This window comes from Leopardus geoffroyi, chromosome D2, assembly GCF_018350155.1.
Source record: "Leopardus geoffroyi isolate Oge1 chromosome D2, O.geoffroyi_Oge1_pat1.0, whole genome shotgun sequence".
Classification (NCBI taxonomy): domain Eukaryota; kingdom Metazoa; phylum Chordata; class Mammalia; order Carnivora; family Felidae; genus Leopardus; species Leopardus geoffroyi.
The window spans coordinates 21,183,815-21,760,530 of record NC_059334.1 but is presented as its reverse complement, the minus strand read 5'-3'; the positions used below and the strand labels follow the sequence as shown (position 1 = coordinate 21,760,530).

The 576,716-nt window shown below is 37.0% G+C and overlaps 2 protein-coding genes and 1 long non-coding RNA gene across 9 annotated transcripts; 2 read left to right on the top strand and 1 right to left on the bottom strand.

The window, feature by feature from the left end:
• The first annotated feature begins 149,554 nt into the window (after positions 1-149,554).
• FAM13C (family with sequence similarity 13 member C) lies at positions 149,555-311,665 on the top strand. Of its 5 annotated transcripts, none has more exons than XM_045437460.1 (15): positions 149,555-149,747; positions 149,886-149,924; positions 156,561-156,617; positions 159,941-160,142; positions 208,197-208,315; positions 226,499-226,562; positions 257,184-257,268; positions 274,841-275,051; positions 276,142-276,280; positions 295,488-295,569; positions 297,195-297,406; positions 303,357-303,452; positions 304,979-305,175; positions 306,779-306,880; positions 310,093-311,665. In XM_045437460.1, exons 4-15 carry the CDS (start codon positions 160,068-160,070, stop codon positions 310,214-310,216), a joined length of 1,506 nt encoding a protein of 501 aa, XP_045293416.1. In that variant the 5' UTR covers positions 149,555-149,747; positions 149,886-149,924; positions 156,561-156,617; positions 159,941-160,067; the 3' UTR covers positions 310,217-311,665. The 5 variants fall into 5 exon arrangements, with proteins under 5 accessions (XP_045293416.1, XP_045293417.1, XP_045293414.1 ...); XM_045437461.1 differs by having other exon boundaries at positions 149,597-149,747; positions 304,976-305,175; XM_045437458.1 differs by lacking the exon at positions 149,555-149,747 and having other exon boundaries at positions 149,754-149,924.
• On the bottom strand, positions 311,461-399,472 carry PHYHIPL (phytanoyl-CoA 2-hydroxylase interacting protein like). 3 transcript variants are annotated; one of them, XM_045437463.1, is made up of 5 exons: positions 399,056-399,472; positions 334,176-334,372; positions 332,106-332,280; positions 328,397-328,514; positions 311,461-312,719 (listed from the first exon to the last, which is right to left on the bottom strand). In XM_045437463.1, the coding sequence occupies exons 1-5, from the start codon at positions 399,159-399,161 to the stop codon at positions 312,185-312,187; spliced, it is 1,131 nt and encodes a 376-aa protein (XP_045293419.1). In that variant the 5' UTR covers positions 399,162-399,472; the 3' UTR covers positions 311,461-312,184. The 3 variants fall into 3 exon arrangements, with proteins under 3 accessions (XP_045293419.1, XP_045293421.1, XP_045293420.1); XM_045437465.1 differs by lacking the exon at positions 399,056-399,472 and adding an exon at positions 398,926-398,950 and having other exon boundaries at positions 312,072-312,719; XM_045437464.1 differs by lacking the exon at positions 399,056-399,472 and adding an exon at positions 390,385-390,430 and having other exon boundaries at positions 312,072-312,719.
• Positions 399,473-399,542: 70 nt separating this feature from the next.
• Positions 399,543-437,981, top strand: LOC123576543. The gene is made up of 3 exons (XR_006701476.1): positions 399,543-399,666; positions 431,636-431,782; positions 435,093-437,981. It is a non-coding gene; the product is annotated as an uncharacterized LOC123576543 (long non-coding RNA).
• Positions 437,982-576,716: the final 138,735 nt, after the last annotated feature.

Below are 576,716 nucleotides of genomic sequence, written 5' to 3'. Positions count from 1 at the left end.
CAGGGCCCCTCCTGAAGTGGATCACCTAAGGAGAAGCGAGCTAAGCCTGCCCCTCCTGCCCCCGTGCACCTTGCCTACCCACCCCAGCTAATACGTCAGATCCCCAGCATCACAAGCCTGGGAGTGTGCAAGTAGCCCAGACGGGCCACGCCACCCCGCAGTGAATCCCGCCCCTAGGAGAGGGGAAGAGAAGGCACACACAGTCTGGCTGTGGCCCCAGCGGTGGGCTGGGGGCAGACATCAGGTCTGACTGTGGCTCCTCCCACCAACTCCAGTTATACACCACAGCACAGGGGAAGTGCCCTGAAGGTCCTCACCACTCCAGGGACTATCCAAAATGACCAAGCGGAAGAATTCCCCTCAGAAGAATCTCCAGGAAATAACAACAGCTAATGAGCTGATCAAAAAGGATTTAAATAATATAACAGAAAGTGAATTTAGAATAATAGTCATAAAATTAATCGCCGGGCTTGAAAACAGTATACAGGACAGCAGAGAATCCCTTGCTACAGAGATCAAGGGACTAAGGAACAGTCATGAGGAGCTGAAAGACGCTTTAAATGAAATGCAAAACAAAATGGAGACCACCACAGCTCGGATTGAAGAGGCAGAGGAGAGAATAGGTGAACTAGAAGATAAAGTTATGGAAAAAGAGGAAGCTGAGAGAAAGAGAGATAAAAAAATCCAGGAGTATGAGGGGAAAATTAGAGAACTAAGTGATACATTAAAAAGAAATAATATACGCATAACTGGTATCCCAGAGGAGGAAGAGAGAGGGAAAGGTGCTGAAGGGGTATTGAAGAAATAATAGCTGAGAACTTCCCTGAACTGGGGAAGGAAAAAGGCATTGAAATCCAAGAGGCGCAGAGAACTCCCTTCAGACGTAACTTGAATAGATCCTCTGCACGACATATCATAGTGAAACTGGCAAAATACAAGGATAAAGAGAAAATTCTGAAAGCAGCAAGGGGTAAACGTGCCCTCGCATATAAAGGGAGACCTATAAGACTCGTGACTGATCTCTCTTTTGAAACTTGGCAGGCCAGAAAGGATTGGCACGAGATCTTCAATGTGCTAGACAGAAAAAATATGCAGCCGAGAATCCTTTATCCAGCAAGTCTGTCATTTAGAATAGAAGGAGAAATAAAGGTCTTCCCAAACAAACAAAAACTGAAGGAATTTGTCACCACTAAACCAGCCCTACAAGAGATCCTAAGGGGGATCCTGTGAGACAAAGTACCAGAGACATCACTACAAGCATAAAACATACAGACATCACAATGACTCTAAACCCGTATCTTTCTATAATAACACTGAATGTAAATGGATTAAATGCGCCCACCAAAAGACATAGGGTATCAGAATGGATAAAAAAACAAGACCCATCTATTTGCTGTCTACAACAGACTCATTTTAGATCTGAGGACACCTTTAGATTGAGAGTGAGGGGATGGAGAACTATTTATCATGCTACTGGAAGCCAAAAAAAAGCTGGAGTAGCCATACTTATATCAGACAAACTAGACTTTAAATTAAAGGCTGTAACAAGAGATGAAGAAGGGCATTATATAATCATTACAGGGTCTATCCATCAGGAAGAGCTAACAATTATAAATGTCTATGCGCCGAATACCGGAGCCCCCAAATATATAAAACAATTTCAAACATAAGCAACCTTATTGATAAGAATGTGGTAATTGCAGGGGACTTTAACACCCCACTTACAGAAATGGACAGATCATCTGGACACACGGTCAGTAAAGAAACAAGGGCCCTGAATGAGACATTGGATCAGATGGACTTGACAGACATATTTAGAACTCTGCATCCCAAAGCAACAGAATATACTTTCTTCTCGAGTGCACATGGAACATTCTCCAAGATAGATCATATATTGGGTCACAAAACAGCCCTTCATAAGTTTACAAAAATTGAAATTATACCATGCATACTTTCAGACCACAATGCTATGAAGCTTGAAATCAACCACAGAAAAAAGTCTGGAAAACCTCCAAAAGCATGGAGGTTAAAGAACACCCTACTAAAGAATGAGTGGGTCAACCAGGCAATTAGAGAAGAAATTAAAAAATATATGGAAACAAATGAAAATGAAAATACAACAATCCAAACGCTCTGGGATGCAGCGAAGGCAGTCCTGAGAGGAAAATACATTGCAATCCAGGCCTATCTCAAGAAACAAGAAAAATCCCCAATACAAAATCTAACAGCACACCTGAAGGAAATAGAAGCAGAACAGCAAAGGCAGCCTAAACCCAGCAGAAGAAGAGAAATAATAAAGATCAGAGCAGAAATAAACAATATAGAATCTAAAAAAACTGTAGAGCAGATCAACGAAACCAAGAGTTGGTTTTTTGAAAAAATAAACAAAATTGACAAACCTCTAGCCAGGCTTCTCAAAAAGAAAAGGGAGATGACCCAAATAGATAAAATCATGAATGAAAATGGAATTATTACAACCAATCCCTCAGAGATACAAACAATTATCAGGGAATACTATGAAAAATTATATGCCAACAAATTGGACAACCTGGAAGAAATGGACAAATTCCTAAACACCCACACTCTTCCAAAACTCAATCAGGAGGAAATAGAAAGCTTGAACAGACCCATAACCAGTGAAGAAATTGAATCGGTTATCAAAAATCTCCCAACAAATAAGAGTCCAGGACCAGATGGCTTCCCAGGGGAGTTCTACCAGACGCTTAAAACAGAGATAATACCTATCCTTCTCAAGCTATTCCAAGAAATAGAAAGGGAAGGAAAACTTCCAGACTCATTCTATGAAGCCAGTATTACTAAACCAGACAGAGACCCAGTAAAAAAAGAGAACTACAGGCCAATATCCCTGATGAATATGGATGCAAAAATTCTCAATAAGATACTAGCAAATCGAATTCAAAGGCATATAAAAAGAATTATTCACCATGATCAAGTGGAATTCATTCCTGGGATGCAGGGCTGGTTCAACATTTGCAAATCAATCAACGTGATACATCACATTAACAAAAAAAAAAGAGAAGAACCATATGATCCTGTCAATCGATGCAGAAAAGGCCTTTGACAAAATCCAGCACCCTTTCTTAATAAAAACCCTTGAGAAAGTCAGGATAGAAGGAACATACTTAAAGATCATAAAAGCCATTTATGAAAAGCCCACAGCTAACATCATCCTCAACGGGGAAAAACTGAGAGCTTTTTCCCTGAGATCAGGAACACGACAGGGATGCCCACTCTCACCACTGTTGTTTAACATAGTGTTGGAAGTTCTAGCATCAGCAATCAGACAACAAAAGGAAATCAAAGGCATCAAAATTGGCAAAGATGAAATCAAGCTTTTGCTTTTTGCAGATGACATGATATTATACATGGAAAATCCGATAGACTCCACCAAAAGTCTGCTAGAACTGATACACGAATTCAGCAAAGTTGCAGGATACAAAACCAATGTACAGAAATCAGTTGCATTCTTATACACTAACAATGAAGCAACAGAAAGGCAAATAAAGAAACTGATCCCATTCACAATTGCACCAAGAAGCATAAAATACCTAGGGATAAATCTAACCAAAGATGTAAAAGATCTGTATGCTGAAAACTATAGAAAGCTTATGAAGGAAATGGAAGAAGATTTAAAGAAATGGAAAGACATTCCCTGCTCATGGATTGGAAGAATAAATATTGTCAAAATGTCAATACTACCCAAAGCTATCTACACATTCAATGCAATCCCAATCAAAATTGCACCAGCATTCTTCCCGAAACTAGAACAAGCAATCCTAAAATTCATATGGAACCACAAAAGGCCCCGAATAGCCAAAGGAATTTTGAAGAAGAAGACCAAAGCAGGAGGCATCACAATCCCAGACTTTAGCCTCTACTACAAAGCTGTCATCATCAAGACAGCATGGTATTGGCACCAAAACAGACACATAGACCAATGGAATAGAATAGAAACCCCAGAACTAGACCCACAAACGTATGGTCAACTCATCTTTGACAAAGCAGGAAAGAACATCCAATGGAAAAAAGACAGCTTCTTTAACAAATGGTGCTGGGATAACTGGACAGCAACATGCAGAAGGTTGAAACTAGACCACTTTCTCACACCATTCACAAAAATAAACTCAAAATGGATAAAGGACCTGAATGTGAGACAGGAAACCATCAAAACCTTAGAGGACAAAGCAGGAAAAGACCTCTCTGACCTCAGCCGTAGCAATCTCTTACTCGACACATCCCCAAAGGCAAGGGAATTAAAAGCAAAAGTGAACTACTGGGACCTTATGAAGATAAAAAGCTTCTGCACAGCAAAGGAAACAACCAACAAAACTAAAAGGCAACCAACGGAATGGGAAAAGATATTTGCAAATGACATATCGGACAAAGGGCTAGTATCCAAAATCTATAAAGAGCTCACCAAACTCCACATCCGAAAAACAAATAACCCAGTGAAGAAATGGGCAGAAAACATGAATAGACACTTCTCTAAAGAAGACATCCGGATGGCCAACAGGCACATGAAAAGATGCTCAACGTCGCTCCTTATCAGGGAAATACAAATCAAAACCACACTCAGATATCACCTCATGCCAGTCAGAGTGGCCAAAATGAACAAATCAGGAGACTATAGATGCTGGAGAGGATGTGGAGAAACGGGAACCCTCTTGCACTGTTGGTGGGAATGCAAATTGGTGCAGCCGCTCTGGAAAGCAGTGTGGAGGTTCCTCAGAAAATTAAAAATAGACCTACCCTACGACCCAGCAATAGCACCGCTAGGAATTTACCCAAGGGATACAGGAGTACTGATGCATAGGGGCACTTGTACCCCAATGTTTATAGCAGCACTCTCAACAATAGCCAAATTATGGAAAGAGCCTAGATGTCCATCAACTGATGAATGGATAAAGAAATTGTGGTTTATATACACAATGGAATACTACGTGGCAATGAGAAAAAATGAAATATGACCTTTTGTAGCAACGTGGATGGAGCTGGAGAGTGTGATACTAAGTGAAATAAGCCATACAGAGAAAGACAGATACCATATGGTTTCACTCTTATGTGGATCCTGAGAAACTTAACAGAAACCCATGGGGGAGGGGAAGGATAAAAAAAAAAAAAAAAAAAAAAAGAGGTTAGAGTGGGAGAGAGCCAAAGCATAAGAGACTCTTAAAAACTGAGAACAAACTGAGGGTTGATGGGGGGTGGGAGGGAGGGGAGGGTGGTTGATGGGTATTGAGGAGGGCACCTTTTGGGATGAGCACTGGGTGTTGTATGGAAACCAATTTGACAATAAATTTCATATATTATAAAAAAAAATAAAAAAAAAAAGAAAGACAAATGTCACATCCTAACTGAATGTTTACCAAACATTAGAACTGACACCTAGAAACCACAGGCAATAGGTCTCACAATTATTCTATTGTTTTCCTGCTTCTTCTATTGTTTTCCTCTGAAGTATATGAATGACAAATGAAATGGTTTTAATTATTTGGTAAGAGAAAAGGATAGAAAAAAAGTATCTTGAGGTGGTACTGTTTCTGCACACCGATTATATTTTGGGATGTGGGGGTGTATGCTAGTATGTAACTGGATTATTTTGGACCTTTTATTTAACTCCTCTGCCTGTGTTGGTGGGTTGGGATTCCAACCTCATATCAGTTCTTCTATCAGGCTCTAACTATTAGGGAACAGACCCAAAGAGTCACTGGGTCACCCAAAGAAACACATTAGTTCCATGAATGGTGGCCCAATGGTCCCGCAAATACAGGGCTTCTTGGGAAAGCAGAACTGGAGAAAGTGGGGTCCAAGTAGGAGCATCCTATTAACATGTGCTCTTCCTTAGACTTTGTAAGTCACTGGTGAGAAGATTGGAACAAAAATAGACCCTGAGTTTACTCACCTAAAAGTGGAGGATCATAGCCTCTTCACATATGGGGTTTCTAGCAGATTCAGATACTGTAAGGAACAGAAGCCTTCAGCATTTTGTCTAGACACAGGCCACACCCAGGGGGGCCTTCTGTTTGGGAACAGGAAAGAGAGGAGGGCCACTGCAACACAGAGCAGGTGGAAGAAGGTCCCCCATTGCCTCTTCAACATGTTGACTCTGGTAAAAACAACAAAAGCAACAGCAAAAATCAACAAATAAACAGAAAATAAGGTGCCAGAAAAACGCCTCCATAGATACCAAGCTTTCATTAGTCAAGTGAATGTTCTCTGTTCCCTTGGCAAGGAATAAGTGAAAACAAGAAGAGAGATGGGAAATGCTGACTTGTCTCTCTGTCTCCCTAGGGAATGGAGTTAAGTTTCTGACAAAGCAACTGGAAGGTGCAGAAACATGGGAAGGGAGAACAACACAATTCCCCTTTGATGTGTGATTCTGGGGCCTACAGGTACCTCCTAATAAGCCAAATTTCATTTTCTAGTTCACAGTGGTATTATATAATAACAGATGATGGTTCTTGTACCAGGTCATAGATTTGTTGTCCCTCCCAGCATTGCCATTATGGCTCCGTCTCACCCCAAAATCCTTAACAAGGGGATCAGAATCCACAGTTAGACCTGAAGTGAGCAGCGTGAGGTTCATCTCAAAGGCAATCACTGCACTGACACTCCTCTCCTGACTCTTTGCTGAACCTCCCAGGTCAAGATGACACAGCTGACAGAGATGACCCCCCAGCGCCTTCCGCTGTTCATTCATTCCAGCACACATTTTGTCAGCCCTCAGCTTCCTGGAAATCTCAAGCATGTGAAGCATATAAATAGCAGATCATTTTTAATTAAAAAAAGTTGGGGACGGGACCTTATATAGTCACGGAGAAGTGGGTTATGGCCTTATAATTCATGATAATGGGGCTTTAGGTGATTGGGTGCCCAATCCCTGAAGCCTTTGAATTTACTATCAGAAATGGGCTCCTTTCCTACATAACAGGGTCTGCATACTTTTTTTGTAGTCTGTGGCAGAAAGAGAAATTGTTGGCTATCGCCTTCTGTTCCAATCAGTGCCTATGTTTATGGATTCCAGCAAACAGCTTTTACACTTGCTCTTTGGGTTCTCTTTTGCTATTTTAATTAATCCACAGGTGTGAACTAGCAGAGATGGAAGGAATTTGGTTACATATTTATTCTTTCTATCTTCTCTGGCTGGGGATTTTCATGTATATGAGAACAAGTCAGATTGTTCGGCAGAGATGGTTACTCATCCACCAAGGATGCATGTTCTGTTTCCAGTGGTGTGGACTAATGGCTGGAACGGGCTGCCCTGCCAGAGATGACATTTTCCATCCTGCCCATGTATCACCACCAATCTACTTGTGACCATGTGACTAGTTCTCACTAGTACAATGTGAGCAGAAGTGACATATCAGTTGTAAACTGACATGGTGATGAAGCTGGTCTGTCCTCTCTTTCCCATCTGCCATGAGGAAGGGAAGAGATTTGAGGCCCTAAAGGAAGGCAGAGGCACAAGCTCAAAGTTGCCTGGCTCCTGTATATCTTCCAGTCCAGCATGAGCATTTGAGTAAGTTAAATGAGTGAGAACAAAGCTAGGCCATGAAGATTTTGCAGTTTATTTTCTCTAGCATAGAACATTACTTTATTCTTGTTTTATTTATATTTTAATTTTTCTTATTTAAGTTTTTATTTCAATTCAAGTTAGTTAATTATAATGTAATATTAGTTTCAGTAGTAGTATTTTGTGATACATCACTTACATAAAACACCCAGTCCTCATCACAAGTGCCCTCCTTAATACCCATCATCCATTTAGCCCACTCTCTGCCCACCTCCCCTCCAGCAGTCCTAAGTTTGTTCTCTATAGTTAAGAGTCTGTTTCCTTGTTTGCCTCTCTTTTTTCTTCTATGTTCATCTGTTTTGTTTCTTAAATTCCACATATGAGTGAAATCATGTTGTCTTTCTCTAACTGACTTATTTTGCTTAGCATAATACATTCTAGCTCCATCTATGTTGTTGCAAATGGCAAGATTTCATTGTATCATTTGCAAAATGAGTAATATTCCATCGTATATATGTATACTACATCTTCTTCATCCCTTTATCAAGTGATGGGCACTTGGACTCTCCCTAGTTTGGCTATTGTTGATACTGCTGCTATAAACACTGAGGTGCATGTACCCCTTCAAATCAGCATTTTTGTATCCTTTGGGTAAATACCTAGTAGTGCAATTTCTGGTTTGCAGGGAAGTTCTACTTTTAACTTTTTGAGGAACCTCCATAGTTCTGACCATAGCCATCTAAGTTTGTTCCTGGAACAATATAGTAGGTGTTCAATCAATGTTTTTGAACAAATGAATGAACAAACTTTCTTCCTTTTGGAAATTTGTTTAATGAAACTGCACATAAGGGAGAAGAAAATGGTTGACTAAAACCACAGATGTTGCAGAGAAAGATTTTGTTGGAAAAGCGACCCAGGAATTAAGCACAGGAAATAACTTCTGAATATTAAGAGACAATGTTTCCAGATGGCACCCAGATCAGAAGTTGTCATTTATTTGACAATAATAATGGAACTCAGAGTTTCTCTCCTCCCACAGAAAAGATAGAATGCAAGGCAGTTGCAGCATGGCCATTTTATAATAGTGGGAAGCGAGTTGCATTTGTTGCACGTGTATAACTCTAGGAAGCAAAAAAAGTCCTAAAAAAGGCAAAAATAGAGCTTTAGGGAAGGTATTCACCTGCACTGCAAAAGACAGATTGAGAAGTCTCTGCAGTTGGTTGCCTTAGTAAGAGAGGGAAACCAGGCTGATCAGGTTGGTGCAAGCCACTCCATGAGATGGTCACGTCCTTATGCCATCACAATACAGGTTTCCCAGAAAGTTGCTCCCACAGGCAGCAGGGTCTTTGCACACATTGTTGTCTGTGCCCAAACAACTGATAGGTAGAGAGCATTCCAGTCCTAGTGAGGTCTATGTGTTGTCACTCAGGTTTGCAGGCTCAGGTGAAGTGTCACCTCCTCCGTGAAGACTCTTCTGTCCTTTATTTGTCTCTTCCTCTTCTGTGTGTCCATAGCACAATCATCCTGCTGTTACAGATCTGCCCATTTAGTTGTAGTTTCATGTTTATACTTGATTTCCCCCATGAGACTGAGCCCCTTGAGTTTGTATGCTGAATTTGATTTATTGTTATAGCCCAAGACATGGTACAGTGTTAAATTTATAGGAGTTAAATTATCTCCCCAAGTGAAATGATGAGTAAATAAGAGTTTGGAGGACATATCTGAGAATATCTCAGTTTATCTTAGTGTCCACTAGAAGGTGTTTTCTTAAGCTAAAGTTGAATTTTTTGCAAAGTTTCAGTAAAGTTTAGTTTGTCTTGTAAAACCATACAGTGTTTCTTCAAACTGGAACACTTTCCCTTCTTGTTAACTCCTAACTCAGGAATTTCCAAATAGTAATAATAATAACAACAATAATTATATGAGTAATTTATCTTTCCTATTGTTCTCAATATGTCAATATTTGTTTTTAAAAAATAATACTTTTAGAAGTTTTAGATTTACAGAATAATTGAGAAGAGAGTAGTACGGTGAGTTAGTTGCCTTATACCCCCACCCCCAGCTCCCCTATTATCAACATCTTGCATTACTATTATACATTTGTTACAACTAATGAACCAACACTGATGTGATTAACTAAAGACTATAGTTTATTCAGATTTCATTAGTTTTCACTTAATATCCCTATTCTGTTTCAGAATCCCATTCAGGATATAACATTACATATAGCTGTCGTGTCTCCTTGCTCCTCTTGGCTGTAAGTTTTCCTGAGTTTCCTTGTTTTTCGTTACCTTGATAATTCTGAGGAATACTGGTAAGGTATTTTGTAGGATGCCCCTCTGCTTTAATTTGTCTGATGTTTGTCTCATGAATAGACTTTTATCATGGATTTTAGGGAGAAAGACCACAGAGGTAAAATACCATTTTGTCATGTCTTATCAAGAGTATTTACCATCAACCCAATATATCATGTTGATATTGACCTTGATCACCTGGCTGAGGTAGTGTCTGTCAGATTTATCCACTGTAAACTTAATCTTTTTCTTCCTTTCCATACTTTCCTTTTTGGAAGGAGCTCACTATGTGCAATTCACATATAAAGAATAAGGATTTGTGGTCCGCTTCCTTGAGGGTGGAGTATCTATCCCTATGGGATAAATTATTTGAAGATCTTTCACATGGGAGACATTTATACGCCCTTACCTATTTATTTACAAAATCATTCTATTTATATCAATATGTACTCATGTACATTCATGTATACTTTGGGTTATATCACAATACTACATTATTTATTTTATTGCTCTATTATTTCAGCTTTGGCCACTGGGATCTCTTGTAGTTAGTTGGCTCCTGTGTCCCTTTGATATAATCTATCAGTGTATAGTTCTGTTTTGGTATTTGTTTTTGAGCACTTCTTTACTTTCTGGTACTACAAAATACTTGTGTCCTCTTTTATATTTCCTGTCCCAGTTTTAGAATCAGACATTTCTTCGGGTAGCCCTGGTTCTTTTAATTGGAGAATGGTATTTATTAAAAACAAGGATTTGGGTATGGGGAGTGCTAATTTCTAATGGCATGTAATTGATTGTAGGCCCTCTCAGCTGACCTAGCAAGGTAGTATATGTGTGAATGTTATGTAATATCTATATGTATAGGTATATCTATATCATCTATCATCTATCTATATCTAATCATCTATATCTATCTGTATCTATATCTATATCCATCTATATCTTTTTTTTAAGTTTATTTATTTTTGACAGAGACAGAGACAGAATGAGAGGGGGTTAGGGGCAGAGAGAGAGGGAGACACAGAAGCAGAAGCAGGCTCCAGGCTCTGAGCTGTCAGCACAGAGCCTGACGCGGGGCTCGAACTCACGAGCTGTGAGATCATGACCTGAGCCGAAGTCGGACGCTCAACCGACTGAGCCACCCAGGCACCCCTATATCCATCTATATCTAATCTATATCAGTATCTACATCTGTATCTGTAATCTATATCATCTGTCTATATTAATTAAACTTGAGTTATTGCCGATATCTCTAGAGTTAACTCATTACCACATAGATCATTCTACCTCCTTTCCTTGCTTATTTTTTAATTTCTGCTCCATAAGTGAGAAACCTGTCACCATCCATAAGATATTTACTTAATTGTTCCAGTATACTTGTATAGCAGTGTCAAAACCCATACTCTTTTTTAAATTTTTTTCTTTTTTTAATTTTTTAATGTTTGTTTATTTTTAAGAGAGAGAGAGTGAGCAGGGAGGTGCAGAGAGAGAAGGAGACACAGAATCTGAAGCAGGCTCCAAGCTCTGATCTGTCAGCAGAGAGCCTGAAGCGGGGCTGGAACCCACGAACCATGAGATCATGACCTGAGCTGGAGTTGGACGCTTAACCTACTGAGCTGCCCAGGCACCCCAGAACCCATACTCTTGTGGGAAGTAACTTTATTAACTAGAGCACAGTACTTATGTGTAATTCCTTTTGTCTGTAGACTCACAAACTCCACTCATTTCCAAAAATATCTAGGTCAGCACATTTCCCCCATCTCTTTTAGTGAAATTGTTTCATACTTTTTAATGTAATTAGATTTTTTTGGTCATAGTCTGCATTCTATCCTGGATTCTCCTACCTCCTATATGATTTTTTAATTTGTAAACACTAATCTTCATTCTTTGTGTTATAAAGTTCCATTAGTTTTGACAAACTCATAATGCCACGAATCCACTATTTTCAGTATCATGCAGAAAGTTTTACTGCCCAAAGGTATCCCCTATGTTGAACCTATTTAAACTTCCCTCCTATTCCCAAACCCCTGACAATCACCAATCTTTTTACTATCTTTATAGTTTTCCCGTTTAAAAAATGTCATATAATTGGAATCATACATTATGTAGACTATACAGACTGCCTTCTTCCACTTATCAATTTTCATTTTAGATTTCTCCATGTCTTTTTGTGGCTTCATAGCTCATTTCATTTTTTCCCACCCTTGACAGATGTTTATTGCACATTTACTATGTCATACATCTTGTGGTAAAACACACATAACATAAAATTTACTATTTTAATCATTTTAAGTATACAATTCAGTGACATTAGGCACATTCATATTGTTCCATGACTATCATCACTATCTATTTCCAGAACTTTTTCACCATCCCCAACTGAAACTCTGTACACAATGCCCAATAGCTCCCCATTCTTCTTTCCCACAGCCCATGGTTACCTCTATTCTACTTTCTGTCTCTATGCATTTGTCTATTCTAGGAGACTCATAAGTGAAATCATTCAATATTTGTCATTTTATATCTACCTTTTTTCACTTAGCATAACGTTTTCAAGGATTGCTTATGTTGTAGCATGTTATCAGAATTTCATTCCTTTTTTTAAAAAAAATTCTTTTGACAGAAACAGAGAGAGCACACATGCATGTGGTCAGGGGAGGAGCAGAGAGAAAGGGAAAGAGAATCTTAAGCAGGCTCCACGCCCAGTGCATAGCCTGACATGGGGCTAATCTCACAACCATGAGATCACGACCTGAGCTGAAATCAAGAGTCAGATGCTTAACTGATTGAGCCACGTAGGTGCCCCTCATTCCTTTTTAAGGCTGAATAATATTCTATTGTATGTATATTCCACATTTTGTTTATTCACTCCTCTGTTGATGGACTTTGGGTTGCTTTTACCTTTTTGGCTTTTGTGAGTAATGCTATTGTGAATATTAGTGCTCAATTACTGAATAATATCTCATTGTGTGATTGTACCACATTTCATCCATTAACCTATTGAAGGGCATTTGGTTGTTTCCAGGGCTTGGCAATTATGAATAAAGCTGCAATAGACATTTGTATGTGTTTTGTGTGTGTGTGTGTAAACATAAGTTTTCAAATCCATTAGTTGAATACCTAGGACCTTCAGTTGTTGTGTTATATAGTAAGAATATGTTTAGCTTTGTAAAAATTGCCAGTCTTCCAAAGTGGCTGTACCATATGCATTTCCACGAGCAATGAAGATTTCTGTTGCTTCATGTTCTCATCAGTATTGAATGTTGTGAATATTTTGGATTTTAGCCTTTCAAATAAATATATAGTGGTATCTTATTGTTTTAATTTGCAATTCCTTAAGAATATGTGATTTCAACATCTTTCATATGTTTATTTGTCATCTGTATATTTTCTTTAATGAGGTGTCCGTTCAGATCTTTGGCCCATTTAAAACTTAGGTTGTTTGTTTTCTTATTGTTAAGTTTTAAGAGTTCTGTGGATCTTTTGTATATAATTTCTGTATCAGATAAGTTTGTAAATATTGCCCCCACTCTGTGCCTTGTGTTTTCATTCTCTTTCACAGAGTAGATTTTTTCTAATTTTAATAAGGTCTGATATCAATTTTTTCTTTCATGATCAGGTTTTGATGTATTTAAAAACTGATTGTCAAATCTAAGGTCAATTGATTTTCTCCTATGTTTTTTTTTCTAGAAGTTTTATAGTTTTGCAATTTACGTTTAGATCTATGATACATTTTGAGTTAATTTTTGTGAAGGGTGTAAAATGTATGTCTAGATTAGTTTTTCTTTTGTATATGGATGTCCAGCTGTTCCAGCATCATTTGTTGAAAAAGTATTCTTTCTCCACTGAATTGCCTTTTCTTCTTTGTCAAAATTCAGTTTACTTTATTTGTGTGAGTCTATTTCTGGGCTGTCTTTCAGTCCCACTGATTTGTGTGTCTATTATTTTAACAATATTATGCTACCTGGATTGCTATGGCTTTACAGTAAGTCTTGATGTTGAGTATTCAGTCCTCTAATCTCCTCCTCCCCCTCTCCTCACCTTCTCTTACCTTTACCCTTTCTTCTTCTTCCATACTGTTTGCTATCCTCAGTCTTCCACCTTTCATATAAACCTTAGAATCAGTTTGTCCATAGCTACAGAACAGTTTGCTGTGAGTTTGATTGGAATTTCATTGAATCTGTATATCAAATTGGGAAAAACTGATGTTTTAACAGTATTGAGACTTCCAATCCATAAACATGGTATAACTCTCCATTTAGTTAGGTCTTCTTTGATTTATTTGTCCCTTATATGTTTCTTTGTTCTGAAGTCTCCTTGTCTGAAATTAATATAGCTTTTCCAATTTTCTTTTGATTAGTATTAGCATTAGTGTTAGTATATCTTTATCCACCCCTTAACTTTTAACCTATCCACGTCTTTATATTTAAAGTAGATTTCTTGTAGACCACTTTATAGTTGAGTCTGGTTGTATCTACTCTGAAAACCTCTGACTTTTAATTGTAGTATTTAGAGCATTAATTTTTCCCATTTCACCCATTTCCCTATCCAGCTCCCTTCTAGCAACCATCAGTTTGCTCTCTGCATATGAGTCTGTTTTGTTTGTTCATTTACCTTCTTTTTTTAGATTGCACATATATGTGAAATCATATGGTATTTATCTTTCTCTGTCTGACTTATTTCACTTAGCTTAATACCCTCTAGATCCATCTATGTTGTCAATGGCAATATTTCTTTTTTTTATAATCACATTAAAAATGGTTATTGACAGTTTGAATAATGTGTACTGTGTTGAAACTGTTTTCTGTTTTTTTTCACTTGTTCTCTCCCCCACCCTCTTCTTTTTATGCCTTCTATGGATTTAGTGATCATTTTATATAATTTCATTTTCTCTCCTCTCTTAGCATATTGATTATACTTTTTAAAAATGTTTTAGTGGCTGCCTTAGAGTTTGCAGCACACCTTTATAATTAATCTACTTTAAAACAACACTGTAATGGCTCTCAGGGCAGGTACCTTATGACAGACCATTCTCAATTCCTTCCTCCTGTCCCTTATAGATTGTTACAGTTTATTTCACTTATTCATGTGTTTAATCACAGAGTATGTTCTTGCTATTATTACTTTGAATAAATATCCATTTTTTCAATTAATAATAGAAATGATAAATAATTTTAATTCATATAAATTTATTTTTGATACTTTATTTTTTAAATGTAGATCTGAATTTCTGACCTGTATCATATTATTTTCTCTGAAGAACTTCTGATGATAAATTCTGTCAGTTTTTTAATGGAAGATTTTTTTTTAGCTTTATTGAAGTATAATTAACAAATGAAATTGCAAGATATTTAAAGTGTACAATGTTATGACTTTATATATGTATACACTGTGTAAGGATTCCTGTATTGAGTTAACTAACACATCCATCCCCTCACATATTTACCCTCCACTTTTTAAAATCTCAATCTCTCTCTCTCTCTCTTTCTTTCTCTCTCTCTTTTTTTATGAGAACATTTAAGTTCTACTCTCTTAGCAAATTCTACTTGTATAATGCAGAGTTATCAACTCTGGTCACCATGTTATACATTACATCCTCAGACCTTATTCATATTATAACTCAAAGTTTGTATCCTTTTACTGATATCTCCCTATTCTCCCACTCCCTAGCTCCTGGTAACCACCATTCTAATTTCATTTTTGAGGTCATTTTCTTAAGAATCCACATGTAAGTGATATCATACAGTATTTGCCTCTGTCGGATTTATTTCATTTACCATATTATCTTCAAGGTTTATCCATGTTGTCACAAGTAGCAAGATTTCCATCTTTTTTATGGCTAAACAATTCTTTTTTTATGGCTAAATAATCCTTTTTGTGGCTAAATAATGACATTTTCTTTATCCATTCAACTGTTGACCGATATTAAGATTGTCTCCATATCTTGGCTCTTGTGAATAATGCTGCCATGAACATGGATGTGCAGATATCTCTTTGAGATCTATTTCCATTTCTTCTAGATATAGACCCAGACGTGAGATTGCTGTATCATATAGTAGTTCTATTTTTAATTTTCAAAGGAACCTTCATACTGTTTCCATTACTTAATTTACATTACTATCAATAGTACACAAAGATACCTTTTTTCCCCACATCCTTACTGACATTTGTTATTCCTTGTCTTTTTGATGATAGCCATTCTAACGTGTGTAAGGTTATATCTCATTGGGGTTTTGATTTGCATTTAGCTTATGGTTAATGATGTTGAGCACTTTTCATGTACCTGTTAGCCATCTATATGTCTTCTTTGGAAAAATGGGTTTATTTTTGGGCTCTATTCTGTTCTATTCTGTTTTTGGTGGGGAAGATTTTATTTGTTTTCATTTTTGTTTTTTCCTAATACCATACTGCTTTGAACACTAGAGCTTTGTAATATAATTTGAAATCAGGAACTGTGATGCCTCCAGCTTTGTTCTATCTCAGGTGTGCTTTGGCTATTTGGGGTCTTTTGTGATTCCATACAAATTTCAGGATTAATTTTTGTGAAAAATGTCATTGGAATTTTGATGGGAATTGTATTGAATCTGTAGACTGTATTAGGTAGTTTGTACATTTTAACAATATTAAAATTTCCAATCCATGAAAATAGGATATCTTTTCATTTATTTGTGTATTCTTTAATTTCATTTATCAACATCATATAATTTTTGGTGTGTAGATCTTTTATCCCCTTGGTTAAATTTATATCTAAGTATTTTATTTATTTTTTTTAGGTGATATTGTAAATAAGATTATTTCCTTAATTTCTCTTTCTGATCATTCATTGTTATATGGAAATGCAACTGATTATTGTATATTGGTTTTCCATCTTAAAACTTTACTGAATTTGCTTATTAGTTCGAACAGTTCTTTTGTGTGAAGTCTTTAGGGTTACCTATATAGTATTATATCATCTGCAAATAGAGACACTTTTATCTACACATTTCTGTTTTGGATGCTTTTTATTTCCTACTTGCTTAATGGCTCTGCTAGGACTTCAGTACTATGATGAATAAAAAAGGTTAAAGTGGAGAGCCTTATTTTGTTCCTGATCTTATAGGGAATATTTTCAGCTTTTCACCATTGAGTATGATGTTAACTGTAGGCTTATCATATATGGGCTTTATTATGTTGAGGTATGTTCCTTCTTTACTCAGTTTGTTGAGACTTTTTATCATGCAAGGATGGTGAATTTTGTTAATTAATTTTTTGCATCTATTGAGATGATCATACAATTTTTATTCTTCATTTTTTAATGTGGTTCATCATATTGACTGATTTGAAGATATTAAATCATCCCTGCATCTCTTGAATAAATCCCACTTGATCATGGAGTATGATACTTTAAAGTACCATTGAATTTGGTTTGCTAATATTCTGTTGAGAATTTTTGCATCTATGTCCATCAGAAATATTGACCTATAATTTTCTTTTCTTGTAGTGTTCTTGTCTGGCTTTGGTATCAGGGTAATGCTAGCCTAATGAAATTAGTGTAAAGTGTTTCCTCTTCTTTTATTTTTTGGAAAACTTTGAGAATTCTTGATATCAATTCTTCATTAAATGTTTGGTTGAATTCACCAATGAAGCCATCTTGTCTTGGATTTTTCTTTGTTGGGAGGTTTTTGATTACTGATGTAATCTTACTAGTAATAGGTCGGTTCAAATTTTCTATATTATCATGATTCATTCTCGGTCAGTTGTATGATTTGAGAAATTTATTTCTTCTCATTTGTTCAATTTGTTGCATTATAATTGTTCAATAGTAGTCTATTGTGATCTTTGTTATTTGTGTCGTATCACTTGTAATGTCTCCTCTTTCATTTCTAATTTTATTTATTAGAATCCTCTTTTTTTCTATAGGTTTAGCTAAAGATTTGTCTATTTTGTTTGTATTTTCAAAGCCCAGCTCTTAGTTTCACTGATCTTTTTATATTGTCTTTGTATCTATCTCATTTATTTTTACTGATATTTGTTATTTCTTTCTTCTACTAACTTCAAACTTAGTTTATTTTTTATAGTTTCTTGAAGTATATAGTTATGTTATTTATTCAAGATTTCTTTTTTCTCAATGTAGGTGTTCATCTCTATAAATTTCCCTCTTATCATTGCTTTTGCTGCACTTTATAAGTTTTGGTGTGTTGTATTTCCACTTTAATTTGTCTCAAGATATTTTTTTATTTCTCTTTTATTTTTTGATCTAGTAGTTGTTCAGGAGGATTCTGTTTAGTTTCCACTTATTTCTGAATTTCTCATTTTTCTTTTTGTGATTGATTCTTAGTTTCACACCATTGTAGTAGCAAAAGATACTTGAAATGATTTAAATTTCTTAAATTTATTAAAACTTTTTATTTTACCCTAATATATGAGCTATCCTGTAGAATGTTCCATGTTTGCTTGAGAAGAATGCTTATTCTATTGCTATTGGATCAAGTGTTCTACATATGTCTGTTACGTCAATCTGGTCTAACATATAGTTGAAGTCCTATGTTTCCTTATTGATTTTTTGTCTGCATGATCTATCCATTGTTGAAAGTGGGTATTAAAGTTTCTTACTATTATTGTATTGTTGTCCATTTTTCCCTTCAGATCTGTTAATATTTGCCTTATACATTTAGATGCTCCTATGTTGGGTGGCTATTTACTAATGTTATACCTTTTGATAAATTGACCTCTGTACCATTATATAACAACCAGTCTCTAGATGTATGCTACATTAGAAATCTGACCCTAAGACAGCAGCTTTTGAAGTATGCAGATAGATCCCTTTCAGAGAACAATTGTGAGACAAGCATTTTTGCCCACTCCCTCTGCATGGAGTCCTGAGCAGTAGCCAGTTATGAACTCTTTATTTTGCAGCAATTTTTGGAACTTGTGAATGGATACCATTAGCTATCAGAGCCAGAAAATCTAAGGATCCATGCCTTGGTGGGCAGTGCAAAAGCTGGGGCATAGATGCATGTACAAGCTTCTTCCAGGGAGATACTGACAACCTTGTGTAGACTACAGGGTGATGACAATGGAGGTGTCCATCGAGTTTCCCAGTCTCTGGGAAGAATTGCAGCCAGCCTTTAGATGTCAGTTACATTAGAATCCTTCAAGCAGCAACTTTTAAAGATTGAACCACCTCTAGGAAAGACTGGAACATGAGCAATTTTGCCTGCTCCTTCTGAATCCTGGGAGGATAACCATAGCAAGTACTTGTGTTCCAATTAACAATTGTTCCTTTGCTATAGTCTTGTGGGTCTCATGTATGTAAGCCTCATTGGCTTTCAGAGCTAGTCTTGGGGGCTAGTCCCTCAAGTAGGAGTCTTAATAGATGAAGCCTTAAGTGTGGAGTCAAAACGCTTTGCTCCTCAAGGCGAAGCTGGGAGTTAGTGGTTCCCTTCTGAACATGTGGGGCCATGCTGGGAATGGTATTTATGGTGAGAGTGGGTCTCAGCATTTACTGCCCATTTCCATGTGGATATTTTCTCATTTATCCAATGTGCAGGAGTCAGTTGTTTTCTGGACTTCTCTCAGAGGGGATTTTTCCTTGTGTAGCTATATATTCAGTGTGTCCGTGGGAGGAGAGGGGTTTAGAGGCCTCCCATGTCACCATGTTGGTTGAACTTTCTTCTTTTTATTTGAGAAAAATCTTTATTTATTTTTCACTTTTGAAGGCTAATTTTGCTGTGTATATCATTCTAGGTTTTTTTAAATTTTATTTTCATCACTTTAAATATTTCAATTCACTTTCCTCTTGCTCACATAGTTTCTGAAGAAAATTACGCTATAATTCTCATCTTCTTCACTTTAAAGGTAAACTTTTTATTCTCCCCCCAGCTTCCTTCAAGAGTTTTTCTTTGTATTGTTTTTCTGGAGTTTGAATATGATACTCTTTGATGCAGAGTTTTTGATATTTATTCTGTTGATGGTCCCTGAATTTCTGGAACTATGGTTTGGTATTTTTCATTAAATTTTGAAATCTCTTGGCCATTATTACTTCAAATATTTTTGTTGTTGTTTCTTCTTTTGGTATTCCAATTGTACTATGTCATATCTTTCAAAATCACCTCATAATTCTTGAATAATCTGTTCTCTTTCTCTCTTTTAAAATTTCATTTTGGAAAGTTTATACTAACATATATTTGTATTCACTGATGTTTTTCCTCAGCTGTGTCTAGTCTACTGAAGAATCTATTTTTCATTTTTTACATTATTATTTTTTTTACTTCCAGCATTTCTTTTTTATTTTTTCTGCTTACATTATTCATCTGTCTTTCCATGTTGCCTACTTTTTCCACCTTAACATATTAATCAAACTTATTTTAAATTCCTGGACTGATAATCACAATCTGTGTCATATCTGAGTCTAGTTCTGGTACTTGCTTTGTTTCTTTAGACTTCCTTTTAGCATTCCTTGTGATTATTTTGCTGAAAGCCAGACAAAGCTTATAATAAGAAGCGATATAAACAGACCGTTAGTGTGAGATTTTATGTTAATCTGGTTATGAGTTGAGCTGTATTTAATGTTTGTTGTAGCTGTAGGTGCCTGGAATACAAATTCCTCTAGTGCTCTTGATTTTATCCCCATGCTTGTCTTTAGGTTTCCCTAAGGACTTCTTCTCAAACAGTCTGGGCCTTGTAGCTTTTTTTAGCTGTAATCCATACTGGAGCTTCTTTAATGTGGTGATAAGGAGTGGGTTAGAAGTAGCGTTCTATAATCTTAAAATTAGATCTCAGTTTTTAGTGGGCCTAAATTCCTGAGATGTAAGTTTTGCAAACATTACTTATCTTTAATTTATTATATTTTAAAATATATATTTATATTATGTTTAATATATTTATATTATATTTAATATATTTATATTATATTTATTTGTTATATCTTACCTCTCCCTGCCCTCCTTGAGTGAGACAGGAGGCTAGAGAGGGCTGGGGTTGGGTAGTTGCTCATCTGCCTATGTAAGATAAAGCCTAGCTAAATGTTTTTTTCAGTGGAGAGTAGTCTTTTATTATGGAGAACACACTAAGTATAGTTTAAAATGATTATTTCCCCCTACCTTTGCCAAAGATACTTGGTAACTTTTCTGGGTTCTTCATCTTGAGAACCTGGTGAGGTTCCTGGAAGAAAAATCCATGAAATTGTGGGGAATCTCCCTAAAACTGCAGGCTGCAGGAATTTCTCATTATTATGCTAATCTATTCTCAACCTCCAGCAATTCCTCAAGGTAAGTATTTAAGTGTTCCTATCAATTGATACCTCCAGTGGCTTTTGCTCTGTATAAGGTAAACTTGACTGTGTTTCTTTGTATTCTCCTGTGTCTAGATTTCAGACTGGCTGTCTGCCTTGTGACTTCAGTTCTCTGATGGTCCAAAAAACTCATTGATTTTAAGTTTTTTCAACTTTTTTTTTATTGTAATGATGGAAATGACACCTTCTAAATTTTATATGTCAGAGCTAATACCAGAGGTCTGTTAACATTCAACTTTTAGATTTTAAAAACTTTTAAAAAGAGGTTTTGACAAATAGCCCTCTATAAATATAAGGTAAATTATTGTTAAAATTTTGTAAATTTGATATACTGCTGTCATGTTGGAAGAGGAAGAAAGGAATTGCTCTTTGAAGGATACAAATTTTTTCTGCCATCTGGGTCGGCTTGATAAAGATGTGCACTTAGCATAGATCACATTTCAACCTTCCGAATCTGAGGTGAGGCTAAATGGAAAGATGCAATGTTTTATCATAATTAGATTATAAGTTTTACTTTATGGCTCATTTATTCCACTCTGGAAGCTTGCAAAGAGGGACCATTAAAAATCCTCCGCCTTTGGAAAAATGTACAGCAAATAAGGTAGCATTTCCTCTGGCCTTTCCTTGATCCGTAGGCATCACACAAAAGAAGTGAAAATGGAAAATCATGGCATAACTGGACTGTTAGAAAATATACTCAAGCTTACTGGCTGGAAAATTACCACAAGTGTGCACATGCAGAAGACTTTAATGAAAAGCAGGATCACCCTAATTTGTTTCAAAATGTGTCTGCAGTCCTGTCTGTGAGAAATAAAATATATCAACCTGATGAGATGGAGTGATATTCAATGAGTCTGTGAGACAGCCGTGAAATTCCAAACTGAGAAAGACCTGAGGGTAGAGATTTCTTCCGTTAAATTTTATCAGAAGCAGCCAGAGGGCAGCACAGCAGTTTGGTTTTAAATGCCAAGAAAACTCTCTAAATGGACTCTTATGCCAAAGAAATGAACGACAGATGGTGTTTCTTATTCAAGGTTCACAGATGCCTCCCACAAACACCAAAGATATAGTCAAGCATTCAAATGAGAATAAGAATACACATGTAGAATTCAAAGAGCTGTTTGAAAAAATGACAGTAAAACTGATCAACTGATCATAGCAGGTAGCAAAAGACGAGATACGTAGAAGGCAGGCAGATTTATTCAGCAGCACCTGACTAAATAGAACCTCCAATCGTAAATAGAACTGAAATCCTTTTAGACCAGTTAAAAAGCAAAATATTTATTGCATGCATATATTTTTTTAAAAGCTCAATGCCCCCAATATCATTTAGAATCTGTTTCGAAGTCAGTCTAGCTCTAGTCCAATGGCCTGTACTATTTGCCAGTCTATATTCAAAAATAACCCCTGAAAAATTAAAGTATAGAATAATGATCCTGAACCCATAAAAACAAATTTAATTCCATTCACTATTTTTGTACTTATAAGAATGACTCATACATCTCAGAAACTTTATTTTTGCAATTTTTTTTGCTAATCCTCAGATAATCAGCAAATCTGATTAATATAAACATTTCATTATAGTTTAGTATTTTCATAATGTTTTCCTTTATCTATTGTCCTTTAGCCTGGACCATAGTCAAATAGAAGGTCAGTTATATTCAAGGGCATTTGGGGATGTAGCATTCAGTCTATAAAACAAAGTGGGTTAATATCCAGATAAATTTTCTTAGTTTATAGCAACATAGTAAATTTAAACCCAGCTAACAATGCTATTGCATCACCTTGTAATCATGAGCTGTTTTCCAGGGAAGGATTTTTTTTAAGGTTTATTTATTTTTGAGTGAGAGAGAGAGAGAGACAGAGCATGAGCGGGGGACAGGCAGAGATAGAGGGAGACACAGAATCTGAAGCAGACTCCAGGCTCTGAACTGTCAGCACAGAGCCCAACTCTGGGCTTGAAATCACAAACTGCACCTGAGCTGAAGTTGGACGCTTAACTGACTGAACCACCACGTGCCCCTCCAGGAAAGGATTTGATCCATAAATACATAGCCCATATTTTTGGACTCTAAATCAGGGTACATGATAGGTGTGATAGTACCTTTGTGGAGAATGATACATTATCCAAAGTGTTGGGGTCTCCTATAAAATCCAGGATGGGAGAATTACTATATCCACCATTACTCCTTTTTTATTGGCTTAGAAAAGCTTGGAACCTCATGAAAAGACTGATAAATTCATTCATTTGTCCATTTAAGGGTCATCCTTTCCAGAAGTCCAGGCATTCCAATGTAGGTCATCTGGTTTGAATTGCTTGGTTTTTGCTTGACACAGGTGCAAAGCACTTTTCCTAAGTGGAGGATAGGCCTCTTCTTAAATGTCACTGTGATGAAGACGCATGTTTTACGTTTTCTGACAGATACCTCACTCAAGTCTGGGTTGTAGACTTTCTACCAACTGGCCTTGCCCCAAGTGAAATTTTTAACCAGTCCAGAATCTGTAATTAACAAAAGCGAAAAAAAAAAAAAAAACCAAAAACGTTGGTTGCCTCTGATTCATGTTAAGGTCAACCAGTGGAAATAATAGCTCCAGGTCAATAAATGAATGCTTCAGAAGGTCAGTAGTTATCCATTTTCAAAAAGAGCACAGATAAAATAACAAAGATAGAGAAAAATGGTCAATGCTTGGTATTTTGATTTGTTTGTTAGACTTTTTTTTTCCCTTGAGGAAAAGCTGGCATGTCTTGCACTCTTTCAAAACATGAATGTGAAGACAAGAGTGTGCTTAATGTGATGACATATGAAAAACTACATATGAGTATTTAACCATTTGCATTTTAAAGTGGTTATTACTGTTATTATTAATAATATTGCCATTATCATGTCTGGATTCATTTTTCTTTTTACATATTTAATTCTTTCACTCATTAAATATTTTGTAAGCATCTATAAATGCAAAGCATGACTATTCTCTGCTGCCCCTGCTCACCCACGTTTCTTTTCAGGTGAACCTTAATAACCACTTGTCATTTTTGGTATTCATTATTGCTTATTAAATAGCAAGTGTTTATTACTGAAGTATAGGTAAGCAAATTTCCATGGCTCACACCAGTCTTGGGCACAAAGCTGGGGTAAAAAAATAATGTGTGTGTGTGTGTGTGTGTGTGTGTGTGTGTGCATGCATCAGTATGCCTCTGCTTTCAGCATCTCCAAATATACCCTCTCCTGGTACCCCATTTCTTCTTTCTTCCTCTGCCAAATACCTGCATCCCAGACTTAACTAACCTTTCCAATGTGAGTTAATAGTGGTTTAGCTGCTGTTACCCAAAGGATAGTTTTTCTATTCATGGGAAATATTTGAAGCCTAAAAAATCTCCAAAATCCAAAGAAGTAAGTCTCTACTTTATTTCAAGTTACTTGATGTCTTGGTGAAGATAGATTTCTTCTTAGCCAGTGGACCTCTTGGCACATGTCATTTTACACCAACCAATCCATCATCCATTTTGTCTGTACTTAGGTCACAATTGATCCTCTTTGTTTACGAAATTTGACAGTTGAAAATATTTATTTTCAAGGTGGCATGCACACCTTCTGGATGCAGTGTATTCAACTGAGGTGGAATAAGGGAAGAATTCATTAAAACTAGACCTAGGAATCCAACTGTCAATCCTTATGGGGAGCAGACTCTTTGAGGCTTGGATTCTGCATCACTCCACTTGACATCCAGAAGTTACAGACTATATTACCTTAGGAGAAGAGGATGTGTGTTATGAACCTAAGTATTATTCAATACACCATATACAAAATGTGTTCACTAATTTTTTAACGATTGAGAGTTATGAAGACACTCAGTGGTTTCTCTGTTTATCAAAGAGAAATGTATATGTCCTAATGTTTGTGTCTGTTTGAAACCAAACATTAAGTATCATTAAACCAAAAATTATTACTTCCTTTCAATTTATCATAAACAATGAATAAAATTTTGGGTTTGAACTTAAATACTCAAGATAGAGTATAATAAGTCAGAGTTAAAAATCAGTGCATCTGAATTACAGTTTGTATGTTTAACCTTTTGATAAAACATAAAAGCAAAAACCTATATAATGAATAGCATTGATGTAATAGGACCTTTTATCGTTCTAATGAGAATCAATTTATTATTTTTCTGATTATAGAAATAACACATTTATTGGAGAAAAAATTTAAAATGCAGGAAAATGTTTTTTAAAAAATGTACCATCTAGAAGTAACCACCATTAGTATTTTGCTATATAGCTTTCCATTTTTTTTAATGCATATCATGGATATCCTTTAAAAAAATTTTATGTAGATGAAATCATGTTAAACCATACAGTTTCATAACTGAACTCTTTGCCCTACATGTACTTGTCTTTGCATGGTGATAGGTAGCAATCTACTTGACCACATGAAAATTCCATGACACAAATTTACAAAGATTGATGGACATTTATACTGTTATCATAGTTTTACTACTAACACACATTTGTTGAAACTTCTTGCTCTTGACCTGCTCCCAGAATGTGCTTTCAGATCTTTGAAATGAAGATGTCAGTTGAACTTTGTAAATTACTGCGTGATCACCATATAGGCTGGGCCTGGATTACTGATTCTGTTTGAGATATTTGAATTCTCAGGATCCTGCTTTCCTGGGGAAGGAATATGGTGTCCCTTGTAAATGGGGCAGTACTCCTTGAGAAACTGAAATTGGTTTTTCAGTGAGCTTGGCAAAGTATATATCTTGTTTCCCACCTCTGCTTCATATCTGCTTACTCTGAAGGATTTGGAAATCCTATTACATTTATCTACATAGCTCCTACTTTTCATACAGAAATATTTCACTTTTCAGAAATACCAAATAAATATTTGTTTAAATCCATGTCACGATGAATTTTTTGCCTGCTAATAATAATATTATCTTATGTGCAGTAGGAGTGGGACATTTCAAATTTAGGAACAAGGATTTTTCTGCAGGAGGATTTGCCATGTGGGTTCAGCTTGTGGGTTGTTCTTCAATTATCTTTTTTTGGAAATAAATTCATTTGCTGATTTAACTCCAGCTTGCATTACTCCAATTTTGCTGCTGGAGCAGGAGGGAAAACAAGTTTCTCTAAATATTTTTATAAATATTTTATTGGGTTGCATTTTGACCTCACAAAATTCTAGCTTCTGAAGCCAGAAGGGATTTAGAATAGAGAGTGCATAGATCTTTAACCTGGGATACTTGAATGAACTTAAAGAGTCAATAACATCCCAAAATAGTTTGCAAAAATGTGTGTGTGTGTGTGTGTGTGTGTATGTATCCATTTTTCTTACAATGTCCAAAGCTTTTATTAGATTCCCAAAGTAATCCATGATTAAAAAAAAAAGGTTAAAAATAATTCAACATACTCATATTAAAAAAGAACAACTTAAATCCAGAAATCCTACCTAAGTTGAGAGAGCTAGTCAGTAGCAAAGAAAAAGTTATTCCCCCTACTAAATTCTCCTTTTAGGCAAGTGGAGCCCAGGGTTTTGTGTAGTAGGTTGCTGGTCAACGTTTAACAATTAGCACTCAAAAAATGCATAAATGTAGGGGCGCCTGGGTGGCTCAGTCAGCTAAGTGTCCAAATTCGGCTCAGGTCATGATCTCGCGGTTCATGAGTTCGGGCCCCACGTCAGGCTCTGTGCTGAGAGCTTGGAGCCTGGAGTGTGCTTTGGGTTCTGTGTCCCCCTCTCTCTTCGCCCACCCCTACTTGTGCTCTCTGTCTCTCTCTGTCTTTCAAAAATGAATAAACATAAAAAAATTTTAAATGTGTAAATGTACAAATATAACCTTATTATAAATTTTATTGGTATGAAGGATGTATGTAATACTATGTACAAGTAATACAATAATACAACTTTATTACAAATTCCATATACCTTTAACTCCAGTATGACTTGCCCTTTCTTACAAAATCTGTTATCAGTTTTTACAATTCTATTGCCAACAATAGTGTCATAAAATCAAACTGTGATGATAAAACCTTAAAAAGCATGGTAAAAATGATAATCAAGTATAGTTCCAACATAAATGTTGAATATGCAAAAAGGAAACAACTCATTTGACAGTGAGGTGAGTGACTTTTTGACTGCAACAGATAATTTTCAAATACTATGCTATTGACAATGTAATGAATATAGACATCCACACTTTTCGGCTAAATCGATATTTTAACATTTCTTTACCACTTATAAAATTTAATTTTTTTTTTAATTTACATCCAAATTAGTCAGTATATAGTGAAGCAATGATTTCAGGAGTACATTCCCTAATGACCCCTACCCATTTAGTCCATCTCCCCTCTCACAACCCCTCCAGTAACCCTCTGTTTGCTCTCCATATTTAAATGTCTCTTATGTTTTGTCCCCCTCCCTGTTTTTATATCATTTTTGCTTCCCTTCCCTTATGTTCATCTGTTCTGTGTCTTAAAGTCCCCATATGAGTGAAGTCATATGATATTTGTCTTTCTCTGACTGACTAATTTCACTTGGCATAATACCCTCTAGTTCCATCCACATACTTGCAAATGGCAAGATTTCATTCTTTTTGATTGCCGAGTAATACTCCATTGTATGTATGTATATATATATATATATATATATACCACATTTTCTTTATCCATTCATCCATCGATGGAAATTTGGGCTCTTTCCTTACTTTGGCTATTGTTGATAGTGCTGCCATAAACATATGGGTGCATGTGACCCTTCGAAATAGCATACCTGTATCCCTTGGATAAATACCCAGAAGTGCAATTGCTGGGTCGTAGGGTAATTCTATTTTTAATTTTTTGAGCAACCTCCATACTGTTTTCCAGAGTGGCTGCACCAGCTTGCATTCCCACCAACAATGCAAAAAAGATCCTCTTTCTCCACATCCTTGCCAACATCTGTTGTTGCCTGAGTTGTTAATGCTAGCCATTCTGACAGGTGTAAGGTGGTATCTCATTGTGGTTTTGATTTGTATTTCCCTGATGATGAGTGATGCTGAGCATTTTTTCATGTGTCGGTTGGCCATCTGGATGTCTTCCTTGGAGAAATGTCTATTCATGTCTTTCGCCCATTTCTTCACTGGGTTATTTGTTTTTTGGGTGTTGAGTTTGATAAGTTCTTTGTAGATTTTGGATACTAACCCTTTATCTGATATGTCATTTGCAACTATCTTCTCCCATTCTGTCGGTTGCCTTTTAGTTTTGCTGATTGTTTCCTTTGCTGTGCAGAAGCTTTTTATTTTGATGAGGCCCCAGTAGTTCATTTTTGCTTTTATTTCCCTTGCCTCCGGAGACGTGTTGAGTAAGAAGTTGCTGTGGCCAAGATCAAAGAGGTTTTTGCCTGCTTTCTCCTCGAGGATTTTGATGGCTTCCTGTCTTACATTTAGGTCTTTCATCCGTCTTGAGTTTATTTTTGTGTATGGTGTAAGAAAGTGGCCCAGGTTCATTCTTCTGCATGTTTGCTGTCCAGTTTTCCCAGCACCACTTGCTGAAGAGACTCTCTTTATTCCATTGGATATTCTTTCCTGCTTTGTCAAAGATTAGTTGGCCATACGTTTGTGGGTCCATTTCTGGGTTCTCTATTCTATTCCATTGATCTGAGCGTCTGTTCTTGTGCCAGTACCATACTGCCTTGATGATTACAACTTTCTGGTATAGCTTGAAGTCCGGGATTGTGATGTCTCCTGCTTTGGTTTTCTTTTCCAAGATTGCTTTGGCTATTCTGGGTCTTTTCTGGTTCCATACAAATTTTAGGATTATTTGTTCTAGCTCTGTGAAGAATGCTGGTGTTATTTTGATAGGAATTACATTGAATATGTAGATTGCTTTGGGTGGTATCGACCTTTTTAACAATATTTGTTCTTCTTATCCAGGAGCATGGAATCTTTTTCCATTTCTTTGTGACTTCTTCAATTTCTTTCATAAGCTTTCTATAGTTTTCAGTGTATAGATCTTTCACCTCTTTGGTTAGATTTATTCCTAGGTATTTTATGGTTTTTGGTGCAACTGTAAATGGGATCGATTCCTTGATTTCCCTTTCTGTTGTTTCATTGTTGGTGTATAGAAATGCAACCGATTTCTGGGCATTGATTTTATATCCTGCAACTTTGCTGAATTCATGAATCAGTTCTAGCAGTGTTTTGGTGGAATCTTTTGGGTTTTCCATATAGAGTATCATGTCATCTGCGAAGAGTGAAAGTTTGACCTCCTCCTGGCCGATTTGGATGTCTTTTATTTATTTGTGTTGGCTGATTGCAGAGGCTAAGACTTCCAATACTATGTTGAATAACAGTGGTGAGAGTGGACATCCCTGTCTTGTTCCTGACCTTAGGGGGAAAGCTCTCAGTTTTTCCCCGTTGAGGATGATATTAGCGTTGGGTCGCTCATATATGGCTTTTATCATTTCAATGTATGATCCTTCTATGCCTACTTTCTTGAGGGTTTTTATCAAGAAAAGATGTTATATTGTGTCAAATGTTTTCTCTGCATATATTGAGAGGATCCTATGATTCTTGCCCTTTCTTTTATTGATGTGATGAATCACGTTAACTGTTTTGTGGATATTGAACCAGCCCTGCATCCCAGGTATAAATCCCACTTGGTCGTGGTGAATAATTTTTTAAATGTATTGTTGGATCCGGTTGGCTAATATCTTCTTGAGGATTTTTGCATCCATGTTAATCAGGGAAATTTGTCTATAGTTCTCCTTTTTTTGGGGGGGGGTCTCTGTCTGGTTTTGGAATCAGGGTAATGCTGGCTTCATAGAAAGAGTTTGGAAGTTTTCTTTCCATTTCTATTTCTTGGAATAGCTTCAAGAGAATAGGTGTTAACTCTTCCTTTAATGTTTGGTAGAATTCCCCTGGAAAGCCATCTGACCCTGAACCCTTGTTTTTTGGCAGATTTTTGATTACTAATTTGATTTCCTTACTAGTTATGAGTCTGTTCAAATTTTCTATTTCTTCCTGTTTCAGTTTTGGTAGTGTATATGTTTCTAGGAATTTGTCCATTTCTTCCAGATTGCCCATTTTATTGGCATATAATTGCTCATAATATTCTCTTATTATTAATTTTATTTCTGCTGTGTTGGTTGTGATCTCTCCTCTTTCATTCTTGATTTTATTTATTTAGGTCCTTTCCTTTTTCTTTTTGATCAAACTGGCTAGTGGTTTATCAATTTTGTTAATTCTTTCAAAGAATCAGCTTCTGGTTTCATTGATCTGTTCTATTTTTTTTTTTTTGGTTTCGATAGCATTAATTTCTGCTCTAATCTTTATTATTTCCTATCTTCTGCCGGTTTTGGGTTTTATTTGTTGTTCTTTTTCCAGCTCCTTAAGGCTGTAAGGTTAGGTTGTGTACCTGAGATCTTCCTTCTTTAGGAAGGCCTGGATTGCTATATACTTTCCTCTTATGACCACCTTTGCTGCATCCCAGAGATTTTGGGTTATGGTGCTATCATTTTCATTGACCTCCATATACCCTTTAATTTCTTCTTTAACTTCTTGGTTAGCCCATTCACTCTTTAGTAGGATGTTTTTCAGTCTCCAAGTATTTGTTGTCTTTCCAAATTTTTTCTTGTGGTTAATTTTGAGTTTCATAGCATTGTGGTCTGAAAATATGCATGGTATGATCTCGATCTTTTTGTACTTACTTAGGGCTGATTTGTGTCCCAGTATATGGTCTATTCTGGAGAATGTTCCATGCGCACTGGAGAAGAATGTATATTCTGCTGCTTTAGGATGAAATGTTCTGAATATATCTGTTAAGTCCATCTGGTCCAATGTGTCATTCAAAGCCATTGTTTCCTTGTTGATTTTTTGATTAGATGATCTGTCCATTGCTGTGAGTGGGGTGCAGAAGTCTCCTGCTATTATGGTATTACTATCAATGAGTTACTTTGTGTTTGTGATTAATTGATTTATATATTTGGGTGCTCTCACATTTGGTGCATAAATATTTACAATTGTTAGGTCTTCTTGGTCTATAGGCCCTTTGATTATGATATAATGCCCTTCTGCATCTCTTGATACAATCTTTATTTTAAAGTCTAGATTGTCTGATATAAGTATGGTTACTCCAGCTTTCTTTTGTTGACCATTAGCATGATAGATGGTTCTCCATCTCCTTATTTTCAATCTGAAGGTGTCTTTAGGTCTAAAGTGGGTCTCTTGTTTTTTTTTTTTTCTTTTTTTTTTTTTTATAATATATGAAATTTATTGTCCAAATTGGTTTCCATAAAACACCCAGTGCTCATCCCAAAAGGTGCCCTCCTCAATACCCATCACCCACCCTCCCCTCCCTCCCACCCCCCATCAACCCTCAGTTTGTTCTCAGTTTTTAATAGTCTCTTATGCTTTGGCTCTCTCCCACTCTAACCTCTTTTTTTTTTTTTTTCCTTTTTTCCTCCCCCTCCCCCATGGGTTCCTGTTACGTTTCTCAGGATCCACATAAGAGTGAAACCATATGGTATCTGTCTTTCTCTGTATGGCTTATTTCACTTAGCATCACACTCTCCAGTTCCATCCACGTTGCTACAAAAGGCCATATTTCATTTTTTCTCATTGCCACGTAGTATTCCATTGTGTATATAAACCACAATTTCTTTATCCATTCATCAGTTGATGGACATTTAGGCTCTTTCCATCATTTGGCTATTGTTGAGAGTGCTGCTATGAACATTGGGGTACAAGTGCCCCTATGCATCAGTACTCCTGTATCCCTTGGATAAATTCCTAGCAGTGCTATTGCTGGGTCATAGGGTAGGTCTATTTTTAATTTTCTGAGGAACCTCCACACTGTTTTCCAGAGCGGCTGCACCAATTTGCATTCCCACCAACAGTGCAAGAGGGTTCCCGTTTCTCCACATCCTCGCCAGCATCTATAGTCTCCTGATTTGTTCATTTTGGCCACTCTGACTGGCGTGAGGTGATACCTGAGTGTGGTTTTGATTTGTATTTCCCTGATAAGGAGCGACGCTGAACATCTTTTCATGTGCCTGTTGGCCATCCGGATGTCTTCTTTAGAGAAGTGTCTATTCATGTTTTCTGCCCATTTCTTCACTGGGTTATTTGTTTTTCGGGTGTGGAGTTTGGTGAGCTCTTTATAGATGTTGGATACTAGCCCTTTGTCCGATATGTCATTTGCAAATATCTTTTCCCATTCCGTTGGTTGCCTTTTAGTTTTGTTGGTTGTTTCCTTTGCTGTGCAGAAGCTTTTTATCTTCATAAGGTCCCAGTAATTCACTTTTGCTTTTAATTCCCTTGCCTTTGGGGATGTGTCGAGTAAGAGATTGCTACGGCTGAGGTCAGAGAGGTCTTTTCCTGCTTTGTCCTCTAAGGTTTTGATGGTTTCCTTTCTCACATTCAGGTCCTTTATCCATTTTGAGTTTATTTTTGTGAATGGTGTGAGAAAGTGGTCTAGTTTCAATCTTCTGCATGTTGCTGTCCAGTTCTCCCAGCACCATTTGTTAAAGAGGCTGTCTTTTTTCCATTGGATGTTTTTTCCTGCTTTGTCAAAGATGAGTTGACCATACGTTTGTGGGTCTAGTTCTGGGGTTTCTATTCTATTCCATTGGTCTATGTGTCTGTTTTTGTGCCAATACCATGCTGTCTTGATGATGACAGCTTTGTAGTAGAGGCTAAAGTCTGGGATTGTGATGCCTCCTGCTTTGGTCTTCTGCTTCAAAATTCCTTTGGCTATTCGGGGCCTTTTGTGGTTCCATATGAATTTTAGGATTGCTTGTTCTAGTTTCGAGAAGAATGCTCGTGCAATTTTGATTGGGATTGCATTGAATGTGTAGATAGCTTTGGGTAGTATTGACATTTTGACAATATTTATTTTTCCAATCCATGAGCAGGGAATGTCTTTCCATTTCTTTAAATCTTCTTCAATTTCCTTCGTAAGCTTTCTATAGTTTTCAGCATACAGATCCTTTACATCTTTGGTTAGATTTATTCCTAGGTATTTTATGCTTCTTGGTGCAATTGTGAATGGGATCAGTTTCTTTATTTGTCTTTCTGTTGCTTCATTGTTAGTGTATAAGAATGCAACTGATTTCTGTACATTGATTTTGTATCCTGCAACTTTGCTGAATTCATGTATCAATTCTAGCAGACTTTTGGTGGAGTCTATCGGATTTTCCATGTATAATATCATGTCATCTGCAAAGAGCAAAAGCTTGACTTCATCTTTGCCAATTTTGATGCCTTTGATTTCCTTTTGTTGTCTGATTGCTGATGCTAGAACTTCCAGCACTATGTTAAACAACAGCGGTGAGAGTGGGCATCCCTGTCGTGTTCCTGATCTCAGGGAAAAAGCTCTCAGTTTTTCCCCGTTGAGGATGATGTTAGCTGTGGGCTTTTCATAAATGGCTTTTATGATCTTTAAGTATGTTCCTTCTATCCCGACTTTCTCAAGGGTTTTTATTAAGAAAGGGTGCTGGATTTTGTCAAAGGCCTTTTCTGCATCGATTGACAGGATCATATGGTTCTTCTCTTTTTTTTGTTAATGTGATGTATCACGTTGATTGATTTGCGAATGTTGAACCAGCCCTGCATCCCAGGAATGAATCCCACTTGATCATGGTGAATAATTCTTTTTATATGCCGTTGAATTCGATTTGCCAGTAACTTATTGAGAATTTTTGCATCCGTATTCATCAGGGATATTGGCCGGTAGTTCTCTTTTTTTACTGGGTCTCTATCTGGTTTAGGAATCAAAGTAATACTGGCTTCATAGAATGAGTCTGGAAGTTTTCCTTCCCTTTCTATTTCTTGGAATAGCTTGAGAAGGATAGGTATTATCTCTGCTTTAAACGTCTGGTAGAACTCCCCTGGGAAGCCATCTGGTCCTGGACTCTTATTTGTTGGGAGATTTTTAATAACCGATTCAATTTCTTCACTGGTTATGGGTCTGTTCAAGCTTTCTATTTCCTCCTGGTTGAGTTTTGGAAGAGTGTGGGTGTTCAGGAATTTGTCCATTTCTTCCAGGTTGTCCAATTTGTTGGCATATAATTTTTCATAGTATTCCCTGATAATTGTTTGTATCTCTGAGGGATTGGTTGTAATAATTCCATTTTCATTCATGATTTTACCTATTTGGGTCATCTCCCTTTTCTTTTTGAGAAGCCTGGCTAGAGGTTTGTCAATTTTGTTTATTTTTTCAAAAAACCAACTCTTGGTTTCGTTGATCTGCTCTACAGTTTTTTTAGACTCTATATTGTTTATTTCTGCTCTGATCTTTATTATTTCTCTTCTTCTGCTGGGTTTAGGCTGCCTTTGCTGTTCTGCTTCCATTTCCTTTAGGTGTGCTGTTAGATTTTGTATTTGGGATTTTTCTTGTTTCTTGAGATAGGCCTGGATTGCAATGTATTTTCCTCTCAGGACTGCCTTCGCTGCGTCCCAAAGCGTTTGGATTGTTGTATTTTCATTTTCGTTTGTTTCCATATATTTTTTTATTTCTTCTCTAATTGCCTGGTTGACCCACTCATTCGTTAGTAGGGTGTTCTTTAACCTCCATGCTTTTGGAGGTTTTCCAGACTTTTTTCTGTGGTTGATTTCAAGCTTCATAGCATTGTGGTCTGAAAGTATGCATGGTATAATTTCAATTCTGGTAAACTTATGGAGGGCTGTTTTGTGACCCAGTATATGATCTATCTTGGAGAATGTTCCATGTGCACTCGAGAAGAAAGTATATTCTGTTGCTTTGGGATGCAGAGTTCTAAATATATCTGTCAAGTCCATCTGATCCAATGTCTCATTCAGGGCCCTTGTTTCTTTATTGACCGTGTGTCTACATGATCTATCCATTTCTGTAAGTGGGGTGTTAAAGTCCCCTGCAATTACCACATTCTTATCAATAAGGTTGCTTATGTTATGAGTAGTTGTTTTATATATTTGGGGGCTCCGGTATTCGGCGCATAGACATTTATAATTGTTAGCTCTTCCTGATGGATAGACCCTGTAACTATTATATAATGTCCTTCTTCATCTCTTGTTACAGCCTTTAATTTAAAGTCTAGTTTGTCTGATATAAGTATGGCTACTCCAGCTTTCTTTTGGCTTCCAGTAGCATGATAAATAGTTCTCCATCCCCTCACTCTCAATCTAAAGGTGTCCTCAGGTCTAAAATGAGTCTCTTGTAGACAGCAAATAGATGGGTCTTGTTTTTTTATCCATTCTGATACCCTATGTTTTTGGTGGGCGCATTTAATCCATTTACATTCAGTGTTATTATAGAAAGATACGGGTTTAGAGTCATTGTGATGTCTGTATGTTTTATGCTTGTAGTGATGTCTCTGGTAATTTGTCTCACAGGGTCCCCCTTAGGATCTCTTGTAGGGCTGGTTTAGTGGTGACAAATTCCTTCAGTTTTTGTTTGTTTGGGAAGACCTTTATCTCTCCTTCTATTCTAAATGACAGACTTGCTGGATAAAGGATTCTCGGCTGCATATTTTTTCTGTCTAGCACACTGAAAATCTCGTGCCAATTCTTTCTGGCCTGCCAAGTTTCAAAAGAGAGATCAGTCACGAGTCTTATAGGTCTCCCTTTATAGGTGAGGGCACGTTTACCCCTTGCTGCTTTCAGAATTTTCTCTTTATCCTTGTATTTTGCCAGTTTCACTATGATATGTCGTGCAGAAGATCGATTCAGGTTCCGTCTGAAGGGAGTTCTCTGTCCCTCTTGGATTTCAATGCCTTTTTCCTTCCCCAGTTCAGGGAAGTTCTCAGCTATTATTTCTTCAAGTACCCCTTCAGCACCTTTCCCTCTCTCTTCCTCCTCTGGGATACCAATTATGCGTATATTATTTCTTTTTAGTGTATCACTTAGTTCTCTAATTTTCCCCTCATACTCCTGGATTTTTTTATCTCTCTTTCTCTCAGCTTCCTCTTTTTCCATAACTTTATCTTCTAGTTCACCTATTCTCTCCTCTGCCTCTTCAATCCGAGCTGTGGTGGTCTCCATTTTGTTTTGCATTTCATTTAAAGCGTTTTTCAGCTCCTCATGACTGTTCCTTAGTCCCTTGATCTCTGTAGCAAGGGATTCTCTGCTGTCCTGTATACTGTTTTCAAGCCCGGCGATTAATTTTATGACTATTATTCTAAATTCACTTTCTGTTATATTATTTAAATCCTTTTTGATCAGCTCTTTAGCTGTTGTTATTTCCTGGAGATTCTTCTGAGGGGAATTCTTCCGCTTGGTCATTTTGGATAGTCCCTGGCGTGGTGAGGACCTGCAGGGCACTTCCCCTGTGCTGTGGTGTATAACTGGAGTTGGTGGGCGGGGCCACACTCCGACCTGATGTCTGCCCCCAGCCCACTGCTGGGGCCACAGTCAGAGTGGTGTGTGCCTTCTCTTCCCCTCTCCTAGGGGCGGGATTCACTGTGGGGTGGCGTGGCCCGTCTGGGCTACTTGCACACTGCCAGGCTTGTGATGCTGGGGATCTGGCGTATTAGCCAGGGTGGGTAGGCAAGGTGCACAGGGGCAGGAGGGGCAGGCTTAACTCGCTTCTCCTTAGGTGATCCACTTCAGGAGGGGCCCTGTGGCAGCGGGAGGGAGTCAGATCCGCTGCCGGAGGTTTGGCTCCGCAGAAGCACAGAGTTGGGTGTTTGCGCGGAGCCAGAGCGAGCAAGTTCCCTGGCAGGAACTGGTTCTCTTTGGGATTTTGGCTGGGGGATGGGCGGGGGAGATGGCGCTGGCGAGAGCCTTTGTTCCCCACCAAACTGAGCTCTGTCGTCCGGGGGCTCAGCAGCTCTCCCTCCCTTTGTCCTCCAGCCTTCCCGCTTTCTGAGCAGAGCTGTTAACTTATGACCTCCCAGACGCTAAGTCGCGCTTGCTGTCGGAACACAGTCCGTCAGGCCCCTCCGCTTTTGCAGGCCAGACTCCGGGGCTCTGCTTGGCCGGCGAGCCGCCCCTCCGCCCCGGCTCCCTCCCGCCAGTCCGTGGAGCGCGCACCGCCTCGCCGCCCTTCCTACCCTCTTCCGTGGGCCTCTCGTCTGCGCTTGGCTCCGGCGACTCCGTTCTGCTAATCCTCTGGCGGTTTTCTGGGTTATTTAGGCAGGTGTAGGTGGAATCTAATTGATCAGCAGGACACGCGGTGAGCCCAGCGTCCTCCTACGCCGCCATCTTCCTCAACCTAAAGTGGGTCTCTTGTAAACAGCATATAGATGAGTCTTGTTTTCTTATCCATTATGTTACCCTATGTCTTTTGATTGGACCATTGAGTCCATTGACATTTAGAGTGAGTACTGAAAGATATGAATTAATTGCCATTATGATGCTTGTGGAGTTGGAGTTTCTGGTGGTGTTCTCTGGTCCTTTCTAATCTTTTATCGTTTTTGGTATATATATATATATATATATATATATATATATATATATTTATGTTTTCTCCCCTCAGAGAGTCCCCCTAAAAATTTCTTGCATGGCTGGTTTAGTGGTCACAAACTCCTTTAATTTTTGTTTGGGAAACTTTTTATCTTTCCTTCTATTTTGATTGACAGCCTTGCTGGATTAAGAATTCTTGGCTGCATATTTTTCTGATTCAGCACACTGACTATATCCCTCCACTCCTTTCTGGCCTGCCAAGTTTCTGTGGATAGGTCTGCTGCAAACCTGATACATCTTCCCTTGTAGGTTATGGACTATGTTTCCCTTGCTGCTTTTATGATTCTCTCCTTGCCTGAGTATTTTGTGAATTTGACTATGATATGCCTTGTTGATGGTTAGTTTTTGTTGAATCTAATGGGAGTCCTCTGTGCTTCCTGGATTTTGATGTCTGTGTCTTTCCCCAGGTTAGGAAAGTTTTCTGCTATGATTTGCTCACATAACCCTTCTACCTCTATTTCTCTCTGTTCCTCCTCTGGAACCCCTATGATTCTGATGTTGTTCCTTTTTAATGAATCACTGATTTCTCTAATTCTTAAATCATGCTCTTTTACCTTAATCTCCCTCTTTTTTCTGCTTCATTATTCTCTATAAGTTTGTCCTCTATATCGCTGATTCTCTGTTCTGCCTCATCCATCCTTGCCACTGCTGCATCCATCTGTGATTGCAGCTCAGTTATAGCAATTTTAATTTAATTCTGGCTATTTTTTACTTGTTTTATCTCTGCAGAAAGGGATTCTAATCTATTTTTGACTCCAGCTAGTATTCTTAGTATTGTGATTCCAAATTCTGGTTCAGACATCTTGCTTCTGTTTGTGTTGATTAGATCTTTGGCTGTCGTTTCTTTGTGCTCTTTCTTTTGGTGTGAATTCCTTCATCTTGTCATTTTGAAGGGAGAAAAAGAATTAATGAGATAGAAAAATTGAAATTAAAAAATTAAAATTAAAAAAATACTAAAATTAAAAATTAAACACACACACACACACAAATTGAATAGATGATGCTAGATCCTACGTGTGTTTTGGTCTGGGTGTAGAAAGTGGTTTGACATACTAGAGAAACAAAACAAAAACAAAAACAAAAAAGGGGGGGAGAGAAAAAAAAGGAAATCGTTTGAGAATTTGAAAAAATGAATATACTAAAGTAGACTAAAATACACAAAAAGTAGACAATATAGTAGAAAAAATTATAAAAAGTATTTTTAATAAAAATTAAAAATACACTGTAGTAGACTGGAATAAAATGATGGGAGTAAGATAGAATTTGAAAAAGTTTACATAAAAGCAAAAAAATATAGTAATAAAAATTAAATAAAAATATTTTTAAAAGAAATTGAAAGTAAAAATGAAGTTTTCTCTTTCTGCATTGAAGAAAAAGAAAAGAAATGAAAAAGAGAAAAAATAAAAGAAAAAAAGAAATTGTTTGAAAATTTGAAAAGGTGAGTACACTGAAGTAGACTAAAATAAAATGATGGAAGTAAAGTAGAATTTGAAAAAATTTACACAAAAGTAAAAAATAAAGTAATAAAAATTAAATACAGATATTTTTAATAAAAATTGAAAATAAAAATGAGTTTTTTCTCTTTCTGTATTCAAGCAAAAGAAAAGAATTGTAAAAGAGAAAAAGAAAAAAGAAAGAGAAAAAAATTGAATAGATGAACCTGCTATTCAAGTAGATTGAACTAGGACTGAAATTGCTTCGTTTTCCCCTAGAGGTCCATCCATGTAGCTCTTTATAGTCCATAAAGCTGGCAGTGAGGTTTGTGTTCTTGAAGAGAGAAGTTGGCCCAGTTGGGCCAGGCTCGATGTAACAGCTCCACTCTCCACTAGATGGCACTGCTAGCCTACTGGGGTGGATTGTTGTGCTCCGTGTGCATGTGCATGCACAGGAGCAGTGAAAAATGGTGCCATCTAGCCACCCAGTCTGTTCTTCTGGATCAGCAATCTCGCACCGGTCCTTGGTCTTCAGCTCTCGTCCACTCCCCACTTTTCCACTCTCCGTGACCAGGCCCCAGGCAGTAACTGTCTTCCAAGTTTTGTCTCAGATGTGGCTGTTTTTCCTGGCCCCTTAATTCTGAAGGACTGTGGCTTTGACCTGCACCGCCCCTCTGTGGGAGGATCTCACTGAGCAATGGCCGAATGAGCAATGGCCGAATGTCGGCTCCACCCAGGAACACCCACTGGACCCTGATGTTGCTGGTGCCCCGAGACTGCGGCCAGGTGCCAGCCCGCCCCAAAAAAAGATTGCAAAACAGTGTAGCCTCAGTGTTTCAGGGACCATGGAAAATCACAACACACATTTGGCACCAGGCTTCACCCTCAACAACCTTGCCCCAGCATGAGCAAATGTGGCTGCCTTCCAGAGTTTGCTGAGACCAAGTGGCTTCAACAGTCTCTACCAAATGTCCTTCCAGCCGTGGAACCGGTTTTCCCCATGTGGCCTGAGAACCTCCTGGACCCCACTCTGTTCCTGGGGATTCACCTTTCCCACCAGAGTACCGCCAGGTATCAAGCTGTGGAGTTGCAGCCTTTGCGTTCCCCTTGTTTACAGTCTTAATGGAATTTAAACCCTCTCCTTTCTCCTTTCTCCCTTTTTACTTTAGTCCCTGAGGCTGTTTCCAATTTTTCACTTTCTCTCCAGCTGCTTTTGGGGAAGGGTGCTTTTCCCATATGCTCCCCCCTCTCCTCAGTCTCCATCCTCTCTCCACCTGCAAAAGGGGTTCCCTACCTTTAAGGGCTTCTTGCTCCCCAAGTTCAGCTCTTTGTGTCACGTACCTGCTGAATTCTGTGGTTCAGGTTCTGCAGATTGTTGTGTTAATCTTCCAATCAGTTTTCTAGGTGTGTAGGATGGTTTAGTGTTGGTCTGGCTGTATTTCATGGACGCGAGACACACAAAAAGCTTCCATGCTGTTCCGCCATCTTGGCTTCTCCCTGTTTCTTTTCTTTTCTTTTTTTTTTTTTTAACGTTTATTTATTTTTGGGACAGAGAGAGACAGAGCATGAACGGGGGGAGGGACAGAGAGAGAGGGAGACACAGAATCGGAAACAGGCTCCAGGCTCTGAGCCATCAGCCCAGAGCCCAATGCGGGGCTCGAACTCACGGACCGTGAGATCGTGACCTGGCTGAAGTCGGACGCTTAACCGACTGCGCCACCCAGGCGCCCCGTCTCCCTGTTTCTATAAACTATGCTGACAAGCTGGTGCAGGTTGCCCTGATGTATCTTAGTGCCCAGGAATGTGGTCCATTTCATGTAGGTTTAGCTAAGGATAATTATCATAGTTTCAGGCATCCCCAGAGATTAGCACAGTTGAGATTAACCCAGTACTGACCTAGTCTACTCCTTGAGCCCTGGTCAAGCTTCTTAATTATAAATTAGTCATCATCATTTTTCTTTCTGCACTTTTACACCACTTATAAAACAAAAAATATTTCATTCTCTTTTATTGTTGAGTGATACTCCATTGTATAAATATACCACATCTTCTTTACAGGATGAAATGTTCTGCATATATCTGTTAAGTCCATTTGGTCCAGTGTGTCATTCAAAGCCATTGTTTCCTTTTTGGTTTTCTGCTTAGATGATCTGTCCAACTTATTTCTAATCATACACAAGCTGGTCAACTCTTTTACCTCCCTCAACTACTGAATTTGAATTTCATGAAAGGTGTCAACAGTTTAGTTCAGAGCAATAATTGATTACTAGCAAAATCTAATTCTTTCTCTGGTCAGTCTATTTTATCAGAAGAATATCGTGAAGATTTAATTTATCCCCTCAGTTTGCTTGACCATCATATCATATTAGCATTGGACTTTTTCTGATATTAATAAAGTTGACTGAGTTTTGCTTTGGTTAACAGTCACCACATATGAGAACTGCACCATTTTACACTCCCACTAATGATCCTGTTTTTGTCATACATCCTGTTTTTATTCCCTCATGCTCCACATTCCTGGGACTTGGTTCACAAGCTATGCTCCTTTTTGATACTCAGCCCAGGGCCTTGGAACCACTGTCCAGGCAAAGCCAATGGTGGTCTAGACTTGACCTTAACTGTCTCATGGGAGACAATTGTTAATATTTTAGGGACTTTGAAAGCTGGTTGTTAAACTTAACCGTTATTAAAAATTAAATTATACACACTTAAAACTAAATAAATTACATTAAAAATAAAGGTAATAATACTAACAAGTCATCTGCCTAGTCATTTTATTGCATTTTGCTATGTATTGATCTACACTATTGAGGTCATTTATGTCTATTGTTTCTGAATAGTGAAGATACTGCATAATAGTGTGTTACCAGGCATATATTCTCAACATCTGGTCCAGTGAGGTTTCATAGGCAGCTTGAAATCAGCCATTATGAGAATATTTACACTATGGAAATTGATAAACACTACAACTTTGGGCTTGACTTATATGTATTGATTGACTTAAGAAAGTAAGTGGTAAAGAATCAGCCAGGAGGAAGTCAAACTTTCACTCTTCGCAGATGACATGATACTCTATATGGAAAACCCAAAAGATTCCACCAAAACACTGCTAGAACTGATTCATGAATTCAGCAAAGTTGCAGGATATAAAATCAATGCCCAGAAATCGGTTGCATTTCTATACACCAACAATGAAACAACAGAAAGGGAAATCAAGGAATCGATCCCATTTACAGTTGCACCAAAAACCATAAAATACCTAGGAATAAATCTAACCAAAGAGGTGAAAGATCTATACACTGAAAACTATAGAAAGCTTATGAAAGAAATTGAAGAAGTCACAAAGAAATGGAAAAAGATTCCATGCTCCTGGATAAGAAGAACAAATATTGTTAAAAAGGTCGATACCACCCAAAGCAATCTACATATTCAATGTAATTCCTATCAAAATAACACCAGCATTCTTCACAGAGCTAGAACAAATAATCCTAAAATTTGTATGGAACCAGAAAAGACCCAGAATAGCCAAAGCAATCTTGGAAAAGAAAACCAAAGCAGGAGACATCACAATCCCGGACTTCAAGCTATACCAGAAAGTTGTAATCATCAAGGCAGTATGGTACTGGCACAAGAACAGACGCTCAGATCAATGGAATAGAATAGAGAACCCAGAAATGGACCCACAAACGTATGGCCAACTAATCTTTGACAAAGCAGGAAAGAATATCCAATGGAATAAAGAGAGTCTCTTCAGCAAGTGGTGCTGGGAAAACTGGACAGCAAACATGCAGAAGAATGAACCTGGGCCACTTTCTTACACCATACACAAAAATAAACTCAAGACGGATGAAAGACCTAAATGTAAGACAGGAAGCCATCAAAATCCTCGAGGAGAAAGCAGGCAAAAACCTCTTTGATCTTGGCCACAGCAACTTCTTACTCAACACGTCTCCGGAGGCAAGGGAAATAAAAGCAAAAATGAACTACTGGGGCCTCATCAAAATAAAAAGCTTCTGCACAGCAAAGGAAACAATCAGCAAAACTAAAAGGCAACCGACAGAATGGGAGAAGATAGTTGCAAATGACATATCAGATAAAGGGTTAGTATCCAAAATCTACAAAGAACTTATCAAACTCAACACCCAAAAAACAAATAACCCAGTGAAGAAATGGGCGAAAGACATGAATAGACATTTCTCCAAGGAAGACATCCAGATGGCCAACCGACACATGAAAAAATGCTCAGCATCACTCATCATCAGGGAAATACAAATCAAAACCACAATGAGATACCACCTTACACCTGTCAGAATGGCTAGCATTAACAACTCAGGCAACAACAGATGTTGGCAAGGATGTGGAGAAAGAGGATCTTTTTTGCATTGTTGGTGGGAATGCAAGCTGGTGCAGCCACTCTGGAAAACAGTATGGAGGTTGCTCAAAAAATTAAAAATAGAATTACCCTACGACCCAGCAATTGCACTTCTGGGTATTTATCCAAGGGATACAGGTATGCTATTTCGAAGGGTCACATGCACCCATATGTTTATGGCAGCACTATCAACAATAGCCAAAGTATGGAAAGAGCCCAAATTTCCATCGATGGATGAATGGATAAAGAAAATGTGGTATATATATATATATATATATATATATATATACATACAATGGAGTATTACTCGGCAATCAAAAAGAATGAAATCTTGCCATTTGCAAGTATGTGGATGGAACTAGAGGGTATTATGCCAAGTGAAATTAGTCAGTCAGAGAAAGACAAATATCATATGACTTCACTCATATGGGGACTTTAAGACACAGAACAGATGAACATAAGGGAAGGGAAGCAAAAATGATATAAAAACAGGGAGGGGGACAAAACATAAGAGACATTTAAATATGGAGAGCAAACAGAGGGTTACTGGAGGGGTTGTGAGAGGGGAGATGGACTAAATGGGTAGGGGTCATTAGGGAATGTACTCCTGAAATCATTGCTTCACTATATACTGACTAATTTGGATGTAAATTTTAAAAAATAACAAATAAAGTTAAATTATAAAAAAAATAAGCTAAAAAGGAAAGAAAACATAGGTAAGGGATGCCTAGGTGGTTTAGTCAGTTAAGCATCTGACTCTTGAGTTTGGCTCAGGTCATGATGTCGGTTTGTGAGATCTGCTGTCAGCACAAAGCCTGCTTGGGATTCTCTCTCTCTCTCTCTCTCTCTCTCTCTCTCTCTCTTTCCCTTCCCAGCTTGCACACATGCTCTCTCTTTCTTCTCTCTCAAAATATATAAATGAACTTAAAAGAAATAGGTAGATTTTTACACTTGGTTATATTTTCTTGATTTTTGCTACTGAATCTGCTCAATGGTCTGTTTTTGGCTTTTTGTGACCAGAGGGGTAAAAAAAAAAAAAAAAAAAAAAAAAAAAACACCTCTTTGTGAAATAGGTGAGTTTTTTTTTTTTTTTTTGAGACCAAGGATCTTGCATATATCTTGATGGTTTGGAGTTGAAGACCAAATACATCCATGAAACTGAAAAAGGACATGGGACCCTGTGTTTAGGAATCTCCTTCCTTTACTGGGCTTTATTTCTGCTGCTGTACTGTAATCTCTTACCTTTATTAAAGTCTTTAAGTAGTACCACCTGAAGAATCATGCATCCTTTCATTTTTTCTGATCATGTGAAATTCCCATACCAGTGTATTAGTTTTTCTGTTATACAGCCAAACAAAGTGACAGAGAAAGATTGGTTGTTAAAGAATTAATAAAGAGGGGCACTGGGCTCAGTCAATTCGGCCTCTGATGCTTGACTTTATCTCAGGTCATGATCATAGGATTTGTGAGCTCAAGCCCCACGCTGGGCTCTGTACTGACAGTGTGGAGCCTCCTTGGGATTCTCTCTCTCTCTCTCTCTCTCTGTCTCTGCCTATCCTTCACTGGTGTACTCGCTTGCGCTCTCTCTCTCTCAAAATAAATAAAACTAAAAATAAAAGAATAGGCAAAGATACATCTGGCAACTTCAAAAACAAAGGAAAACAAATATCATATGACTAGTATCAGGCAGCCCTCAGTTCATGGTTGAAGGCATTAATGGGACATAAAAATGAGTTTATTAATGAAAAGTAGTACCATTCCAATGACAATATGTGAATCTTTTGGAACAAATAGCATCATTATGAGAGCATTAATCAAATCTGACAATTAGAAAGGAGATGGCATATGATGCTGGACAAGTAACTCTGTCTGTGTCCCTCTTAGCCCTCACACAACTGTGGCATAGTGATTATGTGCTAAGACTCTGGAGCCAGAAAGCCAATGTTCATTCACATACTACCTCTTCCATACTTAGTTATATGATGCTGTTTTAAATCATCTAATCTCTCCAATTTTGTTTTCATGTGGCCAAAATGTGGATGATAACAGTTGTTGAATTACTATGTTGTACACCTAAAATTAATGTAATTATACTTAAATAATAAATAAATAAATAAAATAAACAACAAAAACAAAGTGAGGATAATGACAATATTACCTAGCTTATTGGTTACTCTTTTGGTTTAATGAGATAATACCTATAAAGTGCTAAGCATTTAGTAAGAGACAAATAAGTTAGATGTTATTGTTTTAAAAATTGGGGTGTTTGGATGGCTTAGTTGATTAAGCATCCAACTCTTATTTTAGGCTCAGGTCATGATTTCAGTGTCCTTGGGATTGAGCTCCATGTCAGGATCTGCACTAACAGTGCAATGCCTGTTTGGGATTCTCTCTCTGCCTCTTTCTCTGCCTCTTCCCCAACTCATGCTCTTTTTGTCTCTCTCAAAATAAATAAATAAACATTAAAAAAAATCATTATAATAACCTTGTTTGTATCCTTTTCCCCAAATCTTTCTGGCTATCTTGGCCATTAGGGTGGAAGAAATGAAGATTTACTTATTTATTTAGTTATTTATTTACTTCTTATACTACATGATTTTTTAAAAATTCCAATTCATAAAAGAGGGTTTCCACAAAAAAGCAAATTTTTTTGATGCATGATTTTAAAAAACAAAGAAAAAAAAAACTATGTATCTGAGAACTCTAGTTCCCCAAAATAATCTAGTCTATCCTATTTCCATTGAGACAGATTAACAGTAATGTTTTAGTCAAGATGTCTAAATCCATAGTAACTGGATTCCTTTGTTCTTGTTCACTTTATGCAACCTACTTAACAGATAAAACAGATAAAAATCAATTAAGGGTATGTAAAAATTTGACCATTGGTGTTGGAGTCAAGACTGAATGCCAGTAGCCATAATTTAATAGCTAAGTTACTTTGTAATCTTATTTGTACCTGTTATATTGAACAAAATTATTTGAACAAAAACATTCTGCTATGAAAATGATAAACCATCTTTAAGTGCTTCATTGGGAATAGCATTTAAAAGACTAATGGCAACCATCCTCTTTTACTTTGCACTAATATTTTGAAGTTCCATCTATAAATCATTAAATGAATTCATTATCTTTGGAGTACCATATGTGTGAATTAAAATACCATAACTCCATTGTGCTACATATAACCTTGTTGACTCTTTCACTTTTATTTTGAGATGTAGTAAGCAAAGTCTTTGGAGGAAAATTTAATTTGAGATAAAGCTGATAATTCCATTGGCAAAAATTCCACACTGGCAATGTCCTAAAGGAAATGGAATCAACTTTATCAAATGCTTTATCAAAAGCATAATAATTATTAAGAAAAAAAGGGGTCTTAGATTTTTATGAAATTGATTTTCATACTAAAAAATAGTAAGAACTCTTGGGAACTGATACTGGGTAATATTTAGAAATCATCTTACAAACTAGGGTACCATAGTCACATAAATTTAAATATTTGTAAGTTAAAATTTATCCATTATTCCCTCTTTTCACTCTTAGAAACATATTAGTGAAATAAGAAAACTTAATTTTACAGTATTACCATTTTCTTAGAATGATTATTTCTTTTTTTTTTTTTTTTAATTTTTTTTTTTCAACGTTTATTTATTTTTGGGACAGAGAGAGACAGAGCATGAACGGGGGAGGGGCAGAGAGAGAGGGAGACACAGAATCGGAAACAGGCTCCAGGCTCTGAGCCATCAGCCCAGAGCCTGACGCGGGGCTCGAACTCACGGACGGCGAGATCGTGACCTGGCTGAAGTCGGACGCTTAACCGACTGCGCCACCCAGGCGCCCCTAGAATGATTATTTCAAGAGCATGAAAGGGGCCAATTGTCTTCAATAAAGTGAATAGTTTTTGATCAAAATACAATTCAGTAGAAAGAACATTGCAATCAATGTATGCTGGAAATGAAGGAGAAGGAAGCAGATAGTGGGAGGAAGAAAAATAGCAGATTTAAGGAAGCTTCTATTATACATAGGGAGATTGGGCAGTTAGAATTATCAAGGTCTTGTAACTGTCAAATGAGTGGTAAAAATAAATAAGGTCACATTACATGTGAATTTGAAATTAAACAAAACAAACTATTAATAACACTCATATTTTTCCAAATTTAAAAAACTGTCCAAATTTCACAGCTGGATGTTTGGGTGAACTATAAACTGTGATTTGACTGTGGCAAAATGTTGGTACCACTTTAGTTTGTAAGTAGAAATGCCCAACATCTTTTGTCAGAGTTGCATATTATTGTGTATATACACATGTGTGTATATGTGTATATACATGATTTTGATAACTACTTTGCTATTATTTTAAAATTTCTTCTTTTAATAATTAATTTTTTTTTCTGTAACAAAGTCATCTAAGTATTCATTATGAGATTATGGTCGTAAAACTGCTGATGCTAATGTTTAAAAAAAAAAAATTCCTGGAAACCAAGACTCTGGAAGAAAAATAGATGATGACTAAAACACTTGAAGGAAGGTAAAACAGTCCCCATCCCCCAAGAATTTCTTCTAAAGATTAGAAATAATGTTGAAAAAATAAAAAGCAGGATCAAAGCAAATTTAATGGTTATAAGTGTACACATTAGAAGCAAGAATTACTAGCGCAGCCATTCTGGAGAACAGTATGGAGATTCTTCAAAAAAACTAAAAATAGAACTACTATATGATCCAGCAATTGGAAACCTAAATACTAGGTATTTACCCAAAGGATAAAAAAATACATATTTGAAGGGGTACATACACCCCAATGTTTATAGCAGCATTGTCAATAATAGCCAAGCTATGGAGAGAGCCCAAATATCCATTCATCAATTGATGAATGGATAAAGAAGATGTGGTATGTATATACAATGCAATATTACTCAGCCATCAAAAAGAATGAAATCTTGCAACTACATGGATGGAGCTAAAGTGTGTTATGCTAAGTGAAATAAGTTGTAGAAAGACAAACACCACAAAATTTCACTCATATGTGGAATTTAATAAACAAAACAGATGAACATATGGGAGGGGGAGAAAAGAGAGGGAAAAAAACCATGGAAGACTTTACAAATTTTTTTTTAATGTTTATTCATTTGTAAGAGACAGAGAGAGACAGAGTGCAAGTGGAGGAAGGCCGAAGAAGGCTCCAGGCTCTGAGCTGTCAGGACAGAGCCCGATACAGGGCTCAAACCCATGAACCATGAGATCATGACCTGAGCCAAAGTCAGATGCTCAACTGACTGAGCCACCCAGGCACTCCATGAGAAACTCTTAAAAATAGAGAACAAATAGGGTTGATGGAGCGAGGTGGGTGCGGGATGGGCTAGAAGGATGATGGGCATTAAGGAGGGCACTTGTTGTGGTGAGAACAGCATGTTGTATGTAAGTGATGAATCACTGAATTCTACTCCTGAAACCAATGTTGCAGTGTATGTTAACTAACTAGGATTTAAACAAAATTTGAAGAAACAAAAAGGAAAAAATAAAAAAAAAATAGTAAGCATCTCCTTTCATATTCTTATATGAGAATATTCATATGAAAATGTATCAGTTTTGAATTATGTAAGGTCATTGATATGTCTTCCTCACATAAAACATGATTGATGGTACTCAAGATTCATAGGAAGGATGATATGTCTAGAAAGGCAAATCTATAGAGATGGAAAGTAGATTAGTAGTTCCTAGAGCTGGGGTTGCAATAGGGATTAACTGTAAAAGAGCATGAGGGATCTTAGTGGATTGATGAAATGTCTAAAATGAATCTTATGGGATAAAATGAAGAGCTGTTTCTGCAAGCTCCAGGAATATGTCTGTTCCTTTCTTTTTCAAGTGTCTATAATTTTCTGGCATTCCTTGGCTCCTGGCTACATCACTCCATTCTCTGATTCCACTGTCACATCACCAACTCTCTCACTAACTCTTCTGCATCCCTCTTATAAAGGTCCTTGTCATTACAGATAGTGCCTACCAGGTAATCCAGGATAATCTCCCTAAATCAAGAACTTTAACTTAATCACATCTGCCAAGACCCTTTTTCCTTATATGGTAACACATTTGTGGGTTCTGTGGATTAGGACATGGGTATATTTGGGAGCCCTTCTTGAGCCTACAACAGTTGGGTAGAGAGGAAGTCAGGGACTTTGATTCACCATCTTTGTTGTCTCCACATTTAGCACTATACCCAGCCCCTGGCAAATACACATGTGCCAAGTTGAGGAGTGGACATGAGGGAAGGCACAAAGGTTGGAAAGAGCAATATGTGTCCTGGGAACTCTGAGTAGACTGTTCAATGTGGACTTAAGGATTATAGTAGTAAGGATGGCAGGAAATGGAGTGGAAAATCAGGTTGGGGCCACAGTAGTGAGGGCCCTGAGTATCAGACTGTGTTTTTTAGATTTAAACTAATGAGCAACTAATAAAGACTTTTGGTTATGGGCAAGAAATTATTATAGGAAACATTGATAAAAGGTTAATTTGGTGAATACTGACAAAATTAGAGAGGAAACACTGGAGGTGTATGCATGTTTGGAGGCTACTTCAGCATTCTGGCCATGGAATAATGAGACCTGGACTTTAGCTGTGATGGTCATAAGAATGACAAGGCATGGGGTGCCTGGGTGGCTCAGTCAGTTGAGCATCCAACTCTTGATTTCAGCTCACATCATGGTCCCTGGGTGGTGGAATCAAGCCCCCATGTGGGGCTCTGCAGTGAGCATGGAGCCTGCTTGGGATTCTCTCTCTGTTCCTCTGCACCTCTCTCCCACTCTGTCTCTCTCAAACAAACAAACAAACAAACAAACAAATAAATAAAATAAATAAATAAATAAATAAGCAATATGAAAAAAGAATGGTCTGCACTCAATAGCTGAATCACTACAAGGGAGTATGTCTGTTAAGATTGATCATATTTGTGCTACAAGGAATAGAAATTCAGTGTAATTAAATAAAAGCTATGTATTTTCTCCTATAATGTGGAGACTGAAGGTAGGTAGCTATGAATTTACACAAAGTAATTTTTCCTATGATCTTATGCAAAATCCAGATGGGAGTATTGGACTACAGAGTGTCAGACCAACCTTTTAAAATACAGAAGTAGGACACGTAAATACAAAACAAACTATGTTTCCCTTCTGAAAAGGAAGAGATTGGCAGAATGTCTTCTTTAGGAACTTTCAAGCATTTCTCAACAATAAGTAATACTTCACTAGGCACTCACCAAACCAATGACCTTGAAAGAGGGCAAACCATAAAGTCAGAACTTACATAAACCTCACAGCCTTGGACAACTTCAAATCCTTTGTTGTCTATGGGTTGTATTAGAGTTGGAAGGTGTGAGGAATAGGAAATGCGTTTTGTAATGCCCTGTTAGCATAATGATTTTTGAAAATGACTGTATCTCCTTTCTCTGTAATATCTTAAGAAGAAAGAAAGAAGAGAGCCTATTAGGTCATCTTTGGTGGTCACAAATGGGCAGGAAGCAGAGTGAAAAGCCTTTCTATACAATTGTTCTTCCTTTATAATTATACACAGTTCTCTGCGAACCTTTTTTTTTTTTTTTGAGTTCTTTTATAGCAGGAATGACATTGTAATATGGTGAATTCATAAACTCATAGATAAGAAAAGCTTGATAATCATCAAAAAATACAGGGACAAAAACTAATAATCCTGAAATTAACCAGGTCATTTACAGTTTGAAAAAATAAACTAAATTACATTCATGGTATTCTAGGATTATCAATAAGGTTATACTAAACATTAATTTCATTCTTCACTATAGCTTTAAAAAGGAAATTTTCCAAAGCACAAACTTTGTGTGTGGCATTCACCTGTGTCTGAAATTTTCAATCAATCCCTCCCATCACTGGGAGTGTTTTATAATTTTATGAAGGAAGAAGACATGAAAATTTCAGCCACTGTCATGTTTTAAGAGAATTTTTAAAAATGTTGGTGGCTTGGGGTGCCTGGTTGGCTCAGTCAGTTAAGTGTCTGACTACTGACTTCTGCTTAGGTCATGATCTCACGGTTCATGAGGTTGAGCCCTATGTTGGGCTCCAAGCTGACAGAGCGGAGCTTGCTTGGGATTCTCTCTCCCTTTCTCTCCTGCCCCTCCCCTGCTCATGCTGTCTCTCACAAAATAAATAAATACACTTTAAAAAAAAACGTTGGTGACTTAACTAACAATGTGATAACAAATTAAAATATCCACAGTCACATGGGGACTCTACCTCACCAGTTTTCCAATATTCTCCCCAACACCCCTAGTGCTCATTCTCCTTGCATGGAGAAGCACGGTTTTGTTTTGTGTGTTTTTTGTTTTGTTTTGTTTTATCTTACAACCATCAGACCACATTTTCAAAAGATACCATCTTATAGGTTCTTACTCTTTCTTCTGCTTCATGCAGGTGGGGGTTAGGTGAGTTGAGTTTTTCTCTGCAGTCTTCAACCTCTCTTCCCAGGTCCTGTGGACTCAGGTAATATCCTACAAACTAGCTCTCGCTACACGTGTGTCTAAGAGAATTCTGGGTTTAGATTCAGATCTCTCCATCAGTGGTCTTCAGATGCTGTTTTGGAGAGTACTTTCAAAATTTCAATCTCACTTTTGCCCCTTGAGTAGGAACCTTGCAGGCATAGGACAGAGGTGGTGGTTAGCAAAGTACTGTTGCCTCCTTAGCTGTAATATCACTGAATACCTTCGCATTTAATTATCCTCCATGTAAATTGTAACCAGTTGGAGAGCCATGTGGCTATATTGAGTACAGATAAACATACACATAACTTCTGGCCAGCAATTTCACTCTATATATAGAAGCTTTCACACATAAGGAAAAACCATACAATAAAGCTTGTTGCAGCTTTGTAATAGCACATACAAAAAAGGAAATAACCTAAATGTCTATCAATAAGAGAATGGATACACTGTGGCATATTCATAGAATAAAATATTATTCAGCAGTAAAAAGTGAATGAGCTAGTGGTCCAACAACTCTAATTTATAGAAATGCTATGTATTTCATGAAAATAATACTATATATTCCAATGGAAGCATACATATAAATTGAAATTGAACTTGAAAATTGAATAACTTTAAATTTAAATTGAATAAATTGAATTGAAAATGGGAAACACCAAATTCAGGAGGATGATTGATTCTGAGTACCAAGAAATAAAACTGTGGAGAGGTACAAAAGGCTTTAATTGTAATATTTTAATTTTTTAGTCCATGTGTGGGATACATATATGCTCATCACATTATTCTATATACATTTTCATATGTTCAAAATATTTTGTTCCTAAAAATCTTATAAACTCCTAAGAGGTTCCCATATCACATATCAACCATTTACAAAAAGAGAGATATGTTTTAATCAAGGTACAAGGAATAAGTGCTTTCTCCTGAGAAACTCTTTTGTTTTCTTTTCATTAACCAGGTAAATCACTCACTAATACTTTCCTTTTCCTTGCCTAGAAACTGAGAACCAAATTTGAGCTCCAACTTTAGTAACCAAGACCCTGTATATCATTTTGTTTCCTCCCTGAACTTGATTTTCTTTCAAAATGTGCATTTTCCCTGGTCCTGCATTTGTTTATTCTATTTTATGGTGTTATAAGCCTCTTCCCATTTTTTTGAGGAAGAAAAAGAGTTATAAATAAAAGTATAAAAATTATTTTTTATATTCTGGTTTTCTTCTTGCTCACATAAACATATATATTTGCACAGAGAAGGGCTGTGTGTCTGCCTTGTCTACCTTTGTACATCTTTGGGTCTAGCATGGGCATAGCATGTCTGGTACGTAGTGGGCATTTTATCACTAGCTGATTAAATGAGTTAATAAATCCACAAATTCATCCTTAAACAGATCTTGATTTTTTCATATTTCAGAAGTGTCTGATTTGTCTTATTATAAGTTTAACTTTAGTAAACATCTTGGTGAATTTAGTTTTGGATTATTTCCTAAGGTTATTTTTCCAGGAGTAAAATTACATGGGTCAAAAGATATGAACACTTAATGGCTATTGAAGTGTTTTTCCAAATTGCTCTCCAAAAAAGCTTTTACCAGTTTCTACAGCAACAGGCAATGTATGAGGGTATCACTTCCCCATAACATTATCTGTGCTTATGCAGAGTTATGTTTTATTTCATTTTGCAATTTAATAGATGTAAAATTACAGCTTGATGTAGAACCAATAATTTTTTAATGTCAATTTACCTACCATTTGTATCATCTATTTTACATCACTACTATTTTTATGGTGAATATTTACCCAGACCTCATCATATATTTCAATGTTTAGTATAACCCAGAAAAGAAAAATAACCCATGAAAATTATTGAGTCCTCTTAATTCCCAATAACTGCCTTTATGACCTATGAATAATAAATCTCTGGGCTTTGAATTCCTCATCTATCAATCAGAGAAAAGAATATGTGCCTTGGATGCCTATTATATTACAAGTTTTATATACATATATATATAATACTTACCACCACATGGCAAGTGTTCAGTAAATAACTATTGCTATTTTAATTATAACCTGTAAAATTAGGTTAATAACCTAGATGATCATTGAGTTTATTTCCTGGTCTGTGTGCATAAGGAACTTATATATATTAATTATAGATTCCTTTTATTACCCATCTTGAACTACCTAAGCAGAAAGTAAAATTTACCAATAGAAAGATAAAGTAATCAGGAATAGGAGAGAGCAGGGATTCATCTGGGCCTCTAATACAGGAGTCTCCAACCCTAATGTTGTTAGAACATTTTCTCATCAACTCCTATCTGTGGTTCTCTTTGCACTTGAATGCTATTCTCTTCACAGGTGGACTTTCTCTAGCAAATGCTGAACACCCTCAAGTTTTATATTTTACAACTTCAGTTTCTGAGGAGAGATTGTCTGGGCAGTCTCTCAGGTTCCAAGTCCAACTCTTTCGGGGAAGGGGTTTTTTGGCCCAGCTCGGCTCAGATACCCTGAAGTGTGGTCCGGTGCTCTTAACCAGCGTTCTAATCAGTGCTGACTGAGGTAGGGATATGTTTGGGTCATGTGAAAATATGGCAACTTCAGAGAAAAGGGGGAGTGGTATTTCCTGATGAAATGAGGGATGAACAAAACATCCAGTGTTCACCATAAATTTGTCAAGGTCATGTCAAGGTCATGAATCCCTTGACAGGGAGTAATTGATCCTTAGGGGATGGGCATAATCCCTTTGTAACAGATCTGGAATAAACACAATTCAAACAAAGTATAAGTTTCTAAGTGAAAGACAAGTAGTAGCAAGGTGAAGACGCACTGGTAAAGAGGGTGTCTTGTTATGTATGTATATGTGTCTGAAAGCCTTGCAAGCTACCCTCCCTCGAGATGCTCAGTGAAAAACTATTGATTGTGGAAAAACATTTAATAAATTGCCAAACACAATACCTCGCCCATAATAAGTTCTGTTTGTTGAATTAATGAGGAACTACAAACCTGGGTTTCATTGTGGGTGTAATTCTAAAAATGTGAAATAGTAGCCTGATGGTACTAGAGAAGAGAATCCAAGAAATTAACACCACAGTAACCAGTAGGATCCATGCAAACAGTCATTGGCCATAAAAAATAACTCTGCTTGGGGCATCTGGGTGTCTCAGTTGGTTAAATGTCTGGCTCTTGATTTTGGCTCAGGTCACCATCTCATGGTTGGTGGGATCGAGCCCCGTTTTGGGCTCTTCTCTCTCCCTCTCTCTCTCTCTCTCTGTTCCTCCCCTACTGGTGCTTGTGCACTCACTCTCTTACAAAATAAATACTAAAAATACTACTAATAATAACTCTGGTTAAGAGCACTAGACCACATTGAGGTAGTGTATCCAGAGTGGCAGTGGAATCTGCTACAAAACAAGCCAGGAAGGACAGAAAGACAAATTCTCTGAAGTCATGTCATTATGTTGTCTTCAGGGACCTGAGATTCCTGGACCCTATAACCAGGAGAAACTAACTAGTAATAAGGATTCAGGCAACTATTTGCTTTCATAACAATTAGATATTTCTTTTATCCCAGTGAAGAAATATCAATAACTCCCCCCAAATGTATATTTGAGCATTTAATTAATTCCAATTTCCCTAGACTCTTTTCCCAATCTAGACTACATAGACTACAATTTGAACTACCATAGTGCACCACTCAATGACTGTTTTAGTTCCTTTGGTCCTTCTGCCTCTTTGTCCTTATACATGGCTATCCCTGCATAATCTAAGGTATATCTCTTTTATGCTCCTGGAAAACATCAGACAATAAAATTGGGTCCACCAAATGTTAAGAGTTTTCAAATCCATCTGGGCCAGTTTGTCTATTGTACAGCTCCCTTGTCCTCAGTTTTCTTTCCCATTTTCCTTTTTGGTGCTCTTCTAAACTTTAGCCATTCTCCTCAAGCATTTTTTCCCATAGCCCAGCCCCCCCCCCCGTCTCAACATGTGTCTTAAGAAAGTAGTTTCTCCAGGAAAATGGAAGCCTTCTACTGTGAAATATATAAATATCCTGCTTTCCCCATCTTAAACTTATTTCCAGCAGTTTTCAACACTGAGTTCACATTAAAATTACCTGGAGAATTTTTTTTTCAAGTGTGTATCTTTCCCCACAAGATTCTGATTTTATGGCCTGGGACAGACTTTGGGATTTTTAAAAAGCTCCCCTGATGATTCTATGCTTTACCAGCGTTGAGAACCACTGACCTAAATTCATTCTTCTATCATCTTCTCCAGTCTCTGCAATATGTGTCTTACAAGGTCAAAGCTAATTCTTTAAACAGGGTTTTTCTTCTATCCCATCAAACTTACTGGTTCCTTTTTGTTGTTGTTGTTCCTTGGTGGATAAGGAATTCTGGCAGGAATGCTAGACCTACCGGCTTGCACCTAAGTTTTGTCCTGGGAACCACTGAGATGAATTGTTCCTCCCAAGTAACTGGAAGAAAATATACCCTGACTGGTAAGGGCAAACTGTGCCTGAACAGCAGTTGAAGTACCCAAACAGTATCTGAGATTCTAGATATCTCATAGAGTTACGAGCACAGGTCTGGAGTCCATTGGATCAGTTCAGTTCCTACTCTGCCACCCATCAGTTATGTGACTTTGGAAAATTCTTAAACCTTTTGACCTATGTTTTCTCTTATGTAAAATGTACCTACTTTATTGGTGCTGTGCATATAATTGAGATAATGAATATAATGTTCTTTACCCAGAGCTTGTAGGATTTGGTCAATAAATGGTGACTCTAGACAGATTTGTTTAAGCTAAGTCTCTTTTTTATTTCTTTACTCTAAGAGCTCTCCATGGGTGATTTCATTTGTTTCTGTGGTTTCTCAAATATAAATCTCCATTCCTCAACTAAATCATGAGCTTTAAATCCATCTCTGCCTAGGTAATTCAATCTAGATTTCTAATGTCTTATCTAGGGCATGTTACCAATCAAAAAGTCACTCATTCACTAATTCATCCAACAATTTCCATTGATAGCCTACTATATACCAGAAATGTTCTAAGTACTGGGGATGCAGAAATGAACAAAACAAAGTCTTTGTCTTCAAGTGTGTATATTTTACTGTTTCCAACTTGATAGCCATTGCATTATACAAGCCCATGGTACTAGTTTCCAAGCCTCTGACTCCTAATAGCTTCCTTGCCCCTCTTACTGTTTTCCTTCAACTCATTCTTCCCAGAGGACTGGAGTAATTATTCTAAACTCTAAATTTTTACAAGCCAATATTCTGATTAAATTCCTTCAAAAATTCCCAATAACTTGCTGGATTAGTTTAAATCTAGAAAACTCTTGATTCCTTTTCTATCTGTTTCTTTAGCCTCATTTCTTTCTAGGTTCCACCACAAACTTGACACACCAACAGAAGCACTAAAGTTTTGGAGTTCTATAAATATTTCATGTTTCTTTGAATGTCTACACAGACTTCCCTCCCTTTGTGCCTGACAAAATCCCATTAGTTCATTGAATATCTTGCTTTCTCTGATTCCTCACCTTTCTCTGATAGAATTAATCATGAATTCCTTCATATATTGTTGGGTCTTATAAAACTCTCCTATTTTTTATTTCCTATGACACTATATTTATTTATTTACTTGTCTGTCTGGTACTAAGCCAGAAAGTCTTTAAGGCATGAAAAGTGTTTTACTCTTCGCCTTGCACAATGCCTATGCATAATAAGTGCACCAATACTGATTGAAATTTATAAATATTTAATTATAATATATAAATAACAGAAGGTTCAAATAAGGTTCATTCTGTCTCCATTTTGGCTGAGGCTCTAAGACAATAGTTAATAAGGACTCCCATATGCATATTCCTGGACCACCAGTGCTGGAACTTTAAAAGAGGTAGCTGAAAGTTAGTTTTGTAACCCCAAGGAACTTATCCCCTTGAGGGTATATGCAAGTTTAACATAAAGGGACCAAGGAATGGGAAATTAAAGATATCTTCAGAGGGAGATGTAGTGTGTTCCCATGAAGGAGAGGAAGATAAACTTCTCTTATCACAAAAGTTTAGAGGATTTCAAGAAGTCCTGAAAAGCTTGACTTGTGATCCATGGAGACTGTAGACTAATACAAAACCTTTGTCAGGAAAAGACTCAAGACTACAAAGTGAAGTTGGCTAGCAAGGAGAGAATATTGTCTTGATAATGGCCTAAAATCCTAAAGTTTGTCAGAGTGAAAGATGCATGAGAAATGAGTCTCTTGATATAGAGAGCAGGCCTGGAGCCATCTAAAAAAAGAATTTGGACATAAAAAGCACTTCAAGGAAAAAGGAAAAATGAAACTCTAACTTCTGCATGTTCTGGTCCAAAAAAAAAAAAAAAAAAAAAAAAAAAAAAAAACAAGGATTTTGATGGTTAATTTTATGTGTCACTTGAGTTAGTAAACTTGAGTGAGTTCAGATATTTGTTTAAACATTATTTCTTATGTATCTGTGAGGGTGTTTATGGAAGAGATTAATATCTGTATTGGTAGACTGAGAAAAACAGATTACCCTTTCCAATGTGGTGGTGGGGGGTGGGGCAGGGGGCATGATCTAACCTGTTGAATATCTGAGTAGTACCAAAAGGTGGAGGAAGAAAAAAATTTCTGTCTCTGCTTAAAAGCTTCTGCTTTGGGACTGGGATTTATACTATCAGCATTCCCAGTTCTCATCTTTGGACTCAGGTTAGAAGTACCCACTAACTTTCCTTGGGCCTCCAGTTTACAAATGGCAGATTGTGAGACTCAAAAATTTCATGAGCCAATTGTTTATGGTAAATATCTTTATTATATATGGTATAATATATATAATAGCAGATATAGAATATAACTATAACTATAAAACTATAACTGTAACTATGTATATCCTACCCTATATCCAGGGTTTCTCTGGAAAACCCTGACTAATATAGAGTTGTAAGTAGCCAGTTAAAGGGCAGTGTTGCCTCTTATGAAGTATGAGATAACTCCAGAAATGGAGGATTTTCTGAAGAATGTGTATATTATCTCTAATTTCTTAGATTTCTAATTTCTAAAATTAGATTTCTAATTTCTAATTATTTAAAATTTTATTTAATTTAATTATTTAAAATTATTAAAAACTTTCTAATTTCTAAAATTTCTAAATTTTAAATTTCTAATTTCTAATGTCTTGAAGCATTCAGAAAGCTCAGAGAAAGTTATTTAAGCTGTATGCTACAGCCAGAAGAAACCAGTACTTTGTTACATGCCCTCATCATCTTTTCATTTGGGTTCCCACCAAAGCAGACTCTCAGACATGGATTTGAGTGCAAGTAGTTTATTGGGCAGGTGATCCTAAGAAATAAAGGTAGTGGGCAGTGAGATAAGGAAAGAAAGCCAGTAACATAAGAAATTGAGTAGGTTACTGCTATGGTAACCAAAGCTCAATCTTCCTACTCTAGTATACAGTAAATGATGTACCTCAGAGTAATCCAACCAAGGTAGACAAATGTACATCAATTCTTGTCAGTCATTTATTGAGGGCTGCTCCTAGGAGCATTAGTTCCCCCCAGAAGTTCTGGCCTGCCCTGGAAGCACAAAGAGTGGGCTCTAGTGGCCAAAGAAAGTCCTCCAGTGTAGTGTTATGGCACTTGTAGGTGAAAGCCATGGGTAACCTAGACTGAATATGAGGGGTTATGAGCACAGTAGTGATAGCAGTTGCTAGACTTTTATCTGAGTCCTGGAGGTGTAAGAAGCACTTGAACTGGAGGGAGAAGTAGAAACACCTTCTTGGGAAATAGAAGAATCCCATCAGATGAAGGCTTCCTACCTGTAACAACCCCATGCTAAGGGAGAGGAGAGGCTCTACATTTGAATGGAGTTTTTAGTGTTTACTTTTGCCAGAACTGTCCCTTTTAATGTCTTAACGGAGTACTTTTGGGACTAAAAGTGACCAGATGATGATTAGTTCTCAGTCACCAAGAAAGTCATAAGACCTGCCCTAGATTTCATGGAGTAGATGGGGGAAAACTCCTCCAAGAGAAGGGCTGAATGGACAGTGGAAAGTGTAAAATATATTGATTTTCTCATTGCATGAGTCCTATTCAGGTGTTTTAGTTGAAGAATCAAAAATTCAGTTAACCAGATTTTTTATCTGTGGAATAACAAATGACTCATACTAATAAAAAAAGCATTTACTGAGAAATTTCATGTGACTAGCCTTGCACTAAGAACTATGAAGGATATTGTACAAGACCAATCCTAGTCTCTAAGTGGTATTCACTACATTTTCATTGGGAGTCTAGAATTCCGTTGGAAAATTTTTTCAGCAATGAACAATTATATGAATTTTTCCATCCAATACTTATATATTATTTTTTATAACCATTATAACTATTAGTATTCTGCAAATAAGGCATTTTCTCCCTGATGATTCCCCTAAATGTTTATTATATGTATTGACTATTGTTGAATTAAAATCTGAGTGAGAAAGAGGTATAAGTTGAAATAAAATCACAAATTTATGTATAAGCTTATGCCAAATACTAGGCACATAATTTAACTAATTTGAGTTTATGGGTCACCTATATAATTCTACAACTGAGGATTTAAAAAACAATTGAGATGTTTGTTAGCACCAGAAGTATCAGGAAGTCAGCACGAGCAAAAATAATAGAACATTTTAAATATTTTTTCTAAAATTAATATCAATACAACTTTAATCAAAAACTAAAATAAAGTCATTGAAGTTAATATAATGAGGAATGCAGAATGAGACAATATACTATTTTTCCAACTTATTAGACCAACAGGTATAAAAGTGTTTAGTAGAAAAACAATCCTAGTCACACGTATGAGAGGTCCTTGAGAGAAATATGCTGAATAGTATATCTCTTTTCCTTTGCCTGCTTCAGAGTTTGCTTTGATGGATTTAACACTCCCATGGTAATCTATGGTAGGTGAGGAGGGAGGATTAGGGAGGGGGATAAAAATCCCCTGTTGACCTGGGCACAGTGAGTATGGACTTGTCAACCAAGTGGGAGTGATAAGATACCTTGGTTTGGGGAAGAGGATCCTATAGTGAAAAAGCAGGGATTTGGCACTATGAGTTTCAGTTCCACCTTTGCCCTTGCTCTTTATCTGCTCTTAGACAATCTATTTAACATTTCTGAGTTTCCATTTCCATACTTGAAAATATAGGCATAGTAATAAAATTGAAAGCAATGCCCTAGATTCTGGTTCATGGACTTTGTATGTCTGTCAGACAGGGTTGATAATCAGAGAGTAAATGAATTCCCTGAAAGGAAGAAAAGTAAATCCCCAAGTTGAGAAATGAAAGAAAGATCCTGATTATGCATGGTATCTACAGTCTTAGAGATTCTAATTCAGTAGGTTGAAGAGGAAATCCAGGGAATCAGTTACTTTATTGAATGGGGGTTGTATAAAAATCAATCAGATCAACTTTCAAATTAGATCCTTGGTGTTATGTAGACTGTCTATAGGGTTAGTAGATCTATGTTACTAACCTGTCTAACTAGATACTTGAGAAGTAATATTTAAATATCACTATCTTAACCAGAAAAATCAGGCCAACCATATCTATTAGCCATATCTGATTTTGTCATGGATACAATCAAATGTACAATTCAGTTCTACGTCACTTTCAAAGAGAAAATAGGTCCAAAGACGTTCAGCAATTTACTCAGAACTAAGAACTGAAACTATTCCCAGATTCTTTTTAATTTGCCTTGCATTCCTCCAAGACAATTAAATAAATGCTTACGAATAATAGGTTATGGTTAATGTTTTGGGTGGTTCTAAGAAAATCTTTTTAATATAAATGATAAATGCAACCAAAGACAATCTTATTATAAATGTGCTCTGTGTTGGGGATAGTGATTCATAAGCTTGTTTGCTTCATGACTCATAGGTCTTGGAAAAGAACAAGATTCCAAGGAAATGTTTTTTATTCAAAACTGGTCAGTTGTTTTATTCACTTTCATCTCCTTTTTTTTTTTTTTTGAAAAAACACAACAACAGCAACAACAAAACTACAGCCAGATAGAGTGTTTTAAAAAGCATCAATATGTAAGTCTTTATCATCTAAACCATATACTAACAGAACTTCTTTGCCATGTGAATACATATGAGAATATTGATAATAGCTATTTCTAGAAAGAATAGCTATAGATGAGAGGCCTTTAGAAAAAAGAATTAGGGGTATATTATGAACACACCATGATTACTCATTATAAGTTTTTCCATTGCTATGAGTCAGTCATGACCCAGGTGTCAGTCAGCACCTACAATGAATTTTGAAGATTAGATTGTCATAACACAAATTTGGAGAAGATAACTTAAAGTATCAGAATTCATTCAAACTGAGAATGCACTAGATGATGGGATGAGTAATAAAATGTACAGGAGAAAATTCTCTTGAGATAATAATACTCCCCAACAGCTTAAAGGGAAAGAAAAACAACTTGCTGTAAAAAATATATTTTCTGTTGGCTTCCCAAGTAGGAAAGAATTTGAAAGGTACCCATTATTTTATACCAATGCAGAATCTCTTATCTTTTTCACATTTCTTTTTCCCTTTTGTCTGCTCCCTATTGTAATCCAAGGTGAAAATGAAAATAGATAACTTATGTAAATCAGGCTGATTACAAGTAACAAAAAAAATCAACAAAAACTTAGCTCAGACTAGGTAAAAAAGGAATTGATTTATTTGTAACTAACTGAGAAGTTCAAGGGAAATGAGGTATGGTTTGGTTCAGGAACTCAAAGGATGCTAGTATCTTTGTATGTCTATAGCTGTCTGTCATTCAGGTCTACTGTCTCCCATACTGGTCTCATTCTGAGGCAGACTTTCCTGAAAATGAGAAAGATTACTGCACCCAATTTCCAATCTTCCAGTTTAGCAATCTAAAGGAAAATGGGGGGAAATTATCTTGGATCTTTCACAGTGTATGCAAAGAAGTGCTTGCACTCCCACAGACCAGCGTGGGTTGAATGCTCAACCCTGAGTCAATCACTGAAGCTAAGGGAAGAGATAATGTTAATGTTCAGGCTGGAGGGTCATGTGACTACCATGATTGGTGAAGAGTTGGGCAAAGAGGTGAGGTCAGCCTCTGTGATCCACATCAACTGAAAGCAGTGGAAGGAGAGGCAAGTTTTCTGTTACTGGAAAAAGACACAGGCAAAAGCAATTGATGTTTACTGCATAGACTGATAGTTACCATTTTTGAATGCAAAATGTTTCCCTGGGGCCCAGAGCAAGTTCTTCTTTTCTCTGACATTGCTCCTGAGGGTCCAAATGGATCCTGGAAGCTCTTTCTCATTCTCTCAGCAGCTTCTGTTCTGCCTTCATTCCAATCAAGTCTTGGGCCTAAATTCCCTCTGATTAGCCTGCCCCTTGCTGGTTTCATCACAGCCCACTCAGTCTACAAAAGATGCATTTTCTCTAACCTGCCTGGGGTGCACTGCTATAAAGCTGGAGAGGAATGAATCTAAGCAGAGAGTAAAGAGAAGAAAATGATTTCTTTCATCCCACATATTGCAGGAATTCATGTTGATTATATTTCCTTTTCTGAGAAAGTCTAATTCCTTCATCAGTGTGGAGCTATTAACACAAGTACTAGAGACAGTAGTGACTAGAGAATTATGTATGGGATGGTAGCATAATTCATCTTTGTTTATAATCCTGATGCATCAGACTTACCTTTGTCTATTAGATATTGAAATAGTTTTCTTAGATTTAAAAAATAACATTCTTTTTAAGAAATGTCAGAGTTCAAAATCAAATAAGACAGTAAGTAGAAGAACTGATAAAAGTTCTGTTTGTGGTTATACTTTTATAGAATATGGGGAGAGAGAATCTATGGGGAATTGAGATTCTCAGACCTGGAAATGGAAAGCAGCTTGATGAATATCGACATTTATTTAACATCTAGTTCATGTTTTCTGTTCAAACCAGAATTCAGCTCACTGTTCAGCTAAATGTCTGCTTTGTTTCATCCCTGCTGTTTTAAATGTTTGGGAATTGGATTGAATTCACAATGAAGGTGCTAAGGCATTTTGCTCATCTGGAAACTGAATACAAAACTGCAGAGATGACAATTTTTTATTTCTTTTGGCTGTAGCTCCCAAGATTGTCATGTTCTATGCATACAGATGCCAAGTACCTTTTCCTAAACTAAAGGATGAACTGGGCAGATGGCCAGTGGGTTGAGCTGGAAGATTCTTCCTGATTTGGGCTGAGATGAGGCCCCAATCACTGCTATAATGCTGGAACTTGATTTGAGTGATGACTTATAAAGAAACAGCATTAAACAACTGACTCACCAAGTGAGTCACCCTTGCTGAGCTCTGCACTTTTATTATCCTCAGAAAACTATCAAGAAATTGTCTCATTGCTTGCCTGATGCAAATGGAAAAGTCTAGCATATTGATTCCATTCCCAGTTTACACTCTGGATGGAAACCAATTTACACCTGGGGAATGTGCCAGGATCCTGCTGGGGTGAAATTGTGAAATAAGCAGGAACTGTCTTCCAGCAGCTCTTCCTAAGCCCCCTACTAGTGTATATTTATCCCTAGCTCTCAGAAAACAAATGGTTTCCCTCTACTCTTTTTTTTCTCTCCTCTTCTCCCTTCCCCTTCTCCTCCCCTTCTATTCCTTTTCTCTTCCCTCTCCCCTGCCTGCCTTTCTCCTCCCATCTCCTCTCCTCCTCATCCCCCTTCTTCTCTTGTTTTCTCTCTCTCCTTACCCCTTATACACACATACTCTCTCTCCTAATCACTTCCTGGATTCTGATGTCAGAACACTGTCTTTCTCTCATCAGATGCCATCTTCTCCTCTGAAATTTTCCCCTTGCCCTGTTCTCTTCCTCTGCACTAAGCTAATCCTCTAAGTTTATTTCTCTTGGCCCTTGCTAAGTGGTTGAAATTAATTTGATGAAGATGAACTTGCATATTGGACTAGGTAGTTGATAAGAAGTTCTTACATAATATCAGAAAAACATAATCTGTGGAAGATGCAAAACTTTTCATTAGGCCAATATATGCACACTTGGCACTGGAATAACAATTTGGAAAGGCATCAGGGTTTGGTAAAGAGTATAGACCAGGAATTAGGCAGATTGTGTTCTCCACCTGGGTAATTTTGAGTAACTGTTTTAACTTTTTTAAGATTAGATATTCTTACCTATAAAAGAAGAAGAAGAAGAAGAAGCAATGGCTTCTTTTTTTACTACAGTGGCCATCCGCTGGTTTTGCCTGCTTGGCAGATATTTCCCCTCCTTCCTAATATTCTTTTGTACAAACATCCTTCCCACACTTAGTCTATGTGCTTTGCTTTATGGTATTCAGGACCCCACTGGATCCAGAACAGTTAGGGTTAGCCTTGATATTCTTGCTACAACTACTAAAAAAGTGGTGAATTCTTTCCTCTGATAACTTAAAATGCCCAGTAGCCATTTTTGCTATCACTTAGGGAGAGCTACAGGCCTAACACATGCAGGTTAGCAATACCAGCAAACAAGAGTAGTCATCATCTTTCTTACAGGATCTGCCTATCAGTCACAGGAAAGATCACTAGTTGTACCTGATTAGGTCAGAAACCCACCCTTGAATCTGGTCATTCCTGTTATCAGATCTACTCCTAATCTATATAATTCAATAAATCCTCCTGTTTGTCATAAACATATTTGAGTTGGGTTTCTATCACCTATAGACAGGAGAGTTCCAACTTATCCAGCTTGAAAGCAGTAAAAAGAATTCCATGAACAATTTGGCCTGTGTTTTATAGTGGGGTTTGGCAAAATTTTTCTGTCAAGGGTCAGAAAATATCTCAGGATTAATGGACAACAGAATCTGTGACAACTCTCCAACTCTGCCATTGTAGTAAAGAAAGCAGTCATAGCCATGCATAGATGAATGAATATGGCTGTGTCACACTCATTCATTTTGATATAGATGAAATAAATATTTCATCCATAAATATTATTTATGGACATTGAAATATAATTTTCACATATCTTGAAATAGTTTTGGATTTTTTAACCATATGAAAAATGTAAAAAACACTCAGTACAAAAACAAGCATGCAGTGATTTTGTCTGTAGGAATAATTGACTGAAAGAATTGTAGCAACTGGCTTTCTGTAGTTTAAAAAAATAAAAAGTTCAACTGACAACACCTATGGCCCTGTGTATGATCACAAAATCAATCATTTTTCAGTGACTCTGGGTTTTTTGTTTTTATTTTTGACTATCCTCATAGCTAATGTCTGCCCAATTAATAGGATTAACCACATACTGAATTTGATTTGAACATTAAATGGCCTAATAATTAGGTTTCCTATGCATTTGTCAAGTCATATTTCCCCCTAAGATTCTATTTAAATAATATAGTCTACTCAGACAGTGAATTGAAGAAATCTACAAGTTAAGGAATTGACTAATAGAGTCAATAAAAAAATATTCACCTATTCAAAAATATATTGAAGAATAGTTATCCATAGGGAGAGATGATGGTCAAGACATGACTAGTAAAGATAGTAGCTAAAAGAGGAAGGTGAAATGTGGTAGAAGAAACTCCAAATACTCAGATGCACTAATGTAAAGTGTTCATTATCTTTAACATTCTCCTATTGTTTGCATGACTAGATGCTAAGAGCTATTTACTTATTTTATATTTATATATATACAAATTATATGTATTAGATTATTAATTTGATATATATTATATTATATATACACAGAAATTATATATATATAAATTATATGGACATCTTTGTAAGTTAGTAAATTAAGTAATGTCAATTTATGATGTTCAAGATAGGAAAAAACAAAAATATTAAGATTTTCAAATGACGTGCAGACATGTAGGAGTTTAAATTTTCTCATACATTAAGTAACCTAGCATGCTGTTAGCTCTTTTTTCAAATAGTTCTGAATATAGTGATTATTTTTTAATACTTTTGAATATTGCTCAAAACATTTTATTGCCTGTGCATTACCAAATCAGTCTGAATGAATATAATTGAAAGACATTCCAAATACTGAAGATAACTTAGAAGTAATATTCAAGAGCTAACCCAAGGCCCTCCTTTCATACAGAAGAGTTTCTTAGCTGAAATACACCTTTAGAATGACTTTCTGTGGGGAGAGGCCAAAATGCTTGAATGTTCAATCACCCTGACACCAAAATGAAAGCCAATTCCTTTTAAAAGTGAATTGGGGCTCCTGGGTGGCTCAGTTGGTTAAGTGTCCCATGATCTCATGGTTTGTGGGTTGTTAGAGCCCCAAGTCAGGCTCTGTGGTGACAGCTCAGAGTCTGGAGCTTGCTTCAGATTTTGTGTCTCCTTCTCTCTCTGTCCCTCCCCTGCTTGCTCTGTCTCTCTCTCTCTCAAAAATAAACATTAAAATTTTTTTAAAAGAAGCAATTGCACTTTATCTTTTGTGCATCACTTGGATTTTATTGAGATAAATACATTCTGTACACCAAATCCAACCTAATTCCTATAAATAAAGCAGAGTGGGAGAATGTGATCCTCTATTTTCTTTTGTTGCTGAGAAAGACTAATTCCTGAGAATTGGTAGCTTTCCATTTTGTTACGATTTGATTTTTTTAGAGCAGCAGTTTGCAGACATCCAGACCTACTAGCCTTAATTCCTGTTGGAGCAAAGGGATTATGGAAGCAGACATCAGTAACATCAGTGTCAGGCTGAGGTGTCTCCAAGTGAAGATGGCTCCAAGGAAGAGTTTCTCAGATGTACAATAGAAAAGACATGCTATTTTAAGCAGGAGGAAAACAGAGTGATAAATTAATATCCAGTACCAACATCTATCTACCTGTTTTTCTATCATTTCTAGACCTAAATACTTAACTTTTTTTTTCTCAAGAAAAGTTTACCCCAAAATTTCCTTCTCTTTTTTAATTTATTTCTCTCCTTTTCTTTTCTATTTTATGTTTAATATCACTGCTCTGACCTTATTACTGCCTCGCTGAAAAACTCTCAGGGGATCCCAAAAGCTAAAGGGCACCTAAAGTTCTCCAAACAAAATATTTAATCTGCTCCACATGAAATTTAAACTTACTTTCCCAACCTGTATACCAACCAGCACCCTTCAGACATTGTTAAGACAGCCAATCAGAAAATTTTACAATTTCTGATTCATGTCCTTTTTTCTCCTCCAAACCTTTTTTCAAACTGTTCCCTCTGTTTTCATCTGCTGAAATTATCTTTGTCTATCAAATTTAGTTACTTTCTCCAAGAAACCTTCCCATATTCCCAGGCAGGATTTTGATGTCATTGTGATCCCACAGCACTATTTTGTAGCACTCATTACAATATATTGTGGATTATATATATGTGCGTATTTTTTTTACATCATCTCTCCTACTAGAGGACAAATGTGTTTGAGGAGAGTAACTGGATTTTTTTCACCATTTTACTCCTTGAATTTTGCTTTAAAGCATGAAAGAAGTGCATAATATGTTTGCTGTGTTAGAAAATAAAATAACACTTCTTCTTTCTCCTTCCTTTTAAAATTTCCTTCATTTATTTTCTCATTTTTCTTTTTTGGCTCTCTTATTTCCCTCTATAATTTTACAAATATTCTTCTTTCTTATTTTTCCAATTTCCTCTTTTTCTTTCCATTTATTATTTATTTATTTTTTTATTCCTTCACTTCTTTTTCTCCTTCTTACTTATATCTTCAATATTCTGGATTTAGTATACCTTTTTCACCATCTATTTACCTGTCCTTTACATTTTTTATTTTTGCATGTTGAACGTGTTCTGGAGCAAATTCTGGCAATGTACATTTGTTTTATTTCATCTCATTAAGTATTTATTGTTTAATCACTAGCATCAAGCCCTGTTCTAAGCCCAGGAGATCCAAATTGATGAAGAGTTGCTGTTCTCATGGAGGTTTTGCTATCGTTGGAGGAGACAGATAAAAAAAAAACTCTCACAAAGAAGCAAAAAATATTCTGTAATGATGAGTGGTAGGTAGAAAATTTTAAAATAGACTTAGAATGACAAATTCCCAGTCCCAGCAATGACAGTATCAGACTTACCTTTCAGCCATAAACAAATGTAGAACAAACAAAGAAGATAAACAGCAACTCTTTCAAGCCTCTAACAGCACACCCTACTTACTGAACTGTTGTTTCTAAAGGAAAGAAAGATGAGGTGAGCAGCATATTTACCATGCTTTCTGCTTATGAGCACTTTCCAAACCATAGAACAGTAAAACAGAACCCAAACAGATATCAGTATTGTCCAAGGTAGGAGTTAAGAGAACTGTGGTGGTGAGAATTTGTGAAGCAGGTTAGTAGAGAGATAGTAATTTAGAGATGGAACTTCAGAAGTCTTTCACAAGTTCCCTTTGAGCCACTGACTGAGTGCTAAGCTCTGCATGCACAGGGCAAGACTACAAGAGGCTCAAAAGAGAATTATTTAAGGGCTGTAAGATGAATGAAGATTTAAAGTCTCAATAGCACAGAAAGTCATTAAATGTCCATTGAGCCAGAGCAGTGGGACCTTGTTCTGTATGAATCCAGTGGGCATTGGGCTGAGATGGCAAAAAGCTACATCTTAGGGCTTTCATCTGTTCTTGCCCTAGAGCAAGGATTCCTCTAGACATGTTCTAAGAAAGCCTAAAACCAAGCCTCAAAGGAATCAAATAGAGCCACTGTCTGTGGGAAGGAAACTCAGTACTCTTCAAAGAAAGAAAACACCACAGAGACTTTGTTCGAATGGTGGTAAAAAAAAAAAAAAAAAACCAAATAACATAAAATTCACTATCTAACCATTTTAAGTGTCCAGTTTAGTAGTACTAACTATATTCACATTATTGTGCAACAAATCTCTAAGCTCTAATCTCTAGAACTTTTTTCATCTTGTGAAATTGAAAAACCTATTATACCAATTGAAAAACTTCCCACTTCTCCCTCCTCCCAACTGCTGGCATTCTTTCTGTTTCTATGAGATATGATTTTAGATACTTCATAAGAGTGGAATCTTAAAGGATTTGCCTTTTGTGCCTGTTTTGTTTTACTTGACATAATGTCCTCGAAGTTTATCAATGTTATATAATGTGGCAGGATTCTTTTTAAAGGCTGAATGATATCCCATTGTGTTTATGTACCACAGTTCTTTATCCTTTTATTCATTGATGGATATCCAGGTTGCTTCTACTTTTTTACTATTGTGAATAATGCTACAATTAACATGGGTGTGCAAATACCTCTTTGAGATTCTGTTTTCAATTAAAATCTTTTTAATGTTTATTTATTTTGAGAGAGAGAGGGAGACAGACCACGAACGGGGGAGGGGCAGAGATAGATGGAGACACAGAATCTGAAGAGGATCTAGACTCTGAGTTGTCAGCACAGAGCCTGACGTGAGACTCAAACTCACAAGCCATGAGATCATGACCTGAGCTGAAGTTGGACACTTAACTGACTGAGCCACCCTGTTGCCCCCTGTTTTCAATTCTTTTGACATATACCCAGAATAGGATTGTTGGATTGTATGGTATATTACTTTTAATTTTTTGAGGAAGCTCTTTTCCTATGTATACTTAGCCTTATACATCTCTTCCATCTGGCTGTTCCTGAGTTATATCCTTTTATGATAAATTGGTAATCTAGTGGGTAAACTAGTTTCCTGAATTCATGAACTACTCTAGCAAATTAATTGAAACCAAAGAGGGAATGGTTGGAATCTCCAACCTGTCACCATTTGGTAGAAATATAGGCAACAACCTGGACTTGCAATTGGCACTTGAAGTAGTGGGCAGTCTTGTGGGACTGAGACCTTAAACTTTGGAATCTAATGCTCTCTCCCAATAGATTGTGTTAGAATTGAGTTGAATTGTAGGACACCCAAGTAGCGTCTGAGAATTGCTTGATAGTGTGGGAAAACCCCCATGACACATTGTCATTGGTGATCAGAATTGTTAAGGAATTTTAAATATATATTCTGGATATTAATTAGTTATCACGTATATGGTTTACAGATATTTTCTCCAAATATATGGGTTGCCTTTTCACTCTGTTATTCACTTTAATGCATAGATATTTTTAAATTTCATGTAGTCTCATTTGTCTATTTTTTCTTCTGTTGCTGGTGCTTTTGTTGTCATATTCAAGAAATTATTATCAAATCCAAAGTCATGAGATTTCTCTCCTACTTTTTCTTCTAGGAGTTTTATAGTTTTATGTCTTATGTTTAAGTATTTAATCAAATTTCATTTAATTTTTGTGTATGGTATAAGATAAGGATCCAATGTTATTCTTTGGTGTGTGGATAGGATATCCCATTTTCCCAGCAGAGATGAGACTTTCTTCCCCAATGTGTGATCTTGGGCACCTTGATTCAGAACATTTGACCATATATGAGAGGGCTTATTTCTGGGTTTTCTATTGTGTTCCATTGGCCAATATGTCAGTCTTTATACTAGTACCACACTCTTTTGATTTCTTTAGCTTTATAATATGTTTTGAAATCAGGAAGTATGAGGTCTCCAATTTTGTTCTTCTTGCTCAATATTGTTTTGGCTATTTGGGAACTCTTGAGATTCTATATGAATTTTAGAATTTTTTTCTATTTCTGCAACAAATACCACTGGGGTTTTGATAAGGATTACATTAAATCTATAGATTTCTATGAGAAATAAGAATATTTTAACAATATTAAGTCTTCCAATCCATGAACACAAGATGTCTTACCATTTACTTGCATTTTCTTTAGTTTCTTTCAGTAAAATTTTGTAGTTTTTAATGTATGCCTTTTGATTCTTTAGTTAAATTTATTCCTAATTATTTTATTCTTTTTGATGCTATTTTAAATGGGATTGTTTTTAAATTTTTACAGATTGTTTATTGTTAGTGTATAGAAATACAATGGAATTTTGTGTGTGGATTTTATATCCTGCAACGTTATGGAATTTATTTATTAGTTTTAATAGTTTGCTGTGGAATTTTTAAGGCTCTTCACATATAAGATCATGTCATAAGTGAACAGAGATAATTTTATATATTTTTTTCATTTTGGATATCTTTCTTTTTCCTTGTACCTAATTCTCTAGATAGAACTTCCAGTATTATGTTGAATAGAAGTGTCCAGAGTGAACTTTTTGTATAGAATGAATGTGTCTCCTCCAAAATGCATGGATTGAAACCTAATCCTCAATGTGAGAGTATTTAGAATGGGGCTTTTAGGAGGTAATTAGGCCAGGAGCCTTCCTGAATGAAATTAGTACCTTTATAAAAGAGGTCCCAGAGAGATACCTCACCTCTTCTGTCACAAGAGGACACCCGTGAAAAGATTGCCACCTATGAACCAGAAGGTGAGATCTTTCCAGACACCAAATTCTCTGGTGCTTTGATCTTGAACTTCTCAGCATACAAAAATATGAGAAATAAATTTCTGTTGTTTACAAATCACCACAGCTATGGTATTTTGTTATAGCAGCCTAAAGAGACTACAACAGCATGTTTGCCTGTTCCTGGCCTTACAGGAAAAGCTTTCAGTCTTTCACCATTGAGTATAATATTAGCTGTAGGTTTTCCATATATAGACTTCATTATGTTAAGGTAGTTTCTTTACATATCTAGTCTGTTGGTTTTTCTCTCTCTGTTTTTCACTATAATAAGTGTACTCTTTAATTCTTATCTTATGTTCCCCCCATCCCCTCACCCTCCTTCCTCTGGTAACCATTAGTTTGTTCTCTACAGTTAAGAGTCTGTTTCTTGGTTTCTCTCTTTTTTCCTCTGCTCTTTTGTTTTGTTTCTTTTTTTTAAATTTTTTTAATGTTTATTTATTTTTGAGACAGAGAGAGACCATGAACGGGGAGGGTCAGAGAGAGAGGGAGACACAGAATCTGAAACAGTATCCAGCACAGGGCCTGACATGGGGCTCAAACTCACAAACTGTGAGATCATGACCTGGGCCGAAGTCGGATGCTTAACTGACTGAGCCACCCAGGCGCCCCTGTTTTGTTTCTTAAATTCTACCTATGAATGAGATCATATGGTCTTTGTCTTTGACTGACTTATTTTGCTTTGCATTATACTCTCTAGGCCCATTCATGTCATTCATTGCAAATGAAGTTTCATTCGTTTTTGTGGCTGAATATTATTTCATTGTATATGTATATATCACATCTTTTTATTATCCATTCATCAGTCGATGGACACTTGGACTGCTCTCATGTCTTGACTATTGTAAATAGTGTTGCAATAAACATAGGGGTGCATGTATCCCTTTGAATTAGTGTTTTTGTATTCTTTGGGTAAATACCCAGTAGTATGATTACTGGATCATAGGGTTGTTAAATTTTTAATTTTTTGAGGACCCTCCATACTGTTTTCCACAGTGGCTGCAACATTTTACATTCCCACTAACAGTGCGAGAGGGTTTCTTTTTCTCCACATTCTCACCAATACTTATTGTTTCTTGGTTCTTCTTCCTCTTTTCCTTCTCTTTCTTCTTCTTCTTCTTCTTCTTCTTCTTCTTCTTCTTCTTCTTCTTCCTCTTCTGTTTAATCTTTTTAAATTTATTGATACTTCTATGGTCCAACATGTGATCTATTCTGGAGAATGTTTCATGTGTATTTGTAAAAAATATGTATTCCACTGTTTTGGAATGGAATGTTCTGAACATATCTTAGGTCCATCCAGGTAATTGTGTCATTCAAAGTCACTGTTTCCTTGTTGATTTTCTGTCTGGATAATCTATTCATTGATATTAAGTGTGGTGTTAAAGTCCCCTACAATTATTACATTACCATCAATTTCTTCCTTTATATCTGTTAATAGTTGATTTATATATTTAGATGCTCCCATGTAAGTACATAGATATTTACAATTGTTACATCTTCTTGTTGGATTGTTTCCTTTATCATCATGTAGTGCCTGCTTTGTCTCTTGTTACAGTTTTTGTTTTAAAGTTTATTTTGTCTGATATAAGTATTGCTTTCCTAGCTTTCTTTTCAATTCCTTATGTGTGGTAAATGTTTTTCCATCTCTTCTCTTTTGATTAGCATGTGTCTTTAGGTCCAAAGTGAGTTTCCTGTAGGCAGCATATAGATAAGTCTTGCTTTCTTATCCATTCAGTCATCCTATGTCTTTTGATAGAGAATTTAGTCCACTTACATTTAAAATAATTATGGATGGGATGTATTTAGTGTCATTTTGTTATTGTTTTACAATTGTTTTTGTAGTTCTTTTCTGTTCCTTTCTGTCAGTTGTTCTTTTTATCATGAAAGTTGTTGTGTGTTGTCAAATTTATTTCTGCATTTATTCAGATGATCGTGTGGTTTTTGTCCTTCATTCTGTTAATAAGGTATATTATATAGATAGATATTTTTGCATGTTGAGCTGTCTTTGCATCCCTGGGGTAAATCCTACTTGGTCATGGTATATAATCCTTTTAATGTCCTGGTCATTTTAGTTCATTAATACGTTGTTGGGGGTTTTTGCATCAATATTCATCAGGGATGTTTGTACTTTCTTGTAGTATCTTTGCCTGACTTTAGAATCAGAGTAATGTTGGTCTCATAAAATTATTTTGGAAGTTTTCCCCTCCTCAACAATTTTTGGGAAGAATTTGAAGAGAAATCATGTTAACTCTTTTGGTAGAATTTTCCAGTGAAGCCATATGATCCTGAACTTTTCTCTGTTGGGAATTTTTCAAATCACAGATTTAATCTCTTTGCTAGTTATTATTATTTTTTCTTATTTATTTATACTGGTGTCTTGGTAGATTGTATGTTTCATGAATTTGTCCCTTTCTTCCAGGTTATATAATTTGTTGACATATGATTGTTTGTAGCAGTCTCTTATAATCCTTTTTATTTCTGTGGTATCAGTTATAATGTCTCCTTTTTCATTCTAATTTTAGTTATTTGAGTCCTTGCTCTCGTTTTCTTGGTTAATCTAGATAAAAAGTGGCTCAGTTGGTTGAGTGTCCGACTTCAGCTCAGGTCATGATCTCACAGTCTGTGAGTTCGAGCCCTGCATTGGGCTCTGTGCTGACAGCTCAGAGCTTGGGGCCTGTTTCAGATTCTGTGTCTCCCTCTCTCTCTGACCCTCCCCTGTTCATGCTGTGTCTCTGTCTCAAAAATAAATAAACATTAAAAAAATGAAAAAAAAAAGATTTGTCAATTTTGTTGGTGTTTTTATTTTTTTAATTTATAAAAATTTTTATTTATTTTTGAGAGAGAGAGAGAGAGAGTGAGATTGGGGGAGGGGCTGAGAGAGAGGGAGACATAGAATCCAAAGCAGGCTCCAGGCACTGAGCTGTCACCACAGAGCCCCATGTGGAGCCCAAATTCACAAATGATGAGATCATGACCTGAGCCAAAGTTGGCTGCTCAACAAACTGAGCCATCCAGGTGCCCCTTTGTTGATCTTAAAAAAAAAAAAAAAAACTAACTCTTTTAATTTTCATTTGTCTGAGAAACTAAAGGACTTTGTGACCACTAATCCACTAAAGAAATATTAAAAGGGACATTTTGAGTGCAAGGGAGAAACCAAAAATAACAAACACAAGAAAGGACCAGAAAAAATCTCCAGAAACAATGATGACACAAGTCATAAACTGGCGAGGAAGGAGGGGAAGATGGCAGTGTAGGAGGACGCTGGGCTCACCTGCTGATCACTTAGATTCCACCCACATCTGCTTAAATAACCCAGAAAACTTCAAGAAGACTCGCAGAACGGACTCTCCAGAGCTAAGCATAGACAAGAGGCCCACGGAAGAGGGTAGGAAGGGCGGAGAGGCAATGCATGCTACATGGCCTGGTGGGAGGGAGCCAGGGCAGTGGAGGGGCAGCCCACCCGGCAAGGCAGAGCCCCCGAGTCTGACTTGCAAAAGCGGAGGGTCCAGACTGTGTGAGTTCTGACAGCCAGTGGGACTTAACATCTGGAATGTTATAACTCAATAGCTCTGCTCAGAGAGGGGGAGGGCTAGAGGACAACAGGAGGGAGAGGTGTTGAGCTCTGGAGGACAGAGCTCAGCTCCACGGGAAACAAAGGTGCTGAAGCGCCATCTCCCTCGCCCATCCCCCAGCCAAAATCCCAAAGGGAACCAGTTCCTGTCACGGAACTTGCTGGCACTGCACAAACACCCAATGCTGTGCTTCTATGGATCCATCCCTCCGACGGTTCTGACTCCCTCCAGAGCCACAGGGCCACTCCTGCAATGGACCACCGAAGGCAAAGTGAGCTATGTCTGCCCCTCCCGCCCCTGTGCATCTTGCCTATCCACCCCTGCTAATACACCAGATCCCATAGAAGCACCACCACAAGGCTGGCAGTGTGCAAGTAGCCCAGACAGGGGCCACACCACTCCACAGTGAGTCCTGCCCCTGGGAAAGGGGAAGATAAGGTACACACCAGTCTGACTGTGGCCCCAGTGGTGGGCTGGGGACAGACATCAGGTCTGACTGTGGCCCCACCGACCAACACAAGTTACTCCAGACAGCACAGGAGAAGAGCCCTGCAATTCCGCACCACTCTAGGGACTATCCAAAATGATGAAACGGAAGAATTCTCCTCAAAAGAAACTCCAGGAAGTAGCAACAGCTAACGGACTGATCAAAAATGATTTAAGCAATATAACAGAAAATGAATTTAAAATAATAGTCATAAAAGTAATCACTGGGCTTGAAAAAAGTATAGAGGACAGCAGAGAATCTATTGCTACAGAGATCAGGGGACTAAGAAACAGTCATGAGGAGCTAAAAAATGCTCTAAAAGAGGTGCAAAATAAAATGGAGAGGACCACAGCTCGGATTGAAGAGGCAGAGGAGAGAATAGGTGAATTAGAAGATAAAATTATGGAAAAAGAGGAAGCTGAGAAAAAGAGAGATAAAAAAATCCAGAAATATGAGGGGAGAATTAGAGAACTAAGTGATGTGATGAAATGCAATAATATACGTATAATTGGGATTCCAGAGGAGGAAGAGAGAGAGAAAGGTGCTGAAGGTGTACTTGAAGAATGCCAGAGTCCAGCTCCAGCAGGTCCAGGGATTCCTAAAGGAAGAACGACATCGGCGAAAATAAAACAAAACTAAAAAAAAAAACTAAAAAACAAAAAACTAAAATAAAAAACTAAAACTAAAATAAAAATGCACACAGACAACAGTAGTGTGTTGAACTGGCTGATTTATTGTAGTAAACGTGGCATTATATATGATAGTGGTTTTCTTGTAACATACGTCATCTATGTTTTTCTAACATTACCTAATTTTGAAAATGTTCCTATGTATAAACAACCTTTAAGAAATAACATGGCGATTTTCCCCTAATATTCCCGCATACCCTTTGATTAGTAATTACTTTCTTACATTATTCCATTATGCATCTGCGTTTATCTATAATCTACAAAGCATTTGCTTTGCTGTTCTTGTGAAAGGCCCTCCATTTCTCAACACCTCAAGTGGAACAGTTACAGGGACATGACTTCCTAACCTCATGAGGCCAGAAGAACAATGTGTTTGCCTTGGTCCGAGGTGCCAGAAAGGGGCTGAAAAAGCGTTAGAAACCCATGCCTCATAAGTTCTCAGAGAGACAATGTGCCTAGGAACCAATGAACCATTCTGTACCTTAACCGACTCAGTTCAGTCATCATCTGGAATGCCTCTGGGGGGCCAGGTGGGCCTAGGGGTTGAAGTCACCTGTGCCCAAAGATACACTCCCTTAGTTGCTGGAGTGAAGCTTTCAAATCCATATGTCTCTCCTTTACAGGCCCTCTTTGCTGGCAAATGTATGAAGCTATCCTTCCTGTAAGTAGAGGAGTCTCCATAGGGGATGTCAAGGGATAAATATAAGGCCCCACAATTTCTTGTGAAACCTTATTTCCTTCCTAATGGTTATTTTCCCAGGGAGCCTACACAGGGAAATTCCCCAACAGACAATAACCCAGTAGTTTTAGTTTTAAGGCAAAATTACCTAAAAGTGGGAGTACAAGAAACTTCACTGTCGGTGGGGCTGCCTTGCAGTCACCAATCTGTCCACAGCCCACGCCTTGCCACTCAGGCAGGGATAGCTTGGCTTCCAGCAGAAGAAATCATAGCTGAGAACTTCCCTGATCTGGGGAAGGAAAAAGGCATTGAAATCCAAGAGGCACAGAGAACTCCCTTCAGACGTAACTTGAATCAATCTTCTGCATGACATATCATAGTCAAACTGGCAAAATACAAGGATAAAGAGAAAATTGTGAAAGCAGCTAGGGATAAACATACTCTAACATATAAAGGGAGACTGATAAGACTAGTGATGGATCTATCTACTGAAACTTGGCAGGCCAGAAAGGAATGGCAGGAAATCTTCAATGTGATGAACAGAAAAAAATATGCAGCTGAGAATCCTTTATCCAGCAAGTCTGTCATTCAGAATAGAAGGAGGGATAAAGGTCTTCCAAAACAAACAAAAACTGAAGGAATTCATCACCACCAAACCAGCCCTACAAGAGATCCTAAGGGGGATTCTGTGAGTGAAATGTTGCACGGCCCACAAAATACCAGAGACATCACTACAAGCATGAAACCTACAGACATCACAATGACTCTAAACCCATATCTTTCAATAATAACACTGAACGTAAATGGACTAAATGTTCTAACCAATAGACATAGGGTATGAGAATGCACAAAAAACAAGACCCATCTATTTGCTGTCTACAAGACTCATTTTAGACCTGAGGACACCTTCAGACTGAAAGTGAGGGGATGGAGAACTATCTATCATGCTACTGGAACTCAAAAAAATCTGGAGTAGCCATACTTATATCAGGCAAACTAGACGTTAAATTAAAGGCTGTAACAAGAGATGAAGAAGGACATTATATAATAATTACAGGGTCTATCCATCGGGAAGAGCTAACATTATAAATGGGCATTATAAATGCCCAAGAGTGTGGTAATTGCAGGGGACTTTAATACTTCACTTACAACAATGGATAGATCATCTAGACACAGGATCAAAAAAAGAAACAAGGGCCTTGAATGATACATTGGATCAGATGGACTTGACAGATATATTTAGAACTCTGCATCCCAAAGCAACAGAATATACTTTCTTCTCGAGTGCACATGGAACATTCTCCAAGATAGATCACATACTGGGTCACAAAACAGCCCTACATAAGTATACAAGAATTGAGATCATACCATGCACACTTTCGGACCACGATGTTATGAAACTTGAAATCAACCACAGGAAAAAGTCTGGAAAACCTCCAAAAGCATGGAGGTTAAAGAACACCCTACTAAAGAATGAATGGCCCGGGGCACCTGGGTGGCGCAGTCGGTTAAGCGTCCGACTTCAGCCAGGTCACGATCTCGCGGTCCGTGAGTTCGAGCCTGTTTCTGATTCTGTTTCTCCCTCTCTCTCTGCCCCTCCCCTGTTCATGCTCTGTCTCTCTCTATCCCAAAAATAAATAAACGTTGAAAAAAAAAAAGAATGAATGGGCCAACCTGACAATTAACGAAGAAATTAAAAAATATATGGAAACAAATGAAGATGAAAATACAACAATCCAAATGCTTTGGGATGCAGCGAAGGCAGTCCTGAGAGGAAAATACATTGCAATCCAGACCTATCTCAAGATACAAGAAAATCCCAAATACAAAATCTAACAGCACACCTAAAGGAAATAGAAGCAGAACAGCAAAGATACCACAAACCCAGCAGAAGAAGAGAAATAATAACGATCAGAGCAGAAATAAACAATACAGGTTCTAAAAAAACTGTGCAGCAGATCAACCAAACCAAGAGTTGGTTTTTTGAAAAAATAAACAAAATTGACAAACCTCTAGCCAGGCTTCTCAAAAAGAAAAGGGAGATGACCCAAATAGATAAAATCATGAATGAAAATGGAATGATTACAACCAATCCCTCAGATACAAGCAATTATCAGGGAATACTATGAAAAATTCTATGCCAAAAAACCGGACAACTTGGAAGAAATGGACAAATTCCTAAGCACCCACACACTTCCAAAACTCAAACAGGAAAAAAATAGAAAACCTGAACAGACCCATAACCAGCAAAGAAATTTAATTAGTTATCAAAAATCTCCCAACAAATAAGAGTCCAGGACAAGATGGCTTCCCTGGGGAATTCTACCAGACGTTTAAAGCAGAGATAATACCTATCCTTCTCAGGCTATTCCAAAAAATAGAAAGGGAAGGAAAACTTCCAGACTCACTCTATGAAGCCAGCATAACTTTGATTCCTAAGCCAGACAGAGACCCAGGAAAAAAGAGAACTACCGGCCAATATCCCTGATGAATATGGATGCAAAAATTCTCAATAAGATACCAGCAAATCTAATTCAATAGCATATAAAAAGAATTATTCACCATGATCAAGTGGGATTCATTCCTGGGATGCAGGGCTGGTTCAACATTCGCAAATCAATCAACGTGATACATCACATTAATAAAAGAAAAGATAAGAAGGATATGATCCTGTCAATCAAAACAGAAAAAGCATTTGACAAAATTCAGCATCCTTTCTTAATAAAAACCGTCGAGAAAGTTGGGATTGAAGGAACATGCTTAAACATCATAAAGCCATTTATGAAAAGCCCACAGGTAATATCATCCTCAATGGGGAAAACCTGAGAGCTTTCCCCCTGAGATCAGCAACACGACGGGGATGTCCACTCTCACCGCTGTTGTTTAACATAGTGTTGGAAGTGCTAGCATCAGCAATCAGACAACAAAAGGAAGTCAAAGGCATCAAAATTGACAAAGATGAAGTCAAGCTTTCACTTTTTGCAGATGATATGATATTATACATGGAAAACCCGATAGGCTCCACCAAAAGTCTGCTGGAACTGATACCTGAATTCAGCAAAGTTGCAGGATACAAAACCAATGTACAGAAATCAGTTGCATTCTTATACACTAACAATGAAGCAACAGAAAGACAAATAAAGAAACTGATCCCATTCACAATTGCACCAAGAAGCATAAAATACTTAGGAATAAATCTAACCAAAGATGTAAAAGATCTGTATGCTGAAAACTATAGAAAGCTTATGAAGGAAATTGAAGAAGATATAAAGAAATGGAAAAACATTCCATGCTCATAGATTGGTCAGTACTACCCAATTACTCAATACTACCCAAAGCTATCTACCTATTCAATGCAATCTCAATCAATATTGCACCAGCATTCTTCTCGAAGCTAGAAGAAGCAATCCTAAAATTTGCATGGAACCACAAAAGACCCCGAATAGCCAAAGTAATTTTAAAGAAGAAGACCAAAGCAGGAGGCATCACAATCCCAGACTTTAGCCTCTACTACAAAGCTATAATCATCAAGACAGCATGGTATTGGCACACAAACAGACACATAGACCAATAGTATAGAATAGAAACCCCAGAACTAGACCCACAAAATTATGGCCAACTAATCTTTGACAAAACAGGAAAGAATATCCATTGGAAAAAAAGACAGTCTCTTTAACAAATGGTGCTGGGAGAACTGGACAGCAACCTGCAGAAGAATGAAACTAGACCACTTTCTTACACCATTCAGAAAAATAAACTCAAAATGGATAAAGGACCTGAATGTGAGACAGGAAACCATCAAAACCCTAGAGGAGAAAGCAGGAAGAAACCTCTCTGACTTCAGCTGCAGCAATTTCTTACTTGACACATCCTCAAAGACAAGGGAATTAAAAGCAAAAATGAACTATTGGGACCTCATCAAGATAAAAAGCTTCTGCACTGCAAAGGAAACAATCAACAAAACTAAAAGACAACCAATGGAATGGGAAAAGATATTTGCAAATGACATATTGGACAAAGGGCTAGTATCCAAAATCTATAAGGAGCTCACCAAACTCCACACCAGAAAAACAAATAATCCAGTGAAGAAATGGGCAGAAAACATGAATAGACACTTCTCTAAAAAAGACATCCAGATGGCCAACAGGCACATGAAAAGATGCTCAACGTCGCTCCTCATCAGGGAAATACAAATCAAAACCACACTCAGATACCACCTCATGCCAGTCAGAGTGGCTAAAATGAACAAATCAGGAGACTATAGATGCTGGCGAGGATGTGGAGAAATGGGAACCTGCTTGCACTGTTGGTGGGAATGCAAACTGGTGCCGCTGCTCTGGAAAACAGTGTGGAGGTTCCTCAAAAAATTGAAAATAGATCTACCTTGTGACCCAGCAATAGCACTGCTAGGAATTTACCCAAGGGATACAGGAGTACTGATGCATAGGGGCACTTGTACCCCAATGTTTATAGCAGCACTTTCAACAATAGACAAATTGTGGAAAGAGCCTAAATGTCCATCAACTGACGAATGGATAAAGAAATTGTGGAGAGAAAGGAGGAAGATGGCGGCGTAGGAGGACGCTGGGCTCACCGCGCGTCCTGCTGATCAATTAGATTCCACCTACACCTGCCTAAATAACCCAGAAAACCGCCAGAGGATTAGCAGAACGGAGTCGCCGGAGCCAAGCGCAGACGAGAGGCCCACGGAAGAGGGTAGGAAGGGCGGCGAGGCGGTGCATGCTCCACGGACTGGCGGGAGGGAGCCGGGGCGGATGGGCGGCTCGCTGGCCAAGCAGAGCTCCAGAGTCTGGCTTGCAAAAGAGGTGGGGCCTGACGGACTGTGTTCCGACAGCAAGCGCGACTTAGCGTCTGGGAGGTCATAAGTTAACAGCTCTGCTCAGAAAGCAGGAAGGCTGGAGGACAAAGGGAGGGAGAGCTGCTGAGCCCCCGGACGACAGAGCTCAGTTTGGTGGGGAACAAAGGCTCTCGCCAGCGCCATCTCCCCCGCCAATCCCCCAGCCAAAATCCCAAAGAGAACCAGTTCCTGCCAGGGAACTTCCTCGCTCCGCGCAAACACCCAACTCTGTGCTTCTGCGGAGCCAAACCTCCGGCAGCGGATCTGACTCCCTCCCGCTGCCACAGGGCCCCTCCTGAAGTGGATTACCTAAGGAGAAGCCAGCTAAGCCTGCCCCTCCTGCCCCTGTGCACCTTGCCTACCCACCCCAGCTAATACGCCAGATCCCCAGCATCACAAGTCTGGCAGTGTGCAAGTAGCCCAGACGGGCCACGCCACCCCACAGTGAATCCCGCCCCTAGGAGAGGGGAAGAGAAGGCACACACCAGTTTGACTGTGGCCCCAGCAGTGGGCTGGGGGCAGACATCAGGTCGGACTGCGGCCCCGCCCACCAACTCCAGTTATACACCACAGCACAGGGGAAGTGCCCTGCAGGTCCTCACCACGCCAGGGACTATCCAAAATGACCAAGCGGAAGAATTCCTCTCAGAAGAATCTCCAGGAAATAACAACAGCTAATGAGCTGATCAAAAAGGATTTAAATAATATAACAGAAAGTGAATTTAAAATAATAGTCATAAAATTAATCGCCGGGCTTGAAAACAGTATACAGGACAGCAGAGAATCCCTTGCTACAGAGATCAAGGGACTAAGGAACAGTCACGAGGAGCTGAAAAACGCTTTAAATGAAATGCAAAACAAAATGGAAACCACCACAGCTCGGATTGAAGAGGCAGAGGAGAGAATAGGTGAACTAGAAGATAAAGTTATGGAAAAAGAGGAAGCTGAGAGAAAGAGAGATAAAAAAATCCAGGATTATGAGGGGAAAATTAGAGAACTAAGTGATACACTAAAAAGAAATAATATACGCATAATTGGTATCCCAGAGGAGGAAGACAGAGGGAAAGGTGCTGAAGGGGTATTTGAAGAAATAATAGCTGAGAACTTCCCTGAACTGGGGAAGGAAAAAGGCATTGAAATCCAAGAGGCACAGAGAACTCCCTCCAGACGGAACTTGAATCGATCTTCTGCACGACATATCATAGTGAAACTGGCAAAATACAAGGATAAAGAGAAAATTCTGAAAGCAGCAAGGGATAAACGTGCCCTCACATATAAAGGGAGACCTATAAGACTCGTGACTGATCTCTCTTTTGAAACTTGGCAGGCCAGAAAGAATTGGCACGAGATTTTTAGTGTGCTAGACAGAAAAAATATGCAGCCGAGAATCCTTTATCCAGCAAGTCTGTCATTTAGAATAGACGGAGAGATAAAGGTCTTCCCAAACAAACAAAAACTGAAGGAATTTGTCACCACTAAACCAGCCCTACAAGAGATCCTAAGGGGGACCCTGTGAGACAAAATACCAGAGACATCACTACAAGCATAAAACATACAGACATCACAATGACTCTAAACCCGTATCTTTCTATAATAACACTGAATGTAAATGGATTAAATGCGCCAACCAAAAGACATAGGGTATCAGAATGGATAAAAAAACAAGACCCATCTATTTGCTGTCTACAAGAGACTCATTTTAGACCTGAGGACACCTTTAGATTGAGAGTGAGGGGATGGAGAACTATTTATCATGCTACTGGAAGCCAAAAGAAAGCTGGAGTAGCCATACTTATATCAGACAAACTAGACTTTAAATTAAAGGCTGTAACAAGAGATGAAGAAGGACATTATATAATAGTTACAGGGTCTATCCATCAGGAAGAGCTAACAATTATAAATGTCTATGCGCCGAATACCGGAGCCCCCAAATATATAAAACAACTACTCATAAACATAAGCAACCGTATTGATAAGAATGTGGTAATTGCAGGGGACTTTAACACCCCACTTACAGAAATGGATAGATCATGTAGACACACGGTCAATAAAGAAACAAGGGCCCTGAATGAGACATTGGATCAGATGGACTTGACAGATATATTTAGGACTCTGCATCCCAAAGCAACAGAATATACTTTCTTCTCGAGTGCACATGGAACAATCTCCAAGATAGATCATATACTGGGTCACAAAACAGCCCTTCATAAGTTTACCAGAATTGAAATTATACCATGCATACTTTCAGACCACAATGCTATGAAGCTTGAAATCAACCACAGAAAAAAGTCTGGAAAACCTCCAAGAGCATGGAGGTTAAAGAACACCCTACTAACGAATGAGTGGGTCAACCAGGCAATTAGAGAAGAAATTAAAAAATATATGGAAACAAACGAAAATGAAAATACAACAATCCAAATGCTTTGGGACGCGGCGAAGGCATTCCTGAGAGGAAAATACATTGCAATCCAGGCCTATCTCAAGAAACAAGAAAAATCCCAAATACAAAATCTAACAGCACACCTAAAGGAAATAGAAGCAGAACAGCAAAGGCAGCCTAAACCCAGCAGAAGAAGAGAAATAATAAAGATCAGAGCAGAAATAAACAATATAGAGTCTAAAAAAACTGTAGAGCAGATCAACGAAACCAAGAGTTGGTTTTTTGAAAAAATAAACAAAATTGACAAACCTCTAGCCAGGCTTCTCAAAAAGAAAAGGGAGATGACCCAAATAGATAAAATCATGAATGAATATGGAATTATTACAACCAATCCCTCAGAGATACAAACAATTATCAGGGAATACTATGAAAAATTATATGCCAACAAATTGGACAACCTGGAAGAAATGGACAAATTCCTGAACACCCACACTCTTCCAAAACTCAACCAGGAGGAAATAGAAAGCTTGAACAGACCCATAACCAGTGAAGAAATTGAATCGGTTATTAAAAATCTCCCAACAAATAAGAGTCCAGGACCAGATGGCTTCCCAGGGGAGTTCTACCAGACGTTTAAAGCAGAGATAATACCTATCCTTCTCAAGCTATTCCAAGAAATAGAAAGGGAAGGAAAACTTCCAGACTCATTCTATGAAGCCAGTATTACTTTGATTCCTAAACCAGACAGAGAGCCAGTAAAAAAAGAGAACTACCGGCCAATATCCCTGATGAATATGGATGCAAAAATTCTCAATAAGATACTAGCAAATCGAATTCAACAGCATATAAAAAGAATTATTCACCATGATCAAGTGGGATTCATCCCTGGGATGCAGGGCTGGTTCAACATTCACAAATCAATCAACGTGATACATCACATTAACAAAAAAAAGGAGAATAACCATATGATCCTGTCAATCGATGCAGAAAAGGCCTTCGACAAAATCCAGCACCCTTTCTTAATAAAAACCCTTGAGAAAGTCGGGATAGAAGGAACATACTTAAAGATCATAAAAGCCATATATGAGAAGCCCACAGCTAACATCATCCTCAATGGGGAAAAACTGAGAGCTTTTTCCCTGAGATCAGGAACACGACAGGGATGCCCACTCTCACCGCTGTTGTTTAACATAGTGCTGGAAGTTCTAGCATCAGCAATCAGACAACAAAAGGAAATCAAAGGCATCAAAATTGGCAAAGATGAAGTCAAGCTTTCACTTTTTGCAGATGACATGATATTATACATGGAAAATCCGATAGACTCCACCAAAAGTCTGCTAGAATTGATACATGAATTCAGCAAAGTCGCAGGATACAAAATCAATGTACAGAAATCAGTTGCATTCTTATACACTAACAATGAAGCAACAGAAAGACAAATAAAGAAACTGATCCCATTCACAATTGCACCAAGAAGCATAAAATACCTAGGAATAAATCTAACCAAAGATGTAAAAGATCTGTATGCTGAAAAGTATAGAAAGCTTATGAAGGAAATGGAAGAAGATTTAAAGAAATGGAAAGACATTCCCTGCTCATGGATTGGAAAAATAAATATTGTCAAAATGTCAATACTACCCAAAGCGATCTACACATTCAATGCAATCCCAATCAAAATTGCACCAGCATTCTTCTCGAAACTAGAACAAGCAATCCTAAAATTCATATGGAACCACAAAAGGCCCCGAATAGCCAAAGGAATTTTGAAGAAGAAGACCAAAGCAGGAGGCATCACAATCCCAGACTTTAGCCTCTACTACAAAGCTGTCATCATCAAGACAGCATGGTATTGGCACAAAAACAGACACATAGACCAATGGAATAGAATAGAAACCCCAGAACTAGACCCACAAACGTATGGCCAACTCATCTTTGACAAAGCAGGAAAGAACATCCAATGGAAAAAAGACAGCCCCTTTAACAAATGGTGCTGGGAGAACTGGACAGCAACATGCAGAAGGTTGAAACTAGACCACTTCCTCACACCATTCACAAAAATAAACTCGAAATGGATAAAGGACCTGAATGTGAGACAGGAAACCATCAAAACCTTAGAGGAGAAAGCAGGAAAAGACCTCTCTCACCTCAGCCGTAGCAATCTCTTACTTGACACATCCCCAAAGGCAAGGGAATTAAAAGCAAAAGTGAATTACTGGGACCTTATGAAGATAAAAAGCTTCTGCACAGCAAAGGAAACAACCAACAAAACTAAAAGGCAACCAATGGAATGGGAAAAGATATTTGCAAATGACATATCGGACAAAGGGCTAGTATCCAGAATCTATAAAGAGCTCACCAAACTCCACACCCGAAAAACAAATAACCCAGTGAAGAAATGGGCAGAAAACATGAATAGACACTTCTCTAAAGAAGACATCCGGATGGCCAACAGGCACATGAAAAGATGTTCAGCATCGCTCCTTATCAGGGAAATACAAATCAAAACCACACTCAGGTATCACCTCACGCCAGTCAGAGTGGCCAAAATGAACAAATCAGGAGACTCTAGATGCTGGAGAGGATGTGGAGAAACGGGAACCCTCTTGCACTGTTGGTGGGAATGCAAATTGGTGCAGCCGCTCTGGAAAGCAGTGTGGAGGTTCCTCAGAAAATTAAAAATAGACCTACCCTATGACCCAGCAATAGCACTGCTAGGAATTTATCCAAGGGATACAGGAGTACTGATGCATAGGGGCACTTGTACCCCAATGTTCATAGCAGCACTCTCAACAATAGCCAAATTATGGAAAGAGCCTAAATGTCCATCAACTGATGAATGGATAAAGAAATTGTGGTTTATATACACAATGGAATACTACGTGGCAATGAGAAAAAATGAAATATGGCCTTTTGTAGCAACGTGGATGGAACTGGAGAGTGTGATGCTAAGTGAAATAAGCCATACAGAGAAAGACAGATACCATATGGTTTCACTCTTATGTGGATCCTGAGAAACTTGGCAGGAACCCATGGGGGAGGGGGAGGAAAAAAGAAAAAAAGAGGTTAGAGTGGGAGAGAGCCAAAGCTTAAGAGACTGTTAAAAACTGAGAACAAACTGAGGGTTGATGGGGGGTGGGAGGGAGGAGAGGGTGGGTGATGGGTATTGAGGAGGGCACCTTTTGGGATGAGCACTGGGTGTTGTATGGAAACCAATTTGACAATAAATTTCATATAATAAAAAAAAAATTCTCAAAAAAAAAAAAAAAGAAATTGTGGTTTATATACACAATGGAATACTACGTGGCAATGAGAAAGAATGAAATATGGCCCTTTGTAGCAACGTGGATGGAACTGGAGAGTGTTATGCTAAGTGAAATAAGTCATACAGAGAAAGACAGATACCATATGTTTTCATTCTTATGTGGATCCTGAGAAACTTAACAGAAGACCATGGGGGAGGGGAAAAAATAAGAGGTTAGAGAGGGAGGGAGCCAAAACATAAGAGACTCTTAAAACTGAGAACAAACTGAGGGTTGATGGGGAGTGGAGGGAGGGGAGGGTGGGTGATGGGTATTGAGGAGGGCACCTTTTGGGATGAGCACTGGGTGTTGACAATAAATTTCATATAAAAAAAATAGATGATTGATTGATCATTAAAAAAAAAGAAACAACACTAAGAATAATATTTTTTTTTGGTCAGAATCAATGCAATCCTCCAAACAATATAGTTATATTTTTAAGTTCCTAAAAGAAAACAAACTTAAAAAAAACATTAAGCCACTATTCTATATCCAACCAAACTATCCTTAAAAAATGAAGTCCAGATAAAAATGTTTTCAGGTAAACCAGAGGTGAAAGAACTTAACACCAGTGTACCTGGATTATAAGAAGTGTTCATGGTGGTTCTTCATGAAATGATTACCAGATGGTAATCTGGCTCACATGAAGGAATGAAGAATAAATGCGTGGGTAAATATGAAAGCTATTTTTCTTATTTCTTAATTTCTTTCAAAGAAAATTGACTGATCAGAGCAAAACTCATAGTTATGTATTGTGGGATTAATAACATACGTAGAAGTAAGGTGTATAACAAATATGGAAGGATGATAGATTTTTTTTTTTTTAATTTTTTTTTCAACGTTTATTTATTTTTGGGACAGAGAGAGACAGAGCATGAACGGGGGAGGGTCAGAGAGAGAGGGAGACACAGAATCGGAAACAGGCTCCAGGCTCTGAGCTGTCAGCACAGAGCCCGACGCGGGGCTCGAACTCACGGACCGCGAGATCGTGACCTGGCTGAAGTCGGACGCTTAACCGACTGCGCCACCCAGGCGCCCCGGATGATAGATTTATTTTGTTAAAAGTTTCTTACATTATAGGTGTTACAATGTTAATTCAAGATGCACTGTTAGAAGTCAAGGATTTTTCCTAAAATCCCTACAGCAAGCAGTAAAATTAATACATCGATATAGACAGACACCAATTAGAGTAGCTAAAATGAAATACTAAGAAATAATCAGTTCAAAATATGGAAGAAGAGGTAGAGGAAGAACAAATAAATGAGACAAACAGAAATGAAATAGAAACCATTTCAAAAATTACTTAAATACAAATATACTAGACACCCCAATTAAATATTAAAAATTTTGTGCCTGCATAAAAATAACAAGGGCCAGTTATATACTGTATGAAGAAGAAAGAGATAGGGAAAAGGTAAGTTTGGAAAAAGATATAACATGGAAACACTAATTATAGGAAAACTGAATTTACTGTAATAAGGCATACATTATTTCACGACAAGTACTATTACCTTGAAAAAAAACATTTCCTAATGATAATAAGATTAATTCACCAAAAAGGCAGTATAGTTAGAGCTTTTTTAAACAGCAAACTATAAAACACCTGATGTAACAATTGAAAGATATAAAGGGATATATATAACAACATGCATATGTCATAAGATAATTATGCTGACTAAAAGAAGTCAGACAAAAATGTGAATATATTCATTGATTCCATTATATAAAATTCTAGAAAATGCAAAATATTCTTTATTAAAAGAAAGCACATCAGTTATTCCCTGTGTATGTCAGAGAGGGAGGGAGGGTTGAGAGAGAAAGATTTTATAGGGGACCATGTAACCTGTTGGGAGTGGTAAATATTTTTGTTATTTTGATTCTAGTAATGATTTAGTGGACATATACATACAGCAAAACTTAATAAAATGTAGACTTTAGACATGTACAAAGTATTTAATGTCAATTATGCCTCTATAAATCTATTAAATATAACAAAAATAATTTATTTTGAAAAAGTCTTTATTTTTTCTTTATCCTTAAAAGACAAGCTCATTGGCCAGAGAATTCTAGGTTTATAGTTATGTTCATTCAGTTTCTTGGAAGCTTTATTTTATCATCTTCTATCTTCCATTGTTTCAGTTTAAATTGTTATAATTGGTCATTCAGAATTAACCTTTCTCTTTTCTTTGGCCTTTGTTTTTGGCAGCTTTATTATGGTGTGCTTTCCATTTGAATATACTTGGATATATTTGCCTTAGTTGGAGTTAACAATGAACTTTTAAATGGTATTGATGTTCTTTGCATATTTTTGGAAAATTCTCATCATTATATCTTCAAATATTGTTTTTGTATCATTGCTTTATCTTCTCTTCTGGGATTATGATATATGTATGTTAGACCCTTTCAATTAATCTCGTCTTCTCATTCTTTTCTGTATTTTTCATCTTTTGGTCTATCTGCAATACCTTAATTCTAGATACCTATTTTCTACTGTTCTATACTTTCACCCAATAGTTCTTTCATCCAAGTCCACCATATTTTCATAGAAATTTTAGGAGCTTCTTCCCAATTCTTATACCCAAAAAGCCTGTTGAGATTTTGTTTGTAATTGTGATTGGAAATCTATCAATCAGTTTGATATATTGAGTATTTCAATCCATGAGTATGATAAATTCTCACTTATTTAGGTCTTTAATTTCAAAGATGTTTTACAATTTTCACCAAGATGTCCTAGCCAACTTTTATTAGACTTATTCCTGGAGTTGTTTTATTTAATGCTGATTTCAGCATAATTTTCACGATTTTCCTTTCCCGTTGTTTGTTAATATGTATGTAAGAAAACAATTTTTTTTTGTATATAATCTTGTGACCTATGTATGACCTTGTTAAATTCATGTCAGTTCTATTAGTTGTTTTGTAAATTCCCTGAGATTTTTCTCTGTAAGCAGTCATAATCAACTGCAAATGGGGAAAATTTTACTTCTTCCCAGCCAACCTAATACTTTTTTTCTTGCCTTATTACAATGACTAGCACCTCCAATCAATATTGAATACAAGCACTGAAATAGGCATCTTTGTCTTATTTTAGATTTAAGGTAGAAACAACTCAATCTTTCACCAGTAATATTCATATTTTTGAAGTATTATCAATTTGAGGAAGTTTCCTACTATTTCTAGCTTGGTGTGAGTTTTCATTATAAATGAATGTAAACTTTTTCAAATACTTTTTTCTGAATAATAATGATCATTATTGTGTTAATATGATGAATTCCAATTATTAATTTTTAGATAATAAACCAACAATGCATTCCTAGAATAACTCTTGCTTGATTGGGATATATTATGCTTTCTCTGCTTTGTTAGATTTGATTTGTTAATGCTTTGTTAATTCCTTTCTATGTAGTGTCTTTGTGAAGATATATTTGTATTTGCCATGTTTTCCTGATGATATATCCCTTTTATCATTATAAAATTTTCTCATTTTATATTTTTATTGTGAATTACATTTTATGTGATTACAAAAATAGCTAACACAACTTTCAGATTAAAAATTTTTTGTATAATTTTTCACCCATTTACTTTTAACCTATCTATGTCTTTATAGTTATTTACTTCTTTGTAGATTTATTGTAATATAATTGACATGTAACACTCTGTAATTTTAAGGTGTATAATGTGTTGATTTGGTATACTTATATATTGCAAAATGATTATCAATATAGCATTAGCTATCATCTGTATCACATCACATTATATCATTTCTTTTTTGTGGTGAGAACATTTAAGGCATACTCTCATTAACTTTCAAGTATATAATACAGTAATTATTAACCATAATCACTATGATGTACATTAAATTTTTTTAATGTTTATTTATTTTTGAGAGAGAGAGCACAAGCAGGGGAGGGGCAGAGAGAGAGGGAGACACAGAGTCCGAACCAGGCTCCAGGCTCTGAACTATCAGCACAGAGCCCGATGCAGGGCTTGAACCCACAAACTGTGAGATCATGACCTGAGCTGAAGTTGGATGCTCAACCAACTGAGCCACCCAGGCATCCCTCTACAATGTGCATTAGACCTCTAGAAATTATTAATCTTATAGAAATTTGTACTCTTTTGACATCTCCTTTGCCCCTATTTTCCAGCACCTGATATCTACCATTCTTGTCTGTTTCTGTGAGTTCATTTTTTTTAATATTTCCCATACAGGTGAGATCTTACAGTATTTGTCTTCTTTGTCTGAGTTATTTCACTTAGTATAATATCCTCAAGGTCCATTCATGTTATCACAAATGGCAGGATGTCCTTCTTTCTCCTGGCTGGACAATACTCTATATGCATTTATATACTACCTTTTCTTTATCATTTCATCCATTCATGGGAACTTAGGTTGCTTCAATATCTTGGCTATTGTGGATAATGCTACAATAAACATGGATGTACAGATATTTCCTCAAGATCCCGTTTTCATTTCCTTTGGATATGTATTACCAGAACTGAGATTACTAGATTATATGGTAGTTCTATTTTAAGTTTTTTGTGGGTCTTCCATACTGTTTTCCATGGTAGCAATTTATATTCTAATCAACAGTGCAGAAGAGTTCCTTTTCCTCTACATCCTTGCCAACACGTGTGATTTCCTGTCTTTTTGATGATACTCATCTTAAGAAGTGTGAGGTGATACCTCATTGCAGTTTTGACTTTCATTTCTTTCATGATTACTGATGCTGAGCACCATTTAATGCACCTGTTAGTCCTTTTATGTCTTCTTTGGAAAAATGTCTATTCAACTTCTCTGTCCATTTTAAAATAGATTGTTTTTTGTTTTGTATGTTTTTTACTATTGTTTTATTAATTCCTTATATATTTTGAATATTAACCACTTATCAGATATACGATTTGCAAATGTTCTCTTCCATTTGATAGATTGCCTTTTAACTTTGTTGATGGTTTTGTTTGCTGTGCAGAAGCTTTTAAATTTTATGCAGTTCCACTTATTTATTTTTTCTCTTGCTGTCATTGTTTTTTATGTCAAATCCAAAAAACTACATGGACAAGGCTGATGTCAAGGAGCTAATCCCCTATGTTTTCTTCTAGGAGTTTCAGGTATTAGGCTCAAGTCTTTTTATTTTATTTTTTTAGTGTTTATTTAATTTTGAGAGACAGAGAGACACAGTGTGAGCAGGGGAAGAGCAGAAACAGAGGGAGATACAGAATCCAAAGCAGGCTCCAGGCTTTGAGCTGTCAGCACAGAGCCTGACATGGGGCTCAAACTCACAAACTGTGAGATCATGACCTGAGCCATAGTCAGTTGCTTAACCCATTGAGCCACCCAGGCACCCCTAGGTTCAAGTCTTTAGTTCACTTAGAGTTGAATTTTGCATATATGTAAGAAAAGGATCCAATTTCATTCTTTTTCATATGGCTGCCCAGTTTTCCCAGAACCATTAATTGGAAAGACTATCCTTTCCCCATTGTATATTCTTGGATCCTTTGTCAAAAATTAATTAACCATACATGCATAGATTTATTTCTGAATTCGCTATTCTATTCCATTGATCTGTGTGTCTGTCTGTTTTTTATGAAGATACCATCCTGTTTTGATGACTATAATTTTATAATATAGTTTGAAGTCAGGAAGTGTGAGTATTCCTCTTTCTAATGGTTGCTTTGTCTACTCAGAGTCTCTTAGTAAGGGTTTTATATAAATTTTAGAATGGCTTCTTCTATTTCTGTAAAAAATGACATCAAAAATTAATAAGGATTGCATTGAATTTTTAGAACACTTTGGGTAATACAGATATTTTCACAATATTAATTCTTCCAATTCATGACCATGGGATATCTGTCCATTTATTTGGGTCTTTTCAACTTTTCTCATAAACTCCTTGCCCTTTTCAGTGTACAGAACTTTCATTTCTTCAGTTAAATTTATTCCTAACTATTCTTTTTGATGCTATTGTAAATGGAATGTTTTCTTAATTTCTCTTCCTGACATTCCTTGTGAGTATTGATTTTTGCATATTGATTTTGTTTCCTGCAAATTTACTGAATTTTTTTTGTTATAACAATTTTTTTAGATCATGTCATTTGCAAATAAAGACAGTTTACTTTTTTTTTCTAGTTAGGACGACTTTTATTTCTTTTACTTGACCAATGGTCACTACTGTGTTAAATAGGAGTGGTGGGAATGTGCATATTTGACTTGTTTCTGATCTTAGAGGAAACATTTTCAGCTTTTCACCATTGAATATGGTTAGCTGTGGTATTGTTATTTATGGGCTTTATTATGTTCAAGTATGTTGTTCTATATGAAGTTTGTTGAAGTTTTCATTATGAAAGGATGTTGAATTTTGTCAAATGCTTTTCCTGCATCTGTAGAGATGGTCACATGATTTTTATTTTTTGTTTTATTTTATTTTTATTTTAGAGAGAGAGAGCATGTGAGTGAGGGAGAGGGGTAGAAAGAGAGAGAGTATCTTAAGCAGGCTCCACGATAAGCATAGAGCCTGAGACAGGGCTTGATCCCACAACCCTGGGATCATGACCTGAGCTGAAATCATGAGTTGGGTGCTCAACTGACTGAGCCACCCAGGCACCCATATTTTTCATTTTGTTAATGTGGTTTGCTGATGTTGAAACATCCTTGCCTCCTTGGATATTCAATCATATTTTATGATTCTATTAATGTATTGTTGAATTTGATTTGGTAATACTTTGTTGACGATTTTTGCATCTATGTTCATCAGGGATATTGGCCTGCAATTTTCTTATAGTGTCCTTGTCTGGTATTGCTATCAGGACAATGCTGGCCTTATAAAATGAACTTCAAAAGGTTTCTTCCTCTTCTACTTTTTGGAAGACTTTGAGAAGGATTGATATTAGTGCTTCTATAATTTTTTTTGGTAGAACTCACCAGTGAAATCATCTAGTCCTGAACTTTTGTTTGTTTGGAGATTTTTGATTATTGGTACAAATTCCTTAGTAAAAAATTAGTCTCTTTAGGTTATCTGTTTTTTCACGATTCAGTCTTGGTAAGTTGTATTTTTCTAGAAATTTATGCATTTCTTCTAGATTTTTCAAATTTTGGCCATATAATTTTTTTATAATAGTCTTATTATCTTTTGTATTTTGGTATTTTGGTATCTGTTGTAATGTCTCCTCCTTGATTTCTAATTTTACTTGTTTTAGTTCTTTCCCCTTTTTCTTGGTAAGTCGTGCTAAAGATTTGTCTATTTTGTGTATATTTTCAGAAAACCACCTGCTATTTTCATTGATATTTTTAATTTTCTTTTCAGTATCTATTTTATTGATTTCTGCTGTGTTCATTGTTATTTCCTCCTTTCTGCTAACTTTGGACTTAGTTTGTTCTTTTCCTAGTTCTTTGAGGATAAAATTAGGTTATTTATTTGAGATTTTTAAAAAGTTTTAATTTAAATTCCAGTAGTTAAGGGGCGCCTGGGTGGCTCAGTCAGTTAAGCAACTGACTTCAGCTCAGGTCATGATCTCGCAGTTTGTGGGTTCAAGCCCTGCGTTGGGCTCTGTGCTGACAACTAAGAGCCTGGAGCCTGCTTCGGATGCTGTGTCTCCCTTTCTCTCTGCCTCTCCCCTGCTCGTTCTCTGTCTCTCTTTGTCTCTCAAAAATAAATAAAAGTTAAAAAAATTAAAAATATAAATTTCAGTAGTTAATATACATTATTAAATTAGTTTCACGTGTACAATATAGTGTTTCAACACTTCCACGCATCACATGGTGTTCATCCCAAGTTCACTCCTTAAGCCCCATTACCTATTTCATCTATCCCCCCACCCACCTCCACTCTGGTAATCATCAGTTTGCTCTCTCTAAGGATCTGTTTCATTGTTTGTCTCTCTCTTTCTCTTCCTTCCCCCCACCCCATGACCATTTGTTTCATTTCTTAAATTCCATATATAAATGAAATCATATGGTATTTGTCTTTCTGAGGCTGACTTATTTTGCTTAGTATAATACTATCTAGCTCCACCCACATCATTGCAAATGAGAAGATTTCATTATTTTTCAGGACTGAGTAATATTCCATTATATATGATATTAATTATATTAGTTATATTATATTATATTATGCTATGTTATATTAATAATGTTATGTATTGTATATAATGGAATAAATATAATGAACATGTATACAAATATATATTATGGAATTTACATATTAATGGAATAAATATTTATTCCATTCTATAGGTATACTCCATTATATATGTATATTCTATTTTATTTATACATATATATTCTTCATCCATTTATCATTTGATGGACACTTGGGCTGTTTCCATAATTTGGCTATTATAGATAATGCTGCTATAAACATTTAGGTATGTGTATCCCTTTGAATTGGTATTTTGTATCCTTTGGGTAAATACCTAGTAATGTAATGGCTAAATTGTAGGATAGTTTTGTTTTTAACTTTTTGAGGACCTTCATACTGTTTTCCAGAGTGGCTGCACCAGTTTGCATTTCCATATCCTTACCAACACCTGTTGTTTCTTGTGTTGTTGATTTTAGCCATTCTGACAGGTGTCAAGTGATATTGCATTGTAGCTTTTATTTGTAATTCCCTGATGATGAGAGATGTTGAGCATCTTGTGTCTGTTGCAACAGCAACATGAGTCTGTTGGCCATCTGGATGCCTTCTTTCAAAAAATGTTTATTCAAGTCCTCCACTCATTTTAATCAGATTATTTTGGGGAGGTTTTTGGTGTTGAATTGTATGACTTCTTTATATAATTTTAATATTAGCCTCTTATTGGATATATCTTTTGCAAATATCTCCTCCCATTCAACAGGATGCCTTTTTGCAGATTGTTTTCTTCACTGTGCAAAGCTTTATTTTAAATTTGATGTAGTTCCCCTAACATTAGGAACAAGACAAGAATATCCACTGTTGCCAATTTTATTCAACATATGTTTCCAGTACTAGAACATATTATCCTTCCAGCAATAAGGGTCATATCCACAATAATAAAAAAACAATTAATTAATTATTAAATAAATAAAAGAAATTTAAATTGGGCAGGAGAAAGTAAAACTGCCACTGTTTGTAGATGATGTGATACTGTATATAGAAAAGCCTAAAGACTCCATTAAAAAACTATTAGAAATAATAAATGAATTCAGTAAAGTTGTAGGATAAAAAATTAATATATAGAAATTTGTTGCATTTTCATACATGAGTAATGAAGTAGCAGAAAGAGAAATTAAGAAAACAATCCCATCTATAATTACACTAAAAAGAATAAAATACCTAGGAACAGATTTGACTAAGAAAGACCTATACACTGAAAACTTTAAGATATTGATGAAAAAGCTTTGAAAATAACACAAGTAAAGGAAAGATATATCATACTCCTGGATTGTAAAAATCAGTATTGTTAAAATGTCAATACTACCCAAAGCAATCTATAGATTCTACAATGTCATCTTTATCAAAATACTTACAAGGGAATAGATTCTAATTGAACTAATACAAGTAATTATAAAATTTTCAATTCTTTTTACAGAAACATACTTTATAAAATTACTCTGATACATAAGAGAAAAAGGTTTCCTTAACTCCTTGAGAAATAAAACATTAAGTATCAAGCAATGTTTCAAAGAGAAGTTTAAAAAAATATAATCATCCTCATCAATTCATGCAATCCGATATTATTAATTCTTATTTTACTTGAATAGTGTTTTTATTAGTCCTAGAAATTCTTACCAAGATCAGTTTTATGATCTTAAAATTATCAGAAACCTATATTCTAGAGTGCATTTCAGAATCTTTTCCATGAATTTCTCTAAAGATGAAGAGCCTTTGCAAAAGCATCAGTGCACTTGCTGGGTTATAGTGTAGTTCTACTTTTAATTTTTTGAGGAACCTCCATACAGTTTTCCAGAGTTTGCACCAGTTTGCATTCCCATCAGCAGTGCAAATGGTTCCTCATTCTCTACATCCTCACCCAAATCTATTGTTGCCTGAATTGTCAATTTTAGCCATTTTGACATGTGTGAGGTGATGTCTCATTGTGGTTTGTTCCCTGATGATGAGTGATGCTGAGCATTTTTTTCATGTGTCTGTTAACCATCTGAATGTATTCTTTGGAAAATTGTCTATTCATGTATTTTGCCCATTTCTTCACTGGATTATTTATTTTTTGGTTGTTGAGTTTGATAAGTTCTTTATAGATTTTGGATACTAACCCTTTATCTCATATGTCATTTGCAAATATCTTCTCTGATTATCAGTTAATTTTTTAGTTTTGCTGATTGTTTCCTGTGCTGTGTAGAAGCTTTTTATCTTGATGAGGTCCCAATAGTTCATTTTTGCTTTTGTTTCCCTTGCCTCTGGAGACGTGTTGAGTAAGAAGTTACTGTGGCTGAGGTCAAAGAGGTTTTTGCCTGCTTTCTCCTCTAAGATTTTGATGGCTTCCTGTCTTACATTTAGGTCTTTCATCCATCTTGAGTTTATTTTTGTGCGTGGTGTGAGAAAGTGTCCAAGTTGATTCCTCTGCGTGTTGCTGTTCAGCTTTCCCAACACCATTTGCTGAAGAGACTGCCTTGTTTCCATTAAATATTCCTTCTTCCTTTGTCAAAGATTAGTTGGCAATATGTTTGTGGGTCCACTTCTGGGTTCTCTATTTTGTCCCATTGATCTATGTGTCTGTTTTTGTTCCAATACCATACTGTCTTGGTGATTACAGCTTTGTAATGCAACTTGAAGTCTGGAATTGTGATCATCCAGCTTTGGTTTTCTTTTTCAGGATTGCTTTGGCTATTCAAGGCCTTTCTGGTTCCATACAAATTTTAGGATTGTTTTTTCTAGCTCTGTGAAGAATGCTGGTGTTATTTTGATAGGGATTGAACTGAATATGTAGATTGCTTTGGGTAGTATCAACATTTAATAGTATTTGTTCTTCTAATCCATGAGCATGGATGTTTTTCCATTTTTTGGTGTCTTTTTCCATTTCTTTCATAAGATTTCTATAGTTCTCAGTGTATAGAGTTTTCTTCTCTTTGGTTAGTTTATTCCTAAGTATTTTACGGTTTTTGGTGCAATTATAAATGGGATATATTCCTTGATTTCTCTTTCTGCTGCTTCATTATTGGTGTATAGAAATGCAACCGATTTCTGTGCATTGGTTTTATATCCTGTGACTGCTGAATTCATGGATCGGTTCTAGCTTTTTTTTGATGGAATCTTTTGGGTTTTCCACATAGAGTATCATGTCGTCTGCAAAGAGGGAAAGTTTGACTTCCTCGAATTTGGATGCCTTATATTTCTTTGTGTTGTCCAATTGCCGAGGCTAGGACTTGTAATGCTATGTTGAATAACACTGGTGAGAGTGGACTTCCCTGTTCTGTTCCTGACCTTAGGGAGAAAGCTCTCAGTTTTTCCCCAATTGAGGATTATATTAGCAGTGGGTCTTTGTATATGTCCTTTATGATCTTGAGATATGATCCTTCTATCCCTAATTTCTTGAGGGTTTTTATTAAGAAAGGAAGCTGTATTTTGTCAAATGCCTTTTCTGCGTCGATTTACAGGATCATATGGTTCTTGTCTTTTCTTTTATTAATGTGATGTATCATGTTGATTGATTTGTGAATGTTGAACCAGCCCTGCATCCCACAAATGAATCCCACTTGATCATGGTGAATAATTCTTTTTATATGCTGTTGAATTCGATTTGTAGTATCTTATTGAGAATTTTTGCATCCATATTCATCAGGGATATTGGCCTGTAGTTCTCTTTTTTTGCTGGGTCTCTGTCTGGTTTAGGAATTAAATACTGGCTTCATAGAATGAGTCTGGAAGTTTTCCTTCCCTTTCTATTTCTTGGAATAGCTTGAGAAGGATAGGTATTATCTCTGCTTTAAACATCTGGTAGAACTCCTCTGGGAAGCCATCTGGTCCTGGACTCTTATTTGTTGGGAGAGTTTTGATAACCGATTCAATTTCTTCGCTGGTTATGGGTCTGTTCAAACTTTCTATTTCCTCCTGATTGAGTTTTGGAAGGGTGTGGGTATTTAGGAATTTGTCCATTTCTTCCAGGTTGTCCAGTGTTGGCATACAATTTTTCATAGTATTCCCTGATAACTGTTTGTATCTCTGAGGGATTGGTTGTAATAATTCCATTTTCATTCATGATTTTATCTATTTGGGTCATCTCCCTTTTCTTTTTGAGAAGCCTGGCTAGAGGTTTGTCAATTTTGTTTATTTTTTCAAAAAACCAACTCTTGGTTTCGTTGATCTGCTCTACAGTTTTTTTAGATTCTATATTGTTTATTTATGCTCTGATCTTTATTAATTATCTTCTTCTGCTGGGTTTAGGCTGCCTTTGCTGTTCTGCTTCTATTTCCTTTAGGTGTGCTGTTAGATTTTGTATTTGGGATTTTTCTTGTTTCTGGAGATAGGCCTGGATTGCAATGTATTTTCCTCTCAGGACTGCCTTTGCTACATCCCAAAGCGTTTGGATTGTTGTATTTTCATTTTCATTTGTTTCCATATATTTGTTTATTTCTTCTCTAATTGCCTGGTTGACCCACTCATTCTTTAGTAGGATGTTCTTCAACCTCCATGCTTTTGGAGGTTTTCCAGACTTTTTCCTGTGGTTGATTTCAAGCTTCATAGCATTGTGGTCTGAAAGTGTACATGGTATGATTTCAATTCTTGTATACTTATGAAGGGCTGTTTTGTGACCCAGTATGTGACCTATCTTGGAGAATGTTCCATGTGCACTCCAGAAGAAAGTATATTCTGTTGCTTTGGGATGAGGAGTTCTAAATACATCCGTCAGGTCCATCTGATCCAATGTATCATTCAGGGCCCTTGTTTCTTTATTGACCGTGTGTCTAGATGATCTATCCATTTCTGTAAGTGGAGTGTTAAAGTCCCCTGCAATTACCACATTCTTATCAATAAGGTTGCTTAAGTTTGTAATTGTTTTATATATTTGGGGGCTCCGGTATTCGGCGCATAGACATTTATAATTGTTAGCTCTTCCTGATGGATAGACCCTGTAATTATTATATAATGCCCTTCATCATCTCTTGTTACAGGCTTTAATTTTAAGTCTAGTTTGTCTGATATAAGAATGGCTACTCCAGCTTTCTTTTGACTTCCAGTAGCATGATAAATAGTTCTCCATCCCCTCACTCTCAATCTAAAGGTGTCCTCAGGTCTAAAATGAGTCTCTTGTAGACAGCAAATAGATGGGTCTTGTTTTTTTATCCATTCTGATACCCTATGTCTTTTGGTGGGCGCATTTAATCCATTTACATTCAGTGTTATTATAGAAAGATATGGGTTTAGAGTCATTGTGATGTCTGTATGTTTTATGTTTGTAGCGATGTCTCTGGTACTTAGTCTCACAGGATCCCCCTTAGGATCTCTTGTAGGGCTGGTTTAGTGGTGACGAATTCCTTCAGTTTTTGTTTGTTTGGGAAGATCTTTATCTCTCCTTCTATTCTAAATGACAGACCTACTGGATAAAGGATTCTCGGCTGCATATTTTTTCTCTTCAGCACATTGAAGATCTCTTGCCAATCCTTTCTGGCCTGCCAAGTTTCAAAAGAGAGATCAGTCACGAGTCTTATAGGTCTCCCTTTATATGCTAGGGCACGTTTATCCCTTGCTGCTTTCAGAATTTTCTTTTTATCCTTGTATTTTGCCAGTTTGACTCTGATATGTTGTGCAGAAGATCGATTCAAGTTACGTCTGAAGGGAGTTCTCTGTGTCTCTTGGATTTCAATGCCTTTTTCCTTCCCCAGTTCAGGGAAGTTCTCAGCTATTATTTCTTCAAGTACACTTTCAGCACCTTTCCCTCTCTCTTCCTCCTCTGGAATACCAATTATGCGTATATTATTTCTTTTTAGTGTATCACTTAGTTTTCTCATTTTCCCCTAATACTCCTGGATTTTTTTTATCTCTTTTTTTCTCAGCTTCCTCTTTTTCCATAATTTTATATTCTAGTTCACCTATTCTCTCCTCCGCCTCTTCAATCTGAGCCGTGGTCATTTCCATTTTATTTTGCGTCTCATTTATAGTGTTTTTCAGCTCCTCCTGACTATTCCTTAGTCCCTTGATCTCTGTAGCAATAGATTCTCTGCTGTCCTCTATACTGTTTTCAAGCCCAGAGATTAATTTTATAACTATTATTCTAAATTCACTTCCTGTTATATTATTTAAATCCTTTTTGATCAGTTTATTGGCTATTGTTATTTCCTGGTGATTCTGTTGAGGGGAATTCTTCCGTTTGGTCATTTTGGATAGTCCCTGGAGTGGTGAGGACCTGCAGGGCACTTCCCCTGTGCTGTGGTGTATAACTGGAGTTGGTGGGCGGGCCGCAGTCAGACCTGATGTTTGCCCCCTGCCCACCGCTGGGGCCACAGTCAGACTGGTGTGTGCCTTCTCTTTCCCTCTCCTAGGTGCAGGATTCATTGTGGGGTGGCGTGGCCCGTCTGGGCTACTTGCACACTGCCAGGCTTGTGGTGCTGGGGATCTGGCGTATTAGCTGGGTAGATGCGCAAGGTGCACGGGGCTGGAGGGGCAGGCTCAGCTCGCTTCTCCTTTCGGTTATCCGCTTCAGGAGGGGTCCTGCAGCAGCAGGAGTGAGTCAGACCCGCCGCTGGAGGTGTGGATCCGCAGAAGCACAGCGTTGGGTGTTTGCGTGGTGCAAGCAAGTTCCCTGGCAGGAACTGGTTCCCTTTGGGATTTTGGCTGGGGGATGGGTGAGGGAGATGGCACTGGCAAGTGCCTTTGTTCCCCGCCAAACTGAGCCCTGTCGTCCCGGGGTTCAGCAATTCTCCCTCCTGTTGTCTTCCAGCCTTCCGGCTTTCCGAGCAGAGCTGTTAACTTATGACCTTCCAGATGTTAAGTCCGGCTTGCTGCAGGAACACACTCCATCTGGCCCCTCCACTTTTGCAAGCCAGAGTTGGGGGCTCTGCTCACCTTGCCGGCCACCCCTCCGACCTGGCTCCATCCTGCCAGTCCGTCTAGCGTGCACCACCTCTCTGCCCTTCCTACCCTCTTCCGTGGGCCTCTCGTCTGCGCTTGGCTCCGGAGACTCCATTCTGCCAGTCTTCTGGCGGTTTTCTGGGTTATTCAGGCAGGTGTAGGTGGAATCTACGTGATCAGCAGGACGCGCGTTGAGCCCAGTTTCCTCCTACGCCACCATCTTCTCTCTTGGGAGATTTTTTTTTTTTTTTTTTTTTTTAAATTTTTTTTTTTTTTTTAACGTTTATTTATTTTTTGGGACAGAGAGAGACAGAGCATGAATGGGGGAGGGGCAGAGAGAGAGGGAGACACAGAATCGGAAACAGGCTCCAGGCTCTGAGCCATCAGCCCAGAGCCCGACGCGGGGCTCGAACTCACAGACCGCGAGATCGTGACCTGGCTGAAGTCGGACGCTTAACCGACTGCGCCACCCAGGCGCCCCTCTTGGGAGATTTTTGATTACTAACTCAATTTCTTTACTGGTCTGTTCAAATTTTGTATTTCTTCCTGTTTCAGTTTTGGTAGTTTATATATTTCTAGAAATTTGTCCATTTCTTACAGATTGCCTAATTTATTGCTATATAATTGCTCATAATATTCTCTTGTTATTTTTTATTTTTTTTTTTTCTGCAGTGTTGGTTGTGACTTCTCCTCTTTAATTATTGATTTTATTTATTTGGGTCCTTTCCTTGGGTCTGTTCTTTTTGATCAATCTGGCTAGGCAGTTTATCAATTTTGTTAATTCTTTCAAAGAACCAGCTCCTGGTTTCATTGATCTCTTATACTTTTTTTTTAAACTTCATTAGCATTGATTTCTGCTCTAATATTTATTATTTTCCATCTTCTGCTGTTTTTGTGTTTTATTTGCTCTTCCTCTTCCAGCTCTTTAAGGTGTAAGATTAGGTTGTGTACCTGAGACCCTCCTTCCTTCTTTAGGAAGGCCTGGGTTGCTATATACTTCCCTCTTATGACTGCCTTTGCTGCATCCCAGAGGTTTTGCACTGTCGTGTTATCATTTTCATTGCCTTTTATGTACTTTTTAATGTGCTCTTTAACTTCTTGGTTAAGCCATTCTTTCTTTAGTATGATTTTCTTTAATCTCCAAGTATTCGCGTATTTCCAAATTTTCCCTTGTGGTTAATTTCATTTTTCATAGCTTTGTGGTCTGAAAATATGCACAGTATAATCTCCATCTTTTCATACTTGTTGAGGGCGATTTGTGTCCCAATATGTGATCTATTCTGGAGAATGTTCCATGTACATTCAAGAAGAGCGTGTATTCTGCTGGTTTAGGATGAAATGGTCTGAATATATCTGTTAAGTCCATCCAGTCCAGTGTGTCATTCAAAGCCATTGTTTCCTTGTTGAATTTCTGCTTAGATGATCTGTCCATTGTTGTAAGTAGGGTGTTAGAGTCTCCTACTATTATAGCATTATTATCAATCAGTTACTTTATATTTGTGATTAATTGATTTGTTTATTTGGATGCTCCACGTTGGGGACATAAATGTTTATAATTGTTAGATCTTCTTGGGGGGATAGACCCCTTAATTATGATATAATGCCCTTCTTCATCTTTTATTACAGTTTTTATTTTAAAGTCTAGATTGTCTAATATGAGTATGGCTACTTCAGCTTTCTTTTGGCAACAATTAGCATGATAGATGCTTCTCCATCCCCTGTGTTTCTCTCTGAATGTGTCTTTAGGTCTAAAGTGGGTTTCTTGTAAACAGCATATAGATGGATCTTGTTTTCTTATCCATTCTGTTGCCCAATGTCTTTTGATTGGAGTGTTTTGGTCCATTGACATAGAGTATTGAAAGATATTATTTTATTGCCATTGTGTTGCCTGTAGACTTAAGGTTTCTGGTGGTGTTCTCTGTTCCTTTCTAGTCTTTGTTGCTTTTTGTCTTTTTTTTTTTTTTCTTCTTCTTTTTTCCACTCAGAGAGTGCCCCTTCAAATTTCTTGGAGGAATGTTTTCATGGTCATGAATTCCTTTAGTTTTTGTTTGTCTGGGAAACTCTATCTCTCCTTCTGTTTTGAACGACAGCCTTGCTGTATAAAGAATTCTTAGCTGCATATTTTTCCAATTCAGCACATTGAATATATCCTGCCACTTCTTTCTGGCCTGCCAGATTTCTGTGGATAAGTCTGCTGCAACCCTGATCTGTCATCCCTTTAGGTTAAGGACTTTTTCCCCCCTTGCTGCTTTCATAATTCTTTCCTTGTCTGTGTATTTTGTGAATTTAACTATGATATGTCTTGCTGATGGTCGGTTTTTGTTGAATCTAATGGAAGTTCTCTGTGATTCTTGGATTTTGATATCTGTATCTTTCCTCAGATTAGGAAAGCTTTCCAGTATAATTTACTCACATAAACCTTCTACCCCTTTTCTCTCTCTTCATCTTGGGACTCTATGATTTGGATATTATTCCTTTTTAATAAGTCACTGAGTTCTGTAATTCTTTTTAATTAAAAACATTTTTAACATTTTTATTTATTTTTGAAAGAGATAGAGACAGAGTGTGAGTGGGTGAGGGACAGTGGGAGAGGGAAACACAAAATCCAAAGCAGGCTCCAGGTTCTGAGCTGTCAGCACAGAGCCCAACATGGGACTCAAACCCATGAACCATGAGATCATGACCTGAGTCAAAGTTAGACGCTTAGCTTACTGAACCACCCGGCGCCCCTCTAATTTTTGTATCATGTTCTTTTGTCTTAGTTTCCCTCCTTTTTCTTCATTATTCGTAATTTCGTCTTCTATATCACTGATTCACTGCTCTGCTTCATCCATTCTTGCTGCCATGGCATCCATTCAGGACTGCATCTCAGTTATAACATTTTTAATTTCATCCTGAGTAGATTTTAATCTTTTATCTCTGCAGAAAGAGATTTTATGCTTTTTCTAACTCCAGCTAATATTCATATTATCGTGATCCTAAATTCTAGTTCAGACATGTTGCTTATATCTGTGTTGATTAAGCGTCTGGCTGTCATTCCTTCCTCTTTTTTCTGTTAGGGCAAATTCCTTTGTTTTGTCATTTTGGAGGAAGAAAAAGAATTAGTAAAATAAAAAATTCAAATTAAAAAATTCAAAACAGCACAAAAAATTGAATAAGGGAGCTAGATCCTAGGTGCGTTTTGGTCTGGTTGTTGAAAAAAGCTTGATAGAATAGGTAAGAAATGGAAAGAGTAGAAAAGAAAAGTAATAAAACCTTTACAAATTAAAAAAAATGTATACAGTAAAATAGAATAAAGTTAAATGATGTAAAATAGCAGAAAAATTTACAAAAATATAGTAAAAAATAAAAATTAAAGAATGGAAAATATAAACATTTTTTTCTTTTTCTGTATGCAAGAGTAAGAAAAGATAAATCAACAAACAAAAAAACGGAAATGAACAGAATGAAATCTGAATGAAATTACATACAGTTTCCCCTAGAGTTCTAACCATGAAGCATTTTATAGTCCATACACTAAGTAGGCAGAGAGACTTGTGGTGGTCCTGTAGGGCCTGAGCTTGGTTGGCACAGTTTGATGGGGCTTAGTGTAATGACTCCACTAGTTGGCTCTGCTTAGCTTATTGGGGTGGATTGATGTAGTGCCCATGTATGGCATGCATGGGTGAGGTAAAAATGGCATCACCCAGCTTCCTGGTCTCTAGCATAGAACTCTGCATTCTCACTGACCATCAATCAAGCACCCCTCCTTTGTCTCTGGCTTCTGTCCACTCCCTGCTTCTACACTGTTCACATCCAAGCCTGTGAGGCAGAACCTCCCTCCTGAATTAACTCAAAACCCCTCACTTCTGACAGCCCTATGGCTTGGACCTGCTTGGACCCTCTGGGGGAGTGTCTTGCCAGACGATGGCCAGGTGCCAGCTTGCCCACAGAACATTTGTGAGGCTGCGCTGTTGCAGAGATTCAGAGATTGTGGCCTGCACTGTTAAAGAGATTCAGAGATTGTGGCAAAACACAACATACAGATGGCACCAGGTTTCACTGTACCCTGGTGTCTTTGTTCTAATACCAGCAAATGTAGTTGTCCTCTGGGGTCCTCTGAGGCCTTTGCCTGTGGGGAGGCCATATGGCCTCTACCAAATGCCCCCTAGCAGGGGAACTGCATCTCTCCATGTGGCCTGCGACCCCACAGCCCTCATTGCCTGCTCCTGGGGATTCACCATTCCTCCCCACCAGAGCAATGCCAGGTATTGAGCTCCGGAATTTCTGACTCTGCATTCTCCTATTTATAGAGTCCTAATGGTTTTGAAACCCTCTCCTTTCTCCTTTCTCCCTTTCTTGTTCAGTTCCTTGTGGGTGTTTTCATTCTTTCTCTCTCTCCAGCTACTTTCAGGGGGAGTGCTTTTCCTGCATTCTCCCCCATTTCTCTGTCTTCTCTCTGCAAAAACAGGTCCCTATCCTCTGCAGCTTCTCTCTCTCCCAGTTCACCTCTCCACGCCATGTACCTGCCAAGTTCTGTGGCTCAAGTTATGCAGATTGCTGTTAATTAATCCTCAGACCAATTTTCTAGGTGTGCAAAATGATTTGGTGCTAATATAGCTGCATTTCAGGGAGGAGAGAGGCTGAAAACTTACATGCTGTTCTGCCATCTTGGCCACTCTCCAGTGTAAATATCCATTCAAAGTAATTCTTGATAGATAAGTATTTATTGCCATTTTATTACTTGTTTTGTGGTTGTTTCTGAAGATTTTCTCTTTTCTTTATCTTTTCTTGCCTTTCTCTCTTTCATGTTTTGTTGGTTTTCTTTAGTGATATGTCTTTAGGGATATTCATTACTGGTTTTTGATTTGTGGCTACCATTATGGTTGTATATAACCTCTTCTGCTTATACCAATCTATATTAAGTTGATGGTCATTTAACGTTGAAGCCATTCCTTACTCCTCCACATATGTCATATTTTATATTCTTTAATTTTGTGAGTTCCTTGACTTATCTTTTACAAAAATAATCATTTTTTACTGCTTTTGTGTTTCCGACCTTCATATTGTCACTTTTGGACTGTGCTTTCTACTCAAAGAGTTCCCTTTAATATTTCTTTCATGGCTGGTGTAGTGGTCATGAACTCCTTAATTTTTTGTTTGTCTGGATAATTCTTTATTTCTCCTTCTATCCTGAATGATAGCCTTGTTAGATAGAATATTTTTGGCTGCAGATTTTTCCTATTCAGCACTTTGAATGTATCATGCCACTCCCTTCTGGCTTGTAGAGATTCTGTTGAAAAGTCCCCTGATAGCTTTATGGGTTTTCCCTTATATGTAACTGTCTTCTTTTTTCTTGCTGCTTTTATTTTTTTATAACTGTATTTTCCCATTTTAATTACAATATGTCTTGGTGTGGATCTGCTTTTGTTGATATAGTTGTGGGCTTTCTGTGCCTCATGGATGTGGAGAATTGTTTTCTTCCTTGGATTAAGGAGGTTTTCAGCTATTATCTCTTCAAATAAATTTTCTGTGCCTTTTTTTCTCTTTTTCTTCTGAGACTCCTGTTATGTGAATTTTATCATGTCTGATGTAGTCACTAAATATCCTAAGTCTATTCTTATTGCATCATTCTTTTTTTTCTCTTTTCTTCTTGAATACTTTCCATCACTTTGTCGTCTAGGTCATTAATGTGTTCCTTGGCTTTTTCCTTGCTGTTCATTACATCAGGTGTATTTCTAATCTCATTTATTGTACTCCTCATCTTTGAGTGGTTCTCTTTTTTATCTCACTGTTAAGGGACTCACTGATGTCTTTCACTTTTCTCAAGTCCAGGGAGTACCCTTATAATCATTGTTTTAAATACTCTATCAGGCATATTACTTATATATCTCGTTTGGTTAGATCTCTGGCCATGGTCTTTTCCTATTCTTTCATTTGGGACAAATTTCTCTGCCTTCTCATTTTGTTTAAATCTCTGTGCTTATTTCTCTGTGTTACGAAAGTCAGCTATCTCTCCTGTTCTTGAGGGTAATGGTATTATGAATAAGAGGTCCTAGAGTGCCCTGCTATGTAGTGTTTCCTGTTTCCCAGGGCCTCATGCTTGTGGGATTGTCTCCGAAGTGTGCAATGTGCTGCTCTGCTGTTTTTCCCTGGCCACTTAATCCTTCAGGCTTGTTGTCTGCAGAGGCTCTCTTTGCCTGTTGTAGGCAGTGTTTGGTCTCTAGCCTGAATGTGTTGCATTTTAACTAGGTGTCATCTGGTCTGCTTGTGAGATGACACTTGTCAGCATTGCCACTGGAACTAAGCCTCTGCAAAACTCCCAGGTTGGGAGATGTGGTGTTGTCAGTGGTTTGGGCCTGTTTTCTAGGGAAGGGAGCCAACTATGTTGGGACTGAGACTAATGTGACTGGGAAATGTTCCATTGGAGTGCAGGGGGGTGGGCTTGGTGTAACCAACTTAGGTAGGGAGTGTGGGCACTATGCTGCTTCCTGTGCTTATGCTGATGGGTTGGGAAGGGAATTAGCACTGGCCAGTTCCTTTATTCCTGGAGGGTTCTGTCTGTGAATGGTACCTCTCTGAGACATGCTCTGAGATTAGCAAGTAACCTCTCCACTGTGTGCCCCAACTGCTCCTCAGATCTCTGTTCCTGTGCTGTATGCCTGAGGGTTGTTTGCCCTACCTTCTCTCCAAGAGCAGCCCTAATGCTTCTAGGCTGTTCTTGAGCCAAGCCTACTGACCTTTAGAACTATAGGCTTTAATCCCCACTGCTTGCAAGAACTCATGAAATTTGGGTTCTTTTGCTTTCCAAGCCAATTGCTATGGGGATTCATTTTCCCTGGGAACTCCCCCTGTATGTTAATCTGTCTCTCACCCTTCTCCATGACTCCAGCTCCCTCCCCACTACATTGGCCATGATCTGTTTCTTTCTCAAGCTGCATCTCCACACTTTCTACCTTCTTTGATGTGGACTCTTCTCTACCTTTAGTTGTGGAATTAGTTCTGCCAGTCTTCAGGTTGATTTCTGGGGCATTTAGGATGACTTGATAGTTATCTAGCTGTCTTCATGGGACAAGAAAATCCTACAGTCCTCTTACTTTGCCACCATCTATCCCACTATCTTGTGATTTATCTTATTTGTCCATTGGTTGTCCAGGAGAATGTTGTTTAATCTCCACATATTTGTGAAGTTTTGAGTTTTCTTCTTGTAATTGATTTTCTGGACAAATAACAAATCCACTTTTTGCTCTCAAAGGAAGCTATCTCAATCTTCCAATGCTAATGGCTCTACAAAACTCCTTAAAAATATAGTCTGGAACAAAGGTAATTTTTCTTAAAATATATGCAAGAATGTGACAGCTATAGAGAATTGCTTCCCAGCAGATAGCTATATGAAAAAAAATGATCCATATCTTATACCATATACAGATACTAGTTCAGAATGGATCAGGGGTTTAAATGTTAAACCAAAAAGTATAATGTGTCTAGTAGAAAAAAATAAAACAAATTTTCCGTAGCTATAACACTAATGCAACCCATTAAAAATTTGATTAATTGGACTTCATCAAAATTACAAATGTCTGATCTTGCTAATTCTTGAAAAGCACCAGTAGGATAATTAAATGACATGACACAAACTAGAAGGAAATATTTACATATTATATATCTAGGAATTTATTGGCAACTTTTTAAAATGGGCAAAAGGGGCGCCTGGGTGGTGCAGTCGGTTAAGCGTCCGACTTCAGCCAGGTCATGATCTCACGGTCCGTGAGTTCGAGCCCCGCGTCGGGCTCTAGGCTGATGGCTCAGAGCCTGGAGCCTGTTTCCGATTCTGTGTCTCCCTCTCTCTCTGACCCTCCCCCGTTCATGCTCTGTCTCTCTCTGTCCCAAAAATAAATAAACGTTGAAAATAAAATAAAATAAAATGGGCAAAAGATTTGAACTTGCTCTTCACTTTTGAAGATATAAAGACAACAAATGACCACATGAAAGAGTATTCAACATTAGGAAAATGAAAATTAAATCCACAATAAGATACTACTATATATTCACTAGAATGGCTAGAATTCAAAGGACTGACTATAACAAGTGTTGAGGATGTGGAGAAAACTCTCATACTCTGTTGGTAGAAATAAAAAATGGTATAATTATTTAACAAACGGAAAACAGTTTGTCTACTTCCTCAAAAGTTAAACATACATGCACCATTCCACTTGTATGCATTTTCACAAACATAATACTGAAAAAAATTTTTTTAAGTTTATTTAGCTTGAGAGAGAGAGAGAACACATGGGATGGGCAGAGAGAGAGGGAGAGAGAGAAAGACTCTCAAGCAGGCCCCCTGCTGTCAGCATAGAGCCTGACATGGTGCTTGAATCCACTAACCATGAGCCAAAATCAAGAGTTGGATGTTTAACCAACTGAGACACACAGGCACCTTCAAATTTTTTTTTTATCTAAACTTTCTTCTACCCAAGGCTTACATGTACCCTTATGGAAATGTGACCTCTTCCCTTACTCCCCTGATTTGAGAATTCCTTTGAAGGATTATTATACTAAATATTTTATTATTGAAAATATAAAATAGACAAATGATAGAAATGGATAGACAAAATAGAATATGAGATCAAAACTGTTACTAGGGACAAAGAAGAACATTTTATAAAGCTAAATTTGTAAATACATCAAGAATATATAACAATTATAAACATATATGTACCTCACAAAAGAGGCTTAAAATGCATGAAATGAAAAGTGACAGAAAGGAAGGGAGAAAAAGGTGAACAGTAGTTGGAGACTTCAGTACCTCACTTTCAATAAGAAATAAGACAAGTAAGCAAAAACTTGACAATGAATTAGAAGACTTAAAAACACCATGAACCAATTAGACTTACCATATCTATAGAATTCAGCAATAACAAAATAAACATTATTTCAAGTACACATAAGTTTTTTTCAGGATAGACCATATGTTATGCTATAAAACAAATTTCAATGAATTTAAAAGAGCTGAAATCATAAAAAATATGTTTTCTGACCACAATGGAATGATATGAGTAATCCATAACAGAAGGAAATTTGGGGATTCACAATGGGTCACAGAAGAAATCACAAGAGAAATTAGAAAATATTTTGAAATGAATGAAAGTGAAAACATAGCATACAAAACTTATGGAATGCAGGTAAAGCAGTTCTTAGAGAGAAATTGATAGCTGTAAACACCTATATCAAAAAAGAAGAAAGATCTTATATCATCTAATGTTATCTTTAGAAAAAATTAGGAAAAGAAGAGAAAAATAAACCCAAAGAAAGCAGTAGGGAAAAAAATAACAGAGTATAGCAGAAATAAATAAAATAAAAAATAGAAAACAATAGAAAAAAATAAAAGAAGTAAAAAGTTGGTTCTTTGAAAATATCAATACAATTGACAAACCTTAGACTGACTAAGAAAAAAAGAAGTGATTCAAATTACTAAAATCAGATATGACCGAGGGGACATTTATAGGAATAAATTTATTAATTGGAGAAATGAAACCCATGAATTCATTCCTGCCTTCCATCACCCAAAGTTAGCTGAGTCCTGCAATGAACCTTTGAGGCAAATGTAATGACTGAGGTATTACAGGTTAGTGGAGTTAACAGTGATTCACAGGCCAAGCTGAGATAACAGATGTTTTCCAGCTAGCTCATCCAGTTATTTAAAAAAAATTTTTAAATAAGTTGATGATATGTAAAAATCAGGAGTTTTCACAATTAAAAATGTTTTTGAATTCTCCAGAAAGATCTGAAGATCTGGCTGACTACATTTCAATGTGACAAGCACTAGGTATAGCTGAGATGTAGCATGCACTTTAGAAGAGACACATATTTCCAGTTGTTCACAGCCCCTATGGTCTTCTGCCTGGTCTTTTCTTTCATTTACTCAACCCTCCAGCTCTCCTAAACATTGTTTTCAAACCCTGTTTATAGACCTAGATTCATGACCCATTACACATTCAGTGTATGACAAAATCTTATTTTCTTAATTAGCAACCTCAACATTTAGTTTTAGAAAATAAAAATCATCCTTTTTTTATTGCTCATACAGATGTGTAAGGAAAATAAGGTGCAAGGACATAAAATGCTTTACCCAAGGTCACACAGCTAGCCAGAGGCAGAGCCGGAACTAGAACCTAGGCATATCAGCCAATTTTTTGCCACCACACTTTTCTAACTTTTCATATCTTCCAAATCTTTTTGACAAGTATATAAATATTATTTATACCAATTCTCTGAGCTATGAGTCCACATTTGTTAACTTCTGTGTAAAAATCCTTGTAAATGTTCTTAATTTTGTCTCTTTTCAAGGATGGAATGAGGAGATTTGGTTTTTAAAAAATCCATTTTCACCTCTTCTTTATGATTTCCTATTTTATAGGCTTTGGTCATTTTTCCTCTGGCCTTTGTCTTTTGGAACAAAGAACCTTAATTTCTCTGTAGGGCTTGCCTTAGAAGTGTCTAGAGGTCAGTCTGCTACAGGTTTCTGTTTTATAGGGAAACTCAAGGAAAATGTTTGTAAGATTGCTCTCAACCTCTCAGTGTCCTACCTGCTTATGAGGGGATGGAGGCTCAGCCCAAGAGTAGATGACGGTTTCTGTATCACCTTCCACCAGGGTCCATTCTCATGCTCTACCACTTGTTTTCAATGATTTCTCTAAAGTTCAACTTTTCTTTTTCAGGCCTTCACACGGTTTGCCCTAATTCTCTTTATAATGATGATTTTTTTCATATACTTTTTCTTTTTGCCCTTTTATCTCCCAATTTCTAATCTTAGTCCTTAATCTTTTATGTTTATATGGGTTTCATCCAATATTTATTTCATGGATTTTTATGCTTTATCTCCTTTGCTTTTAGATTTTTTAATCTTTAAACTCATTGACCCATAGCTTTTTATACTTTATTTTAAAATTCATCTATTTTCTTTTATTATTTTTAACCATTATTATTTTGTCTTTGTTGGGCTTTTTATTCTCTTTTAATCTGTATTTTATTCCTTTTTCTTTTTTTTATTCTCAGTGTTTTAATGTTGCTGTTTTCTCATCTTCCATTCTTCCTTTATTATTAAAAATTAGTCATATATTTTTCCTTAAATTTTTTTTATGGCTGACAAGGAGTGTGATCAGAGAGGACCTGTACTAGAAATGGGAATTGGAAGTTTTCCTTTCTGCCTTCATATCTCACAGGCTCCTCTTAGTAATCTTATTTGCTCATCTTTCTCCTGGACTGTTTATCTTTTTTTCTTGTGTTTTCAAAAGAGCATTTAACATTTATTCATTTTACATTTCCTAGCAGACTAATATGCCTCTGGGGACCTGAATTTTAGGCTTAGGATGGTCTTATGTGGTCCCACCTTGAATATAGGGATATAAGATTAGTTCCCTATGGAACATTTTTTTTTAAGAATAAGATGCATTACTTGAAATGAAAAATTTCTCACAAATTATACACATGAACTGAGATGATGGTGGTGTATATGAAGGCTTAGGAAAAATTTCAGAGGATTTTGGTCCAGAACCTCACAATGCAGAACTTCCAGGGTGTGTCATTCACACAAGCTATAATAATGCCTCCTGAGTGTGTGAAACCCAGGAATCTGCATGTCTAATTTTGATGTCCGCACCATGTAGTGTATCAAGTTACCCTCTCTACTAATCATCATCATCAGTATGATTTATTTTTTTCTCAGAAAAAATAAACACAACATTTTAATGTGTAGCCTACATGTCCCAGAGTCCATTAATTCTTTCTCAGACCAGGAGCTAAGAGAGCTGAGAGAAGTAAGATGAACTTTAAAACTTTATTTTGCCCATTGCTATCAAAAGCCTATTTAAAATTCTGCCCTGATGCTTCAATGGAAATTTTATCCCTGTCCCTTCTATCATTGTTGTTATTTGAGCTTAAAATAGATCCATCTTCATTGTGTCACAACGAATGTGGTACTCATCCAAGTGCCTGTCTTAAAATAAACCTTGACCTGTTAGTGACCTAAAAAAATATTCTTTTTCAAAATTTAGGTATTTCTTTAAATGAAATTCAAGTATTATCAAAAATTTCTTATCACCTTAAAAAAATCCTCATGTTTAACAAATCTGTGTAGGAAAAATTTGAGTTTGGGTTGCACAGGTGACTAAGGGGTCAGGTACTGAAGCTAAGATCTTGATGGCTACTTGGCAGGAGGGGTTCATCTTCAGTTTCAAACTTAGCAGTCATACCTTTGAGGATCTGATGCTGCTTGCTAATCAGCTCTTTTATTGCATAGTTAAGCAAACAAACAAGCAGACAGAGAATCCTATAATCCAAACAAAGCCCTTGGAAAGATGTCTTGCCACTGATTTCCCTTTATCAATATAATGGCAGAGTCTCATTTGACTAGACCCAGAATATAGTCCATTTCAGCGTTTCTCAAACTATGTCCAGAAACATAATCCAGAAATTTTGTACATTTTCTGTGATAATTTTAAAAAATGCCTCTTATTTATTTCAATGAAATTTAAAGAAAATACAATTAAATAACCCCTCAATTTAAGTACAGTATGGATTACCTGGATGACATCCTGATAACCAAGGATATTCATAGGAATTCCATGCACATTGACAATTGTGTTAATTCCCTTGTGGCAAGATGCTGACTTAGAAATTTACACTGAGATATCAAGAGGTGGTAGAATTAGATAAAAAAGAGATAGGGAGACCAACCACCAAGATGCACATTTTCAAAGAAAATATTTAAGAATTGGGTATGACTTTTGAATTCTTTTTGTTGTTGTTGTTGTTGTACAATTTTTATTTTTATTTTTTTTCAATATATGAAGTTTATTGTCAAATTGGTTTCCATACAACACCCAGTGCTAACCCCAAAAGGTGCCCTCCTTAATACCCATCACCCACCCTCCCTCCCTCCCACCCCCCATCAACCCTCAGTTTGTCCTCAGTTTTTAAAGTCTCTTATGCTTTGGCTCTCTTCCACTCTAACCTCTTTTTTTTTTCCTTCCCCTCACCCATGGGTTTCTGTTAAGTTTCTCAGGATCCACATAAGAGTGAAACCATATGGTATCTGTCTTTCTCTGTATGGCTTATTTCACTTAGCATAACACTCTCCAGTTCCATCCACGTTGCTACAAAGGGCCATATTTCATTCTTTCTCATTGCCACGTAGTACTCCATTGTGTATATAAACCACAATCTCTTTATCCATTCATCAGTTGATGGACATTTAGGCTCTTTCCATAACTTGGCTATTGTTGAGAGTGTTGCTATAAACATTGGGGTACAAGTGCCCCTATGCATCAGTACTCCTGTATCCCTTGGGTAAATTCCTAGCAGTGCTATTGCTGGGTCATAGGGTAGGTCTATTTTTAATTTTTTGAGGAACATCCACACTGTTTTCCAGAGTGGCTGCACCAATTTGTATTCCCACCGACAGTGCAAGAGGGTTCCTGTTTGAATTCTTTATCCAGATGGAGAAAGGCTAGAAAGGATGGAGAATCAGTTAGAATATCTTAAAAACTTATTTGAAGCAAGCTGTGAATATCACACACACACACACACACACACACACACACACACACATACACACACACGATGGAGGGTTTCTTTCATTACCACAAACATTGAGAGGGATTGAGGGGGGAGGCTATAATAGCATATATAGTTTAATATGAAAATACGGGTGCAGAGTGGGGCTGGTACATGACTCATACCCAGAAGTCAACACGAGGGTCCCACTACAGATTTCTTTTCTTTATAAAGAATACATATATTACTAAAGCTGTAGAGTAATAATGCATTTCATTTTTTGAAAAAAAATCCTTTAATCTGAAAAAAAATGAAAGATTTATTACCTTATTACACAATTCATTTAAAATATATGTTTCTCTATGGGGCGCCTGGGTGGCTCAGTCGGATAAGCATCTGACTTGGGTTCAGGTCATTATCTCACAGTCTATGAGTTCCAGCCCGTGTCAGGCTCTGTGCTGATGGCTCAGAGCCTGGAGTCTGTTGGGATTCTGTGTCTCCCTCTCTGTTCCTCCCCCACTTTCTCTGTCTCTGTCTCTGTCTCTGTCTCTCTCTCTCAAAAATAAAGATATAAAAATCATAAAAAATAAAAAAGTAAAATATATGTTTTTCTCTTGAGTGCAAGTTTGGGGGCTGGGATTCTAATCAAAGAGCAAATAAATGATGCTTCATTCATCACCACCTCATAATAATTTTTTTAAAACTAATTGAAACAGGTTCAGTACTTTTATCCACTTTCCCCCAGCCTTTGATTCTATGCACAGAGATATCGGTTATGGGCTCAGTTGACGAGCTTAACTAAATCCTTTGGGTTTTTTTCTTAATTTTTTAAAACATTTATTCATTTTGGGAGACAGAGAGAAACAGAGCATGAGCAGGGTAGGAGCAGAAAGAGAGGGAGACACAGAATCTGAAGCAGGTTCCAGGCTCTGAGCTGTCAGCACAGAGCATGACTCGGGGCTCAAACTCACTGACTGAGTGATCATGACCTGAGCCAAAGTCGGACACTCAACCAACAGAACCACCCAGGAGCCCCCTAAATCCTTTGTTTTTGATTCATGTAACTTAATATGGCTATATGAGTCAGGGTTGATTGATATGTTCTATTAATTAATCACATAGCAATTTTCACAGCAGAAGTGTGTTCTGTCCACTGTTCCTTTTACTTCAAAGTTTATGTCCTGAAACTACTTTTGTGTTAGAGACCCACTTCCCTTGCATAGAGTATAGAAAAATTAACATTATTTTATATGTAGATATCATGGTTTTATTTTCATGAACAAGCAGTGCCCCTAATAGATAACCAAACCAGCTGTGATTACTGGTTTGGTGACAGTAACTGGTTTGGTGACAGTAACTGGTTTGGTGACACAAAGAAGGAGTGCAGATCTAATATTTTGATACCAAAGATATTTTGTGATGAAGAGATTTGCCATAACAATTTTCTAGACAAGCTTCAATGTGGCAAGTCTTAATTAACTCTTCCATTATGTTTTATAGGAATACATATTTCTTTTGGTTTCTTTTGGAAGATACATCAGAGTGCACAATTTAAATATTCTCTGGCTTTCCTAACAATTATATTTTTAATGGCATAGGTGGGTGTCTGATGCTCCAAATGTTTTCCAAGCTAAAACTATTTTGGCTATAATCTGTGGAGTAGAATTTGGGGGTTCAACTACCTTTTCATGTGTGTACTAAAGAAGAACCAAAGCAATCTTTTGAGGGACTGCTTGGCCAGTGTGAAGATCCTTTCTCAGCTAAGAGGTAGAGTGATATATACTTGGCAGTATCCACATTTTTTTTCAAAATAATATTAGTCCCACTCCATCTTGGTTAGTTGTTAAAATATACATCTCCAAGTTTAACTAGAAGCTTACAGTACTGCAATCCAGGTCTTGAGACTAAGCACCAGGCCATCTATTGCTTTGTCTGTCAAGCATTGTTCTATTTTGCAAGTATCTTCTTCATTAGAAAATTACTGACCCACCTTGTTATGGACTGAATGTTTGTGTCCCCAGAAAATTTATATGATGATAACCAAACTCCCAGTGTGGCTGTATTTGGATATGCAGCCACTAAGGAAATAATTAAGATTGAGTGAGGCCATGGGATGGGATCTTTATGATCTAATAGTTGTCAAATGTCAGGATTTAGGCCATGCAAAAGAAGCCAGTCTGGGGAATGAAGCTAATATTCTAAGAGAAGCAGAGATGAGAGGGGGGAGAGCATTGATTGTGGTCAAACCCTGGGTTCCAATTGTTTCTGAGACCTAATTCCACCTCTTTCCTCTGGTAATTCCTTTTAGCCTGAGCTAGTTTAAATGTGTCTGTGTTGCTTGCAACTTTAAGTCCTCCCTAAATCAGGGGACATGATTTAACAAGCCTAATCTAGTTCAAAATTCACAAATATTTGGTGGAACAAACAATTTATTGCCTAATGGATAACACAGTCCATTCATCCTCCCATAAAACTACTTTCACAAAATTGTACTACAACATCGTTATCAACCTTCTGCATTAATGCAAGGTATTAGAAGCCACCCTATAACACCGTTATAATTATCTTAAGAATCTTAAGGAAATTGTACATGACACAGTGTCCTCTCTCTAAAGATGAGCAAGATAAACATATTTTTAGTTGGAGGCACTAAGACTATTTTTTGAGGAGTAACATCATGCTTTAGTAGAAGTAACACAGGATTGAATTCAAAATAGTAGAGTTTGAATCAGGCTCTGCTACATGGAAAAGCTGTGAGTACTTACAAAAAGTAAGTACATTTGTAAAGTAATGATAAATAATGTGTGTCCTACATACCTCACATGTGGCTGTAAGTAAATATATGTACAAAGTGCTTTGTGCATTAGGGACCATAAATCTTAGATGTCATTAATCATTTCCAATTTCACTTTTACCATGGATTTTAAGATGACTTTAATTTTTTTCTTCTTGCTTCACTAAAGCTCTGAATATTGATGCTTAGAAAAATCTGCACCTTGACAAGGGCAGTAGGTTGTGAGAATAAACAAAAACAAAAACAAAAAATTATCTGCAAGGTAGGTGAGCCTGAGATGATGGAGATTTTTATCTGCCACCTAGCTCCAAGCCCTGGGCTCTGGGTCCTTTGTACAGATAAAAACCAAGATTAGCCAAAGGTTTGTGTTTACAGCAGAATGACTTAATTTGGTTCACCCAAGGGTTTACTTGACTATCAGCATGGTGTCTGCATCTATTTTAAATCTATTTTGATTCAAACTTTGGATTTCTCCCTTCAGGGTTCTGTGTTTGTATGTGTGCATGCATGCACGCATGTGTGTGTGTGTGTGTGTGTGTGTATGTGTGTGACAGAGAGAGAGACAGAGAGAGTAGAAAAAATAAGGATTTTAATTTAAAAAATTTTTTAAACATTTATTTATTTACTTTTGAAAGAGAGAGAGAACACAAGCGAGGGAGGGACATGGAGAGAGAGGGACACAGAATCTGAAGCAGGCTTCAGGCTCTGAGCTGTCAGCAGAGAGCCTGACTTGAGGCTTAAACTCACAAACTTTGAGATCATGACCTAAGTCAAAGTTGGATGCTTAACCTACTAAGCTTCCCAGGTGCCCCAAGAAGGGTTTTGATTTTTTTCCTTCTGACAAATATTCATTGAAGAAATTATAAACTATAGAGAAAATATTCATACAAAATAAAATTTGTCCCAGAACTTTCTTATATAGAAATGCTCACTGTTAGCTCTGAATTTTTTTTCTGTGCATAATATATTTATATAGTTAAGCTTATGCATATATACAATTCTATGGCCTGGCTTTTAAAAATAATATCACATTCTGATAATTTCCCAAAGTCACTAAAGTTCTTAGTAAACATAACTATTGCTATGTTTCATATTCATAATTATATGTAGCTTTTATATTTTATCATTACCCTATTTTTAGATATTCAGGAGAATTCTGAAATTTTGCTTTTATAAATAGTTCAGTGATTAATATTTTTATTTATAAAAGCCAGTACTCTTATTTTCCTGGTAAATAATTTTTTTTATTTTTTAATTTATATTTTAATTAGCTAACATACAGTGCAATATTCATTTCAGAAGTAGAATTCAGTGATTCATCACTTACATACAATACCCAGTGCTCATCACAAAGCCAGGACTCTTTAAAAAGACTTCCTATTTGCAGTCTTTAAAAAGGACTTCCAATTTATTTGCAGCATTTTGTTTCTCATATTTGGAGACTCTTCTACTTAAAAACAATTTAATACTAAAAATTATGTGTAAGTCCATTTTGTTTTTAGTGTAAAAAGATCAGCAAGATCTAGAGCCATCTGTTGGCAGTAAGCAAAGACCAGGGACCTTTCTCCGAATTGTGGTTTTGTTTATCACTGTCGAAGACCTTAGGTTGAACATTCATAAACAGGTGATCTTTGCTAAATTCTCAGATGCTGAGTTTGTTTTTAATCGATTCAATCAGTCTATTCAATTATCCAATTTTATATCTTACTTTTTATTCAAATAACATGTTGTGATTATGTAGATAACATATTTATTGCAAATGGAAAACAAGAAATTCTGAAGTTAAAATGATCTGTAACTGTATGATGCTTAACCTTTTATTATATTTTTATCTCACTGTATGTATTTGTGTATACTTGTATTTTCTTTCACATAGTCAAACTTATGCTATATATGCATTTTGTTTACGGAAGCCACACTATAGCAACCAGTCCTGGTGGTATCCATTCCACATCTGGGTGTATGAGTTACTCTGTAGTTTCCTGTGGATCACTTTTTGCACTGTGTCCTTTCACCTTGTCCAGTCTTATTATCGAGGAGTAATAACAATGAAGTAGTTGGTACATGAAGTATATTTTGTGGCCCGTGGAAAAGGCATGTGTAAGACTAAGTTTCATATTGTATTTTTTAACTCTGTGACCTTGGGCAAAGTCTAACACCTCAGAGCCTTTGTTTCTAGATCTAGAAAACAGAATCAATAAAAATACATACTTTATAGAGTTGGAATGAGGAACAAATGGAATAGTAGATATGAAGAGCAAAATGTGACCTGCTTTATCATTTTTGAGTAAGAGGTAAAAGTCGATAACTGGTGGAAGGAGCATCTGAAAAAGATGCATCTTGGCTACAAAAGCTTCAAATCCAATACTCAATTACATTTAAGAAAAGAGGTTTGAGTGCTGCAAATGCTTTGCTCATCTTTTAGATCTTGCCCACTTTCAGCACTAGGCTAGACTCCTTTGGAAAATTTATCTTTGTAAGCAATAGCAGTGGATTTATATAGATAAATATTTATTCATTCATTAGCTCATTTGTTCACTAGATAAAATATTATGAATATGCTACTATGTATCAGGTATTGTGCAGAGCCCTAGGAATGAAATGTAAGTAAGGCATAGACATTGATCTTAATTACCACACAGTCTGGTGTGGAAAATAAGTATATAAGCACAATCTCATGTCCACAGTACAAACAAGTTTCCTAAGCAAAGAAAAAGAAGCAGTTAATTCTGAGGGGGTGGAGGGGAGCTTGAAAGATTATAAAAATGTGACACTTAACTCTAGTAGATGCAAAAAATGAGGAATGTCCTTCTTGGCTAGGAGGACATCATATACAAAGCACGGAAGTACAGAAGGTATGGTTGGAAAACAAAGAGTCAATAATGGGTAAAGTGAGAACAGTAAAATGGGATTTTGTTGGAAATTGAGGGAATTAATTGGATTATGCTGGATATGTTTTTGTCTGCCCGGCAATTCACTGGAGAACTCTCTCCCATTCTTAGTTCAAGTCATAGAAATAGAGCTGATCCCATCTCCTGCCTTGAGTGGCAGTTCTTGTATCTTTGATTATACAAGTGGGAAATTTTATTATTTAATAAAAATATCTTGTTGAATTAACAAAAACTCCCAAAACACAGGATTTATGGAGAATAAATAATAGAAGGAACTCCTAACCTTGAAGAACTCTGAGAAACACTAACTCACATAATGAGGAACATGCCTCCAACTAGAATATTCAGTTCAGCATCAAAGCGGGAGCAGAAGGTCATATTGACTAGGTGATTAGAACTTTTACTCTCGTATGAAAGAATCTTCAAAACTAATAGGCAAACCAATGGAAACTGCATTCTCAAAGGTTACACATTTGTCAACAGTTTAAGTAATTTGAGTTAGACTAATTCTTTTTCTGGGAATATTCATGTTCTGGGACCAACATATATTCCTTTGGTCTTTGTTTAATTTGCAGTGATAGTCAATGGTGAATAATTTATTGATAGTGTAATAAGGAAGGGAGAAACATATTTGCAATGAATATTTCTGTATTCCCTCAGAATGGGGTGGGCTATTCCTATAAACCCTGATTGTAACAACTCTGAAATAGGGAAATTGCAAAATTGAGGTAACTCTTTAGTGTTTTGATGCTATTTTAGAAGCAAATAATACTGAGTGATACTTTATTGATAAGTTCCTAGCTTTTTCACCTACATTAAAATGTAAGGCAAGCCTATTTCACAAGAAAGAACAACAGAACAATGGCCAAAATAGCATCAGCAGCTCCAGTTGTTAATAGAAGAAAGGGTTTTGAGGCACAAAGTGCACCTGGGTGGGAACTCCCAATGAGTTAGAATTAGGAGAAAGGAACATCCAGAATGCTTACTTTTCCCTTAATAATGAAAAGTCTTAATGTTATCATCACCACTGCTCTTACTATGGCTATTAAGGTTTCTCAACCATCTGCTGTTGAAGAAAATAAAAGTGGTTCTTTTTATGTGGAATTGAATATAGGATTTAGTTATAGAAACCATTCCTAATGCCATCAATTTGAAGTCAGGATGAAAGATTTTCCAAGCATCTCACCCAGCAGCTACATGACAATAGAAGTGTTTTAGCTGGGAGATGTGTGAAGCTAGAAAAAAGGTATAAGTACAAAAAATACTTTGTTAGAGATTTGGGTGGGAGAAAGAGATTCTCTGTGTTTCTAAGCCACGTTATTTTGTTGATTTCTTTTAAAAAGGAAAAAAAATATGGGACATTCTAGCTTAACACAACTGGGATGAAATCAGCTTGATCCAGCTGTCTGAAGCATCAGAAATGATTACAGCTGGCTAATCTCTTATTATAGAATCTCTATTATTGGTGATGTAAGTGGCTGAATCTGTGGTTTGACTTCTATGATCCTGGCTGTGTGAAAAGCTGGGATTTTTGGATAATTTTTTTTCCCTCTGGATAATCAACTAAACAAATTTAAATTAACTTAGGGCAAATATAATTAAGGAGTTGCAGAGGATATTTTTGTTTCTTTCACTGACCAACTGTGACTTTGGATGAAGCTATTAAATCCTGTTTCTGTGGGATTTAGTCCAGAGCATTCAGCTCTGATGTCCTAAGGTATTTGGGGAGGCCAAGGTCAACATCAACAATTCTGAGTTTCAGAGAAAGTTTATTTCTTTAATGGTTTGTGTTTAGAGAAGATTTCAGACAGAATTATTATATTTCAACAATTATTACATTTCAACCTTAGTCTGAACCCTCCATTGATCTTTTCTTTTCTTGCTTTCATCTGTCCACTAAACCTGTTTTCACAGACTGGTTTAGAGAGAAACAAGTGGCAAGGTTGAATTTAGGTAAGTTACCAGTGTCAATGTATTAGTCCACTTGGGCTGTTATAACAAAATACCATAGACTGGGCAGTTTAAAGAACAGACTTTAATTTCTCATAGTTGTGGAAGCTCGGAAGTCCAACATCAAAGTGTCAGCTGATTCCTTTCCTGGTGAGAGCCCTCTTCTTGCCTTGCAGATGGCTGTCTTCACACTATGGTGGAGAGAGAGAGAGAGGGAAAGAGCTCTACTCTTATAGGTGAATTAATCCCATCCTGAGGATCTCCCCTCATGACCTCATCTAATCCCATTTACCTCCAAAGGCCTCACCTCCAAATGCCATCACATTGGAGGTTAGGACTTCAACAGATGAAAAGGGCCTAGGGAGGTGACACAAACATTCATCTCATAATATGAAAACCTTGTTAGCTGGGTCTTATCAGACTTTAATTCTCAATTTGTCACTTTAAGAAATGGGAACAGGTCACAGTTTTATTTGGTAAAGGAATCTCAAGCAGTACCAAGATGGTCATCCACCCAGCTTCAGATATCATCTTTGTGTTTGATACCACACCGCTGTGACTGATGGTGGGAATGTTGCTGAAAACATTGAAAAATTTTTAGACACCAGAAAGTCAATGTGTAGTATGTTCTCTATATAAATTTATAAATCTGGACTTCTAAATTACAAAGGTTTTCATTTGTTTTGAAGTGAAAACGTTTTAATTGCAAGCAAGCCAAGAATTTTATATAAATGGCATCCCTCAACTCCTAAACATTTTAGCCATATATTACCTGGATATTATAAAAATATATAATACAACATCTATTTTGATTTTTCTAATAGACAATTGTTGGACAAATATAACTATTATTTACCTCTCACACAAATCTGTTACTGAGCAATCATCAATCCTAACTCAGAAAATGTGTTTTTTCCTTGATCCATTAAAAAGCAGAGCCTAAGGCAGAAATTAAAGTGATGACACTTTATTTGAGAGGTATCTGGGGTGAGGAAAAAGGGAAGTCAGTTAAAGAGATGTAATACTATATAAGGTGATACATTTTCATGTGGCTACCATGTCCCAATGAGCCATGAAGAGAAACTGTAGGTCCTTCAGGAGACATGCTTACTTAGCATGAAGAATCTTCCAGAAGGGCTATGAAGAGGACATGCACCTCGATCTAGAAGTGTACTGTCTAGTTTCTTCCTGTCCCCCATTTCCCACTGGTCAAATTTAACTCTCAGGGCCTTAACTCTCCCACACTTTTGGATTGTGTTATCAGTCCCTTTGGAAGCTTAGGAAGCTCTGTCATTCATGTCCTGAAAGGCAGGGATAACTTGGCATGAGGGTCATGGGGTCATGACCTGAGAATTTAGCTCATACCTTCCTTCCTGGGGAATTTAATAAGCTAGTAGCAGCAATGGTATGGTCCATGAGGCGGGCGTTGCCTCAGAAAGCAGGCAGCAGTCAGCCAATTGGAATTGACATACAAGGATCAGTCTGATACAAAATCTTACTGTTCAATTTGAAACTTTATAATGTGAGAAATTTATAAAAAGTAAAAAGATAAAAGAGGAAGCATTAAAATGATTATTTTTTTTGGGAAACTAGACCCATTCAGAAACATTTAGTCAGTATTCTCCATAGAAATAGAATAAATAGGAGATATCTATATTTGTCAATATAAATATCTGTATCTGTATACATACATATGTGTATAGATTTATTAAGAGGAATTGGCTTATACAGTCATGGAGGCTGGTAAATTCAAAATCTGCAGGGTGTGCCAGTGATGCAGAAGACCCACAGAAAGTTTGAAGATAGGCAGAAAGAGCCAGTATTGCAAATGAAGTCTGAATGCAATCAGCTAGAAAATTCTCTTACCTGAGGAAGGGTCTGTCTTCTTGTTCTTAGGTTTTCAACTGATTGGGTGAAGCCCACCCACATTATGGAGGGCAATCTGTTTACTCTACTGATAAAATGTTAATTTAATCTAATTTTAAAGTCTAGTAATTTGAATGTGAATCTTATCCAAAAATTGTCCTGGAAACACTCAGAATAATGTTTGGCCAAATATCTGCATATCCTGTGGCCTAGTAAAGATGATACATATAATTAACCATCACAATGGTCTATTCAATTTACTAAAAAATTTTCTGTGAAACCATAGAAAATTATTAAAGCTAAGGAGTTCTGTATTCAAGCCCAGGCTCTGCCAGTTGTTAACTTTTTGATCCTGGGTAGGTCAACTTATATATTTGGGTCTTGGGTTACTCATCTATAAAACCTGGGGGGTAGATGTCTAAGGATTTCACAGCTCTAAAATTCACTGATTATGTAATTCTTAGAACTCATCTACCAATGGTGTATTATAAAGTGATGAGAGGCCATACTCTTGAGTTATAGCCAAGCACAAGAAATCTATATAAATTTATAGCAAGACAGATTTGTATATGGGAGAATCTCTTGATTTACTGAACAGGATGAGCGAGACTGAAAAATAATTAACTGCAGAAGATGGAGGGGATAATGATACCCCTGCTTTGATTCCATATACTTTTTATTTAAAGTAAAGTCAGTTATTTTGGGCCTGCACTTCAAGATACCACTTTAATTCCTGATAAGTAATTCTGCAAATTATATATTTTGTGTTTAAATGTTTGCTGTCTTAAATATTATTTTACATTTTAAATGCTTGATCTCTTGTAAATACCTGCTTAGAGCAAAGAAATGTAGCTACTACAAGCAATAAACATGAAGATTTCAGAAAAGAAATTGGGTAAATAGATTTGGAAAGGTCAGCTGTTAGAACACTAAGCAAAATGCAATTTTCCTACCCTGTTCAGTCTTTTGTTATGCTGTAAGACCAATGGCATTTAGTTTGCCAATTCTCTTGCTGGGTTGTTTGTGATGATTCTCGTAGCACCTTTGTCTTCTAGTCCCAGTTACTTTCTATCCCATTGCCTTTGTATAGGAATAAATGTGTTTTCACACAGAATCTAGCTCCAAATATACTCAACTCAGCCAGGTACATCTCAGATAATGAGTATCAGATTTGAGTACTTGCAACAATTATAATCAGATTAAATATATATGAATTACAATTATTATTAATATTCTAAATTGGCTTTCAGTATTCCACTGTGCGATTGTATGAGGTGATAGGTTTGCTAACTTTGGTATGAAATAGTAGCCTTGAAAAATGGGCAACATTTGGTGATTTGGGTGTAAAAGAGTCCTTTTTTCAAAAAATCCAAATATGCCTTCTCAAGGCAGTTTAATCTTGGATCAGTCAATTTGCCATCATCCTGTGGGGAATAACTTTGGTGCTCAAGTCACATTTTCTAGAAACTCCTCTTCCTGTTGATACATAGATATTACTGACAGACTTTTCTCTAGGTAGTTAGTTTTCAGTTGTAACTAAAGCGACAATGGGTGTGACAGCTATATTTCACAGCAGGAACAGAAAAATAGAGAAAACAAAGTTGGAGAGAAGCAGAATAGAGAAAAGGGGAGGGAAGGATGGGAAGGGAAGGAAAAGAATAAGAAAAAAAGAGGAGGAGGAAGAGAAGGAGGAGGAAAGAGAGAAAGAGGAGAAAAGAAACAGCAGTAATGACGACAAATAAGAAATGGCCAAAGCACACAAGGCAAGTGTTGGTTCCTGTCCCTGTTACGTCAGTCTAAAATGATAGTTGTAAAGTAGTAATGTATTGCTTAAATAGAGCCCATAGAGACATTTGGCTTGATCTACATAGTTTTTAAAAATTAACTTCTAATTGAGAGATTTTATGTAAAAAATTCCATATTCCTAACTTTTAAAGAAAAGCATAAGATTCGATGATCTTTGACCCTTTGACCCCTTGACATTTCCTAATGGCAGCAATGGCTGTAGCCTGAACAGAGGTGTCTCCTTTAGACAGAACATGAACTCTGTCCACTTAATCACAGTCACCACCATGTCCTATTATTTCCTTCCCTCTGCTTCACTGGCTTATGATGCCTGCTGCTGTCTTTGGGTTTTGAGTTAAAGACTTTTGCAGGAACCTCTTCTGTGGTCTAATCACCTTTAAATATTTATTCTCTTTAGTCTGCTTGGCACATATAGGTGCCAATGACTAATTGTTAACGAATAAAGATATTGTTGGAAACAGGCCTACTGCTAATATCTGAGGGAACTGGAGCAAGAATACAGATATTTAAAAATAATAAAACAAGTTAACAAACTGTTAAGTAAAATCCATTCTATCCTTCTACTGTGGCAAATATATCTTCATAATAACAAATCAAGAATATCTTTAAAGCTATAGCTTTAATAGAATTAAATCTAGCAAAATGCCAAAGATGACTGAATTCAATGGGCTATTGATGTTTGAAGGACTAGTAAAATAAAGATCTACATAATTTGAAAATGATTTTATATTTATCCAATGTATGTTTCTTGACCAAAACAAAAGCTTATGTTGCTATAATCAAGACTTGCAAATAACTTGTGGCCTGTTCTCAGAAATGCCATTTTTTTGAGTTATTGTGGTTCTCAGATAGTTTTTTATTAATTTCATTTCTGGGAAACTTCATTCACCTAAAACAATAGCAACTGGAATTATTAAAAAGATTCTTACAGCAATATTTCAATTTGAAAATAATCATCAATTTTACACATGATATCAAAGTCATAAGTTTACATATCATGTTCAAACATTGTAACAGGACTGCATATGGAAAAAATGACCATGGAAAATATTATGAAACACTTTAATTTTATTATTCCTTAATTTTCTCCCTATCCAAAAGTAATTGTAGGTCCACACAGTAATATATGGAATTGCTATCATACTTCATACGTGTATGCATGTCTTTAGATACAAGGGTGTGTATGTGCATGTGTGTGTGTGTGTGTGTGTGTGTGTATATTTGAACCATGCAGGTTAATCTATTCAAAAAGGGACAATTTTATATGCCAGTTTTATATGATTTAGCCTGATATGTATTTGTTATATGAATGTATCATATTGTAAAATATTCCTTAGCTGCCAATACCTCACTAATCTGCAATTGTCTCTAGAACTACACATTGGAAAGAAGAGAGACAAAGTGGGTGCTCAGCACTATGGGAGACTGTTATGCACGAGTCGTGCATTCAAGCTATCTGACATGAAGGATTGACACATTAGCTAATTTGTCTTTTCTTCTACCCAAGCTCTTCTGTCATTCAAATCCCGTACTCTGGAGTAGGATCTGTGGAAAAACACACAAACTACCAGGGCTTTGGGGCGCACTTTTCTTTTCAAGAATGGAAGGCAAGACATGTGTTGCCCTGAGGCTGAAGCAGTGTTGGAGGCAGAAGTGAATATTTAACTGTTGGTCACAGTCAGTGCTGAGCATTGGGTCCCAAAAGATCCATGTGTCACCAAGTGCTGGCTAACAGTCCTTTAAAGTATGGCCTAGCACACAGCCCCCTCTTAGCCTGAGTTGAAGGGTGACACTGGCTGTCAAATTCATACTCCTGAAGTGTGCTTCCACTCATACCATGATCCCACTCATAAGTGTTCACCAGTGCATAGAATACAGTCAAGCATGATGTCACAGGCACTACATGATCAGACCACAACTCAATCTGCAGGCCTTGACCCCTATATTTGGCCTTTAACAGTCTCCTCAAAGGCAAAATTGCAATTAAAACACTAAATTCTAGTTGCCATCCACTATATGGAATTATTTCTTACCATCCTTAAAAGTTTGAAAAATTGTTTACAGTAGAATTTGAAACTTAGAAATACTAAGAAATTAAATGTTAAGCAATTTTTTCAAAATTCCCACCCAGATCTGGCTCCAAATATTATCATTTTCCACCAAAGCAGGCTTTCCTCAAAAACCCAGAGGTGGCTTTTCCTTTCTGCACAGTCCCTTCTTGCCTTCCATTTACAATGTGCTCAGTTAGTGTTTGTAGCCTGAATACACTTAAATTTTTACAGAATCCCAATGGAGTAGATGTCCAACACCATGATATGTTTCCTTTAGGCAGTATTTTTCCTTTAGAAGAATGGCTTAATTTACCAAAGAGGAGTTGCCTTCACTCGGCACATTCCCCACAAAGCCCACATTGAATTTGTACTTGGGGTTTTCTGCTCTTGTTATCACGGGTTAGACTGGCTATTGGCCCAATGAGGCAATGATTTCTATTTAGAGCTCTTTGAGATTCTGAATAGTCTTTAACATTATTTATTCCAGAGTGTGACAGTGAATTCTTAGCATCAGAGTTATTCCCTTGGCTATCTTGATAAAGCTAAGAATAGAACAATTGGAAAAAAATTTTAAATTGCATCTATATGAGAGATTTTGTTATTCAATATTTTACCTAATTATAGACTGTGTATATGAGTGGGATACCATTTGGCAACTTTAAACAATAAACAATAATTTAAAGTACTGTAACCAATAACAACAATACAAGTGAATAGGGGCTGGATGACAGGGAATGCAGAAACTTATTGTACATTTACATAACTTTACTATTTGGCTGCTTTACCAATATAACTTTATTATTCCACTGCCTCATCAACTTGATTTCACTATTCCAGGGTACTCTTGCCCATGAAGATAAGAGTTACAAATACATTTATTATTTGTTTTAGAAACTTCCCCTAAGTCCATTTAAATGAACATCAAATGACTAACTCTTGAGTAGATGGCATCAAACCACTGTTTATAGCCCAAGACTCTTTGAACCCTTTACCTCAAATTTTTACCTTATTGTATCCATGGATCATAAATTATCACATCATGATCCTTAATCCTAATCACGTTCCCCTCCTTTTGAGTGATCCACCTTAAACCAGACTCCACAATCTCATAAATATCCCAACTTTGCCATCCTCACCCTAAGAAGATATTAGGACTTTGGTAGTAGTCTCCCCTATCAGGGAGGAATAAACTCAACTTTGTTTTACCGATTGGCTGTTTTGATGATATGTTGGGGGAGACAGCATTTGACAAAAGAATGGCTCAATACTGATAATTGGTAAAGCTTGGTGATAGGCATATGGAGTTTACTAGTCTTTCTACTTTTGTGTATTTTGGAAAAGTAAAAATAAAATAAAATATAAAATAAAATAAAATAAAATAAACAAACTAAAATCCTTGAATTAAATTGTAGCTTGGCTGTAGGCCAAGGAAAGGAGCTGCTGAGTGACTGATGACAGCGGAAGACAAGGTGATAAGCAGACTGGAAAGTGTAGCCCTAGTATTAGAACTCTGCAGCCCTGCGACATGGTCTCCCTCAATTTGAAGAGTGTGAATATAAAATTCCCAACCCAGTCCTTGATAATACACAGCACAAGGTAACCCTACCCACTCATGAATGGTACAAGGCAGATCCCAGCTGTAATACTATTCTTATGAGCACATCGATCAGTGGTGTGTTTGCTTCAGAGCTTGGATAGTGTGAAGTGAACCATCCTTCACTATGTCATTTCTCAAGATGGTAGGAAGAAGGTGGATAACAAGTGGGTAAGGGGATCGTTAGGGTGTGAAATAGCACAGGAGCCAGACAGTTGGGAGAATCTCAGGCCTTGATTGGAAATCAGATACCCCTGTTGCTTCTCAGTAGCTACACATAATTTGATAATTTGCCTGTCATTTCTTTCCTCACTTCCTTTGGTACCTCTATTTTTCTCCATCTGATCCTTCTCTGTGACTCCGGTAGCCTCCAAACACTTCCCTTCCACAACATCTACTTCCAGACTTCAGTGATTATAATGGTGGCGGCGGTGCAGGAGGGTGGGGGTGGGGGCTGTGAGACATCATCTTAGTCCCTTCAGCTTCCTCCCATAAGCATAACTTCATGGTGGAGTCATAACCAGACTAGCCCACAGAAGCCAATTTACCCATATAGTAGTATTATAATACCATATATTCAAAATCTGAACTCCAGCCAGTCCTTTACCACTTCCATTAAGTCATTTATATGTTGATGTGGTCATTGTCTAAGTAGGGTTTTAATTTCAAAGGTTTTGTCCCTCTCTATACACATTTTTTCTTTTCCTTCTCCTCCCTCTTTTCTCTTTCTTCCCTTCCTTCCTCTGCTGCTCCCTCCTTCCTCCCTCCCTTCCTTTCTCTCTTTCCCTTCCTTCCTTCTTACCTTCTTTCCCTTTCATTCCTTCTCTTCCCATCCCATCACTTCCCTTCCATTCCTATAAAAATGCATCATGCAACTTTATTTTTACATTCTCCAAGAATCACCAAATTTTAAAGCCTGCAAAGCCAGTAAAACCCATCAAATTTATCTGCCTTATAATTTAGGACACTGAGGTCCTGAAAAGTTTAGCTATTTACTGTGCAGTAAATGATAGAATTGAAGCAGCTTCTAGGCTCCAGAACTCCCTGTTTGTACTTTTTGCCATGTTATGTTACTATCTGGGCATTTAAGCTTTTAGCATTTTAGTTATTAGATGAAAAGTATCTCTAGTGGGTGATACATTTTTTGAAATTTATCTTTCTTTGTAAGCTGATTCTGGATATTCTATGTTTGTTCACTAGGTTGACCATATCTAATCATTTTTGTGGCATAATCCATGTCTTATTAGTTCTAGGACTCAATATTTACTATTTTAGTTGAAAGTCACAACATTACCCATGAATTTTTAATGAGTTTTTGAGGACCATTAAGAAGTTAGTTGGGTTTTTTTGCGAAGTCAAGCCCAATGACAACAGATCCAGCAGTGATCTCAGTTGAATCCTGTGCTGAGGGATTGATACTAAATATAGAAACACAGCAGCCCTGACTGCTCTAGGGCCCAGGGGAATGTGGCTGTCTCTAGATATGCATAAACCACCTATATATGACAAGAAGCTCATGGAAGACAGAGCTTAGGTCACTGTCTCAAGGAAATGATAAAGGCAAATTTTATTTTATAATAATATGCATTTAGTATTTAGAAATAGTTGTGGAGTGAGACATTATGTTTTTAGAACTATAAATACATCTACTGTTTTCAGTACCAGTAAACAGTATTCCTGCCCAACCGTAGCAAAGTAGGACTTTGAGTTATTTTTCCAGTATGACTGGTAGCTGATACATTTTACTAAATTTCATGAGCCCACATTTATAAGCCCACTAGGGAGAGAGCTGGGAAGAGGAGAGAGGAAAGGAGAAAGGAACAGGGCAAAGAGAAAAGGGAAGATTTTTCTGATAAGATTTTTCTGTATTACTACTGAGAAAAATAAAGGTAAATTGCTTCATATTTGGATTTTATCCAGCTTTTATCTAGCTCGCCAATACTGGCTTCATTAGCAACATGCTTTGAACTACGAGTTCTTAATCTTTTTTTTTTTTTCTCCTCCAAGCCACACAAGATGGATGATGGCTGGGTTGTGGAATTTTCCCATGAGTGTGCCAGAGTTATGATCAGTTCCCAGTGGCAAAGCTGCAAGAAGCCTCACTTCATTTCCAATGAAGAATGAAGTTAGAAATGCATGTAAGAGAGTGATGTTGTAGCAAAAAACTTGGATCAGCTCTAATTTATTAGAAATTGAATTATTCACAAATGTCAATATTAGAAAAATGACTTGCAAGTTGCAACATACCTCACAGTTAATCACATCATTCCAGGGTGTTGAAACAACACTGTCGAGGACTGTGGCTTGAATTAGTTAAATTAAGCAACTACACTTTTTGTTCCTTGAAGATGCCAGAAATCTCACCTCTCTTCTTAATAGCTGTATCTTCCTTTTCTCTCTCTTTATATATAACCATAAATTACAGATTATCCATAAAGTACAGATTATCCATAAAGTATAGATTCATTGAGATGAAAATTATAACTATCTGATGTCATGACTCTAAGGATAATTATTCCTAGATTCATAGATGCATTTAGTATGAATGTCTGTGGCAGATTAAAAATGGCTAAAAATTCTTTGACACTCCACCTATTAAGAGGTGTGTATTATTCTGCCCTTGTATCTGCATTAACTTGTATCTGCCTTTGACCAATAGAGTACGGCAAAAGTGATATTATGTCATTTAGGCCAAACCTTTAAGTGGACCAGCAGCTTCTGCCATTGTTTTTTTTTTTTTTTAAGTTTATGTATTTATTCTGAGAGAGAGAGAGAGAGAGAGAGAGACGCAGGGAAAGGGCAGCGAGAATCCCAAGGAGGCTCCATGCTGATAGCCTAACGTGGGGCTCAACCCATGAAGTATGAGATCATGACCTGAGCTGAAATGAAGAGTCTGATGCTTACATGCCTGAGTCATGTACTGTCATGGTCTTTTGGATGTCACCTGCCATGTAAGAAGATGGATTGCCCTGAGACTGCTGTGCTGTGAGAAGTTCAGAACACATGAGACCCTGAAGGATAAGATGCCTTGTGGAGAAAGAGGTCAAGAAGCATTGGGTTATTGACTATGTGAACGAAGAAGCCATTTTGGAAGGCGGTCCTCCAGCCCCACTTGCTTCAGCCTGACAACATATGGATCACAGATGAACTGCCCATAAGAACTCTTGTGATATTCCTGACTCTCAAAATCAAGAGCAAAATGAAATGGCTGCTTTAAGTCATTAAAGTAATAGATAACCCCAAAAATGCCCATGGATTGAGAATTTTAAAGAGATCCAGAATATCATTGTGAATAAAGGTATTTATGAAAGATGATTACTGGCTGAAATGTGGGCAGGTTTACATGGGCCAAAGCTTATAGACCATGTAAAAAGAAAGTATACTGTCAACTCTTAAAAACAAGAAAGTAGTCAAATGGAACCACAGGAGGAGAAAGAAAAACTTGAAACCTTTTTGAAGGTGTAGAGGGAATAAAGGAGAGAAAAATACCCTTTCTGCTTCATAGAGCAAAGAAGATATTCATTGCTGAGTAAGGTCCAGATATCTTGGATATGTTTTGCTTATGTGTACCCAAATAAGAATGAGGTTGTCCTTCCCAACTGGTTGACTCCTTAAATTGCTCTCTTTGTCTGACCAGATCTTCAGTTATACCAGTTTTCTGGAAGGAGAGTGCCAAAGAGGATAAAAATGTCATTCCCACTTTGAAGTTATTGGTACCTTCAAGCTGTTACCTGGTAATTCTGGGGCCCTCACTGTACTGTCTCTCATCCTAGCAGCAGCCCAAAATTTGGCCCAAGCACTTTTTCTCATTTCTTCTTTTCCTATCCTCCTTTCCTAAAGTAAAACAATTTCAAATATTCTAAGTTTTAATATATTAAATAATTATTTAATACACCTTCCCTGATTTATATAATTTTTAAAAATCATGTGTTGAATAGGGGCGCCTGGGTGGCGCAGTCGGATAAGCGTCTGACTTCAGCCAGGTCACGATCTCGCGGTCCGTGAGTTCGAGCCCCGCGTCAGGCTCTGGGCTGATGGCTCAGAGCCTGGAGCCTGTTTCCGATTCTGTGTCTCCCTCTCTCTCTGCCCCTCCCCCATTCATGCTCTGTCTCTCTCTGTCCCAAAAATAAATAAACGTTGAAAAAAAAAATCATGTGTTGAATAAAAGTAAGTCTAGGGAGGAAGGGAAGATGGCGGCGTAGGAGGACGCTGGGCTCACCGTGGGTCCTGCTGATCACTTAGATTCCACCTACACCTGCCTAAATAACCCAGAAAACCGCCAGAAGACTAGCAGAACAAGTCTCCGGAGCCAAGCACAGACGAGAGGCCCACGGAAGAGGGTAGGAAGGGCGGTGAGGCGGTGTGCGCTCCACGACTGGCGGGAGGGAGCCGGGGCGGAGGGGCAGCCTGCCGGCCAAGCAGAGCCCCCGAGTCTGGCTTGCAAAAGCGGAGGGGCCTGACATAGTGTGTTCCCACGGCAAGCCGGACTTAGCATCTGGGAGGTCATAAGTTAACACCTCTGCTTGGAAAGCGGGAAGGCTGGAGGACAAAGGGAGGGAGAGTTGCTGAGCCCCCGGACCACAGAACTCAGTTTGTTGGGGAACAAAGGCGCTCACCAGCGCCATCTCCCTCGCCTATCCTCCAGCCAAAATGCCAAAGGGAACCAGTTCCTGCCAGGGAACTTGCTTGCACCGCGCAAACACCCAACGCTGTGCTTCTGCGGATCCACACCTACAGCATCAGGTCTGACTCACTCCTGCTGCCACAGGGCCCCTCCTGAAGTGGATCACCTAAGGAGAAGCGAGCTAAGCCTGCCCCTACTGCCCCTGTGCACCTTGCCTACCCACCCTGCTAATACGCCAGATCCCCAGCACCACAAGCCGGGCAGTGTGCAAGTAGCCCAACAGGCCGTGCCACCCCACAATGAATCCTGCACCTAGGAGAGGGAAAGAGAAGGCACACACCAGTCTGACTGTGGCCCCAGCGGTGGGCTGGGGGAAGACATCAGGTCTGACTGTGGCTCCTCCCACCAACTCCAGTTATACACTACAGCACAGGGGAAGTGCCCTGCAGGTCCCCACCACTCCAGGGACTATCCAAAATGACCAAACGGAAGAATTCCCCTCAAAAGAATCTCCAGGAAATAACAATAGCCAATGAACTGATCAAAAAGGATTTAAATAATATAACAGAAAGTGAATTTAGAATAATAGTCATAAAATTAATCGCTGGGCTTGAAAACAGTATAGAGACAGCAGAGAATCTCTTGCTACAGAGATCAAGGGACTCAGGCACAGCCAGGAGGAGCTGAAAAACGCTTTAAGCGAAATGCAAAATAAAAGGGAAACGATGACGGCTTGGATTGAAGAGGCAGAGGAGAGAATAGGTGAACTAGAAGAAAAGTTATGGAAAAAGAGGAAGCTGAGAAAAAGAGAGATAAAAAAATCCAGGAGTATGAGGGGAAAATTAGAGAACTAAGTGATACACTAAAAAGATAATAATATATGCATAATTGGTATCCCAGAGGAGGAAGAGAGAGGGAAAGGTGCTGAAGGTGTACTTGAAGAAATAATAGCTGAGAACTTCCCTGAACTGGGGAAGGAAAAAGGCATTGAAATCCAAGCGGCACAGAGAACTCCCTTCAGACGTAACTTGAATCGATCTTGTGCACGACACATCATAGTGAAACTGGCAAAATACAAGGATAAAGAGAAAATTCTGAAATCAACAAGGGATAAACGTGCCCTCACATATAAAGGGAGACCTATAAGACTTGTGACTGATCTCTCTTTTGAAACTTGGCAGGCCAGAAAGGATTGGCACGAGAACTTCAATGTGCTGAAGAGAAAAAATATGCAGCCGAGAATCCTTTATCCAGCAGGTCTGTCATTTAGAATAGACGGAGAGATAAAGGTCTTCCCAAATAAACAAAAACTGAAGGAATTTGTCACCACTAAACCAGCCCTACAAGAGATCCTAAGGGGGATCCTGTGAGACAAAGTACCAGAGACATCACTACAAGCATAAAACATACAGACATCACAATGACTCTAAACCCATATCTTTCTATAATAACACTGAATGTAAATGGATTAAATGCGCCAACCAAAAGACATAGGGTATCAGAATGGATAAAAAAACAAGACCCATCTATTTGCTGTCTACAAAAGACTCATTTTAGATCTGAGGACACCTTTAGATTGAGAGTGAGGGGATGGAGAACTATTTATCATGCTACTGGAAGCCAAAAGAAAGCTGGAGTAGCCATACTTATATCAGACAAACTAGACTTTAAATTAAAGGCTGTAACAAGAGATGAAGAAGGACATTATATAATAGTTACAGGGTCTATCCATCAGGAAGAGCTAACAATTATAAATGTCTATGCGCCGAATACCGGAGCCCCCAAATATATAAAACAATTACTCACAAACATAAGCAACCTTATTGATAAGAACGTGGTAATTGCAGCGGAATTTAACACTCCACTTACAGAAATGGATAGATCATCTAGACACACGATCAATAAAGAAACAAGGGCCCTGATTGACACATTGGATCAGATGGACTTGACAGATATATTTAGAACTCTGCATCCCAAAGCAACAGAATATACTTTCCTCTCGAGTGCACATGGAACATTCTCCAAGATGCATCATATACTGGGTCACAAAACAGCCCTTCATAAGTATACAATAATTGAAATTATACCATGCATACTTTCAGACCACAATGCTATGAAGCTTGAAATCAACCACAGGAAAAAGTCTGGAAAACCTCCAAAAGCATGGAGGTTAAAGAACACCCTACTAAAGAATGAGTGTGTCAACCAGGCAATTAGAGAAGAAATTAAAAAATATATGGAAACAAACGAAAATGAAAATACAACAATCCAAACGCTTTGGGATACAGCGAAGGCAGTCCTGAGAGGAAAATACATTGCAATCCAGGCCTATCTCAAGAAACAAGAAAAATCCCAAATACAAAATCTAATAGCACACCTAAAGGAAATAGAAGCAAAACAGCAAAGGCAGCCTAAACCCAGCAGAAGAAGATAATTAATAAAGATCAGAGCAGAAATAAACAATATAGAATCTAAAAAAACTGTGGAGCAGATCAACGAAACCAAGAGTTGGTTTTTTGAAAAAATAAACAAAATTGACAAACCTCTAGCCAGGCTTCTCAAAAAGAAAAGGGAGATGACCCAAATAGATAAAATCATGAATGAAAATGGAATTATTACAACCAATCCCTCAGAGATACAAACAGTTATCAGGGAATACTATGAAAAATTGTATGCCAACACTGGACAACCTGGAAGAAATGGACAAATTCCTAAACACCCACACCATTCCAAAACTCAATCAGGAGGAAATAGAAAGTTTGAACAGACCCATAACCAGCGAAGAAATTGAATCAGTTATCAAAAATCTCCCAACAAATAAGAGTCCAGGACCAGATGGCTTCCCAGGGGAGTTCTACCAGATGTTTAAAGCAGAGATAATACGTATCCTTCTCAAGCTATTCCAAGAAATAGAAAGGGAAGGAAAACTTCCAGACTCATTCTATGAAGCCAGTATTACTTTGATTCCTAAACCAGACAGAGACTCAGTAAAAAAAGAGAACTACAGACCAATATCCCTGATGAATACGGATGCAAAAATTCTCAAAAGATACTAGTAAATCGAATGCAACAGCATATAAAAAGAATTATTCACCATGATCAAGTGGGATTCATTCCTGGGATGCAGGGCTGGTTCAACATTCACAAATCAATCAACGTGATACATCACATTAATAAAAGAAAAGAGAAGAACCATATGATCCTGTCAATCGATGCAGAAAAGGCCTTTGACAAAATTCAGCACCCTTTCTTAATAAAAACCCTTGAGAAAGTCAGGATAGAAGGAACATACTTAAAGATCATAGAAGCCATTTATGAAAAGCCCATAGCTAACATCATCCCCAATGGGGAAAAACTGAGAGCTTTATCCCTGAGATCAGGAACACGACAGGGATGCCCACTCTCACCGCTGTTGTTTAACATAGTGTTGGAAGTGCTAGCATCAGCAATCAGACAACAAAAGGAAATCAAAGGCATCAAAATTGGCAAAGATGAAGTCAAGCTTTCACTTTTTGCAGATGACATGATATTATACATGGAAAATCCAATAGACTCCACCAAAAGTCTGCTAGAACTGATACATGAATTCAGCAAAGTTGCATGATACAAAACCAATGTACAGAAATCAGTTGCATTCTTATACACTAACAATGAAGCAACAGAAAGACAAATAAAGAAACTGAGCCCATTCACAATTGCACCAAGAAGCATAAAATATCTAGGAATAAACCTAACCAAAGATGTAAAAGATCTGTATGCTGAAAACTATAGAAAGCTTATGAAGGGAACTGAAGAAGATATAAAGAAATGGAAAAACATTCCATGCTCATGGATTGGAAGAATAAATATTGTCAAAATGTCAAAACTACCCAAAGCTATCTACGCATTCAATGCAATCCCAATCAAAATTGCACCAGCATTCTTCTCGAAACTAGAACAAGCAATTCTAAAATTCATATGGAACCACAAAAGGCCCCAAATAGCCAAAGTAATTTTAAAGAAGAAGACCAAAGCAGGAGGCATCACAATCCCAGACTTTAGCCTCTACTACAAAGCTGTAATCATCAAGACAGCATGGTATTGGCACCAAAACAGACACATAGATTAATGGAATAGAATAGAAACCCCAGAACTAGACCCACAAACGTATGGCCAACTAATCTTTGACAAAGCAGGAAAGAACATCCAATGGAAAAAAGACAGCCTCTTTAACAAATGGTGCTGGGAGAACTGGACAGCAACATGCAGAAGGTTGAAACTAGACCACTTTCTCACACCATTCACAAAAATAAACTCAAAATGGATAAAGGACCTGAATGTGAGACAGGAAACCATCAAAACACTAGAGGAGAAAGCAGGAAAAGTCCTCTCTGACCTCAGCCGTAGCAATCTCTTACTCGACACATCCCCAAAGGCAATGGAATTAAAAGCAAAAATGAACTATTGGGACCTTATGAAGATAAAAAGCTTCTGCACAGCAAAGGAAACAACCAGCAAAACTAAAAGGCAACCAATGGAATGGGAAAAGATATTTGCAAATGACATATCGGACAAAGGGCTAGCATCCAAAATCTATAAAGAGCTCACCAAACTCCACACCCGTAAAACAAATAACCCAGTGAAGAAATGGGCAGAACACATGAATAGACACTTCTCTAAAGAAGACATCCGGATGGCCAACAGGCACATGAAAAGATGCTCAACGTCACTCCTTATCAGGGAAATACAAATAAAAACCACACTCAGATATCACCTCACGCCAGAGTGGCCAAAATGAACAAATCAGGAGACTATAGATGCTGGAGAGGATGTGGAGAAATGGGAACCCTCTTGCACTGTTGGTGGGAATGCAAATTGGTGCAGCCACTCTGGAAAACAGTGTGGAGGTTCCTCAGAAAATTAAAAATAGACCTACCCTATGACCCAGCAATAGCACTGCTAGGAATTTACCCAAGGGATACAGGAGTACTGATGCATAGGGGCACTTGTACCCCAATGTTTATAGCAGCACTCTCAACAATAGCCAAATTATGGAAAGAGCCTAGATGTCCATCAACTGATGAATGGATAAAGAGATTGTGGTTTATGTACACAATGGAGTACTATGTGGCAATGAGAAAGAATGAAATATGGCCCTTTGTAGCAACGTGGATGGAACTGGAGCGTGTTATGCTAAGTGAAATAAGCCATACAGAGAAAGACAGATACCATATGGTTTAACTCTTATGTGGATCCTGAGTGACTTAACAGAAACCCATGGGGGAGGGGAAGGAAAAAAAAAGAGGTTATAGTGGGAAAGAGCCAAAGCATAAGAGACTCTTAAAAATTGAGAACAAACTGAGGGTTGATGGGGGGTGGGAGGGAGGGGAGGGTGGGTGATGGGTATTGAGGAGGGCACCTTTTGGGATGAGCACTGGGTGTTGTATGGAAACCAATTTGACAATAAATTTCATATATTGAAAGAAAAAAAAAGTAAGTCTGTTGTTTCCTTTAAGTTTTAGAAGGACTGTATCCACAGAGTACTGATTATATGAAACTGGAAGGTATAACCAACATAATTTTCGCTAAAATGTATATTCTAGAAGACTTGAAAAGTTGTATTTAATAGCATGAAATGTCAGATCAAACAATACAGAATTTCATGGTAATATATGCAAAGCTGGAACATGGTTCAACAAACTAATTGCTCCTCTGGATAGCACAGATGTGAATCAGGAATAGCAGTTGACTCCAAGAATCTGAGGCTCTGGTGTGATTCCACCACTCAGACCACTCAAAATGATCTTGGGCCACATGCGAAGAGTATAATGGTAGGAAGAAGGAGATGCAGACTCAATTTCACCACTCACTCGGAAAACCATACCTGGGTTAAGATGGCCAGTGTAGTCACTGCACTTTCAGAGGACATTATCACAGTTTATGTTGAGCTACACAATGAAGAGTGATGGTGAAGGCATTCTAAATCATGCCAAGTGAGAATCTACTGACGGAAGAGATTCCCTGGTCCCTGACCAGCGGACCAGAAGATAGAGCAGATTAACTTTGAAACATTCAGCCACTGATGAAAGTAATAACAAGCAAGGGAGAATGTAAGTGGCATTTTCCCCCCCAAGAATTAGAGGAGTCCAATAAAAGACTTTGTGAGGTGTGAATTTCTCATCCCGGAGGGTTTCAAACAAGAGTTGGGGATTTTCCTTGCAGAAGTTTGGTAATTAAAAAACAATTAGACCAGATAACTTCTGAGACTCCTAAGAATCACATCAACAGGAAGGATGTATTTGGTTTTCCGAAAATTAATTCAAGGTAAGGTATTAATAATGAAATGTGTTTTTTTCCTCCAAAGTTATGTTATAATGGGGTGTTCTAGGTCAATAATTTGACTACCATGCCCTTTTCCATAGAAAATAGTCAATCCCAGTGCTCTTTCTGGCTGGACTGGGACCACAGCTTAGAAACAATGTTCTGGGCAGCCAGTACCATCAGCCTTGTTGGCATAATGGCACGAAATCTCTTTGTTAACCTGTAAGGCAAAGGAAGGAATGTCCAGTACAGGAAAGCCTCATTACCTGAAGATAACTTGCCTTGGAAAAAGTCTACTTACAATGAATCACTTAAAACAGAAACTAGTACTTCAAAGTAGATAGAAAAAGTAAGGGAGTGAATAGAGATTTGTCTTTAAAAATGATGTGAAATATTCACTAATTCATTTCATTCCACAAATATTTACTGTGTAGCTACCATGGTAGACACCCTTTTTGAGGATAGAGTAGTGAATTAGACCCCCAAATCTTTGTCCTCAAAGAGTCACCATTTTAGTAGGGGAGATAGATAATTATAACACAAATAAACAATTATAACACAAATAAACAATAAAAAATAAACAAATTATAACACAAATAAACAATATCAGGTGGTGATAGGTCCTATGAAGAAAATAAAGCAGAATAAAGTGATGGAAGCTACTAATTTAGGGAAGGTGATCAGGGAAGCTTCCCAGAACAAGCACATTTTAGCAGGTCTGGGGTGTTCCTAGCATAGGAAATAGCAACTGCAAACGTTCTAGGGTAGGATCAAGTTCACTTGTTGTAATAACAGCAGGGAGGCCAAAGTGGTTGGAGATAATTTCAGATCTGTCTCCAGGGCCAGAGTGCATAGGGTAAGTCATGGTAAGCAATAAAGAAATTATGAAAATATTCTTAAATTATATTATGGATATAATTGTAATACTGAGCTAATTCCTAGAAACAATAAAGAATAAATCATGCCTATTGAAGGAGTTATATATACTTTTTTTCTTAAAAATGTTAACAGTTCAAAAGGATAAACTTTACCTCACATTTGATTCTCACTGTACAATTATAAAAGGTAACATTTACAAAATTAAGAACTTCATAAATTTTTCCAAGGGCCACTCTCAGTCCTTTGATATTAAACTCATTCCCTTTGGAACTGACATGTCACCATCTCTGTCAATTTTATATTTTTTGGTCATTACTGCCAAAATGTCACTTAAATGCAGTTCAAGACATTCTCTGACATCACTTCCACTGACTTCATGAGATCTTGGAATTTCACTTGGAATCAGTTTACAGTGTATCTGTTTTGTGTTGTCAGATGAATCAGAGGGAGATTGTTAGACAACAGTGGACTTGCTATACACTAGCATTAATTAGGGAGAGATGCTTGAATGAAGACCAAGATCATAACCAGTTGGCCAGCAGTTTATATTTCTTCTGTCATGGCTTTGCTTGTCTGGGCATCTTTGAATCTTCAGAAGATCAGATGTTGATCACTCAGATAATGAGGGCTGTCTAATCATGGCCTCAGATATTGGAGTTGATAAGAAAAAGGATTAGTGGACAGTGAGTCAAGAGAGTTTTCTTTATAGAAAATTATCTTTTCAGGCAAAAGTTTTCTCTTTCCACAGGGAAGCTTGATCATTCCCAAGGGTCCTGACAGGAAACTACAAGTCACAGAGTCCAGACCAGTAGAGTAGGCAACTTTGTTGACTTCCTGGCATTGTAAAGATTCTGGCTCCCTGCCACAGTGTCTTGCAGAAAGCAAGTATTTTAAATCAAAAGCCATTATGGATGGAGCTCGTTTCATTTTAAGAGCAGCCCATCTACATTTAGTAAAGTTTTCATTTTTATTGTTCTTAAAAAAAAAGCTATTAAAGGGGCACCTGGGTGGCTCAGTTGGTTGAGTGTCTGACTTCAACTCAGGTCATGATCTCACAGCTCGTGAGCTTAAGCCCTGCATCAGGCTTTGTGCTGACAGCTGGGAGCCTGGAGTCTCCTTCGGATTCTGTGCCTCCCTCTCTCTCTGCCCCAACCCACTCGCATTCTGTCTCTGTCTCTTTCAAAAAAAAATAAACATTAAAAATTTTTTTTAAAAACCCTATTAAACATTGTGCCACTATGGAAAATAGAAAGGAAATATCATCTGTAAATCTAACTACCCAGGCACAGCAGTTTGTCTATGTTCCAAGATTTAAGTTTATGTATTCTTATTTATAATAACAATAATAATAATAATAATAATGAAACAGTATTTATTAGCCTTTTTCTGTTTTCAGTCATATCTGACTACTACATCATTGCTTTTATATTTTGCATGTAGTCAAGCCAGTACGCTGGAATTAAGTACTTTTTAAATTATAAGGAAAAGACTATTATTATTAAAATCTGAAATTTAGATATCGGTTTTAAGAGCACTGATAAAAAAATAAAACGTTGAAACTTCTAATATGTAAATAAATTAGCCATATTTAAGTCTAGCGTCTTCAGTTCCCCATGTACTCCTTAAAAAATAAGGTTGTACATGTAATATATACACTGGATGTTACATATATGTATGCATATATACATACACATTTACTGTAAAACGACTTTGATGACAGGTGTTGTGTCTGTCTTGTTCACAGCTATGGAATAGTGACTGGTAGTATCATTTGTTCATTCATTTATTTGTTCACTGAATAATTATACCAGTTAATCTGTTTTGCAGTTTTTCCCTGATATACTCAGGAGTCCTTTTCTCAAAATTCTTAGTTAAACATTATGTTAATAGATAATATATTTAATAAAAAACTGTTGATTCCTCAATGAATTTGAAGAACATTGGTTAATGGGGCACCTGGGTGGCTCAGCTGGTTGAACGCCCAACTTCAGCTCAGGTCATGATCTCATTGTTCATGAGTTCAAGCCTCACATTGGGCTCCGTGCTGACAGTGCAGAGCCTGCTTGGGATTCTCTCGCTCTTTCTCTCTCTCTCTGTCCCTCCCCTACTTGCTCTCTCTCGCTCTGTCTCTCTCTCGCTCTCTCAAAATAAATAAAAACTTTAAAAAAACTTAAAAAAAAGAAAAACATTGGTTAAAAAATGATGAAATACTTTTTTTTTTTTTTTTTTTTTGCAAACTGGTGGAGTCACTCGAAAACAGTATGGAGGTTCCTCAAAAAGTTAAAAATAGAACTACCCTATGATCCAGCAATTGCACTACTAGGTATTTACCTACAGAACACACAAATACTAATTCAAAGGGATATATTCACCCCAATGTTTATAGCACCATTACCTACAATAGCCAAATTATGGACACACCACAAGTGCCCATCAACTGACGAATGAATAAAGAAGATGTGGTAATAGATATACAATGCAATATTATTCAGCCATAAAAAAGAATGAAATCTTGACATTTGCAATGATGTGGATAGAGGTAGAGAGTATTATGCTAAGTGAAATAAGTGAATCAGATTTATTATACCATACAGTTTCACTCATATGTGGAATTTAAGAAACAAAACAAATGAATAAAGGGAAAAAAAGACAAAGGCAAATCAAGAAACATGCTCTTAACTATAGAGAACAAACTGATGGTTACCACAGGGCAGGTTGGGAGGATGGGTTAAATAGGTGATGTGGATTAAGGACTGCACTTGTGATGAACACTGGGTGATGTATGGAAGTGTTGAATCACTGTATTGTACACCTGAAATTAATATAACACCATATGTTAAGTAACTGGAATTTAAATAAAAACTTAAAAAAACCACAGGATAAAAAGTAATGAAAAAAAAAAAAGAAATACTTTTTTTGCTGCCTAATGTGCATTGTGAATTTATAATACACAGTTGACCCTTGAACAAAGTGTGGGTTAGGAGCACTGACCTCCACACAGCTGATAATCCACATACAACTTTTGACTTTCCAAAACTTTACTAATAGCCTACTGTTGATTGGAGGCCTTACTGATAAGATAGTCAATTAACATGTATTTTGTATGTTATATGTATTACATACTACATTTCTATAACAAAGCAAGCTAGAAAAAGAGTATGTTATTAAGAAAATCATAAGGAAGATAAAATACATTTACAATACCGTATTGTATTTATTTTAAAAAAACCTGTACGGGGCACCTGGGTGGCTCAGTTGGTTGAGTGTCCGATGTCAGCTCAGGTCATGATCTCTCAGTTTGTGGGTTCGAGCCCCACATCGGGCTCTGTGCTGACAGCTCAGAGCCTGGAGCCTGCTTCAGATTCTGTATCTCCCTCTCTCTCTGCCCCTCCCCCGCTCATGCTTGCTCTCTCTCTCTCTCTCTGTCTCTCTCAAAAATGAATAAACTTTAAAATTTTTTTTAAAAAATCTATACATAAGTGGACCCACACAGTTCAAACCCTTGTTGCTCAAGGGTCAGCTTGCACACCTTTTCAAAAACTTAATTTTGACGATGTAGCTCTCTTTTCCTTTTCTTGGATCATCTGGGAAACTGGAATTCCACTGAGGTCGCTTTGGGAAACACAGGTCTAGAAGTTACCTTTTTCCAGAATGCCAGTATTAGTTTTCTGCTTCTCTTTTTGAACTCATCTTAAACTGCTGTCTTGTCACACAGGGTCTCCAGAATAACCAGATGGTATATGATTATTCATCAGTATTGCTCTATTCCAAGTTGGATAATACAGAATATTAAAACAAAACAAAGCCCCAGATATTATAAAAATAACTTCTACACCTGACTTAAGGTAAAAACCAGTAAGTTAGAAGAACTGATTCAGAAGTAAAAAATGAGTGATTGATTTTCTTATATAGTCCACATAAGAGGATTTTATTTTTCCTGGGACATTTTTGTTTTTTTAACCATAATCAACTATATCAACAAATTGTTTTCATTGTGTAAGTGTACCACCTAAAATATAATTTTGGTACATTTTATTCATGACCTGATGAGATTTCTGATTTCTTTTCTGTGGACATTATTGAATACTTGAACTTATTTTACACAATTGTTATTTTATGTTATTTGCAAAAGGCTCACATTATTTCATATTGTCCAAGTCCTATTTCAAAGTTGAAAAGCATAGAGTTTTCTCATTTCAAATGGATCACTGGGAATGCTAAAATGAGAAAAGTATGATCTTTCTCTGCATTAGAACGTTAAGAATCAGCACCATAGACAATTAGTAAAAGGGGTTTCTGAACACTGGCAACCTTTAAATCTTTAGGGCCAAGAATGTGGAATATAGAATTGCTTTTATTGGTCTCAATAGAATGGAAAGAATAGATCTCAGTTTGTGGCAACTAAATAATGAGTATATATATATATATATATATATATATATATATATATGTATATGTGTGTATATATATGTGTATATATATATATATATATATATGTATATGTGTGTATATATATGTGTGTATATATATATATATATATATATATATATATATATATAATAGTTCATGTCTAACACTCCTGAACATAGCTCATATGAGGCAGTAGGTGATTAAGGAACATATATATATTGTTTGAGATGAATATTTCTAAACTTCTTATAGTCTGTAGAGTTCAGGTCTAAGACCATATTGGGCTTTTATTCAGCTACTTTTTCAAATATTTGAAGTGAGGAAAAGAAAATTGCAAAGGACCTTAATGAAACCTGTTTTTCTTGGAAAACTGAATTTTGATTTTTCAAAGTATAATAAAAGTTAAAAACATGACACTCATACAAGTATAGGCACACATCAGAAATCTATTAATTTATTAATAAAGGAACCTGTAAGAGTGTGGTGCCTTTGAAACCAAGAGTATTTGAATATTTACAGGCATGTAGAATAATATTCTATATGATTGTTAGGTGAGATACAAAAGTGGTTAAAGTTGCACAATGCAATAATACCATAAACATTTAGGTTATCTTTTCCTCTGGACAGATTGGACAAAATGTACAACTTAACAGGAAACTCCAGCATCTGAGGTCTAACCAATAGTGAACAGCAACGTCACACACAAGTACATTTTCCTAGAGAATTAAGTAGTCCTTGGGTGGACCTGTAAAACAAAGTCTCAGTGTGATACTGAAAGGTAATGCTCTTCCCCCTTATTACCAAATTTTGGGTAATTTTTCTAATTAACCAAAAGTAAAAATTTGAGGTTGTTGTTGTGTTATAAATTAACTCATCGCCTGATATAGTTTGAACATACCATAAATACCATACTTAAAACATACCATCTCAGCTGCTTCTGCGAGTGGAGAGGTTAAAGGGGGGGGGGGCTGGGGAATTTACTTAATTCAAAAATCAAAATAAGAATCTTTCACAGATGACTGTTCATTTCATATCAAGGTCAAGTTGGCAGGAGAAAAGAACAATGGAAAGAGGGCAGGACAAATATTCCCAGGGGAATGAAGCAAATGGAGGCCTGACAGCCTTCCCTTCCCCCAACAGGGCTGCCTTTATTTAAAAATGGATGGCATTTGTGGATTCCATCTCTCGCCCTTTGTAAGGGTGCTTGGGAGTGGCACTCAGACGGGCTACTCTGGGCACAGCACATCCCACCCCTTGCACGGCCCTCCAGTCCCCAGTACCGCCTGGAATAAATTCTCCACTGGCCCTGCGTGGGTTCATTCATAGCCCTGTCCTCAAGAAGCTGGGCGCTTCCTCTCTGAGACTGAAATGACAGTGCAGACCAAGCGGGTGTGATGCAGTGAGCCCTCCTTCAAATGCAGGGCAATAAAAAGCAACACACACACACACACACACACACACACACACACACACACAGCAAAAACAACAGCTATGTCTTCTTCTCCATCGTCGTTCCCTCCTGACGGATGAATTTCTGCCAGCCTCCATCCCTAGAGGGGGTAGCTCTGTAAAATTGGCAGGAGACGTCTGGAAGAAAGCAAGTCCCCCAGCGATTTCAGCACCTAGGCAGAAACGGCTGGGCTTTCCCACTGCCAGCCCCGGGGTGGCTGGCACCCAGAGGCCTGGGCTAAACGAGGTGCGGGGCCGGCGAGGTTGAGGTCCGGTAACTCTCCAGGCACTCTTTGCGCGGATCCTGGGGGGCCCGGGGCCCAGGACCAGCTCCGCCACCGCGCCCCGCCCAGCTCTGTCCCCACAGCCTCGCGGGCTGCTGGGCTTTGTGGTTCGCCCGTGCGGCTGGGCCCCAGCTGGGGGTGTCGTTACGAGCATGTGCAGACAGCAGCCCAAGGTAGAGGGAGCGTGCCGGGCGAGCCCTGAGACTTGCCTTGCAATGCCATGTTTGTGTGTGTGCTCTAACTCCCGGAGAGCAATCAGGGAGACGGCTCCCCGGCCGGACTTGGCTGATGTTTTCTTGTTTCTGTTTCAGCCTTCAGGATAATTCCTTCAGCAGCACCGCTGTAACAGAGTAAGTGATTCTTGCTGTTAAAATAACACTTGCATGCCTTTCTCTGGAAGCAACTATCGTGAAGGTATCTTCCACCGTCCCCCGCCGCTTTTCGTATTAGATGCATTGTCTCTTGTAATCTGGGCTCTGAAGACCGGGAGAGGTGCTGACTGATGATGGGGCCCAGAAATCTTTACAGGTTGAAATCAGCCTTTTAGCAGCTATGGGGGGAGATATCATAACAAGCTAATTGCTTGCAGGAGCTCAGTGCTCTAAGATATGTATTCTTGGAGCTCAAATTAAAAAAAAAAATGTATTTGACATGTCAAAAGGAAGCTTTGTTTTATTTTGCCAACATTGGTGTCAGTTTTCACGGAGCATGCTGTATACATTTACAACAAATAGAAGATAGATGTGAAATGACTTGAGTTGAATTGTAGCATGTGGTAAACAGGTTAAACTTATTCTTACCCTCTCTTGTCTACAGATTTTTAAGACACAGTGAACTTTTCTGCGTGCCCTTTGTCATTTTTTGTCTTCTGACCTCAAAGATGTGGCTATAGGAGGAATAAACCATCTTGTCCTATGGCTAAAGCTGCTGATCGGGGCAACTAACATAATTTAAACATGGAATGAAGGGGTATAGTATTTTACTCAAGGCCAGCAGTCATAGTATTTTTTATTAGATATAGTTCATGGTTTTAATTCTTGTCATCCCTTCCTAATGGGATGTTTTCTTAATATTATACTATACATATATGTTACAAATTAGTAGGTAGTATGTTATACTAATATTATATGTAATTTGCATAACATTTACATATATGCATGTATATGAAGTATCTACACTGCATTTAGCAGTCTTTCTAGGCTAACTCATGATGTTTACTTCTGGGACCTTTTGGTAAAGTCACTCAGCAGCTGTTCAGGAAAAAGGGATGTATAAGGCTGTATACTCACCTATGTTTAAAAAATGCTGCAGGTTTGATATAGAAAAGCCCAGTAACTCTGGAACTGTTTGCTAAAATTTCCTAAAAGGCAAATAAATGTGGGAATAGATACATGAGTGTCAAGTTTTACCACAGTCATAATGACTTGGTGATGGAAGAGTAAGATTCTACAGGACTTCCCAGGTCCCATGGCTTCCCACATCTTTTGTTTCTTCGTTTGGATGTGCTGCTCTCTTATTGTCAAGCTTTGGGCTCACTTAACTGGAATTACTTAAAAAAACAACAATCCAGGATTGACTTTACAAGATGCCATATAAAATACTCACTGGGGCCAGCATCTGTTAGTGAGATTGCTGCAACTTTGGTTTTCTAAAAGCCAGAGAGAGGAGGAGGGAACGTGTGCTGAGGTATGCACGCCAAAGATAGGCCGTGACTTCCTGGTTCAGGTTCACAGGTGGTGCTCTCTTCCCTTTGCTGTGCTTATAGGCACCAAGTGCTTTCTGTGCCTGATTCTTGGGAGCCCTGTGTGGCTGAATCCCTAGAGTCAGCCTCAGACATAGGGGCTTCAAAATGAGATACTCAGTTCCAGATTTCACATGGACATTTTTTTAAAAAAGGTTTTACACTTAACTGTGGGAAAAGTCTGGTACTTTTTCTTTGGATACTCCTCAAGGAGTTCTGATTGCATAAGATCCTGTTGTTGTTTTCAGAGAGGTGACAGTGATTTATTTTATAAGGCCCTGAGTGACAATTGGAATGCCATCTGGCTAATCTAAAAATGAAAGGAGTATATTTAAAAATACCAAAAGCTTCATAGGTGTCACACAGCACAAAGTAGGGTCACTGAAAACTAGTTATTGTCTAGTGTAACATTTTCTCCTCTCATCAGGAATACAAAACATTTTCCTTGGTTTTTTGGCATTACCCCAAAGCCAACAGGACCAGGATAGCTATCCTGAGAATTAGATGTAGCAGGTGCTCAGTAAATATTTGGGAGTGGTCTTAACATACACAGAGGAGGCACTTGTCTCCTTGTATGTTCTGGATACATACAAACTTCCTCCCCTCCTGCCCCTATCCCTCCTACTTCCTCCTACCCACACTCACTTTTTTTTTTGTATCTGAAATTGCACCCAGAGATGATTTTTTTTGCATGAAGGCCTCTGGTGGTGACCCTTATTAAAATGGAAATTAAAAAGTCTGTGCCCCTGGGAGGCAGATTCAAGTTGTCATTAACACTTTAATATAATTTATGTTATCAGGTAGTCTAGCCTGGTAGGGGTGAGCTTGGCCTCCTGGGGGTCTCTTAAGAGTAAAAGGGAAGGGAAATTGGGAGGGACTTAAGGACAGATTTTATTCTCTTCTCGGTTTTTTCCCAGGCCTGGCACTGTTTGTGCAGTTCTGAACCAATTCAGTTTCTTTTTATACCCAAATTATTCTAAGATCAGAATGGCCTTGGACTTCCCTTCTGTATCTGCAGGGTCCTTTTATCTATTTTTCCATGGTCATTTCCTATGTTGCTCTGGCTACGTTGCTATATGAAATGAAGCCTGGCCAGCAAATGAATTCTGCAATGAATTAGTTATCATCTGAAGCAGTGGTTCTCAAAACTGATCATCAGTATGAACTGGGGAAGGACATTGAAACATGTACAAGAGGGGAGCCTGGGTGGCTCAGTTGGTTAAGCAGCCGACTTTGGCTCAGGTCATGATCTCGCGGTCCATGAGTTCGAGCCCCGTGTCGGGCTCTGTGCTGACAGCTCAGAGCCTGGAGCCTGTTTCAATTCTGTGTCTCCCTCTCTCTGACCCTCCCCCATTCATGCTCTGTCTCTCTCTGTCTCAAAAATAAATAAACGTTAAAAAAAATTTAAAAAAAAGAAGCATGTACAAGATTCAGTTTCCCAGACTTTATCCCAAAATGGGAACCTACGATTGGTGATTATATTGGAGTCAGTCCAGTGATGGGCTTTGTAAACTTTTAAGTCAGTGTTAGTTATGTTTGTGTGTGTTTGAGAAGGCAGTCTGGTTTGAAAATTCACATTCCTGGGCCTCACCTTCAGGGAGCTAGCCTATCTAGTGACACTGAGGTGCTAGTAGGGCCCAAGCCTGCCCTTTTAATCAGGATCCCAAAGAATGCTAATGCAAATGGTTCTGGAGACACACTGAGAAATCCCAAAGAATTTCAGGCTGCACCTCTGCACCTTTGCTCTCAGGGAACACAGGACTACTGAGTGAATGGGAGTCTCCTTCTTGGCACAACCACATTTTATCTAATAACCAATCTGAGGCCTCTCTTCTCATTTACCCCAAGTCAATAAAAAGAACCTCTCATGGGCACTTCTTTCCCCACCATTATTCTAAGAAACAAGTCATTCTCCTTCTTTTGCGAGCCTCTGGAATATAAACTAAAGAGACTATTTGGTAGGCTCAGTATGGTGGAGCAGAAATACCACAGGGACCATTGCCTTCCACATTGGCCTTGGGCAATTCCTTCACCTCTTGTGTGAAGGTGACCCTTACCTGATTGCATTGGCAGGCTTAGCTGAGATGCTATGAAAAAGAAGGTAAGTGGTGAAGGTAAAGTCCCACATAAGATTTTCTTGTTTGTGATAGATAGAGGGAATAAAACTCCCAGAGGGAAAAAGGTAACAACCCTGAGCATTTCACAAATAAGTGATTGCAAGGACAAATTATCCATATATTGTCTGGGTAACAACAAATCAAGAACTCGGGGACTTAGACCCTAGTTGATGAGACTTCAAAGGAAGTCATTTAATAGAGGTGCTGTTCACATTTTTTTTAACTACAAAGAGTAGTAAGAAAAACATTTTATTTTATTTTATTTTATTTTATTTTATTTTATTTTAAAGAGAAAGACAGAGACAGAGAGAGAGAATGAGCAGGGGGGGGGGCAGAGAGAGAGAGAGAGAGAGAATCTTATGATTCTCATAAGAGAGATCTCATGACCTTGAGATCATGACCTTAGCCAAAATCAAGAACTGGATGCTCAACTGACTGAGCCATCCAGGTGCCCCAAGAAAAACATTTTATAATGCAATCCAGCACACACATATATACATGACTTATTTAAATAAGTTCTGTGAAATAACACTTAAACCTTATGATACTGCTATGTTGTATTCTATTTCTCTAACAACAATAACAGCATGCTGGTAGCTGCTATCTAATTTCAAGACCTACTAATAGGTCACAGTTTACATTTTGAAAAGCATTGCACGTAGAAGATGCCAAGTTTTGAATATTTAAGGAGATCATCAAAGTGACTGGTCTTTAAATTCCTGTAGTGGAGCTATAATACAGTAAGAAAATGCCATTCCCAAGAGCAGTAGGGTACTTATTCTGAGCTGGTTTTCTTACAGGAATGGGAATATCTGGATATGGGTTCCACTGTGGAATCCAGTTTTACAGTTGGTTCAACATTGTACAGGGGGCTCCTGCTCAAGGAATCATCAGAAGAGTCACAAAGGAGATGTTAATTCAATAAAACTTAATGGTCTTCATCAAAGCAAATGTAAAATCCAACTGGACTAAAAAGCTTGTATATGTGTTCGTGTAAGCCAGTACACAGATCTATTTCATTGCTGTATCTTTGACCTAGGAATTGTGTTTCCTTGAGGGGCTACTGAAATCATTCAATAGGCCTTAAAATTGGATCAGCTAATCAGGATCTGGCCTCATACTTAAAAAATCATGTGCAACTTTGTATGTTCTGGTGCTGAGTTTCCATTTTTACCTAATTGTACTTTGAAAAGAAAAGTTAGTAAATCAAGTGAGGGGGAGAAAAATATGTTCTTGCCAAATTCCCAAACAATAGGTATTGTTGAGCTCTAGGGTTGAAACTCCGATTGAACCTTAGTTCTTTGGAAGCAAAAATTCTAGGTTTCTGTTTGTCACTGGTTTTTCTACTTTGCAATATTACTTTCATTGGGAAACATTTTTCATTCAAATTACAAAGCTTAGATGATCTATTAAAGTGAATGTCTCTGATGGAGGAGAATAAGGCAATGCTTATGAATTCAATTGTTGTTTACATGAGATGGATAGAGTGGCTTACTGACAGTCAAAAACATGAGAAAGCAAGAAAATTTAATTATTTTGTTAAGAAGAGCACTGTATTAAGTCGACCGATTTTTCTTTTTAACTGCCAATAAGAATAAAATATTTCAACAGGCAGAGAGAGTTAGAATCTATGTAGCCTTTGTTTTAATTCATTAAAAAAAAAAACCCATAATTTAAAAGGGATTGTGAGGGAAGAGGACTGGAGCTTTCATCAATTTGTTCTGTGGACAAGTTATATACCATTGCAAGCAAGGAATATTTAAAAATTATAAATGATTTCATAAAGTATGAATATTATTATTATATTATGGTGATATTACATACGTATGTATTTATTTATTTTTGTCTACTCATTACATTGTGAATCTCTCAGAGCAGGGTGGAGGACTTTTTCAACTTTGTGTCCTTTAGAAGTAGTGCTACTAAAAGTATGGGCCCCAAAATTGTTTGTAACTTGTCTGAGACAAGGAAAGTACAGAAATAGGGAGTAAGAATTTAATATTTTATGGGAATTTGGCATCCCTGTGGCATTTTTACCAAACTACCATAGTGGATTGGAAATAGAAAACAAACTGGTCAGTCCTAAATCCCAAAGAGTTTGAGAAGCACACCTCCAATGCCTAATAAGTACCTGAAAGATAGCAAATGTTCCATAAATGCTTGTTAAATTATTTCCGGTCTTGCTGAGGGGCCAGAGCTAATGATTGTATTCAAACACTTATTGGATGCCTACTTTGGGGTAACACTGTGGGCACTGTGGCGGTTTATCTAGAAAAAATATCATTTCTTCTCAAGGAATTAATAACTAATTAAAAGAGCTCAGAGGTATGAAGGAATTACAGAGCAGTGTGAGGCAAGATACAGTTGGTTACTCAAACCTCAGAATGAAGAGTAAACATTTATGTATCAAGGTTAAAGTAGGAATGTGGCCTGTGGGTGAACTTGGTTCATGGAGCTCATAAGACTTCATTTGGGCAAGTGAAGGATAAGTAGGAGTTGGAGATGGAAAAGCATTCCAGGCTGGAGCGGGATAGGAAGAGCTGAGAACAGGAACAAAGGCTCCCTCCTACACTAGAGTGAGAGAGTGGTCTTGCTCTAGATTCCCTCAGGCAGTGTTGAACACAGAAGACTTTTCATTTAGAGGAGCCACGAATTTTTCACCAGGTTATTCCAGAAGTTTTGTGATAAGGAAGGGGACTGAGAAAGTCTGGAGGCCAATGAAGGAAGCCAAATGGAAACTGATGTGGTTTATGATTGCCTGAGGCAGAGGAAATTTCAAGAGGCAGACAGTGCATTCGAGCCAAGAATAATCCACCAATCTTGGTGTTAGATGTCCCTCAAGTGCTTTGAATACTTCAGTCCTTGCCAAAATCTTGTTAGTTTAGGTGATTCAGAGCAGTGGATCATAAAGGAGTGTTACCTCTAGTTCTGAGGTATGATCACATATGACAACATTGGTGTCATTACCTGGTACACATGCTGGGAATTGGAGCTAGTTTGAGAGAGAGAGAGTGGTGAGGGTTGTTCTATTTTTTAGTTTACCGAACTAATCGAAAATAATTTAGACTCTTGCTGCTTCTGCTGCTACAGACTGCTGGATCTGATGTGGTTTTGTTCCTTCTCTCCAGGTGTGACGAAGACACAGTCTCCCTACATGAAGATCAGACTGATTGCTCCAGTCTCAGGTATGACCCACAATTGCCTGGTTCTTAATTATGAAGGACAGAAATCATTTGGGTCTAGGCTCCTTTGTTTCCTCTTTGAATTACAGTCACTTGTCCTTGTGTGTAAGTTCTTCTAATAAACTATCAGTTCTTAAAGGAAGTTTTGTCTTGTCCAGTTTTGGGATGCTCCCCTTAGTACCCAGGCAGTGCCTTCATATGGGGAATGCTAATTAAATGCTTACTGAATTAAATATTGATTATACCATCTCAATGTTCCCATCATAGAACCTGTGGAAGAGATTATAGATTTATTTACCAAACATGTCATCAAATGTTTGGAGTATGGTCCTGGTCATCGAGGGGTTCATGGTATGGCAAAACCTTCACAGTTAACTTTCTTCCATATTTGCTTGTTCAGAGCACTTTCATGTACATTTTATTATTTAATCCAAACAACCGAAAGGAGGCTGATGTTTCTCTCTTTATCTGGTAGTAGGGAAACTGAGGCTCAGAGGGATTATAGCTCATCCAAGCTAACATAGCTACCATGAAGCAGAATTTGGACTCAGGTTTCTCTGACTCTCAAGTCCGTTTGTTAGATAACAAACAATTGCTGAAGGCCTATTTTTTTGTGCCAGAAACCGGTCAATATAGATGATGATGCTGCAGTGCATTAAGTACATTTTACTAGCGTGGACAGAGGATTCATTTAGAAGGACCAAATAGCCCAGAGAGGTTTCTGGGATGGATTCCTAAAGAAAATTACAATAGCACATGACGTGTGTGTGTGTGTGTGTGTGTGTGTGTGTGTGTGTGAATGTGTGTGTTATATAAGGCCAAGAAAAAGAGGATGCCACCAAGCAGAGGGAGCAACTTACTGGAAAACCAACAGAGGGTCGTAGGAATAGCAGGCAGTTCAGGATGGCAGGAGTCTTGAGAGCCTGTGGGAGTGAGGAGGCCAGGAGTGGTAAGAACTGAAGCTCCAGAGATAAACAAAGATGGATTTCAAAAGGTTTATGTACCTTGCTAAGGAGTTTGGAATTTATCCTGGAGGTATTGGAGAGACTAAAAAGGGCACTCAATTTTTTCTTTACAAATAACCATTTGGCTAAAGCCCTGTGAGCATAACAATAGCTCCCGTTTATTGGGCTGTGGCCTTGAGCCAGCTTCCTATGGCAGGTATTTCATAGGGACTGTCTTGTCTTTGCAAGGTGGAGAGACATCCATCTTAGGATGAGGACCAGAGAGGTGACACACTGTGGACCAGGTGACACAACTAATATGTGGGAGGATCTTTCAGACTCTTATTCTTTTCAGAACACCACTTAGTTGTTCATTCTCAGTTATGAATGATTCCAATAAGTAGTGGCATAAATTACATAACTTGTACTTTCCTGTTTTGGAGATTCTGAGGAACCATTAACAGGTTAGAAAGACATTTCTAAAGATGACTTTTGTATTTAGGTTCTAAGCTTGTGTAATGAGAGAAAGATACTTTTAGCTCCCCCTGACCATGTTCCTTGTTTTTCAAGTCAAGGAGGTGAGCAAGATGATTTTATAAATTGGGGGCACCTTGAAAATATGTAAAAATGAAGTCCAGGTATTATTTTAGGAATAAATGTATCAAAAGAGTAATTTTAGATTTGAAAACTGACATTTTCCCACTTATTCTTGAATATTCTAGAATTTTCCTTGAATGAGGACCCATTTAGGTTTACTGTAAAGACAGCCATTCCTTTTGTTTCTCACTGGGGAACACAGAGTACATGAATGAACATTCTTTGTTTCCAGTGATAGAAATTTCAAATGAACAGTACAATTCCAACTCATGGTTTCACATCACTTTCCAAATCCATTAGTGAGTTAGAATTTTTTAAATTGTAGCTGATCTTAAGGGAAAATATTAACCAGTGTCACTGGCACTGACTTGTAATTTTTTTCTTCAGTTACTAATACTGAAGAATTGTTTCACTTGTTGGGTTCTCCTTTATCAGGCATTATGAAGTTTGTTCTGAGGCTTAAGATGAACTGTTTGACATAGTTTTATTTCCACGCCTTGCCTGACTACACCCTGATCATGCGCCAGACTTCCTATCCTGATGTGTGCTTTGATCTTTTCCCAGAGGCTAACTGGAGTTCATCCTTTCAATATCAGTTCTGTGAATTTAATCTCTCTTTTACTTGTGAAAAGGCATCTTGAACAGGGACACAGAAATCCTTTGTTTGCTGGTCTTGTTTTTTGGCTTTAGGTATCCTTGAACCATGAGGAATTGCTTCCTAACTGACCTTGTCAAAATCTCTTTTATGGGTTCTCCAATCAGGGAGCAGGAGAGAAAAACAGCACCTGCAGGAAGTGGTCACTCCTAGAGAATTGCATGATCTAGTACCAAATGATTGCCAGTGGATTGAGGTTGAAGATATTGATTGTATAAAGTGAATGCCCCATTTGGTTATATCCCTGGATTCTTAGCAAAATAAGAATATGAAATGCATCTAGATTTAAGAAGGATTAATGACTTCAAATAAAAGTGTTATGTCACTCCTTTGGAGGAAATTGAAACAGTGGGGTGATACTGTATGAATTTGCTTGCTTAGTGAAAATTAAAATGCCACCCGGGCACTGAATGTATGGAGGTAACGCCAGCCCATTCAGTCACCTCCAGCAATTCCTCACTGATGAAAGCCTGACAACAGGATCCTCGAGTGTGCACTGAGAGTGTTGTCAGATGGTTTGCTTGGGTAAAATATGGCCCTTGTTTTATATTTTTTTTCAAGTAGCATGTTTCCTATCAAAGTAGACCCTGTTAGAGGCCTTTGAAAACTGTAGGGAGATGATTACAAACATGCCAGGGAAGAGGAAATAGCATGCCTTAAATCAAAGACATATATGCAGGAGAGTCTGAAAACCTAGCTACCACTCTGGGTCTGGGTGAATTAGCCCTTCTGTTAAGCACTTCATTTAATCTCTGAGGTTTACAGTCTTACTCTATAAAACTGGGATGATGATCTCTAACCTGAATCTCACATTATTATTGTGAGAGAAAAAAATATATACATGAAAGCATCTTGAAGTGGAAAATTAAAAACATGTGATCGTATGCACAAAGTCACAACTACAAAAAAAAAAGTATGTATTCACTAGCAAAGATTAGAAGGGACTATGGAGTGATCTAAAGAGTGAAATTCACATTTCTTCGGTTCTTGTTCCTGTGAAACTAAGTCTACTCTAAACATTTTGCTAGATACCATATAAATAGAGCAGCTATGAGTATGCCAGCCTCGCTTTCCCGCAGCAGTTTAATACTTTTTTGGGTGCTTTCTAAATTGGGCCTTTCCTGTTTTAGAGATGAAGACAATAAAGAAAATTACCCCGAAGCCGGGGCTCTCCTAGAGGAGCCCGCACCACCCTCTCGGGAGCCACAGCAGCATGTAGAGCAGACCTTGCTGGTGGACGGCGTGCTGCGACCCAGCATGGGCAACTTCAAGTCCCGGAAGCCCAAGATCCTGCTCAAGGCAGAGAGCGGGAGGAGCCACGGAGAAAGTCAGGTAGTGGGCTGTACCACTAGGCCTTTGCCACACTCTGGCAGGCTGTGTGAGCACCTTATTTTTCAGGAGGTGATGAGGCATCTTGAGGTGTCAGTGCGCAAACCACCCAGCACAGTTCTCTGAGCAGGCTGATAATTTAGCGCCCTTTCAAACTGATACTCTTGAATACTGGGCTTTGACATAGGTTCAAAGGAGATGCTGCAATCTTTGCAGGGGAGAGTAGAGGAGGATCTCCTACCATCTTCACTTATCCAGGTCATGTAGCTCTTGCCCCGCATTTGGAGATTCTTCTCAGCAAAAGTCCCAAGTTTACTCTGAGCCATTCACTTTAGGCTGCAATTTAGTGGCCTTGGATAAATATTCAAGTGTGCATGCATGTGCCAGTTTGTATGTGTGTATAGCATCTGGTTCTTTGAGGTCAATGTGTTTAAATGAATGAACGAAGCATTTTTTTCACTTGATTTGGGTAATAAATTTACAGTTTCTATTTTTTTCAAACTTTCTCTAAGTGTAGAGGTATGTAGCAAAGAATGTGATGTTTTTAAATCTTAAAAACTCCACAAATAATTTATGATGCTTTTAAAAAAAGATGAAATGAATATAATCTACTTTACTCTTACTAGGAAATTAATGAAATAATACTTGTAATGCACCTAATGTAGTTTTGGGGACACAGGTGCTTCATTAATATTAACTTTGCTTTTTTGTTAACATTTAAGTCTTAAAGATAATGTGGGAGCTTCCATGCATAATAGATTAATTATATAATAATTTTAAGTCCAGTCCTACATAGCAAATGGGCACTAGGTGATCTTCCTATTAGAACAACTTTAGCTGAACACTTTATTTGACCTTGTTATTTTCTTATTTGTCTTGTGATTTTTATCTAATTTCTTCCTTAGCATTAAGACCTCTTAATGTGTCAGTTAAGTTTGCAATAAAATGAAAACACCCTCTGCATTCATAAAGCTGTGTTGTAATTATTTTAAACTGAGTTGACTTTCAGAGAGAAGTGAGTGTGAAATACTATTTGAGTTATCATAAACTTGAGACCCTGTCTATTACTGAATGCACCTAATCTGATTAGAAGTGTGGTGTTGGGGAGGTTACAGGTACCCAAAGGGCTGCCTGCAGAGTCTGATGGGTTTCAGGGAGGCTCTGATCTTGAATCTCCTACTAAGGGTCACCTGTGATACTTTGGGCTTTGGATGACTAGCCATTTCTGCTAGAGTGCTCTCTTTCTTGTCATCCTATAATCTGGCTCGCAGAAATTACATAGCTGTCACTTGTAATAAGGTGCTAATGGAGCATGCAATTCCAATCCATTGCTCATACACAGGGAGATATCTGGAGATATACTTGTATTGTCTTTGCTGCTAGTACAGCAGTGGAATCCTGGAGTGCAGGTAGAATTTCCAGTTCATTCCTAACATCTCTACCCACACAAGGAGATTCCCCCCTCCAGTGACTAAGAGAACTTTTATAATATTAGATCATTCATCTTTGGGAGAAATTTGAAACACATTTCATTCTTCCTATTTTCTTTGGGTACAGAGAATTTACACTGGTTGAGTATTGAGCAAAAACTGAATCTATAAGTAATACTATTAATAAAATCAGCTAACATGTATTTCAGTATTTACTGTGTTCTGGGCATGTACCATGTTTTACCACAATCCCACGGAATGGGTATTATTATCTTTTTCTGTAAAGGAAAAAGTAAGGAGTAGAGGGATTACATAATGTCTCTAAACAGAATTGGAAGAACTTGAGTGGAAGGTCTTTTCCATAAAAGCACAGTGTTGCTAACAAGCGGTACACAGATATTCCCAGATCTAGTGATTTACCTAATCCCTTATCCTACTCACACCTTAATTTTTATATAAAACCTGCGATTTCACTCTGGAATTGTTTTCCTATGCTGATATGTTGTGCTGCGAATCAGTAACTACTTACTTAGAAAAGACTACTTTGGGGAGAATTTTATAAATGTAATTTTTCTTTTCTGCCTTAAAGGTTTGTAATATTGGTCACTGAAGCTAGATAAATGTTGAGTGAATGTTAGCTAGTAGGATGCAAGTTTCCTAAGGTCAGTGATTCAGTCCTTGTCTATCTTTGGATCTATAGCATTCAGTAGTCACTTAGTATTATTTGTTGAATGATTCAAAACTGGTAAGAGAGGTGTATACATGATTGTATCATCTTTTTTTTTTTTGTGAAATGTGTGTTCTCAATCAGTTGTGAAAGTTACATTTTAAAATAATATAATCATGACTCTCTTACAACTATAAAATAAAGATGTATCAAAGATTTTATTTAAATTATTAATAAGGGAATCAGTAAGATATTACAACCAGTTCAAAAGAGAATGCAAAATATCACACATTTGTAGTCTGACAAGAATTACAGAAATAAATTTACAAATGGACACAAAATTAGCAAAACTTATAATATCCATTGGGTGGTACTTTCTCTTGGACATGAGAAATTATTTGCATTATGGTCAATATCTATAAGTTCACTTCTGTGGCTATAGCCTTGTAAAATACCCTATTCATAGACAAAAGCAAAAATTATCCAGATGGATGAGCTAGCCAGGGTATCTACTAAATTTCAAAGTCGTTTATAATTTATATAATCTCAAAGAAAGATTATTCTTAATCACAAAATAAGGCTAGTCTCATTAGGTTTGGCCTGAGTAATTACATAGGCATAGCAAGAGTGTTAATTTACCATATAGGTCTTCTTAAGTATGCTTTGCAAAATCTAAAGCCATTCACTATTGAATAACTACAAAATTAACTTTTCTCTGGGAGTTTCATTAATGCCTCTATTATTTGCAATCCCAAGGCAAGGAAGACAAGTTCAAGAAACTCCATCCATTATATTTCAACTGCAGTACCTATGCACTTGGATAAATTTCTCTTTTCTTGAGGTCCCCAAAATAACATTAGGTTCCTACCTTGCCAGGAAGTGACCATCATTACCACATGTAAGATTGGACCCTGTAAGCCAGATAACAGGCCAGTTATCCAAGGAAGACTCTGTAGGCACAGGCTTCATAAGTAAAATCACATTTGTTCCTTAAAGTGGCCTTTTTTTTTTCCTGATTCAATGAAAATTATTCTCAAGACAGCATTCCAGGCAAGATGTTAGTTGAATAACAGATTTTTTCAATTATATTCAGGTAAAAAGGAAGACAGATTATTACTGAATATATGAAATAACCCTATTGCAGTTAAAAGTGAGGATACAGAGTGAGTTTCTGAACTCTCAGGTCAGTGAAGCTCAGATACCATTTTTAAATATTTTATTTTGGTTTACATAATAGAATTATTTTAAAACATAGTTTGTATTTATTATTATTCAGGTATGGTGAGGCCAATAGATGAGGAGATGACTGTCATTTGAAAAGATTCCTACTCCTAGTTCTTAAGAGAGGGGGCATGCTATGCCATGCAGGGCCACAGAGGGAAGGCACCAGTGTTAGTTGGGAAGTAGAAGGGGCAGGTGGAAAGCACGGCAGAGGCCTTTATGTGGTTTCCATGGGAAAAACAAGGCGAGGTAGGGAAAAGCAGTCTTAGAATTGACTAGTTTGAATCATTTCAGTAGAGTGTGAGGTATAGGGGCTCTCTAGTACCTGGTTCATATGATTAGGGCAGAGGAATATTGCCTTCTGGAGTGTGCGAGCCAGATAGAAGAGTTGTTTCCAAGTATGGACTCAGGATTGGCTAGTTTGCATGTGAAAGGCTTGTTCCTGGGCAAGTCATTTCATATGTTCTAAGAAATGGCTAGCCCTAGAAGAGGCATTTACTTCCCATGAGTGAGGCTCTAGATGCCAGTACATCAAAAATACAGAAAATAATAAAATATGGTTAATAAAACAATCTACTAAATTGTAAGGTGAAGTAGAGAAAGGACTTTTTTTTTAGATCCAGTAAATAGAACATTAAGATAAAAATATTGTGGGACCCCTGGGTAGCTCAGTCAGTTGAGTGTCTGACTTCAGGTCAGGTTATGATCTCATGGTTCATGACCCCCATCTGTCTCACTGCTGTCAGCCCAGAGCCTGCTGGGCTTCACATGCTCTGTTGCCCTCTCTCTCTGCCCCTCCTCCTGCTCATGCTCTCTCTCAAAAATGAATAAACATTAAAAAAGATAACAATATTCCAAAAATAACTACAATAAAATTTACCTTTTCAATCCATTCAGTTTTATGTAATTAATTTTTGTTCCTATTGATCTTGCGTTAGCAGTAGCATAAAGCTGTCAGCTTCTTGACAAGTTCTGTATATCTTGACTCAGCCCATTGGTGTCATCGGATTCCTGTACCCAAGACCCTGTTCTTGAAAATGTCAACTCTTTGAAGCATCTGGTCCTTTACCATGGTAGTATTGAGAGTATTCTTTGTTGAAGACACAAACTGTGGCTTGGTGCCGATAGTAGAAGCTATAGGCAAGCATCTGAACAAAACAAGCATGTATGGATGACAGAAACTGAAAATAGTTGTGATTATTTTTCTTCAAATCATTTTCAAATGTGAAAAGTCTGATGAGAGCTCATAATAAGAATAATGAATAGATGTGACATGCAAAACAAGATAATAAAATCATTGCCCCCAAATTAGGATGTTTCAAAGGATAATGAGTAAGTCTATTTTTAAAGAAGTCAGGGAGTGTTTACTTATGATTTTACAGAATAGATGAACATAATTTTTACAGAGGGAAAAACCTGGAGATATAATAATCCTGAAAGAACATGCCAAGAATGTGAAGTAAAATATTCATTAATCTGGTGTAAATTGTGGATATCTGCACTTTTTTTAAACTCTATAGGAGAGTATAATGTGCACCTCTGAAAACCACTAGCCTGGGGGCACCTGGGTAGTTCAGTTGGTTGAGCTTCTGACTCTTGATTTTGGCTCAGGTCATGATCTCAGAGTCGTGGGATTGAGCCCCACGTTGGGCTCCATGCTAAGCGTGGAGCCTGCTTAAGATTCTCATTCTCTCTCCCCCTTTGCTCCTCCCTCACTTGTTTTCTCTCTCTGTCTCTCTCTCTCTGTCTCTCTCTGATTATCTCTCTCTCTCCCTCCCTCTACAATAAAACAAAACAAAAACCACTAACCTCGATGATGCTAGATTCAAATGAAAGAAGTAAAGCTGTGAACAAGTCAGCATTTTAAATAATAACTACAGTTGTCCCTGAGAATACTATAGTGTTCTTGGCTAATATCATCAGGCAAAATGCCACGCGGACTTGAACAAAGATATAAGAAGTTGATAGAACTATTTCATAAGAGTTTCAATCACAGGATAAATGTAACATTAAGCAGATTTACCATGCACTGAGGTAAAGACAGCTGTTCTGTTTGTAAAGCTGGACTTGTTTGGGGGGAACTGAAGCTTATGCTTCAAATTCTGCCCAATGCTTGTTGCAACCATCAATACACAGTTCTAACTGGTTTGTTATGATCACCATTTCCCAAAAACACCTGTGTAGATTCTGTGAGCTCACCCTTCTTGAACTTAAAAACAACGCTCTTTGAAGCTGAAGAGCACCATTTTAAGAGTTTACCTATTGCCATTTTGGGCTCTCTTGTCACAAAGTTTGTATTCAGCACCCCAGAGTGGATCTTCAATCTGATCCTAACCAGGTTGGGAATGGGGGTATGTGGAAGGGACAAGGGGCCAGAGGGTTGCCATTGGAAATTTTAATCTTTTGTACCTTTCTTTTCAATCCCAAAGTCAGATTCAGAAATTTTACTTCCGGAGGATTAGATTCAAATCTCACTATGAGCAACCTTTCTTTAATCCTGGCCTTGCCATTTCTCTGAGGAACCCTGGGTAAAATAACAGAATCTGAGGTTTTTTGTGCAGGTATGAATGATTGATTATAGTTTTACACCCACTACATATGAATGATTTAAAAGAAGAATGCTTAAATATATTTGCTAGTCCAATAAAAGTCCAGGAATCAGGAAGACAATGCAAGAATGTTCTCAAAGAAGTTAAGATATTTGAAATAAGGAGACTATTTATTTGAACCAGGATCAATTGCAATTTTCCTTCCTGCTTGTTTATCCCTGTCTTCATTAAACAGGGAGCTGTGGAAAAGAATAGGCTGGAAAGGAACCATTTAATGACTTGTCTCCTGGAAGGTCAGCTTTTATTGATGCTAATACCAGAGTTCATTGATATGATTCACTTGAGGCTAAAATAGGACTTGTGAGTTTGTGTTAAAGCAGAAACTCCTTATCAAAGTACTTTATTACTCTTTCTAGGGAGGAGAACTGATTGAAAGCAATAGATTACATATACTATAATATTTTGTGATATATTACATAAAATATGAGGGGGGGGTAGATGAAATGGGTGAAGGTGGTCAAAAAGTATAGACTTACAGATAGAAAATACATAAGTCCTAGGGGTATAGTGCATAGCATGGTGACTATGATAGTTGTGAAGAGAGTAGATCTCAAAAGTTTTCATCACAAGAAAAAAAATTGGTCACCATGTGTGTTGATGGATGTTAACTTGACATTGTGGTGATCATTTCACAATATATACATATATTGAATTATTATGTTGTACACTTAAAGCTAAGATAATGTTATAGGTCATTTTTATCTCAATAAAAAATGTAGTTGTTCCTTATATCTCATTATGAATAACAGTGATCTCTGAAAGTTTCATCTCTCCCCTTTAGTATATCTGGGTAATTCTTCATCTTGGAAAACTTTGGGGTTGATTTATTATCAGGCTCCCTCCACACATACTTTCTGTTTATTGTGTGTGACCACCAGTCTTGATCAGTCTTTCCTGTTCTTGGTATAATATCTACCTTTTTCTGGAACTGTTTGTCTTACATTAATTCCTAGTATTCACATTTCCCTTATTATTCAATAAAAATGTGTAAACCCACTATTTAATAAAAATCCTTATTTATTGACATTTTCCTACTGATTAAAATAAACATAGTAATAGATTATTATAATATTTTGTGAAAAATTGAAAAGAATTCCATATTACTATAATATTAATCCCTAACAACCTGATTTGGGGATGATTGGACTTGACTAACAGAACCAACTTCCTGTATTGGACCTCATAACTGTCCAGAGGGCATGTAGATTTAGCATTGGTAGAATAAGGCTTATCATCTTCACTCCCTACCACCTGGCATCAGGCGATGCACCAACTTTCTTCCCTTCTCTCTGGTGGCTATTTTAGCAGAAGACAAAAACTAGCAGGCTATACAGCAAGCTTTTCTGCAGTGAGCTGTGTACTGCAATCATACTGCTAATCCACTTCCTGGGGAGACCAGCTGTTCCGTCTGGTGTACATCAGCATTAGGTTTCCTCCACTTGGCTCCAGTAGATGTGTTAAGAGGCTGGAAAGGGATCCAGGTCTGATTGTGAAATTTGCATTTTAATGTTTCTGCAGAAATGAAAAACCCCTAAACACTTTTCAGGCAAAATAACTTAACTACGAAGTATTTACTATATTTCTGCTTTTGGAGAGTATAGTTCTAATTCTTTCTGTGTTAGACTCTAAATTAAGAGACAATAGTTAATTCTGAGTCATTTTCCCCCCAAAGGAACTAAGATTCTGTTCAAATTATAGCTCTCCTTTATGTACATTTTTCTTAATATATTACTGAAACACTAAGTAAGTGCAAACTGTAAAGCAAGAAAACCAGTACAGCTGATTGACTTTGAAATTGAGAGCACCAGAAAGCTAAAATGAACTTCAACTAGAATTTCACTTGCTTTTTAGTGAAAGGAAGACTTAAGTTCTGAATATGCCTCTGAGGGCTTACTTTTTAGAGTGTGTCAAAAGGATGAATTCATTGTGATCTTAACAATGGGCCTCAGATAATTGTTTTGACTCATGAGTTTGTGTTGCATTATCTTTCTTGCATGGTATTGCAGCTGCAACATGGAGGTTTTACTTCAATTCCTGTTATGGATTTTTTAGAATGTCCTTTACTGGTCATAAAGAAAGATAGTCCTCTGGGTTTGTTTTCCAAGTTCTCCTTTACTCCTCTAAGTAAAATTGCTGAGATTCAGGGGAACAGAAATCTGAAATATTCAGTCCTTCAAAGTGAGACCATCTGAGCTGATGCTTGGATTTTTGGTTTCTCGTAGTGTATTAGAGTCTGATACTCCTCTTTGAATTAACAACAAATCTGTTGTTAAATGATTGAGTTGATGAAGAAAGATATTTTTAGGAAGGAACCTGGAATGTCTGTAAAATAACTTTTACTTTTTTTTTTTTTGAAATATACAAATATGCTGCTTAAATACTGACATGAAGGAATCTTAGAACTAAGTGATGTGACTTGTTTGCCTGGGCATTAAATCTCAAAAGTTAAAAAAAAATGTCACTCAGGTGGAGTTTGTGTTCAAAACAATGTAACTAACTGGTTTGAGACAGGTTTACAAGCAATGGAAAATTTGAAACTTTGACATTGTAGAACTCAAGTCTCCTTTAGCTAAATGATATTTCACCTATAATGGACGTTACAAAATTCTCCTTAAAAAATGAAGAAGGTATTGGTGATATTGGTTCTTTTGAGTGTAGCAGCAGAGAATGGCAAGAACTGATCTCTACTTATATGCTGCCTGGAATATTTATGGGTATGCAGATGGCTCCCACATAGAATGGCTCTTAAAATTGTCTTGTTATGCCTCTTCCTCTGTATCTTTTGCATAGATAAATAAATTCTGAATTAAAGAACTTCCGATTTTCATGACATTGTTCCAAAGAGGGCTTTTAGCATTATATAGCCTTATAAATTCAGCCCATAGTCAAGACCTACCAATGCATGGAAAGAAGAGTAACATCCATAGGACATCTTTGTCTTTATTGGCATCTGCTGGCCCTCTGTGGAGTTCCAAGTCTTGCTCCCTCTACTATGTAGAAATTTATTTTAATAAATCCCAGAGCAAAAGAGTTGAGTGGTGGTATAGGGAGGTAGTGAAAAGTACGGTCTATAGGTCCAGATGGATATGGGTTCAAATTCTTTCTCAGCCACTTACTTTCTCTACGACTTTAAGCGTTTACTGATCAGCTCTTTAAGTGTCTGTTTTCCATCTGTAAAGAAGAGATGATATTTTCAACCTACCTTAAGAGTTTGTTGAGTATAAAGAGTGATAATGATTTAAACTTAAACACTCAACAAGTTTTAGGGGGATAAAAAATTGTGTATAAAATGTTTTATATGCACTAAAGCCTCAAAAATTGCATTTCCCCTGAGTTAGACCAGCCTGTGCTATGCTGCAATAACAGCTCAAAACCTTAGCAGTTTAAGCAAAACTAGGTAGTAGTTTAAAAAAAACAACATTTTTTGCACATTACATATCCTCATTGGTCACCAGGAAGTGTCTGATCATGGCAGTCAATTAAAGACCCAGACTAATGGAGCAATCACAGTCTTGACCATTGCTGGTTTCAAAGTCAGAGAGAAAAGAGAGTCCTGGAGGGTTCTGCACCAATAATTAGAAGCTTCAGGCCTAAGTCAGCATATAGTATTTACATTCTTTACTAATTGGCCAGAGCTGGTCATGTGCTTCTCCCATAACTACAAATGTATGAGAGAAGGGATTAGGAAGTACAATCCTATAATGTATTCTTTTTTTTTTTTTTAATTTTTTTTTCAACGTTTATTTTTGGGACAGAGAGAGACAGAGCATGAACGGGGGAGGGGCAGAGAGAGAGGGAGACACAGAATCGGAAACAGGCTCCAGGCTCTGAGCCATCAGCCCAGAGCCCGACGCGGGGCTCGAACTCACGGACCGCGAGATCGTGACCTGGCTGAGGTCGGACGCTTAACCGACTGCGCCACCCAGGCGCCCCACCTATAATGTATTCTAATGGGGGGTGAGGAATGAATTATTGGCCAGCAGCACTAATGACTTCCACATCTTCTACTCAAACTAGCATATAACCGCAAGCAAGAAGTTAATTGGTATTTTTCTCTTCTAGTCCTTCACAGTACTGAGGTATTGTTATTAATGTCAAGTACTAGAAGAAGAAGAAGAACATTAATTAGGTTAATGAAGTATCACCAAAGGACTTACATACTGTTATTGCTATGAGCAGAAATTGGAATTTTAGACAAGCACCCCTTCAATTAAGCACCTGCTTCATTATTATCAGGAAAAAGATAAGTTTAGTAATTGATTTTTTTTCTGTATAGCCAAATGAAACTTCAGAGTTTACAATTTTATTATTTTATTTAGGAATAATTATGGTTTTACTCTTGCCATAAGAATGTAGTGACTTTGGCTTATGCCAGCTAAACTTGTGGTTCTGTGATTAAGAGGCATTTTAAAATCTCATCCAAAAATAATACTTCCTATAGAAAGTAGATTTGACGATTTGGATATTGTCAGATGTGGAAGCTGAGTTTCTGCATACACACAGATATGCAAATTCACATCCTTATGTACTTGGTGATATTTATCCAAGAGAAGAGTGTTCTTTAGGCAAAGAACACAGCTTAGCAGGGACTTCGACAGCCTGTTTTGGAGCTTGGAAGCAAAGCTGGGAAGTCTGGATAGCAGAAACATAATGAAGTGACATTTCGGGTAACTAAGAATTGCCAATCCAAACTTTATCAAACATGGTTAAATATCACTTTGGGACTGAGACATAACATATCAACCTCAAGCCTACAATTTTAGGCTCCATATTTTGTAAGACATGTAGCTGCCAGAAAAAATATTGGATGCCCAGCTAAATTTGAATTTCAGATAAACAAGGAATAATTTTGTAGTTTAAGTATGTCCCATGTAGATATTGTTTGGAATAGGAATGGGAGTTTTGTGTAAACAAATATCTACATGGGACATACTTATGCTGCAAAATTATTTATTGTTTGTATGACATTCAAATTTAACTGGACATGCTGTGTTTTTATTTACTAAATTTGGTGACTGTATCAAGAATGAATTACATGCACATCTGACCTCATTTACCTTCACCTGGTAGAATATCTGACCTCAATTACCTTCAACTTGGTAGAAGTAACCAGTTGTGCCTATGTAGCCTGATGCATTAGGATCTTTCTTTTACTTCAGTCCTTCTAGAGTAGTAAAAGAAGGAATAGGAAGTCAGTGTAGGTGACAAATTGTAGTAATTATTTTATGTCTTTTAAGCATCTGAACAGCATGAAACACCCTGGAAAAAGCAGCCTACTCATTAGGCTTAAAGCCTTAAAGCCTTAAAAATTGGATACAATGGCAAAAATGTTTGCAAATCTGCCCTTTGAAGTCTGCAGACAATTTATCCCACTGACCCCTACTTGCCATGAACAGTTGCTGTTATTAAGTCCACAGAAAGCCTGACATTGATTAGTCAGTTTTGGTGTTAAAATGATCAAAACCGGTGTAACTGATGGAAGACACAGACAACAATAGTGTCGTATTTTGGGCATTAATTCTACCGGAAATAAGTGGCCTGACAAGGGATTGCTGCCTTGGAAACTGCTGCTCTAGACTGAGGCTAGTGTCACACACAAGGATGGCTTGACTATTTTGAGTATTATTTTATTATGTGATTGCATCCAGACACAGGTAACTGGTGGTCTTTGAGTCATGATGGAACTTTGCTTTCCCACCCAACATCGCCCAGCTTGGTTTTGTTATGAATCTTTTTTTTGTTTTTGTTTCTTTTTTATAACTGAGCCCTCTGCGACTTTTACTGCTTAATCAGTTGTAGCCACAATTAGGGGATTTTTTGCAGGAACAAAAATGCTCAGCTCTGCTTCTTTTGTTCATTAACACCCCGAACTATAATATTATGATTGCTTGGCTTAGTAATGTTGCATGCGTCAGGGAAATTTCCAATAGGAAAGGCCATTCCAATGTTATATTTTTAGGCTTTTCAGCTGTAGCTAAAATTAAATAACCAAAAGAATACCGTCAAACTTTAAAGCTCTTTCAATCAGTACCTCAGTGTGGTGGGGGTGTGGTTGTATTTTAGTGCGTTTTACTCTAGAAAACACTAACTATACTGGAAGTATAAAAACTTCCAGACTTAAAAACACCAGGGAAAATCATTAAATGTTGTGCTTGTGGATCCACAGAAGGATGTGGTTCCCGCCAACCTCTTGCCTCTGTCTGTTTCTCCCTGGGCATTGCCACAGACTGAAACTCACTCTTGATTAGGAACCAGACAGCCTGGTCCCCTGAAGATCTGAATATTGCTCTCTCTGAAGGACAAAAGCACTGAACAAAAGACTGAGTTAGTTTAGCTCTAAATAAAACACAGGCATAACTAATGATTTAGGGCTCCTTTAAAAATATTGTTTATTATTTTACTGATTAATAATAAAGACTTTGACAGCTGGAACCTTTTCTGCCTGATGTGAAATGTCAAGGTGGAACTGGACAAGAAAACAAGATACCCTATTAAATCTCTATCCCACTTCTACCTCATGCTAAACAGCAAGATGGGAGCTCAGTGATTGGTTCTTAATGTGATGAAATGTCAGGAGGAATCAGCATCTGAACGTTAAAGCCTCTCCTGGGCCATGTACAGGGTAGGAATCTGGTGAGCTCTGTTGTAGCCTATGTAACCTGGGGTCTCCTGGATTAGAGACAAGTAAGAAGCCCAGATAGAGTCCCCCACGAGTAATCAACTCTATGCAAAGACTGGGGCAGGCTCGAGGTAGGCATCAGATGAGGGGGCAGCAGGGAGCTCATGCTGGAAAAGAGACAGGGATCTAATTTCTGAGCATAGAAGATAAAACTCTAGTTCATAAAATAATGAAAGTTTTTGCAGATGCTATTTTTAAAGATTTTTTTTTTAAGTCAGAAAATGCAGTAGATGCAAACATACTTGAGCATTATTTTATTTTCCTGTCATAGAAAGTTTTATTATTTGGTTAAAATTTCCAAAATGACACATCTAGAATTTGTTAGAGTCTGATTGCAGTGCTGTAACTCTGAGCACATTTTGGCGCTAACTAGGGTACTTTTGAAGTTCGTTTGTTTTGGCTTCCTCTTATTTACTCGTGAGCTAATTGCTAAATGTGATTTATCTCAGAGCCTTTTAATGTTGTATTCTTTAAAGGAGGTTTTTCCATTGCAAATAAAACCAAAGATTATGTCTTTAACACACATACAAATTATCTTTTGTCTTCCTTATTTCAAAATTGATGATTTGAATGTCAACTGTTCAGCTTTAGCGATTTGGAGACCTATGTTCTATTTCAGAGATGGCCTGTCTTATACACACTGACCTGGTCTTTTCATTTGCTTCCTAAACTGCTAATATCCATTCCCAGGCAAAACCATTCATCAGTTTTGCTTGATTTGCCAAACCAGGCTCAGTCATGTGGTGTCTCATCAGTGCTGCTGGACTGTGTGTCCCCAAGGGGGCCTGTATTTCCCCTCTTGCTAATTTGAGGAGCGTACTATGTTGAATAGTGTCTTCTCAAAATTCACGTTCACTTGGAACCTCAGAAAGTGACCTTATTTGGAAATATGGTCTTTGAAGATGTAAGTGAGGTAAAAATTTGGATGAGATCATTGTGGATTTTGGGTGGGCCGTGAATCCAATGATTGGTGTCCTTATGAGAAAAAGAATGGACACAGAGAGACGCAGGGAGGAAAGCAATGTGGAGATGGAGGCATAGATTGGAGTCATGCTGCCACAATCCAGTGACTGCCAGGAGCCACTTGGACCTGGAAAAGGCAAGGAAGGATTCCTCCCTAGAGCCTTAGAGAGAGTGTGGCCCTGCTTACACCTTGGTTTTGAACCTCTGGCCTCTACAACTATGAGATAGTATGTTTCTTTTGTTTTCAGCCACCAAATTATAGTAATTTGTTTTAATAGTTCTAGAAGCTAATACAAGGGGCTTCCAATAGTTAGACTGTGTATTGGCTGACTGCCCAATGCTCCAAGCGTCCCAGTGAGAGTCTGGGAGAACATGGGGCACTAAGCAGACTGGCAGGGCAGAGAGCCCTGTGGATACAGAGTGACTGAGATCCCATTACTACAGAGGGGTACAGAGTAGGGGTTGGGGACAGGAACAAGGCAGACATAATAAAAACAGAACATCTGTTTTTGTGTTACCTGGGCTGCATTTCCTTTCCTTTGACAGAGGACAGAACCAGCCCCGACCCTGAGAGACCTGAAGCTTAACACAGGCCAAGCATCAGACGGACTCTTCTAGAAGTGGAGCAAGGCAGGGGGCCAAGCAGTTCATTACATAAAATGGTTGGATAATTGGAAGTTTCTGGATATACATTAAAATGTTCTCTAGTCCTGTGCTTGGTTGGCACCATGCCAATCCTATTTGTATTTTTGGACGTGGCTAGTGAAGGCTAGATGTTGAAGGCTTTATCCTCAAGCTCCGGATATCTTTCTCATGAGTCCTCTCCTTGTTAGTATTACTGCTGTAGCCCTGGCTCAGACCTTCTGAGTCACACCTGGAGAGCTGTAATGATTACTTCTATAGTAATGACTATGCACATAAATAGCCTTGCCTTTTTTTTTAACTTTAGTGAGGAATAACTGGCAAATTAATTGTATAAATTTAAAGTGTACAATGTGATGATTTGATATACATACATGGTATAGAATGATTACCAAGATCAAGATAATTAACATATCCAGCACCTCACATAGTTAACTCTGTGTGTGTGTGTGTGTGTGTGGTGAGAAGGCATACGATCTACTCTCAGCAGTGTCCAAGTATACAACACCATATTAAGAGTATTCATCATGTGCAAAGCCTTGTCTTGAGTGCTGCCTATAATAATTCATTTGATTGTCACTACCACCCTATGAGGTTCTGGTACTCTTATTCTTTTACACAGATGAGGAAACTGAGGCACAGAGAAGTTCAGTAACTTACTCAAGGCCACATAAATTGAATGACTGAACAATATTCCTAGGTATAACTTCTTATGGTTGTGTTAAAATTGATTTATGCTTTCTATTGATTTGGGTATGGATTAAACATTTGTGTGTACTTCAAAACACACACTGAATAGGTTACCACAGATTGTGAATGTGTCTGGGGCCTTGGAGGATAAGATCTAACTGGGATCAGGAGAAAAAGTGGTCAAACATTCTTCTCATTGGTTGGGATAAGATAAATACATATTTTTTTTTATTTTTTGTTTTTTTTAATTAATTTACTTATTTTGAGAGAGACAGAGCATGAGCAAAGGAGGGGCAAAGAGAGGGAGACAGAGAGAGATGGAGAGAAAGACAGAGAGAGAGAGAGAATCCCCAGCATGCCCCACACTGTCAGTGCAGAGCCCGATACAGGGCTTAAACTCAAAACTGTGGAATCATGACCTGAATGGAAATCAAGAGAAGTATGCTTAACTGGCTGAGACACCCAGGCACCATAAGAAGAATACATAATTTTAAACAAAGGAATAAATTGCAGAGGGATTTCTTACTGCACTTGTTGAGGAGTGGTGGAAGGAAACAGATATTTTAACAATATATCTTTGTCATTAATGACAGGGCTTTTGTCAGCTGAGTGCTGTGGTTTGGATGTGGTTTGGTATGTTTCATATGACTTCATGTTTTTCAGATGGTATGGAAGCGCAGTTCTTAGGAGTGGTGATTGGGGCAGTCCTGAACATGAGCAGCAAGTGGCAAAATAATCAGCTGCTAGTTTTCTGCAGCTGGTGTTTAGGCTTCTGGAACGTTGTCACCTGAGGGAGCTGGGCAAGTTGATAACCAACTTTTAGACTTAGCCGTTGCATCAAGGATAGAGAATTGTCTACGAAGTAGGAGAAACCAGGTGGAATGTATTCTCTTAAGCCTTGCTTTCTTACCATCATGGATGCCAAGCGTCTTTGACAGTTTGTACAGGTTGATGGTTTTGTTCTTGACTTTGGCCATGGCTAGATGGCAAGATACAGAGTTTATTGACCTTCAGATCAGATTTTGAATTAATAGATGATACAGGACTGTATTTCTGTGACAACAGATGTTGAGGATGCCTCTGTATGAGAGGCCCTGAACCAGTCAGTGTAGCTGTGGGCACAAGGAGGGGAGAGCTGGTGCTTGTTCTTGAGGTGAGTGTACTGTCATTGGGGTGACAGCAGCAACAGTCAGCAGAGTCCTTACTGAGCGCTGGATAAGAGCACAGCCTGGACTGCCTTCCTCTTTGTACCTGGATCCCAGTGAGGCTCGTAAGGTTCCCCATCTGTGAAATGAGGGATAATATCACCCACCTATCAGGTTCCAATAATTAAATAAGATAATCCTTGTAAAATACTTACTGGAATGCCTGGTCTATAGTAAGAGCTCAGTAAATGTTAAAATGCTAGCTATTAGTGTCCTAATGTATTGTCCCAGTTGTAAGAGTGAGAAGTTCCTATCCTTTTAGGGAGAGACCAGTTGTTCTGTGGTTACCAGTAAATATCAGAACCTGTTTCATAGCTGTGGCAGCAGTCTTTCATGCTTCTGTCAACTTGCCCATCAGTGACAGCAGCCCCCACACCCACCAACACACACAGTAGTACAGCCAGACAGTCACGAACAGCTTAACTCCAGTGATGTGCTTTTGCAGGTCAGCCAATCAGCAACATCCTCACTCCACCTTTGCTTCTGCAGCTGAAGGTCCCCTGCTGTCTAAACATGCCACCTCCTGGATGTCTCCCAGCCCCTGAGCTGGAAGCATCTCCCACCCCTGTAGAAGATCAGCGTTCTCTGCTTTGCTCAAGGGCCCTGTATACTGACGTGCAGCTCTCCCTTGCTTTAGCAAACAATAAATTCAGGTTTTTGCTCACTTGTTGGGTGGAGCCCTCTTCTTTTAACAGTGGAGACATGTAAAATATGCTAAGAGATAACAAAGATGGGGGTGTCTGAAGGAGCTCACACAAAGAGCTGAGTTTGAGTCCAGGGTGTGAAATGGGAGTTATTCAAGTCCAGAAAAATTGCAAGGGGGAGGTTTTCTAATTTGAGGGAACACACCACGAGTGGAGACCTGAGTGATAATGGCAATGGTTGTGGAGCTGCCTCCTAATCCGTCATCCCTGGACGCGGGGTAGGTGTAGGGTGGGGTGCTGGATACTAGACTGGAACAGAACTAGGCTGGATTGTAAAGGCCTTGGATCCCATCCAAAAGAGTTTTCCTGTTCTGGTGCTTCTCAAACATTTTTCTCGGCTTCTGAGTTCTAACCACAGAGGAAACTGAACTTTTACCATAAGAGGGAGTTTCTTTGAAATCTCCCTATTGGGGATATTTGTCATTCTTTTTTGGCTGCCCAGCATCTGAACTCTGTTTTTGTGCTTGAAAATTTTCCCATAGGAGGGAAAAAAGCAAGATCTGTTCCCTCCTGCCCCACTCTACAAGCTGAAATGCCAGTACTTGCCTTTCTAGCCTCCTTTTCAGCTAGGACATGGGCAGAACCTGAGGTGGGAGTGCACACAGCAAAAGACGAGATCTGGGCTGTGTGCAGTGGTCATGGTCACAGCCTGTAGCTAGTGTGTGATGTGAGTGATGTGAGTATTGCATGCTGCAGGAGTGACCACTTTTAATCAATCCTATGATTCACATATTACCCAAATTTTAATATTGCTGAAATCAGGACACTCCTTAAAATCACCATTGTGAGTTTGATAAGCATTATTATTTATTTTTTTCCTTAAAAGATAAAGTAATAACCCAATGGTCTTAGAGTCAGCAACATCAGAAATACAGATTCCTGGGGTGCCTGAGTGGCTCAGTCGGTTAAGCGTCCGACTTCGGCTCAGGTCATGATCTCATGGTTTGTGAGTTCAAGCCCTGCGTCAGGCTCTGGGCTGACAGCTCAGAGCCTGGAGCCCACTTCAGATTCTGTGTCTCCCTCTGTCTGCCCCTCCGGCTGCTTGCATTATGTCTCTTGCACTGTCTCAAAAATAAATAAACACTTAAAAAAATTAATTAAAAAAAAAAGAAATACAGATTTCTCAGTGGTAGCAGAAATGTCCATGTCAGACCAGTTCTGAGCACTGGTTTAGCCTCAGAGCCTCGTGTCTGGTTGTCTATCCCTTTATGTTACTCTGTAAGCCTTCTAATAAATTTATTATTTGCTTAAATTAGTTAGACTTTGTTTCTATTGTTTGAAACTACACATCTTGAAACTACACATCTTGGTATATACAAGTTATCTTAAAAAGTTTTACAAATCCTGCAGTTTGTTAATATATCTGTTTTAATGGAAAAAGGACTTTTTCTCTAAATCTTCACTTAAATTTGATGTCTCAAGAAACTATGTCAGGTTGATAACTCATAATTCAACAAGTATTTATTGAAAACTTCTAGGTGATATTATGGAGTGGGGTCTTCTGGAACTTTCACTCCGATGTGTCCCTTGTGGGCTTGCATCCCCCCTCCCCCCGACCCCCTTCCCTCCCTCCCCCGAACATCACCTGCCATTTCTATCCCCAGGGACTTGACTCTACGTAAGAAGCACAGTGTAGGTAATTGAAAGCTGGGAGATACTTTAACTTAAGAGTGATGTGACCACATTCACACAATCACTTCTATGGGCTTTCTTCACTTATTCCCATCCTCATTCACCTGGGGCAATCCTGTCTCCCTTCACAATCTCCTTTATCTTCAACCTCTATGGAAACTGTTTGGAGCCCAGAGATGTGGGCATTTGGCTTTGAAATGCCAGATATCTTTTATATTCCAAATGTTTTTGAATTCAAATGTTCTGAGTGTTAGTTCTTTCTTCATTCCAGATAATTGCTGGGTTTCCAAATTAAAAAACAAAAAAACAACAATGTCTTTCAAAATAAAAACTTCCTCAGCATGAACAATGTTACAATTGATATTTGGATCTAATAGACCCTTCTTAGACTTTTCTCAGGTCCGCATGCAAACTTTTCTTGAGTTACCTTTACTTATAATATTCACTTCAGCCTACATGGGTCATTTGCTCTTACTGAGTAGGGGGAAGCATGCTTTTAAAATAGAGAACTTTTCTGAAGCAAAAACTTTACATATTCTACTTGTGGTTGAAGAACCTGATGAAAGATTTAGAGATAAACAGTCCTAATCACTGTTGATTGGGAAATTAGGCACAGAGACTGTTTGGGGAGCATTTGGTAAGACAAGACTCCATCTCTGGAGAGCTGGTCCTGCTTTGTGATAACACTGTAGATGATCTTTGAAGAGGGAGCTAATAGTTTGCACCTTTGTGGAATCCCCCCAAAGTCTTGTCTCTGGGGCATTACAGTGGGGAGCTAACCTCAAAGACTTGTCATCCTTAACTATTGTTTTAATGGATGAAAAGCCACAATGCAAGTGAATGTTAGGCCACTATTTGCAATATGTCTATTCTCTTTAGATACAGTAGAATAATTTCTTGTCAGGATTTAACTTTCTTACTGTTGTTAATTTATTTTTATTTTGAGATAGTGTAGTACATAGTATTACATTTTCACTTCAGTTTATTTTAAGTCCAGTTATAAAATGCCTTTTTAAAATAGGTTTCTGTGAAATTAAAATCCATCTAGCCATTTCTGGTTTCTGAGATACTATTACTTCCCGTCTTCTTTCTGCTTGCCTTCTACAATCTCCCACCAAAGACAAACCCAAAACAAAACCACAACTAAAAACAGAACTATATGTTTTAAAGACAGAGGGAGATCTGATACTTCCATGAAGTCTTTATTATTTTTTTAAAAAGATTTCATTTATGTAATCTGTATACCCAACATGGGGCTCTAACTCCCAACCCTGAGGTTAAGAGTCACATGCTCTTCCAACTGACCCAGCCAGGTGCCCCTTCCTCCAAATCTTTAAAAGGAAAATGTTGGAATGACATGATTCTTCTTTGTGTTAGATGGTCCACATTTTGTGAGAAGAGTTAGGCTTTCCTAACAGTCCTCAATGACTGGCTCAACAGAGTGAAAGATACATGTCCGTTGTTAATACAGGAACATGTTTGGAGGCCAGTGTGGAAAGCTATGGAACACCCTTGTCTAACGCTGTGTTTTGTTCAGCACTTGGATGGAATTCAGTGTTCTATAGGAAGATTTAAGCTTTCGCTCATTCAGAATTTGTAAGAAAAAGTCTGGGTTAAATTTTACATGACCATCTTCTATAAAAGATGGTTAGACATAATCATGTAGACAGAGAAACACTTAAAACTCTGATTCTTTCCAAGTACTTAGATGCCCTCACTTAAGAAACATACTCGATAAGTTATGCTAATGGATGGGAAAGCAGTCTGAAAAGTTTACATACTGCAAATGCAAGCTGCTGTTAGTATTTGGCAGTCTCTTATTTATTCAGTAAAACAGCTGTTCAAGGCCCTTCCCTGGGCCAAACTATCTTAGCCTCATTCCACTTATAGAAATGAGCATGCAAGCAATAAGAAATGGGCATTTCAGTAAAAATATTTTCTTGTTCCTATTTTCCAGAAATTCAACTGGCATTCCCCTTAAGTTAATCCCAATCTTTAGGTTTCCCAAATCCATCAACGACTATTCCTCAGCATCAGGCACTGGTGCTCAATGGACGTGTTATGACTGACTGAATGAATCAACAGATATTTTGTACAGTGCTGAAGCACCTCAAGAAAGGGAAAGAAATGCAAAATGCAGACACTCTCACTTGGGCTACTTACACTTTAACTTGGGAACATAAACCAAGCACACGGATTCTGCATATGCTGCAAAGAAAGGCCATACAGGATTAAACACCAAGGGGATCAAGAGGGGAGTCCAGAAGGAGAGAGACAGGGCTGTTGATGTGGCCTCAAGTCATCAGAAGAGATGGGATTTGAAAGGGACCACCAGGCCCCATGGGATGTGGTTTGTACTACATGTTTGTATATCCCCAAAATCCATATGTTGAAATCCTGATTCCCCAATGTGGTGGCATTTGGAGATGGGCCTTTGGGAGATGGATTTGTGCCCTTATAAGAAGAGACAATGAGAGAGTTTGCTTCTTCTCTCTCTTTCTGGCATGTGAAGACACAGTAAGAAGACATCCATCTGTAAACCAAGAAGACAGCTATCACTAGGAAACTAACTGGCTGGCTCCTTGAACTTGGACTCCTAGCCTTCAGAACTGTGAGGAATAAATTTCTGTTGTTTAAGCCACCCAGTCTATGATATTTGTATTATTGCAGCCTGAACTAAGACAGGATAGAAATAAGGCATTCCTGGAATGAAGAGAGCAAAGGGTCTGAATTGAGGAACGCTCCAGGTGCAGAGGAGCTCCTCAACAAGCTATTTTACATCTCAGCGTTCTCTTAGGCTTATTGATTTCATCATCCATTATTATAGAAGGTAGGATATAGGATCAAATCTGCACTGACTTAGCAAAAAACCTAGAATTTACAGTCTCTTTTCCTTCCTCCCGTCCTTATTCTCTCCTTTCCTTTCCCTTTCTCTTCCCCTTCCCCTTTCCCTTCCCCTTTCCCTTCCCCTTTCCCTTTACCTTTCCCTTTCCCTTTCCCTTTCCCTTTCCTTCTCCCTTTCCCTTTCTCTTTCCCTTTCCCTTTCCTTCTCCCTTTCTTTCTCTTCCCCTTTCCTTTCCTTTCCTTTCTCTCTTCTCTTAAAATTTTTTTAAGTTTATTTATTTCTTTTGAGAGAGAGGGAGAGAGAAAATCCCAAGCAGGCTCCACACTGTCAGCACAGAGCCTCAAACTCATGAACCATGAGATCATGATCTGAGCTCAATGGACTGGTCACCCAGGCACCTCTATTCTCTTTTCTTTTCTCTTTTTCATGTTGTTTTCATGAGTGTTTTTCTTTTCTTTTCTTTTCTTTTCTTTTCTTTTCTTTTCTTTTCTTTTTTTTTTTTGCCACTGCAGTCCCACAGCTAGAACTATCCCTGTCACTGTAGAAAGTATTTGAATAAGTAGCCACCAAGGAACCACAGAGTTTATTAATAACTAGAATCAGAAGCCTTTCCCGCCTACTCACTGAGTTTAGAGCTTTCTCTGAGTTTAAGGATCCACAATTTTCTTTGTGCTTGACATTAGTGGAGAAGATTGAGGCTCTTGGGTAATTTTTATGACAGTAATTTTGGATTTTGTCTCATGACTGCTTTGGGAGTAGAAGAATAATTTTATTCTTGCTAAACTAAATAAAATAAACAAGAAGCTTATGAAATGAAACATTGAAGAACATTAATTAATTAAAAAATTTTTAATGTTTATTTTTGAGGGAGAGGGAGAGTGGAGGAGGGGCAGAGAGAGAGGGACACAGAATCCGAAGGAGGCTCCAAGCTCTGAGCTTTCAACACAGAGCCTGATGTGGGGCTCGAACTCATGAACTGCGAGATCATGACCTGAGCAGAAGTTGGACGCTTAACTGACTGAGCCACCAACGCACCCAACATTGAGGAACATTTAAAAGCAAACAGTAGACATAGCTTAATAATTTCAAAAAATAACATGGTAGATATTCTATATCAGCAGACTGTTCACTTTCTCAGTGAAAAGGAGAATAAAAGGTGTTTTTTCCTAGGAAGGTGATGTTCTACAGTAAGCAGAGGTATTTAAAGGAGTTCAAATCTTAACTCAAAGGGAAATGACTTAAAATATATGTAAACATTTAATTTACATTAAAATCACTGAAATCAATACTTCTGACTCTTCAAATTACTGTAATCTTTTTAAAAATAAATAATTTTTCTTTTGGAAATAAGTGACTAGTTTCTGTAATAGGTTAGAGATGCCATGTGGCCCAGAAGGGAATATAGACTTGATGAAAGTGCCATTTGCCTTTCTTTCTTGCCTGTGCACTGTGAATATGACCAAGTCCCAGTAGGAAGGCTTCAGCTTATGTTTCCGTATCTACAGGTGCTGACTTACTGCTCAAATTGACCCATTTGTTCATATTTTTTTATTCCTTGTTGACGAAAATTATATGTCTTTGTTAAAATTTAACATAAATAGACTATAAGAAATAGTGGCACCTATTTTAAAGATCATTATGTCTAACATTTTCAGACAGAAGTCATATGGTTGAGTGCATGTTTACCAATATTTAATATTTCCTTTACTGCTTTACCTTGATTTTCTACATGGAGTTAAAATCCTTTAGCATACCATTAAAGTAAGACATAGGTAGGGTCAGACAATAATCTTCTTTTTCTCTGCATTTTCTTCCCATTTCTCTTTCTTGGACTTTGCAGTGTTCTATTGTCTGTCTCTTAAATGTTTTTAAAATTAAGTATTCTTATTTTAAATTGTAAAAGCATTACTTACTCATTAAACAATTCAAGCAATGGAATAGTTTACAAATTAACATGTCCCACAGAAAAAACACAAGTACACAATTACACACACACACACACACAATCTTCCCCTCTACCTCTCCTTATGAGACCTTACTACATACACTATTTTGTAGGTTGATTTTTCATTTAACAATATATCATCAATCCCATAAATATTGGTGTCTTCTTGTCCATGTTTTCTTTTCTCTCACTGCAAGTACTGTAGTTTTAGCCACCTTCATGCTCATTCCCAAATATATCCTCCCAGCCCTGATGTGGGTCTGTCACTCCAGCCCATCTATTGTCATTGCCTCATAGACACTAATGTGCATCTCTCCCTGAACACTGTTTCCCTTTCTGTCTCCATCTCAAGGAGCATGGTATTTTTCATCTCATTTTCCAAGTCCAGATGTGGCATCATCTTCAGTCCTTCCTATTTCTTCTTTAGCCATATTGTGCCAATCCCCAGGCTTATTGTTTCCACCTCTTAAATATCTCTTAGATCAGTTTTTCGCCTTTCTGACTATCACTTCTGTGATGCCAGGTGAGCATCATGTCTTGCTTGGGTGCTCTACTTGTCTAACTGTCCTCCCTTCTTCCACTCTCCCTTCTCATCTTCTAACCCATCTGTCTCACAGGACTCAGATGATCTTTCTTCAGTGTAAATCTTAACATGTCTTATAATAATGACTTGCCATTGCCTTCAGAATAAAGCCAAAACTCTTTAAGACTTCTAAGAGTTCATCTGATCTGGACTCTGCCTTTGCCTTGCCTGCCTCACTGGTCACCATCCCCACCTATGTTTGACTCTAACCCCATAGTCAACCATTCTGAGATCCTTGAACATGCCATGCTTTCACTTACGTGTTTGCCTTGGTACATTGTGTCTCTCCATCTCTTTGTTTCCTCTTTTAGGCTACTTCATGGACACCTTCTTTTACAACCTGGGTTTGGTGTCATTCCTATGTGTTTCCAGAGCATATCACACTTACCTTTACCCTGTTTTACTGTAGATCATACTGCAGTTACCTGTGTATGGTTTGTGTGACCCTTCACCCTTAGCACCACCACCACTGGTGACTACACTATGCACTCCCTGACTGCAAAAACTAGGGAGAGCACAAAATGTAGCACCTGTCAGAATCTGCATATTTGAATGATGAGTGAACATAGAAGCCCAAGAAGCCCAAAAACTGAAGGGGTGGCTTGTTCCTCAATCCTAGGAGTTATAATGGTCAAGTTAGAAACTTCATGTGCCTGAGGCTGACTCTGGTTGGGATAAGCACTTTTCAGGGCCTGGATATGGCAGTTTGAAATATCAGTGCTATTAAGGAGTAAAGCAAAGTTATCATGACCAGAGTCTGTTTGCCTTCTGTTTTTCTTTGAACTTCATCCTATTTGGGGACTTCTATAGACTCAGAGTGAGCAGGAGAGGTGATCTAACTCCTCAGTGGGGCAGGAGCAGAAATATGAGGGTTCTCAGAGTGAGGTACTTAGATTTGGGGTAGGCACAACACTTTTGTTGGCTAATCTCGCCTCCCACACAGCTGGTTAATCTGGCTACTTCTCTCCTGCCTCCAACCTTCAATGTGGGCAAGTTCATTAAAGGAAGACCTTCATTTCTTTATGAATCTTTCTTACTTCAGAGTCCCTGTGTCCTTTATCCACATGCTACAAAGAAAATAAATACATACCACTGATAACCCTAATGCCTTATGACTCTCTTTTATACTTTCTTGCCTGCTTTATTGATTTTACATTTGAATACCACACACTCCAGCTGTTACAGTTTTTTTTTATGTGACTGTGTTTTGCTGATTTGCATGGAATACTTCTCAGCTTTACAGTGATAAAGTTAATTTGTATATTGGGACTCACAAAATGGAGGCCTCCCTGGTAGCCCTGCCCTATCACAAACCTACACTTAAGTGAGCCTGCACTTCTAAGAAACACCTGTCAAGGAAACCCAACATACATCAATCACACTCCTCCAACTCAGCTTTACCTAGTTCATTCTAGAAAATAGAAACTCTGCTAGCCTTATAAGGAAATCCCCAATCTCCTAGTCAAGTATGCCCTGCTTCCACATTGCTTCTTGTAATGCTCTATAAAACTTACTGTTGCCCAAATTCCCTCAGGAAGGGTGTTCCACTGTTTGGTAGGCATTATATTCTCCCAACCCATGTATTGTTTTTCCTTGAGTAAAGTACATCAAACTCATTACTAAATTGTTTTAGTTTTGTCAGTTGACAGTTTTGGTGACAAGATGGGACCCAAAGACAACTTGCTGAAGATTCTGAGAATGGCCCCTAGATGTATAGGTGAAGGTATCTAGAGAGCCCTTTTGGTTCTCTGCTTATTCAGCCACTCTCCAGCATCTCTGGAAAGCTGCTCTCAGATGGAGCTCTGCATATTTTGCATTCTGAACTCTTTGAATTTGTCCTAATCCTTCCAACTGGAAAACTGGGGTGTGCAAAACTCTAGATTTTCACCCAGTGGAAATTGGGATATAATAGACTCCAGATTTTCACAGTAAGACTCACAGGTTTCAGGAACTGTGCACAGGCCACAAGAAATAGTAAGACTGGTTGAATTAGGGAGGATTACTTCAAGGGAGAATAATGAGTATCCCTCAATCTAAAGAAAGCAAGATGACAGCTTTTAGGGGACTCACAAAGCCTCAAGGAAAGTCCACAGTGTGAACTACTGGGTGATTTGGGGAAATAAAGAGAAAAAAATTCAGAATTTTTTGATCAATAGTATATTGAAATGTAAGTAGGCACAGGTCAGACTATTAAAAGCCATCAGGGTTTTCTCCATTATAAAGGGATATTATTAAAGGAATGATAGATCTATTGCTAATGGGAATCTCAGAAGGTAAAACTGCAAAGTTGGTGGGTGCAGGTTGAACACTTGAGTACTTGCCACCCAACTCTAAGAACTCTGTGCCAGGATAGGTTGGTCATGGAATGGGTTAGAAAGATACCAGGTCACCCACCAACCTCAAAATTTTTTTCATGCAGCAAGGTACCCTGTAAAATATTAAAATCCTCAACCCAGGTGCACATCCCTCCTAAGTATTTGGCTCCACGAGACCCAAGGCTTAGCTAAAGAAATGGGATTGTAAAGTTTCAAAGAATTAAGCACATCACCTTTTGGCACATCTGCTTCGTTTATCTCTGAGAAATGTGGCCCCAGAAACTACAGATACATACAAAAGGTGAAAATCTTACTAAGACAACTTAGAATTACAATGGTCATTGTAGGGAACATTTCAATTAGACAAGATTGTTAAGAAGTGCACTTAACAGTAAAGTGTTAAAAGTTCAGAAATAGCTGAAATAAAATTGATGAATTACCAAAGTAGTAATTAGTAAGAGATTATTGTGCACACAACAAAAAGATAGTTCTCAAACTGGGAGCACTCAAACCAAAACATGGAATGAGGCTCAGGGATATATTGTTATAAAGCCATATATATAGTAGGAAGTCACTCACTGCTTATTTTTCACAGTGATAATAATCACTTAGAATTTTCTTAAATTACAGAGAACTGGTTAGTGGTTACTCCATAACAATTTTGGAAAACAATTTAAATTTTACTTGTGATTTCCAGAGGCATAAGCAAGAAATGACCCGGGTCAAGTAAGTCTCGCAAAATATGCTAAATTAAGCTTTGCTTGTATGGCTAAACTGGTTTGTCTGCTTAGGGAATTTTTGAGGCTGGTCTACATTTGGGTTTTATTTTAACAATTCCTTCCTTTTGGTCATTCTTACAGCAGGCTAAGTGTATGACCAACCAGTATGGCATTCTTAGTTACCATCATTGACGTGGTTCGGCCAAAGAACCACATATTTTGTTTCCACTCATTGAATCATCAAATAGGAAGGTCATGTAGTCACCATCTTCATCATTTATGTAATTATTGTTGCTTTTATCCAGTTGTGTAATTCTAATGGATACCAATTCTAATGGATCCATCAAAAGTATACTAACCTGGAGAAGTTATTATGACTATAAAGAGAACAATAGCCAATGATAGAAAAATTCCCCAGAACAGAGATTCCCAGGAGCCAAGATTTAACCAATTAAATAACTCAAGTGCGTTATAATCAGATTCAGTTTTAGCTAAATCAATCTATATATATTTTTTTGGATAATTGGGTGTATAATGTATACACCCAGTGTATAATTGGGTTTCAATTTTTTTCTGAGTCATTTATATAGGCACAAATATGCCTATATAAAGGCCTGCTATGTATTAGCAGGCTCATATCCTCATGATTACTTGAGAAAGGATGAATATCAGGATGTTTCTTTTCAGGAGGTGGTACTGCAGTTGAGCTTCCCCCTAAATTAGACCTCTATATATTGTGAGCAATCAGAAAATTTAATGAGAGGTATTTCTATGGAAACAAAATAAAAACAAAGTTAATCATTGGAGCAAATTATAAATTCAGTTTCTGAATTTAGACAGCAGCTGGCTGAGAAGATTTCTATATGTCAGTTTGAAGCACCTTCAGATAGAGTGAGCGAAAGTACTGGCATTCTGACAGATTTTTCTGCCTTGCAGTTTGAATGTCTGTGGTGAGATTTGTGAGTGGCTCCATAGGAACAGGCATGAAGACTATGCACACATGAGCTATTGTGGTGATTTCTCTGAAAGTTATATCAAGTTTTCCAGTTTTAACTTTCATGGCTTTGGAAAGGGGGAAATTTTAGTTATATAGTGATTATAAGTCAAAAGAGTGAAAAAAAATTAGAAATGTGAATTTGGAAAGTTCTAACCCAATATTGAAGAATTCAGGACCCAATCCAGTTTATGGGTAGAAAACAGTATCTCAAAGACAATTAACAGCACTAAAATCTGATATCCACAAAGATATATCACTGAAACATTATTTTTCTTTCTGTAATCAACCTCATTTCTATCAAGGATAACCACAGTAAGACGAATTTGTTTGCAAATTAAATCTAATTTCAATAAACTTGGCCTGATTATTGACATAAATGCATCAATAAAGTGATTGACCATATAAACTCTTTTAAATCTGCTTTGCAAGAGCTTGTCTAATTGTGTCCTGCTACCTAGAGAACATATTCTTATTGAACTTATGAAAATACATACATTGTCAAGAATATTTAATAAGAGTTTCCAAATTCTGGAGGGATCAGGTAGGGTGAAAATCATAAATGTTTCAATATTTGTTGCAAAATATCTATAACTTACAAAAATTTGGTAAAGTGCAGCTTTAAAGAAAGTAGGAAAGGGGGTCTTTTAAATCTGGAAAACAAAATATTAAAGAACCAGCAATGTTTTAAATCAAATCATAAAAATTATGATTGTCTTCAACAGTTTATTCAGTCTTATGTCATTCGTGTGTTGGTTCATCTTGGGTGAGCAGCTTTATAAATCAGTTTTCCATTAGTGTTTTAGAAGTTCTTACTCAGTTTAGTGTTATGGTCTTAAACTTGTCAGAAACCTGCATTTTAGAGTAATTCTCAGGGCCGTTTCCATGAATCCCTCTGAAGATGAAGCATTTTTGCAGGAACAATTACAAAAGCAACAAAGCAAAATAACTGTAAAATTGATGTAAACAACAAAAGACTTAAAAATAGCCATGGTTAGAGATCTGGTGAGTGGTCACACACACACACACACACGCACAAAATGACACAAATGACAAGAAAATTTGGTCATTTTTGTAATACACAATATTATAAGATAATGGGTGAAATTATGAACTGATAAGATTATAGCAGGACATATCAGATTATTACAATTTTATCTAATTTCTGAACTACTTATTTTAATGATTGATATCTCATATAAATTTGATTGAAAAAGGTTGAACATTACTTTTTATTTGATAGTGTATCCCATGTGATGTAATATACCAAATAAACCTAAGTAAAGTAACATTTTTTCTTTATACTTCATTCAAAATTTGAGAAAGTTTGTTTAAATGTCAAAATATTTAAAACATTTAATTAAATAGGATAATAGGTCACTGTGAAATAATACTTAGTTATCCACTTAACCAAAGTGACAAAAACTTTCAAGGCAAATATGAAAAGTTACATAGTTGTTATATAAACAAACAAACAAGCAAGCAAATAACCTTAGCTTTTTATTTTTAATAGAGAAGGCTTAGTCTTTATTTTTCTGAGTAACCAGAGATCTGATAAAAACAACAGGGAACACAGGATATTATTTTCATAAGACACATAATCTTTGTTACAGAAATTGGTTGCATTTCTATACACCAATAATGAAGCAGCAGAAAGAGAAATCAAGGAATTGATCCCATTTACAATTGCACCAAAAACCATAAAATATCTAGGAATAAACCTAACCAAAAAAGGGAAAAATCTATGTACTGAAGACAATAGAAAGTTTATGAAAGAAATTGAAGAAGACACCAAAAAATGGAAAAACATTCCATTGTCATGGATTGGAAGAACAAATGTTAAAATGTTGATACCAATCAAAGCAATCTACATATTCAATGTAATACCTGTCAAAATAGCATCAGCATTCTTCACAGAGCTAGAATAAACAACGCTAAAATTTGTGTGGAACAAGAAAAGACCCTGAATAGCCAAAGCAATCCTGAAAAAGAAAAACAAGGCTGGACACATCTCAATTCCAGACTTCGAACTGCATTACAAAGCTGTAATCATCAAGACATGTACTGGCACAAAAACAGACACATAGATCAATGGGACAGAATAGAGAAACCAGAAGTGGACCCACAAACATATGGCCAACTAATCTTTGACAAGGCAGGAAAGGATATCCAATGGAAACCAGGCAGTCTCTTCAGCAAATGGTGCTGGGAAAACTGGACAGCAACATGCAGAAGAATGAAGCTGGACCACTTTCTCACACCATACACAAAAATAAACTCAAAATGGATGAAAGACCTAAGCATAAGATAGGAAGCCATCAAAATCCTAGAAGAGAAAGCAGGCAAAAACCTCTTTGACCTCAGCTGCAACATCTTCTTACTTGACATGTCTCTGAAGGCAAGGGAAACAAAAACCAAATGAATGATTGAGACCTCATCAAGATAAAAAGCTTCTGCACAGCAGAGGAAACAGTCACCAAAACTAAAAGGCCACCAACGGAATGGGAGAAGACATTTGCAAATGATATATCAGATAAAGGGTTAGTATCCAAAATCTATAAAGAACTTATCAAACTCAACAGTTTGATAAAAACAAACAAATAATCCAGTGAAGAAATGGGCAAAAGACATGAATAGACAATTTTACAAAGAAGATATTCAGATTGTTAACAGACACATGAAAAACAAATGCTCAACATCACTCATCATCAGGGAAATACAAATCAAAACCACAATGAGATACCACCTCATACCTGTCAGAATGGCTAAAATTAACAACTCAGGCAGCATGTTGGTGAGGATCCAGATGCAGAGAAAGAGGAACCCATTCACACTGCTGGTGGGAATACAAACTGGTGCAGCCACTCTGGAAAACAGTATGAAGGTTCCTCAAAAAATTAAAAATAGAACTACCATATGACTCAGCAATTGCACTATGAGGTATTTATCCAAGGGATACAGGTGTGCTGTTTTGAGGGTACACATGCACCCCAATGTTTATTTATAGCAGCACTATCAACAATAGCCAAAGTATGGAAACAGCCCAAATGTCCATTGACTGATGAATGGATAAAGAAGATGTGGGATATATATGCAATGGAATTTTACTTGGTGATCAAAAAGAATGAAGTCTTGCCATTTGCAACAAGGTGGATGGAACTAGAATGTATTATGCCAAGTGAAATAAGACAGCAAAAGACAAATATCACATGATATCACTTATATGTGGAATTTAAGATACATACAGATGAACATAAGGGAAAGGAAGCAAAAATAATACGAAAACAGTGATGAAGACAAACCAATAGAGACTCTTAAATACAAAGAACAAACTGAGGGTTGCTGGAGGGGTGTTGGGGGGGAATGGGCTAAATGGGCAAGGGGCATTAAGAAGGACACTTATTGGGATGAGCACTGGGTATTATATGTAAGTAATGAATCACTAAATTCTATTCCTGAAATCATTATTACACTGTATGTTAACTAACTTGGATTTAGATTAAAAAAAAAAGACACATAATTGTTTCCTAGTCAGATTACATTAAAGGTAAAGGAAAACCTTTGTTTATAATTTATTAACAGGACACAAAGATAACCTACTCTGGTGTATATTTTTAAATGTTTATTTATTCATTATGAGAGAGAGGGAGAAAGAGAGAGAGGGAAAGCAGGTGCACGTGGGGGAGGGGCAGAGAGAGTGAGAGAGAGAGAATCCCAAACAGGCTCTGCACTGTTAGCCCTGAGTTGGATGTGGGGCTTGATTTCAGGAACCATGAGATCATGACCTGAGCAGACATCAAGAGTGGGTCGTTTAACCGACTGAGCCACCCAGATGCCCCTACCAGTATACTTTTGATACTAAAACACTTTCTTTTTTTTTAACTTAAATAAAATCATTCCAATTTTAGCCAGCCTGATCACACATAAATTTCCTTTCTCAATTTATTTTCCACAAGCCTTCCACAACTTTTGTACGTCCACTTAGGTTTTGCCCTTTATCCTTATTCTGAAACAATTATTTTACTTTAGGACAAAATGTGGGCTTTTTTTCTTACCAAATAGCAAAACAAAACAAAACAACATGTCCTTCATAACTTTCTTTATCCCCCAAAACACATTCTATTCACCTTACCTACTTTTTATATAAAGTTGTTTTCTTTAGCCCTTATTATTTCTAGTAGTTTTGTTTATATATACTTAATTTGTAATTGAAGTATAGTTGATAATATACACCTGTATATTAGCTTCAGGTGTAAATTGTACTGATTTGACTATTATATATGTTATGAAATACCATGATAAATGTAGTTGCCCAATGTCACCATACAAAATTATTACAATATTATTGACTATATTCCCTATGCTGTAATTTTCATCCCCGTGACTGACTTACTTTATAATTGGAGGTTTGTACCACTTAATCCTTTTCACCTATTTTGCCTATCTTTCACCCCCTCCCTTCTGGCAACCACCAATTTGTTCTTTGTATTTATGAATTTGTTCTTTATTTATTTTTCACTTTTTGTTAGTTACTTTGATTTTAGATTCCACATATAAACAAAATCATGTAGTATTTGTCTTTCTCTCTTTGACTTATTTCACTCAGCATAATATCCTTTATGTTAATCCATGTTGTTGCCAATGGCAAGATTTTATTCTTTTTTATGGCAGAATTATATTTCATTCATTCATTTACTGATGGACACTTGGGTTACTTCCATATCTTTGCTATTGTAAATAATGCTGCAATAAATATAGGAGTGCATGTATCTTTTTGAATTAGTGTTTCCATTTTTCTTTGGATAAATACCCACAAGTAGAATTACTGGGTAGCATGATATTTCTATTTTTATTATTGAGGAATCTCCATACTGTTTTTCATAGTAGCTGTACAAATTAAAATGCCACCAAAGTGCACAAAAGTTCTTTTTTCTCCATAGCCTCGCCAAACACTTGTTATTTCTTATCTTTTTGATACTAGCCATTCTGACTGGTGCGAGGTGATATCTCATTATGGTTTTGATTTGTATTTCCCTGATGATTAATGGCATTGAGCATGTTTTCATGTGTCTGGGACTATCTGAATGTCTTCTTTGGCAAAATGTCTATTCAGGTTCTCTGCCCATTTTTTAATTGTATTTTTTGTTTTTTGGATGTTGAGTTGTGTTAAGTTCTTTATATAGTTTGGATATTAACCCCTTATGAGATGTATTATTTGCAAATATCTTCTTTCATTCAGTAGGTTTCCTTTTTGTTTTGTTGATGGTTTCTTTCACTGTGCAAAATCTTTTTTATTTTTATTTTGATTTGTCCTAATAGTTTTTTTTTTTTTTTTGCTTTTGTTTCTCTTTGCCTGATGATACGTATCTAGAAAAATGTTGCTAAGGCTGATCTCAAAACGATTATTGCCTAAGAGTTTCATGGCTTTAGAGCTCACATTTAGGTCTTCAATCCTTTTTTACTTTTGTGTTTGATGTAAGAAAGTGGTATAGTTTCATTTTTCTGCATGAAGCAGTCCAGTTTTCCTAGCACCATTTATTGAAAGGACTGTCTTTTTCTCATTGTATATACTTGCCTCCTTTATCATAGATTAATTGACCATATAGGTGTGGGTTTGTTTTTGGGCTTTCTATTCAATTCCATTGACCAATGGGTCTATATATGTTCCAGCACCATATATATGGCATATATATATATATATATATATATATATATATGCCAGCACCATATACCATATACCATATATTATGGTGTATATATATATATATATACATATATATATATATATATATATTCCAGCACCATATACCATATATTACAGCTTTGAAGTGTATCTTAAAATCTGGGATTGTCATACCTCGAGCTTTGTTTTTCTTTCTTAAGATCACTTATGCTGCTTAAGGCCTTTTGTGGTCCCATACAAATTTTAGGATTATTAGTTCTAGTTCTTTTAAAAATATTATTGGTGCTTTGATAGGGATTGCACTGAATCTGTAGACTGCTTTGGGTAGTATGGATATTTTAACAATATTAATCTTCCAATCCATGAACACTGTATATCTTTCCATTTGTTTCTGTCATCCTCAATTTCTGTATCAATGTTTTGTGGTTACAGAGTATAGGTCTTCAATTACTTGTTTAAATTTATTCCTAAGTATTTTGCTTTTTTTTTTGCAACTGTAAATAGAATTTTTTCTGAATGTTTTTCCTGCTACTTTGTTCTTAGTGTATAGAAATACAACAGATTTCTGTATATTAATTTCGTATCTTGCAACTTTATTGAATTTATATATTATTTCTAGTAGTGTTTTGGTGGAGTGCTGGAGTCTTCAGAGTTTTCTATGTATAGTATCATGTCATCTGCAAATAATGACAGTTTTACTTCTTCTTCACCAATTTGGATACTTTTTATTTCTTTTTCTTGTCTGATTGCTGTGGCTAGAACTTACAGTACTATGTTGAATAAAAGTGGCCAGAGTAGACATCCTTGTCTTGTTTCTGATCTTAAAGAAAAAGCTCAGTTTTTCACAATTGAGTATGACTTTCACTATGAGTTTATTTTATATTGTCTTCATTATGTTAAGGTGTATTCCCTCTAAACTTGCCATGTTGGGACTTCCTATTATGAATCGATGTTGAATTTTCAAATGCTTTCTCTGCATCTGCTAAGATGATCATATAACTTTTATCCTTCATTTTTAATGTTGTGTATCACCTTGACTTGTGGGTATTGAATCATTCTTGAATCCCTGGAATAAATCTCATTTGATTGTGGTGAACAATCCTTTTAATGTATTGCTGAATTTGGTTTGCTAATATTTTGTTGATGATTTTTGCCTCTTATTTTGATCAGGGATATTGACTTGTAGTTTTGTTTGTTTGTTTTTTGTGGTGTTTTGTTTGTTTTTGGTATCAGGGTAATGCTGCAGTAGGATGTATTTAAAAGCTTTCATTCCTTTTCTACTTTTTGGAATAATTTGAGGAGAGTAGGTATTAACCCTTCTTAAATGTTTGGTAGAATTCACCCATGAATCCATCTGGCCCTGGATTTTTTTTAATTGGAATTTTTTGATTACTGACCCAATTTTGGTACTAGTAATTGGTCTGTTTAAAGCAGGAAAGTTTTTGAGGGAAATGGAGAAAAAAATTTAGACCCAGTAGATTTCATCTTTCCCTTTAGACTCCCTAAGATTTCTTAAAATGAGGGGTCTTCTGATTTCAGTAGCTGGACTTACATGCCCCTCCCACCTCCTTTTGAGCAGAATAGTGTGACTTACCAAGGAGTTTCAATAAACAAAATTCAGGTATGCACAATAAAGTTAGAGAGAGCTCAAAATGCAAAGAGAACAAAGCTCACATTGAAGAGATACTTACTCTCAAATTTCAGAGTCAGCAAGAAAGCATAGAGCTCAGTGGATTTTGAGAATCAGCATTTGTTTGCTCACTGCCCTTGGAGTCACTGGGTCTTTGGATTTCCCTTCCGAAGCTATGAAATGTCAAAAGTTCATAAATAACAGAAGTATAAACAATTTATCACTGAGGTAGTAGTCAGTAAAAGTTTATTGTGCACACATCAAAAAGACAGTTCAAAAACCAGGAGCACTCAAACCAAAACATGGAATGAGGCTCAAGGGTATATTATTATAAAGCAGCTTGTATAGTGGGAAGGCAGTGGCTGTTTATTCTTCACAGTGATTGGTTATAATGTCAACATTTTCTTCAATTATAGGGAATTGGTTTTGTCTGCTCAGGGAATGTTCAAGGCTGGTCTCAGTCTATTTTTGATTTTAACAGAAGGTTCCCAAATCAGACAAACAGAATGAGATAACTATTTTAATTGCCATGCAGAAGTCACCAGAAGTCTTCAACATTCCAAAATAGCTTCATTGAAAGATTCATTGCAAAAGGCTGATGAAAAATTAAAGACCTAAGTGGTACCTAAAAACAAAAGGCTTTTGAGACTGGCATATCTCTTTCTACTCACCACTATCTTCCTTTTTTTCAATAGTGTATTTTTGTTTTTACTAATCCCCTATTGAAATTGACTTTCCATTTGAAATTGACCATAAGACCATAAACATAAGTCCAAGTTAGTAGCCTTACAACTGAAACAGCTCCAATTCAAGAAACCTAAAAATTCAGATGTCACTCTCCTAGAGGCCCATCACCAACACGCTGGCCCAGAAATCAGTGTCTCGTTTGTAATCAATGGGGGACACTGGAAAAAAGACTTTCCTCAAAGATTTTTTTGTCAAATTCTTCCACACCAACTCAAACGCCCCCATATCTATGCTTGAAAGAGGGCCCCCATATGGACACCTCTCAGAATTACCAGGACTTCAAGGAATTCTCCAGTCAATGGCTACCAGTTGCTCCCTTAAACAACCAAGGGGAAACTAAATTAAAATTAATGGAAAATCTTGTTAAATGTTGTTGATACCAGAACTACTTTCTAAACCCCACTCTTTGGAGCCTATGAATGGGATCTTGGGAAAACTGGCAGAAGCTGATGAAAGGTGAGAATTCTTATTGGAGTCAGCTCTCCAAGATCTCTATAGTGCCTGGTTGGTAGAGAAAAGTAAGATTTCATGTTATCCCTTCTCTTCTAAATTCAGACTTTTATGAATTTGGTTTTGAGGTCCCCATTGGTTGTCAATCGTTTGTCTCCCAGGGACAGTTATTGTCTTCTTGTTTGTCTTGTTTTGTGTCCTAAGAACTTCCTGAGAACTTGGCTTAGTTTTCTGCTTGGCAGGGGCAGGCAGGTTGTTGGGTTCTTGCATATGTGGGCAACTTAAGAGTAGGGAACCCAAAACATGGCCAGGAAGAAATGTAGGTTGCAATCCATTTGTGGTTGGGGTCCTACTTACTGTTGCCCACTCTCAGAGGAATTGTCTTAAGTCTTTCCTACTCTTGGCAATTTTTGGAAATGGCTCTGGATATTGGGAAGCTAGTGTCTTTGAGTTGTTTAATACTAACAGGAATGTTTACTGTTTGCCCCAGTTGATACTTGACAAGATATTTGCAAGGATTTCTGAGTAGCTTTATGGTCAGAAGTTAGCCACATTTTTAGCTGACATTCAGAACCTGATAGGAACTTTTTTTCTTTTTTACAAGGCTTTCTCCCCTAAGCTAAATGTATCCAGAAAGAAAGAAAAACAAAGACAAACTTTATCCAAGGGTGAAGCTCTAAATCTAGAACATAGGAATCTTTTGATTTGCATCTTAGTTGAAGATCTTCTCCCTTATCTAAAGAAGCAAATAGATAAAGTAGTTGGATTGGAAGGGTCAGCATCCTTGATGCCATTCAGATTGCAACCTAATTTTTGAGGAAGTAAAAACAATTGTACTTGTCTTATAAATTGAGTCATTATAAGAATATAAGTACAGCTCTGGACTTTTTTAAAACCACCACTTTTTCTTTTTTAAAACCACCCTCCAAACATCCCCTTTTCCTCTCATAAGATTGTAGGTATTATAAAATTCTGGATTTAGTAAACAAAAGTCTTTGTAGAAACTTGCATTCTTTTTCTGTGTCTTTGAGATGTAAAAGTTGAACTTGGTCATCTCTAGGAACTCTTATCTATAGAAGCCATCTTTTTGAAATACAAATTTTGGGGAGGTTATTTCTATCACAAGGGGGGGGAAGGAAAAGCAATTTGGAGCCTAGGCATATGAAGAAATCTTAAAAGTCTTCTCCAAAAATATTATGAAAATGTGTAAGCCATCTGAGCAGGTAGCCTAACATATTCTATCTGTCAGAAACCAATTTGTATCCAACTCTTCTTTTAGAGGCTACAGAATTTTGCATTATTGTACCTGTCTTGTGGCTAAAATTTGAAATTAAAAAACTAGAAGATCTCTCTTTACATCTGTCTGTATGTCTATGTATGTGTATAAGTATTTTATAAAAGTGTGGTAATTTCTATATCTAGATGGTATTGCCAAAATTAATTTGTGCAGAGTTCTATTTATATATAAACATATATATAAATCAAATATACTCACAGAACTATAGAAAGTAACCCAAATGTTTCTCAAATTTGTTTTAATCTAAGATTATATTTGGTAAATAAACATTAATTTAAGTTCATTGGTTTAATTAAAATTAGCATGTCTTTAGAGCTATCAGTATTAAATATAATGCAGCTCTACAACTTTTATTATACCTAGGTTTACTAAAAGTTAAAGGAGCTCATATTATCTCTGTTACAGAATTTGTGAGCCTAACAGATAACTTAATTTCATGAATCATTAAACAGCAAATCATCTTTTCATGAGTAATCTAAACATAATTGTTAGAAATAAGTAAATTAAATAGAAGCAAGTAAGATAAAAATTTATAAATGAACTTTTCAACAATAATTATCCTTTTTTGTACATCTACTTAAAAGTAGCTTACAAAATCTTTTTGGCAACTTGAAACCTTAATATTATACTGAGATAAGTTAAATGATGGATATACATTGAATATCTAGATCATTTATAAGGAATATAAAATATTGAAACATTAACTACTGAGCATAGATTATCTACTTATTTCCTTTTACAGAAGAACTAAAGATATTTGGTCTATTAGTAAACATGTTCTGTCCACATTGAAAAATTCACTGAGGAAGAAGATATTTCTAGAAATTATGAAATATATATGTAAATTTGCCAGTCCACACTTGCTTACTTCTTAGTTTTCACTAGGAATTTAGGATTCTAATGGTAATAATTATAATCATATATGTAAATAAAACTATCAAAAAATAATAAGAGTAAAAGTAAACAACTGTGAATGAAAAGTAAATGAGGAAAGGGGTGCCTGGGTGGCTCAGTTGCTTAAGTGTCTGACTCTTGGTTTCAGCTCAGGTCATGATCTCAGAGCTTTGTGGGTTCGAGGCCTGCATCAGGCTCTGTGCTATCAGCACAGAGGGATTGGGATTCTCTCTCTCTCTCTCTCTCTCTCTGTCTCTCTCTCTTTGCCCCTCCCCCACTTGTTCTGTCTCTGTTTCTCTCAAAATAAATAAACTTTAAAAAATTCAAAAAAGTAAAATAAAAATAAGGAAAGGAAAGTGACTGTTTCAGAGTGAAAAAGAAGGAAAAAATACAGTAAAAAATCTGAATGGTTATAAAAAGTTGTAAAACTTTTGTGGAAAAGGAATCTTAGGAAAATAATTTTAGCTGTGGTCAAGCTGGCTAAGATTAGAATGGATTTAGGGTTTTTTTCCCTAAAAAAAATGAGTTTTGTTATTAAGAGTGCCCTGAAGCAAAATTAAAATTTGGTTTTCTCTCTGTGAAAAAGATATTCCTGTACTATTCGGTCCGCTCTGGATAAATGATTGTGAAAGGTTTGTTTGTTCCCTTTACTTTTAAGGCAATCTACCTGCAAAGCAAAGATTTTTTTTTTTCTCTTAGCAAAATAATTTCCTTTGTTTCATGTTGTTTTTATATCAGGTCTTAGATTACTTAAGAGAACCCAGTCTTCTTAATATGAGGAACTAAGTCTCATTCATAACATGTAACCTGTGTTTGCCTTTCACAATCTTCTATTGTCAATTTAGTTAATTAATATTTGATAATGATCTGTGGTCTCACGTAGTCAAATGTTCAAACCTTTTGCCATTTTGACAACTTCACCAAATCAAACTCTAAAGGAGTCTTTTTGACCTTAAGGTAACTTTGATATATCCCAGAGAGTCCCTGGAAATCTCAAAAGATTTGAATCTCACCTTGGAAAAGAGAGATGTTAAAGAAATTAAGTTTATTTGATATGTTAAATTATGTGGGAAACATTGTCAAATAAGTAATGATAAACCTTGTTAGGCTATGTGTGTATGGATATATGTTACTAACATAGGTATTCCAGAAATTGTTTATAGAGTTTCTAGAAATTTATCAATACTTCAATGTCCAATTATTATTCTAAATTACTGTATGCCACAGAAATAACTACATTTAACCATCAAAGAAACTCTCATCAGGTCTTTAACCATGTGCATTTTTAAATATTTTGTTATTTTAAGACAATCACTTTTTATTCTAATGATTTTGCAAAACTAAGATTAATGGAAAGGACTCTATCTACCAAGTACTCTCATACACAGACACCATTGCCAAATAACAAGATGTTTAAACTTGGGTGCTTATTTCACAGCTGGAGAAGCCTCCACTTGACATCTGGTCTTGTGCAAATGCTAGAGACATGAAAATCAAACTGACTAGGAAAAAAACTAGCTCATGTTGAAGCAGACTGCTTCCTCACAAAACATTGAGAATGATTCTTTCCATTTCTCCTTCCCTTTCCAACAATCCTTTTCCTAATTTTTACACCATGAAGGTTTTTGTCATTCTTTTGTTAACCTATTGTCTTGCCCTGGCCTGGAAAGACAACACCATTGTTCATATATCTCAGACCATTACAAAAGTGGGCTATCCAGCCTCCAGTGGACTGTTGGATTTAGTATGATGCTGGTGATTCTGTCATTATTCCCATCATAAACCTCTTCCCCCATTTTCAATGCCTCAGTTTCTCTGAAACACACTGGTGGATAAATAGTTCTGTAGAAGTGTAGACTGTTTTACAAAATATATAAACAAATCATTTGGATTGAGAAAGTAACTCCTTCAATGAAGTCTTTCTTTGATCTATTTACTCTGTCGGTTTGGTCCCTGGGGATTGCGGCATTGGAGTGTCCTCCAAATATTGCGTATTATTCACTTTATAGCTATTCTAATAGTCACCTTGATGCACTGTGTTCTCTCAAAAGCTTTAAAGGCATGCATGCAGCCACTGGTAATGAGACAAATGGTCTTCCTGTGCCTAGAATGACAAAAAATGGGATGAACAACTGCCAACTAAGGGACTTTGATATCCTAATCTATGAATTGTGGTCAAAGAGTCATCTTGACTCCAACATTGACAAGGAGTAGTAGCTCACAGTGGCACCAATACTTTAAATTTTGATCAATACTTGCAGTACAACTGAGAGTATATCAAAAGGAGGAAGTTGATAAAGTTAATTTGTATATTACACAAAATGGAGGCCATCCCAGTGGCCTAGCCCATGTCACAAATCTAAACTAGGGCAGCCTGCACTTATTGAAAACACCTGTCAAGAAAACATAACATTAGTCACAATTGTGCAAGTTAGCCTTATCTAGCTTATCTAACCTAGAAAATAGGACCCGCTAGCCTTATGAGGAAACCCCTGTCTTCTTAGCCAATCATTCCCTGTTTCCATGTTGTCTCTTCTCACTCTATAAAACTCTTTCTTGCCCAAAGTCTCTCAGGAAGAGTGCTCCACTATTTGATAGGCTCTATACTCCCCAAATAATAGTTTTAGTTTTGTCACTTGAGAATAATAAATTTGGGATGTTGAAAAAATGGAAAGAATTCTGAATTTGAGTTTAGGAGATTAGAGCTAGGATCTGACTTCTATAGCTCAAAAGATTCAGTGTGGTCCTACTTTATGCAATTTTGAATTAAATATTGAATATAACATATTAATTCTCTGAATGGAAACAATTTGAAATAATGCAACTACCCCCAAATTTATCAAGATTTGCCTAATTTCAAAGAACTTCAGGACTATTGAATAAAAGTTGTGTTTATTTTATTAAAATATTTCAACTTTAGCTGGTTAAACAAAATATTCACTGTCTTCTGTCATGATAATAGAGATATCCCTTGGGTTTTGAAAGTTCATGTTATGCCAATTGAGTTTTATGAAAGACCTATATTGGTACATATTTCCACTAACCAGAAGAAATCTGAAGAGGATTTTTACTTTTATGAAAAAAGGCAAAAAGTGAAAATAGCATTGGGTGTTTGTTTTACAGTGAGCCATTATAGAGGTAGCATGCACCCTGAACAGCTAGTGTGGTGCTACCAAGCTGCTTTCCTGGGAATTCTACTCAGAATCTCAGCATTAAGCTGCCATAGCTTTGAACGGGGTCTGTGAACATCGGTGCTTTATCTAGATTTATTTTGTGTGTCCTAAGGTATCAGAAAGGTGTAAGAGAGGTTACTTTTTGGGGTCTGGGAATAAAAAAATTTTTGCCATATAGACTAATGGTAATTGCTGCTTTGCTTTATACCACCATGACTTCTGGAAGATTTCATAGGAACATTGTACTTTTGATAGTGGGGAAATGTGTAGCCTTAAAATGCATAAATATCAGTTAAACTGAAATTTTCAGGGTTTTCTGGAAGGCATCACTTGCATAAAAGACAATATTTCTGGCCTTAATACGTCACCTGTCTTGTTTTCACTTGATTATTCTCAATGGGTGAAAGTGGCACAGTGAGATCCACCTCCTGGTTTTAAAAGAGGAAATACAAGTTAAAAGTGTGTAGTTTAGTGCTGGGTATAGATCAGGCACTCAAAGAATGTTATTTGATTTGGAAAGTGGACAAGATAGCATATTTTGAATATCTGTTTTCTACTAGAAATTCTTACAAATGTAAGCAGTAAACTTAGTGATATCTCTGTATTTCAGATAAGAAAATAGGATCAGAGGAGATCCTACTTTGTGGATATGTGTGGATTTTGAACCTATGCCTATCTTCCTCCATAATTTATTTTATTTCTGTGTTGAAATAGTGAACAAGGTAGGCAGAAATTTTATTTATTTATTTATTTATTTATTTATTTATTTATGAGGGAGAGAGAGAGAGAGAGAGAGAGAGAGAGAGAGAGAGACAACCTGGGAAGGGGCAGAGACAGAGAGTGGGGGAGACAGAATATGAAGCAGGCTCCAGGCTTCAAGCTGTCAGCACTGATGTGGGGCTCGAACTCATGAACTGAGAGATCATGACTTGAGCTAAAGTTGGACACTTAACTGACTGAGCCACCCAGGTGCCCCCAGAAATTATTTTTAAAATAGGTCTGAAACAACAGTTCTCTAAGTACTATTTCTTAAATATCCAGAATACTTAAAATAATAATGACACACATTTTTAGAAGATATTCTAATCAGCTCTTCCAGAGCCTCTTTCCCCCAATTATAAAATGAATGTGATAATTCTTTTAATCAGGGGAAAGGTCTTTAAAACCCCCAATTATTCAAAAGGACTTTAAGTCATTTTCATAGATGTGTGCAGATTTAAGGTAAAAGGTACTCTGGGGTGACATAGGATAGGGTACACTTATAACACATTGCCTGTTTGTTGTAAGAGATGAATATTTTTGTTTTTCAAAACTATGGAGATATCAGAAGTATTAATCATGTAGTATTTAGAGCTCTTGGGAAGAACATGCTCTGAAAAATGCAAGGCATTAGCAATGGAGTAATTAGTTACAAATCTGTTTAATTTACAATTTAAGCCAGTAGTTGAGGAAAGTAAATTGTTTTATCAGTTTTGGAATAGAATGGACATAATAAAACCTCAACTGTGAGAAGCTGAAAAGAGTTAATGTTTTGTTTTTATTTTGGGGACAGAGAGAGACAGAGCATGAACGGGGGAGGGGCAGAGAGAGAGGGAGACACAGAATCGGAAACAGGCTCCAGGCTCTGAGCCATCAGCCCAGAGCCCGACGCGGGGCTCGAACTCACGGACCGCGAGATCGTGACCTGGCTGAAGTCGGACGCTTAACCGACGGCGCCATCCAGGCGCCCCAAGAGTTAATGTTTTGACTGACCACATCTTGAAAGGAAGATTTAAAGGATGCATGTGTCTTTGAGGTCTAAAGGTAGTGTTCTGATTTGGCAAGCTAGTGTAGATAAGCAAAAACTAAGACTAGGATGGAAATTGTTTTCTTTCTTCTGAGTTATGGATTTGTACAAATTGGGGGACTTGGAAGGTCCTGAAGTTGTGGCCATGCCATTGGATCAAAACTAGATTCTCTCAAGTTCGGTAAGAGTCAGCTGAATTCACTAAAATCCCAACAAGGGCAAAATATTATATTCCACTATTCCCACTTTAGGGGCAGCTAATTTTTCCTTGACTCAGCTGAGGTTCCAAGCCTCTCAATCCAACAGACAGTCTCTCTGTTGTCATTGTGCATACTGTCCTGGCCTGTGCTCCTGGGTCAGAAAATGAGTGAAATAATGCTTGTGTGTGACACTTACCTTACTCATGTCAGAGCTAAGTCGATGTGATTGGCCCTGCATATAGCAGAGAACCAAGAAATCACTCCACTGAGGCTAGAATTAGGATGTACAGGAGGTGAGATCAAAAGATAGAGAATGGCTGGGAGGAAGAGAAGAGGTAGGATGACTCATCATATACCCACCCAGACTCTGCCTGGCCAGGTACCAGGGAGACAAGCCTGGAGGGGAGGGTCTTGGCTTCTTCCTTCACTTCCATTGGTCAGCTTGGACTTGCCCATCTGGCAAGTACATTAACACAGAAGTAAGCAAGTTAGTGTCTGCTCTCACACACTTCAGTGTTTGTCAAACAGTAGATTTTAAAGTTCTTTGGGGGCAAGATTGTCTTAATCACTTTTATATAACTTCCTCAACTGTCAACATCCTTGGTTTATAGTAGGTGATTCCCTTTGGAGTAAAAATATATCTCAGTCATTTTAAGATAAACACCCTGCTTTAATGTTCTAGAATTTTTGAGGTGGCGGGGGGAGGGGGGGGAGTGTCATAGCAGATTCCAAACAAAGATATAATGAAGCTTAAATGAGCAAAACTAATTAAATATATTATTCTTGTTCAGATATTGTCACCTTTGGGGGGTTGGCAGGGAGAATATGTTCACTCTCAGTCATACACAAGTACACTATCTATTCTAAGAACTTTCTTTGGCAGTCCTAGTTAACCTTGTCACTTGTCAGGTGGTGGAGCCCAACTGGAATAGGGATGTGAAATCACCAAGGGGGATAAGTCGTGGTCTCTCATGTGTCTAGCTAAATCTCTGTTATAAAGGCCAATAACTATGACTATTACTGTTCTTGTTATATATTCTTTCCCTTATGTCCTTATGAATAAATGATACCTGGCAGCACAATACTTTTGGAAGCTATTGTTTTATTAATTTATTTAGAATGATATCCCTTTTCTTTCTGCCTTATCCCTTTAAGGAAAATCATGAAATTATTTTTAAAAGTGGAGCAAGTAAGAATTGGGGTTTACTCCCCTATTTCCTATGAGGTTCTTGAGTAACTTCTAGATTAGACTCTTGAAGTTGCTTTTTCTGGTGTGTCCTACTGACAAGACTGCTTTTGTGTCACACATAGTACTGTGTTTTGCTGGGCATGATCTGAATTTCCTTGATGCCAAAACATATATTGTTCACACTTTGACCTTTCTTATAGCTGATTATACTTTAAAATTGATGGATGCATTTAATATGGCATTATTTTTTTTTCCTAACATGTTATTTAATTAAACTGATGTTGGCTTTTATAGTTGGTAGTATCTTAGATCAAGAAAAAAAAGGTAGTGGTATTTTAGTTATCTATAGTTGTATAACACTTAAAACAAATATTTATTATGTCCCGTGGTTTCTGTGGGTTAGGAATTCACTTAGGGCATAATAGGGAGGTGTTGTTTCACTTCATGATGCCTGGGGCCTCAGCCAGAAGACATGTAGCCTACAAGAATCACCTGAAGGTTTTGATTCCCATGTGGGGTTTGCTGGGGTTATTGGTCCACCTGGAGCCATTCCATGAAGAGATAATAGAATGGAAGGGACTAAACTAAAAATACTTATTCCTTTTCTTACAATTGAGATTTTCCAAACTCATAGGAACTTTGGAAGGAATAACCCATTCAGCATTTTCAGAGAGAGGCTGGACTTGTTTCTGATCTGAGGAGGTTTTGGAGATCAACACTTTGGAGCATGATCTAACATTTTGTCATTGGAAAGTGCAGCATCCATCATTACAATTATGCTTATATTTCGCATCAGAGTCTGCTCTGTTGGTTGGTATTCAGGATGCTTTATACCAAAGTCCTTACTCTTTCCAAGTTCTCCATATCATCTTGAAGTTTCAAATTCTTAGTGGGCAGAAGCATGGCTGACAATGCCATTTTTTTCTCCTCTTGAATCAGGGACTTGATTGTCAGATGTCCCCAAATACTCTATCCACCCATGCCAGAGAAAAATTCTCCTCTTGCAACGCTTTGAGATCTGTGACTTGAGAGGATTATGGCACTTTCTCCAGAGCCCCATTTATTCATCTTTTTAAAAAGATTTTTAATTTTTTAAGTAATCTCCACACCCAACATGGGGCTCCAACTCACAACTCTGAGATCAAGAGTTACATCTTCTTCTAACTGAGCCAGCCAGATACCCCCTCTTATTCATCTTTAAGATAAATCATAAAATCCATGGCAGTCCAGAATGTGTGGCCTATAACCCTTCTCAAACTTTTGTGGATTCAAAGGATTAGATAAGACATCGTCTTTAAAAAGAAAAAAAAACTACTTTTTCCTAAAAGGAAAAATTTTAATAAGATGGAAATTTCAGATTTAAACTTTTTAGAGATTAGAAGAATCTTTCCTTTAGGCCTACAGGTATTGGGCTTCTAAATATGATGTTTAAAATGATATTAATAGTATAGAAATATGAAACAAGCATTCTGCCACAAAAATAGGTGTGTTTTTGATAAACTTATTTGGGTTAAATCTCTGAATATTTCCTTAACATTACTTTCAGAATATTGAGCTTTAAAGGAATTTTTATAAAAGCAATAGTAGCATTCATAGCTCCCATCTGCTGTGTGCCTCCAGTTGACAGGAAGTAAGAGATGTTCTAGTGACATCTTGTTCAACAACTTTGTGACCTTAGAATATTAGTCCCATTTTACAGATGAGGAAACTGAGATCCAGATACTTGATGTAACTTGTCTAAGGTCACATACCTTGCAAGTGAGCTATCTCACTTGAAAGCCACTGTTTGGGGAAACTTGCCAGTATTGGGGTAGTTGTAGAATTTTTCATAAGCAGTTACTACTTCCAGAGTGTCTTCTGCCTGAAGCTGGAGGCTTAGAAAAATGGAATTAAAAGATTCTGGTGGCATAATTAATCCCTTTCCTTATCTCTGTCCCCACTCCCCACTTTAACTCTCTTATAGAAAAGTATCCATGTAATTTTGTTTTAGAAGCTTGTGATGACTACTTGGCAAAAAGCCCCACCACATTAGTGTTTTGGAAAAGTGACTTGACATATTGTCACTTGTACTGACTTTAGCCCACACTCAGAATAGAAAATCTTGGTCTCTATTGCCACCACACTATACTGCTAAGACCCAAATGTATTGCAGCACATGATTTTTTTTCACTGCATGATGGCGGCCATCTGGATTTACTGATTATAGTTTTAGTATTTTTTTTATCAGGTAAAGAGGGGCTATTTTGCTGTTAGGAAAACTTGTTATTAGGGGTTTGGCACAGCTCAAAGACTATAGCGGTTCAGCTGCTGAATGTATATAAATTTTTCATTTTTAGTGTGTGTGTGTCTTTATAGTGAATCCAGATTCATTTTTGCTTCGATTTGTTTATGATATTCTCTGGAGAGTTTGGCATTCTGGAGTTCTTCTAAACTAATGAGTAGACTGCAACATGGGATGACCAATGTAGTGATTTCTTTGGATGCAGTGTAGCTAATGGCAAGTGTGTGTGTGTGTGTGTGTGTGTGTGTGTGTGTGTGTGTGTATTCTGTGTGTGTGCATGTCAGAGAGAGGGAATGGGAGAAGGAATATCAAGCATGTTTGGTATTTATAAAAATGATATGTTCCTTAAATTTCAGACTAACTTAAATTTATTTCTTATTATAGGAATAATGTATGTTTATTGTAAAAAATATAGATGAGTCCCCAAAAGAAAAAAAAAAAAGAAATGACATCTCAGAGTTAGTCACTGTTAAGATTATGGTATCTCAATCTGTGTGTATGTACATTCATACATATGTTTGTTTTTACAAAAACGAGCCAATGCTATAAATATTCCCGAAATTATATTTTCAGATATATCTATTTATTCAATATCCTTTTATAATATTTTAATGTGAAAATTTTAATGTATGGTTATATCATCACTTGAACATTAGATTTTTAATTATTTTTCTCTTCATCCTGTAATCTTGTAGCAACTGACAGAAAGAGGTTTCTTGAATTTCAAATCACTTATTGGCCTCCTTCCCCAACTATAGTCAGCAGAATGTGTTTTGTATTGTGCTCCCTGCCCTGAGACCCACTCCCAGCTGAAGAGCACTGTGGAACACTAGAGAACGGATGGCCTCTGACAGCATCTCTACTTTTGCTGTTTCTTCTTGCAGGAGACAGAGCATGTGGTACCCAGCCAGCCAGAGTGTCGGGGGAGAACAGGAACGCAAGTCCACGAGAGTCCACAAAATCACCCTTTCAGGTGCCAAGAAACAGTGCGAGTTCAACAAAGGTGGGTCTTTTGCTGTCAGAAGTTGTGCTGTGCCTGGTGTTGCTTTCCCAGAAATGCTGATGCTGGTGCTTGTCACCCCCATACAAGAGGCAAGGCTTTCTGACTTTGGCTGGCATTCCTTACAAGTCACAGAAGCAGCTTTAAGGGGCTGTAAGAGAGTATCATTGAGTCTGAATTGAAGAGAAATGTAAATAACCTACTGTCACTGTCTTCAATTTGGAGATAATCAGCCTTACAGCTCAGAGACGACAGGAGATAGTCTGGGAGAAAGAAATGTTGATTTCATTTTGTACTCTTTCATTCCATGCTAGAAATGTTTTCCTCCATGATAATGATAATTAGTGATGACAGTGTAGCCATCAAGTCAGTTTCTTTTTATATATTATCTCATTTAGCCTTCATCACTTCCTCATAAAGTAAATATTTATAGCCCCATTTTATGGAGGAGGAGCCTGAGGCCCAAGATTCATTGTGTCCCTGGCCTGATATTGCACAAGTGAAAAAGCTGAGCCAGAATTTGAACCCACAAATGTCTGATTACAGCATACCAGGTGTGCTTCAATGCTGATCCAAGTAGTATCCTTGGGACACTTGAAGCAGTCCAGGGGCTGGCCTCTCTGGTCTGCTAGACCTGCTGGAGACAGCCCTGGGTCCAGGGCAAGGATGTGGGTGGAAAGCTGTCTGCAGCAAGTTGGCATGACATTCTGATGGGAGCCTGGCATTGCAGCTGTCTGTGGAAAATCTCTTCTGGAAATAAACAGAAGAAAGAATTCAGCTGCTAGTTGTGTCAGCTGCCTTTGTAGGATCTTGTATACAGCGTAATCTTAGCCCTCACTCAGTGGGAAGAGAGTGCTCTGCTTCTGAGCACGACCTTTAGATTTTTTTTATGGCAGCACAGCCTAAATGAATCAACAACTACAGAGAAGTTGGCTGTAGTATATAATTTTGCTTTAAAATATTCAAGTACTAAATTTAGAATCATAGATTCCTAAAAGTTTGGAGGGACCCCAAAAGCAAGGTGACTCTTTTTTCAACTGTATTCATAGGTGTCTTGTATCACCCTTCTCACAAGTTGCCACCTCTTTTCTGTTTATTCTTACGTGACCTCAGGTCAGGTAAGACTCAACCTTGTCATTTCTCTGATGATTGGAGCATTCTCCTTCCTATTTGAAGCCTTATTATAAATTAAGCTGTTTTATGGGGCGCCTGGGTTGCTCAGTCAATTAAGCGTCCAACTTCAGCTCAGGTCATGATCTCATGGTTTATGAGTTCGAGCCCCGCATCGGGCTCTGTGCTGACAGCTTGGAGCCTGAAGCCTGCTTCGGATTCTGTGTCTCCCTCTCTCTGTTCCTCCCTCACTTGCACTCTGTCTCTCTCTGTCTCTCTCTGTCTCTGTCTCTCTCTCTCTCAAAAATGAGTAAAGATTAAAAAAAGTAAAAAAAATAAATTAAGCTGTTTTAGACTGACTAGAACCAATTTTGTGTAGTGACACTGTCTCCCCTCTACCAGACTTGTAACTGTCTTTCTCAGCAAGAATATAGCCAACTATATACCCATGCATATTTCAAAATAATAGAACAAAACAAAACAAACAAAAAAACCCCCTAAATTATTTTTTTGTGTGTGTGTGTATGGAATATATACTTGATGTTTGGTAACTTTAAACCATTTTATCTCTTACCTACAGCAGGGAAGGTAATATTCCTGTTATCAGAGGGCAGGTCAGAAATTTAATAGGATTCTGTGTTGGGAATCATTCACATATGATCAGTAAGAACTGAGAGTATGGAATGAGAATAGTCTTGATGAGGAAATGTACCAGGCAGCAATTCTTACATTTGAGGATAGATGGGTAGTTACAGCTGAATTCGGATTTTCAGGTCTATGACACCTTTTCTCAGAAAAACAGAGATGCACATATACACAAGTTTGTAACATCTTAGGTTCTTAGACCTCCTCTGCATGTCAGAAAACGGAACTGAATACAGTCAGGGTCACTGGGCAGCCTTCCTCATTAAATCAGCCTTGTCTCTCTCCAACACATTGGCCACTTCTGCAGCTTAGCAAACCTCCATAGGACCCCAAATATCCTGTTTTCCTTTTCTTCTCTTCCCTTCTAGCCCCCAGGTTCCACTTTGATAGGATCTAGCTTTCTGAGCTAGCACCATTCCAGAATATTCTGCACCCCAGTTTTAGGAATCACAGGATCTGGGGGCGCCTGGGTGGCGCAGTCGGTTGAGTGTCCGACTTCAGCCAAGTCACGATCTCGCGGTCCGGGAGTTCGAGCCCCGCGTCAGGCTCTGGGCTGATGGCTCAGAGCCTGGAGCCTGTTTCCGATTCTGTGTCTCCCTCTCTCTCTGCCCCTACCCCGTTCATGCTCTGTCTCTCTCTGTCCCAAAAATAAATAAACATTGAAAAAAAAATTAAAAAAAAAAAAAAAGAAAGGAATCACAGGATCTGGTATTAAGTCTCAGATCAGAAGTGGTGATAGGCCACTTATATCTGGTACTGTTAAGTTTAGTATTTAGGTTGCGTTGGTAACCTTTAAACTACAGAGTTATTTGTCACAAACATGGTGACGTCACCTAGGGACATTCTAATGAAACTTAAAAAAAATCTCAAAATATTACAGGGATTGTGAAATTTGATGAACTGGTGAAATGAGATCTGAGGCTAAAAACAACTTTGAGTCAGGTATCTCACATTCTTGATAACATTCCTCTTCCCTTTTAAGTCAGCATATGACCAGGTTGAGGCATGTGGTGCCCAATAAGATCTTGATAGATACATGATACTGTAACAGGACACTCCAGACCTAGGTCTGACTCAAAGTGAGGGAAGGAACCAGTCTGTATCTCAGCAGGTGTAAAATGCCACCTTCTTGGGGATAGGGGGAATATTTTATTTGCATAATGAACACTTTGAAAAAGGGAAGAAAGATCTTTATGCTGTCAAGGGGTCACATGTCACTTCAGCAAGACTCAAAGGAACAGTTAGTCTTCAGAGAATTAATCCATGCTTGTAGAAGTGAGATTTTTGAGCTAATTGTGTTGAGATGGGATCTGATCTTTGCATGCATGTCTAGGAGAAATAGTTTCATACCTTTAGCTCTCAGAGCATTGTGTTGTCTGTCAGCTCTTTCTAACACAGGGAGCCTATATTTGTGTCTGTGGATGAGCCTCAGAGAGGTTTATGAATTTTTTTTCTAAAGTTTGAGTGTATATGTATCATATTGGTTTTCTGTTGATACTGTAACAAGTGACCACAAATTTGTGGCTTAAAACAACACACATTGACAAAATCTTACAGTTCAGTAGATGTCCAACATGAATCTCCTTGGGCTAAAATAAAGGTGTCGGTAGGCCTGCATTCCTCTCTGGAGTCTCTAGGGGAGAATCTATCCATTTGCTTGCCTTTTCCCATTTCCAGAGGATACCTACATTGCTTGACTTGTGCGCCTTCTTCCACTGCAAAGCTAGCAACATTGCATCTCTGAGCATTCTTCCATACATCTCTCTTTGACCGTGCCCAGGGAAGATTTTCTGATTTAAAGGATTCATGGGATTAGAGTGGACTGATTTAGACAACCCACAATAATCTCCCTATCTCAAGGTCCTTAACTTAATCATATCTACTGAATCCCTTTTATCACGTAAGAGTGACATGTGGAGTGGGACAAAAAACGAGGACGTGGGCACCTTGGTGTGTGTGTGCACTCCATTATTCTGCCTACTACATAAAAGTTGTTTTCCAAGGAAGATCTCTAAAGCAATTATCAGAATCTTATGTCACTCATGACCCCAAAAAGTTTAGAAACACTATCCTAACCACTTCCAACCTTCCATTTTGCATATTCTTCCACAGAGACAACCTCAGATACTGATTTAGCCCCCTCTGTCCTCTTTCACTGCATCCATCCTCCTTTTTGCCATGTCTTTGCTGTCCCTATATTATATTCCTTGTACAGTGCCCCACAGCAGAGATCTGTGATGTATCTAAAGTGTGGAGATACATTTGGCTTACAGAATGTTTTAAAATATTTTGATTCAATATTTAAAAATCCGAAAGTTTTGGGGTGCCTCACTGGGTCAAGTGTCTGATTCTTGATTTCATCTCAAGTCATGATCTCATGGTTAGAGAAATTGACCCCTGTGTCAAGTGCAGAGCCTGCTTGGGATTTTCTCTCTCTCCCTGACCCTCTCCCGCTTCGGTCTCTCTCTCTCTCTCTCTCTCTCAAAATAAATAAACTTAAAATCACCATGTTTATAGATTTTGGAGATTCTTTTTGAAAATCTGAAGATGGGATACCCAGGGCCCTACAAGGCAACAGTTAGCAGGAGCTGAGGAGCAGCCATCCATTTTTCCACAACTCCTGCCCAGATCTGCCCACTTATTTGTACTCTTTGCCTGACTCATACAGGCATTTGATTTATAATGCTTACTTCAATCATTTTCTTCCCAGCAACTACTCATCCTGGGTACTCTAGGTGCTCAGAGCTAAGCCTTGATAAGGTGATGTCTGATAATGTCTTTTGCCTCCTTTCCAAGATGATGTATTTATATTTTAACTTGGATTTCCTTTGCATCTGAGTTGAGGGGTTGCATATTACCCTACTCTGGCATACTCTTAAGTACCTGGAGCTTTTCAAAACATATAAAGTTATAGAACTGCATTTAGTTAGAGCAAGAATGAAGCCTTAATAATCATTTAATACAACCCTCTCATTTTCTAGTGTGACACCCAGTGAGGCTGTTATTTGCTTAAGCCCTTGTTCCCCTTAAAACAGAATGAAGACAAATGCCATCAATCTGTTCAGAGCAGTAACTTGATGAATATGCATCAGTTTGATTGATTTTTTTATATAGCTACAGCCAGTGCCAATCCTGTGAACCCTTGGATATGACAAAGGAGGATTTATCAATGTAACAGAATACTAATGAAGCTGGGGATTTCTTACCCAGCTAAGTAAATTTACTTTTGAGAGTGATTAATTCACTTGTGTTTAAAATATTTTATTAAAATTTATGACAGCATTAAACCTTTAATGTTGTTAAGACCTTGTCTGTATAAACAGGAACTATTCTGTAGCATTGTGTTACTACTAATTAAGTTGGTGGTTGCATTTGTGAATTGGAGTTCATTAGCCTCTTCGTCTGGAAGTCCCCAGTTAGAGGGGGTTGAAGATTGGAGTATTAGCAAAAATAATGGCCTTTGATGGCTTTGACTATTTTTGTGACATTCCAGAAGAAAGAAAAAGGGTTGTTGCTTTATGGAAATAGGAAGTTTTGTTGGCAGCAACTTTTCCATGAGGGATAAATCCTTTCAGGTTTTGTTTTTGAGATAGACAACTTGTGTGTGTTTTAATAGCTAATTGTTTCTTATTTAAGTGTTTTTCATAGAAGTAAGCAGAGTCTTTAGGAGCTCTGCTAAAAAGAGAAAGAATGAGTAAGAGAATGAGCACCCAGAGATTCTTAATAACATAGTACACGAGAACTGCCTTCTTGGACTGTACCAGAGCAGGAGCATTACATGTTGCCAGCATGTTCTTATTAGTGTGCTCTTAAGATTTCTTTTCTTTTCTTTTCTTTTCTTTTCTTTTCTTTTCTTTTCTTTTCTTTTCTTTTCTTTTCTTTCTTTCTTTCTTTCTTTCTTTCTTTCTTTCTTTCTTTCTTCATTCTTTGTTTCTTTCTTAACAGGGCAGGGGGAGAACAAATGAGGTATAGAACAAAAAAAACTAGTTGGTCTTGATAGTGCTTTGAGACTACTATGTTGAGTGACAAGTATTCCAGAACAAGGGTTCTGGAATAGCTTATTTTGCCTATATTGCATAGGAAGGGGGCCATATAGTTAGGGCTGTTTTTCATCCCCCGATCCTGCCTCCATCCTGATGGGCTCAGAAACAATTTGGTAGAATGGAAAGAACATTCAAATTAAGAAATGCAGTCTTGTATTATGTCTCTCAGGTTACCTTGGTCACTTCATGCAAATCCCTCAGTCCCCTTGTCTAACACGAGTCTGGGTCAGATGACTTCTTAGTTCCCTTCTGGCACTAACACTAAAAATGCTCAACATTCTAGATATTTAAAGGATTAGAGTCGAAAGATTGTAGCTTAATAAAACAATCTCTTTCAGTCACAGATAAAAATAATTCCTCCTCCTTGCTGTAGAGCACAAAAAGTATCCTACACCAAATCACCAAATCATTGAACTGATTGACAACATAGAGCCCACACTTGATTATTCTGGGAATGAAACACTCCTTTTTAAAAATTATTATTATTATTTTTTGCAACTGCCCTTGGTTACTTTATAAATTGTTAGCACTTTCACTGGACAATGATTAGGAATAAAGATAAAAGGGAAAATCAGAGACATTCTCTCATTAAAAATAATAATAAATGAAATATGGTTATATTGGAAAATATAAAAAATTCCAAAGAAATAAAAATTTCTCATAATCTTACCACCCCAATATAACCATGGTTACCAGCGTAGTGTATGTTTTTATATTGTTGCTATTTTTTTTTTTTAGTTTTTATTTTAATTCCAGTTAGTAAACATACAGTGTTATAGTAGTTTCAGGTGTACAATATAGTAATTCAATACTTCCATGCATCACCAGTGCTCACCACAAGTGCACTCCTCGTATTGTTATTGTTTTAATATGGTATAAAAAATTGTGTATAAAAGGGACTTCCTAATACATTCGAGTTGACTTAATTTTAAACAGACTCCAGAGTATAAAGCTAGGCCAGAATGCATTCTGACTATATAATCTTAAAGATTATAAATATAATGATATAGATATATGAATATAAATATAGATATATAAGTATAAATAAAAATATAAATATAAGATTATAAATATGAAATGGGGTAATTATCACCAAGCTCAGCTTCATTTATGGCTAAGGTGATCAAATTTGATTTTTCATCAAAATACTCTAATACAAGTTTCTATAAGAAACATGTTTTACAAACTTTGGTATCATTATAGCCTATAGTGTTAGAAATAATATTTCTAGGAGATGGAACAAAAAATTTGTCCTTAATATCTCAACATCTTGTAAATCTTCTTGGCCTAACCTGGACTAGACTTAAGAGACAAATTTCAATAGTGATTATAGAAGACAGAGTGTGCGTATAAACTTAAATTTAATTTAAAACTGACCAGCTGGTTAGGCGTTCAGTGTGCCTGAGGCCATGGGAATGAGGTTATTCCTTTGTTGTTTTAACTCAAGTTAACATTCAGTGTAGTCTTGGCTTCAGTAGAACCCAGTGATTTATCTCTTACATATGATACCCAGTGCTCATCCCAACAAGTGCTCTCCTTAATGCCCATCACCGCCACCCCCCCCACCTCCCCTCTAGCCACCCTGTTGTCTGTATTTAAGGGTGTCCTATTCTTTAACTTACTCTTTATCTTCCCATTGAGGCAATGGTTGCTCTGGTGCTTAAGGGTTATTCCTTTTCAAGACTAATGTTAAAAAAATCGACTAATGTTCAATGCTAAACACACACACAAACACATCCACATCCGCATCCACATCCACTCACATCATGTATAGTGACATATACAGTTTCTACCCACTTTTCCTATTTTTCTTTTATTCTTAACCAATTTAATTTGTATATATAAATTTTTTTCATATATATGAAATCTTAGGCATTTCTGTGTAGCTTGTTTGTCCTACTTAATATTGTTTTTTTCCATATGATAGTGACTATGAAATATACCATCATTTTTGTAACTCCAAATCGGTATGTATTTTGGTTACTTCTGGAATTCATATTTGTAGATATTGCTGTAGTAAGAATTTCTTAAAATATTTTTATGTACTTCCATTTCAGTTTCCTTGGTTTGTGCTTAAGGGTAAAGCTATCCAGACATGGGATTTAAAATGATAAACCAAAAAGATGTGGCATATAAATTTTTCAGTTATCTGATCATGAAAGAAGATAGGAATAAAATGGATAATTGATAATTTTGAGAGAATTAGAAAGTCATGTGGCTGGATTTCTGTATATGGCAGCATCTTAAGATACTGGGTCTAAGTGGAACATTTGAGACAGTTCAGTCCAATCCCCTTCTCCATACTTGTATATTCTAGATATTTTATTTAACCCACTAGCCCTTACAGTTTTTTTAGCTCAGACTGTTCTTAGGGCAAAATGCCTCTGACTTTAACATTCCCAAAAGACATTTGGAAGGCATGCCAGGTGTGGAACAATTCTTTGATGTGTGAAACTACCCTGCTCATCTCAAGGCTCTAATATCTTTGGTTGTAGCCTAAAGAATGTCAGCAGGGACCCCCAGCCTTTGCACCAATCACAAATAGCCTCTAAATTTCCTAAATGCTTTCTAGAGTGCATACCACCACCTCCAAGAGAAATGCCAAAATTCATGATGGATATTTAAAACTACGTTTTATGAGAGTCTTCATTAACATGGATACATATTCATGATTTATTTATACATGGAGAAAAAAGCAACTACATAACAGAATTATGTTTATCTTATTTTTGCTTAACATATAATTATATACAGAAATATACACTGGAAAGACATAAATCATTTTATTGGTGGTTATTTTCAGATGGAATGGCTGTGGGTGATTTTTAAAATATTCATTTTGCTTTCCAAATTTTCCCCCATTGGGTTCCTCTTAAGTTTGTAACAGGGAAAATTATTTATACATGAAAAAAAAGTAGTATCAACTGTTCAAGATATAGAACCAAAAATAAATTTACTATAATTGCTGCAATCATCAGTTTGCACAAATGCAAATCATCATTTATGTTCTGTTTCTTTGAACTGTTGTATATCAGTTCGAGGTAGAGAAGAATATTAGGAAAGTATAGAAGAGAATGGATTTTTAAAAATTATTTTTGACTAGAAGAAACCTAAAAGGCATTTTCAGTGGTATCTGTGGCTTTTATGGTTTGAGTCAGTTGGGATCAGAAAACAAATATTAAAGGTGATTTTTGTAGGGTCAGATGACACTTAAAATCAGAATTTGTATCCTAGACACCTCTTCATTTGAGTGTTTTATTCTGTATATAAAAGTTGAAGAAAGTCTGTTTTTATATCCCTTAAGCAGAGCAAGCCTTTCAGGGGTCCACTAGCATAGAGTTCTAATCAAGAGAACTCCTATGACTGTAGATGCCATGGGAAAAGGAAATACCAGGGCCCATTTAAATGGCAATGGGGTCCAAGAGGTGAAACTAGAGAAGGTGGAAGCAGGAGTAAGGCCAGATTTCAGGAGAATTTTTAACAATGCCTTGAATTTAATACCCATACAAGAAAACAACTTTGGCCACACTAAGCCTATTGAATACATCTAGACACACAAAATAGAGTCCTTGGGATTTGCATGTGAAGGGCTAGTTCCCTGGGAAGGTTGTTTGTCAGAAGTGGATTTGAGGTAAAAAGTGCTGAGAAGATAAAATCACCACACTGTTGGAATGACTTGTGGGGAGGGGCATGAGAAGAACTTGGAACTGAAAGAAGAAGACAGTTAAGAACCAAGGTAACTGCCAAAAAATTTTATGTGCCTTGTCAAACTTGAATGAGATTAAAGCATGCAAGAACCAGGCTCCCTGACTTGTCTTTCTGATCATTAACTCACCCTTGCCTCTCAGAGTAGCACTAATCCAGGTCCTGGATTCCAGATTATTTGCCAATCCAAAACTGCCAAATCCAGGTTCTTTGCCAAGACCACATTAGTAAGGAGAGGTTAGTGTTGCCTGTGTGTATGGCATTTGTTGTTTGCTTTAAAATGGAATGATATCGAGAATCCTAACTAGTGTAAGTACTCAGAATAGCGGTGTGGAGGTGCTGGCTTATTCAAGTCATAGACAAAGGGCCAAAAGGCTGGAGAAATTGAATTGCAGAGGGAATATATCAGATGGCATCAGAAACGCTGGCAGTGCCCAGACTGCACAGGGCCTTGAAGCCAGGGTATGAATCTCAGATTTTGTTGAGGTGCAAAAGGAAGCCATTTGAGGTTATAACCAAGAGAATGACATGCTCAGATTTCCATCTTTAAAAGACCACTCTAGGTAGTGTGTGATATGGGGAAGCAAGGAGACATATTGGAGGCAATGCATCATCCACGTGGGAGGTGATGGTGGCAGTGAAGATGGAAGAGGGAAGAGTAGAAGCGAATATTAGAGACTCATAACTTCTTGTTTTTGGAAGAGAAGGAAAATCTTTAATAGGGAACAGTTAGGATTTAGGCTTGTTTAATATTAATGCTTATGTAAGTCCTCTGTGTCATTTCTTAAGTTCTTTTGTTCCTAGCACTATCTTGATTCATAATTTAAAAGATAGAATGTTGGAAGGCCAAGTATCAGATGTAATATCACAGTGCCCAGTGCAATGAAAATTTAATATTCATCAAATATTTACCTGTCATTCAAATTAGCCACCCTTCCCCACCATTATTTGTGATCTCCTGTCCCCTTCACTGTATCTGTCCCTAGACTAAATCTTCATTTGGATGATTTTTTTTCTGTTTCTGACTCAGAAAGACAGGTAACGTGTTTACTTTGTAATGTTGCTCACTTGCTTACATTAGATTCCTTCAGAAAGCAGAGTCTTATAGGAAGCCTTAGGTAGAGGGAGGTGATAGAAAGTGGGGGAGGAGGGAAAGCTGACAGCATGTGTGTAACTAAGGTTACTACTCTTGGCAACTGGAGATTAGCTCCCTGAGGACTCTCTGAGGAACCTTGTAAATACATCTGAGGATGTATCCCTTTGAAATTTGGGGGCTGAAGTGTATATTCACATGCTCCCCTCTTTGCTGGCAGAGGGTTGTCCCCAGAGGAGTAACCCCCACACTTCTAGGCTGCGGGAGTGAGCTCTGCCTCACAAAATCTTGAGGCAGAAAAGTAAAGAGACTTGGCAGGTGCTTAAAGGGAGATAATTTGAGTGAGCAGAACTGTCCATGGAGCTAACGCATCTGCTATGACCACTGTGCCTCTTGGGCAGACCACTGCCTGGCACAGGAAGCAGATGTCTCATAAATACTTACTAAGTGAATGGAATAAATGAGATGATGGAAGGAAGTGCTTTGTATACAGCTCAGCAGACCAGGTGCTGCTATCAATAATAATGTATTAGGATCTGTGCTCCCAATGGATCCCTTGTCCTCAATCCCTTCCCAAACTCTTCTTTTTGATTCATAGGGGTTTTTGACCACACCCATGGCTACTCTACCTCCTTTCTTCTCTCAGTACTGATGCTGGCCTCATGGGCTTGACTCACACCTCACACATTCTTTGGACATTGGTATGGTTCTGTTTCTGGGCTCTGTTCCAGCCCACCAAGGTGAGGAGCGGTATCTATTCCAGTGCAGCTGGGCTGCCTTGTGTTCAGTGTTTTTCTTAGAGTCTCTTCAGGGACATGATTCTTCCTTTTTTGGAATGTGTCCCCTGGGAGCTCAGGCCAGAAATACCCAGAGCACTCCTGTACTCACAGAAGTCCTTCACCTGTGCTCTTCAGCCACTGGTATCCTCCCATTACCTGGACCTTTAGGATAATGTTTCCCAACTAGGAATGCCCTGGAGTGCTTGTTAAATACATATTACCAGTGCATTCCTTTGGGAATTCAGCTTCAGTAAATGTGGGGCCCAGGAATATGTTTTTAATAATACTGATTGATAGTAATCTTCAGAGAAGTATGAAAAGCAGTGGAGACTGGGTTCTAATAATTAGTGCCAAGGCATATTATTAGAAATCAGCATTCTGCCTTTAACCATGACCTCCTTCTCCCATCTACGAGAATTTATTTACATGGAAAAGTACATACATGGTTTGAAAAGCCAGTTCATAAAGATCTACTGACTACCAGTTCTGTTTTCTGTTAGTGGTCTCTTGAGGGTCATTTAAGATTCAGTGCCTTGGTTTCTTTATCTTTGAAGATAGCTGCCCAGTACGTAACCTCAGTCCTTTGGCACAGAAATTTGGTTAAAAGAAAACACCAATAAGAGGATGTCTTTAATATAGCTTAGACTCCCTAGAGAAAGGAATTTTATATTTACTGGTATTGAAGATTGTTATTGTTGCTAATAATACTACTGGAATTTATTGGCATCTTGTCTGTGTCTGCATATAGAGCTATTGTTTATACATAAAGAATGTTTTGCTCAGATGGTTGTCCTCTTGGGATATACCTTTTGTTTTAAAAAGAGTTTCAGGAAACAACAGTCATACAGCTAGCCAGTAGTCATCCGGGTATACATTAGTGTATCCCATGTTGCTTTCTGAACAGAGGCTCAATTTAATGCAGTGGAATATCTTGAACTCTTAAGAGTGATCCAAAGTTCAGCTTGGTTCAGACTTAAGGTTCTGATTCTATATGAAGCATTCTGAAAAGTGTACTGGCTGCTCTCCTTTTACTCTTTCTGCCCGGGTTTTCTAAATGTGGATTAGAACACCACTTGCTAATCTTCAGCAGGTCTCCCCAGGGAAGAAATGTAACTGTTTGTAGGAATGAGAGTCATCCTATCCTGCCAGTCCTGCTAGAAAATCACAGGTGGGGAAAAAGCATGCGTTTTATCATAATTATTGTACATACTTGGGAATATACCAGAATTGACAGCTGTCCATAACCCTAGGATGAATACTTTATTAACAAACATCGAGTACCTACTATGTGCCAAATGTCAGGATTAGCCCTAGAGATAAAAATAACAAGCAAGACTCACAAGGTCCCTGCTCTATAGAGTGCTCCATCATGAAAGAGACAATCAGATAATTATAGAAATACACAATTAGGGACTATGCTATGGAGCAGATGTAGATCAGAATACAGGAAGAACATATAAAAGGGAGACCTGATTATGAGCTACCTTGTGTCTATAGGATGAATGTGTTAATTAGGAAAGAGAATGGAGAGGGAACAGCATTATGGGCACAGGAACAGCACATACGAAGGCCTGAGGTGAAAAGGAACATGGTGCATCCAAAGAACTGAAAAAGTGTCAGTGTAGTAGTAGCAGAGAGTGAGAATGGTGTGAATTGAAGTTGAAGAGGCTAACAGGTGATAAATCCTTCACAATGTCTTAGGATACTTTAAGAATTTTGGTCTTTATTTTAAGTGTCATGTGGAGAAGGGAAATGATAAGGTGGTTGTGTAGAAAATGGTTTGTGGGAGTAGAGGGGAAATAGGGAGACCATGGTGGTAGTCCAAAAGACAGATTATAGTCGTTTGACCTGAGGTAGTAGTGATGGAGGTGGAGGGGAAGAGGACAGATGCAGAAGTTATTTGCGATAAGAAATTGAAGGACTTCATAATACAGTGGCTATGGGGCTTGAAGGAAAGTGTCAGAATAACTCTCAGATGTCTTCCATGAGGAAGACATTGGATAGAGGGAGAAGATTTTCACTGAGATAGGGAACACCTTCATCTGCTAATTTAATTATAGATAATTGAAAGGTTGATATAAAAATTCTATGCTAAGATATTGCTTCTTCACAAATTATCACATCTGGGGCTTGACACTACCCTTAGGCCAAGAAAAATATCTTAATGCTTTGTTTATTTTGCTATTTTGAATTCCAGTGCACATTCTGAGGGAAAACCACTGCAGGATGACCATATAGATTGACTCAGCACATGCTTTAATTTCCCAGCAATGTGGAAACACCAAAATTTTCAAAATTTGCACTTCAGTAGGTTATCCATAATTTTGCAGTGACCAAAACTGGATGCAGTTCCATCCAGGAAGAAGCACTTCTAATATCAGCACATAATTAGGTTTTATATTTCTCTGTTAGAAGTGCTTTTAATTCAAAATATATAATGGTGGCAATGATGATAGTGTCAGTGTTGGTGGTCATGGTGATGACAATAGTGGTGATGGTTGTAGTGGCAGTGACAACAATGGTGGTGATGACACTGGTGATGGAGGTGGTAATGACAGTGGCAGTGGCAGTGATGGCGGTGGTGGTGGCAGATACAATAGTGGTCATGGGCGATGGTGGTGGTGGTGATGATGGCAGCAGTGGTGGCTACAATGATGGTGGCAGCAGTGGTGGTGACCTTGGTGGTGGTGATGATGGATGTGGCAGTGATGACAGGGACTATGGCAATGATGCCAATGGTGGTGGCAGTACAGTAGTAATTGTGGTGATGGTGGTGGTGGTGACAATGACACATTGGTGTGACACATTGTTGTCACAATGGTGGTGATGGTGACAGTGATCATGGTGGTGGTGACAATGACAGTGATGGTAGTGGTAGTAATGCTCAGAAGCAGGACACTCCCATCAGTGCTGAGGGCCATAATCATGCTTTGAGGAGTCCAATCTGCATTTCCTGTTGCTTCGACCACAGAGCAGGGCAGAGTGCTCTGACTGGCCTTCTCATCACTGACCTCTCCAGAAGCATGCATTGGGTAGAGATTTGCTTGATTCCTTTCCTGTTATTATTTTGGGTGAAGAGAAGCAAGAGAATTGGAGGGAATGTTTCAGTGTGACCCAGTGTTTGTATTTAGGTTAGCTTCCAGGAAGATTTACAAATGGTCCAAGCAATATCTTCAAATACCTTTAAAAAAAGGGGAACTTGAAACACCTAGCTACTGTTCCAGTTTTCTTTTCATTGCTAAACTTCTCTAGTGAGAAACTTTCATTTCTGTTTCCTCTTCTGCCATGAAGTTTATCTTGCTCAATTCCACTGGCCTTTTGTTTCCCTGCTTTCATTCTCATTATCTCCAGATGACTGAGATTTTCTAGCAGTGTGAGCTTAGGCATTCCATATGCATGCCCTGTTCTCCTTGCCTTGCTTTCTTTTTCTCCATAATACTTAGAATCTGGTGCACCATAGCTCACTGGTTTATATCTGTAGGTTCTTTCTCCTTGTATGAAAATTACAAGTTCCGTGAGGGCAGAGACTTTGATTTACTGTTTTATTCCAAAAATCTGCAGTCGTACCTGGCACATAGTTGGAGGTTCATAAATAGTAGTTTAATGAATGTATAAAGTTGTTTAACTTCCCTGTTTCCTGTTAAGCCAAGTGATATAGTAATGCTAATCTCATATAATCACTATGAAGATTAAATGAAATAATGTAAGTAAAGTACCTGGCGTTCCCAGCCTGGCATAGTAATGGCTGGCAATTTGTTAGATGGTCCTTGACACCCTTTTTTTCTTATAGCTTCTTTCTCTTTAATATTTAGAATGATATACTAAGCTTCTTTACTCCTAGTGATGGATCTATACTTTCTTTCATTTGTCTACCAACTGACCAGTTTCAGAGACCTACCCAGTGGACCTGAGTAAGGAAGTCCCAGGTTTTGTCCCTTTCAGTTTGCTTATTCACAAGACTTTGATCATTGTTAATAAAATATACCATTAATTATCATCATTTATAATTCGATTATGGTATTTTTCTATATGATTCTAGAATCCATGTGTTATTTTTAATACGCCTAGCAGTAGTATCATGAATTATCCTATGAGGTAGCTGTCATTATCCTCACTTTACAGTTGAGGAAACTGAGGCTTAGAGAGACTGATATCTTACCCATGGGTACACACACCTAGTAAGTGGTGGATGAAGAACTCATTCTTAGATCAGCTTCCTTCTGTTTCTTCCTTTACCCACCCATCTGAAGGACAGGTACTGAGTGTATGCCATGCTAGGCATAATGCTAGGCTCTGGCCACACAACATGGAAAATATCAAGGCAGAACTTGTGACAACACATCACTGTTACCATCACCACCACACCTCTGCTGAACACACTGTAGAGTTCCAATTCTAGGTTGAGCCCTACTGAGGGATTACTTCTCTATTTCAGACTGAAAATATCTAAATCTAAACTCATGAATTGCCTCCCTTTCTTCCAACTGCTTAATCTTCCCACCAAAATTAAATATTTCTTTACCTCCATTATAAAAACCACCTGTCATCTTTCTAGTCACATGTCTCAAAACTTGGGAATAATTTTGATTATCCTATCTCTTTTATTCCGTACTTTAAATACATACCCAAGACTTCTTGATTGTTTTTATCCTTGAAAATATCTCTCTAGTTTCTACCTCCCCAGTTCCTTTCTACCATTCTAATATCAGCCTCTATGGCCTGATCCCTGACTTACTGAAATTAGCTTCAAGACTTGGTGTTAGCTTTATCCTCTGCTTCAGATTCCACTAAATCATAAGCCTCCTAAAGGCCTAGAGTCTTATTAACACTTACCTCCCCAATACTATACCAGGCACATAAGAAACATTCAGATGGCTATTGAATTAAAGGCCCCTTGATGCTTAGACCACAGTTTTCAAAATTGATCTTGAGGTTTATTTGGAGATTTTAAGTAGTTTTCCTGGAAGATCATGTGAGTGTAGTACAAGTAGTCTGTACTCTGTATCTTAGTAATACATATTTTTAACAAAGTCTATTTCTGCTTTTTCCATTAACATATGCTATCTTTGTTTTAAATTCCTAGACAAATTTATGTTTAAAATATAAAGTAGTAAATATTTTTTTTCATTAAAGGATATCACTCTTCCATTTTTCTGGTGCTATTACAAATCTATAGAAATGCAATTTGAGAACCACAAAGAATTACAAAGAAATTATGAACCACTAAAAATTTTAGATGTTACTGGATTGGACAGGTTAATTTCTATCCTCAAGAGGGTTTCCCCCATTTGGAATAGAGCAATTGAGTATTTTCTGAATCCCTAAAATTACTGTGTTTGCATATCAGGAAATTGATGAGGATAGGATGGGTGTGCCAGCAGTGTTCTTCCTCACTTTGTTTTCTCACTGAGTGGACTTTCCCTGAGCTCATTGTTGGACCATTAACCTTCTTTCACACTGAGGAGATACATGCTCATTTGTGGTGTAGTAGACATCAGTACATCTTATATGATTTTGTTTTTTCATATCCTTACTTTTCTTATTTTAAGTAAATTGTTTGCACAGTTAACAATGCCTTTGGACTGAATAAATTTTGTAATCTTAATATTTTGAAGAAATTATGCTTGTGGCATTTTTAAATGTGCATCATGACTTAAAGAAATCATTAATCTTATTGACCATTCAAAGGTCATGTATGCTTTCTTCAGGACTCAAATTGAAGTAGAATAATAACTATAAATAATTATGTCCCCAAATAAAGCTTTTTATAAATGACTTAATGGTGACTAAATATTTTATTAAGAGAGCAGGACTTTTTATAAAGATATTAACTATAATTTAATATGCTTATTATATAATATCATGCAAATTGTTGTAGAAAAACTTGAATGTTATGTAACAAATACTATTGGATTATAACATTGACAAATCATGATTTGGAATTTAGCATCAGTCAGTAGTGAAGTTTTGCTTTTTTGTATTTAAACTAAAAAAAATGATTCAGAGTAGATTTGCCTTATTTTATTAGAAACTATGTAGTGGCAAAACCTAGCTTCACAATGTTACCCAGAAATTGCTATGTTTTTTGTGTTAATAAAAAGGCAGCATGAAATTTTCAAATGCTGTCTTCAGTGAACAAATGGTATCTTTCTGTAGTGACTGTATCAGATCTATCTGATCACATAAGACTTTTTTTAAATGAATGAAAAATATTGAATTTGTATTAGGTACTCAAGATTCAGCAGTGTAGAGAATGGACAAAATCACTAACTTCTTGGAGCTTACCTTTTAATGTGGAAATGCAAACAAACAGGTTACTTTCAGATAGTGATAAGTGCTAAGCAGAAAATTAAGGACAGTGTGATAGTGATTACTTCTAGTCAGGGACATCAGGAAGTCTTATTGGGAGGTGACATCACAACTGAACTGATGTTTACATGCTGAGAAGTGTCTGTTTATGAAGATCTTGGGGAGAACAGTTTGGGACAAGTGTGAAGGTTTGAATGGGAACCAGCACTATGTGTTCAAGAAACCAAGGAAAGGCCGAAAGAGCCTGGAGTGTAAGGAACAGGATATGAGTGTTGGGAAGTGGGATCAGGCAGGCTGGCAGAATTTAAGCACTGATATAATATATAATAATAATAATGTGTTGTACACTATTATAAGGAGTTTGGATTTTATTCCATGGTCAGTGGGACACCACTGAGGGTTTTGAACAAGGGTACAGCCAGATCTGTAGCTGCCAGCTTCAAATTGTACATTGTTGAAAAGTTTCTTTTCAATGGAAATACGTTTTCTTTGTATTTTATAGAATCGACCAGAGGGCTACCATTTGGTCAAAGGACACTTTTGAGACTCGGCAAGAGTTAAATGAGGTAGGTGTCATCATTATTAGTTGTATGAACATGAATTAGCTAATCATGAAATGTATTATTCTTTTTCCTAGTATAAGGAATTCTTTCTGATTAAAACTTTAAGTGTTTTTACTCTTAAGTGAATTTGTTTTTCCTGTAGCTCTTTGGATAATGTTTTTCCTCATTCTGGAGCAAATATATTTAAAATATTATCTGCAAGATTGCTCACTGTATCTTGGACATAAACCAAGTCCAGTAGTCATTAAAAAATTTTTTTTAACGTTTATTCATTTTTGAGAGACACAGAGAGATGGAGCGTAAGCGGGGGAGGAGCAAAGAGAGAGAGAGAGAGAGGGAGAGAGAAACAGAATGTGAAGCAGGCTCCAGGCTCTGAGCCATCAGCACATTGCCCAATGTGGGGCTCGAACTCACTGACTGGGAGATCATGACCTGAGTTGAAGTCAGATCTCCAACCGACTGAGCCACCCAAGCTCCAGTGGTCATTTTATTACACTCTTTTCAACTTTGCATTAGGATTGTATAATCATGGCTATGGCAGTTCCATTTGTAGAATTTTCTCTTAATTTTATTCTCCCTCTATTTCTAATGGCAAATATAATCATGCTTACTATTTATCCATGGAGTATAATATAGTTTGGTGTTTGCAGTATGGTCTTCTTAGTATGCTTTGAAACATTGAAGTCCTGTTTTCCACTCCAAATGGTTTCTCACCAAACCAGACATCACTATGTTAATGTTTGTTCTAAATTTTCTTTGAAATAGATAATTTAATCCTCCTGCTGGAAATCAATATAACATAATTAGGATCCGTTATTCTGAATGCCTTGGCTTAAGGCCTTGGTTTGAAATGCCATCTAGTTTCCCTGCCCTCATTTTATAATTAAGGAGCAGTGGGTGGTGTATCTGGTTAGGACTACAGCAAAAGGAATGAAAAGACTGGATGCTCAGATGCCAGGAAGAGATGACGGACTTGAGGCATACTGTTTATAAGTCATTTGAAGATTGATCTTTTCTCCCCCTCCAAGAAAAAGGTAATTAGCTAAATTTAGGGGATTTTCTTTTTCTTTTTTTTTACTTTAGAATTTGGCAGAAATGAATAGACAAAGGTAAACTAGATGATTGATTAAATTAAGTTAGATAAATAACTAAAGTTGTGGAAAATGACCTAAAATTAACAACATAGAACACTGCTTGTTATTTATTTGTGCATAGAGACAGCCTTCACATTCCACAATCTCACTCATGGTAACAAGAGTGACAAAGAGTTTAAGAAAAAAGAGGCAAGAGCCTGAATCAATGAATGCATTGTGAACAAGTAAAATGCTAGCTATAAAGAAGCATTGATTTGTTTTGACATAAGTGAGTAGAAAAATGAAGTGATTGTAAGAGTCAACTTGTGATAGGTTTCAAGTATTTGCGAGAAACTCAGATTTATGAGCTGGAAATCCATGAGAATGCTGAGGTTACTTGGGCATTCCAAAATCACAGCTGTAAAAAGCTCTATTTGAAATTTGTTTTCCTGTATTTGTTTGCTGTATTGTATTGGCAAATTTCATGAAATGTGCCAATTCACTGCTCTGGGATTAGACGGGTGCAAGAGCATTGAATGGAGTCATGATTTCAAAAGAGGAGGCAACACCCTATTTTAAATGTGTGCTCTTCCATGATAAGGTGGTGCTGCTGATCTGCCCTGGTTGATAAGATTCAGTGTGTGTTCAAAGTGGTTTTGTTCCAGTCAGGGGGCAAACTATGTGGGGTATGTACAGATCCACATCCTTTCATGCAGTTTCTGTTGTGACTGAAATTTGGGGGCCAGAGGAAACCTTAGAAAAACTTGAATAGAGACAGTATGAGTGGATCCAAGCCCATGCAGGGAGAGTTAATATCATTGAAGGAGACATCCTACAGAGTGGAAATATATTTAACTGGGTTTTCCCCAGCATTTCCCAAATGTATGGAAAACCAAATTATTTTATGGAAGAAGTCCATAACATAACATTTCTTTAGGCAACAGAGTCCTGTGGAACACAGGTGGGAAATGCTGCTTTAGTATTTTTTAAAAATTTTTTAATGTTTATTTTTGAGAGAGAGTGAGAGAGCACAAGTGAGGGAGGGGAAGATTGAGAGGGAGACACAGAATCTGAAGCAGGCTCCAGGCTCTGAGCTGTCAACACAGAGCCCAACGCAAGGCTCAAACCCACGAGCCGTGACGTCATGACCTGAGCCAAAGTCAGACGCTTAACTGACTGAGCCACCCAGGCACCTCTAGTATTTTTAATTGAAATGGAAAATATATATAGAATAGTGTGTATATCCCAAATGTACAGCTGGATAAATTCTCATAAAGTGTGTAACTAGCACCTAGATTAAGAAACACTATTATTAGCATCCCAGACACCCCTTAGTAATTCCTTCCAGTCACTACTTTCCAATTAGGATAACTATTCTTCAGACTGAAATAAATTTGTTTTGTCTATTATTGAGCTTTTCACAAATGCACTGTATGTACTTTTTTTGTGTCTGGTTTCATTTACTCAGTATTGTGCTTCTGAGATTCATACATATTTAGGTATGTAGTTTAAGTTTTCATTCTCCTTGCTGTAACCCATTGTATGTTTTTTTCCTCTAGTTTTTGACTATTATGATCAGTTGTTACTGAGAATAATTTTTTTTTAATGAGTTGTGGTTTGGTCTCTGAACAAGTGACTTTTTTTACAAGTGTTCCTTCCATCTGTAAATAGAAATACAAGGTGGAATTTTTGTTATGTGAGCTCTCTTCATTGCTCTTTGTTTCTTTCTTGTATTTATTTACCACTGCCCCCTTCTGTACCACACACATACAGCTATCTAGTTTTGTAAAAAGAACCCACCAGTTCCGTATCTGTCTTCCTTCTTCATCCCAATTGCAAATCTAAAGTCAAAAGAGTTTCTTGAGTTTCATGGGAAGATGGTCCACAAATATTTTCCAGACATTTCCATAGACCCTAAAGTTTTATATATAATATATATTGAAGGAGACATCCTATAGAGTGGGAATACATTTAACTGGTTATTATATATATATATATATATATATATATATATGATAAAAATTTTAAGATGCTACGTATGTGCTTTATTTATATTTTCCCCAAATTTCATCTGGCAATTTACTTCTACTTTTTGAACTTTTTAATTATACTTTCTCTGTCACAGATAGATGGGGCTCAGCTATATTTTGGTTCCAGAACTGGTACTTGACCCAAGGTGTCCTTTACTCAGTGATACATGGTGTGATAAATCTACATATAAGCGTCTGTCTCTGGGTGTATTCCCCTACTTTCCCAGTGAACTGGAAAACTCACTCACTTATTATTTCCAGTTGGCATGAATATAGATTTGATTGTAGCTAGTCTCATTTTTGTTAAGTGAGTCTCAAGCTACTAGTCTTTGACCTTGGGTCTCTTGATAAGACTTGTATCTTCATCCTATGAGTTTTAGTGTCTCTGAGACTATGTGATAGGAGTTTATAGCTGAAAAACTGAGTAAGTCTCCCTGTTGCCATTGACCTGGACTGTCAGATTCTTCATCTGTAAGACATCAAGAGGTTTTATTTTTTGGAGTCTTCTGGATCCTGCTTGGAAAGTATTCTAGACTTGAGATCTATCCACTACCCATGTCTCATCCATCTTAATCCTTGGTTTTAATTATTCCTCCATGTCCATATAATTGACAAGCACTCAGTAGATCAAAAAATTGAAGGATAAAATGAGAACAAATATTGTTTTCCTTCTCTACATATTACTAAATCCTCTTCCTGGCTGGCTTCAGTTCCAATTAGAAAAATAGCAGATGCGTAAAGAAAACTAATGGATCTCCCCTTCCCTGAGAAAGCATGCCATATTGTGTCTTCAAACGACTTTTTCTATTATAGACCACAGATAATAAAGCATCACATCAACTTATTTTAGTTTTTCATTTGGAAAATTGAGGCAGGAAGTAGTTTTTTTTAATTTTTAAAAAATGTTTATTGAAGGAGAGAGAGGTAGAGTGTGAGTAGGGGAGGGGTAGAGAGAGAGGGAGACACAGAATCCAAAGCAGGCTCCAGGCTCTGAGCTGTCAGCACAGAGCCTGACGTGGGGCTCAAACTCATGAACTGTGAGATCATGACCTGAGCCAAAGTCAGACACTTAATCGACTGAGCCACCCAGGCACTCTGGCAATAAGTTTTGGATTGGGTTAACTTAAGAGCCCTTTCAGTTTTAACATTTATTGATTCTCTCCCCCTCCAACCCCCATTTTTATTCATTTTCCCAATGCTTGAAGGCCTAGTTTGGGGAGCATATATTAGATCTTCTCTGGTCCTTTCTTTCCTTTCATTCTTCTTTCACCATAAATTGGCTTTCTTCAGTGATATGCTTGGATTCCTTTCCCTTGTTTTTTGCATAACTATTACTATATTTGATTTGTGGTTACCGTTAGGTTTGTATGTGACATCTGCATATAGCAGTCTATATTAAGTTGATGGTCACTTAAGTTTGAACCCATTCTTTACTTCTCTCCTCCCATGTTTTAGGTATATGGTGTCATACTTCACATCCTTTTATTTTGTGAGTCCCTTGACTAACATTTATGGATATACTTATTTTTATTGCTTTTGTACCTCCTACTTTTCTTACACTTACTTATGCTCTTTCCATACACAGAGTCCCCTTTCACATTTCTTGTAGGGCTGGTTTAGTGATCATAAACTCCTTTAGCTTTTGTTTTTCTGAGAAACTCTTTATCTCTCCTTCTATTCAGAATGATAGCCTTGCTGGATAGAATATTCTTGACTGAAGATTTTTACCATTCAGCACTTTGAATATACCATGCCACTCTCTTCTGGCCTGTGAAGTTTTTGCTGAAAAATCTGCTGATAGCCTTTTGGGGTTTCCCTTGTATGTAACTGTCTTCTTTTGTCTTGCTACTTTTAAAATTCTCTGTTTATCACTACTCTTTACCATCTTAATTACTATGTGTCTTGATGTGGACCTCCTTGGGTTGATTTTGTTGGGGGCTGTCTGTGCATATCTGGATCTGGATATCGGTTTCTTTCTCCAGGTTAGGGAGATTTTCGGCTATTATTTCTTCAAACAAATTTTCCACTCCCTTTTCTCTCTCTTTTTCTTCTGAGATCCCCATGATGTGAATGTTATTGCACTTGATGGAATTGCTGAGTTCCCTAAATCTATTCTCATTTTATATAATTCTTTTTCTCTCATCTCCTCAGCTTGATTACTTTCCATTTCTCTGTCCTCCAGATCACTAATTCATTCTTCTGCTTCTTCTAGCCTGCTATTTATTCCACCTATTGTATTTTTAATTTATTGAGTTCATCTCTGATCAGTTCTTTTTTATTTTCTATCTCTTTGTTAAGGATCTCACTGAGGTACTCCACTCTTCATAAGTCCAGTGAGTATCTTTATGACCATTACTTTAAATTCTCTAGCAGGCATATTACTTACCTCCATTTAGCTTCAGTCTCTTACTGTGGTTTGGTCCTGTTCTTTCATTTGGGACATATTCCTCTGTCTCCTTATTCTGTCTAACTTCCTGTGGCTTTTTCTCTGTGTTAGGAAAGTTATCTGTCTCCTGCTCTTGAAAATAGTGGGTGGGGTGTGCATTTTTAACAAGAGAGTATTTGCCCTTTTCCAGAAGCGATGCAGCCATTGTTGAGACTGGGCCAGCTGGGGCCACTGCAAAATGTGCAAGGGTTGGGTCAGTGCAGTGCCCATAAATTTTACATGATGGCCCTCTTCCACAGGGGACATGCCATTGCTGCCAGGACCAGTGCCAGCTAAAGCCTGATCCACAAAGTGCACATGGACAGGGCACTCAGTTTTAACAAAGTGTGTGTACCCTTATAGGAGGTGACCTGCCAACACTACAGCTCAGTCAAAGCCTTGCAAAGCATGCTGTCTGGAGACATGTTGTTGGTAAGGTTTGCACCAGTGTTCTAGGAAAGAGGATTCACAGTCCCAGGACTGAGGCAGGCCAGACTGGAGGGGGAAGGGCATAGTGTAAGCAAGTTAGGTAGCAAATGTTGGCAGCACTGCCCTGGTTCCCACAGATGGCCATGTGTTTATCCTGGGACCAGGGGAGGGAAATGGTACCTGCTAGCTTCTTTGTTCCTAGAGGAGTCTTCTAGCAAATTCTGTACTCTGGAACCTGCAGTTAGTAAATATCTCTCCCTCCCGTATGCCCTGGGCATTTTTCAAACTGCTGCTTCTATCCTATATATTTCCATGGGCTATTTGTTGTGCCATCTCTTTAAGGGTAGGCTCAGTTTTCTGTTGCCCTCTTGGCTCTCTCAAAGCTGAGCCTGCTGATTTTTAAAGTTCCAGGCTTTAAGCCCTGCTAGTTGTAAGAACTCACAAAATTTGGCCCCTCTGGTTTTCAAAGTTAAATGTTATAGGTATTTGTTTTCCCCATGCAGGCTCCCTGGTGTGAGCATCTGTTTCTCTTCTCCCTCCATATCTGTGGCTCCCTTCTATAGGTAGCCACAGCTTGTTTAACACCCCACTATGTTTGTGCCCTTCTTACCCCCTTCCATGTGACCTTTTTACTACATTTAGTTGTGAAGTTTGTTTGCCAGTTTGGGATCATTTCCTGGGCTATTTACACTGATAATGTAAGTGTCTAGTATCTGTAGGGTGAGGTGAACTTAGGGTCCTTCTACTCTCCAATCGTCCCTGGAAGTCCTCTGGGGAGAAAACAATAAAAAGTGTTATAAAAATGCCATAATCACTTAATTTAATTACTTATAAATTTTGTACAAGAATAAGAGATGCTACATGATCAAAGGTGAAGAATTGAGGTCAATTTAGCTGAGCCTAAGGAACATACTGAAATTCTAGTCAATTTGGACTTTCTGCCGTTATACTTGCCTAACCCAGTTCTTCTGTTATCATCTTACAGAAGGAAATGGTCACTTCAAAAAATGTCCATGACTTCCGTGCTCAGGAAAAAGTGCTTTATTTTCTTATCTGATAAATGCTTTGAAGGTATTCTGCACTTAACTTGTGGATAAAGCAAGTTTCTGCTGAGTGAATAAGAGTTTGTTTCTATTTCACTTTTTGCCTCAAATTCCAAGGTCCTAGAGGTAAGGTCAACTACAAGCCAATGGACACTGAAAGAAAAAATTGACTTTAATTGCTCTTACGTGGATTCCTTATTTCCTTTCCCTCTGAGGCTTGTTGGCTATAAAACTATCTTACACTGTCATGGGCCAATGTAGAGTTAACCTCTCTAGGCCTAAGGAACCAGTTTATAAATCTGAAGAAAAATATCTTGCCATTGGTTAATGTTTACCAAAAAGATATATGTTAAGCACAAAGAAGCAGCTATTCAACATTGGAATTAGAAAACAAATACATGCCACCTTAGTCTTTTGTCCACAATAAGCCCTACAACTTTATTCTGAGAATTTCAAGGTAAGTAAGTCTTAAAGGGTAATTGAGGGAAATATTTCTAGCCTTTTTTGTGTCCCCAGAATCAAACTTTGGAGACATATAATTCCTACCAAGTAAGGAGTCCAAGTGAAATGACTGACTGTTAAAGCACAGAAGAACCTATAACCTTAATATAATTAAAAGACTAGAATAAGTTTACGTACAGGGTAAAGTAGAAAAGATGGAAGGTATGGAGAATGTTCTTAGACAGTTTGAGATCCTGGAAGTTTAAGGCAACCTGCTGAGATGCCAGCCATGGCTAAATGGAGTTGACATTATGTTTGAAGGGGCTGAGGAATTATGGGGACAGATATTAGCATGGCTATCATTCTGACATTGAAGTAACTGAATATAAAAGGGGCCTCTTATGGAAAGGAAGAAACTAACCCAAATGAAAATCAATGAAGCATGTATATCCAGATCATGGGATGTATTTATAGGAGAAAAGAAATTGATAACTAATAGTAAATGTCAAAATGGTAATGTTAATATAACCTTTGTACCCTATTTAGCTCTTTCTAACTCTGTGAAGTGGAGAGTAGGAAAAGGAAATGCCCTCTGAAAGTAGAGAAAATTCTAGTCACATTATGTCAACTTTTCTAATTGAAAGAATAGTCACACTGGCTATGCCATTTTACCTGGTAACCAGTAAAACCTAGTATATCTGAAAGAAACCAACAATCACAAGTTCTTTGATACCATATTGGACTCCTTTTATGAGTCCTTACAAAAAGAGTGTAATAGAATCTTTTTAATGCAATAAATATTCTGAAGTGCAGTACTATTCTGAAGATTCCATCAGGAGTCCACTGAGTTTACAGAATAGAGTTGGAATATTTTAGGTGTTAATTGACTGTACAGGGCATCCTAGAGATGTGTTCTATACCTATGGCTGCTTTGAAGTTTAGTTTTGACCTTATCAAAAATAGCTGGGACATTTCTAGATTTGTTTGTGGTATCATCACTCTCAGTGACTGGCAAAAAACTAGAGGAAGAAAAAAATGCCCAAAGTGCAATTGGATTCAGTCTTGTCTTGTGCTACGGCCTGACTGAGGTTCTACCATAAAGAAACAATATCTTTAGGAGTGCCATTGGAATTTTCAAGAAGGGTCTGTGTTATAAAAAACAAGTGTAATAAATTGTTCACATGCAGCAAATGTTCCATAATGACCTAACATCAATAATAAGTTCTTATTTCACAAAGTGGACATCTATTTTACATAACTTGCCGTGAAAGAGATCATTTATCTACCAGAAACCAGTATGAAAAATTCACAATTCTTTTACATCAGTACTGTTGTTACTCTTTGTTTGTTGAGTTATGCTAGTCAAAATAACTCGACATTAGCCTCAACATTAAAGATACCTGCCTTTTTACAGTCTATGAAGAATCCTTTAATACTTTAATTTTATTAAAAGTAGACCAATTTTCACATTTGTAGTGCTCCTTTCTGAGCCTATATGCATGTGTCTATACGTGTGTCTCCATGCAAATAACTTAATTGTCTTTTTATTACCATCCAAAGGTTAGTATATAGATATTTTGGCCTCAAGTTGTATCAGATCTCAAGGTGGTACTTACTGTTTCATTTGAAATGTTTCTCCCTCAAAATTGTTTTAATTTTGAGAAAATAATATAATAAGAGGCTGCTTTAGGCTTTTGATACTCTTCAGTTAGCTGAATGGTATTATTTCTGAAGGAATAATAATCAGCTGTATTTTTCTATTAAAATGCAAATCTAGACTATAGGGGTTGGCCATAGTTCAGAGTTAATTGAATATTTTCCTCTTTTTTATCTTTTTTTCAAGTATCTGGGATTTTTTTTCCTTGTGGCTTAAAGTCAATTCAACATGGCTTTAATGTTAACAGAATTTTATTGACTTACACAGTGGGAACTTTTAGGATCAGGATAGGCTCCATGCATGGCTAGATCCAGGGATTAAAAACTTGTCATGTAGATGGTATCTCTTTCCATCTCTTATCTCTGCTTTCCTATACTGGCTTTATTTTTAGATTGACCTCTCTCTAGGGACATTATTCTTACAGCTAGCAATTCCAGTGTATATTAGTTTTTTATTACTGTGTATCAAATTAACAAAAGCTTACTGGTTTTGAAGGCCTATTTATTAGCTCATAGTTATGTAGGTCATAAATCTGGGTGGATTCACTTGGATTCTCTGCTCAAGTTCTCATAAAACTGAAATGAAGTATTGGCTACAATAGGTTCTTATCTGGAGATTCTTAAGAAGTTTCCATGTCCAAGTTCATTCAGGTTGTTGCTTGAATTTACTTTTTCAGGGTTGTAGGATTATGGTCCCTGCTTCCATGCTAATCATCAGCTGAGGGCAGCTTTCAGATTTTAGAGGTTACCTGCATTCCTTCTCACATGACTGCCTTCATCACTGAGCCACCAACAGCAACAGCACACCAAATCCTTCTGTGCTTCAAATTTCTCTGATGTTGTCTTTTGCCGCCAGCTGGAAGAAACTACCTGCCTTAAAGGGCTCACCTGATTGGGTGATAATCTCTATATCTTTGGTCAACTGAGTTAAGATTTAATTAAATCTGCAAAATCCCTCATAGCAGCACCCAGATTAGTATTTGAATAATGAGGGTACATGAATCTTGGGCCATTCACAGAGTAAAAGGGTAGAAAGTCCTAACTTCAGTTTCATTTATGTAGGTTGGGGCATGGAGCTTCTGGCTGAACCAGTCACTATGACCTTGAGGTATGGAATTAACTGATTGGCTAGATGTAGACTATATTTCCCACTTTAGATCTTGGAGTGCTGTCATCAGAAGGTGTATAAATGGATGCTGGACTGCATAATACTCGTCTCTGAAACATGGTATCCAATTTGATTTTCCTGTGTGCTGGACTACTTAAGGATGTCATTTGGAAATTTTTTGGTATGGTTTTCTGAGTTGAGATAAAGTGACCTTGCTTCCTTACCAAGGTTTCTTCCTCAGCTGGCACAGTGTCCTATTATCATTTAATTTCAGACAATTTCTTGTCAGTTGCCAATGAGGACATCCTGTAGCCAACATGTTCTTAGTTGCAGTTGCATGAACGACACAGCAAAGAAACTCAGAACAGTTTCCAGGCTGGTTTAATCTGTCCTGCCATTCAGAGGCAACTATCCAGCCTGGCTTTTTGTTTTTGGGAGAATCAGATCTAAGGTCCTCACTCTCAGGAGAATCCTTAGATGCTGGCAGAAAAGGCAGAAGCTATGCCAACAATTGCCTATATTCTTCCTCATCTGAGAATTAAAAAAACTACAGAGGTGTTGAGCTGAGCAGAGGAGTTGTGGTAACCCCTACCATAGCTGATCGACCTGTGTTTGACATTTGTCTATTGGCCTTCCCCATCTGCCACACTCCACTAGAGTTTTGTCCCATTGGCTCCTGCTCTTTCTTCTGCTATACTCTCATGATTCTTCTCCTTGTTGCTCATTCTTTCATTTAATTCTCTTCATACTACTAGTTTTTTGCTCTCTCATGGAAAACTAGAACAGGCTGCGTCTACTGCAGTGACTCTCAGGTGTGCTGTAGTTTTTACTGCTTCATAGAAAAAAAAAAGAAAGAAAAAAAAAAAAAACAAGAACAATGCAGTGAGTTTTTCCATAAAGCTGGATGCTTTTATTTAGAGATTGGTCTTTTATTTAGAGATTGGTCTAAAATTTCCATTTTCTGATGAAATGATGGGAAGGGTTTATTTGTTTATTTGTTTTCCCACATGCTCTTACTCAGCAGGATATAAACCTGACAGCTATATATATATATATATATATATATATATATATATATATTCCCCTGACCCCTAATAGCTTTAAAAAATATTTCTGCTCATTCTAAGACTGAAATTTTGCCTTAAAGCTATGACTTTTTGAATATTTTCTCTAAGGAGTAATTCTTTCTTTTAACAGTGTTTATTTAGAAGCAACTATGTACCCAGCTCTGGATCTGGTACTAGAATGGAGTGTGGAGCTGCGGTAGAAGAATGAAATTTGTAATCTCCACTTTCCAGGGAGATAGAAATACACATCAACTTAATATCCTATAGTCTGGCCTTGCTAGTGTTGGTATATTTTGATTTTTTAAGATATTATTGGCTTTCTTAGGGCTATAAAAATCAGATTTTAAAACAGGTAGATGATTTTTTTGGTTTTCTAAAAAAAATTCATATTTGAGGAAATAACTAATACTTTCCAGTGTGACCTGCCACCTTTAAGGCATAGATAGGTAGTGTACTTCATCTGACATGTGATTTTATGATTTTTAGTGGAATAGTTATTGATCTCTAATATTCATTGAATTTTAGAAATTGAAGTGGTTAAGGTAGTGGCATCAAGAAAAACAAGGGGCCTAAAGCCCAGCATAGTTGTATGGTTTGCCCAGGGACACAGAATAAGCCAGTGGTAGATTTATGATTAAAAGCTCCTATGGGGCCAGTACTGTGCCATGTTTTACTGAGTTTAGTTTTTCTTCTTTTTTTTAATTGAACTATAATGGACATACAGCATTATAGTAGTTTCAGATGTACAATGTAATTATTTGGCACTTGTACACCCTAAAAAATGTTCATCACAAGCGATGTAGTCTGTTACCATAAAAAGTTACAAAAAATTTTTTCTTGTGATGACAATTTTCAGGATACATCTCCCAGCAACCTTCAAATATGCACTACAGTACAGTTGGCTATAGTCACTATGCTGCACCCTGCATCTCCATAACCCATTAATTTCACAACTGGGAGTCTGTACCTTCTGATCCCCTTCAGCCATTTTGCTCACCCCTAAATCCCCCAACAGAGTGGCAACCACCACTCTGTTCTCCCTATCAATTAGTTTTGTTTTCTTTGTAGATTTCACATGTAAGTGAGATCATATGGTATTTATCTGACTTATTTCACTTAGAATAATACTTTCAAGGGCCATCTATGTTGTTGCAATTTCATTTTCATTCATTCATTCATTTTTGTTTTAATTCCAGTGTAGTCAACAGACAGTTTAGTATTAGTTTCAGTTGTACAAAACAGTGATTCAACAATTTCATGTATTACTCAGAACTCATCAAGATAAGTGTATTCTTGATGGATATGTAGGCTCTTTCGATAATTTTACTATTGTTGAGAATGCTGCTGTAAACATTAGGGTACATGTGCCCCTATGCATCATCACTCCTATATCCCTTGGGTAAATTCCTAGCAGTGAATGGGTAAAGAAGAAGTGGTTTATATATACAATGGAATACTACTTGGCAATGAGAAAGAATGAAATCCTGTCATTTGCAGCAACGTGGATGGGACTGGAGGGTTCACTTGTGCTAAGTGAAATAAATTACTGAGAGAAAGACAGATGTATCATATGTTTTCTTTTCTTTTTTTTTTTTTTTTTCATATGTTTTCATTCATATGTGGATCTTGAGAAACTTAACAGAAAACCATGGGAGAATGGAAGGGGGAATAAAAAGTTACAGAGAGGGAGGGAGGCAAATACAGAGAACAAACTGAGGGTTGATGCGGGGTGGGGGAAAGGGGAAAGTGGGTGATGAGCATTGAGGACGGCACTTGTTGGGATGAGCACTGGGTGTTGTATGGAAGCCAATTTGACAACATAAATAGATTAATATTAAATAGATGATAGATAGATAGAGAGATAGATAAGTGTATTCTTAATTCTCAAGATTTTATTCTTTTTTATGTCTGAGTAGTATTCCATATTTGGTCTATACACATAACCATATCTCCTTTATCCTTTCATTTATTGATAGAAACTTAGATTGTTTTCACACTTCAGCTATAAATTAATCCTGCAATGAATATAGGAGGTGCACATATCTTTTTGAATTGTGTTTTCATTATCTTTGAGCGAATACCCGGAAGTGGAATTTCTGGATCATATGGTATTTCTGTCTTTAATTTTTTGAGGAACCTGCTTATCATTTCCATAGTGAATTCACATTCTCACCAACAGTGCATGATGGTTCCCTTTTCTCCACATCCTCACCAAACGTTAGTTCTTGTCTTTTTGATAACAGGTATTCTAATGGGGTGAGGTGATATCTTATTGTGGTTTTGATTTGCATTTCCCTGATGATTAGTGATGTTCACCATGTTTTCATATGTCTATTAGCCATCAGTATGTCTTATCTGGAAAAAAAAAGTCTATTCAGATCTTCTGCTCATTTTTCAATTAGATTTTTTTTTTTTGCAATTGAGTTTTATAAGTTCTTTATATATTTTAGATATTAACCCCTTATCAGATTTTATTTGCAAATATTTTCTCCCATTCAGTAAGTTGCCTTTTTATGTTCACCAGAGATACTGGCATATAGTTTTCTCTTTTTGTAGTGTCTTTTTCTGGCTTTGATATCAAGGTAATGCTGGCTTTGTTGGTTTCCTCTGCTCTGCAGAAGTGTTTCAGTTAGATATAATCTACTTGTTTATTTTTGCTTTCATTGCAGTGCAGGAGGGCTTCTCTTTATCTGTATCATTGTCAACACTTATTTCTTGTGACACTAGCCATACTAATTGTGGTTTTGATTTGCATTTCTCTGATGATTAGTGATGTCAATCATCTTTTCATGTGTCTGTTGGTCATCTGTATGTCTTCAGAAAAATGTCTATTAAGATCCTTTATTTATTTTTAATTGGATTATTTGGTTTTTTGGTGTTGAGTTGTGTAAGTTTGTTATATATTTTGGATATATATATTAGATATATAATTTGCAAATATCTTCTCCCCATTCACTAGGTTGCCTTTTTGTTCTGTTGATTGTTTTATTTGCTGTGCAAAATCTTTTTATTTTGGTATAGTCACAATAGTTTATTTTTGTGTTTTTCCCTATCATGAGAAGACATATCCATAATATGTTGCTAAGGCTGATGTCTAATAAATTACTGTTGCTTTTTGTAAGTTTTTTGATTACTGATTTAATTTCATTACTAGTAATCTATTCAGATTTTCTGTAGGTATTGTATGGTTTCAGGTCTCACAAAGAACTTTTAATCCATTTTCAGTTTATTTTTGTGTATGGTATATGAAAGCAATTTTCATTCTTTTGCATGTAGCTGCCCAATTTTTTCCAATACCATTTATTGAAAAGACTGTCTTTCCCCTCATTATATATTTAATCCTTTGTTTTAAAATAATTGACAATATAGGTGTGTGTTTTTTTTGTTTTGTTTTTTTGTTTTATTTTGTTTTGTTTTGCTCTCTATCCTGTTTCTTTGATCTATGTGTCTATTTTTGTGCTAGTACCATACCATTTTGATTACTATAACATTGTAGTATACCTTGATATTTTGTATTGTGATACCTCCAGCCATGTTCTTTCTCAAGATTGCATTCATTATTTGATGTCTTTTATGGTTACATACAAATTTTAGGATAATTTTTTTACAGTTCTGTGAAAAATGCCATTGGAATTTTGATAGGGATTGCAATGAATCTGTAGATTGCTTTGGGTAGTATGGGCATTTTAATGATATTATTTCTTCCAATCCATGAGCTTGGTATATCTTTTCATTTGTTTGTGCCATCTTCAGATTCTCTCATCAGTGTCTTATAAGTTTTCTGGGTATAGATTTTTCACTTCCTTTGTTCGATTTATTTCTAGGTACTTTATTCTTTATTGTGCAGTTGTGATGGAATTTTCTTTATTTTCCTTTTTGCTACTTTGTTATCAGTGTATGGAAATGCAACAGATATCTGTATATTAATCTTGTATCCTACAATTTTGCTGAATTAATTTATCAGTTCTAAAAGTTTTTGGTGGAGTATTCTCTATATATGCAGTATTATGTCATCTGTAAATAGTGATAATTTTCCTTACTGATTTAGATGCTTTTTATTTCTTTTCCTTGTCTAATTGCTGTGGCTAGAATTTTAAGTATGTTGTTGAATAAAACTGATAGGTAACCATGGACATTCTTGTCTTTTTCCTAATCTTAGAGGCAAAGCTTTCAGTTTTTCACCACTGAGTATGATGTTAGCTGTGATTTCTAAAAATAGGGCCTTTATTGTATTGAAGTATTTTCTTCTAAACTCACTTTGTGGAGTTTTTATCATGAATGGATATTGTATTTTGTCAAATGCTTTTTCTGTATCTATTAAGGTGATCATATGGTTTTTATTCTTTATCTTGTTAATGTGATGTATCACACTGATAGATTTCCAAATACCAAAGTACGTTTATAATCCTTTGTATTGCTGCAGCATCAGTTGTTATTTTTGCTTCATTTCTGATTTTATGTATTTGAGTCCTATTGCTCCTTCTCTCAATGGGTCTGGCTAATAGTTTATCAATTTTGTTTATCTTTTCAAAAACCAGTTCTTGGTATAATTGATCTTTTCTATTTTTTTGCCACTATTTCATTTATTTCAGCAGTAATCTTTATTATTTCCTTCTACCTGCTTTTAGCTTTGTTTTCATTTTTCTAGTTCTTTTAGGTATAAGGTTAGTTCATTTTTTTGAGATTTTTTTTTGTTTTTTTTTTGAGGTAGGTTATATTCCTATAGTTTTCCCTCTTAGAACTGCTTTTGCTGTGTTCCAAAGATTTTGAACTATTGTTTTCATTTTTATTTTTCTTCATATAGATTTTGATTTCCTATTTGATTTCTTGTTTGATCCATTAGTTGTTTAGTAGCATGTTGTTTAGCCTCCATGTATTGTGGTTTTTCCACATTTTTTCTTGAAATGGATTTCCAATTGTATACCATTATGAATGGAATGATGCATGATATGATTTCAGTCTTCTTAAATTTACTGAGACTTTTTGGTTTGTGGCCTAACATGTTATCTATCCTGGAGAATATTCCATGTGCACTTGAAAGCAATGTGTATTCTCCTACTTTTTGGTGGAATGTTTTGCATATATCTGTTAGGTTCATCTGGTGTAATATGTTGTTCAAAGTCACTGTTTACTTGTTTTATCCGCTGATGTAAGTGGAATGTTAAAGTTCCCTATTATCATTGTATTCCTATCTATTTCTTCCTTTCTGTCTGTTAATATTTGCTTTATGTATTTAGGTGCTTCTATATTGGGTGCATATATATTTATATCCTCTTGTTTGATTAATCATTTTATCATTATGCAGCGCCCTTCTTTGTCTCTTGCTATAGTCTTTGTTTTAACACTTATTTTGTCTAATAGAAGTATTGCTACTTGACATTTGTTTTTGCTTCATTTGCATGATATATTTTTTCCAACCTTTCACTTTCAGTCTTCATGTGTCTTTAGGTCTCAAGTGAGTCTCTTGTAGGAAGCATATAGATGGATCTTGTTTTATTTATTTATTTATTTATTTATTTATTTATTTATTTTTATCTATACAGTCACCCTATGTGTTTTGATTGGAGCATTTAGTCCATTCACATTTAAAGTAATTATTGGTAGGTATATATACTTATTGCCATCTTGTTCATTATTTTCCAGTTCTTCTTTGCTCTCTCCCCTTGTGGTTTGTTGGCTTCTTTTACTGTTATGTTTGGATTCCTTATTTCTTTTGTGTATCTATTATAGGTTTTTGATTTGTGGTTACCACTGGGTTTTTATACAACATCTTATGTGTACAGCATATATATTAATTTGATGGTTGCATAAGTTTGAATGCTTTTTAAAAGCACTAAATTTTTACTCTTCCCTCTGCCTTTTATGTATATGATATAATATTTTACATATCTTTATTTTTTGTATTCTTGAACTATTTTTTGTAGATATTATTGTTTTACTACTTTTATGTTTTAACCTCCATACTGGCTTTGTAAATGACTAATCTACTACCTTTACTGTATGCTTGCTTCTACTCATAAATTTTTTTTCCTTTTATAGTTTTCCTCTAGTGATGGCCTTTTTCTTTCCACTTAAAGAATTTCCTTTAATATTTCTTGTAATGATGATTTAGTGGTAATGAACTCCAATCTTTGTCTGGGAAACTCTTTATATCTCCTTCTATTGGGAATGATAATCTTGCTGGGTACAGAATTCTTAGTTTTAGGTACTTTCCTTTCAGCACTTTGAATATATCCTGCTGCTCCCTTCTGGCTTACAGTTTCTCCTGAAAAATCAGTTGATAGCCTTATGGGGTTTCCCTTGTATATAAATGTCTCCTTTGCCTTTCTGCTCTTTAAATTCTCTACTAATACTTTTAGCCATTTTAATTATCATGTGTCATGGTGGGACCTCTTTGGGCTCATTTTGATATGGGCTCTCTGTACTTCCTGGACCTGTTGTCTGTTTCATTTTCCAGATTAGGGAAAATTTTACCTACTATTTCTTCAAATAAGTCTTCTGTCTGCCTTTTCTGGGATTCCTACTATGCTAAATGCTCAATGATGTCACTGATGTTATTTCTTTTTGCTATTCACTTTGATTGCTTTCCATTATCCTGTATTCTAGATCACTGGTTCATTCTTCTGCAACCTCTAATCTGCTGTTGATTCTCTTTGGTATATATTTTATTTTAGTTACTGAATTCTTCAGTTCTGACTGGTTCTTTTTTATATTCTCTCTCTTTGTTGAAGGTCTCACTGAGTTCACCCACTCTTACTCAAATGTAGTGAGTATCTTTATGACCATTACTTGGAATTCTTTATCAGGCATATTGCTTATCTCCATTTCATTTACCTCATTTACTGTGGTTTTGTCTTGTTCGTTGACTTGGGACATATTCCTCTGTCTCTTCATTTTGTCTAACTCTCTGTGTTTCTATGCTTTGGGTAGGTCAGCTATGTCTCCTGGTCTTGAAAGTTGTGGCTTTATACAGAAGAGGTCTTTTGACCTGTCGTGAAATCCCCCCTGGTAGCCAGAACTAGGCCCTACATGAGCTGTATGTCCCCTCCTGTTGTGGCTGAGCCCTGATTACCTTCAGCCCATCTGGCTGCAATTACCCACTTTACTTGCTGTGGATACACTGGGCAGGATTTGGTTCCCACACTGTTGAGAAGCCTGTATGAGGCTACTGCAGTCTTGTTGGTGGATAGGGCCAGCAGTCGTCTCAGCTGTCTACAATTGGCTTCTCTGCCACAGTTGTGGGTACAAGGAAGGGCAGCACTTGTTCCCTGCTGGGCCAAGTGAGAGGTTCTCATTAAGAGATTGGGCTGCTGCAAATGTGGGCATACTAGTGTGTGAGGTTATCTCCTTCATTCCCTAGGGCAGGAGGAAGTTTGGAGTGATGGTGGTCCCCTCTGCCAGGGCTACCTGCAGGATTCAGTGGTGCAGAAGCTGCTTAGGAGGGATGCCTGCTGAGGCAGGAAGGTTGTGTTGGGTGTGTCCACAGGGGAATTCTGGAGTTGGGTATGCTTTGCTAGAAAGGTAGCTAGAGAATGTTAGAACTGGCTCCTGCAAGCATCTGGCTATCTAGGCTGGGGAACTGTAAAATAAGTAGTGCCCACCAGCACTTATATTCCCTAACAAACTTTCTGAAGTTCCCTGCCCCTCCATCACATGTGCTAAGATTTGTCAATAAATCTCCTTCACATATACCCCAGGTGCTCTTCAAACTGATACTTCTGTACTGTATCTTAGGCTTGAATTATTCATTGTGCTGGCTCTTATGCCATTTCTTCCCATTCCTGACTCTCCTAGAGGTAAGCCTACTAATTTTTAAAACTATAAAAGTTAAGGCCCACTGTTTTTCAAAGCCAGATGTTATGGGGACTTGTCTTCCCAGTGTGGGTCCCCTGTGCCAGGGCACTTGGTGTGGAGTCTGCTCCTCTCACTTCTCCATACTTGTTATGTCTCTCTTATTTGTGGTTAGTCTCACCAGGGGTTTCCAACCATGTCTCTGCCCTCCTACCCTTTTCAATGTGTATTTCTCTCTATAATTAACTGTGGAATATCTGTTCTGCCGGTCTTAGGGTCATTTTAAGAGTTAGTTTCATAGGTGCAGCTTTTATCTCAGTGGGTCTGTGGGATGAGGTAACTTTAGAATCTTCCTACTTCACCATCTTCATCACAGCTCTTAATTTTATTAATATTTTCTATTGATTTTTTCATCCCTGTTTATTTATGACCTGATTTTTATTATTTATTTCTTCCTACTAATGTAAGGCTTTGCTCTTTTTTTTTCTAGTTGCTCTAGGTGTAAGATTAGTTTATTTGAGTCCCCAAATTTGTTGTTATTTCTTGAGATGGGCCTGTATCACTATAAACTTCCCTCTTAGACCTACTTTTGATGCATCCCATATTTTTGAGCATTGTGTTTTCATTTTCATATGTCTCAAGGTGTTTTTGCTTTCCTCTTTGATTTTTTTCATTGACCCCATTGGCTGTCTTGTAACATACTGTTTAGTCTTTACAAGTTTGTGCTTTTCCAGTTTTCTTCTTGTAGTTGATTTCTAGTTTCATAGTGCTGTGGTCAGAAAAGTTGGTTAATGTGATTTCAGCCTTCTTAAACTTATTGAGACTTATTTTGGGGCTAACGTTATCTGTCTTTGAGAATGTTCCATGTACATCCAAGAAGACAACATATTCTCTTGTTTTTGGAGAAATGCTTTGTATATATCTGTTATGCCCATTCAGTCTAATGTGTTGTTCAGTGTCAATGTTTCCTTATTGATTTCCTGTCTGGATGATTTATCCATTAATGTAAGTGGGTTGTTAAAGTTCCCTACTATTATTGTATTACTGTCAATTTTTCCCATTGCACTTGTTAATATTTGCCATATATATTTAGGTACTCCTATGTTGGGTGTATAAATATGTACAATATTGTATCTTTTATTATTAATCTCTTTATCATTATGTAATCTTCTTCTCTGTCTCTTGTTACAAACTTTGTCTTAAAGTCTATTTTGTCTAACATAAATATTGTCACCCTAGCTTTTGTTTGTTTGTTTACATTCGCATGGAACATATTTCTATCCATTCACGTTCAGTCTATTTGGATCTTTAGATCTAAAGTGAGTGGCTTGTAGGCAGCACATAGATGGGTATTGTTTTTTGTTTTCTTTTCCCCCTTCCATCTTCCATTCAGCTATCCTATGTCTTTTGATTGGAACATTTATCCAATTTACATGTAAATGAGTTATTGTTAAGAATATATTTATTGCCATTTTGCTAATTGTTTTCTGCTTGTTTTTGTAGCTCTTCTTTGTTCTTTTCTCTTTATTTGCTAGTAATTTGATGACTTTCTTTAGTGTTATGTTTGGATTCCTTTCTGTTTATTTTTTATGTATGTAGTATAGGTTTTTGGTTTGTGGTTACCATGAGTTTCATATATAACCACTTACGTATATAGCAGTCTATTTTAGTTGGTGGTTGTTTAGGTTCAAATGCATTCTGATAGGGCTACATCTTTACTTCTCCCCCAACACATTGTATGTTTTTGATGTCATATTTTACATATTTTTATTTAGTGTATCCTTTATATAATTATTGTAGATTTAATTGATTTTACTGCTTTTGTCTTGTAACCCTCATACTAGCTTTATAAGTGGTTGATCCACTTGCCTTTACCATTTCTGTATGTTTTCCTTTACCATTCAGATTTTCTCTTTCAAATATTTTCTTATTTCTAGTTATGACCTTTTCTTTTCTGCTTAAGGAAGTCCCTTTAATATTTCTTATAAAGACAGTTCAGTGGTGATGAACTCCTTTTTGCTCTTTATTTTCCCTTCAATTCTGAATGATAACCACGTCATATAGAGCGTCCTTGGTTGTAAGTTTTTTTTTTTCAGCACTTTGAATACATTGTGCCATTCCCTTTTGGCCTGAAAACCTTCTGATGAAAAATCAGCTGAAAACCTTTTGGGGGGATGGATTCCCTTATATTTAACAACTTGCTTTGTCTTGCTGCTTTTAAGATTCTCATTATTTTTTATTTTTGGCATTTTAATTTTAATGCGTTTTGGTGTGGATTTCTTTGGGTTCACATTTTTTGGAACTCTCTGTGCTTCTTGTACCTTGATGTCTGTTACTTTCCCCAGGCTAGGGAAATTTTCAGCGGTTATTTTTTTCAGATAAGTTTTCTGCCCCTCTCTCTCTCTGTCTCTCTCTGTCTCTCTTTTCATTCTGTAATCCCCATAATGATAACTTTAGTACCCTTGGTGTTGTCCCAGAGGTCCCTTAAGCTATCCTCATTTCTTTAAAATCTTTTTTCTTTCTGTGCTCTTCAGTTTGAGTGATTGCTACTACCCTGTCTATCACATCACTAATCAGTTTTCTTTATCCTCTAATCTGCTGTTTATTCCCTCCAGTATGTTTTTCATTCCTCTTATATTCTTCAGGTCTGTGACTTCTGTTTGGTACTTGCTTATATTCTTTATCTCTTTAGAGGTTGAAGTTCTCATTGGGTTCATCCATTCTTCTTCCAAGTTTGGTGAGCATCTTTGTGATCATTACTTTGAATTTTTATAATGTAGCTTACTTATCTACATTTTATTGTTTTTTTTTTCCTGAGGTTTTAGTTAGTTCTTTTATTTGGAACATGGTTCTCTGTTTTTCTATTTTGATTGACTCTCTGTGTCTGTTTCTATGTATTAGGGGAAACAGCTGTCTCTCCGAATATCGAAGGAGTGGCCTCATGTAGGAGATGAACCTTATCTTTCAACCTTGCCCTAGTCCTTGGTTGTCTCTAGAACTTTTGTGATTGTCTAAGCAGCCTCATTTATTCTTGGTAGGTCCCACTTTTTGAGAGTGTGCCAAGGCATGTAAGTGTCCCAAAGGGAGAAATCTCAGTCAACACCTAGTTTCAGGTGATTGGAAGCCAGATCCTCAGGCAGCAACTTTTAAAGTTTGCAAATATATATACTCATGAAGGACTGCAATTATAGTTTCCAGATAGGTCATCTGGAGGTGTCCCCTGAATGATGGTTGCAAAAATCAGAACTTCAGATGAGTGTATTCTTTTCTGGGAGGTACCAGCTTGTGTGGTAGCGAGGTCAAAGGAGAACACAATGATGGTGTTCCCACTTAGGTTCCTTGAGAACACTTCCATAGCCCCTAGATGTTTGGCAAACCTGAAGTCTATCCCTCATGCTGAATGTCAAGAATAAGTAAATATGCCTTTTTAGCAGAAAGACTGGGGGTGTCTTTCAGTCTGGGGTGGTAGTAGTCTGCCAAGAAACATTTCCAATTGTCATAGTCCTATGGAACTCAGGAATATAATCCTACTTATCCAGAAGAGTGAGGTTATCAAGGAGCGTTCCCTATATGGACTGTGCATGCCCACTGGCCTTAGTAAGGCAATGGGAGAACATGGGGCTGGAGTGTGCTGGCAGGCCATACCAGGACAGTGGGAGACTGCAGGGCAAAGGTTCATCTGCCAACTTTGGCAAAGCAGTGGGAAAATTCAGGGCTGGGGCACACATGCTTGCACTATCAAGTTAGAGGAAGAGTACAAAAGTGGCACCTGCCAGTGCCTCTTTCCCCACAGAGTCCTAATAGACTCCTGCACCTTCAGCAGATGGTTTAAGATTAGCCTTAAATACAGAGAACAATCTGAGGGTTGATGGGGGTGTGGGGGAGAGGGGAAAATGGGTGATGGACATTGAGGAGGGCACTTCCTGGGATGAGCACTGAATGTTGTATGTAAGCGATGAACCACAGGAATTTACCCCCAAAACCAAGAGCACACTTTACACACTGTATGTTAGCCAATTTGACAATAGATTATATTTTTAAAAAAGATTAGCAAAATGAATCTTCTTTACATGTAGTTTAGGCACTTTTCAAACTGCTGCTTCTGCTCAGGGTTAGTTAGTCTGCATATAAGGCCTCAAGTATCTCAGTTCTGTGCAGTCCCCTGGGTTTTATGGACATGAGTCCCACTGTTTTTCAACGTCAGATGTTTTGGGGGTTTGTATATCCACTGTAGGTTCCAGGGATGGGATGCCTGATGTAGGGCATGAAACCCTCCCCTCACTTCTCAGGGGGCTTTGTATTTGTGAGATTCCTCCTGATTGTGGATCACCATGCTGAGGGTGGGGTTTTTGGCAAGATTGTGTGTCTGCTTCTCCTATCCTTCTCAATGTAGCCTTTTTATTCTTTGTTGCATAATAGCTGTTCAGCTAGTTTTCAGGGGGTTTTTTTTCAGAGAAGATCATTACATATGTACCCATATAAATTTGGTACATCCACAGAAGCAGGGGAGTTCCGGATTTTCTTGCATTTTCGTTGTAGACATCCTATCTTACTGAGTTTATTTTTTAAACAGAATATTTTTCAGAGCTAAAAGAAATTAGAACAGAAATACCAGTAAGAATTAATGTATGGGTTACACAACACAGACTACACTTGTGGACTTCAGCCCTTGGGTTATAACTGATGTTTTGGAAAGTATGAATTTTTTTGGTGGGGGGAGGTAGCTATTCACTTTCATACTTGTCCTTTTAATAGGACCTTAATAGCTCCAAAGACAAAGTATTGAAATCCACACTATAAATTGAAAATGAGACACACTGTAGTTTTAGAAAATCAATGTCTTATCATCTAGAAAAGCTCAGAGTCCTGAATTAAAATGAGTTCATAAAACTGTATTATTCTCTTCCAAACATCTCATTTTCATATTTATTCACCAAGGTGAACATAGCAAGGACATCACAATGAGATGAAATGAAGTACAGGACTCCCCCTTCCCAGGTTGAAATCATCCATCTAAAAGGAAATTTGGTTTGGGTTATTGTGTGTTGTGGTGATGTTGTCCTTGTTTAAAAAGAAATCCTGGTAACATCAGACTATGACCTAGATCCTCCTGTCAACAAAGGGCCCCTAGAAGTGAATAGTTTTTTCCCTTGCATTGAATTTCTCCATAGGGGATTGTGGGGGTGATAGCTGATCATCTGGAGCTGAGCTGAGTTGTGTCATCCTTCATTTAGACCTGGCTGAAAAACGTGCTGGGATATAAGCAACACAGGCCCCAAAGAAATTAGCCAAAAGCCCAGTCTTTCTAGGGGCAGGGTCAATTTGGCATTTTCTTATAGACATTACTATTGGGGGAAGTCCCACTTCTTTGGCAGGAACATTCAGAGATCCGCAACAACAATTCAGGAGGCAACATTGCCTTTCTTCTGAGCACTTCATACTTTATGTGTCTTGGTATGTGTGTGGAGGTGGGGGCGGGGGCGGCAGAGTGGCAGCCATCAAGGGGAGTCCAGGGCAGGAGAATAATGAGGGTGTCAGAGGGCAAGGAGTCATGGAAAAGCTATTGTCCCAGGGACAGGGACTCAGGCAAGTGAGACAGCATTTTGAGTGAGCCAAATCCTGAGGGAATAGGAACTATATCTTTAAAGTATAGATCTTGGACCTCCTGTAATCTAAATGACCCTGTCCTGGACCACAGAATCTGAATCTCTGGGGTAGTCCCTGAGTGAATGCACATCTTCAGTAAATTCTCTAGTGATTTGTAATGATTTTAAATTTTCTGGACCAGGGCAACTGGGCAGCTTGAAATTGGTACTCAGAAGAGCCTAAAGAGTCCAGAAATCAAAATTAATATGCAATGGCAGTGTTTTTATTGGTTGGCTCCTGTGATACTCATTGTGCTAGGTATGGTAGTGAAAAATGGAAGCATATTGCCAGCCCATTTGGAGCTAGAAAGAGCCAATAAACAAGTAAGGAAATGAATGAATTTACATATTATATCAAGTGTTAGAAAGAAAATAAATGAGATGCTAACAGAGAAATTGAGGGGCTCTACTTAGGTAAGGTAATCAAAAATGGCTCAAGAAATTTATAGAAATTTGACTGTGAAGCAACTATAGCTAAATCAGGCCTGGGGAGGTGGGGTCAGGAAGCAAATGCAAAGAGGGGATATTGTGTGTGTGCCTATGTGTGTATGTGTGTGTGTTAGGGAGGTGGGCAATGGAGGAAATATGCATGGAAAACATTAAAATCATGGAAGAATAGTGGTAAGTAGAACTGAGGATGTTCAGAGACCCAGTTGTATCCCCAACTTTTAGCAAATTTCCAGTTTGATCTTCACATCACTATAGAGAATCTGTATATAGTTCTTAGATAAAGGGATGTGAGAGGACAACTAAATCTCTTCACAGAAATTAAAAGTAAGCTGTCCCTACTCTGCCACTGGTGAATTGCAGACAAAGGCACCTTAAAATAGTATTTAACTATCCAGCATGTGTGGGTGTTCTCCATTCCAACCAAACTAAAGAGAGATTTGGTAATTGCATAGGAGAGAAAAGTGAGTATAGTATTTTCTAAAACAAGTAGCATGTTTTCCATTATGTAAAAGAGAGAAATTAGCTTTTAGAAAGCCACACCTAGGTTTCACTGACTTGTCTTTGTTTTTTTTCATACCAGATGCAAGAGGTGGAAAAGAGAGGTAGTCATTTTTCTTTAGAGGATCCATCAGCCTTTGTTCAATTTTCCTGCAGATCCTAGAGACCCATTCATGCAGACTTGGAATATAAATATGGAAAAGTGCTAGCAGCCCACCCCTGAGGGATGGGCTGGGGGCAGCTTCACAGAGGGTGGGGGTCCTAGTGAGAGAAGGGTTTCATTGAGGTAGCACAAAGACACCAGGGATTTACTGCCCTTAATTTTTCTGTAGGGCAAAAGCATGTTCCTACATTAAAGATCACAAAGTCAAGGATAATCAGAGTGAAATAGGTGTTTACTCTTTCCTTGGGCTTATGGTTTCTTTCCTCCATCACCCTATGACAGTAGAAACTGACATTATTGTTTGATTTGTTTCCTTGTTTTATGGCTGTCTCCCCAGTAGAGAGGAAGCCTCATTAGGAAGGGTCTGATATCAGTCTCACCAGAGCCTAGTGCATCTCTCCGTGCATTTAAAGCTGCTAGAGCTTAGGAGCTGCATGTGTGGTGTGACATTTATGTACAAGTATGACCCTTGTTTGTGCAGTTTGAGTTGTCCATGGGCCTTCTCAAGGGTGGCTCTGTGGGACTCAGCCCTGATGGCTGGCCAGATGTCTTCTGTTGCCCACTGGAAGGACATGTGACAGTGGCATAGATTGTTCACAGGTAAAGTCCCCACTCTCATCCCTGTCCTGGGTTTCCTAGTCATCAGGACAGGTATTCCTTTATGGACCTGTTCCACACATGGTGTCCAAGTTCCCACTTTCTGTTGTTATGTTGGGGAGCAGCAGGTCATCTTCAGGTAAAGGGTCAGTTTGGGGGTGGGGAAGGGATATAGTTGATGACAGCTGGTCTGCAGAGTTTCTTCCATTCTGCTTTCTTATCCTCAGTTATAGCAGCTTATTTTTTCCCCTTCTACTTGTCCCTTGAGACCTTCATCTTCTCTCTCCTGTTTCATTTGTCACTTGTTTTCTCCTCCATTCCTTTAATCTTACACTTATCTGGTTTCTCAGAAAGGAATACATCAGCCATGCAGATTGATCTCCTTTGGCAAACTTAAGCAAGCAAGTCTTGATTTTGCTTCAGTATAAGTACAAGGGAGGAAGTGGGAGAGGAAGATGGATGACAACCCAGTTACCACTTCTAGCCACAATTGGGTCTCAGCATCATATCTCACTCCCTGTGGGAGTTCAGTAGCCTTTGAATGTGAATGTGAGCTGATAGTCCTATGCATTGAAATTCTTTGCTACTTACACTTTATTCAGTTCCAGAAACATTGTCTAAGCACCTACTTTGTGACATTCTGTGCACCATCCTCAGTATATGCATGTTTGCTTTCCTTTCCTTTAAAGTTGGAAAGGAGGGCACCTGGGTGGCTCAGTCTTGGTTAAGTGTCCGACTTGGGCTCAGGTCATGATTTCACAGTTCATGGGTCCGAGTCCCATGTTGGGCTCTGTGCTGATAGCTCACAGCCTGGAGCCTGCTTCAGATTCTGTGTTTCCCTCTCCCTCTGTCTCTCCCCATTCACATGCACTCTCTCTCTCCAAAATAAATAAACATTAAAAAAATTTTTTTAAATAAAGCTGGAAAGGAACTTAGAAGTCATCCAGTCTCAGAACCTTTATAGGCAGATGCAGACAGTAGGGCCCTGGGAGATGAAGTTATGAGTCAAGGCCTTAGAATTGGTATAGAGTTTGGCCTTGCACATGACAAGAGCTCTACCCAGCAGCCTCTGGGGTGTAGAGATAATTCATAATAAACCCAGTGTTCAGTCCTTGAGTGTTTACTATATGCTGGTGCTGTGCAAAGTGCATTTCATGTGTTCTTCCATTTAATTCTTACAACAGCTGTCATTGTTAGTGTTATTATTGCCTTTTTTTTTACAGATGAAGAAACCAAGGTTTAGAATAGCCCAGATGCTTGCCCAAAGTCAGATGAATAGGATGTAGCAGAGCTGACATGTCCTCCTCTGCTTTGTAGAATATACAAGAAAACATGGAATCTGCAAGAAGCTGCTGGTTCTACATCCTCCCTCTAAATGGAGGGGAGGAATTTCTTTCTTTCTTTCTTTCTTTCTTTCTTTCTTTCTTTCTTTCTCTTACCTTTATTTCTTTCTTCTTTCTTTCTCTTCACTTTTACTTTTTAAATTGTAGTAATATATATATATATATATATATATATATATATATATATATATATATAACATTTACCACTTTAACCATTTTCAAACATACAGTTCATTGGTATTAAGTACACTCACATTGTTGTGAAACTATCACCACCATCCATCTCCAGAACTTTATTCATCTTTCCTATCTGAGATTTTGTACCCATTAAACCTAACCTCCTTTCCCTCACCACCAACCCCTGGCAACCACCATTTTCTATTTCTATTAATTTTATTACCCTAGATATTGTCCTTTTGTGAATGTCTTATTTCACTTAGCAAAATGTCCTCAGGCTTCATGTTTGTTGTAACATGTGTCAGAATTTTCTTCCTTTTCAAGGCTAAATAATACTCCATTGTATGTATATCACATTTTATCAATTCATCTGTCAATGGATGCTTGGGTTGGTTCTACCTTGTATTAGTCTGCCAATACTCTGTTAAAGTTGCCATTAAAAAAAAAACTGGGTGGCTGAAACAACAAACGTTTATTTTCTCACAGTTCTGGAGGCTGAAAGTCAAGGTGCTGGCAGAGTTGGGTTTCTCCTGAAGCCTATCTCCTTGGCTGGCAAATAGCCACCTTCTCACGTGGCCTTTCCTCTGTGTGTGCATCCCTGGTGTCTCTTTCTCTCTGTAATTATAATTATACCAATCATATTGAATTTGGACTACACCCTTATACCTCATTTTACCCTTAAAATCTCCAAATACAGTTACATTGAGGTTAGGTCTTCAACATATAAATTTGGAGGAGACACAATTCATCCCATAATATACCTCTTGTCTATTGTAAATATTGTTATGAATATAGGTGTACAAATATCTGTTTGAGTCCCTGCTCTCAATCCTTTTAGGGTATATACACGGTCGCAGAATTGCTGGATCATATGGTAGTCCTTTTTTAATTTTTTGAGGAAATGTTATTCTGTTTTCTATAGCAGCTGTACCACTTTACATTCTCATGGTGTCATTTCTTAATCTTCAGAATAGTTTTGCTCTTTTTTAAAGGTTGTGCTCATTTCCAAGGTCCTTCAGTAGGAAGCTTGCCTGGAATTATTCTTTTTGCTTCCCAGGTGGTTGGAATTCTTTTCAGAAATTTGGTGTCCTTATTCCTCTATACCTCCTGTCAGTAACCTCAGGCTCTGACTTCCACACTCAGCTTCTGGGATAGCATCCCAGAAAGGAGGAGAGAGCAGTAAAAAAGTGATCTGGTCTCAGGTAGATGTCTCATCTGAACTGTGTGGTCTCAATCAGCAACCCCTGAGCACAAAGGAGGTTTGTACCTTCATCTCTGAGCACAGCACAGGAGGTATCTGGAGCCCACTTAGCAGTGAACAACTTTGAAAACACTGCTTTGGGCTCATATTTGCTCACATAAATAGCATGGATGAGGGTATGGGTGTGGGAGTGGGTATTGTATAAGGGGAGGAGTTCAGTGTGAGGAGATGTTGGGGGTAGGTGCTTATGTGAGGTAAGGTATAAGGGTGTATATGGGGGTAGGTGTGTGTGTGTGTGTGTACTGTATATAGGGTGTGAGGGTATGTGTGGGATAGGAATGGGGGTATGTAAATGGAGTAGGGTGTGATGGTTGGGTATGAAGGTGTATGGGGAATAGACTGTCGATAGAGTGTGTGTGTGTGTATGGGAGAGTCATAGTAGGCACAGGATCACTGGCTCCACTGCAGGTAGCCACCCCTGCCAGGAGCTCTGTGGGTGGAGGAGCTGCTGAGGCCTGCAGAACTTTCCTGTTGCAGGGGAGTGGCTCCTGGCCAAGGCCTCAGGCGTGACTCACTTTCACCTGGTCAGAGGAATCAATTTGCTGGGCATCTGCATCATGGCAGGATACATGCATCAGTCTGTATGACTCTATTCTTATTAAGAACCATGAGAGAAATTTAAAATGGGAAATGAAAGGGGTGGAGTAGGGTTTTTCTGGGAGCTCAGAAATTGCTTCTCCCTCAGTGGCTGGGTCACACTCAGTGACCAGGGCCCTCTGCCTTGCTTCTCCCACTCTGCTCCTGATAAAGGCAGTGATAGCCATTCCATGTGAGAGGAACAACTTCAGAAGACACACACACACACACACACACACACACACGCATGCATACCCCCCCCACACACACACACATACAGATGTAGATCAGGGAGCCCAGAAGCACCTCCCAGATGCTAGGCAGTCTCTGCAGCAGTAACTCTTTATGCACTGCAGTCTGCTGCAGTGTTCAGAGGTTAAGGGATGCTGGCTTTTATGAATGGTAGCCTGGGAGGGGCCTAATATCACTTGCTCCTGATGTCAGCACAATGAATGAAACACTTGCAAAGCGTAAAGCCTCAAGCACCCGGGAAGCAGATACCGTCTCAGATTGGTTCTCTTGGTGCAGCGTCTCTTGCTGACGAAATCACCAGTCCCGTGTGTGTCATATAAAGCCAAATACGTTAGGATTGAAATGAGGCAGAAACTGAGGTTGCATGTGGAATAATGTGTACCTGATTCTGGTACAATCAGCTCTCCCTGAAGCAGCTGTGGTTGAGATCCTCCTCCTGCCAGGCGCTGGAGGAAGGTGTTCTGCAGGAACTGCGGACTTACTGTTGTGTATTAGGCAGTTACTTAGCTAGCCTGATGTTCTGCTTTTGCTGGCAGAATTCCTTGCTCAAGCTCCAAGCCCTAGAAACCGATCTGTGCTCTGCATTTTTGACAAACCAGGAAGAAGCTGCTCAGGTGCATGGACTCAAGGACCCAGACCCAGTGTCGACCCAGAGTGTGCTTGCAGAAGGCGCAGATGTTGCAGGTAAGAGGCTGAGGTGGGGGAATGTCCGCACATGTACCATCAGGATAGTTCAGGCTCTTGCTGCTTTCTCCTAAACCTGGCCTCTTGTGGGAAACCATGCCTGGTGCAACAGAAAAGCTGAAGAGGAGCTTGAGTTGCAGTGGGGGAGCTGAGACGGTGCAGGAAGAATTAAGGTGTGTTCTGATACAGAGAATTCTCTCCAGCTGGGGGCCAAGCATCAGACTATGCATAAATAGTTGTCAGGTGAAAAACATCCACCACTACTCCTGGTCCTAATGAATGCCTGATTGGCCTCCTGTGACAAACAAGTAGAGTGCTTATTTTCTATCACTGCGTGTAGATAATCTGTACTGTCGATTGTCATGGTATTTTTGAGGTATTCAGGGATGGGATAGTTTTAACATTACTACTTCCTTTCTTCTATTACCTGCTTGTAAGATGATTCATCAACATAGGAAAGTGGAGGTGAGTGGTGTAGCTCATTCTGATCCTATATTGTCTTTTTTTGTCTCAATTTTTTTTTAGCATTAATGTCTGTGTTGAAAAGTCTCAAAATTGGTTCTCATTTGTCTGATAATTTCTCTGGTTTTAATCCCAGGAATGGTAGATTGACTAGTAAGCAGAAGGCAAACTAATGCTCCCTGAAAGATTTAGATAGAAAAGAAACACAAATTTATATGAGTAGAAATGAGAGCACAGCTTATCTTTTGTAACACAAATAGATCAGGGGTTTGTAAACTGGTTTCTAGATAGGTGGTAAAATTGGCTTAAGCGAGCTTGCTTCATGAGATGCCCTTTAGTTCCAAGAATTGAAGGAAGAGATTTAAGAAGGTAGAGTATTTCAGTATGATTATTAATAGTTCATTTAAAACATTACTGTTTAAAACAGATCCATATGGTCTAAGTAGGCAAAACTTCCAGTATTTATTAATTAAGAATATTAACAACTAAGCATATTAATAATAGTGGCCAATAATAAAGCTATTAATGGTAGCTACTGTTATTGAAGACTTTTGTGATCCAGGCACTGTTCTAAGTACTTTGTATATTTTATATTAAATCTTTAAACAAACCTGTGAAATAATACACTTCACAGTAAGGACACTGAGGCGAGGTGCAAACCTGCTGGTAAGTGATAAATAATTTCCTCATGGATGCAGGTGGCTAGTTGGGTGTCATTATTGTCTGGTGAGCTACCCTTGTTCTGTTGGCCATTGTGTTTGGATGGGAGGCAAGTAAAATGGGCAGAGCCCAATGTTGATCCAATTAGAGGTTTAAGTCAGATTATTAGACACACTCTTCTTCTTCTACCAACCCCAACAAACCACATACAAAACACATAAAGAAATCTTAAGCCAGATATAAATTAACTTTTGAGTTATTTGATGTTTTGTGTAGCTACACAAGTATCTGGCAGAATTGTACAATATTTGCATGTTGGATATGGATATATATATTTTTTTAATTTTACATGATGACTTTTAAGTGCATGTATTGTCTTATATTCTCCAAAGATCAGGAGTAGTTTTGCATTTTCTCATCCTGGATGGACAGGATTTGGACAACTTTATTAACACTCCTTGTGTAATGGAAATACATACTGAGTTCATGTAGGAATTGCCCATACAAAGGAACCATCAATACATTTCATGTTAAGTGTTAAATGGCAGAAATGGACAGAAGGTTCCTTACAAAGGAGACTTGTGGGTTGGGTACTGAATTTTCCAAAATGTAGGTGAAACTGAGATGTTCCAGAGCCCTTCCAAGAGAGTCTATGAAAAAGAGACGTTTTCACTGTGTGTGTACTAGTCAAGATTTCTCACAAGTTTTCAAAGATAAAACCCATCTTGATGTTTTTCACCTTTGTAGTCTTTGTGAATAAGGAGTCTCATTTAGCTAAAATGACTGCATGAAACTTGATATGGGGAAAGTGAAGAAGCTCTAGCCCTTATATTGAAACTTGTAATATTTATTTGACACCTTTCTTCTCTAACTTTCCAATAACCCTTTGACACAATCTGGAAACCACCTGCTAGATGTTTTTAGGGACCTAAAAATTCTCTTCATTTGGCAGGAATATTGCCAAATTGGCAAGCATTTAGACAAGGTTTTCACAGATTAATTTATGGGATCATTTAGTCTCATTGGCTTCCAAGATAAGTGTTTATAGGAAGGTCCTATATTTCTATTCCATGTGTCACTCAGAAGGAAGAAATGTTTGCTCATTTAGAGTCTTAGGCCCTGTGAAGGGATTTCTAGAGTGATCTTTGAACATCTTGAAGCTAGTTTTTATGTGTGTATAAATCTCTTTTGAGAGTGTGATCACATAATAGTACAAATGGCCATAAGTCTATAAAGGAATATAGTAATATAAAATTTTGTCCTTTTCCAAAGTCTAACATCTAGCCCTGAGCCTTACATGTATATAAATATTCAATTACTTATTTTTGATATCAATAATTGCTATAACAAAGACAAAGCCCAAGGGGTGATTTTTACAGGAATTTCTGGACATAATATGCTACCAGTTCACTATTAAAAACAAACATTTAGGGGCGCCTGGGTGGCGCAGTCGGTTAAGCGTCCGACTTCAGCCAGGTCATGATCTCGCGGTCCGTGAGTTCGAGCCCCGCGTCGGGCTCTGGGCTGATGGCTCAGAGCCTGGAGCCTGTTTCTGATTCTGTGTCTCCCTCTCTCTCTGCCCCTCCCCCCGTTCATGCTCTGTCTCTCTCTGTCCCAAAAAAAATAAATAAACGTTGAAAAAAAAATTAAAAACAAACATTTATAACTATAAATTGGTATGACATAAATAGGTTTCAAGCTTTCTTTAGACTCAATTAGGACCTGACCAGTAAAGTAAAACTTTTTCAGTAGGCATTTGATTTTTTTTTTTTTTAACGTTTATTTATTTTTGGGACAGAGAGAGACAGAGCATGAATGGGGGAGGGGCAGAGAGAGAGGGAGACACAGAATCGGAAACAGGCTCCAGGCTCTGAGCCATCAGCCCAGAGCCCGACGCGGGGCTCGAACTCACGGACCGCGAGATCGTGACCTGGCTGAAGTCGGACGCTTAACCGACTGCGCCACCCAGGCGCCCCTCAGTAGGCATTTGAAATGATGATCTTAGCAAAGCATTATACTCTCTACATCTTGAGATCAAAGTATTGGGTTTTAACTTGGGTTTATGTATTGCAAAGATCAGTCCTACCTAGTAAAATACCTGAAATGTGTCTCCACTCTGGCAATGCAATTATGAACTGCACTTGCAGCAAAAACACATTTCATGGTACCCCTGGAGGAGCACTGTGTTCTAAATAGTGTTTGTGAGACTTCCTGCACATCACAATTACCAGGAAGCTTTGCAAGCTTCTGCAAGGATTCTTTTTTTTTTTTTTTAATATATGAAATTTATTGTCAAATTGGTTTCCATACAACACCCAGTGCTCATCCCAAAAGGTGCCCTCCTCAATACCCATCACCCACCCTCCCCTCCCTCCCACCCCCCATCAACCCTCAGTTTGTTCTCAGTTTTTAACAGTCTCTTATGTTTTGGCTCTCTCCCACCCTAACCTCTTTTTTTTTTTTTTTTTCCTTCCCTTCCCCCATGGGTTTCTGTTAAGTTTCTTAGGATCCACATAAGAGTGAAACCATATGGTATCTGTCTTTCTCTGTATGGCTTATTTCACTTAGCATCACACTCTCCAGTTCCATCCACGTTGCTACAAAAGGCCATATTTCATTCTTTCTCATTGCCACGTAGTATTCCATTGTGTATATAAACCACAATTTCTTTATCCATTCATCAGTTGATGGACATTTAGGCTCTTTCCATCATTTGGCTATTGTTGAAAGTGCTGCTATAAACATTGGGGTACAAGTGCTCCTATGCATCAGTACTCCTGTATCCCTTGGTTAAATTCCTAGCAGTGCTATTGCTGGGTCATAGGGTAGGTCTATTTTTAATTTTCTGAGGAACCTCCACACTGCTTTCCAGAGCGGCTGCACCAATTTGCATTCCCACCAACAGGCTTCTGCAAGGATTCTTAGTCCTTATCTTTAGACAGTCTGGGGTAGAAGTCTTGTAATATTTATATTTCATAAACACTCCCAAATGGTGGGAACCATTATTTAAGTGTCTTGAATTATGAGAGAGAAGACCAGGTTCTCTCAGGTTCTCTTTGACTCTGCTTCACCTCAGTTTCATGGACAACATGGACTTACAACTCAGGGTCAGTGACCAGTTGGCTCAGTCATTTACTTCAGGAGGAGGAAGGTGCTTGAGCACCCAAGTCCTCAGGCTAGAAAAGGGTGGGATGGGATATGGACAAGGGACAGGGACATATTTGAGGGGTGTAGATGTAGAGGCTCTTAGAAAAAAATGACACCTGCTAGATAATTTCAAGACTGTACATAGGGTAACCAATTGTCATGGAATGTCCAATTTGCCCACGAATGTCCCAGTTTTATCATTAAAAGTCACACATGCTTGGAATTCTTAGTCCTAGGCAATCTGTGACAACTAGTCACCCTACCTGTAGGTTGCAAATTGCCTAATTTGATATGGAAACCCCGAAAGCACTTAGGCTCAAAAATCCGAACTGCATCAATAGCCTCTTACAGTTGAAGCAAATGCTTCCTCTGTTGCATTAGTAAGGATCTATTCTGGTGTTGTTGAACAGAAAATGGAATGAAAATTTCTTTTCAACTGCTTGTCATTTTCTAAGTTTGCAGAAGGACTGTTTGTTCCACATGACTAAGCATAGTAACCCCTGTTCTGTGTGACCACAGGTGATTGAATGGTTTGGAGTTTGTGGCAAAAGCTGTCACCAGTGATAACTAAAGACTTATTACTAGAAATAATAATGCCACAGCAGTTTCTAATTAATTCTTTTACTGTAAAATCTTGATTTTCAAATCTAACCATTTGGGTAAGAGCCTTGTTCCTAATGTTGATTATTAGAAAAAACTAATACAGGCTATGATTATTCCCATAAAGAATTCTTCATGGTTTGTAGGTCTTTTCCTGATGTTGAAGTTAAGATGGGGCAGAGTTAAAGAGGACCTGGCCTTCTCTCTCACATTTCAAGACACTGTCCACTTGACCAGAAGTTCCCAATTACTTGGGAGTGATTATTACACTTCCAGATGTCTGAGCTCTCTATCTTAAAAGGAAAAATTTAAATGTAGGTTGAAGCCTGAAAAATCTCCATGTTTGAAAATCTCCCCCTCGTAATTCTGAGGGGCAGGTAGATTTAGGAACACTTTCTAGAGCACAGTACTCCAGAGCTTCTCTAGAGAGTCCCATGCAATGCGTTCTTGCTGCAGGTGGAGTTTATAATTGGCCTTCTGGAAAAGGGGACATCTCAAGTATCCCACTAGGTGGGGCATCTACATAACTTGGTGTTTCATCCTATCTGGCAGTAGTCCAGACACTGTTTGAAAGTTGGTAAGAGGGGGTCCATTACTTCAACCTTGTAAGTGCACAGAATTCCAAATATTCTTTAGAAACTTTGTTTATTATGGGTCAATGTGTATGTATATGTATTATTTCTAAGTCCTTCCTGAGCCTTTTTATATTTTCAGTATGTACCACCTGTTGCTTTAACATTAAGAAACGGTTGGGGCGCCTGGGTGGCGCAGTCGGTTAAAGCGTCCGACTTCAGCCAGGTCACGATCTCGCGGTCCGTGAGTTCGAGCCCCACGTCAGGCTCTGGGCTGATGGCTCAGAGCCTGGAGCCTGTTTCCGATTCTGTGTCTCCCTCTCTCTCTGCCCCTCCCCCATTCATGCTCTGTCTCTCTCTGTCCCAAAAATAAATAAACGTTGAAAAAAAAAATTTAAAAAAAAAAAGAAATGGCTACCACTGTAGAAAGTAGTACTTCATCTTTTCAGTTTCTTTAAAGTAGTGGTTTTCAGTCAGGGTTGATTTTTTTTTTTTCATCTCTCTATCTTCCTCTCTCCCTACCTTGGGGATATTTGGCATTATCTAGGGACATTTTCAGTATCGCAGCTTGAAGGTGAGTGCCACATTTAATGAGTAGAGCCAAGGATGCTTCTGAACATCCTGCAATGTAAGGAACCCCCAGTGTCCACCCCACCACCCCAATAAAGAATTATCTGGTCCAAGATGTCAATAGTGCCAAGATTTAGAAACACCCTTTTAAAAGCTTTTAAATGCATACCATCAGTATTATTAACAGCACTAACAATGACATTTTCATTTGTGTCAGACATTGTTACATGAGTTTCCCTGTTTTATGTTCACAGTCCTGAATGAGGTAGGTGCCATTATTATCCCCAGATGGAAGATGAGGAAATAAGCTTGGAGAGTTAGTGTAACTTGCTGAGGGTCCCACAGCTACTGAGTGGTAGAGGTTGGGAGGAAATGGGAGGAAGGGAGGGTTTCCCAGTCAGACTCCATAGTTTAGTGCTTCACACTATACTATTAGCTATCCAGTCTAAATATTAAGTCCCCATGGTTCTAATATTCTAGAATTTGAAATTAAGCCCATAGCCAACCTATATACTCTATTAATGTGTTATGAAAGTCATATTTTCTTTATCCACTCCTGAGTTTGTTTTGTCAACCTGAAGGGACCTAGATTTATAGTTGAATAACCTGTTATAACCCCTCTTCACATATTTATTTCAGGTCCTATGATCTAAACCATCTCTAGAACCCTGTACCTTTCTTAATATGCATTTACCTGACCTGCATAATGTATTCCAGATGGAGTCAAATAGAATTTTATTTGTAGATATGATACCATTAGGGGAAATTGGCAACATGGACAAGGGATCCTTCTATTATTTCTTGTAACTACATGTGAAGCTACAATGATCTCAACAAAAAAATGAATTAATATCTAAAAAATATGGGCATGGGGGTGTTTTATTAATTACAAAATATTATGCTTGTTATATTGTTTTCCAAACTCTTCCTAGAGATGCATGTTCTTTTCTTGGCCTTTTTTGTCATAGAACTGTATTCCATTAGAGCTCCCAAAATTCCATTCCCTACCAAACTAATAGTTTAGTGCTTATTATTAAGAGTACATGGATTAGTTTTCTCCAGGTGCATTGCCTACTGGCCCACATTGAAGGTCGTCTGTCACTGTTGAGCTTCCTCATGCTTTGCGAGCTGCTTTTGTAGTAGCTTAGCATTTTATTCTTTGAAAAATATCAATATCATCTGCAAATTCAGACTCGCAACACTACTACCTCTTCTATGTCATTTTTGAAATGTAAAATAAGGTTAACCCAGGATCCATTTGCAAGGATTAGTACTGATATTTCCATCATAAAGATACTAATTCATCTCTGTTCTTTGGTGCATATTGTTAAGTGGATTTTGTAATCCACTGCAAAACATTTAGCTCAATCACCATTTGGTTTTGTTTTTAAACAATTTCTCATTTAAAAACCATGCCATGCACTTCTTGAAAGCCCAAATAAATTATATTCATTGGCTCTACCTTGTTCGAAACATAATTCTTTGCAGAACTTGATGAGCAGGTTGGGTAATCTTGGACAAGTGATTTGTTCTCTCTATGCATCAGCTTCCTTTTCTTTAATATGGGAAAAAAGAATAGTATTTACTTCTTAGATTATTGTGAAACTATTGTAGCATAATACATATGAGGCACTTAGCACATCCCTCTTAGTAAATGGTCAATAAATGTCAGCTATAATTTTTTAAAAACCTGGGAATTCTTGCTGTCATCAGAGCTTATGTTGCCTTTTTTCCAAATGATAATGTTTACCCTTGTCTTTATGTACTTTCATAATTCTAGCTACTTTCAAGGTGTTGAAATGCCATTAGTACTGTTCATTTCCTAGGTTCCCTCTAGAACATTGCTTATGATTGACATTACACTAATTCTCTTCAGCAAAAAGTATTTATAACAGCAATAATCTACAGAGCTGATGGTTGAATAATTACCTCCTATTAAAGTTGAAACTACATTTGTTACCATAAACCTATCCTGTGCTAAACCTATGACATAACTTGGCTGAAAATTATCTTTACTGTTAATAATTTTTCCCTGGTACTTTTATTACCATCTTCATAGTGTCTGAAATAGGGGGCTTCACATTAGCCCCTTGTTTTCCAAAGAAAGTTTTTTTTTAATGATTTCGAAATTCATAGATGACAGTATATTCTGAGTCTGTTTCCATAGCTGCTTTATAGGGAAAGGAAAAAAAAAAAAAACAGTCCTACAGCCTAAACTGCTAGGTGATTATTTTTAACAAGATTTTTAAATTCAGTTTTTAAGGCAGGTCAAGGACTGTGGTAACATTTGTCCTTGCTATAACTCTTTATAAATGAGGACTCTGACTTAGAGCCTTACCTGGCCAAGGACATAATAATTGTGAGCAAGTGGCATCTCAGACCAAGTCTGATTGCATCTCAGACTTTTGGCTAAGATCAAGTATAGTGTCAGACCAAGTTTGGGGCTCTGACTCGAGAGTCCAGGCTTTTAACTTGTTGATTTATAGTCGTGTTTTTTTTTAATTAATTTTTTAAGAAGTGTTAGGTTTATAGAAAATTGAGCAGACAGTATAGAGAGTTTTCATATACCCCCTTTCTCTTTCACATAGTTACCCATATATCATGCCCAGATACTTGGTGTCTAACACTGTTCTGGATGCCCCAACCCTACCATCCCCAAGCTCAGCGTGAACAACCTTTACTGTCTCTTCCAGTTCCATGAGGATCATACTTTTTTGTGGCTCTATGTGGAGCTTTGGGACTAACTTCTCTGACCAAATTTTCCTAACATTGGATGAGGCTCATAAAGATACAGACCCCAATTGAAGATTAGAATTTCCTTTGATAGCCTTCCTGTTTGCTTTGTATATTCAATTTTCCTTCTGCTTTGCAAAGTACATCTGCTTATGAATGTGAATGCTTACAAAGATTGCTTGTTATCTTAATAGAATTTTATCTGCTGTACCACTGAGGTGGTCAATTGTGCAGGAGTTGACTAGAGGACCTGGAGAGTCTTTTAGCCTGAAAAATAACCAGAACACAGTATCCAGCTTTCTCTATATATCAAGAGGGTGCTTCCAAATCTTGGACATTATTGTGGATAGTGATAGATGCTTGCTCTTTCCCTGGTTCCACAGTTCAAGCAGAGCTCTGTAATCTGAGCATTTGGCTCCACTTTTGTGACACAGGGAGGGAAAAAGTTGTTCATTGGCCTTGGCCATTTCCCTTGTTAATTTCTCAACTGTTCTTTGGTAGTATGCATATAGGCAAAAGAATAAGTCTTGGATAATCAGAGAATAGGGTACAAAGCTTCATTTAGCCACCTGGTAGATTTGTCTAGAAGATTTGCTTCTTTCCTTACCAAATTGGACATTTGGTTTGGTCCTGTGTAGAAACTGCCTCCAAAAATATTAATTATTCCCACTTCAAATGTTCTACTCCAAAACAATGAAAAAAATGGATTTCTTCCCTTTCTCATTGTGACAGGATCTGGAGATCTCACATCTGTCCTCAGCATAGGTCATGTTACTATAGCCCATGAGTAGAATTTACTTTGATTTAGGTTAGAAGTCATTAATGTCTGAAGACCTCAGTCTTTCATGGACTAGAAGCTTATGTTCACTCCATGTTTCCTGAGTATAAACTCAACCTTTGTCACTTGCCTCTCCTTCCTTCTCACCCATCCCCACCACCATGCTATCACTTTGTTTCTATTCTTTTTTTTTCCCACAGCTTTCTGGCTGCTTCTCTTTCTCAGCCATGACCTTGCCACTTTGTCTTCTTCTGTCTCTATTCATTCTAGTTGTCTTTACTGCCTCTTTTCTTTTACTTTGTGACCTTATTTTGCTAAGCTATTTATGGTATGGAATTAAAATGTATTTAAGATACTTAATTTTGTCTGGACACTTAAATTTATTGAACATTATTATTCTGAAAATTTGGGTGATTTCAAACTGTTTTCTTTTCCCCAAATGATACTAAAAGGTTAGTATAATAGTATATAAGATAAACAACATATTAGCCAAATGGCAATGTGATTTTCCTTTGGTTGAACCTTTGTGGATACTGTTTTGTTTTGTTTTTTTTCTAACTAGAAGTCATTTATTCCTTATTCTTACCCTTGAGACCATAAAAATACTAGAAAAGAACTATTTTATTTTATTTTATTTTATTTTATTTTATTTTATTTTATTTTATTTTATTTTATTTTGTTTTATGTAATTCCAAGGCTTTTTTAACATTTAAATCCAAGTTAGTTAATATATAGTGTAGTAATGATTTCGGGAGTAGAATTTAGTATTTATCACTTACATATAACACTGAGTGCTCATTCCAACAAGTGCCCTCCTCAATACCCATCACTCACTTAGCCCATGCCCACACCCAATATCCCTCCAGCAACCCTCAGTTTGTTCTTGGTATTTAAGAGTCTCTTAAGGATTGTCTCCCTCTCTGTTTCTATCTTATTTTTCCTTCCCTTCCCCTATATTCATCTGTTTTGTTTCTTAAATTGCACATATAAATGAATTCATATGATATTTGTCTTTTTCTGACTTATTTCACTTAGCATAGTGTATACACTGTAGTTCCATCCATGTCATTGAAAATGGCAAGATTTCATTCTTTTTGATTGCTGAGTAATATTCCATTGTATATATCACATCTTCCTTATTGTCTATTATGAAACTGCATAGAAGTTATGATTGGACTTGTAAAATAATCAGTGACAATATACCCTGAAGATTTATGTATTTGGGTATTTCTATGATTTATATATGTTATGTTTCCTTGGTAAAAGTATTGCTTATGTTAGATATAATCACAACAACTCAAGAAAAAAATATTCTGAAATTGTCCTCTTATAATTTTCTAGGAAACAAGAGGTATGAAGTTAAATTTAACTTAAGAACTATTCACAAGGGTGCCTGGCTGGCTCAGTCAGTAGAGCATGCAACTCTTGATTTCAAGGTCATGAGTTCAAGCCCCACATTGGGTGTAGAGCTTACTTAAAAAATGTACTTGACATTACAATAATCATGCAGTAAAAAACATACCAAAAAGAAAAACAAAACTGCTCAAAAACCTAAAACCTGGTTCTGTATTTACTGATGGAAATTTAATTAGAAGATTGTATTTAAAAATGCAGATGAAAGGAAAATGTTTAGATCTGAGCTGAGGCTTCTTGATCCATGTAGTTTTCTGGGTTTTAGGGAGAAATTTGGGATTTTTCATTATTCAGCTAACCCAATGCCCTCACCTATTAACCATTCATTTTAATTGTAATCAGTACATTGACTCCTTCAAAATGAAAATGAGGCAGACGGCTCTGCCTCCTCCTGCAGATGACAGATTTGGGGAAGTACATGCTGAGATCAAACCCGGCTGGATTCTGTCTCCTGAGCTCCATACCTACACATATCCAGGGCCTCCTGGGCACCTGCACTGGATGACCAAAACTGCCTGTTAACTCAGGGTATCTAGAACTGAATTTATCTTCCTTTCCCCCAGCCAACTCTTCTACCAAGTTTCTTAACTAGGTAAAAGATACCACCATAAATACAAAACAACAGCAAGTAACATTTATTGATGGGTTATATCCCCTCCCCTGGGGCACTGTCCTAAGCACTTGAGATTCCTTGTCTTCTTTTCAATTCTCCAACAATTTATGAGGTAGATATTGTTTTGTCACCCTTCCCTGAAACAGGGCTTTGGCATGCAGTAGATGGCTAATAAACATTTGCTGAATGAATGAATTCCCATTATATAGATGGGAAAACTGGGAATGTAAAGAGTGAATAATGTGTCCCAGGTCACATACATGACAAAACTGGGGCTTCAATCTAGGTGTTTCTGAGCGTATGAAAAATCCTCTGTGAGGGGCGCATAGGTGGCTCAGTCGGTTAAGCGTCCAACTTCAGCTCCAGTCATGAACCGACTTCAGCTCAGGTTATGATCTCGCAGTTTGTGAGTTCTGCCCCATATTGGGCTCTGTGCTGAGAGCTCAGAGCCTGGAGCTGCTTCAGATTCTGTGTTTCCCTCTCTCTTTGCCCCTCCCCTACTCATGCTCTGCCTCTCTCAAAAATAAATAATAAAATATTAAAAAAATTTTTTTAACTTCTGTGCTTTTTTTTTTTAAATCCTGTGCTTTTAACCATGATGGCAAAGTGGCTCTTAGACCTGCAGAGTGCCTTCCATAAGGCCCAGCCCTGCTTTCACAGTGACAAATTTCCCACCCTTCTACCTCACTGATGTTTCTGGTGGTTGTCCACAGAAGCTGGCACTAAGAAGCCTACTAGGAGTGCCACCCACACCCCACTTGGTGACTCAGCCAGCCTTACCAATGAGGAATCTCTCTTCCATCTGTCCTTATGCTTACCCCCACCCAATCTAGCATTGGAGATACTGCTGCTCACCTCTTGGTAGGTAGTCTCTGAGCAAGCAATCTCACCTGTGTCCCCAGATTTAGTTACTGGGATGACTTCAAGATTACCCATGTACTTTCTGTTGTAACCCCATAGCTAACCTGCTAAGTGCCTTCAGGTGCTCAAATTCAACATACCTAAAACTGAACCCACTGTGTATCCTTCAGTTGTTTTGGAGAGGCTGGCTGAGAACTCTAATGCTTGTACCTTGTTAGAATTATGGACATACTTTTGGCTTATCTAGCTTTTAAAACCAATAAAGGCTGACATTTGGCATTTTGGAATGTACCTGAATGCTACCTATAAAAGCCCACCATGAAGGCTAAACCCAAGAGTGCAAATTAACAAATCCACAAGACTATGGCTAATTTATTACTCAATTATATTTCAACAGTACATCTCAAATGGTTGCAGATAGGGATTTATTTGAATTTTTAATTGCTTAAAAATTCATATTAGATATATTTTTAAATCTGACTGACTTATTAAACAGCTATAATACAACATCTGTTTCTGTCTGGGGTTGCAGCAAGATCAGAAGTGGTCTCTTGGCCTTCATGCACTGATGATAATTATTTCTCTTCTTTGTTCCCTACTGCTCAGTAAGTGGGCCACCGGAAACATCCGTTGGCTCCCAGGGTCAGAGATGTGGAGTCTTCTACCATGGACACTGGTCAAACCCTCCCTGGAACTAACATAGTTTATAGCACCCTGCATACTGAATTTAAAATGGAGATCATATTACTATCAGCCTCATGTGGTTGTTATGAAGATTAAATACATGCAAAAACTCTTACAGGTTTGAAGAAATAAGTGAGTTACTCCAGAAATATTACATATGATTATTCTTATTTATAACTAAGAACTGATAGGAGGGACAATATGTTGAGGGGTATATTGGTTCTCATTTCCCTTATTAACCCCACAGGGATTCTGAGTATAATTCATGTTCAATAAGAGAAGATAATATTCAGTTCCTTATTCTGATGATGATAATTACTATAAAATGATGGTTCTCATGGTTACTATGTTTAGCAGCTTCTATGCCTTATCTCAGTGTTTCACCAAATATGCTAGACAAAGGTCCATGGGCAAATATTGTTAGTTTTACTAGAAATTTATTTTAATGTGTATTAGTAAGAAAAACAGTAACTAGCACATCAAATTCATTATGTCTTGACCACCATAACTTAAGATGAAGCCAAAATTAAAAAATAAAAACAATTATAGGTTGAAATTTTATCTATCCATTTAAAATACATAGTAAATATATTAATTTATATAAAATATGTACTCTTTTGTACATATTCTACTCTATATCTATATACAGATCTTCAGATTTTCTTTGACTTATAATAGGGTTGCATCCAGGTAACACACTGTAAGCTGAAAATATTGTAAATCAAAAATTCACAGAGGGGCACCTGGGTGTCTCAGTAGGTTAAATGTCTGCCTCTGGATTTTGTCTTGGGTCATAATCTCATGGTTTGTGAGTTTGAGCCCCATGTTGGGCTCTGCACTGACAACACAGAGCCTGCTTGGGATTCTTTCTCTCCCTCTGTCTCCGCCACCATACTCTGTTCTTTCTGTCTCTCTCTTGAAATAAATTAAAAAAATTAAAAAAAAACTTTTTAAAAAAAATCCATGAAATACACCTAGACTACTAAGCAATCTAACTTAGCCTAGCCTACATGAATAGGTTCTCAGAACACTTACATTAGCCTACAGTTGAGCAAAATTATCTAAATAAAGCCTATTTTATGAAGTTGAATATCTCATGTAATTTATTGAACACTGTACCAAAAGTGGAAACAAAAATGGCTGCATAGAGAATGGTTTTAAGTGTATTGGTGGTTTACCCTTGTGACTGCATGGCTGACTGTGAGCTGTGGATCACTGCCACTGCCCAGCATCACAAGAGAGTATCGTACCACACAAAGCTATCCCAGGAGAAGATCCAATTTCAAAATTCAAAGTATGGTTTCTACTGAATGTTATCACTTTCACACCATCGTAACATCAAAAAATCATAAATTGAACCATCATAAGTTTGGTGTGTGTGTGTGTGCGTGTGTGTGTGTGTGCACAGAGAGAGAGAGAGGGACAGGGAGTAAACATAGGTTGATGTGGATATGGCAAAAATTTTGTAGAAGATATAGTTTTATTTCATTTCATCTTCATCCTCACTTAGTCTTGTGAGGCAGGTACCATCATTCTCTCCATTTTACAAGTGAAAAAAAAATCCATGTTTAAAAAGGCCCAACATTTCTGAAGTCTTTCTAAACAAATGGTAGACCTGAGGCTCCAACTCATAATCTTTGCTCTTTGTTGTGGCATCCCTGGAGTTGTTTCTCACATTCTCAGGAATGCTCATTTTCTTTCAAACTTTTTTAAAAACATTAACATTTATTGTTTTTTCCTCCTATAAAATTAAGATTTATTCATTATAGAAATTTTAGAAAATAAGATTTCTTTTAGAAAAGAAAAGAAGAAATAGGTTTTTTTTTAAATTGTGGTAATAACATGAGATCTACACTTTTTTTACCTGAAGATCTGTTTTTTGACATAGATATATACTCTTAACAACTTTTTAAGTGTACGGCACAATACTGTTAACTCCAGGCACAATGTGCAGCAACCTCTTTTTACTTTCCTGTCACAGCTCTGTAAGATGGGCCAAACAAAGACACTGAGAGAGGTCAGGAAGTCCCTGGAACTTCACAAGAAAGTATAAGCACACCAAAATTCCTGGTTCCTAGGCCCCTTCCTTTAAATCACACTGCATCACATGAGGGGCCCTATAGCAAGCAGCCCTGTCCTTCGGAAGACAAAGTAACATACTCAACTGAGAAGCATCAGAAACCGCAGTAAGCTTTTCCCTGTTGGGGAGCAGGGTCTGTAAGAGCTGACCTGGGCTCTATTCCCAGGATGATAGCAGCAATGGCTGCCTCAGAATCTGTTCTGGCCTCTTCTGAGGAAGGAGCTCAATAATTCTGTGTGTGCAAGTGCCCACACACATGCACCATCTGATTTAATTAAGCCACTTCTCAATTCAAATAATGAGTTTGAACACATAACTGAAGCACTACCAAATTACCAATTTTTGACTTTTTGTTGGTTTTCAGCTTGGTGCTTCTAGGTCTTTGTGGCTCTCTGCTTCCTCTAGTGGTAAATCTAGGGCAGGGGGTTTGGGATGTTAAGTAGGCAGCAAATGACATGAGTGCCCACAGAAGCACACACCATATAAATGGAGGTTTATGGATTTAATTGTAATGCAATTCAAAAGGAGCCATTCAGAGTGATCTGTGATCTTATGAAGTTCCATCATAGGACCCTGTGGGTTTCAGAAGCTAAGCTCTCTTCTTGCCTCCACTTCAGTCAAATGGCTAGGAGCCCAAGTGCCTCCATTTGGCATTACAAAGCGGCACCAAGAGACTCATGTTCATTTTGACCCTAGGGCCACAGCTGAGCTGAAGGGCTGAATGCCTCAGACCTTTCCCATTTCAACAAAAATACACTGGTCCCAGGTGCTTGCTAAAAATTCTCTTCTTCCCCATCATTATTACCAAAAGATTCTGTCCAGAAACAGGTAATATGAATAAAATGCATTTCTTTTTGGGGCCTAATGGTTTATTGAAAGGATTTGGTAAGCACCTGTATACCTCCTGGTGGGCTTTGAAGGTGATTGTTAGCATATGTTGTTGATTAGTAACATTTATTGATTAGTAACTCTTACTCCTGTTACTCTTTAAGGCTCCTGCCAAACTGTGTTTTCTGGGTAAATTATTCTTAGCAAGGGTGTTGCCTGTGGTGAGTTGTCAGACACACGGACACACCTTGCTTTCAGACTTGGGCACTGGTGTTCATCTGGTCCCACCTCTTCACCAGCCCTCATCTCATGCACTTCTGGCCAGCTCAGCCACTGATAGAATGCTGTTAGTGAGCTTCACAGGCACATTGGAGGCATTATCCAGGCTCCCAGTCTGAAACCCAACAGGGAAGAAGCCAATTGAAAGCACACAAGGGATCAGACCTTTGATGTTGCACAAAGCAAATTGCATTTCAAGCTCTGGAGAACATGAGCCATTCTAAACCTGATTAAGAGTCATCCGGTACCAAATTGTGATAAATGTTTATTTTGGAAAAGTGGATTGTCAGTGTTTTCAGATTCTGCTTATTCACCCAGAAAGCATTTGTTTTTCTCTTTATTTGGGGTAAGAATAAAAGAAAGCCTTGAATTGTCCTGAGTTGTTTGCTGGGCAAAATTGAGAAGGAGTTTGTTTTGGCTTCTGCTCAAATAACTGTCTAGAGCCCCCTGATGTAGAGAGTCTCACCTGGCCACTCTGACTCAGTGTCTTCATATTCCTCACTTATCTGCCCTTCCTCTAGAGCGCAGGTGTGCCGACTCTCTGGACTGGCCCTGAGGTGGGAAGTTAATGAGTTCATTTAAAGGGAGAGTGATCTGGGCCCCTGGGTGGCTCAGTAGGTTAAGCATCGGACTTTGGCTCAGGTCATGATCTCACAGTTGAACAGTTTGAGCCCTGTGTTGGTCTCTGTTCTGACAGCTCAGAGCCTGGAGCCTGCTTCAGATTCTGGGTCTCCTTCTCTCTTTGCCCCTCCTGCTTGCACTCTCTCTCTCTCTCTCAAAAATAAACATTAAAAAAAATAAAAGGGGAGTGATCATAGAATTCAGACACAGACGTAGCTGGAGACAGGATTTGGAATCTGTTTTGTTCTTGTTTTTTAATTTTTGTCAAAAATAAAATGCTACAAAAAATTTTGGATGAGAAAAAGAATCATCCTTAATTCTTCCATGCTTTGTAGTTGCTAAGTAGCTTCTTTGGTATTTTAGTGCACTTACTTGTACACATAAATGTATGCTTTTTACGTAAAATGGAATCATTACTGAATCATTACTTTAAATTTATACCAAAATAATTTGTGTTTCCATTTTTTTTGTTAGTGGCTTTGTAATATTTTCTATCCAGTTTCTCTGAGAATAAACATAACAGTACTTTGAAAGCCTTTCATATCCCCAGAAAGAAGAAATGACAAAGAAGCCAGACATTATAATGAATGTTTATGATCTTTACTTAGGAACATGACAATCTCAAGGCCTCTGTCATTTCTGAATCTTGATGATTTATCTTGTTTCCTCAGACCCTGCACCAGCCCACAAAGATGGGCAGAATGAAGCAGACAGTGCACCAGAAGACCTCCAGTCTGTCGGGACTAGCAGGCTTCTCTATCACATCACTGACGGTGATAACCCACTGCTGTCACCACGATGCTCCATCTTCAGCCAAAGCCAGAGATTCAACTTAGACCCTGAATCAGCCCCTTCTCCACCCAGCACTCAGCAGTTTATGATGTAAGAAAACCTTATCTTCATTTCATCCACTTTTTCAAATACATTTATAACCTATAATGAAGTGTGTGTCTGAAATAGTGCAGACATGCCTATCAAATACAACCGCAAGACCTGAGCAATGAATGGCAAGAATCAGTGTAGTTTCTATTTGGGAACACCGTGTCAGGTCTTGCCATCTCAGGAGGAAATGGTCATGAGATTCAGGAATACCCCAGAGCTTACATGTTTGAACATTTTTGGTCAAATGACCAGAGTCCTAAGTAAGAATATGTCTATGCAAATATCAGGAGTATCCTTCTTGGTAAGCTCAATATTCTTTGCATGCCCAACAGTGGCTTCAAGGGATAGCTTGCGGCAGTGCTTGGGAGTTGTCTACCTCAATTTCTTCTTAGATTCCACAAGAGCAGCAGCTTACAATAGCTGCCCTCCACTCCCCCAAAAAGTGTGAAACTATGCATTCTTTTTTTAAAAAAAATCTACAAATAATTTTGATTCAAAACTAAAATGAGTGTCCCTTGACTGAAAATATGTACAGAGAATCCTAGTTTCTCCTTAGTAACTTCTGCTGTCATTAATGAATTTTCCAAATCTGACCTTGCAGGCTGTCTATTGATGGATTTGAGGGAGTTAGTGGATTATTGCTATTGTAAACTGTGGGCTATGTGAGGGTCAATGCATTTTCTGGAGGTGGGGGTCCATTCTTATTAGATTCATAAGGCTCTGTTGTGTCAAGAAAATTAACTACTTATCTATATCTTCTTTAAAAATGTTATTAGGTGCAACCTGTTAGGGATAATGCCACAGCAGGCTATTTCTTTTTGTCTTAAATTGGCCTCTTCCAAACTTTAGGAAATGCACTTCCTAGAATAATATTCTGACATTTCTGCACTAAATTCCCTGATAGCATTGTCCCATAATGGAATTCTTTGATCAGTGGTCTCTATTAATAAGTAAATGCCACCATGGTAGACTCATCAAAAATGGCCTATCCTCTCTGATAATCCAGGAAGCTTCGTTTGTAGACCAGCAGCAATGTTTATGGGAAGACCATGGTTTTTGATGATTCTCTCCCTCCCTGCAATCATTACAGGCCACGAAGTTCTTCACGGTGTGGCTGTGGTGATGGCAAGGAGCCACAGACCATTACCCAGCTCACCAAGCACATCCAGAGCCTCAAGCGAAAAATTAGGAAATTTGAAGAAAAATTTGAACAAGAAAAGAAATACCGGGTAAGGACCCTGTGGCTTGAAATAAGGGTTGATTGTGTCTGAGGTGTGTGGGCTTTTCTGTCCTTCCTTTTTGGGTACTCCTCTGTGCCAGAGGACAGCTGTTTTCATTTGCCAACACAGGATCTATCATAAATAGAGTTCCTATCCTGGATCTGTCCTAACTCACAGGCTGTCAGTTGCTCTCTAAAAAGATATTTTCTGGTAATGGATTATAATTCTTTTTTAAATCTTTTTTATTATTTATTCTTTAATATAATTTATTGTCAAATTGGTTTCTATAAAACACCCAGTGCTCATTCCAACAGGTGCCCTCCTCAATGCCCATCACCCACTTTCCCCTCTCCCCCAACCCCCATCAACCCTCAGTCTGTTCTCAGTATTTAAGAGTCTGTTATGGTTTGCCTCCTTCACTCTTTGTAACTTTTTTTCCCTTCCCCTCCCCCATGGCCTTCTGTTAATATTCTCAAGAGACACATATGAGTGAAAATATATGGTATCTTTCTCTGCCTGAATTATTTCACTTAGCATAATACCCTCTAGTTCCATACACATTGCTACAAATGGCCAGATTTCATTCTTTCTCATTGCCAAGTGGTATTCCATTGTATATATAAACCACTTCTTCTTTATCCATTCATCATTTGATGGACATTTAGGCTCTTTCCATAATTTGCCTATTGTTGAAAGTGCTGCTATAAACATTGGAGTACAAGTGCCCCTATGCATCAGCACTCCTGTATTCCTTGGGTAAATTCCTAGCAGTGCTATTCCTGGGTCATAGGGTAGATCTGTTTTTAATTTTTTGAGGAACCTGCACACTGTTTTCCAGAACGGCTGCCCCAGTTTGCATTCCTACCAACAGTACAAGAGGGTTCCGATTTCTCCACATCCTCACCAGCATCTGTAGTCTCCCGATTTGTTCATTTTAGCCACTCTGGCATGAGGTGGTATCTCAGTGTGGTTTTGATTTTTATTTCCCTGATGATGAGTGACATTGAGGCATCTTTTCATGTACCTGTTGACCATCTGAATGTCTTCTTTAGAAAAGTGTCTATTCATGTTTTCTTCCCATTTCTTCACTGGATTTTTTTTTTTGGGGGGTGTGGAGTTTGGTTAGTTCTTTGTAGATTTTGGATACTAGCCCTTTGTCTGATATGTCATTTGCAAATATCTTTTCCCATTCCATTGGTTGCCTTTTAGTTTTGTTGATTGTTTCCTTTGCAGTGCAGAAGTTTTTATCTTCATGAGGTCCCAATAGTTCATTTTTGCTTTTAATTCCTTTGCCTTTGGAGATGTGTTGAGTAAGAAATTGCTGCGGCTGAGGTCAGAGAGGGTTTTTTCCTGCTTTCTCCTCTAGGGTTTTGATAGTTTCCTATCTCACATTCAGTTCCTTCATCCATTTTGAGTTTATTTTTGTGAATGATGTAAGAAAGTGGTTTAGTTTCATTCTTCTGCATGTTGCTGTCCAGTTCTCCCAGCACCATTTGTTAAAGAGACTGCCTTTTTTATGTTGGATATTCTTTCCTGCTTTGTCAAAGATTAGTTGGCCATACAATGGAAGAATAAATATTGTTAAAATGTCAATACTACCCAAAGCAATCTACACATTCCATGCAATCCCAATCAAAATTGTAATCAGCATTCTTCTCAAAGCTAGAACAAGCAATCCTAAAATTTTATGGAACCACAAAAGACCCCAAATAGCCAAGGTAATATTGAAGAAGAAAACCAAAGAGGGAGGCATCACAGTCCCAGACTTTAGCCTCTACTACAAAGCTGTGATCATCAAGACAGTATGGTATTGGCACAAAAACAGACACAGACCAATGGAATAGAGACTCCAGATTTGGATTATAATTCTTATTTCCAAACTGATTTGATTATCTATCCTCCTCTTTCCCCCCTAAGGAGCATTCCTATCACTAATAGTCTAGGACTGAAATTTAGAAAACTTTTGAATTATGATCTTATTTTTTTCTTTAACTCTTTACCATTTACATGTTTGTAAGAACCTATTAAGGACACAAAGGACAGAATCTCTACTTGTATAACAGAATGAGGGAGAGTTTTCTTTGACATAAAAATATCTCCTGGTTGATAGATAGGGACCTATCAAGTAACATCTGTTCAGGCCACTCATAATAACAACCCCCAATCTATCTTTTCCAGTCCAAGAGACACCAGTCTTCATGCTGGTGTTGCAGTGTTGTAATGATGAACTTTTTCTTTCATTATATAAGAAACAATAGAAAGGTAAGTGTCCTCATTGCCAATGTTAGTTTTATTTATCTTCCCTAATGGTGACCATGGCATAGAGAAAAATCATATTCATGTAGAACTGCACAAAGATATTGGGTCTTTGGCAGAGGGCCCAGACAGCTTGTTATCAGAATAAAAGAGAACAGGGGATAATGTCTCATACATCTTGAAATATTTAAAGGCTCACTAAACCTTGGTACAAAGGCAATTGGCACATCCCCGTGAGTCAAATAAGATTGGGGGAGGGAGGTGAAAGTGGATGATATCCCACTCTCCCATTCTTTCTGACCTGTTTCCCACAGTGGCTTCAAATTCACTAAAAGAGGGGTATAAAGAGTGATTTTTAGGTTTGCACAATAGAAAAAAAGATCAGACAGCTTTTCAAGACAAACTTTTCTTTTTCAAAGCTACTTACCGTCTTTTACCTTTTTAGCGCAGGAGGGGCACCCTACAAATAATGAATACAAGCCTTTATTTTACAGAAAAGGAAATTGAGGCCCAGAAAAGACCCGTAACTAGCCTTAGGTGGTTGCGTTCTATCAGCTCAGACTTAGGATGGTAGAATAAATATGAGTGGGTTTTGCAATGGAGGAATAGAAGTAAGATTTGTAAGTGTCCACATTTTGAAAGTTCTAGATATCTTGAGAGAAACTGATTTTTTCTGTTTGCAGCTGGAGTGTTATTGGATCTGTGATGCCCTCACTTTGGGGACTGTAGAGTAACAACTATAAGCTCCATTACCGGAGCCTGTTAATACTTATTACCTGCCAGTTTTTTTATTTCAAGTTTTTATTTAAATTCTAATTAGTTAACACATATAGTAAAATTGGGTGCAGGTGTAGGCTTTAGTGATTCATCACTTAAATACAACACTCAGTGGTCATCACAAGTACTCTCCTTAATCCCCATCATCAATTTAGCCCATCTTCAATTTAGCCCAACACCTTCCATCAACAGTTTGTTCTCTATTGTTAAGAGTCTCTTGTGGTTTGCTTCCCTCTTTTTCCCCCCTTCCCCTATGTTCATTTGTTTTGTTTCTTAAACTCCACATATGAGTGAAATCATATGGTATTTGTCTTTCTCTAATTTTGTGTAGCATAACGTATTCTAACTCCATCCATGTTATTGCAAATGGCAAGATTTCATTCTTTTTAATGGCTGAGTAATATTCCACTGTATGTATACACCAGGCAATTCTTTTTGGGGGGGGGCATATCTTTTTTTAAATTTACATCCAAGTTAATTAGCATATAGTGCAATAATGATTTCAGGAATAGAATCCAGTGATTCATCCCCTACATATAACCACCAATGTTTATCCCAAGTGTCGTCCTTAATGTCCCTTGCCCATTTAACCCATCGCCCTACCCACAACCCCTCCAGCAACCCTCAGTTTGTTCTGTTTGTATTTAAGAGTCTCTTATGTCTTGCCCCCCTCCCTGTTTTTATACTATTTTTGCTCCCCTTACCTTATATTCATCTGTTTTATATCTTAAATTCCACATGAGTGAAGTCATATATTTGTCTTTCTCTGACTAATTTTGCTTAGCATAATACACTCTAGTTCCATCCACATTGTTGCAAATGGCAAGATTTCATTTGTTTTGATTGCCCATTAATATTCCGTTGCATATATATACCACATCTTCTTTATGCATTCATCAGTCAATGGACATTTGGGCTCTTTCCATACTTTGGCTATTGTTGATAGTGTTGTTATAAATATAGGGGTGGGTGCATGTGCCCCTTCAAAACAGCATTCCTGTATCCTTTGGATAAATACCTAGTAGTCCAATGCTGGGTCGTAGGGTAGTTCTATTTTTAATTTTTTGAGAAACTTCCATACTGTTTCCCAGAGTGGCTGCACCAGTTTGCGTTCCCACCAATGGTGCAAAAGAGTTCCTCTTTCCTCACATCCTCGCCAACTCTGTTGTTGCTTCAGTTGTTAATTTTAGCCATCTGACAGGTGTGAGGTGGTATCTCATTGTGGTTTTGATTTGCATTTCTCTGATGATGAGGGATGTTGAGCATTTTTTCATGTGTCTGTTAGCCATCTGGATGTTTTCTTTGGAAAATTGTCTACTCATGTCGTTTGCCCATTTCTTCACTGGATTATTTGTTTTTTGGGTGTTGAGTTGGTAAGTTCTTTATAGATTTTGGATACTAACCCTTTATCTGATATGTCCTTTGCAAATATCTTCCCACATTCCATCACTTGCCTTTTAGTTATGTTGATTCCTTCTCTGTGCAGAAGCTTTTTATCTTGATGAGGTCCCAATAGTTCATTTTTGCTTTTGTTTCCCTTGCTTCCAGAGATATGTTGAGTAAGAAGTTGCCATGACTGAGGTCAAAGAGGTTTTTGCCTGCTTTTTCCTCTAGGATTTTGATGGCTTCCTGTCTTATGTTTAGGTATTTCATTCATTTCAAGTTTATTTTTGTGTATGTATAACATAGTGGTCCAGGTTCATTCTTCTGTATGTTACTTTCCTGTTTTACCAACACCATTTGCTGAAGAAACTGCCTTTTTCCATTGGATATCCTTTCCTGCTTTGTCAAAGATTAGTTGGACATACGTTTGTTGGTCAATTTCTGGGTTCTCTATTCTGTTCCATTGATCTATGTGTCTGGTTTTGTGCCAGGGCCACACTGTCTTGATGATTAGAGCTTTGTAATACAACTTAAGGCCTGGAATTGTGATGCCTCCAGCCTTGGTTTTCTTTTTCAGGATTACTTTAGCTATTCGGAGTCTTTCTGGTTCCATACAAATTTTAGAATTGTTTATTCTAGCTCTGTGAAGAATGCTGGTGCTATTTTGATAGGGATTGCATTGAAGATATAGATTACTTTGGGTAGTATTGACATTTTAACAATATTTTTTCTTCCAATCCATGAGCATGGAATGCTTTTCCGTGTGTGTGTGTGTGTGTGTGTGTGTGTGTGTGTGTGTGTGTTCTTTGATTTCTTTTATAAGCTTTCTATCATTTTCAGTGTATAGATTTTTCACCTCTTTACTTAGGTTTATTCCTAGGTGTTTTATGGTTTTTGGTGCAATTGTAAATGGGATAAATTCCTTGATTTCTCTTTCTGCTGCTTCGTTATTGGTATATAGAAATGAAATTGATATCTGTACATTGATTTTATATCCTGCAACTTTGCTGAATTCATGGATCAGTTCTAGCAGTTTTTTGGTGGAATCTTTTGGGTTTTCCATATAGAGTATCATGTCATCTGCGAAGACTCAGAGTTTGGCTTCCTCCTTGCTGATTTGGATGCCTTTTATTTCTTTGTGTTGTCTGACTGCTGAGGCTAGGGCTTCTAACACTATGTTGAGTAATAGTGGTGAGAGTGGATATCCTTGTCGTGTTCCTGACCTTAGGGAGAAAACGCTCAGTTTTCCCTGTTGAGGATGATTTTCGTGGTGGGTCTTTCATATATGGTTTTTATGATCTTAAGGTATGATCTTTCAATCCCTACTTTCTTGAGGTTTTTTTTTTTTTTATCAAGAAAGGATGATGTATTTTGTTAAATGCTTTCTCTGCATGTATTGAGAGGATCGTATAGTTCTTATTCCTTAATGTGTTACTATTATTATTAATGTGATGTATCACATTGATTTAATTGCAGATATTAAACAAGGCTTGCATCCCAGAAATAAATCCACTTGATCGTGGTTAATATTTTTTTAATATGTTGTTGGATCCTGTTGGTTAGTAACTTGTTGAGGATTTTTGTGTCAATATTCATCAGGGAAATTGGTCTGTAGATCTCCTTTTTAGTGGGGTCTTTGTCAAGGTAATGCTGACCTCATAGAATGAGTTTGGAAGATTTCCTTCCATTTCTATTTTTGCAACAACTTCAAAAGAATAGATATTAACTCTTCTTTATTTTTTTGTTTTTCTTTTCTTTTATTTATTTATTTTTTAATATATGAAATTTACTGTTAAATTGGTTTCCATACAACACCCAGTGCTCATCCCAAAAGATGCCCTCTTCAATGCCCATCACCTACACCCCCTCCCTCCCACCCCCCATCAACCCTCAGTTTGTTCTCAGTTTCTAAGAGTCTCTTATGCTTTGGCTGTCTCCCACTCTAACCTCTTTTATTTTTCCTTCCCCTCCCCCATGGTTTCTGTTAAGTTTCTCAGGATCCACATAAGAGTGAAAACATATGGTATCTGTCTTTCTCTGTATGGCTTATTTCACGTAGCATCACACTCTCCAGTTCCATCCACGTTGCTACAAAGGGCCATATTTCATTCTTTTTCATTGCCACATAGTACTCCATTGTATGTATAAACCACAATTTCTTTATCCATTCATCAATTGATGGACATTTAGGCTCTTTCCACAATTTGGCTATTGTTGAGAGTGCTGCTATAAACATTGGGGCACAAGTGCCCTTATGCATCAGTACTCCTGTATCCCTTAAGTATATTCCTAGCAGTGCTATTGCTGGGTCATAGGGTAGGTCTATTTTTAATTTTTTGAGGAAATTCCACACTGTTTTCCAGAGCAGCTGCACCAGTTTGCATTCCCACCAACAGTGCAAGAGGGTTCCCATTTCTCCACATCCTCGCCAGCATCTATAGTCTCCTGATTTGTTCATTTTGGCCACTCTGACTGGCGTGAGGTGATATCTGAGTGTGGTTTTGATTTGTAATTCCCTGATGAGAAGCGACGTTGAGCATCTTTTCATGTGCCTGTTGGCCATCCGGATGTCTTCTTTAGACAAGTGTCTATTCATGTTTTCTGCCCATTTCTTCACTGGGTTATTTGTTTTTCGGGTGTGGAGCTCTTTATACATTTTGGATACTAGCCCTTTGTCCGATATGTCATTTACAAATGTCTTTTCCCATTCTGTTGTTGCCTTTTAGTTTTGTTGATTGTTTCCTTTGCTGTGCAGAAGCTATTTATCTTCATGAGGTCTCAGTAGTTCACTTTTGCTTTTAATTCCCTTGCCTTTGGGGATGTGTCAAGTAAGAAATTGCTGCGGCTGAGGTCAGAGAGGTCTTTTCCTGCTTTCTCCTCTAGGGTTTTGATGGTTTCCTGTCTCACATTCAGGTCCTTTATCCATTTTGAGTTTATTTTTGTGAATGGTATAAGAAAGTGGTCTAGTTTCATTCTTCTGCAGGTTGCTGTCCAGTTCTCCCAGCACCATTTGTTAAAGATACTGTCTTTTTTCCATTGGATATTCTTTCCTGCTTTGTCAAGGATTAGTCAGCCATACTGTTGTGCGTCGAATTCTGGAGTCTCTATTCTATTCCATTGGTCTATGTGTCTGTTTTGGTGCCAATACCATGCTGTCTTGATGATGACAGCTTTGTAGTAGAGGCTAAAGTCTGGGATTGTGATGCCTCCTGCTTTGGTCTTCTTCTTCAAAATTCCTTTGGCTATTCGGGGCCTTTTGTGGTTCCATATGAATTTTAGGATTGCTTGTTCTAGTTTCGAGAAGAATGCTGGTGCAATTTTGATTGGGATTGCATTGAATGCGTAGATAGCTTTGGGTAGTATTGACATTTTGACAATATTTATTCTTCCAATCCATGAGCACAGAATGTTTTTCCATTTCTTTGTATCTTCTTCAGTTCCCTTCATAAGCTCTCTATAGTTTTCAGCATACAGATCTTTTACATCTTTGGTTAGGTTTATTCCTAGGTATTTTATGCTTCTTGGTGCAATTGTGAATGGGATCAGTTTCTTTATTTGTCTTTCTGTTGCTTCATTGTTAGTATATAAGAATGCAACTGATTTCTGTACATTGGTTTTATATCCTGCAACATTGCTGAATTCATGTATCAGTTCTAGCAGACTTTTGTGGAGTCTATTGGATTTTCCATGTATACTATGTCATCTGCAAAAAGTGAAAGCTTGACTTCATCTTTGCCAATTTTGATGCCTTTGATTTCCTTTTGTTGTCTGATTGCTGATGCTAGCTCTTCCAACACTATGTTAAACAACAGCGGTGAGAGTGGACATTCCTGTCGTGTTCCTGATCTCAGGGGGAAAGCTCTCTGTTTTTCCCCATTGAGGATGATATTTATTAGGTATGGGCTTTTCAAAAATGGCTTTTATGATGTTTAAGTATGTTCCTTCAATCCCAACTTTCTCGAGGTTTATATTCAGAAAGGTTGCTGAATTTTGTCAAATGCCTTTTCTGCATCGATTGACAGGATCATATGGTTCTTCTCTTTTCTTTTATTAATGTGATGTATCACGTTGATTGATTTGTGAATGTTGAACCAGCCCTGCATCCCAGGAATGAATCCCACTTGGTCATGGTGAATAATTCTTTTTATATGCTGTTGAATTCAATTTGCTAGTATCTTATTGAGAATTTTTACATCCATATTCATCAGGGATATTGGCCTGTAGTTCTCTTTTTTTACTGAGTCTCTGTCTGGTTTAGGAATCAAAGTAACACTGGCTTCATAGAATGAGTCTGGAAGTTTTCCTTCCCTTTCTATTTCTTGGAATAGCTTGAGAAGGATAGGTATTATCTCTGCTTTAAATGTCTGGTAGAATTCCCCAGGGAAGCAAACTGGATTCAATTTCTTCGCTGGTTATGGGTCTGTTCAAACTTTCTATTTCCTCTAGTTTTAATTTTGGAAGTGTGTGGGTGCTTAAGAATTTGTCCATTTCTTCCAGGTTGTCCAGTTTGCTGGCATATAATTTTTCATAGTATTCCCTGATAATTGCTTGTATTTCTGAGGGATTGGTTGTAATAATTCCATTTTCATTCATGATTTTATCTATTTGGGTCATCTCCCTTTTCTTTTGAGAATCCTGGCTAGAGGTTTGTCAATTTTGTTTATTTTTTCAAAAAACCAACTCTTGGTTTCATTGATCTGCTATACAGTGTTTTTAGATTCTATATTGTTTATTTCTGCTCTGCTCTTTATTATTTCTCTTCTTCTGCTGGGTTTGGGGTGTCTTTGTTGCTCTGCTTCTATTTCCTTTAGGTGTGCTGTTAGTTTTTGTATTGGGGATTTTTCTTGTGTTTGAGATAGGCCTGGATTGCAATGTATTTTCCTCTCAGGACTGCCTTCGCTGCATCCCAAAGCGTTTGGATTGTTGTATTTTCATTTTCGTTTGTTTCCATATATTTGTTAATTTCTTCTCTAACTGCCTGGTTGACCCACTCATTCTTTAGTAGGGTGTTCTTTAACCTCCATGCTTTTGGAGGTTTTCCAGACTTTTTCCTGTGGTTGATTTCAAGCTTCATAGCATTGTGGTCTGAAAGTATGCATGGTATGATCTCAATTCTTGTATACTTATGAAGGGCTGTTTTGTGACCCAGTATGTGATCTATCTTGGAGAATGTTCCATGTGCACTCGAGAAGAAAGTATATTGTGTTGCTTGGGATGAAGAATTCTAAATATATCTGTCAAGTCCATCTTATCCAATATATCATCCAGGGCCCTTGTTTCTTTATTGACAATGTGTCTAGATGATCTATCCATTGTTGTAAGTGGGGTATTAAAGTCCCCTGCAATTACCACATTCTTGTCAATAAGGTTGTTTATGTTTGTGAATAATTGTTTTATATATTTGGGGGCTCCCGTATTTGGCACATAGACATTTATAATTGTTAGTTCTTCTTGATGGATAGACCCTGTAATTATTATATAATGTCCTTCTTTATCTCTTGTTACAGCCTTTAATTTAAAGTCTAGTTTATCTGATATAAGTTGGCTACACCAGCTTTCTTTTGACCTCCAGTAGCATGATAAATAGTTCTCCATCCCCTCACTTTCAATCTCAAGGTGTCCTCAGGTCTAAAATGAGTCTCTTGTAGACAGCAAATAGATGGGTCTTGTTTTTTTTTATCCATTCTGATACCCTATGTCTTTTGATGGGCGCATTTAGTCCATTTACATTCAGTGTTATTATAGAAAGATATGGGTTTAGAGTCATTGTGATGCCTATAGGTTTCATGGTTGTAGCGATGTCTCTGGTACTTTGTCTCACAGTATCCCCCTTAGGATCTCTTGTAGGGCTGGTTTAGTGGTGACGAATTCCTTCAGTTTTTGTTTGTTTGGGAAGACCTTTACCTCTCCTTCTATTCTAAATGACAGTCTTGCTGGAAAAAGGATTCTCAGCTGCATATTTTTTCTGTTCATCACATTGAAGATTTCCTGCCATTCCTTTCTGCTCTGCCGAGTTTCAGTAGAGAGATCCATCACAAGTCTTATTGGTCTCCCTTTATATGTTAGAGCACGTTTATCCCTCGATGTTTTCAGAATTTTCTCTTTATCCTTGTATTTTGCCAGTTTTACTATGATATATCATGCAGAAGTTGGATTCATGTTACATCTGAAGGGAGTTCTCTGTGCCTCTTGGATTTCAATGCCTTTTTCCTTCCCCAGTTCAGGGAAGTTCTTCAGCTATGATTTCTTCAAGTACACCTTCAGCACCTTTCTCTCTCTCTCTTCCTCCTCTGGGATACCAATTATGCGTAGATTATTTCTCTTAGTGCATCACTTAGTTTTCTAATTTTCCCCTCATACTCTTGGATTATTTTATCTCTCTTTTTCTCAGCTTCTTCTTTTTCCATAATTTTATCTTCTAGTTCACCTATTCTCTCCTCTGCCTCTTCAATCTGAGCTGTGGTCATCTCCATTTTACTTTGTAGCTCATTAATAGCATATTTTAGCTCCTCCTGGCTGTTTCTTAGTCCCTTGATCTCTGTAGCAATAGATTCTCTGCTGTCCTTTATAGTGTTTTCAAGCCCAGCAATTAATTTTATGACTATTATTCTAAATTCCCTTTCTGTTTATATTGTTTAAATCGTTTTTGATCAGTTTGTTAGCTGTCATTATTTGCTGGAGGTTTTTTGAGGGGAATTCTTCTCTTTGGTCATTTTGGATAGTCCCTGGAGTGGTGCGGAACTGCAGGGCACTTCCCCTGTGCTGTCTTGAATAACTTGCATTGGTGGCGGGGCTGCAGTCAGACCTGATGTCTGCCCCCAGCTCACCACTGGGGCCAGAGTCAGACTGGTGTGTACCTTCTCTTTCCCTCTCCTAGGGGCGGGATTCACTGTGGAGTGGCATGGCCCATCTAGGCTACTTGCACACTGCCAAGCTTGTGGTGCTGGGGATCTGGCGAATTAGCTGGGGTGGATCAGCAAGGTGCAAGGGACAGGAGGGGCAGGCTCAGTGTGCTTTTCCTTCAGTGATCTGGTCGGGAGGGGCCCTGTGGCACCGAGAGGGAGTCAGACCCGCTGGAGGGATGGATCTGCAGAAGCACAGCATTGGGTGTTTGCGAGGTGCAAGCAAGTTCCCTGACAGGAACTGGTTCCCTTTGGGATTTTGGCTGGGGGATGGGCGAGGGAGATGGCGCTGGTGAGCACCTTTGTTCCCCTCCAAGCTGTACTCTGTTGTCTGTGGCTCAACAACTCTCCCTCCTGTTGTCCTCCAGCCCTCCCATTCACAAGCAGATCTGTTAACTTACAACATTCCAGATGTTAAGTCCCACTTGCTGTCAGAACACACTCCGTCCGCCCCCTCCGTTTTTGCAAGCCAGACTCGGGGCCTCTGCTTTGCCGGCGGACTGCCCCTCCATCCTGACTCCCTCCCTCCAGTCCTTGTAGCGCGCACTGCCTCTCCACCTTTCCTACCCTCTTCCGTGGACCGTATATGCTTGGCTCTGGAGAATCCGTTCTGCTAGTCTTCTGGTGATTTTCTGGGTTATTTAGACAGGTGTGGGCGGAATCTAAGTGATCCACAGGACGTGGTGAGCCCAGCGTCCTCCTACACTGTCATTTCCCCCTATTAACTCTTCTTTAAAAGTTTGGTAGAATTCCTCTGGAAAGCCATCTGGCCCTGGACCCTTGTTTGTTGGGAGATTTTGATGACTAATTAAATTTCTTTACTGGTTATGGGTCTGTTCACATTTCTTTTTCTTCATGTTTCAGTTTTGGTAATATATGTTTCTAGGAATTTGTCCATTTCTTCCAGATTGCCCTATTTGTTGACATAATTTCTCATAATATTCTCTCATTATTTGTTTTTATGCAGTGGTGGTTGTGATCTCTCCTCTTCCATTCTTGATTTTATTTATTTTGGGTCCTTTTTTTTTTTCTTTTTGATCAATCTGACTAGGGGTTTTCAATTTTGTTAATTCTTTGAAAGAACCAGCTCCTGGTTTCATTGATCTGTTCTACTGCTTTGTTATTATTATTATTGTTATTATTATTATTATTTTAATTTTTATAGCACTGATTTATGCTCTAATCTTTATTATTTCCTGTCTTCTGCTGGATTTGGGCTTTATTTGCTGTTATTTTTCAAGTTCTTTAAGGTGTATGGTTAAGTTGTGTACCTGAGACTTTTCTTTCTTCATTAGGAAGGCCTGGATTACTATATACTTCCCTCTTATGACTGTCTTTCCTGTATCCCAGAGGTTTTGGGCTGTCGTGTTATCATTTTCATTGGTTTCCATTTACTTCTTAATTTCCTCTTTAACTTCTTAGTTATCTCATTAATTCTTTAGTAGAATGTTCTTTCATCTCCAAGTATTCATTGTCTTTCCAAATTTTTTCTTGTGGTTGATTTTGAGTTTCATAGCATTGTGGTCTGAAAATATGCACAGTGTCATCTCAATCTGTTTGTACATGTTGAAGGCTGATTTGTGTCCCAGTATGTGATCTATTCTGGAGAATGTTCTATGTGCAGTTGAGAAAAATGTGCATTCTGCTGCTTTAGAATGAAATGTTCTGAATATATCTGTTAACCATCCAGTCCAGTGTGTCAGTTAAAGCCATTGTTTCCTTGTTGATTTTACACTTAGATGAAGTGTCCATTGCTGTAAGTGGGGTGGTGAAATCCTCTAATATTATGGTATTATTATCAATGAGTTTCTTTATGTTTGTGATTAACTGATATATATTTGAGTACTTCCACGTTGGGGCATAAAAGTTTACAATTGTTAGATCTTCTTTGTGGATAGACCCCTTAATTATGATATAATGCTCTATTCATCTCTTGTTACATCCTTTATTCTAAAATCTAGATTGTCTGATATAATTATAGCTACTCTGCCTTTCTTTTGGTGACCATTAGCATGGTAGATGTTTCTCCATCCCCTGACTTTCAATCTGAAGGTGTCTTTAGGTCTAAAGTGGGTCTCTTGTAAACAGCATATAGATGAATCTTGTTTTCTTATCCATTTTGTTACCCTACGTCTTTTGATTGGATCATTTAGTCCATTAACATTTAGAGTAAGTACCGAAAGATATGAATATAGTGCCAATGTGTTGCCTATAGAGTTGGAGTTTCTGGTGGTGTTCTCTGGTCCTTTCTAGTCTTTGTTGCCTTTGGTCTTTTTTGTTTTGTTTCTTCTTTTCTCCACTCAGAGAGTCCCCCTTCAAATTTCTTGCAGGAATGGTTTCGTGGTCATGAACTCCTTTAGTTTTTGTTTGTCAGGAATCTCTTTATCTCTCCTTCTGTTTTGAACGACAGCCTTGCTGGATAAAGAGTTCTTAGCTGCGTATTTTTCCAATCCCGCATGTTGAGTATATCCTGCCACTTCTTTTTGGCCTACCAGGTTCCTGTGGATAGGTCTGCTGCAACCCTGCTCTGTCTTCCCTTATAGGTTAAGGACTTTTTTTTCCCCATTGCTGCTTTCATAATTCTTTCCTTGTTTGTGTACTTTGTGAATTTGACTATGATATGCCTTGTTGATGGTAAGTTTTTGTTGAATCTATTGGGAGTTCTCTGTGCTTCCTGGATTTTGACATCTATGTCTTTCCCCAGAGTAGGAAAATTTTCCAGAATAATTTGCTGACATAAACCTTCTACCCCTTTTTCTCTCTCTTCATCTTCTTGGACTCCTATGATTCAGATGTTATTCCTTTTTAATAAGTCACTGAGTTATCTAATTCTTGTACCATGTTCTTTTACCTTAGTTACTCTCTTTTTTTCTGATTCATTATTCTCCATAATTTGTCTTCTCTTATCACTGATTTGCTGCTCTCTTCATCCATCCTTGCCACTGTTGCATCCATTCAAGATTTCCTCTTGGTTATAGCATTTTAAGTTTCATACTGACTAGATTTTACTTCTTTTATCTATTCAGAAAGAGATTCTATGCTTTTTTCAACTCCAGCTAATATTCTTATTATTGTGACTCTAAATTCCAGTTCAGACATCTTGCTTATATCTGTGTTGATTAAGCCCCTGGCTGTCATTTCTTTGTGTTCTTTCTTTTGGGGTGAATTCCTTCATTTTGCCATTTTGGAGGAAGAAAAAGGATAACCTAAATAAAATAAAAAGTAAAAATATTAAAAACAACACAGAAAATCAAATAAAAGAAGCTAGATCCTCTGTCTAGGTGAGTTTTGGTCTCGTTGTTGAAAGAAACTTGATAGAATAGAGAAAAAAAGGGAAAGAAAAGAAAAAGAAAGAAAAAGACAAAAAGTAAGAAAGTTTAAAAATTAAAAATATGTATACAATAAAATAGAATAAAATGTAATGAAGAAAGTGAAATAGAATAAAATACTTAGAAAAAAATATAAAACATAGTAAAAAGAATTTTAAAAAATTTTAAAGGAAACTATGGGCGCCTGGGTGGCTCAGTGGGTTAAGCATCCAACTTCAGCTCGGGTCATGATCTTGCAGTCTGTGAGTCTGAGCCCCAAGTTGGGCTCTGTGCTGACAGCTCAGAGCCTGGAGTCTGCTTCAGATTATGTGTCTCCTTTTCTCTCTGCCCCTCCCCAACTCACACTCTGTCTCTCTCTGTCTCTCAAAAATAAATAGATGTTGAAAAATTTTTAAAAATAAAATAAAAAGACAAAAATAAAATTTTCTCTTTCTGTATCCAAGAAAAATAAATGAAAGGAGAAAAAGAAAATAAAAGAAATAAAAAAAAATAGATGAACCAGCAAACAGAGTGAAACTCGAATGAAGTTACATCCAGTTTCCCCTAGAACTCAAACAATGAAGCACTCTATAGTCTGTACACTAAGAAGATGGAGAAACTTGTGGTTCTCTAGGGCATGTGCTTGAAGGGCGGAGTTGGGCGGGGCTTGGTGTAATGGCTCTGTTCTCCACTAGGTGGCACTGCTTACTAGGATGGATTGGTGTGGTATATGTGTTCATGTGCATGTAGGTGCACGTGCAGGAGAGGTGAAAATGGCATCACCCATCTTCCTAGTTTCAGGCACAGGAACTTTGTGTTCTCACCTACCCAACAAGCAATCAAGGATCCCTCCTTTGTCTCCGTCTTCTTCTGTCCATTCCCCACTTCTACACTGTGTCTGTGTCCAGGCTGTCAGCCTGCCATACACCTGGAAATTCTTAAATCAGACTGATCTGGATTTGAATCTGGCACAGCTAGTTAGGAACTCTGTGACTTTGGACTTGTTATTTTATCTTTCTGAGTCTCCGTTTATCCATCTGTGCAGTAGAGTTAATAGTAGTGACTTCTTAAGTTTGTATTAGATGAGTGAATATTATACTGTAATATAATGCTTATTACAGTGTTTCACACAAGGGAAGTAAGTGGTCCTAGATATTATTACATTTTTAATCTATTTTAGTGATATTCGACCAGGCTATCCCCTGACAGTCCCTGCCTTGTCCAAAGAGAGAGAAACATTTAACACATTAATTCTTCACTAAATTTTTCAGCCTGCTGCCACAGGACTCTGGATTACTTCTTTCTATTGTAAGAGCCACCCAGCAGGCTGCCTATTTTAATAGAATTTCTCCTGGCACCTCCTGTTTTTGTCTAGAGAAGTTTTAGAGCTGGTGCAGGCACATGCTCACACAACACACTTAAACATCACAAATGCGGATGAATGCATTTGGGAGCAGTAGAGGAGGGCGTCATGGTCACCACTGCTTCAGTGTGTACAAAAGTCTCTGATGTAATCAGAACCTTTGATGTCTCAGGGAACAGAGCTTCCCCTCACCCTTCCTGTCAAGGTGCCAGGCTGTGGTTAGAGGTTTGACATGTCATTGGGCTTTAATTGGTTGCCGTGTGTAAGGCTTTCCTTCCTGTCATGCGTAATATGGAATTAATAGCACCCACAGCTAATATTTTAGTCTGAGCTCTTGCTCGGCCTCCATGTTAGTCTGATGCCCTGGTACACAATGCATCTTTCCTTCTATGTTGAATGTGACCATTTTATATTCCTATCCAAACCCTGTTTATTTCTACAATTAATTTCACATTTAACTATCATTAGACTCATGGACTTAGAAAAGGCTATTTCAGCCAGATGTTCACTATTTGTGAAATTAGAGAATGTTAGAATTAGAAGGGATCAGCCAGTCTTATTTCTCACTTGACCTTTGAAGGAACAGGCTCAGAGAAGGGAAGTAACTTCCCCAGGATCACACAGCAAAGAATTGACCTAGCCAGGACAACCCAGGTCTTTTCATTCCTAATCAGATCTCTTTCCAAAGTGTCTTTTGAACTGTGTTTGATAGAGCACAGATTTGGTCCAGTGATACCCTCAGTCATGTGCCTTAGAGATCCCATTTTAGTTGCATTGAACAAAATATACACTGTAATTTCTGGGCTTATAGCCTCTTGGGGTCTATTAAACTGAAGTATTTCAATTTATAAGTTAGAAGGCTTGAAGATCCACAGCTTGTTAATGAAAGCTTTCCATGCGATTTTAAAGCTGCCATCCTTGTGAGCTTGATTTAACCTCTTTTGAAAGCTCCCCCATGAGTAAATAAATAAAAAAATCATTTCAGAAAATGATTTCAGGCTTTAAAATATTTTGTCAGAAGAAAAAATCAGCCTTAAATTTTTCCTACGTCCTATTTGCAGTAGTGAGAGCTCATTTCTTTAGTAGTCCTTGGTTCTAAGGTTTTAGGCTTTTGTTCTTAACATTACTTCAAAAGATGATTGGGGCCAGGGAGCGTATTAAATGGGTGATGGGCATTAAGGAGGGCACTTTTTGGGGTGAGCACTGGGTGTCATATGTAAGAGATGAGTCACTGGGTTCTATTCCTGAAGTCAAGTCTACACTATATGTTAACTAACTCGAATTAACTAACTTGAAAGATGGTAACTGTATAGAGCATATCCAGTGACAAAGACGTGTTCCAGGTGAATAAGATGTGTTTACAGATCAGAGGGTAGAATTCTGTGAGGATTTTGTGAAACTAAATGTAAAACATTGGGTGTCCATACAACCAGGCTGTTACCCAAAGCCAGCATACTAATCTATGTATCAGGGAAGAGGTACAGTGCATCATCCTAGCACATCATGGGTAGCACCAGGCTAAGCTGTTCGGGAGGTGTGTCCTTGTGTCACTGTCCAAGGTACTGAAACCAGGCCTTCACTCATAGAAAGCATCTATACTATCCCATCTGAGCTCCCGTAGGAAAAAACCACTGTTGTTTTCCTTCAATCGTTTCCATCTTGATTCAGACATATGTGGTTTTTACATCACTCTAGAAGTGACAGAACTGTGCCTTGTGTTTCACCATTAATATATTTATTTTCCCATGTACATTTGATATGTACATTTGATGACTATGTCAAAACAAGCACTGTTTTTTCCTTTGAACCTAGGAGAGACACATTTCTCTCCCGATGCCTTTCTCTCACCAGAAACTTGCTAACGTTATACAGACTTAGTGGATGCTTTAAAAAAAAATATGGCACAGCCCCTAGACTTAGCCAATGTACATATTTACTTATCAATGTACATATTTCTAGCAATATTATAATTATGATCAAGTCATTGTAAACATTCCTATATAGTCTTGTATATATTCAATTTAAAGTAACCATTAATTTTCTTGAGTCTGCATTGAAGTTATCAGGTGGCTCTGATTTGTTTAAGAATGATCTCACGGATCTATGGGGATGGAGACTAAGTATGTCTATCTTTCTTTCCTAGTTTCTCTCCTGTAGAAAATCCACTTTCATGCTCTGAGAAGAAACCCAGAAATCAAAGTGAATGATTTGTATTAACAGAGTCATGTCCTTCCAAAATCAAAAATCATTTTTATTGCCACATCCAACTTTGATTAGCTACTTGGCAAGAGATACATACCCCTACATGTATGTTTGTTGGTGAAAACATATCCAGAATTCCCATGAAAGTCTGATAGTATTGTCACCACCAGTAATAATAATAATAATAATAATAATAATAATAATTGTAATTATAGCTAACACACCTGTAGGGCATAGCATATTCCAGTAACTACTTTCACTGTTTTACATACATCAACTAATTTATCCCTCACAGCAACCCTATGAGGCAGATGTTGGTGTAATCCTCATTCGGCAGATGAAACTGAGGCTAAGTAATTTGACCAAGGTCAGACACATATAATTAAGTTTGACTTTAGTGCCAGCCTAGTAGGATATTGAGTGTATAAAGTGAGATGATTAGAAATCTGGGTATCCCCCTGAAGTACTGATTTCCCAGACTATTGTCAAGTGTTAGACATCCTGGGGTCTCCTTTCTTGAGCTTGGTGGAAATGACTGATAGGAAATCTTTGAGGAAATCTTCGAGTTTGTTAGTATAAACCAGACAAGTTGTGGTCATAAACCTTGTTTGTGAGTACAGGCAAGGGAGTAAGCACTGGTTTGTATCAGTGCAGTCATTTGCGCTGATATGAAGAATGGCCTAGCAACAACATGTGGGGTGTGAGTGGACCACAGGGTGATTGATGGTCAGACTGTAGGGGACACTGGCATGGACAGGCTATATGAAAAGTGATGAGTGACCAGGCATGTTTAGGAACAATGCCCATGGAAAGGACAAAAGTGTGGAGGAGTTCAAGAATGTTTGCTTTGTTTTTCAGAACTAACTGTATCATCTGGAAGTTGTCATACATGAATTTCTCTCCCAGATTTATATGTTTCTGAACCATCTCTGTGTGTCTTGGCTGTCTAAAAATTTTGATTTTCCTTTCTTACCTTTCTTTCCCTTCCTCCCTCCCTTCCACCCACACTTTCCCCTCCTTTGTAGCCTTCACATGGTGACAAGACTTCTAATCCTGAAGTCCTGAAATGGATGAATGATTTGGCTAAAGGTCGTAAACAACTTAAAGGTAAGTGCCAGCCAAGAGTCTCTTTTTCCATAAAGGAAGCAGTTAAAATAGATAATTTGCTCCAAGATATTTTTTATTCTTTTCCACCTGTGCCCTCTTTAACCTCATCTCTCACGTAGATTGGAGGCTCCATTTTGAAATAAATGGTCCTGGGTCCCTTTCATTATTTGGCCCCATCTAATAATTCTCCTTACAAAGAGATTGAAGAACTCCAGACTCCAAAGAGAAATGATTCACTTCAGTGCCAGGAACATTTCAACACGTGGAGTATTAACTTCCCCCTAGGTTACTGGATTCTTGGATGTTAGAAAAAGGCCTAAACAATCATTTACTCCGCATACCCCATTGTACATATGAAAACATTTATGTCCAGAGATAGAGACAATTTATGTAGCTGCGAGGTAGTGCGCTAGATATAAAACTCAGTGCTCTTACCTCCTAATCCAGTGTTCTTCTTTCTTCTTTCTCTGGAGATTATGATGATGATGATATGAGTGTTAATTAACTCTAAAATCCATTTAAAAGGACTATGGTATTTACCAATAAAAATTCATTTGCCTCCTCTGGGGCACCTGGGTGGCTGGCTCAGTCAGTTAAGCGTCTGACTTTGGGTCAGGTCATGATATCACATTTCATGAGTTTGAACCCCACATCCAGTTCTGTGCTGACAGTGCAGAGCCTGCTTGGGATTCTCTCTCTCTCTCTCTCCCAAAATAAAGAAACTTTAAAAAATTATAAAAAAATTAATTTTCCTTCTCTTTCCACATTCTTATTTCAATACTTAGATGTGGAAATTTTTCCAAATTTGTAAATTTTCCAAAGGTGATAAGGACCTGGAAGGGAATCTGAATTCAGTGGTATTAAACTGTAATGATGTTGCAGGTTTATAAAATATGCAATGTTTAAACATCACACCAGAGTGTAACTAAAAAACAAACATCAAACAAAGAAAATGAGCTCTGTAATTGAGAAATCAATATAAGTGGCCACCCTTTAGCATATTCTGAAATTTAATTCCATGATAATTCCCAAGTTGCTTTTTTACTTTTAGTTATTTAGGTTTATATAGAAACACATTGCAATAATGGTGAATCCTGGATTTTAAAAGATGACATTAGACAAAATTGTCAAGTTGGGGCTGCACTCCCATCTCTCATATCCTATCCCTCCTGTATTTCCTCAGATGTCTGCATGTGTAAAGCCTTACAGAAGTGCTTGCATTTACACAGGGGCTCTTAATGACACAAAACTTTCAAAACTCAAGTAAATGAACCAGTGAGTATAGAATTCCAGGTGTTGTGGTAGGTATTGGGTGAAATATTTGAGGGCCTGGTACCATCTTCCTCTAGATCTCATCCTCTGAAATTTAAACCACTGACTTACTTCTACACATAACCCTCAACTTCCATAAGATCCCAGTCTCTAGAGCCCTTTGTTTTCACACCTGAGTAGGAGATATGCTGTTGGTTCTAGTTATTAAGGCTGCCCTTGCCCTGTGGAAAGCTATCAGCAATAGTGTCCATTTCCACTGACTTCACATCAGTGGTGGGAATTTCTGAAAGGCTCTCTGCTCTTAAGCCCAGTGAGTCCTCCTTGCTCATGGTAACTCATGGCATTTCTCTTAGAACTAAAGCTGAAATTGTCAGAAGAACAAGGGAGTGCTCCCAAAGACCCACCTAGAAACCTGTCCTGTGAGCAACCTGCAGTCCCCAGAGAGAATGGGATGCCAGAAGCTGTGGGCCCTGAGCCAAGCTCCTCTGGAGAGGACACTCCTGATACTGTGCTGACATGCCTAAAGGAGAAGACAGAGCAACTTCCTGCTCAGGAGGATTCTAAGGTACCTCACCATATCCTCACAGGTCCCAACATTCAATAGGATTCCAGAGAGATTATGGTTTTGACCAATTTGTAAGAGCACTTGGCACTACATAAACATCTTTAGGAGACTGGTTCTGAATTTCAGTCAGGTGACCTCCTAGCAAGTTATTGACCATGACCTATAGGTGTTGCCACTTAATTCCAGAATGTTATTCTGGAAGTTATACTATTGCATGCTGGTAGGAAGCAGATAGCAAAGATATTAGGGTGTATCATATCTACTTTCTCCATTATTCCCCTAATAAATTAGCAAATTAACCCAAGACTAGTATTACAATCCCATTTTACCATATATTTTATTTAAAAAATAATGCAGCTGGGATGAGGTATACATAGTAAGGAAAATGGTTTAGTATCTTATAAGATAGATAGGTAGGCTTTTTAAGAGAGTGTTAGGTAAAAAGATGTCTAAAGACCTCAGTTTTAGTCTTTAGACTGAAGTCTTTAGACATCTTAGTTTTGAAATCTTTGTGAAAGATTTCACATCCTGCACATCTTCTCATCCTGCACATCTATGCTTACATTTCATTTATGACCAGGAAACTTCCTTGTAGTCCTTTCTGTATCAACTCTAAAAGTGGTATGATTGCCTTTAATTTCTTGAATAAGAGTTGTAGCTTGCATATCATAGCCCTAACTATGCTGTATGACATTTTCTATCTCTCATTTTATACTTTAGACCTCTTGAGTAGAATAGCTATTTGTAGCTCATGATCCTACAGTGTCTGTACATAGTAGGTATTGAATAAATGTTTGCTGAATGAATGGACAGATGAATGAATGAACTAACATATTTAACTTTGGAATCAAGTATTATCGATAATGATGGTAATTTTACCTGTTATATTGCAAATTATATGGTCTTAATCATAGGTGACAACATATGCCAAATCCCAAAAGGCTCACCATATGCCCCTGGACTTGTTCTTTACATGGAGACTTGTGATGTACAAGCAGAAATGGGCCTTTGGCCACCTCTATTTTTATGAAATACTTTTAGATTAAAAAAAAAAAAACAATTCTATGTTGTAAGAAGTGAATAGGTTTTTATCCACTTGGCCAACTAATTCCACCCCACCAAAGATTCTGGATTTTTATGATAGCCAGCGGATAAGTGGGTAACACACACACACACACACACACACACACACACACACACACACACTTAATTCTATGTTCTACTTGATTAGGGCAGTGAGGGATGAGTTAGGATTGGTAGAGTAGACTTAGATCAGGACTCAATGCTTCAATAAGCCACTTTCTAGCCATGTATACTTAGTAAGTGAATTAGTTCTCTGAGAATCAATTTACTCATCTATAAAATACAGGTAATACCTACTTACGTAATTATTGTGACAATAAGGAAAGATGCCTGGTGACTGGTGGGCAATCATTAATTTGCAAAAATATTTGAGTGCCATAATAGGCACAACAATGTGTTGTGAGGTATGATACATATTGGATATAATAAGATAGAGAAGCTATGAGGGTTACTGCCCTCATGAAACTCATGTACTTCTGAAAATTTGGATACAACAACAAATAAACAGCTCAATAAGTAAAATTATTAAAGATTTTGATAAGTAGTGTGCAAAGAATTAAACAGAATAGAAAATAATGGGTATGCTTTCTACTTTATATAATGTGACTAGGAAGGCCAATAGGTGACATTTAATGAAGAATCAGCAGGCAAAGAGAGCAGCAAAAATCATTTTAGGCAGATGGAACTGCCAATATGAAGGCCTTGAGGGAAAAGATTGTGTGTACTTAGAATTCTGGGTCTGAGGGCTAGAGCACAGGACGGCATGAGATGTTAAAAAGTCAGACTGGGACCCCTGACATAGTACCTTTTAAGTTACTACCTAAAGTATTGGAAAACTGTTGAGTCGTTGAAAGCAGGAAAGTGATATGGTGTGATTTACATTTAAAAGATACTTCTGAAATTTTTAAAAATATTTATTCTTGAGAGAGAGAGAAAGAGCAGGGGAAGGGCAGAGAGGGGTGTGTGTGTGTGTGTGTGTGTGTGTGTGTGTGTGTGTGTGACAGAATCTGAAGCAGGCTCCAGTCTCAGCTATCAGCACAGAGCCCGATGGGGGGCTCGAACTCATGAACTGCGAGATCATGACCTGAGCTGAAGTTGAACACTTAACGGACTGAGCCACCCAGGTGCCCCTAAAAGATCTTTGTTATTCCTGCATGGAGAACAAATCACAGGGGAAAATTCTGGATAGAGAAAGATGAAATGGGTGGTTTGGACTAGCATGAAAGCCTTGGGGATGGAAAGAAATAGACAAAGTATATTTTGGATGTATAATCAAAAGGATGTGCTGAATCATTGGATGGTAGGAGGGAAGGAAAGGAAGAATCTAAGATGGTGACAGGTCCATTTACTGAGATAGGGAAAACTACAGAAGGAACAGACTCAGGATGAGTGAAAAATTAAGAGGTTCTGTTTTTAACACGTTCACTTTAATATTTTTGAGGAATACAGTGACCAACCATCCCTGGTTTCCTTGGATTTTCCTGGATGCTAAAAATTTCACGTCTTTCAAAATGCCCCATCCTGGAAAAACGGGGATGGTTGGTCACCCTACGTCTAAGTCTAATAGGCACATGAACAGAGAGTCTAAAGATCAGAGAAACATATTTGAGTTCTTTGGAAGTTATCTTTGCTTAAATGGCAATTTATTTCTATTATTTTAAATGAAGTATCTGTTAAACTGTATAATAAGTGTCAGAAGCCCCTTCAGATAAAGCTAGCATCTCTGCAGTAGGCTAAAGTGAGGCCCTTTAAATAGAAAGCATCTGTAGTGGAATATGTAGCTCTCAATATCTAAAGCTGTAGTATTGTTTCTGGGGGGGGGGGGAGTTAAAATACCAAAACTGATAGTGGCTAGTCAGCTATCAGGTGGTTCCTACAGGAGAGTCCAAAAACCACAGAAGCAGCCAAGGGAGGATTGCAAATTTCCACAGTAGCTATATTATTCCTGGATCCTCAGTGAACTCATTAGCACTTGAGATTATCTGACTAGGTTCTATTTCTTTACACTCAAATTGACAGATTATTTTCATCTGGGGTCCTTGCTTTACTGTTGAAAATACTGTAAATATTAAAATTTCCAAGATGAAGAATTATTTCTTTTCTAGAGAGAACTTTATGAAATTTTTACATTTGGTGTTTAGTCAGAGTCCATACTAAAGCTGATAAATCCCACAGCATTGCCTTGTCAGTTCAGATGCTGCTATAGGGTAATTTTCTTCCTCTTTTATTTATAGATGATTTTTGGAGGTAATAACTTCTGGGTCACAGGGTATCTATTCATTGAGCACTGTAAGTGAATGAATCATCCCTTAGGTATGACTGTGGTGCCTATTTATGTCCATTTCTTGTGAAAATCTTGAATTGGTGCTGGCACATCATACCCAGTTTATTGCCCTTTCTCAGAACTGTAGGGTGGTATCAGGTGCATGGCACAAATTGAGCACTGTAAGTGAATGAGTCATCCCTGACTGTGGTGCCTATTTATGTCCATTTCTTGTAAAAGTCCTGAATTGGTGCTGGCATGTTATACCCATTTTATTGCCCTTTCCCAGAACTGTAGGTGGTATCAAGTGCATGGCACAACTTACTAACTAGATGAGTAATGGCAGTTACTTCTGGCCCTTCACTAACTGCAGCATCTTTGAGGAGGAAAGCAGGTTTTTAAAAATATATATAACTCATTTTATTTTAAAAAATGAAAATATAGTGATTAGTAGGTTGTTATACCCACTGGTTGTTATACCTTGCAGAGAGGGCAACTTAAAAGTAAAGGGCACAAAAAAGTAAGATCCCATCAAGTTATTTTGCCTACTTGTCATTTTAAATAATAAAACAATTTTTAAAATTGGTAATACTATCTCACATAGTTCAAAAGAAAATACAAATGGCCACACATTAAATAGATTCTTTGCCACTCCATCTGCTAGCTCTAGAGGTCTCCCATCCCCAAGCAGGTAACTATTGCGGCTAATGTTTTATGTGTACTTTTGGAGTTTCTATATAAAGCATATACAAGGGATTACTTTGGTAATTATTCTAAGAGTAAAATCAACTAATCAGAGTGAAAGATAAGTGCATACATTGTACATGGACCCTGATTTTCATCTGGCATCTTTGGACGATATTCTTCTATAATGGCATTTATCATCCTAAGCTGCTCTTTGGTCACTATTTTCCTCTTTTAGGACAAAATTTAGCTTTTCTAGAATCCAAAGAATTTAGTAAAAATAAATAAAATTACAAAAATCAAACTGCTGTACAGAGATGCTAATAATAGTTAAATGCATCATTTTTCTGAAGTTGCTTTCTATGAAATATAAGTCCCAATGAGATACTGAATAAAAAACATTGTTCATGTTTTCTGAACTCGGATTGAGATTTTTTTCTTTATTACCTATTAAAACCCCATAAGATAGATAAAAGGTTTGTTTTTTTCATGGCAAGATGTATCATGACTAAGAAAATATTTAAGAAATTATTAGGCTGGAAAACGAAAGGGTCTTGTGGTTACTTAACCAATACTTAAATGGCTTCTACAGAGAGAGGTGATCTATCTGAAAATGAAAGTTCTTAGGTTATAGCCTATGGAATTTATATGAAGATTGTTAAAAATTAGGGTACTTTTGTTTTTAAACCTGAGTTGATATATTTATAGCAGGGAAGGGGATGTGTTGAGTACTGTGATAATTTTTTAAAATATCTGATATAATTTTTGTCCTCAAGAAACTTCTAACTCATTTGGGCAGACAAATCTGAAACACAGTACATAGTTAAGGCCCAGATAATCAGATAGAAAAGTTCAGAGAAAAGGGAGCTAAATGTGGGCCAGAACGGTTCTCAACTGGGACAGGGGTAGGGTAACATGTGAATAACTAGGAAGTTTGAAAAATACACATACTTAAGCCATGTTCTTTTCCTTCAGGATCCCTTTGTGGGATCTGGAAGGCAGAGATCCAGAGAGCACCTTGGGTATGTGTACTTTGACAAAAGATACCTGGGTGATTTGCTCTGTGCTATTTCTCCTGTTTCCTTCCTGCTAGTCACTTAGTGAGAACCATCTGACCAGAGTGAAAAAATTGTGTGTAGTAAACATATAGCAAATTAATGTAGGATACACAGAAGGGAGGAAAACCAAGGCAAGCAGAGGTTTGGTCATTTTGGATGGTCACTTTGGATGGAGAGAAGGATGATAGTGGTGGTGGGTAGGTAAATAGAGGATTGATAGATAAATAGGAAGCTATTTAAATTTTTATGCACAGTGTGACCTGTTAAAAATAGTGCTTAGGAGAATACATATTTGGACCAAGAGTTTATGAAATCTTTCAGTTGGAAGGAACTTTGTAATTCCAACCTCCTTATTGTACAGGTAAGATAAGGATTCAAATAAGTTAATTGTCATATCAAAAATAGTTTGTGGCAGAGCTAGCCAGTAACCTAGTATATACTCCAAGCTTGTGATGAAGACCCGTACAAAGTTTGTGTTTGTGAATATAATCATGAAGATCCATAAAAATACATGTTTCAGAAGAAAAATCAATAGGTCTACATATTGTTTTTTAAGAATGAAGAAGTAAAATGACAGGCTTCTTACCATTACATATTTAGGATTCCTTCAGAAGCCTTAAAAACATCTTTCTAAACTTGGACCTATCCTTTAAGAAACTTTTCCTGGAAGAAAATTGGCATGTGCTTTAAACAGTATCTTATAATTGTCTTCCCTTTTTCTAATTACTGTTGCATTATAGTATTATTAATCCCTTACTTTGAGGCTTCAAAACTGTTTTTTTTTTTTTTTGCCTGCTAAAAATACTGACATGCTTTCATTCTTGCCTGAGAAAGGAACAATAATTAATTTCATGTTTTTCAGGTAGCTAAGCAAGACAAGAACCTCATAAAGCCTCTTTATGACCGATACAGAATTATCAAGCAAATCTTGTCAACACCTTCCCTTATTCCAACAATTGTAAGTCAGCATGCTTGCATTAACTAGAAACCTGTACTTGTGCTTGGTATTGTTTAAGTAGGGAGGCAGCACTATGACAGTGATAAAGAAGCCTTCTTGGCAGTATATGCTGCTAAAAAGGTCAGTTGTTATTTCACACAGTAGAAATGTGGTCTCCTTTGAGCCAAATATCATACTTAACAGGTGGATGATAATTAAAACTATTATGAAACAGGAATATATAGCAACTGCATTTTTTAGTTTATTTTGTGAGAGAGCACACATGGGAGGGGTGGTAAGAGAGGGGAAGAGAGAGAATCCCAAGTAGGCTCTGCACTGTAAGCATAGAGTCCAATGTAGGGCTCAAACTCACAAAACATGAGAACATGAACTGAGTTGAAATCAAGAGTTAGACACTTAATCAACTGAGCCACCCACGTGCCCAGCAATTGCATTTTTGAAGACAGTTTTAATATTTTCTTTAATTTCTTGGATGAGGAGAACAACTGATGAATTTCAATTTCATCATCTAATTTACAACACAGCTAAACCACACAGAGTCTTTCTATTCCGTGTGTTAATTTTTCTTCTTTAATAAGAAAATTGACTACATGTTCCTTGATACAAATGCAACATTTGTTTTTGGTACTATTTGACCATCACTGAATAAGACATAAGATTTATTTCAATAGAAAACATGGCTACTAAAATTGAGCTAGACTGTTTTTAATAAAGAATGACTTATGGGAATACAGAACTAGAAAGGCACCACAAATCCTACTCCATTAATATTAAAACAGTCACTTGCTCAAGATATCAGTATAAAAAGGAATAAACATTAACAAATATACATTTAAGTATACTGGACTACATTTATAATTTCACAATTTTCAAGACAAACACAATAGTGATTCATAATCTCTAAAATGTTCCCATTAAAGAAGCATGGTTTAAAATGCGGTATGATTTTCAGATTTCCTTGCAAAAAATTCTTTTGGTTGTGGTAAGTATTAGCAGAACAGGTTAAGGAGTAACTCCATTTTGCTTTGGCCTTCATAGAGCTCTTCCCTGAATTTGTCAATTTTCTGACTATCCTCTATATCTGAATGTGGCCCACACCAGGATCTGATTTGGGGTATTTCTGAATAACAAATGGTGTCTGAAGTCCATTTCATCCTAACCCATGTAACTGTTGTGAAGCTGGGGTCCAGGTCTGAGTGAAAGGGAGGAACTAGTAGGCAGTGCAGCCAAGAATGGGACCATATCCTAGATTCTGTGCCTTCTTTGGTCCAGCAAAAAGACGAACTTGCTGAGCATTTTAGCCCAGCATTGGGTGGGGATGGGGTGCTTCTTTGATCATTAACTTCTCTAAGTTTTTTGATGCAACTGAGGAAGAGTCACTCTTGTTTGTTTCCTTCTGGGTTTTCAGTGGTGCAGGGATCACCTACTCTTTTCATGGTGTCTATTTATGGTTCCTCTTCCTGTTTTTGCTTCAAGAGTCACTTAGCATTTTTGTGATTTCATTTAACTCTGCTTGTGATAAGCAGGAGGAAGAAGACTCTGATGAAGACTGTCCACAGGGAAGCCAACAACCTTCTCTGCCAGATCCAGCATCTCACCTGCCTATTGGCGACCACCTCACCTTCTCTAATGAGACGGAACCTATTAGGGTCCTGCTGTCAGATGAAAAAAAAGAAACCAAACAACCAGCCCTATCCATGTCCAATTTACATGAGGCCACTATGTGAGTGTGAATCTTAAATATGGAGTTTCTTTTTAACTCTTTATAGTCTGAGATACCTTACATGTGCCTACAAAATTCACAAGAGCTGTTAGATTCTCTAAAAAATGCAACCTACCAGAGAGCAGCCTAAAAGCATAATCTGGTTGTTCTCTTTATTGGAGAATTGAGAAGACAAAGCCATGAGGAACCAACACTCTCAATAAGGTCCTAAAGATGCCAAAAATGTTAATGTTCAATTTCCTCTAGTTGCATACCTTTTCAGCAGGTTCTGGCACCAGTCTAATTCTCAGCAGTGTGTGAAGCAGAGCTGGCTTTTGAAAATGCTAGACCAAAAGGAATTGGGGTCCCATGTGGTTCAACATTTGTCAGGGCCTTTAGATAAGATGGTTTCTCTAGCCTGGGAATCACCTTGGGTTTCAGTAAATGAGCTGCCCTTTTTCTCCTAATGGCCCTTCAGAGCTATTTGTATTTTCATTAGTATTATCATTAATGTTATCATTACCATTATTTAGTAGTTGGCATTTCTCTTCATCATTTCACCTTCTTTGGTTTGTATGTTATAGGCCAGATTATGAGATTTCCTTTAACATGTATTACAGTGTGGTGAGTGTATACCTCAAGATAGGTATGGAATCCACCCACATATATGAGGTGAGACTAAGGACTAAGTTGTAAATTGGGATTTTAGTGTGTTTGTAGAATCAGTTGGTACCACAACTTCGGCTCAGAGAAGTAACCCATTTGGAAGCAGAAAATCCATCTTCCTTCCGCTCTTGTTTTCTTTCTTTTTTCTCTCCTCTTTCCTTTCCTTCATTTATTTGTTGGTTGTTTGGTTCTTAAGCAGCTTTTGAGGGGTGTTAAGAATATTTTTTTAATGTCAATATATAATTTCAGGGTGTTCAGTCTCTGAAACCATGCACAAGTTCCCTAGATAAAAATTCCTGCTCTAAAAGTATATGCTTTGTCTTAGTAGAATGAAGTGAGTAGAATTTTCAGTGTAACTCTATCTTCACTTTGGGTCTAATTTCATTCCCAAGGTTTTTGCCATTTTCCCCATACTCTACATTAAGGATGGAACTTGTTTTAAACTCTCTTCCTCTTGTGCCTCTTAAGTCTAGTCTATCACCAAATACCAATGAGTATTCTTTTAAAATGTCTCCTTTTCCCTCATCCATTCATATGGTCATTAACCTCACCACACTTCAATTTTTTTTTAAGATTTTATTTTTAAGTAATCTCTACACCCAATGCGGGGCTTGAATTTACAACCCTGAGATCAAGAGTCACATGCTCTACTGACTGAGCTAGACAGGTGCCTCACCCTAACCACATTTTGTAATGGACTTAGTCACTCAGTCAGCTTGCCTTTTTTCTCCTCTCCTTTCTCCTTTTGTTCTTTCTCTTCTCCTATGACATTGTTTTCATTCTCTGCTTATGTGCTTCCCTATGATTAGGTTCTACATGTACTATATTTATTCAAAAGACACTTTTAGGCAGAACCCTTCTGTATCATAGTATGATTTGCTGCATAGATAAATCATTTTATGATGTCTCAATTATGCCAGAGTTTAGTAATGGCAAATCCATATTTTACTTGGTATAGGCCTGTACTTCTTGACCATCTCCGAGAAACTAGGGCTGACAAGAAGAGACTTCGGAAAGCCTTAAGAGAATTTGAAGAACAATTTTTTAAACAAACGGGAAGGTAAGTTGGGCAAAGATTTTTTTTAAGCAAGTATTTCCTAGGGAACTATCATTAAGAATGAGCTGGAGTTTTGGGCAGGAACGTGAATTTATAAAAGATATAAATAATTTCAATAGTGACTGAGATCTAATGCAACATTCTAATAGTGCCATTATTAGGTATGTTTTATGGGAGGCTGTAGCCATCAAGTATGACATAAGGCTTTAAAAAAATAAAGATGAATTCCAAAAATTCCTAACTTTGCTTTATAAATCTCTTTATAATTATTGAATTTATCTAAAACTTTAAGGAATCTATTTGGTTTTTTAACCCATATAATTTATTTGTTCTTGATTAGTTTCACAAATTATTCCCCACTTCATTAATTCTTCCTTTGCTTTAAATATATCTTTTAAACTTCAGGATCTATCCTTAATTATTTATTTTCAGGATTTGGTCAAAAGTTCATAGCTATTCTCTCTATCCTTTAAATAAATGTTTAGCTGTATCCTCTATTTGTCTATTTTTGTCAACCCAAGTCTCCATGTGCACTCCATCAGTTTCCTCTAAATTTGGCTATATTGTCAATGTATATATAACTTTTATATGTACTATATATATATATATATATATATATATATATATATTATATATGTGCATGCATATATATATATAATTATGAGATTAAGGATTATGTGTGTGTATGTATGTACATATATCATGAGATTAAGGATTATTGATCTATGTAAGAGAAAGAAGAAAAATCATTTGCCTATCCTCAGCCTGTTTCCATGGTTGTACAATGAAATGACTGGACTTCCTGGAATACTTTGGGAAGGTATAGTTGTCATGTGGGATGTCAGTATTAAAAATAATAAGGTGTAACTTTCCCAAAGTCACAAAGTTATTAAGGTGGCAGAGGTGGGAGTCAGTGATACACTGGCCCCTTGATATTCCTCTCCATGTACATATCTGCCTCTCGTGATTTCTTCCATTTCAGCAGACTGAGGGTTGACCTAATGGACAAGGGACTATTTTCTAAAACACCCTGAAAGAGGTCTACTCACCTCTTAGCAGTTTCTCTATTTCAGTCCTCCAGAGCTGTGTACTAGGATTTGACCTATTAAGTCAGAAACTTATTGTACTTAGCAAATACAGATGTAATCCACTTTGTTTTCTGCCTGGACTCCAAATTTACCTTTCTGCTGTTGTTAACTAATCTACTGAAAAATGTTATGTGGCTGTTAAATTTAGAATATAAAACATAATTTTTCGTTTTCTTTTTTCATTTCCATTATTTTTCCTTTACAGAATTTCCATACAGCTTTTACATTTACATTTTTTTTACCTATATGAACCCAGGAGTCTAAAAAGTTTGAGAATCCCCCTAACCCACCAGTATGCTAATAGTCCTGCCTAATGGAGGACTACCACTGGAGAGTGGTACTTGTCATGCCTTCTGATATACAGAGAAGTTAGTGATGTTCTATGTATAGTACTCTACTGCACCTTTGAGTCCTAATCCCACTTCAGATATGCCTATATTTGACTGAAATTTTAGGCCCTCTTGTGGTAATACACTTAAACTAAATGCCAAAGTGGTAGTAGATTACAACTAAAATCAAAGGGTTAAATGGGTAGGAAATATGGATCTTAATCTTTTCTCCTAAAACATTTTATTAGGAAGTCCTAATCCTATCCATATGGTAAAATAACCATGCAAATGGAGTACTAAAAAGTTTAAGTTACTATAAATGTTCTTGGTAATATTTGCCAAGCAAGAGGATTAATCATATAGATATGACATTAATATTTTTGAGCCAGGAACTGTATTAAGCACATTAGCATGTTTTACATAATGGGAAAACTGCTTCAGGAAATACTTAGCAAAGTTTTTCATTCTGGCCAATGCACTCGTCTTTATTAGCCAAAATGGAGTATGCAGGACCAGGGAAAAGTTATATGATGGATTACTAGTGTTTCCCTATAAATTAGACCATTTCTTCACTTATATATGTTTATACAAGTTAAGGTGGTATTAAATTCCCAGATAAAAGGTTGGTCCATAATACAGAATGGAGGCAAAGGAATTGTTAAATAACTTAGGCAATATTTAATAGAAACCGTGTCTTTAGGTTTGTGTACTCTTCTGAGTTCTGTACTAGAAATTCCAGGGCAATGTATAGTGGTGTGTCACAAGTAGTAACTACATTCTTAGGAAATCTTTATACTTTCACTATTTTTTTTTATTTGTGAGAGATATTTCTTTTATCAGTACTAGGAAAAGAGAAGGAACTATAGGTAAAACATCAAGTGCTTGCGATTTACCTATATTCAGCCATACTAATATTAGTGTTTATTTTCAGTAGCAACTGTGGTACTTCATCTGTTTTCCACCCCTTATATTTCAAAGTCATGAGTGAAAATGTTCTAAAAGCAATTGGTCATCTTATCAACCAAGGAGACAAGGGCCATCTAAGATCCTGAATCAATTACTGCCCTTTAGAAAACATATCCTGGCAACATGTTTTTGTGGGAAGGAATGGTTTTAACTCCAGATGTTACCCAAACATTCTTCAAAGTAAATGGCAAGAACACATAGTACTTAGAATGCAGATGTATAAACTGTGCTTAGATGTGTAGCCTTAGAATTAGTGTGCAAAGAGAACCACTGCAATTCAGACTCCCATAAATTCAATCCATAAACATCTCCTTGATTCTACTACACATTGGCAGAGATAGGTATTATAATTTAAAAAACTTGGAAATATTTCATATTTACAAGATAGCCAATGAGCTTTTTTCCCCTATAACAATAAATTTATACATTCTTTTAATTTATGTAGTTTTTTAGGTTGAATTTTGAACAATTCTGACTGTCAGGGCTGGACATTCTGCACAGGTATGGGACTTTGGCATGAGTAATGGTAGAATAACTACAGAATGCCTTGAGTTGTGGTTTTTGTTTTATTCCTCAGACCTTTTTACTTGCTCCATTGATATATGTCTGAGCACTGGATCATATATCTGCAAAACACCTATGACATTCTCTATTATATAAAAATCCAATAACACATGAAAGAGGGAGAGTGTGAAGGTGGAAGGGAAGGTAAAAAAGACATGATGCAAAAGCCAAGTGGAAACATCCACCCTGTACTTTCTCATGTAAAAATTATAAAAGGATTTTTAATGACTTGATTTATTATGAGCTAATAGTCTTTCCTGTTTTGCAGAAGTCCACAAAAGGAAGATAGGATACCGATGGCAGATGAGTACTATGAATACAAGCACATAAAAGCCAAACTGAGACTATTAGAGGTCCTCATCAGCAAGCAAGATGTGGCCAAAACCATCTGAGGTTCAGGAAATATTTGTGCTCACTTTCAACCAGGATAAGGCCAAGTTTCTTTACCTCTGACATTCTTGCTAAGTAGTTTTGACATACTGAGAATCAAAGCACTTTAGTGGTAGTATTAGCTGTTTTTAAGAAGGGATGGCAAGTGTAATTATAAATGAGGATGGAAGAGTTAAATGGGGGAAATATACTAACAATATAATTGGAAAAATTGCTCCATGCCAAGGAGAAAACACATAGTATAATTATTTCAAAAACCATCTTAATATTTTATGAAATCTAAATAATACTTGTTCAGTGGGCCACTTGTTAGGAAAAGTCTATTTTGTGTCCAAAAATTGCTTATGTTAAAGTGTGGAAAAGAGCATGATTTTTAAAAAATCACTAAGGAGGAAAAGAAACTTTTCTTTTTATGTAGGAAGGAATATGGCTAGTAAGAATTTAATATATTTAAAACTTCTAATAGATTTTTAAGTGATAAAAAAAAATCTACCTTGTCCCTTAAGTCTGCTAGGCTATCAGTAAAGCATACTAGAATGTGTCCCTGCTAATTTTTTATTTCTATATAAAAATAGCAGATTTTACCTGTTATTTGAGATTTTACATTTCTGGTTACCAAAGTTCATTCTGATAGCATGTACTTTGTGAATTAACTTTGTCTATAATGACAGATGTTTATATTAAAGTAAACTATTGTATTAAAATTTAAAAATAGGTATTTTGGGATAGATTCGTGGTCTGCAGTATATAATTCTAATGTGATCATAGTTATAATTGCTAATCTTTTTGTTTACTATAAGAGTATATAACTATTTTTCCATTGGGAATATGCATTTTTCTTAATGTTCCAAAGTCTGTACTTTGTATAGTCACAAAGCTTTCTCATGAGTTGTAGGTATTCTTCATCTTGCACAAAATTTGTAAATTGCTGACACCTTGGAAAAGAAAGCTAAATATTTTATTTGCTTCATCAACTTTAGTGCATATAGTTTTGTGTTATTTTGTACTAAAACATGCGTTTATTATTTTGCCTTTGTAAAAATAAGAGGTCAACATTTTCTCTCTTGTAACAGCCATGTTTGTATTTCTGTTTTCTGTAATGTTTAAGCATGATGTTGAACAAATTCACATTTTCATATAGTTTGGGTGGGAAGAATATTGACTTTCAGAAGTAGAGTATTTCAGAGGCTTATTGTTTTCTCTGTATTTACCTGGTATTTTATAACTTTTATGAATCAGAATGATGTCCTTCATAAATTTGTTTAATTGAAGTCATCTACTTGTAACAGGACAGATACACAACTATTTGAAGTTTACAAACTACATCTTTGATAAGGGAAATGGTTTCATGACATGTATACAATTGCTATTAAAATGTAACTCTATATATTCTATATGATTGTAAATATTTTATACAACAATACAAATAAAATATTTTTCTATTATATTTATTATGTTGAAACACAATAGTTGTTTCCTGTTAGCTAATATAAATAACATAAATAACACTGTCAAACAACAAGTTGGAAGTGTTGACAATTCTAGGCTTCAAGATTTAACTCATGCTGCAATTACACCCTTTCATGCGGTTTGGAGTTATCCCAATATTTGTTCAGTAGATTAAAATGAATGCATATTTAAACACCATTTATAAGCTGTTATTTTGTATTTTGCTAAAGCATTTATATAATTGTCTTGTTATGTTTGGCATAAAGGAAAAATAAAAACATTGCAGCATCTAGGCAATAAAGTGTCAGAGGAGAACTTTCATCACTGAAAGTAACGGGAAGGGCAGGGAATAGGAAACACTAGAACGGCTCTGAATGAAATTTGAAAAATGGCACTTTGCTTTTGGTGATAGCGGCATGTGCATGCTTCAGTGGAAAACATCTGGTGATAAGAATGGACAACAGAGGATCAATGCTCCTAAGGGAAGAAAAGGGACTGAGTAAGAATAAGAAAAGTGGGCATTAACGTCCAACACTGATATTACAGGTTTTGCAGCTGGGATCTTTCTTTGCATTTGCAGTAGACAAACTCATGAGCTGATGACCAGTGATTTCTGCTACAGTGCCCAGAGAAAGATCCACAGGATCAGTGTAAATGACTTCTAAAATGACATCCTGGGCATGGTGGTAAACCAGCACCCCATCTTCTTCTGTGCAGGTCAAAAATTTATTATCCTTGGAATTTAGCTGAGGAAGGCGCTGCTTACAAAATTCATCTCCTGGTGATCCCACAGGGGCAATAACAAGAATCACATAATGATAAGCAGTGTACATACAGTAGAAGTCCCCAAAGTATAAGTTAGTATTGGGGTTAAAAAGTTTTTCTGCTGCAATCTCAAACCTGTATCTTCCGTAAGGTGAATCCTGGGGTGGTTTCCCAGTATTGAATTCAGTGCTGCAGCTGAAGAAGATGCCTTCTAATTTTCCACTGATAGGAGAGCCATGGCTACCACTGTTATCCTTGACAGATGGCTGCATAGCATTCCCATGATGTTCTCTGCAAGAGAAAAGAAATGATCATTTCTTGGTATAATAGTAGTAAAGCTATTGATTTATATGCAGATCTTATTGGTGGTTGGCCTAAAAGTCTGATCATCCTACTATCAGAGCAAGGAGAATCCATCTTTTGACCTACTTAACTTTTATGTACTTTAATGCTAGGATGTTCTTCTACAAACCTTGGAGGTCTTTATGTAATAAATTTCCTGGCCAGAAAAACTGAACTGGAATTAGAAATCTTACAACTGAAATCACATCCATTATATACCTACTGGGTTTTAGAAGTGGCTTTTTGAAGAGAAAACGAGACTAACAGTATTGGTTAGTTAAATATACTGAATGTTTCTTTAAAGTATGCCAGAAATTTAGTCCTGAGTACTGTCCATGTATATTGGCACAAAAGCGTTTTATTTTGTTTTTTAGGCTTTTTTTCCCCCAGGGTACTGTTTGCTAATTAGGTCCTCTCTCTTGTGTTTTTCTTACAACAGAGCTGGTTATTCCTCCTTTACCATTCCCCCAGTTCTATTCTCCATCCTTCTTGCCTTCCAAAGTTCATCCTTGTTCCTTGGTCCCTTCCATTTCAGTTCTGCCAGTGGGGGCACCAGCATATCTGGGAGAGGAGGGAGTAAAACCTTGAGTGTGTCATCTTCTACTTTCTCCATTCTTCAGAACCTTGTGGTTCTGGCGTGGCTGGATTCACCTGTACCACCTGTCTCTATTTCTCCTATCAGGTGTACTCTATCCCCCTTCTCAAGAATAGTAAAACTTTTCAATTCTTGATAGTTCTTGTTTGCTTTAGCATTCCTTATTGTTGCCTTCACCCTGCCTATACCTTTGTGAATGGTGCTTTTGTCAAATTTTCTCCAGAACTCCTACTAAATGTCCCTTCTCTTTCTTGTTGGGCCCTTAAACAGCAAGACTTGGGATGAAAATTACAACCTACTATGCAGGCATGAGAAGGTTCCCAGTCAGCATTCTTCTTCTTTCTTGTTCTTTTTGCTTTCTATTTTTTTTTTTAATGTAATTTGTTGTCCAGTTGGCTAACATACAGTGTATACAGTGTGCTCTTGGTTTTGGGGGCAGATTCCTATGATTCATCGCTTACATACAACAGCCAGTGCTCATCCCAACAAGTGCCCTCCTCAATGCCCATCGCCCATTTTCCCCTCTCCTCCATCCCCCTCCCCATGAACCCTTAGTTTGTTCTCTGTATTTAAGAGTCTCTTATGGTTTGCCTCCCTCCCTCTCTGTTTGTAACTATTTTTCCCCTTCCCTTCCCCCATGGTCTTTTGTTAAGTTTCTCAAGTTCCACATATGAGTGAAAACATATGATATCTGTCTTTCTCTGACTGACTTATTTCACTTTGAATAATAGCGTCCAATTCCATCCATGTTGCTGCAAATGGCAAGATTTCATTCTTTCTCGTTGCCAACTAGTATTCCATTGTATATATAAACCACATCTTCTTTATCTATTCATCAGCTGATGGACATTTAGGTTCTGTCCATAATTTGGCTATTGTTGAAAGCACTGCTGTAAACATTGGGGTTACATGTGTCCCTATGAATCATCACTCCTGTATCCTTTGGATAAATTCCTAGTAGTGCTATTGCTGAGTTGTAGGGTAGCCTTTGGGTCAGTGAGGTGTGCTCAAGATCTCCCCTGACTATAGTACAGCAATGAGACTCAAAGGCTGCTACCAAGGAAGCTTATTAAAATGCGATTCAAAGTAAGACCAAAAAACTGTCTGTCACATATTAGAATACACTAGAAAAATAAATGATGTATGATATTCCAATTGGACCCCATATTTTTATTCTTACTGTTCTTCCTTGCCTCCTGATGTTCCAAAAATTCCTTCTATATCATTTTCTTCCTTTTTCAAAAACTTAAAAAAACTACAATGGTCCAAAATCTTTAGAGTGCAACAAGAAGTTCTAAGGAAAGTTTATAGCAATACAGGCCTATCTCAAGAATCAAGAAAAAAATCTGACACAATATTACTTTACAACCAAAATGAGCTACAAAAAGGAGAACAAACAAAACTCAAACCCAACAAATAGGATTAGAGTAGAAATAAATGATATAGAAACTAAAAAAAAACAGGAGGACCTGGGGAAGATGGCGGCATAGGAGGACTCTGGGCTTACCGCGTCCTGCTGATCACTTAGATTCCACCTACACCTGCCTGAATAACCCAGAAAACCGCCAGAAGACTAGCAGAACAGAGTCTCTGGAGCCAAGCGCAGACGAGAGGCCCACGGAAGAGGGTAGGAAGGGCAAAGAGGCGGTGCGCACTACATGGACTGGCAAATGGAGCCAGGCGGAGGGGCAGCCCGCCGGCCAAGCAGAGACCCCGCCTCTGGCTTGCAAAAGCAGAGGGGCCGGAGGGAGTGTGTTCAGACAGCAAGCAGGACTTAACATCTAGAAGGTTATTAAGTTAACAGCTCTGCTCAGAGAGCGGGAAGGCTGGAGGACAACAGGAGGGAGAGTTGCTGAGCCCCGGGATGAGAGAGCTCAGTTTGGTGGGGAACAAAGGTGCTGGCCAGTGCCATACACCTCGCCCATCCACCAGCCAAAATCCCAAAGGGAACCAGTTCCTGCCAGGGAACTTGCTTGCACAGTGCAAACACCCAACACTGTGCTTCTGCGGAGCCACACCTCCTGCAGCAGGTCTGACTCCCTCCCACTGCCTCAGGGCCCCTCCTGAAGCGGATCACCTAAGAAGTGAGCTGAGCCTGCCCCTCCCACCCCCACCCCCCCAGTGCACCTTGCCTACCCACCTCAGCTAATATGCCAGATCCCCAGCACCACAAGCCTGGCAGTGTGCAAGTAGCCCAGACGGGCCATGCCACCCCACAGTGAATGGAGAGGGGAAGAGAAGGTACACAGCAGTCTGACTGTGGCCCCAGAAGTGGGCTGGGGGCAGACATCAGGACTGACTGTGCCCCACCCACCAAGGCCAGTTATTCAAGACAGAACAGGGGAAGTGCCCTGCAGTTCCTCACCACTCCAGGGAGTATCCAAAATGACCAAACAGAAGAATTCCCCTCAAAAGAATTTCCAGGAAATAACAACAGCTAACGAACTGATCAAAAAGGATTTAAACAATATAAACAGAAAGTGAGTTTAGAATAATAGTCATAAAATTAATTGCTGGGCTTGAAAACACTATAAAGGACAGCAGAGAATCTATTGCTACAGAGATCAAGGGACTAAGGAATAGTCAGGAGGAGCTAAAAAATGCTTTAAACAAGCTGCAAAATAAAATGGAAACGATCATGGCTCGGATTGAAGAGGCAGAGGAGAGAATAGGTGAACTAGAAGATAAAATTATGGAAAAAGGGGAAGCTGAGAAAAAGAGATAAAAAAATCCAGGAGTATGAAGAGAAAATTAGAGAACTAAGTGATGCACTAAAGAGAAATAATCTACGCATAATTGGTATTCCAGAGGAGGAAGAGAGAGGGAAAGGTGCTGAAGGTGTACTTGAAGAAATCATAGCTGAGAACTTCCCTGATCTGGGGAAGGAAAACGGCATTGAAATCCAAGAGACACAGAGAACTCCCTTCAGACGTAACTTGAATCGATCTTCTACACGACATATCATAGTGAAACTGGCAAAATACAAGGATAAAGAGAAAATTCTGAAAGCAGCAAGGGATAAACGTGCTCTAACATATAAAGGGAGACCTATAAGACTCGTAACAGATCTCTCTTCTGAAACTTGGCAGGCCAGAAAGGAATGGCAGGAGATCTTCAATGTGATGAACAGGAAAAATATGCAGCCGAGAATCCTTTATCCAGCAAGTCTGTCATTTAGACTAGAAGAGAGACAAAGGTCTTCCCAAACAAACAAAAACTGAAGGAATTCGTCACCACTATACCAGCACTACAAGAGATCCTAAGGGGGATCCTGTGAGACAAAGTACCAGAGACATCGCTACAAACATAAAACATACAGACATCACAATGACTCTAAACCCATATCTTTCTATAATAACACTGAATGTAAATGGACTAAATGCACCAACCAGAAGACATAGGGTATCAGAATGGATAAAAAAAACAAGACCCATCTATTTGCTGTCTACAAGAGACTCATTTTAGACCTGACGACACCTTCAGATTGAGAGTGAGGGGATGGAGAACTATTTATCATGCCACTGGAAGTCAAAAGAAAGCTGGAGTAGCCATACTTATATCAGACAAACTAGACTTTAAATTAAAGGCTGTAACAAGAGATGAAGAAGGGCATTATATAATAATTACAGGGTCTATCCATCTAACAATTATAAAAGTCTATGTGCCGGTTATGGGAGCCCCCAAATATATAAAACAATTACTCAAACATAAGCAACCTTATTGATAAGATTGTGGTAATTGCAGGGGACTTTAACACTCCACTTACAGAAATGGATAGATCATCTAGACACACGGTCAATAAAGAAACAAGGGCCCTGAATGAGACATTGGATCACATGGATATGACAGATATATTTAGAACTCTGCATCCCCAAAGCAACACAATATACTTTCTTCTGGAGTGCACATGGAACATTCTCCAAGATAGATCATATACTGGGTCACAAAACAGCCCTTCATAAGTATACAAGAATTGAAATCATACCATGCATACTTTCAGACCACAATGCTATGAAGCTTGAAATCAACCACAGGAAAAAGTCTGGAAAACCTCCAAAAGCATGGAGGTTAAAGAACACCCTACTAAAGAATGAGTGGGTCAACCAGGCAGTTAGAGAAGAAATTAACAAATATATGGAAACAAACGAAAATGAAAATACAACAATCCAAACGCTTTGGGATGCAGCAAAGGCAGTCCTGATAGGAAAATACATTGCAATCCAGGCCTATCTCAAGAAACAAGAAAAATCCCCAATACAAAATCTAACAGGACACCTAAAGGAAATAGAAGCAGAGCAGCAAAGACAGCTTAAACCCAGCAGAAGAAGAGAAATAATAAAGATCAGAGCAGAAATAAACAATATAGAGTCTAAAAAATCTGTGGAGCAGATCAACGAAACCAAGAATTGTTTTTTTGAAAAAATAAACAAAATTGATAAACCTCTAGCCAGGCTTCTCAAAAAGAAAAGGGAGATGACCCAAATAGATAAAATCATGAATGAAAATGGAATTATTACAACCAATCCCTCAGAGATACAAGCAATTATCAGGGAATACTATGAAAAATTGTATGCCAACAAACTGGACAACCTGGAAGAAATGGACAAATTCCTAAGCACCCACACACTTCCAAAATCAGGAGGAAGTTGAAAGCTTGAACAGACCCATAACCAGCGAAGAAATTGAATCAGTTATCAAAAATCTCCCAACAAATAAGAGTCCAGGACCAGATCACTTCCCAGGGGAGTTCTACCAGACGTTTAAGGCAGAAATAATACCTATCCTTCTCAAGCTATTCCACGAAATAGAAAGGGAAGGAAAACTTCCCGACTCATTCTATGAAGCCAGTATTACTTTGATTCCTAAACCAGACAGAGACCCAGTAAAAAAAGACAACTACAGGCCAATATCCTTGATGAATATGGATGTAAAAATTCTCAATAAGATACTAGCAAATCGAATTCAACAGCATATAAAAAGAATTATTCACCATGATCAAGTGGGATTCATTCCTGGGATGCAGGGCTGGTTCAACATTCGCAAATCAATCAACGTGATACATCACATTAATAAAAGAAAGATAAGAACCATATGATCCTGTCAATCAATGCAGAGAAAGGATTTGACAAAATTCAGCACTTTCTGAATAAAAACCCTCGAGAAAGTCCGGATAGAAGGAACATACTTAAACATCATAAAAGCCATTTTTGAAAAGCCCATACCTAATAAATATCATCCTCAATGGGGAAAAACAGAGCTTTCCCCCTGAGATCAGGAACATGACAGGGATGCCCACTCTCACTGCTGTTGTTTAACATAGTGTTGGAAGTGCCAGCATCAGCAATCAGACAACAAAAGGAAATCAAAGGCATCAAAATTGGCAAAGATGAAGTCAAGCTTTCACTTTTTGCAGATGACATGATATTATACATGGAAAATCCAATAGACTCCACCAAAAGTCTGCTAGAACTGATACATGAATTCAGCAAAGTTGCAGGATACAAAACCAATGTACAGAAATCAGTTGCATTCTTATACACTAACAATGAAGCAACAGAAAGACAAATAAAGAAACTGATCCCATTCACAATTGCACCAAGAAGCATAAAATACCTAGGAATAAATCTAACCAAAGATGTAAAAGATCTGTATGCTGAAAACTATAGAAAGCTCATGAAGGGAATTGAATAAGATATAAAGAAATGGAAAAACGTTCCATGCTCATGGATTGGAAGAATAAATATTGTCAAAATGTCAATACTACCCAAAGCTATCTACACATTCAATGAAATCCCAATCAAAATTGCACCAGCATTCTTCTCAAAACTAGAGCAAGCAATCCTAAAATTCATTTGGAACCACAAAAGGCCCCAAATAGCCAAGGTAATTTTGAAGAAGAAGACCAAAGCAGGAGGCATCACAATCCCAGACTTTAGCCTCTACTACAAAGCTGTCATCATCAAGACAGCATGGTATTGGCACCAAAACAGACACACAGACCAATGGAATAGAATAGAAACCCCAGAACTAGACCCACAAACGTATGGCCAACTAATCTTTGACAAAGCAGGAAAGAACATCCAATAGAAAAAAGACAGTCTCTTTAACAAATGGTGCTGGGAGAACTGGACAGCAACATGCAGAAGGTTGAAACTAGACCACTTTCTCACACCATTCACAAAAATAAACTCAAAATGGATAAAGGACCTGAATGTGAGACAGGAAACCATCAAAACACTAGAGGAGAAAGCAGGAAAAGACTTCTCTGATCTCAGTCGTAGCAATTTCTTACTTGACACATCCCCAAAGGCAAGGAATTAAAAGCAAAAATGAACTACTGAGACCTTATGAAGATAAAAAGCTTCTGCACAGCAAAGGAAACAACCAACAAAACTAAAAGGCAACAACGGAATGGGAAAAGACATTTGTAAATGACATATTGGACAAAGGGCTAGTATCCAAAATGTATAAAGAGCTCACCAAACTCCACACCCAAAAAACAAATAATCCACTGAAGAAATGGGCAGAAAACATGAATAGACACTTGTCTAAAGAAGACATCCGGATGGCCAACAGGCACATGAAAAGATGCTCAACGTCGCTCCTCATCAGGGAATTACAAATCAAAACCACACTCAGATATCACCTCATGCCAGTCAGAGTGGCCAAAATGAACAAATCAGGAGACTATAGATGCTGGCGAGGATGTGGAGAGACGGGAATCCTCTTGCACTGTTGGTGGGAATGCAAGCTGGTGCAGCCACTCTGGAAAACAGTGTGGAGGTTCCTCAAAAAATTAAAAATAGTTCTAACCTATGACCCAGAAATAGCACTGCTAGGAATTTACCCAAGGCACACAGGAGTACTGATGCATAGGGGCACTTGTACCCCAATGTTTATAGCAGCACTCTCAACAATAGCCAAATTATGGAAAAGCCTAAACATCCATCAACTGATGAATGGATAAAGAAACTGTGGTTTATATACACAATGGAGTATACGTGGCAATGAGAAAGAATGAAATATGGCCCTTTGTAGCAACGTGGATGGAACTGGAGAGTGTGATGCTAAGTAAAATAAGCCATACAGAGAAAGACAGATACCACATGTTTTCACTGTTATGTGGATCCTGAGACACTTAACAGAAACCCATGGAAGACGGGAAGGGAAAAAAAAAAAAAAAAAAAAAAAGAGGTTAGAGTGGGAGAGAGCCAAAGCATAAAAAACTCTTAAAAAGTGAGAACAAACTGAGGGCTGATGGGGGGTTGGAGGGTGGGGAGGGTGCGTGATGGGTATTGAGGAGGACACTTTTTGAGATGAGCACTGGGTGTTGTATGGAAACCAATTTGACAATAAATTTCATATATATAGAAAAAATAAGAAACTAAATAAACACAATAGAACATATCAATGAAACCAGAAGGTGGTTCTTTGAGAAGATTAACGAAATTGATAAACCTCTAGCAATACTCATTAAAAAAAGAGAGGATCCAAATACACAAAATTATTTATGAAAGAGGAGAAATAACAACCAACACCACAGAAATACAAACAACTGTAAAAGATCTTATATGCCATCAAACTGGACAACTTGCAAGAAATGGATAAATTCCTAGAAACATATAACGTACAAAAGCTAACGCAAGAAGAAATAGAAAATTTGAACAGACCTATTACCAACAATGAAGTCAAAATGATAATCAAAAAAACTTTCAAAAAACAAAAGTCCAGGACTAGACAACTTCAGAGAGAAGTTCTACCAAACATTTAAAGAAGAGTTAATACCCATTCTTCTCAAACTACTCCAAAAAATACAAGAGGAAGGAAAACTTACAAATTCATTCTACAAGACTAGTATCACCCTGATACCAAAATCAGATAAAGACATCACAAAAAAAGAAAACTACAGGGCAACATCTCTATGGAATATAGAAACAAAAATTCTCAACAAAATATCAGCAAATCAAATCCAACAATAGATTTAAAAAGTTCATGCCACAGTCAGGTTGGATTTATTCCCAGGATACAAGGGTTTAATATTCATACAAAAATCAACATCATGTGTCACATCAATAAGAGAAAAGATAAGAACCATCTGATCATTTCAATAGATGCAGAAAAAGCATTTGACAATAACAACATCCTTTCATGATAAAAACCCTCAACAAAGTGGGTTTAGAGAGAACACACTGCCACATAATAAATGAAAAGCCCACATTTATATAAAAAATCCACAGAGAATATCAAACCCAAGTTTTCCCCCTAAGGTCCGGAATAAGACAAGGATGTCCACTCTCACCACTTTTATTCAACATAGAACTGGAAGTCAGTCTTAGTTACAGCAATCAAACAACATAATATCCAAATTGGTAAGGAAGAAGTAAAACTCTCACTATATGCAGATTACATGATACTATATATGGAAACCCTAAATGAGGCACCTGGATGGATCAGTCGGTTAAGTGTCCAACTCCTGGTTTCGGCTCCGGTCATGATCTCACGGTTCATGGGTTTGAGCCCCACATCAGGCTCTGCACTGTCAGTGTCTGCACTGGCAGTGCACTGACAGTGTAGAGCCTACTTGGGATTTTCTCTCTCTCGCCCTCTCTCTCTGCTCTTCCTGTGTGCTCTCTCTCTCAAAAAATAAATAAACAAACAAAAATCGTATTAACTCCACCAAAAACCTACTAGAACTGATACATGAATTCAGTAAAGTCACAGGATACAAAATCAATGTACAGAAATCCACTGCATTTCTACACACTAATAATGAAACAGAAGAAGGAGAAATTAAGAAAACAATCCCATATACAATTTCACCAAAAGCAATAAAATATCTAGGAATAAACTTAGCCAAAGATGTGAAAGACTTGTACTTTAAAAACTATAAAACAATGATGAAAAAAATTCAAGATGACACAAAGAAATGGAAAGACATTCCATGCTTATGGGTTAGAAGAACAATTGTTAAAATGTCTATACTACCCAAAGCAATCTACAAATTTAATGCAATCCCTATCAAAATACCAACAGCACTTTTTGTAAAACTAGAACAAACAATTCTAAAATTTGTATAGAACTATAAAAGACCTCAAATAGCCAAAGGAGTCTTGGAAAACAAAGCTGGAGCTATCATAATTCCAGATTTAAAGTTGTATTAGAAAGTAGTAATAATGAAAACATTTTGGTACTGGAACAAAAACAGATGCATAGATCAATGGAACAGAATAGAAACCCCAGAAGTAAACCCACAAGTACATAGATTAATCTTATCTTTGACAAAAGAGGGAACACTATCCAATGGGAAAAAGTCTCTACAACAAATGGTGCTGGGAAACTACATGCAAAACAATAAAACTGGGTCACTTTATTACACTATACACAAAAATAAACTCAAAGACCTAACTGTGAGACCACAAATCATGAAAATTCTAAAAGAGAGCACAGGCAGTAATTTCTCTGACATTGGCCATAGAAACATTTTTCTAGATATGTCTCCTGAGGCAGAGGAAATAAAAGCAAAAATAAACTATTGGGACTACATAAAAATAAAAAGCTTCTGAACAGTGAAGGAAACAATCAACAAAATGAAAAGACAACCTATGGAATGGGAGAAGATATTTGCAAGTGACATATGCAATAAAGGGTTAGTATCCAAATATATAAAGAACTTATACAACTCAACACCAAAAACCCAAACAATCCAGTTAAAAATAGGCAAAAGAACAGACATTTCTCTAAAGAAGGCATCCAGTTGACCAATAGACACATGAAAACACGTTCAACATCACTTATCATCAGGAAAATGCAAATCAAAACTACAATAAGATATTACTTCACACCTGTCAGAATGGCTAAAATCAATAACATAAGAAACAAATGTTGGCAAGGATATGGAGAAAAAGGAACCCTCTTACACTATTGGTGGGAATGCAAATTAGTATAGCCAATGTAGAAAACAGTATAGAGATTCCTCAAAAAGTTAAAAATAGAACTACCTTATGATTCCAGAATTTCACTACTGGGTATTTACCCAAATACAAAAATCCTAATTCAAAGGGATACAAGAACCTCTATGTTTACTGCAGCATTATTTATAATAGCCAAGTATGGAAGCAGCTTCAAGTGTCTGTTGACTGATGAATGGATCAAAAAGATGTGGTATATATGGTGTATGCAATGGAATATTACTTAGCAAAAAAAGGATGAAATCTTTCTATGTGCAACATGAGTAAAACTAGAGAGTATAAATATAAAGCTAAATGATATAAGTCAATCAGAGAAAGACAAATAACATATGATTTCATACAGGTGATAGTTAAGAAACAAAACAAACGAGCAAAGTACAAAAGAGAGAGACAAACCAAGAAACAGACTCGTAACTATAGAGAACAACTGATGGTTACCAGAGGCCAGGTCAGTGGGAGGATGGAAGATATAGGGGATGGGATTAAAGAGTATACTTATCATGATGAATAAAAAAATAAAATAAAAAATAAAATAAAATAAAATAAATATATAAATTAATAAAATAAAATAAAACAAAAAACAAAATAAAATACTAAACTTCTTTTAGTCATTCTTTTAAGGGTAGATATGCTGGTGACAAATTCCCCTTAATTTTCCTTCATCTGAGAATGTCTTGATTCCCCTTTATTCTTGAATGGTATTTTCACTAAATATAGGGTTCTGGGTTGACAGTCCTCTTTCAGAACTTAGAAATATTGTGTCACTTCTTTCTGGTCTACATGGTTTCCAATGATGATGTTATTCAAATTGTTTTTCCTCTATAGATGAGGTATCTTTTTTGGCTCTGATCAACTTAGAGGATTGTTTTATCTTCAATTGTTTTATCTTCAATTTTCAAGAGTTTATAAAGTGTCTTGGAACAGATTTATTTTGGTTTATCCTATTTGGGATTTACTTAGCTTTTTTAATCTTTAGGTTTCTGTCCTTTGCCAAATTTGGAAACATATCAACTATTTTTTTCTCTGCATATTTTCTTAGCTCCACCCTCTTCCTTCTTTCTTTTCGACTCTAATGAGTATTAGATATTAGATACTATATATTAGTATAGTATATTATATTAGTATATTAGTATACTATATATTAGTATTAGATATTAGATACTATAGTCCTACGTGTCTGTGAAGCTATGCTCTTTTTTTTTTTTCAATTAATTTTCTCTTAATTCAGTTTGGATAATTTCTATTGTTCTATCTTCAAGCTTATGGATTCTTTCCTTTGTCCTCTTCATTTTGTTATGGAGTCTATCCACTAAGTTTTTACTTACAGGTTTTTTTTCAGTTCTACAATATCCATTTAGTTCTTTATATCTGCTAGTTCTTTGTTGTTTCTATTTGTTTTAAGTACATTTGTCATTCCTTATTGAAAATTTTTTATGTTAGCTTTTTGAAAATCCTTGTCAGATAATGCTAAAATCTGTGTTATCTTGTCATTGATGTCTGTTGATCAGCTTTTCTCATTCAAGTTAAGATTTTCCTGATTCTTGGGACCATCAGTGGATTTCAATTTTATCTTGGACTTTTGGAGGATTAGGTTATAACGCTGGGTCTTATTTAAATCTAGTTATTTCAGCAGGCCTCTTTTGGCTATGTATCAGAAGAAGAAGTGGACGAGTGTCACTTCATTGCTGTTAGGAGAGAAACGTCTAGGATTCCCAGTCAACCTCAATGATACACGGAAGGAGATGACTACTGGGCAGACTAAGAGTAGAGGCTTTCACGAGGCTTCTGCTAATACAATATACCTGGGAGAGGGAGAAGTTGTCTCAGTACTGCTCTGTACATGGCCTTCACTGATATGCAGAGGCAAACCTTATTCCTGGGCTGCAGTGAAAAGTCCTGGTTTCTGGTAGGACTGGGGTGATACCACCCCAGTAGGGAAGGTGAGAGGTACCACATTGCCACTGGTGGGGGGGGTATAAGTCCCAGTTTCCCATTGAACTTTCTCTGACATCACTCCAGTAGGGGATGGAAGAGGAGGGAGGGTGCTTCCTTACAGGTGGGAGAAGGTGGAAGCATCCCTACTTGGCTTTGGCTGATGAGAATGGAAAAAAAAATTATCCCCCATGGTGTTTGACTGAAGTAGGGCAATTACTGTCTAAAAGCTTTGTGTATTCAAGTCTATTTCTTTCCTAGTCATTTGGGTTAATAAAGGAGACTTTCTGAATTTTGATAGTTTTTGTTTTTATTTTGTTTTGTTTTGTTTTGTTTTTTTGGTTTATGCCCATCAGCATTTTGGGGTTTCTGGCTTCTTTAGCACTCAGTCTGGAATATAAGAGCTAAAAAGAAAACTAAGGGAACTCATCACTGTGTTGTCCCTTGAGTCCCTCAGTCCCTAACTGGTTTATCTTCTCTCTACTTTTCAGTCTTCTTCCACCTTTCAGATTCTTATGTTTCTTTTACATACAAAGTCCAGAGTTTTTAGTCATACTTAGCAGGAAAAATAGGGAGAAGGGTGTCCACTCCATCTTGTCCTGGCTCAAAATTCTTACCCTTGTTACATTGTCACTAACAGAAACTGAGTATCAATATGATATGTGTCCAACATGAATCTATAAACTCAATTAATGAAAAAATAGCATCAGAAATATAGAGTTAAGAACTTGGACTAGGAGAAATGTATTAGTGACAGGCATCAACTTTGGGCATATACAATCTAGCACCTAAAAGCACCGGGAATCCCTACATCTATCTACATATGAGGCTACCTAATGAACTTGAAGGAGTAAGAGAGAAAGTGATATTTTGATCTGGGGTAAGGGAAAGCAAGATTCACTTAGGAATTTACTTCTAGAGAAAGAGATCAAAATGAGCTCAATCCATATGAGTCAGAATTTACTTAATGCTTTTTCATCATTTATAATGACTTGGAAATCATTTAGTCAGATAAGTAAATGGTTCATTTCTATTCAAGCACTGTGATTAACAAGATGACATTTTAAATGGTTTGTGATAAAGGAAGTGGGTCCTGATTAGAGTTCATTACCTAAAAAGAAAATCAAGGTTCATTGAAGCTAATGTTTACTATTTTTTCAATAAAGTGTTTTAAGAAAGCAATGTTGAACAACTGTACCCAATGCCTTGGGAAGTATATTTATTTATATATACTGCATCAGGATATAATTTACATGGATTTTAAAACTGTCATGGAAACTCCAAAAAGGGAAAATTCCTTGTTAGTAAATAGATCTTTTGTACCAGTAGGTTGGAATCAATTATACAATATATACAATGACTTTTTCCAGGTTGTCTTTATCATTTTTTTTTCCTTTTTGGAAGAATTTTTGCAAACAGGTGGTGTAAATTTTAGTATCTAAGGACCTGAAAACAGGCTAGTTTTCACCCAAAGGGCAGAGAAAATCAAGGAAATACTGACCTCCAGTGGCCACCTACAATAGACATTGGCAATATTCTAAGAATTTAAACAGTACCAAAGATATTATATTGATGTATTTCTTATTAGGGAAAATAGCAATAGTAGATCATTTTTGTTTTCTGGTTTTATGCTTAAAGAAAACCTTTCTTGTTGAATACATATGGTCATTCCCATTCACAATTGACAGGTACAATAATTTGTGTTATATTTGTGTTTGTACTCTCTAAATTAGGTAAATGGCATCCATCATGAATTATATACACTCAAGGGTAAATAATTTACCAGCTAAAAGAATTATGAGCTAAACTCTGTGTTTAGAAGATATTCAAGTATTAAGCAGGAATGGTTTTCAGCATCAAAAAAACCATGATACTCCAAAGTATTTCATTTAATGAAATCAGATGCCTAAATTTACCTCTCTCTCTGATTCCCTTTGAATTTTTCCACAGCTTGGAGCAGGTTTAAATCTAAAATCATGATTTTGATTTAAGAAAACTATAAAAGTATGAAGCTAATAAATAACAACAAAACTTCCTAACTTTTTCATATACAATCCCTAACAACTTAAAGTTTAAAGTGAGACCAAGGCTTTTAAAATGATACATTATAGAGATTATTATGTAAAAGGTTTAGAACCTACATAGCATTTATCATTTTAAAAGTCTTAGTCTTATTTTAAAACCTACATCTCTCTGTTTAGTGTCCTGAAAATTTCTTCTACAAATACAAAAGGATGGGGCGCCTGGGTGGCGCAGTCGGTTAAGCGTCCGACTTCAGCCAGGTCACGATCTCGCGGTCCGTGAGTTCGAGCCCCGCGTCGGGCTCTGGGCTGATGGCTCAGAGCCTGGAGCCTGTTTCCGATTCTGTGTCTCCCTCTCTCTCTGCCCCTCCCCCGTTCATGCTCTGTCTCTCTCTGTCCCAAAAATAAATAAACGTTGAAAAAAAAAAAAACAAACAAACAAATACAAAAGGATTGTTAAGTATTAAAACTCCCTCTAGTATGGATTTCTTTTGAATTTCCAGAAACCGCTTCCCAAGGTAAATATAGGCTATCTTCAAAATACTACTTGAACACCAGACTTCAAAAGTAAACACAGCAGACTGTCCTCATGAATAATTAATTCAAGATAATGGCTGAGAGATCTCCACTTAGAAGCCTGAAAATCCCACGAGATTCACCATATTTAATGAATGTTACCTTTCAGCCCTTCATTTCCAATATCCTAAAGCTATCTACAAGAAGAGAATATTTAGGTGAGTTGATATATATTTAGAAGAGTTTGTACATGAAAGGTCAACAGTCTAAGCCCTTGAGCTTTAAGACCTTCTACTTAAATTGACAAGAATTGATATTACAAATGATTACAGAAATGAATGTAAGTACAGTGAAAAAAAATCCCACAATCTGAATTTTTCTACTCAATTATTCTGGAAAATAAAAGAGTATAATTAATCATTTTGAAAGGAAACTAGAATTAGTATTTCACAGAACTAGACTCAAGGGAAACCTGAGCCTAGAACTTGGAATGGCACTTAGTCAAGAAAATCACTATATATGTATATATGTATGTGTGTGTGTGTGTGTGTATATATATATATATATATATATATATATATATATTATTCTTACCGAATATAGTCAAAATATTCTTTGTGTTGGTTACGATAAAAAACAGAAAATTTAAGCATCCGTCCTGCAATCACTTCAGCCTTCTCCAACAGCTGTGTTAGATGAACTTTTGAATAGTCTGAAAATAACAACAAAAAATTCTCTTACTAAAAATATATTACCAAAGGTGTCAACTACATGTTTAATAAATTGGAGATTATTAAAATCAACTTTAGGAAATTTATCTTAAATAGGAAATTGCACTGAAAAAAAACATTCATTGTCTTTCTGTGGGACATTTTTCTTTCTACAAAAATGTATTTGTTTTATTTTGTTTTCTGGATACCCATGCATTTGTTTCACTCTCTGAAATTAAAGATCCTGAAGCAAAAATATTAAGTAAGGAATGCAGACTCTGCACAACCCAAGTAATGTCAATTGGCACCATACTAGGTACTAAATTTTCTTTAATCAACTGAAAAGTCAAATATAAGAAGTTTCTCACCTGCAATAAGTAGCAAATAAATTTAAAGGAGTAGCAATAATAATGCTCATTTAATTTACTCTTTAAATCTATGAGGTTAGCAAGGTAGATTATATATGACCATTTATTGACTGCAGAAATTGAGGCTTATCACAGTTTGATTCACCAAATGTTCATATATCTAGTAATTTAGACTAGTCTTCTGGCTTCTAGTTGGTGGTTTGCAGGTACACAGGACTCTTGAAAATCTAAAGCTTCTCTCCAAGTCATTTGATCTTTTCATCAACTTTTTGTTTTGAAAACTGGGGACTGTTATCAAACTCCTCTACCAGAATCTAAGCAAAAATTTTGTCTATAACGATTATAAGACTTTCCAAATAAAAGCAACCTAGTTGAACTGTTCATGGCAGCACAGTTTGTTACTGACTGCTTTACTGGCTGACAAACATTTTAGATTAGAACATATGATGTAGAAGGCACCATGCAAATTAAATGATCAGGTTACAAGATCAAAAGGAATATTCTTCCTCTCAAAGAACTCCGTCTAAATTTACACATAAATATATAAACAAGTGTGACTTATTATGAGGTAAGCACAAGGTTTTATCTCTGACATAGACTAGACTAGAAGTAGATTAGTTGGTAGCATTCTATTTTGTTTTACTTCAATATTTTGCACTGTGCTTAGCACACAGTATGCACTCAATAAATGCTGAATAGATTAGCTATCCAGATTAAAAGACAATTTATACAAAAAGCTTCCTCAAAATTTACAGAGTCAAGGTTATTGATAAAGCTTAGGTAAAAGTCTCTAAATTATTTTGATAAAACTGAAACAATGAGCTTTAAACAGCTTAAGTTCCCTTTAAATTTTACTCATAGAAATTAAAAATGCAAAAAAATTTGTAGAAAACTATCGTGGTACATTTAAAAGCTGGCATTTTATTATTCACCCATAACCTCCTTAGAAGAGTTATGAGATGTAGTTAAGTAAAAGAGCAACAGGGAGACCACTCTAAATGAAAGTAAGAAGACATAGGTTTTCCTTAATACACATAGAAATAAAACATGTACTCATAATGTTAAGTAGATTATAAAAGGGTGAATTATGATAGAGTGAATGTGTATGCATCTATAGACAGATAGGTATTTCTGAACTGGAAATGCCAAAAGTTTTCCTTAAGCTAAAGAAGAAACATTTCACACTTTTCCCTAATGTCAAATGGGGATTTTAGCAGGTAAATTATAGCTCTTTTTATTGGACAAATACTATAATTTTGTTTACTGCAGTCCTATGGAAAATAACATGTATTAAAACAATGTCAAAAAAGACTGTGTCTCTTACTTATGGGTCTCACTTAGATTAAATTTCCCTGGTAGGAGACAATGAAAGTAAGGGGAAAGAAATGCAGTAAAAAGAGTAAACATGAGGTAGACTCCAAAGAGAAATTTTAATTCAGGAATAAAACTGAGGGGATATATTAATTCCAATATAACACATCAAATATATATAAAAGTTATGTCAATGAGAATTCTTTACTATTAATGTTACTCACTATTAATACAATATAAAAATCAACTGTTCCATTACTGATAACTTAACTATAATTAATAGCATATTTCATCTATTCCAGAATGTATTTCTTAAGTTTTTGAGAGCCATTTGTATTAAGTTTTATTTGTTTATTTATTTTTATATTTTGAGAACGAGTGCACATGCATGCATGCAAGCAGGGAAGGGCAGTGGGAAAGAGGGAGAGAATCTTAAGCAGGCTGAATATCATGGCCATAAGATCACGACCTGAGCTGAAATCAAGAGTTGGATGCTCAACCAACTGAACCAGCCAGGTGCCTCTGAAAATGTATTTTCTTCACATTTAGCTTCTCTGACATGAGTCTTACAATAGCTGTGATATGAAAATACTGTCTCATAGTTTAATTGGTAGTATTTTTCCTTAGTGATATATAAAATGGTGGATCTTATAATTAGTATCTTTGATAAGAAATACGGTACCAGAGAGATATTATTTTCCTTGCTCTCAAAGACTGAAATCCTTAGCAATCAAGGATGTTATAATCCTTAGCAACTTCCTAATAAAAAAGTTGAAGATAAAATCAAAATCACACAGAATTAAAATTTTATCCATTTAACATACCATAGGAAACATTTTACACTGAGTTTAAGAAAAACACAAGATAGTGAGAGTATGTACTGAGTATGTATGCATGTACTGTAGCTAAGTATGTACTGAGTGAGGCTACAGGGGGAAAATAATGCATGTGTGAGGCTATGGTGGGGGGAAGCTGATTTATCTGAAGGATGCCTCAGCTGTGGAAAATTTCTAAGCAACCTACAATAGTTGAGGCAAATTTTTAAGACTTCTTTCTTCAAGCTCCTTTATGTTGATAAAACATTTAGCCTCTCTCTACAAATTTTCAGAGGAAACAATCACCTGTACAAAGAGGAAACAAAGCCCCATTCTAAGAAACAAGGAGAGGATGACAGATGTATTCAGGTAGAGATATTTTTGTACCACTTCAACACCTATTTAAGTGTGCACTAAATATTTGTTTCTTAAATGAATGAATAAACAGGTAAATGAATGAGATGAATGGTAACATTTCCATCTAATGGAATATTAAATTATAGTTCAAGATCAAAGGGGATGGGCTCTCCACATCAGATATCTGAAGGCCAAATGGCTATGAGGTACTTTCTAATGAAGCAGACACACACACACACACACACACACACACACACACACAGGACACTAGTTTAGATACAAATTTTCAGCATTCAAGTGAAAAATCGAGTAACATTTCTGTTAGGTATAGTCATTAAGATCTGCATTCATTTCCCTAAGTTACAGAAAGATGTTCCTGGCTTCCTTGTTTCAGTATCTGTGATAAAATTAAAAAAAAATAACTCTCTCTCAAAACAAAGCTTAAAATATGCTGAGTATATTTTCAAACTACACCAGTTTTATTTGCAAAGTTTTTATTTTGAAAAATCAAACTATGCAGAAAAGAACTGATTTAATGCCATCTCAGATCACTCCAACCAATACAGCATAGTTTGTTCTGTTACACAGTGCTACTGGCAATGCAAACATAATCAATGCAGTTCATATCACCTTCTAATTAAAAATATTTTAAATATGTAATTAGCTTTTTAGGAACTATTAAATATTTTTCTGTATATTTATTAAATATTAAATACTTTTCTGTATTTTTCTGTTCTCTTACCTGCTGTGCAGAATTCTATAATTTCACTCCATTCAGACACAACATAATCACCATCAACCTGTTTTGAGGCAGTCTGCACTGCGACTGTATACTCAGTTCTTGGGCTCAAAAACCAGTGTCCACGGACAGTCATTGGCAAGGGAACAGCTTTTGCCACCAATTTTGTTGGAACATCCTAAGACAAAAAGACAGAAAAATAGGAAAGGGGAATGAAGGAAGGTAGGAAAGAAGGGAGGGAAGAAATCAGTTAATTTAGCAGTATAACTTGAATCAATTATAAACAATTTGGAGGAATTTATTAAATTCCTGGCTGATGACAGAATTTTCATTTTTAAAGATATTTAACAATTATATTCAAATCTCTTATTCTCCAGATGTAAAAAATAAGGCCCAACTTGATCAAGAGACATACCCAAGGTCATACAGCTAATTAATGACATAAATGTACTTAGGTTCCTGTTTTCTTGAGTCTTGTTCTTCTCTGTATACTCCTTATATGTGCACCTTAAAACACAATATTCTAATACTAAATGATAAAACAAAACAAAAACCTCTAAAATTCCAAACATGACAGAAATAAAATTCAATGATTTTGTATTTTAAAATATATTTGTTTAATTTATACTACCAATCAGTTTTACCAGAGTAGCCCATTACTAAATATTTTATATGTGAAGGGAGAGCACATTTTAAAAACAGCTATTTTAAGATAAATTAATCCATTTTATATACAAAAGAGGTGATATCTGTTTCAGCTATATTCAAGTATGGAGCTTATGTGTCATAGAAATGTTTAGATATTTCCAAACAATGATTAATAAGGTAATTAAACTTGCTAGTTGAATATTCACTACATTTCCAAAGACATGTTTTTCTAAGTATGGAATAAAGAAAAGTGGGTCAAATCTTGACCTAATCATCATTTCACATTAAGTATTTCAAAGATACTTCAAGGGAATATTTCAAAACTACTTCAAGAAGGCAAATGTCAGCAAAGAGAGTATCCATAACCATAAAGCATAATCAAACTCGGAACATGGTTAGAACAATGACTTATCGATCTTGTTCTCTCACACTTATCTGTACATATAATTCTCATTTATCATCAGTGTATATAACTGCATTTGGTAAAAGGCATAATTTCCAGACAAGATAAGACAGCTCTTCCAAAATATTTGCTGAGTTAAAACTTAGTATCAATATTTAAAAAAAGACCAGTTTTCATCAGTAAAAATACTGAAACATAAGAATACTTAAACCAGATAAATATTTTTCTCTCTATACTACCTCTGATGTCTATGTAGGGAGACATGTATCAGAATAGATATGTGGTAAGTAGACTGTTATAAGAATAAATATCAGAAAGGTGTTACATGTCTAAGACATTTAACGGTTGATTTGTATTTTCAAACCATAAAATAGAATAAATAAAGCAATTTTCAGCCCTAAAGTATTTTACAAATACCCTAAAGTTTATAAGCTACATAAAATTCCTCTTTTGGAAGTTATTATAGGGAAAAATGTGTGCTTCAATGAAGACTATGCATTGCTTATAGTGTACTCTTCTGGCTATCTTCTTCTGATTCTGTGGAAGCTATTTTATAACACTGTAATTTGTAGATATTCTTGTCTAAATACATGCAAACGAATTTTGTCCAATTCTCTCTTCTGGCCCTTACTCCGTCATGACCCCAAACCAGTTTTGCCTCTACTTATACATTTATTTCAGTATTCTGATCCATAACTGTGTACATTCTTTGGATTATCCTTTGAAACACCTCAGCAGTTAATTAGTAAGTTAAATCTTTAACACATGTTCATTTTTATGTCTATATGAGAGTCATGATTTTACCTTTTCTGGGAAAAAGTGTATTTTAATAGTATACTTGACATTTCATTTTCCTAAAAAAATCTCTTAGAATAGAATTTTAAACTGACATGTAATTTTTATTCTTCCAATGTCAAACACATCATGTAAGTAATTAATAGAACATTATTCCTTTTAAAATGTCCTCATATTTATAAAGTTTTTAAGATGCAAATGAATATAAGTGTGTGTTAAGGTTTTACCTTGTGTTTAAATTTATTGGAGTTCTTGTTCTCTTTCTTATTGAGGTCAATGAAATAGTGTGTAATACGGTCCTTTGACTTTGAATCCATTTCCCATGAAATCTTGAATGAGTCACATGTAATGTTGCTTATTTTGATGTTATGTGGTACTGGAAGTTCTTCCATTTCTGCTATGCCACTGTCTTGTGACTTGTTCCCTGCAAGAAAACAAGGCACAGGTAGTTTCCAACTAATGTATTTTTCCAGAAAAAGCCATCAGTTGTGTATACAGTTCTGAACTCAACTATCTAACTACTAAATCTGAGATTTCATTTTGTTCATGAAATAATTTGAGTGCTAATGATAGCTAATGTCATTTACAAAATCATTTTACCAATGAAAAAAGCAGAACTGAATTAGAAGAACTGAATGTGGAACCTCTACATTTTCAATTTACTTTTTCCAATTTCTGTTTTCATAGAATGTAAACAAAACATTGATAATCCATCTGTCTAATCTATGAAAGATGGGTCTTACATTGTAGATTCCATCTGAAAAGCCCCAAGAGATCATTTTTCCTACATGACCAATTAATTCTGCTCTAAAGTAACGTCAGGTGTTTTAAACTAGATGATGCCAAAAATGTTGCTAATGAAAGAACCCAGTCAAATAAAAGAATATTCTTTAAAAAATATATGAGGTGTCAGTGATAGTCTATAAACATTTTTCTTCCTTTTTCCTTTAGTTTTGGAAACTTATGTATAGCAACAGGATGTGATGTTATGGTTATACTACATATACAGATAATACTGAAGACCATTCTCTTACAAGTTATTATGTCAAGGATATTCTAGGAATCTTTTTACCAGTTGTGCCTTGATAAATTTAGAGTATTAAGACAATAAATAAGGCTAAAAGAGAAAAAAACAACTGCCAAGTTGATTGATATCATTAAAATCTTGAAGAACTTGATCTAACATGTGGTTACTTTAAAGACAGTTTCCTGCATTTCCAGTAAGAGGAACTGACAAACTAAAAAAGAAACTTTAGCTAACAGTATAAAGTAAAATATGATGGAGGATAGGTCAAAAAGAGAAAAACTATGAATTTGCCAAGTTTGTTTCATAGTGAAAGACATACTGGATCAAATTTTACTCCACTTCTCCTTCTTATGTTCCTTTCCCCCAAGCCAACATAAAATTCAATGCCCCAGAGGAGAAAAAATAAGTGTAATTGTTATTCATATGATAAAAAGTGGTAGATCACAAATCAGCTACATAACTTGTTCTTTAATGGAATAAAATAGCATCTCTTGATGAACAAAAATTAAAAACAACAAAAATGAATGTGGAAAAAAAGTGGAAGGCAGTAACTTCCACTTGCAGATTAGATTGTATTCTCCTGCCCTCATATTCCCATCTCAATTGTGAATATACAACTGTTGACACTTCCCAGTTTTATTAAATTTTTCACCCATGTTGTCTCATATCAAGCTGTGTTGTGATCAGGGGAACCTGATGGCAACTGAAAACTAATCCCAAAATAACTTAAATTCTTGGGGCACCTCGTGGCTCAGCTGGTTGAGCATCCAACTCTTGATTTCGGTTTAGGTCATGATCCCAGGATTGTGGGATCAAACCTTGTGTTGGGCTCCACACTGAGCATGGAGTCAGCTTAAGATTCTCTCTCTCCTTCTCTCTCTGTCCCTCTCCTCTGCTTGCATGTTCTCTCTCTAATAAAAAAAATAATAACTTACATTCTTTATTGTCATTTCTTGAACAATACTTTTAAAAATCCTTCTTTCTGGGGCACCTGAGTAGCTCATTTGGTTAAGCATCCAACTCTTGGGTTCAGCTCAGAATATGATCTCGCGGTTCATGGGATCAAGCCCTGCATTGGGCTCCAGAGTGACAGCACGGAGCCTGCCTGGGATTCTCTCTCTCCCTCTCTCTCTGCCCCTCCCCCACTTATGTGTATGCACTCTCTCTCAAAATAAAGAAATAAGCTTTATATATATATATATATATATATATATATATATATATATATATACACACACACACACACACACACACACATACATACATATATCCCTCTTTCTTCTATGTACCTTCCCCTCACACCCCAGTTTCCCCAGATTCCCTCTCTATAAAACTGCCACAGAAATTACTCTCTCACCCTTTTCTTTCCTTCCCATCTGGACTAACAGAATCCCCAAATTGCTTGGGACTTAAATGAAGCCTTTTAGAAGTCAAGGGAAGGAAAGAAACTAAGTAGAATCCTTTTAATGGACTTGGGAAAAGGAAGGCAATAAATACTCAAACATTAGTAATTTTTGTTCTATTTAGAAAAGCTCAAAGTTTTTACCTATTATTCTGATTGCAAATTATCTTTAAAATATAAGTAACACTACTGAAAAACTTTCTGGACGCTAATGGTAGAAGTTTCTGTAGAACTCATTTACGTTATGATTCTGTATAATTTCATAACAACTGAGTGGAAAAAGTGTTATTTAAGATCATACAGAGGAAGAGAAAGCTATTTTACATTTGATCCAATTTAATGAAAATGCAATTTCAACATATAAACACTAAGATACAAAATTTTTCCATTTAAAATTCCACTATTGTTGCAGAATTTCAACAAGTGAAGACAGTAGTGAAAAGTTGAGGACATAGCATTCTAAATGGAGGCAGTGGAAAAAGCATTAAGAAACAATTCGTCTTCATTTTAGTTAATTCAGCACATGGTATATGAAAAAAATAGTGAGAATGCTAAAAAAGGAGACTAGAGATGTGTCAAGAAAGTTGAGAAATTATCTAAGAGAAAAAAAAAACTTATGATTCATTTAGATGGAGTTCAATATGTTTAATACTGAAGACATTTACTATAATTTATTGCCAGACTCTCATAATTAGTTCATATGTGCCCTTCAAACATACCAAGAAGGCAATTTTTAAATATCCATGAGTGTCCAGCATAATTCTACATTTTTAAGAAGATGGCTGAGAAGTACACACAGGCTCTGTATTAAATGGACCTTGAAAAGATCTAGACTCACTAAAACATTTTAAGTGTACAAAAGAATAATAAGCCTACTTCACATCTACCTGTAGTAGCACATACTTCAATCTATGAATAAACTGCGTTGTTACAGTATTATGAACTTCTATATATCAATAAAATACTGTCAATATATTCTATATATTATCCAATCTATAAGAAATGGAAATCCTTGAAATTTGCTTTTTTCCTCCTTTCCTCTCAAGAATTAGAAAAGCTGTTCTAAACAAACATTATTCATTACAATTCTTATTCCTTAATTTTAGGGCCATGTTACAAAACAGAAATCATGAAACATAATCTATTTGTCTCATTTATAACATATGTGTATGCATTCATCTGTGAGAAAATACAATACACACATACAATGATATATTTTTTCTTTTAATAGACTTATACAGAGATTTAAATTACTTAGCTATCAAAGTCCTTCATTAACCACCTTAGAATCTGAGATGTTTTCTTTGTATTTATCTTTTTGAAAGATACAGTAGAGAAAAAAGTTATTTGGTAATCAGGATTACCTTATGAAGTGTATGACTCAATTTGATAAAGTAGCTTTATCTTGAATAAAGATGAAAAGTAAACCTGCTTAATAACCTAGATGTACTCTTGTAACAACTGGAATAGACCATCTTTCTCTTTATTGAGGGCCTCTATATTTTTAGCATATTTCTTGTACCATTGCCCCTTTGCCCCACCAGTTTTGCTATGAAAATAATGAGTGACTTTTCTTCTTCATAATAGAGTGATACAATAGAAGCTAATCTAAAATCTTAGTTACAGTAGTTAAAAGGGAATCAATGACTCAGCTTGAATAAAGTAAGAATTTTTTTTTTTTTTAAGTAATAAAGTAGTTGGTTGCCTGGGTGGCTCAGTTGGTTGAGCTGAGGTCTCAGGTTATGATCTTGCAGTCCATGAGTTCAAGCCCTGTGTCAGGCTCTGTGTTGACAGCTCTAAGCCTGAAGCCTATTTCAGATTCTGTGTGTCTCCCTCTCTCTCTGCCCCTCTCCCTGCTTGTGCTCTGTCTCTGTCTCAAAAATAAACAAACGTTAAAAATTTTTTTTAAGTAATAAAGTAGTTAGTTTTAATAATAAGCCCTGAGCTATCTTTCTAAGAAAGAAATTGCAGGTATTAGGTTTCTTCCCTTAAAAATAGCAACCATGAGGCAATTTTCTCGTATCTTTTTTCTTTCCTAAAATTTAGTGATAAAAAAATCTTTTACTACAGTACATAGCAGCATATTTATTTTATACTTAAAGTTTTATGTGTATATATTTAAATTAATATATATTTTAATAACTTTCATTATAAACTCAGAGATATAGTCTGTTATATACTTTTCCTCTTCATAAAAACAACTTTAAAATTCTGCAATACTTTTAAAGTCATGAAAGAAAAACTAATTAAGACAGTAATAAATAGTAACCACAACAAAACATTAAACTGTTCTATGCTTTACTTAATATTTAGGAAAAAACACAAAGAAGAAAATAAAAATCACTTGCAATCTCTATACTATTAACATATTGTGCTTAATGTTTTGTAACCTGTTTTTCATCTAATAGATTGTGAACATTTTCACATGACTACACATAATTCTAAACTTGGTGTATTTTATTCTACTAATCAGTCATCTTGATACTAGACATGTAGATTGTTTCCAGTGTTTTCCTGCAACAACACTTCAGTCAACTCTATTCTATATGTATTTTTGTATATATCTATGATTATTTATCTCTGGATAAATCCCAAGATATGCAAATATTGAATCACATTTGTTTTCATCAATGTATATTCCCAACTACTCTATGTGTCCTTTTTTACACCCTTATCAATTCCATTTATTGCTATTTAAAATATCCATGTGTTTCTATGGGCAAAAGTTAAAATTTTATTTTATCTTAAAAAAGTGAAAAAATGGGGCGCCTGGGTGGCTCAGTTGGTTAAGCGGCTGACTTCGGCTCAGGTCATGATCTCACGGTCCGTGAGTTCGAGACCCGCGTCGGGCTCTGTGCTGACAGCTCAGAGCCTGGAGCCTGTTTCAGATTCTGTGTCTCCCTCTCTCTGACCCTCCCCCGTTCATGCTCTGTCTCTCTCTGTCTCAAAAATAAATAAACGTTAAAAAACAAATTTAAAAAAAAAAAGTAAAAAAAAAAAATCTCACACCATATACAAAAATTAGCTCAAAATTGATTTAAAAAAATAATGTAAAACATAAAAACCATAAAACTCTTAGAAAAAAAAAAGAAAGTCTTTGGGATCTAGCTTAAGTGAAGAGATCTTGGACTTCAGCCAAAAGCACAATCCATAAAAGGAAAAATATTCAGATCGTCTCATTCTTACTTTTTGGTCTACTTGAAGTATCTTTCTACCATTGTGTTTCAGCTTATTTCCCTTTCAGTGTCTAAAACATTTTGCTTTCTATATCTTGATGCTACAGCATATGTGTGTATAACATTGTATAAAAATATAAATATACTTATTTTAAATATCAAAACTTACACATACACTTGCAGACTGTATATGGCACTATTTGCAGTCAAGAGAAATGTAAACAAACAAAGATGCAGTATTAAATCATAACTCCATAAAATTAACTGTAGTACATACTGAACTACTGTAATTTCATAGCCACCTCCTATTGCTATTGTGGTGAGCTCAAGTGTTGCAAGTATATGCTTAAAACACGGTATGATGCTAATCATCTCCACATGAGCAGTTTGTCCCTCCACTAAACTGCATATTGCAATAAAAAGTGATCTCTTGCAGTTCTCATGTAGTTTTTGTGTTTACTGCAGTACTGTAAACCTTGAATAACACTATGAGACCCATATGAAGTGCCATTAGTGATGTTGGCAGTGCTCCCAAGAAGCAGACAAATTTCATGACATACAAGAAAAAGTTGAATTGCTTGATATGTACTGAAGATTGTGATCTTCGGCTGTAGTTGCCCACCATTCTAAGATAAATGAATTCCATGTAAGAACCACTGTAAAAAAAAAGAAAAAGAAAAAAAGAAAAACAAAATGAAAATCGCGAGGGTTTCACTGCAGCTGTACTAGCAGGCATGAAAACCTTATGCTTTTTGTGAAATATATTTTTATCTCATTGAAAATGAAGCTTTTATGTGGGTGCAGGATGGCTATAAGAAAGGCATATCTATAGAATCTAATATGATTCCATAAAAAGCTATATGACAACTTAAAGCAAAAGGAAGGTGACAGATCTAAAGCTAGAGCACTTAATGCCAGCCAAGGATGGTTTGATAATTTTAGAAAGAGGTTTAGCTTAAAAAATGTCAAGGTTAACAGGAGAGGCAGCTTCTGCTAACCATGTGGCAGTAGATGAGTTCCCAGATACCATTACAGAAATCATTGAGGTGAAAAGATATATGCCTGAACAAGTATTTAATGCAGATGAAAGTGCCCTATTCTGCAGGGGTGGGGGGAGAAATGCCATATAGGACATTATTAGCAAGTGAGATAAGTGAGCAGGAGGAAATTGGTTAACAAATGCAGTTGGGCTTACGATCAGGACTGCCTGATCTATAAAGCTGCTAACTGCCAAGCCTTGAAAGGAAAAGATAAATACCAGCTGTCAGTCTTTTGGTTGCACAAGATGGCCTAAACAATGAGAGCCCTTTCTTTGGATTGGTTCTATTGATGCCTTGTCCCTAAATTCAGGAAGTACCATGCCAGTAAGGGACTACTTTTCAAAGTTCTTTTGATATTGGACAATGCTGCTGGCCACCCTGAACCCTATGAATTCAATACCAAAGGCATCAAAGTAGTCTACTCACATCCAAACACAATGCCTCTAATTTAGCCTCTAGATAAGGGTGTCATGAGGACATTTAAAAGGCTAATTACACACAGTACTGTATGGAAAAGATTATCAACACTATGGAAGAGAGCACTGATAGAAAGAAAATCATGCAAGTCTGGAAGGATTACACAATTGAAATTACTATCATTGTTAGTAGAAAAAGCCGTGAAAGCCATCAAACCCCAAACAATATCTGCTGCAGAAAACTGTGTTTCACCAATCATGAAATCATGAAAGAGATTTTGGATATGGCAAAAAAGTTGGGGGGTGAAGACACAGATCTTGGAGAAATTCAAGAGCTAATAAACACCATACCATAGGAAATTACAGAAGACAACTTGATAGAGATGAGAACTTATGGACCAGTGCCAGCAATGAGAAAAAGATGTAGAAAAATCAGTACCAGAAAACAAACTGAAATCAGACAATCTGACAGAAGGGCTCTGAGTATTCAGGACTTCTTTTCCTTCTTTTATGACAATGGACCTTTCTATGATATGGGCACTGAAACTAAAGCAATTGGTGAAAGAAGGATTGGCAACATATAGAAACATTTTTAGAAACATGGAAAAGCAAAAAGTCAGATAGAAATTACAATGTATCTCCATGAAATTACACCAGATATGCCTCCCTCTCCTGCTTCCCTTTCTACCGCCTAAACCTCTGCCACTCCTAAGACAGCAAGGCCAATCCCTTCTCTTCCTCCTCTTCCTCAGCCTACTCAGCATGAAGACAAAAACGAAGACCTTTATCATGATTCCCTTCTACTTAATGAATAGTGAATAATCATCCCACTGGACAGTTGATAAATTCATCTGTTGTGTTTGTTTATAAGCATTCTTATGCTAAAATCTAATAACTTTATTGCAAGAATTGTATGAGATGTTCTGTATCATCTTCATCACTGCCTAAGTATTCATCATGTAGAAGATTGTGTGCAAGACTTGTCTGGAAGTGGATAGCCTATCCTTACATGGGCATGAGGTGAGTGATATTTAATATGAAATTAGTAATGTGTTGTCTTTCTTACTGTTTTATATCTTTGCTTTTAAAGAATTACATTATCATACAATATGCCCCTGTCTCTTATGATAGGAGAAAATGAGCATTAGCCTTTGATCATAGATAAGTTTTTTTAATGTAAGAGTGTTCCCAATATTGTATTATGAATATAACTATAATACTGTATGGCATAAAAATTTTATAACAATTCATTCATCATTGTATAGGCTAAGCTGCCATGAGGCAATTGTATGATCATACTAGGCAAACATAAAAGTAATCATATTACTGCTTGTTCATTACCAATGCATGAATTGTTATACCTGTAAATAAATATGAATTTCTTTTTCACATTGTCCTTTCATGTTTGATGTCTAGTGTTAGTAATACGTATAACATCTACAGTGTTTTGTAGCATATAAGACAATATTGATGTAGGTACTGACAGACAATTCGTCTTATAAACAGATAGCATAAACATACAGTACAATAATTTAAATGTATTTTCCCTAACTTATGAATTTCTTTTTTTTTTTTTTTCAACGTTTATTCATTTTTGGGACAGAGAGAGACAGAGCATGAACGGAGGAGGGGCAGAGAGAGAGGGAGACACAGAACCGGAAACAGGCTCCAGGCTCTGAGCCATCAGCCCAGAGCCTGACGCGGGGCTCGAACTCACGGACCGCGAGATCGTGACCTGGCTGAAGTCGGACGCCTAACCGACTGCGCCACCCAGGCGCCCCAATGAATTTCTTAACGTTTTCTGCTAGCATACTTTATTGTAAGAATATATTATTTAATACATATAAAATAGAAAATATGTGTTAATCAACTGTTTATGTTATTGGTAACGCTTCCGGTCAATAGTAGGTATTTATTTATTAATTTTTGGGGGACTCAGAAGTTACAATGTGGATTTTTGACTGCACAGGAGGTCTATGTCCCTAACCCCTGCATTGGTCAAGAGTCAACTGTATATAATAGTTATATCTTCATTGGTGATTATATCCTTTTTCAATTAAAAATGACTACCTTGAGAGAGTGTTGAAGATGGCGGCGTAGGAGGACGCTGGGCTCACCGCATCCTGATCACTTAGATTCCACCTACACCTGCCTAAATAACCCAGAAAACTGCCAGAAGACTAGCAGAACAGAGTCTTCAGAGCCAAGCGCAGACGAGAGGCCCACAGAAGAGGGTAGGAAGGGCAGCAAGGCGGTGCGCCCTACACAGACTGGTGGGAGGGAGCCCGGGGCGGAGGGGTGGCCTGCCGTCCAAGAAGAGACCCTGAGTCTGGCTTGCAAAAGCAGAGGGGCCAGACGGACTGTGTTCGCACAGCCAGCAAGTGGGACTTAACACCTGGAAGGTTGTACCTTAACAGCTCTGCTCAGAGAGCGGGAAAGCTGGAGGACAATGGGAGGGAGAGTTGCTGAGCCCTGGGATGACAGAGCTCAGTTTGGCGGGGAACAAAGGCGCTCACCAGCGCCATCTCCCTCGCCCATTCCCCAGCCAAAATCCCAAAGGGAACCAGTTCCTGCCAGGGAACTTGCTTGCACCACGCAAACACCCAACACTGTGCTTCTGCAGAGCCACAACTCCGGTGGCGGGTATGACTCCCTCCCACTGCCTCAGGGCCCCTCCCGAAGTGGATCACCTGAAGAGAAGTGAGCTTAGCCTGCCCCTCAGGCCCCCCGTGCACCTTGCCTATCCACCCCAGCTAATACGCCAGATCCCCAGCACCACAAGCCTGGCAGTGTGCAAGTACCCCAGACCGGCCAGGACCCCACAATGAATCCCGCCCCTAGGAGAGGGAAAGAAAAGGCACACACCAGTCTGACTGTGGCCCCAGCGAGGGCTGGGATCAGACATCAGGTCTGACTGTGGCCCCACCCACCAACGGGAGTTATTCAAGACAGAACAGGGGAAGTGCCCTGCAGTTCCACACCACTCCAGGGACTATCCAAAATGACCAAAGGGAAGAATACCCCTCAAAAGAATCTCCAGGAAATAACAACAGCTAACGAACTGATCAAAAAGGATTTAAACAATATAAACAGAAAGTGAGTTTAGAATAATAGTCATAAAATTAATCGCTAGGCTTGAAAATAGTATAGAGGACAGCAGAGAATCTCTTGCTACAGAGATCAAGGGACTAAGAAATAGTCAGGAGGAGCTAAAAAATGTGATAAACGAGTTGCAAAATAAAATGGAAATGACCACAGCTCAGATTGAAGAGGCAGAGGAGAGAATAGGTGAACTAGAAGATAAAATTATGGAAAAAGAGGAAGTTGAGAAAAAGAGATAAAAAAATCCAGGAATATGAGGGGAAAATTAGAGAACTAAGTGATGCACTAAAGAGAAATAATCTACGCATAATTGGTATTCCAGAGGAGGAAGAGAGAGAGAGAAAGGTGCTGAAGGTGTACTTGAAGAAATCATAGCTGAGAACTTCCCTGATCTGGGGAAGGAAAAAGGCACTGAAATCCAAGAGGCACAGAGAACTCCCTTCAGACGTAACTTGAATCCATCTTCTACACGACATATCATAGTGAAACTGGCAAAATACAAGGATAAAGAGAAAATTCTGAAAGCAGCGAGGGATAAACGTGCTCTAACATATAAAGGGAGACCTATAAGACTCATGACCGATCTCTCTTCTGAAACTTGGCAGGCCAGAAAGGAATGGCAGGAGATCTTCAATGTGATGAACAGGAAAAAAATGCAGCCGAGAATCCTTTGTCCAGCAAGTCTGTCATTTAGAATAGAAGGAGAGATAAAGGTCTTCCCAAACAAACAAAAACTGAAGGAATTCGTCACCACTAAACCAGCCCTACAAGAGATCCTAAGGGGGATCCTGTGAGACAAAGTACCAGAGACATCGCTACAAACATAAAACATACAGACATCACAATGACTCTAAACCCATATCTTTCTATAATAACACTGAATGTAAATGGATTAAATGCGCCCATCAAAAGACATAGGGTATCAGAATGGATTAAAAAACAAGACCCATCTATTTGCTGTCTACAAGAGACTCATTTTAGACCTGACGACACCTTCAGATTGAGAGTGAGGGAATGGAGAACTATTTATCATGCCACTGGAAGTCAAAAGAAAGCTGGAGTAGCCATACTTATATCAGACAAACTAGACTTTAAATTAAAGGCTGTAACAAGAAATGAAGAAGGGCATTATATAATAATTACAGGGTCTATCCATCAGGAAGAGCTAATAATTATAAATGTCTATGTGCCGAATATGGGAGCCCCCAAATATATAAAACAATTACTCACAAACATAAGCAACCTTATTGATAAGAATGGTGGTAATTGCAGGGGACTTTAACACTCCACTTACAGAAATGGATAGATCATCTAGACACATGGTCAATAAACAAACAAGGGCCCTGAATGAGACATTGGATCACATGGACTTGACAGATATATTTAGAACTCTGCATCCCAAAGCAACACAATATACTTTCTTCTGGAGTGCACATGGAACATTCTCCAAGATAGATCACATACTGGGTCACAAAACAGCCCTTCATAAGTATACAAGAATTGAAATCATACCATGCACACTTTCAGACCACAGTGCTATGAAGCTTGAAATCAACCACAGGAAAAAGTCTGGAAAACCTCCAAAGCATGGAGGTTAAAGAACTCCCTACTAAAGAATGAGTGGGTCAACCAGGCAATTAGAGAAGAAATAAACAAATATATGGAAACAAATGAAAATGAAAATACAACAATCCAAACGCTTTGGGATGCAGCAAAGGCAGTCTTGAGAGGAAAATACATTGCAATCCAGGCCTATCTCAAGAAACAAGAAAAATCCCCAATACAAAATCTAACAGGACACCTAAAGGAAATAAGCAAAGGCAGCTTAAACCCAACAGAAGAAGAGAAATAATAAAGATCAGAGCAGAAATAAACAATATAGAATCTAAAAAAAACTGTAGAGCAGATCAACGAAACCCAGAGTTGTTTTTTTGAAAAAATAAACAAAATTGATAAACCTCTAGCCAGGCTTCTCAAAAAGAAAAGGGAGATGACCCAAATAGATAAAATCATGAATGAATATGGAATTATTACAACCAATCCCTCAGAGATACAAGCAATTATCAGGGAATACTATGAAAAATTGTATGCCAACAAACTGGACAACCTGGAAGAAATGGACAAATTCCTAAGCACCCACACACTTCCAAACCTTAAACAGGAAGAAACAGAAAGCTTGAACAGACCCATAACCAGCGAAGAAATTGAATCAGTTATCAAAAATCTCCCAACAAATAAGAGTCTAGGACCAGATCACTTCCCAGGGGGTTCTACCAGACGTTTAAAGCAGAAATAATACCTATCCTTCTCAAGCTATTCCAAAAAATAAAAAGGGAAGGAAAACTTCCAGACTCATTCTAGGAAGCCAGTATTACTTTGATTCCTAAACCAGACAGAGACCCAGTAAAAAAAGACAACTACAGGCAAATATCCCTGATGAATATGGATGCAAAAATTCTCAATAAGATACTAGCAAATTGAATTCAACAGCATATAAAAAGAATTATTCACCATGATCAAGTGGGATTCATTCCTGGGATGCAGGGCTGGTTCAACATTTGCAAATCAATCAACGTGATACATCACATTAATAAAAGAAAAGAGAAGAACCATATGATCCTGTCAATCGATGCAGAAAAGGCCTTTGACAAAATTCAGCAACCTTTCTTAATAAAAACCCTCGAGAAAGTCGGGATAGAAGGAACATACTTAAACATCATAAAAGCCATTTTTGAAAAACCCACAGCTAACATCGTCCTCAATAGGGAAAAACTGAGAGCTTTATCCCTGAGATCAGGAACACGACAGGGATGCCCACTCTCACTGCTGTTGTTTAACATAGTGTTGGAAGTGCCAGCATCAGCAATCAGACAACAAAAGGAAATCAAAGGCATCAAAATTGGCAAAGATGAAGTCAAGCTTTCACTTTTTGCAGATGACATGATATTATACATGGAAAATCCAATAGACTCCACCAAAAGTCTGCTAGAACTGATACATGAATTCAGCAAAGTTGCAGGATACAAAACCAATGTACAGAAATCAGTTGCATTCTTATACACTAACAATGAAGCAACAGAAAGACAAATAAAGAAACTGATCCCATTCACAATTGCACCAAGAAGCATAAAATACCTAGGAATAAATCTAACCAAAGATGTAAAAGATCTGTATGCTGAAAACTATAAAAAGCTTATGAAGGGAACTGAAGAAGATATAAAGAAATGGAAAAACATTCTGTGCTCATGGATTGGAAGAATAAATATTGTCAAAATGTCAATACTACCCAAAGCTATCTACACATTCAATGCAATCCCAATCAAAATTGCACCAGCATTCTTCTCGAAACTAGAACAAGCAATCCTAAAATTCATATGGAACCACAAAAGGCCCCGAATAGCCAAAATAATTTTGAAGAAGACCAAAGCAGGAGGCATCACAATCCCAGACTTTAGCCTCTACTACAAAGCTGTCATCATCAAGACAGCATGGTATTGGCACCAAAACAGACACATAGACCAATGGAATAGAATGAAACCCCAGAACTAGACCCACAAACGTATGGCCAACTCATCTTTGACAAAGCAGGAAAGAACATCCAGTGGAAAAAAGACAGTCTCTTTAACAAATGGTGCTGGGAGAACTGGACAGCAACATGCAGAAGGTTGAAACTAGACCACTTTCTCACACCATTCACAAAAATAAACTCAAAATGGATAAAGGACCTGAATGTGAGACAGGAAACCGTCAAAACCTTAGAGGAGAAAGCAGGAAAAGACCTCTCTGACCTCAGCCGTAGCAATTTCTTATTTGACACATCCCCAAATGCAAGGAATTAAAAGCAAAAATGAACTACTGAGACCTTGTGAAGTTAAAACGCTTCTGCACAGGAAAGGAAACAACCAACAAAACTAAAAGGCAACCAACGGAATGGAAAATATATTTGCAAATGACATATCAGACAAAGGGCTAGTATACAAAATGTATAAAGAGCTCACCAAACTCCACACCCGAAAAACAAATAACCCAGTGAAGAAATGGGCAGAAAACATGAATAGACACTTGTCTAAAGACATCCGGATGGCCAACAGGCACATGAAAAGATGCTCAACGTCGCTCCTCATCAGGGAATTACAAATCAAAACCACACTCAGATATCACCTCATGCCAGTCAGAGTGTCCAAAATGAACAAATCAGGAGACTATAGATGCTGGAGAGGATGTGGAGAAACGGAACCCTCTTGCACTGTTGGTGGGAATGCAAATTGGTGCAGCCACTCTGGAAAACAGTGTGGAGGTTCCTCAAAAAATTAAAAATAGATCTACCCTATGACCCAGCAATGGCACTGCTAGGAATTTACCCAAGGGATACAGGAGTACTGATGCATAGGAGCACTTGTACCTCAATGTTTATAGCAGCACTCTCAACAATAGCCAAATTGTGGAAAGAGCCTAAATGTCCATCAACTGATGAATGGATAAAGAAACTGTGATTTATACACACAATGGAGTACTACATGGCAATGAGAAAGAATGAAATATGGCCTTTTGTAGCAACGTGGATGGAACTGGAGAGTGTGATGCTAAGTGAAATAAGCCATACAGAGAAGGACAGATACCATATGCTTTCACTGTTATGTGGATCCTGAGACACTTAAGAGAAACCATGGGTGAGGGGAAGGAAAAAAAAAAAAAAGAGGTTAGAGTGGGAGCAAGAGCCAAAGCATAAGAGACTCTTAGAAACTGAGAACAAACGGGGTTGATGGGGGGTGGGAGGGAGGGGAGGGTGGGTGATGGGTATTGAGGAGGGCACCTTTTGGGATGAGCCCTGGGTGTTGTATGGAAACCAATTTGACAATAAATTTCATATATTGAAAAAAAATAAAAAATAAAAAAAATAAAAATGACTACCTTAATAAATGTAATATATACTTTGAAATAATTTGTAACCTGCTTTATTTCAATTTCCCTGTATGTGGAATATCTTTTTTTTTTTTTTCCTGCACTTTAAAATTATTTGTAGGGGCGCCTGGGTGGCGCAGTCGGTTAAGCATCAGACTTCAGCCAGGTCACGATCTCGCAGTCCGTGAGTTCGAGCTCCGAGTCGGGCTCTGGGCTGATGGCTCAGAGCCTGGAGCCTGTTTCCGATTCTGTGTCTCCCTCTCTCTCTGCCCCTCCCCCGTTCATGCTCTGTCTCTCTCTGTCCCAAAAATAAATAAACGTTGAAAAAAAAATTAAAAAAAAAAAAGAATTTTTGCCTAAAAATTTTGCAGCTGTTGCTCTACTATCCTGTTCTCTGGCATTAAAAGTTGCTGAGAAGTTTGGGGTTGGTCTGATTTTTCTTCACTTTATCTAACTTGTTTTATTCCTGTGTTTTATGGGATTATTAAAATTATAATTCAATGTGGAGTTGGATCCAGACCAAAATCCTATCTTTCAGATCCAATAATAGGCAATTACAAGGCTTTGCTTGGCAGACCTCATGGGGGATGCTGCTCTCCATATATTACACTTGGTGCATATAGTCAGTGCATTCGTTTTCGGGAAGGAGCTACAGTCAAGGACTCAGGTTTCCTCCCCCCTCTCCCCCGACAGCTATGATCATATATACATCTTCATTTCTAGTTCAGGTGCCTCCTCCTTTATTAAATACTTCCCCAAGACCTCCTTAATGGGGGGCAATGGGTGAGGCACTTTTCTCCACTCTAACTTGGTTCTTTTCCAGTCCTTGCCCTTTGCTCTGTCCTCACCCCCCTTTATGCAATAGCAGGAATCTTTCACTTGGAGCTCCTCAGCAGTGTGACATTTCCACCGTCACCCCACTCACCCCCAATCTGCGTTGCATCTACCTGACTCTTGCCTGGTGCTATTCTGTAGGGAATAATAGAACACTGCGGATTCACCTTCTTTTTGCTTCTCGCTTGTACCGTCTCAGTAAATAAAGGCTTGGTTATTACTTTCGGTTTGGTGCTTTGTCCTAATTAATCACCTAGGCATCTGACTGCATGACAATTCTTCTGTTCCATTTCTTCTGAATCTTCCTTGGAAATTGTTAGTACTGGAGTATCAGATCTGTTTTTGACCTCCATATATATAATCTTCTATTTTCATCTGTCGTTCCCTATACATTCTGAACAAAAGATTCAAAGTGTTTCCTCCATATCTTTTTTTTTTTTTTCCAGTATGGCTTCCATTCTTTGAACTTGAAAATTGATACAGCATTTTAAATTTTCTTATATTTTTTCCTATTCAGAATTAGGTCTCTTTATATATTAGTTTATTATCTTATCTAATCTTCATTTTTGTTTCATTAAATCCAATCTTGAATTTTATTGAAAACATAACTCAAAATCTATAAAATTTACATGCTTTTACCACAGAAAATCTGTCTCAGAAATGTTATTCTGCCTCTTATTGCTAAATTTTTCTCTATTTGTAGAATCTTTGTATAGATAGGTCTCATTTTAGTTTTTCTGTGTATTCATCCTTGAACAAGAAGACATCTGTAGGTCTGGTAAAGGATAGATCTCCTTAATTCCTATAAGAGGGTGCTATCAGAATATTCCTCTTGGATCTTAATCTGAAAGGGCAGTTATATAAGTTAATTTTATGATTAAGGGATTCTGAAGTCTGTGAAGAGAAAACAAAAATATAACAACAAAATAGAGACATGGATGATTCCAGCACAGAAACTTTATCTCAGTTTATATTCCTGGTTTGGTTAATCTACTGATCTGGGGCAAGCTTGCCACCTCCAGCATTCTGTCTGGTCTGACTTCCTCCTCCAGTTACAACATATAGCCAAGTTTGGACATTTTTATTAAACAGCTGATCCTCACATTAGAAAAGTCTTGCTACTTTAGATGGTACTAGTGGGTAACTTTATTTTCTGTGGCCCCAAGTGCATGGACTATTTCATTACATTATGTTCTCTCGTCCCAGTTTAATTTCCTACTGGGTGTCTATTAAGTGTGGGAAATATATCAGTGGTTAAGAGTAACTAAATTAACAATCTGGGTATTTTCAAAGCTGTTTTATATAAAGCCTAACAGATGCTCACAGCCCTTAATATCCTAAAACTTAACTGAATAGGTTAATGGTAATTCATATTGAAATTGTATATTTTCACATGGTATTGTTTCTCTGACTCTAATTCATTAATTCCTAAAGTCTGGAATTAAATTGAATGAATTTCTTATAAAAATGAATGTTAATCTATACTTGTACTGATTTTGACCCCTCAGGGCTTACCCAGGGGATATTTGGCAATGTCTGGAGATATTTTATTTTTGATCAAAACAATTTCAGAAAGGTTCTACCAACATCTAGTGAGTCTACATTATGAAGTTTTATTTGTGGATAAAATATCTAATCAGTTCAATCTGTTAAGCACTACATTGCTTAATGTCAGTGCATCTATACTTTGGAAAATACACTAAACAGTTACTTGAACTGATGTTTTTAATATTACTGAACTCAGTTACTACTTATTATTTTTTCTATACATTATTTAGTGGTATCCCATCCACCTGAATATGTATTTTACAGACTTAAGATCATTACAATTTTGGATGCCCAACTTTCAAAATTAAAGGTAGGAAGAAAGGGAGGATAAATATTCCTTAGGTACTGAAATAGACAGGAAGTACTATGTGGGACTGGAGCATGTTGAAAGGTAAGAATTACAGTACCCTAAACAAGAAGTAGAAATAGGCCTGCATATTGAAGCAGCATTCAAAAGAGGACAAAGAGGAAGAGCCAAGAGTAAATTGGAGGACTGATCCGGAAGGGAAATATGAAACAGAATAAAGTTAACAAGAAAAGTAATAGAAAAAAATGTTGGAAACCATGAGCAGATCTCAGAGGTAAGTCAAAGTCAATCCAAATTTTAAAGTTTCATTATCAAAAAGGTAAACTGTGTTTGTATATCTCTGAATATTCATCACAAATGACAATCCTCTATTATGTTAATACTCAAATTGATTTCCTGTCTTGATAGTTATATCATAGCTACACATAATCTGTTAATTACAAATTGGATAACATTGTATATACTAGTAAAATGGACAAGTGTTTGAATTCTATCTATGCCACAAGGAATTGTTTGATCTTGAGTAAATCTTATAACCTAAACATCCATTTCCTCATACGGTCAGTGACTATTTAATAAAGTAATAAGGACATTTAAAACATTTAATATAATATCTATCATGTTGTAGACAATAAATGTTAGCTATTTAACATTATATTCATAGAAAAAATAATACTAATTCAGTCTACCCTTGGTCTAATGTATGACTTTTCTAATTCAATCCTGAATGCCTGGGTCTCCAAATATCTTGGAATAATTTTTTTTTCTTTTAAAATCCTTCAAGTATGCTAACAATCATTAGTGTCCAGATATGTGCAAGAATTTTTAAGTTTTTATTTTAATTCCAGTTGGTAAACAGTGTTATACCAGTTACAGGTATAAAATGCACTCATTCAAAATTTCATATATCACCCAGTACTGATCACAAGTGCGCTCCTTAATCTCCATCACCTATTTCAACCATCTCCCCTTGTACCTCCCATCTGGTAAATATCAGTTTGTTCTCAGACTCTGTTTCTTGGTTTGCTGCTCTTTTTTTTCCCTTTACTCATTTTGTTTCTTAAATTCCACATATGAGTGAAGTCATTTGGTATTTGTCTTTCTCTCACTGACTTACTCCACTTATAATTATACTCTCTAACTTCATCCATGTCTTTGCAAATGGCAAGATTTCACTTTTTTATGGCTTAATAATATTCCTCTGTGTGTGTGTGTGTGTGTGTGTGTGTGTGTGTGTGTGTGTGTGTGTATCACATCTTCCTTATCCATTTATCAATCAATGGACACTGGGGCTGCCTCCAAGTCTTGGCTATTGTAAATAAGGATGCTATACACATAGGGGTGCATATATACTTTGTATTAGTGTTTCTGCATTCTTCCAGTAAGTACCTAGTAGTGCAATTGCTGAATCATAGAGATATACTTTTAACTTTTTGAGGAAACTCCCTACTGTTTTCTACAGTGGCTGCACTAGTTTGCATTGCCACCAACAGTGCAAAAGTGCCCCTTTTTCTCTGCGTCCTTGCCAACACTTATTTCCTGTGTTGTTTATTTTAGTAATTCTGACAGATGTGAGGTGATATCCCATTGTAGTTTTGATTTGCATTTGTCTGATGATGAGTGATGTTGAGCATGTTTTCATGTGTCTGTTGGCCAAATTGATGGAGGTCTTCTTTGGAGAAATGTCTGTTCATGTCTTCTACCCATTTTTAATTGGATTATTTATTTTTTACATATTGAGTTGTGTAAGTTCTTTATATATTTTGGATACTAACCCTTCATCAGATAATGTCATTTGCAAACATCTTCTCCCATTCTGAAGGTTGCTGTTTAGTTTTTCTGATTGTTTCCTTCACTGTGCAGAAACTTTTAATTTTGATATAGTCCCAACACTTTATTTTGCTTTTGTTTCCCTGGCCTTAGAAAACATATCTAGAAAGATATGGCTAATGTCAAAGAGGTTACTGCCTGTGTTCTCTTCTAGGATTCTTATGGTTTTAGGAAATCTTACTTTAATACACTTTGAATTTATTTTTATGTATGGTTTAATAAAGTCCAGGATGTTGCTGTCCATATTTCCCAAAACCATTTCTTGAAGAGATTGTCCTTTTCCCATTGAATATTCTTTCCTGCTTTGCTGAAGAATAATTGATCATATAGTTGTGGGTTTACTTCTGGGTTTTCTATTCTGTTCTATAGATCCATGTGTCTATTTTTGTGTATCATACTGTTTTGATTACTACAGCTTGGTAATATAACTTGAAGTCTGGAATTGTGATGTCTCCAGCTTTCCTTTTCTTTTTCAACATTGTTTTGGCTATCTGAGGTCTTATAGTTCCATACAAATCTTAAGATTGTTCTAGTTCTGTTAAAAATGTTGATATTTTTATAGGGATTGCATTAAATATGTAGATTGTTTTGGGTAGTATAGACATTTTAACAATATTTGTTTTTCCAATCCATGAGTATAGAATGTCCAATTCTTTATGTCATCTTGATTTTCTTTCATCAGTGTTTCCCAGTTTTCAGAGTACAGGTCTTTCATTTCTTTGGTTAGGTTCATTCCTAGGTATCTAATTATTTTTAGTGCAATTATAAATGGGATTGTTTTCTTAATTTCTCTTTCTGCTACTTCATTATTGGTAGATAGAAATGCAACAAATTTCTGTACACTAATTTTGTATTGTGACTTTACTAAATTCTTTTATCAGACCTAACAGGATTTTGGTGGAGTCTTTCAGGTTTTCTACATATAGTACCATGTCATCTACAAATAGTGAAAGTTTGACTTCTTCCTTTCTGATTTGGATGCCTTTTCTTTTTGTTGTCTCATTGCTGTGGCTAGGACTTGTTGAATAAAAGTGGTGAGAGTGGACATCCTTGTCGCGTTCCTGACCTTAGGGGGAAGCTCTCAGATTTTCCCCATTAAGGATAATGTTAACTGTGGGTTTTTCATATATGGCCTTTAGTATATTGAGGTATGTTCCCTCTGAACCTAAACTTTCTTGGGGCTTTTATCATGAATGGATGTGGTATTTTGTCAAATGCTTTTTCTCCATCTATTGAAATGATCTCTTATTTCTCTGATTGATGTGATGTGATATCACCTTGATTGATTTGTGAATATTGACCCATCCTTGCAATCCAGGAAAAAATTCTACTTGATTGTGGTGAATGATATTTGTAATGTATTATTGGATTTGGTTTGCTAGTATTTTTTGAGGATTTTTGCATCTATGTATGTCAATGATATTAGCCTATAGTATTCTTTTTTAGTGGTGTCTTTACCTGGTTTTGGTATCAGGGTAATGCTGGCCTCATAGAATGAATTGGGAAGTTTTCCTTCCCTTTATATTTTTTGGAATAGAGAATAGGCATTAATTCTTCTTTTAATGTTTAGTAGAATTTGCCTGTGAAGCTATCTGGTCCTGGACTTTTCTTGGTTTGGAGTTTTTTTGATTACAGATTCCATTTGTTTGCTGGTTATTGTTCTGTTAAAATTTTCTATTTCTTCTGTTTTAGTTTTGTTAGTTGATATGTTTCCGGGTATTTATCCATGTTTTCTAGGTTGTCTAATTTGTTATCCCATAGTTTTTCATAATATTCTATTATAGTTATTTGCCTTTCTGTGGCATTGGTTGTTATTTCTCCTCTCTCATTTGTGATTTTATTTGAGTTATTTCTTTTTTTTTTTATTTTTTTTTAACGTTTATTTATTTTTGAGCCAGAGAGAGACAGAGCATGAATGGGGGAGGCTCAGAGAGAAGAAGACACAGAATCTGAAACAGGCTCCAGGCTCTGAGCTGTCAGCACAGAGCCCGACGCGGGGCTCAAACTCACGGACCGCGAGATCATGACCCGAGCCGAAGTTGGCCGCTTAACCGACTGAGCCACCCAGGCACCCCGATTCTTTCTCTTTTTTTTTATTGATAGGTCTGCCTAGAGGTTTATTAATTTTATTGATTTTTTTAAAGAACTAGTTCTTGGTTTCACTGATCTGTTTCATTGTTGTTTTGCTTTGTTTTTCCCTTTTTTTTTAGTTTCTATATCATTTATTTCTGCTCTAATATTTATTATTTCCTTCCATCTGCTGGCTTTAGATTTTGTTTGTTTTCTTTTTCTAACTCCATTAGGTGTAAGGTTAGGTTGTTTACTTAAGATTCTCCTTGCTTCTTGAGGTAAGCCTGTAATGCTATAAACTTTCTTCTTAGAACCACTCTTTCTGTATCCCAAAGATTTTGGACCATTGTGTTTTCATTTTCATTTGTTTCCACATACTTTTTAATTTCTTCTTTAATTTCCACATTGACCCATTCATTGTTCAGTAGAATGTTATTTAACCTCCATATAATTGTGGTTTTTCCAAATTTTTCTTGAGGTTGACTTCTAGTTTCATAGTGTTGTGGTCAAAAAAGATGGATGGTATGACTTTGATCTTCAATTTGTTGAGGCTTGTTTTGTGGCCTAAGATGTGATCTATTCTAAAGACTGTTCCATGTGCACTTGAAAAGAAGGTGTATTCTGCTGTTTTAGGATGGAGTGTTCTGAATATATATGTTAAATCCATCTGATCCAAGTGTCATTCAAACCTATTATTACCTTGTTTATATTCTGTTCAGATAATCTCTCCATTGATGTAAGTGGAGTAGCAAAGTTCCCTACTATAATTATATTATTGATTAGTTCCTTTAAGTTTGTTATTAACTGTTTTATGTATTTAAGTGTCCCAATGTTGACTGCATAAATATTATAACTGCTATATCTTCTTGTTGGATTGTCTCTTTTATGATTATGTAGTATCCTTCTTTGTCTCGTTATAATCTTTACTATCTACTTTGTTCAATGTAAACATTCCTGCTCTGGCTTTCTTTTGACATCCATCTGCATGATAGATGTTTCTGCATCTCCACGCTTTCAATCTGCTGGTGTCATTAGGTCTGAAATGAGTCTTTTGTAGGCAGCATATAGAAGCATCTCTTTTTTATCCATTCTGTTAGCCTTTGTCTTTTGATTGGAGCATTTCATCCATTTACATTCAAAGTAAATACTGATAGATAAGTATTATCAGTTTATTTGTTTTGTAGTTATTTCTGAAGATTTTCTCTGATCCTTGCTTGTATTTCTCTCTTTCATGTTTTGTTCATTTTCTTTATTTATATCTTTGGATGTCTTTCTCTTCATACTTTGTATATTTATTAGTGGGTTTTGACATATGGTTACCATTAGGTTTACATACAACCTCTTCTGCATATAGCAGTGTTTATTAAGTTGATGGTGGTTTAAGTTTGAACCCATTCTTTTCTCCTCTTCTTCCCATGTTTTAGGGATATGTTATTTATTTTATATCGTTTAATTTTGTGAGTCCCTTGACTGATATTTTACCAGAATATTCACTGTTACTTCTTTTTTGTTTCCTACCTTTATACTCTCACTTTTGGTCTCTTCTCTCCACTAAGAGTCCACTTTAATACTTCTTGCAGGGCTGATTTAGTCCTCATGAACTCCTTTAGTGTTTGTTTGCCTGGGAAACTCCTTATCTCTCCTTCTATTCTGAATGACAGTCTGGCTGGATAGAGTATTTTTGGATACAGATTTTTCCCATTCAGCACTTTGAATATATCATGCCAGTCCCTTACAGTTTGGAAAGTTTCTGTTGAAAACTCTCCTGCTAGCCTTATGTGTTTTCCCTTTTAAGTTATGGTCTTCTTTGGTCTTGCTGCCTTATTTTTTTTAATCACTGTATTTTGCCAATTTAATTACAATGTCTTGGTTGTACATCTGCTTTTGTTGATTTTGATTGTTGTTCTCTGTGCCTCTTGGATCTGGATATGTTACCTTCCCCAGATTAGATTAGTTTTTAGCTATTATCTCTTCAAATAAATTATCTGCCCTCTTTTCTTTCTCTTCTTCTGGACTCCCATAATACAAATGTTATTATGTTTGATGGAGTCACTGAGTCCTAACTCTATTCTTGTTTTGCATAATTCTTTTTGCTCTCTTTTTGTTCAGCCTGATTGGTTTCCAGTACTCTATATTCTAGGTCACTAATTAGTTCCCCTGATGCTTCCATTCTGCTGTTCATTCCATCAGGCATGTTTCTCATTTCATTTATTGAGTCCTTTATCTCTGCTCTTATCCCTTATCTTTGTGTTAGGGTCTCATTCTTGTCTACCACTCTTAAGTCCAGTGAATATCTTTATGATCATTACTTTAAGTGCTCTATCAGGCATGTTACTCATATCTGTTTTGCTTAGATCTCTGGCAATGGCCTTGTCCTGTTCTTCCATTTGGGATAAATTTCTGTCTTCTCATTTTTCTAAGTCTCTGTGCCTCTTTCTGTGTGTTAGGAAAGTTAGCTACATCTCCCGTTCTTCAGGGTAATGGCTTATGAAGAAGAGGTCCTGGAGCACCCTCTGGTGTGGTGTCTCCTGTTCCCCAGGGCCTGGCACTTACAAGAGTGTCTCCAATGTGTGTTGTTTGTGCTCTGCTGTTTTGTCCTGGCTGCTTTATCCTTTAGGCAAGTTGTCTGCAGAGGCTCTCTTTGTCTGTTGTGGGCACTGTTTGGTCCCTGGTTTGAATGAGGTGCATTTTAACTAGGTGTGCCCTGTTCTGTTTGTGAAATGAGACCTGCCATCACTGCCACCAGAGCTGAGGCACCACATACTCTCTTGTCAGCAGATGCAGTATGAGCAGGGGTTTGGGCTGGTCTTCTGGAGGAGGGGGCCTGCCATGCTGTGACTAGGTCTGACTGAGAATGGTGGTTCCTCTGGATTGTGGAGGGTCAAAGTTTGGTGTAAGCAAGTTAGATAGTGAGTGTGGGCACTGCACTGTTTACTGAAGGTGGCCCTGTGCTTATGCTGAGGGATAAGAGAGGGATAAAGCACCGGTCAGTTCCTTTATACCCAGTGGGGTGTCTCCATGAATGTTGCCTCTCTGGGATATACTCCAAGTTAAGCAAATATCCTCCCCAATGTGTGCTCCTGATGCTCTTTATATCACTGTTTCCGTGCTGTGTGTCTGCAGGTTGTTTGCCTGCACTCTCTCCTAGAGCAGCCCCAGTGTCCTCTGGGCTCTATCTCAACCAAGCACACTGAGTTTTAAACCTCCAGGCTTTAACCCTGCTGGTTGCAATAACTGACAAAATTCAGTCCCTCTTGCTTCCCAAGCCTATTCCAACTGTGTTCTTTTTCCATATGTGTTCCCCTGTATGCTCCCCTGTCTCTTACCCTTCTCCATGACTATAGCTCCCTCCCCACTGCAGTGGCCACCATCCATTTCTCTCCCAAACTTCATCTCCACACTTTCTAATTTCTTTGATGTAGTCTCTTCTCTGCCTGTAGTTTTAGAGTTTGTTCTGCCTGTCTTCAGGTCAATATCTGGGGTATTTAGGATGATCTGATATTATCTAGTTGTATTCATGAGACAAGGTGAGCCTAGGGTTCTCCTACTTCGCCACCATCTTCCAATGTCTATGCATATAGTAAATCCATATATTCTGAAAGAGGATATAATTTCCAATTTTGATATGACATTTGAGTATACATAATCTGTGCATTACCTCATGCTTCTGGTCTTGAATATACTCTCACCTTTTTCTCTTAAGCCAAATCACTTTGCAGACCCTATCTTATTTATTGTCTTTAAGGTGTTATCTAACCTTTTAGGTTGCCAGTCTGCTTGGTGTATTATTTCTCTCCACAGGCCTGCAGTTGTATTTTTGCATAATATATCACTTTTTTTTTTTTTTACTTCTTGTCTGTGCACCTAATCCTTAAGCTTCTCTGAGTTGTTTCTCTTACATTTAAGCAGAAAGCACATCATGACTATCTGCACATTTTCATAGTTATTTCACATCCAAATCATAAATAAAAATGTTTAAAAGAATATTGTCCCAATAACCACAGTACCCAAATGGCATTTCAACCCAATTTTGAATCTTAAAATTTCTATTCTGTGATTACTGTTCCTGGGTTTGCTTTAAATCCATGTAACAGTACTTCTTTATTAAAGGAATTCCAATTAATTTTTCAAGAAAGTTTTATGAGGTACTATTTATTCTTCAGCAACAATGAAACTACATTTATTTAATCAACAGCAGGGCTACTGAAACCTCCTGATACCAAAGATTTTTCACAACCTCTCACTACTCTAGAGGTTAGGAGTTACAAATAGAGGACATAAAAGTTCAACTGTCACAATATTAAAACAGTTTCACAGAGAACACTGGTACTTGATTACTAATGAAAACTTTTCCTCTCTGTAAAGGCAAAATCCATGTGGTTAAAAGCAGAGACATAATCATTCTGGAACCTCAGACTCTGAAGTCCAAGACACGAATACTCAAAAGAATCTAAATGCATTTAGTTTACAATGCTCATGGATTTTAGGATTTTGAGTTTTTGTGTGAAACCAAAACTCTCCCATTTATCTCTGTGGTGCTGACCCTTCACAAATAACCCTGGATTCTCCAGCTAACAGACAAAACACAAAATTCTGGCTTCTCTGACATAAAAAAAAAAAAAGAAAACAAGACTAATGCTTCACATTATTTATAATCTTATCTCTCTCAAACATATCTACTGTTAAATTCCAAGTTAAATTGTCTAATCAATTTTAAAGTGGATGTAATTTATTCAGTATCTACTGTGTAATTACTCAAAATATACATACATGGGGAGCATCTAGGTGGTTCAGTCAGTTGAGCATCTGACTCTTGATTTCAGCTCAGGTCACAATCTCATGGTTCACGGGATCAAGCCCTGTCAGGGTCTATGTTGACATCAAGGTGCCTGCTTAGGATTCTCTCTCTCTGCCCCTCCCCAACTTGTGTTCTCTCTCTCTCTCTCTTAAAATAAACGAATAAATTTAAAAATCACACACACACACACACACACACACACACACGCACACGCACGCGCGCGCGCGCACACAGGTTAAAAAGAGTAAATAGCAATTTTTTTTCTTTTCGTCATTTCTCTTTATAAAAGCAAATGGCAATGCCAGTTACAAATTAGTTCATTTTGTTAAACATACTTTAAAGATGAAGTAAATTTGTTTTTCACTTGCCTTGATACTCAAATATTAAAACTATTTGGAGAATAAAACTGAAAAAGCCTTTGGCAAATGATAATAATACATCTGAAGGAAAAAAAGGAACAATTTGGTATGACTGAAAAAAACACAGGTGACAACTGTAGACAGACATCAAGAGTCTAACAGAGGTTTTCTCACTAACTGAGCAAGTCAAGGTTAAAAAAAAGAGTTTTTGTTAACTACAACATAGGCTATTTAAATACAGCATTAGATCAAAGTCTTTTAGTAATAAAACATTTACTGAACACTTACACCTGCCAGGCTGTGTTCTGTTTTACATATATTATTAATCCTCATAAAATTTATGAATTATGGGACGCCTGGGTGGCTCAGTTGGTTAAGCATCTGACTTTGGCTCAGGTTGTGATCTCGTGGTTGGTGAGTTTGAGCCCCGTGTCAGGCTCTGTACTGACAGCTCAGAGTCTGGAACCTGCTTCAGATTCTGTGTCTCCCTCTCTCTCTGCCCCGCTCATGCACACTGTCTTTCTCTCTCTTTCAAAAATAAATATTTAAAAATTTATGAAGTAAATATTACTATCATTCCATTTTAACAGATGAGGAAACTCAAGTACAAATAAGTTATATAAATTTCCCAAGGTCAAATAATTGATGTGAAAGCTAAAATTTCAACCCAGAAAGCCTGGCATTAAAATTTACATTCTTAACCACTGTACAACAGTTGCCTTATCATAGCTGCTCTAAAACTGTTTGTAATGTTTTGGGAAAATCAGTTGATCTTCACTGTTTCCTCATTTGTAAAATAAAAGAACTGATCTGTATTAGATTATCTTTAAAGTCATCCCAACTCCACACCTAGTCATCACACTTTTTCTCCAGAGCAGTTTTCTTATGCTTCTTACATTTATTAGTTAATAGCATTTCCCATCATCTCATAATCAAATTAAATATATTCTTATGCCCAGGAACTCAATTATTTTCTGAAAATATTTCCTTGCAATAGAACAATTCATTGGAACACCATGGTAGTGGAGTAGGAATAGAAAAGCTAAATATCTGGTTGAAGTTCTCTTATTGACAGGTTGTACAACATTAGCTATGTCTTCTACTGAACCCAAGTTCCTCTTCTTTAAATTGAGAGCACTTGATAAAGTGTTCCATTATTTTTAGTGATATTCTGTTACTGTGCTTGACTTAAAAATCTTAAATGATAAAAAGCACACAATGATCAAATTTAATTTACTTAAGAATTATTTATTTCTATCTTTTTTGCCATTTTATATTAGTAAATCCTCAACAAGGACACTTAGTGGCAGAAAATAGTGGAAGTGAGCACAAGGCAGATCTGCTTGTTGGTTATTGGCAACTCAGCACAAAATGGTATGAAAAGAGTCTGGAGGTACGTGGGTGGCTCAGTCAGTTAAGTGACCAACTCTTGATTTTGGCTCAGGTCATGATCTCACAGTTCAAGAGATTGAGCCCCATGTTGGGCTCTGTGCTGACAGTGCACAGAGCCTGCTTGGAATTCTCAGTCTCCCTCTGTCTCTGCCCCTCCCCCACTTGAAGTCTCAGTCTCTCTCTCTCAAAATAAACTTTATAATACATACATACATACATACATACATACATACATACATAATACATAAATGGAAAGAGAACCTATATTAAACTTAGGGTCTGAACTGCTTTTGCTGCTCCTTTTATCTACTACTACAGAACAAATACAAGTTGTTTGCATAATCCTATTCTCTACTGTTTCAATTTACCTGGCATTACCTGGCCCTTTGTATTTTTATATGGCTTCAGTAAGACCTATGTTTTGTGTTTAACACCTTGTAGTCAACTAGAAACTCTGAGGAAGAAACACATTTTAAGTGGACTTGCTATATGAGTCTAAACTTTTTTAGGGAAAAAGATATCTGTCCATTATGGATGTCAGCTCAGTTCCTCCTTCTTCCCTTTTCTTTAATAATGCTCTTGTTTACCCAGTGTATTTGATAATCTTGAAAAGTGATCAATCTATAAATGCATTAATTTAATTAACAGATAAGAAGGTATTTTCGTGTAGTAAAATAATGAGAATCAATTACCAAGTCTAAAGTTTCCTTCAAAATAGTGGTTACTACCTATATAAAAATGAAAATAAATTAATAACTTTACATATAAATGGATCTAATTAGCATAATGTTGTGACTTACAAAAGCAATTATGGATAGAACAGTATAGAATATAAAATAAATTAGCTTCATAGAACTCTATATATAGAAACTAGCTAGTGAGCCACATTTTAATTTATTCCCAGTTGGTTAACTAAAGGCACTTTTATTGTAGGAAACTTATTGATAAATACTTCTTGTTTCACATATCACCTTTCAGAACATAAATATCAAACTATATAAAAAATACCTACATATACATTAAACTTTGACACTGTAACAATCTATTCCTGATGACTGTAGTGTCTACAGGTAGCTTCTCTCAGAACTGTTACAGCACTTTCTGTCAGTACTGCATAGCCCACAGATTCTTCACTTTTTGTCATTTTTTAAAATAGCATTTTCTTATTTCTTTATGAATACACACAGGGAACAGACAGAACATGACTAAGGGACAGAACATGACTAAGAGAAAGCCCTTTTTCTTCTCACTATAAGTGATATTTTCATCTTTCATCATCTTTTTGCTGATAATTTCCTATTTATTTATTTAACATAATTTCTTGTCAAATTGGTTTCCATACAACACCCAGTGCTCATCCCCACAAGTGCCTTCCTCCATGCCCATCACCCACTTTCCCCTCTCCTCAACCCCTCTTCAGCCCTCAGTCTCTTCTCAGTCCTTAAGAGTCTCTTATGGCTTGTTTCCCTCCCTCTCTGTAACTTTTTTTTTCCACTTCCCCTCACCCATGGTCTTCTGATAATATTCTCAAGACCAACATATGAGTGAAAATATATGGTATCTGTCTTTCTCTGCCTTATTTCACTTAGCATAATACCCTCCACTTCTGTCCACATTGCTGCAAATGGTCAGATTTGATTCTCATTGTCAAGTAGTATTCCATTGTATATATAAACCACATCTTCTTTATCCATTCATCAGTTGATGGACATTTAGGTTCTTTCCATAATTTGGCTTTTGTTGAAAGTGCTGCTATAAACATTGAAGTACAAGTGACCCTATGCATCAGTGACCCTGTACAAGTGACCCTGTATGCCTTGGGTAGATTCCTAGCAGTGCTATTGCTGGGTCATAAAGTAGTTCTATTTTTAATTTTTTGAGGAATATCCACACTGTTTTCCAGAGCTGCTGCACCAGTTTGCATTCCCACCAGCAGTGCAAAAGGGTTGCCATTTCTCCGACATCCTTGCCAGCATCTATAGACTCCTGATTTGTTCATTTTAGCCACTCTGACCGGCATGAGGTGCCATCTCAGTGTGGTTTTGATTTGTATTTCCCTGATGATGAGTGACGTTGAGCATCTTTTCATGTGCCTGTTGGCCATCTGGATGTCTTCTTTGGAAAAGTGTCTATTCATGTCTTCTGCCATTTCTTCACTGAATTATTTGTTTTTCGGTTGTGGAGTGTGGTGAGTTCTTTACAAATTTTGGATACTAGCCCTTTATCTGATGTGTCATTTGCAAATATCTTTTTTCGTTCTGTCAGTTGCCTTTTAGTTTTGTTGACTGTTTCCTTTGCATTGCAGGGGCTTTTTATCATGATGAGGTCCCAGTAGTTCATTTTTGCTTTTAATTCCATTGCCTTTGGAGATGTGTCAAGTAAGAAATTGCTGCAGATGAGGTCAAAGAGGTTTTTTCCTGCTTTCTCCTCTAGGGTTTTGATGCAGTTTCCTGTCTCATATTCAGGTCCTTTATCCATTTTGAGTTTATTTTTGTGAATGGTGTAAGAAAGTGGTTTAGTTTCATTCTTCTGCATGTTGCTGTCCAGTTCTCCAGGCACCATTTGTTAAAGAGACTGTCTTTTTTCCATTGGACACTGTTTCCTGCTTTGTCAAAGATTAGTTGGCCATACATCTGTGGATCCAATTCTGGAATCTCTATTCTATCCATTAGTCTATGTGTCTGTTTTTGTGCCAATACCATACTGTCTTGATGATGACAGCTTTGTAGTAGAGGCTAAAGTCTGGGATTGTGATGCCTCCCGCTTTGCTTTTCTTCTTCAATATTACATAGGCTATTCAGAGTCTTTTGTGCTTCCATACAAATTTTAGGATTGCTTGTTCTAGCTTTGAGAAGAATGCTGGTGTAATTTTGATTGGAATTGCATTGAATGTGTAGATTGCTTTGGGTACTATTGACATTTTAACAATATTTATTCTTCCAATCCACGAGCATGGAATGATTTTCCATTTATTTGTATCTTCAATTTCCTTCATAAGCTTTCTATAGTTTTCAGCATACAGATCTTTTACATCTTTAGTTAGGTTTATTCCTAGATATTTTATGGTTCTAGGTGCAATTGTGAATGTGATCAGTTTCTTTTTTTCTCTTTCTGTTGCTTCATTATTGGTATATAAAAATGCAACCGATTTCTGTACATTAATTTTGTACCCTGCGACTTTGCTGAATTCATGCATCATGTCTAGCAGACTTTTGGTGGAGTCTGTTGGGTTTTCCATGTAGAGTATCATGTCATCTGCAAAAAGTGAAAGTTTGACCTCATCTTTGCCAATTTTGATGCCTTTGATTTCCTTTTGTTGTCTGAGTGCTGAGCTTAGGACTTCCAACACTATGTTAAACAACAGTGGTGAGAGTGGGACATCCCTGTCATGTTCCTGATCTCAGGGGGAAAGCTCTCAGTTTTTCTCCATTGAGGATGATATTAGCTGTGGGCTTCTCATAAATGGCTGCTACGATGTTTAAGTATGTTCCTTCCATCCCGACTTTCTTGAGGGTTTTCATCAAGAAAGGATGTTGTATTTTGTCAAATGCTTTCTCTACATCTATTGACTGGACCATATGGTTCATTCTTCCAGAATGAGTCTGGAAGTTTTCCTTCCTTTTCTATTTTTTGGAACAGTTTGAGAAGGATAGGTATTAACTCTTCTTTAAGTGTCTGGAAGAATTACCCAGGGAAGCCATTTGGTCCAGGACTCTTATTTGTTGGGAAATTTTTGATAACTGATTCAATTTCTTCACTAGTTATGGGGCTGTTCAAAGTTTCTATTTCTTCCTGTTTGAGTTTTGGTAGTGTGTGTTTAGGAATTTGTCTGTCTTCCAGGTTGTCCAGTTTGTTGGCAAACAGTTTTTCATAGTATTCCCTGATAATTGCTTGTATTTATGAGGGATTGGTTGCAATAAATCCCTTTTCATTCATGATTTTATCTATTTGGATCCTCTCTCTTTTCTTTTTGAGAAGCTGGGCTAGAGGTTTAACAATTTTGTTTATTTTTTCAAAACACCAACTCAGGTTTCATTGATCTGTTCTACTTTTTGTTTTGGATTCTATATTTTTTTTTTTTTATTTTTTTTTCAACATTTATTTTTGGGACAGAGAGAGACAGAGTATGAACGGGGGAGGGGCAGAGAGAGAGGGAGACACAGAATCGGAAACAGGCTCCAGGCTCTGAGCCATCAGCCCAGAGCCTGACGCGGGGCTCAAACTCACGGACCGCGAGATCGTGACCTGGCTGAAGTCGGACGCTTAACCGACTGCGCCACCCAGGCGCCCCGGATTTATATTGTTTATTTTTGCTCTGATCTTTATTATTTCTCTTCTGCTGCTGGGTTTGGGATGTCTTTGCTTCTAGTTCCTTTAGGTGTGCTGTTAGATTTTGTATTTGGGATTTTTCTTGTTTCTTGAAATAGGCCTCGATTGCAATGCAGTTTCCTCTTATGACTGCCTTTGCTGCATACCAAAGGTTTTGGATTGTTGTGGTTTCCTTTTCATTTGTTTCCATATATCTTTTAATTTCTTCTCTAACTGCCTGGTTGACCCATTCGTACTTTAGTAGGATGTTCTTTAACCTCCATGCTTTTGGAGGCTTTCCAGACTTTTTGCTGTGGTTAATTTCAAGTTTCATAGCATTGTGACCTGAAAGTGTGCATGGTATGATCTCAATTAATTTATATTTATTGAGGGCTGTTTTGTGACCCAGTATGTGATCTATCTTGGAGAATGTTCCATGTGCATTTGAGAAGACAGTATATTCTGCTGCTTTGGGATGAAAAACTCTGAATATATCTGTCAAGTCCATCTGGTCCAATGTATCATTCAGGGCCACTGTTTCCTTATTGATTTGATGTGTGGATGATCTCTCCATTTCTGTAAGTGGAGTATTAGAGCCCCCTGCAGTTACTGCATTCTTACTGATAAGATTGCTTATGTTTGTGATTGCTTTATATATTTGGGTGCTACCGAATTTGGTGCATTGATATTTATAATTGTTACTTCTTCCTGATGGATACACCCTGTAATTATTATATAATGCCCTTCTTCATCTCTTGTTACAGCCTTTAAAGTCTAGTTTGTCTGATATAAGTATGGTGGCTACTCCAGCTTTCTTTTGACTTCCAGTAGCATGATATGATAGTTCTCCATCCCCTCACTTTCAATATGAACGTGTCCTCAGGTCTGAAATGAGTCTCTTGTAGACAGCAAATAGATGGGTCTTGTTTTTTATCCGTTCTGATACCCTATGTCTTTTGATTGGAGCATTTAGTCCATTTACATTCAGTGTTATTATTGAAAGTTATGGGTTTAGAGTCATTGTGATATCTGTAGGTTTCATGCTTGTAGTGATGTCTCTTGTACTTTGTGGTCCTTGCAACATTTTACTCACAGGGTCCCCTTTAGGATCTCTTGTAGGGCTGGTTTATTGGTGATGAATTCCTTCAGTATTTGTTTGTTTGGGGAAACCTGCTATCTCTCCTTCTATTCTGAATAACAAGCCTGCTGGATAAAGGATTCTTGGCTGCATATTTTCCTGTTCATCACATTGAAGAGTACCTGTCATTTCTTTCTGGCCTGACAAGTTTCAGTAGATAGGTCTGCTACTACCCTTATGCTTCTACCTTTGTATGTTAAGGCCTGTTTATCCCTAGCTGCTTTCAGAATTATCTCTTAATGCTTGTATTTTGCTAGTTTCACTGTGATATGTTACACAGAAGATTGATTCAAGTTATGTCTGAAGGGAGTTCTCTGTGCCTCTTGGATTTCAATGTCTGTTTCCTTCCCCAGATTGGGAAAGTTCTCAGCTATGATTTGCTCAAGTATACCTTCAGCCCTTCTCTTCTTCTTCTTCTTCTGGAATTCCTATGATATGGATATTGTTCCGTTTGATTGCATCACTTAGTTCTCTAATTCTCCCCTCTCAATCCTGGATTTTTTTTTATCTTTTTCTCAGCTTCCTCTTTTTCCATAATTTTATCTTCTAATTCACCTATTCTCCCCTCTGCCTCTTTAATCCGTGCTGTGGGCATCTCCATTTTCTACCTCATTTATAGCATTTTTTAATTCATCATGACTATTTTTTAGTTCCTTGATCTCTGCAGTAATAGATTCTCTGCTGTCTTCTATGCCTTTTTCAAGCCCAGTGATTAATCTTATGACTATTATTCCAAACTCTTGTTCAGTTATACTGCTTATATCTGTTTTGATCAATTCTTTAGCTGTCATTTCTTCCTGGAATTTCTTTTGAGGGGAATTCTTCTGTTTCATCATTTTGGGTAGTTTTCTGTCCCTTATAAGTTTTGAAATCTTGTTATGTGCTCTGCACCTGCGAGCATTGCTATATTAAAGGTGGACAGGGGTCATACACTGTCCAGGGCCTGGCCCTTCAGGAGGTGTTTTTTGGAGTTACTTCCTCTCTGTTGTGACTTTGGTTATTTTATATCTCTGCTCGTAGTGATGTTTTGGACCCTCCATGAGGTGTGCTTTGATTTGTTCCTTGAAGTGGTCCTATAGCACATCAAGAATGTCCTGGTGTCTCCCTCTTAGATTCAGTCTCTTTTCCTCCCAGACTCTTGGCATTCAGTCCTTTAGCTTCGACACTTCTTTGAGAGATGTGGGAAGTACAGATCCCCCTACTTCTCCGCCATGTTGGCCTGCCTCCCAGAGCAACACTCAAAGTATCTCAGTTTACACGCGAAACCCTGGGCAGCAAGGCACACAGTGGGATGGCCTCCCCAACTGCCTCACTGGTCGCACAGTGTTGATGGGGGAGGGGAGAAGAGGAAAAAATGGTTGTTTCCCACCAAAGGCCCAGATCCCAAAGCAGTGCTCCACATAGAGGCTCTGTCAGCTTTGGTGAAGAAGGCCTTATCTGATCACTCCCTCCAGCTTGTACAAGATGAAGCAGTGCAAGGTAGGAGTTCTTCACTGACCGTTGCCACCAACTCTCACCCTAATGGCAGTGGCCTAATTTCCAAATTTCTCTCTCAAGATCTGAAGTATATGTAACACCACACTTTGATGTCTCACAGGCATCTCAAATTTAAAATATGTGAAATGAAATTCTTGATTGTCTTTCCCATACTTATGCATTTAGTAAATGGTATCAATATCCACCCAGATTATCTATCTAGAAGTTTTAAACGTTAACAACCAATACAAGTTAACAGATCTTTTTTCAATTCTTCAAAAATCCAATCTCCTTTCTCTGTGAAGGCTTCTTCCGCTGTTTCATAATGCTTTACCTCCAGTTATTTGAAAGATACTTCTCCTCATCCTACAGGTCTCAGGTTTAATATTATCCCTAAAGAAGGCTTCTGTGACTATTCTACCTACAGTAAGTTTGTCTCACTACTACTGATATTTTCCATAAGGTCTTTATTTATTTTCTGTGCAGCATTTCCATAATTTCTATTTGTGTGATTATATCTTTAATCTGTTTTTCCCACTAGACCAAAAGATCTATGATACAGGGGTCATGTCCATTTTGTCACCATTAGTTCCACAATGTCCAAAAAACCTAAATATTTATTCAATACATATGAATGGTTAAGTCAAGAAACAAGTCTATTCCTCAAATTCACAAATAGGACATTATTTTTATGTTTCTGAAATACCACTTGATGAATTAGCAAAGCAAAATTTAATTATTAATCATCTGATTTCTAAACTTCATGATAAATTATATGTTTTTTTTTTTTGTACTACTCAGATAGTAAGCTATTTGAAGGCAATGTAGAGTCAATAAAGTTTACAACTACACTTTAAAATGAACATAGGACCGTACCATGTTTTGCTATGATGCACCTCTTAAGTAATGTGTTCTTTTCAGGACAGACAATAACAATGAGCAAGAATTTATCTCTTCAAATAATTTTTAATGATTTTATCATTCTGAAAACACAGAATATCCAATTTTCAAAAAAGGAAAAAAGTTATGTATACTGTAAAAAGTTATGTATAGTGTAAAAAGTATACTACCTGTTACCCAAACACTTAATTCCCCTCCCCCAAAATAGTCATTATTATCAGTCTTTTTGTGTATCCTTCCAGGATATCCCATGCACACGGCCTTGTTATCTGCCCTTTCCAGATTTGAAATCAAATATTTTTTCAAGGATCCCTGGTTATTTTTCATGGAAAATAGTTTTTCAAGACCACAATTTGGGCACCAAGGATGATCATTCCTATTGGATTGATCTTTGTTTCTAGGCCTTTTCATCTGACAGAGCTAGGAAATATTTGTTTTATTTTAAAAGACAGAAATCGTCACATGTTCTTGTGATACTTTTAATTCACATTCAATACTATAGGGTTTTAATTTAACCTCTTTTATCTTATATTCATATTTCCTTTCTCCTATGCCTGGTTCTCAAAGGGATCCAAAGATGATAAAATTAGAATACTACATATTTACTCATTTTTTTTTAATCCCACAGTCCACACGTAACAGTTTCAGAATAACAATACTAATATTATTGCCAACAATATAATTTCTATAAGTGGTTTTAATATTTCTTTTTTTTTTTTCAGTTCTTTTTTTCTATACATCACTGGAGGAGTAAGGCCTAACTGCTGTGCTTTCAAGTCACTTAGAATACTTCCTCTCTGATTGTGCCCCCAATTAAATACACTTTGAGGTTCAATTTGATTCTAATTCTTTTTTTTTTACAGTAGTAAAATTTATCAGTCTTTCTTGTCATGATTTCTTGGTTTTGTGTCATCCCCTGAGGACCTTCTTCATTCCAAGAGTATTTTATATTTTTAAATATTCATTCATGTTTTCTTCTTGTACTTTTGTGGTTTCATATAAACATTGAAACTTTGATCTTTATGGAATTTATAGTAGGGAGCAGGAATCCATTTTAATTCCAGTGGCTACCTGGTTTTCTCAACACCATTTATTGAATGATCTTTTTTTTGTTTGTTTGTTTTTCCTCAGAGAGTATAAATACCACCATTTATTAAGAGTCTGGACTCATAACAGTGGTTTTCACTGGCAGAAGAGTCCATGACTATGGCTGAGAGCATCTGCTGGCACTGGCACTAGTGCTAGTACCTAAAGTAGGACTATTCCTATGGCAGAATCTTAGCCATGTGGATCCTTGTTTTCTGCCCAACCTAGATCTTCTAGCTTTAACACTGATTTAATCACTTCAATTTTTTTCAATTTTGTTTTATTTTGTTTTTAATCAAAGTACCATTTACTATTTGCAGTCAAGAATCATAACTTATACAACATGATTTTTCTCCAGTGAGCATTCCCCAAATTGCAGCCTTTGTCTCTCTGCTCTACATTTTGTAGCTAATTTTTTTCATGTTTATTTATTTGAGAGTGGGGGAGGGTCAGAGAGAGAGAGAGAGAGGAAGAGAGAGAATCCCAAGCAGGCTCCGCACTCTTAGCACAGAGTTCAGTGTGGGGCTTGATATCACAAATCCTGGGATCATGACCTGAGCTGAAATCAAGAGTCAAATGCTTAACTGATTGAACCACCCAGGTGCCCCACCTGTCAATGACTGTAATTATCAGAATTTCACTACCGTCTCTAGTAACTGAATCCTAATATACCATGAGCTCATATCACCTCATTATTTTTACATTTTTCATTTCAGAGAGTAAACATACCTACAGTTGGTTATCTTAACATTTTAAAACTATATTTCTCATTATTTTTCTAGAAATATCCCAAAGCTTTAAAGGATAGCATGGGGTGCTAACAGAAAAGCAAGCAGAATGGTTAGAAAAAGACAGGAGAAATGGCAGGAAATAAGGATGGATTAGGAGACAAAGGTCAAATCGCAGTTTGATTTTTTTATATTAGAGAGTTAATATTTAACAGTGTAGAAACTAAACAACCACTGAATAATTTCGAGCTTGAATGACACGATCAGATTTTTGTGTTAGAAGAGTCACTTTGGCAGCACTGAAAAAAGTATGCGGGATGACATGAGATTATTTTTTTTGTTTTTAAACAAAGTTTTTCATTCAAATAGATTTAGAGCCTTACTATATATTCTGAATAGTTTTATACAAATTATTAACCCAATGCTATACTTTGGAGCCATATACAAAGGTATAGCTGCCAATGAATTTGTAAAATTTATGAGTGTGATTTTACAGAACTCATAATATGAATATAAGATTGTTTACCAACTGTTACCTTAAAGATGACATAGACAATATGGTTTCTAATACAATACAATCATTAACTGAATTATAACTTATCATTTGTTTACTATCTATCATGTACAATTTGACAAGCAGATAAAATATGCATTTAGAAAATCACTGCACCATTTGGAATATATACAGGTTACCTATCATATAATCTAAAGTTAAACTGAGCATATAAGAGCTCATAAACTACAGGGCTCATAGCTACTTAGGGGCTACACTTCAATCAGTTTGGTTTTACTTGTATGAAAACAATAATATAAACCCCTTTTTTGAAAAAAGGAAATATAAAAATCAGAAATACGAGTTTCACCTTATAAAAGGAATAAGATTTTATTAGAGACAAACTGTAAACAAAATCAGTTGACCTAAAAAGTATTTTGGTTTATTTGAATGCTAAAAGATCTATTTGTGATATTCATAAAGAAAGGTATGTTTAGCCATGCCCTAATCTTTTTAATGTTTATTTATTTATTTTTGAAAGAGAGACTGAGAGAGAGAGCAGAGAGGCAGAGAGAGAGGGAGAGAGAGAATCCCAACCAGGCTCTATGCTCTCAATGCAGAGCCCATCACAGGGCTTGATCTCATGAACTGTGACATCATGACCTGAGCCGAAATCAAGAGTCAAGAGTCAGAAACTTGACCAACTGAGTCACGCAGGTGTCCCTGCCCTATTCTTTAAGTAAGAGATCTCTGTTGTGTTAGCCTATGGTTCACTGAGAACAAAGACTCTCTTGCTGTGCTGTTTCACTAAAGAAGTCCATCTTTACCACTGTGAAATGTTAATATGTTAATAAATCATGTCATCCTCTGCATGATTTTGAGAAGTTATAAAATATGGCTAGTATAGGAGATAAATGGCACTTATGGTTAATCACTTAAAATGTAATAAATTGTCACAAACAGGTGCTTTTATCCTTTTCTGTCTCTTTAGATTTAGTTCTTCAAAAACTACTGAAAAACTAAATACAACAAAAAACAAACCCAGACCAGGTTTTAGTTACTTAGTAGGTTTTGTAATTTTTTGTCCCCTTTATGTAGAATACAAATTTATATAAGTATAAATGTACTTTTGAATGTTTTTAAACCTAAACACAACATGGAGTTGTATTTCACCAGGACTGGTTGGTCCCCTGCATTCCCAGAACTAGCCAATCTTTACACAGAATTTTCAAATAACTGCTGTGAAAACAGAAACTCCATTAGGTTAAGGACAGGCTATACTACTGATACTCAGTATGCAGAGACACAGAGATTAAACAGGCCATAGAAGTAGAAATGCCAATTAGGGACATTCTAAATACCAGGGAGAGATAATACAGACAAACGATCAAAGAAATTTGTCAGTCTATAAACAGCTGAAATCCCATTCCATGAAAAGCAAAGTATGACACAGAGTAAAGAGGAAGTTAATTTAATAGTAGGCAACAGGAAGACGTACAGGTGATCAGGCTGGGCAGAGGCCTACGAGGCCTAATAGAAAGTTGTAGAATTCCACCTTTAAGAAATCATGAAAAGCAAAATCCTAGTATTCAAAATAGCAACTTAGGCTAGAAGGAACTAGGAAACAAGTCATCTATTAATTAATTTATAGATGAAAACACAGGAATTCAACTATTAGAAACAGATATAAGGGGCCTGATTAAAGAGATCAAAGCAAAAGCTTAGTTACTAAAATCAATGTACTAAGACAAAGTAATGCCAAGAATATGTTGATGCTAAGGTCATAAAATCCTGACCCTGAGTTCCTTATAGTAGCTGTTCTTAAATACAGAACTGTTACCAGTGACTGGAGAAGGGCTAAACATAAATGTGGTATTAAGGAACTTAAGTAATGAAATATAAAAGAATCATCAGTCTAAGGCTTACACTTAATACTAATTCAAGCCCTATTCTTGTTGTCACTCCAGAATTCAAGCTTTAAGTATGACTGCTCCCTCTGCCTGAAAAAAATTAGTTGGCGTAAAATTATGGACACAGGTTACCATAAAACTCTGCAAATCTCTACCATATGGGAAACTGAGATGTTGTACCATTTTTTTTTTTTGCAGGCGATATGGCAATAAATGCATGACAAGAACATTCAGAAATATGCTCTCTGTGGTGAGCTGACAAAGTAGGTGACTATAAGGACTTTACAAAATAAAATGAAAAATACTAATAACATGAACAATTGAGAAATTTCATGGTTGGTGAGAGGAGAGTAATATTATAATTAGAAAAAAATCAGGGAAAATTCTTCTGTAGAAAATAGATGGATCAACTACTTCCCTTTTGGTCCCATGGCCAATACTCCATAATCTCATATTCATGAAGATATCAACCTAGAATGTCACAAGTCCACAACAGAGCTGCTCTATCAGGATGATGTGAACCAAATGTCCTCAAAGAACTGGGACTTTTTCTTGTATTCTAACTTTAAGTATATTGACTTTAATGTTCTTTTTATAACCTTATAAGATTCCTTTCTACTGACCCTGAGTTTCTGGCCCTAAAAAATATCTGTTGAATAAATAATAAATGTATTAATGAAGAATATAAAAGCATGAAAACATAAATATGTAACTAAAGCATACTGGAGATGGTACTCCCTACCAAGGTTGGTGACATTTAATAATGTTAAGAAAAAAAGTCTTGGATTAAAAGACAATTAAAAAGTTATGCAGAAAATATACACTCAAAGAGAAAAAAAAAATCTACCTAAAGTGAGAATCTGAGTTCTCCTAGCTGACACAGGAATGGAACCAAATTAAATTTGCACTAATGCAAGGAGTTTGAAATTAATAACGCTCCTCCTTCTTCTCTCTCTTTTTTAAATAAATGAATTCTCATTTGACTGACAGAAAAATTCAAAGCATCCATAAAAAAAGGGATCTGGTAAAAACCATCACACCTAAACACACAATATAATAAAATAGGACTTTTAACATTGTAACCACTTAGATTATTTAGAATGGTTATGAATTTCCCATGTATCCTAAAAGTAACATGCAATTTAAATGGCAGCATAGTCATCAATTTTCATAATATTTTAATGTTAATTTAAGGTCCAGTCTCCTAGCAAGCTAGAATATTTTAAATTTTGTATTTGTATATCCTGAGAGCATATTTTATGACTTGTTTTACTTCCTGATAGCTCTTATTATAGTTTTTCAGAAACTGGGTTTATGGCATAAACCCTTTATACATTCTATAAACCCTGTATGTTCCATAGCCAAATGAAGACTTTTCATGGGATTTGACCTTGATATAGATTTCTATAACAACAATGAAACCATTAGGCCTCTTTTGTTCTCTTTCTAGTCAATAGAAAGGAATTGGTACATGTAGCTAACTAAGTAATTGACCATGATCTATGATCTATATAGTAATCTCTACATTCTATAAAAGTTGAAATATATGTATTGCAGTTTATGTTAACATGATCTTGACTTTGTAAATTACCTGTACTTATTATACATGTCTGAATTATACATATTACTGATTTTATGTTGTAGGATGATATATCCGTTAAGAACACTGGCATTACACAAAGCTGGTACAATTCCTGACTCTGATTTATTAGCTATATAGCATTAGAGAGGTTATTCAACTTCTGTGATCCTTGATCTTCTCATCTGAAAAATGGAAAGTTTGAAATAGAGAACTATTAAGGCATTCTGCTTCCTTAATTCTGCTTCCTAACTCTAAAATTCTGCTTCCTTAATTCTGGTGATAAAATGTAACACTACTTAAGCAGTAAGAACAACAAAATGGTATATAAGTAAGGTAGTTTTGGGAACAAGGAAACACACACACACCTCTAAATTACCTAAGGCATTAATAAAAAATACCAAAGTGGTATAAAAGTAAGGTAGTATTCAGAACAAGGAAACACACAACACACTCACACGTGTGCACACGCATGGACGGACGGACACACACACACACACACACACACACTGAACTACCCAAGTCATTAAGCAAAAGTTATTTTGATTTAATTATGTGAACAACAGTTGCTTAAATTCTCGTTAACCACTCATGTGAAGATGATATTATTTGCATTCCTTAAATCCTTCTGTGGCTAACCATGTGATAAGGTTAACATGGGATTACTTTTTAAATTGGCCCTTCAAGATCTGGCATATTTTTCTCTCTGACCTAATCTCTACTAACTCCCATTCTTACTCTCAGTGGCCACTACTAACCCTACTAAGCCTACTAAGCCTCTGTTGATGCCTCATACTTGGACTATTACTGCCTATCTCATCTCTTTTTCCCTCCCTACCACTATCTCCAGAGATTTTTGCCTTTTTGTTTTGCTTTCCTAATTTCTACTCATCCTTCAAATTATTGCACTTTATTCCCCTGACTCTCCTCATCGCCCCTCAAGTCAGGAGATATTCGTACATATTTCTGTTAGATGAATAAAAAATAAATGACAAACCTTTAATATTCAAATAAGGTTTCAAATATATTTATAACTTTTAAAATATCAAGGCCCAGATTTCTTTTCAATATTTTCAATTTATAACTTTGATAAATCATTAATACATTTTTCAATTTAGTTTCACATTTCATTATTGAAAGGCTGCAACTAGAATGAGGAAAGGTTTGTGACATTCTGATTCCTTAAAATCATCATATTATAGCCAAATAGGGCCAGGCACCTATCAAAATGAGAAGGCAGATATATAGATCCTATTCTTCAAATGCAACTCTATTTGACTTTGGATAAAAGTAATAAATATAAAAATGTGCCAGAGGAGCACAAAAGAATTCTGGAAATAGGATAAAAAAATTAAAGGAAGGGGTAACTGTGCTTTAAGCACAATGTAATTTTTTTAATGTTTATTTATTTCTGAAGGAGAGAGAGCATGAGCGGGGGAGGGGCAGAGAGAGAAGGAGGCAGAATCTGAAGCAGGCTGCAGGCTCTGAGCTGTCAGCACAGAGCCGGATGTGCGGCTTGAACTTGTGAACCATGAGATCATGACTTGAGCCAAAGTCAGACGCTTAACCGACTGAGCCACTCAGGAGCCCCAAGCATAAATTTAAAGGAAAGCAGAACCTTCAATTCTTGGAGGATTCAGTATATATACTCTTACAGAAGTAGTATTAGCAAAAGGCAAATCAACCTGATAGCATAGCCATAATTGAAAAAGACATGGGAAAAATGAAAGAGAAGAGTGAAGGTAAGGAAATGATGGCCCTGGCAGCGTGGTACAACAACTTGCACATGGTAAAGCAGTTCACTTCATACTTAGTGAGATTTTGAAAGGAAAACATATGGACTGTAGAAGAAAAAAGTACAGTTGACTAGTCAGCCAGGTAAGCCTGGTGAACAACAGGGTGACAGATGTCAAAACCAAATGACTCAAAAAGAGGAAAGGTTACAATAAGCTTCATGAAAGTCTGCAAATATACTGCACTTGAATTAGGGTTCCTCAGCAAAGTAAACAGATACTGAAAACCTATTGTCAAAAAGATTATTTTTGGATCAAGAATAAGATATCACTGCAAGAAAGACAGAGGTTAGTGATGTAGATTCTCAAACTATTCTGTTATAAAGTTATGAGATAAAATCAGATTAGACCAATGAAGAGAAAGGACTCATGGGATACTTTCTTAAGATTTTATATATGGAATGCCTCTAAAGGTCAATGCCTGGGAGTTATGATGATAATGATAATATCTTTTGGAAAACAGAAGGATTATTATTGGGAGAAGTGGAGAGCAAGATGTTTCTAAATTTGAAGCATTGTTTTAATTCTGTGACAAGCACCTAACCTGAGATTTCAAACACATGAGATTTTTTTTACCAGGAGAATTCATCTAAATTGCTTCACACAGAATCATGTTTAGAAAATACATTTAAAGTTCCAGTTCAAGATGGCAACATAGAATGATCCAAAGCTTACTTCCTCCTATAGACACGCCAAATCTGCAGTTAAATACGGAACAAATTACTCTGGGAAAAAAAAAAAAAAACTGAGCAACTTCTATGCATTAGGCAAAGGAGAGAAGGCCACATTAAAGCAAGTAGAAGAGGCTGGAAAGCAATCTCACCATAAACCCCATTCCCCAGAGCTGCGACCCACAATTAAGAGAAAACTCAAAACTTAGAGCTTTGAAAACCAATGGGGCTCACATCCACGATATCCACAAGGCTATAACAATTTGAGAAATGACTCTTATAGGGTTCACACACCCCGACTCACCCACCCAAGGGCTCAGCACAAAGGTAGCCAATAGGCAGGCACCCAGACTTTAGGTGAATGAGGCTTACCTGCTAATCTTAAAGTGTTGGCCTGAGGCAAAAATCTAATTTAGCACACATCAAGGGTCCTCCTGGCACACGGTCACCATCTTCACACTCTCCCTCTGCCTTACTCTAACCAGTGGGTGCCATCTTTTTTCTTTTTTCAGTGGTAGGCTTTTTTTCCCCTCTTTTCTTATAGGTACCATCTTTATGCTCTCCCTTATGTCTCACTCCAGCCAGCAGCTACCATCTTCATGTACTAGCTGGTGAGCACCATCTTTTTTCTTTTCCTTTTTCCTGGAAGGTGTGATCTATACTCTCCCTGTGTCTCATTCCAGTTGGTGTGTGCCATCTTTGTACTCTCCCTCTGCTGTGCTCCAGAGTGTCAGTATCTCTTACGGGGGAACCATTACATGCACCTGTTTTTGCAGCTGCTGCCCTGATACCACTTGATTGCTTGGCTCTGGAGGCCAAAAGCGGGGAAACAGTCCCATGGGACTGTTAACAAATAGAGAGACAGTTCTTGGCAGACTACAACCCCCATAGAACCACACAGACAGCAAACTAAAACACACCCCCAGTCTTTCTGTGAAAGAAGCCTACTTGCTTGTCCAGGAGCTTTGGCCTGAGAGGCAGGCTTCTTCTGATTTGGCATACAACTAGGAGCCTGTGGAGCTGTTTTCAAGGAATAGAGGCTGATAGATATATTTGTGCCTTCCTGCTGCCTTGCTCCAGCTCACCAGTATCTCCCTCCAAGTAAGCTTAATATACCCTGTCTGGCATGCCAATGTTTATGGCTGCCACCAGGGGAAACCTATACATTGCCTGGCTCTGGTGGCCTTCAAGTCCCACAGGACTGTAACCAAAAGACAAAGACTTTATAAGTGGCTATCACCCACAGCAAGAGTCAACAGAGACAGCAGCTCAGTCTTTCAGTGAGAGTGGCCTACTAGCTTATCATCATAAATATGCCTGAGGGGTGGATTTCTAATTAAACACACATCTAAGAGCTGACAGTAATCCTTCCAGTGACCTCAGAGGGCAGGAGTTATCTCTGCACTCTCCCCTGGCTGCACTCCAACAGACTGCCACTATCTCCCAGAGGCAAACTTTTCTCCCAGAGACAAACTTCTACATACATTTGGTACCATGGTTTCTACATCTGGGACCTGGTTTGTGCAGTTGCCACCAGAGGATGCCCCTTACTTGCCTGCGTTTACTTGAAGCTTGTGTTCTTGAGTTCCATAGGATTGTAACAATCAGAAACAGTTCTTGTCAGGCTACCACCCTCAGGGCACTGCAAAGACAGCAGCCTAAAACACCCCAGCCTTTCTATTAAAGAGACCAATTAGCTTGTCCTAGAGCTTTGGTGTGAGGGGCAAGGCTTCAAAAACTAGACTTCAAAAACTAGACTGTAATAGTAGACAAACAAAGGCATTACATAAAGAGGTCAGTCCAACAAGGGTATATAACATTTGTATTTAAAAATGCACCTAACATAGAGGTCTATATACATGTCAAATATCAATAGACAGCAATACAATTAGAGTAGGGGAATTTAATACCCCACTTACATCAATAGATAGATAATGAAGACAGAAAATCAATAAGGAAAACATAGGGCTGAAAAGACATATTAGACCAGGTGGGCTTAACAGATGTAAACAAAACATTCCATCCCAAAACAACAGAATACGCATTCTTCTGAAGTACACATTCTCCAGTATAGATCATATGTTAGGCCACAAAAAAAAAGTCTTAATAAATCTAAGAGGACTGAAATCATATTAAGTATCTTTTCTGGCCACAAGGATATGAAACTAGAAATCAATTACCAAAAAAAAAAAAAAAAAAAAAAAGAAAACAGAGAATTTACAAATATATGGAAATTAAACAACATGCTACTGAACTTCCAATGAAACAAGGAAGAAATAAAAATAAAAAAATACTTTGAGACAAATGAAAATAGAAATACAACGTAGCCAAAACTTATGGGATACAGCAAAAGCAGTTCTAAGAGAGAAGTTCATAGTGATAACGTCTATATCAAAAAAACAAGAACAATTTCAGATAAATAACCTAACTTTACATTTCAAGAAACTAAAAAAAAAGAACAAATGAAGACCAAAGTTAGTAGCAGGAAGTATAGACTAAAGCAGGAATAAATAAAATACATGCTAAAAGACAATAGAAAGGATCAATGAAACTTGTTCATTGATAAGAAAAACAAAACTGATAAACCTTTAACTAGACTCACCAAGGGAAAAAAAGAGGACACAAATAAGTAAAATCAGAACTTAACAAGGAGATGTTATAACTGATACTATAGAAAAATAAAGGATCCTAAGGGACTATTATGAAAAATTACATGCCAACAAATTGGACATTCTAGAAAAAATGGATTAATTCCTAGCAATATGTAACTTACCAAGACTGTATCATGAGAAATAGAAAATCTGACAGGGTGATTATTAGTAAAGAGATTGAATCAGTAATCAAAAACTGCCCAAAAAACAACAGTCCAGGACCAGAAGCTTCACTGGTAAATTCTACAAAACAGTCAAAGAAGATTAATACCAATCCTTCTTAACTCTTCCCAAAAAATGGGAGAGAAGACTTCTAAGTTCATTTCACAAGGTCTGTATTACCCTAATACTAGAACCAAGCAACTATCCCACAAGCAAAGAAAATTACAGACCAATATCCCTAATGAACATAGATACAAAATCCTGAAGAGAATGTTACCACACCAAATTCAACAATACATTAAAATAATCATATGCTGTGATTAAGTGGGATTCATTCCAAGGACACAAGGATGGTTCAACACCTACAAATTAATACGGTATACCATATTTACCAAACAAATGATAAAAATCATACGATCATCTCAAAGATGCATAAAAAGTGTTTCACAAAATTTGACATTCATTCATGACAAAATGAACTAAGTTGGAACACAGGGAATTTTTCTCAACATAATAAAGTCCATCTATGACAAACCCAAAGCTAACATCATACTTAATAGGGAAAAGATAAAAGCTTTTCCTCTAAGATTGGGGACAAAAGAAGATGCCTACTCTCACCATACTTACTCAAAATAATATTGGACGGCCTATCAAGAGCAATTAGTCAAGAAAAATAAATAAAAGTCACCTAAATTGGAAAGGAAGAAGTGAAACTATCACTATTTTCAGATGGAGTGACATAGAAAATGCTAGACTCTATTAAAAAAAGTTAGAACTAAATTCAGTAAACTTGCAGGATGCAAAATCAGTATAGATTGCATTTCTATACACTAATAACAAGATAGCAGAAAGAGGAAATAAGAAAACAATTAAGATACAATTGTATCAAAGAAGAATAAAATACCTAAAATGAACTTAATTAAGGTGAAATATCTCATGCTGAATTTTATAAAACATTGATGAAAGAAACTGAAGACACATAAATGGAAAGATTTTCTATGTTCATAGATTGAAAGGCTTAATTAAAATTGTTAAAATGTTCATATTCCCCACAGTAATCTGTAGGTTCAATGCAATCCTTATCAAAATTCCAATGGCATTTTTACAGAAATAGCAAAAATGATCCTTAAATTTGTATGGAACCAAAAAGATCCCAAATAACCAAAGTATATCAAGATTACATAGCTAGAGACACCACACTCCTGATTTCAAACTACATTTCAAAGCTATAATCATTAAAACAGTATGGTATTGGCACTAATACTGACACAAAGATCAATAGAACAGAATAGAGAGGTCAGAAATAAAACTGCACATATATGTTCAATTAATTTGTGAAAAAGGTTTCAAGAACATACAACAGGAAAAGGACAGTTTCACTATCCTATGTCACACAAAAAGTAACTCAAAATGGATTAAATACTTGAATGGAAGATCTGAAACCATAAAACTCTAAATAAAACATAGTCAGTAAGCTTCCTGATATTGGTCTTGGCGATGATCTTTCGGATTTGACACTAAAAGCAAAAGTAACAAAAGCAAAAATAAACAAATGGGACTACATCAAACTAAAAAGCTTCTGTACAGCAAAGAAAATCATCATCAACAATATGAAAAAACAAAACCTACTGAATGAAAGGTTTGCAAATCATATATCTGATAAGGGGTTAATATTCAAAATATATAAAGAACCCACACAACTTACTAGAAAAAAAATAATCTGATTAAAACTGAGCAGAGGGGCACCTGGATGGCACTGTTGGTGGCAATGTAAATTGGTGCAATCACTATGGAAAACAATATGGAGGTTCCCCCTAAAATTAAAAATAGAAGTACCATATGATCCAGCAGTTTCACCTCTGGTAGTTTATCTGAAGAAACAAAAAGGTTAATTCAAAAGGATATTGCACCTCCATGTTCATTTCAGCATTATTTATGACAGCTAAGACATGGAAACCCAATAAATAAACAAAATGTGATATATCTATATCTATCTATCTATCTATCTATCTATCTATATATGTATAGATAGATAGATATAGATATATATATGAATAATTACTCAGACATAAAAAAATAATGAAATCTCGCCATTGGTGAGAACATGGATGGACCTTAAGGGCATTACACTAGTGAAATAAGTCAGACAGAGAAAGACAAACGACATATGTATAATCAAAAAAAAAAAAAAATGAGCTGGTGGTTTCCTGAGGCAGTGGAGTGGAATGGAGTGGGGTGGAAAAATGGGTGAAGGGGGTCAAAAAGTATACATTTCCAGTTATAAAATGAGTAAGTCATGGAATAGAATGTTCATCATGGTGACCATACTTAATACTACTATACTGCATATTTGAAAGTAGCATGAGGGGCGCCTGGGTGGCTCAGTCGGTTGCGCGGCCGACTTCGGCTCAGGTCATGATCTCGCGGTCAGTGAGTTCGAGCCCCATGTCGGGCTCTGTGCTGACAGCTCAGAGCCTGGAGCCTGTTTCGGATTCTGTGTCTCCCTCTCTCTGACCCTCCCCCATTCATGGTCTCTATCTCAAAAATAAATAAACGTTAAAAAAAAAATTAAAAAAAAAAAGTAGCATGAGTGTGGATCTTGAAGTTTCTCATCAGGAGAAAAACATGTATAACTATGTATGGTGATGAATGTTAACTGGACTTACTATGGCCATCATTTTGCAATATATACAAATATCAAATCATTACCTGGAATAACTGAAACTAATATAGTGTTATGCCAATTATATCTTAATAAAAAATATGTTTCAGAAATGTTTTTGATGCTAAAGAAAGAGTATATAGGGACGACTGGGTGGCTCAGTCAGTTAAGTGTCTGATTTCAACTCAGGTCATGTTCTCATGGTCCACAGTTTGAGCCCCACGTTCGGCTCTGTGCTGACAGCTCAGAGCCTGGAGCCTGCTTTGAATTCTGTGTCTCCCTCAATCTCTGCCCCGCCGCCATTCATGCTCTATCTCTCTCTGTCACTCAAAAATGAATAAACATTAAATAAAGAGTATATAGGGGCGCCTGGGTGGCGCAGTCGGTTGGGCGTCCGACTTCAGCCAGGTCACGATCTCGCGGTCCGTGAGTTCGAGCCCCGCGTCAGGCTCTGGGCTGATGGCTCAGAGCCTGGAGCCTGTTTCCGATTCTGTGTCTCCCTCTCTCTCTGCCCCTCCCCCGTTCATGCTCTGTCTCTCTCTGTCCCAAAAATAAATAAACGTTGAAAAATAAATAAATAAATAAATAAATAAAGAGTATATAATTATGTGATATAATAATATCCACCCCTGAATGTTGGGTGGATTCATTTATTACAGATATGGCTTGTTGTACAAAGCAAGATGTGTAAAAATAGAATAAAAATTTGTTGTTAAAAGTTTTTTGATCTTGTGCCCCTATATACAAAAATGTTGAGAATGTATATAATTGCAGTCAACTCTTTAGAAATTATATATACATACAACCTTACTGATATGTTATGAGCATTATATACTGGAAAAATAAAAACATAAAATATATATTTTAAAATAATTTATTTTTACTTATTAGTAATAGATATATATGAATATGTGATTTTATTTTGATAATCTTGGCTTAATATTTTGTGATATAGCAGTTCAAACAACCAGCTCTGAATTTGATCTAGATATCTTGTTTTAAGGGTGTCACATAGGAAAAGAGATCACAATAGAATAAGTATATCAGAATGGAAAAAGTACACCGTGTCTTACGAAACACTAATATTTTTCATTTCTTTTAATTACTATTTTTTAATATGAAATTTATTGTCAAATTGGTTTCTATACAATACCCAGTGCTCATCCCAACTCATTTTTTTAAGTTAATTCATTTATTTTGAGAAAGAGAGAGAGAGAGAGAGCAGGAGTGGGACAGGGGCAGAGAGAGAGGGGGAGAGAATTCCAAGCAGGCCCAATGCCAACATAGCACAGAGCCCAAGGCAGAGTTTGAACCCACAGTGAGACCATGACCTGAGCCAAAAGTAAGAGTCAGACAGTTAACTGACTGAGTCACCCAGGCACCCAATACTAATATTTTTCATTTCTCAATTCCGTATACCAATTATATAAAGGTATCTCCAGCACATTCAGTATACATGACAGTTTGATATACCTGAAATTAATCTCTGTCTATATATATAAGATTAAGCATTTTTTTCTTATTTTAGCTGAGATAAAAATAAATATTAATAGAAGTTCTATTACTCTGGGGTTCATACACAATATACCCATGGTATTTACATAAAACTTTTGAAAGTTCTTACATTATAAAAGTAAAGTGCATAATATCCCCCCCCCCAAAAGTAGTACAGTACAACAGAAAAATGAAAATCAGCCATGTGCAGACCCTCAGTGATAATACAAGACAATAAAAATTTTAAAAGCAATTAAAATGAATTCTGGCACCAAAATAAATTATGATACCTTATACTGTTAGTATAATAACATTACTTAGTGCAAACATTTTACAAAACTACATTTTAATCTGACAAAAACAATTCTGGGCAAAATTTTTTTTTCCTTTCTCTTTTCTTACACTATTACACCTAGCTTTCTTAAGAGTCACGTTTTACTTAAAAACAGTGCTTTTGGGGCGCCTGGGTGGCTCAGTCGGTTGAGCGTCCGACTTCCGCTCAGGTCATGATCTCGCAGTCTGTGAGTGTGAGTTCAAGCCCCGCGTCGGGCTCTGTGCTGACAGCTCAGAGCCTGGAGCCTGTTTCAGATTCTGTGTCTCCCTCTCTTTCTGCCCCTCCCCTGCTCATGCTCTGTCTCTCTGTCAAAAATAAATAAACATTAAAAAAAATTTAAAAAAAATAAAAATTAAAAAAATTAAAAACAGTGCTTTTAACATTTCATAAGAGATTTGTGTGCTCAAAGAAAAGAAATACAGAAATGTTGACAGAAAGCTGGACAAGCTTTGCAAACTCCTAGGTAAATGATACAAGTACAGCATTCTGAGTGCTTTTGAAATTTGTCAGCACAATTACAATTTAGCTACCTTTGAAATTACCTACAAATAGATGAAGCTAAAAATATCTGAATTTCCAGTGTCTAATATATACTTTCATAGATAAAATTTTCATAGATAATTTAAGAAACCATGATTCAAGACAATTTAGTTTATATTACATTTCAGTGCCATTTTGCCTTTCTGTCAAATTCTCCTGAAGGAAACAATTATAAGAAACTAGAGAAACGACAGAGAAACCCTATTGTAGAGAAAATAATTATTCTTTGATTAATGTGTTTTGTGAGTTTAGATTTCATGTCAGGCTTAAAGGATAGCATTTCTGTGTTTTAAAGTGCAATGAAAATAAGTAAATAAAACACACACACATACATTATTTTTGCTAAATAGCATCATGCATATATCCAGGGAAATATATTTAAGATTTTCATTAAAATATTAATACATTATAATGAAACCAAGAGGATTTTGTATGTTAGATAGCTAAAGTTGTAAAGTATTAATAATACAGGCAAAAAGCTGGAAAAAATATTCTAATTATTAGAAGTACAGTGAAGAAAAAGTTCATTGTTGACCATGCGAAGCTTTTGAAATATTTGTGAAGCTCTCAGAAATATTCACACAGATGAAGATACACTTTTAAAATACATGGTGCAGAATAAAAATTCTGGTAGAGGTGGTTAGATTGTTTTTGGACTATTTATCACTATTTTGACCTTGAATTTTATCACTGTAAACTGTGTAACTGGAATTTAAATGAGGAAAGCTTTTAGCAAAACAAGTAGCATAAACAGCAAATCCCAGAACCACCATTCTTTAGTGATTATGTTTTCTTTTTTTTTAAATCACTAAAAAAACAACCAAAAAAGGTACATCAAGCTTCATGGAAATTAATATTGGATACAGTGAATTGTAATAGAAAAGAACAATATATAAATATTCTCAACCCTCAGCCTATCACAGTTTGAAGAAGTTATACAAAAATCATATTTATTAAAATGTCAGGCTTATCTAAGTTTAAACACAAAGAATCAGCCAAAAAAAAATTAAGTGTAAGAAAGACCATGTTCTATTTAGGCTAGCCATTCAATAAAAACCCTAGAGAACATTAAAATTAGTGGATTCAAAGTCAAAAGAAAATCTTAGAAATATACATTCAGTATGAAAGCCTTAGAAATACCTTTGGTGAAAATTTTAGTTTATCTTTGGGCTCCAGTGTCATTATTTTTCTGCTAATTTGAATTCCCAACAGTTAATTTATTTTATGCACTAAAGCCTATGTTGCCAAAGAGGGAAAAATTAATCCAGTATATTTCCACAGTAAACACAGAAAATCATATACTTATTCCCTTTCCAGTCAAAATAAGGGGAAATCTATCAAGTACAGAGTTTAGGCCAATTGTGTTTCTTCCATGTCAACTGCCTGAAATAACCACACCCAAGCCAAATTTAATTATATCAAAAGTAATTAATTTTCAAATGCTCCTTTTAGACCCCACATAAAAGACACCAGCATTCAAATTTACTTATTCTACTGAGCAGTTGAACAATCTGACATGGATCCAAAGATTGACTACAGGGTAAAGTAAAGAAAACCTAATAAAGGACAAATAGGAGGAACAGAAAACCATCTTGAAAAGGACTACCAAACTTTCATCTTTATCCTCAAACTCCCTGCCTATGAGACACAGATGGACATTTCTAACAGCCTTCTGGTCATCTCCATCTAGGTATTACACAGGCAACCAAGTTGTCCAGAAAAAGCTTTATTTAATAGCTTGTTATTAAGGCTACTACTTCACATTTCTTCCAACTAACAAACTACTTTATTTGCTGGTATCAAAATACATCAAATCTCCCAATTTGCAAATTTAGTCATCACCAACAGCTCCTTTTTTATATCTCTCACTTCCAGTTTACTCACAGCCAACAGATTTTTACTTAGGCTTATTAAATCTTGCATTTTTGACATTGTAACAAATATGTTAAATTAGTAAACTGTTATCAAAAAACTGGAATAAAACATTGGTACATGTCTGAAAATGCAGAGATAAATCCTTCCAATTTAACTGAATGAGAATATGAATGTGGCAGATCTTTCCACTTACTTTTGTAGAAGTTTCTCAAACAGATAAATTTAAGAATGCTAAAACAACGCACAATGAGGAAGAAAATTTTAATGTCTAAATCAGGTTTTTAACACATCATCAACTAAATTGTCAGAAATATTGAGACACCTCTATTAAGGAGTAGAGATAAAATTTTTTAAATCTCAGGAATGGTAGCTCCCATAAAAGCTATTGCCAACTTTATTAAGTAGTAATTGTTTATTAATAAGAACTGGATATTAAGATATTTCAAAATAGTTTTAAGTAATCGCATATAGACCATGGTTTAAATTGAAGGAGTTTCTTTCTGAGCTAATTATAATGCTATGAATAAAAAATTTCAAAATTTATCTTTCATACCAAACTTAGGTGCTTATCTTGAAAAAAGATATGTTTCAAAGAAACAAGTAATACTCTGAGGAGAATGCTGGTGCTATTTTGATTGTGATTGCTTTGAATGTGTATATTACACACACACACACACACACACACACACACACACACACACAATGGAATACTACTTGGCAATGAGAAAAATGAAATCTTGCCAGTTAAAACAACATGGATGAAGCTGAAGGGTATTATGCTAAGTAAAGTAAGTCAGTCAAAGAAAGACAGATATCATATGTTCTCACTCATATATGGAATTTGAGAAACTTAACAGAAGACCGTGGGGGAAGGGAAGGAAAAAAATTTAGTTACAAACTCAGAGGGAGTCAAACCATAAGACTTTAAAATTTTTTTTAATGTTTATTTATTTATATTGAGAGAGAGAGAGAGAGAGAGAGAGAGAGACAGAGAGCATAAGTGGAGGAGGGGCAGAGAGTGAGGAGAGAGAATCCTAGGCAGGCTCCACGACGTCAGCACAGAGCCCGAGGGTGGGGCTTGAAGTCACGAAACTGTGAGATCATGACCTAAGCCAATATTAAAAGTCAGATGCTTAACTGACTGAGCCACCAAGGCGCCCCAAACCTTAAGAGACACTTAAATAAGAGAACAAACTGACGAATGGGGGGGGCATAGGTGATAGGGCATGGAAGAGGGCACTTGTTGGGATGAGCACTGGGTGTTGTATGTTAAGTGATGAATCATGGGAATCTACTCCCAAAGCCAAGAGCACACTGTATACTCCATATGTTAGCTAACTTGACAATAAATTATATCTAAAAAAACAAAATAAAACAAAAATGAATTTTAAAAATTAAAAAAGAAACAATACTTTATTAATTTAAAAACACTTTAATAAAAATTAAAAATAGAAACACCACACAATCTAGAAATTCCACTATTAGCTATTTACCCAAGGAAATCAAAAGCACTAACAAAGATATACATATGCACACCTATGTTTATTTTACCATTATTTACAATAGCCAAGATATGGAAGCCTATACAATGGAGTATTACTCAGCCATAAAAAAGAATGAGATCTTGCCATTTGCTACAACATGGATATAATTAATGCTCAGTGAAATAAATCAAAGAAAGGCAAATACAATATGACTTCACTTATATGCGGAATTAAAAAATAAATGAATAAACAAAAAACAGAAACAAAATACAGAGAACTGATAGTTGCCATAGGAGAGGAGGGTATAGGGATGTGTAAAATGGGTAAAGGGAAGTGGGAGGTACAGGCTTCCAGTTATGGAATGAATAAGTCATGGGGATGAAACCTACAGCAAAGAGCATAGATATAGTCAGTGGTATTGTAATAGCGTTGAATAGTGACAGATGGTAGCTACACTTGTGGTGAGCATAGCATAAAGTACACAGTTTTGGAATCACTATGTTGTATACCTGAAACTAACGTAACATTGTATATCAACTATACTTCAATAAATATAGGAAAAAAAACGTTTGATAAACATCTTTCAAATATAATGAGCAAACTAATTTGATTATTGAGGTCTTTAATAAGCTGAAGAAACTCAATTTGATAATAGTCACAATGTTACCGAGCTTATAAATGCAGATGAATTGTCAGTAACGAAACTGATCCTTAAAGTTAAGATTAATCATGCAAGTAAAATAAATTTAACTCTTCTGAAATTTTAAGAGATCAGCACAAAGGTATAAGGTTTTTAAAAAAAATGTTACCAAAAATATTTCAGAATATTATAAGATACATTATTTTCTCACTGAACAATTAAAAAAATGAACTGACGAACAGATTCGATCACCTCCCTCCAAAAGGACTATTTACTTTTTGATTCAACTCTGAAAAAAAAACAACTTACTATTTCTATTTAGTCTGGATCAATTTATTTGAAGAGTATCCTGAGAAAGCAAAATGAGTTTATAAACATTAGCATTTGTCACTACTTATTTCTATGAGGTAGAATTTCCTACGCATAATACAATAAAAATAAAATACATAAGTGGATATTGAGGCCGATATAAAATAGCAACTTCCATGTATAATTGCTAATTTTCATTTCTTACTATATCCACTTATTGACTTTATTGGGAAAATGCTGTTAAGTTTAAAATTACAGGATAAATATATACTAATTAAAAGCTACTTTTACTTGTTGGAGTTCTGCAAAATGTTAAAAAAAAAGGTTCTCTAAAAATTACAAGCTTTGAAATTTATTAACAAGATTTCAGACAAGATAAATTCAAACTCCTAACCATGGCATAATCTAGGTAGCCTTAACTAGTTTTCATCTTATTTTCTCATAACAAACACTTCTTTTTCCATCAATACCAAATGTTATATATTGCTAGAACATACATGATTTTACACCTTTATATATGCTCTTATCTCTATCAGAAATGCCCTTATTCCACTTCTCCTGGAAAATTTTTATTTTTATTTTAATATCCAGAAAAAATTTTTTGCTTCCTCTGTGAAGCCATCTGAGACACTCAAGACAGAATTACCTACTTTCTCCTCTACACTCTATTATAGTATCATCATGTTATTATATTTATCTATTTAAATTTATTGTCTCCCTAAATGCCAGTGAATCCTTTAAATGCAGGATCCAAGTTATATTCATTTTTGTATCCTTTTTTTTTTTCTGTTCTTAACACAGATCCTAAAGTTGGAGTACATGTACAAATAAACAGTAAAAATTACATGTAAATAAAAGAACAAAAGGAAGCAAACTGGTTAAGTTTAGTGCCTAAAAATTAATCAAACAAGAATAGAATGGCACTGTCCTCAAGCTATTATACTCAAAGTACGGCCTGTAAACTACTTACCAGGCTCTGATGAGATAAAAAAAATTAGGATTAAACATTTGGAAACTTTAATAGGAATTTGACAGAGATTTTCATATCTGTTGAATCTTTTTTTTTTTTGGACTTTTTAAATTTTACTTTTCTAATAATTACTTTTATTATATTTTTATAAAGTATCATTCAGTGATAGATTGAATATTGAAAATAAAAACCAAAATACAGATTTAGAAGCACTACATTAGACTATGAAAGACAGAAAGAGGAGTAACACCTTGACATTTTTCAATGAGAATTTGGTTTACAAGGAAGAATATGATGTACACACAACTGTTGTAGTAGTACACATCATAACTATCCATACTTCTCAAAGTCCACATCATTATCTTTGACACTCTAAAACCTATCTATTGATAGAATTGTTAAGTGTACCTGGAAATATTAATGCATAACTAGTATTTCTTTCTAAAGTTATTTATACGAGGACTAGATTTTAACTTAAAATTAGGGCTTGCTTCTTTCACTGCCTATCAGACCCAATGGCATAGATCACTACCCATTTTGATTGACTCCATACAGAGCTAGCCAGCTTTCTACTGCTCTCTGCCTGACCCCAGTAACATATAAAATCAAAATGATTATACAATTTTTTTCAGAAATTCTTCTTTCAATATTTTCATTCCTACCAAGAAAGATTAATTTATTTTCTCAATACTCTACATTAGGAGTTGGCAAACGTTTCCTCTAAAGGACCAGATAATAAGTATTTTAAGGCTTGTAAGCTATATGGTCTACTGTCACAGCTACCTTGCCTTTCTAGCAAGAAAGCAGCCACAGACAATATCTAAACAAATGGGCATAGCTATGTTCCAATAAAATTTTACTTACAAAACCTGGCAGCAGGTGTTCAATTTGGACCAAGAACTGTAACTTGCTAATGCCTCTTCTATATCATAGGTATAACTTTAAAATCAATCATTAAGAACCTATCATATAATAATATTAAAAAATTGTCATTCTTGTTGCATTTATTATCAGCTTTTAAAATTTTAAATACTGACAGATTCACCATCATTCAAGCTAAAAAAGAAAAGACACTGTTTTTCAAGAAAATCACATTAAAGATATTGAAAAAAAATGTGCTTTATCTTTAATGGCACATGTCTAGGGAAGCTACAAGCCTTTTATACTATTATCAGATAGCAACACTCTCACAGGCTACAGAAAACAAAAGGATTTATTTATAATATTTGCCACAACCACTAAATAAACAGCATATAAGCAAAATTCCTCACAAAGAAGCCCTTTTAAAATGAACCACAATCTTGGTGCGAATAGTTGTAAACACACAAAACTATGATTCAGAGTATGATGCTTTTTGTTCAACTCACATAGATGTGGAGGAACTTCAAAAATGCAGAGCTCTTGACTACATTTTTAACAAACCTGGAATGTATATTTATTTCATCTTTAGGTTTCAAAGTTGACCTTCTCCAACATGTAATCACTCCTTTCCTTTAAGGGGTGAGACACAAAGCTGATTAGAGGTCACTCTAAAACTGAAGTCAAATCCTAATCTTGCCTTTTCCACGTAAATTCTAGTCTCCCCTGGTGGAATATATAGTTCTATGAACAATTCTCTTTCTCCTTCTAGAACTGTTTTCCTCAGAACATAAGAGGAATTACTAAATGTTTAAGTTTCCAAGGAAATCGCTGTTAGATTCTAAATGTCTTAACATAAATGTTCTTTTCCCTTTTATGTTCAATATCTCTGAAAAGTCTTCTATGACTTCAAAACTACCTTTAGACAGATGACTCAAAAATCTCTATTTCACAATCCTCTATAAAGTATCAAGTGGCTAATTTTTATCTAGTAATAGGTATCAAAATACTATCATTGGATTATGGGTGGCCCTTTGAAGAGTGAGAATCAGGCAAAATAAGAGACTAAAAAGAATGTAGGTGGGTTCTCTTGTGGGCATCCATGTTGAAACATGCAGTATATAATACTGCTCTGAGAATATGATTTCTGTGAGGAAAGTGCCCCTGAAAAAGGGATTAGGATACATTTGGATGTCCACGGAGGTCTAAAATTTGAGGTCTAAAAAACTGTCATCATGATGTCTAAATATTATTTCCTTTCTCCTTTGTTCCCTGTCAATGATTCTTCTGATTTCCCAGACTTAAAATCCTTAAATTACTCCTTATCACTTTTCATTTTGCTTGAAAATTCAATCACAAAACTTATAATTATTTTCTTTTACACCCTTCCCATTCACTATCCTTCCATAAGGATGCTGTCTATTTTTCCTGTTGAGAATTCTTCAATATTTCTATACATTTCTATTAGAAATCTTCCACAAATACTGATTGTACTTCTCAAATGTATGTATATAAAATACAGCTTGCTTAATAATTAATAATACAGTTTATCTACCGTGTAATAATAAAATTATGTTTAAAAGTGTTAATGAGGCAAATGCTTTCAACTAGTAAAAACAGAATTTAACAGTAAATAGATTCTTATAGAAAAATTTAACAGAAATGGAAAACAAACCCAAAAAAGAGGCAAATGCTGTAAGGAAAAACTAAAATTATGCATTTACTAAGGGCAGAGAAGAAAAACCAGAAACCTGAAGGATTATCCTTACTGTAGTAATTGATGCAACTGCTGTTTTTCTGAAGCCCCGGATAATATATACAAATAATCAATAAACTCTACTTACATAAATTAAGGAAAAAATCAAGATTGGGCCTAAATGAGGGGGAAACAGCAGTGAAAAACTAAGTGACTTAGAAGTTGTCTAGGTAGCGTTCTATAGAGTGAAATTCTGACTGTCTTACCTAGGCAACAAAGCAAGTTGCCAGTATTACTACTTATAACATATCAATTATTCTACCACTGGAGGGAGTCTGGTCACATATCCTTTGATGTGACTTTTTTTACTCTCATAACTTCCTTGTTTTCTCTGGGAATGAATTAGAACCCCTACCAAGAATATGAATTGGTTTAACAATCTGATGACTTTCAAGCTTTCTGTTTTAGTTTTTATTTTATTTTTGTTATGTTCCATGTTCACTAATTAAAAATTTACAGCATCTCTATAGTCATATCTGGGTCAAAGAAATGAATCCAGAGATCTCATGTGCTGGTACATATGCATACTTAGAAAAATAATCATAAAGAAAAAAATGTTAAATCAAGAACAGAGAAGGGCTCTGATACAAATACCTACTCAAAGCAGATATCAAGGTCACAAAGCACGTGAAATGCAGCAAACAGCAGGTTTGAAGTAGAAGCTAAAAGAGCTTTTAGGATTAAGGCTGACAAGGATATTACTGATAGGATAGAAAAATATAAGCAAATGAGAGTACTGTAACTGTGGTTTTAAAATTAACTATCCTTTTAAAAATCAGAGTTAGCAGTTTCCACTGTCTACTCCTAAAGTTGAAGTGGCATAAGAAGGATTTACTAAGTAAATAAAACACTAATGAAATGAAAAACAACAAAGATCTAAACACTGGACCTAAATAAATAAATACATAGATAGATAGATAGATAACAGTAGTTCAACTCAAGAAGTTATGTGAAGAATAGTCCATTTACAATAATAATTATTCTCTATTTTGTGTCAAGAATTTTGTGAAATGATATGAAATATTTCATTTAATTATTTTAACAATCCTACAGGATTGACATTATTATACTCATTTTACATGAGAGAGCTTAAAGCTAAAAACAAGTAATTTGCCTAAGGTAATATATCTGTCAAGAGCCAATACTCTGTCAGAGGTCCATCTGATTCTAAAATGGTATTGCCACTATGGTGTATAAAGGTCAATGAGACTGAACAATGACTACCTTATGTTCTTGTACTATTAAAGGTAACAGTTATAAGTACTCTTCCTAGATGTCTGCTTCAGAAAATGTCATTACAGATTATCTAATACAGCACTGTATTAACTATTAAGCATTTCTGTGTTATTTTGTTTCCAAAGTTAAAATTTGTTTAATTCACATGTCAATTGCATAAATAAGTCATAGCTTATTTTTAATTTAAATAGATATAAGTAAAAATTAAAAGGAATTTACCTTTTTAAATATGTAAAAAAGAGAAAACCTTTTTTTTCCCTTTCCTTCACAAAACTAGTGTCAGACACAAAGACATAGAAATCTGTCAGGTTCTCTCTGTGCAATTTCCTTAAAATGTACTCCTTTGCTGAGTAGCATCATAAACTCCATAAATCATATCTAGGCAGTCAGAAAATAATCATGGAAATAACCCTTCTTAAACCTAGGAAAGCTTGGGGGTGGATTTAAGTGCTATACAACAAATTAATTTTGTGTTTTCTTCCTTACTATTATAACAAGAGTGCAGGAAGCTTGAATGCATAAAACAACATATATATAATAAATCTTTCCCTTTCAGCAAGGAAAGAAAGTTTATATATGTGTGTGTGTGTGTGTGTGTGTGTGTGTATACGCACACATATATATGCATAATTTTTAAAAAATGAAGAGAAGTAGAAGTAATGTAGAATTCTATGCATGAAGCTGGGGGCTGTTCTGTCTTATCACAAGTCAATTAAGGTCTCAAGTATCCATGTGAAGAAACAGACTGGAAATGGGTTCCCATATTATCGATGCTTCCCGTTGAGTAAATGTTTTTTTTTTCCCTTCAATTTCTTTGGAAAATCCACAATTAATGTATATCAACTGGAGGATACTTCAGCACAGCGGAGATGGAGGAACAGAAACACTCTCCTACTTGCAACAGAGATTCTAGAAAGTACTAGATCTACAGCACATCTTCAGAGGTTTCCTAATAGAAGTCTATTCAGAATCCTCATTTTGAACTACAGGTAACATCTAGACCGGGACCATGTACTAGCACACATGCCTAGGATAAAAGTACACATGAAATAACGTGTGTGTAGAAGAACCTCCCTATTGCTTAATTTAAAAACCCAATTATATGACTGCTTGGATTCTATTCCATATTCTTCCAACTATTAGATAGTTGGAGAAACTATGGAAAAAAAGAAAACATTGTAAATTATTGCAAATTATGTAAACAGATTAATTTATAAGAAATAGCAAGTGAAAGAAAAACATACAAGAGCCAAGGAAACAGAAGACATACAGTTCACCAGCAGTTATAACTCTTAGTTGGCCAAATATGCAAAACACTATAAAATTTAAAAATCTATAAGTGGAGAGAGTAAAAGGAAATATATATTTAACAAAACTATATTTTCTCCTATTCTATTTCATTCCACTTCCAAGAAATTAATGTTATGCTCATTTTTTCCCATCTGTGAATAGAATAAAGCAAAGAGCAAATAAGACAAATGTATATCTGTGATTGTAAAATTATGAAAATTTATCACTTATTATATACTTAAGCATGTAACAGATCTTCTGCCACATCCTAATCTTTCTGTTATATATTTACAAAAGTAAAATAATGACAGCTGAGAGGAAGTGAAAGGAAGTAAAGGGAGTAAATGGTACCTAGCTGAAATTTTCTCAATATAAAATTTGACAAATAAGGTCTGCTTGACAAACTTAATGCAACGTTTTTTAATTTTTCTGCCATAAAAAACTATATATTTTGGAACTGACATGTAGTGTCACAAAATAAAGTTAGGCATTTAGTAACATCTCTACATAAGCTATTCCCAGTTTTTTACACATCTTTTAATAGAAGAGTTAGCTCTTTGTATTTGTTGATATAAGATATTTAATAAAAATGAAACCCTATTCATTTAATCTATGTTGAATTATTAGAAGCCTGTAAATAAGTAATTTATATAGATACTGCTTAGTGCTAGCACTCCCCAATTAAATGTTACAAAATTTGTTCATTTTGCAGGATTCATAAATATGAACTGAAACTAAAAAACTATTACCAAAATAAAATAGAAGAGACCACAGTAAATGTAGCACTAGTTTCTGTACTCTACATTACTAACTTTGTAAACTTCATAAAAAAGAAAAACAACTTTATTTTCTCCATTATCTTTGAAACATGTGGCAAATCCAATTTTAAGTATTAAGATTACTGTGTTCTTGAGGGACAATTATGAATTGCTTATTTCCAATAACTACAGTAATAAGCTTTTGATAAATCATTGAAATAAATGAAAATGAAATCTATTTTGGTTTTCTATCAAACCAATCTAGGAAAAACATTTACAATGGTTAACACCAGAAAAAGTCACTTCACAAAAGCATAAACTAAAACCAATACAATTTCTTATGTGGTATATTAAAAATAATCTCTATAGTCTAATAATGCAAGTTTATATGGGGAATGCCAAAATGATTACTTCTGTTTAGATGCCATAAATATGTGCAACTATTACTACGGTGAACTAAGAATAAAGAAATTATGAACAGCTTTTGCAAGAGTATTTATTTATCCATACTACACCTTTTTCGGAAATTATTTCAAAGTGGCTTTGGCTTCAAAGGGCAATTATTGTGTCCCAAATTTATTAACAAAAAGAAATTCCGTGTTCAGTTGACCTAAACTAGACTGTATACCAATGCCAAACCAAGTTATCATTTAAATGACTTTGAAACAAGACCTCTGCTCTCTATTTGGATTACATACTGATAAATTTTATGACTTTGTGGTCACCACATGAGTATCTCTACATAATCTTGACCAAAAAAAAAATTTTTAAATCATCGTCTGCATACATTGTTAACGGATTCCATTTATAGCCAAAAAGTGTTTAGGGTCATCTTGACAACATGTAAATTGTTTTTCCTTTGTCAGATGTCCAATTTTACAATTATTTGGTCAATGACTAATCAGATGAGTTTTTTTACAAATGAAGTTTTGTTCCACAGACGGACTCTTCAACTACTCCAAATAACACAGAAGCTACCCATATTGAACACAGTACTAGCTTATCTCTTTAACGCTTAAACCTGTGTTCAATCACTTCCTTCGGAGACTGCCAACTTTAACAATAGAATAAGCTACATAATATCAAGACACAATGGTGAGTACTCGCCACAGATTCTGTACCACAGCAGATATAATATGCCACTTCACAGATTTTTGAGTTTCTGAATCACAGCCCCAAACCACGAAGCTTGTGGCTGTCCTTGGTGCTGAAACGCACTTTTCCCCCGCGCCCCTTCACTGAAAAAACCGTCATCCCAATCCCTATTTGAGAGCATAAAAAGACTCCTGAATTTGGGAGGTGGGGGTCTGAAGATGAGAGGTTTAAAAAGGAAATGATAAGTTTCTGGGCTGAAAATGCTAACTAGCATGTGCAGGTGGAGAGGGGAAGGAAGGGGTGCTAGAAACATCCAGAGGGCATTTTCCCTACGGTTCCGGTAGACCCTGGAAACCCGGACTGCGGCACGATCGGAAACGCCTCGTCCCGGGCAGGAACGGCGGGCGGGAACGGCGCCCTCGCCCGGGCAGCTCCTCGGCGCTGGGCCAGGCGGGCGAAGACGGCGAGGGGCGCCGCGGCTGGAGACTACGGCGACTTTCCGCGCCAACGCAAGAGCCCTGGGGTCCTTTTGTTTCTACTGTCTGAGGAGAGGGCGGATGAGCGGAGGGGAGCCCCACCTGTATTTATTTGTACGGGGGAACAACAAAAGACCGTGAAGCCCGGGCGAGCAGGGTCAGCAGAGCCGGGGCGGCCGCGGCGCCTAGGCGCGGGCTCGGCCCCTTTCCTCACAGCCCCCGTCGCTCTTACCGTCCCGGTCGCACAGCTGAATGGCCTCCAGGCTGAGGTTTTTGATCACCTCCTCACAGGGGCTGGTGGGGCTGTTGAGGGTATGATCCAGGCGCGGCACCTCCATTTTCCCAACTCCCTTCTCAAGCCCGCCTGCTTCGTATCCAGGCTCTCTCGACGGACCGGGTGGGAGAGAAGGGCGGGAAAGGGAAGGGGAGTGTCGGAAAGAGGGGAGGAGGCCTGGGACGCGGCTCCGGAGGGGCGAGTCTGAGCTTCCGGGCTAGAGAGCCGCGGCCGAGGCGACGGCCGTGGAAGGAGCTCCGGAGAGTGTGCGGCTCGAAGAGACTGAGAGGGACCCGGCGCGAGGGCGAGAGGAGCGCGCTCCCGGCGGGGAGGAGACGCGTCGCGCGGGGAACGTGAAGGCGCGGCGCGCGCACGCGCGTGAGAGGACGCGCCCACCTGCTGGCGCGCGGCGCTCCTCCTTCCTGCGCCCCCCCTTTCCCCCGCCCTTCCACGCGCACGCGCCCCCTGCTGCCCTCGCTCCTCAGCCCCGGCAATCCCCTGAGCTAGGTGAACTCGCGGGAACTGCGGGATGCTGGGGGTGCGTCATGCTGGACTCGCCCTCTCTCCTGGTGAGGTTGATTTAGCTTCTTTTCCCTCGTCAGTGTCAGTCGTATCCAGGTTGGCACTGGGGCGTCTGGCACTGGGGAGGTGAGAGGGAGCAGATTGGTTGTTTTGAAGGACTGGAAAAATATGCGTCCAGACCCTTTGTATACGGGTTCGCGGAGCCAGAAGGCTGCCTTCTCCGTTCAAGGTCCTGGGCTACTCCCCACCCAGCCCCCACCTGCTCAGCCGAGCATTCCTCAGGAACAGCTGCTTCCGTGTGAGAGATGTGTGGATTAACTGAGGACTGGCAGGGTTTAGGGACAGAATTTTGGTCATCTTGAAGGAGGGGCAAACAGGAATTCAAAACTGCCAGAAAGGTGAGGGAATGAGATGTCAGCCAGCGGGCTGGAAAGGCAGTACGTGTGCTTCAGGACTGACAGCCACTAATCTTTCAGCCTTCGCAGTCTAGCTTGCTCCATTCATTCCTTAATTCGTTCAACAACTAGGTATTAAATGTTTACTCTGTGCTGGGCATTGTTCTGGACGCTAGTGAAGGGGGTAAAAAACAGTACCTGTCCTGATGGATATGGAAGCACAATGGGAAATGTGCTTCCTCAAGTTACCCTAAATTTGTCTGCCCACTCTTTTTAAAGGCATTTAGGATTCTGCAGTGCACTTCGTGGAGGTGAAAAAGTTTTTAAAATAAAATGGGTATAGGTCACAGCCTATTGACCTCTGTTGCCATTTGCTTCTTTGGAACAGCTTTTAGTTGTGTTGCTATCTTAGGATCAAAACAGTGCTTGCCCCTCTCTCTTCTTTTTTTTTAGTGTGTATGCTTGTTGGAAATTAAAGTTCCTTTTTATTGATTTTCCAATTTCAAACATAAATGTTATCCAATAAAGTAACAATTTACATACAGATTGCTATATGCTACCCTTTCTAGTCACATCCTTCTAGCCATAACATGACTAAATCTAGTTAATTGAAACCTCATAAAACAGAAGGACCAGCTTAAGGTAAAATAAGCCTGTGAGAAAACTTGGCACAACTGCAAGTTGATACAAATCTGTGGAAGATAATTGGGTATCTTAAAGTGAAATGTCCTCATTATCAACTTAGGTATTAATGAAGATGGATCTCCTTCTTGCAGTTTGAGAAATGTCAAGATAGGGGTGTCCCTAAGGAGAGGATAAATTATTACTTGTCAAGAAATGTGGCAAGATGGCACTTATTGGTGAATATCCTGTGTTCTAAAACCTGCGTCTGGAGGAATAGAAATTGATATTGTCAGCTAAGCCACAGTGGGTTCATCTTTCAGAGTAGTATCACATTTACAAATTTCAAAAGAAACTGTGTGAGCTAGATTACCAATTTATTGATTTACAGGTGAGAAATCTAATTCATATCTATAATTAAAATTATAATCCATACAAATATTTATTAAACACTAGCTATGCCCATGGACAATATGCTAGATGTTGGAATTTTTGAGTTCAAATCAATTAGGAAAGATAGACTTTGAAAAAGGAAGATTATAATGAGTGTTATGAAAAAAGGAATCATGGGAACTTGTGAAGGACACACAGGTGTCCTAACCTAGTCTGATTATTCAAGAAAGCCTCTAAAAGGATTTTATTTAAAGGGAATAGGAGTCTCTTATGGGGGGTGGGAGGGAGGGGAAAGTGGGTGATGGGCATTGAGGAGGGCACCTGTTGGGATGAGCATACAACTGGGTGTTGTATGGAAACCAATTTGACAATAAATTTCATATTTAATAAATAAATAAATAAATAAATAAATAAAAATAAAGAGAACAGGAAATTACTGAAAGGCTTTATATGGGAAATTAGCATGATCAGATTTGTGAGCCAGAATATTTATGTGGGAAAGGAGGTGATGTTTTGAGAAACATTAATTTGACTTTCCGTGTATAAGATCTATTTAATCCAAGGCATCTTTATGCTAAGGCCTTAGATTATTACATAAGAAATACAAAAGAGTTACTATTTTACTTTTGAAATTTAGCATAGGACTTTTTTTAGCAAGTTGTGAGGCTTCAAATCAAGGCATTGTCAAAAGATAAAATATAGATTTGCTTATGTTTTAACATATCAAGGCTAAGACTAGTGTTCAAAATGATAAGAGTTTATCCCATAGTGAAGACAAGATATCCCGGTTCACAACTTAGGCCAGAGATTGGTATAAAGAAGATGGTGGCTTGAGATAGGTAAAGGAAAGAAAAGTATATTCTCTTTGGCTCAGAGAATCATGGAAAAGAGGTTGAAGTGCTTGAGGTTGGCAACCAACAACATTTTTACTTACTCTCACATTGAGGATGTGAGATGAAGGTTTGTAGCTTTAGTGTGGGGGGCCGGGCCTCGGTGCCAGGCTGAGACTGGGTCGAGCAATGTTCCCCGTTGACTCAAGCCAACCCAGGGGTTCCCCCTCCCATTCATGTGGGAGACCGGCCCGGCGCCAGGCTGAGACCGGGTCAAGCAAGGTTCCCTGTTGACTCAAGCCAACCCGGTGGTTCCCCCTCCCATTCCCCCACTTTCAAGGGCATACGAAAGCCTTGTCAAGGCTGAGAAAGTTAATTCCTGAAGCCTGTGGTCTGCAGGTGTTGGCAGTAATGCTACCTCCCTTTTTCTACCCCGAGTCAGATAGAAACAAACATGGGAACTGTGTTTTGCTAGCAATCTATCAACAAGGTCTTGTGACCCGTTCACAAGGTTCACAAGGTATACAGAACTAAATGTTTTGGCTGGCAGTGATCATGTGAAACCTGATCTTTTATTCTTAGAATGACCTGATCCATAAGAGTCTTATATTATAAAAGTTGTGTACAGCAACAATAAAGCCGTCACTTGGGCCATCAGCCCAGGGGACCCTCCTGTTCCCAAACTTTCTCTTCTCTTCTCTTTTCTTGCATTCCCCTACCCTCAGGACCCTGACCTCGGTGATTGTCGCACCGGTCGCAACACTTTACATATAGGTATAGCCTACAGATAGGTATGGGAACACTCAAGGACAGAGAAATGTCTGCCCTACTTCTTAGGTCTTTGGGATGATATCACCTGGCCAGACTGAGGGTGACTGCATTCAGGTAACCTTAAACAAGGCATCATTGTTAGATGGAGGACAGGGATTTACTTTCTGAAACTGCTGAAAGTTTCTGTATATTTAGAAGGTAATTGAGTGAAAGCTAGCCAACCTGCTGTGAAGCCTGATTTTAAAATGCTAGCAAAAGCTGCATAGTGGACCTTCTAGACCAGGGAGGTCTAAAGCACCAAAAAGATGAGACTTGTCAGTCTCAGAGATGGCAAACAAGCCCTGAACAAACTGAAAACAACACAGATCATAAGTTTCTCTAGCCACCAACTTCAAGAGAAAGACCAGAAGCAATCAGGCATACAAGAAATGTCACCACAGAGACCAGAGGAGGCAAAATATATTCAAATCCAATAAGCCTTTGTCCCAGTGCTTCAAGGTAATGGAAACTCTCCTGTCTTGATATTCCCAAATACCATCTAAAATAAGATGTAGCAACATGAAAAGATGTTCAACGTCGCTCCTTATCAGGGAAATACAAATCAAAACCACACTCAGATATCACCTCATGCCAGTCAGAGTGGCCAAAATGAACAAATCAGGAGACTATAGATGCTGGAGAGGATGTGGAGAAACGGGAACCCTCTTGCACTGTTGGTGGGAATGCAAATTGGTGCAGCCGCTCTGGAAAGCAGTGTGGAGGTTCCTCAGAAAATTAAAAATAGACCTACCCTATGACCCAGCAATAGCACTGCTAGGAATTTATCCAAGGGATACAAGAGTACTGATGCATAGGGGCACTTGTACCCCAATGTTTATAGCAGCACTCTCAACAATAGCCAAATTATGGAAAGAGCCTAAATGTCCATCAACTGATGAATGGATAAAGAGATTGTGGTTTATATACACAATGGAATACTACGTGGCAATGAGAAAAAATGAAATATGGCCTTTTGTAGCAACGTGGATGGAACTGGAGAGTGTGATGCTAAGTGAAATAAGCCATACAGAGAAAGACAGATACCATATGGTTTCACTCTTATGTGGATCCTGAGAAACTTAACAGAAACCCATGGGGGAGGGGAAGGAAAAAAAAAAAAAAGAGGTTAGAGTGGGAGAGAGCCAAAGCATAAGAGACTGTTAAAAACTGAGAACAAACTGAGGGTTGATGGGGGGTGGGAGGGAGGGGAGGGTGGGTGATGGGTATTGAGGAGGGCACCTTTTGGGATGAGCACTGGGTGTTGTATGGAAACCAATTTGACAATAAATTTCATATATTAAAAAATAAAATAAAATAAATTAAATAAGATGTAGAAGAAAAGGTAAAAATCTTAAAGACTGAGGATTTTACCTAAAAATCTAGACTATACCTAAAGGAACTGATTAAAATACTGACTGGATCTAAGATCCAGGATTAGACTAAAAACATTATTTACCTTCTCTTTATATCAGTGAACAATATTTCATGAAAATAACCAAATAAGTTTTAGACAAAATAAAAATTCTACCTTTTCTTTTCATATATAAGTTGCAGTGTGAGTAATTGCAATCCTTGTACACTTACATTATTTAATTGTTAGCTTGAGGTGGCCACTATTATAGCCAAAATCCTACCATTCAAGGTCCAGCTCAAATGGTGCATTACCTATAAATATTATTCCCTATGTCAAAAATTTCTTTATATTATCGAAAAACATAATCGCACTATGATTTTTACATTATTAGTGTACATTAAGGATGAGACTTAAATTTGAAAAGGACCTAAATGTATCTTAATGCAATACTGTATCCAGTGTTGAAGCCACTGAAAAGTTGTTTACCTTTTAATAAATCCTCATGAAGTAATCTTACTCATTATCAACCCAAATATGCTTCCTATAAGGACAATACAGTGGCCTTCATTTTCTCCTCTGTTAGTCATACACAATAATGACAATCCTCTTCCTTCTGCTGCCCATATATATTCAATTCTCTGGCTAAATATTCCTAGTTCTTTCAAACATTTCTGATATTACATTACTTTGAGTCCCTTTACCACTTTTGGCACTCTCTTCTAGATAGCTCTAGTGTTTTCTAAGTGTCCATTGGTGAACACACCTGTGGTGTAGAAAGATATTAAGAATATAAAGGGAAACAAGCCATCTTTGCTCTATATGCCACACATCTTATAACACAGCCCAGGATAACGTTAGCTTTTCTGACAGTGATATCAATCTGCTCACACATCTTGAGCTTGCTATCGTGTAAAACCTATACTTCTTCCCTGAACATTTCTTATTTCCCCTGTGCTGTAAATTTTAAGCACATATTATAGTATTTTCATAGAGAAGATACTCAGTACAATTTGTTGAATTATTTGATTGAACTTCAGTACTTTGTGTTTAATTATATTGCTACAACTGCCTAGAATATTATCAAACCTAAAGAAAAAGTAGATTACAAACTCCTTTCAATAAGCTTGTAAGTGCAGAGGTCATTCTTATTATATAACCTACACCCTTAGGCACAATCCAGACTTTTATGGCTAAGCAGAAGGCAATGACTGAGAACCAAAACCATGGGTAGAAGCAAACTCAAAATGCGTAGTAAATGAAGGAGTGTTTTTATTTATTTTTTTCTCTCCTCTCAATCATTACCAGGACTTTTCCTAAGCCCTTATAATGGTGGGACAAAATAAAACTCATGAAAGCCACTCAAATGATCTAAATTCTTTATCCTGACTCAAGTTGACTTGTGTCTAAACGTGTGAAAATCAAATGACATAATATATATGCAAGTGTTGCATGAACTGTAAGGCATCTCGCAGTTAGTGAGGATGTTCTAAGAACACCATTAAGAAAGTACATCTGGTCAATTTTACAGTACAAATTGCTGGAAATATTTTAATAGCTATTTGAAAACATCAAGAACTTCCATATTTAGAATAGCTTTATGGTTTAGTGTGTTGGGGCCCTTTTAAGTTACATCATATTATGTTTGCTTTTGGTTTTAACTCATGGTAGATTTTTGCCAAGCCCATAAGCAAATACTCAATATTGAATCTCTCCCCAGTATTTGATTTCTACACTTCTACTTCTGTATCACCAAACACTGGACAGAGATGGTGGAGAACTATGATGACTTGACAATTTAACTGTCACAGACTCTTTGACTCTGAAACCCCCAGTTCTGCTCTCACTTTCAAAAGTGATCTCACTTTCAAAAAATGACCTGTCTGTCTCTCTTTCTTTCCTGGAAAAACAATAAAAGCATGAATGAAATTTCTCATTGGTTCTTATCTTTAGCTCAGTAGGTCCCAGTAAAATTTGTTACTTTTCCTTCTTTTATCTGTATTCTTCACTCAGTGCCTGTGTAATGCAGAATAAAGTTGTTAGTTTCCTATTTTTACCCCCTCCAGCTGCTTCAGTCTTTTTCTTTCCTCTCTTTTTTATCTTTAAACATTACCAAATCTTCTTGATTTTAAAAATTATCTTACTTGAACCAGTTACTTATCCAACTTCTTAATATTCTGTGGTATATAAGAATCCCAATATAAATTGCAGTGCTATAAAACTTATTCATTGCCTCCATTTCCTTTTATTTTTTTTATTTATTTTTTAACATTTATTTATTTTTGAGACAGAGAGAGACAGAGCATGAACAGGGGAGGGTCAGAGAGAGAGGGAGATATAGAATCCGAAACAGGCTCCAGGCTCTGAGCGGTCAGCACAGAGCCCGACTCAGGGCTCGAACTCACGGACCGCGTGATCATGACCTGAGCTGAAGTCGGACCCTCAACCGACTGAGCCACCCAGGCACCCCTCCATTTCCTTTTAATCTTCACACAATTTATCATCTGTCTCCAACACTATGATTCTTACTCTTCAAATGTCATCTTTGGATTTGATGAGATTTTCCACATCACCAATACACAGGCCTTTTATCATCTCCATCCTCTTTGATATTTTAGTAGTTTATTTCTGCTGAACTTCTGTGGCACTGAACTCTACTGGATCTCTTCCTACATGTGTGCTTAATGTTTCTCAACTCTAGCTTCTAAGTTGCCCCCTTGAGTGTAGGTGTTCTTTAAAGTTCAACCTCTGACATTATGTTCTTCCCTGTTTAAAGCGATTTCCTCTGAGAATACATGCATTTTCATGAATTTTAATGTCTTTTTCATGTTTAAATTCTCACCTTCATCTTCAAATCCCTATTTCAAGTTCCCAACTATAAACAAAAGTCATTATTCTATTTCCAACTAATGGACATTTTTATTTACATTCACATAACCGTATCTAAGTAATCAATTCATCCCCAAACTGTTTTCCTTTTTAATTTTTCCCCCATTATTGTGAATGGAACAGTATCTTTTTAGTCACCCAATATCACCCAACTTTCTGATTTTCTCTTTTCCACTTTAAATCAAAATGGACTTAAAACAATGAAAATTTTGCAATATTTCATGGACATGTTTTTTCCCCTGAATTATAGGTACTACTATAACATTTAGATTCTCATCATTTTGACCAGATTATTGAAATTACCATGTACATAGTTTTCCTACCTCCTTTATTTAATCTATGCTGCTACTAACATCAACCCACTAAAAGATTTTGTTCATTAGAACTTGTTCAATGAATTATAATGGCTACCTGTTTTTGTTCTATATTAATGGTGAGCTACTGAAGCTTTTTAGGCAGGTATATGACAATTGGAAAGTACTATTATGTGACTAATCTTCCCATTTTTATAGGATGAATGGAATGGAGGAAGATAGGTGTTTAAGAAATTATGATAGTGCAAGCAAGAAATTATAATAGACTAGAACAATAGAAGTGGGAGTGAGAAAGAAACAATGGATTTGATAGAATGATGTTACACCATTTTGTTTCTGAGACTATTTAAAATCACGAAAATAACTAATATTTTGAAATTTTAAAAGATTGACTTGTTAACTTAAAATACTGATGGTTGTATACTAAAAATATTAGTATATATGCAGCACAGCATCACGTGGCATTGTGAAGCATGAAAAATTTATTGTACACAACTTTTCCATGTTTAAAACAAAATAGTTATCTTCCAGTGATATACAAGTCGATTAACCTTAAGGACTAAAGCAAAGTCTAGTGTTTATACTTGTGGGTAAACACAGATCAACTAAAAATGGCTCTCTGGATAGCATGTTTTGGAATATCTTCTGCTGTCACTAGTCAAAATTTAAAAGGAATTGGTGTTAGGGAAAAGAAATATTGGGAGGGATGGAGAGGAAAGAATTTCTCTACAGGTTGAACCACTTTTTAAATGAATTAATTAATTACTTAAATTTAATTTTTATTTTTATTTTGGAGAGAGAGCATGCGCAAGCAGGGGAGAGGGGCAGAGGGAGAAGGAGGGAGAATCTTAGGTAAACTCCATGCTCAGTTCATAGCCCTACATGGGTTTTGATCCCATAGCTCTGGGATCATGACCTGAGCCAAAATCAAGAGTGGAACGCTTAATCAACTGAACTACCCAAGGGCCACTGAACCACTCTTATTGAGAGCCTTTCTTCCCTTCTCTGGTCCTTCCCCTTCTATTAAGTATGCATTGGAGTAGAGTATTTTCAGAATGTGTTCAAGTACATAGTCATTACTAACTCCATGTCAGGGAATCTTGAAAGTAAATTATATATGGTGAGCAGTCGTAAGTATATAACCACAGTCATTTTTCCGTAAGTTCCAGGTTGTTCTCACCTTCATAGATGTATCTTTCTAGTTTTTAGTTTTTCACAAGGCTCAAAACAAATTCACTTACATCTTTATATTATTGGCAAACAAAATCTCTAGTCTACTGCCCTGGAACACAGCTCAAATTGCTCTCTTGAAACCCTGATCTAGTTAGTGTCCCCTTAAATCTATCCACAGAAATTTCCTAATGAATAATTTTTCCAGGATTTTTATCTCAGCAGATTTAGAGCTGTGACTTTTATAATGATTAACACAGTTTGATTTCCCAAAGTTCTTTCTAAGCTAAAAGAAAGACCTATAGGATCTCTGAAAGCCCTCTAATTTTTCTAACATCTAACTTTCTCTCAAGTTTACTGTAACATCAGTGTTGTTATATAGCTCACATGTGCAATACACTCATTAGCACGATAAGAAGCTTTAATTTAACAACCACATCTTACCTTGAGACTTTCTCTGTAATACTTGTGTAAACAAAACTACCACATTGCATTCAATCGAAGTTTAGCTTTCCTGACTCCAGCTAAAGTAAGCCTGCCCCAAGATCCATAATGAGAAAAACTTCAGACTATGTAGAGGCTTATTAGAGAGATTACTCGGTCAATAACATCCACTGAATGATGATTCAATGCTATGTATATACGTATGTATGTATGTATGTATGAATGTATGTATGAAATCAGTTTACATTATTGAGTGGCCATTAGGTTTTGTGTGATGATACAAAGAAAGACACTGTCCATACCAACATTTCTCCCTAACCCAAGTTATTGCTGTTATCCTAGAATGCAGATAAACGGAGTTGTTTCTGGTTAACTAATTTTAGCAAGAGGAATAGACATCATAAAAACTAGCACAGTAGCTATTCATAGGAAGGGCTTCAACTAGAAAGTGGCAAGAGTGAGGATGATGCAGACAGATAACTATAGGTTTACCTCAGAGATATTTCAGGTTTGGTTCCAGACCACCGCAATAAAGGATATTCCAATCAGGCAAAAATTCCAATTTTTTTGCTTTCCTACTACATGTGAAAGTTATGTTTCCACTATACTGTAGTATATGAAGTGTGCAATATCATTGTGTCTAAAAAAATGTATATGCATCACTTAAAAAGTGCTTATTGCTTAAAAATCCTAACCATCATCTGAGCTTTCAATGAGTCATAATCTTTTTCTTGGTGGAGAGTCTTGCCTCAATGTTGATGGCTGCTGACTAATTAAGATGGTAGTTGTTTAAGGTTGGGATGGCTGTGACAGTTTCCTAAAATAAGACACAGTGAAGTTTGCCATATTGTTTGATTCTTACTTTCACAAACTATTTTTCTATAGCATGCATTATTGTTTGGTAGTATTTTACCAACAGTAGAACTTCTTTTTTTTTAATTTTTAATGTTTATTTATTTATTTATTTTTATTTTTGAGAGAGAGACAGAAACAAGTGTGAGCCAGGGAGGGATAAAGAGAGAGGGAGGCACAGAATCTGAAGCAGGCTCCAGGCTCTGAGCTGTCAGCATAAAGCCCAATGCGGGGCTCAAACTCACAAGCGGTGATATCATGACCTGAGGCAGTGTCAGACGCTCAACTGACTGAGCCTCTCAGGCACCCCCCAACATTAGAACTTCTTTCAAAATTGGAGTCAATCCTCTGAGACCCTGCTGCTGCTTTATCAACTAAATGTATGCAATATTCTAAATCTTTTGTTGTCATTTCAACAACTTTCATAGCATCTTCACCAGTTGATTCCATCTCAAGAAACCATTTTCTTTGCTCATTCATAAAACGAACACCTTATCTGTCCCAGAATTTGAGTCTGGAGTCTCTTTCCAGCAAGAGAGCGGATACAAAGTTGAATATGAGAGAGGCTAATGTTCAGGAAGAGACAAGAGCCCCAAACAGAGGTTTTGTCTCTGTATTTATTGAGCTCTCAAGGTTTTACATACATAGTGAATGTGCAGAAGGAAACAATAAGATATTGACCATTAATTTGTGTGTGTAATAAGCAAAGGGTTTGGGGAACGAGTGCGTTAGAAGTTGAGATTAAAGCGCAATGATATATTGGCACCAGACACCGACACCAGATAGACAGTGTTTCTCTTTGGGTGATACAGCCAAGTAGCTCTTATCTCCAAAGTTTAAGATTGCTGGAAGATGCTGCCTCAAGGCTAATAAGGCACCTTTTTAACTAGCTAGCCTTGGGCACTTTTGCCCCATAGCAGCTTTCCACCTCTAACTGTTCTCAGAGGCTTTAGTCCTGTGGAGGCGGCTTTCCTCCCTAAGCCTTGTTTTACTTAATGACTTGGGCACTTTTGCCCTGTGGCAGCTTTTCACTGGAAGCCTCGTTAACCCATTAGTGCAAGCATATAGAATTCTTAAATTTATTTCCCACACTTATCCATTAAAGTTTTGTCATGATATTGAAGTAATTCAGACCCATCTTCAGGGTTCCCTTCTAGTTCTGGTTCTCTTGCTGTTTCCACCACATCTATAGATATTTCCTCCACCTTGGAGGTGTCTTGGACACCTCAAAGTCATCTATGAGAGGTGGAATCAATTTCTTTCAACTCCTGTTAATATTTGACATCTTCCCATGAATCACAAGTGTTCTTAATGAACACTTCAAGAATGGTAAATCCTTTCCACAAGGTTTTCCATGGACATTGTCCGGATCCATCTGAGGAATCACTATGTATGGTAGTCATAGCCTTACAAAATGGATTTCTTAAATAATAAGACTTGAAAGTCAACTTTACTCCCTGATCCAGGGGCTTCAGATTGGATGTTATATTAGCAATCATGAAAAAAACCTTAATCTCATTTTCCATCTCCATTAAAGCTCTTGGGTGACCAGGTACATTGCCAATGAACAGTAATATTTTTAAAGGAATCTTCTTTCCTGGCGGTAGGTCTCAACAGTGGGTTTAAAATATTCAGTAAACCATACTATAATTTTTTTAATGTTTATTCATTTTTGAAAGACAGAGAGAGAGAGCACAAGCGGGGGTGGGGGGTGCAGAGGGGGAGGGCGCAGAATCTAAAGCAGGCTCCAGGCTCTGATCTGTCAGCACAGAGCCTGACATGGGGTTCGAACTCACGAACCATGAGATCATGACCTGAGCCTAAGTTGGACGCTCAACCAACTGAGCCACCCAGGCGCCCCAGTAAACTATACTATAAACAGATATGTTGTCATCCAGGCTTTGTGGTACCATTTCTAGAGCACTAGCAGAGGAAATTTAACATAATTCTTAAGGGCCCTAGGATTTTCAGAATGGCAAATGAAGATTGGCATCATCTTCAAGTCACCAGCTCTGTTAGCCCCTAAAAAGAGTCAGCCTGTCCTTTGAAACGAGGCATTGACTTGCATATCTATGAAAGTCCTAGATGACTTCTTCTTCCAATAGAAAGTAGTTTTATCTTTCAATCTTTGTTACATTTAAAATCTGTTGTTTAGTGTAGCCACCTTCATTAATTATCTTAGCTAGATCTTCTAGATAACTTGCTACAACTTCTATATCAGCACTTGCTTTTTCACCATAAACTTTTATGTTATGGAGACAGCTTAATTTCTTACACCTCATGAACCAACTTCTGCTTGCTTCAGACTTTTCTTCTGCAGCTTCCTCACATCTCTCAGTCTTCATAGAATTGAAGAGAGTTAGGGCTTTGTTCTTGATTAGGCTTTGATTTAAAGGAATGTTGTAGCTGGTTTGATCTTTTATGCAGATCACTGAAACTTTCTCCATATCAACAATAAAGCTGTTTCACTTTCTTATTCATGTATTCACTGGAGTAGCATTTTTAATTTCCTTTAAGAACTTTTTCTTTGCATTCACACCTTGGCTATCTCTGGCACAAAAGGCCTAGCTGTTTGCCTATCTCAACTTTTGACATGCCTTACTTACTAAGCTTAATCATTTCTAGCTTTTGATTTAAAATGAGAGACATACAACACTTCCTTTCACTTGAACACTTACAGGTTATTGTAGTGTTATTAAATGACCAAATTTTAATATTTATGAGTCTGAGAGAATAGGTAGTCTTTTTTAAAAAATTTTTTTAAAGTGTATTTATTTTTAACAGAGAGATTGGGGCGCCTGGGTGGCGCAGTCGGTTAAGCGTCCGACTTCAGCCAGGTCACGATCTCACGGTCCGTGAGTTTGAGCCCCGCGTTGGGCTCTGGGCTGATGGCTCAGAGCATGGAGCCTGTATCCGATTCTGTGTCTCCCTCTCTCTCTGCCCCTCCCCCGTTCATGCTCTGTCTCTCTCTGTCCCAAAAATAAATAAACGTTGAAAAAAATTTTTTTTTTATTTTTAACAGAGAGAGAGCGTGAGCGGGGGAGGGGCAGAGAGAGAGGGAGACACAGAATCTGAAGCTGGCTTCAGGCTCTGAGCTGTCAGCACAGAGCCTGACGCGGGGCTCGAACTCACAGACTGTGAGATCATGACCTGAGCCGAAGTCGGACGCTCCACAGACTGAGCCACCCAGTCTTAAGGAGAGGGAGAGATACGGGGGGAATGGCCAGTCAGTGGAGCAGTCATAACACACAACATTTATTCACTAAATTTGCCTTCTTATATAAGCGTGGTTTGTGGCACCCCAAAATAAATACAAGAGTAATATCAAAGATCACTGATCTTGGTCACCATAAAAATATAATAATAATGAAAAAGTTTGAGGGCGCCTGGGTGGCTCAGTCGGTTGAGCGTCCGACTTCGGCTCAGGTCATGATCTTGCGGTCCGTGAGTTCGAGCCCCAAGTCAGGCTCTGTGCTGATAGCTCAGAGCCTGGAGCCTGTTTCAGATTCTGTGTCTCCCTCTCTCTCTGACCCTCCCCCGTTCATGCTCTGTCTCTCTCTGTCTCAAATATAAATAAACGTTAGAAAAAAAATTTAAAAAAAATAATGAAAAAGTTTGAAATACTCTGAGAATTACCAAAATGGGACAGAGACATGAAGTGAGCAAAAATGCTGTGGGAATTATGATGTTGATAAACATGCTTGAAGCAGGGTTGCCACAAACCTTCAATTTATCAAAACTATAATATCAGCAAAGCACTTTAAAATGAGCTGGCCTGTATCACTTTCTGTTCTTTTTAATAAAAGTGTCATCATTAGGACACATAAATGAGACTCTTCGTTGTTCCAATATGTGTTCATGTTGATTATATAATATTCATAAAGGTATTAAATACTTCAAAAATTGGAAGATTTATTTTTACTACTGCTTTTCTCATGTTTGAAACTTCTCCACAGCACTTAAGCCAAGTTTTTTGTGAACATCTAGCAACTACAAATCTATTTCCTCTTGAGGTAACCCGTTCTATCCACAGAGAGCTCCAGAGTCAGCATTATGTGGAATCAAAACTTTTCTCCCACTGTTATCTTGGACACACAGAGAACAGTTAATTCTTCTTCACATGACAGCCATATATAAATGATTTTAAACATTCTATCTCTTCTATTCATCTATTCTCCAGTCTACCTTTTCCCAAATACCACAGCTTGCCTCAAAGGATAAGACCTTATTTTCCTCTGAATACAGCTCTAAAATTATATATTTCCCTTTTGAAATTTAATGCTCAGAACTAATTTGGGTGGCCTGATAACAATAGAGCAACTCATCTGAACTGTTTAATTACAAATAAGCACTTTTACATAAATTGTCAGCTCACTCACATTAAAAATTATCTTTGATTATTTAACACTGTATGGCCATTTCTATTTGAAAAGTCCTTCACAGTAACTTTCATTTATTATTCCTCATGACAATCTTCTTGAAGTTTTATATTTCTAAACTGAAAGAAATGCCTACAGGTCTCATTTTTACAAATCACAGATGATATTAAAGCTAATCATGCAAAACATCAAAAATGGAATAACTACTGGAATGTAGCTACATTTTATGTAGTCTCTTGATTACTCTATGGTCCTTCAGACCTTTAAGTCATGTTATGTCGTGAAGCTTGATAATAAGATTTTCTATTTATGATAAGTGTCATATAACCACAAAGTATCTGTGGATTCACACATTTTATGGGACAGATCATGGGCTAATCTTCCATGATGTGGGAGGTGTTGACAGTCCATGAGATGCAATAAAGAAGCCTTATTTCAGATATTCACAGAGCAAACCTGACAGCCTTATAAGGATTTAGTTGATGATGCTATAATGATAAGGGAGATTATTTCTTTGATCTCTCATGTGACACTTCTTTTATTATAGCACGTCTTACATTGCATTTATTTTTCTCCACAAAAATTTTGCTCAGCTTAAAATAGTTGTTTGACTGTTTAGGACATCATAATACTGAGGGATACAGGATGCTTAATCCAACATAGCCAAAGGCAGACTATGTCTATGGAAATACTACACATACAGTAAATCTACAGAAAATTTCCTAATAATCCAAGGAACCAGACTGATACAAATACAAAATCAAATTTGAAACTATCATCTGGCAAAATTCAACTTTTTTTTTATTTTATTTTTCAACGTTTATTTGTTTTTGAGCCAGAGAAAGACAAAGCATGAACAGGGGAGGGGCAGAGAGAGAGGGAGACACAGAATCTGAAACAGGCTGCAGGCTCTGAGCGGTCAGCACAGAGCCCAACGTGGGGCTCGAACTCACGGGCCGTGAGATCATGACCTGAGCTGAAGTCGGACGCTTAACCAACCAAGCCACCCAGGCGCCTCAAAATTCAACTTTTAAGACATGTATTAGGTACAATTAGTTTCATTCTTGCCACGCACTACAATCTGTTGCACTGGTTTCTATTTCATACAATTTCACTGTCTTCATCTATGAGTTTTTTAGATATTTTTAGACATTTTTTTCCTTTTAAAAATATCATAATTGCCAAATGTCCTTATCAGATGGGAGAGGAGGAAAAGAAGACAAAAAAAAAAACAGATATGATACTCAGTATAATCATTATAGACTTGCATTATTCAGCTCCCCTATTTCTCTCTCTTAAGCATGTCTTTATATGTGACCCCAAACAACTGCCTAAGAAATATATCAGTATTCATTTAAACTAATTTGTCTGGTGTCACATCAACAAATCAAATATCTAATCTGTCTTATACTTTTTCCCCAAGTTTTTACTATTTATTTTGAGAAAGAGAGAGTGTGCACATGAGCAGGGGAGAAAGGGGGGAGAGAGAGAATGCCAACCAGGCTCTGCACTCATTGGGCTGAGAATGCTCAAACCTACAAACACAAGATCATGACCTGAGCCAAAATTAAGAGTCAGATGGTTAACCAACTGAGCCACCCAGGTGCCCTGTTTTGTACTTTTAAAATACTTTTTTTAAATACTTATTGAAACCATGGTAGAGTTTCTTAAAACCAGCTCATAATGACTTTGTCCCATGTCTTCACAAGAGGCTGTGAATCTACAGTAGTAGATGGTACAAATGACACTTACTGGTCTCACATTCTTACAGATGAGCAGCAAAATACTTAGAGGTCAACACCTGTGATGGATTTTTTTTTTTTTTTGTTCTGCCACCTCAGTTGCAAACTTAATTTGGATATATTAAGTTTCAATTTCAAGGTTCTTGTCTTTTCTGTATCACTTCTAAGGCCTCAGTGGCTTTATCCAGATAATGGCCTATAAATGATTTGAAAGGGTAAACTTGTAGAATTGTTTATACAGCTGGTTATAAGATAATTTAAATTTCAGTTTTGTCCTTTTCCTTTTGACGAGATGTATCTGCTCTCTGTTCCTCAACTCCCTGGGCTACAAAGAAGACAGCTAATGCTAAGTCAGTTAAGAACGTTTTATTTTGAAAGGTAATAGCCTATAGATACTGAGCAGAAAAAGGAGGTTTGCCACATTATTGGCTTAAAGACTAGAATCAGCAGATGTAAACTCCATTAATTTTGATTAATGTAATGTAATTTAACAAGATTTTTAGTACTTTTGATGTGTATATCATTAAGTACTAGGAATAGAGAAGTGTAAGACTTTATTCAGAGATTAAATTTACCCAAGAGAAGATAATAGTCCACTGCCATTTAGGAGAACAATTATTCATACAAATTATTCATTAAACAATTATTCATACAAATAATTTGCTTTTCATAATATGGTATATGCTATAAACATTTTTTGGTCATAGGGGAAGAGATTAATAGTTTTCTAGCATGTCAGCATATCGACTAAATAAATATATAACACATAGCGTTGTGCTTTCATCCTAATTCACTCTGCTTTCATTTTCCATGTTGCTGGTTTGTTTTCTAGTAGTATCAATTGACCTATAGTTGGCATTCTGTGTAGCAAGCATGTACTCTAGAGTATTGATTTACAAGAGAAGAATATATGGAGAAGGAGGGGAGAAAAAGAAAAACCTTAAAATGTTTCTCAAGATATTTATAAGTATTGATGTTTCAAGGCTTTACATGAAAAAAAAGTAGAGCTTAGAATAAGGTAAAACATAGTAAATGCTGTAGAAGAGGAAGAAATAATGTGCTGTGCAAGCATAAAGAAGGGAGAAATTAATTTCAGCTAGGGGAAATCTATGTGAATAAAACACTTGTCCTGAGTGCTGTTAAGTACAATAAACTAAAGTGCCATCAGGTTGCTTCTCTAGGCTCTACATTATACTCAAAGTACTGCTGAGTCAACCCTTTTAACCTGTAGAGGGATCCACGAAAGCATTCATCTTATCCCTAAAAACATTTTTTTTCTTTTTCTGTACTTGTGTCAGAAAAAAACCCTGTTTGATTAAACCGTCCAGTGTCAACACACCTGCTATACATTCTTTCAGACTGGGTTCTTTTAATGAGCAGGAGGATGAGTGCTACATATGCAGAGGCCATTTAAAAATGATGAATAATAAAACCAGTTATATAGACAATCAATTTCATTTAAAGTAATAAAAGTACTTGTGTATACTAAAAATCGCTCCATATTATTATAAAGGCTAATATTTAAAGTCTTCTTTATTATTTTGTCTTGTCTCTGAGGATCATTCAGGTTGTTCTGGCAGTGCTGTTCTTTGAATCTGAGCGTCTGAATATTGATTCAACTTTTGAGCAATTACCTATCATACCATAAGTTTCATTTATTTTAACTTGAAATATGGTTGGCACACAGTGTTACAGCAATTCAAGTGTACAACATAGTGACTAGATAAGTCTATATGTTATGCTATGCTCATCACAAGGGGTAGCTACCATCTGTCACCAAACAACACTGTTACAATACCACTGACTTTATTCCCTATGCTGTGCCTTTCATCTCTGTGATTTTTTCATTTCATAACTAGAAGCTTGTACCCTCCACTCCCCTTCACTCATTTTGCCCATCCCCCAGCCCTCTTCTCTCTGGCAACCATCACATTGTTCTCTGTATTTATGGGGTTGTTTCTGCTTTTTGTTTGTTTGTTTGTTTTTATTTTTTGAGTTCCACATATAAGTGAAACATGGTATTTGTATTACTATGTCTGACTTATTTCACTTAGTAAAATGCCCTTTAGATCCATCCATATTGTCATTAATGGCAAGATGCCATTCTTTTTTATAGTTGACTAATATTCCATAGTATGTATGTATATTTCACATCTTATTTATTCATCTATTGATGGATACCTGGGTTGCTTCCACATCTTGGCTATTATAAATAATGCTTCAATATGCATAGGGTGCATATATCTTTTTGAATGAGTTGTCTTATTTTCTTTGGTCAACAGACACACGAAAAGATGCTTAATGTCATTAATCATCAGGGAAATACAAGTCAAAACCACAGTGAGATATTACTTCACACCTATCAGAATGATTCAAATAAAAAACACAAGAAATAACAAGTGTTGGTGAGGATGTGGAGGAAAAAGAACTCTCATGTACTGTTGGTGGAATGTAAATTGGTTCGTCTACTGTGGAAAACAGCATGGAGGTTTCTCAAAGAAATTAAAAATAGAATTACCATATGATCCAGTGATTCCACTACTGTGTATTTTACCCACAGAAAATGAAAACTCTATTCTTAACACAGGAACATATTTTGAGGAATCTCCATACTGTTTTCCAGTTTCTATTTCCAGTGATGCACTAATTTACATTCCCACCATCAGTGCACAAGGGTTCCTTTTTCTCCATTTCCTCACCAATACTTATTTCTTTTCAATTCTAGCCATTCTGTCAGGTGTAAGGGAATTCCTCATTGTGGTTTTGATTTTCATTTTTCTCAAAATTTGTGACACTGAATGTCTTTTCATGTGTCTGCCATCTGCATGTCTTCTTTGGAAAAATGTCTATTTAGGTTCTCTGCCCATTTTTAATTTGATTATGCCCATTCGACATAAAAGGAAAGAGAGAGAACATATATGCATGTACTCAAATTCAGAGTTTTAATTTTTTTCTTTTTTTTTCTTAATGTTTACTTATTTTTGAGAGACAGAGAGAGACAGATCATGAGCAGGGCAGGGGCGGAGAGAGAGGGAGATGCAGAATCTGAAGCAGGTTCCAGGTTCTGAGCTGTCAGCACAGAGCCCGGCATGGGGCTTGAACCTATGAACCATGAAATCATGACCTGAGCAGAAGTCAGACGCTCAACCGACTGAGCCACCCAGGTGCTCCCAGTGTTTTCATTTTTTAATAAGAAATAAATATTGGGTACAGTTTCACAATTTATTAATTAGAATTTTCACAGAGAAAGAAGAATCATTTCACATTTTCCTTACCTACTGAGGAAAGAAAAACATCAATACATAATCATTTTTAACTCCTTCAAGTATTGTATAATATCTTAAATCATAGCCTGTTGGCAACTGTTTATTTTCTGTTTGATGGTGACAGTGGTGGGAACTAGAGACTTGAGGACTGACTAAAACGTTATAAATATTTGCATTTTCTGCATTCCCAGCTTCATTGGTTTCAGTTTGTGAAACATTTTTACTTATCTGTGTGATAGAATGAATTTTTATTTTATTTTTTGTGAAAGAGATATACCTATGCTCAAATCATTTGAGTGATAGGAGGAACTCCATGTCTGATTCTAGGTCAGCCTAAATTATAGCTTCAATTTTCTACAAAGATTCATAGATTCTATAACCTGATGCTGCCCCTGGGATTACCTATAGTAGATTTGCTGAATACATAGAATGAATGAGAATTAAAATACCCTTAAAATTATCAAATGGGAATCTTTAAACTCATAAGTAATTTCCTTGATGATGTTTACTTAATTGCTATTCTTACTGTGCCTGCTCAAGAAATGATGAGTGATCTATCTTTAGAACCATTAATTTTAGGCTATTTGCATACATAGAAGGTAACTAAGGAAAGAAAACAAAATAGCAACCTGATCATAATGCCTATATTATTTCCTTGATGTAAAATAGAAATGAAACTTGATCACATAATCACTTGAAGTGATACATACATAGGAGAAGCATTAGACTGAAAGTTTTGAGATACATATAATGGTATACTGATAAACTGACTCTACAAAACCCTAATTTGTAGTGTTTGATTAGGTTTTGTGGTATACTCTCACTATGGGCTTATTTCAAGCTATTGGTTTAAAAATCAGCTCACAAAATTCCTGACAATTTAGTAATCAGCTCTTACAACTAAATGTATAATTTTATGACTTATTTAGTCCCAATGACAACGACTATAGTAGGTTAATTGTATCATGGTCCCAATGCTTCGCCACTCATGAATCCACACCCTTTACCCTGTAATCTTGCAGTCCTCCCACTAATATTCAGGACCCAGTCAAGTGACTTGCTTTGAGCAATAGCATATTAGCAGATGTGACACAAGAGGAAGCTTGAAAAAGAAACTCATATTTCCACTCTTTTTCTTGAACTTCTGTCATAGCCATTAGAGCATAGAAGACAGACTAGAAGAGCTAAATTGCTTCTGTCATTGCAATCAATACTATCCTGAACCAGTTGACAGCCAACCAATTCCAAGACATGTAAATCAGCTTAGCCAGGATCAGAAGACTTACCACTGAGTACAGATGCATAAGCAAGTCCAGCCCAAGTAAGTGGAGCCATATGGACATTTGAGATACATACATTTTTAAAATGTATTCATTGAGATTTTGTGGTCATTTGTTATATGGGATTATTTTGTCAATAGACAACTGATACAATAATTATTTGCTATTATTTGGCAAGCTTTAATTAGGATAAGGGACATTTATACAAGAGACAGTTTGTGAAAGAGATCAGTGAAACTTAAGTTGGAATCTGAGATCTACTACATATAGGGAGATGGCCCTCATAAATTTTTTCAACCTCTCTCTGCCTAATCTCCTCAATTTTAAATTGTGGATAACTAGCCTTACAGGGTTATTATAAAAATTAAGTGTGTGTGTGTGTGTGTGTGTGTGTGTGTGTGTGTGTGTGTGCATGAATGATTAAAAGCATGGATCTAGAATCTGACTGCCTGGGGTTGGTTCTTAACTTCACCATTTTGATATTTGAAAGCCCTTAGAATTTTATAGTTTTTACTTATAACACACACTATAACAGCTATCTATACTAGGATTTAATACATGAAATAAAGCACCTGGAACACAATAAGTATTCATTATGTGGAAAATATCATGTACCATAACTATTTGTTTACTAAGGAAAAATGAGTTTGATATTCTGGTAAAAGCAGTTGTAATAATTAGTTATTTTTTAAATTTTAGCAGAAATTATCTGGGAGGGGAGTAAAGTGGTCACGCAAGATGAAGGCAATGTTTGTATGAGTTCCTTTGATTTATAGAAAACAGTTCCATCATATCATTACTCTAATAGCTTTGAAGGAGAAAATTTCAAATTGGGATCCATAAGCATAAATTTAGTGGATCTGTTTAGATTGCTGGAAGAGATAGGATGTGTTTGCTTTCTTATATAGCATATTCATGCAAGCTAGCTTTCCTGTAAGAAAGAAATAGGAAAACAAGGAATGCCTGTCAACACTGGCTTATGTATCAGCCTTCTTAAATAATATGAAAAAAATAATCATAATGCAAGTCAGAAAGAAAAGAAATTCAAGGAGATAAAAGGAAATCAAAACTAATGGCAAGAGGTTAATATTGTGTAGAACCTGCCACAGAGTAGAAAAATCAGAAATTCAGTGTAGTTAATTGTGAATTTCTATATTCTTAAGATTACTTGACATTACTTGCTTCACAGACCAAGAAGGGGAGGGCCATGTTTGGAATCATGTTACCACTTCTTGAAGGAAGAAAAAAATAGGGTAGTTTGTAACTCCTTAATGAGAAGGAGTGTGGTAGACATATGCAGGCTGAAATTGAATCGTATTTGGAATGTGTGCTCCCTTTCTGGAGTAAGCATCTAAGATGCATCAGCAAGCCTGCCAAAATGCATAAAACCTACCAACTGTTCTCTGTAGGTACAGATTTACATGGGAGGATTGAGGGAGCCAGAAGAAACCTAGAACATAGTTTTGGTGACTTGCAAGTTGGGAGAGAGAAATTGGAAGACTAAGGAGAACACAGATGAATATAGATTTCAAGTTGAAGGTTGTAACCATGACACAAAAAGCAGAATGCAAAAGTTAAAATTGCTTATGCAGATGCTATTGGAAAATAGTTTTCTTTTATTTATGATGCTTTGTTATGCTACAATGATGGATTCCCAATAAAGCATAGAATAGTATGCAGTGAAAGGCTAGCAACACATGAATGAAAAAGATTTAATCTGATTAAAAAAGATCAAATTTGAGGAAGAAAATATATGAAGAATAAAACTAAAAAATAAGATATTTTGGAAACATAAGAAAAACAATGATATTGTATGTCTACTAATTCTTTTTTTAATGTTTATTAATTTATTTTAAGAGAAAGAGAGAGACAGAGAGAGAGAAAGAAAAAGAGACAGTCCCAAGCAGGCTTTGCTCTGTCAGTGCAGAGCCTGAAATGGGGCTTCATCCCACAAGCTGTGAGATTATGGCCCGAGTTGAAATCAAGAGTCAGATGCTTAACCAACTGAACCACCTAGGTGCCCATATATTTATTTTTTTAATTAGTTTATTTATTTTAAGATAGAGATTGGGTGGGAGAGGGAGACAGAGAATCTGAAGCATGCTGTGTGCTGACAGCAGAGAGCCCAATGCAGAGCTCAAATTCACAAATCATGAGATCATGACCTGAGCCAAAGTCAGATGCCCAACCCACTGAGCTATGCAGGTGCCCCTGTATGTCTACTAATTCTTGAGAGAAAGAAGCAGAAATGAGAATCAGGAACAATATTAGTTTAACCTGTAACACACTTCCTGACATAATAGGTGCTCATTAGTTATTTAAAGACTATCTAGATCTAGATAGATAATAGATAGATGGCTACAGAAGACTTTAGAAATAATGTCTCTTTTTTAAAGGCCTATAGAGAAGTAAACCTAAAATTTAAACTAAGGAGCAGAAAACAGTCTCATAAATACCAAGATTTGGTAACGTAGGGTTTATGACTGGAAAATAAAAATTGTTGGGAGGGCAATCTATCATGGGCCATGAGGTTTCCTGTACTTTCTGGTTTGATACGCCAAGAATGTGAGACCCTAATGCATTTTCCCCAGGCCATTCCTCAGTTTTGTATTTTAGCGGGTAACCTTGAGAGACGAGGTGGTCTTTCCCCAAAGAGCAGGTTTACTTTTGCCTACTACAAAAGTAGTAAATTCCTTGAGTTTAGCGTTCCTCTCCTCAAGTGCAGACCACTGCTTATGATGGTATCCACTTAGTCTCACTTGCGTTTTCTTTGTGGGACTTAGAAGGGCATGGGAAGCCAAAGCAAATCTACAAGAAGCCTGCCACTGCTTTGTGATGAGTAATGAAGTCCTGTGTCTCTGACCCAGGAATCTTGTATCTTCTGCCAGCATCCATGAAACAGTAGCTTCCATGAAAAAGATGACCTTATTAGTCCATAAACAAGGTAAAATCTGACACCTTTTATTCTTTTTGACAGTAATATAGCTGGGGTCTTGTCCATAAGAATAGTTCTAATAGAAGAATGAAACTGCAAAATCAAAAAGAAGTTACTGAAGATATATGCCTAGGTAACTTTGCTCAATGTATGTCCTCAAAGCTGTCAATGAACTAAATGGAGTGAAGTTTGTTCAAGTATTATTGGTGCCTATTTGCTAAGATTCTACTGAAACTCTGTATTTGATAATTTGCATTTTTCAATGGAGTCTTGCTAAATTATATCTAGTTCTGCCTTTGACGTGTGGATAAAAATGAATTTTAACATCTAAGAGTGCCTGGGTGGCTCAGTCAGTTAAGCATCTGACTTCAACTCAGGTCATGAGCTCATGGTTCATGGGTTAGAGCCCCACGTTGGGCTCTGTGATGACAGCTCAGAGCCTGGAGTCTGCTTCAGATTTTGTGTCTCCTCTTCTTTCTCCCTGCCCCTCCCCTGCTTGTGTGCTCTCTCTCTCTCTCTCTCTCTGAAATAATAAATTAATAAACTTTTTTAAAAAGTGAATTTTAACATCTAATTCTTGATTTTACAGTGTTTAGTCAAACTCCTTTTAAAAATTACAATGCCTTTGCCACTCATTTATAATAAAATTTAAATCACATTGGTTAAATAAATTATACTACTAATAAATTATACGGTGATGCTCACAATGTTTTTAAATAAAAAAGATAGACTATAAAATTACATATACCATTAACTTCTAAATTTCAAATAACTGTCTATTTATGGATATAATATATCTTGGGATGATACATAGCAAAATGTTCATAGTGGTTGGATTAAACATAGGTTTTTGTATTTTTCAAAATTCTACAAAAAAACATATTATTTTAAAGTTGTGAAAGTGCTTTAAAAATATTAAATAATTGTAATTCATAATTGTACTTCACCTCTACTTATTGTGCAGGATATATAGCATATAAAAGAAAAAGTAATTTGGGGCACCTGGGTGGCTCAGTAGGTTAAATGTCTGGCTCTTGATCTTGGCTCAGGTCCCTTTCTCACCATTCGTGAGTTCAAGCCTGTGCTGACCGTGTGGAGCCTGCTTGGGATTCTCTCACTCCCTCTCTCTACCCCTCCCCTGCTCCTTTTCTCTTCTCCCCAAAAAATAGATAAGCCTAAAAATTAAAAAGAAATTTTTAGATTTATACTTCTTTACTTATTTTATCTTCACATTTATTATTTTATTTATTGAGTTTGTCTTTTTTGTTGCACATATTTTGTAAATAACTGCAAATTTCATTTGGAAAATGCCAGATGTAGGTAAATGATTAAAAATTTCACTTTTGTTTTTTGCAAATCTATGCATTTTAAAAGGAAAGCTCAGAAAAAGCATAGATAGATTTTAAAAAAACCCAGAAATTTGTCATTATGAGAAAATAAGTATAGGAGTAAGCACTGTTATGGGTTGAATTGTGCTCCCCCCAATTCATATGTTTAAGTCCTAACCCCTAGTACTTCAGAATGTGACCTAGTCTTTACAGATAAAATCAAGTTGAGTTCATTAGAATGCACCCTCATCTGACATGACTGACATCCTTTAAATGTTTTCTCTACCACTTACTAGCTGTGTCAGCTGTGAAAGTCATGATACCTCACCAAACCTCATTTTTATCTTACCTATATATAAAGGGTAATATGCGTCTTTCTTAAGTTTGATTGTAAATTATGAGCAACTGCACACAAATACACTCATGCACACACACATATGTCCACATGCACACACAATGTAAAAAAGGCTTAGCAAAAACAGGTGCTCAATAAATGGTAGTTGTTATTGCTGCTATAAGAAAATAAATGAACGAAAGGATTATATTATTTAGGGGAAAAAAGAAATAGAAAAAATACTAAAAGGACATACTGCCTATCCTTAACAATACTCAGTCACTAAACGAGCACTTACTCTGTGCCAGGTATTGTTCTCAGAACTAACATGTATCAACTTATTTAATCCTGACAACACTACTTTGAAGTAGATATTATTCTGATTCTCATTTTACAAATGATAGAACAGTCACAAAGGAGATATTTGCTCAAGTCCACAGATGATAAATACAAGAGCCAGGATTCAAAGCCAGGCTGTCTAACTCTAGTATTCAAGTTTTTCGGTACTATGGTCACATTTTGTCTCTTTTAGAATCAGTGGTGTGTTATCAGCTAGTTAACTGTGACAGTGAATCTATATTCCTTTTCTAGCAATTATAAATTTTTAAACACTGAGTTGTTTCAGTTAAAGCAATTCTGGAAAATAGTTTTCTGCTACGTGTTGTATGTTCTTGCCAGAAGAACATTCTTAATAAATATTTTTGCCTTCTTAGTGACTGATTAGAATATAGAACTTGCTTTTGGACTCCAGAATAAGACATCTTGGAGATATGTCCTTCTTATAATTAGTTACTTAATATCAGGCTCAAGAAACTTAGCTGACTTTGATTTTTTGACATTATGGCCTATAAAGTCATCTAAACATTTTTTTTTTTTTGATGGCAGTAGAGTGCTATCAGCTCAGAAGAGCTGTTTATTAAATTTTCAGGAATTTTGCAACCTGGTTATTATTAAAAATTGAGTTATATAAACATACAAATAAATTATAAACAAAGGTTATAAATACTCAAAACAACTACTTTACTACATTTTACTATTATTTATGTTGTTGAGGTTATTGACATCAATTTTATCTGTGTGGAAGAAACACCATAAAATAGTGTGCTGTTGCAGGTCTATTTAAACTCTGTATTCAGTGATGTCAGGTTGGTAGTTTGAAGTTGGTAATGGTGGGAGCATTTATTCCACACAAATCAGTAAATGGTGCTACAAATCAGGGATCCCCTGCTCCCTCCCAGCTGGTTGTTAAATCTTTATCAGCACACCACTGCAAAGCTAACAGACTATGTAGTTCTTGCTCACCGTGAATCCTACACCCTGATACTATCACTTGAACTGCCATTTTTGGGATTTCAGAAATACATTTAGAACATGATTTGCCAGTAGTTGGTGTTTTTAGAGATTTGCTTAATGAGGGCTTCTGTGCTATCTCAGAGATTTAGGTAGATCATTAAATTGCTCATTTTATTTTCTTTCAAATCCAGAGAGATAATGTTTCCTCTTATTTGGAGAAACTAATCACCAACTTCCATTTTTGACTTTCCTAAACTTTTGCTATTCCTACTCTTTGGAATTTTACTTTTTAATTATCTCTTTATATTCATAAAAATCATTTTTAATCACTAAGCCTATTTCTTCTCACCTCAATTATATTCTGACCCATCCCACCCCAAACCAAAATGCAAGAGGGCACACTGGTAAGGGGACGGCAGTAGTTAAATGTCTCTCTGGAAACAAGAGTGAAGCTTAAACTTAGCAAGAGGGCAAGTATAAGAAGGAAGTAAAAGGAAAAGACAGTATTGGCTAATGGCTAAGGGTACAAGCTGTACAGTCAAACTGTTAGGATCCAAATTCCAGATCTGCCAATTACAATTATGAAACTTTGACCAAGTTACCTAATCTCTCTGGGTGTTAATTTCCACCTCTATAAAATGAGGATAATAACTGGATCCATTTCATGTAGTTGTGCAAAAATGAATGTAATGAATATAATAAGTGTGCAGACCATTACCTGGTAAATGATAGGCATCTGTGAGTATTTGTGGCTATTTCTTCTTTATGTCCATAGATAAGGGTTTTCTCTCCCAAAACAGCAGAGAGGTAGGTCTGTCATTTTTTACATTCTTTTAGTCAAGACATTATTTAGTTAATAATAAATAAGGTAGCTCATATATTAATCCATAGAAAAACTGAAGTTTGGGGTGTGTCCCAAACTACTATTACTCAATTTTTAATTATGCACACATACATGAGCTGTTATAGTTGGAAAATGGGCAAACATAATGGAACTGGAAAATTTATTCAATTTATCTGAATGTGCTGCATACAAATCAATTGTGCAGTGACCTACTTGGATCATTAAGGGAGCCAGCTAAATGAAGTGTTGTGCAAGCAGGTGGCTGTTTGGCCATATGCAGACAAAGCCCTTGGGATGACCTACTTGGGATCAAAACGTAAAAGGGCACAGTTGACTTGTCCTTAAGTGTATAGTGCTAATATTTTAAAATATGATTAAAGACCTGTGAATTTTTATTTAATAGTTGTTGTATAATTAAATATAAAGGATCCCAATAGAGTTGTCCCTATTTTTAAAATATTTCTCTATTATCTAGTGACTCAGATGTAATTATGGGTAAGAATAAATTGATTTGAGTTTTTGATGTAACCAAAGTTTAAAAACACACAAAAAAAACTGTATAAAGCCAAGGACAACTTAGTGGTATTTTATGAAATACTAATGACAATGGAAATATATTGTTTACTTTTGTTCTAGTCTATCAGGAAACCCTTTGGCTGCAACTATAATCTGTTTTTATGCTCTTCTTATTTACGTGTTTTCCTTAGCAGGAAAATTATGGACATTTGCTCACCAAATTTTACCAAACACAAATTTCATATATTATTATCCCATCACCTATCACCTGACCAAAACTTAAGAATAGTAGGCCAATTCATTATAATTATTACTTTTTAATGATAATGCAAGTGTTATTATTCTGACACCAACTCTCAACGTTTTGTGCTAAAGAGCAAAAATACCTCGGATAATGAAAACAACAGACAAGAAAAATGACAATCAGTTACTTGGGGCTGAATTTATAAGTACAGCCAATATGACTCATGAAGATGACCTAGGGAAGGATTATTTGTATTATTTATATGAGGTCTCCTCTTCCACCAGGCATTTAGCAGACTTAATCAGAATTAAAGAAATTATTTAATTTGTTTCACCTGTTGGGTTTTCTATTTCTTTATCACTCATCAAGTAGGCATTCAAATGTAGGGAGAAAAATATTTTTAAATTATGAATTAGTTATAGGAGTATGACAAACACCCTGAGAAACCAGAGTTAGTTGCCAATTCAGTGCCATTATTAAAATTTTATTTTAAATGACTCAACAGGTTTCTGGTAAGTTAAAGCTAAGTATTTGTTTCAGAAACTCAGTCTGGTGTGTTTGTGTGTATGAACACGAGTATTCTGAGTGGTGTTTTACAGGAGCGCCATGATTTTGTCCTTGTCTTGTAAAAAAGGTTGAATGTATACATACATTATTGGGGATTGCAGATTCTGTAGGAATAGAAACTATAGGAGCACATCCTCTAGGAATAGGCACATCCTACTCTTGCCCCCTTTTTATTGCCTTCGTCTTTCTCTTTTGCACCTTCCTTCCTAGTTCTCTGTCTACAGACTTTCAATTCTATGTATGTTTTGATATTGTCCTAATAAAGGAGGAATGATGTGTAAAAAGGCTTGTGAAATGTGTGCCCTCCTGACATATCATCCTTATTTTTCTGAAGTAATGCCACCCATGCACAAGAGGGCTTTTGATGCCTCAGTTTGTGTCTTGCTGACACTGAATAGCAGACTCAGTGTCTCAGTTATAATCATATAAATAAATAAATATAATATATATTATTTAAATAAATTATATATATATAATACATATATATAATAATTTATAATTTAAATATAAATTATATATTATATATTATATATATTATTATATATAATAAATTATAATATATATATATATATATATATATATATATATATATATAGTGGCAACATTCACCAAACTGTTACCTGTATAAAGACAAATAATAAAGTAAAACAACAAACTATACTAAAAGGGAATGGAATTTAAGGCCACAATAAATAGATTGATGCTTCTTCTCACTCTCAACCAGGAAGAATATCTATCATTGTATCATGACTAGGGATAGAATAGAAATAACTTGTATTTACATAGGGAAAAGAGGAACAAATGGGAAAAACTTTATGAGCTAAAAGATTGGCTGGGAAGCAACATTTTACTTTCTGTCAGAAGTTTATCCGCATATATTGGGGGAACTCATTTTAGCTAATGGTTCAAAAGTAATTCAATGGAGAAAAGATATTTTTTTAACAAATGGTACTGGAAAAATTAGAAGTTTATATCTACCCTGCCCAACAAGGGAACTTCAATCTATACTTTTCATTATATACAAAATTTAAATCAGAATGGATTATCAATTTAAATGTAAAACCTGAAAATATAATACTTCTGGAATATGGTATTAGAGAAAATCTTTGTGATCTCATGTAAGGCAAACATTTCTTCAAAAGAACAACAAAAGGACAATCTGTAAAAATGGAGTTTCATCAAAATGTAAACTTCAAAATTTCAAAGGCACTTTTGGCAAATGAAAAGAAAGCCACATACTGGGGACAAACATTTTAAATGCATATGCCTGATAAAAGACTTATATCCTATCCAGAATATATAAATAATTCTCAAAACTCAATAGTAAGAAAACCAACAAGGAAAAAAAGACACACAGATGTGAAATAAGCACTGAAAAAGATGCTCAACATCATGAATTGCTAGGGAAATGCAAATTCAAACCACAGAGAGTTGCCACTACACCCCTGTGACAATGGCTAAAATTATAAAAGACTGATTGTACTGTTACAAGTATGTGGATGCCCTGGAACTCCGATACACTGTTGATGGGAATGTGAAATGATACAATTTTGAAAAATAGTGGGGCAGGGCACTTTCTTAAAAAGTTAACCATGCATGTAACATATGATTTGGACACTCTACTCCTCCTATTTACCAAAGAGGAACAAAGGTATTTGACCATATAAAAATTTGTGACAAATGTTCAGAGCAGCATTTTTTGTACTAGCCCAAACTGAAAATAACCCAAATATTCATGAACAGGTGAAGAGATAGAAACTGTGATATATCACAACCAGGATGAATCTCAAATTAATTTTCTGAGTGAAAGGAAACAGACAAAAAGAGTACCTACTGATTTATTTATATAACATACTTATATTATAAACAAATTTATAATAACAGAAAGCATTTAGTGGTGGCCAAGGGCTGGGGCAGTGGGAAAGTGGGGAAAGGACTGGAAGGGAGGGATTTCAAAGGAGCATGAGGAAATTATTGGGAATTATTATTATTTTTATTGTTTTGATGGTTTCATGGTATATATACATACATATGTCAAACTGTATGAAATTATATTCAAGTATGCACATTTATTGTATGCTGCTTATACATCAAATATTATGCATTTTGATCTAGCCAAGTGTTACTTTTTACATCAGAAATTTTATTTGTAGGAGATAAAAAATGATTCTTTCAGTGGACCCCAATTAAGGGCATTATAAATTTATTTACACTTGTAATTATAAAAACAATACTGATGATAAGATCTCAGAAAAGTTTTTTGCTATGGAGTAATTTTTATTTCAGAAAACTTTGCTATTTTCCATTAGCAAACAAGGAAATGTCAACTAGAGAGCAATTAGGGAAAACAATGATTTTGTCAGATTTATGAAATATGTTTTGGCTTATTGCCAGCTCTGTAGTACATGATGTCAAATAGAATAAATGAAAATATAATCTAAAATTATTCTAAGCTTAAATTTGCATTCCAATTCTTAATAAATTTGTGAGCATAATGTAGACCTTTGGACATTTGGGAAGATTTATGATTAAACTTAACTTGGCAAACATAATTATAATTTGAAACAAATGGGGCTGGGTCATGACCAACTGACTTAGAGTCAATGATTGAACACTGGGACCTATTATGATGATATTAATAGGAACTCAACCTGGAGAAATCAATTTTATTTCTCCTAAAGGTAACAGGCATAGGAGATACTATTACTAGAAGAGATTGAAGTCTCAATGGAAAAAGCTAAATGAGGGTATTTACATTTTAACTAATGAGGAAACTCTGTGTCCCAGTCTTATCTGCAGTCACTTTCAAGGATACCTTCTTCTCATTTGTCTCCTTGAGTGTTTCAAGATTTTTATTTTGGTAAATAAAAGAAAGAAAGAAAAACAAATTGCTGAAAGTAGAACATTTACAACTTTCTCTCAATTTGTTAAGGCAACCAAGTGCACAACCCATTATCATGCCAGTTCTAAACCTCTGTTGAGTTAGTGGTAATAAATTATGTAGCCTAGAAAATAAGAATTCAGTGCTAAATTCTTTTCAGTAAATCTTAATATTGTTTACTCTTAAACTGAAATCATGCAATAAAAAAAATAATTATGACCAGTATGTGTCAGGTACATAGAACATGCAAGGCATTCTGCTATGTACTTTATGACATTTAAATTCAATTGTCACAAGATTTACAAGGTCTTTGTTGTTTATTTTCTTCTTTTTTATAGAAAGGAATCTGGGAACAGAAAAACCAAGTCATTTGCTCTGGGTCACCCTGTTACTGAGTTGGAGAACTGTGATTTGAACCCAGATCTCTGGCTTATAACCAAATGCCTTTTCCACTGCATGATTTTCCATCTCCCCTACTTATTGCAGTAAGTACTCTTTGATAGTTTGGGTCAAACAAGACATAGACAAATGAAATCTAGAATGATATTTCTGAGTTTGGAGTAGAAAGATAAAATCACATCAAAACCCGAGGTGAGGGGCACCTGGGTGGCTTAGTCAGTTAAGTGTCCAACTTCGGCTCAGGTCATGAACTCACAGTTCGTGGGTTCAAGCCCCACATTGAGCTCTGTGCTGACAGCTCAGAGCCTGGAGCATGCTTTGGATTCTCCCTCTCTCTCTGTTCCTCCCCCATTTGCATTCTGTCTCTTTCTCTTCTCTCAAAAATAAATAAATATTAAAAAATATTTTTAAAAAACCTGAGTGGAGGTAGTTATGAAATGCCAGCAGGAAACTGTGGAGGCATGATGATATAACTGAAACTTGTGTTTTCTTTCCTCTGTTCTTTTGTGAGGTAAATCCTTTCCTTTGGGCATCTACTAAAAAAGAGAAAAAGGGAACAACTTCTCTAAGATTTTTTTTCTGAACTATTATGAGGTGGTATATAACTCTTTAGTATTATTAGGTCTGGTACAATATGACAAATGATAGCATCACTACTCTTTAATAAGAAAGATATGTGCCTTTAAAATATACACATATTCCACTCCTAGGTGTATACCCAAGATAAATGAAAACATATGTCCATGCAAAAAAATTGTACTATGCAAATGTTCATAGTAGCCAAAAAGTAGAAACAAGTAAAATGTCCCCATCAACTGATGAATAGATAAATAGAATTCATTTAATGGAATATCCACATAATAGAATATTATACATCAATAGGAAGGAATGAGTACTGATAGACACTACAACATGGATGGATAAATCTTGAAAACATTATGCTAAATGAAAGAAATGAATCATAAAAGACCACATATTGTATGATTCTATTTATATGAAATGTCCTGAATAGGCAAATCTATAGAAATGGTCAGTAGACTAGTGATTGTCTAGGGTTTGAGGGCCTGGAGGAGGTAGGGAATGGGGAGTGGCTGCTAATGAATACAGGCTTTCTTTTGGGGTAAACAAAAATGATCTCAACTTAGATTGTGGTGATGGTTGGACAACACTATGAATACACTAAGAAGCATTTTATTATATACTTTAAATGGGTGAAGTGTATGTTATGTGAATTATATTTCAAGTTGTTTGATAAAGATAGTCATATAAACAAGGTATATGTAATTCACCTAGGTAAAAGTGATCTGAAAAACAAAGAAAATCCTCCAAAAATTAATAAATAAATTTCAAAAAATGAAATGAATAAGACTACCTGTATGTTGAATTGTAGCCTAGTCATACAGAGAAGAAATATTTCAAGTATTTATAAAATTTAGTAATTTGAATGTATATTCCTAGGGCATATATCCTTAAAGACAAAAGAAAAAATATAAAAAGAAAAAAAGAGAGATGAAAACCAAGAAGTATATTCTGAACTATAATAAACAAATTGATAGTTACCAGAGGGAAGGAGGGTGTGGGGATGGGTTAAATAGGCAATGGGAATTAAGGAGTGCACTTGTGATGAGCACCAGGTATTGTATGGAAGTGTTGAATCACTGTAATTGTATACCTGAAACTAATATCACACTGTATGTTAACTAACTGGAATTTAAATAAAAACTGAAAAAAATGAAACTTGAATAAAGAACTGGGTGAATGGGTAAAGAAGATGTGGTGTATATATATATATATATATATATATATATATATATATATATACACACACACACACACACACAATGGAGTATTAGCAATCAAAAAGAATGAAATCTTGCCATTTGCAACTACATGAATGGAACTGGAGGGTATTATGCTAAGTGAAATTAGTCACGCAGACAAAGACAAAAATCATATGACTTCACTCATATGAGGACTTTAAGAGACAAAATAGATGAACATAAGGGAAGGGAAACAGAAATAATATAAAAACAGGGAAGGGGACAAAACAGAAGAGACTCATAAATATGGAGAACAAACTGAGGGTTACTGGAGGGGTTGTGGGAGGAGGGAAGGGCTAAATGGGTAAGGGGCACTAAGAAATCTACTCCTGAAATCATTGTTACACTATATTCTGACTAATTTGGATATAAGTTTAAAAAATAAAAAAGAAAATTTAAAAAAAAGAAAAAAAAAGAATTGGGTCAGACACTAAAATAATAATAGTAATAATAATAATAACTCCAATGGATTAAAGCAAGAATATTAAAATTCATGTGTTCAAAATGAAACAAAACTCATTGTTCACTTTTAAAGGTTGGTAAGGCACCAAACCATTATTTTAAAAACTGGAAAATAGAAGAAAATAAAACAAGCATTTATTTTTCACTTGCTATACAAACTGTGTAACCAAATAGTCAATGAACAAAAGTTCTTAATAGAAGAATTTCAGGTAATAAATGCAGAATGACAGAATCAGGAAATGATCAGCATGCAACACCTAATGAAATAAGTCATTTTGACTGCTAAAACAAGAGAAAAATTCATGGGAAACTTTATCCTGGGAAGATTAGGCTGACAGCACCTGAACCCACTGATAAATTTTAAATCACAAGAAAAAAGACAACCAGGCACTATGTGTCTCCTGACATGATTTGATTGAAAATATACAGCATGACCTATGGATGTATTTGTACAAGAAAATTAAATTCACTTAGCTATCCATTACCCTTCTACAGGAAATATAGAGGATAGAGGAACATTCTAAACAACATCCCAAGGAAGCGATAAGCCAAGTCCAGAATAGGAGAAATTCTGTGAGATAAATGAACCAGTTTCTTTAACAAATAAATGGCGAGTAATAAAGAGGGTTAAAAAAATCCTGTTACTGATTAAAAGATATTTTAAAGACTTAGCAACTTAATACAATTTGCAGATCTTGTTTAAATCCTTATTAAGAAAACTTATTGAAAGTCTATATGCCCTGTCACAGTAAGTACTTGTGAATTACAGAGGTTAACAATTTAAGGATTATTGATTGGTTGACATGTTAGGCTAGGATTCTTTTCTTCTTGAAGATATTGATCATGAAGTTATTCAAAGAAAATGAACTAATAGGAAATGTCCCCTGGTATAGGGAGATTTTGTTTCCAAAGACAGTAATAACTGTATCTCCCATTCCACATGGTCTTTTCTAAGAAGGCCTTACCACTCACCCATCAAGAAGTGAAGTCTCTGTCTCTGCTGCTTGATTCTGGGCTGACGCTGTAACTGGTTTTTTGCAAATAGAATTTGGTAGAAGCAAAGCTGTATAACTTCCAATGCTGGCCCTTAAAAGAGTGCCTGCTTCCTCCTTAGAACGCTGAACTACCATGTAAAGATATCCAGCTACCCTACTGGGGACATCATCAAAAGAGAGAGAGATGTCCATCCACGTCTAACTGTTCCAGTTATCCCAACTGAGGGCCAGATATGTCATTGAAGGTATCTTGGACATTAAAGCCCCAACTATTTTAGTGCTACAATTGAACACAGCTTCCAACTGATCCATCAGCTGAATGTAGCCAAGGGAATGATCCTGGATGATTCCACATGATAAAGAAGAACTGCTCATCTGAATGCTCTCTGAATTCTTGAACAAATATGGTGGTTGTTGCTTTAAGTCACTAATTTGCAAGCCGTTTGTTATGCAGGATAAAGCAACCTGGTGTATGCGGGATAAAACAACCACCTCTGTAAGAGTTTTGTCTTGATCTAAACCCCACAAAAATGGCACTAAGCCAATGGACATAACTTATATATTGGACCAATAAGTGTTTTCTTCACCATCCAACTGGCTAAAGATATGTGAAGACTGAGAAAAGAACCATAATGTTGAACCCAAAGACACTCTGCAAGGACTTACTGTTGTTTGGATTTGAGTGAATAAGATGGTCTCTAACTGTCTCAAACTTAGGTCTTACACAATTGAAAGGAAGAAAGGAATGGCTATAAAATACCCTTTTCTTTTTGATGTGCAAAAATCATGGAACATCAGCCGTATTACAATTTTTTTTCAAAAAGGAAGGATGGGGTATTAAATAATATAGAATAGAGAAAGACTTGTAAGGACAAAAATAAATACAGTTGTACATATTTTGGGAACCATGATCATGTGTACTTTCATCTCTAGTATTCCCACTATTATCCTGATAAAATACTACACAATCCTATATTCTTAGCTGTGGTGGTGGTTGTTATCATCAACACCATTATCATCATCCATTTCAGGAAGAAGGACCTAAGTGGGAGGTAATGAACTCAAAGGGAAAAGATAAGGATATAGTGAGGAGGACAGCAAAGGAAAAAGAGAGAGGGTGGAGAAAGAAATGAAATAATAAAAACTCTTTGTCAAGATTGAGAGAAATAAGGGAAGTAAGGATCACAAAAATAATACAATGGCATATTATTTGCAAAGCAATTTACTATTTATAAAGAACATTAATTTATGTTATCTAATTTAATCTTTTTAACACTCACTAATGGTGTATTGTTATCTGCATTACACAGATGAGGAAATATGGATAGGACTGAAAGAATACAACCTCATCATTCTTTCTTTTCTATTAAAAATATTTACTGAGTGCACACTTTGTGCCAGTCACTATGCTAAGTTCTGGCAATATAATTGTTAGTAAAACAAACATGCCATCTAGCCTTTTAACTTAAAGTCTAGTAGAGGAGGAAAACATTATTCAAATAATCACACAAACAGCTATAAAATTACAACAAGTGAAAGGAACATGGTATTATGAAAATAGAGAATAAAAAGTTTTGATCTAGTCAGATAGTTCTGATTACAGGTTTTTACACAAATTGAACAGTTACCTTGCTTGAATCTTATTAATATATTTCATCCACATATGGTTGTACATTAAGCAATCATAATCATTTCAAACCACTCTTATGTATTTTTAAGTTAGTTTTCCAAGAAAGAATAAAGTGAAAACTTGGCTTTATTTTTATACATAGCACCATGTACCACAACAATGCAATTGTTTATTGGATCAGGATTCTGTACTCTGTAACCTTTGGTCAAAAACTGGCTAACATGGTCACTTGAGCAGGGAGGAGGGACCCCATTCTAGACATGAGAATTTAACCATCACCTACTTGCCCAGTTTGGAAAGTATCACTCACAGCCTGTCAGCCAGAAGATGATTAAAGTCTGCGCCTCTAATCCCTAGGGTTTCTCCCTTTTTTTAGACTTCTCAGAGAAAATGTTAGCTTTATGCACTACCCACCAGATAGAAGAGAATGTGATCAGATAAGAATTGTACTCACAAACTTCGGCTCTAGAAGAAAAGTACACAATGCAACCACTGAACATCCAGGAGTACTTCTATTCTAAGGACATAAAACCATCTTCTCAAATAACTCTAAATGGTTTCAGATTGTTAAATCATTCATCCTTCTAAGAGCCCACAGCCAAGGTTGATAACAATAATCAGGAAACTAAAATACAGAGTTGAATTGATGTACTCTGTGTCTCCCAAACTGAATAGGAACCAGACTTGTGAAGCTCCTTTTTCTCAGTATAGACACTCTACAACAGCTTCTAAATGAAATGGACCCTGTTGACCTTTTCTAGAAATATACATTTTACCCTAAGTGCTAATTAATCTATTTAATCATTGGTTTCTCTTCCCTCCACATTTAATTTGGGAATCTTAGATATCTTTTGTTGGCTTTGATCATTACCCATACTTGGAGTTTGGGCATTTTTTAATAATTCATTTTATATTATATTCATAAACATTTCACACGTGATAATATTTGGACTTAAATTTTAACATTTTGGTCCATTCTGTAATAGCTTGTCTTATATTCTTCTGGTTTCTCTCTAGTAAATTTTAGATGTCTTACATTTACTGATTTCTTCTTTAATTATTTTGTGGTCAGAAAATATACTTTGTATGATTTGTTTCCTTTATTGGTGAACATACCATGTACATTTGAAAATAGTGTGTAGTCTGTAGTTCTCAGGGACATCATTTAAGTCCAGGTGGTTGATAGTATCATTCATATCATTTATGTCTTTATTGAATTTTGCCTAGATCTTCTATCAAATGCTGGGGAAAGGGTGGTGATGTCTCTAACTAGGACAATGAAATTGGCTAGGTGTCCCTTTAATTCTGTCAATTTTTGCTTCATATATTTATGATTGTTATTTCTTATGCATTAAACTTTTACCATTATGAAATGTTCCTTTTTATCTCTGGTTGTGTTTTGTCTTGAAGTCTTATTTTATCTGATATTAATATAAGATATCCCCGCCCCCAACTTTCTTAAGCTCACTGTACAGTACACCTTGCCAATCCATTTACTTTCAACATATTTGTGTCCATATATTTAAAGTTCATTCTTGTACACAGCGAATATTTGGGCCTTTTCTGTTAGTCCTTTATGATTATCTCTAATTTGTAATTGGGCACTTAATTAATTAACATTTATTATAACTATCAGTATGGTTAGAATATTTTTTTAATTTTTATTTCAATTCCAGTTAGTTAAAATACAGTGTTATATTGTACAGGTGTACAATAGAGTGATTCAACACTTCCATACATCACCCAGAGCTCATCACAAGTGCACTCCTTAATCCCCATCACCTATTTTATCCATCCACTCCATTCCCTCCCCTCTGGTAACCATCAGTTTGTTCTCTATAGAGAACAAGAGTTAAGAGTCTATTCTTGGTTTGTCTCTCACTCTCCCTCCCTCTTTTCCCCCCTTTGCTTATTGTTTTGTTTTTAAATTCCACTTATGAGTGAAATCGTATGGTATTTGTCTTTCTCTGACGCTTCACTTAACATTATACTCTCTAGCTCCATCCATGTCATTGCAAATGGCAAGATTTCATTCGTTTTTATGGCTGAAAAATATTCCAGTGTGTGTGTGTGTGTGTGTGTGTGTGTGTGTATGTCTTCTTTATACATTCATCAATTGAGGGGCACTTTGCTTCCATATCTTGGCTATTGTAAATAGTGCTGCAATAAACATAGGGGTCCATGTATCCTGTCGAATTAGTGTTTTTGTATTCTTTGAGTAAATACCCTGTAGAGTCATTGCTAGATTGTAAGGTAGTTCTATTTTTAGCTTTTTGAGTAATCTCCATAATGTTTTCCACAGTGCCTGCACCAGTTTTCATTCCCACCAACAGTGCAAGAAGGTTCTTATTTCTCCACATCCTTGCCACATCTGTTGTTTCTTGTGTTGTTGATTTTAGCCACTCTGACAAGTGCGAGGTGATATTTCATTACAGTTTTAACTTGAATTTCCCTGATGATAGATGCTGATGAGCATCTTTTCCTGGGCCTGTTGGCCAACTGGATGTCTTCTTTATAGAAATGTCAGTTTGTGTCTTCTGTCCATTTTTTAATTGAATTATTTGAGATTTTTGGGTGTTGAGTTTTGTATGTTCTTTATATATTTTGGATAATGACTCTATTAGATAGGTCATTTGCAAATAATATTCTCCCATTCTGTAGTTGCCTTTTAGTTTTGTTGTTCCTTTGCTGTGCAGAAGCTTTTAATTTTGATGTAGTCCCAATAGTTTATTTTTACTTTTGTTTTCCTCACCTCAGAAGAAATGTCTAGAAAAAAATTGCTATGGTCAATGCCACAGAAATTCCTATCTGTGCTTTGTTGAAAGATGTTTATGATTTCAGGTCTCACATTTAGGTCTTTAATCCATTTTGAATTTATTTTTGTGTATGGTGTAAGAAAGTGGTCCACTTTCTTTCTTTGTGTGTTGCTGTCCAGTTTTCTCAACAACATTTGTTAAAGAGACTGTATTTTTCACATTGGATATTCTTTCCTGCTTTGTAAAAGATTAATTGATTATATAACTGTGGATTTATTTCTGGATTTTCTATTCTGTTCCATTGATCTACGTATCTGTTTTTGTGCTAGTACCATACTGCTTTGATTACTACAGCTTTGTAGTATAACTTGAAGTCTGGAATTGTGATGCCTGCAGCTTTGCTTTTCTTTTTCAAGATTGCTTTGGCTATTCTGGGCCTTTTGTGGTTCAATACAAATTTTAGGATTGTTTCAGTTCTGTGAAAAATGTTTTTTAATACTTTGATAGGGATTGCACTAAATGAGTAGATTGCTTTCGGTAGTATAGGCATCTCAACAATATTCTTCCAATCCATGAGCATGGAATGTCTTTCCATTTCTTTGTGTCGTCTTCAATTTCTTTCATCAGTGTTTTATAGTTTTCAGAGTTCAGGTTTTTTATCTCTTTTGTTAGGTTTACTCCTAGGTATCTTATTATTTTGGTGCAACTATAAATGGGATTATTTTAGTAATTTCTCTTTCTGCTGTTTCATTATTGGTGTATAGAAATGCAACAGAATTTTGTACATTGATTTTGTATCCTGTGACTTAACTGAATTAGTTTTTCAGTTCTGGAAGATTTTTGGTGGATTCTTTCAGGTTTTCTAGATATAGGATCATATCATCTGCAAATAGTAAAAGTTTTACTTCTTTACTGGTTTAGAGGTCTTTTATTTCTTTTTGTTGTCTGATTGCTGTGGCTCTGACTTCCAGTACTATGTTGAATAAAAGTGGTGAGAATGTACAGACCTGTTCTTGACCTTAGGGGAAAAGCTCTCAGATTTTCCCCATTAAGGTTAATGTTAGCTGTGCGTTTTTCATTAATGGCTTTTATTATGTTGAGGTATGTTCCTTCCAAACGTACTTTGTTGAGGGTTTTTATCATGAATAGATGTTGTACTTTGTCAAATGTTTTTCTGCATCTATTGACATGACAATATGGTTCATATCCATAAGATAAGATTGATTTGTGAATATTGAAGCACTCTTGCAACCCAGGAATAAATCCCACTTGATTGTGGTGAATGATTTCTAATGTATTGTTGATTTGGGTTAACTAGTATTTTGTTGAGGATTTTTGCATTTATGTTCATCAGAGATACTGGCCTGTAGTTGTCCTTTTTTGTGGTGTCTTTATGTTATTTTGCTATCAGGATGATAATGGCCTCATAGAATGAATTTGGAAAATTTTTTTCATTTTCTATTTTTTGGAATAAGTTGAGAAGAATAGGTATTAACTCTTCCTTAAATGTTTGGTAGAATTTACCTGTGAAGTCATCTGGTCCTGGACTTTTCTGTTGGGGAGATTTTTTTTGTTTTGTTATTGATTCAATTTCTTTGCTGGTAAATGGTCTGTTCAAATTTTCTATTTTTTCCTGTTTCAGTTTTGGTAGGTTATATATTTGTAGGGATTTATTCCTTTCTTCTAGGTTGTCTAATTTGTTGGCCTGTAGTTTTTCATAATGTTCTCATATGTTTTTTTTTTTATTTCTGTGGTATTTATTGCTATTCTTCTCTCTCATTTTTAATTTTATTTATTTGAGTCTCCTTTTGTCTTGATAAGTTTGGCTAGAGGTTTATCAATTTTATTGATTTTTTTCAAAGAACTAGCTCCTGGTGTCATTGATCTGTTCTTTTTTTTTTTTTTTAAGTTTCCGTATCATTTATTTCTGATCTAATCTTTATTATTTCCTTCCTTCTGCTAGTTTCAGATTTTGTTTATTGTTCTTTTTCTAGCTTCTTATACGTAAGGTTAAGTTGTTCTTTTGATATTTTTCTTGCTTCTCAAGTAGGCCTATATTGTTTTAAACTTCCCTCTTAGAATTGCTTTTGCTGCATCTCAAAGGTTTTAAACCACTGTGTGTTCATGTTTATTTATTTCCATGTACATTTTTATTTCTTCTTTTATTTCCTGGTTGACTCATTCATTGATTAGTAGCATATTATTTAATCTCCATGTGTTTGTGCTCCTTCCAGATGTGTGTGTGTGTGTGTGTGTGTGTGTGTGTGTGTGTGGTGCCTTCTAGTTTCACAGCATTGTGCAGATAAATGCATGACTTCAACCTTTTTTAATTCATCAGGCATTGATTTGTGGCCTAGTATGAGATCTATTCTGAAGAATATTCCATGTGCACTTGAAAGGAATGTGTATTTGGCTGTTTTAAAATGGAGGGTTCTGAATGTATCTGTTAAATCCATCTGATCCATTGTGTTATACAAAACCATTATTTCTTTGTATATTTTCTGTTTAGATGATTTGTCCATTGATGTACGTTAAAGTCTCCCACTATTATTGTATTATTATCGATTAGTTCCTTTATGTTTGTTATTAATTATTGTATGTATTTGGGTGCTTCAATTTTGGGTATGTAAATATTTACTATTGTTATATCTCCTTGTTGGATTGGCCCCTTTTTTATTATAGAGGGTCCTTCATTGTCTTTTGTTTTAGTTTTTGTTTTAAAGTCTAATTTGTCTTATATAATTATTGCTATCCTGACTTTCTTTTGACATCTATTTGCATAATAAATATTTCTCCATCCCCTTTCTTCCAATCTGTATATATCTTTAGGTCTGAAATGTCTCCTGTAGCAGAATATGTGCCTTGTTTTTTGTGTTTCTTTTTTTTTTTTAATCCATTCAGTCACTTTATGTCTTCTGATTGGAGCATTTAGTACATTTACATTCCAACTAATTCTTGATAGATATGTATTTATTGCCATTTTGTTACTTGTTTTGTGGTTGTTCCTGAAGATTTTCCTGATCTTTTCTTGTCTTTTTCTTTTTTGTGGTTTGCTTATTTTCTTTAGTGATATGTTTAGATTTCTTTCTTTTCATTCTTCATATACTTATTAGTGGTTTTTGATTTGTGGCTACCATTGGGTTTGTATATAGCTTCTTCTTCATATAGTACTTTATATTAAGTTGATGGTCATTTAAGTTTGAACTCATTCTTTACTCCTTTTGTCCCCACATTTTAGGTATATGGTATCATATTTTATATCCTTTTATTTTCTAAATTCTTTGACTGATGTTTTTTACAGAAATATTCATTTTGACTGCTTTTGTGTTTCCTAACTTCATACTGTCACTTTTGGCCTTTCCTTTTCACTCACAGAGTGCCCTTTAGTTTTTCTTGTAGGCTGGCTTAGTGGTCTGGGAAACTCTTCATCCTTCTATTCTGAATGATAGCCTTGCTGGATAGAGTACTTATGGCTGCAGATTTTTCCCAGTCAGCACCATGTCATTCCCTTCTGGTTTGGAAAGTCTCTGTCGAAAAAGCCTTGGTAGCTTTAGGGGTTTCCCTTGTATGTAACTGTCTTCTTTTGTATTGCTGTTTTTAAGATTTTTTTCTGTATCATTATATTTTGCCATTTTAGTTACAATAGGTCTTGGTGTGGATCTGCTTTTGTTGATTTTGTTGGGGTTTCTCTAAGCCTCCTGGATTTGGATATCTGTATCCTTCCCCAGATTAGGGAAGTTTTCAGCTATTATTTCTTCAAATAAATTTTCTGCCCCTTTTCTCCCTTCTTCTTTTTCTTCCTCCTCCTCTTCCTCCTCCTCTTCCTCCCCCGCCTTCTTCTTCCCCTTCTTCTTTTACTTTTTCTTCTTCTTCTTCATTCTTATAATGCGAATGTTATTATATTTGATAAAGTCACTGAGTTCTTTAAGCCTATTCTCATTTCTCATTTCTATTGTAATTCTCTATTCTTTTTTTCTCTCTTTTGTTCAGCTTGATCACTTCCCATTACTCTGTTTTCTAGGTCATTAATTTGTTCCTCCATTTCTTTCAGCCTGCTGTTTAAATCCATCAAGCTTATTTCTTCTTTTGTTTATTGAAGCCTTTATCTCTTCTATGTTATTCTTTTTCTCTGTTTTAAGGCTATCAGTCATGTATTCCACTCTTTTCTCAAGTCCAGGGAGTACCTTTATTATCATTACTTTAAATTCTTTATCAGGCATATTACTTATAGCTATTTCATTTAGATCTCTGTCTGTGGCCTTATCATGTTCTTTCATTTGGGACAAATTCTTCTGTCTTCTCATTTTGTCTAAGTCTCTGTGCCTGCTTCTGCGTGTTCAGAAAGTCAGCTACATCTTCTGTTCTTGAGGGTAATGGCCTTAAGAAGAAGAACTCTTGGGTTGGGAGTCTTGGTGTTTGCAGGGTTTTGGAATGGTTTTCTAGGGAAGGGGGCCAATCATACTGAGACTGAGTCAAGAGTGACTGGAAGGGACAGTTTTACTGGAATCTGGGGGGATGGGACTTGGTGTAAGCAAGTTAGGTAGCAAGTGTCTGCACTGTCCTGGTTCCCACAGGTAGCCCTGTGCTTATGCTGAAGGGTGAGGGAGGGAAATGATGCCAGCCAGTTCATTTGTTCCCAGAGGGGTCTCTCCATGAATGCTGCCTCTCCAAAAGATGATCCAAGAAGAGCAAATAACCTCCTCCTGGTGTGCCCTAGGTGCTCTTCAGATAGCTGTCTCCAAGCTATAAATCCATGAGCTGTTTGCCTGCCTTCTTTCCAAGAACAGCCTCAATCCTTCAGACTCTCCTTGAGCCAAGCCTTCTGACCTTTAAAACTCCAGGCTTTAAGCCCCACTGGTTTCAAGAACTCATGAAATTCAGCCCTTCTTGCTTCCAAGCCAATTGCTATGAGGATTCATCTTCCTTGTGTGCTAGTCTGTCTCTCATCCTTCTCTGCAACTATGGTTCCCTCTCCACTGCAGTGGCCATGATCCATTTCTCTCCCAAACTGTGCCTCCGCACCTCCTACCTTCTCAGATATGGCCTCTTTTCTACCTTTATTTGTGGTGTATGTTCTGCCAGGATTCAGGTCAATTTTTATGGTATTTAGGATGATTTGATAGGTACCTACTTGGATTCATGGGGCAAAATGAGCCAAGGGTTCTCCTACTCTGCGGCAATCTTCCTTGGTTGCATGTGGCTAGATTTAGATCTTATATTTTATTATTTGATTTTATAGTTTTGATTTCCCCATCTGTTTTGTTTCTTTTTGTTCCTCCTTTGTTACTTTCTTTGGGATTTGTTGAATTTTTTTAATTTCATTTCTATTCCGTATTTATTGACTTTTTAGTTACAACTTTAAATATACACAGTAAATTTTTATGGTATGCTCAGAGTTAACATTATTTAATATAAAATGTAAAAACCTTGTACCTATATAGGTCTGTTTATTGCAACTTTCCATCCTTCATACCATAGTCATCATTATTACACATACAAACTCAAACCTTCCAACACAAGAGTATTATTTTTTAAAATTTTATTTATTAAAATAATCTCTACACCCAATGTAGGACTCAAACCTATAACCCCAACTAGCCAGACATCCTTCAAGAGTATTATTTTTATTTTATTTTTTATTTTTTAAATGTTTTATTTATTTTTTAGAGAGGGAGAGTGCAAGTGGGGGAGGGACAATGAGAGAGGGAGACAGAGGATATGAAGTGGGCTCCATACTGATAGCAGCAAGCCTGACCTGGGGCTCAAACTTATGAACTATAGGATTTTGACCTGAGCCAAAGTTGGATGCTCAACTGACTGAGCCACCCAGGCACCCCAAGAGTATTATTTTTATTTTTTTAAAAATTTTTTTTTTTCAACGTTTATTTATTTTTGGGACAGAGAGAGACAGAGCATGAACGGGGGAGGGGCAGAGAGGGAGACACAGAATCGGAAACAGGCTCCAGGCTCTGAGCCATCAGCCCAGAGCCTGACGCGGGGCTCGAACTCACGGACCGCGAGATCGTGACCTGGCTGAAGTCGGACGCTTAACCGACTGCGCCACCCAGGCGCCCCAAGAGTATTATTTTTAAAGCAGACATTCATTTTAATAGATAGAAGGAGATATAACTTTTTATATTTACTAATATATTAATTATTTCAGATTCTCTTTATTTCTTCCTCAAGCTCTGATGTCATTTCTCATCACCCTAAGAAGTTCCTTGAGCATTTCTTGTAATGTAGATCACCAAGTAATAAATGATCTTCCCCTATCTGAAAATATATTTATTATACCTTTAGTTTTGAAGGGTATTTTCAGTTTATGTAGATTTATGAGTTAACAGATTTCAGCACTTTAACAATTTTGTTCCACTATCTTCTGGTCTCTATTGTTTGTGAAGAGTGAGCAGTCATTTGAATAACTGTTTCCTTGTATTTCTACGTCATTTTCTCCTGGCTGACTTCAACATTTTCTGGCTTTTTTTCTTTTGGAATTATATACCATACCTTCCTTCACATACATTATTTTCTGATGGCCGTAATTGTCCTGCACTTTGTCCTCTGCTTCTTCACGCCAAGGAGACTATGAGTTTCCTACTGGAGTTTTAGTCCCTCTACTCAGTGCCTACTCTGGCTTGACCACAGGCTAAAAGCTTTTTTTAGCCTCATTACTTTTTGCTCATTGATGAAGAATCAGAGTAATCATCATCTTTTTCAAAAAGTTTCTCTGAATCTCCAGATTCAACCGGATGTATCCATGAGTTGAGAACACATTTGGCTGCATTTGACAGGAAATACTACTACAGTGACTTGAACAAAACCAGGTTGGTTTTTCTCATCTAATTCAGAAGTAGGAAATTCAAAGCAAATATAGCTGCTCAGATAGGGTATTAGGGACCAAGGTTTTTCCTTTATCTATTTGCACTTCTATCTGCATAAAGCATTTGTTGTTATAGTCTCAAAATGAAAGTTACATGCCTGAGCATTGCATTCATTTTTCAGGTAAGCAAAAGAGGCAAAGACAATTGGTGAAGTGACTAACTCAACCCAGTTTTCAGGGACTTTCTCACTTTTAACACTGAAAGTCCCAAATTCTATTAATAGAACTAAAATCAAAATCACATAAGATTTACCCATGGTTTTTGTTTTTCATGCCTAGAGAATATCCTAAAGGAATGTAAAATAAAAACCAGAACTTATTACTCATCCTCTGCAGGGGTAGAATCCAGCCAAGATGTGGTCGAAGCTCTATTCACAATTTTGGATTATTTTTAGACATTTCCTGGGTCATGGCATTAACAGTCTGGTTGCTTATCTCCAGGGAATGCTATTCCAAAATTTACCTAGATCACTTATTCTTAGGATCTTTCCCCAAGAATGGCATACTTAAATGTTTCTATCACTCTTGGTTATTTCATCAAGCTTTTAAAGTAATAGTTTAATACATATATTACAAAACAAAGTACATATAGTAATATGTACAATATGTACAATAATTACATATTACTATAATATCTTCAGTTGTAAGTCCAAACAGTAAAATAAAACCAAATAATATCAAATAAATATTGAAGCTCTGATAACTTTAGTTAATAAAGCAATAAGTTGAAGTACTGATTAAATACTAAAGTTAAATACCAAATCATTTATACCTGTGTTAAGCACACTAGAACAAAATTTAAGTGTTGTTTTTTAGAGAAAAATATATGTTTTGTATGTGGGTAGAGTTCTTTTAATCAGACTGTTTCTGTTATCAAAGGAGTTTGAGGACATCCAAAAAATCATCAATATTAGTTATGAATTCTAAGGAAATTAAAATTTATTTGTAGCCTGATTATTACTTGTGTTTTTTCAAAGCATAAAATAATATTTTATAGCCTTAGGAGCAGAATATATATCTTACTATGGTAGACATAAGGCTATATAATATAGCTAATAATTACATAAGATGTTTCTTATAAAAACTGATATTATGTAAGCATAACTAGTGATGTGTAGCACATGTTCAGTATTGTAAAAACATGAAACAAACATAACAGCCACCAACAGTTGTTTTTTTCCTTGCCTCATTTTTGCTTCCCAGTTTTGCCATGAATTAATGATTATAAAGACTGAATACTAATATAATAATCTTGCTTTTTAATGAAGTCAGTTTCATACATTTTCTCTCATGCCTAAGAATTATTTGACACAAATTATTCTCAGCTCTGTTCCAGAAAAGTAAATGTGTTTTTTTTTTCTTCCTATAAATGAAATCAAATAATTCATTTTAATGGTAAGGGTCCCCAGGTCAAGAAATGGAATATATTTTTAGGAATATTCCCTGACCCTAAGACTCCCAAGGAGGCACCCTTTTGACTTAAGTTGCCATATTAACATAGATAAGAATGTAATTGTCTTGACTAAAGGACTTAGAAATAAAACCCACTAGAAATCTTGCTTTAGATCTCTGAAGATATTTGAACAGAATGTGGTCATCTTCAAAAAACTTTAATAAGTGATTAATTGAGGAGGTATGAGAATTCCTAATTATGTAGCTTCATGGTGATCCCTATCTCAAGTTCAGGCCATTCTTTCCTGTCAACCCTACAGCCACTGCCTAGTCTAGGCTCTACAAAACTTTTGTTCTCCTCACCTTATTAACTTGGAGTCTAGAACTCAGTTCTCCTTTTCTAAATCCAACTCCATTCTGAGCCCATAATTTTGAACATCATTGTGTCTCCCTAGTCAGTGCTCTTAGCCATCAAGTTATACCTTTTTCTCCAAGCTCCTGTATTTTCAGTTCTCTATTAATAATAAAGAGAAATAGTGTTTAGGATCTGTCTTTCTAAACCTCTCCCAGCTACTGGTAGCTCAAACAGTAGAAATACTGTACAGTAATTATACTGGTACACTGCATGTTTCAACTCCTAGTGCTCTAACATGCAAAGGTTAAGTGATCCTTCTGTCACATCAAGACAGTACCATGTTACGGAATCTCCTTAGTTAATTATTCATATCTGTGAAGTTGCTCAATTTCATTAGAACTTCCATCATGTCCACCATCATTATTTGGAACTCTTATTTTAATAGCTTCCAATGCAACCAAGAGTTTATCTTTACCCTCCGGCATTTTACATTAGCCTCATAGCACAAAGTAGCCAGTCCCATGTGTCAGAGCCAAGAAGCCACACACAGAAAATAAATGTGTAACGGTACACCTTCCCCTTTTATATTTGCTTCTTGCCACAGCTTTAAATCAATGCATGCTTGTAGGTAAACTCTAAGTAATGACAAAGAAGGCATCTTTTATCTCACAACATATGGAAGGGGTAGAAATTAGAAGTAAGTGAGTGAAATTTTAGTTTTTCTAACATGTCTGTAGATTCATATTTGCTTTATAGAGAGGGATGCTTCAGAGACTCTGACTTAATTAATATAACTGCAAAATCCAAGACAGATGTATAATAAATATCCAATGCCTATGGGAAAACAAATTTTTTTGCAATTATGAATGGAGATAGATGTTAACTGGATTTATTGTTGTAGTCATTTTTCAATGTATGCCAATGTGTACCATTACAGTGTATAACCATTATGTGGTACACCTGAAACTAATATAATGTCATATGTCAATTAGACTTCAAAAAATTAATAAATGTTTATGGACTAACACAATTGACTGAGGAATAACTTTTTATTTCCCACATGAAAATGGCATTTATATGGACTGAAGAATAGAATTTACTTGGATTTAGTGGATTGAGTCTCTACCATAGTTGAGAAAACCTCCAGCAAGCCATTTAAACTCACTGACTCAAGCAAGTTACTTCGTTTGGAAAGTGAGTCCTGAAATTCTCACAGGGTGTAGTGAGAAAAAATATAAAATGAGATAAGTTGCTTTACAAAGTCTAAAATGTGCACAAGGGATGGCTGGGTGGCTTAGTCAGTTGTGTTCCACTTTGCTCGGGTCATGGTCTCACAGTTCATGAGTTGGAGCCCTGCATCAGGTGTAGAGCCTGCTTCTAGATCCTCTGTCTCCCTCTCTTTCTGCTCCTCCCCCATTTGCATACTCTCTCTCTCTCTCTCAAAAATAAACATTAAAAAATAAATAAATGTACACAAAAGTAAAAAAGCATTTTAAAGTTAGAATAATAAGAAAATATGTACAGTTTTATCTAAGAATAAAGATTCCCTGGAGTCTTTTTATGCTTTTCAGTTTGATCACATGAAAAACATAGAGACTTAAGTGAAATGAAATTTCAGAGATCAGATTTTAGTTTAACATCCTTCTTTTACAGTTAAGGAATCTGATGACTAGTGATGTTTAGTGCTTTGTCCAAATGTATGAGTTATATCGTGTTTGTGTTAGATCCTTCTCTAATTTTTTTTTTAAATTTGGAATTCCTTATTATTTATTTATTTATTTATTTATAGTTTATTTATTTATTATAAGAGAAAGAGAGTGCATGAGGGGCAGAGAGAGAGTGAGAGAAAGAGAATGCCAAGTAGGCTCTGCACTGGCAGCACCACAGAGCCTGATGCAGGGTTCGAACTCACAAACCCTGAGATATGAACTGAACCCAAACCAAGAGTCAGGTGCTCAACCAACTGAACCACCCAGGTGGCCCTAGAACTCCACATTAAAAAAAATAATTTTTACTAATATCTTATATGTCTCAATGTGGTAAGTTATGGAAAATATTTATCACTATCATTATACATATGAATATGGAGGTCTAGGCACAGAGAGGTTAAAATGTTTACCTTAGGGCACTCTACATATTCAGGATAAAACTAGAGAATACATACACACACACACACACACACACACACACACACACACCCCACAATCCTATAGTTCTTCTTAAAATGTCTTGAAATGGAGGTGCCTGGGTGGCTCAGTCAGTTAACCCTCTGACTTCAGTTCAGGTCATGATTTCACAGTTTGTGAAATGGGTTTGAGCCCCATGCAGCTCAGAGCCTGGAGCCTGCTTTGGATTCTGTGTCTCCCTCTCCCTCTGCCCCTTTCCTGCTCATGTACTCTCTCTCTCTCTCAAAATAAATAAATGTAAAAAAAATTTGTTAATGCCTTGAAATGTGCTTCCAAAGCTACTTCCAGAAAGTCATCAAAAGTTTTAATTCAAATATAAGTTTAGAAAGTAATTATTTCTCAAATTTTTAAATACTTTCTCCTAGGAAATATTATCCACCTACTATCACCTTCTTTGCATCCACTGCCTTTTTTCTAGCCCTAATCCAACCACTACATTACCTCCTATCATGTATGATATGCTGGTTTCCCAAGACACTCTATTTGTTTTGACAATCAGGAAGGTATGCCTAAGGCACTGACATCTGTAGAAATGCTGCTGTAGTTGACACTACTTTTAGATGTGTATTCAGCAACTAACTTTTTAACCTGTAGTTTTACATATTTTTCAACTTAATTTTTGCATTCTTCTCCCCCCAACCCCCAAACTCCCCTTTCTTTTGTGAGTTGTTATGAACTGAATATTTGAGTCCTTCCATATTCATATGCTGAGGACTTAACCTCCAGTGTGGCTGTATTTGGAGATGTGCCTCAAAGGAAGAAACTAAGGTTAAATGAGATTATAAGGGTAGGACTTTGATTCAATAGAATAAGTCTTCTTATAAAAAGACACACTCTTGGGGCGCCTGGGTGGCGCAGTCGGTTAAGCGTCCGACTTCAGCCAGGTCACGATCTCGCGGTCCGTGAGTTCGAGCCCCGCGTCGGGCTCTGGGCTGATGGCTCGGAGCCTGGAGCCTGTTTCCGATTCTGTGTCTCCCTCTCTCTCTGCCCCTCCCCCGTTCATGCTCTGTCTCTCTCTGTCCCAAAAATAAATAAAAAACGTTGAAAAAAAAATTAAAAAAAAAAAGACACACTCTTGTGTTTGCCTCTTGCCCCCACTTCACAAAGAAGAGACCCTGCGAGCACACAATAGGAAGGTAGCCACCTACAAGCCAAGAGAAGAGGTCTCAGAATGAAGCTTCACTTGCCAGCACATTCTTAGCCTCCAGAACCATGAGAAGTAAATTTCTGTTTAAGTCACCCAGGCTATGGTGGCTTATTCTGTTATGCTAGTTCAGGCTGTCATATTTAGAGTAATTCTAGATATTAAAATATTACCTTTGGTTGAATTCTTGATAGTGGAGAAATTACTGTGTGGACACCTTTGAAATCATTACAGCTGCCTCGTTGGCTTCTTGATTGACAGTATAATGTTGTAGCACCTGAATACAGCTGAATAATGTTTTTGTATTAAAATCTGGCTGACTTTTTTTTCCTCAGTGGTTCCAACTAGTTGACACAGGTAATGCTCTTGACTTGTTGAGAAACACAGACACTTTTTCCTGGGTATTCAGAAGCAACTAACTCACTATGTTCTCTTTATTTGCTCCTTTTCTGCCCCTGCTCAATCAATGATGCATGGTTGCCTTTTCATTGTTTTGCAAAGGTTTATTTATTTTGTCGCCTTGCACTTTTTGTTCATTAGACAAACATAGGGCAGATGATAGTCATTGGGAAAATAATGTGTTAGACCAAAATGCAACAATATGTTTCAGAGAAAATGGCATGTCATAGATGTATTGTATTTGGAGTAAAACAACTTAAAGAGATCCTTTGTGTGCAGGGAGAAAGCATCTGTCTGCCAAAAAAAAAAAAAAAAAAAAAAGCTGTGAGAAAGATACCACTTTAGTTTGTTTTATAGGTGTTTAACATTAGGCAAAATAATGATTAAACATGCATTTGGCCAGAGTCCCATTGCCTTTCTTGCACAATCCAATGAGACCCTATACATATTCTCTGATAGAATTTAATATACTGAACTAACTTCTTTCCCTGTTTATATCTTTCCTAAAATGGAACCTCCTTGAAGTCAAGGTTTTCATCATGCTCAGCCTTGTTTTCCCATCATTTTGCATAGCACATGGCTCATCAAAGGCTTTTATAAACATTTGTTTTATTGGATTACATAAAAATGTTCAGTAGATCTGTTTTTATTAAGCCAGCCAATATAATTGCTTAAACACTGGAAAAACAGAATTTTCTTTCCTACTGCTCACACACATTTAGTAGTACACATTAGATATTTTTCCACCCAATTAAACTATGCATAGATAGGATCTTAGGAGAAATTGTTACTTTGAAGCAAGTTTGAACAGAAGGAAATGATAAATTGCTGGATTAATTTTGTCTATGAGAAGGTTAAAGAGGAATCTTTTTGCTCAAAGAAATAGAAGAGCTAATTCAAGAATATGAAAGGCTAAATCATGGTCAACCAGGAATTTTCCTTTCCTCCTGAATGAAAAGGAGTCTGGTCAGAGGGACCACGTTAAATATAAAGTAGGGCTATGAAAGTAAGGAAGATGAAACATGAGGGTAGATTTACTGAGCAACCAAGTGGAATATTTCTTTCAAAGTGAGATGTATCAGCACTTGGTTTTCTGAAATCATATTAGAGGATCTGATGATTTTTTTCAAGATTCATTTTAGTCCCTCTAGTCAAGATTCTTTTTAAAAACTTTTAGCTTTTTATTTTGAAATACTTTTATATTTACATAAGTGTTGCAAAGATAGTACTCAACTTCCCCTAATGCCATCATCTTACATAACTATGATATTTATGAAAATTAAAAAATTAACATTGGCACAATACTTCATTAAATCAGAGACTTTATTCAGATTTCCCCAGCTTTTCCACTGATGGACTATTTCTGTTCTGGGATTCAACACAGGTTACCACATTGCATTTAACAGTTAATGTTCTTTAAATTTCACTTTTGAGTCTTAAGATTTATGTCTTTACATCAAGTCAGTTGTGTGTATTGGCCATTTCCTGATGTTAATTCTCTGAACTTCTTGTGCTCATCATTTATTCACCATACTAAAGTAGATGTGTAAATCTCTTTCCAATTTACAGTTTCTCCCTGGTCCACTTTCTTTCTGCCCTGCCTCCTCTCTCTGAAGACCCCGTGTGCCTGATCAGACAAGCAATCTACCTAAAGTGGATCAGTTGAAATGTACAATTTTCTCTTTCCTTTACATAACTCAGGCCCCTAGAGAAAACACATAAGCAGAAGTTGTAAATTAATCTGACAGTCTTGTTAATGTTACATTTAATTTGTATTATAACATAAACAGGATGAAGATTTTAATTTTTTCCCAGAGTTTGGAACTAAGTAATAATTTTATATCCTTCCCAACGTTTACCATTTGAGAATGTAATTTTTTTAATGAAAATAATGACTTCTTTTGGATAAGTCATCAGTCAAATGAAGGTGAAATATTTTATTCCAGCCTCTTCATCAGAGAATTTTGGAATGTAGGAAAAGCTATTAGTATGTCCATGTCCATAAATGAATAAAATTATGTGCATAATATTTTATTTACAAGTGTATTTTTTTATGGGATGGAGGGTCCATAACTCTCATCAGATTCTTAAAAGTATCTCATGGTTCCAAAAAGCTGAAGGACATGCTGTCTCAAGCTGGAGATGTTGGAGAATCTAAATTAACAGATAGGTTTGACTTCCACATTTTAATGCAAAGAATATTTGGAGATGTAAAATAACTCCAAATGTCTTAAATTCACAATGTCCAAATGTCTTAAATTCTTCTCCACATAATAATTCAAGAACTTAAAACAATTTAATTGTTATTTAACTTTGTATTAATAAGTATTATATTTTTCCCTATGTTATTTTTGTGGTAAATTCTTTCTTTTTTCCCTTTATTTCCAGAGTCCTTTTCAGCTGGGTTGTTATTCTTCCAGCCTTTGCTTGTCTCTGTTTTACAAGGATTCTTTCATCTATCATTCCTACCCCATTACTTTCTCCTGACCAGACTGCTTTCTGGGCATTCCCTGCCACCTTCTCCATTCTGGTCTCTACTCCTCTGTTGGTTGCAGGAAGTTCTCTGGCTAACAGAGTGTGTAACCATAGGGACTGTCAATGCCAACAGCATACCAAAAACACAATTCTGGGAAAAAAATTAGCTTGACCCTTTCATGGGATCTTCTTAACAGAAAGCAGCCCATGAAAGTCCTAGGCAGAGTTAGAAATTTATAGCATGGAACTAAGTTTAAACATAAAGAAAGCAGACTCTCCTTTTTTATTTGAGAGAGCATACTTTGCCTAGTCATTGAAAGGGGAAGAGAAGGAGATTAGGGGGATAAAGGGTGAGATATTGCTTCTTGCTTCTCATCCATCCATTTTCAGGCAAAATACCCTTATGCTGGTTCCCACAGGGTGTGATAACTTCCCTACACACTTCTACTTCTACCAGTTACATGAACAACTTCCATTTACTTGTGAATTAATTTTAACAACAATAAAGGGTTAATTTCAAATCTGATTTTTAAGTATAAAATGTAGAATGTGACTCAATAATACTAGACCTAATATGATGATTGTGTTACCATAGTTCTTTCTATTGAGTAGTACCTTTGAACCAGGTACATTGTTTACCTACATTATCTGTAAATCTAACAATAGTCCTAAGAAATAAATACTATTATTATGCTCATTTTTCCAAAATTATTCTGCTGGCTGGTTGTAGAGCTGACCTTACACTAAAGCCTGCTTGTAGTTGAACCCGAAGTCTTCACCCAAAGCTATAGTGCACTTTAATGACCAGTGGAAAATGAACTGCTGTTGTTAGAAATTGGAAGCAAGAATAAGGGTGGCAAGGTGAGGGAAAAGACAAAATGGAAACAGTGAGAAGAGAGAACCATATTCCAGATGCTTACTGAAATATTGTACATAGATGTATATGTTCCATTTACTTAATTAGACTTTCTTTCCTTGAGGGCAGTAATTCTATTCCCTTTAAGCACTTGTACATAATAGGTGCTTAATAAACACTTAAAAACTAGGGAGGGAAAAGGGGAAGGAGAAAGGACAGGTGGACTGAACAGGAAGTGAAGAGAGAATGACAGATAGCCATGAAGAAAGAAAATGATGGGGGAATGTGTGTTTATGTGAGGAAAGAGTAGACAGGTGGCAAAAGGAGACAGACAAAAGGTGAGAGAGAGGAAGATGAAGGGAGAAAAGCCCAGTTCATTCTTACTTCCTGGCCTGGACAACTTACTGCTTGCTTAGAGTCTGGGCTTCAGGGAATTTTCATTTTGGAATATAATCCTTTGAAATACTAGCTAGATAATTAACCTCCAAGCACAGCTTTTCAGTGATTATTTCATCTTTCAAATAATTTACAGTCAACAAGTATCCCTAGGGCCTCTATAACCGGCACAGCATTGGAAGAGATAACCAAGAGTTTACAACATAGACATAGGCAGAAATAGCTCAGAAGGAAAAGTATCATTACTGCCATGAGAGGGCTGAGGAGGGGAAATGACCTCTGGTTTGGATGTAAAAGGACAATAAAAGAATTTTTGAGTGCAGAAGTAATTCATTGCTTTCCAAATGGGTAAAACTACAAGGTTAGATTTGGCAGCAGTGGGATTGAGCGGGGGGAGATACTTTAAGAAGAAGCAACATCAGGGCACCTGGGTGGCTCAGACAGTTGAGCTTCCAACTCTTGATTTTGGCTCAGGTTATGATCCTAGAGTAATGCTATCCGGCCCCCACATTGGGCTCCATGCTAAGCATGGAGCCTGCTAAAGATTCTCTCTCCCTCTCCCTCTCCCTCTCCCTCTCCCTTTCCCTCTTCCTCTTCCTCTCCCTCTCTCTCTCTATCTCAAATTTTAAAAGAAGAAGAACAAGAAGAACAAGAACAAGAAGAAAAGGGGCACCTTTGTGTCTCAGTTGGTTAAACATCCAACTTCAGCTCAAGTCATAATCTCGTGGTTCATGAGTTCGAGCCCCATGTCAGGCTCTGTGCTGACAGCTTGGAGCCTGGAGCCTGCTTCAGATTCTATGTCTCCCTCTCTCTCTGCCCCTCCCCACTCACCCTCTGTCTCTCTCTCTCTCTCAAAAGTAATAAACATTAGAAGAAGGAGGAGGAGGAGGAGAGGGAACATCATTAGCAATGATATAGCAGTGCAAAAACTTGTGGAATCATTCATTTCATTGGAATGTAGCAACCTATCTCTTTGCTTGCCACTCCCCACTTTCAACCCTTTCCTAATCTCCATCTTTCTAGCAGTTCATTTTAGCCTTTATGGTTTCCCTTACTACTTTTCCTTTTCCCATCCCCTAAGTGTTAGTGTTTGCTACATTCTGTCCTAGTGTATAGACACTTTTTATGAATGGGCTTACCTCTTATTGACTTCACCTGTCTCTGAAGTCCTTGGATACATTTTTTAGCCCTGATGCTGCTATAGTGACCAATGCTTGGTGAGCTTGGCCAGCTGCATCCCTACTGACTTCATATAGGTACAACCTGCAGTGGCTTGCCTCATGCCCACGTGTGCCTCTTGCTTCCCAAAATGGGGCTTCCCTATGGTCAATGACTCATAAGATATCACCTTTTCACTTGTTCAAGGACAACTCAGAAGTGGAGATGTATATATTGGAGAGTTGGTAAAGTGGAAAGTCAACATCCCTGGGGCAAACCTTTGGCCAATGGGAGGTGGGAGCCATGATTTCGGGTTGATATATCCTTCTTCCCTTTTGACTTCTCCTTCATACAATGTTGTCTTCAGGTTTCTTAAAAAGTAGTCCCATATGATATTAAGCAGCAACCAACTGGGTACAACAAGTGCCTTTTAGTCCTTTTTTCTTGCTTGGCTTATTTCCCTTGTACATCTCCTGCTTCCATTAGATTCTACACCCTAACAAATTAGTAGCACAGAAGCTTCTGCATGAGGCTCTACTTTCTGAGAACTAAGGCCAAGACATAAACATTCTTCTTCTTTCTGTCTCTATTCTGTTGGCTCTATTAGCAATCTCATCTACTTCCCTGGTTTTCAATTACCATCTATGTACAGACGAATCCCCAACCTACATTTCTAACTGAAACCTTTATTCTATAATAGCCAGACAGAACTTAAATGCTTTTGGATATGTCTACTAGGATTTCTGACAGTTGCCTCAAACCTGTCTAAAATCAAATCAATCACCTTCCTGTATATCTAAAAATCAATCTTAACAAGATTCTTTCTTTCACCCTTTGATTCTATTTATCAACGAACCTTGCTGATTGTCCCTCCTGAATCCTCTCCAGTTCATCAGTTTCTCCTTATTCCTACCATCATACTCAAGTTCAGGCCAACATCATGTCTTTCCCAGATTTCTACAACATCTTCGTATAGGCTTATAGGCCACATGTCTTATCCCCCTCAAATCCCTACTGTATACATAAGCCAGACTAATTTTTCCAAAACCACACATTTTATCTTGTTACAACCCTGGTGGAAATCCTTCAATAGCTTTGAGATAAAGTCCAAACTCCTTGGTGTGGCTTCCAAGACATCCCTGCACTGCCTACCTTATTAAACATTCTACCCCCATCATTATGTTGCCATATCGAATGTATTTCATCTCCTTAAAAGAGATGGGCTCTCTTTCATTCATTGCTGTTCCTTTAGACATATGGACTCCACTCCCTCCATCATTCTTCCTTTTGCCTCTCCGATTTTACTCATTCTTTCCATCTCAAGATGAATGACACTTCCTCAAGTAACTAGAGTTTGAGGTTCAGGATATGAAGAATGTTTTAGTAGTTTTGATCTTTAAATTGAGGATTACAGTTTAGATGGTTCAGAACAGAGAGCTGGAATTTATCAAAACTGATTGTGAAGATGGCCATCAGAGAGAAAAACCAAGCCACCTACAGAAGGCATTTGAGGAAGGTGAAAGAGTGCTTGAGAGAGTTTTGGAATTGCCGTTACAGATTACCACCAAAGAGGTTATTTCGTGAGTTGCCAAGTCAGTGATTATTATAGCAATGAGATTAAAACAAGTCTAGCTTTGATCCTTGGGCTTAATAATTCACTCCTACCACAGCCTCAGCTATGTCTAGAGAAAGCTCAATCACTATAGTTAGAATCTTGTGTCATTCCAGTGGCACAAAACAACAAAGGTCTGGAAGTAGGCAGACTTTTTATTATATACACTCAAGTACACATTGGAAAAATTAGGTGCTTCCACATACAGGACTGATCAGAAGCCAAGTTGACGGCAATAGGTATTTCTTATTGAGGACTAAACTGTGGGTCTCCAATCTAGTTTACCTACATAAGTAGAATTTTATGAAAATATCTCAGGTTCAACATTTGTAGGCCAGTGAATAAGTTTCACTTAGAAGACTTACCCCCCCCCACACCCCTACTGGCAAAACAAACAAAAAAAGAAATCTTCCTTATTACTAAAAATTAGACCAACCTCCTCTAAAAATTTGTGGCTGCCTGCACACACCAAATGGTAGTTGTCAGCTATAGCAATAACACATGACAAGTAGAATTGAATGTTCAACTCCTCAATATCTTGGAATCCTGACACTACAAAATCCTGATGTCAGTTTCACTTTTAAACCATATTTTGGCTGTTTAATTAAAAAGTAACTTTTTGTGCACTTTTTAATCTGTTTAACAGATATATAATGAACACAACAGAACACCAACTCTGCTCTGACAGAGCTTATAGTCTATTAGCAAGATAGGTGTTAACTCATTGGTTCATTAATTACAGTGTTACTCAGTGTTATAAGGAGACACAAAGTTATTTTGGCTTGTGGGCTCTAGGCTGATTAATTGACCTCTGCAACATCATAAATTATGCTAACCTGAAGTTAAGGCTGACATGTTTTAGATAAAACTTTTAAAAAAAGAGCTTTTATGTGTAAGTTCCATTGCCTGAAAGATTTGACTCATTTGTGAATCAAGTAAAAAAATTTTTCTAGGTTCCATGTGTGAGTTCTATTGCCTAAAAGAAGTGACTCACCTATGAGGAATACATAATGATACCCAGAAAGCCATTTCCCTACCTCTTGGCTCAGTTTTCTGACAATGGATGAGCTGCAGAACACAATGTGTTAGGAAAGTGATTTAGCAATTTATTCTTCATCTGAAACCTAAAGGCAGTTTATAGTCACTTAACAGATAAGCATCCATGTAAATGGCTTTTTTGAGGTCCTATCATGAGCCACCAATAGAATAAGGACTCAAATCATTCTGTGCCTGAAATACCAAGCTTTTGTCATAAATTCTCTGAGGCCATCCTTCCTCTCAAAGTATATTATCTCTTATTTTCAGAATGAATAGACCAAAATAATTGACTCCAAAGTACCCTCCTGATACAATGTGCCATAGAAATGGCCCTGTAAAGAACCGAATGGAAAACATAAGCATTCTTATTATGCTAATCAATCACAGAACAGTGGGGCCCTCAATATAGGATTGGACTTAAATGACTTTAAAGAAATAATCTGTAGTATATGTCAGCATAGAAGTGGACAAGAAAAGCTGAGAAGGTGTGAAAAAAGTTCGAAGTAAACAAATTGAAAACTTATACAATCTGGAGGAAAAGAAAAATAACTCAAGCAAGACTAGCATATGAGTTGTAGAGTTTAGCTAATAGTAGTGCCAAAACTCAAAGTAGAAAACCGTGTCCTTAGGGCTGACAAAAAGTGAAAAAATCATCAGAGTAGGATGGCAAAATTGGAGGAGCTCTATGGGAGGCTTCAGAGGCCACACAGAGGAAAATATCTCCTTCAACCATAGGAAGCCTTCTTGGCTGAAAGAGTGGGAAATATCCCTGGCTAGAAACTGGGGCTGAGGTCTGGAGAGAGTTGGAGGCAGGATGAGACACAAAAGAAGACAGGCATCAGGAGGCCTGGACTTAGGAGTTCTTCAAGTCTCAAGAAGAAGTAGGAGGAAAAGTTTCACAGTTAAGTGCTGAAGGAAACTGGAGAAAGCCAAGGGAACAGAGGTTCTTGGAACTTGTTGGAGAGGATAACTTGCAGGAGGCAAGATCTTCTGGCAGAATTTTAAGTATAGGGCTATAATTTCACTTCAAGCTTCTGGAACTTACACAAACCACTGAAACTCTCTCTCAGTTTAATGGAACCCTTTGCAAGGACAGATGCCCAGTGATTCAGTTTCCCTCTATTTATCTGCATGTAACACATTGTTTCCTGTAGTGAAAGGACCATTGAATTTTCAGACAGCACAGAAAAATTACACTTTTCAACTGCAAATGTAATACCTTTCTTCTTTTTTCAACAACTGTCAAAAATCCATTATTGGAAAATCAATTCTACACTTGATTTCCAACAACAGATTAGAGATACTCAGCAAGTGACTTTCAGGACATATGGAGTGTATTTTCTTATTTTTGGACCAAGCATTTTTCCGGAATCTTTATTTATTCTTTTTTTTTTCTTCTTACATCCACAGACCATATCTAGTTGAGACTTGTACTTCCAGCATTGCTTCAATATTTACTTCCCAGAAAGAAGTATTTCTTATCTCGTTAGTGTAAAATATAATACTCTTTTCATAAGAGTTTTGAAAAAGCTTGATTTGCATTTTCTTTATGACAACAATGCTTAGCATCTTTTTGTGTGCTGATTCGCTATCCATACTACTAAATATCTATTATATAATGTCTAAGTTAAAAAAATAGTAACAACCCACCCCCCTAACCCCCGCCCCAAAATTGGCATATCAAGTTCTGGCAAAGATGTAGAACTACAGGGACTTTGATATATTGCTTACGGCATAGCCATTCCAGAAATGATTTGGCAATTTGTTATGAAGTGAAATATATACATTCCATATGGCCACTCCTACATATTTACCCTAGAGAAGTGAATACTTACATTTACATAGAAACCTGTACGAAAATATTTAAGCAGAATTATTTATAATATCCCCAAACTGGAAACAAACCAAATTTCTTTCAACAGGCTAAACAAACTATAGTAAATTCATACAATGGAATATTACTCAGCATTAAACAGGATCAAACCATTGATTCTAACAACAGACATGAATTTCAGATGCATGCTGCTAAGTGAAGCAAGCTATCTCAAAAAATTACATACTGAATGATTGCTTTTCTGGAAAAGATAAAACAATAGTGACAGAAAACAAACAAGTGTCTGCTGGGGGTTAGAGGTTGGAAAAGAGTTTGACAGGTGAGGCAACACCAGGAATTTTGGGAGTGATAGAATTGTCTGCTCTTATCGTGATCATGGTTACATGAACCTAGACATGAGTTAAAACTCATAATACTGTATACTCCTCAAAAATAGATGAAATTTAATGTATGAAAATTACAAAAAAATAAATGTTGAAAAAGTGTGTCTTTACCAAGCAGGTAGAAGTGGCTGCCACCCATATTAGCTCCTTAATTACAGATATTCACACCTTATCTAGACTTAACATTCTATCTTGAAATGCTTATATAATGCCTTGAAAAGCTGGGGCCCAGATTCAGGTCTTCTGTGGTTATCCTATGTCTCTTTTATGAATAGAGAACTGGTAGGAAATTTCATGACTATAAAAATGAAAACAAAACAGTTCCATTGGAAACAAAAATTCAAATTTATTCTTTTAAAACAAAATTTATATCATATGTTTGATTTGTTTTCTTTTTAGTACATAGCAATGGGGCTTGGTGGGCCAGAGCTGAAACTAGGTGAGTCCATAATGCAACGTGACTGACATCCCTCTCCACCTGACCCCTTGTTCCTGTTCAAATACCTGCTTGTGTCTAGTGAATCTTCTGAAGTTCAGAACGGGTGCTTACTGGAGGAAAGGATGGGTACCAGCACAAATGTGGCTGGAGTAATGACAGAACCACTGAAATCCAATTCATTATTAGATTAGAAAAATATGGTTTCATGAGATTCACCAGAAGAGTGGGTCAGAGTACAGAGTAGTGACTGAAACCTACATCAATGGGGAGGACACAGAAAGAGCCATCTTTAGGCCCACGTAACTGTTTAATTCCTCTACCAGCACCTGTCACCCACAGGAGAGAGTCTTGACCCTCTAGCTTCAAAATAGCTATAAAGCTGTGCATCATTAAGAAATTTAGAGTGATCAGGGCACCTGAATGGCTCAGTTGGTTAAGCATCAGAATTGGGCTTGGGTCATGATCTTGCAGTTCATGAGTTCGAACCCCTCATCTGGCTCTGGCTGACAGCTCAGAGCCTGGAGCCTGCTTCAGATTCTCTCTCTGCTCCTCCCCCACTCACTCTCTGTCTCTGTCTCTCTGAAAAAATAAATAAACATTAAAAAAAAGAAATTTAGAGTGATTGAGCTAGTCTAACAAAGTGCCTGGAGAGAGACAAGGAAATACTAGGAAAAGCTTAGAAAGGACTTCACGAGAAGTGGAAATCCTACCAACACTAGAACTAAGATGACACTGAAGGACCTTACTTTCCTTCCCATCTCCATGGCTCCAAACACAGAAATGCTGGATAAAAATATAACAAAAAATTATAATGAAATGCGATCAAAAAGAAAAATATCATATGTTAAAAATAAAGAAGAAACATGAAAACAGTATAGTAAGTAAATGAACTAATGTCAGGATGACTTATCAATGGGGTATTATTCCTAAATATAATCCTAATGGCCAAGAAGTTGGATTTTAGTGCCCAGGCAAGCACCAGAAATGTAGATAAATAAAAATGTAAATGTAAATAAAATTAAAATAAGGTAGAAATAAAATACAAGGAAATAATGTCAAGGAAGTTGGATGAGCTTTCTAGAAAGCTTGAGAGACAGGCAGCAAGTGTCACAATTAAGAACATGTACTCTGAAGACAGACTTCCTGTGTTCAAATCCCAGCCCTACCATTTATTAGCTGTGTGATCTTGGATAAGTTACTTCCCTCAACTTTCTCACCTGTAAAATGTAGATAATAATAGTGCCTACTTCATCAATATCAACTATTAATATCTCATCTCCAAAATGCTTAGTATATTGATTTAAAAAGTCCTTTTGGAAAAAAATATTAGCATTTGGAGAGAATTTTCTTAATCTGATTAAGGTTGCTTAGCATTCTCTTTAAAGCCAAGAACAGAACAAGAATGCCAATTATTACTGCATATTTTCATTATTGTACTTTATTGTCATAGCTAGCTAAGAAAAAAGAAATAGCATTAAAATTCCAAGTGAATTTATAGAAATAATAAGAGTCCTTCAAGGTTGAAAGAATTATTAATTTATATATACCACTTAAGGTAATTATTAAAATGTAATAATAATAGAAATAATCATAATTGAAACCTCAACAAAAGCTTGATGTACCTAAGAATATATTTAACTTATGATGTATAAGACCATTATGGAAAATATTATAAAATACTATTGCAGGACATAAAAAATGCTTTGATAAATAAAAAGATCATGATGAATGAATGAGGAAATCAGCATCATAAATGTCATCTCCCCACAAATAATTTATGCATTCTAAATTCCAATCATCCCCCAACAGATGTTGTTTTCTTTCTGCAGAATTTTATGTGATGATTGTAAAATTCATAACAATCAAAAGCCAGGAATAATTGAAGTGATTTTGAATAAGAAAAACAGGGAAGATGTGATATGCCACACAAATCCCTTTTTAGGAATGAAGGAATTAATACCCCAAATATTGAGAGTGCTTCCCACAGATACTCCTTAGTTGGCCTGACTTTGGGTATTGCTTCATTTGGAAAGAGCCCAAGACCATGGCATGCCTCTTGTTCAAGGCAGTTTACTGATCAAACCTGGGATATAAAGGCCAAATCCCCTGGTCCCATTTTGGGATAATATTGAAAGGTTAGCCCAGCTTCAGAGTTCCCTGTGTAGTTTTCTGAGGCCTTCATTGGTACTGCATTACAGCTCAACTTCTCTTTCTGTCCAATTCACCATCTTTCTTTCCTTTCCACATGTTTTAATCCTAAGAGAAATCCACAATAAACCTCCCACGTGCTAATGTCTTTCTCAGTGTTTTCCTCCCCTGGGAATCCAAACTGTGTGAAGACTCTCTTTCAGATATAAAAACCCATTTATTACAAAGCTATGATACTTAAGACAGTATGGTACTAGTTTCAGGATAAAGATATAAATAAATACATAAAAAGAAAAAGTGTAGAAACAGAATGTGGTATATGTGAAAAGTGACATTATATTAAGTGGGTAAAAACACACTCTTTGGTAACTGTTGCTCTGACAATTGTCTGTTTAGATAGAAAAAAAATACTAGGCCTATCGCCAAAAAAATCCCATGAAGAACACATACCTAAATGTAAAAAGCAAAAAAGTAAAATTATTAATAAAATGTAGAATAATGTCTTTGTGACAAGATGCAAAAGTTGAAACCATAAAGAAGAGATTGATAAATTTGATAATATTTAAATTTAAAAGTTTTAATTGTCCATCTCAAACTTGGAGATGTATAATAAACAGAGGAGTGGTACTCAGAATATACAAAACAACCCCACAAATTAGTAAGAGAGATAACAGGTAGAAAACTGGCAAAAGATACAAACTGGAAATTTGCAGAGAAAGAAACACAAGTAGCCAAAATCTTAACAAGAGATGGCCAATCTCACTAATCATTAATAAAATATAAATAAGGGAAGCAAAAAATAAGGAATACAGATGTAACAGATGTAGGGGAAGATGTGGGAAAATACAATAACCTCTTTGGTGAGGAATTTGGTAATATATTATAAATCTTATTTCTTATATATATGCCTCAGAAACTCATAGGAGTGTGTACACGGTGACATGCAGAAGAATGATCTTCGTGATCTGGTTTGTAATAGTAAATATTTGGAAACAACCTACCTGCCTATCAATAGGGAATGGATAAATAATTATACTGTATGTATACATATATATATGTATATATAATGGACTAGTACACAGAATTTAAAATGAATTAAACATATTTACATGTTTCAACAAAAAACTTGAAAACATAATATGGAATAAAAATTTGCATGTGGTTAGATACAATTTATTTATCAAATTTAAATTTATGAAACAATATTATATACAATTGATGAAAAATATATTAGTGGTGAATATTTTAAAATATGTTATAGAAAGGAAACATAAGAACTTCAGAAAAGTGGCTGTCTTTGGGGAAAGAAAAGAATGAGATGGAAAAAGTTTTCAAGTATATGTTACATTTCATTTTTTATAAAAATATTCTGAAGTGAAAATAATCTTAATATAACAAAATGTTAATATTTATTGATTCTAGTTGGTGATATGCTTTTGGGTGGTGGATTTTCTGTGTATTTTTTGGTATGTTTGAAATATTTTATTATATAAATTTTTAAAAATTTAAAGCACAGTGGCATGCAGTAGAAGCCAGAAGTGAGCAGGAGATTTGGACTGGTTTTCTAAGCATTTGTAACATATCCTTTGAGGAGTTGCAAAAAATATACTGAGGAACTCTCTTTTTTTTTCCTGGAGATAAAGTTCACAATAGTATAAAATTCACCATTTTAATAATTTTAAGGTGTACACTTGTGGCTTTTATTATATTCATAAGTTTGTGCAATCACCATCATTATCTAATTTCACACATTTCCATCACCTTTTGGAGGAATCTTGTAGGGAACCAGAGGTCTTACACTGTCGTAGCAGCTTGAGGGAAATGAGATCATAATATTAATCGATTTTATATGAATTCACAGAAAGAGACCTAGGATCATTCAAACTTACAGGTTTAAATTGCTGTGTTGGTAGAGATTTAGGATCTTAGTATTTCCCACATAGATAGAAATAGCCCTTATCAACTTCCAGAATAACTCCTTTTTCCAGGTGGTAACTTTACCCACTATTCCACATGGTTTCCTTTTCCTCAGAGTGCTGCTTAGAACAGAGAAGAGATATGTCCTCTGCCTAAACCTATGGACATTCTCTTTTGCCTTCCCCCACTATGCTAGAAGACTTCAAAACTGCTAAGGACTGAATGCTGTGCTCCACCCCTCCCCTGCCCCCGCAACCAAATTCATATGTTGAAATCCTAATCCCTAATGTGATGGTATTTGGAGGTGGGGCCTTTGGGAGGTGATTAGGTAAGGAGGACAGAGTCCTCATGAATGAGATTAATGCCCTATGAAAGAGCCTCTGGAGAGCTCCATGCTCTCTTCTGCCATGTCAGGACACAGCGAGAAGATGGCTGCCTATGAACCCAGAAGAAGGCTATCTCCAGACCCTTAATCTGCTGGTGCCTTGATTTTGGATTTCCCAGCCTCTAGAACTGTGAAAAATAAATTTATATTGTGTATAAGCCATCCAGTCTATGGTATTCTGTTACAGCAGCCCTGAAAGACTAAGATGAACCCTCTTCTACCTCTTGCATTGCAGTGTGTAATTATTTTCACTATAACAATTACCTTAAGATTGTAATTACTTATGACCCAATTGGTCTATCACTTCAGAAAGCTCTGAACTGCTGGAATTCAGAGATCACATCTTTTACCTCTGAAGGTAAGGTTTGAGGATTCCCTCAAAACTTAGCATAATTTCCACGACTCAGTAGATCTTCAAATAAATGTTTTTTGAATGAATGACTTTATTAAATTAAATTTCTGTGACTCATTCTGGATCCTTGCAAGTCTAACAACAGATACTGATTAATCAAACATCTCATTTTCAATCAACTGTTGAAGGTAGCAGTTTACTTAAGATTTAGCATTAAGTAAGCAAAGCCCATGAGAATAACAAAATGTTAAAGTGCCCTACCCCTCCTGCAAAAGTCAGCATAATTCTTTCTGTTTTGTGAATCTTTCCCTGAAAGCCTGTTATCATGGCAAATGTCTTAGACCCAGGAGATTTGGATTCAGTGAAGAATTACCACAGCTATTTAAACCTTAGGGAAAAAAAAAAAAACAACTTCTGAGTCTTACTTCTTCTTGGCTAGAACTATGGGTTAGGTTTCTTGACCCATTCCTCTTTTAGTCTCTGATCCTTTCTCAAAACTTTCAATGGCCATTATTAGTTGGCTTAGACATTTGGCACTTAGCATATACCACCTTTTATTATTTTTATTCTTTTATATTTGTACTCAGTACATATATATTTTATACTTTTGCAGGGCAGGCATCTTATATTACACCTATTTGTACTATATAGGTACATAGCAGAAGGCTTTTGTTTTGTTGTTTTGTTTGCTTTTGTAGCACCAAATTAAAATAATTACCTTAAATCTTTATAATAGTATTCAGGAGTGTTATTGGGACTCATGTTCTCTGAGATAAATGAATCTGCTTGTGTGGATTCAACAGAGATAATTTTAATGTTTATTAGCAAGTTTCTAATTTTTCTTCCAATAAAGAATTTTCTGGGTAAAGACCTGGACATATTTTTCAAAAGCTTTCCTTTATTGATATTTTTTCAGTTGTCAAAATTGTTCACCTTTCTGTCAGACAAATGAAAATACCACTAATCGTTATAACAGTAGAGCCACTTTGTTTCCAAATACTGCTCTTCATTGCAACTAGATTTTCTTGGCTTCCTCTGGCTTCTAACAACTGACCTATCAAGAACTTCCAATTAGAAAAAATCATCACCAGTATTCAGAGACTTTAGCCTCAACAAAACAAACACGCATGTTGCCTTCAGCCTTTAAAAAGTTCCCAGGCAACCGTCCAGAAACAGGCTCCCACATAATTCTGTGAGGAGGGCTTTGAGCTGTGAAGATTTTGTTGTATATTTTTGGCATCATACTTGTGTGTAAAAATATATGTGTGTGCAAACAGATATAAGGATGAAGTTTATAACAAATATTTAACATTAAACTGTATCATTAAGCAGGGCTTTTTAAAAAAAAATTTAAGTTTATTTATTTTGAGAGAGAGAGAGAGAGAGAGAGAGAGAGTGCGCAAGCAGGGGAGGGGCAGAAAGAGAGGGGGGGAGAGAGAGAGAATTCCAAGCAGACTCTGCACTGTCAGCACAGAACTTGACACGGGGCTTTAAACGCAAGAACCAAGAGTTGGATACTTAACCAACTGAGCCACCCAGGCACCACAAGCAGGGACTTTTTTAAATCAAAAAAGTCCAACTTTATCAAGGGATTTGATTTGTTGGTTGATTTCTGCAATTAGCTCTCTCTCACAATCTTACATTAGATAACCTTTTACATTTTTTGTTGATATTTAACAAAAGTGGATAAAGTATGAATTCCTTAGAATTATTTTATTGTCTCATAATTTCATCTTAATTCCAAGGAACATACAAAACAAGGCCAAGATTCTTTTATCTGGTTCCTATAAGACTGAAAGCAGATTAGTGTAGTGATTAGAAGTCTGGCTTGCAATCAGATGGATTGCACTTCAAATCTTGGCTATTTCACTTTCTAGACAGAAGTCCCTAGACAAATTACCTAACTTCTCTTAAGGCTCAATTTTCTTATCTGTGAAGTAGAGATAAGAATGTATTATGTAAGTTTTCTGTGAGTACAAAGTAAGGTAACACATATGGGAAGCAGTAAGCATATAGCCTAGCACATTATAAGTGTTCAGTTATTAAGCAATTATCTGAAAGTTTGCATGGTAGACATGTTTTGCTCATGGAGACGGTCTGAGGAATGAGCAAGGCTGAGTGCCCTGTGCAGTAGAGTATAATGTGAATCAGATCAAGGTATTTACAATTCGAAATTCAACTTCACCTGAAAGAGCTTGGGCAACTCACTCAATCCTCACTTATCCTCAATATTGTTTTAAAAATACCCTGTTTTGTATTATCCCAGTCTTTTTCCCCACATTCTCTCTCTCACTATGTACTTTTGTCCCCTCTTTATCACAAACCTTCCTTGGAAAATAATCTGTTAATACTTGTTGACACCCTAGTCAATAAGATACTTCTCTCCATAGGAATTTATTTTTCAGCATAATAATTCATTAAGTACTCATAAGCTATATATCTACTAAAGGAACTTTAGGTATCAGGAACTGAAATTGGGAAAGGGTTTGGAAGTTGGTGGAGATTTCCAATGGATCTGCAATACTTTTCTGTGGATAATCTTATTCTCTGGCTCTGTATAAAGCTGGGTAGGCAAAGGCAGAACAAAACAAAAACAGAAATGAACAATCAGAAATCTCACACTAACCTTTTCTTCTAGGTTCCTTGACAAACAGGGTGAGTTTCTAAATCATCTGAAAATATTTCTGTTCTTTTGGTAAAATGTTCCATTTCATAACTAGGTTCAATCTGGCAATAAGCAGAAAAGGGTGAAAATCTTTTAATTTTTCTTTCCACATGAGCTCTGTCATCCTGTCTCTATACATCTGCTTTGTCACTGTATATTTGTGCATACAAAGGGAGCATTTGGCCTTCTAACTCTATGGAGAGATTCTGGAATGACTGTGCTCAGAGTTGGGGACCCGGTCCCAACCTGAGTTCTACAGCTGATTGGAAGCCTCAGTTCCCATATCTATAGAATTAAAAGAATGGACTAGATCCTGAATTGCAAAAAGGATTTATTTTACAGTCCTACTTTGAGTGATTGGTAGTGGCTGCCTGGGGTACTGACTTGAGACAGCTGAGATGAATCTTGATGCATTGGGAGAGTGTTTTGTGATAAATTAGCCATAAGCCTGGGATGGAGGAGTGGAGGCCCTCATGACAGAATCATGCTATCTCTGGGCCACAAAAACACTAAGGTCTTTTCAGTTCTTTCATTATATCAGGCTATGATTAATTCTTTACTTGTTGAATATGTGAAGTATCTGCCCTTCAAGTAGGTTACTCACATGCTGTCACCTATTAGAAGGCTGTTTACATGTACTGAAAGTATTATTGCTCATCCCTTTCTTAAACAATTTGAAATATCATAAATAATTTTTAAAAGCTAAAAAGAGAATTCACAAAAGGGAGGAAAAAAAATGAGAGTAAAATATAAAAGAGAGTGAACATAAGAGCCAACTATGAAATTTGAGGTTTGATTTTTATCTCCCTAACTGTATTCTCTAATACTCTATTTTCTCGCTCTATTCCATGTTCATAGACTATGGCAAAATAAAAAGGAGTCACACTGGCTTGGTAGTAATATGTGAAGCCTGGACATTTTTCAAATTTTCTCATGAAAATATCTGGGAAAATCTTGAGATTTGTTGAGGATTCTATATTATGGAAGAAATGCTTTTGCTGGCTTAGTCAGACTTAAGCAGAGCAATCAGATTGATTGTTCTATTTAAAATTCATCAACAGTAATGATCACTTCATCATCCTGCAATGATGAGACTTGGGACTTATATGAAGGCATTCAAAACCTCATTACCATCTACAGTGCCCTTTGATGGAAGCTACTCAATGCATAGTAAATGGATCAGCACAGCCAAGTGGGGGCAAATAGTCACATGCTCTAAAACTATACAGAGTTTTATGACTGGAATGACATTTTACTTCCTATATTTTGCATTGAGAATACTATATGAAAATAATGATATTGGCATGCTTAAATGGTATAGTTGGTTCTCCTCAAGTAGTCAGTTAAAAAATAATCAGGGCATGCATGCGCAAAAACTATCTGTGGCTGGGGAGAGAAATACTCAAAAAGATAAGAGGTAACAGCACTGAGATCCCTCATGGGGCCAGGTCTAGTGGGTTCAATTAGGATATGGGACTAGACCAATACCCTGCCAAGCAAGAAAACATCATAATCCATGAATCATTGGATAGAGTATTCAGAAGAGTCTTGCCTCAATGGTGGAGAAGAATTAGACCTAGATAAAACACCGTTCAGTTCTTGTCTAATAAATCTTCAAAGAAATGGCAGAAAGAATCAAAATGTTCCCAAATAAATTAACTGTGTCCCAGAACAAAACCTAAGAATAGTTATAGAAATACAAAAAATATCCAGCACTCAACAAGGTAAAATATACAATACCTTGCATCTAATCAAAAATTTCCAGGCAGGCAAACAATCTGGAAAATGCCACCTATAATGAAGAGAAAAATCAATCAGCCAAAACTGATCAGAACTGACAGAGATGTTAAAATTAGCTGACAAAAACATTGGAAAATTATTATACTGTATTTTTATGTTCAAAATGCTAAAGGTAAAAGTTGAACATGCTAAATACAAAGATAAAGATACAAAACAAAGAGACCCATATAAACTTCCAGAGACCCAGAAAATAAACCCTGGAAATTAAATTTACATGAAAAAGATATTAATGGGATTAACGGTAGATGAAACATTGCCAAAGTTAGTGAACTCGAAGACAGCAATTGATATTATCCAAAATGAAACACAGAGACTTCTGGGAAGATGGTAGTGGAGGAGGACCCTAAACCCACCTCACCCCATGGATACAACTAGATAATGCACACAGCAGTGTAAATAGCCCACAAAATGACCTAAGGACAAGCAGAACAAACTCTACAATAAATGTAGAGAAGAGGCCACATTGAAGAGGGTAAGAAGGGAAGCGATGTGATGGGTAGGTAAACCCAATGGGTCTGGCCACTGAAGGGAGGGAGTTGTGGATGTGGAGGGGTGAAGAGAGATTTCACACAGGGGACCCTGCAGAGGGAAAATGAATCCCTGTAACATTTGGCTTTGAAAAACAGAGGGGGTGAATTTATGTGTTCTTATAACCAGCCAGCCTGTAACTTTAAAAATCAAGAGGCTTGGGGCGCCTGGGTTGCTCAGTCGGTTAAGCGTCCGACTTCAGCTCAGGTCACGATCTCACCGTCCGTGAGTTCGAGTCCCACGTCGGGCTCTGGGCTGATGGCTCAGAGCCTGGAGCCTGCTTCTGATTCTGTGTCTCCCTCTCTCTCTGCCCCTCCCCCATTCATGCTCTGTCTCTCTCTGTCTCAAAAATAAATAAACGTTGAAAAAAAATAAAAAAAAAATAATTAAAAAAAAAATAAAAATCAAGAGGCTTGGTTTTGGGAGAGCCAGGAGGGCTATAGGAAACTGAATTCCCACCCTTAAAGAGACAGTACAACAAATAGCCTGAGGAGATACAGCATAGAAGCAATAGTTTGGAAAATTCCTGGGGCATACAGGAGGAAAGTTACTTTCTAATCTCAGAGTTTGCTGGAAGATTTCTCCAGAAACAAAGGAGAATTATCACAGAGCAATTTGTGGGAACCAGCACAGGTTGCCACCATTCACTACCTAACTTGTTTACACTATGCCCTGCCCCCTCCAATTGGGCATGCCTCAGTCCCAGTGCTACAGCTCCCCTCCCCCAGAAGACTAGCAGAATTCATTGAAACTAAGTGACTATCAACTTACTATAGACTGCTATATGCAGAAGATGTCATATACAAACCTTATGGTAACCAAAAATCAAAAACCAGCAATAGATATGCAAAAAATAAAGAAAAAGGAATCTATGACTAAAAAAAAGCCAAATTATGGAGAGATAGGAGAAAACAAACACAAAACAAATAACAAAATGATAATATATACTTTGAATGTAAATGATCTAAATGTTCCAATCAAAAGATATAAGTGACAGAATATATTTTTAAAAAATAGGACCCATCTATATGCCACCTACAGGAGATTCACTTCAGACCTTAAGACACTTGCAGATTGGAAGTGAGAAGAGGGGAGACACATGTATTATGCAAATAGATGTCAAAAAAAGTTGGGGTAGCAATAATTATAACAGAAAACAAAGACTGTAACAAAACATAAAGGACACTATATAATCATTAAGGGGACAATCCAACAAGAAGATATAACAACTGTAAGTATTTATGCACCTAACATGGCTGCACCCAAATACATAAAAACACTTAATAACAAACATAAAGAAACTATTCGGCAGTAATAAAATAATAGTAGGACACTTTAACACCACACTTACATCAATGAAGAGATTATCTAAACAGAAAATCAACAAGGAAACAGTGGCTTGAATGACACACTGGACCACTTGGACTTAATAGATATATTCAGAATACTCCATCTAAAACAGAGAATACACAACTTTTCAAGTGTGTTTGGAACATTCTCCAGAATAGATCAAATATTAGGTCACAAAACATGTCTTAACAATTTCAAAAAATTGAAGTTATACCATGTATTTTTCCTGACGAGCTGCACAATGAAACTAGAAGTCAACCACAAGAAAAAACATAGAAAGAACACAAATATGTGGAGGTTAAGTAAGATTCCACTAAACAATTAATGGGTCAACCAAGGAATCAATGGGGAAGTCAAAAACTCATGGAGACAAAAATGAAAACATAATGGTCTGAAATCTCTAAGATGCAACAAAAACAGTTTTTAGAGGGAAGTTTATAGCAGTAGAGGCCTACATCAAGAAGCAAGAAAAATCTCATATAAACAAACTAACCTTACATCTACAGGAGCTAGAAAAAGAAGAAAAAGCAAAACTCAAATACAGCAGAAGTAGGAAATAATAAAGATTAGAGCAGAAATAAATGGTAAAGAAATTTAAACAAACAATAGAACGGATCAATAAAACCAGGAGCTGATTTTTGTAAATGATCAACAAAACCTCTAGGCAGACTCATGACATACACACACACACACACACACACACACACACACACAGAAAGAGAGAGAGAGAAAGAGAGAGACAGAGAGAAAGCACACTCCAATAAACAAAATCAGAAATGAAAGAAGAGAAATAACAACTGACACAAAGGATTGTAATATAACATGAAAATTTAAATGCTAACAAATTAGAAAATGTAGAAGAAATTAATTCCTACAAACATATAAACTACAAAAACTGAAACAGGAGGAAATAGAAAATTTGAATAGACCAATTACCAGCAACGAAATTGAATCAATAATCAAAAAAATTCCCAAAAAACAAAAGCCCAGGGCCCAATGGCTTCACAGGGGAATTCTACCAAACATTTAAACAAGACTTAACACCTGTTCTTCGCAAACTATTACAAAAAATAGAAAAGGAAGGAAAATATACAAATTCATTCTATAAGGCCAATATCACCTTGATACCAAAACCACATAAAGACACCACAAAAAAAGAGAACTACAGGCTGTTATATCTGATGAACATTAATGCAAAAATACTCAACAAAATACTCTCAAACCAAATCCAACAGTACAGTAAAAATATCATTTACCACAATCAAATGGGATTTATTTCCAGGATGCAAGGGTGGTTCAATATTCCCAATTCAATCAATGTAATATATCACATCAATAATAAAAAGGATGAAAACGGTATAATTATTTCAATAGATACAGAAAAAACATTTGGCCAAGTGCAACACTCATTTGTGATAAAAGTCCTCAAGTCCTTCTATGAAAAACCCACAGTGAACATCATACTCAATGAGAAACAGTTGAAATTTTTTCCTGTAAGGTCAGGAATAAGAAAAGGATTTTTATTCTCACCACTTTTATTCAACATAGTACTGGAAGTTCTAGCCACAGCAATCAGACAAGAGAAAGGAATAAAAGGCATCCAAATTGGTAAGGAAAAAAGTAAAATTTTCACTATTTGCAGATGGCATGATATTATATATAGAAACACAAACACTCCACCAAAAAACTACTAGAAGTAATTTAGTAAGATCACAGGATACAAAATCAAAATGTACAGAAAGATGTTTCATTTCTATACATTAATAATGAAGCAGCAGAAAGAGAAATTAAGAAAACAATTCCATTTACAATTGCACAAAAAAGAATAAAATACCTAGGAATAAACTTAACCAAACAGGTGAAAGACCAGTACTCTGGAAACTATAAAATACTTATGAAAGAAATTGAAGACAACACAAAGAAAGGAAAGACATTCCATGCTCATGGATTGGAAGAACAAATATTGTTAAAATGTCTATGCTACCCAAAGCAATCTACACATATAATGCAATCCCTATCAAAATACCAACAACATTTTTCAGAGAACTAAAACAATCCTAAAATTTGTATGGAACCACAAAAGACCCTGAATAGCCAAAGCAATCTTCAAAAAGAAAAACAAAACTGGATGTATCACAATTCCAAACTTCAAGTTATATTACAAAGATGTAGTAATCAAAACAGTACAGTAATGGCAGAAATATAGACACATGGCTCAATAGAAGAGAATAGAAATTCCAACAATAAACCCACAATTCCATGGTCAATTAACCTTCCGTAAAGGAGGAAAGAATATCCAATGGAAAAAGACAGTTTGTTCAATAAATCGTGCTGGGAAAACCGGTCAGCTATGTGTAAGAGAAGGTGTATGGACAACTTTCTTACACCATACACAAAAATAAACTCAAAATGGATTAAGGACCTAAATGTGAGACCTGAAACCAGAAAAATCCTTGAAGCGAGCACAGACAATAATTTCTCTGACATTGGCCATAACATCTTTCTAGATATGTCTTCTGAGGCAAGAGAAACAAAAGCAAAAATAAACTATTAGGACTACATCAAAATAAAAAAGCTTCTGCATAGCACAGAAACAAATACCAAAATGAAAAGGCAACCTATGTAATGGGAGAAGACATTTGCAAATGACATATCCAATAAAGGGTAGGTAGCCAAAATATATAAATAACTCAACACCCAAAAAGCAAATAATCCAATTAAAAGTGGGCAGAAGACATAAACATTTCTCCAAAGAGGATATCCAGATGGCCAAAGACACATAAAAACATGCTCAAAATCACTCATCATCAGGGAAATGCAAATCAAAACCACAATGAGCTATCAATTCATACCCGTAAAACCAAAAACTCAAGAACAACTGTTGATGAGGATATGGAGAATAAAGAACCCTCTTGTATTAATGGTGGTAATGCAAACTGGTGCAGCCACTATGGAAAGCAGTATGGAGGTTCCTCAAAAAATTAAAAGTAGAACTACCCTATGATCCACTACTAGGTATTCATCCAAAGAATACAAAAACACTAATTCAGAGGGATACATGCAGCCTTATGCTTATTGCAGCATTATTTACAATAACCAAATTACAGAAGCAACCCAAGTCTCTCTCTCTCTCTCTCTCTCTCTCTCTGTGTATATATATATATATATATATATATATATATATATATATAATATGTAATATATTATATATAATTAATATATGTATGTATATGTAATATATGTATGTATATGTAATATATGTAATATGATGGAATATTATTCAGCCATATAAAAGAATGCAATCTTGCCATTTGCAACAACATGGATGGATCTGAAAATATAATTCTAAGTGAAATAAGCCAGGCAGAGAAAGACAAATACTATATGATTTCATTCATATGTGGAAGTTAAGAAACAAAACAAACAAAGGGGAAAAAATAGACAAACCAAAAAACAGACTCTTTAACTATAAAGAACAAATAAATGGTTAATAGAGGAGAGGAGTTGGGGGATGGTGAAATAGGTGAAGGAGATTAAGAGTACATTTATCTTGATGTGCATCAAATAATATATAGAATTGTTGAATCACTATATTGTACCCCTGAAATGAATATAACATTGTGTGGTAAATACACTGGAATTGAAAAAAGAGAAAGAAACAGAAAGAAAATGAAACAGAGAAAAAATGTTAAAAAATAAAAAGGACATAAAAGTTGGTAAACTGTGGTGCAACTTCAAGTGACTTAATGTATGTATATTTGGAGTTCCTTAAGAAAGGTGGGAACCAGGGGCACCTGGGTGGCTCAGTCGGTTAAGCGTCTGATTTCAGCTCAGGTCATGATCTCACAGTCCATGAGTTCAAGCCCCGCGTTGGGCCCTGCGCTGACAACTCAGAGCCTGGAGGCTGCTTCGGATTCTGTGTCTCCTTCTCTCTCTGCCCCTCCTGGCTCATGCTCTGTCTCTCTCACTCTCAAAAATGAATAAATGTTAAAAAAAAATTTTTTTTAAAAAGAAGAAAGGTGGAAACCAGAAAAAAGTAGTTGAAGAAATGGGGCTAAAAATTTTTCAAATTTATGAAAACTAAAGTTTCATGAGGCTGAAAAACTCAAGAATAAAAAACATAGACAATACTACACCAAGGTACACCATAACCACGTTGCCCCAAACGAGGGATGATAAAAAAAAATTTATAAGAAGCCAGAGTAAAATGTTGAATTACACACAGAGGAACAAAGATAAGGACAACAATAGATTTCTTGTCAAAAACAATGCAAATGGAAACACTTTCAACATTTTTTAAATTATTAAACCAAAAATCTCTGTCCATCTAGAATTCTACACCCAGTAAAAATATCTTTCCAAAAAAAAAAAAGTGACATAAAGGCTTTTCTGACATTCAAAAGCTGAAAGAATTTATTAGCAGTAGTCTTGTCCTACAAGAAATGTTTTAAGAATTTTTTTCAGGTAGGGGTGCCTGGGTGGCTCAGTCAGTTAAGCATCAGATTTCAGCTCAGGTCATGATCCCATGGTTCCTGGGTTCAAGCCCCGTGTCGGGCTCTGTGATAACAGCTCAGAGCCTGGAGTCTGCTTCAGATTCTGTGTCTCCCTCTCTCTCTCTGCCTCTCCCCACCTCTCTCTCTCTCTCTCTCTCTCTCTCTCTCTCTCTCTCAAAAAAAAAAAAAAGCCCATTAAAAACTTCAAAAAAAGATTTTTTTGAGGTAAAAGGAAAATGATACTGGTTGGAAATTTGAACCTACCCAAAGGCAATAAAGATTTGCTTTTATTATTTAAATATCTTTATTTTTTAATGTTTGTTTATTTTTGAGAGAGAGTGAGGGAGGGATGTGCAGAGAGAGGGGGACAGAGGATCCGAAGTTGACTAGCGCTGACAACAGACAGCCCCATGCAGGGCTCAAACTCAGGAAACCATAAAGTCATGACCTGAGCCTTAACCGACTGAGCCACTCAGGTGTTCCTTTATTATTTAAATATCTTTAAAAGATAATTATGTAAGTAAAAATAATAACAATCAGCTGTGGGGTTTATAGGTAGAAGTAAATTGTATGACAGTAATAGCACAAAGATCAAGAGGGTAAAAACGGAAGTAAGCTGTTACAACGTCCTTACAATATCACTTGAAATGATATGTTACACTTTAAGGTAGACTGTGATAAGTTAAAGATGTATACTTTAAATCCTAAAATAACATAATAGAAAGCAGGAAAGGGGGGAACAAAGGTCATATAGGACAAAGAGAAATCAAATAGGAGGTTGATTTAAATCTTTCCATATTAGTAATCATATAATGTGTAAATAATCTAAAGAACCAAATGAAAAGGCAAAGATTATCATATTAAATAAAAAGTTAAGGACCAAGTATAAGATCCCTACAAAAAAACCTACTTCAAACATAAAGGCACAAATAATTTAAAAATAAAAATATTCAAAAACATATGCCATGATAACATTATAATACACCATGCTAGCATTATCTTTTCATAATGATAAAGGGATCACACACTGCTGGTGGAAACGTTAAATGGAATAACCCCTTTGCAAAGCAGTTTGGAAGTTCTTTAAAAAGTTAAATATACACTTGCCATATTGCCCAGCCATTTTACTCCTTGGTATTTATTTACCCAAGAGAAATAAAAGCATATATGTCCATGTAAAGAATTGTATATGGATGTCCATAACAGCTGTATTTGTAGCATCTTCAAAATGAAATCAACTCAAATGTCCATCAATGGGTGAATGGGTGAACGGGTAAACAAAATATATCCATACAATGGAATACTCTTTTAACAACAAAAGGAATGAACTAGAGTGCCTGGCTGGCTCAGTCAGTAGAGCATGCAACTCTTGATTTCAGAGTTGTAAGTTTAAGCCCCACATGATCATAGAGATTGCTTAAAAATAAAATCTTAAAAAAAATAAAAGGAAAAATTCTTAAAAAATTTTTTTAGTGTTTCTTTACTTCTTGAGAGAGAGAGACAGAGAGATAGAGGGACAGAGAGACAGAGCATGAACAAGGGAGGGCAAGAGAGGGAGACACAGAATCCAAAGTAGGCTCCAGGCTCAGCACTGTCAGCACAGAGTCTGACACGGGGCTTGAACCCATGAACTGTGAGATCATGACCTGAGCCAAAGTTGGACATCCAACCAATTGAGCCACCCAGGTGCCCCAGGAATGAATTATTGATGCATGCAACAATGTGGATGAATCTCAATAGGATGGCTCAGCTTGAAAGAAACTAGACTAAACAGAATACATACTATGTATGTATGTATAGAATTTTATATATTCTAGGAAATTCTAGGAATTGCGAACTAATGTATAATGACAGAAAGAAGATCACTGGTTGCCAGGAGAAAGAGCAGAAAGGAGTGTTGTGGGCAGAGGTAGAAGGAAGAGATGACAAAGGGGCACAGGATGCCTTTTATTAGTGCTATGCACGTACAGTATCTTTATTGTGGTGATGAACATACATCATATTGAACATGTGGACATATGTCAAAATTTATAAGATGACATACTTTAAAAATGTTCAGTTTACTGTATCTCAATTATACCTCAATAAAGCTGTTCAAAAATAAGTGGAATTCGAAGTATACACAGAAGATATCACCTGAGGGTGATCAGAATGCAAATGTTTACCACTTTCTCCTCTCCACTTTACACCTTAAACACTAGCATTTTATTTTATCAGCAGAATAACTAACTTGATAACTGTCTCAGAAACAGGCAAATGCTGACTAGGGACCTTAATTATATTAACTGAATATATTATCCAAAGATAATGGCTGTCATGTTGGCATTAAATATCTTTCTGCACAATTGTAATTTTCATCAGTTTAAACAAACTTATAATAACCTCACTTAAAATCTTTTAATTCACCAAAGAAAAATTTCAGACTCTCCTGTGGCACAATTGTAAATGCAGACACAGACTCATTCTTTCACAGAAAAAGAGATTGAGGGTCAGAGAAAATGAGTGACCAGCTTGAAATCACATGGCTAACTGAGACTGGAACTTGTGCCTCCTTGACTCTCTGGGTAGGAGTTCAGTATTTCAAAACTCAGGGGAGTTTAACATAAAGCCCATCCAATATATATTTGTTGAACTCACAGTGGATAATCCAGATTGAACTGATAACTTTATATATTCTGATTTTAAAATACACCGAATTATTACAAAATAAAAACACACTCCTGGTGCCAATATGTATATCTCTCACCTTCCTACATTCACAAGTTTCCATCTTGGAAAGGGACACAGTAGGAAGAAACTGCCCTCATCTCTCACCCTGTCATTACTGTTCTATTATATTTAGGACCTGACCCATTTATTAGGGTTTATGAAATAAATGGGCCAACACAAACTCTCCCATTTTCCCCTTTCCTATGTTTTCTTGATTTTGTACTGCACTTAATTTCTGTCTACATTTTTATCTTTTTATTAAAATTCTGGTAACAATCTTTCCAAGGATTCAGGGAACATTCATTCAGTTTTCTAAAATTCTGGCCTATTCAAGACACAAACTATGCATAAAGACTGCCAAAAGAAAGAAAGAGAAAGGGAAAAAAGGACTAGCACACAGTCATCCATCCATTAGAGTGGGTGGAGGGGCAGAAATCTATGCATGCATCAGTGAAAACTAGAATCAGTCATTAAGCAACAGATGTACCATGGTCATGGTTCTTGCCATGAACGCACACACAGAAAATTTATCAGCTCTTGTTTTGTCTACTGCACCATCTTTTTGTATGACTACTTCACAAACTTAATCTATGGAGAAAAAGCTTATTCTTTGTGGCCCAATTTTAGTCTAAAATTTAACTTCTGGGAAGCATGGGTGGCTCAGTCAGTTAAACCTCTGACTTCAGCTCATGATCTCACAGCTCATGAGTTTGAGCCCCACTTTGGACTCTGGGCTGACAGCTCAGAGCCTGGAGCCTGCTTCAGATTCTGTGTCTCTGTCTCTCTTTGTCCCTCCCCTGCTTATTCTCTCTCTCTCTCTCTCTCTCTCTCTCTCTCTCTCTCTCATTCTCTCTCTCAAAAATAAACATTAAAAATTTTAATAAAATTAATAAATAAATAAAATTTAATCTTCTGACATTTTCTACATATAGAGTTTTCAGAAATTCTGACCATATCCACGGGGATTGAGAAATAGTAGGCAATAAAATAAGGCTAATCTTTGAGGGAATTTAATTATAGGATAACACATTGTATCCTAGAAAATAATTGGAGCATAATTATAATTATGACATAGCAATGGTTCTCAAATTTGGGGGTACATAAAAAGTCATAAAGCATTCTCTGGCACTTCTCAAACTTCTGATTTAGTAGGTCAGGAGTGAAGAGCCACAATTTCCACTTCTTAAAAAGTTTTACAAGTGATTTTGCTGCAAGCAGATTTGTATTGATAAAAATTGCTCAACTTCTCTCCTTTTCTGTTGCCAGTAAAACTTTGTTTAAAATTTCAGTTCTGCAATTCACTAGCCAGAAGTCCTTGGAGAAGTCACATCGCCACTGTGTATCTCAACTGTGAAATAAGAATAATGCAGGTTTTTGTGGGGCTTAATGAAATAATGTATGTACAGTGCCTGGTACATAGTAGATACTTAAATAATGTTAGTTTCTTTCCCCAAACACATAACATTTTTTTTTCTTAATCTGAGTCTAAACTGCAGTGTGTCTCTCCCTTAATTCTTAAGCTGTGTGTAAACAACTCCACATATTTAAGATCATAAAAACTCACATACCTCAACTCAAATGACGAGTTGCCAATCTCAGAAACATTTTTTGCTATGTTTGAATGACTAAGGCATGACAGAATATTGATGCATCCATATAATTAGTCATGCTATAAAAGCCAGCTGATGCAAGATTTTGAAACTTATTAAAGTAAAAAAATGTGATCACTAATCCAAACTTACCAGCCTGCCTTGGGTGCTATTTTTCAAACTCAGAAAAACTACTTTTAAAATAAATAGGAAGGGATAAAACATTTCTCCTTATAGTCAAGAATTCAAGGTAAATCCTTATCCATTTTTTCAACATGTGCTCTGGTTCCTCAACCTCTTGTATTTGCATTCATCTAAACACTTTAGATCCAACAGGATGCTCTGAAACATCCAGGATTTAAGCACAGGCCCTATGTACAGCCAGGCAACCCAGAGGAAAGTGAGAATTGCATTTGGCCCAATAGCCAATAATGTTTAAACAGAAGCTAAGAATCCCAATGCTTCCTCTGAAGTTCATAAAAGTCTCTTTCCTTATTTATCAAGGCTGGATCAAGGGCAACAGAAGTTATTAACAACATTTGGTCAAAGCCCTTCTAGACAGAACTTCAGTCCTAAGGCTCTTCCTTCAGCCTACCACACCCACTTAAATCTTCCTAATCCATAATATGCTTACAAAGCTAACCCCTCTTATCACTGCTCCACAGAACATTGGGGAAAAGATGCCACGCTTGCACTTTTGCTAGAGAGGGTTAGAAATACAAATTACATTTTTAAATGTTTAATTTTTCATGAAAACCATATAGTACAAAGTTTTAAAAGTCAAATAGTGCTAAGTAGCTTATATGAAAAAAGACAACTGCTCCACTATGACCAACATTAACCCTGCTCTCTAAAGGCAACTACTTACAAATACTTGTTTATTCTAGTATTTACCTCCAGTTTTTAAAGATTAACTTGATTTCACTATGTAAATATAATTCACTACTGGGCCAAGTCATGTACATAATTTGACTTCCTTCCCTGAACATGATTTTTATTTTTCCTAGAATTATTCATCGCATCTTTTTAAATAATTCACTTGGTTTTCTCTGTATTTACACTTAAGTCTTTCTACAACCTCTGGCAGCCAACATTTCAGAATTGCTCACAAATATAACCTGTCATATAATTTCTCATTTCCATTTTTTTTTTTTTTTTCTAGAGACTTTTCTCTTAGCATCAGTTTGGGCCTCCTATTTTGGTTTGAACTGGTTCCCTAGAAGGGAAACTGCACAGCTCTTATCCTTTGCCTTTCCCTGTGTTGGATATTATAACAAATGGCTTCTTTTTTTTTTCTTTTTCTTTTTTTCCTTTTTTCTTTTTTGTTTTTTTGCCATACTTTTTTCCTTTGGTGGAAGCTAACTCATTTTTAATGGCCACATTTTAAAATCAACCCTATTTGTCAACTGGGTTATTTGTTTTTTGGGTGTTGATAAGTTCTTTATAGATTTTGGATACTCACCCTTTATCAGATATGCCATTTGCAAATATCTTTTCTAATTTCATAGGCTGACTTTTAGTTTTGTTTTTTGTTTCCTTTGCTGTGCAGAAGCTTTTTATCTTGATGAAGTCCCAATAGTTCATTTTTGCTTTTGTTCCCCTTGCTTCAACTGATGAGTGGATAAAGATGTGGTATATATATGCAATGGAATATTACACAGCCATCAAAAAGAATGAAATCTTGTCAATTGCAATGGCATGGATGGAGCTAGAGTGTATCATGCTAAGCAAAATAAGTCAGAGAAAGACAAATACCATATGATTTCATTCATATGTGGAATTTAAGAAACAAAACAGATGAACATGTGGGAAGGAAAAAAAAGAGGTGGGGGAAGCAAACCTTAAGAAACAGTAGAGACCAAACTGAGGGTTGGTGGAGGGGGATATAGGTGGAGGGTGGGCTAAATGAAGGATGGATATTAAGGAGGGCACTTATTATGATGGGTACTGGGTGTTATGTAAATGATGAATCATAAATTCTATTCCTGAAACATATATTATACTATATGTTAACTAACTAGAATTTAAATAAAAATTCGAATCAACAACAACAAAAAATAAGATCAACTCCAAATAGTCCCTGAAAAACAATTACTACATTTATTTTAGAGATAACCCCCATTTTCGATTTCTATTTAGAAAATTTAGAAAATTAAACCAATTTACACGTTACTGTTAATAGTAGTAACTTGTATGTTCTCACAAAAGGTAAAATCAAAACTACCTGATAGAGGAACCTAAAAACACTGACAGGCTCTCCATGTGAGAAAGTCAAAGGCTGGGATATATCAATGGGGAAGGCTTAAATTTTTTTATTTTCCCAAGTTCTATACTTTCTCGAATAACTGATTGTCATCTGATTCTGGAAGTTCACTATAACTGAGCACCATGTGGAAGCAACAAGGAAAAATGAATTCAATGACCATGAGAAAAGGAGAAATGAGTTACAGAATCACTTGGAAGCCTATACAGCTTCTTTGTAGGGTTGGGTTATTAGTTTTTGTTCTGAAGCAGCAGCACAGAAGCACAAAAAATTGCCAGTAATTAGGGTCAGTGTTCAGTCAGATCCCCCCCAAAAGAGGATCTTAAACCAACTAGTATGCAGTGTGCAGTGTCCTCTGCTAGAATAAAACTTAAGCTTCAAATAAGCATGTGATGCCACTAGCTTTTCTATTAGGAAAAGTTAATGAGTTTCTTTTGACTAAAGTGTCACAAAGGTGTGATTCTCAGAAATGAAAATCTAGATACCGCAAACTCCGTGTGTAAAGAAGATACTCTTTAAAGGAGACAAAATGTGCATTAATTTCATTGCTTTATTTCCCCCTGTATAAAACTCAGGCCCAGTAGCAAAGAAACTATGTTGAAATGAGTGAAAATGAAATTACTATTTCTCACAGAGAGGAGCACAAGAGTAGTCAAGGACTAATTTGAATGCCACATGCAAAGAAGGAGGCTATAGGCCACTAGACAAGGATCAGGCCATTAGAGCTCTGCCCAACTATTTATGAGGAAGTTTGTCCTTCCTGTGTGACCTAAAAAAGAGACACAAAAGGCAAAAGGAGCACTGAATTTTCTAAAAAACATTGACAAGTGGCTTGAATATGAGCTCCTCAGAGCTTACCTACTTGTTCCCTCAAGTCTAATATGTGCCTGCAGATGTACTACACTTCCTTAAAGCCATCACTTACCTCTGTGAGGTGTCAGTTTTGTAGCTGAAAATAACAATAGAATTGTCTTCAAGAGCTGTTCTGAGAATTGAAACTTTACAGAAATAATAAATTGTATCTACAAAGGTTTTGTGGTGTCTTGAAAATTTAGGCTGCAAACATAGGAATGTTTCAAGTAGCCCCTTACACTCCTGAAAACATGTCCCAAAGTTGATGTGAAAAAATAAAGGATGGCCTTTATTAATTTCATATCCTTCTAAATCTTTAGTTACCACCCTCCTTTGCCGTGAAAACTTTGGCCATTCCTACTTTCATTTACTTCTCACCTCTAAATTTTCCTTCCCCTTTTAGTCTTTCTTTTTTTCTTTTTTTAACTTTAGACAGTGAGAGAGAGAGCACACAAGTGGAGGAGAGAAGCAGATGGAGACAGCGAGAATCTTAAGCAGGTTCCATGCTCAGTGTGGAACCTGACATGGGCCTTCTTCCCATGACTCTGTGATTATGACCTGAGAGGAAATGGAGAGTCGAGGCTCAATTGACTGAGCCACTCAGGCACTTCTTTTTTCTTTTCCACCATTTAGTTTCTGACTCCCTCATACACCCACCACTTGTAGCCTTTGGCTCTTTATCATTTTCTGGGTGGAAATTTTCTCCCATGAATAGCTAAAAGTTCCTTTAGGACAGAGACACGTTTTTGTTGGTTTTTTGCATCCTCTGTGGTACTTAGCACAATATTGTGCTCTGACAATTTGTTCACTCCCTGTTGATCCTATTCAGAAGAGCATCTCTTAGTTAGTGGTTGCCAAACCTACCTGCACATAACATTCACCTGTGAATATTTTGTAAAATAATAATGTCTAACCCCAATTCTAAAAATTCAAACTTAACTGGTCTTGGATAAAATCTGGGCTTTTTTCCCCCCTAAATGTCCCTCATGTGATTCTAGTCTGCCACTGCTGCATGCCTTTTTTAGGAGAAGTTCTTCTGTAAAATTGAGTGGAGAAAGAAACATGGTGAATGGTGAGAGGAGAGAATCTGGGTGTTTTCATGTTGACTTAGAAGATACAGAAGTTGAATCTCTTCTCACAATTGTTGATTGTCTGATAATCTTAAAGTTCTCTAACACCTCAGGGCACCTGGGTGGCTCAGTCAGTTAAGCGTCCGACTCTTGATCTTGGCTCAGGTCATGATCTCATGGTTTGTGGGTTCAAGCCCTGTGTCAGTCTCTGTGCTCACAGCATGGAGCTTGCTTGGGATTCTCTCTCTGTCTCTCTCTCTCTGCCCCGCCTCCACTCATTCCACCATGCTCTCTGTCTCTCAAAATAAATAATAAAATAAATAGATAGCCTGTAAAAAATAAGTTCTCTGACACCTCATTGACCTCTCAAGACACTGATATACCTCAACTATCTCAGGTGTTTCAGGTAGTGCATGTCTTACACACTTAAACCCTAAGTTTTGGTTACAGTTATTTTTTGGTGGGAGACATTCCTCTTGGAATAGGACTGTAGAGGCAAACAGGGAGTCTCTGCCTTGAGTCCAGTTGTAAAGATGTAGGTAGCTCTTCTTGACATACTACAAGTTCCATCTACTTAGTGATATGAGAGTTAGAAGAGAATACTAGATAAATATGTTCCCTGCCAAGGATCCATCTGTAATAACCAATAATTATATTTTGAAAACCAACTATATGCAACATAAAATATAAAGACATTGCTTTCAATGAGTTTATAATGCAAGAAGGCACATTAAGATATAAACTTATCGAACCTAGTAGACAAGATAAAAAATCACAACTGCGAAAAGAGAGAAATAGTAATGGTTACTAATGATCGCATTCTGACAATGTGCCAAGAATAGTGCCAAATGCTTTAAATTTATAATCTCATTTAAACCTCACAACTGTATGAAGCTGGAGCATTTTTTTAAATATGAAATTTACTGTCAAATTTGTTTCCATACAATACCCAGTGCTCATCCCAAAAGGTGCCCTCCTCAATACCCATCACCCACCCTCCCCTCCCTCCCACTCCCCATCAACCTTCAGTTTGTTCTCAGTTTTTAACAGTCTCTTATGCTTTGGCTCTCTTCCACTCTAACCTCTTTTTTTTTCCTTCCCCTCCCCCATGGGTTTCTGTTAAGTTTCTCAGGGTCCACATAAGAGTGAAAACATATGGTATCTGTCTTTCTCTGTATGACTTATTTCACTTAACATAACACTCTCCAGTTCCATCCACGTTGCTACAACGGGCCATATTTCATTCTTTCTTATTGCCATGTAGTATTCCATTGTGTTTATAAACCACAATTTCTTTATCCATTCATCAGTTGATGGACATTTAGGCTCATTCCACAATTTGGCTATTGTTGAGAGTACTGCTATAAACATTGGGGTACAAGTGCCCCTATGCATCAGCACTCCTGTGTGCCTTGGGTAAATTCCTAGCAGTGCTATTGCTAGGTCATAGGGTAGGTCTATTTTTAATTTTTTGAGGAAACTCCACACTGTTTTCCAGAGCAGCTGCACCAGTTTGCATTCCCACCAACAGTGCAAGAGGGTTCCCGTTTCTCCACATCCTCACCAGCATCTATAGTCTCCTGATTTGTTCATTTTAGCCACTCTGACTGGCATGAGGTAGTATCTCAGTGTGGTTTTGATTTGTATTTCCCTGATGAGGAGCGACATTGAGCATCTTTTCATGTGCCTGTTGGCCATCTGGATGTCTTCTTTAGAGAAGTGTCTATTCATGTTTTCTGCCCATTTCTTCACTGGATTTTTTTTTTTTTTTTTTTTTGGGTGTGGAGTTTGGTGAGCTCTTTACAGATTTTGATACTAGCCCTTTGTCCGATATAACATTTGCAAATACCTTTTCCCATTCCGTTGGTTGCCTTTTAGTTTTGTTGATTGTTTCCTTTGCTGTGCAGAAGCTTTTTATCTTCATGAGGTCCCAATAGTTCATTTTTGCTTTTAATTCCCTTGCCCTTGGGGATGTGTCAAGTAAAAAATTGCTGTGGCTGAGGTCAGAGAGGTTTTTTCCTGCTTTCTCCTCTAGGGTTTTGATGGTTTCCTATCTCACATACAGGTCCTTTATCCATTTTGAGTTTATTTTTGTGAATGGTGTAAGAAAGTGGTCTAGTTTCATCCTTCTGGTGGAGCATTTTCAATTATCCTCATTTTACAGATATAGAAACCAAGATGTGAAAAGGCCAAGTAACTTGCACAGGGTTAACAACTAGAACATGGTAAAAGAAGGATTGCAAACCAATCTGACTCCAAAGCCTACACCACAGAGCCACTGCTTTGTAATGATGGACAAATAAGGACAATGGTTGTTCAGAGGACCTAGTGAGCCAGGTGAGATGTAATGAGCAAAGAAAGCAGTCACAGCGGTAGTGTGATTTCAGCTGGCCTAGGAAGAATTTTGAATGAAAATAAGAAGTCTGGGCATGGGGTGTTCATCACATGAATCTCTATGTGGTTCAGAAGTCCCTGAAGAAATGAGCTCATCAGTGGCTGTAGAAAGCACCTGAGTTTTTCTCTGAGTGTAAATCTCAGTCCCAGAGTGTGACCAGGATCGTGATCTGCCCTAGACTTTGAGCTGAAATCTGAGTAGTTTAATTAGAACTACTCATCAGGAAGAAGCCCTAAAAACGTTGAGCTCTTCATGATATGCCAAAATTCAACCACCTTTCCCCACCTAAAAATGTGTATCAAACAAAATGGTTGCTCAGCAAATGTTTCTCTAAGGCAGTGTTTTCCAAGGGGCACTTTTTGCTTTTCTTATTTATTTATCCCTTTGACAAATGCATTCATTCACTCATTCCTTACTTGACAAATATGTTAACTCATTTATTTGCCCATTTATTTGACAAATTTTTCCTTTATTATTTACTATGTAAACAGTAATGGTGAACAAATGGCAGACTCTGCTTCCATGGAGCTTAGAGCCCTGGACAGTGGTTCTAAATGCTGGCTGAACATGAACCACATGAGGTACTTTAACAAAATACTGATCCTTGATGCACTTTTGACTGGTGACTGGAAATCTATTGTGAATTAGAGTTGAGATCCAGTGTGGTTGTACAAGGAAAAAGCATTTATATAGACTCTGTGGTAGCACATATATGGGAATGAAGGAAGGGAGGCAAATATAGATGAAGGAAGATAGTAAAGAGGAGCATAGTGTGAAATGAGGTCTCGGATTTGGGAAACACTGGATTTAACAAAGTTAAAAATGTTTCTTCACTATAGACTATCTCAAAATCTTCAGTAATCTAATACTTCATTTATCTCCAAGAGCAATATTGTATACAGTTGCTTTTACACAGAGCTTATTGAGACTCTCATGTCTCTCATTTAGAAAATACTGTTTATATGTATGTAAGTGTAGAATGGACCAGATAAGTGGAGAATGTTGAGGTGGGACAGGTGAAATTATTTTGTTCCAGAAGTTAAGAAGATTGGTAATAAATCTTCTAAAATCCAGAGATCTTCATAATCTCTGAAGGATTTTGAAAGGGATATCAAATTGGAATTTATAGCTGTTTACATAAATGGACTATAATACCATATAGTGATATGTTCTATTTCATCAACTGGCTGTTTATCACTTAAAAAGTTTTTAATAATCTATTACAGTTTTGAAAATAAGGGGGCTTGTTTCAATATATTATATTATATTATATTATATTATATTATATTATATTATATCATAGTAGGAGGAATTAATTATATTTGTGACTTGAGTTAGAGTCAAGGCTAAGGATCTCCAATATTTTGAGGAAAGCCTGTGTTCTTAATCCACCAAAAAAGAACTCATAGTTAATGTGCACTAGACGAAAATTGCATCTTAGAGGAAGAACTTAAGGAAAACTTATTTAGAGAGGAAATGCATGGAATTGACTATCGTGGGTGTCTTCCTGTGAAACATGATTGCAAAGATTACTCACTGATTAACCTTTGCATATTAAATATGACTAACTGGAATTTAAAGGCATGATCCTGTTTCATTTACATGGCTTTAGAAAACATTTTGATTTATTTAGGTAGTTGAGTCAAAAGCCTTAAGGCAGAAACTTTAGAGGCATGAAAAAAGAGTCATATTCATTATACTTCTTGGATGTTGACTGAATAGGTCTACTTTATAGCTGTCACAGAGTAGTCATTTCATACACTGGTTCTGCTAATCCTATAAAAAAATGAGTGCATCTACATTTTGTAATAGAAGTAACATATCACATAACACCACAACAATTCTTTGAGGCAGGTATTTTTAACAGAGGTTAAGCTTTTGCCTAATGTTACATAGCTGGTAAATAGCCAAAATAGGATTGGTATCTATGACTCACACTAGAGCCTGAGCTCAGGTTAAAGGTTAGTTTTTTAACAAATACAAAGTGAACGTATGTCAAAGATTTTATTTAATTCACTAAATAAATAAGAGAACTGGTAAAATGTTATAACCAGTTCAAAAGAGTGTCCAAAGTACAGATAGGATTATAGATCAGCAGTGTTGAAATGAATTTGCAAATGGACACAAAAACTGGCTGATTCTACTATGGAGGAGAGAAGTTTTTGAACTTCCACTAGACAGAATTTATTTGCATATCTATAGACAAGAATTCTTTTGAACTGCTATCAGTAACCTACAATTTACAGTGTTGTAAAATAGTCCACAAGGAACAAAAGACTCATAGTCCCCAAAGAATGGAATAACCCGGAAGAATGGTGCTTTAAACATGTATACTAACATATATACTAACAAGGAGCCCTGTTCATGAAGAGAGCAAACTTTCCTAATATTTACTTTATGGTTCTGGAAGCAGTGTTTAATAAACTCATTTTGATTTTAACTAATTTTGGCCTTTAGAATTTTGTTTTTGTTTTGTTTTCTCTTCAAGAATAACTGGTATTTACATTTCAAAAATATGTTTACACCACACAATCCTTAGCTTCCAAACCAGCATCTCAAACTTAGCATTTTCAGAGTTTTACTTAGGATCAAGGCATAAAGCAGTATTTTAAGTGAGTCTTGAACAATGACAATACAGCCAGCTGTGCTTACCAAAGACAACATTATCAAAATCTATCTGAGGGTATAGCCTTATCTAATTAGATATATACAAAGAGTTTAATCAACTAATATTCTGTTCTCCTCTAATGTAGAAAACTTTCTTCTTACAAATCCATTGAGTGATAGTTTTCTGGAAACAGTTCGAATATTAAGTAAGTTTAACAAATTCTCTACTTGTAGCCATTATCATCTCTTTCCTTTCCCTCAAAAAAAAGTAAAAAGAAGGAAGGAAAGAAAGAAAGAAAGAAAGAAAGAAAGAAAGAAAGAAAGGGAAAAGCATGGATATACCTACCAATAATCAACAAGATTATCCCTGGATTTTAAAATTATGATTGACGTTGGGTATTTGGGTGGCTCAGTCAGTTGAGCCTCCCAACTCTTAATTTGGGTTTAGGTCATAATCTCATGGTTCGTGAGACTGAGCCCCATGTCAGACTCTGTGCTGACAGTGCAGAGCCTGCTTGGGATTCTCTCTCTCCTTCTCTCTCTGTCCCTCCCCTGCTCATTCTCTCTCTCTCTCTCTCTCTCTCTCTCTCTCTCTCAAATAAATAAATAAACATTAAAAAATAAAATAAGATAAAATAATGATTGACATCTGTGTGTAAATAAGTTTATTTACAAAAACAAATGGCAGGGCCACATTTGGCATTCAGGCTATAATTTGCTTACTCCTGGTTTAGAGTGTGAGCTCTGGAGTCAGTCTGTTGTATTTCAATTTAGCTTCTGCCTCTTACTAGTTGTGTGACCCTGGGTGAGTTTCTAAACATCTCTGTGGTTTACATTTGCTATCTCTATAATGGGAACAATAACACCTATCTGGGTTTGTAGGGAGGACACAGGACACCCACTCACACAGTGGTCAGAAGAGTGTTTGAAATATAGTAAGCTTTCAGTGAGGGGTAGCTCTTACCCTTCTGTATTCAACTGGACCCTTTTGAACAACTATCATGTCACTTATCAGATTGAATCTTCACTGATCCAGTGAGGTAAATTCAGCAAGAATGATGATTAATCCCATGGATTGTACAAGTTGATTCCTTCTTTTCATTTTTGTTTATCAATAGATATAAGATTTTTCTACAGAGACCACATAATATCTTTGTAATCATACTTTAAATTAGAAAGTTCAAAATTAAAGTTTGAAACAAGAGGAGACAACTAATGAAAATCTGTTTTCCAGCTATTAAACCAGTCTACATCTCCTGGAACAGTGGGTTTGGGGAAAAAATTCCCTAATACTTCTAGGTTCAGTACTCATGTGCTGGTTTTTTGATGGCTTGTTTTTCATTTCTTGTCTATCTTCCTTTGACTTCCCAAAGGAGCAAGACTAGTGCTGAGAGCCCAACATCAGTGGAAATAACAGAATCTTTTTACCCCTCCTACTGTTAGTTGCCTAACGAACAGTTGACATATTTTCAATAACACACTCCATGACCCAGGTTTCCAAGTATTTGGCCATGAAATGAGGATGGCCACGAATATCTTTATAAGAGCAAGCTCTGTGCAGAGTCACTACATTTCCAAACTAGGGCCAAAATCAGGGAATTGCACACTGCTATTATTTAATCCAGCTGAAGTTTCCCCTAATAGAAGCTGGTTCCCCCAGCCACAGCTGGCTAATTACAAGCTCAATGAAGATTATTTTTCTCTTACTCAAACAGTTTTGGAATCTTTAGCCCAATATGGAATTAATAATAACTCTTTGACTTCTGGCAAACATGCCTGAATATTTCAATTTCTGCAACCTGAGGGAAATAGAAAGTGGAAGGGAAATTTACAAATAAAGGGCAAACTAACTATATGATAGAGGGCTTCTATGGCTGAGGGAGGTCATACAGAGATACTAAACTCCAAAATTAGAGCTTTAAAACACCATGCTCCCCATCATTGATCCCATCTAAGCCATCATAAATGAGAGAGTTAATAATCATATAATCAAAAAGTTGTAAAAAAAAACATGGTTTAAATTCTGCAGTACTATATAAAAAATGAGAACAAACTGAGCGTTGATGGGGGGTGGGAGGGCGGGGAGGGTGGGTGATGGGTATTGAAGAGGGCACCTGTTGGGATGAGCACTGGGTGTTGTATGGAAACCAATTTGACAATAAATTTCATATATATATACAAAAAATTCTGCAGTACTATAATAATAACAAAAGATTCTTTTTCATTCTGCAGTGGTTGTGCGTTTTGAGATATTTCCAAACAATTTATTATCTGATCTCTAAAGTAATGGTAAAACCCAGTGAGGTAACAGAAACATATTTTTTTCCCCTTTGCTAAAAGAGAACCAGAGTGACAGGTTAGTGAGAAGAGAGAAACCAGAATACCTGACTCCAAATCTAAGATATTCTCCATTAAAACTCATTCTCCTCAGTAGTACTACCACCAACATATCCACACAGTACACTATCTAATTAAATCCAGATGACTTGTGAATCTCCTTCAGTTCCATCTGGGATAATGTAGAGAATGGAGGATCAGCAGTTCCTCTCTTTGGGTGTTTTAAGGGGAAGTGGTAAGTTTTGATTATCAAAGAAAATCAGAATTATCTCTTTCTTTACCATAAAGTCTATCTTCTCACATAAGTACATTAGTGCTCCTAATACATTAGTAGCATGCCACAGCTGCCCAAATCAAATCATTAAACAGGAAAAAAGGAAACACAAAACTCCAGACTACAAATAAACCTACTAAACCCCCATTGAGAAATGAGATTACTTCATTGTGGATCTTCGTGGACGGAAGATGAGATTTCCTCACTTATGTTTATGAAACAGGCATTCCAAGCAACTTAAGCAGTTGGAAGGCAAACTGTAGAACTCAGGAGGCAAATGTCATCAAAGATGTCCATGAAGCTTTCAGGATGCACTGAGCCAACTTTAAACTCTGGTTTAAACCCCAGCTCTGCTGCCTAGTAGCCAGGTGATGTTAGGCAAATTCTTGGCCTTCCCTAAGCCTCAGAACTTTAGTGTTTTTCCAAGCACTGTTTGTGGAGATAAAACATAACCTTCTTCTTAGGGCTGTGATATGATCAAATGAGATAAACCTCATACTTCCATGTTGTTCATAAATGCATTTACTGTTTACTATTCAGGGAATATTAATTTGAGCCTCTCCTTAAACTAGATGGCAGAAATAAAGATATGAAGCTTAGAATTTCATATAGGTCAAAGGCTTTTTGTTCATTGAAGGGGAGTTTGGGTGTCATTTAATCCATAAATGTCAGATGAGAACTCAATATGTGTTAAGAAATAAGCAATAAATCTTCACTGAGCATTCTCCTTGTTCCATAAAAGCTTGAAAAGTTCTTAGCCCTAATGTATATGACACAATACAAGGGGTACTACCAGACTTTATAGGGTTTATTGGCAAATGAATGGTATTTACCAGCATTTCTCAAAACTGGGATCCATAAACCTCTGTGTAATCCACGGATATATTATTATGGAAGGCCCTTATGTGATTTTTGGTCCATTTTTATGAAAATTAAAAAAAAATTAGTTATTATAATATAATCATATTCTGGATCATTTGGTGGTAGCATACAATGGAGTACATTTGTAGATGTGATTATGATTGTGTGGAGTACAAGTTGTATCACTTTTATCTGTGCTTACTCATCAAGAGTTAATAAATAAACAAAACATTCAAGCCAATTAAAATGCAAATTGAGGGGCGCCTGGGTGGCGGTTAAGCGTCCGACTTCAGCCAGGTCACGATCTCGCGGTCCGTGAGTTCGAGCCCCACGTCAGGCTCTGGGCTGATGGCTCAGAGCCTGGAGCCTGTTTCCGATTCTGTGTCTCCCTCTCTCTCTGCCCCTCCCCCGTTCATGCTCTGTCTCTCTCTGTCCCAAAAATAAATAAACGTTGAAAAAAAAATTTTTAAATGCAAATTGATTTCAGATGGCTATATAAATAGTATAAATAGAAAGAGTAGAAGAAGAATTTGAGTTATCACATAGAACAAGGTAATAATAGGCGTGCTCACCCAAAAACAATGTAGGATGTTATAATGGGTTAAAACAGAGGAAAAAGAAACTGTCACATTATAATGATGGTGTTACTTTGTTAATTTTATTATATTTTGCTCATATTTAATTTATAAATATATTTTGATCCCAATGCTATATAGGTGCTATTAGCTGAGAGACTGTATATATATATCATGGCCTTTCTAAACTACATTTTGTTTCTCATAAGAGTTTTGTAAATTCTTTAGGATTTTCTACATAGATAAGCATGTCATCTGCAAATAGTTTTATTTCTTCAATCCTAATTTGAATGCTTACACCCCAACAATACAAAGGATTATAAAACAATACTATAAAAAATTCTATGCCAATAAATTGGACAACCTGGAAAAAATGCATAAATTCCTAGAAATATACAATTTTACAAAACTGAATCAGGAAGAAATAGAAAATCTGAACAGACCAGTTACTAGTAACAAAATTGAATTGTAATCAAAAGACTCCCAACAAAAATCTAAAACCAGATGGATTCACAAATGAATGAATGTTTAAAAAAGTAATACCTATTCTCCTCATTCTACTACAAGAAAATTGAAGAGAAAGAAGTTTCCAAATGTATTTTACAAGATCAGCTTTACCCTGATACCAAAACCAAAGACACTACAAAAAAAGGAAACTACGTGCAAATATCCCTGATGAACACAGATGCAAAAATTCTCAACAAAATATTAACAAATTGCATTCAACAACTCACTAAAAGTATTCAACATATTCAAGTGGGATTTATTCCAAGATGCAAGGATGGTTCAATATTCACAAATTAATCAACATGATACATCACATCAACAAAACAAAGGATAAAAATCACATGATCATCTCAATAGATGGTAGTAAAAGTATTTGACAAAGTTCAACATTCATTCATGATAAAAACTTTCAACAAAATGGGTTTAGAGGGATCATAGCCCAACATAATGAGGGCCATATGTGATGAAACCATAGCTAACATCATACTCAATGCCTTTATTTCTTTTTCTTGCCATATTGCATTGGCTAGGACCTCCAGTACAATGTTGAATAGTCAAAATGAGTTCCATTTTGATGAGAATTCACTTCTATTTTTGGTATGAGTCTGTCTTTTCTTGCTTATCCTTATTTTTTTAAGTTTATTTATTTGAAAGAGACAGAGACAGTGTGAGTGGGGGAGGATCAGAAAGTCCCAAGTGTGAGTGGGGGAGAGAGAGAATCCAAGCAAGCTTCATGCTGCCAGTTCAGAGCCTGATGCAAGGCTCAAACTCATGAAACCATGAGATCATGACCTGAGCCAAAACCAAGAGTCAGAAGTTTAACTGACTGAGCCACCCAGGAACCTTTCTTGCCCATCTTTAGATCTTCAGCCAGCACCACTATCTGTAGGCTTAGAGACTGATCCATTGGCCATATGACATTGCACAGACCAAGGGACTTATTTTAAAGCCAAAGAGGTACAGCAATGGGCATGAGACAATGGGATCACCAGTCCTGTCTCATACTCTACCACTCTGGAGCTGCTGGCCTGAAAGAGTGACAGAACTATCTGTTAAGGTGCCAGCTTGGAACGATACACAAAGATAGGATACCATCTCAAAGAATCTAATATACACTCTAAATCAATGACTATTATACAGGGCTGTGTTTTCAATTGGTAAAAAAAACATGGGTCCAAAAAGTAGAAATTCAAATGTCTCTGATTACCTGTTTCCCATCACTCCTAGCAACACAGTCAAGGAAGTTTTCCTTACCACTCCCACAACTGTGAGTTCTGTGGGTTTATAGAGGGAGTGGCAAAAGTTCCATTGAACTCCTTCTTCCAAGACTCCTGTCAAAGGACCAGCTTGCAAGAAGAGTAATTACCATCCTGACAGGCATAGTGATAACTAATCAGGAGGAGATAGGTCTGCTGTTATACTTAGAAGAAACTACATAAAACAAGAAGACCTCAGTTTAGAGTACTTTATTGATTTAAGTTCAACTACTTTTTTAAAATCATAATTTCTACCTATGGAGTGTTTGTTTCCATTAGAGTCAGAGGGTCACTGCATATATTCAGACCTCCTAAGAATACAGCAACAAGATATCAAATATTTGCCTGCACATCTTGGGGAATTGGGAGAGAGAAAGAGTCGTGGAAATGATACCAAATCAGGAGTATGGATGATTGAGGAATGTTTGTTTATATAAAAATCTAAATCCTTCAATCATTTATTAAGCAATATAATAATAAATAAATGGAGGGAAGCATAGATCAGTAGGACAACAGCTTGTCTTTGGCACTGGCTACTCTTCACTGAAAAGTAGAAGATCATCTATCTTGATCCACCCCTCACGCCTGACTGCCAAGGTCTCTTCCTAAAGGGTGTTAGGCCATTACCTGTTCTGTCTTTATTTATTTGCTTTGTTAGCCTCTCCGACTTTATGAGCTCAGTTTCTTGCCCATCTACCTTCTTCACAGCTTTATCTCTGGAACTAGCACAGTGCCTGACACATAGAGATTCACTCTATTTACTAAATGAATGAATGACTCACCAATGGTAAAGACATACAGTGGAATGCTATTCTGTTTAAAATTATGCTGCAGGTAGATAATTATTTGTCATATATTGCTAACTTAAATATAATCAAGTTACTAAGCAATACTTACAGTATAATCTCATTTTGAAGATTTTGATTGAGATTAATAGATAATAATGCTAGGTATCTCTGGAAAATGGGAATAAGAGTGTTTAAGAGGCACCTGGGTGGCTCAGTGGGTTAAGTGTCTGACTTCAGCTCAGGTTATGTTCTTGCAGTTCTTGAGTTCAAGCCCCACATTGGGCTCTGTGCTGACAGCTCAGAGCCTGAAGCCTGCTTTGGATTCTGTGTCTCCCTCTCTCTCTTCCCCTTACCCACTCACACTCTCTCTTTCTCTCTCAAAAATAAATACACATTAAAAATTTTTTAAGTGTTTAAATATTATTTTCTGAGAGTTTGACCTAATTTATTTCTGTTTTTACCTGCAATAAACATATATTGCTTTTTAACAAAGATACATTTATTTCTACAATGATAATCACAAACTTGTCTATTGAGGTTTTCTCATACAGATTTTTGTCCATATGGAAAAACAAGTAACATCACATTGTCTGTGACTAAAAATAGAATAACATAGTTTTGTCTCTGGTTCTAGTTGGAGGCGATTTTGTTTCCTCAGGGGTCACTTGGCACTATGTAGACATTTGATAATCATAAGTTGGAAAGATGGGGTAGTTGCCACTTCTCTGTAGTAAGTATAGGCCAGAGACGCAGCTAACCATTCCTACAATGTACGGGGCAATTCCCCACAACAAATTATCTGGTCCAAAATGTCAATTGGACTGTCAAGTCTGAGAAACCCTGCTCTAAAGTAATTAGCATTTTGGTGCTGGAAGCCTCTCTGAGGGTAAAATTCAAGACTTTAGCATCACATTAGTGGAAGAAATGTTTTTGGTTGCTAACATGTAACTGGCTCACTCTGGCTACAGATGAGTTGTGCATTTATTCAAAATGAAGTTCATAAGAATATTTTTAAAGATATTTCTTTACAGCTGTGTGTAGTATATATGGTTCATTATAGGGAAAGGGGAGGCAGTATAAAAGAAACAACTAAATAAAACAAGATTGTATTGGCTATTTTCATTTGATAGTTTCATGATAGAGGTAAATTATTGATATAATAGCAATCCCTTCAGGGTCAACATAATGCTTACTAATCAGAGGCTCAGTTTTATTGGTCAGCTATCCAAAAGTAGGGCCTGGAAGTGAGGATTACTGAACACTTCACAAGGAAGATTTCTCAATCTTACTATCTAAAGGCCTTTAAAATAAAGACATAGAAGTTTGATACTATCTCTGAATTCAAGTGTATTTGATATATTTATAAATCACTTTTATTAAAGAAGAAGTACAAGATATGATCCAGAAGAGTCATATTTTTCATATTTAGTTGCTGTTTAACTGAATTAATTGATTTTTATAATATGCCATTCGGAACAAGAATAAAAAACATTGCAGAATCTTTCCAAGAGATTTACTTGTCTCCATTCCCACAGACCAAAAATTCCTCTCAACTAGATTTTTGGAAAAGAGTACTAACTAGACTCCTTACCTCCACTTTACAATGTAGACATTGTTCATGATTCCAGGTTAACTTCTCTATCTGGTTATCTCAAGTGCAAAATGAGGATAGTATCTTTTCCATAGGACAATGGTGAGAGTTAAACAAAGAATGGCATATATAAAGCATTGAAACAGTGCTGAACACATAGCAGATGCTTAGTAATAAGAATTTAAAACAAAATAATGTCTGTGCTCATTGAGTGACAGCTTTCAGCTCCTCCCCACCACACACATGGGCATTTATGTTTGCATTGTAACATATTTATATACACCCGTGTCTGAAATTATGAGAATTTGCCAGACTCCAAGCACAAGGTCCTACCTCACAGAAGCCTGAAAATTACTCGCTCCAACCTTTTCCTGACCTCTTCAATTTTGTAGGAAGTAATATACCTTGGACCAAGGCAAACCAAGATACCTTTTTTTCCTAAGTTGTTTGGTCCCTGGGAAGCAAGAATAACTAAATGAATAAGAAAATAGCTTCTCTTTCAGTCACTTCCAGAGACAATGGAGATATCCTGACATTGCTGAGTCTCAGACAACAATCTGTTCATCAGAAATTAAAAACTACTATTTATTGACATTTATCTTTTTGCACTTACTCCTTGTATCAACCCTAAAAATATTCAACCCCGCGCTATTTATTGGATGTAGAAGTTGAGGTATAGAAACATTGAGATTTACTCGAGATCACAGGGCTATAAAGTACTTGATTTGGTTTAATTCCAGGTTTCTCTGACTTGCATGCAGACTACTTCTCAGCATCAATATATTAGAAGGAAACTAGATAAGCTAAAATCTATTTTATCTCCCCAGAGGTAATTGATAGTTGAGAAGAAGTTAAAGTATTTCTCTTGACCAGAGTTTTTTTGCTTTTTTAAAAAACTCAAAATAGTTGACTGACAGGAGCTCTTCCTCCTTGTGCTAAATTTTCTTTCCTATCCCTTTTAACCAAAAGTGTTTTTTTGCCTAAATTTTCTCTCCCCAGTGCTAATGATTTCCTCTTTAATGCTAATGATTGTCTCCTCAGTGCTAATGTAGATTTGTGTTATCCCAAAGGAAGGGGAAAAAAATCACATGGAGGGACTCTGACTCTATTTGTTCAAATTTACATTTCCCTGGTCCACCTATAAGTCTGTCTCTTCCTTTTTCTCAGCGAGAGACCATTTCCTTGAAGTCAGTTGTAATAAAAACACACATTATTACTGAAATAAACTGCATTTAAGGAATGTAATAAACTAAGGAAAAATCAATATCATAGTTAACACAAACCCTTAAAATACCTAACTAAATAGAGTGTGTAAACATTCTAGAAAGAAATTATTGCTTTCTTAATTTCCCCTCCAATCATGGGAGTCATTTCTCACATCTTTGCTTACCTTGGCAGCTGGTCAAGACTGTCTTTCATTTCTATTCATCCTTTGTTATATCTGCCACATGTTTGAACAGTCATAGTTCTGTGCTCAGCTTTGTAATTAGACAAAGTGATGAAAATAACTTTTACATGAGTCCAATTTTCTCTGCATAAAAATAACCCTTTGAGTCTTCAGCTATAATAAATTATAGAAAATTTTAGGTAGGACTAGATCTAAACTTGGAATCTGATTTGGGCCAGATCCTTCTAAGTGGTATCAGAACCATCCTTTACATTGCATTGTTACATGGTAAACTCAGATGCCATACCATAATTAATTTAATGGATTTGCAAATATGGAGATTTCTAGTCAATTACAAGTAGGACACTGTTATCATCGTACACACTAACTCATGTCCAATAATCACTCTAGGTCCCAAATAGCTTATTTATAAAGTTGAGATTTGGGGATCAAATTTTAAAACTCCTTTCAGGCCTGCTGTTTACAATTCTATTTACTTCAATTTCCATATCAAGATGTATAACACAATAGATCGCAATTTGTAATTTGAGTCCTGGGCTTTTAAAAATCTCACATTTTCTAAAATTGTGTCAAGAGCAGACTTTCTTCACTCAGCTTACTGGAGGCATTAGATGGTACTAAAATGAATATCTGATTCTTTATTATTAATTGTTTTAACTTGATCCAACAATAACAACAAAAATAAATAATTTACATCTTCATAGCACTGTAACTTACAAATTAAATTCAGGATGGCAAACTGAAATCTCTAAAAGGGTCTTCAGGTGGCTTTCACTCATGTGAAGCTAGGTGGGAACTAATGTAAATGAAAGAAAACACACCTAAGAGTCCAGACATTGGAATACTTGATGCAATTCAGCAATATACAAGATAGCTCTCCCTCTCTTTTTTTCCCTCACCCAGATCCAAAGCTATGAAATCTGAATGAGTAGCAAACCCCTCAATGACTGGAAGGCCATCCATAAAAGTCCCTGGGAAGAGAAGAATGACCTCAGAGAGTGAAGTTGCCTTTATTTCCTACAACCCCCTTCTGTGCACCAGGGACGCTAGGGCTTCAGGGCCAGCCTTCATTAGTCAAGTGCAAAAGAACTGGAACATTTCCTTGCTGAAGTACAAAGGCCCTTTGCCTCTTTTGTTGGCTCAGACGCTTCAATCAGCTTTAGAATTTCAAAGGTTCAACCAGCGGAGTTCCAACTGGGCAGGGATTGAGTAGTGCCCTGGGTACTGAGTAGGGAAGCAAGTGTCTCTGCCCACTCAGTAACCCCAAGCTTATGGGATCTCTCTACGAAGGTTGAAACACAATGTTTTATGATTTGAGCCATCACAAGAACAGCAGAGAACAGGGTGATGAAATACCACTTTACCCTTCACTTTCAAACAACTATTTATTACTTGGCAACCTTTGAAAGAACATAAACAACTGTTCTTAAGGACTTACCAAAACCTATTCTCTAGCATCACACATTCAGAACAAGCAGCTTCTTTTGAAAATTAAAAAAGAGTCAAGCCATCCTAGCTAGTAGTTAGAGTCAGTGATGGACAGATATATAAAAGCCAAGTTAAGTGAAAGAGAAAGAGAAATGAACCATTAGAAAGGGGCATGGCAGCTCAGAAGAAAAGTCATAGAGGAAGGACTGGGAAAAGCAAGATTCATTGTTTGTTACCCCCAGCTCTTAGCCAAGTCAGGGGGAAGATGGAAGATGATCAGCATACAGAGAACCCACTTATTGTCAGTTTTTGTAATACTCTATTGTAGTTAAAAGACCAGATAAACTTTCTCTTTCCCTATGATGCTAAAAGGAGGACAATTATTTATAAAGGACAATTACAAACAGTTGCCTTTAGTGCCAGATATATTTCACTAACATTTGCCTGACATGTTCCCATTACCCAGTCCCCATTCACATAAGTTAACTACTAAATCATTCTGTTAATTTTGCTAATCAATTTCACAAATATCTATTACTTACTATGCTTACTATGGGCAAGCCACTGCACAAGGCACTGGTGACATGAAGATAAATGAAATTAACCTTGTACTCAAGTAGACCATAGTCTAGTGGGTGAGACCATATATTAAAACAATAATGATAATATGAGAAAGTGGAAAGAGATCAGCGTTCAGACCAAGACAGATCTGAGTTTTAATTCTCGTCCTGCCTCCTGTTTGCCAGTAGAGCCAGCTGAGCCTGTTTTCTCACTTGTAAAATGGAGATAACTGTGTATATAATGTGCAGTAATTTTATAAACTGGGGATACTATTTGTCAAGTAAAGTTAAGTGTTCAATAAGCTAGCATTGGCTGTGCTGGTAACTTGTGTTTGTATTTCTGGATCCACACTCTACTCTCAACCCTCTACTATGATAAGTCTGACTTATATGGATTACATATACAAATTTCATCTTTCACAATTTGTTATTTGGCTTCTTGTTGGATTTTGCCATTTGGAATTATTAGCAGTATATTCAAAGGCATGAGGTATGTGAAGTTGGTATATATTTCCTGGGCTCCTTGTGGAGTTGCTGTGGCTATTTCTACCAAAGGCCACAGATATCGTAAAACAAAGTACCTCTATACAGTACTGTCTCTGAGTTGTGGTAACTGTTTTTCCCCTTCCTTCATCAGGATTATGGTGGCGAATTTCTGATGCTACTAGCACCAGGGTGCTATACTATGGCTGGTTGCTTCCTCCAAACTCTGCCTATACCTTTGTTTCATTAACTCCCCTCAAATTGCCCAGTTGAAGTATGCCATCTGTTTCCTACTGAGAACCTGATAAATATGTGCTATTATTAGTGTGGATAGCAAGGTGCTATTAAAGCAGAGTAACAACAACAAAACCAAAGGTATCCTGGAGAATGTCAGAGAGACTTTGGAGGAGGGACTATCTAAATGAACATTTGAAAATTGATGAGCGTGAATTCTATGGAAAAAAAAACAGGGAGAGGACATTCCAGATAGAGGAGTACCATATCCAAAGACTCAACAAACAAGAAAGTACACAACATTGCTGGGGGACTTCAAATGACTCAGCTTAACTGGAGCATAGAATAAGAGATGAGAGGGCAACTACTGGAAGCTCTGAGCCTGTGAAGTTTGACCAGTTCACAAAAAAACAGTTATGTCTTTTTGCTTTACGCAATGACATAAATTGAAGGTTAACGATATGATCCCATTGTTTTAGAAAGTACTATAGAGAAAGGATTAGAAGGGGACAAGACTGGAGACAGAAGTATCAAGTAAGAAATCTAGGTGAAAAAATAAGGTAACCAAAAAAATGGCAGTCTCTTGAGAAATGGAGAAGATGGTGTGAATGTGTCAGCTATTAAGGAAATAAGCTCCATATGATTTAGTGAGCAATTAATATAAGAATGAGGAGACAAATCAAACACAGCTCCCACCATCAAGTTTAATTCCTTTAGATAGTCCTGACTTTCTCTTGTATAAAATGATTTGTTCATCCTCAAGGGAACTTTGGAAGACAGGAGGGTTTTGACTTGGGCAACAGGGTGACTTGTGGTTCCATTGCTCTTCAGAAAGAGGCAAATTAAACTTTAAGCCAGTGGTGTACTGAAGCTGCCTCACACAGCAGTTGTCAAGTCAATTGCATACCTCTCTTCCTAGTTCTGAGTTCAGTGACATCACTTTGATAGCTTGAAATTGGTCATGGTGGGAGTATTTACACCACAGAAATTGTCAAATACTACTAATCAGGCTTTTATATTCCTTCCCTGCAAATATCTGGTTGTTTAACATTGACCAGTCACCACTGATTAAGACCATTTTAAAAATGGAGACATACCTCTGGTGGTGATAGCAGCGTTGAGTTGTGACTTGAGTCAAAAAACCTGTACCAACAACTGATAGTCAAACTAGAACTGGAAGGCAAATTCCAGAACCTGAATGACAGGCAGGTTAGAAGATTTAATGGGACATCTATGAGGGGCTAGCTAAAGATGAATAGGTATATTGGTACATAAAGGAAAATCTGAAACATCTGAAGTGGCAGATAATAGAGGTTGCTAATGAGTAATGAGAATTCAGCATGGTCTCTAGGCCAGGAACCAGAAACCAGGAGCATCACAAGAATAGGAGATAATTCAAGAATTAAGTATGGGGAAAAAGTTATTATATCAAGTCAAAGTTAGAAAAAAAAAGCTTCTAAAACAGTGCCCTAACTTCTTGCCAGTTTTTATAAATGAATGGTGGGGAATTGCATTGGAGTATATCATCACCTCTACCATGCAGACACCTTCCAAAGAGTAAGACAGATCAGAGTTTAGAGAGTTGTTCATGTTGTGTACACGGGAAGTCTAGTTTTTGAGCCCATACTTCTTTACCCCATATTTATGTAGTTGGGGCCAGTCATCCAGGAGGTAGAAGTCCAAAATGGGCTAAAGAGCAATTTCTCATTTCCCTTAAGTATGATAAGCAGGGATTGATAAACAATTTGCAGGCCCCAATGTAAGAATGAAATGGTAAGACCTCTTGTTTAAAAAATATAAAAAATTTCAAGGTGGAAAAAGTCAAACATTAAATAAAGCATATTCCCATGAAGTTGGCTCTGATGATGGATCACTTTGGTAATGGTGAAACTTGATGTAAGGTATTACCTTTCTCTGTTTAGTCCAGATCCTCTCTCCTGCATTATTTGCCCACAACTGAACTTTGGAAGACAGGAAGATATTGACTCCTTGGCTGATGACCATAGATCTGTTAAGTGCAGGCTCCCTGGAAACAGGAGACTTAACACTCAGATAAACAGATGATTTAAATGATTCCTAGCTAATGAAACATCATAAGAAGTTGCAAACACTGTGAGAATAAGATGATTGTTTTCAAGCACGTTTATTGGCTAAATTAGGTAACAAAATTTCAGCCAGAAATTTCTTTCTTGCCTACATCACAGTCCAGTAAAAGCCAGTGGCATTTTGTTCCATGTAGTAAGAGACCAAAGGGCCTTCAGTCTTACTGACCCACCTTCTGCTAGAGCCTTATAGTTGACTCTATTTAGTTGGTGGATAGGGAAATAGTAAGAAACCTGTGTGGGAGATCTTCATGAGTCAATACCGGAAGTGGTACCTATCACTTCAACTCACAGTCCTTTGACCAGAACTCAGTTATATGAGCACATCTATCCACAAAGAAGACTAATAGGTGTGGTTCTGTGCCCATGAAGAAAAGAACACAAATATTGATGAACACCAGCAATCTTAACCACAGCAAGACTGTTGGTGGTAGCTCAGGTCCACATGATCAAAACCAGCTCTAAATTTTGTCTTAGAGAAAAATTCCTCCTTTCCTTCCTCTCTCTTCTTTGCATCATTAAACAGATAGTTGTCAGGAGCCTATGATGTGCATGCCTGTGTTAAGTACACAGGAATACGATGCTGATAATACATAAAACCTACACTCAGGGAGAAGTAGTCACAAATGGAAGAACAGTGAAAAAAAACACAATACACACATATGACTTGCTTCAGATGGCAACACCTTTTTTTATTAGTTTTTAAAATGTATTCTCAAGTTAGTTAACATACAGTGTAGTCTTGGCTTCAGGAGTAGAATCCTGTGATCATCATTTACATATAATACTCAGTGCTCATCCCTACAAGCGCCCTCCTTACCCATTCTCCCCACCCCCATCAACCCTCAGTTTGTTCTCTGTATTTAGGAGTCTTTTATGATTTGCCCCCCCCCGTTTTTATCTTATTTTTCCTTCCCTTCCCTTATAATCATCGGTTAAGTTTCTCAAATTCCACGTATAAGTGAAATCATGTGATATCTGTCTTTCTCTGACTAACTTATTTCACTTAGCATAATACCCTCCAATTCCATCCACAGTGTTTCAAATGGAAAGATTTCATTTTTTTCATTGCTGAGTAGTATTCCGTTGTGTGTGTGTGTGTGTGTGTGTGTGTGTGTGTGTGCCACATCTTCTTTATCCATTCATCAGTTGATGGACATTTGGGCTCTTTCCAAAATTTGGCTATTGTTGGTAGTGCTGCTATAAACATTGGGGTGCATGTCCTCCTTCAAATAAGCACTCTTGTATCCTTTGGATAAATTCCTAGTAGTGCAATTATTGGGTTGTAGGGTAATTCTATTTTTAATTTTTTGAGAAGCCTCCACACTGTTTTCCAGAGTGACTGTGCCATTTTGTATTCCCACCAACAGTGGAAGAGTGTTCCCTTTTCTCCACATCCTTGCCAACATCTATTGTCTCCTGAGTTGTTGATTTTAGCCACTCTGACTGGTGTGAGGTGGTATCTCCTTGTGATTTTGACTTGTATTTCCTTGATAATGAGTGATGTTGAGCATCATTTAATGTGTCTGTTTGCCATCAGGATATCTTCTTTGGAAAAGTATCTATTCATGTCTTCTGCCCATTTCTTCACTGGAGTATTTGTTTTTCAGGTTTTGAATTGGGTAAGTTCTTTATAGATTGTTGATACTAACCCTTTATCCAATATGTCATTTGCAAATATCTTTTTCCCATTCCATCAGTTGCCTTTTAGCTTTGTTGATTGTTTCCTTTGCTGTGCAGAAGGTTTTTATCTTGATGAGATCCCAATAGTTCATTTTTGCTTTTATTTCCCTTGCCTTTGGACAAAGCAGGAAAGAGTATTCCATGGAAAAAGACAGTCTCTTTAGCAAATGGTGCTGGGAGAACTGGACAGTAACATGCAGAAGAATGAAACTGGACCACTTTCTTACACCATACACAGAAATAAATCAAGATGGATGAAAGACCTAAATGTGAGACAGGAAATCATCAAAATCCTACAAGAGAAAATAGGTAACAACCTCTTGACATTAGCTGCAGCAACTTCTTACTTGACATGTCTCTGAAGGTAATGCTTTAAACTGATAGGGCTCTGGCTTCTCACAGCTGTGCCCTTTGAAACAACACTGAACTCTACTACCTATTTGACAAATAAAAGAAATGTAGGTTTGATTGAGGATATACTGATTTTTCCCAAAATAGGATCTTCTCTCAAGAGAAAATTTAGTGAGAGCCCCCCAAGGCCAAACCTTCATGGAATGTGGGTGTCAGAAAAGATGATCTTTTAAGTGCCTTCTAGCCCTAACATTCTAAGATTTTATGTTCCTAAAACTAAGCAGAGCCAGGAAACCAGGAAGGAGGCTGTAAGTGCTAACCCAAACATATAAGTGAGGGCTAGGAATATCAAAGTGGAATTTAGGAGTAAGAGCCCACAGAATGAAAAGCCTATGTTCCTTAGGACAGTTAGGACAGTGACTTGAGAGCTATATTATTTTTATTTTTAATTTATTTTATATTTTTATTTAATATTTACAATTTATTTTTTTAATATGAAATTTATTGTCAAATTGGTTTCCATACAACACCCAGTGCTCATCCCAACAGGTGCCCTCCTCAATACCCATCACCCACCCTCCCCTCCCTCTCACCCCCTATCAACCCTCAGATTTTTCTCAGTTTTTAAGAGTCTCTTATGGTTTGGCTCCCTCCCTCTCTAACTTTGTTTTTTCCTTCCCCTCCCCTATGGTATTTTCAGTTAGGGCAGTGACTTGAGGGCTATTTTCTGACTTAAAAAATATTTATCTCTTTATTGAGTGTATCTTCACAGTGCTTTAAACGTAATATTCTTATATATTTAGAACTCTTTGAACTTTGGAGTACATAAGAATCATACCAGGAATTTGTTTAAAATGCAGCTTCCTTGCCCAGAATTTCTGATTCCATATATTAAGGGCAGGAACTGGGAATATGTGTTTTTAACAAGAACTCAGAAAACTTGAGGTGGAGATTATGTGTCTGAAACAGCTACTGACTATGGTGAGGAAGCTCAGTGGAGTCAGTCATTCCAAGCTTTTCTCTCCTGCAAGGCAGCATGTGGCAGAACAGAGGTGATCAGTGTCTCATCTGTTTTTAAAGCATATTAGTGCCATGGCTTGCCATTCCCATCACTTTACTATGCTGTCAGCATTTGCAGTGTAGTTATTAGAAGAACAGGGATTGCAATAAGAATTTCCAGCTGGATTTTGATGTTGGCACACATCTGGATAAAAATTAGGGAAGACAAATAAATCCAAGAGACAGCTGTTTACCAACATTTCACTATTTCACACTGTGGGCAACACATCTGTATTCAGGGATGTTTATTCCTGTTTGAGTTAGGAAGTTTAATATCACAGAGGCAATGTTTTTCTTACTTTAGACAGTTTGCCAAAGTGCTCTCTCAGGTTGTCTTGTACTCAGAGCTGCCCTGAGAGATGGAAAATTAGGTCCCTTCTCATAGACCACAGACTCAGGCATCATGGAACTTCAGATGCCGCTAAGAAGGCCCTGCTGTCCATGACCATCAAAACATGCTATGCAACTGACTTTCTTCCTTCCTTCCACACTTTTCAGACTACACTTGAAAAAAAATGTTTTTGCCTTTCCCTTACTGTAGCCTGATTTTATCTGGAAACAGATGCTAACAGTGGGGCTAGGATGTTCCTAAGGAGCCAACAGATCCACAACATGATCAAGATCAACATCTTTGAGCCTCAGAACCCATCAAGCAATTCCTATTTACCATACCTTTTTATTTATGAAATTCCTTTTTGGCTTCAATTTCATAATATAAACCAATGCTATGGTAGAACCTTAAGTGAATGAGTCTACATATGCAAGAAAATTACGCTTTATAAACCAAGGATTCTGAAAATACAACTTGAGTATCCTTTTGTGTTGCACCTGTAATTCTAAACAAGAACATTGTTAAGTGAAGTTTTAGCTTTCATCATAGATTGCCAATTTTCCTTTTGACTGTGGCAGATTCCACAGTTAATTGGGGGCACTGATGACTAATGAAGAGGATATCCTATCAAGTTGTGGTATCACTGGGTTTTGAAAAAATAAGGATCCGGCTGCAGTCCAATTACAAGAAAAAGGAAATTAGCCAGAAAGAGTACCTTAAACGAGGATAAACGTTGATATGCTTTTTTTTTCCTTCACTGAGAAATTCATTGTATGCAGCTTATAACTCACATTGATCTATCTGGCATTTCTGCCAAGTAGGATGGGTGCAGCACACAGGACCACTCCAGAAACAAAGCAAGCAGAATCCTCAAGTTTTCATGTTGTCCTATTCATCACAGTGCAGACAAAAGGACAGTTTGAAACATGTGGAAGGCTCATACATGTGAGTCTCTATGACTGTCATCCATGGCTCAGAAAGTAATATTGCATAGATTATTATAATTCAGAAAGCAGAAGAGCCAGGGGCATTGTACCTACAATGACAACCAGTGTCCAGCCATGGTTAGAATAACATTTTTACAAGTGTTTGGCTTATGCCTTACGGAGGGTTTTGCTGAGAAGGAAAGGTTTTGCTGAGTTAGGAGGAATAGAAGAACAAAGGGAGGATGGGCAAAAGAATGGTGAATGAGACACATTGATGCCTAATTACCTTTTTTTTAATAAGGAGAGCTGAGTTTATTAGTTTTTTCATACATTCAATAAATACTTATTAAGCACATACTGTGAACCAAGTACTATGCCAGGCATTGAGAATAGGATGGTAAGCAAGACTCCTTCACAGAGCATTATGGGTGTCATAATCTAGTGTATTAACTGTGATTATTTGTGCTATGGGAGTCCATAGGATGGGCCGCTAATGGATATTTGAGAGATCAGATCAAGAAAGTCTTTCAGGAAGAAATAACTGGATAAATCACTTTTGGGGCCCATTTTTCTTCATTTTTAAATGGGAATAATAAAACTACATCATAAGTTTGAGGTGAAGATTGAATAATATAATGTATGTAAAGTTTTTGGCATAGTTTCTGGTTATAGTAAACTCTGCAAAGATATAGTTGATACTATTATTTTTCTTATTATTACTCGTAAACTATTACTACTAGTCCACTATTACTACTGTTATTATTGCTTTTATAATTATTTTGAACTTTAAGGATGGGTGAATGAGAGCCAGGGGAAGGATAGATATCATGTCAAAGGAACAGCATGTATAAAAAGCTACAGGTAAGAGACATCACCGCTTGGGGTAACTGGACATTTAGTATGTATATATAAAATAAACATAGTATACATATACATACATACATAAGTATGTATATAAAATTATAAATATATATATAGTATACATATACATATATAGTACATACATATAAATGTGTATATAATTATAAATAGTATGCATATATGACATATATATAGTATGTATGTAAAAGGTAAGTGGCAAGAGATGAGATGGAAACATAAACCACATTCTAATTATGAAGAGTTTTTATAAACTGAGCCTAAACTTTGGATCTTATCCAAATAGGCATTGAAGGATATTTTTATATGAAATTTATTGTCAAATTGGTGTCCAAACAACACCCAGTGTACATCCCAACAGATGCCCTCCTTAATGCCCATCACGCTCTTTCCCCTACCACCCTCCATCAACCCTCAGTTTGTTCTGTCTTTAAGAATCTCTTATAGTTTGCCTCCCTCCTTCTCTGTAACTTTTTTTTCCACTTCCCCTCACCCATGGTCTTCTGTAAAGATTCTCAAGACCAACATATGAGTGAAAACATATGGTATCTGTCTTTCTCTGCCTGACTTATTTCACTTAGCATAATATCTTCCATTTCCATCCACATTGCTGTAAATGGCCAGATTTCATTCTTTCTCATTAGTGTTCCATTGTATATATAAACCACATCTTCTTTATCCATTTGTCAGTTGATGGACATTTAGGCTCTTTCCATAATTTGCCTATTGTTGAAAGTGCTGTTATAAACATTGGAGTGCAAGTAACCCTATGCATCAGCACTCCTGTGTGCCTTGAGTAAATTCCTAGCAGTGCTATTTCTAGGTCATAGAGTACATCCATTTTTAATTTTTTGAGGAACATCCACACTGTTTTCCAGAGCAGCTGCACCAGTTTGCATTCCCACCAACAGTGCAAGAGGGTTCCCATTTCTCCACATCCTCGCCAGCATCTATAGTCTCCTGATTTGTTCATTTTAGCCACTGGCGTGAGGTGATGTCTCAGTGTGGTTTTGATTTGTATTTCCCTGATGATGAGTGACATTGAGCATCTTTTCATGTGCCTGTTGGCCATCTGGATGTCTTCTTTAGAGAAATGTCTATTCATGTTTTCTGTCCTTTTCTTCACTGGATTATTTTTTTTTTTCGGGTGTGGAGTTTGGTGAGTTCTTTAGATTTTGGATACTAGCCCTTTGTCTGATATGTCATTTGCGAATATCTTTTCCCATTCTGTTGGTTGTCTTTTAGTTTTGTTGATTGTTTCCTTTACACTGCAAAAGCTTTTCATCTTGATGAGGTCCCAATAGTTTATTTTTGCTTTTAATTCCGTTGCCTTTGGAGATGTGTCAAGTAAGAAATTGCTACGGCTGAGGTCAGAGAAGTTTTTCTTGATTCCCCTCTAGGGTTTTGATGGTTTCCTGTCTCACATTCGGGTCCTTTATCCATTTTGAGTTTATTTTTGTGAATGATGTTAAGAAAGTGGTCTAGTTTCATTCCTCTGCAGGTTGCTGTTCAGTCCTCCCAACACCATTTGTTAAAGAGACTGTCTTTTTTCCATTGTCTTTTTTCCTGCTTTGTCAAAGATTAGTTGGCCATAGTTTTGTGGGTCCAAATCTGGAGTCTCTATTCTATTCCATTGGTCTATGTGTCTGTTATTGTGTCAATACCATGCTGTCTTGATGATTACAGCTTTGTAGTAGAGGCTAAAGTCTGGGTTTATGATGCTTCCTGCTTGGTCTTCTTCAAAATTAGTTTGGCTACTTTGGGGTCTTTTGTGGTTCCATACAAATTTTAGGATTGCTTGTTCTAGCTTCAAGAAGAATGCTGGTGCAATTTTGATTGGGATTGCATTGAATGTGTACATTGCTTTGCGTAGTATTGACATTTTAACAATATTTATTCTTCCAATACATGAGCATGGAATGTTTTTCCATTTCTTTGTACCTTCTTCAGTTTCCTTGGAAGCTTTCTATAGTTTTCAGCATACAGATCTTTTACATCTTTTGTTAGGTTTATTCCTAGGTATTTAATGCTTCTTGGTGCAATTGTGAATGGGATCAGTTTCTTTATTTGTCTTTCCGTTGCTTCATTATTAGTGTACAAGAATGCAACTGATTTCTGTACATTGATTTTGTATCCTGCGACTTTGCTGAATTCATGTATCAGTTCCAGCAGACTTTTGGTGGAGTCTATCAGGTTTTCCATGTATAATATCATGTCATCTGCAAAAAGTGAAAGCTTGACTTCATCTTGTCAATTTTGATGCCTTTGATTTCCTTTTGTTGTCTTATTGCTGATGCTAGAACTTCCAACACTATGTTAAACAACAGCGGTGAGCGTGGACATCCCTGTCGTGTTCCTGATCTCAAGGGGAAAGCTCTCAGTTTTTCTCCATTGAGGATGATATTACCTGTGGGCTTTTCATAAATGGCTTTTATGATGTTTAAGTATGTTCCATCTATCCCGACTTTCTCAAGGGTTTTTATTCAGAAAGGTGCTGAATTTTGTCAAATGCTTTTTCTGCATCGAAAGACAGGATCATATGGTTCTTATCTTTTCTCTTATTAATGTGATGTATCACATTGATTGATTTGCTAATGTTGAACCAGCCCTGCAGCCCAGGAATGAATCCCACTTGATCATGGTGAATAATTATTTTTATATGCTGTTGAAGTCAATTTGTTCATATCTTGTTCACAATTTTTGCACCCATATTCATCAGGGATATTGGCCTGTAGTTCTCTTTTTTTCTGGGTCTCTTGCTGGTTTGGGAATCAAAGTAATGCTGGCTTCCCTTTCTATTTTTTTGGAACAGCTTGAGAAGGATAGGTATTATCTCTGCTTTCAATGTCTGGTAGAATTCCCCTGAGAAGCCATCTGGTCCTGGACTCTTATTTGTTGGGAGATTTTTGATAACTGATTCAATTTCTTTGCTGATTATGGGTCTGTTCAAGTTTTCTATTTCTTCCTGTTTGAGTTTTGGAAGTGTGTGGGTGCTGAGGAATTTGTCCATTTCTTCCAGGTTGTCCAGTTCTTTGGCATATAATTTTTCATAGTATTCCCTGATAATTGCTTGTATTTCTGAGGGATTGGTTGTAATAATTCCATTTTCATTCATGATTTTATCTATTTGGGTCCTCTCCCTTTTCTTTTTGAGAATCCTGGCTAGAGGTTTGTCAATTTTGTTTCTTTTTTCAACAAACCAACTCTTGGTTTCATTGAGCTGCTCTCCAGTTTTTTTAGATTCTATATTGTTTATTTCTGCTCCGATCTTTATTATTTCTTTTCTTCTGCTGGGTTTGGAGTGTCTTTGCTATTCTACTTCTATTTCCTTTAGGTGTGCTGTTAAATTTTGTATTTGGGATTTTTCTTGTTTCTTGAGATAGGCCTGGATTGCGATGTATTTTCTTCTCAGGACTGCCTTCGCTGCATCCCAAAGCATTTGGATTGTTGTATTTTCATCTTCATTTGTTTCCATATATTTTTTAATTTCTTCTCTAATTTTCTGTTTGACCCATTCATTGTTTAGTAGGGTGTTCTTTAACCTTCATGATTTCGGAGGCTTTCCAGACTTTTTCCTGTGGTTGATTTCAAGTTTCATAGCATTGTGGTCTGAAAGTGTGCATGGTATGATCTCAATTCTTGTATACTTATGAAGGGCTGTTTTGTGACCCAGTATGTGATCTATCTTGGAGAATGTTCTGTGTGCACTTGAAAAGAAAGTATATTCTGTTGTTTTGGGATGCAGAGTTCTAAATATATCTGTCAAGTCCATCTGATCCAATGTATCATTCAGGGCCCTTGTTTCTTTTTTGATCCTGTGTCTAGATATTCTATCCATTGCTATAAGTGGGGTATTAAAGTCCCCTGCAATTACACATTCTTATCAATAAGGTTGCTTATGTTCGTGATTAAATTGTTTTATATATTTGGGGGCTCTCATATTCAGCGCATAGACATTTATAATTATTAGCTCTTCCTGATGGATAGACCCTGTAATTATTATATAATGCCCTTCTTCATCCCTTGTTACATCCTTTAATTTAAAGTCTAGTTTGTCTGAGATAAGTATGGCTGCTCCAGCTCTTTTGATTTCCAGTAGCATGATAGATAGTTTCCCATCCCCTCACTTTCAATCTGAAAGTGTCCTCAGGTCTAAGATGAGTCTCTTGTAGACAGCAAGTAGATGGGTCTTGTTTTTTTCATCCATTTTGACACCCTATGTCTTTTGGTTGGAGCATTTAGTCCATTTACATTCAGTGTTATTATTGAAAGATATGGGTTTAGAGTCATTGTGATGTCTGTAGGTTTCATGCTTGTAGTGATGTCTCTGGTACTTTGTGGGCCTTGCAACATTTCACTCACAGAATCCCCCTTAGGATCTCTTGTAGGGCTGGTTTCATTGCGATGAGTTCCTTCAGTTTTTGTTTGGGAAGACCTTTATCTCTCCTTCTATTCTCAATGACAGACTTGCTGGATAAAGGATTCTTGGCTGCATATTTTTTTCTGTTAACCACATTGAAGATTTCCTGCCATTCCTTTCTGGCCTGCCAGGTTTCAGTAGATAGGTCTGCCACTAGTCTTATGGGTCTCCCTCTATATGTTAGAGCATGTTTATCCCCAGCTGCTTTCAGAATTTTCTCTTTATCCTTGTATTTTGCCAGTTTCACTATGATGTGTCGTGCAGAAGATTGATTCAGGTTACGTCTGAAGGGAGTTCTCTGTGTCTCTTGGATTTCAATGTCTTTTTCCTTCCCCATATCAGGGAAGTTCTCAGCTATGATTTTTCAAGTACACCTTCAGCACCTTTCTCTCTCTCTTCCTCTTCTGGAATTCTTATTATACCGTTTGATTGCATCACTTAGTTCTCTAATTCTCCCCTCATACTCCTGGATATTTTTATCTATCTTTTTCTCAGCTTCTTCTTTTTCCTAATTTTATCTTCTAATTCACCTATTCTCTCCTCTGCCTCTTCAATCTGAGATGTGGTCGCCTCCATTTTATTTTGTACCTCATTTATAGCATTTCTTAGCTCCTCATGAATATTTCTTAGTCCCTTGATCTCTGTAGCAATAGATTCTCTGCTGTCCTCTATGCTTTATTCAAGCCCACTGATTAATTTTATGACTATTATTCTAAATTCTTTTTCTGTTATATTGCTTAAATCGGTTTTGATCAATTTGTTAGCTGTCACTACTTCCTGGAGTTTCTTTTGAGGAGAATTCTTCCATTTCATCATTTTGGGTAGTCCCTGTGGTAGCTCCAAACTACACAGCACTTCCCCTGTGCTGTCCAGAGTAACTTCTGTTGGTGGGCGGGGCTGCAGTCAGACCTGATATCTGGCCCTAGCCCACCACTGGGGCTACAGTCAGACTGGTGTGTACCTTATCTTCCCCTCTCACAGGGGCAGGACTCACTGTGGAGTGGTGTGGCCCCTGTCTGGACTGCTTGCACACTGCCAGGCTTGTGGAGCTGCTTTGATGGGATCTGGCCAAGTGTGTATTAGCCGGGGTGGATCCCCAAGATGTACAGGGGTGGGAGGGGTAGGCTTAGCTCTCTTTGCTATCAGTGGTCCCCTGTGGAGGGGCCCTTTATCACCAAGAGGGAGGCAGGCCCGTCAGAGGGATGGATATGCAGAAGCACGGCATTGGGCGTTTGTGCAGTGCAAGCAAGTTCAGTGAGGGGAACTAGTTCCCTTTGGAATTTTGCCTGGGGGATGTGAGAGGGAAATGGCACTTACCAGCACCTTTGTTCCCCCTCTGAGCTGAGCTCTGTCCTTCCGGGGCTCAACAACTCTCTCTCCTGCCATCTTCTCACCCTCTCTGCTCTCCAAGAGCAGAGCTGTTGAATTTTAACATTCCAGATGTTAACTCCCGCTGGCTGTCAGAACTCATGGAGTCCGGCCCCTCTGCTTTTGCAAGCCACACTTTGGGGGCTCTGCCTTGCTGGCCAGGCTACCCCTCCACCACTCTGGCTCCCTCTCACCAGTCCGTGTAGCATGCACTGACTTTCTGTCCTTCCTACCCCCTTCTGTGGGCCTCTCATCTATGCTTGGCTCCAGAGAGTCCATTCTGCTACTCTTCTGGTGGTTTTCTGGGTTATGTAGGCAGTTGTGGGTGGAATCTAAGCAATCAGTAGGAGAGCAGGACGAGGTGAGCCCATCATCCTTCTATGTCACCATTTTCCCCACTAAATCTGGCATTGAAGGATATTAAGTAACAGAGTAACATGATTATACACTAACATAACTCAGCCACACCTTACACACAGCACATTCATATTCATAATTTATAAATAATCATGTCGTAGTACAGCTAGGGCCTTCAAATGACATAATTCAAGTCTTTTATATTAATGTCAAAGAAATTGAGTCCAAAAGGGTAACATGACTTAGCTAGGATAATGGAAGTAGTTGCTACATGTCTTTGACTTCAAAAACTCCTCCCTCCCCACCCCATAATACAACACTGCTTTCCTTAATGCTCTATTATTAGTACTCTGCTGTTAACTGAGCTGGAAAACTCTCAGGGTAAGAGTATCCCATTTAAACTGTTTACCCTCTAAAAGTTGGTAGGAACCTGCGAAAAAGTTCTGGCACTGGTGAATTACCTTTAAAACCCAAACTCTAAGTTCACAAATGTGTTACAATGGGTCCTTGGGAATCCAATGGGTTAAACTTTTAAAAGCTCAGAATCATCTCCAGAAGGGTGTGGATCTGGAGAAAATTTCACTACATGATACCCTTCAACCCCCATCTCCATTCTTATATAGATAAAATTAAGTACCAAGTGAACATAAAGACCAGAGCGAAAATTGGCCCAAACAAGCACCCTGAATATTTCAGGAGGAAATTCTATTGGGAAAAAGATTTGCCTTAGTGTCGACCCTGGATAATTTCAGAGTTTGTTTGTGTGTAATTGCTTTTTGCTAGCCCATGAAGACAAATTTCTTGCCACCCTTACATGCTTTCCTCCATCACTGATCATCAGTATAAATGTCATGCATCCTGTTCCTGCTAACCTGTTCTTCCTTCACAAACTATTCAAGACCTATTCTCCTGATGTTCTATATGCTAAAAACAATTAGAATATACCACCAAAATGTACCTGTACTAGCCATCTCTTTATAGAAATGCCTTTACTTACCTACAATTTAATATCACATTTTAGAAAATTGTGCATTCATATAAAAAATGGCCATCAAAATGCATCCGCTGTAGAACTGCTATTGAAGACATTTCCCATGATTTGGCTTCATGTCATTTGTTCTTATAACTAATTTCTCTAAAACTTAACATCAGAAAAGAGTTAATCTCTTCTGAAGATCAGGTAATTTTTTGTTTTTTTTTTTTCTGAATAAGTTATATCTAACTTTATTCTTTCTTTTTTTTCTTGGTTTAGCTATCAAAAACTTGGAGTTAATAAGTTAATCACTATCAATAGCTCATTCTTGGTTTAATTCTCTACTTCTTTATCTTCTTTATCTACGCTAGTTTCTCAGATGACCTGTGTGAAAAGGGGATTATCTATAGAGAGATCATCTGGTTGAGGCTAGAAGTTCACCAAGATCCCAAAAGTTACAATAAGTTTTAGGATGATCACCCAGACTGCCAAAGAGAGAATATTTTATTCTCTCACAAAAGTCCTTGGAGACTTGGGACCTTCTTCTATGTGATGTTTGCTATCCTTTTCTTATTTATTTTAAACTCCATGTGGAAGTATAGATTCATTTTTATTTTAAGATACTTGAAATTACTTTTAAAAGAGGGAAAGTTGTAAATTATAAATAAATGGTCATGAATTATAAATATTTGGCATTAAGATTTTAGCAATCATAAGTTATTTCCCTGAAACATACACTCAACTCATCACCAAAACAAAGTGTCTGTGAAGGAGCTCCAAGAAACACTAAGCTTCTATAGCTTTTACCCTGTGAACAAATCATTTGTACTTTGGGTGGCACTCAGACCCAATGGCCTAGTGTGAGCATGGAGAGTAGGCTGTAAAACTGTGCAACTTAACTTTTGTCCCTCTGCAAAAGGAAGCAGGAAACTATGGCTTTAGTTTCTCCTCACATTGCACAAATACAGACATTTTCAGTTTTTAGAACTGCTTCTGAGACAAGCAGGAATGAAATGAGAGAAATAGCTGGAGTGGTCTTCAGCCTGGGTAGCTTTCCTTAAGATGTTTTTGTTTGGTGACAAATCACTTCTTATTTTAAATCCTGCTGTTAGACTGAATGGGGGTTGCTGGAGGGGAGGTGGGCAGGGGGATGGGTGATGGGCATTTAAGGAGGGCACTTGCTGGGATGAGCACTGGGTGTTATGTCTAAGTGATGAATCACTGAGTTTTACTCCTGAAACCAATATCACTCTGTATGTTAACAAACTTGAAATTAAATAAATAAATTTTAAAAAAAGAAAAGAAATGACCGTGAAGATAAGTTATTCTAATTTCCCCACATTTAGGTGACCACTCATCATTGTTTCTTGGTGTTATACCAATGTACATTGAGCCCCGAAAAAAACAAGTGTGAAGTATAGACTTTAGGGACCCAATTATATGTCACTGAATACAAATGCAGAAGGAGCCAGAGGAAGAAGAGCCCAGAACAGTAGATGGAGATGGTGGCAACTGAGAAATGAAAACACTGTAATTTGAGAGAGAAATGGAAGAACATTCTAAATGAGGGAGGTTGAAAAAAGAATGGTCAGAAATGAAAGTGCCTGGCAGGGATATGAAGCTGGGTGGGGAGGAGGGGGCATACAAAATGTGAATATCTAGTGTGATAAAAAATGGAGACTGTATGATAAATAGAACTTGAAGTAGTAAAAATAAGATTGCATAGGTAGGTTGGGACTAGATTATCAAAGTCTGTAAAGTACAATAATGTTTCTAGAAGTGTCTATAAAAGTATACAATATGTATTAAAGGCTGTAAAGATTATATAAGAAGACAAAAACTGTTGTGAAAGTCTGGAAAGAGATGAGGTGAGGAGGCGATTAGGTCTTAAGAGTGATGACAACAAAAATGGAAACAGGGGCGCCTAGGTGGCTCAGTGGGTTAAGTGTCAAACTTCGGCTTAGGTCATGATCTCACAGTTCGTGGGTTCTAGCCTCATGTCAGGCTCTGTGCAGACAGTTCAGAGCTTGGAGCCTGCATCAGATTCTGTGTCTCCCTCTCTCTCTGCCCTACACCACTCAAGCTCTGCCTTTTTCTCTCTCTCAAAAATAAAGAAACATAGTGTTTTTTTTTAAATAAATAAAAATGGAAACAAAAAGAGGCCTATTTAATGGAGGAAGGAACTGGCATTTATTGAGCACCTATCATGTACCTAACCCTTTGCGTGCACTATCTGACATATGTCTCATGAAAACCTTGAAAGGTAGGTAAGATTATCCCAAGTCTACAAATAGAAGCAGAAGGTAACACTTTCAGAAATTCATTCAACTGATATGAACAGCCAAGAATTGAATTCAATGTTTTCCAATGCCAACAGCTACAATCTTCCCATTTCAACCTTAGCTATCTTGAAAGACAGGATAATGGAATTTGCTCTCAAAGCTGATATTTCCCAAAATTTAAGAAAAAAAAAGGGGTTTCTAGAGACTTTAGGCTTTCTATCTATAAGATATTAAAATGGTGTCACAGGGATGCCTGGGTGGCTCAATTAAGCCTCCGATGTTGGCTCAGATCATGATCTCACAGTTTGTGAGTTCAAGCCCTGCATCAGGCTCTCTGCTGTCAGCACACAAGCCCACTCCATATCCTCCCCTCACTTCTTTGTCTCTCCCCAACTCGCTCTCTCTCTCCCTCTCTCAAAAATAAAAATAGTATGATAGATGGAGACAAAATAGTTATGAAAAAACTGAAGAAAGAAGGGAATCATAGTAACCTTAACTTTTGATGATATTTACTTTGTTCCAGGTGCTGTTCTAAGCCCTTTACCTGTGTTATCACATTTCAAACTCTATAAAAGCTTATACGGTAAACACAATTATGCTCATTCTAGTTAGGAAGCTGAAGTTTGGAGAAGTGAAGAAACTTGCCTGATGTCATGGCTAGGGGTTCCCCAAGCATAGAGCCTAAAACAAGGGCTTGCCTGTCATGTAGTTTATTTTGGGAATTCCTGTCCAAGGGACGGGATGGGCGACTGGGAAAAGTGGGCGAGGGAAACAAGGAAAACCAGTCAAAGCTGTGTAACTGACATGGTCACTGAATGGTCAACTGGGCCTCAATCAATCTGGAACTCTCTGAAGAGCTGAGGAAAAGAAGCCACAAAATTATCCTCAAGGGACAGAAGGAGAAACTAGTTAATAATAGCTCCCATCCTCCTGTTGGTCAAAGGTTGCCCCACAAGTGGTCAACTCCCTTGCACTTTCAAGTTTGCACATGCAAATGCATGAGCAGGTCTCATATGGCAATGACAGAGCAGAAAGAAAGAGATGAGTGCAGCCTAGTGCAGCCTACGGAAAGTGTGATCAAGATAGTTATCACATCAATAGCAGGAGTTACAATGCAGGTGAAGGGGATGTGAGATGAGGCACAAGAGTTGTAAAGAAACACACAAATTCCAGAGGCAGAATAAGGATTTGAATCCAGGTAGTCTGATTTGAAAGCCCAAGCTCTTACAGCAGAGGTTTTCAAACACTGTTGTTCATCAGACTCATCTGGAGGCTTGTTTGAACATAGCTTACAGAGCCCCACTTCTAGTGTTTTTGATTCTGTAGGTCAAAGATGGGGCCACAGTATTTGCATTTATCTCAGTTTTGAAGTGATGTTGCCAATACTGTCCCAGGGACCACACTCTGAGAACCACTGGTCTTACACATGCAATATGCTATCATGATGAGGATCTCTGAGATAAGCAAAGGAGAAATGCATCACTATGCCCAATTCACTGACTTTCATGTTCTTGGGAAACAGCCTGGGTGCTTCTCAAAAGAAAAATATCCTCTACATGAAAAACAGGTTTAGAAATGATTACGTAAGAAATTACGTAAGAAATGATAAGCCTGGTTCAAGAGGCTCTGGATGATCAAAGAAATGGTATGATGGACTCTCACACTGCAGGCAGGAGTCCTAAAGAAGTAATGGTGAAACTTGAAAAGAAAAGAAATACATAAACGTAAGAGATTTAGAGTATGATGAGAGTAACCTCAAAATGAGAGCACGAGAGAGAAAACAGAGCAGCTGCTGTAGCTAAATCTTTAAACTTTTATATCTGCTCTGTAACAAGCTCTCAATTTTTGCTACATTTAATTAACATCTATTAAAAATAAGGTTGAAAAAATACATAGAAGTTCTTACTTTCAAGAAGTTTACAGCCTAGTGAGGATGAGAAACAAAAAAGCAATTAAATTTAAAAGCTACCTGGTAAACCTATAGAGAAAGGAACAAAAAACCTGTAAAAGCATAAAAAAGAAAGTAGCAAACTTTGCCTCAGAATGCTGAAAAGGGTGTTAAAAATTCTGTGGTTATTAAACTGGGTGTGAAGGAAGAATGGGTTTTACCATACAAAGAAAGGAAAAAAGAACATTCTGGGTACAGGGATCATGAAGAACCTGGAACGTGTTGGGAACAGTGTTGAACTCACCTTGATTGGAGAGTATCAGGATATATACTGGAACCAGGGTGTAAAGTTCATGTGCCAATTAAAAGGTTTGAACTTTATCTAGCAAGCAGCAGAGAGATAATAGAGGTGTTAAAATGAAATGACACAATATTTGTTTTTTAAGATTAATTTTCTAGAAAGATTTCTAGATGAAGTATGGAAAATGAAGTTGATTGGAAAAACGAAGTGTGGAAGATGAAATATGGAAACAGTTTCTGAAACAAAGCAATGACAACAGAGGTACTCTACCCTCATTGAAAAGGGTTAGATTTGAGGGTCATGGAAAGATCTGAATACACAGTCCAAATGGAATCAGGAAGTGGGAAAAAAGAAGGAGTGTAGGAATTAGTTATTAGCTTGAATATCCTTCACAAATATGAGTTCTTTATCTGGCTCTAAGAGTGATGCTCCATGGTTTTTCCACAATGCTTATGATTTTTTGTTTGTTTTATTTTGTTATTAAGCACCTAGACATAGATAACTCAAAGGAGTTAAGACAACACTTCTTATAGTATTCTTTACAATGTCACACATAGGTAGGACAATGTTTCAAGATCAAATAGTTTACAAGGCCTTCTTAAATGTGCATTGAGATCCACTAAGTGTTCTGTGTTTCCTAACTCACCTGTCTGTAGAACCCTTTTTCACAGAGAATCTCAGTTCTGGTGTGCCATTGAGAACAGTCTGGAAAATGCTGGTTTAGGAAGTAGTGGAGCTCTTCCTCTTCACAATGGGATAATTTTCAGTAGATAGAAAAATGGAAGATGACCCTTCCTCAAAAGAGGTATCATGGTAGAGTGAACAGGTAATGGGTTTCAGAGACAGTAAAACCTGGAGCAGTATCCTGATTCTTTCCTTGATATATGCATAATTTGGGGAAAGTTAGGTAAACTTTGGGAGTTAGTGTGCTCATCTTTGAAGAGCATCTTTGAAGAGCAAGTAATGATGCTCACCTTGTAAGATACTAGGGAACCAGGGATATATAAAGTGTCTGGTCCTGAAGCAACAAATTATAGCCACAAATTTTGCATTGGAGAAGCTTAGAATTTTAGCCTATAATGCGAACCACTACTCCTATTCAATTTTTTTACTATGTTGGGAATTTCTTTACCAATTTTTTCTTCTGGTACTTTAAATCTTCACCTTTCATTTCTTATTCTTCATATTGTTCATAGGTCTTATTTCTGCCTACCATCTATTGATGTCTGCTGTTAGTTGGTTTGGCTTTTGTGTGCTGAACCAACTGGCCAATTCATTGAAAGAAGGTCCAATGGTGTGGATCTAGACTTGGTAGTTTCTAAGGCAAAAAGCACAAAGTTAAGAGAGTTTTCTTTTCAAAAAAAAAGTCAAAGCAGAATGAGAGATGTGGGGAGCTGAACCATGAGCTATTTCTGTATAAGTCCATGGCTCCAGATCCAATTTCTGTTTTGCTAAGAAGAATGATCCACAAGACTAAATGACAAGCATGTCAGAAAAAACAACCATTATGACTTTTCCAGGTTGTGGTTGAAAATGATTAACATGCTATTGTGAGGATACTTCCTCAGGCAGGAGGGTTGATAACACCTTAAATGGAATGTATAACTTCACGTAGCTGTATTCTGTTCCCAGTTATAAGATTCTAAACCAGTTAATTTTTTAAGTGGTGTATGATATTTGCTATAATATATAGTTCTCATCTTCTACTCAAATTCTCATAAGCCAAAGTAATTAGAAACCTTAGTGTAATAAGACTACCATTAGTCACCAAGATGAACAAATTTCAAGGATGTGCTCTTTTACTCTGTTGTTAAAATTTTTTTTCCATGTCTCCTGTTGCTTACTGAATTAACCACAAACCTCTTAATGTACAATTGAAAGCTCCCCATGGACATAATGAAACAAAGAGGAGCTAAATTATGTGTCTTAGACCAGTGCTTCTCAAACTTTAATACACAGATGAATGGCCTGCAGATCTTGATAATACATGGTTATGATTCAGTAGGTTTGCTTAGAGCAAGGCATGACAAGATTTTAGGTGATGAGAATTAAGGAAGAAAAATAAGGTCTTAGCATCAAATTCTGGGGTGGAGGAGGGGGAGAATAGAAAAAAAAAAGGCTGTGAAGGGCACCAATGGAAAATAAGAGTGAGAGAGGAGGACGCCTGGAGAGATTCCCAAGAGATTTTCCCTCCAAATGTGACATTCTTTCAGACAAATCCAGAGAAGTGTAGGTATTTGATTTGCTTTCCTTGATTTACATTTCTCTCTGTCCAGGTACTGAATAACCAGTTTCCTAGGAGTTTGGAACTAACAGTCTGAAACGCCTTGAGGTTTTTCACCAACACTAGAGTTGTGTTCTAAGATTGGGAATTGGTACCTTGACTTTATCTTACTTTAGAAAAGACCACCATATTTCTGAGATGGATATTAGGGTAGTCTTCATCTCTCTGGCTCGAGAATTTTAATTGTGATCTTTAGAGGCCTGTCCATCAGTCAGAAATTCTAGTCCCAAGTCACCTGGGAACTTTCACGCACATCAGACTTGCCACAAGATTCCAGAATCCTTAGGTATTAAGATGATAACTTATTCAACACTTACTAGACAATGGATGTCATGATTAGGCTCTATATACATTATTTCATCTGAATCAAAGTAAAGAAGTACTGAATTAGCATCTCTTTAACTAAACTGAATGCCTTATAAAGTAATACTACAACCTTCTTCAGAGTTTTAGTTTTAGCCTAACCTTTGTATAAATATTTCATAGTGTTTGTGGGTTTTCTTTGCTATTGGATATTGACTGTTTAGCTTCTCTTCCTAATTTTGAGGGTATTAGATACCAAAGCAATTACTGAAGATTCTTTGTCTATAACTGGAGGTGATTTTGAGCATTAATGATACATTTGAATAGTTCTTATTTGGTGTTTGGAGAACATACTGTTTTTAAAATTTGAGTCCCTGGTACCATTATTCCTTCTGGGATTTCACTCAGGTCCATAATTGAGTCATTTTCATTTTAATCGAACTGTTTCTTGGAGCAGTGATAATACCACAGGAAGTCCTAGTATAGCTCTCACTTTGGCTTTTACATGGTTAATACTTCATTTTGAAATTCAATCCATGGTCTATGTTTCCCTTCACTCACCTCTGTGAAAGTAAAACATTAAAAAATGTTAAACTGTTACTTGGCTTACTTGCCTTTTTAAGAGGAGTCCAAAGGTTAATAAGATGGAAATGTTTTTTCAACAAACCTTGGTTGTAATATTTAACTTCCAGTTTGTTTCTGGGACTAGATCCACAAGAAAAGTTTTCCATACTGTGTGAAGTTATTTCAACATGGATGCTTTTGGTCCTGGCTTCTACTGTGGTGGTTTGAATCATGACTATGTATAAAATAACCTTGGGAGATTTTTGAGAGATCTTCAGCCTCCACCACAGCTCTAGTGAACAACAGTCTCCGGGGCTGTGGCCTGAACCACTACCATCAACACCACTAACCACGGGCTCAGAATGATTCTTGTACCCAACCAGGTTTGGAAACAACTATCCAGAGCAATGAAATGCTCCCTGCTGATCAAAGAAAGGAGGAGAGCCATGTCTTTACTTGGCCAAATATATTAGAAACTCAAAAGTGTGCTCTGGGGAACACCTACATCAGAATCTCCTGTTAAACTTATTTGAAAAGCCAATTCCAGAACCGTAATCTGAATTTACTAAATCTGAATTTCAGTGACTTGGCAATCTATTTTATATCAGGTGCCCAAGAGATTTCCATGCATGTTTAAATTTTAGAAACCTATATGAATGAGCAATAAACTGCCTAGATGGCTACTCTTTTTGGTTATTTTCTGATCATATTTAATTCTATCATTGATCTGCAGGAACCATCAGAATCATTCTGAAAGATTGTTCTCAATTTTTTCTGTATACTGAATTCTCCTTGGTGAAATCTGTGAATCCTTTCCCTAGAAAATTTCACACAGGCACATATGCATATTTTTTTTTATTTCAGGAAGTTCAGACTTGAGGCTAATTCATATGTCACATTAAGAACTGCTACCCTGGAAGAGGTAACTAAGTCAATCAACTTCAGTAAACATTTTGTCTTTTAATTTATTTTTAATGTTTTCTTTATTTTTGAGAGAGAAAGAGAGACAGAGCATGAGTGAGGGAGGGGCAGAGAGAGAAGGAGACACAGAATCTGATGCAGGCTCTAGGCTCTGAGCTGTCAACACAGAGCCCCATGCGGGGCTTGAACTCGTTAACAGCGAGATCATTACCTGAGCCAAAGTCCGATGTTTAACCAACTGAGCTACCCAGGCACCTCAACATTTTGTCTTGATGGGTCTACTCCAGGACATGGCAGGGGTAAGGAAATCCAGAGAAATCTTGATCAGAAAGCTACAGTGGGACTGAGAAAAAGGAGGAGGAAACTTATGCCTTAGTTAGAACTCTGCTTAACATGGAGTGCAGTCTGAATGGAGGGCTTCTTTTTTAAGACCCATGGACCCAAGAGTTTACAGAAACATTTCCTTCTTCTCTCTGGCCCAAGAGGGGTATGATAGGTAATAGAACCTTCTTCAATGCAATAAACATTTGTTTTAGTATCTACTGTATGCCAAGTGCTGCCAGGAGCTGGAGGTACAAAGTTGAATCAGACACATGTGCTGATTTTAAGCAGCCCACGGCTAGTCATATATTCCATATTGCTGGATTTTTACACACAGCTGGCCTTCCCAAAAAGTTCACAATCATAGTTGTGAAATATACAGCCTAAGACATTCACTAAACTTTGAGAGATTTTCCAGATTGCTATCCTATTTTGTCTTAAACTCATTGCTCAGTACATTCTTCTACTGGCTCTCAGCTCCCCAGCTCCATCCTTTAGTTCTCCATATCTGCTTCTTACCCTCTGGATTTGGTGACCCATTTGCATTTATTTCTCTGGCATACAAAATTCACATATGTCCCTGGACATTTAAATCTCAGTGTTCCCATGGTTTTGGTGCTTCTGAAGCTCTGGCCCCCAACATCAACAGTTCTGGCCTTCACAATCCTTAGTAGCACAGAAGTTCCCAACCTAGGAAGCACCTTAATTTATTCATTCAACATTATCAAGTGTACCAGGCACTATTCTAGGCACTGGGAATACATCAGTGAGATAAATTGACAAATATCCCCAGGCTCTTGGAGTTTACATTTTAGTAAGAGGAGATTCGCAATAAATACATAATAGTTACATCACAAACACATAAGTAATATATGCAATAAATACAGTCCATTCTCATTATTCATAGATTTAATATTTGCAAATTTTCCTACTTGCTAAAAGTTATTTGTAACTCAGAAATCAATGCTCACAGTGTTTTCATGATCATTTGTAAACATGCCAGAGCAGTGAAAAACTTGTTACCTAACAGGCACATTCCTAAGTGAGGTCAAACAAGGCAATGCTTTCCCTACGAATGCTTTGCTCTCCTATTAATAAGTATCTTTTCTTGGTCTATTTAGTGCCATGTTTTTCTCATTTTTGTGTCGTTAATGATGTTGTTGTTTAAAATTCACACCACATCCCTCCCTCAGCAAGCATAGTTCATAGTCTGTCTAGTGTTTCTTAGTGCAACAAGGCTGTGATGTCTCTTACACAGAAAATGTGTGTTAGATAAGCTTTTTTAAGGTATAAATTATAAGTTCAATGTTAATGAATCAGCGATATATGATAAGTGTGTCTTTAAACACAATCACACATAAAGTGCGGTTATATATTGATGGTTGAAGAAAGCATGGAGATCAAGAGCTATGGTTCAGTGTTTGGTAATTCAGTGTTCACAGAGAAATAACTACCGTGAATGATGAGAATCAGCTGTACATATTAGATCAGATTTTGGTTAATGTTATGGATAAAAAAATAAAGTTACAAGGTGTATTAGAAGTATTCGGTGTGGGGGTGTGCTTTTAAATAACAATTATAAATTTAGGTGATATTTGAGTGGTGATGTGAAAGAGATTAGGAAAGAAATCATGAAAATATCTGGGGATAGGGAGGAAAGCATAGAAGGTAGAGAGAAGAGTAATCATGAAGGATGTAAGCTGGGAGAAGAATGGAAGGAGACCAGTGCAGCAAAAGAGAAAGTAGTAGAAGCTGAAGTCAAAGACTGAATGGGAAGCAGAAGATTCTGTAAAGACAATGGCCTTTTCTCTGAATGTAGTGGGAAGTCACTGGAGAGTCTTGAGTGGGAAAATGACATGATCTGACTTATGTTTTAAAAGGATTTTTTTTATGTTGAGCATAGACTTAAAGGAAACAAGAGTGGGACAAGCTGGTCCATTAGGAAGCTTATATAATCCAGGGAAGAGATGACAGTGGCTTTGTCCAGAGTGTTAACAGTGGAAGTTGAAGAGTGATTGGATTCTGGGTATCTTAAAAGTAGAGCCAACAGAATTTGTTGCTGATGAAATGGGGTACATAATTGGTAGGGAAGAAGCAAGAATAATTCAAGTACTTTGACCTAAGGAACTGGTATAATAGAATTGTCATTTGATAAAATGAGCGAGCACTTATGGGAGGGGCAGATTTGGGAGTAGGATGATCAATAGTTCTATATTGTACCCATTAGGTTTGAGATGTCACAGAGACATTTGAAAGGAGATGTGAAATAGGTTGTTAGAAATATTAGTCTAGATTTCAAAGGACAGGCCTGGACTGGAGAGTTGTCATCCCATTAAAGCTATAATCCTGAATATGCAACAGTTTTACATACCCAATCCTGATTGTATATCCTGGATATAGATATCCATATTTCTCCTGGTAGATAGAAAAAATAAGGTGCTCAAGTTCTGACTTGATGCACTAGAAGCACTCTAGCATGATGGAAGATGAGGAAAAACCAGCTAAGAAAACTAGAAGGAAGAGTAAGTGAGGTAGGAGGCAAAAACAGGAAAGTAATGTTGTCTAGGAATACCAGGGGAAAAAGTGTTTAAAGGAAGAGGAAGTGATCAACTGTGTCAAATTCTTCAGGTGGGACAAGAAATATGAAAAGAATATTGAGCTTTGGATTTAGCACACAAAGATCATTAGTGGCCTCGACAAAGCATTGCAGGCATGAAAGCCTGATGGTAGTATATTCCAGAGAGAACAGGAGATAAATTTGAGTCAGCAATCATAGACAAGTCTTTCAAGGATTATAGCTATAAAGAGGAGGAGCAAAATGAGGTGGTAAATAGAGAGGATATAGGGTTAACAAAGTTTTTATTAATGGTGGGAGACATTAAAGTATGCTTTCTGTTAGAAGGTGATTTTTCATGTGTCTCTTGCATTTATGCATGTCTAGTGAGCAGAGACAATGGTTGCCTCTGTTCTTGGTTTTCTTTTCAAGGATATTTGTATAATGAACAGCTTTCGAAGACAAAGAAAGTATCTCCCTCCAGAACAAAGGGCAGACATATCTACTGTCCAGTATAATAAATAATTCAAGTTCCTTAAGCTCAGAATTCCTCTCCTATAATGCAATTTACTGTGTATGCAGGTGTCACCTGGCTCTTTTTGCATCACCACATGAGTATTAAGGCTCAGAGAACTAGCACAATAAAATGTTTATATCCTCTGACTACTGCTATTGCTATCAATAATAAAGCCCTTTGTTTCTGACCCAGGAGTCTCATAGCTTCTGCTTGCAGCCATGAAATTGTGACAGGCTAACTTGTGGTTTGATGTAGGTTAAAATCTCAGACCCTTCAGTTCTTGACCCTTATATATTGATAACAACAATCAAGTAGAGAAGAAAAAACTACTCCTGGAGAAGAGAGAAGGGAGGATTTCTGTAGTAATGTCTTGAGTAGGTAAGAGGAGCTGGATCAAATGCATAAGCACAGGATCTTAGGCATTTCTTCCATAGTAATAGAACAATGTAGAATATGTGGGAACAGATGCAAGTAGGTGAATTAGTATGGTTATTGGGATGTGTGGACTTTCTTTTGCCATTGCTTTGGCTCCTCGGTGAAATAAGAAGCATTTTCATTAGCTGAGAATGAAGTTGGGGAAAAAATATTGGAGATCTAAGAGAGAGGGAAAAGGTATAGAATAGTCATCTGTGTGTAGGAGGGAGCATAGACATGGGGAAAACAGTTGGATTGATGGATGTCACTACAGCTGCAGTTCTAAGAGTGAGAATTCAGCAGGACACACTCATAAATGACCTTCATGAGTCAATCATAATAAATGAATGCTTATGGCTCTGGTCCTCTGGGCATTAAGGACCCAAGTGGCTAACAAGTTCCTTTTCTCATCCCAGGAACATTTGATGCATGGTCAAATATAGTGGATCCTATTCATCAATTAAGTACTAGCACTTTTGCCCAAATGTTCTGGGGTTTATGTCTCTGTGCAAATAAATCTTTAGATTCACATTTTAGTAACAGTAACAAGTGGCTATCTGGTTTACATTGTTAAATTTTAATTGTATTACTAGAGAATGTCTGCTCTGATCAATTTGTGTCTTTTATTGGTGATGCTGTTTTCTAGCTTACTAGACATTTACTGTACTCCCAGATAATTACTGTGGCTTAGATTTTAATGTCTTAATTAACTATCCTTATTAACTTTATGGCAAGAGCTTCAGCACAAAAATAACTTCTTACAAAAACATGCTTGATAATAAAATATTATAACCCTTTCACCTGCAGAAAGAAGAAGATTGTGAAGCAGGCAGCATCAATTAAGTTGGTCCTGCTAAATAAATTTCTTTTAAAGCTCAGGCACATGGAGCAGTCCTGTGTCATGGCGAGACAGACTCACTACAGCAGCTGTCTTGGCTGGATAGCTTCTTCTCAGTCAAAACATTCAAGTCCCAGACACTTTTTTAAATTAGCAAAGCATGCCAAAAGGAAACATAGAGATGCCTGTATTTCTCGGTCTTTATTTAGTCAGGACTCTGTTATCTTTATTTGTTGTGATTGTTTAAGTAGCCAAAAAACAGGCACTTCTCAGCACCTCCCATGTGTCCACACTGCTTTGTATATTAGTCAAAATAGACTAGGCTCTGCTATGATCATCAATAGCCCCTCAAATTTCAGTGGCTAACACAGTAAAGTTTTATTTCTCATAAATGCAAAACTCTAACCCTCTGCATATTGGATCACCCTCCTTCATCTTGTAGCTACGCAATTGTGGGCCCTTAAAGCTGCCACAGAGCCCCCAAGGTTGCCATTGTATGGGTAAAAACCCCTGGGGGATTAAGCGGGATGGATTTGGCTAATTTCACTTCTATTCATAGCACAGTGACCAGAATCCAGTATATGGCCCTAACCCTAAAAGACAGGGAAGCTGGAGAATGTTTCCTGCATGCTCCAAATGGTTGGAAAGCCCCAGGGGAGTATATCAGTTTCCTAGGGCTGTTGTAACAAACTGGGAAACTTGAGAAAACAGAAATTTATTCTCACACAGTTCTAGAGGCTAGAAGTCTAAAATCAAGGTGTCGTTAGGGCCATGCCCCCTCTGAGACTCTGAGTGCAACTCCTCCTTGCCACCTCCTAACATCCAGGCATGACTATCAATCCTTGGCATTCCGTGGCTTGCAGCTGCATGACTATAGTCTCTGCTTCTGTTATCACATAATGCTCACCCTGTATGGCTCCGTTTTCACATAGCATCTTTCTCTTCCAGTAATATTTGATTAGGGCCCACCCTATTGATGTCACCTTAACTTGATTATATCTGCAAAGATCCTATTTCCAAATAAGTTCACATTTACAATACATGGATTAGAGTTTCAACATCATTTGGAGGGACAGAATTCAGCCCATAGCAAGGAATAAGCTCAGAGTGTTAGGAAAATACACAGGAGTGACACTTGGGCCAGAAGAACTTCCTAGCTTAGAAAGAGCCATTTCTAACTCCCTAAAATCATCAGTGGACTGTCAAGCGAAAACATGAAAGAAGGGCATTCCAAGCATAGGAAGCAGTATGTTCAAAGGTCCAACACAACAGAGAACCTGATGCACTATGCAAACAGTTTTGTCTTGCTGGAGATGAAGTTCAAGGTAGGAAAGTAAAAAGAGATGGGGCTTAGGGGTTTTGAATGGTTGAGACTTTATCCTTAGAGCCAAAAGTTTTAAGCAGGGAAGTGACAGTATGAGAATTTAAGAAGAATCATCATGACTACAGAATGAAACAAACATTGAAGGAGACAAGATTGGAATTAGGAATGATTATAATGACCTAGGTAAGAAGAGGCAGCAGCACTAGGAATGGTAGTGATGGTGAAGAGAAGAGGGTGGATTTTGGTGATGTTAGGAGGGAAAATTATGCTTTATGATTGTTACTCTGAAAGACAGAGAATGGTAAAAGACCCCCTGTTTCTGGCTAGATGTGGCATATAATTTAATGAGACAGGGAACAAAGGGAGAGGAGCAGGTTTGTCAGGGGATAGACTAAGGGTGGGAAAGTTGCTGAGATACCTTACATGTTACAAGGAACCCAGGCAGTTAGGTAACCATGTCAGCTACAATCCACGTGCTCTTTCAACCACATCCTGTTGCCTACGAAAGCCACACTAGCAAAATTCTAACTAGCGGAAAACAAAAATAGCAGTATATTATTTAGAATGGTATAACAGGAGTGTAAGACTTATAACAGGAGTTCATTGAATGGAAGGTCCTTGAGATCCAAGAAAGAACAGTCTTGAAGGAGGAAAAGATTCTCAAGCTTGATCTTTGAACTAGAGAATTCGGAGAACCAAAAAGAGGTCGGGAAAGCATACGATAAGTGGGTGAAAACGTGTAGAGAATGTGCTTGGCCTCCTGGAGTGGGCAGTCCAATCTGAGTGACGGTGTGAGAGAGAAAATTAGATGCGGCAGGTGAAGACAGATGAGGCAGGGTTGACACTCAAACAGCAAGCTTTCCACAGTGTCATCTTACCAAAATAGCACTACCTTTCTCACTCTGGAGAGCATTTCCTGCTTTCTTTCAGTAGGGATGATTAAATGATTGAATGAATGACTAAATGATTGAATGACTATTTCAACCCAGGATCATCAAATCACTTAAGTTTCCTTTTGGTCCATGAGTTAGCATCCTTGCCTATGCTTATTATTTTAGTGACTTTTTTTCTTTCAATGAGAAGACAAGGCTACTTTTTAAGGGTAAGAAATATTATTTTACCTGTCCAACAGTGGGAATTTATTCTAGTCTCAGGGGAGCTACCATAGGCCAGAAGTCAGGATGTTTTTGTTCTCGACCACTAATGAGCTGTAGAACCTTGGTCACTGGGTCTCTCCTGGCTCTGGCTTCTTCATTTGTAAAATAAAACACCAGGCCACACCATCTTTAAGGCTTCTCCCAGATCTAGTATTTTATGATTCCTTTTTAATCTTTATAAGCCATGTTTGATTTATTAGTCTCCTGAATACATTCAGCTCCAATGATGCAAGAGCATTATAAAGAGCTGAATTTTTACTGTTTTCACAATATCAAAATGACTTTATTATTTTAATTCAATTAACTAAATATTCAGATATTTTCACAGCTGGCCAGTTCCATTCATTTATTGAATGAAACTGCACATGGTTGGAGCCAATTCCTTTCAACTTCCCCACCAGCTCTTCATCATTAGACTGGTCCCAGTGAGGGCTGCCAGTTCAGTTACCTTACTTCAACAGTATCTGAAAAGGGTGATTTAATCAGGGACTTTAGAGTAGAAGTTCTGCAACTTTCATGTGCTTAAGAGTCACCTGTGTGAGGATTTGTAAATGCGGATTCCTGGCCCCTAGCCTTAGAGAGTATGGTTCTGAAGGCAAGGGGGAGAACCCAAGCCTGCATTCTCACAAGCTCAGCTAAGAGTCTGATGGAGGAGTCTGTTGATCATGATAAGAGAAATACTATTTAGAGAGAGAGAAAGGGTTTTGTTGCGAAACATCAAGTTGAAACTGACTGAATTATGTATCAATTTTAAGCCAGTAATTTAACAGCTGGTATTTATATGTGCTGTTTTTTGCAATGTAAGTATCTAAGACTACTATTTGGCTCTGAAATCAGCAGCAGATCACTCTGAGGATAGTTGGAAAAGTGCATAGCTATGAGTGACTACCAACATTTTTGCCTCTATCTGGCTTTATTATGCTGCTCTGCCAGATTTATGTTGTCTACTTCTTATCTGGGATCATCAATTTGCACTGATGCTGATTGAGAAGAAGTCCATCTCTCTCTGAAGCATCCAGTCTTTCTGGTCCAGGATCCATGTCTCAGACCAGGACTCTGTTGTCTTCCCAGCTTGCTCTCTGCCCTGTCCTCCTCACAGTGGCTCTACTGTCACCCAAATCTGTACAACTGAACTTAAGAATGGAGGGACTGCTGTGACAAACTCTGTGATGACTCTCTTTTGAGAATCCTTGAGAGAGTTTTGTACTTCTGATCAGGGAGAGATTTTAATGAAGGTCCCCAGTGTCACGTGAGAAGAAGATTCTTTTTGGAGCTGATAACACGCTGGAAAACATTTTTGCATTTTTAAGAGGGTCGGTTAGATTTTTGCCTTTTGACTCTTTCATTTTACAAGTTGGCTTCTGTTCACAGAAATTTTACAATTTACAATAATATATCTACAAACAGTGAATTCTGTTTATTTCGCTGATCACATTTGGAACTGAACTGACCAGTGTGTCTGATAGTATATAGGCACAGAATGACTTGGAGTCATAAGTTAATTCCCCACTGTACCTAGAATAACCAAAGCCACATGGTCCTCAGCCTTTATTCACCACATGCGCTTCTAAAATTCAGAATCCTAGTCCCCACTTTCAATATTCTGATTCAATGGGCTTAGGCTGGGGCTCAGGAAACTGAAGAATTAAACACCCCAGTGATGACCACACTTAGTGTGCTGATGACCACACTTGGTGAAATATTACCTACCATTTCAACCTTTCAGGTTTACATGTTCCTTAGACATGCCATGTCTCAAGGGCATTATTCATTTTCCCTCTGGTGAAATGTCTTTCCTTTTTATCCAACCAGGAAGATTTCAACTCTTCCTCTGAAGCCCAGCATAAATACCCTTTCTCCTGTAGCTGTTCTCAAACCCTCTCTTCACCACAATTCTTTGCTACCTTGTCTGTACTCCTATTACATTTTTAAATAACTTAGCAGAATATTCTACAAATAGCTATTCATATGCCTACCTTTCTAAGATGTGAGCTCCCGGAAGGCAGGAGCCCTGTCATCTTTGTTTCCTTAGAGCCCAGAATTGTATCTGACATGTGTCAGTTACTTTAAAGTGTCTTGATTCTAATAAGCTGATAGGGTGATAGGGTGATAGGGACACAGGTACAAGTATATGACACACCTGTAAAAGCTGATACACAGGTAATGGTTGTCTTATTCCAATTTTTCTAAAATATATATTTGATCTTTAGAGTTCTTCCAACAATAAAACAATAGGAGATGAGACCTTAGTCTTAAAGTAACAGGAGGCTCTATCTTGTGTAACTATTGTGTAAACTATTCTTTCCACTTTGGTAGCATTCACCAAAATCAGGTTATAGAATAAATATTTTCTCTATTGTGTGTATTGGCTTGTGACGGAATAAGTGCTTCTGGGGGGTGCACAGTAAAGAAAAATAGAGGCAGAAGAGGGGAATTTCAGTGACAGGAGTTGGAAATAGATTTCCTCATTAGAAAAGCTTCTTTTTTATCTCCAAAGAGGAGGCCATTTTCCACCTTGTCTTTGTCAGTTGTGAACCTTCTCAGAAGCAGCAACTCCATGGAAACAGGCATTGCTGTTGTATGTCAGGTATTTAGGCATCTACTAAGTGGAGATGAAAAGAATATAGATATGGCAGGAGAGAGGAGAGGCAACAGAGAAGAGTTCAGGGGACAGCATTTTGATTGGGGTTGGATATCTTGCTAGTGGGAATAATGTGTGGCTGGTGGGAGATGTAGTGGCATCTATTGCCAGTCTTCTTATTTCAGTTGTCAAAGGATCTTCCATCTGTCCTCCTTTATTCCAATTATCTGTAAAGAACCTGGCATGAGGAGCACCAAACAGAATCTGAAAGTGATGCAGCACTTGAAAAAATTTCAGGTTAGGGACGCCTGTGTGGCTCAGTCAGTTGAGTGTCTGACTTCAGCCCAGGTCATGATCTCACAGTTTGTGGGTTTGAGCCCCACATCAAGGCTTTGTGTTGATAGTGTGGTGCCTGCTTCAGATTCTCTGTCACTCTCTCTGCCCCTCTCCTGTTCTCTCTCTCTCTCTCTCTCTCTCCCTCTCTCAGAAATGAATAATCATTTAAAAATATTTCAGGTTAATTCTATAATCTGTTTTCCTCCTATACACCCACAAAATTCTGAAATTCAGCTTGAATTCAGCCCAGAATCAAAAATTTCTGAATCTGTCTTCCAGTTAATATTTTAAAAATGTTTACATCTATTATATTTCTCTCCACAATGATGCTATGAAGGAGACAAGCACTGTAAGAAGTGTTTTGTAAATGAAGAATTTAAGGTCCAGTAATTTTCCTGAGGTCCCTCAATTGATGATGGCAGAGCTACAGCTGAATGAAATCCCCCTCTTCTAGCTATGCTGAGGTACAGGTTTGGGTGTGAAGAGATGAAGGCCTATTATTTTCCCTCCCAGAGAGAAAGCATGAAAGAATAATAAAACTAGGAAACTAAATATCCAGCTCAGCCATTTCAGATTGTGGTGTGATACTCACTGAGCTGGTGATGGCAGATCTGTGAACAATAGAGTCAGAAGTAGGGGCTTTAACCTGAAGGTAATGACAAACTCTGTGGGAAGAATCAATAGATTACTATGTGACTCATTGAGCTTTGTTATGAACAGCAGCCTTCACAACGAGCACCTTATTGCCACAACACAGCAAGATAAAAAAAGGCTTCTTATTCTTCAGATCATAGGAATTAAAGCTACTACCATGTTGAAAAGAAATCATTTTTTTATTAATTTTTTAAAGGTTTATTCATTTCTCAGAGACAGGGAGACAGAACGTGAGCAGGGGAGGGGCAGAGAGAGAGAGAGGGAGACACAGAATCCGAAACAGGCTCCAGGCAGTGAGCTGTCAGCACAGAGGCCGACATAGGGCTCGAACTCACGGACCTCGAAATCATGACCTGAGCCAAAGTCGGATGCTTAACCGACTGAGCCACCTAGGTGCCCCGAGCAGAAATCATTTTTAAAAGCATTTATCACCTATCTCCCAGCTATTGGGTGCAGAGAACAAAGGCAACATTCTCTTCCAAACCCCTGAGTACTATGTGGCACCAGTTATCATTTCCCCAAACATCTGATAAGAATTGGTATTAGACTAGCAGATTCTGGATCATTTGGGGGTGAGATGATGGTGGGGGTTTACAGTCCTGAACCTCCAAGAAAATGATCCCCCTTTTTAATCAGTATACATCTATAAGAGCCTGAACCCATCTGACCATAATTGTCTCTTTGGATGGAAGTGAATGGATGCATAGGAGCACCAGACTAATGGTAAGCTATTTAGGCTTCAATAAAGCTCTCAACGGTGTCTGGAGATGAAAGTCCATGAAAATGACATAGATATGTGGACAACATAGTGGAAACTAACATAGCAACTAATTAATTGGTTTCTAAAAAGGCCTAGATCAATAACAGTGCTGCTGCCTATTATCTTTCTCCTTTTTAAAATGACTTTTTAAGGCATACTTTACATATCTTATAAATCACTCACATCAAGTGTACAAATTTAGTGCATTTTCTAAGTTAGGCAACCACCACTCTAAATCAATTTTTGGAACATTTCCATCGCCCCAAGATTTTTCATGCCATGTTTTAGGTCAATCCCCACCCCCACCCCACCCCAGGTAACCACTGATACACTTTCTCTTTCTATACATATTTGCCTTTTGTGGATATTTCATGTAAAGAGGAGCATATAATATGTGATCTCTTGTGTCTTATGTCTTTTACCTCACATAATGTTTTCGAAGTTTATCAACATTGTGGGATATCTCCCACTCTTTCTTATTGCTCAATGGTATTCCACTGTATGAATATACACATTTTGTTCATTCAGTCATCAGATGATGGATCTGTAGATTGTTTCAAGTTTGGAACTATTATGAATAATGCTGCTGAGAACATTAGTGTGCAAGTCTTTGTGTGGTTGTAGGTTTTCATTTTTCTTGGGTAGATTCCTAGGAGTGAAATTGGTTTTTTCTTATCTTTGCCTCCATTAGTGTGGAATTCCATTAACATGGTGACTCAGGTGACTATGTGTCACTCAAATCCTCCTTTTGAAAATCAAAGGAAAAGGAAGTGTGGATCAGGTAGCCAAGAGATATTTGAGGGCAGAATTCCCCAAAGGTGCTAGAAAAAAATTTCCCTGAGAAATGGTTCAAACATTTTATGATAAAGTTGAATAGTGAAAACAGTTGTTTGTATTATGGTAACATCTGTTGTCCCCTGGGTTCTCTCATTGGTTTTTCTAGTCCAACTGGGACCACTAACTTTCCTTTAACACAAAGTTCCCAACATTAGGGCATATAATGCAAACTCCTTAGCATGCTTTTCAAGGTCTTCATGGTGTAATCTGAATATACTACTATCAGTTAGGATATCAAATCTTGTCAGATAAAGAGTCTTTTCCAGGTGTTTCAAGAGAGGAAAATTAACACAGGAAATTTGTCTTACAGGTATTAGAAGAGCTAAAAGGCCAAAGTGGATGATGATGAGGACACATAGATATTAACAGACAATTATAGATAGAAGCTGCCTCCTCTGTCCCTAGGGCTGGTGGGACAGTGGGAGAGGGTGTTATTAGAGTCAAAGGGTACCTGAACACTTTGGCCCAGCAGACTGGCTTTGGAAAGAGGGAGGAGAGCCTCTGTCTGCCAGAGACATCATCCAATGCAGAGAAAGGTTGAAACAGTCTTGTTTACATTTTCTCCTGCCTCCAGTCTCCTGACTGTTCACCCTTTGGCCAACTTATCTGTCAGCCAGTTGGCAAATGCATCTGAAAATCAGGACAGGGCAGGTAAAATACAAGACAACAAACAGATTAAAGTCCAGCTCTGCCTAACCACTTACCTTAATTCACAGTTCTCAGAATATAAATATAATTAAACTTTAAGCTTCCCAAATAGAGTTAGTATAAATTTATGAAAATTTTCTGTGTTTTGAATAGACTTACAGTGCTAGACTATCCAGACCAATGGTTTCCGAAATCCTTGATGAGGAACCACTAAGAAGAATCAGATTTGTTTTGTTTTATATGTTAAAACTTCCAAGTAAAATTCTTATTGAATAAAGGAGTCTGTGGCTTTAAAAAGGTAAATGTTCACTGTTTAGTCTAGCTTTGCACTTTATAAATGGGTAAACTGAAGCATGGAGAGTTTAGTGACCTTTTCAAGATCTGTCAAGTCTCCTCCTACAGCACAGAAATGTTTGTGGGGACAGAGCCAGGACTCAAGTTGCCAGCACTCTGTCCACTCACCACCAACCTTTACACTAAAGCAGTGGCTCTCAGCTTCTGGTGTCCCTAAGATTGATTCACCCAAAGAACTGTAAATATATATGTAGATGTCTTCCCTCCCCCACATCAGAATATCCAGGGTCAGGGCTAATGCATCTTTTATATTTTTTTAAAGTCCTAAAGGCATTTAGATACAACCTCTAGAACAACTTCTCTAGAGAACTGTTCACTAATCACCGAGGTTCTTCAATCAAGATTAAATTCAATTATAATCAGTCCACCTTCTATTTGTATAGCACTTTCCCGTTTATTATTTAGTTTAATCATAGCTGAACCCTGGGTGGTAGATCACAATGGAGACTACAACTTGCTCAAAGTCACACAGCAGGGAATGAGCCAAAGCATTGGAATGCTGTGTTTCTGGCATCCAGTCTAGTGCTCTTGCTTATCACTGCAAGTTGGCCTTCTCTACTCCAATTACTATGGCAGGAACATAGCATTTTAGAATGATTTCCAACAATAAAACCATATAAAATTTCTGTTTCCTTAACCATTATGAATCTCATGAAAACAGTAGTAAAGGTGTGTTTCTCCACCATGCACATCTACTACCTATAAGAAAACCACCCCCTCAAAAATCTTCCCCAGTGATTAGAGAAATCCCTCAGCACTTGCATCTCATGTGCTTGGAAGAATGTTATCCTTTCAGCATCACACAGGGCTCACTATGCTCCTCCCCTCAAATTCTAGCCACAGTGGACTTTCTTTTTTCTCAGTGCTCTTGTGTGTGGGTCCCATCCCACTTCTCCATCTTAGTGAAGACTGGACAAGGAGCATAGGCATACCTCAGAGATATTGCCAATTTAATTCCAGACCACTGTAATAAAGCAAATATTGCAATAATGTAAAGCAAATTAATATTTTGGTTTCCCAATGCATAGAAGAGTTATGTTTACTATGGTGTAATAAGCATGCAATAGCATTACATCTAAAAAATGTGCATACCAAAATAATTTCAATAGTCGTATTGAAAATCTCTGATTATAGATAACCATAACAAATACAGTAATAATGAAAAAGTTTGAAATATTGTGAGAAACAAAGATGTAACACAGAGACACAGTGAGCAAATGTTAAAAAATTACACAAATAGACTTGCTCAAGACAAGGAAGACACAAATCTTCAATTTGTAAAACACACAGTATCTGTGGAATGCAATAAAGTGAAGCACAATAAAGCAAGGTATACCTGTAGATTTAAAGAATCATCTAGAATTAGGGGCCACTGTTATAAGTCATATGTTTTCCTAAAATTAAAAATTATTATCAACATGTGGGAATTAACTCTTTGATTTTGGAGCCAGACTTCCCATAAGTCTGCAAAAAGAAAGGAAACAATAGGCTTTTCTTTGTGAAAATATATATTCATTTTTTATAACAAGTACCTCATTAAAATGTGATATCTTCATGCTTTATCCTTAGATGATAACGTTAGATGTGTAATTTAATACCTTCCATAGATTTGCTTTTCTCTGCCTAGTATCAACAAACCACAAGGCTGAAAGGCTCAAATGAGGAGAAATTTGAATCATTCCCTTCATCCTTTTGTGCTTTCACTTTCGTGCCTCTCTTTTCTATTAGCAACTAGAAGAGAGATTAATTTTACATACATACTTCCCTACCCAGATATCAGAACAACCATCCAACAGGAAGTAGTATGCTTAAGAAGATAATGGGACAGAATGTTTAAAATCAGAACTACCTGAAAAATGCAAAACATGTGCTTTCCTCTGTCTGAAATCCTTTCATTTTCTTATCCATAATTATATTTCTCAGCTGTTCCAAGCTCTCTACCCTCCCCACTCTCACCTCCCCCGCCCCCAGCATACCAACTGCTAGGTATAGCTTAATTTAAATGCAGTGTTGGGGATTTCTCTGCAACTACTACCCTCCAATTTACAAACATAGTTCCAATACAAATTCTGTGATGATGCAGTCTTTGGAATTATAGAACCAACCTTCTGTAAATTCTTCTCTAAAGTACTTTAAACCTGGTCAGAATTAAAGGATCTTCAAAGATGAATAGAGCCCAATATGTCTTGAAGGAGGACAGACAGTAAAACATGTAAACAAATGATATGAGTGCTAAGAACTACAGTAATGTGAACAAGAAATTATGACAACCCATAGGAGGAAGAGATTGCCCTGGGGAAGTATATTGTAGGAATTCTTTCCCAGGAAGCAACAACAAAATGGAATCTTGGAAACTACATAGGAGTTTGCTAAGTAACTGAGACAGGGAAGTGCAGAGGGGAACCTAACAGCTTAACTGAGGAATTGAAATCTGTCCAGAACTGCAGAGCAAGGCATGAAACTACAAAAGGAGACCTGGAGGATGAGCAAGCTTGTGAGGAACATTCTGTAGAGTGAGGAGCCTCTGGTCTTCTGTGGGACAATTGGAGAGGACTTTTGGAGTCCACTCAGAGCCATCCTATTCCTGGGGAACTACTTTAACAAATCCTCTGAATGAGAGCAGCCATCTTCTCATGAGACCTCACAACTTCACCTCCCTGACCTCCATGATTGCTCTGGCAGTGGAGGACTGACCAGCAGTGGACCAGTCACAGGACCTCAGCTCCCCTGCATTGGTGATTGACCAGGGGCTTGGTAAGTAGTAATACACACAGGCTCAGAGGAAAAGGGGGCACGTGGTGTTCCTTGCTGCAGAAGAAGCTGAATCAAAGGGTGTTGCAGCCCAAGGACATTCCTCTGCCTGGTAGAGAAAATCATTAACGTGTATCTAGAAGAGAATATACAGTTTGGGGCACACATACAGAAGAAGAAACATGAGCCACTGAGAGAGAATTGTTTAATGTGTATCTAGAAGAGAATTATACAGTTTCGGGCACACAGAGAAAAGCAGAAACATGAGCCATTGAGAGTGAATTGTGACAGTTTTTAATGCCTTCCTTCTAGACTAGAAAGTCACCAAAGCTTTCCCCTTCCTAAAACTTGATTCTCCAGGGATTTCTTATACTCTGTGTCACTGCCATCCCAGCCACTCACCCTACATCTCCTTAGCCTTCTGAACTACTTTGAATTGGGTTTTTGACGGGAGCACCCAGGTGGACTAATGATGAAGTCCTCATCTACCCCTCCTCTACCAGAAGTGCCCACAGCTTCCCGGCATTTATGGAAAGAGGCAAAGCTCCCATGTCTTAATCTCAGTCCAAAGTTCCATGTCAAAAAAATATTTTGACTAAAAAAGAAATATTGACATTCTTAGAGACTCCTGACAACAAAAAAAATGACAGCTGCTGTTAAGTATAACCCTGACCGAGTTCTTAAGCTACTAAACCAGTTGCACAAGAAGCAAATATAAGTGACTTTTGTGACTTCAAAACACCGAGCAGGCAGGGACATGGAGTCACTGTTGTTAGTGAGCCTCTCCAACTTTAGTCTACCTATTTGAAGATTACACAGACGCAATTTAGAAGGTTATGTCTGTGGCCTTTATTTCCACCACCCTAATACAGTAGTAACATGATCAGATGTGCATTTTAGGAATATTTTCTTGGTTTACTTCTTGGAGAATTTCTGTGCTGTATGTAATTCTTCAAAGTGAGTATAAAGTGAGTTAATCCAGTGTATGGGTAGAAGAATTAGAAACCATGCTTGTCAAAGGGTACAAACTTCTAGTTATAAGATAAATAAGTTCTGGAGATGTATTATATAGCATAGTACCACAGTTAATTCTGTATTGTATATTTGGAAGCTTCTGAGAGAATAAATGTTAAAAGTCCTCACCCATCCACCCCTACACACACACACACACACACACACACACACACACACACACAAATTATAGATATGTTAACTAACCCTATTGTCGTAATCATTTTGCAATATATCAAATCATTACGTTGTATACCTTAAACTTACATTATGTCATATGTCAATTATGTTTTAAGAAAGCTGGAAAAAATAAAATTAAAAAATGCAGTTTGAAAAAAAATGCAGTTTGAGAGGGGAAGAAAAAAAGAAATCATGCTTGCTTCCAAAAAATCCCACTGACCAATAAAGAAACAAATACTCAGAATATATGTTAAGATATCAAGTCAAAGGCAAAGTGCATCTAGGCCAAAGACTAGTTGCTTGAAACAGTGTTCTGGAATTAAACTTGGCTTCCCTTCATTTAGAAAGGAATAGGTGGTCTTTGTCAACATTGAGGGTCAGGTTGAAAAGGCCTTTGCAAGCAGAGTGCTGAGTTACCCAACTGAGCTGATGGAGCCTGTCTGTCTCCAGTCCTGGGCAGATAACACACTAAAGCACTGGCCTCAGCTTCTCAAGGGCAAACCCCAGAGACCACATTCCTGTAATCTGGCCTGAGTCTGAGCGTTCCCATAGCACAGAGGGAAGTGAGACTGTCTCTGACTTGCCAAACCCCATCTGAAAAAGCACACCCCACTGGCGGCAGCCTCTTCTCCCAAGAATTCTGGGAAAAGATCCAGACAGAAACACTTTATGTGGGGCAAGTGAAGCTTCACTTTAGCATCCTGTTTCCTCTCCTGGCAGGCAGACATTTTTCTTTTTGTCTGTTACAGAAACTAGAACTGGATCATGTGCCTGGGATACTTAAAAGATGGAAATCAGTGACTAAGGGAAAAACTGCAAGGGAAGTTACATAAGAGTGGCAGGGGGAGCGGAAGGAGGGCTGAGTGACTTTGACTTAGATCAGCAATGTAAATCCCATGAGTAGAGCAAATATCTCTAGTGAGGAGGCTGAGCTGGGGTCAGCTTGCTGGAGGAACTTGCATTATCCCCAGAAAGCAGGCTTTGGGAACTGTGGACCAACTGCCATGTTTAGGAGAGTCTCCTGTTTTTACCTGAAAATGAAATGGTTACCTTTGGGGTAGCAAGAGCACTGAAACTGCAATTAAATTGAAAACCCATTCTTATTGGTTGGCTTCTATGAAAGCCCCTTTTCCTCAGTCTTTGACTAGTCTGGAATCTCTCAAGGACCTTCCAACTCTGACCAGTATATATGAAGTTTCAAGGCTTTTATTTATTAAAAATAGCTTTGTTATTGTTTTTCTAATTTTATATGCTCCTTGGAAGAAAAAAAAATTAAGGAAATATAGAAAAGTAAAATGGTAAAAGTAAAATACAACCCAGAAACCCAGAAACTACTATAAACATTTTGGCAATAATCTTTTCATTCCTGCCCTTGTTTCCAGCTTTCCTATATCCTTTCAAGCATTCATGGAACACAGTAATAGGCACTACAGTTTCAAAGATATGTGCAAGAGAAAACAGTATTGGGGCACCTGGGTGGCTCAGTCAGTTGGGTGTCCGACTTCACTTAAGTAATGATCTCACAGATCGTGAGTTTGAGCCCTGCATCAGACTCTGTGCAGACAGCTCAGAGTCTGGTGCCTGCTTCAGATTCTGTCTCCCTCTCTCTCTGCCCCTCCACCCCCCTCATTTAAAAATAAATAAATATTAAAAAATTTTTGAGAGAAAATAGTGTTTCTGTCCCCATCCTTTAGAATCTAGCTGTCCTTTAAGATTTTCACATCCCTGTGCATAAACACACACATACATAGACAGATGTACATAGGTATTGATAATTTAAAACAATATGTTAGATCATTTATCATTTTACACAAATGAAATTGTTTTAAAATCACCTGGTAATCTATTTCTCCATTCAATAATAAACCATAAATATTCCATCAATATAGATCACGATGTTAATGGCTCCAAAATGAGATTGCTCAGTGAATGAACATTTTACATTTCAGCACAAAAGTGCCACACTGTTCTCCACAAAGTCTACACCAATTAGAGCAGGCAATAACTATGTGTAGAAAACCTAGTGCCCTACATCTGGTTTACCATTACCTTACCATTGCCGACCATATTTATACTGACTTTTTTTTACATTCATGTTTTGCTTTTTTTCCCAATGGAATTTATCCATATTTTCCCCATTTTTTCATTGTTTCTTTTTTATTATGTTTAGAAAAGCGTTCTCTATCATAAAGTTATTTTTAAATATATTTTCTTCTAACATTCTTCTTTTTCCCTTTTTATATTTAAACCTATGATCCATCTGGAATTTAATTCAGTGTAACAATTTACATAATGATACAGATGTATTCTTTCCTACATATACCTAAAAATTGTTATTTCAAAGGACTATTTTTATTCATTGTCTGCAAACTTCATGGTGTAATTTTGTATTTCTTCCACATGCACACTAATGCTAGAAATTCCACAATTAGAGATTGGTTTTTAATCCTTCATTAAAATATAAATATCCTATGAAGAGGTAATACTTCAAGGTTTGGCAATCATTTCTTTGACTTAGTGTAAACCGAAATTTTTCTAGGAGCAATATAAGATGTGTGGGATGAATTTTGGTTTGGGTTTTTTTTTTTAAAGAAGTATAATTGACAAATAAAATTGTAAGTTATTTAAAGTGTACATTGTGGTGACTTGATATATTATGCATTGTGAAAGGATTCCCACCATTTAGTTAACTAATGCATCTATCACCTCACATACTTATCTTTTTTGTGTATGAGAACATTTACATTCTACTCTCAGTACATTACAGTTAGACAATAAATAGTGTTATCAACTATAATCACCATGTTTTACTTTAGAACCTCAAACTTTATTCATCCTATAGCTGACAGTTTATGCTCATTTACTAATCTGTTCTTATTTCCTCCTCCCACTGCCTGGAAACCAGTTTTCTACTTTGTTTTTATGAGTTTTATTTTTTCCCACATATAAGTGATATCATACAGTATTTGTCTTTCTCTATCTGGCTTATTTCACTTAGCATAATTCCTTCAAGGTCCATCCATGTTATTAAAAATGAAAATATTTCTTTTTGCCATGGCTAGATCCTATATATATATATATATATATATATATATATATATTCATATCACATCTTCTTTATCCATTCATCTGTTGACAGACACTCAAGTTCTTTCCATATCTTGACTCTTGTGGATAATGATGCAATGAACAGGGTGATGCAGATATCTCTTCTATATCCTGTTTTCATTTCCTTTGGATATATACCCAGAAGTGGGATTGCTAGATCATATGGTAGTTCTATTTTTAAATATCAAAATTTTTGAGGATTGGAAGATATAGCATTTCTGGAGGAAAAGAAACACTGAGCAGAGAATTTGATATTGCTGGATCTTGGAGCTAGTGGTAGAAAATGATGAGCTATTAGGTCAAATGGGAGGCAGTGGAACCCAGATGCTGGTGTATTTTATCGGCTTTTTAAGAGACAAGCTTCTCTCTTACTGGAGGTGAGGAGGCACACAAATGGTTAAACATGACAGGTTTAGGTTTGGGGTAGATCATTCTGATGGCTTTGTGGGTAATTTATTTCAGAAGAGAAGGTAAAACCCCACAGGAGGCCATGGAGATAGAAAAATTGAGAAATAACAAGCTCTGAATAAAGATTTGGGTATTAATTGATGGTAGGGAGCTGAGGGACTTAAGAAATATGTATGTGGTAAAATTAACATGTGAGGGTAAAGGATGGGGGGTGACAAGGATGATGTCTAGATTTCTAGCTTGTGACTGGATGGATGGTGGTACCAACCCAATGGAACAGAGCATGCAAAAATGATTAGTGATTAATCCCCAGGAAAATGCAGATTAAATTCACACATCCACCAAAATTACCATATTAAAAAAAAGACCAACGATACCAAGTGTTGGTGAGAACCAAGAAATTGAACTCTCACATGCTGCTGATAGTAATATAAATTGGCACAACCCTTTCAAAAAGCATTGAGAAATATCCACTAAGGTCACACTTATGTAAAACCTTGAGCCTGCTATCCCACTTTTGGATACAGGCAACAGAATTAGGTAATAGAAATGTGTGCATATGTTTGCCACCCCCCAAAAAAAGTACAACAATGTATAGTTTTACTACTTATGATAGTCTCAAACTGGAAATAAGAAAAAAGGTCCATCAGAAGTATAATGTAAAAACAGTGTGGAGGTTCTTCAAAAAATTAAAAATAGAACTACCCTATGACCCAGCAATAGCACTGCTAGGAATCTACCCAAAGGATACAGGAATGCTGATGCACAGGGGCACACGTACCCCAATGTTTATAGCAGCACTTTCAACAATAGCCAAATTATGGAAAGAGCCTAAATATCCATCAACTGATGAATGGATAAACAAGATGTGGTTTATATATATAATGAAATACTACTTAGCCAGAGAAAGAATGAAATCTGGCCATTTGTAGCAACGTGGAAGGAACTGCAGGGTGTTCTGCCAAGTGAAATAAGTCAGGCAGAGAAAGACAGATACCATATGCTTTCACTCATATGTGGATCTTGAGAAACTTAACAGAAGACCATGGGGGAGGGGCAGGGGAAAATAAAAGTTACAGAGAGGGAGGGAGGCAAACCATAAGAGACTCTTAAGGACTGAGAACAAACTAGGGGTAGATGGGGGTGGAGGAGAGGGGAAAGTGGGTGATGGGCAGGGAGGAGGGCACTTGTTGGGATGAGCACTGGGTGTTGTATGGAAACAAATTGACAATAAATTATATTATATTATATTATATTATATTATATTATATTATATTAAAAAAGAAGTATAATGTAAAAAAATTATAGTTTATTATTATAACAGAACATCATACAATTATGAGAATGGATGTGCTACATACAACAACATGGATGAATCTCATAACATAATACAGACATACCTCATTTTATTGCACTTTGCTTTTTTTTTTTTTTTTCAATAAATTTTTTTTTTCAACGTTTATTTATTTTTGGGACAGAGAGAGACAGAGCATGAACGGGGGAGGGGCAGAGAGAGAGGGAGACACAGAATCGGAAACAGGCTCCAGGCTCTGAGCCATCAGCCCAGAGCCTGACACGGGGCTCGAACTCACAGACCGCGAGATCGTGACCTGGCTGAAGTCGGACGCTTAACCGACTGCGCCACCCAGGCGCCCCTTATTGCACTTTGCTTTATTGTGCCTCATAAATACTGTGTTTTTTACTAATTGAAGGTTTGAGCAAGTCTATCCGTGCCATTTATCCAACAGCATTTGCTGACTTCATGTCTCTGTATCACATTTCGGTAATTCTTGCAATATTTCAAATTTTTTCATCATATTGTATTTGTTATGGTAATTGGTAATTAGTGATTACTACTCTTTGAAAACTCAGAAAATGATTAGTATTTTTGGCAATAAAGTATGTTTTAATTAATATCTGTACATTATTTTTTTACATATAAACTATTGCTCAGTTAAAAACTATGGTATAATGTAAACATAACTTTTATATTCACTGGGAAACCAAAAAATTCATTTGACTTGCATTATTGCAATATTTGCTCTATTGCAGTAGTCTGGAACCAAACCTGCAGTAACTCTGAGGTATGCCTGTCTCAAGCTAAAGAGGCCAGACACAAAGGGAATATACTATATCATTCCATCTATAGAATATTAAAAGACAAGCAAAACAAATTTATGGTATTAGAAGTCAGAATAGTGTTACTTTTAGAGTGAAGAGGATAGCAATTAGAAGGAGACAATGGAAGAGCTTCTGACTGCCAGTAATGGCCTATTTTTTACATGGGTGCTATTCACATATGTTTACTTTCTAGTAATTCATCAAGACTTATGATTTGTGTTTTTATCCACATGTGTATTACACGTCAATAAATTTTCTAATGAATTCCTTACAGAGCTAGAATAGCATGTGTATATGAATGATCTATTCTGTTTGGGATATAGTGAATATTTAAGTAGATTATCAGACACATAATGGATCACTAGGTATGTGTCTGAATCTCCAGGCAGGAAAAAATGGACAGGAGTAAGGAAGACATCTTAGTGATCCTGTAGAAACAGAATGTGAATGAGGACAATAGTAGGCCTTGGATATAACCCAGGAGAATATAAGCATTTAATGTGTGTGTAGAAAAAAATAGAGAATAAACAGAGAGCATGTAGAACCATGAGCAGGAATTGTTACAAAAGACAAGGTAGTAAAACTCTTAAGGAGGGAGTAGTCAATAACATCCAATGAGGCTAAGAGACTTGGTAAGATTAGGTGTGAAAAAGTCCATTGGAGTTAGTATCAACAAATCATAGCATTCATCACCTGGACAGATTTCTGTGGAACAGTAGGATAGTGGAGACCAGCTGGATTTTAGTGTGGCTTCAGTATTATATCTGCAATTATTTAAAATGTAGGTTACTGAGAGCCACCCTCAGAGATTTTGTCCTAAAGATATTGCTTGGGGCTCTGATGATTTTGAGGTAGTCTCTGGACCACACCTTGAGAAACTCTGGGTTAGAAAGTTACATGTGTCTTCTGTGAAACCTAAACCTTCTCTCAGAACTGGACAAGGTAGCTGATCTCTTTGAATTTTTGCTTACTCGTTTTATTAAAATCAGGAAATAAAAATGTCTACTAGGATTAAATGTGTGAGAACAAAATAAGTTATTGTTTGTATATATGTATAAAATAATTATGTTGTACGGCTTAAACTAATACAATGTGATATGTCAATTATGTCTCAATAACATTGGAAAAAATAAGTTAATGTATGTAATTGCCTATTATCAGGTGTTTTCCCCTCTCCTGCTGTATGCATAAACCCATGACATTCTCTTTCCCGAAGGCAAATGTAAAAATGACAGTGTATACAGTGCCAGGAAACAGTGTCTAATGGGAATCTGGCCCTAAGACAGTTCTTGATTTTGAACAATTTACAATTGTTAATGCCAGTAATTTCTGAACTGATATTTATTGTATCCTATAAAAGTATCTGATGAAGGGCCTCTGAGGTAGCCCAGAATCAAGTGCTTTCATAAAGGAAAGCCTGATTAGAATAAAGAAAAATAATTGAACCATGTGTTGAAAAACTAGATGGATTATCATTAGGAATGTGCAGGGCCCCTAGGGCCCCTGGTGCTTGCTTAACTTCTGGAGGACTGAAGGAAGCTGTAAGCACTGGGAAGGTTAACAGTATGCCTTAGGGTGTATATGTCCATTAAATAGAGGTTAATTTAGCTTCCTTAGTAGGAAAGATAGAAAACAAAAGAAACTATAATGAATCAAATACTGGTGCATAGCATATTCCATTAGAAAGCCATAACAAATAATCTTGGCTATCAGATTTTTCTATTTGCCAGAAATAGTTCTAGGCACTTCTACCTAAATTTCACAGATGAGGAAATTGAGGCCCATGGAGGGAAAGCAAATTACTCAGGATCATACCCAAGTCTGTTTGATTTATTGCCTTTGCAAGGACTTTTTTTTTTTCAACGTTTATTTATTTTTTTGGGGACAGAGAGAGACAGAGCATGAACAGGGGAGGGGCAGAGAGAGAGGGAGACACAGAATCGGAAACAGGCTCCAGGCTCTGAGCCATCAGCCCTGCAAGGACTTTTAAGGTCTGTGCTATTTGCACACAAAAAGATATGGTATAGACTACATTATAAATTTATTGTATTAAGTACAATTCTTGCCTGATGTGCCAAGCACATAGTATGGAAGAATCATCTCTGTGGCATAGATTACCTAGATATTCACCAGATCCATTTCCTCTTCCTTCTGGGAATGCAGCTAGACTGCATTTCCTGAGATCATAGCAGTGAGGCATGGTTTTCTGACTAAATTCTGGCCAACAGAAGATGACCAGATGTGATGTGTTCCGTCTCCAGACCTAGCCTAAGAGCAAGAAGATGGAATGAAATTAGGTCTCTCAGTCATTGCTCAGAGGAGAGTCATGCTACTACTTAGGAATACCTAATTGATTTATTCCTGCTAGCTTAGGAATACTTAATTTAAAAAAATAATAATAACACCTATTTTGTTAAACCACTGAGATTTGAGAGTTTACCTGTTACGGCAGTTAGAATGACCTCGGAAGCCTTTTTCATTGGTATCACACCAAGCAGTCCTGTGATTGATATCACCAACCATTAATTAAGATGGCAGCTGGATTAAGTTGGCAAGGGCTGCCAACATTTTCAAACACAGGAATCAAATTTACTGTAAATTGTTTATGAAAAAATTCATCAAAAGTGAAATAGAAATTCAATTATATAGAATACAATTAGGAACAAACACTTGCATACTCAATAATCCATGATGAGAAATTGACTAACCATTTTATTGCTGTGAAAACATCTCATGGTCAAAATGAAACACAAGTTGAATATGAGTAAGCAATAATGTTGCTAGTTTAGATGAAATTACTGGTAACTAGACATATACACACAAATACTTAAGGTATGGGAAGAAGAAAGGCATACTGCTACAGAAATTGGTGGAGGTTCAGTGAAGAGGGCTTTGTTAAATTTGAAAGCCCAGAGGTCCCACCCACATCCAAAAATTAGTCATGAGTGTCAGCAAAGAAGCAACCTGAAATTAGTTGGGGTAGCATTAGGTTTTCAGTATAATCAACTATCCCTGGCCTTTAACTCCATATGAGGAATTGATTATGGATAGGGTGACTGTGTGTCCCAGTTTGCCCAGGACAGTCCCAGTTTATGACTGTTGTCTAAGCCTAATTATGAATTGTGCCCCCTTTCTTTCTCCAGAGTGCCCCAGTTTGAATGATAAATTATAGAATCATCCTTGTTTTGGGCCAAACTTCAGGGGCTCAGTGCAGACTTCCCTTCCCTGTCCAACAACTGATACTCATGTAGAGCTAACAGTACTACTAATACTACTATGAAAGTTGAGTTGATGAAGCAGAAAACATTTTTCCTCTCTTTAACTTCACATAACTATTTGGTAACACTTTTGGACAAGTTTGAAGCACTGTCACCCACTCCAGTCCCACTCTTTGAATAGAAGGAAAAGCCTTCTCTTAAAGGCAGGTGACACGGTCTTTTGTTACAAAGTCAGTATGAACCTAAAAATTTCAGCCTCTTCTACTATATTAATTATCAGAATTAAAGGCAATAGATCAATGATCTTAAAATAAAAATCATCATTTTAGGCAAATGTCCCCAAATTTTGCCTAGATTATTCTGAATATCCCTATACCATAGACATTGAGTTATATTAACAGACATTTTGTAAACAGTGTATGTTAGAGGGCAAATCAGGATGTAATTCTGAGTTATGCTTTATCTCTTATGATGCTATATTAAGATGATATGGGGAAAGGGGTTCTAGGGAGAAGCATTACAACTCCTTTGAAATATTTCCCACGCTAAGGTATTGTAGCCATTGCTACATCCTCTAATTCTCAGTTTGAGGTTCTCACAGTCCTGAAGAGCTCAAAGTAACATAATAAATATGATGTACCTTTTTGGAGATTCAGTTCCACTTTGGTGGTTTTAATTTTAATGTTTTAATATTTGAATAAACATGAATGTATTAAAAACATAGATGAATTTTTAAGATTAAAGACGAGTTCCCAAAGAATCTCTCCTACTTCTTGTAGACTACGGTGTGATCTCCCCATATCCTCTGAGTATGAGGATAGGAAAGTTGGAGAAGAAACATTGCTCTGAGGAAGGGTACTTGGGGCCTCCATCATCCAATCATCTGTTTGTTACCATGGTTCCAAATTTAAAAAGCTGTGCAGGTTAAGAGCACAGGCTTTGGTATGGAACAGACCTAGTATGGAACAGTTCTCATCTATGCCATTTACTAGCTCTGAAACCTTGCATGAGTGTAAAGCAGGGATAATAACAGTTAATTCATAGGAATACTTTGACTATTAAAGAATATATATATATATATATACATATATATATATACATACACATATATGTGTACATACATGTATATGTATACATATATTGCTCAGCACAATATCTGCCAAATAATAAGCTCTCCACAATTGTTCATTATTATTGTTTCTTAAGAGGTCTCTTAACCCCATTCATTGAAACTCCCTATGATAAGCTAATCAATATAATTTTAGTCTAGAAAAAGAGATGTGGAAAAACTGGGAGTGATCCCTGAAAAAAAGCAACAAAGGTATTTTTAAAAGCTAGGAAGCTATAAAGTAAGATGAAAGGAGCCAGAGTGTTTTTAGCTTGGAGAAGAGGAAGCTAAAAAGTGACAACAGCATTCAAGTGTAAGAATTATTATGAGAAGAAGGCTGACAGGTTGTTTTCCATTCCTACAGGGGTTAGCACACGTAAAGATTACAGCAAAATAACTTGATTTGACACAATAAGAATGTCTTGTCAGGGAGTGACAACAGTAGAGCAGAACACTAGAAAAGGTATGGCTATATCAGCCTGCGTGCACCTAAAAATATCCTGGCTAATTTAGGTGAAGATCTAGTTGTGGCTGCCCCGGCTGACCTTTCAAATCTGAGTCCAAGAGATCAGTTTTCAATCAGTTCAGGGACAGTTTTAGGCAGATGCTCATACCAGACTCTAACACTTAAGGGCAGAGATATATACCCAGCCTTTGGGAGACATGTTTATACAAGTTAATGTGATGCATAATTGGAAGAATAGTTTTTGTTTATAATGATAATAATGTTAATAACAATAGCTAACATTTATTAAGTACTTACTAAGTAAAAGCTTCTATTCTAAGTATATGTCTTATCTTTTGCTGTTCAGTAATGAGTTTTTGCACTTGACTGTTTATTCCTATCCAGACACACCTTGGACCTTTGATTTTAAATTTACCCAGGAGAGAATGCACGATGAACACCTCACCTAATCAAATTCTACCCATCCTTCCATGCCCAGCTCAACCTTCTCTTCTTTGTGAAAGCTACCTGACTTTCCTTTGTCATTCTTTTTCTCTGAACTCAAAATCATTACTTTGAGGTATACGCACTGTTGTTTTATCTGGCTTTTGAATCCCTGTGTCTTCATTTAACTGTTCCTGCAGGTGTGTGATATATCCCAAGTCCAATTGTAAAGTCTTCAAGGAAACCAGTCGTGGCTTTTAGCTATTCAGTATTAATTTTCCTACTTTGGTACCAGCAGCTTATTTTGGGGAGTGGAAATTCTCTCCTACAGCATGCAGTCTTGATGGGGCAGTCCATCAAAGCTCTATGCGTTTTCTTTCCCTAAGCATAAATAACTCAGGACTAGTTGGGATTTGTCTCCCAGGGCTTTGAAATTTGAAGAAAGTATCACATACATAGGGAAAAGAGTTGATTTAGATTTCTTCTAGGGGAAATTACCTGCCTTCTGCTACCTTGGCCTCCTGTCTATCAGATACTATTCTGACTAAGGATGCTAGGCTAGTTTTTTTTTTTTTTTTTAACTACTTGATAGCCTTGGGATAAGTTAGCCAATTTTTCTGTTTCTGGCAACTAAAACATGCTGTTTTAGTTGTAACAACTGTTACAAGGGCAAATATTCTAGATACCAGGGCCACCACACAAAGTATAGTGCTTGTCACAGAGTAAATTTTCATGAGTGACATTGTAAAAGACTTAAATGGAAAAAACTAGTGCCGACAAAGAGAAATAAGATCTATGAAAATATTTTGTGACTAGATAAGAGGTGTAAAAGTCTGAGTGAAATCCCCAGGAATGATAAATTAGTGATAAAATTATTAGTGAATTTATATAACCCTAACATCCATCTTAGCTATGTTGGCTTTGCTTATTAAGGCAATTGATAAGGGTACACCATGCAAAATCCATGCATAATTGGTACACCATGCAAAAAGCCACTAAGCTACTTCAAGTATACTGATGATACATTCTTACTTCTAGAACTCCCAGTACTTCTTGGCCTAAAGGGCCTTCCTTTAAGTGATAGTAAAAAGCTGATTTGAGCCGGGATGAAGGACACTCACTGGATCATACCAGGAATTCATCCTATTTTTACAGCTTCAAATGGATCTAGTAGAGTGCAGATACGTACTACCCAGGACTGAAAAGAAATGAGGACAGAGCTAGAGAAGTCAGGCAGGGGTCAAGCAAAAGACCAAAATAGAAAGCAATACCCACAGCAGTTGTACTGATGCCCACAGTATAGGGCTGTGTGGATCCGATGACCTCTAAAGCCTCCTGCAATTTGGGCATTCTTTGTTTCTACTTCTGTCCATTGTTCATACGTATACTCTCAGAATCAGCCACACTGACAGGCAATGGTAAATGTAGAAAAGGTGTTGAAAACAGGATTCCATTAATCTACAGATAGAATTTTTCACTCAGTAAACATTTGTTAATGGCATATTATGTACAAATAACTGTGCCAGGTGCTAGGAGGAAGAGCAAGCAGAGATGCAAAAAACAAAAACAAAAACAAACAAAACAGTTACAGCTGCTGCCTTTCAGTAGCTTATAATTTACTGAAAAAGATTCAGTGCCACTTTATGCTTTTTGAACCAAGACCACTCATTGCAAACAGTAGCCACTCACAAATTGATCTGTGACAAAGAACTCTTCTTGCCTTCAAGCAGCTTTGAGTTCTTTATTCAATCACAGATTAATTCAATAGTTTTTATTGCTTAATCTCTGTACCAGAACACCTGGGAAAGAATGACAAATTCTCTCCTTCAGGGAGCTCTAAGGGAAATGGGAGTTAAAAGTCTCCAGTTAGTTTTAGTATGCCAGTTCTTAATCTTCTCTAAGACTTTTTCTCCTGTGGTCATAATGCCATTTTGAAAAACCAAATCTGATCAGGTCACATTTCCCCTGCTTCAAACTCTCTAATGTTTTCTCTCTCAATATATAATTCAAACTCCCTGTCAATGCAAACAAGGTCCTTCATCATCTGGCCCTGGACCATTCTCATTTGAAGGGTCTTTAAATGTCAAGATGGCAGCTCTTTATAATCTAATTCTTCCTGGACAGATTGCAGTTGATGTAATAAGCAGGCTGAAGTGCTATCAACAAGCTTATCACAAATACCCTGTAAGTATTCAGTGATCATCTCTACTCACAGAATCCAGAGGGGATGTGGTGAAGATCCAGAACTAAAGCCCATAGAGAAGTAGATCAAAGGCAGTGAAGAAATCTAGGACAAATGATTCACTTTTTATTGCTTCAAAACAAGCACTCTTGACTCTATGAAATAGATATGTGGGTAGAGGAACTTAAGAAATGAGAAAACATAATATTCTGAAAGGATAATAGTGGCAGTGACTTTTATCATGTTGTTAGACCTTTGAAGCACTCTCTTGACAGTTACTTGAGATGTTCTTAAATCTCTCAGGCTGCCATTGAAGACTGTGGACAAAGTTTGACTCCTTATCTGAGAGATGTCGTAACTATAAATGTACTACTTCAAAGGATCTATGACTTCTGCTGCCATCTGCACAACATTCATTAAATTCCCTAAGGAACTTATAGTTAAGTGAAGGTTATGAATCAAAATAAAGAGACAAAAGCTATGGATGTAATCCCAATATTAATTTCCAGTTCTCTTTGTTAATAAGAAAGACAAACCAGATTACCTGATTAGTATATGAGACAAGGGTCACTGAAATGTTAGCCTAATTAATGGAAAATTTTGAGTGCCTAAACCTCATTTTCCTTGGCTATAACTGGGAATGTTAATACTTATTTCACAGCATTATTAAATGTTTACATACATTATAATGTATGTAAAGCACTTAGCGCAGTGCTTGAAACTTAATAGATACTCAAATTGTTTACATTGTTATTATTTCTCTGATATTCACATAGTGTCAGTGTCCACAATACCAGGAATTTCATAATGGGGCCTTTCTGTGTGCTATTTTTATTTTTATGTTCCTCTTGTTCTCCATAAACAAAACTCTTCCAGGTCCTCAGAGCCTATGTAAAAATACAGAACATTTGAGCTGGAAACGATTTGGGGGAAACTCCTTAATTTAAAGAAGAATATGCTAAGGACTGAAGACCTGTCCAAGCTGACACAGCGAATTAGTGGCAAAACTGGGTCTTGACCCAAGTCTCCTGTCTCCTAGGGCAGTGGCTTTGCTGCTGCATTATTATTATCCCAGATTGAGAGAGGCATCCCGAACCAGTACACTAATATGTATTTACTAAGCACCTACCCTAAGTGGACTTAGAGCTATGCTGAAAATTTTAGAAAACACAAAACAAGTGTGAGACACATTCCATGCAATTAAATAATTATAAATTGTAACATGAATGAATCAAATCGCTCCTCTCATTGCAGACCTCTTTTCTCTCAACCGTACGTTAATTTCGAATGTCCTTTCTCATGTTTCTGCCTTCAACTGTGAAACTAAGGGAATATGATTGTATACATGGATTCTTGCTAAGCAGTAATGGCGATTATTGCTATGCCAAAAACTCCATTTTTAAGGCCAGGAACATATTCACACATCGTCTAATTAAATCTTCTAATATTCCTATTATATTGATGAAATAAAAAAGGCAAGGAGACAAAGTAACTTGCCCAAGTCCTCTCAGTCCCTAAAGCCCATGTTTCTACCACACAGACTCGACTGAGCCTTTATTTTTTTTTTTTACATTTATTTATTTTTGAGAGACAGAGAGAGTGTGAGCAGGGGAGGGGCAGAGAGAGAGGGAGAGACAGAATCAGAAGCAGGGTCCAGGCTCCAAGCTGTCAGCACAGAGCCCGATGTGGGGCTCAAACCCATGAACAGTGACATCACGACCTGAGCCAAAGTCAGACGCTTAACCGACTGAGCCACCCAAGCTCCCCGACTGAGCCTTTTTTTTAAATGTTTATTTTTGACAGAGAGAGAGCAAGCAGGGGAGGGGCAGAGACAGAGGGAGACACAGAATCTGAAGCAGGCTCCAGGCTCTCAGCTGTCAGCCCTGAACCCAAAACATGGCTCAAACACACAAACCGTGAAATCATGACCTGAGCTGAAGTCGGACACTTAACCAACTGAGCCACCCAGGCACCCCATCCACTGAGCCTTTTAACTTCAATATTAATCCCTAGAAGCAAAATAAATAAAAAAGAACAATACACAAGCATGATGCATATAAATTGCTTAATTACTAGGAATTTATTCCCCAAAATTTGTAAGGTGCCAATTATTTCTCAGGGTACCTCACAAGAGGGTAGTACTAGTGTCAGAGCCACAGTCACAAATGGCATTTTCTTCACTCTGCCCATACCCCCATCAAAGCAGCTTCTGTCTCTGGGTCTTGCCTGTGTTTACAAGCTAATGCCTCCACCTGCCAAGGGTCCTAAAGCTGTTTTTTATTTTATGGTTTCATCTTCTGGGTGATCAAATGTGCTACTCAGGTCACTGGGTTCTTAACCTGTTTAGGCCCTAAAAGTTATTTCAAGGTGGGAAATTTTAGTTCACCCTGATTTGTAATATTAAGTTGGTCACAAAATGATGTGGACTTGTGCTTTGAATGCCCTACAAAGGTGTGAGTGAAGGTCATTTCTCTCTTACTTGTAGGTCAAGAATGAGACCCATAGTCTGGACCACAGGATATTTGAGTGGCAAATGTTTTCAGTATTTCCCTTCTTACTGAGCCTGGCCTGTGACCTCCAGTCTCTCAAACCTCAGGAGTTCTTGCTCAAGAGCTTCCTCAGGCCTTCACACAAATAAAGGTGGGTCAGCCCTAGAGACCTCCAGATGTGTTCAATACCAAGTGTAAAAAATGCACAGGTTCTCAAGCAGTTAATTTTGTCACACTCTCCAAAGTAGTGCAGAGGCGCCATAGACAGCACAACCCCATTCCCACCAGCAAGGATTCCACTATTTTCACCTGCTAAACCAGGTTCCCAGATCTCTCTTGGGCTTATCTACACATTAAGCTCTTCCTCTATCTCAGTGTTTAATGCTTCTGAATAGTGTGGCTGGAAAATCACTCTCTCCCCACCAAAACAGCTTTTTTTTTTGAACTAACATTAGCCTTTGCTATGTGTCAGATACTATAGTGCATTCTCCATATACACACACACACACACACACACATATGTATATATACATATATATACATATACATATATATGCATATGCATATACGTATACATATACATATATGTGTGTGTGTGTGTGTGTGTATAGTTTAAACCTCAATACAGCATAATTATGTGGGTATGAAAATGGAGGCTCAGAAAGGTTAAATAATTGCCCTTAGGTCACGTAGGTCTTAAGTAATAGAGTTGGGAATAGATACAAGCCTGACCACAGAACCGCCTTCCTGACTACTAAGCTACATTGCTGTCCTTTTGCTGCCTCAGTTTAATACTAATTTCTGAAATGCTAAGTAGATAAAAGGACAACATAAGTAAAAGGAATACAAATGCATAATTAGCATGAGTAAAGTATGCATTATCATTTTTATGTCAAGCCCATTTCTGTGAATGCTCCATTATAAGAGCATTTTTGGTTGATAAAAATTCAAAGATGCACATTTGCTGGCTGAAGCAAGAAAATGTCAATAATCCCACTTTATTTTATTAATTTAGATATGGCTCAGGCAAGTACAGCTGGCACTGCTATTCTTAGAGCTGGAAGGAATGAAGGGGGAGGAAGTATTTCTGTTAACAGATAAATTCAATCAGATTCAGGAGATGACTCCACTACTCCAAATCTCTAGTCATCCCCCCCCCGCCCCCCGCCATTCTGCTCTGCTCCTAACAAATCATCCACTGCAAACTGTGCTGGAGAGAGATGAATGTGAGAATGGAATTAATCAAAATAAGACGAGGGACCAGCAGTCTATCACAGGTGGCAGTTTGATTAATGAAAGCCAGAGAGCAGCTAGTACAATTTGGGAAGTCAATGAGGGCAGGCAAAGGCAAAAACAACTGGAAAGCTCTAGCTGTCTCTAGAAAAAAATAAAAACAATCTTTATTTTTTTATTAAAAACAATCTTTTATTTTAGTTTCTTTGACCTTAGGATGTCAAGGCATTTCGCATTCAATTTCTTTTATTCTTGTCTCCGTTATGGAGAAACCAACACAGACATTAATGCAAATTTCCTTCTGGGCTAACAGAGGAAACAGGAACAGAGAGTCAGGATTCTCACTACTTTCCTTGTAATTGATGCCTCCATGAAAGAGCAACCAATCTTTGTGCAGTCATTTTGATTAATCGTGTAGTAGATATTTTGGGGGGTATCTGCCCAAATTAGAGTGTTCTCTAAGAACTGTTCCCTTTACTCACAGAAGTGAATCATGGCTGCCATGTTTGTTCTGTATGTTTTTTCTCATGACTACCATGGCCATGGTTGATTGGATCATGGTTGGATAGCTGACCCACTGGGGCCAATCAGAGTCTCTTTCTAATGATTTGGAATTGGGATTCAGAGAACTACTCAATATGTAAATAGGCACTGCTGGGTGAGCAAGAGCATAGAGACAGTCTGCAGAGAGATGAATGAAGCAGTTGGTTAGAGAACTAAACAGGTATCTCCCTGGGTTCCTGACAGCTGTTCAGTTCCTGATTTCAGCCCCTTGTGAGGTCTAGGCACATAGTCTGCCTTTAGATTGAGTGAAACACTCTTGAGTCCTATTTTTAAATTCTCTTCTGCTTAAGTTAGTTCAAGTGAGTTTCTGCTACTTGCAACTAAAACTATCGTAATAAGTACTTTATTAATAGGTCTGTTGGGTCCACATTCTTCTTGAAATATCTGCCTTGAAATCTCTTTTACTTCTTCCTCTACCTCTTCATCTAGTTTTCAACCACCATTAATTGTGCCTCTTTTTTTCTGACTGCTCCTTAAATATAGGTACTCCCTAATGCTTAGTGCACAACCCACCTCTCTCTCTTTCTCTGATCTTTTTAAAGAATCTCACTTCCTCCATAGTTTCAGTTAGTACCTACAAGCGCCTGAATCCTAAATTTATCTCTAGCCCATTCTTCTTGACTGGTATTTCCAAGCTACTCTAGATTGCTTCACAAGTTACTTATATTTAAAAAATAAATGAAATCACTCACGGTCTTCTTCCTCAAGAAAGATATGCTTTCTCCCATTTTCTATTCCTATTTCTATTCTATTACTCTATTAATAGTCATCCAAGCTAGATAACACAGAGTTATTTTCAAATAATTCTTCTCTCCTACTTCTTGTCATAGTTCATTCTTGATCATTTCCCAATTGGACAATTTACTGTGCTGAGTTTTCCTGAGACTTCTTCTTCCTACAGTCTCACATAACCACCTCCAACCATTGTCAACCTCTTCTCTATGCTCTACCAGAATGTAAAACATTTTCACTTCTATTCCATTAATCTATTTGTCTATCCTAATGCCAGGACCACACTGGCACTGATTGCTGCAGTTTTGTAGTAAATTTTGAAGTTGGAACATGTCGATCTTTTTTTAAAATGTAGATTCCTGGGCCTCTATAAATTCTGATTCAATTAGCGTGGAATAGACCATGAGTCTGATTGTTCACAAGTTCCCTAAAAGTGTCTATTGCAAGGTCCCAAAGATGTCACATAGTAACAGTCAAGAGTGTTGGGCCCTGTCCAGGACTCAGTTCTGTCTTTTCCCTTACTTGCTGTGTGACACTGAGAATATCTGCTTCCCTTTCTGTAAAATAGGGATGTTAATAACAGTACTTTTCACATGAATCAAATTCATTAATTTATATAGAAAGAAGAGTGCTGAGACTACATAAATGTTAAGTAATTACTTTTACTAAGAGTTACTCAGATCAGACAATGGAGAAATGCAGAAAGAGAAAATATGTGCAAATATGATGACATCAAAAAATTTTCAGCGAGTTGCAAGAATCTAAAATGACTGTTTTTGAATAACAAGGGAAAAAAACCAAATGCTTTCTGAGTAACTGATCTTTTTTTTATTGTAGTAAAATATATATAGCCTAAAAGTTGCTGTTTTAACCTGTGGCTATTTTTAACCATATAATTCCATGGCATGTATTACATTCACAATGTTGTGTGATATCAACTCTATTTCCAAAAAAAATTTAATCATCCCAAACAGAAACTCTGTAACAATTAAATAACTTTTCATTATTTCTCTCTCTCTAGCCCCAGGTAACCTCCAATCTACTTTCTGTCTCTATGAATTTGACTATTGCAGAAATTTCATACAAATGGAACCATGAAATATTTGTCCTTTTATGTCTGGCTTATTTTGCTTAAAAAATATTTTTAAGGTTCATTCATATTGTAGCATATTAGAATTTCATTCCTTTATATGGCTGAATAATATTCCATTGTATGTATATACCACATTTTGTTTATCCATTCCTCTGTTGATGTTGAAGGTTGTTTCTAACTTTTGGCTCTTATGCATGATGTTGCAGTGAACATTGACAATACAAGTACCCGTATTCAATTCTTTTGGGTATATATCTAGGTGTAGAATTTGAGTATCTGATCTTTTACTAGAAATAAAATGCTACTTTGGAGCAAAGGAAGCCCTTGGCTATGTCTCTAATACCCTGTTCTCACAACATGAGGCTAACCTTGTCAGTCCTCTCTTGACCCCGCATGTCTGCAGTTCATTGTAATTGCTGTCTGGGTTGTAGAGATGTAAATTCCTCTGGAGGAGGGCAGGCTGGGAAATGGGGAGTTCAAGCTATTACCAGATGACAGAAATCAGTGACAAGGCTCAAGGGAGCTAGTGAATCTGCTCTGTAATGCTTCTTTGTCTTCTTTTCTCTGATACCCCTGCTTTTGACAGGATATTCTGTTCAGCCCGGGGAGACTATGGCATTATGTAAGGTTCAGAAAGGAGTGAAAAGGGACTGTATAACTGTGCCCATCTCTTGACCCTACCAGCTGCCAAGGCTGTCATTATATCTAGCCCTTTACCAATGCCACTGGCTTTATCCCCATCTCAGTCCTGGCATTGCACATTCTGGTGCTGTTCTGATCTCCCTGGCATGTAGTGACCTTTCCCCTAAGTTTGTTAAAGATGAATGCAAATAGTAGTGGTGCTATTTATTGTATCCTGGTATAGGGAGATTTATACTTTAAACCATGCGAAGAGAAATACATGTTTTATTAGGTTCTATACATAATAGCCATAATTCATGTGATTGTCCATGCTTGGAAATATTTTATATTTTTTGGTCAAAAAAAATGTACTAAGGTGGTAGAACTAGGCAAAAAATGAGCTCATCAGTAACAGGAACATGTCTCTCCCAGCCTATTCTGGGCCCCATTACTGAGAGTTGAGAGGGAACATCTCAGACTGTGAATTAAAGAGTGGCATATTTGAGACCCTCTGGGCATCATGTTTGTCTGTTGTTTCTGCATCAGCTTAAGGAGTAGCACAAGCATAGTGGCACCTGTAATTGCCTGTCCCACCTGCCGCCATCACTGGATGGCAGAAGCCCTGGAGTGAAGACGGGGAGCTGATTCTACTGGTGGCTTTTGGAAGACAGTATAGGTTGCTGGTCTTCTTGGTAGTTTACTTACTTGAATGTTTGCCCTGGTCTTTGCTTGTGTCAGAAAGTCACGCCCAGTAAAAAGGTAGATCAGCAGAAAGAAAGGTGAAAAATACAAACTGAGAATATGAAATTATTAAAAATGTTTTAATAAATCATGATTTTATATAGTACAGAAGTTTATTGCCAAAGTTATTAAATATTGTCAAAGACATTTGACTGACGTACATTAAAAGACCTCTCACTGTGCCTTCAATCCTACATTGCTGGAATGCTATCTATACCAGCAAATTTGCTTGTTAGAAGTGATGAAGAGTTTAGATTCTTGTCCCTTCCAGTGCCTGGCTCATCTAGAGCTGAGCTGGCTGCACTCCTCCAGCCTGAACTACACATCATCTTAGCAGCTACTCTATCATTGTCCAGTCTCCCTGATTCCAACCACTCATGTAGAGAAAGGCTTCCCAGCCTGGCCACAAGACTCCTATTTTAGGCTTCAGGAACTATATATGGCATTGCATTTGTCCCTTTAATTCCGAGTAACCGAATGTCTTATTCTCACTCATAATACTTTCAAAAAAATTTGTTTCATGTGGCTCTATGCGGCACTTTATGTGACTTGATTTTGAGACTCTGTTTACCTTTCAGAGGTGCACTGTGGTGAAATAGAAAGAACTAGAGTCTAGACTCAGACAATTCTGGTCCCAAATTCAAGATCTACTAGCTATCTTACTCTAAACCTCACTTTCCTCATGTGTAAAATGAGATAATAATAGTTCATTAAGTTTTTTAAAGCAGTAAATGGGATAATTAATGGAGAGCACAAATGAGGCCTCGGCATTAAATTTACTATTTCCTTCTTGCTCTCTTGGGGAAAACCCAGCCTCCTCTCACAGGGTTGTAGATGATAAAGATCCATGCAGTGTCCTATGATGAGGATCATCATACATTTCCTGGGGTCCATGTCACACCCACACTGCTTTTCTTATGTCAAAAGTTCATATACTTATTGGGAAGCCATTGAAAATCATGCTTTCTCGGAGCATATTTAAGGACATGAAAAAGTAAAGAGAACATATTTGTGAAAAAAGAAGATAAAGATGTGTATTTTGAGTACAATATTCAGAAAATAATGTGTCTATACATTTAAGTACATGATGCCATGATGCCTTTTAACATAATTTTCCTTTACCTGGATTTTACATGGTAGCTATTCAGCAAGATACCAGTCTTTTTTTTCTGAACTGTGGTATTTGTAAGCTGAGAAGAGAAGCAGAACTGCCTACATGGGGGAAATATATCCAGTGGGAGTGAGGATTTATCTAGGAGCCAAATAGAGAACGGGAATTTTTAAAGCAAAATGCTATGTGCTCTCTCAGGCAGTTTCTACCCTTTCTTTCATAGGCTGCAATTATCAGTAAAACAGCAATTGCTCATTGTGACGGATTGCCGCAAGATGAGTGTGTAGGAAGCCACAGACTACTGACAGCCTCCAACTATGTAGAAAGAATAGGTAGTCACACACATTCATACACACACTCACACACACTCCTGTACACATGTGCATTCAGAAAAGATCATTGCACTTTCCAAATTGAAAAACACCTCTTGGACTTAGATTATTTGACAAGCAGAAATAAGGGAGCTATCAAGAGACCCAGGAAAAACCAGACCTGTCCTCGGTCAAAGTTTCAATCCTCCACTTCCCAAATACTGTGTACTTGTGGTGATGCCTCAATAAAATAGTGTTGTTAAATTTTAAGTTACAATTTCAACCTTCAGACTTTATGATTCTGTAACAACATACTACATTAAAAGGAGATCATTATTCAGACAGAGTCTGACCCTAATATGTGTAAGACTACACATTATTGGTGTCAGAATGAGTCTGGAAGCTTTCCATGTTATCTGAAAGACTCCTTCTTCCTTCTTAGGGAAGAACAACTCACATGCGTGTACATGCGCATGTATGTATAGAAAGCTACACATCAGTACATACATGCATACATATATGTATGTGTACTTTTTTTTTGAGGATGCAATAGTCTGCTCTTCCTTGTGCCAGAAATACTTCAAAACATCTGAGCTTCTGTCAAGGTTACCCTGTGATGAACTGGGATTAGGAAGCCAACCGGGAAGATATGATCAGGAAGCAATTCTTAGGACCTACTCTTCCTTTTTTAAAAAATATTCATTGATTTTTGAGAGAGAGTGTGTGTGAATGTGTGAGTGGGGGAGGGGCAGAGAGACAGAGGATCCCAAGCAGGCTCTGGGCTGATAGCAGAGCCCGATGAGGGGCTTGAACTCACGAACCATGAGATCATGACCTGAGCCAAAGTCAGATGCTCAACCAACTGAGCCACCCAGGCACCCCAGGACCTACTCTTCCAAATAAAATCCTTAGGCATCATGCAAAACCTTTAGGGCCCAGGCCCCAGAAAGAGTGGATTTCCTCTCTAGGGACTGGCCAGCATTCAGTGTCTGCTTGGTTCAATGACTCTATCAGGCTGATTCTGTTCCCTAGTAGAGTCTCAAGCAGATATTCAGTCTCATTTTCAGCCACGGGTGCAGCCTCATTCTGCAAGTAGGACCAGCCAGGCCCTCACACATGAATTCCCCTGTCCAAATGGAGATTGATTAGATTAGAGAGGGTCAATTGCTTAGTCCATCCTTCTTCCACTGCTGGGCCCAAAGCTAAATCAAGTGCTCATTTTTTCCTTGTCTTGCTTCACCCACCCCAAATTTCACCTAGGTTTATATTTGTGTTGAAGGTTACTTTTGTGTTGTGTTGTGTTGAAGGTTACTTTTGTGTTGTGTTGTGTTGTGTTGTGTTGAAGGTTTATATTTGTGTTGAAGGTCTACCCTGAGAGAAGGGTAGAGCCCTAGACAAAAACTAAGAATGGTAATATATCTGCCCTTCTAAAGATAGAGACTACCCTATATTAATAATTAAAGATCAGCCAAGGACAGATGCAGGTTTAACACTGAAAAGTTCTTAATTAAAGATCATCTAGACAGGGATTTTCAAAGCCATTTTGTGATGCTTGCAGTCTCTTTGGATGCTTGCTAGGGATCTGTAAGTTGTTTTGCAAAATGACTTAAGTTTTTGGCGTTTTTGTGAAATTACAAATTTTTAATAAGTTATATATTGTGCAAGGGCTTTTGTTCTGTTGTAGCCTTATTCTTCTCTTTAATTCCCAAAGTAGGCTCTTGTCTTCCCTTCAGTGCAGCACACGTTTCCAATATTGAAGCCATATGGTGCAGTAGGAGGAGCATAGACTTGAAGCCAAACAAACCAGGTTTCATGCTTAAGGTCTCCATTCATTAGCCTGGTGCTGTTAGTTCTGGGCCTCAGTTTCCCTATCTGTAAAATGGTGTGTGTGTGTTGGGGAGGGTATGATAAGAATTAAGTAAGATCAGTGTTTGAGACAGTACCTGCCATATGGTGAGAAATGTCTGATATTATTACTATTATTGGCCCAAGTGTCTAAGCCAGACTGTTATACCTTGCCAACTATAAGTAAAAAATTAATGCCTAATTTTACATGCCTCAGAAAGGGAATGACATGAAAAGAAAGGAGAAAGATAATGTTGACCCCAATCTTATTTTTAGTACTTCGTTAACATTGATATTATTATTTTTGGAGTCTTCCAACTATTCTTGCAGAATTATTTTTTAATTCATGGATCATAGGATTAGAGTGGTGTAATTCTTGTTTCATTATAATTTGCCATATGTGGGCATGTTCTCTATATTTAGTCTATGAATATAAAAGCTTTACCATGTTGCCAAAATGCCAGGATTTTTAAAATTTGAATCTGGTCAAAACTCCTTGGTTTGCGTAGGAACAGAAAATTTAAGATACTTGCCAAACTAGATTACAGACTAGAATTTGTATTTTTTCATTCCTTAACAACTAGTTCATGGAAAACTTATGTAAGACTCAATGAACCTAAATTTTAGTAGGATACCAGAGAAGCACAATTAGTTGTGCTGTGAGTTTGAAACAGATGCAAACTTGAATGGAAATGAAGCTACCCTTCACCCTGCCAGTATTAGCTCAATCCCACATTCTCCCTCAGAGGATGCCAGGAGAAGAAACATTCCTAAGAACTAGGATCCAGTGCTCCCTTCCAAATTCCAGGCCAGGTTTTTTTTTAATTCTGCATTGAAATGCAAGAAGAAAAGAAGGAAGGAAGAAGGAAGGAAGGAAGGTGAAAATGGTAGAAGGGGCTATATTGTTATCTGACTGATTTCCTCAGTCTTTTCCTATGAATATGCCCTGGTTAGTCATTCTATAAGGCACTGCATTATTTTCTCATATGGTAAAAAGTTAGGAATATCCAATATATTTTTTTAATAATGTTATTTTATTAAATTTTTTTAACATTTATTTTTGAGACAGAGAGAGACAGAGCATGAACGGGGGAGGGGCAGAGAGAGAGGGAGACACAGAATCAGAAGCAGGCTCCAGGATCTGAGCCATCAGCCCAGAGCCTGATGCAGGGCTCGAACTCACGGCCGCGAGATCGTGACCTGAGCTGAAGTCGGACGCTCAACTGACTGAGCCACCCAGGCGCCCCATATATTTTAAAGATGATGTGTAAATAGCTACTTAATTGAAAATCTAATCTTTATTTGACAAAAAAAGCTTATTTTTATTGTAATGATTGAGGGTTTTTTAATTTATTCTTTTATTATTGCCCTTGTTGATTGTTTGCTGCAAGAAGTGAGCTTATTTTTCTGGAGAATTATCTTGACAAGGTAGCTGTAGAAACGTCTTAGGAATCCAAACGAGGCTCATGAAGGATGCATTCTAAAAATAAGTCCATACACACTAGAAGACTGATTAATAATAAACACACACACACACACACACACACACACACACACACACACGGTTTTGCTAAGCCAGCAATTTACTGTAATCAGTAAATATGGCTGGGATTACTTGCCTGATGACAGTTCTCACTGCCTTTCTCTTGCTCCTCTTATCTGGACCCTTAATCCCCAGCTGTGGTTCAGTATCCTCCAGACTGACTCCTTGCTGGTCAGAGATCTCTGAATGGCATAAAATCACCCATGCTTCTTGGTAGTCCATTTCTAGGCGTTAGCTACAATTTAGTTGCTTGGTTTCCACATTATTCCCATCTTGTGACACTATTTCAGGACCTCAGTCCCTATTTTGGTTCCCTGTGCCACAGTCTTTGTACCCATAATCTATACCATGTAGCAGTTTCCCAGGATGGATGCTCACTTTCATTCCTGTCAAACCCTTCTAATAACTAGACTTTTACCATAAACCTGTTTCAAACCTTGCTAATATCAGTTACTAGCCTGTTACCTGGATTACTGTACATCACCTGCTCCTGGACTTGCTGATAATTCTGCCCTGCAATTTCTTGAGCATCAATTATATATCAGACACCAAATTTGGCAATTAACTTGCTATAAGTACTGAATAGTGCTGTAGTTAAGAACACTGATTCTGAAGGTGGGGTTCAAGTTGTAGCTCCACCAGTTATTAGCTATATGATGTAAAGCAAGACACTTAGTTCCTCAAAGTTTCAGCTTCCTTGTATATAAACTGAGGATAATAATGCCACCTACAACTTGGAGTTCCATTAAGAATCAAATGAAGTATGGGACGCCAGGGTGACTCAGTCAGTTAAGCATCTGACTCTTGATTTCGGCTCAAATCATGATGTCACTATTTGAGACTTTGAAACCCTCATTGGGCTCTGCATTGACAGTGCAGAGGCTGCCTAGGATTCTCTCTCTCCCTCTATCTCTGTGCCTCCCCTGTTCATGCTCTATCTCTTTCTTTCTCAAAATAAATAAAATAAACATTAAAAAAAGAATCCATGAAGTAATAAATATAAATCACCTAAACATTCATTGGCACTCAATGAGTGTTATACTTATCAGATGCTCAATCCCCAAAAAATTTCATAACAACATTATGCCATAGACATTTTCATACCCATTTCACAAATAAAGAAAACAAAGCTTGGAACTAAATGACCTACCTGCTCGAGGCCAAGTAGTAGATCTGGGATTTGAACTCAGGTCCATTTGACTCCAGATTCATTCATTCAACAAACATTTATGACATGTCCACAAAGTTCTGGGTTATCTGGTACACTATGCTATATCAGTATCCCTTCATCAACTGTAGCTGGGTTGGGTCCTTCTCCACTTAAGCCTACTTAACTCCTAAAACCTCAGGGATATATGTAGTTGTTCTCCCACAATGTGAGATGCACCACTTTCTGGCCTCATCCATAAAACATTCACATGCATGATCCTCCTGTCTACTTTCCTGAATGCTGGCTGCAGAGAGACAACTCAAGATCTGAGAGAGGGAAAAAGAAGGAAAGAAAGAAAGAAAGAAAGAAAGAAAGAAAGAAAGAAAGAGGAAGGAAAGAAAAGGAAAGGAAAAGAAAAGAGAAAAGAAAAAAGAAAAGAAAAGAAAAGAAAAGAAAAGAAAAGAAAAGAAAAGAAACTAAAGGAACCCTGGTTCCACAGTTGCTATTTGAAGCAGAGTCCCAGGGAAAGGTACCAGGGAATAGCTGCGTGGTATGTTCACTGGAGAGTAAAGAATACCTACTGTGTTAAGCCACTGAAATGTGGGATTTTTGTTATAGCAGTAAGTTTATACTGACAAATAAAACCCAAGTGAGCATGTATAATTTCAAGACCAGGTCCATCCTTGAATCTTGTGTTCCTGCTATACTGAACTACTTGCAAGATCATGCTCTCACCTTTGAGCCTCTGTTCCTGTGGTGCCTCTGTGTCCCAATTGGGTCCTCCAGAAAACTGATACCAAGGTAAGAGTACAAGTGGTTTGTGGGGGTAATACCTGTGAATGATAACGAAGGAAGAAGCAGAGTTGACCTGAGAAAACTTTCAGACCACAGTGCTGATCTGACACTTATGAAAGAAAACAAGAAGGGCCTCAGATTTGACAAAGTCTTGGTCAACCCAATAGGGAGCTCCAGAGCTATGATTGCCTATTGGAGGAGTCCCACATTGGGTGGAAATGGTCAGAACTTAGTACTGTTGCTGTGCTAAGTCATGGACTGCGCTACCTGGAAAAAGCATTCCCTGGCCTCAGAAGCTGAGGCAGATACAAAGACACTATAGCTGGACACTCAGATAACTCATTTGTTGCAGCTGAATACATTCTTTCTTGAAGAAAGATCCAATTGTTGCACTCATAGCTGCTGCAGTCTGTCTACAAATACCTCTTCTCTCCAGCAGAAGTATGAACTTTTTCAATTTCTTCTTAAGTATCAATTTCTCCAGGAGGCTTTTTCTGATCCCCAAATCCAGATTGAACCTTTTGGTAGGTATAATAATGTCCCCACTTACTCAAAGATGTTCATGTTCTTATCTCTGAAACCTGCAAATACATTAGATTATATGGCAAAGGAAAATTAAGGTTGTGGATGGCATTAAGGTTGTTAATCAGCTGACCTTGAGATGGGGAGATTATTTTATAATATCCAAAAGAGCTAATATAATCAAAAGGGTCCTCAGAAGGGGAAGAAAGAGGAAAAAGAGATCTAGAATGATATGATTTGAGAAATACTCAATAGTCATTGTTGGCTTTGAAGATGGCCTTCCATCAGCCAAAGAATGAAGGCAGTCTCTACAAGCTGGAAAATGCAAGAAAACAGATGCTGTTCTAGAGCTCCAGAATGCAGCCCTGTTGACACCTTGATTTTTGCCCAACAAGGCCCATTTTAGACTTCCAAACCTCCAGAACTATAAGAAAATAAATCTATGGTGTTTTAAGTCACTAATTCTGTGATAATTTGTTATAACAGGAATAGAAACTAATATAAGCACCCACTTTATGTGCCCAACATCCTATGTTTCCATAACTATGGCATATTTCTGTGTCCTTACTTTTAGCATACATAGTAGGTGTTTAATAAATATTGGTTGAATTATTCTGGCCTGCTCCATTCCTATTTAATTACGACCATATTATGTTGAACATTGACAAAGTAACTTCCAAAATCACATTTATCTCTAGTTACTTCTGCTTCACAATAACATATATGGAATTTTTATGCTATGTTATTTTAGAACCAGTTCTGGGCACACACAGGTGCTTAATAAATAGTGTAGAATGAGAGATCGGCACCTGGGTGGCTCAGTTAAGCTTCTGACTTCAGCTCAGGTCATGATCTCCCATGATCTCAAGTTCGAGCCCTGTGTCAGGCTCTGATCTGTCATAGAGCCTACTTCAGATTCTGTGTTTCCCTCTCTTTCTGTCCCTCCCCACTCATGCTTTGTCTCTCTCTCTCAAAAATAAATAATAAACATTAAAAAAAGAACAAAAGAATGAATAGATGATACATTGTTACAAAGTAGCCTTTATTTGTTTGCTTCATCATCACAAAAACAAAACAAAAACAAACAAACAAAAACAACAAACAAAAACCCAGTCTCAAAGAACTTGAAGAGGAGGAGGGCAATAGAAAATCCAAAGCAGAAGATATCATCTCAAAAAATGTTATTTTAGTTTCAAAATATCTGTTTGCTCTCAGCAGATTTCCATTTATATAAGGATGATTATTGGGGTTATGCCCTTAAGATACAATCTCCATATTATATTTGATTTACTTCTGAAATTAAATTTAGAACAGATTGGTTTTTAAAAAGACATTTAGAAACTGTGACCACTGATATTTGCTTAGTCTCCTGGGCTGGTTGGGGAAAAAGAAGGGGGATAAAGGAAAGAGAACAAGGACAAGTCAGGGGTTATTGATTAGCAGCCCAGGAAAAGCCTCACAATCCAGTGTGACTTTGAAGGGTATGGTATTTATTGTGTTTTACCTTCCGAACTTCCATTCTTCACTCACCTGATATCAGTACCTCTACTTCCCATTTGAGAACTCTTCCTTTCTCCATTCTTCATCTTGCAAATTGGGAGGAGCTGTCCCATAGTTCAGCTGCACTAAAGGTCTGGGATCCCAATCTCAGGCCAATCAGCACATTCTATTTATTTGGCCCCATTTATAAGTTCAGGCTTAGCCACTTGATCCAAATCAAGCCAATTAGATATTGGTCTAGGATTTTGTTGGAAATAGAGGTTCTTTTCTCACTAGAATGTCTTAGAATTTAGGACTAATTTAGATCTGGTGACAACCATTTTGTCAAGACACAAGGAAAGACTGAATAAAAATGGAGCTAATGGAAGGTAAAGCAGAGCCTAGCAATGCAATATTCCAAACTGAATTATTTAAGCCCCTGGATCCTGATCAAGGTGGCTGTGCCACCTTGAATTTCTAAGTTAAATGAGCCAGCAAATTTCTGCTTTTGCTTAAGCAAGTTTGATTTGTATTTCTGTCACTGGAAAACCAAAAATTTTTTACTAATACAAGGAATCATCACAGTTTTGCAAATCCATAAACTTAAAATTGAAATCTTTAGAAATGATCAGATGCAAAGGAATTGACTCTCATCAACCAAATTTAAACGAGACTGATGTACATAGAATACTAGTTGAATACATCTTTCCAAGTGTCTAAAATATGCACCCCTTCTACCTAAGGCACTCATTTCCCAGAATTAGGTTATCTGAAAAGCAAAACCAACACACAAAAAAGATTGTGTCCAAAAAGGCTATTCTGACACAGAATCAGAACATAGAAAGGGAATGGATTTGGGCCTATTTTATCTGGACCAAGACTGCTGAAAACAACATCTGACTTTGAATTTACTAGGTCCAGGACATTTTTTCTCTGGGCAGCATTAGATATTCCTCAGACTTCCTTTCAGTGCTTCAGATTGACTATCCTTCTGTTCATATACCTAATCAATTGAGTGGCTCTCTCCAAACAATTAGATTCCATTTCCTAAATTGCAATCACATTCTCTTTCTGCCTTCACAAATCTATATCCTGATCATTTTGGTTGTCCTTACAGCTGTTTTCACACTTTTCAGACAAATCTTTGTAGGAAATTTCTTGGTTTGCACTCACAGGTGGCCATTTTCACCCACTGATGTTGATTTTTGGTGGTTTAGTTCACAGAAGGCAACACAGGGAAGGGCACCTTACTGTCACCCCAAATACAGCCTACAAGGGGAAAGCTAACTAGGACTTAGGAAGTTGTTGTATATTTGGGTTAAGTACGTGAGGCCTCATTTTTAAAAACCGACATAAAATTCATACTAGTGAAACGTATATATCCTAAGCATATAATTCAATGCATTTTGACAAATGTGTACACCCATTTGACCAACACCCAAGTCATGATATAGAACATTTTCATAACCTCCAGAAGGTCACAGGGCCTCATTTTAATATCCAAAATTTCACAGAGTCCAGACAATATTAGTTGTACTCTCAGAATCCATTGATAGAGAAAATACATACTACATAAAATTGTTACTAATTCAGTTATGTTTTTACATAATTATTTGTTTTAATAATCACAGTTGTACAGAAATATTTGGGTAATAGAAGAATTGTTCACACATATTTGAGGTATTACTTATTTGGTGTTATGGACTGAATGTTTGTGTCTCCCAAAACTCTTATGTTGAAACTCCTAACCCTGAATGTTATCGTCTTTGGAGGTGGGGCCTTTGGAGGTAAGTAGGTAATTAGGTCATGAGGGTTTTACCCTTGTGAATGGTATTAGAGCCCTTATAAAAGAGACCCTAAAGAGCTCTCTCTACTCTCTGCCATGTGAGAATACTGCAAGAAGTCAATAGACAGCAGCCCAGAAGAGGATTCTCGCCAGAACTTGATCATAGTGGCATTCGTATCTTGGACTTCTTGCCTCCAGAACACTGAGAAATGAATTTCTGTTGTTTATAGGCTACCCAGTCTGTGATACTTTGCTATAGGAGCCTGAACTGACTGAGATATTTGGTGAACAGGTAAATACTTAGTGTTCATGAGGATTCAGAGGCCTTTAAAAATAACCTACCAACCATCTCCCTCGGTTTCTGCATCTCACAGATTAACAGCTTCTTCTGCCTTAGCTATTCCAAATGTGTATGGATAGTTATGAGTGTCTGGTTAAAAGTTGAAAGGTACAAAGGGAAGTACAAAAGGACTCCTAATATCCTGTCCACTGGTATTTCACAGCGGGGTAAAAGTCAAGAACATGAATGCTACGATCCATCTCTGCCACTTAATTATGTAAACATAGAAATAAAAAATTTCTATGGGGTGAGAAATTAATCCTTTTAAAATTTCAGCTCTTTTCTTCTACCAATAAATTGGAATGACTTAAATAGAGGTTTTACAAATGAGATCCTGTGTGTAAATTTTGAAAACTCTAGTTTTCATTCTTTTATTGCTACTCATTAATAAATGTAGTGTTTGAAGGGGTATATTTTATTGAAGCATCTCACACATGGTTCTTTTGCCTGGTAAGACACATGCTAAGGTGGAGTCCCTTAGCACAGTGCAAAAGTTTTCTTCTGTTTCAGAAATGTTAGTGGAGTTTAATCCCAATCAAAAGACACCAACCAGCAAAAAAAAAAAAAAAAAAAAAAAAAAAAAAAACCCAAACCAAAAACACTTCAGCTTGATCACATTAGACTTTCAGAAAATCAGAGAAGTAATCTGAGAATTATACTATAATGTTGGGACTGTACTCTATATTTCATGCAGTTAAATCTGAATTTTACAAATTAGGTGGGGGGAAGGACCAAAACATAGATGATTTACACAAGCCAACACACACCATTGCAGTAGAATAAAGAATTAAATCCCATTCTTAGACTTCAGTGGTTTTTACTGCTTCTTGTTAATAAATAAACTATTTCAGGGGATATGTTTTGCTAACGCATTTTTCACTATATCACCAAACACACAAAAAACTTCTCAGGATCCTCTTTGGTATGTGGAATCATATTCCTACCTAAGAAAATACATGTGTGTAAAATTGTCTTTCTGAATTTCAGCTCTCCTGGTAGTTCTGTCTGTAGAATATTTCAATTGCCCAACAGACTAAAAAATTTGTTCTCCCTGAATCTCTATAATTTTCTTCAGGATAGAGTTTGTGCAGGGTTGATTGGGTAGCTAACAACCTTAAAATGGCATCCCAAATTCATGAGCTCTGCCGTCACCATTCTCCACCAATGAGTGAGCCCTTCAGAATCACAGCTGTGCCCCACCTCAGATGTCCAGGGGTTTAGTAACCACCTAATACACCATGAAGTCCACAGGGGAAATATTAAACTGAATGATTTCACAGTTACTAGAACTGAGTAGCAGTTGAAGCAACATGCCCAGTTAAGTCATAAAACACACCTTCAGTAGAACCCTAGGGAACAAGAAATTTGGCTTTCTCTGTCTTCACATCCACTACAGTAAAAATAAGAGGGGGCAGAAACAGAAGCCAACTTTCTATTTCTAGTATTTGATTAATCTCTGGGCCCAAGCTTGAAGAGCAGGCAGCAGAGTTGGTAATTAAGCTAAGATGGAAATGAACAATGCTGGCAAGTTGGCCCCATTGTCATTTGATACTCTATAATACTTGTCAAAAGGCCACTGGAAAGTTCTGATGGCTCCTAGGTGAGGCAAATGTACTTTACATTAACCTCAGGAAGCCAAACAAGATTACCAGTACATTGGAAGAGGTTATGTTGGACAAGTTCTACTACTAGAAGTACAATCAATAGCTGCAATCTCAATGTCACTCATAATCATTCTATTTGGAAATGCTTAAGGTGATTAATAAT

Coding starts and splice junctions, on each gene's coding strand:
- FAM13C (XM_045437457.1), top strand. CDS start 149,863: ATGTTTTCTTGTTTCTGTTTCAGCCTTCAGGATAATTCCTTCAGCAGC. Junction 275,052..276,141: donor AGCACTCAGCAGTTTATGAT/GTAAGAAAACCT, acceptor CAATCATTACAG/GCCACGAAGTTCTTCACGGT. Junction 305,176..306,778: donor AATTTACATGAGGCCACTAT/GTGAGTGTGAAT, acceptor TACTTGGTATAG/GCCTGTACTTCTTGACCATC.
- PHYHIPL (XM_045437463.1), bottom strand. CDS start 399,161: ATGGAGGTGCCGCGCCTGGATCATACCCTCAACAGCCCCACCAGCCCC. Junction 328,515..332,105: donor TATAGAATTCTGCACAGCAG/GTAAGAGAACAG, acceptor TGTTATTTTCAG/ACTATTCAAAAGTTCATCTA. Junction 312,720..328,396: donor GAATATTTTGACTATATTCG/GTAAGAATAATA, acceptor TTTCTCTTGCAG/AGAACATCATGGGAATGCTA.